This window comes from Galendromus occidentalis, unplaced genomic scaffold (genome assembly GCF_000255335.2).
Source record: "Galendromus occidentalis unplaced genomic scaffold, Mocc_1.1 scf7180000077524, whole genome shotgun sequence".
Taxonomy (NCBI): domain Eukaryota; kingdom Metazoa; phylum Arthropoda; class Arachnida; order Mesostigmata; family Phytoseiidae; genus Galendromus; species Galendromus occidentalis.
The window spans coordinates 1,624,715-2,174,608 of NW_003805512.1; the positions used below are offsets into that span (position 1 = coordinate 1,624,715).

General features: G+C 51.5%; 56 protein-coding genes and 1 pseudogene across 56 annotated transcripts; 34 read left to right on the plus strand and 23 right to left on the minus strand.

Annotated features, from left to right (window-relative positions):
• The first annotated feature begins 10,569 nt into the window (after nt 1–10,569).
• LOC100901367 (alpha-tocopherol transfer protein-like) lies at nt 10,570–13,894 on the plus strand. Its single transcript, XM_003747564.1, has 4 exons — nt 10,570–10,636; nt 12,378–12,957; nt 13,045–13,164; nt 13,317–13,894. Coding segments are annotated over exons 1-4 (954 nt in total). The 5' UTR covers nt 10,570–10,634; the 3' UTR covers nt 13,569–13,894.
• Nucleotides 13,895–15,721: 1,827 nt separating this feature from the next.
• Itpr (Inositol 1,4,5,-trisphosphate receptor) lies at nt 15,722–31,636 on the minus strand. The gene is made up of 38 exons (XM_029112685.1): nt 31,542–31,636; nt 29,791–29,892; nt 29,559–29,646; nt 29,362–29,471; nt 29,024–29,258; nt 28,707–28,888; nt 27,931–28,072; nt 27,461–27,838; nt 27,284–27,367; nt 26,542–26,719; nt 25,881–26,292; nt 25,319–25,792; nt 24,954–25,234; nt 24,673–24,859; nt 24,355–24,553; nt 23,981–24,274; nt 23,740–23,850; nt 23,485–23,663; nt 23,186–23,366; nt 22,879–23,079; nt 22,616–22,775; nt 22,268–22,508; nt 22,066–22,165; nt 21,850–21,970; nt 21,562–21,745; nt 21,315–21,350; nt 21,111–21,180; nt 20,906–21,027; nt 20,656–20,797; nt 20,432–20,479; nt 19,894–20,310; nt 19,675–19,795; nt 19,427–19,597; nt 19,131–19,318; nt 18,889–19,047; nt 16,829–18,779; nt 16,511–16,722; nt 15,722–15,847 (listed from the first exon to the last, which is right to left on the minus strand). The coding sequence occupies exons 1-38, from the start codon at nt 31,634–31,636 to the stop codon at nt 15,722–15,724; spliced, it is 8,682 nt and encodes a 2,893-aa protein (XP_028968518.1).
• Nucleotides 31,637–43,457: 11,821 nt separating this feature from the next.
• Nucleotides 43,458–45,565, plus strand: bys (Bystin). Its single transcript, XM_003747565.1, has 7 exons — nt 43,458–43,707; nt 43,878–44,037; nt 44,159–44,265; nt 44,355–44,570; nt 44,699–44,941; nt 45,038–45,246; nt 45,334–45,565. The coding sequence occupies exons 1-7, from the start codon at nt 43,564–43,566 to the stop codon at nt 45,548–45,550; spliced, it is 1,296 nt and encodes a 431-aa protein (XP_003747613.1). The 5' UTR covers nt 43,458–43,563; the 3' UTR covers nt 45,551–45,565.
• A 4,867-nt stretch (nt 45,566–50,432) lies between these two features.
• Nucleotides 50,433–54,613, plus strand: LOC100902953 (leucine-rich repeat neuronal protein 2). The gene is made up of 8 exons (XM_018641169.1): nt 50,433–50,621; nt 51,816–51,994; nt 52,175–52,373; nt 52,489–52,714; nt 52,888–53,074; nt 53,171–53,318; nt 53,425–53,631; nt 53,742–54,613. Exons 2-8 carry the CDS (start codon nt 51,817–51,819, stop codon nt 54,070–54,072), a joined length of 1,476 nt encoding a protein of 491 aa, XP_018496685.1. The 5' UTR covers nt 50,433–50,621; nt 51,816; the 3' UTR covers nt 54,073–54,613.
• A 116-nt stretch (nt 54,614–54,729) lies between these two features.
• LOC100901653 (uncharacterized) lies at nt 54,730–57,495 on the minus strand. Its single transcript, XM_018641179.1, has 6 exons — nt 57,418–57,495; nt 56,009–56,190; nt 55,745–55,864; nt 55,356–55,500; nt 55,008–55,160; nt 54,730–54,917 (listed from the first exon to the last, which is right to left on the minus strand). Exons 2-5 carry the CDS (start codon nt 56,167–56,169, stop codon nt 55,008–55,010), a joined length of 579 nt encoding a protein of 192 aa, XP_018496695.1. The 5' UTR covers nt 56,170–56,190; nt 57,418–57,495; the 3' UTR covers nt 54,730–54,917.
• A 510-nt stretch (nt 57,496–58,005) lies between these two features.
• LOC100903094 (kynureninase) lies at nt 58,006–60,860 on the minus strand. Its single transcript, XM_003747738.1, has 12 exons — nt 60,785–60,860; nt 60,563–60,700; nt 60,304–60,428; nt 59,940–60,022; nt 59,808–59,869; nt 59,593–59,664; nt 59,372–59,482; nt 59,160–59,270; nt 58,974–59,072; nt 58,656–58,779; nt 58,256–58,557; nt 58,006–58,134 (listed from the first exon to the last, which is right to left on the minus strand). The coding sequence occupies exons 1-12, from the start codon at nt 60,788–60,790 to the stop codon at nt 58,006–58,008; spliced, it is 1,362 nt and encodes a 453-aa protein (XP_003747786.1). The 5' UTR covers nt 60,791–60,860.
• A 2,089-nt stretch (nt 60,861–62,949) lies between these two features.
• On the plus strand, nt 62,950–120,170 carry LOC114828456 (uncharacterized). Its single transcript, XM_029112687.1, has 58 exons — nt 62,950–63,172; nt 78,441–78,592; nt 79,171–79,288; nt 79,385–79,497; nt 80,233–80,399; nt 84,531–84,595; nt 86,509–86,633; nt 90,012–90,131; nt 91,439–91,553; nt 92,241–92,347; nt 92,426–92,633; nt 95,204–95,358; nt 95,573–95,681; nt 96,144–96,288; nt 96,404–96,514; nt 97,249–97,371; nt 97,901–98,001; nt 98,849–98,931; nt 99,532–99,646; nt 99,955–100,177; nt 101,355–101,560; nt 102,390–102,484; nt 102,780–102,869; nt 103,710–103,854; nt 103,930–104,058; nt 104,187–104,315; nt 104,610–104,794; nt 105,639–105,724; nt 105,818–105,902; nt 106,629–106,790; nt 107,194–107,295; nt 107,376–107,460; nt 107,986–108,150; nt 108,231–108,347; nt 108,439–108,627; nt 108,722–108,868; nt 108,972–109,082; nt 109,496–109,615; nt 109,738–109,932; nt 110,683–110,836; nt 111,807–112,040; nt 112,211–112,367; nt 112,563–112,792; nt 112,894–113,144; nt 113,336–113,550; nt 114,678–114,844; nt 114,981–115,251; nt 115,358–115,662; nt 115,776–115,927; nt 116,040–116,194; nt 116,291–116,790; nt 116,883–117,010; nt 117,088–117,193; nt 117,509–117,688; nt 118,269–118,382; nt 119,115–119,195; nt 119,299–119,638; nt 119,736–120,170. The coding sequence occupies exons 1-58, from the start codon at nt 62,950–62,952 to the stop codon at nt 120,168–120,170; spliced, it is 9,396 nt and encodes a 3,131-aa protein (XP_028968520.1).
• Nucleotides 120,171–122,413: 2,243 nt separating this feature from the next.
• Nucleotides 122,414–127,664, minus strand: cdm (importin-13-like protein cdm). Its single transcript, XM_003747739.3, has 20 exons — nt 127,635–127,664; nt 127,271–127,399; nt 126,911–127,090; nt 126,691–126,816; nt 126,416–126,596; nt 126,135–126,329; nt 125,964–126,052; nt 125,613–125,873; nt 125,380–125,515; nt 124,951–125,109; nt 124,669–124,840; nt 124,444–124,579; nt 124,160–124,342; nt 123,882–124,031; nt 123,678–123,768; nt 123,465–123,587; nt 123,314–123,372; nt 123,120–123,209; nt 122,854–123,032; nt 122,414–122,775 (listed from the first exon to the last, which is right to left on the minus strand). The coding sequence occupies exons 1-20, from the start codon at nt 127,662–127,664 to the stop codon at nt 122,667–122,669; spliced, it is 2,778 nt and encodes a 925-aa protein (XP_003747787.1). The 3' UTR covers nt 122,414–122,666.
• A 2,512-nt stretch (nt 127,665–130,176) lies between these two features.
• Nucleotides 130,177–133,107, plus strand: Idh (isocitrate dehydrogenase [NADP] cytoplasmic). The gene is made up of 7 exons (XM_003747567.2): nt 130,177–130,345; nt 130,796–130,835; nt 130,942–131,048; nt 131,536–132,065; nt 132,167–132,365; nt 132,458–132,528; nt 132,634–133,107. The coding sequence occupies exons 1-7, from the start codon at nt 130,327–130,329 to the stop codon at nt 132,901–132,903; spliced, it is 1,236 nt and encodes a 411-aa protein (XP_003747615.1). The 5' UTR covers nt 130,177–130,326; the 3' UTR covers nt 132,904–133,107.
• Nucleotides 133,108–133,236: 129 nt separating this feature from the next.
• PIG-K (Phosphatidylinositol glycan anchor biosynthesis class K) lies at nt 133,237–135,719 on the minus strand. Its single transcript, XM_003747568.2, has 8 exons — nt 135,597–135,719; nt 135,247–135,381; nt 134,655–135,159; nt 134,399–134,537; nt 134,261–134,321; nt 134,016–134,150; nt 133,571–133,795; nt 133,237–133,469 (listed from the first exon to the last, which is right to left on the minus strand). The coding sequence occupies exons 3-8, from the start codon at nt 134,914–134,916 to the stop codon at nt 133,308–133,310; spliced, it is 984 nt and encodes a 327-aa protein (XP_003747616.1). The 5' UTR covers nt 134,917–135,159; nt 135,247–135,381; nt 135,597–135,719; the 3' UTR covers nt 133,237–133,307.
• A 514-nt stretch (nt 135,720–136,233) lies between these two features.
• eIF5 (eukaryotic translation initiation factor 5) lies at nt 136,234–140,890 on the minus strand. Its single transcript, XM_003747569.2, has 6 exons — nt 140,157–140,890; nt 138,088–138,216; nt 137,682–137,951; nt 137,466–137,587; nt 137,220–137,337; nt 136,234–137,104 (listed from the first exon to the last, which is right to left on the minus strand). The coding sequence occupies exons 1-6, from the start codon at nt 140,698–140,700 to the stop codon at nt 136,944–136,946; spliced, it is 1,344 nt and encodes a 447-aa protein (XP_003747617.1). The 5' UTR covers nt 140,701–140,890; the 3' UTR covers nt 136,234–136,943.
• Nucleotides 140,891–142,723: 1,833 nt separating this feature from the next.
• On the plus strand, nt 142,724–145,268 carry PheRS-m (Phenylalanyl-tRNA synthetase, mitochondrial). Its single transcript, XM_018641170.1, has 7 exons — nt 142,724–142,890; nt 143,250–143,281; nt 143,367–143,512; nt 143,603–144,028; nt 144,440–144,571; nt 144,656–144,883; nt 144,983–145,268. The coding sequence occupies exons 4-7, from the start codon at nt 143,681–143,683 to the stop codon at nt 145,202–145,204; spliced, it is 930 nt and encodes a 309-aa protein (XP_018496686.1). The 5' UTR covers nt 142,724–142,890; nt 143,250–143,281; nt 143,367–143,512; nt 143,603–143,680; the 3' UTR covers nt 145,205–145,268.
• A 2,149-nt stretch (nt 145,269–147,417) lies between these two features.
• Nucleotides 147,418–157,511, plus strand: LOC100903527 (intersectin-2). The gene is made up of 15 exons (XM_029112688.1): nt 147,418–147,566; nt 147,728–147,951; nt 148,088–148,363; nt 148,471–148,682; nt 149,352–149,537; nt 149,905–150,461; nt 150,616–151,518; nt 151,946–152,318; nt 152,424–152,538; nt 154,718–155,376; nt 155,487–155,693; nt 155,857–156,180; nt 156,289–156,565; nt 156,680–156,943; nt 157,211–157,511. Exons 1-15 carry the CDS (start codon nt 147,418–147,420, stop codon nt 157,375–157,377), a joined length of 4,893 nt encoding a protein of 1,630 aa, XP_028968521.1. The 3' UTR covers nt 157,378–157,511.
• Nucleotides 157,512–157,758: 247 nt separating this feature from the next.
• LOC100902233 (lamina-associated polypeptide 2) lies at nt 157,759–160,999 on the minus strand. The gene is made up of 5 exons (XM_003747570.2): nt 160,911–160,999; nt 159,283–159,411; nt 158,745–159,103; nt 158,397–158,621; nt 157,759–158,303 (listed from the first exon to the last, which is right to left on the minus strand). The coding sequence occupies exons 1-5, from the start codon at nt 160,935–160,937 to the stop codon at nt 158,225–158,227; spliced, it is 819 nt and encodes a 272-aa protein (XP_003747618.1). The 5' UTR covers nt 160,938–160,999; the 3' UTR covers nt 157,759–158,224.
• Nucleotides 161,000–168,864: 7,865 nt separating this feature from the next.
• Nucleotides 168,865–175,729, plus strand: jp (junctophilin). The gene is made up of 13 exons (XM_029112689.1): nt 168,865–169,315; nt 170,307–170,417; nt 170,524–170,720; nt 170,834–171,095; nt 171,209–171,470; nt 172,066–172,355; nt 173,798–174,207; nt 174,295–174,403; nt 174,486–174,675; nt 174,791–174,912; nt 174,999–175,067; nt 175,234–175,484; nt 175,643–175,729. Exons 1-13 carry the CDS (start codon nt 168,865–168,867, stop codon nt 175,727–175,729), a joined length of 2,811 nt encoding a protein of 936 aa, XP_028968522.1.
• A 5,318-nt stretch (nt 175,730–181,047) lies between these two features.
• Nucleotides 181,048–192,923, plus strand: LOC100902374 (SEC14-like protein 2). Its single transcript, XM_003747571.2, has 10 exons — nt 181,048–181,095; nt 184,173–184,473; nt 188,165–188,341; nt 189,787–189,975; nt 190,256–190,341; nt 190,509–190,669; nt 190,844–190,950; nt 191,097–191,291; nt 191,463–191,562; nt 191,643–192,923. The coding sequence occupies exons 2-10, from the start codon at nt 184,420–184,422 to the stop codon at nt 191,777–191,779; spliced, it is 1,206 nt and encodes a 401-aa protein (XP_003747619.1). The 5' UTR covers nt 181,048–181,095; nt 184,173–184,419; the 3' UTR covers nt 191,780–192,923.
• A 4,571-nt stretch (nt 192,924–197,494) lies between these two features.
• On the plus strand, nt 197,495–200,651 carry LOC100903811 (uncharacterized). Its single transcript, XM_003747743.1, has 3 exons — nt 197,495–197,528; nt 199,430–199,805; nt 200,627–200,651. Exons 1-3 carry the CDS (start codon nt 197,495–197,497, stop codon nt 200,649–200,651), a joined length of 435 nt encoding a protein of 144 aa, XP_003747791.1.
• A 997-nt stretch (nt 200,652–201,648) lies between these two features.
• Nucleotides 201,649–204,345, plus strand: LOC100902517 (mucin-5AC). The gene is made up of 5 exons (XM_018641108.1): nt 201,649–201,724; nt 201,856–201,986; nt 202,108–202,235; nt 202,357–203,243; nt 203,346–204,345. Exons 1-5 carry the CDS (start codon nt 201,649–201,651, stop codon nt 203,399–203,401), a joined length of 1,278 nt encoding a protein of 425 aa, XP_018496624.1. The 3' UTR covers nt 203,402–204,345.
• Nucleotides 204,346–207,356: 3,011 nt separating this feature from the next.
• Nucleotides 207,357–213,740, minus strand: LOC100903957 (vitellogenin-2). Its single transcript, XM_029112692.1, has 15 exons — nt 213,677–213,740; nt 213,192–213,499; nt 212,790–213,098; nt 212,542–212,693; nt 211,755–212,451; nt 211,500–211,639; nt 211,115–211,387; nt 210,912–211,021; nt 210,646–210,830; nt 209,625–210,560; nt 209,138–209,530; nt 208,902–209,011; nt 208,335–208,759; nt 207,993–208,213; nt 207,357–207,805 (listed from the first exon to the last, which is right to left on the minus strand). Exons 1-15 carry the CDS (start codon nt 213,738–213,740, stop codon nt 207,443–207,445), a joined length of 4,686 nt encoding a protein of 1,561 aa, XP_028968525.1. The 3' UTR covers nt 207,357–207,442.
• A 2,781-nt stretch (nt 213,741–216,521) lies between these two features.
• Nucleotides 216,522–218,608, plus strand: LOC100904104 (microtubule-associated serine/threonine-protein kinase 4-like). The gene is made up of 4 exons (XM_003747745.1): nt 216,522–216,664; nt 216,821–218,189; nt 218,285–218,455; nt 218,537–218,608. The coding sequence occupies exons 1-4, from the start codon at nt 216,522–216,524 to the stop codon at nt 218,606–218,608; spliced, it is 1,755 nt and encodes a 584-aa protein (XP_003747793.1).
• A 1,128-nt stretch (nt 218,609–219,736) lies between these two features.
• LOC100902805 (alpha-L-fucosidase) lies at nt 219,737–221,317 on the minus strand. The gene has a single exon (XM_003747574.2). It carries the CDS (start codon nt 221,249–221,251, stop codon nt 219,854–219,856), a length of 1,398 nt encoding a protein of 465 aa, XP_003747622.1. The 5' UTR covers nt 221,252–221,317; the 3' UTR covers nt 219,737–219,853.
• A 2,801-nt stretch (nt 221,318–224,118) lies between these two features.
• LOC100904245 (lysozyme C, milk isozyme) lies at nt 224,119–225,431 on the plus strand. Its single transcript, XM_003747746.3, has 3 exons — nt 224,119–224,337; nt 225,022–225,090; nt 225,207–225,431. The coding sequence occupies exons 1-3, from the start codon at nt 224,155–224,157 to the stop codon at nt 225,429–225,431; spliced, it is 477 nt and encodes a 158-aa protein (XP_003747794.1). The 5' UTR covers nt 224,119–224,154.
• Nucleotides 225,432–235,207: 9,776 nt separating this feature from the next.
• LOC100904386 (gem-associated protein 5) lies at nt 235,208–240,096 on the minus strand. Its single transcript, XM_029112693.1, is given in 18 exon segments — nt 235,208–235,558; nt 235,671–235,818; nt 235,893–236,053; nt 236,156–236,332; nt 236,421–236,524; nt 236,616–236,691; nt 236,790–236,865; nt 236,991–237,102; nt 237,197–237,413; nt 237,503–237,847; nt 237,949–238,167; nt 238,271–238,405; nt 238,479–238,682; nt 238,772–238,920; nt 239,010–239,157; nt 239,281–239,562; nt 239,653–239,773; nt 239,852–240,096. Coding segments are annotated over 18 exon segments (3,270 nt in total).
• A 1,183-nt stretch (nt 240,097–241,279) lies between these two features.
• On the plus strand, nt 241,280–244,065 carry LOC100902658 (uncharacterized). The gene is made up of 4 exons (XM_003747573.2): nt 241,280–241,391; nt 241,855–242,108; nt 242,215–242,307; nt 242,398–244,065. The coding sequence occupies exons 1-4, from the start codon at nt 241,361–241,363 to the stop codon at nt 242,821–242,823; spliced, it is 804 nt and encodes a 267-aa protein (XP_003747621.1). The 5' UTR covers nt 241,280–241,360; the 3' UTR covers nt 242,824–244,065.
• Nucleotides 244,066–245,190: 1,125 nt separating this feature from the next.
• On the plus strand, nt 245,191–250,346 carry LOC100904532 (endoribonuclease ZC3H12A). Its single transcript, XM_018641111.2, has 3 exons — nt 245,191–245,358; nt 247,781–249,137; nt 249,270–250,346. The coding sequence occupies exons 1-3, from the start codon at nt 245,191–245,193 to the stop codon at nt 250,160–250,162; spliced, it is 2,418 nt and encodes an 805-aa protein (XP_018496627.1). The 3' UTR covers nt 250,163–250,346.
• Nucleotides 250,347–253,627: 3,281 nt separating this feature from the next.
• LOC100904680 (cytochrome b561) lies at nt 253,628–255,616 on the plus strand. Its single transcript, XM_003747749.3, has 6 exons — nt 253,628–253,699; nt 253,882–254,042; nt 254,136–254,279; nt 254,381–254,488; nt 254,569–254,711; nt 254,800–255,616. The coding sequence occupies exons 1-6, from the start codon at nt 253,628–253,630 to the stop codon at nt 254,928–254,930; spliced, it is 759 nt and encodes a 252-aa protein (XP_003747797.1). The 3' UTR covers nt 254,931–255,616.
• A 371-nt stretch (nt 255,617–255,987) lies between these two features.
• LOC100903093 (transmembrane protein 9) lies at nt 255,988–258,867 on the minus strand. The gene is made up of 6 exons (XM_003747576.3): nt 258,302–258,867; nt 257,303–257,414; nt 256,922–257,008; nt 256,705–256,797; nt 256,500–256,597; nt 255,988–256,389 (listed from the first exon to the last, which is right to left on the minus strand). Exons 1-6 carry the CDS (start codon nt 258,687–258,689, stop codon nt 256,229–256,231), a joined length of 939 nt encoding a protein of 312 aa, XP_003747624.2. The 5' UTR covers nt 258,690–258,867; the 3' UTR covers nt 255,988–256,228.
• A 989-nt stretch (nt 258,868–259,856) lies between these two features.
• On the plus strand, nt 259,857–260,887 carry LOC100904827 (uncharacterized). The gene is made up of 3 exons (XM_003747750.1): nt 259,857–260,164; nt 260,336–260,632; nt 260,795–260,887. Exons 1-3 carry the CDS (start codon nt 260,036–260,038, stop codon nt 260,885–260,887), a joined length of 519 nt encoding a protein of 172 aa, XP_003747798.1. The 5' UTR covers nt 259,857–260,035.
• A 372-nt stretch (nt 260,888–261,259) lies between these two features.
• On the minus strand, nt 261,260–264,142 carry LOC100904969 (vacuolar protein sorting-associated protein 33B). The gene is made up of 11 exons (XM_003747751.3): nt 263,923–264,142; nt 263,652–263,822; nt 263,437–263,571; nt 263,176–263,335; nt 262,898–263,068; nt 262,602–262,796; nt 262,387–262,493; nt 262,206–262,297; nt 261,914–262,115; nt 261,568–261,796; nt 261,260–261,469 (listed from the first exon to the last, which is right to left on the minus strand). Exons 1-11 carry the CDS (start codon nt 264,004–264,006, stop codon nt 261,270–261,272), a joined length of 1,746 nt encoding a protein of 581 aa, XP_003747799.2. The 5' UTR covers nt 264,007–264,142; the 3' UTR covers nt 261,260–261,269.
• Nucleotides 264,143–268,801: 4,659 nt separating this feature from the next.
• Nucleotides 268,802–279,508, plus strand: Prdm13 (PR/SET domain 13). Its single transcript, XM_003747752.2, has 7 exons — nt 268,802–268,930; nt 269,018–269,166; nt 269,375–269,469; nt 269,624–269,888; nt 269,999–270,206; nt 274,130–274,162; nt 279,179–279,508. The coding sequence occupies exons 1-7, from the start codon at nt 268,802–268,804 to the stop codon at nt 279,506–279,508; spliced, it is 1,209 nt and encodes a 402-aa protein (XP_003747800.2).
• LOC100903526 (uncharacterized) lies at nt 270,814–271,473 on the plus strand. The gene is made up of 3 exons (XM_003747579.1): nt 270,814–270,929; nt 271,061–271,216; nt 271,328–271,473. The coding sequence occupies exons 1-3, from the start codon at nt 270,857–270,859 to the stop codon at nt 271,459–271,461; spliced, it is 363 nt and encodes a 120-aa protein (XP_003747627.1). The 5' UTR covers nt 270,814–270,856; the 3' UTR covers nt 271,462–271,473.
• Nucleotides 279,509–290,028: 10,520 nt separating the features above from the next.
• how (protein held out wings) lies at nt 290,029–322,148 on the plus strand. Its single transcript, XM_018641112.1, has 8 exons — nt 290,029–290,193; nt 305,561–305,694; nt 314,008–314,124; nt 318,365–318,608; nt 318,725–318,886; nt 319,050–319,161; nt 321,103–321,116; nt 322,087–322,148. The coding sequence occupies exons 1-8, from the start codon at nt 290,061–290,063 to the stop codon at nt 322,146–322,148; spliced, it is 978 nt and encodes a 325-aa protein (XP_018496628.1). The 5' UTR covers nt 290,029–290,060.
• A 3,979-nt stretch (nt 322,149–326,127) lies between these two features.
• Nucleotides 326,128–342,611, minus strand: Rrp6 (exosome component Rrp6; the record flags this gene model as incomplete). Its single annotated transcript, XM_029112694.1, has 13 exons — nt 326,128–326,354; nt 326,467–326,621; nt 331,408–331,595; nt 331,729–331,810; nt 331,894–332,071; nt 332,145–332,280; nt 332,384–333,163; nt 333,287–333,421; nt 333,515–333,772; nt 333,984–334,124; nt 334,244–334,319; nt 334,392–334,526; nt 342,571–342,611. Coding segments are annotated over 13 exons (2,532 nt in total), but the record flags the coding sequence as incomplete, so codon positions are not given.
• A 4,068-nt stretch (nt 342,612–346,679) lies between these two features.
• On the plus strand, nt 346,680–349,818 carry LOC100905551 (cyclin-dependent kinase 16). The gene is made up of 9 exons (XM_029112695.1): nt 346,680–346,701; nt 347,106–347,203; nt 347,351–347,515; nt 347,604–347,731; nt 347,867–348,068; nt 348,180–348,370; nt 348,510–348,654; nt 348,792–348,944; nt 349,110–349,818. Exons 1-9 carry the CDS (start codon nt 346,680–346,682, stop codon nt 349,293–349,295), a joined length of 1,290 nt encoding a protein of 429 aa, XP_028968528.1. The 3' UTR covers nt 349,296–349,818.
• Nucleotides 349,819–352,138: 2,320 nt separating this feature from the next.
• On the minus strand, nt 352,139–353,077 carry Mesh1 (Metazoan SpoT homolog-1). Its single transcript, XM_003747582.2, has 4 exons — nt 352,868–353,077; nt 352,625–352,773; nt 352,389–352,532; nt 352,139–352,283 (listed from the first exon to the last, which is right to left on the minus strand). Exons 1-4 carry the CDS (start codon nt 352,980–352,982, stop codon nt 352,149–352,151), a joined length of 543 nt encoding a protein of 180 aa, XP_003747630.1. The 5' UTR covers nt 352,983–353,077; the 3' UTR covers nt 352,139–352,148.
• Nucleotides 353,078–356,130: 3,053 nt separating this feature from the next.
• On the plus strand, nt 356,131–358,118 carry LOC100903810 (uncharacterized). Its single transcript, XM_003747581.1, has 6 exons — nt 356,131–356,227; nt 356,677–356,843; nt 357,058–357,175; nt 357,288–357,434; nt 357,506–357,637; nt 357,729–358,118. The coding sequence occupies exons 1-6, from the start codon at nt 356,204–356,206 to the stop codon at nt 358,032–358,034; spliced, it is 894 nt and encodes a 297-aa protein (XP_003747629.1). The 5' UTR covers nt 356,131–356,203; the 3' UTR covers nt 358,035–358,118.
• A 1,626-nt stretch (nt 358,119–359,744) lies between these two features.
• Nucleotides 359,745–360,611, plus strand: LOC100905696 (uncharacterized). Its single transcript, XM_018641115.1, has one exon. It carries the CDS (start codon nt 359,745–359,747, stop codon nt 360,609–360,611), a length of 867 nt encoding a protein of 288 aa, XP_018496631.1.
• A 1,823-nt stretch (nt 360,612–362,434) lies between these two features.
• Nucleotides 362,435–370,188, minus strand: LOC100904103 (uncharacterized). Its single transcript, XM_003747583.1, has 4 exons — nt 370,100–370,188; nt 363,639–363,812; nt 362,716–362,870; nt 362,435–362,580 (listed from the first exon to the last, which is right to left on the minus strand). Exons 2-4 carry the CDS (start codon nt 363,794–363,796, stop codon nt 362,480–362,482), a joined length of 414 nt encoding a protein of 137 aa, XP_003747631.1. The 5' UTR covers nt 363,797–363,812; nt 370,100–370,188; the 3' UTR covers nt 362,435–362,479.
• LOC100905841 (beta-1,3-galactosyltransferase 1-like) lies at nt 365,638–366,995 on the plus strand. Its single transcript, XM_003747756.2, has one exon. The coding sequence runs from the start codon at nt 365,735–365,737 to the stop codon at nt 366,608–366,610; it is 876 nt and encodes a 291-aa protein (XP_003747804.2). The 5' UTR covers nt 365,638–365,734; the 3' UTR covers nt 366,611–366,995.
• A 4,453-nt stretch (nt 370,189–374,641) lies between the features above and the next one.
• Ndf (Nucleosome-destabilizing factor) lies at nt 374,642–377,824 on the plus strand. The gene is made up of 7 exons (XM_029112635.1): nt 374,642–374,662; nt 375,430–375,596; nt 375,687–376,089; nt 376,213–376,359; nt 376,477–376,657; nt 376,788–376,867; nt 377,000–377,824. The coding sequence occupies exons 1-7, from the start codon at nt 374,642–374,644 to the stop codon at nt 377,642–377,644; spliced, it is 1,644 nt and encodes a 547-aa protein (XP_028968468.1). The 3' UTR covers nt 377,645–377,824.
• Nucleotides 377,825–378,849: 1,025 nt separating this feature from the next.
• On the plus strand, nt 378,850–380,620 carry LOC100903670 (uncharacterized). Its single transcript, XM_003747580.2, has 8 exons — nt 378,850–378,946; nt 379,061–379,206; nt 379,322–379,399; nt 379,489–379,582; nt 379,669–379,784; nt 379,879–380,069; nt 380,201–380,332; nt 380,471–380,620. Exons 1-8 carry the CDS (start codon nt 378,880–378,882, stop codon nt 380,544–380,546), a joined length of 900 nt encoding a protein of 299 aa, XP_003747628.1. The 5' UTR covers nt 378,850–378,879; the 3' UTR covers nt 380,547–380,620.
• Nucleotides 380,621–381,467: 847 nt separating this feature from the next.
• LOC100904244 (eukaryotic initiation factor 4A-I) lies at nt 381,468–384,284 on the plus strand. The gene is made up of 10 exons (XM_003747584.1): nt 381,468–381,596; nt 382,103–382,178; nt 382,384–382,546; nt 382,667–382,785; nt 382,885–382,977; nt 383,056–383,229; nt 383,400–383,620; nt 383,727–383,837; nt 383,944–384,063; nt 384,140–384,284. Coding segments are annotated over exons 1-10 (1,224 nt in total). The 5' UTR covers nt 381,468–381,594.
• A 1,343-nt stretch (nt 384,285–385,627) lies between these two features.
• On the minus strand, nt 385,628–387,715 carry LOC100904385 (ribosome biogenesis protein WDR12 homolog). The gene is made up of 7 exons (XM_003747585.2): nt 387,311–387,715; nt 387,041–387,218; nt 386,760–386,955; nt 386,472–386,641; nt 386,178–386,384; nt 385,892–386,064; nt 385,628–385,810 (listed from the first exon to the last, which is right to left on the minus strand). Exons 1-7 carry the CDS (start codon nt 387,554–387,556, stop codon nt 385,691–385,693), a joined length of 1,290 nt encoding a protein of 429 aa, XP_003747633.1. The 5' UTR covers nt 387,557–387,715; the 3' UTR covers nt 385,628–385,690.
• Nucleotides 387,716–387,819: 104 nt separating this feature from the next.
• parvin (beta-parvin) lies at nt 387,820–391,173 on the plus strand. Its single transcript, XM_003747586.1, has 7 exons — nt 387,820–388,135; nt 389,161–389,309; nt 389,546–389,660; nt 389,785–390,112; nt 390,272–390,468; nt 390,676–390,804; nt 390,912–391,173. Exons 1-7 carry the CDS (start codon nt 388,024–388,026, stop codon nt 390,986–390,988), a joined length of 1,107 nt encoding a protein of 368 aa, XP_003747634.1. The 5' UTR covers nt 387,820–388,023; the 3' UTR covers nt 390,989–391,173.
• A 2,971-nt stretch (nt 391,174–394,144) lies between these two features.
• LOC100906137 (uncharacterized) lies at nt 394,145–395,467 on the plus strand. Its single transcript, XM_003747758.1, has 7 exons — nt 394,145–394,197; nt 394,306–394,333; nt 394,490–394,623; nt 394,744–394,838; nt 394,955–395,031; nt 395,124–395,234; nt 395,370–395,467. The coding sequence occupies exons 1-7, from the start codon at nt 394,168–394,170 to the stop codon at nt 395,465–395,467; spliced, it is 573 nt and encodes a 190-aa protein (XP_003747806.1). The 5' UTR covers nt 394,145–394,167.
• Nucleotides 395,468–399,362: 3,895 nt separating this feature from the next.
• LOC100906427 (calcium-responsive transactivator) lies at nt 399,363–400,430 on the minus strand. The gene is made up of 4 exons (XM_003747760.2): nt 400,377–400,430; nt 400,050–400,126; nt 399,897–399,963; nt 399,363–399,712 (listed from the first exon to the last, which is right to left on the minus strand). Exons 1-4 carry the CDS (start codon nt 400,428–400,430, stop codon nt 399,455–399,457), a joined length of 456 nt encoding a protein of 151 aa, XP_003747808.1. The 3' UTR covers nt 399,363–399,454.
• A 16,097-nt stretch (nt 400,431–416,527) lies between these two features.
• Nucleotides 416,528–439,050, plus strand: LOC100906718 (neuroligin-1). Its single transcript, XM_029112696.1, has 16 exons — nt 416,528–417,077; nt 418,510–418,665; nt 418,783–418,971; nt 420,416–420,792; nt 421,125–421,348; nt 421,808–422,032; nt 422,509–422,624; nt 422,937–423,170; nt 423,308–423,591; nt 426,408–426,568; nt 426,940–426,968; nt 437,584–437,912; nt 437,999–438,055; nt 438,305–438,400; nt 438,503–438,634; nt 438,883–439,050. The coding sequence occupies exons 1-16, from the start codon at nt 416,528–416,530 to the stop codon at nt 439,048–439,050; spliced, it is 3,327 nt and encodes a 1,108-aa protein (XP_028968529.1).
• A 4,387-nt stretch (nt 439,051–443,437) lies between these two features.
• Nucleotides 443,438–445,679, minus strand: LOC100906862 (uncharacterized). Its single transcript, XM_029112697.1, has 6 exons — nt 445,628–445,679; nt 444,714–444,892; nt 444,475–444,565; nt 444,310–444,368; nt 444,036–444,190; nt 443,438–443,879 (listed from the first exon to the last, which is right to left on the minus strand). The coding sequence occupies exons 1-6, from the start codon at nt 445,677–445,679 to the stop codon at nt 443,732–443,734; spliced, it is 684 nt and encodes a 227-aa protein (XP_028968530.1). The 3' UTR covers nt 443,438–443,731.
• A 1,294-nt stretch (nt 445,680–446,973) lies between these two features.
• LOC100904679 (uncharacterized) lies at nt 446,974–447,948 on the minus strand. The gene is made up of 4 exons (XM_003747587.2): nt 447,876–447,948; nt 447,355–447,771; nt 447,206–447,223; nt 446,974–447,101 (listed from the first exon to the last, which is right to left on the minus strand). The coding sequence occupies exons 1-4, from the start codon at nt 447,916–447,918 to the stop codon at nt 447,079–447,081; spliced, it is 501 nt and encodes a 166-aa protein (XP_003747635.1). The 5' UTR covers nt 447,919–447,948; the 3' UTR covers nt 446,974–447,078.
• Nucleotides 447,949–449,481: 1,533 nt separating this feature from the next.
• On the minus strand, nt 449,482–451,481 carry LOC100907008 (gamma-glutamyl hydrolase A). Its single transcript, XM_018641117.2, has 5 exons — nt 451,073–451,481; nt 450,816–450,984; nt 450,579–450,665; nt 450,167–450,374; nt 449,482–449,995 (listed from the first exon to the last, which is right to left on the minus strand). The coding sequence occupies exons 1-5, from the start codon at nt 451,341–451,343 to the stop codon at nt 449,792–449,794; spliced, it is 939 nt and encodes a 312-aa protein (XP_018496633.1). The 5' UTR covers nt 451,344–451,481; the 3' UTR covers nt 449,482–449,791.
• Nucleotides 451,482–454,604: 3,123 nt separating this feature from the next.
• LOC100907154 (triokinase/FMN cyclase) lies at nt 454,605–457,397 on the plus strand. The gene is given in 8 exon segments (XM_029112641.1): nt 454,605–454,766; nt 454,864–455,334; nt 455,482–455,665; nt 455,805–455,990; nt 456,119–456,235; nt 456,377–456,646; nt 456,767–457,032; nt 457,136–457,397. Coding segments are annotated over 8 exon segments (1,896 nt in total). The 3' UTR covers nt 457,376–457,397.
• Nucleotides 457,398–462,376: 4,979 nt separating this feature from the next.
• LOC100907295 (heparan-sulfate 6-O-sulfotransferase 1) lies at nt 462,377–477,723 on the minus strand. The gene is made up of 3 exons (XM_003747766.2): nt 477,329–477,723; nt 464,370–464,632; nt 462,377–462,931 (listed from the first exon to the last, which is right to left on the minus strand). The coding sequence occupies exons 1-3, from the start codon at nt 477,721–477,723 to the stop codon at nt 462,411–462,413; spliced, it is 1,179 nt and encodes a 392-aa protein (XP_003747814.1). The 3' UTR covers nt 462,377–462,410.
• A 22,201-nt stretch (nt 477,724–499,924) lies between these two features.
• LOC108864838 (uncharacterized) lies at nt 499,925–505,280 on the plus strand. The gene is made up of 2 exons (XM_018641119.1): nt 499,925–501,376; nt 501,579–505,280. The coding sequence occupies exons 1-2, from the start codon at nt 499,925–499,927 to the stop codon at nt 505,278–505,280; spliced, it is 5,154 nt and encodes a 1,717-aa protein (XP_018496635.1).
• Nucleotides 505,281–508,730: 3,450 nt separating this feature from the next.
• ifc (delta4-sphingolipid-FADS-like protein ifc) lies at nt 508,731–512,251 on the minus strand. The gene is made up of 3 exons (XM_003747589.2): nt 511,827–512,251; nt 509,894–510,131; nt 508,731–509,737 (listed from the first exon to the last, which is right to left on the minus strand). Exons 2-3 carry the CDS (start codon nt 510,123–510,125, stop codon nt 508,938–508,940), a joined length of 1,032 nt encoding a protein of 343 aa, XP_003747637.1. The 5' UTR covers nt 510,126–510,131; nt 511,827–512,251; the 3' UTR covers nt 508,731–508,937.
• A 2,488-nt stretch (nt 512,252–514,739) lies between these two features.
• Nucleotides 514,740–516,320, plus strand: LOC100907438 (tyrosine-protein phosphatase non-receptor type 2 pseudogene; annotated as a pseudogene).
• Nucleotides 516,321–518,381: 2,061 nt separating this feature from the next.
• LOC100905111 (uncharacterized) lies at nt 518,382–520,027 on the minus strand. Its single transcript, XM_018641172.2, has 4 exons — nt 519,885–520,027; nt 518,920–519,769; nt 518,706–518,819; nt 518,382–518,589 (listed from the first exon to the last, which is right to left on the minus strand). Exons 2-4 carry the CDS (start codon nt 519,601–519,603, stop codon nt 518,431–518,433), a joined length of 957 nt encoding a protein of 318 aa, XP_018496688.1. The 5' UTR covers nt 519,604–519,769; nt 519,885–520,027; the 3' UTR covers nt 518,382–518,430.
• Nucleotides 520,028–520,577: 550 nt separating this feature from the next.
• Fsn (F-box synaptic protein) lies at nt 520,578–521,780 on the plus strand. Its single transcript, XM_003747768.1, has 4 exons — nt 520,578–520,941; nt 521,152–521,234; nt 521,327–521,473; nt 521,589–521,780. Exons 1-4 carry the CDS (start codon nt 520,578–520,580, stop codon nt 521,778–521,780), a joined length of 786 nt encoding a protein of 261 aa, XP_003747816.1.
• Nucleotides 521,781–549,894: the final 28,114 nt, after the last annotated feature.

Sequence of the window (549,894 nt, forward strand, 5' to 3'; positions counted from 1 at the left end):
CATACACCTGGGCGGGATCCACAGATATTTCTTAACAATTATGAGATCTCGGAAGTAAATCATAGCACGGAAAAACTTTGTCCGGAGAAGCTCGACCTTGGCGACCCAGAAGCTATCCATCCGAAACCGGATGCGATGGATGCTCCTCGAACAGACGATTAATTATTAGCCCTCGGTGCCGGGCACCTCGGAGCTGCGAGCGCCAATGAATTGCCACCCCCGGCACCAGGAATCAATATTCCTACGACGAATGTTTTTCGCAAGTGCGTCAGGAACCGCGCAGTGAGAATACACTTCGAGAAGGATCTCCGTGCAGACGTCATTTCGTTCCGTATTCCGGATGCATGTAATCAGAATCGGGAGACATCCACCGTAAATAATCTTCCGCGAATCCCCCACGCAGGCCTCGAAATGAAATTGAACGTTGAGCTCGTTTTTGCCTGTTTGGAGAATCGCTGTGCGCACTCGCAAGTTCTGCGGCAAGAAGAGCTCATTCCGAGTGCAAATCCACTCGAAGGAAAACCGGGAGCTTCTCCGGCTCTGCCGTACGAATACAAATTGAGGATCGAGAGAGCTTTGATCTCTTCGACCCCTAAATGAGACGACAGTGATGAAATCCCCACCGTTACAAAATTAGTTCCCCCTCCCTCCCCGGATTCGGGAGCAGCTCTACCCTCTCCTTGATCTAAACAGGATCTCTACCGAGATTATCATCACAATAAAAACTGGGGGGGCCGTGAGAGCAACTCCAGCATATTCCCCAGGAGGACTCAACTCTCATATCGGAAGGAGGTATCGAAATTCGTTCACGCAGTCTGCGCCAGGAGAGCGAATGAGCTCGGGATCGAGAGGTAATCTTCTCTCGAACTTTAGGTTTGTGTGCACCTCGAGACCCACGACTCCTTCTTCGTTTCCGTCTCGGTAGAGTATCACTCGTCAGACAATCTGTAAGGAACAGCAGAAGGGAGTGATTCGCAACTTTCCCAGGCGACAAATTGGTCAGGGCGGAAACGAATGCTCCAAGTTGCAGCTACTGACACCGTTCGAGTCAGGGTCTCGTCCTATGGTGAGATGCAATTCCAGGAAATCACAGAAACCACGCCCCGAGCACGCTTCAGGGAACTCCGTTAGGCTCCACGCAGATGCAGAGCTCCCAGACATCTCTCATCACTGTTCACGTGGGGCTCGGCTGCTTGATTGATGTGGGTCGCCTCAAGCTTCTCCTCCGATTGATGATCCCACCCGTTCTACTACAATGCTAATAAATGGTCAGAGGTCCGACGACCGGGGTAGATGCTACCCCGCTGGTTGCTTGACCGCCCCACGTGACGCCCGGTACCGGCTGTCGTGCTCGGATCTCCGCAGAAATTTTTTGAACTTCCGATGGGGTTCGCGGTCATGCGAGCCGTCTCCGCTCGCTTGACCGCGGATCAGCAGAGTGCGGAGACCATTCCAGAGCCTCGAAGGTAGCTTGAAAAATATCCATTAGCAAGAAGTGCGGCGCTTATTAGTCTTGCAAGTCAACTTGACGTTGCAGGTCCGGTCGGCCGACAGGTCGTTGTTTCAGTCTGCAGGCTCGGTGGGGAGACTCCTGCGAACTTCTACTGAAGCAATATCTGCATTGGATCTCATGAGAAGTGATTCCTTGACGGGTATTCGCTCTGTCGGTACCATGCGGGAAACGGAGACTCCTGGCAGCGGACGTCTAATCTGGGCAAAGACAAACTTTGTCATTAATTTCTTCCGCACGGGAGCAGACTCTTAGTTTATTCTAGTGATCAGGCATGGAAGTCTCAAACCAGGTCTTCTTGATTAGTTCGAAGTTCGATGGCGCCAACGAGGGCACTTCGAGGGTGATCTCGCCCCTCCTGGGGAAGGAACGATGCTAGAATTTACCTGGTTGTCCCAATCTCGTCTCCTGCCATTGTATCATAGGGAAAATTTTTTTCGCAATCGAGAATGATTTCCATCAGATCTCGAAAGGTCCCTGGAAACTGGGGAGTTTTTGTGCTTCAATTAGTCGCCCCGTCATTGTCATTCTGTCGGCGTTCTTGTTGAGCCAAAAAACTCGGCTTGATGAACTTCGCGCCAAAATGAAGGTAGTACCTAATCCTGGGAAGAGAGGGCCCCGGCTAAACCTCGCTGGCCTCCGAGGCCCAGTAGGAAAAGCGCACACTGAGACACGCATTATTTTCGTCACACAACAATTTCCGTCCCACGGTGGTCCCGAAAAAAGACGAAGAGGACGCGAGGAAAGCGAGAACCGAGAGCATCATGCGAAACAAGACACTTCCCCCGCTTGGAGGACCTAGGACGGTACCGCTTCCGAAGCAATATGTCGGTCCCCGAATTTCTCGAGACTCTACCGAAGCCTCAGCTTGAGTTTTTCGTCGGTCAAAAGCGAGATTGCGATTGGTCTCTGAGCGAACCTCGAAATCGTTGAGCTCATGTCATCCTGATCGGACATGGAACATCGTCCCCGGTTCAATTCTATTCGCATGGTTTCAGGTTTGCCGGTCACGCCGATAACCTAAGGATGGCGCGCGAGAATCAACAAGATCCTCGGGTCCCTGGTCCCTGTTCGAAGATTTGAGTCCACTCATTTACCCAGAATGCATTCTGTCTATGATCACTCACCGAGAGTAGCTCCGGCGAGGAAGGGGCAAGCGGGTTCAGCGATTCTCTGCGGCAACCGATGGGGTTGAGGATCCGTGAATTATTTAGGCTTCTATGAATTTTCGCTCCTTTTATGGTATCCCGAGTTCTTCCGCTCGTCGGTGTCTAAGGGCGATAGGCCCCATCGGACAATGTTCTTTTCTCATCCGCGGCTCGGACACCTGGAGATCACTCCAAGGCGCGCGCTCTGAAATCGCGGAATCTCTGGCAGGCAAAACCTAGTAATCGTCAGCCACCGCTACCGGATGGTACTGTGTCTCCGACCAATTTTACACCTCCGCCCAGCGGCTTTTCGCTGCAGGGATCTGTCTCATAAGGTAGGCCTGTCCCCTCATTGGACCATATCAGACTCTCTCAAACTACGTCCATGTCGTAAAAAGCCGGTGTCGACTCGGCCATGAGCCCCGACCGCGTAGGAGCATCCTCGCTGAGCGGACTCTGGACAGGATACGCGATACCGGGTCTTATAGCACAGCGAGTTTCATTGTGGGACAGGTCCGCTCAGCAGCATTGAAATTAGATTCGAATGTCCATGATCCATGAGCGTTTCCGTCCCTTGGCGGGACTCGGACTCTCGTGAAAACTGCGGACTTACACTTCGGGCTGGAAATAGACTGTACGGAGGACGAGAGACGGACATTCAAACAGCAGGGCGCTCAGGAAACTCTGAGACAAGTGGAGAGCTTCTTTCTGCGCTTGTCCGATTTGTGAAAAACTTTAATTAACGGGTTCGGCAGCCCATGGCTCGAATCTTAGTGCTCTCGAAGTGACCGACTGAACGACCCACCGGACGGACGACAAACGGATCGACAGCGAAACTTTCCTCCGCACGTCTGCCGCTTGAGAGGTTCTTCAAAATTGTCGGAGCCAGGGAGCGGTGAGAGCTTCTGTCACGCGCGGATCTGCCACCGAAGCTCCCGATATTTCATCCACATCGGGTTCAGATAATGAGGACTCCTCGAAGTTCACCTCCCGCCGACATAAACTGCCCTATGTGGGTGAGGGGACTTGACGAGGAGGTGGATTCTGATCGTGATAAAGAGCTATCGTTTGATAAGTTTACGCTCGGATCCGATCCCGCGAGGCGCCAGGTCCAAGCCCTCCCGATCTTCTCAATCAATGCAGGCCCCTGTCAGAGTAGCCCCTCCCTGAGAAAATACATTCTGCCGGGGCCACTATCGAAAGATCAGAGGTATGTGAATGACTCGCAGGTTGCAACCCGAATAGATTAGAGCTCGGAAGGAGCTGTGATTGGATCCCCTCGACTCGAGAGGATCTCTGCGAATAGTCTCTGGGGAGCCTAGACCCATTTCGAAAGAGGACCTGAGAGAGCAAAGGACATCTGCTCGGGTCGAGTTTACTGTATCCGCGCCACCTCGCTCGACAGGCCCGGAGTCCTCCGCTTTCGCTGGAGTCCGCTCGTCCCACGCCAGGGATAATTTGTCGTCGGGGAACTTCCGCTCAGACTACTCGGATGCTGCTTGAGGAATCATCGCGCGACCTGGCTCGAAATCTCAAGTGGACTCGATTCGATTCCCAGAGCTAGAAAAGAGCTTCGGTCCCAATAAAACAATCGAGGCTCTCCATCGATGCACCAAGTTCTTCCGCGAAATATCCGAGGCCCATGCGATCCTCGCTTCGGAATAAAAAGCGTGCCTGACCTTGGCACCTGCATTGTTCGGGAAAAACTTCGTCTGCAGGAACGCGCAGCTTGCCGCAAGGAGACCGCTTCCGTGCTGACGGATCGAGAGTGATGATGAGAGGAATAATTAGCGTCCAGAGAAGGTACGGCTCCGCAATCGCAATGAGCTCGAGATATTGCGAGCATTGGAGTTTTTATGCTCCCAGTGGGAATTTCCCTTATGAAGAACTACACGTCCCTCCCGCGGTACACGCACGGAGCTCTGCATGTCCGCTCATAGCTATCTCGACCGGCACCTGCTCAGAGAATTAACGACAAATGGATCGATGGTGCGATCGAGGTGCGACGATCGGATAGACAGGATTAGGGCTGGGAGTTTATCACGGTAATTTTCCCGGAAATTCATGGTGAATTCACGGCATATTGTCCCGAAAATCACGGTGCCATAAATTTGTTCTCAATCGCATGGAGCCTTGCCCGAAGTTGCGCATCACCATTGAATATTTCCCGGGAAAAAATCTGTAAGCAGGAGAAAACGGTGTCAAGAATCTTTTTCGACGTGTTCATCGTTTATCAGACCTAACTTATCTATCTCCTCACGATACTTCAGGCATCGCTGCATCCCGGCAGAGCATGTTGTGCATAGAGAGACTGCTTTCTTCCATCGACCTATGCTCGTCACGAAGTGCGTCGGAATATAGACAAAAGACCGTTCTGCTGCGACACAACTCACGGGCACACTCAGAAAAATGGGAGCACTCTTTGCAAGGTTTGGGAATCGCAATGAGACTTCGTTCCGGACTTCGACGCTTTTTGTTGGTGGAACGCCCACTACGTTTCCGACACCGACCGCGGTCCAATCACAACAGGGTCCGGAGAATACGCAGTGGCTGCGAAGGAAGAGCGGTCCACTCAACGGCAGCGTGCACGACTTCGGTGCCGTGCACTGCGATGCATGCCACCAGCCCCTAGGCTAGTGCAGATGGAGGGCCGATCTTGAGCTTGAATCGTTGGAGAGGAGAAAAAAACAGAATTCACGGCATCTCGGAAAAAGAATCCACGGCTTCTGGCGCGACCGTGAATCCCGTGTTGAAAACCCAGTCCTAGACATTGTCCGAGGAGAGGGACCAGATTCCCCAGGCGTTTCTGCTTCCACGAGATCGCCTTCATTCCCCGATCAATGGTAGGGTTTTTCGGCTCGGAACATACCGCGCGTTGAGCTCTTCGGAGCCATGCGCGACCGCCACATGGGTAGAATCAACCTTTCTCTCTTGAATTATTGAGCGAGGCATGAGCTCCTCAACTCCGCGGAGGCGTCATCATTCAACCCGATTGCCGAGTCTGCGGATCATGGAATGTTATAATTCCCGTAAATCAGCTCACTAAAGAATGAGCTCATGAGCAACAGCCAGTAGTCCAATAGAATGGCATCGGATAGAGGTTCGCCGTAGCTTCGGCCTCATCTCATTGGGAAGCCTGCCTGAATCTTGGAAGAACCCAGTGAGCGGGGTATTGAGAAGTCACTCGTGCGTTCGCTGATTTGTTCTATGCGGAGAAATTCCGAGTAATCTCCGTCAGGGATCTGCGAGTTCGACCCACACTTACGTATATCATACAGGAAACGAATATACACGAGGTACTTGCAAGGATCGTTCTATGATGGTATGTATTCAGCTAATCGATTGACTTTGAGATGAGAGAGTCTCGATGGTACCCTTGCAATCAGCCAGGAAGTTTAGCGAGACTCCCGACAGAGCGATCGGTAAGTTTCTCGGAGATTCTCCCCCGAGTATATCTGCGGAATAGTCGCGGGGGTCCAGATTATTCAAGAGCGATACTCAACCGGATGACGTCTTGCGCGACGAGGAAGCAATGGGTGCGGGTTCGACTGATTTCCTTGGAGTCGGAGCAGGAGGCGAATCTCCTGGAGACCGGAGCCAGTTCGCGCTCATGATGTCGGTCAATCGCCGCAAGGATCAGCAAAACGGAGGTATCTCTTGGGAGACGCTTGTCCTGCTTGAAATCATGAGAAGGGTTTCCTCTCAAGAAGACATTACGTCCCGACAATGCTCTGGGCTCTGGGTCGTCATGGTGATTCTCGATGCTCAATCGGGATACCCTTATCCTCTCTGATAGAGGGGCTTCCCGAACTCCAACTTTGATGTCCCGTGGAATCTGTTCTGAGTTCCTGAGTGAGCTCGCGCAACAATCCGTCGGCCATTCCTAGGCCAGATAACGGGGCTTCGGAATCCGAGCTGACCGGTTTCGCTAGCTCTGTCGGGGAAGATTCGCTGGCGCATCTAAGTCGTGGTTTGGGGTGCCCCACCATGAGAAAGAATACGTAGTAGTGGTAAAAAATCGCGGCCGCCGACATGATGAATTATAAGAATTTTCTCTCAGGGAGACAGAAATGAACTACGTTTAATCATCGCCAGCCAGACCGCCGCCGATTGAGACTTGTCGGAGCCGAAGAATGTCTCGAGTATCGCTTGCCGATGCTGAAATACAATCAGCGATTCCCTTCGTGTTAGAAATCGAACCGCTTGGAATTATGTCGACGCGGGCTCTTCCGATGCCAGTATTCACGGATTGACAGCCGAAACTCTGAAGAGGTCGGTAGGATGTTTCACTCTGTATCGGGCGACATCATGCTGGGAACATTGTTCGACCTCTCCTTTCTCGGCGTAATCTACCGCAAATGCCGAGGGTCAGCATCCTGCCTCGATAGAGCGATATGCATCAAGTTTGAGAGGGAGCTGCGACCCCGGTCATTGTTTTCCTCCTGTGATTTAGGTCTAGGATATTGCCTTGAGACTTATCGGGGAACTTTTTCTCTTTTGGGGCCTCTCCTTACCTCCATCATCAACAAAACTTTCGAGTCTGCGTGATGTCCTGTTTTTGTCGCGAACTCTGCGAGGTCTTCTTCGACGTGATCTCAAAGATCGCTATTCCGTAATCTTGAGCACGCAAACACGCAACAATCCATCCATTACTTCATGGACTATCTGGCAAACGTCGAACTTCCGGCCACGCATTCTTCTTTTCAGTTGCCAACGTTTACTAAGGAATTCTTCAATTCTTCGATATCTCTCGTTCTGATTTTTCGTGTCTCTCTCCGCTCCCGTTAGTCTGTACCACCCGGTGCTCTGCTCATCTGCGGTGCACGCACGTTGCCCCGAGAATGACGTAAACGCGATAATCTCTGGGTTGATGAGATTCTGTTGATTTGCCGGAATGGATGGAAAGAGTTTCCTTGTGCGTTTCCTCGGCCAGAAGAGGATCTCCTTCGTCGAAACTCATCCGACGAAGTATCGGAAGCCTGCCCATTCACAGCTCGCACTGTGAATGTGATCGGCTGCTCAGCGTTCAATCCCCCCTGACGCTCGCTTCAGGACGAGTTCTGCGTTTGCCCCAGGAGATATATTTTTTTAAGCTAGGAAGCGCCAATTACCATCGGAGCAGCGCAAGCATAAGACTTCTTTTGCCTTCGAAGTTTCCTCGTCGGATTTGCGTGGTGGGACTGTTTCTGCATATTGAAGTTCTCGCATTCAGAGCATCCCGCCGGGCAAGGAGAATCGAGGCTACCCGTTGAGACCGCGCACAGTGGATCAAAATGAGTTTCTAGGTGGACAAAATTATTTTCCGTGAAATTTCGCTTTGCGAAGTGTCTCCGAGTCGGGATATACAAGAAAAAACTGACCAATCACGGTTTAGGCGATCATAATACATTATGTTATTTCTTAGAGTCAATAACAGAAATCACTCGAAGAGTCGCTTGAAATCTCCGTGTCATCCGTACATTCTGTGCTTGAAGTGTCATCATTGACTTCCGAGGACCCGACTTCAATCTCTGGGTCGACCCTCAGTGAAGCTGCTACTTCTGGGTCAACGCTCGATGACTTTTTCTTCAGGGGTTCTCGAGTTTACCGCACCACTAGGAGTATGAATGCGAACTTTGCTTACACGAGCGGATACCGTTGTTGCAGTTCGCGCATGTGCTGCCGTTATCTGCACATTGACGTGCAAACCGCGAACGTCCAACGATGGCGTCCAATAAAGGAATTCGGCGTTTTATGGTCTCTGTGTCTCCAAGGAATTATGCTTCTCATTCGTGAATGGAGATTTTCATGGTGACGAAAATAAATTATTATTCGGTAACCGGGTAAACCGGGTGACCATATTTATTTCCCTGATTGCCGGAGGTCTGATGAGTGTCCCAGACTTGACAGCTCCAAGGGCCGCGAGGGGACACTATACTTTTGGTATCGCGAAGTTTGACAAAATTCGGAAGAATCCATGAGATCCTTCTAAGCAACCTCAAACATGTCTGATCCGGTCTGAATCTCGTTCAAACTTAAGATCCGGACGAGAACTGAGCTAGGAACAAACCTCCATCCGCGCCGGAAAGGGTGGAGTGGCTTCGTTTTTGAAATTCATTGATGAGAGGAAAAAGAGTCACATGATGCCCGAATTCCAACTTCTGATTCGGTAGTTGTGTATTCCGTAGCAGCAGCAGGAAATTCCGAGATCTCTATGGTTTTCCGACTTCCAGACATCGCTCTTCATGCCGAGCTATTAGTTGGTACGAAACATTCGAAATGACTTTTGTCCACCTAAGAACTCATTTTGATCCACTGTGCCGCGTCGGAAAGTAGAAAATAGTCTCAGTCGCTCGCCCGGACCCTGATGTTCTACCACGACACTCCCTGGTTGGAATCGTCTGAGGACTCCACATCACTACCTAGAAGAGGGGCGAAATCCCAGAATCCGATCGCACTCGGTCAATTGGAGATTCTCAGTATCAGCTTCGAGACACCAGATCGAGCCTCCACGCCGACTAGATTACGAATCGAACCCCGGAACAGCTTCGATCGCGGGTCGTCTGCAAGAAGGAGAGTTCTTGAATTCCCCGCAGCATTCGAATTTCGCTCCGAGAATGCGACTTCATGTGCTCGTGAGTTTTAACTTTCATAACCGTGATGATAAATATCAAACACGTTCTGGCAGACGTGAGCTCCATCTCCAGCTTCAAGGATCCAGATTTCATCGCGGATTCTCGAGTACCTTAGGACCGCGCATCCAATTATGTAGAGTCGAACTCCAGAACTTCGTGACAGAACACGAATATTCCGCAAGAAAAAAAATCCGCCGACGATTCTTCGGAACTCGTTGCACCCGATGAACACTGACGTCAATGGATTTCTGTCCGCTCCTCGCGAGAAGACAGATTTGTGTCTTAGTGGAAGAAGTCGTTGTCCATCCACCAAAGTTTGAGTACAGTTGTCCCCGCTCCGGGAATCGGAATTCCGGGAAGACCCGAATAAAAATAGATGGCGAATGTTTCGATTTCGGAATTGTTTCCATGAATTTCGAGGGAATCGGTCGAATTAAGCAATGTCGGGAACGCGGAAGATCTTCGAACGCAGGCTCGGTCTCGGATGACCATACACTGGGGATTGAAGGCTAGTATGGGTCGGAACGAGTCAGGCTCATGAAAAAAAGAACATTTATAGTGCTGAATGAGCCTCATTGACCGATGTACCCGTACGCGCTCCCCATGGGAAGCTATTTCCGAATGGCGTGCTCCAGGCGGGTGCATGCGCTTCCAAGGTGGGGGACTCCGCCTACTTGTTAGAACTTTATGCTTCGCTTCGTAGCAGCGGAATTCCCATTTTCCTCCTTAGCTTGGGATCGCGGCATCTCTCGTCTACGGCGACTCGGTGAACCTTTTCTCAGCACCGTCCGGCTGCGGAATACGGAGCCGAAAGATGATGAATGATGATCAAGGGATACCATCACTCCGAAATCCGTCGGCAATCAACTTCCGCGGGTCGATGAAGAGCCGGGGAACGACTGTCGAGACCGGGGTTATAACTCTCGGATTGAGGATAAGCATCCTCAGATCGGCTCCGGGGCTGGGGTTAACTCACCTGGGGTGACCCTAGCTGATGAACTGTATTTACTGAAGGATCACGTGAAAAATCGAAAAATGCGCTCCGGTGCTGGAGTCAGGGGTAGAGTGAGCCTTAGCTGAAAACAATCAATTTTGCAAGCCGCCTCTTTCCCGCAGAGGCTTTGTACGACGGCGAGGATGAGCGAGATTGTGGTGCAGACAGTAGTGCAACCGCTGAGAAAACGATATCGGAGAATACCACAGAGGAAAGACAGAAGATTCCATTACCGGGATATGCGAGCGGGTCTTCTCTCGCCCATTCCGTTTTGCTCGCGTGTGTCTTTTAGAGATCACATCTGTCGATACACAGCTATAGAACACGAGAAGAGCTATTACCCAGTAGAGAGTTCAAACACGGCAACTATGTGAGTACTCTACTATACACTTCATGAGCCGAGGTCTATCACGATTTGTGCTTACGTGAGTTGTGCTTGGACGCCGTGTGAGTTCAAACCGATTCCGGTGCGGAGATGATCGCATCGGAAAATTATCGGACCCTTGTATTCGGGTCCGACTTCTCGTGATGCTGCGGGTCAGAAACTATTCTTCGGAGTCTCTATCTTACTCGCCCTACCCCGCTGTTTCGCGACTCTGGCGTCGGGTGATGCCTCCCGGTGCGAGCTCAATCCGAATCATTACGTATGGGAATCGGGATGGCTAATTCCCATCATTCGGACCTAGCCAAGCCAAGGAATGCATCCCTCCCATACAGAAGACCAGCCAGCAGTGAGTTGATAGAGGATCACCACCTCCGAACACCGATAAGTAATTCGAAGGCTAGGGACTCTCGATTGCTGTACCCGAAAGTCCGAATGAAGGGTACGGTGCAAGTTTCATGATCAATAATGTTCTCCGAAGCCCCTCGACTCATGAGTGACGATTTCCAGGCGCGGTCGACTCACAACATGCTGCGCATGACTGATGAGCTCGACTCAGTTCATGCGTGACTTTTTCCTGCACCGATCAGAGATCTGGGCCCCCGCATGTTCCCTTGCGAGCTGAATTACACCACCGTTTGCGAGTGGTCTTGAACTTCTCGATGAGTTTTTTTCTCGAAGAGATCAGATCGGCGGGTGAGATTAATTCGGATCGCATGGGAGGGCCGAACGGAAGGCTTGATTCGTTCGCCTTGAATCAATGAAAACGTCGAGTCGGACGATCCCGAGGGTTGTGATCCCCGCTGCTTTCACCGGATTCTTTTGCACCGCATCCGGCGACACACGGTCGTGACGAGAAGAAACAGTAAAGTCCTGCAATCTCATGTATTGTATTTCTGGATGCGTTTTGTTGTTTATCACTATCTGAATGCAACCTCGGTATCATCAGATAAATGAATTAGCCTTCGAGTAAATGCTAGTTACATGTGGAGACATGGAGGGCCATTGACATTGTCATTATCTCGGATCAAAAGAGCATTCAATAATCTTGGAAGAGAAGCGTCCCGTCGAGAGCGAAAGGCAGTGTTATGTTACACAACCTCGACATTTTGCTAGAGCTCGTCTCATGGCGCGAAGGTGTAATCGCCCCGAGGCTGAACCTGTGACGTCAAAGTCTCATTTTCTCGTGTCCACCTCACGGACGCTAAATCAAAACAAGCCTCGGAATCGAGATTCGGGTCCGAAGATCTTCGGAAAAGATCAGCGGCAGCCGGGCAGCCTTCGACAATCGGGCCGGAAGTTCTCCTCCACTCTAATCGTAGGAATCAAAGTTCAGAAGCCCATGTAGCCGCTCGACAATATCGAGCTTGGGATTTTGAGATCTTCGGTTCATAAAGCCAGAGATGTGCATATACCGACTGTGAGCGAAGTCTGTGAACGGTTTCTGGTGGAAACCACTGAGGCGAACGAAGCCCTCTGTTGTCTCGCGTCCAAGCAGCTGATGAAAGTGGGATGGGTGCTCTGAGCAAACGGAACTCACTCAGTCGAGTTTTTCTGTTTGCGCAAGCGCTCGTCTTGCAGCCGAAGTTGACTTCGTCTCACAATAGGTGCAACCGTTGTCGCAACGAACGCGCGGAATTGAGTAACTATGCTTGTCATCACTCTCGCGGAGGAGCTCGAATTTTCTAGTGTGTCAGATAGAACAAAACATTCTTCCTTCGCGTTTCAGGAGCAACAAAATGATTGATTTCGAGTTGGAGAAATTCAACATTCGTCGCTGGAGAGAAGAAGCAGGTTTCGCAGAGAGGGCAAGGGACGACCTCGGAGAAACTGAGGAACTGAGGAGAGAAACTCTCGAAGAGTTCAGGGCGCTCCTCAATGAGCAGGGCGAGTTCGTAGCTCGAATCGAAGATGATTATTTGCTACGGTTCCTACGAGCGAAGAAGTTCGACGTCGACAAAGCTTTCCGTCTGCTGCGGCAGTACTACAGGTGCCGATTGATATGTCCAGAAAAATTCTGTCCGATCGGTCTCGGACCGAGAGATATCAAACATCTTTACGACTTGAGAATGGGAATGCTTCTGCCCTATCGCAATCCATATGACGGCACCGCTATCATTGTGATGCAATTCGGGGACTGGACCCCGGAATCGGGTTACGATCTGATGGACACGTACACTCCAGTCGCTCTTGCATTCGACTACGTGTTGAAAAACCCGGAATGTCAATTGAACGGTTTCAGAATCATTTTCAATTTCAAAGGTCTTGAATTGCGTTACCTGAAATTCCTCCAGCCTGATGTCGTGAGGGTGAGTTCCGGAATATTCATCATCGTGCTCGCGATTCATTGGCCGGGGAAAGGCGACACTGATATCGAAGTCATTCGTGTCTCTCAGGCGTTGATGACTTGTTGTCAAGACGGCTATCCTGCTCGCTTCAAAGGTGCTCATATCGTGAACAACTCTTACATCTACAACATTATCTGGGCGTTCGGGAAGCCATTCCTCAACCAGAAGGTAGGCAGACGGTCGAATACGCTGTTTTGTTTCTTATGCTGCCGGGAAGACAAGAGAAAAAAAGCAAGAGTGATGCTCCCAGCGAGTGGGCACAGACCCGCGCAGGCTTTCTGTGGACAAATACGCAATCAACGAAACATGTTCCAAAACAGGTCCGCGAGAGAGTGCAACTCCACGCTAGTGACATGAGCTCTCTTCACGAGTGGATATCGCCCGAAATTCTCCCAGAAGACCTGGGTGGAAAGGCCGGCAAACTCACTCACCACTGGCTCATGGATGAGATGTACGATCGACACGACGAATTCGTCAAGAACAGTTACTACGGTTACAGGGAGGACGCAAACGGGAATTCAATCGACTTCACGAAAGATAGAGAGAAGAGCAGACAAGATGCCATAGCATGATTGAACGTCTAATGTCCCCTTGAAGGGAAATATTTTTTGCTCCGGTCGAGGGTGTCAGCGTCCCAGGAGGGTGAATTGTTCTCAAAAAAGTCGGTAGCGTCCCACTCACTAGCATTAACAGCTGAGCGCGAGCCGGATGCTCGTACAGATCTTATACCGTATATTCATGCATAATATATATTATCTATGCTTACGTCGTGCATAGAGACGGGACTAGGAGCTTCACCATGAGAGGGAACCTCTTACAATATCGTTCTGGACATATCATCGGCTGAATCTTTCATTGAATTTATGTTCCTTGAAATAAATCCGCCGGAGATCCGTCTGTTCCTATATTTTCCACTCAATCCACCGCTTCTATCGAATAATATCGAGCGGTGAAGAGCCTAATTGACGCGGGAGGCGCACGAGAGCCTCTCCGGAGATTTCCGGGGGAAAGATGACTTGTGATAGGCACGCACAGTTGGACGAAACCTAAAAAGGGGCGGGGCAATCAATGAGCTCGGATAGAAGTTCAGAGCGAGCGCCAGCCTCTTCCAGAGACGAGTTCCTGACCCTCCATATGCGCTGCGTTCAGCGGATTTCGCGGTTTTGCTGGCTCAAGGGAAAGTCGACAACGCCTAGGATCCAGGAGTCAGCAGATTCAAGGCGATGTCTGATCGAATAACAAGCTTCGGGGACCCGCCTGAGATCCGAGATAGTGGTCATGAATGCGCGTACAATGCGCGCGCGATTTCTGGAGCGCGAGCCGCTGGAAGGCTGAAAAAGATCGCCTCGGAAAACTCGCACATGGTCGCTCGCAGTGCCTTCCACTGCGCTGATCCGGTCTCCGTAGGAGGTAAAACAGCCATAGAGTAAACTGAAACGACGATCCTACTCTACTGATATTGCGTCATAGATCCGGATCGATTACCGAGGATGCACGAATTTTCGGCAGCCGACGGTGGATCGCAGCCTTGAGGTATTTTGGATTTCGCCGAAGGGGATCGAACCTCTCCGGGTCGGGTGGATCGGATTTTTCGAACTGCCGTCGTCTCGTTCCTTCGAAGAGAGGTCGCCGAACGAAGCGACCGATGGGGAGCCTCCACGGGGAGGGGTTGCGAGTTGGGAATCGATGTTCTCGATCATGAAAACGGGGTCGAGTCGGATGGAGAAGAAGAAGAAGATCTCATAAGGCTTTCGAACATCCGTAAATAGGTTTTATTGCAACGTAAATATATCAAACTGTATATACATACATGTGATCCTAAGCTGGATATTATTGCACGTACTCAAAAAATCGACAAACGCTGGTACTCTCGGATATTGATTCCGTCCGCGACAGATCTATGCAATTGTATAGAGACCGGAATGAGGAGACAAACACTATTTGCGGAAGCATATCTCGGACGAATAAGAGGAGCACAAAAACAGATCTTGTACTATCTTGCACGGAAATCACCCGATCACTAAACCGCCCGGGATCTTCGATCCTGATTTTCGGCGAAATGTACCACACCGACTAAAACGTACCATGAAGACCTCAGAGAGTTCTCCGATGCTCAAACCTCGGGATTTAGCCCGTTCCGTATCGAGATCCCGGTTCTTCGCTCAGTCCAGAATAGAGGATGCCGAAGATAAGGATCATGATGGGGCAAGTCCTACCTAAAATCTCAACAAAACTAAAGTGTTCCCAGAGAAGATTCGCAGCGCGGCGTGCGCTCCTGTAACCCGGGACGAGTTCACAGCAGCAGCAACAATTGTTATCAAGGCGATATGCTTGATCAGAAAAATCGATATCTCAAGCTCTCATCCGCATTTACGACGGGCGCCTCAGAGTCATCGCCGACGACGACGATCACGAGGGCCGCAAAGACCTCAGCATCAACAAGTGTATACATTGACTCTAAGAGCGCGGGCTGGCAATGCTACGGCTATCGGAACCGGACGTCGTCCACGTCGCCCGATCAGCGGGGACCGGTGAAGAACCCGGAAGCGTAAAGGATGGTGATCGAAACCGCCGCGAAAAGCCACACGGGTCGGTTGCTGGAGGCATCGACAGGTTCCGACGACGGGCTGCGCTGTAGAGGTCGGATCCCCACGGGGTCTCTCGGTCCACGGGGATCGATCGGCGAGAAGATCGGGGTGCTCGAAACCATAGACTTTCTTCGAGGTCAGTTGCCTTCTCCCGACATATTCGAAGATTGAAGGAAAGCGCTCGCGTTCGGGTTGTGGGTGGGTCCACGGATCGGACTGCTGAACAGACCGAGTCTCTGCCGCTGCTTCCGGCTCTCCGATAACTGGTGCGAGAAAGATCCTTAGAATACACGAACGACTATCGCAACCACCGATCCCACCGACATTCACTGCCAAGCGTAGATCGAAGCGAATTCGAGAGACGTATTCATAACCATCGTGGAGAGATCCTCCGGAAAGCTACACAATCAGAGCACTAGATCATGCTCCCCTGGCACCATGCAATTAGAGGAGGAGGAGGAGGGCCATGGCCATGACTCTCCTCGTGCATGCCATACATCAGCTCTGAACGGGTTCCGAGACAAACCTCGGCGATGTAGACGTCAATGATCACGTGAACACCCAAGCGCTCTCTCACTCACTGTTCCTATCGGCTTTGATATCTTTAAGAGTTTGACAACGGGGTATCTTAAGAAAGGTTCCGGCCCGGGATTTGTGGAAATTTTCATGCTTCAGATGATCTGAAGAATTCGCGGCATGGCGGTGCGTCCAGCGGGCACGAACCTGTGCAGATCCGCGAGAAATCTTTCAATCATCTCTAATTTCGCTTCTCCGCGAAGCATTTACTATCGTTCACGCATCACCGCAACTGTGCGTCGATTGATTATCCGCTAGTAATGCCATGACGAGACAACGAATGGTGATCAAACGGTGAAGGGATGGAGCCGTTCAATCCTAGTAAAACGATTTTGATATAATTCACAAACCTGTTCTTTGACGTCGCTCAGCTGCTGTGTGACTGTGAGGAGTAGTTTCTGAGTCTGATCCAGTTGAATTTGCATTGCCCGCATCTCGTTTTGTTCGGTCTCGGCGTCGTCGGCCGCCAACGACATGGCTCTCATTCGAGGAAACCAATCCAAGTTCCGTTCCTTGATCATTAAGGCCACGTAACTCTCCGGGCCCGTAAACTCCGTGGGATCTGGGGGACGGAGCATGAATTATCATTCACACACCGAAGTGACATGCGGAATATTCATGGTGGGAGATCACGAGCTCCGGGAACGGAGACTTCTCAGCTAATTTACCTTTGACCTTGATGAGGACGATGTAATAGAGGTACTGCCAAAGATTGTGTTCGTTGCGTATGTGCTCTTCAAAGCTAACGCTTTTGTTGTCGAACGCGGCTCTTTCAAGACCGCAGATGAAGCACGTGTTCTTGAGCGTTTCCTCTTTCTGCTGTTTTTCGGAACGAAGATCAGCGAACGTGTCAATGATCACACCAAATATCAGATTGAGAACGATGACAATCACGATGAAGTAGAACATCAGATCGTAAACCACACGGAAAAAATACAGCGGTTCCTGGCTGCTTGGCGGCCGGAGAACGTCACCGATACCTCCACCGTTGCGTAGTCCATGGTTCAAAGTTGTCACAATGCACATGAAAAGAGAGTCGCACGCACGCTCCTTCACCGTCTCCTCTACCTGTTCGGCCGGCGCGCTCTGCCCGTCACCGGACGACTGCTCGGAGTTCTCGCCCAGGCGAGCTCGTCGAACAGCGTCCATTATCGAATCCGTGATATCGCTATCGCAGTCCGGAGGCTCTCCGGCTTGTTTCCGCACGCAGAAGCTGGCGTCGGCGTGGAGGTTCTTGAGGTAGTCGGTGATGGCTGAGTTCGTGTTCAGAGATGGCGGTGCAGAGGTGGTGATCGGTGAGCCCATCATCCTGTCGTCCTGAGGATTATCGACTTCGATGAGGAAATCGTCGCGGAACCACAGGAATGCGACAATGGAGAAGAGATAGACGAGGATGAGTGCAAGAACCGCTGTGAGCAGGATCGACCTGCCGTTTCTCGTCGCTGATTTTATCACATTCAAAAGCGTCTCTTCTTGATAGACTACGTCCAGAAGGAGAACGCTGTAGATCAGAGGGTGGACGCAGAGTCCACAAACGCACACCATCAGGTATCCGACGTGGTAGAGAAGTTCGAGGTCGGTCAAGATCTGACCGGCGCTCTTGGTAAACGTTCCGTGATTACCCATGATCGAGACTAGGTGAACTCCGCTGAAAAGGACGTTCGACGCGCCCAATAACATCAACGTCGGGTAGAGACCCATCGAATACATCAATCGCACGACGAGTGCGACCGCGAACGTTCGCACCGACGCTGTCCGCGGAACCAACAACACGAGACCCATCGACGCCAGTAAAAAGAACCAGCTGGGTCCCGCCAAGTGCGGCGTCAATTCAGCCGCCTTTGAAAATGGGTAAAAAATCGCGACGAGCACGTTGATTAGCACCGCCAAGTTGAACGAGACCGTGCTCCAGACGGTCATGTGTCGAGACACCCAGTACAGCATGGACTGGCTGCGGAGTTTTTTCTGCCACTTCATCTCGTTGAACAGATCGTCGGACTTGTCGAAAAAGTCCGAAACCTTGCTGCCTTGTTCGTCGCGTTCTGTCGTATGGTAGACAGAGGTTTTCGTTTCTCGCGTGAGGAACTCGCACAACTGCGGCACGGGGAATACTATCTGTTCCATCGTCCGGTCCTGTCGGACGATTTCGATCTGGGCTGTGTGACTCGCATAATACTTGAGCGCCAGACAGACTTTGGGATCCTGATCTTGCTCATTAGGTTTGAGCAAAGCCGCCAATTCTTTGTTGTGCTGAGCGAGCTGATGACAGAGAATGTAGATGTTATGACCGACTTCTTTTGGCGAGACTCCGGTATCGTCCGTTGCCGAGTCGGCATCAAGATTCCCGTCGAGGTCGTCGTCGAGGTCATCCTCTTCGTCCTGGTGGTAGGCGTTGCAGGCGACGTCGACCAGCTGCTTCGGACTCATGTTGTAGAGAATCCTCTCGGCGTTCTCCAGGTCCGCTCCTCGGCTCTCCATGATGGCCAGGAGGAGCTTCGATGCGTTGTTCTTGAGTTCGAGAACGAGATCCATCCGTTTCTTCCCGAGCGGGTTGATATCGTTGAGAATCAACGCGATGATGATGTCGATGCCGTTGGATTCGTGCATCGCGATGCAGTTCTTCGAGAGGAATGGGAACGTGAGAAAAAGATCAGGGGTCCGTAGTAAGGATTGATCCGAAGCCATTATTATTACAGATGATCTTTCTGGAGGCTTCGTCGAGCCTTACCTGGTTTTCGTGGCAAGGTCCTTGGCAGTACTCGGTAAGGGTCTCCAAAGTCTGGTTCACGAGAGCAACGTTGCTCTCGTTGATGTACAGACCCAACAAACCGAGCCCTCCGGTTGTTGATCCGCAGATACAATCCAAGAACATGAGCGTCTCAGACACCTGGTATTCGGAAGACGATTTGGCTAAGCAGTCATGAAGAGATCGCGAACGAATCGGAACGACGATCAGCAAGAGAAACTAACCAGATTGTAGTTGTGTTTGTTGCTTTGTGAGCGAAGGAAGTTCTGGAGAGCTTGATTGTGATTTTCACAGAGCAGTTGCAAGAAGCGAAGAACTGGTTGCATGACAGAGATGTTCTGATGTAGTTTCGGTTCATCTTCCTTCTGACCGGCTTTAGGCTCCGTGTGCTCTTCCACCAGAGAAAGTTGCACTGGAATTCGATTATTGAAGTGGTCAACCCCCTATTCTTTCAGATCCTGAAGCCTCGGTCTTCCATCCTGTATCTCCTGCTTACGGAACCGTAGGGGAGGGAACTCACTGCTAGGATTCGGGTCCGTGTCGACGGCGGTCCCGACGCCAACGACGGCGCCAGATTGCTTTATCTGCGCGTAACCCTTTGAAGCATCCTGTGCGGCCTCCTCCAATTCCTGTTTCAACTCTTCGTTGACGACGATTTTACCATTCGACATCGCCGCATGGTTTTTCTTCTCTGTGGGTCGCAGAAACGTGGAGATTAGCCTCCTTCTACCGAGAAGCTGATAGGAGGATTACACTCCTTCGCAACACTCCTACCTTTCGTATCCTTGCTTCCGGCCGATCCACTGCTGGTCTTGTGAACGTCAACAGTTGAGACCATCACAGTGTTTTTGATTTCCTGCTGAGCTTTGGCGAATTTCTCATTGAACACCTTGAATGAGTCGGAACACACGATGTCACCAAGGGATAGGAGCAATGAACACTTATGATTACCTATAGTTTGTATGTACTTAGAGCCCGGAGGAGTACCTTGAAAAACTTCTCTGGAGAGTTGCCTGAGATGAGCTTGTTGAGCACCGACTGCTGGATGACACTGTTTCCACCTTCGAGCAGTGCGATCCCCAGTTCCACAGTCTCAACGAAAATTTTGTGCGACGGGTTCTTCATGATGAGCTCCACCACAAGATTAGAAGCGCCCTCTCGGTCGAGATGGCATTGCACCTCGGTGCGGCTGTCGATGAAACGCGGTGTTGCGAAAAATGCGGTGACGGCCGGAGGGGCGAAAAGGAGTGTAGACGGGGAGGAGGCATACCTGAGAGGTCGATTAGAGTTGAGACCACCGGAAGCCGACGATGCTCCCATGGCGTTGCTTCCTTCACCACGAGTCCCGCTTACGGGTCGTTTCCCGAAGTAACGCATGAGAAGAGCTTCCCGCAGTTGCTCACCCTACAAGGGAGAGATAAGCGATTGCCACATAGCGTTCAACCGAGAAGCTCGAAATTTTCAGGAGAGCTCTGTTATTTTGTTCTCCCGCCTCTCTACCAACGGATTCAACACCTAATCTCACCCTCTTGATGTCAAGCAGTTCTTTTTGCGTTAGAAGCTTCTGATCAATCTGATCCGATTGATAGCAGCGTGAAACGTATACATTAGCATTTATGGAAATCGTCGCAGGCTCGTCGACTCATCTCTCGAGTAAGTCCAATCCCCCATGGACCCTCTCCACTGATGTCGGAAATATTCGATCGACGAGCTTATCAGCTAGTTCTCGCCAGAGATATTAACGCGTACCTTATCGCCGTAGTCCGAGTCCAGGGATGACATCATTTCTTTGAGAGTTTGGAGGACTCGCACGCAGAGCTGTTCCTCTTTTTCCTCCAGGAGTCGCTCCGTGTGACGAATCAACCTCGAGATGAAGCCGCCCGAACCGCACCTGGGGCGCAACGTCGGCGATACGTTAATATCAATCATTGGAGTCCCAAACAGCAGGGGAGTTCTGATCGAGCTCTGAATATTTACACATTTTACATATGTATCGAACCTCCTTCTGGCGTCGGTGTTTGCCGGGAAGAGAAGTTCGGGATGATGGAGGACATCAACGAGCACCGATAACTCGCTCTGGACCAGAGGACGCAACTGGTCTTCTAGCAGGCACACGATTTCCTGGGGAAGCGATTTCACACCATTAAGGATTCAAGTTTCAATGGGGAGTCGGCTCCGGCAGTCGATGCGCACGCAGGACTTACTTGAAGAACTTCGATTATAGTCCTGTCGCTCGGAGTCGTCTTCGACATACTCCCGGGCGGACTGGTGCGTCTGTGAATTGAATAATTAGTTTAGAGCATTTCTTCCCAATCACACACTGACAGCGATCGAGCGGGAAGCGTGGACGGACTTGAAGCGGACGGTGGACTTCAGCGCATGGAATAACGCAGGCGTGCGAAGATTACCTTGTGAAATAATCGGGCTCATCTATTGATTTGGGACTGAGCCATCCAATGTGAGCGTGCAAATAAAAGTCGTTGTAACACTCAATCTGGATCACCATTGGTACACTAGATTGTGTTTCCGACGGCAAGATGCGAGACACCATTGCCCCGCGAAAAATCTCCGTAGAGGTCCGTTGCTGATCCGGGAATCGATAGTATCCCACATCTGATTACTCCCACCCATGAACGTAAAGGAAGGGCGAAATACCTTTCGAAACTTTTTCCGAAGGCTTGCGGCGCCACGATTTGGGGACTAGGCGGTCCTGACGCGTTGTCTTTCCGTGCTCGCGCAACCCAGACTCTTGCCTGCTTCGAGGCTGCCGCGGTTTTGTCGAAGAGGGAGGCCACCTGGGCCTCCAGATCCACGGGGACAGCGATTCCTCGCTTTTTTGCTGCAAGTCAAGCATCATCAGCAGGAATCGAAGTGAAGAGATGACATGCGTCATGAGGATTCGCGACGGGAACGCTCCGTGGTGTTCCGGAACCGGGTACGTACCGATGTCCCATAACGTCTTGATGCAGGTTTCGATGTTCATCTTTTGGGGGATGCTGACCCAGTGCGCCTGCGTCAACTCATGCGATGCGCGCATCAATTGGATGAAAATAGTTTGATGCGTCTGTGAGCGGAATTCGGTGATTTAGGACATTTCACCTCGCGAGAAGAGGAGTTGCTTCTCCTTATATTTTTCTCAGTCAGATCGAAGGAGCTCACCCGCACTCCCGCCGATTGTTCGGAGAAGGGAGAGTTGAAGAAGGTTGTCACTATGTTCATGACCGAGCTGGTGACGTAGTTTTCAAGCAGTTGATCGTCGCTGTAGAGGGACTCCATTTATATCAATTCTGTGCCTACCGAACATGATCTCGCTACCTGCTAGGAGGAGGAGACATCCTTCCAAGGCCCGAGTGAAACTCACTTTCTATATCCCTTCGCCGACACTTTGGCAATGTCTTTCAGGAAACTTTCGAAAAGCGTCCAGATGTGGTGACTCGTGTATATTTCTTTCATTTCGACCTCAGTATCAATGAAACAGTGCGATAAGAAGTTGATGTAAGCCTCCTTGACTTCGGGAAGACAGCCCTCGTGTGTCACTACCCGGACAATGTCGTCCAAATTCAGGAGCGAATGACATTTTATCTCTGTGACTACGTTTTTCCCTAGAAAAGAAGCAAAAATCAAATCGGGAGAGCGAGGAAACGGTTCCCCGACGCGGGAGTCGATTCTGGGACCTCGTATGAATTTCTTCCCCATACGTCTAACACACCTTCGGTGCAGGCAGCAAGCAGTTTCACCAATTGAATATGATACCGCAGGGAGCCAGCGTCGTCGTTGCGCAGCTTGGGATCATTCATCATCTTGATGAGCTCGGGGAAACTATTCTTTTCGTTGTAGAATATAAGCACTTCATCGCCCGCGTTAACCAACTGAGAAATCGACAGCGATATTAAAATTGGTATTGCGATTCCGGCAAGATGATACGTCTCTGGGGAATGTAGGGCGAGGCCGAGGGAACGGAATCAATCTTACCTCCTGCATGACCATGTCTTGACACTTCCTATTGTAAGCACCCTCCGCTTTGACGATCGTTTGCAGAAATTTGAGATATTGCACATGTTTCCCGTGTGTTTCTATCAGATGCACGAAATGCTGCACGACACTCTCTGTGACTTCGTTGCATAAGGAGAGATTATCATTGAAAATTGCACACATCGACTGAGCTTCCAGGAGCTGTGGAGCGGAAGACTGCCTTAGCAGAGTCATTGTTTCGGGAACCAGGGCCTAGCAGGGATTTCTTCCTCATGACTTTTCGGGAAGATTGGGAGACTTTACTCACGCCCGGATTGAGGAAAAGCTCCAGTTTTTTATGCAGAAGTGCCTGGTTATAGTGATTTCCCCGGCAAAAATGTTGTAAGAAGTTATGAGCCAATCTCATCAATTCCATCATGCGGAGATCGTCCTTCTTCTCGAAGGGGATAGCGAGCAGATCCAGAACCGCTGCTTGCGCGTCCATGTTTCTGCAGGTAAATGAAGAGAAATCCCAAGTGAAATCGTGTCGAATTTCCCGTTCTAATGCACAAACAGCCGGATACCGCAATATTTTCAAGCTCCCTCCTAGATGATGGTCCCGCTTACCGGAGTAATCTCTGTTCGTGCTTCTTCTTGTTGACCGGTGAGCTCTTATCTTGATAACAGAGATTCGTCAACCTCAATAGAATCTGCTGGATCTTTTTGTAATTCTCCTGCTGATGCTCATCCAACTGAGGGCCGTGATTGAGATCGATGGGAGAGCCCACATTGGCGGCGAGAAGTTCCTGAGAAAATTTGAGGTGGTGATGACGACCCTCCTAGACAGGTTCCGCGGGCGCAAAAACCGATCGATTCACTCACTCCGTGGATTTCTGGGGTATCTGGCGGGACTCCATTGGGAGTTCGGGGTCTTCTTGAGAGGTTGGTCTCCTCCTTCTTCTCCTCTCCGTCTTCTTGGATTTTTAGAGGACCCTGGGGGAGGAAAAATATCGCGGGCATTGAAAATGTTTCGTCCAGCTCGGTGGAATCATCTCGAACATGAAGGAAGAGGAGAACTCCCTGCATTATTAGGAGGCAGAGAGGTCTACTATCCAATATTGACCTTGGCGGGAACCAGCATAGCGTTGGCGAGAGGACCGTTGGGAGTCAACAGAGACTGATGTTGCTGAGAGCGTGCCTTGTACACCCACAGTTCGCTTTTCTCAACGAGTAGTCGCAGATCATCGAGATCGACTTTGATCTGATTGTAGTTTTTCACATCTTGATCCGAAACGAGCAACTGTACTTGTTTGAATGCTTGGAGTACCTCTTGCCGTTGACTGAAATGGCGAAACAGTAGGCGCAGGGCACCGCTCACCAGAGGCGGATAGTCGTGCATCGTGAGATGCAGCAGCACCTGGAAGATTGACACTCTGGTTGGAAGGAAGTTCGTTCGATGACGATTCATGCGCGTCAACAGAGACTCGGAGGAATTACCCGGAGGAAAGTTCGTCCACCGTGTCCATCCAAATCTACTTCAGCGGTATCCGTTGTGCCCCCGAATATCGCTTCGGCCTCTTTGGCTATTTTCGCCATATCCATGCCCTTGTCCCCGATGGTCAGGGTATCGTCGGTGGTGTTTTTATCATGCGAATCGTCGAATTCGCGCTTGAAAATTGTGAGCAGTCCCGTTATCCTGCAGTAGCAATAGAATGCATCAGGAAAGAAAAACGTCTGCAATGCTACCTGGCGGCACTGTATAAACTATTGCTCGTTGGGAGAACATCCGGTGGACGGGACATCTTCAAGAATCACCTGTAGTCGAGTCTGACATCTAGGATGAACGAGAGAATTTCAATGATCTTGAGTTTTGTGTCCATGACGAGGGTATCCTTCGCTGACGGTTGGAGAGCTCCGATCGCAGACGGCGTAGCCCCCATTGGAGTGCTGGATTTGCTCGCCAGGTTTGTGTTCAGTATTGAGTCGAGATTCGTCGTTTGATCTGCGAATAGCGGAATCGTCGAAATTATCGAAATCAAACCGGAGCTCACAACAGCTCCATAAGCTCCCCTCCGAGGATCAGTCGCGGCACAGACCTGTCAGGGTTGGAACTGTGGTATCGGGAACGCAGTCGAGAATCCCGAGGAGAGTTTTTGTCAAACGGAGCAAATCGCTGAAGGAGTAGAAGCCGAAATAGATAAGTTCCCGAGCCAGTTTCACCACTTCGTACGTGAGCTTGTTCTGTTCCCGATCGTGGAACGACCACACGTGTCCAACGACGTTGCATAAGTAGTCTTCGACGAAGGTGATCGTCTTTTTGAATTTTCGTTGTACTTCTTCTTTCTTCGAAATGTCCGTGTTCTTGTTGGCGTCATAACTGTGAACGGAACAACAGAAATGACCAGATAAATGAAACGGGACGCGCTTCCGATCCATCTCAAAATTGTTGAAGAATACGTACTCTTCGATGGAAAGTTGCTTTGGGATATCACTCCAGAGTCGTGCATATTTCACGGGCTGGATTTGCTCTTGCGGATCGCGATCTACGTGCATGTGAAGCATAAGACGGCAGAACGCAGCTCGCAGATCGTATGGCAGATTCTCATCGGCCATACACTTCTGTATCAGATCTACGTCAAGTATAGTCGAGAGACTATTGATAGCCAAATATTGTCTGTCCAAGCACATTCCCGAAAAAAGGTCCAGCTGATGCCGATAATAGTCAAGGATGCGGGCATCTTCCTCGGCGTCCACATGCCCGTCAGGCTTTTCAAGGTACTGTTTCGCTGCCTGCGCTAATTGTATGATGCCTTTACTGCGTTCGCCCTTATCCCAAGTGAGGTAAACCTCGTCGTCCTCCTCGATGGTCAAAAGAGGATCGAGGTTCCTGCGTGAGTCGACGGCGAGCTCCACTTCGACTTGACTCCGGACCATTCTGAAATGCGGAACCAATTTTATTCCTTCTCCGAAACCGAGAGTCTCCGGATGTTATGTTCGCTCGAGAAGCGATTCCAGATGCGCACCTGGTCTCGATGAGAATGTCGGAGTTTTGATCGCTAAGCACACTCTTGCAGATCAACTCCTGCGTGACGGGTATCGCCACGCGTTTTGATATGCAAAGGTCAGAGAGGTAATCGAGAAAACGCGATTCACGGTTCTTCCGAACCAGTGACACGAAAGTTTCGATTTCGGATGCGCCAATGTGCTTCTCGAGCAGTTTTCTATTTGAGTGTAGCAGAGCCGTTATGGTGTCTTCGGCTAAGACGTCGTAGCCGATCTGCTTCTGCATGAAGCCGAACCATTTCGCTACGTACTCCTGGTTTTTTCGGTACTCCTGCTGCGACAATCGGAGCACTCGGTAGCACAGACGGCAAATGTGCTTGTAAGAAGCGTGCCGCGGGTCCTGCAGCTCCTCCATCCGTAGGATCGGCCCACCTGCAAGATTTCATATTTTTTTGTTCTACAGGCGTTCTCCATCCCGCCTGCCTGCCCGCCCGTCCGTCCGTTCCTCCATCCGACTGGGAACGACTCTCGGAGTCCTCTTGGAAGGTGTTCTCCCGGATTCGATGATCCTCTCGACGGCCGGCGTACGGGGATTCATTCTGATCAACGAGGAAGCATCCATCCATCTGATCGCGTCTGATTGTTATCGACGGCGTTGGAAATTCCCTACCGAGCACCTACCAGGTCTGTCTTCGTTAAACGGAGCTTGCAGAATTTTGAACAGCTGCTTAAGAATGTTTTGTTCCCTGAGCAGTTTCTGCCGTTCCCGATTCGGGTCATGGACAGTCAGCTCGAGAGCGTCACCCTTTTTGGGATCGTTCTCCTGATTCGCAGTGAAGTAGATGATCTGCGAACACACCTAGAGGTCAATGCATTATGAGGCTCAACACATGCAAAGCGACGCAGCGAGGACATGCAACTTCAGTGCTTCACGGAGTTCAGGGGGTTTCGGACAACAATCGGTTTTAACTCCTGGTCGGAATGTTCGTGATTCGACCGCGGACCCAAGCCACATTTTTAAGCGATAGCGACGACGACAGAGGATTGCGGAAGCTCGTCCGGTACGTTCCCGGAGTTGATGGAAAAGATCGAGAAGCTCCTCCCTTTCCCCGATCCAATAAAATCGGATGCCCCTCTGTCGATGCAGTTTCACGGGCTGCCACCAGGTTTAGTGCTTCGATTATATTCCATCATTAACGCCGAGACCCTGGATACGCTGATTGCTTGTACACATCTCCCCTATCGCATCCCAGTCCGAGCATGCTGCCCCCGCTTCCCGCGGAACGAGCCCCACTAAACGAGAATTATCACGCAGAAATTCTTAATCACAATAGAAAGTTATCGACCCCGGAAGCCTCGCATAGGACAACATTGATCGTCATGAGTCGACGTTTCTCCGATTTTATGTTAATTGGGTTTTTACCTCTTGAAGTAGTTGCGTGGCAGTTTTCCGTTCGTTCTGAGCGAATTCTCCGCTCTCGATCGAGGCTGCAATCTTCTGGAGCACCTGCATCGGAGCAAAGAAAATACTCGATCCTTTGCTAATCATCGTTCACTTCCGAAGGACTACGAATTCCATCGAACTACGGTCCTTCCGTACCTTGCAAGCATCGTTAGCGAAATCGAGATCTCGGACCTCCGTGGCTGACACAGGGACGATTGCGAATGCCTCTTTGTCTTCTTTGACGCACGCGCAGCCGACCCGCATCATCACGGGCTTTTCCTCATCTTTGTCGATTGGTATCATGGTAGAATGAACCCACGACGAGGTCGACAGGTGTTGGAGTCGTACGTAAGACGACTGAGGGACCAGACCGTCGTTGCGCGTGAGGGTGGTCGGATCCAACTCAAACACCGTGCTCGCATCCATGTCATCGGTAACGGCCACAAGTCTGTACAGGTGGTTCGAATCGCCTCCTCGCAGCTTCGTGCGCATGACGTCTGGCGTCTCGTCGTCGTCGACCTCGGCGGCTAAGTACTGGAAAATCGGAGCACGAAAGTTGGAACCGGGAGCTCCCGAGCAACGCAGCGGGGAGATTAAGGATGGCAATCATTCTGAAATCAGCTCACCTGCCCCGTCGCTAAGTGTTTGAACCTGAAGAGACTGGACCAGTGCCCTGCGCCTCCCCTACAGGGATCGTATTGCACTACTTCCACCTCCCAGAGAGCCTTGGAGCTTGTTGCCGCGGCTGCTGTTGTTCGGCCCGTGGTTCTGCGGCGAGAGAAGGGGAATTGTTTATCCCCAAGGAATCGAGCTCGATCGATTAGGTTTCGGGCACGATTGTCACGGGAGGAGATAGGGGAAAAGGCTTGTCGCTATTCACGCTACGAGTTCGTTGAATTTCGAAGCCTGAGGGAATCAAACTTCGTCACCCGAACTCCCGAAAGACGGGAACGGCTCCTCGGCCATAGATGGCGCTTGGCTCTTCGGCCATTGATTGCGCTTGGCCCTTCGAGGTTTTGGTTTCTGCACACGCAGATGCGGAATTCCGGCGACGCCTCCGATCGCGAATCTCGACACACACATTTGCAACATCGACTAGAACTCATGCCGGAGACGAAGGATGCCGGTAGCGGGACTGATTCTCAATTCATAGCCCCCAGGCGTGTCAGTACCGCATCCGAATCTCGGCTTCCTAAATTTTGGATAATGCCGGTTAGAAGAAAAAGCGGCGTCGGCCATGGCGCGGCTTTCAGGGAAGAGCTTAGCTGAAGGGTCAAACTTCCAAGAGGCTCGAATCAGCTCGCAGAACCCCTTGGAGGGGCCTTCTGCGACAGAGAGTGCTTGAGCGGGGATGGACAAGGGTTTGGATCTTTCTCGAGCCGTTCATTGCATTTGAAATTACCTCAGGAAAACGTATTGTTTCTTATTGAACTCGTCCATCGTGAGGAATTTTTCCTGTTCAGCGTGAAATAACCTCACGACGTCACCACCTTTCAGGACGTCCTCGATGTTCTCAGTATAATCCATGAAAAGGGAGATTTTCCACGATGTCTGACCGGTCTCCGACCCAGAAACAGCGTTCACCTGGATTCACGCAAGGATCCCTTTAATCAGCATATGATTGAAGATTCCGCCGTTTTTTGTAATGGATGCCGGATTACGCAGAAAATGAATAAGCTTGTTTTGATTCCACTAAATGATTGATGACGCTTTTCCAACCTCTTTACACCCGGGGTGATCGAGCAGCTCGTAAGTTGACACGTGAAGAGGCTGCATAGCGTTGACGGCCATGAGAATCACTTTGTCGCCAACGACGACATTATCTCCAGTTGAACGCAATTTGTAGAACGGCATAATATAGAACCAAGAGCCCTCATTGCCGTTCGAGTCCAGCATCATTCGCATCGCATTTTTCTCCAGAAGTGCGGGGAGTCGTTTGTTAACCGTGAGATACCTGGAAGGGAAACGCAGACTCGCTGATTGATCTGGATCTTCTCCCGTGTCTGATCCGTGAGACTGAAAGCCTGCTAAATCACAACTGAAGTCCACGAACTCACTTGTTCGATTTCAGATGCAGTAATTGAATCACTTGGCCGTATTGAACTTTCGTGCCTTCCATTTTTCGATTTTCAGTTTCATTTTGCTTCCGCTCGAGGTCCGCCGCATGCTGTTTAAATGGATCGAAAGAACGGATGAGAAATCAAAATCCATTCGGATGAAATCTCCCATGAACGAGGACTTTGCGAACACTGACCTTCAACTTCATAACCAGCAGAGGCTCGGTTTCTTTTGAAGACGTGGATGACTGCGCAGCTTTCCAAAACTGCTTCTGGGCCGAATACCTAAAAAGACGAACGTGAGCGTTGAACTTCGATCCATTCTCCAAGTTCCGCTGCGCGGTGATAGCGCAACTCCCCCTCCGTTCCGCCGATCGCTCCACCGACTTGATATCTATCCGAATCCTGTAGTTTACATCCGAGTCTCACCTGTTCATCGGGCACACTCTGAAACAACAGTCCCGGAATTTCCTGGGCGGGTTCCGGAGGTCGCCGCCGTCGGGGTTGACGACACATCGATCGTCGACGAGACTGAAAGAAGACTCGGTGGATAAAAGATCACTCAAGACGATGAGCAGCCTTCCCCGAAAGGGAGTGTGTCTTGCGGAACAGCACCGAAGAATCTGCGGCGTCCTGGATCGGGGCGTCATGGACATTCCGGCCTATTCCGTCCGAGAGTAGATCGCTATCCTCTTATGAATTCATCAAGTGTCGTGAATGATGGGACCGTAAATCCGAGTATTGTTGGCTCGGTCCCAAATGACACCGAATGATTAGAAATTAGGCTTCTCCATCGAAAGCTGATTGAAACCGGATTCTCGCGCAGTAACTGTGCTCAATGTCGTAGCGAACGAGATCTCGTGAAAGAAATTCATTGTAGACCCACTCATCCGATTCATGAAATCAAAATAGACAAACCACCGCATTGTGGTCGTCCATCAAGCTGGCCGTTCATTTTCTCGAGGTAATGGCTGTCAGACACTGTCTGTAGCAAGGTTTCGGGAATCCGCTCATTTTGAGAGAAGAACTCGTTTCCAGCTACTGTTTACGCTTGTTTGTGTACTCATGGAATTTCGACCGATCGCCGACGCAAATCAATGGGCAGACGGATGAGAGCTGGCTTCTTCTAGACTCTGCAGCCCTGAAGGAGCTCAATCGAAAAGGCGCGAAGCAACCGACAGCCGATCCATCGTATCCCTCATAATCGATTTGTCAACTCAATGATCGACTCAGATTTGTGTTTGACTGTCGAATACGAACAGGTAGCGACGACACAGACCGTTGAAGACGACAGTTCTCGGCTGCTGAAGGGAAGTGCTGAATGAATGCAAGCTGCCTTCACGGGTACTACACCTCGCGCAGCCCCGCATGTCCGCTTGGCCGCCCGCGCTCCCATTCGATCGCTGGCACGCACGCTGGCTCGTCCGCCCGCCCGAGCGTCCGTCCGCCGGCTAAGTTTCTTCCCGGCTCCTACCGGGATTCCATTTTAGGGATCGTGTCGGTAGCGTCTTCGACAGCTACCTTCGATAGAATCAAATTGGGAAGAGCGATCTGACTGATTTTTTCTCTGCAGCTGGCCTTTCCAACGTGCCACGAAAGATCAAGGTAGCCTGTATTAGCTGATGGCATTGATTCTCTTACTGAGGGAGAGACTTCAGTCAAACACCGAGAGTCTTCTTTTGATTCTTTTTCTTCCTACGCTGATTTTTCGCTTCATAATTACCGAAGAACTTCCAAGCAGCCGAGCAAAGCTGCGCTAGATGGCGGTCTCCCGCCGCTCGAAGAGTATATGACAGCAGTTTCTCTGCGCGCAACGCCGTTCGGAGCAGATCCGAATCATTTACCATTGCACGCCTCGCTCACTTGCCCCCGAAGAAGTCACCCCGGTGCCGTTCGCCAAGCCGGCAAGTACGACAGCGATTTCCACAGAAAATTCCGTGCTTTTCCTCTTCTCCCTCAGTGCTCGTGAATGGGGCGAGATCTCGCCTGGTTCAAAGTTTATCAGACATTTGATGGTTGCCCAAGGATTGGGACATACTGTTTTCTCCTTCCTGAACTTCTAATCCCGGAATCTCTCGACAACGTCCCGGGCACATTATTCGCGTTCCAACTAGAAGCTTCTCAATCCAAACGATCGAATATCGTTTTCGTGGCGTTTCGTGACGGAATCACCTGCTCACCCGAGTGTGGAGAGGAAGCCATTGCAGGTGCTCTCGGCGTAGAGAGAGACAATGTCTCCGATGTGCAAAAAAGCTGATGTCATGTGATCCACCATCTTGGCCGTAGGTAACAACACTACGAGGGCCGCTAGACGCGTTGTGTTGAGGCCACCCGCAGCAACAAAGAGATACTAGCTCGGCATCTGAAATTGAAGGAAAAAACTTTCAAGCATTCGTGTTTTCCACGACAGCTCCCATTCGGAATTCGTATCGATGCTCAAATCTCGCTCAAAAACAGCGGGAGCTCATGTGCGTCATATCAATCAACGGGATCGTCCGGACCAATAACTCATTATGGATACTTTCGCTCGGGGGAACAGCGCACTACCGCCGACTTGGGATCCACTGCCCAGCAGATCCCGGAATAGCTCCAGATAGAGACAGCCAATCGACTTTCTATATATAAGTTCCAACATTGCATACGACTCCGAGGAGGGGACGTTCCGCCACCGCCGGTCGTCGTCTCAGGAGAGTCCATCAGATCTTATCGCTGCGCGATAAGCGAAACGCTTGCAGCGATACCGACTTGTAACACTCGGTCGATCTAAAGGTCACCAGAAATTGAGTCGGCTGCTGCCATGACACTTTCAGCAGTCAGCAGAAGATCGAACCGAGGGCGAGCGAGCGAGACTGACTCAGTGAGTGAGTAACAAGCGATCGACAGGTCGTAGTTCAAACAAGTGGCAACGGATGGTGGAGGAGAAAAGAAGAAAGCAAATCATGGCAAAACGGGGGAGTAGCGCGAAATCGTGACAGGATCGCTGTCAGAACCGGTCGTTACAGAAACCAAGCTGCGGATATCCGATGATGCAAAAACCGATAGGGACGGGTTCGGCGGAACAAGCGAGTTCGACGGTGTCCTGCCGAATTCCGTCGAATCTCAGGGCTGCCACGATGGAATGACAGCAGAAAGGATTTGGTCTGGGTGAAAGTAGCCTACAGCGACGAAGATGTCATCCATGCGACGAGTGACGATTGATGCGTTGCCATCGGAAACTCAGTCGGACGACATTGACACAGAGATTGCAACAGCGAGCCAACCACCGCCGACAAGGCTTTAAAATCAATTATTCCACGTCGGATCTATACATCGAAAAGACGTTTCCAAAGAATTAGGTATCTTGGATCGCACGAATGAGCAGACGAGGGAAGACACTACGGGAAATTGGATGAACGCTCCCTGGCCGATAGCTACACCTGACGGACTACCACTGCATGATCTCGGAGTCACAATGACATCTCATGCACAGTGTATATGTTATCATGTTACCAACAACTTTCTAAACGGAATGAATGGTGCGGCGTCGCTTTGGTGAGCTTGACGGACCGTGCCGGGAGTCTCTACAGGAGTATGTATAGCCAAGTCCGGTCTGTCAGTTCACATCGATCATGGTATCGGTAGCCAAATGAGACGTTTTTAAACAAATTGAGGATCGAAAACGAGCCTGCACCCCCGCCAGGCTACAGAATACTTCTCGAGAATTCACACTGGATCTCGTTTTCGCTGAAGGCTCGTGATGGAACATGAAGCGTGAACGATGAGCGAATTTCAAGATGTTTGGCTTTGTCACTGAGAACAGACACCTTTGTTTACTATTGGCTCTGCGTAAAGCCTTCAATGTTGATGCAGCCGCAGGATCTCTGCGAGACATGTCATCGGGTCTCTTGGCTCTCATAATGCAACTCCGAAAGCTCGACGAGAAAAAAGAGGGGTCGAGATCTCAATTTGACATGATCATTCCGCTCGAAAATCAGACCGTCGCCACGTCGAGAGACCAGCCAGAATGACGTGCGGAGATTTCTGTATATCTCTCCGTAAGGAATCCCGGAATGAATCAGTCGTTGACTTGAGGATGTCTCGCACAGCCCCTGACGGAGCATTCCATTGTCACGAATCCTCCGAACAGAAGCTCGGAAAAGAGCCGCGAAGACAGCGGGATCCCGAATGCAAATCGTACCACGTTCCATTCGGACCTTGAAGGAGGAGGGACAACGGAAGTCTCTTTTTTCAGGAGCTCTCGGACCATTGGTCACGGTAGGGTCAAATTCTCGAACGGGACCGATAATTCCACAGTTTGCCCTATCTCTGGAGTTTACGCTCAGAATTTTGCAGGGACCCTCTATGTAGACTGAAATATATGGTCCAATTATCGAGATCTAAGAGCGTAGCTCGAATCATAACGACGGAAGCCGACACGAACTGATGAGACGTTGCACAACTGCAGAGATTCTGAACGTTCGAAAAATAATATTTGCTTGTTGAACAACCCGTCCCCAGTCGCTCCACCCCTGTCGAAAACCGGGTCCGAACTCTCGTAATGATCAGCTGATCGAAGGCAGAAGGCAGAGAGCAGGTGTCAGTGAAGGCGACAACCGCTTCTGGATGTTTGTAAATGTTTGAGGGAAAAGCACTCCCAGACAAACTAATCGAGCGTCGCAAGAGCCTTTGGACGCAGCGGAAGAAGCAACAGGAAGTCCCTGAAACGACGAACGACAGAGCGATTCTGGGAGCAACAATGCAGCTCGCTCCACACTCACCATAACCTGCTGAGATCACGTTTTTAACTCCCAACCGAGGGAACAGACCCTATCGAGTAACTCTGAGTTGAGCAGAGCAAACCTCCACAACAGTAAAAACGTATCGAGCACCTCGTTACTCCTCTTCACGAACAAGACCAAGCACCAACTGGATCTGCGCGCTAAGCGCTGAGCTAGCCGACGGTACGATGACGCTAACGTGTGGAAGGGATTCCAGCGGGAGATTCTACTGCTGCTGCTGCTGCGGCAACTTTCGCCTCGACAGAGAGATCTTGGAAGCGCTTCGATTCGCAGGACGGTTTCTTCCCAGAGGGAGAACGTAAGTTGGGAATGCCATTCGTGAGTTTTCCCCCTACCCCGTGCGCGAGTTCGTTCGAATGAGCGGGTGAAAATTCCTCGTAGAAGAAGTTTTGCGCCGGGAGTGGGACAATGATGATGGCGATGATCTTTGGAGACGGTCGCGACCGAATCGGGAGGTCTTTTCCACACTAACCGGAATCCTATTTTCTAGCCACGGTCGCTCATTCGGGTTGTCTCTGCGCCGTCAGTGGAATCGTTGCATCAGGGCCATTGGTTCTGATTGGGTTGGGTTGGGGTCGCTGCCGATCGAATACTCGTTAAGAACTTTCCCACGATTCTTCGCTGGCGTTAGGAGGCCGATCTGAGATCTGTGTCCGAGCCCCCTCAGAAAAGTTCTCACCAACCGCGCAGGTCCGGGGAAAGAGTCTTCCAGCTATGTACCCTGCATCGCGTATCTGTAGCGTGCGGAAGATCTAATAACGCAGCAAATCTTGCCCTGGGGCACGCCGGAGACACCAAGCGGCACTTCAGAATCAGAGACAATGAGACTCTTACAGAACGGGCGACCGGTCAGATCGCGTCTGAACATATGAACGAGTCAGACGACCGGCGAAGCCGAAGGACGGGAGCTTGGCAATGAGAAAGCGATGCTTACCGATACCGAACGCTGAAGGAATGTATACATTCGAGGCGAGATAAGCTCGCATAATGCGAAGACTGGCTTCTAATGATATGATGCCGGTTTCGCAAATTCGACCCATCTGCGGATTGATACTTGGTATCAGGTACGAAATACTAGAAGACAAACGAGGGCGGATGCTCATCGCGAGCCACGCGCTTGTTACACCTTCTGAGTAAGCCTCTCATCTTCTACGGAGAAGAGCCACCGCTGTGAAATTGATCTTACTCTGCTTAAGGGCTGGGCCCCAGGATCGATACGTCGTTGAAAAAGCTGAGCGTGATTTGTTTTTTTGCATACATGTCATGATATGCTCGGGCTTGCATTTTTCGCATAGCGTCCCTCTGACCGAATGCGAGGAGACGACATATCGAACATTCATCAGGAATTTTGGTCTGAACTCTTCAGGAACACAGGCTCTCTGTCTCCCTGAGCCCACGGGAGTCTTTCCGGAAACCATCTCGCACCTGATTCACATGGTCGAGTAGTAATGAATAGGACATGGATATTTAGAGGATCAATGTTCGCCGAGATCAACCCTCGCCTCTCAAAGATAGGGCATGTACTAGGTAGCCGTAAGTTTCCTGTCTTCACTTTTCGCAATCCGATGTATATCGGTCTGCTCTCGCTTAGTTCGGAGGCGGCGAGGCGGAAGTGGCGGTGGGAAGCTTGGAGTCGGCTATTTGAAGCCGATGACGTCAGTCGCGCTGGTGATTCGCCTCCACAACGTCAGCAGTCCTCGAACGTAATGACTACGATGGATCTGTGTCCCTGTTGGGGTTGTCGGTCAAATAGACCGTGACGCCAGGCGCAAGGGTCGACGCGTCTCTCTTCCAGAGAACGACTGTACGATGCCGACGTACCTACTCATCAAGTCCTAGAATTAAACATCATCTATCCCGGGGACTTCTGTATCCATATGATCAGACACAAGGGGGTCTGCATGTTTTTCTCACTCTTTCGGAAGGTGGCGAGGGCTCGATAGCCGCTGCCGGAAAAGCATGCTTGTACGCGGCCTTGATCTTCCTCGGTACCTCAACATCATCCTTTGCACATTTGCTATCCGGATCCATCATCGGAAGCCACGTGAAAATAAGCCTCCGGGACCGTGGCTGTGTGGTCCAGCCCGATTTCTTTCAAAATCGGAGGCCATAAGGTGATCCTTACCGCTACGCGCGTGATCCAGCTCCCCTATGGTCGAGAGCTATGGTGGAAGAAATAGATTATAGGGGGGAATTTCGAGATCGATCTAGAAAGAACTCGTGGAAAGAGAGAAAATTTCATCTGCGAGTTCTCAGTGCTCATTCAGACCGACACGATCCCCTTTCGACAGCAGGAGCCGAAACACGAGTTGAGTCTTCCATAAGAGAACTTCGCGTGATCAAATCTAAATACATATGTACTGGGTTGCAGAATGCGGCCCGAGACGTTTCTTCCTCTGGCCCGCGGCGCTTATCCTGGTACTCGTGATGATCCGGTCGTGGTCGCCCCATATGCCGGACGTAGATGAATCCCTCCAACCGCAAGAGGGCCCGCAAAACTTTCCCGGTCTCGCGAACAGGCTTGCGAAGCTGCAAAAACCTGCCTTTACGACTTCACGATTGGACAACAAAAAGTTCAGCGCGGTGCGTGGTAGTCATAAGAATTTGTTCCCCTCGCGAGTCTGACAGACGGGTTGCGACGTGGTGAATGGAGGGAAGCAGACTTCCTCGACATGGAGGATTTCTTCGTCTGACTGATTTCTTTTCTCATTCTAGTACGAACGACGCATCGTTTACGGTCTATGTATGTACGATCCTTCTAGGAATCTACACCTTATACCTATTCATACGCTGACCCATGTACCCATGAACATTCTCGAGGAATGAGTGAATAGTCACTGCTCTGACATGCATGCCAATCCCAGATTGTATTGTAGAATTACTTCGCCGAGCAAGCCCGTCAATTTTGCACCCAATAAGGTATCGTATTCTATCAATCGGAGTGAGATCCGAGGTCGGGAGATGCCCGTCCCTTCGTCCGCATCTCGACGTCGTCTCGTCGATAACACTGCCGTCCTGTATCCTCTCGTTGCTAAATCGAAGGAAACTGTTCAGCATGACGTCTCTTCGCGGTGCGGAAGTTTTCGCGGAGAAATAGCTGGAGGAGAAGATGAAAATGAAGACGAGCGGAAAAGTGTGTCTCCCCTCATAGAGCTGGAGCTGTTTAGAAGCCCTCCCCCCCCTCGGCTGGTGCGGGATATTTTTTGATTCAAATAGATTTTCGCTCGCTGAGATTGAGCCGGAGCTTGAGCTATCACTTGGATGAGAGGGCAATTTCAAGTCTCTCCAGTAGCTCCGAGCGCGGCACTCCTGAGTGCTCTGTGAGCCAATTCGTGATATACTCTCTATTCTTCCTGTACTCGTGCTGGGACGAGCACAATGCCTCGCAACAGAGGCGACGGAGATGCTCCGAACTGATGTCTGTCGAGATCCCCTCCCGGTAGAGCGCGTGATCCGGGGATGCCTCGCCTTCCCTAGCCCCCTCAGGGGGATCTTGGAGGATTTCGAGGAACTGCTGGAGAACTCCGACTTCTCTTAGCAGTTTCTGCCGGCCCCTGCGCGGACCTCGGCAGCCCGGGACAGAAATAAGCTCCCGTTGACGATTGTCCTCCTGATCCGTTATGAAGTGTATGATCTGCGAAAAAGGTGGAGGCTCTGTCTTCAGGTCTATTCGAGCTGATGGGTCGAGAAGAAACATCGAATCCCGAAGGTTTCACCTTTTGAACGAGCTCGAGGGCAGCTCCTAGCTCGTCCTGAGCGAATTCCCCGCTAGTCATTGAGGCCACGATCTCTTTCAGGGACTGCAAGGACAGGGGCTCGCAATCGAACTTCGGGGCCCCATATTTCATAGACGATCGAGAATTCGAGATCAAGTTCTCCATACCTCGGCAGCCTTGTCCACGAAATCAAGATCTTGAACTTCGGATATTGAGGCTGGAATGATCGCGAAGGATTCCCCGGGCTCCGTATCTCCAGGAACACAACTTATTCGTGACATAACCGGTTTCCGTCCGTCTCCATCCAAGGTTAGAGCGGTCGAGCAGATCCAAGTTCTGGTTGCAACGTTTCGAAGTCGTACCGCGGAGGTCCGAGAGATTGCGTCGTCGCCACGCTCATTCTCCGGAGCATGCAATTCGAAGGTCGTCGACTCAGTCGGGAACTCCACGACCGTGAGCTTGAATCGAGTGCTCGAATCGTCTCCATGGAGTTCCGCATCTCCGGAGCTGCTCTCGTCGACTGCGACGGCTAGATACTATCGTGGATGGAAATGCGGCAATCATTTTATTGACGGCGGGAACTTCGGAGCAGATAGCATGTTTTCAGAGCATTCAGAGTCGCTTACCTTTCCAGTGGCCAAGTGTCTGAATCGGAGTTGGTCGACCCAGCAAGCTGAACCTCCGCGGCAAGGATCCTCTCTGACGAGCAGAACCTCCCACAGGCCCTTGGAGCTTTTGGCGGTCGTGGCTGCCTCTCTACCCGTGGTCCTGTGGAGGATGCTCTGACTTGGAATCAATCGCTTTTCCCTCACCGGGGCTCGTTCCCAATCCCGCGGAAGGGGAAATCGGAATCTGCGGCGCCTCCTGAGAAATCTCACCTCAGGAAAACGAAGAGATCACCACTGAATCGGTCCAGCGTGAGGAATTTTTTCTGTTCCTCGTGGAAAAACCTCACGACGTCACCAGCTTTCAGAACGCCGTCGAGTCTCTCGGAGGAAGTCATGAAGCGGAGGATCGTCCATGCTGTCGGCCCGCTCGTCGGTTCAGAAACAGCGGTGACCTGAAGGAGCAGAAGTCGACGTGCAGCCGAGCGGCCGGATACGACATGCACGATCGCCGATGTGCCTGCTCGAGCCATACCCGCGAAACTCCGCCCACTTTCAACTAGTTCTCGAGTAAGAACTCCGGATTCATTGTATATTGGCCCCCGTCAAAACCAGTGAAAATGGGTGGAGGGGAAATTCTCGGACCACAAGAGGACAATCGTCGATGCTGTCTAGATGTTTCTACTACTGTGTCAATCACGAACCTTTCTGCATCCTCGCTGGGAGATCACCCCTTCATTTGAAACTTGTAGCGCTTCCCGAGCGATAAGCGTTTCAAAAACGACTTTGTCGCCGGCTCGCACAGCTCCCACGATCGAAGAGCTCTCCGATGATTGGATTGCGAAGGATGAATTCTCGTTAGCGTCGAGTCCGAGGCTTATTGCCGTCTCTCCCGCAGCGAGTCGCTTCTCTGAGGTGAGGTACCTGGAGGAGGACTCTTGATCTTCCGCAGCTGACTCTGATCACCCCCACCCCTGATCGATGCCCTAGGAGAAGGAGCGCTCACGAACGCGAACACTAACTTGTTCGAACGCAAATGAAGTAGTCGTATCCCTTCACCGTAGCGAACGCGTGTATCACCGCGGTCTCCGCGAGCTTCCTGCCGACATACAATGGCCATTCCAGTAATGTGAATCGTCGGGGGTCCACCTTCGAATTCGGAATGGGAATACCGACCTGCGCTTCGCTTTCTTCTATAGGACATAGTATGAAACAGCAGTCGCCAAAGCTCCGGGGCGGATTATTGATGTCTCCTGCGTGATTATTCACCACGCAGCCATTTTCGAGGAGGCTGTATCGGGGTTATAGTCTTGTGAGCTCCACGGCTTCAAACATTCTGTGTCATATATTATACCTACGTAGTTAGTATTTCTCCCTATTCTCGATTATCTCAAGTTGCGTTTCGGAAGCCCGAGTTCCGGTCGGATTGAGCGCGTTGGCGCTAGCCGGGGAGAAGAGAGAGGATTCTCGCATGTGCTAATCAGTGAAACTGGAGGAAGTCTTGCAACCGGATGCTTTCCTCGGAAAGTTTTCCGTCACGGGAGGGCTCCGTTTTTCATACGATAATCACGCTGGAGCACTGAGTTATGCAGAAAATCATGAGTTCAGTGAGGGTTTTCAAGCTTCCAAGCTTCGCTACTCCCCTACCTCTGAGGTGATAGAAATACGGAGGACTCCCAGAGAAATGGGAAGATCTATAAATGCGATTCTTCGAGCAATGAACGCATCGTGTCGTATAATCAATGTTAAAAGGTCCGTGATATATGATCTTACCCGAGTGTCGAAAGAAAGCCCTTGTGATCACTCTCGGAGTACAGTGAAACAACGTCCCCGAAATGCAACGAAGGATCCTTAAGCTCCATCCCTTGCTTAGATAGCCGTACAGAGGGATTATTCACACGTGTCGGAGTCGATTGACGCGCACACGCAGCGTTGTGGAACGGTGTAACTTCGCGTCTGGAAGCATGAATCACGAGAACATGGATAATTATTGGACAATCGTCGAGGGCTCCCATCCTCCCCAAATCCTGCGCGTATCTGGGATGCGACTGTCAGGGAAATCATTTCTGGTCTTGGCTGGGATGAGCGCAGGCTGTGACGGCATTCGCAAGAGTCTGAAGACAGTTCCAGTTCGCGTCTGCTGGGATATGACGGCGCCGGAGGATCCGAAGTCTCATTCGGGAGTCCCAGCCGATAGTCGGATTGGATGTAGCCGTGAAGCACCATGCGAATCTGTACCGGCCGCTAAGCTGATCAATCTGATGAATATTCCATATCGAGCAATTTGAGCTCTTGCTCAATTTACTCAATCAGACCATTTCTCCCTCAACCAGCCTCAGGAATGAATACAGCGAGCCCTCGTTTTTCGCGGCCAATTGGTTTCGAGGCCTTCCGCGAAAATCGAATTTCCGCGATTTTGAAGTCCCTTTTTAGGAACGCCTAATTTTTGATGAAATCTCGCAGATTCCTCCCGAGACTTCCATCAAACTCTCACAACATCCGCCAAGAGCCGTTGATCGCAATGGCCGGAAAGATATTTTTGATATCCATATGCGTGTATGTACATATGCACTAGAACGAGAGCCGCGAATTATTGACAATGAGACCGCGGGTATCATACCGCGAATAATCGAGGGCTCACCATCATCAGAGATCAGCGAATCATCAAGATCGCGGAAATCAAACCGCGAATAGTCGAGGGCTTACTGTACACTCGATATGTTCAGAGAGCGGACCGAATCGAGGGAATTTTGGAAATCGTCTCCCTGGCGTAATCCATCTGTAATGGAGCTATTGAACTTACGATGATGACGATCACCAAGTGACGATGTCATCGAGGTCACTCAAGCGGGAAGAGTTGCTTTAGCTACAACACGTACGATTCATGTTTTCCTCAATGCATTTAGCATATTGTCGAGACGGTTTTCTCCTATGACACCGACGACCCCGTCGATACTTTGCATCTGAAGAGAGTCGAGTATTTTTCGATGATCGATAGTTCTCGATCACCGATTCGAATCCCTTTCGCCGGTTTTCCTGAGACAAGGATCGCTACAGCATTATGGCTTATGCTGGACAACCTATGTATGTGCCCAGGAGTGATTCTTCATGCGCCCTTTGCTCGATCCAATCAAGCCAAGGTGTAGTCGCGCCCAGATTCGGAGAGCGCTTCACCCAAGAATTCTCGGAACGATTTCGTCCGAACGCGCGAGATGTCACTTCGCGCTACGAACCATCCCTTGTCGGAAGGGGCGCTCGTCTCTCAACAAAATTTCCACCGAAGACGACTGATTGAATGTGACGTCATATGAAATTCGGGAAAGGAACATCAGATTTCTTCCTGAGAACGGAAAAGCCGGCTCCGCAAAGAGGGCACAGCGGAAGCGGGAGCTCTCTGACTTGATCAGACTCGATATCGAGAACTTTTCTCGGTACTTACCGAATTGTCCCGTCTTCTCGTTGCACTTGTCCCAGCAGAGTTTCGATGAAGATTCTCTGGGTCGAGCGAAGACCGTTTGGAACTTGAGGGATGTATCTCAGTCCGCGAGCCCTCCTCGAGGCGGAGAGAGAGCAGCAAGCGCGTTCGCGCGATGAGTGCGGAGCTAGTCGTCGCTAGGATGACGCTAGCGTGTGGAAGGGAGCCAAGTGGGAGATTTAGTTGACCGACTGTGTTTTCGGTGAAGCTGTTCGCAAGCAGCACAAGTCTGGTTTAATTCTCGCACACTGCGCAGGGAAGACTGTTTTTCCGTCTGCCGGGAAGCGCCTTTCCAGGTGGTCTATTCATCATGAGCGACGGTCACGGCTTTATCGAGCTGGCTGCTGTGACGATACGATTCTCTGAGTCCATACCTCTAGTATTTTGAAACATTCCCTCGACGATGAAGCTTGGACGGTTCATGAGGACCTTAAATCTACACTGGACGTTTCGGGGAGCCGATATTCGTATCCTCGAAGAGGAGATGGCTGATCGTAGATCATCCTCAAATCTTTCCAGAGACTACGGTTTTTCCACACGGGAGAAACTCGATCGTCTTATCCTTTTCCCTGACTTCAATCGACTCGGACGGCGAATACTTCAACTTAAGGGGGCAGTCGCCGCAGAGGAAAGTGATTTCGAGGCAAGCGAAGGCTCGCGACTAGGACGATCGGGTTTTTTCCCCGAAGATTGAGCTTTCGCCAATCATTCCGACGATACTCCCCCGGCGTCTGCGAAGGCTTGATTCGATGCGCAGCGCGAGAGATTACGAAAGCTGGAGAATAGCCGGCAGGTCACATTAGGTCCGCTCATCACATGCAGGTCTCCTTTGACCACATTGACCCTGTCATCCGTGGGAGGTTTCTTGTCTGAATCGTGTGGTCGCTCCCTTCGGAAAGGCTTTGCTTCGGGGGTTTGAATTCCCTCGGAACATATGGTTCGCTCGGGGGAACGCTCGGGGAACGCTGCCTGCCGAGCGCGCTCAGCAGAATCTCGCTGCGAGGCGCGCTGGGGTACTCATTACCCACTTCCTACTTTATCAGAGGGGCCGTCGATCACAGTTCCGCTCATCAAGGAATCTCCCCCTCGAGGGAGGTGCTCGTGGAGCGAATCGAGCGGCGCGCCACCGTGGCACGGGAAGTTACGAGGGATGGCGATATTCTGAGATTCTAAGCGATCACTGACAACGGGAGGGGTATGGCTGAGCTGGTAGGCGCTCGGGCCGGAAAATCTTCCCTCGATCTCGTAGGTACAGTCGCAGCTCCGGAGTTGGATCGATCGCATTGGGTCGAACTCTGGAACACATGTCAGGTGCTACCTCATGGAAACCGAATCTCGACCCCCGAAAGTCAATTCCTCTCCCGATTCCTGCGACACTATCAGAGAGGCGCCCCTCGTTACATTCATCGTCATGATATTTCAGTCAAAATCACTCAAGATGACTGAATAGCTAACGGCCCCATCGAATGACGACCGCCGAAATTCGAATTCTGCTCTCTCTCATCCCGTCCGGGATCACGTGGTTTTGTTTACACCACCAGCTGCACGTGTGTGGGTGCGCCTCAACCGTGCTCCTCAATCTCAATAGGCTCACTTACTTGTCGAGTTTTAGTGAATTCCTTTGCACAATGGGCAAGGCTGACAGGATAGTAGTGACCAAGCGAGTCCGCCATGCTCCTCTGGCCGATCAGATGGAGTCCGACGAAGTTGTCACCGGTTCAGGACGGACGAAGAACCGCCGGAAAAAGGACTCCGACGTTACCAACGATGAGGTATGCCGCTTTAAGCTCGATAGCTAAGGGGAAAGAAATGGACTGCTGGAAGGGGCTCTACGTGAATTCCTCAGCGATAGAGAGGGCTGCGAGGTCTCGTAACGACTGCAGGAGTTCCGTCCCAGCCAATCCTCTACGGATTCGAACTACGCATTGTTCGATTTTTGCAGTATGTGGGATCACGGCTCAGTAAGAACATATTAGCGCAAGCCCGGCAGCAGCAGCAAGCTCTAGAAGAGTCTCATGAAACTCCTGAAGACTCCGACCGAGGACGGAGATCCCATAAGCGAGATCGGATGCAGACTTCAACATTAGCATCCGATTCTGAAGGTGAAGCTCACTCTCTTATGAACCTTCCCTTGCGACTCGCTGGATCGTAGTTCTGCGATTCTCTCTGCGATCGAGAGGTCCTCATTACGGGGTCATGATGACGATTCCCATTTATCCCCAGGGGAGGACTTCGAGGAGAGCCAGGAGCGCCAAGAGTACGATGCGGAGAACTTCGAGATAGATGAAGATGCGGCCCGACAAATGGAGCTGTTTATGAACATGAAACAAGTGAGGCCGATGCTTATGCGTATTCTCGATCCCTTGTCCGTCTGCCGATCTCATGAGAGCCATTCATTCACCCCGTTCTTTACTTGCAGGAACAGCGAAAAACCTTAGCCGATATAATCATGGAGAGACTCGCCGCTAAATCGAGTGAGATAAAAACTCAGTTCTCTGACGGCGCTCACGTCGAAGATATGGATCCGAAGGTGGCGGAAATGTACGACGGTGTGAGGGTATTCCTATCCAGATACCGCGCCGGCAAGCTACCGAAAGCATTCAAGATCATACCTTCACTCCAGAATTGGGAACAGGTTAGTACATAGCGCGACAGGTGCAGGATATGAAATCGACATCAGGATGAATCCGAAGGGCTCTCGATCTACTGGTGCAGAATGTACTCAAGCTAAAAGGGAAAGTAATTACTGTTTCCCCTATCTAGGTTCTGTTCTTGACGGATCCAGACAATTGGACGGCGGCCTCGGTATACCAAGCCACGCGGCTTTTCGCATCGAACCTCAAAGAACGCATGGCGCAGAGGTTCTACAATCTCGTGCTTCTTCCTCGGGTTCGCGACGACATCGACGAATACAAACGGCTGAACTTCCATTTGTACCAAGCTTTGCGGAAGGCGATTTTCAAGCCCGCGGCTTTCTTCAAGGGGATCATTCTCCCGTTGTGTGAGGTATGGCTAACGATCTCTATCGCTGGTCTATGGAATCTTCAAATCAAGAAATTTTTCCCACTCTCTAATTCTGTCGCAATGATGATGGATTTCCAGAGCGGCACGTGCACTTTGCGAGAGGCAATTATCGTGTCGTCGGTGATCACGAGGAATTCAGTACCATATCTTCATGCCTGTGCGTGCATGCTAAGACTCGCTGAGATGGAGTACAGCGGAGCCAATTCCATTTTCCTTCGAGTTCTCATCGACAAGAAGTACACGTTGCCATACCGTGTCGTTGATGCCCTTGTGTATCACTTTCTCAGGTTTGTGAATGCCCGGGCTCGGTTGATGTCAGATCGTTTATTCCGTTAATCACCGATCTCGCCCATAAGCTGGAATTTCTTCCACAGATTTGAGAACGATCGGCGGGAGCTACCTGTTTTATGGCATCAGTGTTTTTTGACCTTCGCTCAGAGATACAAGCAGGACGTTTCGGAGGAGCAGAAGGAAGCTCTGCTGAAGCTGCTGAAGGTTCATAATCACCCGCAGATCACCAATGATATTCGATACGAGCTGAACAACTCGACTTGTCGAGAAAGCTCCTATCAAGCTGAGTCCATGGAGTAAAATAAATGGGATAAAGAGTTGAGAAGAGGTCTAGTCTCGTGAACGAAATTCCAGTGGTCGATCTTGATCGGGTTATGAGCTCAGTCCGCTGGGAGCGCGGGTTGTGTTTGCGCGCCTCTAGAAGGGTTCTTCAGTGTGATCAGTTTCAGTTCCAATCGGATTGGAGGCTGTTCGGTCTCGGATAGGAGTTGCCATTCAGCACGTAATTCTTAGTGCTGATATGATCCCTCTGCTCTGACGGAGATCGGGTATTCTACCAGGTGGAGCCGCACCGTGCGGCATTCTCTCATCCTCCACCTCAAGCTCGGAGTTCCGCTATCCATGACACGGGCTGTCCCGATTCATGTTTTATTTGGTAGTGCCTCCGAAATGCGGCTATACAATACTGGAGGATGATTGGCTTGCTCACCCGCTCCGTTGGATATCCGCCTTCGTGACTGCTGCAAGCTTGCATTCCTCCGACTCCGGGTCCATGTTGCTCGTATGGAGGACTTCATCCCTCATCACGATCGGCTTACATCGACGGTTTTGAGAGCCGGCCGGGACCACTTTTCTCGAAGCTAGCGTCTGACGTTCCATGACTCTCCCAAAGATGCTGTCCGACACGTCTCAAAACGGGAGACAGTCGGGCCAGCCGCGATACGCAGGATAATTTAGAGGCTCGGGACCGCGTACTCAGTCAGACTCTCTGAATGTCTGAACTGTGAATGTTCCTGGAATCTATATTTGCCTCCCTTCCCATCTCGATATGCTTGTTCACAACCGCCTTGACCCTCTCTCGGTGAGCCAGGAATGTTCTCGAGCTCCCCCCCCTGGATGAATCTTATTCGGAAGTATGATGAGTGAGAGATTTTAGGATGATTCAATCCTTCATCAGGTTTCCCTCGACAAATCCCGCCGCTCGGGAAAGGAGTGTTTAATCATTGCCATACTTCTCGATGCGCGGAGTTCTTTCCAAACACACAAAAGGATGTCATTCCATCTCCGACTGAGCGCGTTGAGGTGCAAATAGCGCGACGCCTCGTGTAGAATCTGGGAGCGTGATTATGGCGTTAAGAGGAGATACAGTTTCCCCAATGAACAGGCGGAAACGTCGGATGTGAGGAGCACTGCAAGTTTTCCTGTTGAGCAGCGGAGCAATCGAGTCATAAGAAATCATTTAGATTAGTGTTAGTATAGGGCCCCTTATTCGAATCGGCTGCGTGAACTCCGCTATGTTCGGCTCACTTCTGTTCGGCCGATTTGCCCTCCTCCAAAGCTCCTCTTTAGCTGCCGCCGCAGCTGCCGCTGCTGTCCATAGTCCAGTTCGGACGGCAATCCTCGTGTAGTTCACCCGAGTCCGAATAGCCGAGTCTTGCTCGCTGTCATGGAAACGCTCGGTCTCCGATTCGACAAATGAGCGCTGTGGAACAACAGTCATAACTGTCTGCGATTCGCGTAAGTTATTTCCTCTCTTTTTTTTCTGACAATCTCATCGATGGCTCGAGACCCGTGTCAAAGGTTCCCTATCTACGTTCACTGCTTTCTCGAGTAGCCTGATCCCTTTTCTCTCCGACGGAATCGCTGTAACACGCAACCGCAGCTGGCATTTGGGCCAGGCTCCTCGACCACAAGTCGCGAACCCTGAAAGACGTCGATTCCTCCTCCCATGATTTGTGGGCTTCAGTGTCAATGATGAAAGCAAGAGTTTTTCTCGGGGATCCAGAGTGGCCCGGAGCCATCTCCGAGCATCAAAGTATCCTAAAACTTAAAGGACAATTTTATTATACTGTCATTTGACAATTTTCCATAAAATCTGTCTCTCGGTTCAATTTTTTGCATTTTCAAGATCGATTCCATGTGCAGAGGGCCAAGTCCTTATTTTTGATTATTCATGATTCCGGACCCTCACTCACGACAGTCTGTAGCGGGTCAGGCTGCATTTAGTCGTCGCTCCAATCTGAGGAGCCCGGAAAGAGCCAGCTAGATGACTCGAATCTTAAGGTCCGCATTTCCTTGAGGCAAGTCACCTTCCTCGCAAACAGGCTCAAGAGGCGAGGGTATGGTCTCTGTCGAGTTGTAAAGCGATAGCGGTGGAAAAATCGCCTCCAACGTCGACATTTCGCTATCCCCGCGCTTACGGAGGGAGGAAAAATCGAGTCTTGCGCGGGCATAACACGGGTGAGTTCCGGAACCCCGGTGGAGGACTACGCCTACAAGATCAGAGGAGGAGGTTTCTCTGCTCGAGAATTCACCGCTAGCTAAAAGTAAGGATCCTCCGTACGATGTTTCGGATAGGGAATTTATCAGAGCCTCTGGTTAGACTCGATTGTCGAGAGAATGGAGCGCCGACTCTTCCAGAGAACTGGACACCCTTCCGACTTCGAGCTCCGCTCGAGCCTCCGGCCTTTTTTATTTGAGGATCGCTGGAAATACAATCACTTGTGGCGTTCTGTCGTGAACGCTACTCGTGCCTGAGTAGGAGTAGTCTGTGCCTCGTCCCGTGGAATCTGCAGGGCCTGAGGAAACGGGGAGACTCTGCCGAAAAGGGAATTCTCGGTGGAGACAGCTCGCTCACTCATGGTTCAGGGACTCAGGGAATCGGTCTGCTCCCTCGGTCTGTTTGCGTCATCTCACGAACTGTCATCAGATACGGCGGAAACAGGGCATGGATTTTGCCGTGTGGAAGCTGCTCCATTAATAAGCCTTAGGCCGAGTTTCCGCAAGGGAGTATATCTCCAAGAATTCTTACTCGTTTCAGCAGCTCGGTGTCGTCATTCGCAAGCTCCGATTGATATGCTAAGCATGGCCAATTTGAGCGCGTGGGAGCACTGTATCAAAAACACTTCGTTCGCTCGAGTGGTGCTCTTGTTCGGCGGCACTCATCAACGCGGTAAACTGACGAGCCATCGACCAACAGAGTGGATGTACAAGCGAGTTAGTCTCAAGGAATTCACGTGACCATCTTACAGCCCATCAATTCTCACAATCAGTGGTCGACTTGCTGTTTATTTCCTCTCCTTGCTGAGCATTCATACCGGGTTGGAAATCATGCCGATTTGCGGCGTGGCTCCCATGAATATTGCTCATTCCGCGAGGAGCAGCAAGAGGACAAAAAAACACCGGCTGCCAGTGATCGCTTTTCGGCGCAAAACAAATGGGTGGACTGCGGCAACAATAAAAAGTCTGGACGCTGCTCGAACATTACTGGCGAATGAGCTTCTCCCGCGCCCAGCGAGGCGCCGATTTTTGCTGCAAATTCCGCAGTCATGACAAAGCAAAATTCGCCTCATGGCTCATTCAGCACCAGGTGGCGACGAAGTGGTCGTGGTGCCGTCACTCAAGCCGAGTTTGTCGAAAAGGCGTTGGTGACGTTGACATCGACCAAGCGATCGAGTCGCAAAGCTCATTCCGTGTTTACAATAGCACCGGTTGACAGTCCTGACAGCTTCCACGGGACGGTCGGGCCAAACCGAACGGCCACTCATCTTGCAATAATCTCGTACCCGGTTTGGGCAGGTGCCATTCCGCGTCGATCGTTATCGATCGCAATTGCCCGTGTGACTGCTGACTAATGATTCGTCTGATTACCAGAATCTGATCTCTTGTCGGAAGCCACCTCCTAATCAGCCGAACGTGGAGTCTGATGCGAAGTGTCCATTCTAAACTCTCAGACCTTGGGTATCAAAGCAGGCTTCGAGAGTGTACGTATATCGAACCCTGACGAGACAAATCACGATCGGCAGTCACCGAGATCATTGAATAGGAACCGAAATCAACATTCTGTGTTTGAATCGAAAGGACCGACAAGACGCAACTCAAGTGTCAATCAGCCAGAGCAGGCGACTCGCTAACCAAATATTCTCACTCGGTCCGACAACTCCCATCAGTCACGAGGGGAATCGAGGAGAAAAAGTCTGTTCCGTCGCCTCGAGTGCTTCCTTGCCGCCAAAAGCATAATGGAATTCAAGCAGAATGCGACCCGCGGACAACTCCGTTTCTTACTCATGACTTTGGCACTTGGCTTTCTACCAAAGTCACTCATTGCGAGCGGGCGAAAAGCGAGATAGGTGTTTTTATAGCTCAAAAGCAAGTTAGGGAGATTTTTTCCCCCGTCGATCAAATTCGAAGCAGAGACTCTGATCTCTGCCGCTCACGATGGACCAAGTTTCTTTTCGTACTGATCGAGCCTAAATGAGGCTCTATCGATGGATTGACGCTTTCAATTTGTCGGATCGAGGCATCATCGGACCAATATATCCGAGTGCTGTTCTTAATCGACCGAAGACTCGGATCAGTGGCCGACGATGGGGGAATCGATTGATCTCTCGAGGAATAAGGCGAAAGTGAATCGCTCTCTCTAAATTCGGGGCTGACAAGGGTTACACCTGGGAGAAAGAAAGCGATGCTCATCATCCCTCTTCATTCAGGCGAGTAGCCGATCTGCTGGCGATTCAATTGAGAGCAGCTCTCAGTAGTGTATGACTGTCGTTCTCGAACGCGACTACTTTCGCCCGGTGAATCGCTAACTCAGCGCGATATTTTCTCGCCGGCTCCTCGTTTTCCCTCTCTGCCGCTTCCGCCAAGGACGCGAATCGACGTCGGATGCCGTCTGCGAAGTCGCTGTGCGAAGAGCGTTGACTGGGCGGACACGGCGGCTGCGAACTGAAGCGAAGAGCTTGGCGCAACAAACGCTCACCCAGACCGTCGACGGACGGGCGAACGAGCGAACGAACGAGCCGCTGAAGCAGTCGTTCTTGTTTTCGAGTGATCCGGTGGAAATCATGGTCTGAGTGATAGCGAGCCCCAGTGTTCAATGTGCGTTTCCCGGAATCCGCTCGGATTCTAGAGCTTACGGGGGATTTCTGTGGAGTGAGATCGATTCATTGCTGCGAGGCGCGAATTTCGGGATTGCACCACACCGGTAGTCCCGGAGTAGCCCTCGCGACCGCCTGTCGTGTTTCCAGCTCAACGATGAAGTCAGGAGCGACCGCAGAACTTTAGATTTGAGAATTGCTTCAGCGAAAACTCACAAAATAGAGAAATTCCTCCAACTTCAATATCATTCGAACGCGCCGTCCGAGAGGAGAAGGCAAGTTGTGACAATGATTCGCGTTACTTACTCAACAACTCAAGCTTGGTCGATCGCCCTTTTCTCGGGATTCGATTCATTACTGGGGTCACAACCTCGGAGTGCGACCAAGCGGGATGTTCCGCGGGCTTACCCGCTGGTATGAGAGAGCACTGGTAACTACTATGGAATTTGGGCGGGCAGCACCGTCGAGCTCGCCGAAAGGGGCGTGGTTGCGGATTCTTGAACCCCATCCCTGCTTGCGGTGGCATGATATGAGGAGGTGTCCTTAAGTCACGTGCTCTGTGGGAGTATCCCATTAGATGTATGCTTAAATAATTTCTCATCGCAATCATTCGTTTCGCGGGTGTGGTCCATCCACGTGATAGCTGGCGGCGCGGCGCCGGGCACTGTTATTGCTCAGAGATCGTTATTTGCCCAGATCAGATTTTTACAAACGGGACCATTCACGGGTGCTCGGGGCGCTGATCCATTCGGCATCGATCGCGAATTATGTCGAGATATCGCTTGACTCCCCACAAACAGGACTTATCTCCGCACGAGTTCCGGCGTCAGAGCGCCGAGAAGTGCCTTATCTGTGTTATGCTCAAACAGAAAAATTCACGGATTAGATCGCCTGATTGGGTACTCGGGGATTCGACGGGATGCACGCACAGGATGCTCGATACGATGTATACAAAATGTACTACGATCAGAGAGAAAAATTGAGAAACAGAAAATCTCACTCAGTACAATCACGAACGTGATAATTCACGGTCTAATGAATGGTTGGCAATCGCTCTGTACCACCGGCTGGAACGAAATAATACAAAGTCAAGGTCACGTCACCAAAATGCTTCTGTCAGAAACACGCCCCAGAAAGATCTTTGTGATGGGTCCTGGTAGGTTATCTGGAGGAGCCAGATCTGTGATAGATTCTGAGCGACTCGTGAGGGATGAATATCTGCGTTGGAAATTGCTGAAGCAGCTCCTCAGCCCTTTCGCGGGGGTGATTTATCCACGAGCGTAGCGATTCTTCCCGTGTCATCAATGCCTTAGCACGTAGGGCCGACTGACGCCACCGTTCTGATTTCAGTTATGCTCCTCCCAGAGAATGGAACACCGTGGTCTGACCTTGGTCTTCCAATCTTCAAGTACCGAGTAGTCATAGCCGTAGCTGCTCGTTTGCTAACCAACAGTCCTACTTTGTTCCAGAATGATGCTTTGCCCGTTGGTCATATCGGTGTGTTTGGGGCTGAGTACTCCGGTGTATTCGACCGTTGATTTCGCTCCCTTGGAAACGAAAGCTTCAACGACCAAAGAAACGACAGAACTCACGTCGAGCACGATCTGCTCTCGTTGTACATGTATTCAGCGCGAAATCGTCTGTCGTGGTGAGAAACCGGTAGAAGTGATTGGATAGTAATTGCAATCGATATGAATCAAGGCCCATTTGAATCGCTGGAAGTGGTTCGTACTGCGCACCATGATCACTCAGTGTCTCCAGATGAGCCTCACTCCTCCTGACATTATACCACTTATCTCGACTTTAATTGCCCCATTACCCATTACAGGGAGGCCGAAACTGATGGACCTGGCGAATCTCCAGATTCCGGCCAACTACAATAAGCTTGTCCTCTCGTCCAACCAGCTCACCCGACTTCACCCTGACAGCTTTAAATCCGGCATTGATCTTACTGAAATCGACCTCACCTACAATGAGATCGGCTTCATCGCCGGCAACAGCTTCCAGCCGTTCAAGAACTTGACGACGTGAGGAACATTGAATTTGGTTTTCCGCGGCATTTCGACTTCCGCTCGTTGACTAAGAATCTCTCGCGGATTTCATCGCCGGACATACATGCGGAGCTTCGTTAAATTATTGCAGGTTATGCCTGGCGCACAATAACTTGGTCACGCTGGAGGATGACAGTTTCGCCGGCCTCGAGAAACTTCAGAAACTCGACATTTCGCACAACAGATTCAAGATCTTGAACCCGGCGTATTTTGAAAAACTTGTGAATCTTCAATTCCTGATCCTTGACTCAAACGCTTTGGTTCATCTCCACGGCTCGATCTTCAAGAATAACATCAAACTCACCCACTTGTTCATGGTCAGTTCCGAGCCGACTCAGATCGACTCTTGCGGCGTCGAGGGATTAATATTCAAATACTCAAAATAGCAAGATTCGTATCCCGTTCGAAGGGATGTCTCGCGAGATCTCTCTCCCCTATGTCAGACAATGGTTGTCAGTAGCTGGATAATTTCTATTCGCTTTTCCGACAGAACAAGATAAGCGCCTCTCAACTAGAAGACGACATCTTCCAATACACTCGAAACCTAAGGGTGCTCCATCTGGAAGACAATTTCCTGGAAGATGTTCCCCGGAAGGCGCTCGCGAAGCTGCCCTTGCTCGAGGTTCTCTATCTGAGCGGGAACCCAATCCACGTCATTTCGGCGATGGCATTCCCTAGTGAGTTCTGGCAGCAGCCGTGAGGCCATGTGTCTACTAGAGCACTGTATGTGATCATCGAGAAATATTGCTCATGTTGATGAAAATCCATTGCAGAACTTCCGAATCTGCAAACACTAGTCCTGGATGGCATGTACAATCTGGGATTGATTGACATTTACGGCTTCACGGATCTGCCACTTTTGAGAAACTTGAAGATACAGCATTGTACGAACCTGGTCTATATCGACCCGCAAGCTTTCAAGTGAGTTCCCGAAACGTCCTCTTGTGGGTCATGCATTCGACGTTTCGGATAAGATTACGCTTCGCTCGGAACTTGGCCCTCTCCTAATTAGTGCTCCCGTTCCTAGCCTCGACATACAGAAAGAGCACTCGAGATACCCGCAACTGAAACATTTCGTTCTCCACGACACGAGTGTAACGACCCTCAGTGAAAAACTGCTCAACTGGGACGATCTTGAAGACCTCGACATCTCTGGAAATCATTTCCATTGTAATTGCAATCTGAGTTGGATAATCGACGTGGTTCGGAAGAACGACGTTAACAACAATATCAAGTGAGTTGCCTTCCCCTCTGTTCGAGTTCATATAACTAGCCAATCTGGTGCTGAGAATCAAAGACAGGGAGAAGAAAAACCGTCGCCTAACTTCAGTCCGTCCTTCGCAGATGCCATAGTCCGGAAGCTCTCGCCGACCGGGTTATTGGACGCATTCAGCCCAAAGAAATGATATGTGATAATTACCACCCGATGAAGGACGATGGAGAGTCGGCACCGTATCACGAGCGTGCTCCTGTCATTCCGGAATCACGAAGGTTCTCCCTGCTGCATCTGTCCGTGATCGTGATGCTCAGCGTAACCATCGCGCTCAGTGTGCTCCTCGTGCTCTCGATACGGCGACGGGGCTTCATCTACAGGAAATTAGGCGGCAAGCCTGCCCCGATGACTTATGCCGGGGGCGAGAATGTCCTCTACATGCGAACGACTATCGACTGCTAGGACCCTAGCTCGTGCTCATTCTCTTCCCGAAATCGAAAGTTCCGATCTTGGATCATGGAGTCGGATGCGACGGGAAGAGCGCTCGACCTGCTCCAGGAGCTATCATGCCATCTGATCACTGGAACAATTACACCCATTGATATTTGTTTCTCTTTCGGCACCTACATCCGACACGTTTATCGTCACTTCTCCGAAATGACGTGAGCCATTGGGAATGAGGAGAGTTTCCCAAATAATGTCGGTCACAAGAAGCGCTTAGTGTTGTCGCAAAGTTCCCATTCGCTCACATGCGGCAAGAAGAAGAAATGCTTGTAACTATTGATCCACTGGGCACGTTAAGCAGACCGTTGGAGGGGAATTTTAAGGACAAAAAATGTAGATTCTGATTCGGAAGTCGATGGTTGTACAGTCCGCCGTTGATCCTCAGCGAGTCTCCGGAATTTGTAAAAAGATAGGAACTATTTATATAAGTGGAATAAGGGCTCTTACCTCGCTGGTTCGCCCCGCCTCACAGTGATGAATAAAACCCCGAACGTGAAAACTCGAGGTAGTGCTGATTGATGATCTGTCGTACTCTGGTGGAGATGAATTTGGAATCGTGTACTGGTATCAATAGACTGCCGGTATGCAGACAGAAAGAAAAGATCCCGGAGATTCTGATGCGATCTCTGGATGTAGGTTTCGACCTCTGTTTTTTTCCAATTTTTTTATTGAACATGCATAAATTCACAATGAATATTTCCCCTCGCGTAGGATGGAGGGGTATGGCAAACACGGTCACGACTCGCAACACTGTCTGAGCCCCAAAGAAAGTTGGATTCTCGACCGACGCATCCCGGAATTACCTTGAAAAATCACAGGATAGCCGTAAGCTGTGCTAGGGAGCGGCACTTTACTCTCACTCAGATATCATGGCTCACGTAACACCGGCTCACCTAATAGAATAACTGGTACACGGCAGGAGGTCGAGTGAATAGTCTGTGGTGCGGGATCTGAGGAGGCGCTCCGCTCTTGTTGTAGAAAGAGCGGATTCGGTGACGGCCTTCCTCGTCACGTTCGTGCTGCCATAACTCGTGCATGAAGCGGAGCTGGAAAAGAGGATTCGTGCCTGAACCGACCGATCGCAGCCGGAGGTTTCTTGGTTCCACTCGATACGGGCTCGGGTCAACTACGTCTTTCGGAAACGGATTTCGGACAATATTCCGGTACTTTCTCACAGAAGGGAGGGTCACCAAGGGCGGGAGAATTCCGGAAATAAGTATGTATTAGTCAGTGCATATTACCCTTCGGTTTTCCATGAATTTTCCGTGCGCCGCATGCTGGGAGTGCAGTTTCACTGGTTCGATGGGGTACATCCTCCGGGAGAAGGGCACATCGTTCAGGTGGTATCCGCGAACGGAATGGAGGGGCATGTAATTCGGGGAATGCCTACGAGCAGAAACCATGATTCTAAGAAAGGTGTCTCACGACATGTATCGCACCGAGCATTCTACCGAATTCGCGATGATTACGTTTTCTCGCATGCACCTCCTAAGAATAGCGGAGCAGCCCCATTGAATAGATGATCTCATCATCTACGACACCGTTCCGTTCCGAATCTCGAATGAGTACACCATTCGTAACCGGTGACAGTAAAAACCATTCGGACATTATAGAAACTGAGTCGGCTCACCATCCCACGAGCCTGTCGTGCACGTCGCTCTTGTGTCGGAGTCTATCTCTCACGAGTCGAGACGAGGTCTTCGAGTAGATATCGTCGTGGAGACGCATGTCATCGCGGAACACGTTGAATCTTTGCGTCAATTGATCGCATTTGAATATTATTCAGATCCCCGAGATATTTCCCAGGGTCTGTGTCAGCACTTAGGCTCGTATAATTCCGAATATATGCTTCGAAATACGCCGAGGTATGTGAGGTATGTGCGCCCATATGTACCTGTCTGGATAGCTGTAGCCATACGATGAAGTCGACGAAGAGCAGTAAGCTGGACGACCCCGTCTGATATTCAAATCGGTGATAGCATCTGTGTACAATGCACTGCCGATCAGGTAGTTCCGGTGGTAAATGCGAGGCAGGAAGCGCGGTCGGCCGTACATCGTGTGATTTGTTCTACGTCCCTGAAAAGTCGAATTCGGACTTCACGCCCAGGCCACTCGCCCTCCGATTGTCCACGTGCAGACAAAAGTGAAAAACATTGTACGAGTCGCGTGTGATGAAGCGGCGTTTTTGGCAAAGTCGCCTCTTTCGATCTCGCAGTGGCCAAAGTATCGGATAAGGTATCCCAAGCCAGGCTGAGCGCTAGTGTGCTAGTCTGAGGTATATTCGTCGAGATGGCGACCACCACGATCTCGGTGTGCGCACTGCCCCCTGGCAAGCTGCCATTGCGGTAACTGTTGGACTTCACGCTAATGTCAGGACCATCTCCTGTCTGCCAGGGAGGGCTCGGCAGAGCCAGCCAGCCAGCAAGGGCCTCTGAGAGATTATTTTATTCGCAGGAAAAAGTTATCTAGGCTCGACGTGAGACAGGTGGTGTGACAGACCTCTCATCCGGAGGGAGGAGCTTAAGAGACATGCCCTCATGCATCCATGGGCTCCCAGTAAACCATATAGCTCTCAATCACTCAAGATTCCATAATATTTTGGAACGTGTACCGCATTTCTCACTTCGGAAATGGTTCATGACAGGTCCTGGCGTGCTATCGGGGTGAATTCCGCCGGTCGGAACGATGTTTTCCGTACGAAGCGGCGAATTCCTTCGCGCTTAGTTTCGCCGCTCAAATTCGCACTCAATAGGGAAATAGAAGAGGCGTTCGAGAGTTTGGACCTATTCGGCCTCGACCTGCTGACTAGCTCGTACCGTGTCTCACGGTGCTGCTGCCGCTACTGCCGCTGCTCTCGAGATCAGCCTTTGTTCCGGAAATGATTTTCAACACTGGGGTCGGCGACGCGACCAATGTGATTACTGCATTCAAATAAAAGCCTCAATGAGCTTCTGGTGCTCCCACAATCAGACAAGTAACGCTCGACGCGTCCTGACCGGTCAGCAGTTCTCAGAATAATTATCCGTCTCGGTTCCGGAGCACCTAGAGCCTAGAGCTTAGAGCTTGCGGGATGAACGGCCCCGCAAAAGAGCCGACCACGGGGAGGATCCCCGCCGAAATCTCCGATGGGAACGAGATCATATCGCAGCCGTCGAACCCAAATTCCACGATCTGCTTGCGAATCCTCGCCCATGAACGACAACTTGATCAGGGATCTGTAGATGGAGCAAACCCATCTTCTGGGAAATCCCTCCGAACACAAAATCTCACTCTCGTACTTCATCGAAATTTAGGACGACTCACCTTCGAACCTGAGAGACTTCCTGAAACCGACGATCAAGAGCAGCTATAGCGCTCTACTGAGTGAGCTGACAGACTCTCTCCTGGTAAGCCAAGGCCACGAGAGTCTCCGGTGCCCTTTCAGATACACTCTCTCCCCCATTTTTAATTCTTCGTCGATCTGTAAACACGGGTACGGATGGTGTCTCAAGATGGAGAGGCGATCTTCCGGAAAGTGCGGAGCCGCGCCACTCCCTCCCGAATCATGCGAGGACTCCGATGCGCGACATGTCTTGACAATGGTTTCGAGAACCCTCATACGAAGCGTCTATCTAGAACATCGACTAATCGTAATGTTCGCCAATCGCCGCCTGCCGACACTGATGAGGAGTCGAAGCACTCGAAAAGTTCCTGCCATCATCAATCCTGGCTCCTCGACAGGGCATCACGTTGAAGACCTTCCACTGTATAGACTCTTTCGGCTGTTTTCCCGAGTGTCTGAAGTAGCTCGACCATGTCATGTGTAATGCATCCGAGATCATTTCTTAGACTTAGGATATTCATTCGATTCAGGAGGTTTCTTTTATTAGTGTCGTTGGTGATCATGGGTCCTCATTCATTAGCGATTCTTGAGTCTGTAGGGATCGAGCCTAGAATCTGAGCGAATCGCCAGACGTCCATGAACGAGTTATACAAAGGACACGGAGTGATCCTGATCACCCCAGGCTGGCGTACGTCACACTGCAAAGGAAAAGTGTTGGGATCGCTAATGTCCTCACGGGATTATGCGAAGCGCCACCCCCCGACAAGAATTTCCGAAAAAAAATCCGGGAACAAAATGGAGTCGCAATATTCCACGCACCACAACGCCTCGTTCCTGGAGTAGACTATGTAGGTTCTCGGGTGCTGACGAGAGCTTCACACACAGCATCGAACCCCGCCGATTTGGATCGCGGGGCGTGATTTGTATCAGAGGAAGACCCGAGGAACTCATTTTTAAAAGTAAATATTCTAAAAACCCCGTCAAAAGCCGCTGCTTGCGGAGACGTTTTCCCTCACACGCTCGGTCGAATATATCCAGTGACGCCATCATCGGAGCGATGAGCACGGGCGGTGCGTTCGAAAGTTTGTACATGTCGGCGGAGTTCGGTACAGGCTCAAAATCTGCATCGATATCTGATATTATTCAAGTTTCCAGATGAGATGTCCTGGCAGAAGCTCAGAGAGAAGACGGAGCAAATCAGAGTCCTACCCTCTCTTACCCCGCTTCATTAGGAATTTCGTCGCAGTATCGTTGCCCCACCATCCATGCACGGCGGGAAGTTTTTTGAGATGGCGTCTGTGGATAAAAGCCGCCCCTGCTCCACCCGCCCCACTGTTGAGATACTGAAGTGCAAAATACCATGCATAAGATGCGGGAATTAGAGGATGGGCATGGAAGGCCTCAAGAGCACGATCCCCCGCGTGAAGATCCCGTGGGAAATCCGTGAACTCGTATGGGCTTCGCTCTTGAGGGCTCAGATGACGTCAGCCGCCGATCACGCGTCCACCCTTGGTAAAGCTCGTTTCCCCCAACGCACCTTATACGAACACCAGACGGCGCAATCGACGTCCCACTCGTGAAGCTTCAAGGTGACGTTTCCGATCGAGTGGGCGGCATCGCACAACACCAGGCAGCCCTGATATGGAGAAATATTTTACGCATCGATTTTATCTATATACACGTTCGTGGTGGAGAGTCTGGTCCTACATGAGATTCGACTGACCTGTTGATGAGCTACCTCCGTGAGCATTCCGATATCGAAAACTTGACCCGTGTAGTATTGGGTAGTCGGGAGTACGACTAGAGCTATTCTGGACCCTTCGCATCTCAAAACCTGAGGAATAAGCCAATCCAGTCTCGCGTGTATGTCCTGCCGACCTCGCCCGGCCAGAGAACCAGCAGTGACGTCAGCCCCCTCCCCCATGTTGAACTAACCTCGACAATGTCTTCCTCGTCGATGATATCGCTATCACCCCGCCCTTCCAACTGGATCAATCCTTCTTCAACACTGTATCCGTGGAGTGCCAATTGAGATTTGACCGCGTACTGGAGAAGGAATCGAAAGATTTTCCCTCTTGGAACTTCCCCGAGTCTGCGACTCTCATACATTTGATTATGCTTGTTTTCGGCCGTATTGCGTATTTGTGCGGACAAACCATATCAGATGGAAAAGCTGCTCCCTCGATGAGAATTTTGTACCTCTCGGATGACGGACGATAGAAGTTCAGCTGGAAACCACACGCGATTCGTTTTTCGTAGCTTGCAGAACGGTTCGCTTAGGACTTGGTTCGTTGAGGAAGAGGTTTGCTCGGTGGAGGGACACAAGTTGCACATCTATGTGGATGATTGATGATATATCTTGTTCTCTCACCATGAGAAGATGTAGATTGACGGTCAATCCGTTCATGATGACCACTTCCTCGGGATGGCATCCTATGAGATCATAATAAATTCAGCTCTCAGTCTCAATACCGATATAAGACTTGAAATGAGCTTGACGCACCGGCTAGTCGAGCCATTTGATTCTTCGGGGAGAGCTCACAATATGCTGCCTTGAGGTATCCGTGAGCGTGATGTTCGACGCCCCTGTAAATGTTCGAGGAACAACCAATTATTCACTGGTATGACGTTTGCTTCTCGCCATCGCCACCCAGGCGGATAATTTATTGTCGCTCGATAGACATGAGAGGTGGATCAGCTGTCCGACGATTTGCCTATTTCAAGAAGAAACTCTCGCCTTGTTGTGAATCAATTCCCTCCCTGTTTTACGGTGCCATTTTCCGGAGTTCGCGCTATGTAGATGGACGGAACTCGACCACAGCTGCTCTGACTGACAGCTCATCACGGCTTCCGGGAAGGGAACTTACATCTGAGCCCAAGATTCCAGAACTCGATTAATATTTGAGGATGCTGATCGCGGCATCAGGCCGAGAGAATGCCCACAGAAGTACACGCATTCCTCATCACTTTTCTCGGCAGTGCAGGGCAGGTCCTGGAATGCACAGGAGAAATGTTAGCTCTCGCGGAAGGCTTGCCTGTCTAACGTACGGCTCGACTTCATCCTGATGCGGGCAAACTTGCGAGAACATATGTATGTCTGTGATGCGAATGCCTCCAGTCTCTCACCTTCATTTTCGGGTAGCGGAACTCTTCCCTGAGATACCTGAGCTCATCAGTTTCATCCATAGCGCGAGCGAACGCCTCAGAGTTCAGAGGATAACCCGTTCTCGACGCGTGACCGCTCAGCTCGGCCAAAAGCTTTTCCTGAATCAGAGCAAGTATCGATTGAGTTCAAGGTGACAGTTTCCTATTTGTGAATTAAAATTCGGATGAGCCTTGGCTACGAACCTCCATCCTGTTCGCAGCTCCTGCACGACGAGATCTGCAAGTGCGATGCCTGCTCAGTCGGCCGTAGACTATGTTCTGCTCTGTCGTTCGGCAGGCTCGAGATCGAATAACGACCCACGTTTGGGATCGATGCCAAGATATTTAAAAGTTTACGATTCCGGCAATCCGCGAGAGCAGTGATGGCCGAGAAGATAAGTTACGCGGTCCGAGACGCTCCAAGAGTTTTGTCAATTGATATCCGCAGTCGAAACTCTCCTGGATTGTCCCCAAGGTCGGAGACGCAGCATCTCGACGTCGACAGACAAGAAGTTGTAAAGCGAGGAAGCACGGGCACAAAAGGGGAATACCTTGAGTGAGGCGGTCTTCAAGGCCGCGCTGTAGCAAATCCGAGCACTGATCATCAGGTCCACAGGTTCAATCTGATTCGTCAGACGGGCTCCATGGAAGGTGCTAAATATCTGCGATCCGGAACTTGCTGCCGCGACGGGCGGCTCGGTGGTAGGCCAAACTGACTGCCCCCTTTTCTGCTTGAGAGACGCTCTGCTTGGAATGCGCGTTTCGGCTATTCGCCACTGCTGCTCGCATGCTGATTCCTCAGTTTCTCCGAGTCGAGACCTCGGTCATGAAGCATATCAGCCCCATCAAGTCGTCCTCGCCAGGATACCGCCCGGCTTGAATGGAGGCAGATACCTCTCCGTTCAGCTCGGAGTCCCGACCTTATGAGAAGTGTTCCACGGAAACAAATTAACCAGAGTAGATTCCACACCGTCAAGGGGGGAAGCGCAAGATCTACGGAGTCAGAAATCCGTCACAGCCGTGGATCAGCGCTGAGTTTTCACTGCACTGGGGGGGGGGAAATATTCAGCTTGTGATCTTCATCATCCTTGTCAGGAATCGTTGTTTCGTGATTGGGATCTTTCTCCGGGGCTCTCTGATACGATCGGCTTCTGTCGGATTCTGAGGAAAATAGGTTATCCGACTTTGATAGAAAACCGGAAAAATCAAGAGAGGCGGAACTTTCTCTACCATCGTTTCCTCTCCATCATATCATACCACAGTAGCACCACGGAAAAGCCAAATTATAGGACCGTCGCCTTACCGCGGAGTGAGTCGAGACCGCGAGTAAGACGAATCACATGGCTCTCGTCGTACAGGAGAGCTGAGCGCACAACTCTCTCGGGACGGTCTGAAAGATCTAGAGCTGACGAATGAGGCTGGAAAGAGGAGATATTGCGTTGAGCTCACGTGTTGCTCATCTCCACGGGGATACCCAACGAATGCGGAAATCCTTCGAGGTCTAGCTATTTAGAAGGATTGCAATCGGATTTCCAGTGATCGGTATCCTTTCTTCGAGCTCCCATACTGGGAAAATTCGTCCCAGGCTGTATACTCCCACCTCCTGAGCTCTCCCCTTTCTGACCGAGACTCTAGGGACGACAGGCAGATCGCTCCGTCTGACAGTGCGGCGCTAGTCAACACCCCCTCTGTTCCGCAGTCCTCTCGGAGCCTTGGAAGACACGGTTCGAAACCGAAAGGAAAGAAAGTTCATCTCCGCAATTCCACCGCACAGAGTATCCGGACTGCCGCGCCATATTGGGTTCTTCCTCTGGCACGAAGGAGGGAGCTGCGGAGCCGGATTGCCCCATGTAGTTCACCGAACCCGCAAGTGGAGTATTGTGAACAGCAAGTCTCGGTTCACCGCTCCGTCCCGCGCGGTATGCAACCGTCACAACTCGAGGGCATCTGCGAAGCTCGGCGCATCCGCTCCTCATGATCAATGCATAAACAAAGTGCGTCATGTGAAAGAGCAGCCGATTTGTTCAATGCCTGAATGGCAGGCAGCGCCGGCTCGAGCTCCCGCTCTGGGCCGTTCTGCAGTGAGACGTACTCGAACCCGGGCATGTCGGCTCTGCGTGCCCCATCCTGGACCAGGAGGATTTTTTTCATCGGGATTTGAGCCGTGAAAAGCACTTCCCGATTCCGATGAATTCATCTACTTCGGAATGGGCGGTGCGTCATGACATGACTCATGACTCTCTGAGCAGGCAGCCGATTTTGAAGAATTCCGCTTCTGCTGCCGAGTGTGCGAGAGGTCTACGGACACTTACTTCCTGGCAGCTAAAATTGTGAGCATCCTCCTACATTCGGAGCGAGTTGTCTCAGTCATGAATCTAAAATGGGTTCTCACGAAAACAGACAAATTCACCTTAGCTCCTCCGTTGTCGAAGGGCCTGTCAGGACTCATCGATGTTCCACACTATGATATCATTGGCTCACGGACAGTCAATCTACAGGTGTATCCTTTGGGTTATCATCTGCAGGATCCCGGTAATCGCAACGCACAGATCGCAAGCCTCGGTCTAGCCCACCGCAACCTCGTGGAACTATGTGAGCATGGGCTGAATGATGCGCACCAGTGCCTATGAAGCTTCCTCTTCCTTTCGTTCACCACACCCAATAGCTGCGTTTCGTCTCAATAATACATGAATTAGCTGAGCACGCGAAATGCCCCGATTCGACATGCCACTTTTTTATATACAGATTCTCCGTCCGAGCAGGCACTCCGCAGAAGTGCGATCGGTGAGCACATAATCTCGGTTAGCTCCGTAGAATTGTTCATAACTTCAGTTCTCTGTCGACGCAGATTATAATCAGTAGATGATAGACAATGCTCCGCCGACCGAAGCCCCCCCATTGCTGATACTCAAGACGTAAACTCGCTCGAAGGCTGCAGGTAATTCGACACCGGGGTCGACCGCGAGCGAGCCATCACATGGTGCATCATGGCAGGGGGCACATAATTTGTTATCGTCACGTCGACTCGCTTCCCGGGAGACCGTGATCGACTGCTCAATACAGATTTATATTGACTCAGCTGTAGTCGGACGTCGGACGACACCGATGAGACCCATGTTTCCCAAGGGGAAGTCACTGGCCACGAGATTCGGAGCAGAGACCTCCCGCCCGAGACAGCGTCTTGGTGCTTCATGCCTATCTGCATGCAGCGTATGAATGGCTGTCTTATAATGATAAGTGTATGTGAGCTCGACGAGACTCTCCCTAGGCAGCCAAAGGTTGATCTGTGACTTCTGGAGAAAGACCACTTAGAGGATCAGGGGAGAGCTGGAACGGGGGATCGAATAAGCCGAAACTTGAACAACAGATCGACTTCTTCCTAGAGATCAGACCCTAGCAGGAGGAATTACGACGCTGAAGGCTGTAGATAAATACGTAGTCGCGAATCTTCAGCGAATCGTCGCGTGCATGGAGCGCCAAACATGGCCCGACGTCCTCCCCTGCCTCCAACGATCTCGGTGTGGGGGCACGGCCCTTGTCGAACGTATAATGCGAATTTCTGCTTCTTTTGAGGGTGAGCTAGGAATATCCTTGCGACCGCGGCATGTTTTGTTCGGGAGGATCTAATTACTTCTGCTTCAAAGGTCCTTTCATTGATCTGAGTCCGCTCCTTCGTACGCCATTTCCTTGCTTGAGACTCTCATCTACCCGGAACTCCGTATTGGCACGATTTTGGCCTCGACGCCAATATGGCGCTTCCAAATACGCGATCCATCGATCACGAGGACTCTCTCCGACGCTCTTGGAATCGCGAACTTCTCTCGAACCGAACCCCTCTCGGTTCGGTTCGAAGTTTACTCGTGCTTTCGGGCATTGCATCCCGCCTCTAACGAGCTTTCCATCTATGGAAGACAATCCTACACCCCACGAAGTTCAGCCCCCGGAAACGACAGGAGCGCTGAATACGTACCAGCATACCCGGAATTCTTCACACTTCGAGACCATTAAGGATGAATGAAATGAACGAGAGCCCTCGGATCTCCTTCTCGAATAGAAGTCTGCGGTCGCGTTGCATTGATTCGATCCCATTGGCAAAATCCTCTTCATGAATGAGTTTTCGCTCTTCGACCTACTACATATATCTAGAAATCCAAGGAGTGGCTTTTCCTAAGCCTCGGCGTGCGGTGCGGTTCAGTTCGAACATCGTTTGATATTTACGTCTCGTTTTCTGAATCTTCCTCCATCAGTGTTCCAGATACGGGATATGCGCGGATGCAAGAGGCGCGAACGACCACTCAGCTCAAGAGGGGTCCGAGTTCGAGGGCTGGAAATTACTCCGCCGATTCGGAAACTGATGGAGGATTCAAGAGACTAAAGGGGTAAACCTCACGCGCGCCGCAACCACCAGATGTGTGGGAGTTCTCCACCGGAGCGTCAGAATTAGGTTCTAATAGTGAGAGTCCCAGGGCGGAAACCGTGAGGGGAACATTAGCTGAAGCCACAGCGAGAGTGATTTGATGAGACTGCCTTCGTTTACTTGCCCTCGCGAACGCGAAGACGTTTGTGAGGAGAAGGGATATATCGTGAGCCCTCTCGGAGCGACGGATGAGTGTTCATCAAAAGATCCAAACGCAGAGACGTTCATTTGCATCTCTGCTGGAACTAGAGGTCACAAACTCAACGTCACACGACCGAGGACGAGTTTTACGCCCCTTGAGTTTCGGTCGAGGGATCGTGGGCGAGTGCTCGCCGGAGCTCGAACGCTAGCGCTCCGGATACTTTAGGCTCACAAAATTTCACAGCGGGAACACTTTCCTCTCTGTCAGGGTAATGGTCTCGAGAATTTCGAAACATCAAACTCGACAGCCTCCACTGATGATCTCGCCAGACTCAGCTGGAGTGCGAATTGAGAGTTCGAGGGAACGCCACCTGTAAGCCTCTCGACGAGAGCCGCAGCAGCAACACCAGCAGCAGCGGCGGCAACGAACAAACACGCTCGGAATCTTCACTCCACTAGCATTGGATCAAATTGGAATACGTTCTCAGCAGGCACGAGAGGAGACCGGCGAGATCAGCGTGACGCTTTGTTTGTTCTTTTTTTCTCTTCTGAGAGAACTTACAGCTGTTGTCTCCGCGAGAATCCTTAGGGCTATGTGAAGTGGCCCCGCTGGGTATCCCACGCAAGTTGTCATGGAGAAACACTACTCAGGAGCTTCTCCATTGTCTGCTCCGAGCTTCCGGCGCAGAAACGGAGCTCATCCGACATCGATCATGCTGCGGAACATTCCAATCCATTCTCGTATATCCGGTTATCTGGAGCTTTGTTCTGGTTGATCTCGGAGTTTCCAGCGGAAGAAGAGGGAGGAATAAGAACTCGGAATAATTTACCGGTCCCCCGAGAGAAGACCCCGCTGCATGGTCGAGAGGCGACGGCGGGAACTTTTATGGAGTCCTCGATAACAAAGCACCGGAATCGCATGAAATTCCACGAGATGACGTGGAAAAGTACCTAGAGGACCGCATCGGGTGTCTCTCACGAACAGCTGGCTGGATTTCCTCCGCTTCAACATTTATGTGCATATGAATGAAGCGGACGTCATTCGGTGCCGGATCGCTCCCACACATTTCCAATTTTTACAAGCAAACACATACTGACCGAGTCCCTATTCTCGTCAATATCCGCCGTCGTCGCCGCAACACCAGCGGCCATCGCCATCGTAACCGTGCGGGCTCCCGCAGAAATACGTTACTATCCTTCACTTTATCCGCCATCATTATTCTTATGTTATTATCATTATTATCGTTATTCTCATTATTACCGAAAGACCAGCGATGTTCGATGAGTCGATTGTATAACCGGTTCGCGCCGTCCGGGGGTAGCAGAGGGGCAGGAATTGGAAAAGAGGGCAAATAGAAACCCGATGGCAGTCGATATCAATCAAGATTTCGTCATCCCTCTCCCGAGGTCGGCTTTCCAAGAGTGTCCGCTACAACATTGGGCTCACTCGAATCGAATACCCGACGCGAGTGGAGCTGCCGCGTCTGCGGAGAGATTCACACAAGTAACCGATGGTCGAATTCGGGACGATGCGATTTTTTCCCGTCGGTAGACTAGCGCGCCATGCGTGATCAGATGTCAGATAGTACTTTGCGGGTTTGAAAAATGGATGAATGAACGAATGAATGGAAGAAGCGAGAACCAGCCTCTGCATGGTGAAGCGGTCGGACGACCGACCAATCGACCAACCAACTGTTACACTTACACCGTTGTCGAACGATCAGTGAGTCGGCGTATCGGGCAGCGGAACGACCGACCCGACAAGCGCGAACCGACCATCATCACCGACAACGATACGACAAGCTCCAGAAGCCATCGTCGCATGGAGCGTAAGGAACCCTTCCACGGAAGCAAGAACTCCACCCTCGGTGATTCAAGAGCACGCCATGCTCTCTTCGAAGCTCTCTTATCGTACCAGATAGGGCACTACCGTTACACTTCGATTGAACGACGAACCTCTCGCCCTGAATGCTTCTGTCCGGCCGAAGCGTTTGCTCGCGTCCGGTCGGGAGCTCCTCCCGTCGAATCGGCGAATATAATTCGCTGGATTGACGGGAGAACGTTTTCCTCCCAACATTCGTCACCGTCTAGCGGAACTTCACGGTGCCAGCGGACTGATATTCGTACGACGAGTGTATGTCTGTCGATACCTCGAGGACTCGCTCGGCTCATATCGATCCTGAGCCGCTCGTGGTCACTCCGTCGAACTGAAGCGTTCGGAAAGCTCATCGGAACTCGGTCGATATAAGAGCCCAACACAGACATTCTCCAGGATCGATCAGCGGGCAGTCATCGTTCATCCGACCAGGTCGTGGGAAGGGACCGAGGGATGTCAGTGGAGGAATGTGTTCTGACGTACGTGGAATGGATCTTCCAGATCGCGGAAAATATTGGATAGGCCACGACCTGGGCCCCAAGGCCGACGGCGAGCCTGAGGCACCGCATGCAAAACCTCCGAGCTACAAAAGCGAAAGCTGTCTGTTTGCGACTCGGAATCCCCTGCCTTCCCGACGGCGAGCCTACTTGGACGTCTTCCGAGGAGGCAACGGCGAGAAGAGAAAGTAATTCCGGAAGATCCTCGGAGGCCACAGGTGGCTCCGTCATCGTCTCCATTCCTCCATCTTGCTCAGAAGGAACTGAAGCAAGTCGAGCAGGATCGCACCTCATTCTGTCGCCGAAATATCGCGCCGCCCGCCGTTGAGGATTCATGGGCTGCGATCATATCTTGATGATGGCTTGAATGTCGACTTCATGCGTCGTCCGGGGCATTGCCATCGCGGAGACGACTCTGGACGCAACGGTCCGGCTACGGAATCGCCGAGGTCGCCCACATCGACCGCGCTTCTGGCCATGGGAGTCGGAAGTCGCGGAAAGCAAGAATCATCGGTCGCCCGTCTCAACTGCCATGGGGAAGGGGCAGGCGGGCACGCAGGCAGGCAGGGAGGTCTAGGCAGCGGCACGGCGGCGGTGCTCCTGGTGGTGGCGGACGGTCTGCCGTCTACCTGTACTTTAGTGTGAGCGGGCGGGCGGCTTACGGCGGGGTCCGGGTAGGCGCATGCGCGGGGTCAAGGGGGCGCTGCTGCTGGTGTTGAGGGTTGGCTGGCGGGTTCGGTGTTGTGTTGGTTGCCCGGCTGAGCGCGCCAGTTAGACCCGGGCCCGGCGGAGAACGTCCGCGCGCGCGTATTTTTTTGCGTTCAAGAGAAGCGCAACGTGAGCTGATCAAACAAACTCCGCTCATCAGCGTCACCTGTTCCATCGAAGTCATCGAGCTCAAGCCATTGCGCGACAGACTTTGAGAATTCTTTGCAACATAAATTTCCCAGTGAGCAATGAGTCATGCATCCCCAGTGCGACTGAGTTTTCAAGCGAGGTGAACGCAGCTGTTCCGGAAGCTCCAGCGCCGGCATTCCGGAGAGCCCTCCGGAATTGTTTGAGGGATCGCTTCGAAGCCGCCGCGGCTGGCAACGTTGTCATCGTTGTTCCTGCGACCTACGTAGAGCGACTGCAGCCTCATCGAACGCAATGGAATAACGAGGAGAAATCATTGTAGTGGGGATCTACTGTGTGCGCCTCCTGCGATGGAAATAATCGGCGATGAGATTCCCCCGTTTCGTATCGGGCAACAGAGTTCAGCACGATCCTTGCAGAAGAAGCAATACCGGGTGAAGCGGGCGAACCGTCGGAACTGAAGCAACTGGGTGTCACAACAGAGTGATGAGTGTCGGATACCAAGAGCGTCGCTGTCGTTGTTGTATTACCGCTACAGGATAATGATCGGATTCGGTGGTCGGCAATAATCATGGCGCTGGCGCCCGCGCTAACCGGTGAGTTCCTAGGTGGGATGCGATAGAATTGGCTCTTGACAGGTCGCTCAGGAGAGGATTATTATTGGCATTGCTCTGATGTACTTACGACAAGCATGTCCGACTCTTCCGCAACTGGCACTTGTTGGGTATGACGCAGGCGACAACGACAACAACACCAACGACAACAACAACAACAGAGACCACGACCACAACAACATCGACAACAATCATTCGAGAAGTCCAAAAGCCTCGGCGCCACGGCGAGAGCTGTGGTTGCTGAGGAAAAGCTTCGATACAACACAGACCGAGTCACTCTGTTCCGTACAACAGAATCCGACAGAGACTGCGGACGAGAGCACACATTCCTCCAACTCAATTACGTTGCGACAGCACTTTCCGGCTTCTCCTTCCGCTAGGATTTGAGAGCTTTGACTCTTGCTAATAGTCGTCGTCGTCGTCGTGTTCTAATTATTTCATTACACGGTCAAAAGCACTCATTGTTATAGATCCGACGCGTTTAATTGAATGTTTTGACGTCCGTTTTCCGGCGATGGTAGCGAAGTGCTTATCAGGACACTCGGGAAGCCGAGTGCGTACAGCCGCGGCTCCTGGCAGAGAATTGGTAACCGGAGGTCCCGACCGCTATCTGAATAGTCTGCGTCCTTTTCTCCTGCTGTCCGACCTCTCCTTAGCTTCTTCCTCTTCGCTTCCGATCGTGGAAAATAAGCCTATGCGCAACAGGTCGATCGCGCGTTCGCTCCACTGTCGTAGTTCCAGTCAAAGAGACCGTAATGTGCTCCCGACGGTGGTCCACAGGTGGTCAAGCTAAGCCTCGGGTGAAGCTGCCTGGGTGGGTCTTCCCACCGTTTGATATCCGGCTGCTTCTTCTATTCATCGTGGGCTCAGTCGGTCTCGACTAGGGTCATTCATTCCTCGGTCACACCTTATGTACACGCCGCATCGGATCGCGCTGAGGGAATTCGACGAGCGGAACCCTCAACGATGCCAGGAGCCCGTGCATCTGATCGCTAATTCCCAGGATCCTTATGATGTAGACGGAACGGGCCGAGATTGGACACGCATCTTCGTTTCGCGTAAACTCCGCGAACCCGAGCCCCATTGGCTGGAAGCTGAGCTGACGTGAGTCTCGGAACGCCGTGCAAGTTTTACGGTGCGCAAAGCGTCAATTTACCGTCGAAGAGGCGTGTCCCAATTCAAAATTTTTCCGAAGGGCGTAACTAAGACAGCTCGGTAGCGAGCGAGCGAGCGAGCAAGCACCGCAAACAACTCTTAGCGAGCCAGCCGGCTTTTGTTCCCACACTGCCGCAGATCGTCCTTGAAGTATTCTCGCTCAAGATAGAATGGCCTCAAGACGCCTAGAGCTGACATGGGGAGCATTCGCAAACTTTTACGATTTCGCTGCGACTGCTCTTCTGTAGTTTTTCTAGCTTCGGCTACAGAGGAATAGAGGAGGGAATACGACGGACGTCAATCGGGAAAATGCTGAATTTTAAACCTTCATTCTATAGTTTGCCGTCTCCTCTGAGCTCCCTCTATGACCGTCTATGCGTCTTCCTCCATGTATGGTATGCGCCATCGCCGTCACCGTTAGACTACGACCATGACAAGCAAGCTCAAACAGCAAGCGATCCTCCGGATAATAAAACATTTGATGAAACGGCGTTGCGGCTGCCGGCGGCACGGGAATGTCATAATGCGTGTATATAGCAGTTGCTCCGCCACGCCGTTGCGGCAGTCGGGTTCCCGGTTATTCTTCCCGGTCGCGGATTTCGCACTTCCTGCCCGACTCGCAATCGGACAACCGGATGCGAGTTTCCTCCCATCACGAGGTTATATCCGTCGTGAGAATTCGCCCCGTCTGTTGCGTCTCTAATGCGGGAATAACGCTCTTCAAAGAGCCATCACGGCTCCGAGAGAGTCGTCTACCCGAGATCTCAGAAATTTGCGCCCGGGGAGCAGGATAGAACTCCGGAAAGCCTCTTAGCTTCCTCTCAAGCAACGTCCATGGTCGTCCGGACGAATCACAACACAGCGGTCGGAATTGCGTTAAGGATGTTAAGTTCGACCGGTCTCGAGAGAGCTTCGATTTCCGTCGTTTCCGCCGTAGACGTATGGGACGCGACTGAGATCTGTTGCGGTCTCGCCGAACCTGAGCGAGCTTCAGAATATCCAGATAAACGCCGAGAGGTCTATAAACCCTCCTCACGGTTGGCAACGTTCGTTCTCGCGTGAGGCACGAAGCTCGATTCGGTCGTCGCATCGCCACGATGCAGGCTGGATCAATTCTGCATGGACGTCATGAAAAATATATCATCTGAGCCGTAGGGGATACAGTGGCCACAGCCGCGTCGACGACAGCGGGTGGGACGTCAACTTCTTCTGTTCCCCCCTCTGTCGAGTAACCAGCGGAGTCGGCGAGCAACGACTCCTCTACATCAGCGACTTTCCGTCGTTGGTGGTGGCTGTGAGACACTCACATCGTACATAGACGGATCGCTGGCCTTGCGAGGCCCGTTTCGGCACAGCTCCTGCGGACCACGCGCGTGAACAATGCCCCACGTAATGCCTTTGTGTCTTTGGAAGAGCGCACAGCTCCGGCAGTCGGACGAAGTCGTGAATATCATAATAGTCGCAGCTGTTCACGTGTAGTTGGGGGTTTCCTCTGATAATCGATCTAGTGCTTCCATTTCCCCGTCCGTGAGAGACGACATGCCCCATGCCTGCGAAAAACAGCTTATCCGGGTGAACGAGGCGGAACCGCACAGGAATCGTGAACATTCCCCTTGTGAGGTATTATTTCGGCATTGAAAGGGTTTTTCGAAGCTCCCACGAAAGCTTTCCCGGTGTACATGGCCGTGAGAGTCTCGACTCATTTCTTCGTATTCGTACTAACGTGATTCGATCCGTTTATCCTCCGCTCTAATTGTCGATGAATCGGGATGCCACGAAATCCCGTGCGGAAATACTCGTCACCGACCACAGGAACTCCCGTCTACGAGCGATTATCCGATTTTGTCCGGAAAGAAGACGAATCCGGTTATTTGCCAGGATGTCGACGAGCTTCTCAAGGCTGCCCGGGAAGAGTTCTCCCGAGTGGCCTGGCATTCGACGGCGCGGCGTGCGAGGTCACGGCGGCGGACTTACGAAACCTATTCAGCGCAAGCGCGTTAAGCTCGTTCTGCATCGGCCTCAAGTCAAATAGCCCGAGAGAACTGCTTGTGTACATTGTACACAGACCGTATACATAACATACATAGGCGCTCGCTGTACTCATGGATCGAGTCTTGCATTTCTATTCTTGTGGATAGTGTCTACGAGGGGGTCGAGACAGTCGAGCTGACGAAGATTGACGCCGACGGACGTTCCCAGGGACTGTCGTCGTCGCCGCGACTGCTGTCGTTGAAGATCAGGTCCTGCGCACGCCGTACACAAGAGCGAAAGCTCCGAGAAGATCGCTGCTACCAGACTGTTACTCTTCAAATGATCTGCTTCCGTGATGACATGGAATGTCCTGTATATCCTGTCGTTGTTGAGCTTATTCTTGGCACGCTACTAGCTGGCTGGCTGGCTGGCTGGCTGGCTGGCTTGTTTGACTGCCAGCAGATGGTCAGTGAGCCCGGCACGTCGTTATCACAGCCTCGTATCAATGTTTTCATGCCCCCGAGCCTCGGAGGCAACGCACAAGCTTCGCTCCTGGATTATCTCCCGCCCTGGACGAGGGCCATGCTGTTGTTCGTGCGCAACAGAAAAAACCTCATGGGTCTCCTTGGAGTCATGGCCGAAACTTCCTGCTGCAAAGTAATTCGACTCCGGTCTCATGCCTGAATGCACCTGCGAAAGTCGTTGTCGCGGTTAACGACAATCGTTGCTACCGCATTCCCGGCTTGTCTCAGATTTAAAAGCTCCTTATAAACCACTTGAAGCTGTTTGCAGTCGTTCAAAGCAGGAGCGGAGCATCGATCGCTAGAGCCTGTCGCTAAATTCCTTTGCCTGTTATTTCTCTTCTTCTTCCGATCGTTCCCTCGGTCGTACGAACCTGCGCCCACAGTTCAGTGGTCCCTAGATCCGTCAGTCAGTCGGTCGGTCGGTCGCTTGCTTAGTTCCTTCTGGCTGTCGGAAACCCAGAACGCTACTCGAAGTTCGGTTCTCAATTCACGACTCGCAGCAGGGAGTGAGCCGGCGGGGGCGTTTTTCCTCAAGGAGGAACAATTACCATTAGGCTGAAAGTTCACGATGGATTTCTTGGGCTGTCGTTCAATAATTGTTTCTCGTTACCTTAAGGATTCCAATAATATCTGTCTTCCTGCTCTGATCTCTCACTGTCTCATCCGTTTAGTCTAGCAAGTGTCCCCGGCGAGTAGCGTTTCTCTACGCATCTTCCGCTTGGACAGGATTTCTCTCAGATCGGACGGTTTGAAATCCCGCGGAGGGAAGAGGAGTGAAAGGTGCCGTCAAGATGGCCTCAAGAGAGCCGAGCCGTCTCACGGAGTTTCATTGCCTCGCTGCATTAGCGATATTTAGCCCGACACAAAGTGGACGAATATTTATGATTAGTAATCTAGTTTTTATTGGAGAGATCGTCCTCCGCCGCTCACCTTGGCTCTATGAGTTTGGTTCCGTCGAAACGAAATTCCGCTTCCGCAAAACTGTGATTTATCGGGCTCGCTGCCCCACCTCCGCAGCCTTGAGTCCATCTCTGATTCCTCCATTGACACGTGGTTATTCGATCATTCATCAGACTCTTCTCCAATTTTGATTTTGATGTTCCCCAGCTGATTTTCCATTCCTCTAGCGGTCTCGGAAAGACTTCCCCTTTCTCTGTACTTCTGATGGAAGAGGGAAATTTCGAGCCTCCGGTCTGGGCAAGAATCGAATCCCTGCGGGAGATTTCGCGACCTTCAGAACCGTCGGAATCATCCACCTGGCATTGCCTCAGTCAGCTGAGTCCGTTCCATCGATCTAATTCGTTCGATAGAAATTTCTCTGGGCCGCCAATCCGAAATCATCGACCGATCCCTTCCAGACGACTATTCCTTTGTCTCCTGGAAGGCAGGTAGCAGATTTCCCTCCTCGACTGTCGCTCCGTTATCAAATTCCCGGGTGATCGACGTCGCGTGCCAGGGCCGTCGGAGAAAAACGCTTCCAGCGTTCCAAAAGCTCTGTTTTGCGAGCTCGGGTCGGGTTGCCGTTCTAATAGTGCTGGATGATTCTCATCTTCCATCGGCATCGTTTCAAATCGGCCTTCAGATATCAATTACTCGGCTATCGCGATTCCCTTCGCTCCGGGGACATTTCCCATCTCTGGAGTTTCAATCTCTTCCGAATCGATAAGCGAGAGTTGGGGAAACTCTCTCGAAAGTGATTAGTGCGAATGGGACGGGTGCCCTCTGAATGGCACAGTTCCGAATCGCTTTCCGTGGCCTTGCTGCAGATGCAAACGGAATCTCACTACAAGGCCAAGCGCTTCACTGTCTGACATTCTCCCGCTCTCGGTGCTTCTCTTCAGATGGAGATTCCAAGAGCCCCAGGCTTAAGGAGCTGAATGTTTTTCTGCTCGAGAGGTGTTTTGTCTGGAAGCTCAGGCCTATCAAACCTTTCTTGTTCCGCCTCTCTCGCTCAAATCTCCTCTGACGAATCCTTGCTCAGTCATAGGTCTCCCGGGCGAGTCCGGTTCTCCTGGAGAGTATTATCCTGCCTTTGAGCAACGATAAAGTCTGAAATGACGGCGGGAAAGAGCAGCTTCGTTCAACATTTTCGCCTCAATCGGGGATCTCATGCGAGCGGATCGAGCGGACCTTTAGAAGACTTCGTTTAATTCCCGGACGGAGGATAGCACGCTATGAATGAACAACAGTTCCCTCACTGAAGGCTTGATCTTTGCTATAACGGAGCGACGTGCAATGACCCGTTACCCAGGCCATGAATCACGCCGTACTCACCGAAACTCTGTTTTGCCGAAGCTCACGTCGTCTCTCGCTCCGCGACGAGTGAAGTCTGATCGATCGATCGATCCAGAGATCGATCCATCGACCGAGGGAGCGAAGGACGAGAGAAAGGCCGTCGTATATCAACACCAGCTTACTTCAAGGAACTCCAATCTGATAATATCACGAAGAACTCGAGAATGACCTCATGGTCGAGCTAGGCCTGACTTTCTGGAGCGTTCAATCGCTTCTAGATCCTTGCTCGGAGAGATCTCCCGGAGTAGAGCTGTCTTATGGCCGTCTTGTCCTGTTTTTGATTCTTTACTCAAGAAATTACGGAATACCTACGAGGCAGCGACACTCGCGGTGGATACTCTCCCACAGATTGCGTGGAAACGAAATCTCGAGGGGTCTTCGCATGGCTCCGTGTAGAATTTGCTCAAGGTTCACCACTCAACAACAGCGGATGTGTTTTGATTCGTTTCGCACAGAGATCCCGCGAGTGAGTCTGAACAATCAAGCCGATCGAGTACTTCGTCTCGTGTTTCCGGGGGGACCTTTGGAATTGCTTCGGAAAACATGCGTAATCTTTCGCACGGAGAGCACCATGTCAATAATGTCCTGCAGGGGATCGACAAAGCCCAGCGCGGCGCTCGAAACTCGGACACTGCGCTAAAGTGGAACAGGGACACCATATTGTTTTTGTTCGTCCCGATGGAAACGCAAACAGTACGCTGTCGCACAGGAATCGGCGAGCTCCGAATCGTTCTCCACAGTGCACTTCGTCCTCTATGAATTCTCGTGTGACCGAAGAGGCTGTCGGTGTTGATGATTGTTGAGACGCAACACAGGCGGCTCCAAATGCTCCAAACTTTCCCTCGGAGCTCACACTCCTGTTGAGTCTCGAAAGGGATGATTGTTTTGGAAGAAAAAGGTCAGGCTCTCTCAACTACGCCTCGATTCCCGCCTCACGAAATATTCGATCGGATTTCCGGAAAATACTTCTCTCCCCCCGGAACTGAGTGTTTAGATGCTCACCTATATGTCGGGCCTAGGGTCAAGCAGGCGCATTTCGAGCGTTACGTTCCCTCTCAATGAAATTTACTGAACCTTGTGGGTCTGGGGGTCCTAGGGGAAATCTCCACGCCCCTAGTCGTTGTCAAGCTCGCTGTGTCGGCGACAGCGCTGTGCTTGTCGGGCGGCATCGTGTTCCATCAGCCTCGACTACGACGCAAGATGCCTGGGACACCTGAGGCTGCGAGGTACAGCTGCGAGCCTACTGTTCGGAGAGTGGAATTGACCGCGACGGCAGCACGTCGGCTAACGATGTCACCTGAGGATTGACCCGAAGAATTTCACAAAACGCCGCGCTTTCCTGTCTTCTGAAGAATTTCGCTCGCTTATTCAGAATCTCAATAAAATTCTCTGGCATGAAGGAAGAGCTTCTGCCAGGGACGTCTTCCGCGACGGCGTTTGCTTGGTGGAAAGCGAGGAATCCTCGAGCACACGTTCCGCATGGGTCGCGCCGTCGCTCTTCGTTTCTCAAAGCCCGGATTCCGAAAATTCGGGTTGGGTCCGTGGTCGGCAAACAGGTCTGCAATCCCGATTGTCGGAATAAATACGATATTTCTCTCCAAGGGAAAACGAGAAGGAACGACTCGCAGCGTCGGACAGCTAACGAAAACGCCAGTACCTCGCGCAGATAAATCAAGCTCCCTCCAATGCGTTCGGCGGGTGGGGTTCCTCAATGGCGATGCATAAAATTCTGTCATGGGGACTAATAGGAGTATTCCAGTCGAGGCGGGCGGCTCCCTTTTTCTGGATGAGCATCATGACTGCAAGTGTCTCGTGAGTTTTCCCGACGACCTCCGAAGTCGGCGTCGTCGGTACAGGCTTGTTCACTGGGGAAAAAGATCAAGCGACCTTTGAACACATTCGGGCTGAGTAGAACTCTCGACGACAGGCCGCAAAGTTGGCTGCTGCTCTTGCTCGACTGCACGCCAAATCAAGCGACTCACAGTCTTGATTGCGAAGTAAATCCCCGCGTTCAGAGTTTTCTGTCTCCACGGAGGTAGTCGTTTTGACACCAGAGTGGTAGAAATCCTTTTTCGGCTTTCCTGCCGTAATGGCGGCTGGAAATGCACGAGCCCGCCTCCTGCTTGCGCGGCTAGCCTTCGACTTCTTCGCGAATCTTTCGACATTCGATCAATGGGAGTTACTTCCCCGGATATTCCAAGCATCGCGAGGAACTTTCTCGCTCGACTTCAATCCTTGTGTTTTTCATTTGACCGACGTCTGCTCCATCGATCCGTTTCGGTGACTCCGGAGCGACCGCTACGATATATGTACGTCGACTCGTAAGCATGGGAAGGCTCCTCAGCCCGAGGAATATATACATATTAGCGTAGCGGTGATCCGAATCGCTTGCTTTTGAGGGAATCTTCAATTTTTTATTCGTACCGAGTGTCCCAGAAGAAATTCCCTCTCGGCCGCTCCCCGACCCGAGAGAAAACGCGCCGAGACTACCTATATGTATTCCGACTACGTATTGACCGGTAGGGCAGAATGTTTCTGTTGACTCGATGGAGTTCGTTTGAGAAGAATTCTTCTCCGGATGCCGTCGTCTTATTGCGTTTCCGATGTTGGGCTTCAGAGCACGTAAAGAAAGGAATATTAAATAGTGGGGTCTCTTCTGAGAGCCCAGCTCGTCACGGGAATGGATGCAACTCGTTTATGCGAGGAACAAATGCAGACCGCATGATTCCCAAATCGCCCCGGCGAACAAACAAACAGGTAGCGTGTCATCGTTGGTTGGGTCCCGAGTTCGGTGCCACTCAGAAAAGAGTATATGTTCGCTTCCTCTTCCTTGACCTTTACCCGTACATACGTACCTGCGCTCAAACATACGAGCATGCATGCACAAACTCAGCGTGACCTGGAGAGCATGAGCCTTATCTCGGCAAGGCAGAGAGGCTACTCGCTTCCCACAAAACCCCCGCCCGCCGAGTAACAAAAGCCTATTTGTGCGGAAATCAAATTTGCAGAGCAAACGTTTCCCTGCTTCCGCAGCGCATGCACAGAATCGGAATAGGATTGCGAATGTGTTCATTTCGGATCGACTCCTCATGGGCCCTGTAGCCATAAGTGATTCAGGGTACAATGATGCCGCTCAAGTGAATAATCCATCTCGTTGAGATCAGCGGACCGGGGAATGGAGAATTCAAGCTCGAGGAGCGACCTAGTCGCTGAATTCAAACGCACGTCCGTTCGATATCAGCCTTTCGAACATGTTGAATTCCGAGAGAGCTCCTCGACGATTCAGTTCCGCGCAATCCTGCGAGCTAATCGGATGCAGAGCATGCGTGTTTGGTAATCACCACATGTGATGTACGAAGCCCAGTGAGGGGTCTCGGGGGGAGTTATTCCGATTACGATCACGGAAACACTCGGCAACGGATTCGAAATAAGACGCGGCGAAAAATTCTCGAACTCCTAATCGAAGTTACTGCTCAGCATCGAAAACTATAAACGTCCTATTTTTTCCTCCGCAGTGCTTTGCTGGCTCTTGGGGCTGTCCCGAGGGATACCTCCGGGGCGAACCTCGACGCCAGACGGAACTGGACCAAAATCATTCGACGTGGAGTCTTCCGATTTCTCAAGCATTCAACATTCCAGACTCGCCAACTGCTCAGATTTTCTACAGGTGGGTAGCGGAGCAGCGGGTAATTATTAACAGACAGCTACCGAGCGATTCAGGAACAGGGAAACAGTCTGATGTCCCAATAGCTGATACGGGCTCGGTGCTTGCGAAATTCGATCACGGGATGTAGACAAGCCCCAGATGACGGGCTTTGTACCGACAAATAATTCAGAGCTGAGCGATTCTGGCTCAAAGATCCGATCGGCGTTAGCTCCGGAGGCTTTTGGTCAGACCGACCAAGCTCCGAAGTTTGATCGACTCGGAGGCAGGGGGTGTCCGTAATGCATTCGACACACGTCTTGCTCCCGGACGAGACGTGATCCTTTTCAGATGAATTCACGAGGAAGGCTAGAGATATGCTCTGGTGTCCTGTGTTCGTTTCTCCCTTGGCATCGTCGGAGCAGAGTCTCTCTGAAGTTCCGAAGTTTTTGACCGTGATCCGCTTAGCGAGATAAAACTAGATTTTTTCTTGTCTGAATGAGCTAACTCGTTCGATATCGATGCTCGTGACCGCGTCGAGGTGAACGAAATGCGACTCGCATACTTCGCGAGGCGCCTAACTCTGTGTGTTCATTTTGTAGATTATACGGGGGCAACAGTTCCCCCTCAAAGTTGTCCGTTCGACCCAACAGCGGGTATCTCTCAGCCATGCGTTCCTCGATACCCAGTTGGGCATTCTGCCGGGCGCCACTTACACAGGTGAGCGAAAGACTGTTGGATTGCATTAGGAGCTTGATCTTCCAAGTTCGAAAAGCACTGCCCTTTCTAATCGCGATTTCGACTCGATTCCTCCAGTGAACCTTCCCAACTTGCCGATAGAAAGGTCATCGACACCAAGCGACGAAGCGAGATATATTTTCATCGAAGGAGAATCACCCAAAGACAACTTCAGCCATTTGCCTGCAAAAGTGAGTACCAGGGGTATTCATCAATTTTCCGCAGGTCGGGCGGGGGATTGAACCTCGGATGATGTTATCAACATCCGCAACGATCGCGGACTCGCAGCTGAACATCGAACTTCCTAGAGAGACGTCTGATTTTTTGCGATCCCCCTGCCCCTCCTCTCCCCCATCGGATTTCGTTCTACGCGGACAGTCACGACGTTTTCGTCGGCTGTCGCGAATGCTCCGGAGGCTCCGGGAGGAAACTGGCGGCCTTTTCTTCAGGGCGTTGAGTTGACGATCCAACAGCTCCGGAAGGGGTCTTTGTGTTACGTCCCGGAACGACTGACTGAGTCTCAGTTGGTTCATGGCCCGTCGCCGTGGAGCAGACCGCTCTATGGCCGAATCAAGTCTTTTATTTCTCGAATGATAATTTATTCATATATCGGATATAGGCGCCAAGATAGTGGGCCGTCGATCCTCGGCAGCATACAGAACTCGGCAATGAAGTTGCCCTGAAAAACTCTCTCGTAGACGAAGCGCGACCCGACTCAGAGAGTTTTGCGATCCGTCGGAGATTATTGTTCATGAACTGAGACGTTCCCCGATTGAATAGTCTCGTTGCTCGCTTGATGATCCCCCGATTCGTGAATATGAGCTCGCAGATCCCGCGTTTCTCTTTGAAGATGGAGGCCCGTCGCCCGCATGAAAGAAGTATCGCGCTTCATAAAATGCCCCAGTATAACGCAATGTGTTTTCTAGGTGACAAGACAATGTGGAGGACAAGGTGGTTATGTGATGGTTCTTCATGGCGGTGAGAAGCCTCACAACAACAATAACGACCTGAACGACGGACGTCTTACCGCTCATTGGACTCCTTATGTCGAATCCGACCGAGACAAACGGAGAGCAGAATCCATTATTCTTACGTAAGTTTCCTTGAGCTCTCTCAGCAACAACTTGATCTACCTCCAGAGTCTTCGGGCTATCGAGTCGATGATCGTTGGGCTTCCGTTCTGCGAGGTTACGTTCGAGTACTGGAAGCGTTCTCTTCAGTACCGCTCCGACCTGCGATCGACTTGCGGCGTCGGGATGCCAGTGACCTCTGTGTGATTGCCCCGAGGACGAAAGTCGGAATAGAATTATCCCATCAGAGAGTCTCCAACAGAGGGCATAGTTGCACTGCATGTGATTAATTCCCCGAGATCTCACCCATGCCTCTGTCCCGATCGGGGGAACAATCGGAGACATCATTCGTGAAGCGGACGAGCAGAGGAGGAATGATGGATTCATTATCACTCGCGATGCGTCTTTCCATCTGGGAAACTGCAGTATACTTCCGGAAGTGTTGCAGCGTTAAAGGGAGCAGGTCCTCGAGTGCGAGCCTCGGAAGTTTCGAGGGGAGCTCTCGCCTACGAAAGTGCCGGAGGAAAGTTTTCTCCGCGCTTAGCTGTTGCTCCTTGAATCCTTCGGGGGAAATACGGCGGCGCTGGCAGGATTCCCTGAGCGGGACTCTGCGGCCGCATTGCTCGGTCACTTCGGAATCGGAGGTGCGCGCTCTGAAGTCGGGAGCGCCACGAGGGAGGTCGGAAACGAGAATGAATTGAAGCGGAGACGTCGCAGTGAAGAGAGAGGAGTGGGAGCAGTGCAGGAGAGCGACGACGACGACGAGGAAGCCCGAGTGAGCGAATATTCGAAGGTTGAGAGCGTGTTCTGTTCCTGAAAATGCGACGGAATCCAGATATGAGGCTGCGAGCGTACCACAATCCTCGGCGAGGCTCGGCCGGTGTACGGGAATGAGCTGTGCCTGCTATCGATGGCGCCGGAGGGAGAGACGGGCCGTCATCTCTCTTGAAGCTTCGGGACTACATTGAGAGCGATCTGAAGAGTCCGTTCCATTCTCCAGCTCACTGACAACTTGCTCTTTTCCTCCGAGAATTTTTTCGGGACAGCTTTCGGAATTCCGCAGAGCTGTTGCCGTGACGGCGTTCGCTGCTCCCTTCGAGGGTCGAGACAGGGCGCGTAACGCATTTCCGGAATATTTGGATCGCTCGGAAATGCAGGACGGCCACGGACGCCACAAGGACTTCAAGGGCACTTTTCATGTGGGAATGAGCTCCCCGTTCACCCGCTCAGTGAGTCATCGGTCAGAGTGTGTTCATGCCGTCGCGGCTGGTACTCAACAAACTACGCGCGTCGCCGAGCTCCAGAAAGGAATCGTTTGCATAAGCTCTCGCCGAAACTGCCCGATCGAAGCGCACACAGTATCTGACCACGATGCGTCAACGACATAAGAATCCTTGCGTTCGCGGTCGTTAAATTCAACGCCGATCCCTGCTTGAGTATCGGCGCTCGGAGCCATGGAAATGTCTCGTTAAATATCTTGCTCGAGGCGAGAGCACCTCCGGGAGAGTTCTCCCGAACAGCGAGGACGACCATGTCAAACAAGACCTCGCCCGACACCGACCACACAGGCTCGCAGCGAGTGACCACAGCTGCTGAATATGACCCTGGAGACGATCCCGATGGATTCTCACTGTGCGGTTTTGTTCCGATGGACTCCGGTAGGCCGAGCGCCGCGCCGTTGTCCGAAGGAAAGGCCCGCGGAGAACATCGGCGCGCCAGGAATCCGACAGGGAAACACCGTGGGACGAGGCGACGGGGGACGTATCGGACGTTGCATCGATATAATTGGAAAACCTTTCTGTTCCGGCGCAATCGATCGTGGAGAAGGTACAAATCGTTGAAAGTTCCTGTCTTCGTTCCATAGTGAATGATTCGGGTGACGAAGGTCATGTTGGATGCGTCGCGCTCCATCGAATGGCTACCCTCCTCCAACGATAGCGAAATGGAAATGAAGATGTCATTTTCAACCCGTTAGACGGTCATTCGTTGCATCGGGAACCGAGCACTGTCCTTGAATCTGTCCGATCGGTCAGTTTCCGTCCCCAGAGGACCGAAGAATAGAAGAGCTCCGATACGGCCTTACGTGAGCATATTTAGAAGTCTCCGCACTTCGCGGTACACTTAGCAGAAACATATCCGAGGGCCGGAAGTAACGACAAAAGCTCCAACGTCCGACATCGAGATCGATATCTCCCGCTTGGAGTCAGAGCTCGATTCGACTTCGAATTTCTTCGCAAATCAGGAATCCATCCTTCCACCCGTTTTTCGCCAGAACGTGGTGAAAACAGGACCCCGCTCCATTTACATGTACCTGTTGAACTTCTCGCATTCCATAGAAATCGACATGGTTTGAATTCAGTCGATTTTGTCAGCAGAAATCTGCTGCAAACGCTTGTGACACTCCCCCACGACGACGAAAACGCTGAAACTCGCTGTCTCTCCTCATCCCGCGCGGGAAGCCCCGAAGAGAGCATCCGTCGGATTTTCGCACAAGAGTTCTCCAACTCGATATCCTGTGAATCAGATTTCCTGGGACAGCTGACAATCAGTTTGAATATTTGCCCGGGTGAAAGTGAAGCCCATTCTCGAGTCGGCGCCGATCTCAATATGCGGCGCCGACGTCGAGACAGCCGATCTCGCCCGATAGCATTTTGACAGCCGTCAAGTTACCCGCCTACATACGTAAAGTACACTTCCATCGAAGCTGCCGCAAATCTACGACAAGGACGACTCGAGCCTCCATTCGGACAACATCGACTTGGGAGAATGAGACCCATAATTGAAGCCTTGAGTATCCACCGCTCATGAGTGTTGCAATCGCTCCAGCGGCCCAAGGGCAGGGAACTCTTGTCTCGATTCATTCCACGCTCCAGCAAATCAGCATTCATTACCAGCTGTAGTTTTAATCGAACAAAGTGTCTCCGATCGTACGTGCTCCATCTGTTGATAGGAGACGTCTCCTGGAAAACAGGATGAAGACCTCAGCTTCGCTGCGAGCGGGCGTGATCTCACTGTCGAGCCCTTCGCGATCGAGCAATCACAGAGATGTCTCCCAGTCTCACGGCCCCAGGAGCAGCTCCGGAAATGTAGCACTCGGATTTTGAGGACCCTCCCCGGAGCGGGACAGCGGGAATCGATTCCTTCGCAAAAACGTGGCCAGTCGGAGCCGGACGGAGCTCGAAAGAATTCCAGCTCCGGATCAAGCGACTCAAACTCGATCAAAGTTCGTTCGCAGAATTCGGTTCGATGTTGGGCGCTGCTGCCATCATCGATCCCTGTCTCGCTAGTTTCACAGGCGAGCTGGATTCTGAGGCGTGCTTGTTCGCTCGGCAGGAATATTGAGAGACACTGCGTTACGAGCTCTTCGATAGATCTAGAGTTGAGACGCATTAGCTATGGGAGGAGGTGGTCGTCGATCGATTCCAGATGGAACTCCTGCAAGAAACAGCATCGAATTTTCGTCCAGCAACACTGTTTCTAATGAACAATCCGTTCGGATTCGTGGGCTCGAGAGCTATTGGAAACATGCGGATGTGCTGGCCGACAAAAGTCCGAATTTGTCACTGTTCGGGCAAAAAATATTTTCGAGAGTATTGATAGGGTTTTCCGATCTATTACGTCTTCTCTCCGAGCCTGATATTGAACTGCATAAGGTTCCGGGAGCCCGAGAGTTGGATGATGGATGAGGAATTTCCGCGAAACGGAGATGCGCACGCGTCTTATCTGAGCCGCGATGTGAGACTCCAGGTTTTTCCATGTCTACCTCACCGATCATGCGGGAAACGGGTAGGCTTCGAGTAGCTGCCTACTCTCCGAAAGGGCCAGCGAACCAGGCGGGTAAGCGGGCAAGCAAGCAAGCAAGCAGTCGAGTAGCTGTCTTGCCAAACTGCTCGGCGCAGAGGTAGGGAGCCCCGTGAAGAATCGGACACGCGGGCAGACAGGCAGCCGGCCGGCTCACTCGCCAACGGCTGGACGGACAGCCGGCCGGACAGCCAGACTAGGGTGCAGCTGAGGTCGGCGCGGCGTGCTGACTTACCACTCACCTGGATTACTGTATGACAGGTGTAAACACCGGCGCCCTCTACTTAGTCCTAAGCAAGGCCCAAAATAACAGCGATTAGCCCACTAAGAGCCAATGTCTCGCTCCTTTACAGAGTTGTCTACTCGCTCAATTGGAACACATTAGCAGCGGAAGAGCTCAGCATTCGAGTTAGATCAGGTAAATGAGTCCCACAGCCCGCTCCTGGAGAGGCCTTCCTGGGCTTGAATGTGTGTCCCCCGACTCTAAATGATTCAGCGTGCTTACATCCGACACATCCGCACCAATCCCGCGCAGAAGTCTCGAAATTCAAACTTGAGGATTTAGTTGAATCAACGAAGTCATAGGAAGACAGGCAGGGGAATGCTCGTAGCTAGCTTGAACACGGATGGGGTGCTCGGAGCGGGGACGGGAAGGTTTATAAGACGCACTTTCTATTTCGCGCACGCGGAGGAGAAAAAAAACCGACGGGGAAGCTCTCCGCTCGTGATTTTGGAGGGCTGCCAATGCGACATGGTTCAGACTTATTCTGCTTCATCTTTTACATTTCCTCGGTGGGCCAGGCTCCGCTGAAGAAGAGCAATTCAATCAACTAGAAGCAGCCTGCGAAGTGGCTGGACTTGCAACTTCAATCGGGGACGAGGGGGGGGAGCGGACCACATATGCACACAGATAAAGCATACATGAATACATTCACATATGCAGACATATGGTAAGAAGGTAGACTAGGCATAGCGGTAGCCCACTCCGGGATCATTCGTTCATGCCTCTCGTTCCCTACTTCCTCGGTCCACCTCATTCTTATCGGGTCCTTAGTCCTCTCTGCGCCTCATTTTTCTCTTGCCCTTCTCCCTCTGTGCGGCTCGATCCTCCTCTACTCATAGACATTCCATGGCCATGCGTCTAATCGCTCTCTGATTCTCATCCTCCTTTTATTCCCTCTCCCTCATACCCATCCCTGCATTTGATTCCTCTCCTACCCTCGGGTATCTGTGGACCTTATTCTTATCCGACTCTCGTTCAGGCCGTTTATTCCTCTCGGCCTACTTCCTCCTCCCTCTAGTCCTTCTTCGGGCCTCATTCCTATCTTGCTCCTATTCCTGCGGGCACCTTGTCCGCCTCCAAGATTCCTACATCTCCACCGAGCAATTTCGATGCTTCATCAATGCCCCTCCCTTATTTCTCTCTGCTTATTTTCCACTTCCCTTCTGAACCGCGGAACATGCTTGCGTCTTCTCCCCCCCCCGTTCCAGTACATCGTAGAGTCTCCTTAGAATCGGAGCCGATACTTTGAATCATGAGCGAGATATGGAACGGGGCGCCTCCTCAGAGAGAGCCGGAAGCCCATGGTGAGCATTGTTGCGACAAACCGTCAACGCTCCGGGAAACTGTCTCGTGAGCTCCGCCGTGATGAGATTTCGCTGTGTCCCTGCGCTTTCCCCTCATTCGGCCCTTGATGACCCTCCCCTCTCAGTCTCCCTCACCTCCCATACCTCTGTACCCCTCGTTCCTCTGCGTCTTTCATCCCCCTTCATACCTCGCTCTCCCCTTGTCCCAACCTTCCCTGCGACCAACTTTGACTGCGCCTGATTTTTCTGTTCCCCTTCAAGGACTCTGCGCGTCGTCTTCCTAACCGGATCTTTCCCGTTTCCACCTCATATTCACATCTCCCTCTCATTACTGAGTGCCACTCGGTACTCCATACGCCTAGTTCCTCTGTCCTGCTTATTCCTTCCGAATGAGGCGAATTCCTCTCGGCGCCATTTTACAATCTGCCCCTTATTCCTCTCTCATTCTCACCTGTATTCGATCGCTCCTAGCGTCTTAATCTTGCCAGACTCTTCATCGCCACGCTCCTCCCCTCAATATGAGCCCCGGAGTTCAGAATTCAATTCTTCTCTATATCATGCTTTTTTCGCACCGTGTGCGATATTTCTCTGCGCATATCATTCGACCGACCCCAAGGCTCCCCTGCATTCGATGTCCCGTGCTTCCACCGCCCTTTATCCATCTTCATTGACGATATTTCCGCGTGGTCCTTCTCCACGCAGTGTTCGGCGCGAACGTCTGACCTTGTTTGGATTTTATTCCAGGATGCCACCGACTTTTGGAATCGACCTATGCAGAACTAGCGAATTTGAATATGTTTGATTCTTGTGACGAGAATGACGTCCAACTAGTGTTTCAAGCCCCGCCTGGACATCGCCCCATCATTCAGGTGAGGTTTCCCGACTGCCCAACATTGGATTCGTCCAATCGTGAAGATCACTGATCGTCCTGTGCGCGCGTCCCCTCCATGTGGTCGAAGCCGATTGTCGCTCGGCGAGATAGATCGGGGCAGGATGCGATTGGAGCTCCACAGGCGTCCCAATTTCTACAAAATAGGAAAGCACTTATCCCCGGCATAGAAACAGAAACTACTACCGAGAGGCTCAACTGTCTCCTGGTTCACAACAGCGCCAGCCCCGCCTAGCGACTTGTCCTCCGGGCTTCGATCACCCACGGCCTAAGAGGAATTATTATTTGTCCTAGCATTCGCCCGACGAGGATCGGAGCGTTGCAAGTCGCCTCGGAGATCACCCCTTGCTCTACGAGAGGAGCGGGGTGCCGGGACAAGGTCGTCGGAGCCGATGCAGATCTTCAGATGGGGGACAAAAACGGTGCAGCTTCTCCTCTATCTTTTGGCGTCGTGCGTCGTGACCCGAAGTCTGCCGGAGTCGTGTCTTCCGGGACTCTCTGTGCTCTCGATATATCTCCTATCTGATGCGGCTTGCCAATACCGAATGGTCGACACCTTCACACAAACAGAAATCATTTCCAATGGCGGGGTTCAAGGGCAGCAGAAAAGCGTCAACAGATCCTGCACGCCGCGGAGATTAAGGGGTCAAGCTGACCAGAAGCTAGCCTAAAGGATCACAAGCTCCTCGCTCAAAGACTCGTCTGACAAGCGGAGAAGGCCAGCTGCGTGAGCGAGCGAGTCAATTCTATGAGGTACAAGCCGAACGTCCGGTTTGCGAGCAGTTCCTTCTATTTGTCTGCCCTTCCGGTCGCTTGTTCGCGCATCAATGAGTACGGAAAAATGCCGCGGGTCAGTCTAATAGGCTCTGTGATTGCAACGGTCGTCGACTTGTTTGCTATGCCGACAATGCCGACAGAGATTGCTCGGCAGATTCCCCCGTTGGCAAAGAACTCGAGCTGCGTGCGTGTCAGCAGATGCGTTTGTGTTCGTAATAGAGAGTCTCGGCTTCCATTCGGTCGAAAAGGGGCACGCTGGATATCTCTCTCATTTTTACTGCTGAACCTGGCGGAATTCGTCTCGCCGATCAAACTCCGTCCCGAAAGGCTGAGGGAGTGTTTCCCGAACTCGTGTTTCCCTGCCCGTCTCTTCCCGACCACGTCGTCCCGTGACCCATCGGGCATCCTGGGATATAGCCGGGAAGCTTCGATTGAACCGCGATCATCAATCGAGAGGAGGACGAGTCACTTGGCGCACACTGCACCGGTACAAAGTCTCGGCCTGAGAGTTTAGCCCCGACTGAATGAAACTCACGCTTTGATCCGGGGCGAGGACCGGCGGATGAGTTCCCACCCCTTCTTCCCCATATCCTGACCGACCGTCAGAGGATTATGGATTGTGACAGATTCGCTACCGACACCACCTCCCACAATTTATACATGCGGCGCGGCGGTGGAGACTTCGATGCAGGTTTTGGATACTCACGCGTAATTCAGCCGTAAGCGCAAAATCGTGTCCTCCGCCAGCCGGTAGATGAGTGCTATCCTTCGGCGCAACCGCGCCCGAGAACATCCAGAGGAAATTCTGTCGAAGATCACCGTCCGACTTGTTCGACATTCCGCCGACTCCGGTGCCTCAGGAGAGTGATCTCTACAAGAGTCGTGGCGCTGGCTCGTTCTTCGGATCCGTTGATTAATTATTATCAGTCATAGTGATCCGGGAAACGTACGATAGCTCTCGGGAAGCTGGAACCCGATGCCAAGCAGGCTGCCCGAATGAGTCTGCCCGCTCCAGATCTGAGATTCAGAGTACTCTGAATACGTAATGTTCGGGACTTACGGAAGGTTGCCACACGGAGAAATCTACTTATTAGGTGGATGGAATGAAAGGTGTGCCACTTGCTCTGCCGTACAGGGAACCCGCCATGCCTCTGTGAAACGTTCGGCGAACGTCTCGATTGAGTTTAAAATACGCCGGCGCTCTACGAACGAGGCTGTCTCTTCGTGAAGGGCTCATCAATAAGCAATCAATGCTGTCGTGACGATGACCTGTACATGTTGGCGACGGCGACAAAGGCAGAATCGCTATGCTCCGAAAGTATTCCTCCGGACATTGGCCTCATGTCGTTGGGGCCTGATCTCTCAGGAGAACACTGAGCATCGAGAATCAAGGCCCGGATCCTTATTCCTGGGGAACCTCTCTCCGTCGAATCATGACGGGGAGAAGCTGCCCCCTCCCCCCGGAGATTCGTGGCTCTGAGGGGATTACATCGATTGGATCGATCCACCCTCAGCAAGGGAATTTTCTTCGAAAAGGTCACTGAGTGGGATGTCCCCGCGATTTCGTTCTGCCATGTTGAGATGATTAGGCGAGATAATTAAGGAGGACTTTTGTCCTCTTGATTTGCGAGCATCCCTGATTGATTGAATATATAATAATCAATAATGAATAATCAATCTTCGATGTCTCATTTCCACGGGAAGCCTCCGTAGGATCGATTGCTGTGAGAAATAGGGAGCTCGTGCTCCCTCGTTCTTGATAGGTAGTTTAAGCCTATAATTGCCGGGCGTGACCGCGAGGCACGCGTCTACTGCTACCGAGTCGAGTCTGGCCCTTTTCACTGAGGATCTAGGACGCGAAGTCGACCAACTTTTTCCCGGTGTGAACATCCGTCGACTAGCGAGGATCCGTTCGCGTTCCGCCAACGAATCTTGTAGAACCCGAGCTCTCTTGTATCCCGACCAGGGAGTCATCCGACCAAGACGGAAGCTTTCCGAGCGGCGAACGTTCCCCCGCTGATTTTTACACTTGGGTGAAAAATTACTCCGCGTTTCGTTCGCCGGCTATCAGGGGGAGAACACTTAGCGAGCTCTGGAATTTATTCGGCGAGGAGGCAGACGAGCAAGGTCTCGGGCAAGCCGCACTTTCTAAACACCGAGAACTGACCGAGGACCAACCGGAGTATAGGGTACCAATGAAACTCCAACGAGTCTCGGGGAAAGGAGAGCTCATGCTCAAATCCGACAAGAGCCTCTCGTGGAACTATTCGAACCTCCCTCAGAATGATCATGACTGGGGAGGGGCAGCAAGAAACGGAATTTCCGGGCGTTTTCCGAAAACTTGCGGCGCGAGTCGTGGAGAACGATACGAGGGAGCGTAAGCATGTCCGATGCAGCGTTCCAAACTTTAGAAGTCAGAAATATCGGTTGTCACGGTCTGCAACCGCTCATAATTCCCGGGAGCAGTTTGCGGCAAACGGAGTGCCGCCGAAGTCGTCCACGATCGCTCCTCAGACTCAGCCAGGAGCTAGATATTCGAATGATGGTCGCTGCCAGAGCTGAATTGATGATTTTTTTTCAGTTCACCTCCGTCGAGGTTCGCGGCAATGCGAAGATTACGACAAAGACCGATGCCGAAAGCTCCGTTGCTGTGCGGGTCATCAGTAGCGCGTCCCTCGTTCAACCATCGAGGAGATCGCCGGTAAGTGCTTGCTCCAAGAGAAGAGTGATAAATAGCATTCCATGGACGACCTCCATGAGAGACCTAAACGATGCTGCTGCTGCCGACGACGACGACGACATGAACCCACTCCGAAAGTCCACCGAGTAACGCGAGACCGGGCTGAGCGAGTCCTTTCTTCCCCTCATCTCCGGTGATTACTGATGTCTTCCACGTACTCACCACCTCACTCATATTCCGCATGGAATAGCAGAGCCGCTGTCCGCCGCAGCGGCTAGTCAGCGCATTCCAATCGAGTCTATCCTTATTGGTCAAGGATGTCGGTCGTATTTCGTAGGTCAAGGGGTCGGGATATACACGTATGGCTCGCGTGAAATGATGCACCCCGAATGGATGATTTTCTGTCACTCAGCACTCATGTGTGCCCCTCGTACAGTGTCCATCATTTGCCGAGGCATCCGCAGACACTTCTATCATCAGGGACCCGTATGGAACAAAGGATATATGCTCTCGCGAGCCCCCGTTTTCAGCACGCTCGACGAGAAATTGACTACCCTCCCCCTTTCTGGAGGTGTGCAACGAGGCCCATCTATTTGAAGATGATGCACCATTCCCAAGCTTGGCAGCTCTACGAGAAATAACTTCCGCCACACGGCAGAGAGTCTTGTCGAAACATCGCCGGGAGACCTCTGAGCTTCGTAGTAGTAGGTACCCGGCATCGATGATTTTCGCCGGAGTGAGGCGATTCTCCGGGTCGAATCTCCGTCGAAGCCGCGGTCAGTACGGGACTTTCTCACGTCTGAATATGACTGCGGAAACCCCCTGTGGAGGAATCGAACTCGTGTCTGAATGTCCCAGCCGAGTCAACCGGACCCGTGGCCCGCCCACCTCGAAGGATCGCGCGATTTAAAAGCTCTGCGAATGATCAGTCAGCGAGCGAGAGAAGCTCTGTCAGGAAGATGAAACGAACAATCAATTAGGAATGATTTCTCACGAGCAACCGGACGTTTGGCGCGACAGCATGACAAATGGGCGAGGTCTGGGTCAACATCTCACGATAGCGATCAGATCAGAAACAAGCGGAGACAGATGACTGAAGGAAGCTCAGAGCCTCCGAGAAGTCCCGCCCGCATGTCTCGCGTTGTAGGCGATGGGCATGATGGAATGGCAAGATTATTTTCCCTTTGCAGAGCATTCGACGAGCAAACAGTACAAATGTTGGAGGACTCAGATCTAATCCGGCTCCCTATGCATCATCGTTCGAAGCAACGAAATCATTTCTCGAATCGCCGACATCGTCGATATCGTCATACTCATCCTCATCACAGGCGATGGATAGTTTACGTTGGGTCTCGCTCGAGTTTCATGTTTGCAGACCTCTAGACGAAGAGGCGATTGCGGGGTGTGACTTCAACCTGGTAGCCTTCGCTCTCAAACCAGACGGTAAGCTCCTGCCTTCATGGGAGTTTGAGAGTTATATCCCTCTCCCATGCAGCAAACGTACATCGAGATCTCTGCCAGGACTTGCGGTTACATGTCTCCCGCAAGCTGAGCTGGATGATTGACTCGTAGGATCACTGGCAGCTCTCGGCTTAAAGTTCAGAATAGGGGAGAACCCATTAGATTCCCCGTATTCGAACGTTATGATTTATGATGAGTAACTGTGAGGGAACAAGGGATTTTCGAGCAGAGTTTCAATGTAATGAGAAGCAGAATATTTGCGGGCCCCGAAGGATATCCTCAATTCACCTCTGTAGCCTTAGTGAAGTCGTTTATGCTAAATTCCATCAAATTCTCATGCAGTCGGCTCATATCTCCATCATCGACCGTGCAGAACGTGTAAGGCACCGTGAAACTCGCTTTAGATGAGGCCAGAATACGATTCACTTCAGAGCTTCCAAGGCGTCCCCGTAGCGCTAGTCATCTCAAGACCTCCCTCAGGCGTCCCATTGTATAAAGCAGAAGGCGCTTCGTCTAATGATGTTCGCCCTCTGGAGTCTCTCGAAGGCTCTCCACTCCACTCCGATACAGCTTCGGCTTGACCGTTTAAATCATGTGATCCCCCTGCGGGAAATATATCAGCGTGTCGGCTCACTGCTAACGTCCCTCCTGCCGTCTCTACGGTTTCAGGTTGCAACGTCTCTTCCAGGGAGTCTGGGTCGTGGACGACTCCGTTTTTCTCGGAAAGGAGATATCCGCCAGGACTCAACTGCCATCTGACCATCACGGCGCCGCCGGTGAGTACTGCCCGAAACGGAAAACGGTTCCTCAGATTCTTCAGCATCGGAGATAATTCGAGAATATTCCTCCCGTAGGGTCAACGCGTGGTCCTCACTGTGCACAAGCTAGGAGTCGATGCAAACTGTAATGATAACTTACAAGTGTTCCCTCTCTCCGGAGTCGAGAGAAGTAGAACACTCTGCCGGATGGACGAGGTCATGCATTCCGACGTGATGGTTTCGCTAGCCGAAGAGCTCAACATACATTTTAGAAGCGACCTCGATCACTTCAGCGGAGGTGAAGGTGAGTCAAGGTCGCCTTACTGTGTGTTCTCGTCTGAAGCACGATTCCAGATGCTCACTTGTGCGCGCGAGCATTCCACCCGGCTCAAGTGCCGCCGCCACCGGCCTCGAGCATCAGGTGCGCTGTGAACAACGAGCTCGACATCGCCTTCCCGGGACGGTGAACGCGAATCTCGCAGAGTGTGTTTCTCAAGTCAGGAGGAGCTCGTTGTACGGCATGGAGGTCCGCAGAGACGGCTCAGAACGGAGGCAGATTGGGTAGTCGATATTTTCCCCAAGATTTCGATCAAACTTCGTTCGCTTCAATCTAGAGCAGCAGCTCTGGTCTCGCTTGCTCGCTAGACAAGTTTTCTGGCCATTATACTCAACGTACTCTGGAGAATAATTTATTGTTCAACGGAGCCTTATTCGGTCAACCGCCGGACTCGAGTTAGGTCAGAGGACTCTAATTGCTCCTTAATCGAGCCTCATGATGATAGCGATGGGAGACAAGGCGTGATACGGGCAAACAGAATGGAAAAAAGCTCATAGCGCCCGCCGGATTCCTGCCGTGAGCGTACACGCGCCGTTCCCTTGGATTGACTTTTGAGCACCGAGGAGCGGCAAAATTTCTGCTGTGGATACGAAGCCCTGGAGGCTCGCTGACGCCTCAATATTTTGAGAGTGTCAGAGCGATGATGATGATGACATTGGAAGATGAGACAAATATGTCTCCGGGCCTCGGTCGCCTGCAAGTTTCAAGATGTGCGTAGGCGGCCGGCTGCAGTGAGAACGTTTCGGCGGATCCGGCGTTGCCCGTAAGCTCCAATGGGCCATGTCTCCTACTACCGTCGACCTACGGAGTAATGGTACCCTTGTGGCACGTCTGGACCATCAGAGGAATTCCGAACTTCTTTTCTCGAATTCATATGAGGACAGGTAGGCTCCGAGGATGGGGGAAGTTTTCATGGTGTTTATTTCCTGTTGCGAGATCCGCTCGCCGGAAACGGTCCTCCGCTCGCTTAACGTTAAAGTACATCTCCGAAATTCACCCAAGCTCGCTTTTGCATTACCTCGCTCAGCTAGAGGAATCGAGAGGATCTCTCCGTCCCATGACGAGAAGCTTCCCGAACATTTCGATGCGGATGAGCGAGCTGACGGACGCGGTATAATTATTCTAAAAAATCCGGCCGACATCACAAACTTTTGATATTACCTCCCTCCTCTGAGAGCCCTTTCGACTTTTTTATATGTGGCTACTACTCCACGAGCACGGCAGGCTTGAGCTCCTGGCCGAGGCTTTCGGAATCGGGAATGAATGAATCGAGGCTCCCACTTTTGCGACTCCGAGAGTTTGCGAAAGCGCGAGGGAACGTCTTTTTCGAGGCGGACATGCTTGTAATGGTATCATACTCGCTGTTGCCGCCCCACTCGACCCACCGACTCGGTGGTCCGAGGGGATGCTTTCGGTATGGTTCAATAGGCCCACACACACATAGGAGCGTCACAGAGTTGTAGTCGTGGGCTAACCGATGAGAATATCGATTGATCCACCGGCTACGGCCAGCCGTTCGTGCTAGCGGCGGCGTCGGGAAGGTCGGATCCGTAATCGACTCTTCGTTCCTTTTTGCGATTGCTCGACTGGTACTGGGAAGCTATCGGCCGAGCAACAGTTGCCGCTCGTCCCGCCACGATCCCGGTGGATCGCTATCGAATACTTTTTTCCTCCTGCTCCGTCATCCATCCGAGATGCGAGTTTGGGAAGCGGCGTCATATCGGAGTCTAACTTGATACTCTCGAGTTTTTCTGACTGGGTAATGTCCTGACGTTCGGGGCCTAGAATTCATTACCCGCCAGGAAAGAACATCGGCCCACGAGGGGGCGGTCTCATCAAAATCGAAGGCACCTCGCTTTCTCAGCCGACTATCGAGTTCGCTGTCTCCTCTCGCTCGTATCGACTGGCTTGGGGTGAGCGAACGTTTGTGACCTAATTTCAGCTGTGCGACTTGAGGTAGCAGGCCGGCCGGCGACCTGCTCCGCTCGGTTGCTTCGGGATGCCCACGACTTTGTCGCTTCATGACTGTAGTGCGGCGGCTGTCGTCAGACGAGTGACTTCCATCAAAGAGGAGGCTTCCTTGTCTGGCGTTGTGCCAACCACCAACGCAAAGCACGGTCTTCGATCTCTCGGGTGGCTACTGGCAAGCGCCACCATGACGAAACAATTAGTCAGTTGCACAATGATTGACCGGCGAGGACGAACTAATGCATGCGGTGAGATATCATCGAGGGAACAAGCGACCAATCTCGCGGCAATGCCGTATCAGTCTGGACCGAAATCGTCCGGGAACGGCGTCCAGAAAGAAGCCATGCTCGTGGCGCTACCGATTCGCTTGCATTTGGCCGCAAGAATGCGGAAAGATCGAGAATCGGGGCTTCCCGGGCTCTCCATACCCCCCTTCCCCCGGGTCCGGACTCGGGACAGGACGTAATGCTCGGACATGCTCTGAGTGAGACTAACAAAAAGATAGTCAGGTGCCTCCGACGATTTTGGACTATCATTGCTGTCATCGTTGCTGTCTTTCGCGGTTCCAGGAGTTTCGTTATCGTGGGAGATCCTTTCGCTCTGTGCGAACCGGAGCTTTACCGAGTCATCAGGACAATTCTGCTTCAACTCCTCTGACCTGCGCGTTCCTGTAGCTCTGGAGGTGGACTGCGTTTTCACCATTTATGCGCCGCTCGGCTTCAGGGTGAGTCTTCCAACGTTTCCAGCATCATTGTTCTCCGACGAATTCAATCCGGGGAGCTCGCGGCCGCAGAGCACTCCCGGAAAGATCCCACTTGCATGCCTCATTATCTCGAAGAATCCCATCTGACGGCCCGGCTCGCATTTATGAGGCGTCTGAACGTCGCCGAACGAAGGGGTGGGGATCCGCGAATCCGAGTAACCGTGGCTCCTTCCAGGTGCACCTGAATTTGACTGAGCTGTTCATAATCGATGCCACTCAAGCGGAGAGACAGAACGCGTCTGAGAATTGCGGCAGGAATTTCGTTGAAGTCGACGATGGTGATGGTGAGTTTGTATTTAATAAATGAGTTCCTTGCCAGCCGCGCTGGGCCGGTGGGAAAGATGTCGAATTGTATCACGTACCAGCGAACAAACCTACGACGCGCTTGGGACTCGCTGTCTCGATAAGGTGGATGCTCGATCCGAGTGGGTAATCCTTTGTTCGTCAGCGGCTGCTCCAAACGCAGGTTTTAATCTAAAAGTGCGCAGTCGAATCCGCCGCTGTAGGCTGCACGAACAAAAGCTCTTCGCGAGCCGGGAGCTCAGATTCAGTCTCTTGTTCTGTGAGCTCAATTCCTGAACTTGCGGTAGACTGATTCGAATAAAGGGCTCGAAGGGCAAACCTCAGAGAATGGGAGCAGATGCGGCGACAGCTGCCTCCCAACTATTTGTCGGATTTGTCGGAACTAGCATCAAATCTCAACGAGAGGACAAGGGTAATGCGGTTAAGTGATTGGGTATTTTCAGACGGGCGAACTCGACGATGTGGATCCTGGGATGCGGCCCTGTTGAACTCCCCAGGTCGCGGCTCCTTTGAATCCGCGGACAACGTTTTGAAGCTGCGAGTGAAAGGCGAAGCGAGCCCACAGAAGAGGGTTTCATTGTGTGCTAAGTGAGTTGGAAGTCAGAAAAGTCCTCTCCAGTTTTCTGAAGTTTCAGCTATGGAGCGGCGTCCGAGTGCGAGATGTCGAGTTTCTGAAAGTTTTTTCTTCTCCCCTTTATGACAGTTTTGAACGGAGGGTATCCGACCCCAAGTACCTGCGATGTGACCCCAGCGAGGGGGACAGTACAAACTCCACCGAGCTTTTTTGGGTTTCCAGGGGAAATCAGTGTTACAGGTGAGGCCTAGTCTAAGCGAACTCAGTCAGTCCCGGAAGGAACCTTAGTCAAACGCTCGCATTGTAGTATCCATGCTCAAGATTCTACTGTCAGCTTTTGAGGAGGGATGTGAATCGACTTATGAGATCCGAAGAAGTTCCTTCGGGATGATGATGCTCAGTCATCTTTGTCCAAGCTCAGCGGAATATAAAATTCTCCCCTACGTGATCGTGATCAGGGTCATGAAATTGTGGGCTGTTCAAATCTCTTTTTCCGTCTCGGATCATGTGCCGACATCGAGACATTCCCTCGTCGTAGGATAATTCGAGGTCATTCGATGCGCGGGCTCCAGCAGACTAATGAAGACGAGCGCAGTCAAAAGTGAAATATCCTCTTTCCGCCTCATACCCCTTCGCCTCTTTCTCTTCGCCCCGCACGGTTTGACGAGCGTGGTATCGGCTGCCAATGACCGCCCCGGAGACGTGTCAGTCAGTCCGAATCGGAGGGGAAATAATCCGGATAGAGAGATTATTATTGATCGGACTTCCCCCTTCGGCGCCGATCCCAACCTTCAACCTTTACTCCAATTTCTCGCACGACGAGTTTTCTCTATATCTATCGGGATCGAGCTCGCGAGCCGCTCGGGACAGTGGTCAGGCTAGCGATGATTGCGGCTAAGCGTCACAAAGTTTGTGAAGCGATGAGAATCGGCGAGTATAATGATTTCGGTCAGGAACATTCATAATCTTTCCAGGGTTTTCGACCGAGCTTTGACGTGGAGGGCTGCTAACGAGCTATGTCTACGGCAGGGCGGATCGTTAGCGATCGTGGATTCAAAAGAAACTCAAGCCCTGCTGGACAGGCTCCTACACTCGAGGTGAGACTCAGAATTATTCCCTCGAAAAGTTCTCGACACTGATTGTGACGCCGCACCTGATGCCCCGGACCAACGCAATCCGGTGGAACCTTCCCTGAGATTCCCGCCACGAATTAGAGTTCCTCTGGAGTTACCCCATAGAAAACCTCCGGCTTCCTCCTCATTCTTCGATCGAGTCAATTTTCATCTACCGAATACTGCTGGATCCCATCCGTGATGGAACAGGCAACGGTCAAGCCTTCCGCGGAGTATTCAAATATTCAAACAAGCTCCTCTTCTGAGTCGAATACAAGAGGCATAGAGCTTCTATGAATGAAGCCTTCTCTAGCATAAAGTATTCCCTTGGAATACGCTGTTCCTGATAAATTGACAGAAAGCTCTGTAGAGAAAGCTTGCGCCGTCACCTCCCCGCCGCGCTGTGAGCATGGTCTCCGAGCGAGATCTCTAGCTGCCGGACTTCCAATTAGGAGGAAGATTCCGATTTCGCGGCATTCCGTCGATATCCGATCCGAAAAGCGCTACTTTCCAGTCCACTCTATCCCGACCAGCGGAGTTTCTGGATCGGAGCGACAGACATCCGTTACGAGAGCTGTTTTGAATGGCCGGACGAGTCTTCTGTACAATATACAAGTAAGTGGCCCCGTGAAATGACTTCTTATCTGGAACATCCAGTCGTGTTCTCTCATCCACGGAAGAATGGAGAACCGCGGCCAGCGATGGCTTGAACTCCAGGAAGCGCCGCAAAAAACGGATTCTTGACAGCAACGGCGGCGGCGACAATCACTGACGACTTTACCATGCCCTTGAATTCTTCTGCGACCATATACGTATGCTATGTTCGCTACCGAGAAACCTGGGCCGAAGATAGGCTCGAGCAATCCTTCCCGAAAGCTTTCCCGTATAATATCGTAATGCAATTATGATCGTCTTCTGCGTCATTCTCGCGACGAATAATTGAAGCAGTAGCTAGTTCCCTGCTCCGACCGGATAAAGTGACCGCCGTCCAATCTCTGTCTACCTTCCTATCCCTGTAGGCGTCTCCAAGGAAATGTTCTTGCGCTCTTCTCTTTTTCGGACAGATGGTCGAGTTCTCGTCGTATATTTTCTTGTCCGCAGAAACAGGATTCGAGCATTCGCCGCTAGCGCTCGGTCTGGCCAAACCATCAAATGATCGCAATAGAGAAAATAAGCCTCTGTGTATGAGCTTTCCCAAGACTGCTTTCTTTTCCGGCTCCGGGAGCGAAGCACAATAAGAGCCACCTGCCATTCGTCCGTGAATCGCCGCTTCGAGGCTACCGTCATGAAAAATGTCTCGTAGCTCACATTCGATCCTTGCGCTCGTAATGGGAGATATGGGAGAGGCGCGGTAGATTAGGGACATGAGTAGTTATTCGGATCTGATAGAGTGACGGACACTATTTGCTCTTAGCCGGCAGACCCAAGCCGACGCTACTCTAAAGGGACGAATCATTCACAGATTGGTTTCCTGGCTGGGCGAATCACGGCAATTACAATAAACAACCGAGCGACGACGCAGACTCGGATCAGGACTGCGTTCAGGTGGGTCGCTATCGCGGCTATAGCCAGAGATTAGATTATCTCTGTTTTGCAAGATTAATCCGTATAACAACAACGCGGACCAAAGTTCGTGCTCATTCTGTCAGCGACCTTTTCTGTACTGGATTCACGTCCATCTGGATACGTGATTCGGTCGAGCTGGGCAGAGGCCCCCTTCCCCTTTTCACTTCAATTGTACCCATGAAGTTGTTCACCCAAAACACTACGCATATTCCGAAGCTGCATTATCGCAGCCAGCCCGCAGAAGAGTCGAGGACGTCACCCTCGCTAGATTTCCCCCTTCGAATCGATTATCTCTCCGCGGCGATCCATCCTGGAGGCGGAACATCAGTAGTAGTCAAAACGGCGGACTTGGAATCAACTTCCATCAAGTTCAAACGGGAACAAACATGTTCTCCGAAGCCGTTCCGTATCCGAAACCGTTTTCCTCGGACTTCGTCGGCCGGGGAAAGTTACGCGATACAAAAGCATTTAGGGTATCAGGCAAAAGGTCAGCCCGACCGGACTTGCCGAGCGGTCCACGGATCTGACTCATGGAGCCAGCCTCAGGCAGAGATCATAATTCACGTTTATACCCCGCAGGTCCAGGACACGTTCGTGTACCCCTCGAAGGGGAGAGGAGTGACTGCAAGTTTCTATTGGAATGATCGCCATTGTCAGGCCAAGAATTCTTTTGTTTGCCAGAGACCTAGAAGTGGTAAGCGATCAAAAGCGAAACGTACAGAGGGGATTCCAGCTCGTTGACTCCGGGTGGGCTCGACTGCAGTCTCTAAATAATTTTTGAGATTGATGGTGGAGTCCCAGCGCGACTCCGTTATCATTTCCTGGAACGATCCTCCGTCAACGTGACTCTTTGCTTGATCTCACGCGTAGTCTTTCGGTTCTCCCTGCGACCTGGGTAACGAATGATCGAGGAATTTTGCTTGGCAGAGTCATTATGCCTCGCAGAGACCCGGGGAGATTAGCAAAAAATCGGAACTAACGAATGGCTCGCCCATGTTTCAGGATCGGCCACTGCGTCAGTACAAGACTTGGACGTGAACTGCAATCGCTCGGTTGTGTTGAGCTCGTCTCAACCATCGGAGGTTCTCCATTCTCCGCGGTTCCCCCTCAGTTATCCCAGCAGCCACAAATGCCATTTTTCGATACAGCTACAAAGACACTCTTCTCAGCACAACCAATCGATTGAACTTCGTTTCTTGGAGTTTGACCTCGAAGATCATGAGAGGTACAGTATCGCCGATTCTTTCCGGAATGGCTCAATCGAAAAACACGCGACGCCGCTAGTGAATTCACCACATGCTTCTCTTGTTGAAACAAGCAGACAATCTCGTCTTGGTTCTTTCCGTCCGTCCTCGGGTCGAGGCTGCGATGCGGGCTCGCGGCTGAAGACTACTACTTGTTATTTCCATCCTCATTTGCTCGCCAACTTCGGCGGGGTACTCCGTAAGGTTGCGCGCCTAGGCAACGATAAGCCTCGCTGGAAGAAAACAGTCAGTCAGCCAGTCTCTCACGCTGCCAAGCGGTCGACCGAAAGTTGCGAGATGGAGTTTCTCCATCTACTCGCGTGATACAACATTGTTTATCTCGCTTCACCATGCTGTGGCATTTACGCGCTTCATCTTCTAGCGAGAGAGATTCGCGCCGCCGACGCCTTCCGGCGATCAAGGGACTGACATAAGGGAACGTTGAGGCAGCTGAAGATGCCTGCTCATCTCGCAGGGGAGAAGGTCTCTTCCGGAAATTCAACGAGCTCTAATACGTATCGAAAAACGGGCGTGGATCCATCGGAGTCGAATCTCCCCATGCAGCCAGAAAAAAGGGGCAGGATCAATTATTGTACAAGAAAGAATGAGCGCCGTGAGCGACAGCACCGCATTGAGTAACTCGTGGCGAGCGTAAATTGCGGAATGAGTTCGGTTGCATTTTCAAGCCGCGACACTCAGCGAACTACTCGCAGCATTGGAGACACGCGCCCACGTTAATGCTCACTGAACATGTTCGCGATGGCTCGCTTGCATTCCTTTCTGTTGTCAAGGACGGGATTCAGCCTTCAGCGACACAATTGCCGAGAGCTCGCTGTTGTCATTGTCGTTGTTCGTGTCGTCCCTCGCTAGACGGTGATTCCCAAGCACTCATTAAGCATAGAGGCACACGCTGGTACTAACCGAACGACATTTTATCGCATTACTTGCAACGAAGACCTGCTTGTCTAAATACAACTCGTCGCCGGGAACATCCCCTTACGGTCCCCGCAATCGAATAGAAAGAATAAGACGTCGATGCGACGGGACCGCAGCTCCGTCTGCGGGTTGGGAACATATTCTTCGTCGAGTCAGTTTCGTGGGGGGGAGCTCTTCCGAGACGGAGAATCACGTATTCAACCGACGTCCGCTTTTTTTCAGCTGTGATTATGACTATGTCGAGGTGACGAATGCGTCATCGCCATCCATTCTGGAGAATTCAACGGGGAAGATCTGTGGAAACTGGAACGACAAAATCAAGTTACTCCGATTCAAATCCTCCGATAGGATGCTCGTCACTTTCGTCAGTGATTTCTCCCACGCGTTCAAAGGCTTCAAGGCCGAGGTTCTGCTCGTCAACAATGAGGGTAAGGAATTGTTGCTCGCGAATTCCCGTTTCTGAAAGCAGATGTGGCAGACTCGGTAGATGGCCGGTCTCGCTGACTGAGATCTCCGACGCGTCGTGGCGTTCTTCCCCGCTCCAATGAGATATCCTCGCTCATCCAGTGTGTTTCCCCCCCCTGATGATCTGGAAGTTCCTCAGAGAACTTCAACAGCGAATTCTCGAGAGATTCAGGTTCACTCTCTCGACCTATTTCACATAGAAGTGTAGGTGGAGGGAAGCTCCCCGGTTGATTGGCCGTGTTTTCCTTCAACATCGATCGGATGGATGAAGGTTACCTCTCCCTTCCGCAAGCCTCATAGGGGATGTTGTTCCGTTTAATTGAATTAGCGTCCTATACGCTCTCGTGTCCTGGCCACGTTGGGTCGCTCCTCTTGGGAACCCACTTGGATGGGTAGGGGTAGCTTCAGCCTAAGTTCCATTCTGCCAATTATCAGCGGATGTCCTCGACCGTTCGCGCTGCCTTTGCCTTTCGAATGTAAATATTGGTTTTCCTTCTCATTTTCTCCCTTCCGAGCCGATCGCTTCCTGTTTTGAGCGAACGACGGGTGTTGATCCTCAAGCAACAATATTTCGCTCCGAACTTGCAATTATTGCTCCTCCTGCAATTCCTTGTCATCCTCGGTTATCCGAGACCGCCCTGGGGCGCGTGCCACGGCGGAACACGAAATAATTAAACTTCCGACCGATGATCCGCGATCGATCGATGGATTGCATTATTTCCCGAGAGGAAAGGATCGTTGCGAATTCCCGGTTCGAAGTTGCTCCTGACGGGATTTTCTCTCTCTTTCCAGACTCGGACCCGAACGAACACTCGGACCGTCGCTGTGAATCGGCAGATTACAGGTTCCATGAAGGGCATTGTTATCTTGTCGGCGGGATGCCCCAGGTGAGTTGGATTGTCACGCAGGGCGCGGCCTGAACAGACAAATCGAGAGCCCGCTCTCGAGCGGGTTCTGTCCGGGAATGCTTCTATTCGACTCTCAGAGCTCTCCGTCATCGAAGAGCTGTATCAGGCAAAAAAGAGACTAGAAGAATTATAATTCGATTCGAGCAGAGGCGCTGATGGACAACTTTCGAAATGATTGAAAAGAATCGCGAGCCCCCGGGGTCAAACATCGGCAGGGCTTCTGGAGACGAATATCCGGAGCTTATGATAACGGGTGGCCGGGCTCTACTTGCAGGTGTCCTGGAACACAGCTAATGCCATCTGCCGTGAAGCCAATTCTACTCTGCTGAATATCGAGGTAGACGCCGACGACGCTACGAATCAGGTACGGGGCTTCGGATTCTCGCTCCGGGCGAGGTTAAGATAGACTGCTGCGGGGGTTCCCAATCACGAACTGGATTCGCGAATAGAAAAAGGACGCAGTGCGACAGGATATATAAACTAATGAGTAATAATTGGATGGAGCAGCATTCCACTGGATCCTTACATTCCTATCGATTAGTGCTCCCTGATGACTTGCAGTCTATAGTGCAAGACACCGAGAGCGTTGGAGAACCAAAACGTCCGTGATGGTCAGCCTGGATCTCGATGGGCTCTCTCGTCCGTACGGAGTTTGCCGTCCGTCGGCTTGTTTCGCAATGAGAACATCTGCCGCATTCGTTCCACACGTGTTCGACTTCTGAGCAGCGACTCGAGCGTTGTTGCGACTCGAGTGGACCCAGCCGCGGAGCTAAATGAGGATCCAGCCATGTGGAAGCTCTGCTCTCACAGCAGGGATAGTTTGTTTCATCGTCCAGTCTCTCTTTTCTCCAGGCTCAATTATGCGAACAAAGTGTACTTTCTCATGCGAATGACGTTTTTCGTGCCTGACGTCAGGGGCGCTACTGGAGCCGAGATTCAGGAATCGCTCATTCTCCGAGGATACCGGGGCTCTAGAGTCCTTAATCCCCTACGGAGCCTTCGGTGTAGACAGACGATCAAACGATCAAACCTTGGATGTCTCTCGATTTCCGGGATCGGCCCAAGCGCCATCTTTCCCAGATCGAGCGATCCGCGTGGCTACCGAACAGACGATCAAGCTCCCTTTCCTCCTGGCACTTGAGGTGCGACTAGATCGCGGCCCTCATGATCCTGAGTCCGTCATGAAATTTATTCTCTCCCACAGGCTTCCCAATTGCTAGCGGAGCTCCTACAACAACAGCAGTGGAAAACTTATTCACATCGCAGTCCGCTCTGGTTCTGGGCTAATGCGCGGAAAACACCGTCGGACAGCTCAGCGCAGGAAGACTCCAACTCGGAAAGCTCATCTGGTAGGTCATGAACCGCGAACCCCTGTGTCGGCACCGTTCTGATCGGATAAATGGCATAACGCGCTAATCGAGTAGGAATCCTACCTCCAGCGGACCTCGGAAAGTGCGGCGCCATCCCCTGGAAGACCCGCTCCGAGGGCGCGTCTTGGACTTGGAGGAAGTGTGTTCTGACGGGAGGCTACGTTTGTCAGAAAGACCCTGTCGGTGAGTGCCTGAGTTGTGTCCGGGAGAATCTCCCGGTAGGAGTGACGTACCGTACACAAGAGCTTTTCCCGAACTCGGAAGACAGACAGGCAGATAGTCAGGTGGATCAATCTCATTCCGTGTTTCAGTCGTTCCTCCATCTCTCAATTCTACGGTCAGCAGTCCTTCCGGCGTTGCCGGATATCTGAGGACCCCGACTCCGGACGCGCCTTACCTCGACAACTTGCGTTACACCAAAAAGATAGTCGCCGGGAAAGGTGAGTGGCAGCGAAGTGGATTCGCTTGTTTGCTCAGGGATCATTTCTGTCTGATTGCGTTCTTCTCAGACAAGGGCCCTCCTTCTCAGCGAACTCAATTTCAAAAAATGCCCGGAAGTTTGGAGTACTCGATCTTCTCTTAGCTAGCTCACAATGTGATCCGTCGAATCCCTGTGGAAAGAGTCTAGAAAAGTGAACGCAGAAGCGCGGGAGATAAACTCACAAGCGTGGGTTTCTGCTTCAGTCTGGAGGAATTCGCTCTTTTCGGACTTACGCAGTATCCTCCACTTACAGGTCAAAAGGTATTCGTCTTTTTCGAGTCTTTCGACGTCGAATGGCAGGCCCAGTGTCTTTACGATCATGTCGAGCTTGCGTTGGGTGCGCCATACGAGCCTATCCGTATATGTGGACAGAAAGAAAACGGGCAGACACCCACAATCGTCACTAACAACACTGCGAGAGTCATGGACGCGGACGAGGCAAGTTGCAGTAGGAAGCCTAAGCAAACTGGCGGCGAGCGGAATAGACCTCAACTAAACTCCCGACCTTCGTCTGTTTGCGAAATGTTGGCATTCCGACAGAATACGATTCAGCCTTGGTGGTGGACTCGTACTTGGCTACGAATGCCGCCGGTGACAGCTGAAGAACGGCTACGTAAGCGATAGGCGGGCGACCAAGTGATTCCTCGAGTCATCGATCGGAATTCGAATGAAATGTCTCATGCGCCAGTCACCTGAGTCTCTCTCGTCTATTGAGTCACGCGGACAGGTTTCGTAGCCGCGCGAGAGCGACTGAGGCCACGTTACGATTCTCTAATCACGGAGATTGTTTTCTGTCTGCGGGCGAGGCGTGCATTTTCATATTCACGCAGACCGTCATGTACATTCCGTGAGCGGTCGTCCTTCGACCAGTCGAACGATAAAGCGTCCAATCGACCGACACTTTTTCGGCCTGTCGGTCTCAATGAGGATTGTTTGAAGCGAGTATGCGAATCGGTCCAATCCAGTTAGACAGCGCATTATGCTGATGACACAGATCACAGCTAGGTTCTATTTTGGAAGATAGACGATGTGTGCTTAGAATTATTTGTCGGCGCCGATCGCCAATAGCGGGTCCAGGACGCGATTGATATTTCACGGTTTCGTCACCGACTATCCGGAAGATGATCATCCGACTATCAGATACTCGCCCTGAGAATTTTTCCTTCTACTAATCCGATGCGGACACTCGCTAATTGAAGTACATACCGTTCATGCGTGGGCGCTATGCGGGTTCCTACGATAATAATGATGGCAGTAGGTTCATGCTCGGATTTCCCCTCAGACCCTGCAATTCCTGTCCTCGGGAACGGAGCTACGAGTCACCGTACAGACCGATCAATCGACCTTGGGTTCGGGTTTCAGTCTCAGGTAAAACATCGAGTTCTCTCGACAGCCATTCTCTCGACGAGCGCGGTGCGCAAGCTCGGGAGAGTCATTGACTTCCTCCGTTGAACTTTCCAGATGGGAAGTGTTGAACATACACTCGGAATGCGGTTCCGCGGAGCTGCCCGTGGTTCTCCTGGTCGACGAGGATGGCGAGACGAAGGTAAAGTATTTTACATAACTCCTTTCTTCTGAACCCCGGGTTTGATCGGGTGGGAACATACCCCGTCGGTTTTTTTCCCATTGGCCTATAACGATTCCGCGACTTGGAATCCGCATTTCTCGGGGAGAAGGGGCAGAAGAGCCTCGAAGAAGTTCTCTCGAATTTCCTCTCGTCGAGCATCGGGACGCTCGACTGTTGAGTGGCGACTGCATATCGTGTGCATCCAATCGACGCGTAGAAGTGTCGAATGTCAAACCGAATCTCGGCTGAGGGACTCGGGGCGAGGAGAAGCAGCGCCGGGAGAGTGCGGGGCGTAGCCGAAGACCGAGATGTCGAAACCATCCTTGAAGTGTCGCTGTATTTGACGACATCGTTCCCGTCACCACCGCTGCCGCCAACAAACTACGTGCAGAGAATTTCGAGGCCCGCAGGCATGTCAGCTCGCGCACCCAGCCAGCCGGCCGGCTGGTCGCCCGTTCGCTCGCCGATCGCTTCCCTCTACGCGCCCCGTCCCGAACAGCTGAGAAGCAGGGTACACGTATGGAGTTTTCCGCCAATATTCCGGTCCGTTCGCTTGCCGTCGCCGGTCGGGCCCGCAGCCGACTGGCAAGCGGCCGACGGCTGGACAGCGGGTCGGCCATTTCGCGCAGCGCGGAATTTCCGGGCTCGGAATACTCGCTCGAGTCGATGCCAGCAATCAATTAGGCGGCTTAATTTTCATTGCAGAGCTTCAAATCACTCCGATATCCCGACATGTATCCGCCGTCGTTGCAGTGTCACTATCAAATTCAGCCGGGAGCGGTGTCAAGTCACAGAAGCCGGACGCAAGACAAGGGCCGAACCGTCACGGTGCTGCTGACATTCGCTTCGTTCCACGTTGGCACGAGGGTAATTTGCTTCGAATGGAATGTCGACTTGTCGTATCGTTTCTCTTCTTCGTTCCTCGAAATTCGAATTTCATCCGAAATCGAAACTGGCACTGATCTTAAGCGAATTGTTCCTCTCCGGCTTGTCATCGATTGAATCTCCCTCTTACTCTGATTTTGTCTACTCGAGATCCGTTCCGCCGGCGTTCGTCTGAGATTGGATGAGGAATTCGCATGCTTGTGACTTTCGAGAGGAGGCTCAGAATTGTATTATCCCGCTCTCGAGTATTCTCTTATCTCGTCGTCGTCGTCGTCTATCCGTTCTTTCTTCAGTCCAGGCCGACTTCGGTTTTCTTCTGCGCTCCGCGTTCTTCCATAGGCTCGTCGAATGAGCGGATGCTTCTGAAACAGATGTTTTCTCGCAGATCGAGGAGAGCAACACGTGTGTTGACGACTATGTGGAGTTGAACCTGGGGGACGGGGACCGAACTTTGAAACTCTGTGGACATCTCCCCGAGGGACACCAGGTAAATCATACCACCCCGAAAACGGAATCGAGGTGTCGACGTGCGCTGAATCAGGAAACTTACGGCCGCCCCGTTTACAGGTGATGGCCTATCAAACCTCGGTGATGATAAAGTTCGTTTCCACCCGCGGTGGTTACGTGGGATTCGAAATCAAATACCATTTGTGTGAGTACAACTCCCCTCGTAGCTTCGGACATGGAAGCCTCGAGATTTTAGCTTCGTTTCCCGCGACTCAACCTTCCAAAATATATTCTCTCGATCGAGGGCTCCACATACTTCGTAAAATAGAGAGCGTCGTTCAGCAGATTGGTACCGTACAAACCAGACGTGTCCTGTAGCTACTCTTCCAGCGCTTAGTGTTCTGTTTGGAAGCCATTTCCGCGAGGAGAGGCTGATCTTCCAGGGTGGGCTTCGTCCGAACTTTTCTGCCCTCTTTCGAGAGGCACGAGGCAGTCAACTTTCATTTCGTTTGCTTCTCATATCATTACTACCTCCCGGATTCCCGTCGTCCCTGAAACGACTCGTTGTTCAACTCTCGCTCCGTGTACTGAAACGTCCGGAGCGCAGTCGGAAACTACGATCTGCACACTTTCTCTCTCTGTCACACACACATGAGCTACTGCTGTTGTGAGGAATTTGTTAGAGCGTTGCTTTCCTCGACGGAGCTACCACTTACGCGTGTTTTTGCAGTCTCCGCGCAACAACTCTCCACTGTGCTCTCCATGGACGAAGGCCGTTCGGTTTTACGTCCTTTGAATTATCCTCAGCCGGTTCCAGCACACCTGAATCAGCTGTCTGTTCAAATATTCTCCGGCGCGGGCCATCGCATGGAATTCATCACCCGGAACTACACGGGTCAGTGCGATTCGAATCTCAGAATATCGGTGATTCCGGTCGGAAACAAACTAACTTCAACCTCGCTTTCGAATTCGAAGGTCGGCACATGGGCAATCTGAAAAAAATCATCTTCCGGGATCCGTTTGCTCAGTTTTACACGGCTCCTCAAAACACCTCGGCGTCTACGAACGTCGCTAGCAGATCGAGGTCAGTACGTCCAGGGAACCTGGAAATTCGCGTTGTGGAAAAAGTTCTATCCGACGTGGATTATTATCCTCGTTATGTGTTCCCGAAGGCGTTTTATGACCGACTCGGATTGGGATCGCATCGTTTACATCCCCTCCGGTGGTAATCCGTCCGGACATTGGTCTGACCCGGAGTCCAACCTCGATTTGACGTCAACGGAGCTGGTCATGATCAAAAGTTTACTCAATGGCATGGTCATCAACTACGAGCCTCAAGATAACCTTATGATACGTATCAAAGTCGAAAAAGGTTTGTTTGGTGGCGGCGACGATGATTGTTCGATTCTGACATTGTCGATCTCGCTGTCAGAACGTGGCTGACACCGCTATCGCGTATCTTTCAGATGAGAATTTCACTAGCGCAGCGGTGCGAGAGCTCGATGTCACGGATTTCGTGCTGCCGACCTGCAGGCCGAACCCCTGTTTCAATGGAGGTCGGTGTGTGGAGGAATATGGGAAGAATATTTGCAAGTGTCGCTGGTCATTCACTGGTGAGCGTTCAGTTCGGGTGCCATAGGAAGTCCGTGAATTAGAGTTCGTATTCAGATCCGTACCTCCATGGCGGAAGATTAAGTTGGGGGAACCGGTTTCCAGGCGTCTTCTGCCATCGGAGTCCATGCGATAATGGCTATTGTAAAAACGGGGAATGTCGGATGAATGAAAATACCCGGAAACCCGAATGTACTTGCGATTCATTTCATTTCGGTGAGTCCGAGAATCGATAGAGATCATTTACGGTTCGTATGCGCCGCACCCCGACGAGCCCGACGATTTGCGCTGGGCTCCGCTCAGAGGTCCGCGACACTGGGTTCCCTGGCGGGTAGCGGGAACCAGTGTAAGGGTTCATATTTCTGCGAGACCTTCTCATTATTCGCCGGCGCTCGTGAAAGGGTCACCGCGCCTTGTCGCTACCACGCGGGATATGAGCGCGTGTTTCTGACGGCTGAGCGAACAAGTATCACGCTGGTTTTGTATTTGTTTCCTCGTCACAGTTTCTCTTTTCTTCTCCCCGTCTCGCGCTCCGCTGCGATCCGTCCTTGAGAAAAATCCCCAAGCCGAATGGGAGAGTCTGATACCTGCGATAAACTCAAGACTTGGAATTTCGATCATTTCCCCAGGCGAACGGTGTGAATCAAGACGGTCTCCTTGCGAGCACAACCCGTGCGGGTCTCACGGACGCTGCGCATCAGTAAGAGGCGATACGGATTACGAGTGTTCTTGTCAGTTCCCGTTCGACGGTGAGGCTATACGGAGACGGAGGAGGACGTCTCACTCAGGGGAATGTGGGGGTCGTGGTGACTCGATGGTGTAAGGGAGCGGTCGTCTGCTGTTCCCTCATGGATATATCACTGGTTTTCAGGACGTAACTGTGAGCGTCACAACCATGTAATTCCGATACCTCTCTCAACGCGTATGGTCAAAGAGCCCTTCTGGCTGGGCTTAATCACCGTTGGAACGGTCCTTTTGATCATCCTGATGGTGTACTGTGTGAAGCGTAAATTCGCCGACAAAATTGAAAAGTTCCTCGCTGACGAGATCGAACGCTCCAAAAACAGTGAGTCACTAACGATGCGAGGGAACCGAGGGATCCTGTGGTAGCCAGGGAAGTAGATTTCCAGCAGAACGATCTCGCGCTAGACAGTCGCCTCAAGCGCTTGCGCCCGCTCGTAATTCCGCACCACCTCCTTCCCGGCTGGCTTCTATTCCTGACTCGTAGACTGCGGTTGATGACTTGTGGTTAGCGCTAGTTTTTCACAGGATTAGCCGATTGGTCTGTATATTCGAGAAGCGGTGATGAGGTCGGAACTCTGCCAATAGTCCTGTAGTGGAATGCTTACTGTCCTGTCCTAGATTTCGATTGCGTGTCTCCATGGTAGATCCATCTCATGTGTAGAGTCGACGAGTGCTTGGTACCTCTTCTGTCCGCCATACTTTCGACATCATGTCCGAGGCCGTTCGCCTGTTCCCACGCTGGAGTCCCAGATCGCCCACGATAGAAACCTTTGGCCCGTCGAGGGCAAAAATGGAAGAGCCTAGATCAGTCGAACCCCGATTATCATCGTCTCCCCCCACCGTCAGACCCGACCGGACTCTGCGTCGGGCTCTTCTTCCCTCCCGATTCCCTCCTAGCCTGCGCTTCCTCGAACCACGTAACCAAACTCATTCAGACTGCCACGGGCGTGAACGAGATGACCTTCTCAATGTCGAGCGCTAACTGACGTGGATGACAGAATATTGGGGAATTTAGGATTTACGTTAATTCCGTACCTGACTCCCACAACGACGGCTGCGTGTTTTTCTCTAGACCCTCCATCACCTCAAGCGACTCGCTACAGCGTGGGCTCAGCGAGACCGTCTCTCACTCCAGTTCCCACGTCGATCGTGCCAGCAAATTCACAAAGCCTGAGCCCTCAGCCGACGCAGAAGGAACGAAATTCCGGCTCCTCACTCCTCAATAGGTTAGTAGTAGTTGTGCTCGCCGCTCACTCACTTATCTCAGCCAGCCCCGAGGGACGGGAAGCGTCCACCGGAACCGAAAGCTCTTTCCATCTAGATATCATCTCGGTGTTATAGATCTTGGTGTTCCTCGTTCGATCCGTGACTCTGTCCTTGAACGCTCGTTCACTGTCGCTGGAATTCTCGCTATCATTACTGTCATTGTCATCGTCGAGCGCGCTAATGCTGTACCTTAGTACTCGGAATGCGGAAACGAGAGATCTCACTGGGACTTGGGAGTGTCGACGATTCGGGCGCACGATGCGGCTTGACCGCCACATCACACTCGTGGGCGTACAGGGGTTTTAGCGTGTCTTTTCAGCCTTCGTGGGTTGGTCTACCCTGAATGTCATCGAAGCATTCTGGTATGACACGATAAGCCCTCCCGTCGGAAGGCATAAGACAGAACCAAGCTGTCGCAGTAGGTCACGTGATTTCCATTAACTTCCAACCTACGGTTCGTGTTACACTTGCGGTGATCATCGACTGACTCGCGAGCGTTTGTCCGTTGTTCGCTTTCAGAATCCGAAGACAAAGCATTCGGGCAGGAAGTCCAACCCCCCAGTGCCAACCCGGGGTGCCCAACTCCCACGGTAGAGCGAAGGGGGCAGCCAGCAGCTCAGCGTAGCGAGCGCTTCCGCTAGCAGCGCTCTCAACCACAGGCAATCAAGCACACCAACGGATGAAGGTTAATTACTACGTCCCTTACTGACTCTTGCCGCTGAGGGAAGCGGAGAGAATATCGTGTCGCCGTTCTACAATATGCAGCCAATTTCCTGACCGATGCTTTGAGGAACAATTTGTCCTCGCTGGCTCCCGAACGGATTATAATTAAAATGAGATATCGATAGCTGCGTCGATGGACCGTCGGGAATATTCGGAAGTTCTCTCTTCTAATGGCGCCTTTCCTTTTCCGTGTCGAGTAGCAGGCAGTTCAAATCCTCTGAGTTTCGAGGACATCGTTAAAAGAGCCACTAGCTCCGGGTTAGCTTCGAAGAAACATTCGCTCAATTCTACGTCGGACAGCGACTGCAATACGAATTCCGCGCAACGCAAACCCTCGCTTCTCCATCAACCTTCGTTCTCGGAGCGACCGAAAGTTGAGAAAAACCCCGAGACTGTGAAAATCCTAGCGAGCTTAGTTGCCCCGTCACAGGATACGAAAAGGTTATTTCTCGTTTTTCCCCAGCTGAACCCTCGAATTCTCGTCGAAGAGGATTTGGAGTGAATCTTTGAAACATACCCGAAGCTCAAATGCAAAATAGATGGCTGGGGCTGCAGCGGTGGGGTTAGGTGTGCGCTAATAACGAGATTATTCGATCTTCGTTCAATTAAAGAAGAATGAGCCTTGACGAGTTCATCCGTATGAGCGAAAGAAAACTCCAGCATGCTCGCCGCTCCACTGAAGACACTACTCCTGGCGACGTCTCCGACGTTTCGATAGGCTCCGAAGCGTCGTCCATGGAAACCAGTTTCATGCAAGGTCATCAACAGGTTCGTATCCCGCATCGAAGTATATGAGAATAGGGGAGGGAGGCCCCGACGGCGCTCTTCCGAGCGAGTGATTGCGGATCTATTCTCCGAGTGATCAACTTCGGCGGTCCTTCTCCGAACAGAAAGTTCCAATCCCGCTCCAGGGGAGAACTTTTCGTGCTTATCAATTCGAGAGCGCTTTCTCCCCTGTTGCAGATGAGACCTCACTCTTCTATTCGGGAGCATTCCTTTGAGAGGTCGAATTCCTCTGTCGAAGATCCTGAATGCTCCGGAAGTCTTCTGGCTCGCCAACCGTCCACGACGACCGCCCTGCATCTCCGAGCGGACAGTTCCCGCGACGGTGATGGCTTCACTTCCGCCTCTGAGAACGAGCAAGGTCAAAAACGACCGCTAAGGCAATACAGACTTTACAATACTCGACAAAGGTACGTCGCGACGCGCTCCCCGGTGTGGATTGTCCCCGAGGCAGATTCGAGCGGACGGATCCTCGCGCGAAACAAGAGTGACACGCGACGTCTTTTCGCAGTAGTCAACGTGAAACCCCCACCCTCGTCCTGAGCTCCAGATGCGGAACCCCTCGGGGGTCTTTTGATGCTCACTTCTCGCTGTCGACCGAACGAGATCCCGAGGCCCCGATGTCCGTCGCTCCCGCTTCAAACTCTTCTCCCTCGAAAAATCATTCGGCACCAAATGACAATCGTCAGCAGCAACAGCAGCTGGCAGCAGACAATTTAGAAACTCGGCAGAACGCATCGAATCCCGCTAATGAACAAATGTGTAAGTGACCCTCGACTAGTCCTCGCTCCCCGGCGCCAGCACCGAGTCATTCTGATCCCGGAAACCTGTGAGCGAAGGAAGCGAGAGGGCTCCTGCCCCGGGAATGGCGGGCGGGCGGGATAGACTCGGGACCCGCGTGGAGGGTTGCGGTCGAAAAAATAGTGCGAATCACTTACCGATCTTTCCGACAGCTTACAAGGAAGCGAAGGGAGTCGCATTCATGGAGCTTCTCCACAAAACCATCGCCCAACTCCCCCAAGGTCAAAATGAATCGAACCTCGGAACCGGAGGTCCAGCTTCCACGCATTCGCTTTCCATCGACCGTCCCTCCTCCCCGAGTTTGAACAAAATTCACGCCGCGTCTCCGTCTTACGAACAGAAGATTTTCGAACCGTCCAACACGGAGGTTAGTATGATGAAGAGTAAAGAGGAAAAATTACTTCTTCTTCTCCTTCCTAACTTTTGCTCCTCTAGAACTCTGCTCGGTTAGCGCTCGCTCGGTAGTTGGTACTGGGAAAGTTAAAAATTGCAACGCTCTTGCATGGGCTCCTCGAGAGTATTCGAGTGCCGCAAAATCCTCTGGATGATAGAATTTCGGCTAGTCCTCTGTTTCTTGAGATCGCAAGAGAAGCCAAATCCACACCCTGAGAGTAGCCACGGATCCGCAGAAGAGCCTTCATGAACATTGTGTAGAAATCATCGTTCGAACAAGCGGGCACCATCACGCGCACGTCACTGGATCGATACTCTGTGAGGAAGTTCCAGAAGGAACGGAATTGATTGAATGGAGTCCATCGAACGAGAGTTTGAATGTCTCTGAGACTGATCGTCGAGCTCGCTCTGAAGCTGAGCCAAACTTTCGGGCCCGTATGGCTGTCGGAGTATGCGCACTGTTAGACTAGCTGGTTGTGCTGTATTCAATTCTAGCGAGACGCCAGTTGACGAAGCCTGAGTAAATGGGACTCGGGACGGGGGTGGTGCGACAAGCGAAACGACATCAATCGAAAGCTCGAAGATGATGTCTCTGAATGGGTCTGGGCTAGTGAACATCTCGACCCATTAAACGTAAGTGGCGATTCCTCCTATCGGTGCCGTTTTAGGCACTGAGCTGGTCTTTCGATCGGAACGAAGTTGCGATTATCTTCACTTGCGATAAACATTGAGCTCCACTCGTAGCGGCTCTCCGAAAGTGGAGGCGATTGCTGTTTTGGAAATTTCTAGACTTTTGACGTAGAACATCCCCGGACCCCGAACACTTGCTTGAGCAACGCTTTCGAAAACGATGATCCGTGCGTCTGACTCTCGATGGAGTCGGCCTTGACCGTCATGTACCCATGCGGAAACGCTCAATACGCTCGGAATGTTTCCCTGACTCTCATCCGCAGTAAAATGCTTTCCTACATACTTGTACGAGGATGAGCGGATCCGTGCCGTCAGCGTCTCAGTTGCGTCTCTATTCCGTTTGGCCATGATCGTATTCCTCCATACTCTAATTGTTCAGCAGACGTTGCTTCATTCTGAACCGTCCCTCAGGTGTCGATGCTGTGTTTGCCAAGGGTACAGAATGCTCAACCCAAGCTGAAAACCCTCTCGACGGATGTGTTGCCTCTGAGGAAGTTCTCTGTCGAGCTACCAATGCCTAAGATCCTCATAACGGCCAACGTTAGCTCATGCGAATCAGAAGCTGAAAGTCCCCCCAGGTACGATGGATCCAGGTAAACAAGCAGTTGACTCGCCTCCGATTATTATAATCTCAGTCCTCAGCTCGGCAATCCGCGCGGAGCCTCGAGAGTCTCTTCCTCCTCAAACGAAAGAAAATCTCTGCGGCATTCGCAGATCGCCGGCTTTGGCTCCGAACGCCACCTCGTGTCCAGAACGCTGCCAAATGGCCGTCTCGGGAGGAGGCATAAAAATGTGCTACCTGTCTCCGTTCATGGGCGGACCAGGGACAGCAGACTCGCGTACAATATCAGAATCAAACTTGTCCACTTCGGGGTACTCCTCCATCTCGAGTCCGGGATTGTCCAGGTGCAACTCGAGTAGCCCTATGATTGCGGACGAGATGAACATTGGGGCTTTCCAGCGCGCGGGTCAGGGACATCTTCAGGTAATTCACCGCCGAAATTCATCTCGGAACGCTGTAGGAGACTCCTCCGTGGAGTTGATTGCAGATCAGTCCGTGCGAATGTCGTTCCGACGATTGTCGCTTGCAGGCGAGTCCAACTCGTGCGCCCCGCAAGGCCTCTCACCACCTCGTGCCACCATTCAGTAACTACCCAACTCACCAGACAAGTAATAGCGCCACTAGTGCCACGACAAGCGGTAGACATCACGATGCCAGCGGAATTACAGCACCGTTAATCCGATCTGGATACCTACTAGAACCAGACGATACCGGTGACTCCTCGAAGCGTCGCAGCTCTTTCGGAGGATGCTTCGCCTCGCAGGAGAGCCGACAGCACGAACATTACGCCGCTGGCCTTCCTCCCAGTCATCCTGGAAGTAGATGCCCTTCAAGGTCAGCAGGCAGGAGTGCGACCGATGTGTCTGGAAATTAGGCGGCTGTCGAATCAATCATTTCCGTAACGCGATACTTACACGAAATTCTTTGGTTGTTCTCTGCTTCTACAGACTGAGTGAACGAGCTCTGTTGTTCCGCTCCAATCGGAATAGCCAGCAGACAACATCGAACGAGGAATCGTTCGACGAAGAGATAAAGCGCGAGCTCGAGGGGAGATACCAAGCCGACTGCAATTCTGGCGATGCGCGAGGTACTTCCCGGAGCACGCTGTCTCCTCTCCTCCTGTTCCACTGTCGATACTAATCTGGGATGAGAATGAATGACAGGATCCTAGTGAGCGCTCGACGATCCCTCATCGAAAACACTATTTGCAGCTCATTGGATTCCATCCTACTCCCGAACTGCGTCATCGCTGGACATTCCTTCGGAAGAGCCCGCTATGGGACGATCGCGAGCTCCTTCTTCGTGGTCGGTACCCGACTCAATGCGACATGACCAGGAGCACAACGTCAATATCTGCAATCATGTCGTGAGTTCGACTCGTGCGACATGGTTTCGACCACGAGATTTTTGGTCGACGAGCCCCGGTTTCGATTTGCCCCTTCATTGCTCTATTCCCTTGCAGCGAACGGCTTTCCAGCTGGAGGAGCCACGAGCATCGTTTTCACATCAATACCCAGAGCAAGACCGAGAGATCAGAGAAGCTCTCCTCCAAAGAGCTCGCTGTAAAAGCTGGCAGCCTCTAAACCAGAACCTGACCGATCAGAGCTTCAGCACCGGGTCCGCGAATATTCCCCGGTCTCCTTCCCACCTCGAGCCGAATGCGCAAGAAATGACGGGAGGTCTGTCATCGCCGTCTTCAACGGCATCGATGGAATCGGTCGTCCCTTCGAAAATATGCAGAAACGCCTCGAAAGCGAGCATGGGCGCGGCTTCTGGCCAGGGTAACGTCACCACCTCAGAATCGGACTCAGAACGGAAGCACGCCGCCCAGATGCAAGCGCATCGCGTAGCGCGCAGATTGCAGAAAAAACAGAGGTCCGTAGATGCAGCCGCCGGGGGCTCGGGAACACTACAGACTGACCGCCAGAAACTCAGTCCGGTTGTTCGCAGTGGTCAGAGGAGGTAAGACCGAATCTGAACAGAAAGAGGAGGGAGACGCCTAGCAGCTCGTATGATGCGTTCATTTTATGCGCAAGCGCTCACGCCGTTTCCAGGTCCCCGTCGTTATCCCCGTGGTCTTCCATTGATCGATCTGCTCACTCGCCCAGGGGATCGAATCAAGATCTAGGTGGAAAAATGTTCATTTGCTCCTCATCTAGCTCTGACGACGAACCAACAATCGGTAATCGGAAACTCAAGTCTCTCGGTATTCCTCGATGTCTGGAATACAATATATTAAGTTCTTTCATTCACCCCCAGACTATGCAAGTAATTACACCGATGCAAACCGTCAACGAGGCACTTCGGCGCGGCTTATGCGAAGCGCCACAGTTGAAACGTGCGATTGCTCCCATAAACACCGACGGTGAGTGGAGCGCTCGGAGGATCGATCGATCAATCAATCATCCAATCGATCCGATAAGAAACGATATACAGTGAAAGCTCGTTACTACGAACACGAAGGAACCGACGAAACTGGTTCGTTGTGCCGAGTTTTCGCTGTAACGGGCTCCGCTCAACACTATCCCTATGGCGAGCTGGCCAGAGGAGGAGAAATTCCTTGTTGGTTGTACCGGGAAATTCGTTGTAATGGGGGTCGTTGTAACGAGCTTTTACTGTAGAATCTCCCGCGATTCCTCACATGCTCAAGGGTTCCCCATTTCCTCCACCTACCCCACAGACAACGATCTCGTTGCTCGCAAGAATCCTTATCGCCGCACAACCAGACACCTTCAGGCTCCAGTAGAAATTTATTGGCGCAACCTCCCTCGTTGGCTTACCAGAAGTCACAGAGTTTTGACGGCGGTTACGACTATCAGCCACCGGGCTCAGAAGGAAGTCCTCATGGATCGCCCAGCAGGTAGGTAAACCCACGAACGGCGGCTCATCCAACAGCGGGTTTTGAGAGACATGTCGAGGTTTTGCTGCAGCGTGCACATTTTCCACTAAATCTTGCTCCCGTTTGCCCGTTTTCCTCCCTTTCCGGGGATGACAGGAACGTTTCAAACATCCGCCCCGGCAGAATGGAAAGCTGATAGTCTTCGACTGTCCGAGATGTATGTCGCTCGCTCGCTTTGGGCGTGTGTGGATGTTCGAAATGATCTTGAGAATCATCCGTTTTGTCAAAGGCGACCTTGAGATTTTTTCTGCATTTTCGCGGAGAAGTAATTTTGGCTACTCCTCCCGCGCGCTAGGCCGCTTTTTCCACAAAATAAATTCATCTCACGCAGTAAGAGGAATCCCATAGCAAATCTTCGATGCTATCGGGAATTCTCTTGCTCTCGGAACGACTAAAGAGCGCGGTGATCTTCCCGGAGCTCGATGGGATGAGCATGCTTATCTTTTTTCTGTCAGTGATGTCGTCCTATATCTTAGTACTCGTCTAAAATGTCGTCGTTTTTTCATTTCGTGTTGCACGTTCTCTGTCTTTTGCGCCGCAGATCGCCCTCGGGTTTCCGAGCGCTCAGTCGCGATGCTTCGTCTAACAGCGGCAGTTGGGGCAGCCATCATTCCTTGCGGAGACAATGCGCGTTGCAGGACAACGCCGAGGAAATGTGAGTTTGTTTGCTAAAGCGCTTGCTTAACTCTCCGTGGAAGCATTGAGGAAGAAAGGGGCGGACGAGATCTCCTACTTCCCGCTGGAGGCGTCTGAGCTCCGCCTATCGCTCGGAAAACAGGTTTTCGAAATCAAACGAAAGTTCTTGCCGCGATTCGTCTTCTTCAGCGCAGGCTTCAAGAAACTACTGAGTTAACATTCCCCTCCGACATTTCATGGATCACTAAAAACCGAAAAAATTCGATGCACGTTTCGTTCGCGAATTAAATTTGCGCCTCTCCGTAAATAATCCATGTATCGGATTCCCCCTCGTAAACGTAAACGAAAAAATGGAACCGAATGAGGCCGCTCCACGTAAATCTGATGATTGAATGGTTTCGTCCGATAACATTGAGGCCACCTACTTGAGGATCCACGATGCTTCGATAAAGACATTCCATTAAAAAACGAGGAGATGGTTGTGCACCGTATCCCCGAGCCGGCATGATCCACACAGGTTCAGAGAGGCTCGAGAGGCAAGTCCTGGTCTCCCCGTCGTCCCAGGAGGCTCTCGAGCCATTATATTCCACTTGTCCTAGTAATATGTAGCCGATTTTTAACGCCAGAGTCCTAGGAATAGAGGTCGATGGAGCTTCGCTGCATAGAAATTCTCATTTCTGCCAGTCGCTGGGCTGCGGGTGAGCTGAAGAATTCTCACATCTCCCTCTCAGAAGTTCGGAAAACGTTTCAGGGACATCTTCGGAAACATCCCTGACCCCGACTTCTACCCAAGAGTCCAACTGACAGAGGGACGCCCGCCCCCGGAAATCAGGTGCGGAGCCTCTGAGCGATCGAACTATCAGTCGATTCTCGAATGGATCCCCCATGTTCGGCGAGTCGGAGAGCGACTATTGGAACTACCGTTTCATTTCCAGGGCGGAGCACCAATTCGACAGCCTCGTTTACACTCTGGACAGTGGTGGACCCCGACGAGCGACTTCCGCCAAAGTCGCTACTTTGGGGAAAATTGTTGCAGGCGGAACGTATTCCAATTCCGAAAGTTCTGTATCCTCCGTGGACAAAACGGACCTGTCCTCCGGCAAGGAAATTGATGTACCCAAAATCGAGATCCAGATGCCGACACCGATCTGTGAGAGCAAGGGTTTCGAGCAGCAACCGGGCCACCATCTGCTCCGCACAGCGTCACCAGAGGAGCTTCCGACAATCATGGTGCAGAGCGCAACCCCAGTGGCCACACCGGTGCTAGAGCATAAGGTACCGGAGCTTTCCTTTCAAAGACGAAATATATTGTACTGACGACCTGATTAGGCGAAATCCCGATGGAGCTCATAGATAGTGCTCTCTGTTCCAGGCATTCAATGTGAAACCAATGAAGACGGGAGTACACTCAGATGGTGAGATGAAGCTCAAGGGGGGCGTAGATGTCGGTCGAGGGAAACGACGCGAAGAACTCGGCTCCCGTTTGTACCGGTCGGAATCCCAAGGAACGGAGTCGAGTTACAATCCTGCGCACGTGCCTAAGCAGAAAAGTTACAGCGCGTCTTTCGACTCGACGAGCGACTCCATATTCGAACCGGAGACCGAAGCGGGACTCTATGACGACGATCGCATCCCGGAGGTTTCGGTGGTGCCCCCCGATCCTCCCGGAGCGCATCAACGCCTCGCCGAGGAAGGAGTAAGCGTGGACTGTCAACGAGGAGTTATTTGCATCGAACTCGAACCCCCGACGCCCACGTCTGAAGATTCCCCACCGTTCGATCCACGTGTAGTCGCTTACCAATCGTGAAAAGTTTGAGAGATGTCAGTCAGATCCCGATCCCTCGCCCAATGTACATAAGCTTGTGGTGATCCGACTCCGGACTTTCCCCGTTCTATCAACGGGATCGATTGCGAATGGCGGCGATCTTATAATGTGATTTAAGGTCACGATCGTGCTCGATCGTGGAACCGGGTGAAGTAATTCTCGCCCGACATAGAGCAGGCCGCGCTCGATCTCAGCATAGGTTATGTGTAGTGATTTATGATGAAATCCCGATCGAACAAAAGGAAACAACAACGATAGTGATAAATATTCCTCACACGGAGATGGAAGACAATAATTACTACGTTAAGAATAAATAAAAGCAATGAGCAAGCAAGAGCAAGAAACGACAATGTGATTAAATGTTTGGTATCGCACGCTTACTTTCTGAGCACGATCGCGTTGGATCGTTGACTCGTAGGTATACGAGTCGATAGAGATTACGCGTCTTTGTTGAAAAGTCGGGATAACTATAACGATGTTCACGATGTTTGATAATATTTCAATAACGAGATGTCTGATACGACGATTTTTTAAGATTTGAATGATGGAGTCGGATAGCATCATCACTGGTCCCCATGAGTTTCGTCTTGAGAGGGATTCTTCCGAACGCGTGGACGATCCCTGATCAAGGGGCAGGGTGGCGCGGGGCTTGAAGGAAGAGACGACTCCAGATATGCAGTGCGCGAGCCGACTCAAATACTATGTCGGATGATTCCAGTTTAATGAACATTATCAGCGTCTCACGGCTGACGGTGATTGATTGTTACGAGACCGCTTCGTTGTTATAATAATCATCCATCAAAAGCTACAGGAATAATGACAATAATATTTATAACAATGATGATTGAGAATTGATGTCCGAGGAGCAGCAGCAACAACAAGAGTAATCTTACTGGCGGTGAAGCTTTTGGCCTCGGTCAATGTCGCTTGGATTGTTAGAGTGCAGCAGCGATTCATTTTCATCACTCATATATCTGTTCATGGAACGTGGAGCCTGATGACGACTTTTGAAGGCATCTTCTTGACAATAAACCTTGTATATTGCACTCAGGGAAAGTCTCTGGACTGAATTTCGGCTGCGAATTCGACGAGGACCGCTCGAGAGCGCGGCCGAGATTCCAAGAAGAAGTCCTGTCGAACTCCGATTTGGACGAAGAGGGAGCCATCGTCGCATTCCTCTCTCTGAACAATCTTATTTTTGTCTTCGAATTTTTCATTCCATTAGTCTCGTCCATTCCATTACCAGGAGAGCTTCACATGATTACACATAGAGGCTCCATAAGTTGATTTCACCCTGGATTTCACAGTTCACCCCACTCTCCCCCGTCTGAATGGAACGTCTAATGGGAGAACTTCGGACGCTTGGACAGACTTTGGTAGAGTTTCACCAGAAGCTCAGTCGAGTAGGAGTTTAGGAGATGCGGTATCCCTGCGGGGAACGAGTTCCATATGGCGAGGAGTGGAGGAGACCTTCGACAAAGGCGATCGTCTAAGATTCCGTCGTAGCCAACAGCATTCACCCAGACTTTGCTGCTTCTCGAACGCAAGCAATATCGAGAAGCGAGGCGACGGAAGCGTGTCGGGCGTCGGCAATCCGCAGCTGAATGTCGAATTCTGGCGAATTTGCGAGACTTGGAGCGCAACACCTGGAGCCCGATATCAGAGACGGCAGATGACGCACCGAAGGCATGTGGAGCTATCCCTCGAGAAACCCTCGGAAGTGTCGGAAGGGAGCTCATATGACCATAGTAGTCAAGCGAGCGAGGAGGAGTCTTCGGTTCAACAGCAGCTTATACGAGCTCATTCTCGTCTCGATGATGAGGAGTTGCCGATGAGTTCCTCAGGACCTCCGATCTCCGTAGGGAACAGGATCGCTCGTTTAATTTGATCTTCCGAGACAAGTCCGTTCCTAGCAAGGACTCGATTACGCTGAATATACTTCGTTCGATGACAATCATTTGTCCACTACCCAATGATCGCTCTGAGGCTGCGTTGGCTTTCCTGCTCGAGAGAATCCCCTCGAGACCCCACCGTGACGCGATGGAGCCTCACTAGTGCAATAGGGACAAGACATGCATGGGTGAACACACGTCGATACGGATCCTGCAAAACTTCCGTGTGGACAAAACGAACACTTTCGTCACGGGAATCCTTGTGCAATCGAGTTTATTTATTTTACCGCTATAGGAGGCCCATCGCTATAATTTGAATGTAGTCAAGTAGTCAGCTATGACAGGTTGAGATGCTCAATCGATCGACTGTGTGCAGCATGGGCTTTTGGCATTTCTTCCGACTCGCTCCGGAACCTATCCGAGCTTCTTGAGGCGAAAGCCGATTCTCGGTGTCCCTACTGGTCCTTCCCGAGAGATGGTGAGAGGAAAATCCTGGTCCCCTGAGTTCGTTCTGGCCAGGTGGGGAAAGTCGCCCTCGGTGGCGTTGTCTCCCTTCAGCATCAAGCTGATTCACTCGGATTTAAATTCAGATTCGAGCCGCAGTAGTCGCTCGACCGTACTCTCCTTCCAGCCTACGCCATTCCACGGTGAAGTCCGAGACAACCTTAGTGAGAATCCGTTTGTTTGAGCGTTCCCTGCGATATCGAACAAGTTAGTCAGTCTCGACCACCGAACTCGGGTCATCTCAGGTAGCAGCTAGGACTTCGACTCACCGCAGTATTTGGCGCACAAAGTTTGTTTTGCTGTCTTGGCTGACTCCCGGCAGAGCTTCGGGAACTTGAAGGAATCTGTTCAGCCACGAAGCTAACAACGGGAAAGCGCTCCGGTTGAGTGCAAGAAAGACGTCGGCTTCTTGTTCGATCAGCTTACGCGAGACCCCGCCGTGCATATTCTGAAAGTCGACAGGAGGTATAAGATGGTGCTCCGCACTTATCGGAGGGTAGGATCTCATGTTCGCATTTTGAGAGATAAAATCTACCTCGATGAGAGTTGCGACGATTCCCTCTCCGCATAGTTCCAATGTTTTCCTCAGGATTTCGATTCTCTCGGACGCGGTGACGAACTGGACCTGGAAGACAGGACGACTCGATAAAATCGATTTGGAATCGATGAGTCTGCCAGTCTATTGACGTAGAGGGCGTGACCATGTGGCTGAAATCGAGTTCGACTCACCAAATACTGTATGACGGATCGGAATGTGAACGTCTCGGGCAGTTTCGTGCTGAGAATGGCTGGTGATGGGGAAACAATCGTCAAGCTCACAGTGACGATTTGAAATATCAGTATTCGCTGATGATATTAACGTAGAGGGCGGGAAACTCACCGCACTTCGTACACTCCAACAGGGTCTCGATCGCGAAGCCATCGAAATAGGTGGCTCTCTTCTTGAGCAGAGACGCTAGCATCGTGTAGAAAGCTTCTACTAAGTCGGTGCGCTCATGTAAATCTGTGGAATGGCGGTACGTCTTTAGCTGTAGACCCAGAGAACATCGGATACTGCTAGTCGCAGAATCACGGCGCACCGAAGAAAGCTCACCATGTGCGAAGTACTTGAGGCACGTATCACAGAGGTTTATCAGGTGTTCTCCCAGCTCAGACGCATACGTCACCTTAGCGTGAGTCAATATCTGCCAGAGGTCGATGGGGATTAGAGAAGTCACAGTTCTTTCTCAGGTTGTGTTCGCACTCATCAAATTCTTCCATAGCGACTCTTATAGAGTAGGGAGCAGGGATATCGTACCGATGACGCGCATTCTATCACAGCTGCATTTGGTGCGGCTCTCTGTAGCTCACAGCAGAGACTCAACAGTTGTTTCAATAAAGGTCCCCGGTTGGTTGTTTCCAGTACTGGGACCGCCCTGCGTAGACACTCAGCAAGGCCGTTGACCACCTAGCGAATCGATGATCGATGGTGGCGAGAGAAGCGAAAATTTAGCGAACTCGGCGACCATAGGGAATACATCCGATTGATTCTGATGAGATTTTCGACATCACGGGGGAATGATTCCTTCCGCCTACCTTCGTATTAGTAGGATATTTTGCCGCGATTTGAGAGAATAAAGGTGCAAGTTGCTCAACTAGGTGCTGTCCGGGCTTCGAGCTCTGAGAGGGCCCGAACCCGTCTTGAAAACTCAATGACGAAAACATGGATTGCAAGAGATCCAAATTCTCGACCGTCGGGTCGATGAGGTCAGGATGTACCTTCGGATAGAGATTGGATCAAACCATGGACTCTTACTCGAATTCCATGCATACGGTAGCCCATGTCGTTCTAGATTTATCTCGAAGATATATCTTGTTACCTCGAAAGTATTGGTCATTTCCGAGAGCTGCATCACAAAAGGCGCCATCAAGGCCGTCAAACTTTGCAAGGCTTGATCAGTTGAACTCAGTGCCGACACCACGTGGCCCACTATAGCTACTAGACGCACTCTATCTCTGCAAGTGAATATCAGTGATCAGTTTCCTCTCATCCATGCGGATAGTCGAGGACAGAACATCGCTCGATTCCTTTCACGATACGATACCTGTGCTTCAGGGGTAGAGGACTCTGGGGATGGAGCACGATTCCGATGGCTTGGAGGATGTCATTCGCAACCGGGGCCAGGTGCTCTGCGTGAGCACGAGCAAGATCTTTCAAGGCCATGGAAGCTGCGAAAGAAATGCCAGGCTCTTGCAAGCCGCGGAGAAGAAGATGGACTGAAAAGGATTACTCGAATGGTAGTCTCGTCATCCCTGAGACCTGCAGCGAAATTCCGACGAGTTCATTCCTGGGACTTCGTGGCGGGAACACCCGTTCTTAGACTCACCCAGAGGTCCTATTTGCTGACCAGAGGTTTTCTCGGCGAAAATGCCGATCGCCGTCATAACTTGCGACATCACTTCATCATTCACAGCGGGGATTTGAGGCAATAGATCGAGTACTTCATGAACCACATTCCCGTGCTCTATACCGTCGGCCATTTCGCCTGTAAAGGAGATGTGTTCAGCGGACGCGGTCCCATGACCAATCCGGGAGGGATCTTGGATCTCTTTCGGTTCCCTTCACCCTCGACGAGAGGAGCCGGAACCTCACGATCAGGCAGGAGTTCCCGCCCATAAGCACCGAAATAATTTCTTCCGCAAGATAAAAATTGGTCACCCCTTTCGAGTAACCTGGAGAATGACGATGATCGAGTCAACAACGTTCAAAAAAAAAGCAGGAGGTATAATCCTTCAATGTCGCTCTCAACACTCACCGACGGCATTCAGAGAGAATAGGCAAGCTTCGATGGGTTTCCAATTATGAGTCGTGTTATAAGACGAGACCGCAGACTTCAGCTCGAATATAAGGTATCGGAACATGGATTTCGACAATAAAGTATGCACATAAACCTGGAAGACAAACGCCATGATGTGGGTCAGACACTGGGCTGGATTTCGGAAATGGGCGGAGAATCTCAGAAAGTTTCTCTCGACGCGGTGGACTTACGTAACAATCAGCAATATCTTGTCTGTAACATCTGTGATCTTCCATCTCATCGGCATCCATGCTACCATGGTCCGGGAGGCGTGATTTGGTGAGTAGCAGACGTACCAACTCCTCGTATACCGGGTGTAATTCGAGGGAAACTCGGCCCTTGGCTGAGACTTCCAAACGACTGAGATCATCCAGGAGCAAATGCCAGAAAGTCAGCGGAACTCTAGAGAGGATCTCGTCGACTGGGTAGTAACCCGGCGTCCCGATACACTCCTAGAGATAGATTCGTTTACAGTCTCGACCCCACAGCATTTTTCACGATTGATTCGAGCATGATCTCTCCGCCGCGGACGGGAAACTCACTAGGAGCATCTGTAGGAAAGCCTCCATGGCAGGCCTCTTTTCTCCTTGGAGGCTTTGAAGAATCACAGAACTATGGGTTTCACCGACACCTGAATATCGATGGGAAGGAATGAGGTTCCGCGCTCGAGCGAGAGAGCGAGTACTGCGAAAGATAAAGCATCTGGAACTTGCCCGCGAGAAGTGCATAAATGGAGAATAGAGATTCCTGGTCGCCTACGGCCTTCGCACTGTTTATGAAGGATCTGCACTGCGAAATCACTTGCACCAGTATCTCGGCGATCGTGTTGGGCAGGCGGAACCAATCAGGATGCGTCAGACAATTCACTAAAGCATCACACGCTGCTTCGTGATTATGGGGCACGTAGTCTGGAGGGGAAAAATACGGTGTGAGACAGAGCGAAAAGCGTCTTATGCTCAATATCTGGATCGAAAACCTAAAAGGAAATTCTTACTGAGTAGCGTTATGCAGAGGTCCGGTGGCATCGATTCCACGGAATCCAAACTGACCCACTGCGTGATGGCGCGCATTGAGACCTCTCGCAAGGCTGGATCAGCCAAGGCAGACGAGCAGAGTGCGAGAACATCCCTCACGGAGGGAGTCAAACAGCTCTGTGGTCCCTCGATCTTGACATTCTGAGAATGAGAAAAAGCAATAGTGTCAAATTTCGAACTAGTCGAAACGTTCCAACAATCGATTGGAGAGTTTTTCTGAAGGCCCATTACTCACTTGGTCCGGCAAGGCCACGAGAAATTCGATCAAGAGCAGAGGATGAGACGATTTCAGATTCGCTATCATGTCGTGAACAGCTGATTTCCAGAAGGCTGTTAAGGTCCGCGCAGCGAACGCTGAGAGCTGGAAGATTGAGAGGGAAATTTGAGGCTCCCGGAAAATTCGTTTCGGCCAGAAACCCGAACAACTCCGGGAGTCATGACAGGAAATGCTTTACCGTGACTGCCAGCTTCACTGACACCTGATTCGCTTGAGGTGTTTGTTGAACAGCGTGAGTGACTAGCGCGCTGACCAATTTCGTTCTCAGCGCGTTGAGCTGCTCATCGTTGAGATCATTCAAGCCTTGGCACACTTTGGCATGGAGCATGGAGCTCCCGATCAAGTGACACTTCAGGTCCTAGGAGCAAACGAGGGGAGGTAAGAGACCATGCGAAGAATTCGAGAGCTTCCTCGAGATATGGTCCGGGTCCGCCGAGCTCTCCCACGCCTCGATTGTACTTCGGAGCGTGCCTATGAATACACATGCAATAGAAAAATGCGTTCTACATAGCCGTTCTCAGCTGGAGCCGGAACTCACCTTCTCTGGAGCCAAAAGGTCCCAACAGAGTTTCCAAGCCTCTGGACTGTATTGGACACGATACAGAAAGGCATTCGCTTGCTGGGATACTGCCGGGCCGGAATTGGGATCGAAGAGACGCTCGATAGCCTGAAATTCAGAGCATCCTCATAGCACAGAGGAAAGGTTCGAGCCACCGAATCAGTCCGCTCCCGCTCCGCGACCGAACTGCGCGACACTTTCCCAGATCGAGATATTGCGCGCGCCTCGAAGAGGGATTAGGCGGTACCGTATCTCTTAGGTCTGGAATTCCCTGACAAGTGAAACGCGCTCACAAGAACACTGCTCTCCAGACTCGCTCGAGTCTGTCCCTATTTGCACTCACCCCTTCGATCATGGGTAAGTTGACCTCCATGAGTGCTGCACAGAGCTCAGCACCCTGGGATTCAGAACACACAAGATGAAACGCTCCACTATCGGACGAACTTTGCGAGCAATATTTTATTCTCCGACTGTATCTAAACGGGAGGCGATCATTTAGTCAAGAGTAAACACAACCATTCACCAGACCGATTCGAGGGAGAGGGGAGACCACCTCCAGACCCAGCGCTCGCCGCGGCCTGACGGAAAGACAGCCTGAGTCTACGCGACACCATAGCGTTCGTTCCTCTCGCACGGAGTTCAGGACATCGTAAGAGAATTCCTCCCTCTGGAAACGAATGCGAACTTCTCCATTCTTAGGAGCTCAAACAAAAGTCGTCTGCTCCGTTCACAGCTGATGACTGGTGATGATACAGTGCTCCCCGGCCGACGAACGGCGGCGGGTGGAAGGATCGAACGAGAGCGCTCACTCTTCCGCGGGACGAGTGCGAGGTGTGAGGGCGCGAGAAACCAGATAAGATAACTGAGGAGACGGTCATGACTGAAGGTTTCCGGGAGATTTGAAGCGTGTCAAGCAGGGGAGAGCCGCGACGTCGGTACAGACGATCCCGCTCCTCAGGACTTTGCTTCACGGACAAAATTCAATTATAGTTCGAAAAGATCTCTCAGAATATTGCATTCTGTGCAGGTCATCGGTCATTTCGTCAAGCGAATGCGCTCGCTGCATGGAAGTGGTACGTCATGATAATGATGATTCATTATTCATGATGATGCCGAGATATGATCAAGAAACCCCAGGAGTAGGAATGAGCTCTCTCTGGAAAATAGAGCTGGGAAACCCACCCAACAATCCATGGGGCATCCCGCGCTTCATGTCGCCGGAGTTCAACTCCAACTTTAGCACAGAGGTAGTATACCCAGGTTTCGACTTTCCTCCTCTCTCCTGGCTGCAACGGTCCCGAAATCCGACGATGTCGGTGAGGTCGTGGTGTCGTGTTCGATGGCCTTTGATCCTACCTCGTTGAATAATCTCAGGGCGATAATTTCCATGGGCTCCTGATCGTGTCCTCGTAAGTCATGATGTCGGCGGTCACTTATATTGCGAAAGACTCCCGAGGAATCGCGCACAAGGATGCCGAGGGGTCATATCCCTTCCCCGAACTCCTCATCAATGAATAATAATTTCAATAATCGGGTGATAAACATGGAAGCCAGTCTTTCTCAGCGGACCCAGAAGCTAGCCAGTCCTTGTCAGTCAAGTTTTCCTCCGTGAGGGGAAATATCACGGAAGCCTAAAATCATCACGACGAGGGCAACACAAGACTGAAAAAATGAAGAAACACCACATGAAGATCCAGGCACGACTTCGAATCCCCGATCGATTATCCCGCCAACGGAGCCGTGCGCACAGCTGAACCCAACAAGATAATCCGTCGGCCTATCCCGTGTCTCTCCATGAGCAGTCGAAGTGACCGATTCTGGATTGAGTTCCGTGATTACCAATGCCATCAACGGACTGCTCTCCGCAATTCGAAGTCCAAGAGAAGTGGGAAATGAATGTGGAATGTATCGCGCCTGCTTTCTTCCTCCCAATGGACTCAGAGAGGAAACGGCCGAAAAGCGGCGTTTCCAGTCCCGTAGTCACAATCAGGAGGGTAGGGCTCTCTAACGCCTTAATTAGCTTCAAGCTTATTCACCCCATGCGTTGTCTACTGTCTGAAAGTCTTTGGAATACTCCTTTCTTCAATAGTTGATGAACATCCTACCGAACTAGAGTATTTTTCCCTCGGTATTTTTCGTTTGCCTGAAAGAAAAGGTGATTCGCGTGGCTCAGTCTCGGCTGAGGCGAAGAGTTCCTCAGCCAGCGACCCCCTGACCCGGCGGAATTCTGGCGACCGAAGAAGAGCGGCATCGCTAAGGGACAACAAGCTATCGCGCAGGAAGCAAAGTGAAATCAAATATATCCCTGTGCTTATACTTCCCGGGTACAACCCTTGGCTCAAGTCAGAATACTTCCAGGAGCTCAGTGCCCACCCATGGCTCATTTCTTGGAATTTCGGAGAAAATATCCTTCATTTAATCCTGAGTGAGCGTGTACGTCTGGGACCAGAACTTTGGTCGGGGCTCGCCTTCCGTCCTATCTCCCCAGCTGAGTGAGAGCCTTCCTAATTGTCGCGTGAAAGTCAAGTGATCAGGAAGACTGATATCGCTGCTCTCTCTGGCCCGACCCGCGACCATTCCACATGTGTTTCCAATCGAAACACATGTGTTTCGTTCCCGATCGAGCCGACTCGTCCGACCTTCCAGGGCTCAGCGCTTGCGATCCGAGATAAGGTCTGCGTCGCCGAAGCCTTATTCGTCCTCCATCATTCACTCGTGAGAAGTCTCGCCGTTCGTATGTTGCGGTCGTTTATTGGCTCCACGAAGCATTTTTTCGACGCGCCTCACCGAAAGTCCGGAGCAGAACCGCCGCCGCGAAAGTGAGGTATCGTCTGCTCCTCTCTCTCAGCTGACCAGCCGCTGTGACCGGCTGCTGCCGCAGCATCGGCGGCGAGCGTAAGTCGCTCTTTTGCTGCCACCGCTACAGACGGAAATACAGGCAGCGTCAGAGCCGGTTTGCGTGTGGAGCCAACCGCTGTCACTTGGCCGACAGTTTCTCTCCTGTAAGCGTTCTCCGACAGCCATCTGCGAAAGCCATGGCGGATAAAATCAAGTGTGAGTGTTTCCGACATTCAATTCCCTTATTCTCACCGCAGCTCCGAACTGGATTCGAGCGGCTGGGGGCGATTCCCCATTCTGAATTTCGCAGCTCGGGTACACTCTCGAGATTGAAAAATGGGTCAAGTTTCCCACCTCAAGAATTGCGTGACTCCTGTAGAGGTAGAGCACGTCGAATCGATTTAGATGCGGGTGTTTCCGCTTTCATCTAATATAAACGCTCCACACCGACGCAAGCCGCGAAAATAATATCATGACTCTTTTGACGTTAAGTTCAACCTCAACCACCAAGATCCGTCGTACGCAAGAAGACGTTTCGGGCCTAGTTGCCACGCTGGCGTATTCGGCGCCTAATTTTTCGACGATCTATGATTCCGACTGGCAGCATATCTCGACGGGTTTTTCTGTGAGGCCACCGATGAGTTATTGTATTTTTCGAATTTGTAGGTGGACCGGTGGTGGATATCCTCGGAGATGAAATGACGAGGTGAGATCGAACAGGGGGGATCCTATGTCTATCAACCTGGTCCTCATCTCTTTCATTTGTGTTTTTCTCTTCGTGGTAAAAATAAAATATGCTTATGAATCCACAGGATAATCTGGGACATCATCAAGGAGAAACTGATTTTCCCCTTCCTCGACGTGGAGCTGCATACCTATGATTTGGGTATGGAGAACCGCGATGCCACCGATGACCAGGGTGAGTGGCGATGAATGCAGGCACCGATCGTAAGCGCGCTTCCTGATAACGCTCACATTGGGATCAAAGAGCGGTACAGGAGTCCGCCTCAGATGAGAATCTATTCGTGATCCTCCGCGCATAGTATCACTCTCCATAATCAGGACATGAATGAACCTTGAAACGCGTGTCCCCTCATCGGGATCGGCGGGGAGTCCTCCAAAAGTTCATTGACGTGGGTTGGCAATGAAAGAGATGCTGATTTTTCTGGTGTGAGTTTTCCATGAGCGAAGGTTCCATGATTTCCGGCGGGAGGCTCGGAGCAGAGCTCACGCAGTCGTCCTGAGGGCCTGAAGCGGAGAATGATGTTTGGAGGAAATCGTTTTCTGACTCCTTCTTCTAAATTTTCCGCTCCCGCAGTCGTCAGAGCCGCCGCCGATCTGGTGATTCGCAGAATTTTCACGCCTCGAGTGTTCTCTCGGCTGAGCATATCCTCTGTGACTTGCAGTGACGATCGATTGTGCGAACGCCATCAAGAAGTACAATGTCGGAATCAAATGCGCTACCATCACCCCCGACGAAGCCCGAGTCGAGGAATTCAAATTGAAGAAAATGTGGAGATCCCCGAACGGAACCATCAGAAATATCCTAGGAGGGACTGTTTTCCGGGAGGCTATCGTGTGCAAAAACGTTCCCCGACTCGTGCCCGGGTGGCAGAAGCCCATCGTCATCGGCCGTCACGCCTTCGGGGACCAATACAAGGCAACCGATTTTGTGGTGCCTGGAGACGGCAAGCTGCAAATTACTTTCAGCGGCGATGATGGCCGGACGATCTCGCATGAGGTCTTCCACTTCAAAGGAACCGGAGGTGTAGCCATGGCGATGTATAACACGGATGAGAGCATTGTGGAGTTTGCCAGGGCTTCAATGAAGTACGCGCTGGACCGAAAGCTGCCTCTTTACCTGTCGACGAAGAACACCATCCTCAAGAAATACGATGGCCGTTTCAAGGACTTGTTCCAGGATGTTTACGAAAAGGTGACTTTCCGCGTGGGATCCGATCGATATCGCATTTCGCACCCCATTGAATATAAGAAACGAGGGCCCCGCGGACGTAATAATCATGGATCTGTCTTCAGGAATTCAAATCTCAATACGAGGCTGCTGGACTGTGGTACGAGCACCGTCTCATCGATGACATGGTAGCGTATTGCATGAAGTCCGAAGGCGGTTTCGTTTGGTCATGCAAGAACTACGACGGAGACGTTCAGAGTGACTCCGTGGCTCAAGGCTTCGGGTCTCTCGGACTCATGACTTCGGTGCTCATCTGCCCAGACGGTCAGTCCAAGCCCTTTCATCTCAAAGATCGTTATGTGAGCTCGTGACCGACCTTAGCAAACTAGAGATCATGTTGAGCTTCCGGCTTCCAGGTAAAACTGTCGAAGCTGAAGCGGCCCATGGCACCGTAACGAGGCATTACCGGATGCATCAACAAGGGAAGGTGAGAAATGATTGTCTCGTAGCGCCAGATCGTCGCCTTCAAATGATTGGAAGAGTTTTAACCATCTTCTGTCTCCTTCCTCACGCTGTGGATTCTTCTTATTAGGAAACGTCGACAAACCCGGTCGCTTCAATTTTCGCGTGGACTCAAGGCTTGGCGCATAGGGCAAAGCTCGATTCCAATGAGAAGCTCGCGAAGTTCTCCTCGGCGCTCGAAGCTGTCTGCGTTGAGACCATCGAAGCCGGTTTCATGACCAAGGATCTTGCTTTGTGCATCAAGGGCTCTCTCGACAAGATCGAGAGGTCGGACTATCTGAACACGTTCGAGTTCTTGGACAAGATCGCTGAGAACCTCAAGAAAAAACTTTCACAGTGACTAGTTCTCACAGAGAGCAAGCTTTGATCTTTTGTGTGGGGCAGGGAGGCCATCTCTTCCCTCTTAGTCTGACGCTCTCGCTCAACGAGTTACCACTCACCACCTGTGTAGGAAATTCTGAGAATTTTTCTATGTGACCTAGTGCAATTGATGTGACCGACTGATTTACTGGAAGTCTGCAATATTTCTCAAAATAAAGATCTGATTTTGTCCCTGACGAGCGACAATATTCTTGGGTTTCGCTCTCTTGACCTATCATGTGGCATCGGGAAGAGTCGCGACTTAATCGCTATGATCGCAGAATCGAGGCTGAGAATGAATGATCACTTCCCCGTTTTGGTCTTCACTTCCTTTCATTTCTGAGCTCTTCACAACTTTCCGCTCCTTCGAGGCAACAGAGAAGATCAAGCCCTTATGGCTGACTGCGGCAAATCAATAAGATCGTATGTTAGCTCGATATTCCGCACACCGCCGAAAAAATCTGTGAGCTGCGCTTCCTTGACGTCGCGTTGGAACAAGTTTTTCCGCGTAGCCACCGTAGAGATGCACTGGCTTTTTGGGCAGACCTACGAGCAGAGAGAATCGGTGCCGTGAGATACTGAAGGAATCGTCACTGCATCGAGAGCATTGCCGGCAGGCAATCTATAAGATATCAAGAATATCCCACCTTGAAGAACTCATGCATGCTAACAAGGCTGTCCGGTCGAACCCTCTCCAGGAACTGCAGCACGTAAAATGTGTAGCGATCAATGACGTACACACCGATGCGCGAGTCGCCGTGGTGCGAGAGACTATCCTCGTCCACTCGAGACGAGGATATTGCGAGGATGTTCGGCGAGTAGAACGTCAAGAACATTGACTCAGAGTGACACGAGTCAACAATGTAAAGAACCTGCGGAGATCGTAATCGAAACATTGTCAAACATCATCGGTACATACCTAATCGGGGAATCCACTCCCGGCGCGGCTCAGGAGTGGCTTCCGAGCGAGCACCGGCCTCATAGCGGTACATTCTACGCGCGGAAGGCGAAAAACTCTACTTCCGTAGAATCGTGGTCCCCGCCCTGACCAGAGCGCGGAGCACACGAAAGGCGAGGAGCTCGAATACTAACCTCGTGGTAGCGCCGCATCTGCCACATTTGTTCGAAAGCGTCAGCGAGTTCGACACTCGTCAATTCTTTGCTATCTTGGAATTTGAGGAACCCCTCCCCACCATGTCCTGTCATGTACACGAGGATATTGGAGTGCTAGAAAAAAACACAACTCCGTATTTTTCCAAGCAGTGACGATGACGGATCCCTCAAGCGGATAGCGTCTCGAGCTCGAAGAACTCGACTCCTTGTGCGAGGACGCTTACCTCGTCTGTCTGCAGCCTCTTGCTTGTCGGAGTGTTCTCCGGCACTCGTCCAGTGAGGAGCCTACCGATGGAGGTTAGGTGAAGAATCAAACACAATAACTTCGCGAAGCTGAGAGATTTATGATAAATCCGACATACCTGATGAAACTCTCAACAGTCACGTCATAGTTTCTGTAGTCGACCTCAACATCATCCCCATAAACATTTATGGCTTGCTCTCTGTTGTTGAAAATGGTTGCAGGCGAAGGGTTCCGAGAATTACAGGCCATGTCGTCGGCTAGAATGACCATCGATGAGTGATTAGTGATCAGCTCTGATGCGTGATCTCATTCTGAGAGAATCAGGACTACGCAGAGTTACATCGGCTAGAATCGGTATAGAAGAAGTTGGGCACCTAGCATGAGTATGATGCGGGAGTCGGGGATCCCGAGTCGCTTCACGCTGCGGTAGATAGAAAGCACGTTGGCTACGTGCCGATAGTTGAACCAAAATCGAGAAGTGCAAACGAGCACCGCCCAATTGTTGGTATGGCCTTTCTTGAAGAAAGTTCCTATCTGTTGTTGATTTCTCTCTTCTGTTGAATTCCCGTCCGCCCTCGATAGCATCACGACAGAGATGAGTAGAAACGTGAACGACATGCTCGATGAGCTCTTCATGATGGTCGCTGAAGCCGCCGGGACGATTGATGGAGCTCCCTGCTCAACCTCGAGATTCTCAGGAGCTTCCCAATATCGATTCCTCCCTCTCAAGAAGAAGGCTCACGAGGAGGCCCCTTTCGCGGCTTTCTGTGACCTCAAGATCTCCACATAGGAATCCATTTTCATTTTACCGACGATTCCAGCGGACGTCAGAGCGCAAGCGGTGGGCAGGATTACTCCTCCACGTTTGAGCTTCAAGACCTGTAATCAGAACGCTCTTGATACCCCATGCGCCACGACGGAGCTCGGGCGGAAACTCCGCCGACCCCTCAAATTCACGAAATTCACCTGTTTGCCGTTATTGACGATGAAGACGGCTATTGCCGCTGCCGAAATGGAGTACAAGACGGTTCGAGTTATGGCCTCCGGACACGAAATATCGGAAATCTTCTCGGGCTGCGGTTCCGACCCGACGCGGTGCATCTGCAGTGAGGTTCAGGTCGATTTCAGATGAAGTCCAATCGCAAGCGTCTCGCTCTCGCTCAGGACTCCGAGTGACGCAAAAATACTTCGAAGCGAAACTAGAAGCCGGTAAACATAGCTGAGACATTCCGCTGATTTCCCAGGCTCGCAGCAAGACTTTTGGGGAAAAGTCTTATTGCGTTGATTCGCTTTGCTGCTTAGGATCGACAACTTACGGCATGCGAGCTTCGGTTCTGTCGATATCCGGTGTTTCTCTTTCACGGGGCAGAGCACGAATCCGAAAATCGACTCAATCAGCTGACGACCCGAGATATAAGAGAAGAGAGCTCCTTCACCGTGTGTTTGTTTTCGAGAGGCCGCCGTGTCGTCTGCTGCTGCATTACATCGGGAGAGAGATTCGCTGCTCGCTCTCGAGGTCGCTCGGATAAAACTAAGCGGCAGCTTGATATATCAAACAGGTATCGGCTCTTCCCGGACTTCCCTCCTACTTGGGAACATAAAAATTCCATTCGTTCGCGTTCCCCGCAGTTCAGTGGGAAACGCCCATGCGAATGTCTTGGGAATAGAATTCCGCTTCTTGGAGAAGGTCGATGAGACCACGCTTGGTCGACGATCGGACGGAGTTTTCGCTGCCTTCCAAGGAGACATCTTGCTCGAGCTCCCTCTCTTGCTGGCTAGTCCTCTTCCTAACAGTTGGTCTCATCAGTTGTACTCCCGCGGATGTCAGAGCTTTGATCGACGCCAGTCCCACTTGAATTCGCTCTCCGCTCCGGGCTGCATACACGGGACTGAATAAGACGGAGCATTTCAAGCTTACACTTGGACATTCGCTTTATTCTTTTTTCGCATAGACGTTCGACAGTATCTCCTTCAATTCATAAGGAAGAATTCGCGATTTTTGTAGATCTTGGAGATCGGCAACATCTCCCGACACAGCAGCTGCGGAGAAGACATATTACTGACACACAGCATCAGTCTACGTGTTCCGAATGCTCCTCTTCATCGACCGAGCATCGAACTGCAGGCTTACGAAACTCCTCTCCGCGTCCTAATCCATTCAGCTCGATTTCGGAGGCGCGACGAGCAACGAGCTCGAGCCACTTTGATCAGAGAGGCAGCCTCAAGCGGCGCGAGGCTCGTGCGCTTGATCTTAATGAATTTCTATCAATTCTTCTATCCAGCTTAAACTGGTCGGAATGCAGCCCCATCGAGACGTCTACAGCTTGGTAACATTACATCTAAGAATGGAAACAGAATGGGACATATTTTAGAGCAGGATGATACCGCGATACGAGAGCGGAAAACGGAACCCGAACTGGTTTGGGAATTCGAGCGTTCTCGATCGATAAAACACACGCTTTGGACAGAAACTCTTTCTCGAGGCAAAATCAGAATAACGTCGGAGAATTTCGGGACTTAGGAAATAAATTCTCGCTAGGCGATTCCTTCGGGAGGGCGACGAATCAGGTAGGAGAAAGAACTAACGCGGAACAAGCAAACAATAAGAAATAAGTGGGGCGGGATCGAGGGGGACCTCGATACGAAGCCGACGAGCCTCGTGCTCATATATCATCGATATCGAGATCGTCTCCGTCATCCTCGTCGGCTGGTGGGGCTTTTCCGTTGTTGTTAACAGTGTTCCCGTTTGGTTTCGGAGTTGTCTCCTTCACTTCACGCAGGCCTTCAGCTGTGTGACGGTCATCGTACTCTATCTCCACAGCATCTGAAAAATTGGTGCCCGATTCGATTAGTTATCGGGACAGAAACCTCGGCCGAATTTCACATGGAGTTCCTCCGGATACCGCAGCCGACGTCCGAGTCGGGGTTCCAATACTGACCTTCACCGGAGTCCTCGTCCTCGCTTTCCTCTTCCGCGTTCTGAAGCCAATCGATGAAGGGTTGGGCCTCGTTGTGGATGAGCTGGGCGAAGTCCTTACCCACGAATCGTTTGCTCACCTGAAGCACAGCATAGCGACATGTGAGGTAGAATGCCTCGATAAGGTCCGGGGAGTATTGTAACTGAGTCTGATCAATACTACTGATTTCTATTCCAGGTGGAGAATTGGTTGAAGTCTCTGACAAACCTTTTTCGACCACTCGATGAGGGATTCTTCATCGACTATATCGAAGTCGTAGAGAGTCTTCAATATAATGGCGGTCTTGGGCAATAAAGTGTCCTTGTGGAGCTTGATGGATTGTTCAATGGCTATTCGAGAGCAAAATTCGTTGTTTAGAGTTTGAAACCCCCAGCATGATGTTCAGGGTTGTAGCGGTGGATGCTGCGAACTACGTATGCTTACCTCCTAGCAAATATTTCTGAGCACGTCTATTGTCGCGTGAAAACTGGACGAACAGCTGAGCATGAGCTTTGATCAGTTTGACGGCGTCGTTGTTGAGAATGAGCTCGCAGAGGATCATCGATGCCTTGTCTTTGATCTCTAATCGGGAGGCTTCGGCCAAGATGGCCTTATACTGTTCCGAGGTTATGGGCATTCTATCCTTAACAAACTTGAAGAAGATCGTGCTCCTCTCTTCCTCGCTCTTATCAGTATCAGCGTCCAACATGAGGGCTGTAAGACAGTTGGTTCTTTCAGAATATCTCAGAACTTTTGCTTAGGACTCGATGGCTCGAAGACACCCTCCATCCGAGGAGAGACGGATGCACAAGCGCATGATACCCTCCCCGATTCGGAATGGATCACTTACACTTAGCGCCCACGCTGAGCTCCTGCATTCTCCTCTTCATAGCTTCGGTGGAGGTATCCTCGATCCAATCTTCATCGAAGTCGTCTCCGAAATCGGCATCGTTCAGAGCGTCCGCGTGTTTGATGTCACCTGTGAGAATTTTCGTAAGATATTAGCATCGGACCATTTTTGCTGTTGAGCGAAATTTGAATTAAATCGGGTGTAGTCGGCACATCGATCGATGAGCTCAGTCGGATCTGATTCTGTCAAGGAAATCATTCATGAATTGACATGGCCCCAAGTCATTCGATTCCGCCGGCGCTCGCAGCCGGCCGCTGCATCGAGTTGCCTCATTGTTTGAACGCGGGGTTGCGACACGTTCGCGGATCACGTTGGAGTCATCGGCATGGCCATCTGCGTGTCACCGCACTTGTTTGCCTCCTGTTCACTCGTCTGTGATGGTTGGTGGATTCGTGTGAATGAGCGAGGGTGCATGGCGTAACAACATCGAGACCAAGAGAAAACGGTATCGCAACGACACACACTGGCGCTGCGGTATTTTATGAACCGTCGCGCGGCAGTCGTTCGTTTTTCGAAGGATTCCCGCAGCCGGCGCCCTAGCTCCGGAACCCTTCGGAAGCTGAACAGCCGCAGAGAGAAAATAAAGCGGCACCATTTCCAAATTCAGCGATTTATCCGAAGCTAATTCAGACGATGGTGAGCGTGAACTTCATTCAGCCTAATTCCCTTATCTCAAAAAATGAATTCACTCGATTTTGACTGTGGAGCTATGTTTGAGCGCATCGTGGTAACAAGAAGATCTCCGAGCGCTCTCGCAGAAAGCGAAATATTACTTGGACAGCCCGACTACGAAGAACCACGAAACGAGACGTTGTTTCATTGTTATCTGGACAGATCGCTGCTGGAAGTGATGGCACATGGCGTCTATATCAGGTCCGCCGTATTACGCAATGATAGTAGTCCTTTCCCTTCTCGAGCAGATTACTAACTGTTCTCGAATAATCCTTGATGCTCGAAAGTCCGTCTCGAGATCATTATAGGAAAAAAGTTCTATCACCGGATTCTCAAGTTTTTTCTTGTTTAAGATACTACGATTCTTAGAGTTGCTAGTGCACAGATGCTAGCGAGCACTTCGAATTGCGAAATCCTCGAACGGTACCATGCGTAACATTTGATTTTCAGGCTGTCGCCGCAGATAAAAACGTGTATCGTCGTCAGGAGGCGACGTTATACCGTCTACTGAAGATTATTAGCTTCTTGCGGAACTCCACTGCCATCGTGAATAAATACCATCGAATCGCCAGGTTGGATCCGGCCGAATCCCGAAAGATTAGAAGTCTCCTATCCTTCCGCATCCATTGCAGGAAGAATTTGCTTAGGAACTCGGTTCCCGACACGGCCCCGCAGCGGAATGCGAACGCGAGTGCTCGAATGAAGCAATTCAAATATCGGAAGCTAGACCGTTCTGGGAATACTACAATCCCTAAACCCGCATGCAAAGTTTCGTCTGAAGGAGCTAGTAAAAAACATCCACGATCGTAGCTTCCAGAGCGGCGAAATTGACGAGTAGATTCTCTTCTGCCTTGAGTAATGGCCTCTGTGAATGAACAAGGGAAGTATAGTCCAAGACACATCATAAGCGATGGAGGTCTGGTGGAGTTCGACGCGCCACGAAACTCCTGACTGACATCGAAGAAGTTCATCGGAATCCGGCGGGGCCCGCCATGTTTGAACAGCTTCCCGGGCATTTCACGAGGCCACTGGTCAGGGTTGATCAAATACCCTTCATTGTTAAGGAACTTGATTTGACGCGCCGATAGTAACGTCGAGCCGAAATAGGTGCGCGTTGTTTCGTGTTCGCAGCAAGCGGAAACATCACGGTCGTGCGATGTGAATTCACTCTCTCAAAGTGTCGATCAGATATCTTATGATGTCGGAGAAACTTAGACATAGGCTCTGAGAGCTTGTTGGACTCGAAATGGGAGGATGGGGACTTGAGAATCGAATGCATGAAAGTGAACGAACAGGAAGAAAGAATGCTTGACTAATCAGAATAGAAAGCGACCTACCGGCGTCATTCTCCTCAGCCGAGTTGTTGGGCGAGGCGTCGTCTTTTTTCTTCTTGTCCTTCTTCGGAGTCTTGGCATCCTTGGCCTTGACGTTGGTTCCCTCCGGGGGGTTCTTGAGGATGAAAGTATTTAGCTTATGGTTGGTTTCCAGCTGTCCGGAGTGACCGCAGGCTTTGCATGCTGTGGTGATGATTCCCCTCTTCTGCAAAACGGTCAATACGGTCTCGGGATTGTCGCACGAAGCGCAGAGAACGTATCTCTTGATAAAACCGTCGAGAATCTCCTGCAGTTTATTAGCGTCGTGTTGACCATTGACGATGAATCGGTCGCTTTTGGCGTCGCAATGCGTTTGAGAACCAAGTTCGCAGCCGAAGTATTTGGTGGGGTAGGCTGGAGGCCTGCTCAAGGCCTTGGCGATGTCGGTCATATTGACAATAACGGTTTTGATACCGTTACCCTTGCCTTCGACTTTGGCGATGAGTTTCGGCATCTTGTATCGATAGAACTGGTCGTTCAAAGACCTGTTGACGTTGATGTTTGTCATGATGCTGCTGTTTATGGCAAACAACAAGAATTATCGACGACTTGAAATGGAGAGACACAGAACCAACACAATGCTCGGCCTGAATCAGCGGTTAGGAGCTGCCTGACCAAAAGACAGCAACTCGCTCCCGGGTTGTCGTTGATGTTGGAGCGAAAAAGGATTCAGTGAGGAAATTTGATGGTGAATGTCGCTGCAGGAGGAGCTGCAGATGATCTAGCCAGCGACGGCGATGATGTTGGTGGCGGCGACGTTGGCTGCAGCAGCAGCTTCGAGGTATGTAGAACGGAGAAACAATATTGATTCAGGAGCGATGAAGAAAGGTTGTCAAGTCAGTTGGCGAGACGTTGTTAGTAGGCTCTGTCGTTGAGGTGGTTGTTGTTGTTGACCGAGCCGAGCCCGACTGCTGCTGCTGGCATCTATGGCCTGCGAGCTTTCTGTGACGTTGCCTGGAGCGCGTCGTGCTGCCGCTTTGATTGACCCTGGGGGTCGTGTACGGAGATGAGGACGCCGGGGAGCGCGCGGCTGACCGGAGTCAAGACACGGCAGGGTGACAACACCGCAACGCACACCACAAACCCTCATAAACAAAAAATCCACCGATGCCTCGCTCACGGCGAACCAACGATCAGGGCAATAGCCAGATGGGCTATGCGACGACACCGTCAAAAGCAGCAGTGTGTCTATTACAGATCAAATCCGTCGGTCTCACTCACTCACTCTTGCTTGCTCGCTCGCTCTCTCACTCGGATAGAGTGACTAAAGGAATGAAGGGCTGGTTCACTTTAGCAAGCCGCTCGAGCTTACGTGCTCTCTTGATCGGTCCGTCCGGAACTTTGTTCGACTACGGATCCGTCCAATCGTCCGACGTTCGGTCTGCTCGGAGGGCTGCTGTTTGGCTGACGATGGCCTCGATACAGCAGTGGTAACAGCAGGAGCGAGTCCGAATCGGTAGCTTCCAAATATCACTCTCGAGACGATTGAGAAGTCGACTTGATGAACGATCGCTTACGCTCACCGAATGAGAACTTCAACAGACACCGAGTACTTCCGTATGATCCACCAGTATGGCCTGCTGCTGAATGATGACGTCCTAACCGTGGATAGGGCGCTGGGTCTCTGGTCAATGAGGTAGCCGCAATGGGAGCAGACAGACGACGACGAACTACCACCAACCACACGAGGTAGCGGCGGCGCGAAATGAGCGAGAGGGAAGACCCTCTTTCCCGAAAAAGTGAAATCAGAAGAACCTTTCCGACGGACACGCAGGATTTCTCGGTTTCAGCTTCGAGATCGTGTACGATTTCTGCGCCGCAGAGTACTCTGAAAGGGGAATCGTCGATTTTCAGGTTTCAGGATAGAGAATGCTTCCAATGCCGACGACAAAGAGGGCCATATCCTGAAGAGAGGGTCGACCGCTGGAGACCTCAGCGCCCTCTGGGAGCTGAAATTCGACCGTAAGCTCAACGAAATCCTTTCCTTCGTCGTATCGTATCAAAATTTCGAGAAGATCTGAGATGCAATTAGGGGGAGCGACGAGTACATCCACGCACCGTAGAATCAATCAAGTTCGTCCCTCATTTGGCATCAGTCTACGCTGCCTCGGCGCATGACGAAACATGTCTCTTTTAATGTCTCTCGAAGTGCCGCAGAGGCTTAAAATCGACGTTCATAGGGTATTACAGAGTCGGTCCCTCGTCATAGACTTTCGAAAGTTCCCCGAGAGGTTTAAGGGGGCAACAGTTGTTCACGAAGAGTCGATATTGACTCCCAAAGGTGAAGAAAATCCTCTCCTCGGTATACTCAAGTGAATACCGTCCAGCGCCTCACCGAAAATAGCTTTAGCCGAACCAGAAAAGTCATATGAGTCGATGGAAGCCTGTCCACGGTACCTTCGAGTTCCAAAGTGAGGAAAACTTGTTGACGTTCCGGGAAGGTTAGATACGCGTTCGGGTCTGGGATTTACTTCGGTCGATGATGGTGCTGTTACTGACCCGTGGGAGAGGGGAGCTCTTCGGACAAGAATGATGTTGTGCAGTGCGCGGATGGGGTCGATTCGCGATCCTCGATTCCTCATCCGGTCCTTCTGTTCGAAGAAAAGTGCTCGACCCTCATCGTTCCAGGTCGACGGCGAGATATATCCGACGGACGACTTCACGAACGTTACGCCGACGATTCTCCGGCACGTCGAGAGTAGGTTAACAGGCTGACCGTTTAAGCAACACGCCGTATGATTCTTCTGAAATTTCTGCCTCGGGCGAAGCTCGGGAGCGAAACTTCGTTTTGATCGTCGGAATAAAGAATCACAAGGCGACCTTTTACGAGAGATATTTGCTTCACGGAGAGTAGGAGTAGAAATGAGAAATCTCTCAACCTCCATAGACTCTTTCCCTCTGTATCAGTGGGGGCGGCTGGAGGAGTCACGTGTCTTTGACATTTTCCGGGAACTTTATTCACGACCCCAATGAGCGTGCTGGGACGAGAATTATTCTTCTCCAAATTGGAAAGCGTTGGAGAACGAAAGAAGTAACGTCATGTCGTTCATACTTCAGATCGGTGTCGACCGCTGAAAACTTTTCTTCATGTACGAGTCGTACTTCCTGGCAATAGACAGAAGATGTTCTACGGGCGCTGATTTCGCTACCAACTTCAATCGGCTCCTTTTCCAGGGAAACTCCACCTCCAGCCGAAGCACCCGATAAATTTGTTCAAACAGCGGATCGTTGCTCATTTCAACAAAAAATTCTGCAACCGTCGAGGCACCCCAATATTCTCCGTGTTCGATAGACTCTCGCCCGTCGTCAGCCTTGAGCAGGTGAAATCTCGATCGGGACTAAACCCGGCGGTGAACACGAGCCTCGTCGCTCGGCTACGCGACCCTCCTGACGATTTTCGTCTCTTGCAGAACTTCGACTCCCTTCTGGTGCCCGCAAATCACCCTTCTCGCGCGAAGAGCGATTCATATTACATCAATGAGAATCTTATGCTGCGAGCGCACACTTCGGCTCACCAGAGAGATTTGATAGCGTCCGGCCTCGACGCTTTCCTTGCCATAGGCGATGTCTATCGCCGCGACGAGATTGACCGAACGCATTATCCAGTGTTCCATCAGGTCGAAGGAGTTCGACTCCTCACCAAGGAGCAGCTCTTCAAGAAACAAGCTGACAGTCTCAACCTTTTCGAGACCTCATCCACCGCATCGAAAGTCGACATCGATAACAAGCAATCATGCCATTCAATGGAAACCGCAAAGCTGTTAGAACATGAGTTGAAGAGCGCTCTTGAAGGCATGGTTTCCGATATTTTCCAAGAGAAATTGGAATTCAGATGGGTGAGTCTGAAGGGTTCGAGCGACCGACTAGATCTGATTAATCTCGCATCGCCCTCAGAATATTTTTCGAGATTCGACTCGATAGAAAATTTTCCTTTTTACTTCATACGAAAATCTTCATTAATCAGCGAACGTCCCCGGAAGATCTTGCGGTGAGCTAGTGTTCGCAGAACGCGTTGTCTGGCGGTCGGGAGCGACCACTCCCTGCTCCGTCCAGAGAATGTGGGCATCTGAGCCCCGCCGAGACGGGTCGAGAATAATGGAAGTTCGGACCGTCTCATTCTCGATCTCTGGCGGAGCTCGGGTTGATGTGCCGGGGAACGGTGTCTCCGGAGTTTTGCGAGCGCGGAGACGGGTCGGGGGGCTCATGGGCTGGTGAGAATTAACGCTGCCTGATCCCATCATCCGCAGGTCGACACATATTTCCCGTTCACGCATCCTTCCTTCGAGCTCGAAATCAAGCTCAACGATGTATGGATTGAGTGTCTTGGCTGCGGTATCGTTCGACAAGAAATTCTTCGGAAGGCTGGAGTTCAAGAGAAGGTACCGAGACTATCGAATCGAAGCTCACCCCGTGTCGAGTGCATCATTCGATTTCCGGCCATATGACTTCATCTGTATCTTCAGGTCGCTTGGGCATTCGGAATAGGTTTGGAGCGGATCGCTATGCTGTATTACGGGATTGAAGATATTCGGTCATTCTGGAGCGAAGACCCGGGCTTCAACGCACAGTTCAACTTCTCCGACCCTTTCAAGAGGATACAATTCAAAGCAATCTCAACGCACCCCGCTTGTATCGCAGATATGTCCTTCTGGGTACCGGACCAGTTTGAGCCCAATGACTTCTACGACATTGTAAGTTGCCCGCTCCACCTCCTTGGAATCGGCGGAGTTCTCATCATGGAATGGCTCCTCGGATTCATTGACGCATGAGGGATTCGGAAAACCTTCCAGGTGCGATCGATCGGAACCGATCTCGTTCAGGAGGTCGCTCAGATTGACGTTTTCAAGCATCCGAAAACGTCGCGTACTTCGCATTGCTACCGGATCACGTATCGACACATGGACAGAGCACTGACACAAAGTGAAGTCAACGTCATCCATAATTCGATCGCCCAAGCCGCGAAAGGTGCTCTCGACGTAGAACTGAGAACGATCGCAAATGTGAAGTCTTAGATTGCTCCGGTGGATCTGGAGCCTCCATATCCACCGTGGATGTAAATAAATTGATTGAAAAAGGCAGATCTTTCCTTTCATAATTTTCTTCTAGAGTTTGAAGTATCTGGGCCGCGATTGACTCGAGTTTCTCTCCGAGGGAATTCCTCTGTCATTCAGGGTGGAATCCGGACTTAGAGGAATGCTGACCAAGACGATGGAGCGGACCGCGACGTCTTTCGAGCTCTCAACCTCCAGATGCTCCCCTGTCGATCCGAGAGGGTCACCTGCCTAGGTGACGCAAAGCCCGCTCGGGCTTCGACGGCGCCCGACCACCGTTAAGCGTGCAATCTCGGACGCTTCGTCAAACTGTACGCAAGTAACTGACGACTAGGAGTAAGAAACGCTTAGTGATCACTTGATCCTTCCCGTCGCGCTTCATGCTCCAAACTTTACTCTGAAGCTGAACCACGAATAGAGTTTTTCGAGATGAACATTAGAGCCGGTGCAAGCTCGCGGTGGTTTATCGTTCATGCGGCGTCACCGCTCTGTATCCGACGCTTCACGTAATCCTCGCAGCAGGGATCGCCTTCGTCCTCCTCGAACTCCGATCGGCAGAATTTTCTACCGATGCGCCGGACATGGCAATATGGAGTGCGGTTTTGAAGGTTGCAGAATCGAGTATATTCGCCTCACCGAGGGAACGCCACAGCACAACCGGAGTCCGGAATCACCTGGTGAAGCTCGGGAAAGCGGAAGGCAGATCTCGGCGGCTGCAGAAGATCGGTGAAGCCAGAGACCAAATCAGTTGAAGTCCTAGGGCGACTTCGGCGACCGTCTCCCAGCTGAATGCCCATCAAAGGATTCCTGAGTGGTGAGAGAGTCTCAACCGACTCCTTCTCTGATGGGCAGAAACTTCGAGACAGTCAATTTAGATTTCGCGCGTCGCCCTAGTTTGCGGACATCTACTGGATGACTCAGAGTCCACGCACGAAGTGAAAGCGCCGCGTTTACGCCAGGGTGGCTCTTTCACAGTGTGTGCCGATGAGGGGACGTTCGTGGCGGAAGCGATCCATCGCAGTCGTGGTACTCGGGACTCCTTCCTCGGGCGCCGAAAGTATGGAACTCGGCGGGCGATTTTTTGGAGGACTTCCGCTCAATTCGACCTGAGCTCTGCCCTGCCGACCACGGGATATCAAAGAATGCTATGTCTGCTATGTTCAGCTCTGCTATGACACAAGAAGAGCGAAACGAGCATGGAGCTCTTCCCGCGTATCCAACTGAACCTTTCTTCCTCCCGCCTCCCTACCTACGCTTCCCACAGAATCTTTGGGCGGTTACTCGAGTGGTCAGCGACGAAGAAAACCAAGGAGTGAATACACACGATATCGGACGGAGGCGTCCCTCGGGGCTCCGTGGGATACTTGCATGCGGGAAGAGTTCGGAAGCGGATGGTACGGGGCTCGGTATATGGGACAGGGAGGTAGGAGAGGATGGAAGAAATCGCCCGACGGCGATTCAACATTCAGCGAAGATCACGAGCATCATCTACCGTAGGCTCGGTGGTAGCGCCAGCGAAAGAGGCAGCGGAGTGGTGGTAGCGCCAGCAATAGAGGCAGCGGAGAGCAGCAGCAACTAGCAGTGACTACTAAGGGAGTCAAGTGTCCAAGATGGTGAGTGAGGATTCGAATTGGTCTCCGTAGCACCTGCTTCGAAATTAGGGGAGGCTATGATGAGTTCCTGGATCGCTTACTCAGGAGAGGAATCTGCTTAGTCCGCTTGAATGAAGCACCTCCGGGGTCGGTCGATCCAGGGATTGCAGCATTGTCAAAATGAGGAGTATAGTGGTCAGGTTATCCGTCACTTGGGTTTCTTCTCCGACCGGCGGATCTCGATGAGAACTCTCAGGGGGGTCGAGAGGGAGCCTATCTCATCTGCTCAGGGAATGAATGTCGGATTCGGCTCGGAGAAGTCGGAATGTCAAGCGCTTCCCCTTTTATAGCCGAAAAAATACGTGTTCTCTTGATTCTCTGGAAAAACCGGGGTCGGTGGGATAGTTTCGGACGCGGCCACCATCTTCTAGTCGGCCCTACTAGAATAGGAGGGATTGGGTACCCATTTTAGAAGCGCAGAAATCCACGATGGTCTTTCGGCTCAAAAGAACCCTACTTCAAAAATGCTTCTAGGCCGTGATTTAATACTGCGAATAGAGAGACTGCTGACGAACGCTCACAATGGATCCTTGGACGATTCCTCCGGAAATGAGGGCCAAGTATGACGCCCAGTTCGAGATCATTCAGAGAGGAGGGGCTGTCACCGGCGATGTGGCTCGCGAACTCTTTTTCAAGAGCGGTCTGCCACAACAGGTGCTCGCAAAAGTATGGTGAGTTCATGTGATTTTCTTGGACTCAATCACGCTAATGGTGTCGTGACTCGTGATCTGTGGCTCTGTTCCGTCAGGAGATGATCGGGGGGAGGGAAGGGGAAATGTTCCTCGCACCCCAAGGTGATCTCAATGGGATTTACATGAATTCTTCTATTCAGGGCGCTCGCCGATATGGATTCCGACGGTCGAATCGACAAGAAAGAATTCTCCATCGCCCTATGGCTGATCGCGATGAAGTTGAAGGGCATTGAGGTTCCTGATCGCTTACCACCTTCTCTCCTGGCTCCTCCGCCACGTCCACCTCCGTCGATCGATCCTTTCGTAGCCACGGGTGCTCCACCACCGAGACCCGGGCCGCCGCCAGTACCACCGGCGCCACAAAGTGAGTTTTGCGCCCGGAGAAGGGAATACGAGCTGCGAACTGCTAGAGACGTATCGAGATGGACGCGGGGGTTCCCGCTCATTTCGAAAGTTCGATCTGCTGAAATCTCTCACCGAGTCTTTCCTTCCATCGAAAGTGGCTAAAGCCGGCCCTCCACCGCCGAAACCCCCGCCACCTGTACCGCCAGCGCCCTTGATGTCGCCACCGAAAGCAGCACCCACTGTTCCCCTGCAGAGTCAGGAGTGGGCTGTTCCGCAACAGTCAAGACTCAAGTTCACCCAAATATTCAACCAGCATGATAGGCAAAGGACAGGATTCCTCAATGGAAACCAGGCTAGAGGACTCCTGATGCAAACTGGTCTCCAGAATTCTGTTCTTGCCCAAATCTGGTATTTGTCCGACATCGACACAGGTGGGTTTTCTAGGCAGGGGACGACGTATGATATCGTTCCAATTGTGACCGGATGCAGTCGAAGTCGTGTCATTTCGCGAAAGTTGAGCTGACTTTTCCCATTCTAGATGGACGCTTGACATGCGAAGAATTCGTACTAGCTATGCATCTGTGCGAACTGGCCAGGGCCGGACAAACACTGGCGAGCTCTCTTCCTGCCGATCTCATTCCACCGTCGTATAGACGGAAGCCCGGAGCGCGTAACGATTCAGTGGGATCCGTGGGCTCAGCAGGATCTCGAGGACGCGACGGCGTCACTAGTCCCCCAATGACACAGGAGGTGAGCCAATCGACAATCCCCAATTCCTCTCGATACTAACAAATTAAAAAAGTTGAGGACTGGTCATCTGCTTTGGTCGAGAAGCTCGCTGCATCGTTCCTGTCTCCGGGATCGAGGGGTCTAATAGTAGTAATAATCAATGATCATCGTCGCCTGCTCCTCCGCATTTGAGTGACTTCGATTCGATCAATAGAAGTATGCTCCATTAGCATATAACATGATGGCTGTAACTAACCCCCAATCTTGTGAGGATCGTGTTCGAACGCCTGACTGAGTTGTTCAGCGCCCCTTGAACGCCAGCCAGTAGCGTCGGATCGACGGGAGAGCCGTTGAGCTGCTCAGCCATCCTTGCCTCCTTCCTGAACCACTTAACTTTTCACTTCCTATTCCACTTCTCACTTGAAGACTCCACCTACTAATCGGGTCATTGGCCCCCTTCCTATGCACATGATCTTCGCTTGTTGAATCGGAACCACTATCACAGCTACAACTACTACTACAACTGTAACTTCTCCATCGATATTTGAGTGGGCATGGCTTGGAGGTGACATGACGGTTGCATTGGTCCGCGATAGCGGAATCCGCTTCAGAGATGATGCTTGCACTTGGAATCCGGTCGACGGTCCCCCTTCAAAGAAAAGGGTCATAATCATAGACATATGCTCTCAGAGTGCCGAACTCATTGGGGCTGGACTCCATCCATGCCATTCGACGTTTGAGGACAAAAGACGAGAAAACTTTGAGAAAGGACAAGCTGAATTGGAACGCAGGAGACAAATCATCGTCGAGCAGCAGCGTCGAGAACAGCAAGAGAGAGAACGCAAAGAGAAGGAGGAAATGCTCCGGAGGGAAAAAGTAGGTAGAATTCCCGACCTTCGAATTCTGGTGGTGGAGGTGGTGATTGCGTAGAAGGACGCTCATAGATTTCGGAGCGTCGATGAATTCTCCGACCGGCTTCGTCCAACTTAATCGCAGCTGTGCTCGAAGATTGGAGCATCCGCATCGAGAATCGAAGACCCTCTGCTGTGCCTTGCGGCCGGACCTCCGGAGTTGCTGACCGCGAGACCTCTACGCCTCTTCCGAAGTTTATCTTTCCATTTCGAGCTCGTTTGTAGCATAACCTTCCGCTCTCCTCAGGTCACGCGGTCGACCTGACTTCTAACACGATGCATTGAACGAGCAGAACAAACCCTAATTAAGAAAACTGTGCTCGGTTTTCCAGCTCCGCCAAGAGCAGGAACGTCGGCGCCAAGAAGAGCTCGAAGCCGAGAGGGAACGACTCCGGCTTCGCGAGATGGAACTCGAAGCCGAAAGAAAACGTCAACAAGAGCAAAAAGACGCGGCCCGCAAGGAGATGGAGCGTCAGAAAGAACTCGAATGGCAACGCCAACGAATTTCCGAGTTGACCGCACTCAAGCAACGCACCCAGGAAGGACTCTCCCTGCTCAAGAGGAGAAAGCTCGACCTCTGTTTGCAGGTTGAGAGGCTCTCCAGGGAAGTAGGTGAAGTAAATGGCAAAATCGCTGCACAGAAAGAAGAGGTTGCAACTGCCAAAAGTTTCATCGATGGCATGCGGCCCCAAAGAGATCTGATTATGGGAGAGCTGTCCACGGTCAAGCAAGCGCTCAAGGAGTGTTCCGATCAGACGCTCCTTCTCAATCAGGAGAAACTGAATATGCAAAACCAGTTGGCTTCCCTCAAATCGAAGGCTGGGAACAAGAAGCGAGAATTGGAGACGAAGATCGAAATGGCGAAGAAACAATTGGCTTCAATAAACAAGTAAGCCCCTCCCGAGTATTCGACCAAATTAGTACCTACATGATGTGCCTCGAACTGACTCGAGGAGTTGACCTCTCGGAAGTTTTTTTTTTTCACGAAAGATCCCGGCACTCGAATCAGTAATTTCGTTGCTGATAACGTGTTTCTCTCACAGTGACATCAAAAACCGAACGAATGAAGTGCTGCGCATCGAGGAAGACATCGAGAAGAAGCCGAAAGTCATCACTGAGGCAAATCATGTGGACGAATCTGTGTGGGGTGGATCGAACGTCAAGCAAGAAACCGCCGAGCCCAAACAAGAGTGGCCGGATCCCACAAAAGCTGATTGGGGAGATGATTCTCCGTCTGTCACCGCGGCACCGGTCCCTATCGTGCCTCCCCACCCCACGCAAGCTTCCATGGATGCTTGGGGAGATACGGGCGCGCCTGCTGCTGCCCCCGCTGGAGACGCCTGGGGAAAAGACTCAAGCTCCAGCTGGGCCGAGACCGAGAGTTCCGCTCCTGCAGCGGCCAGTGGCACTAGCAAATATCGCGCCCTCTTCGAATTCGAAGCCCGGAACGAGGACGAACTCTCTTTCCAACCGGGAGACGTTATCAACGTCACCGTTGGGGAACAGGGAGAAGAGGGCTGGCTGGCTGGCGAACTCCGCGGGAAGTCGGGCTGGTTCCCAGAGTCATATGTTGAGCCTTTGGACGGTGCCAGAGCCGATCCAGCCCCGGAACCCGAGGCCGAGGTTAGATCCACTCCGCTGGATACTGTACACGAGGAACCTGCTGGTGACGGGGAAACCTATTATGCTATATATGCGTATGATTCCACTGAGCCTGGAGATCTGTGCTTCCCCGTTGGAGCCGTGATCAAAGTGACTGCCAAGAGTGGAGATTGGTGGACCGGAACGTACAACGGAGCTTCAGGCGTATTCCCTCAAAATTACGTGTCAGATAAGCCTGCGGAGGCGGAGGATGCTGCAGTCACGGAAAGCGAGTCGGCGGAACCCCCAACGGCAGCCACAAGCGATGCCAAACAGCAACAGCCGGACGGAGCCAATAGTCAAAGGTATTACGCTTTTGAGAGATCCTGGCGACATTTTTATCGTCTCCTTTCACGGCGCTACTTATGTTTCCCCGAATATCGGGTCCAGAATAATATCCTCGTCCTTCTTCGTCAAACTCCTCTGGCATTGATGATAAAGATTTCTTCGACCCATGTTGATTAATTATCCGATCGCTGATGTATTCCACGTCAGCAAAACTCGAAAAAATCGCTATTCTCCTCGCTATGGTAGTTTCGCGGGGGCGTAACCTCGCAATTCTGCTTTCTGATCCCTCCGCATTTCCGGAATGATGGAAGATAGCGCGAGCATTTGCCTTGAATTTCGACTGGCCTTGAAACTCATGGTCTCCAGGATTACTCGTCTTCGGAACATGGCGATCGTCTCGGAAACTTCATCCAGCTCGATGGATTCAACTTCTCCTATTTCCAGGTCCGATACTCCGAATGAGATGAAGAAGAGTATGAAGAAGAAGCCCGAGATAGTCATGGTCGTCGCTAACTACGAGGCTAGCGGCGATGGTCAGCTCAGCCTCATCAAGGGACAACTAATTCAAGTTCGCAAGAAGACCGACGGTGGATGGTGGGAAGGCGAAATCCATCAGAAGGGGAAAGGCCGGAAGAGCGGTTGGTTCCCGGCCTCCTACGTCAAGGTCCTCGCTGGACCTGGTGGGAGTCCAGCTCCTACTGCAGCAGCAAATCAGGGCTCGTCCAGCGAGGCACCGCAAGACGATATTCAGGGAGAAAGAGTCAAAGCCGTTTTCGACTTTCAAGGACAGCAAGACGATGAACTCACTTTCGTGATCGTAGGTTTCGGGCGCAAGCCCGCTCTGACTGAGTGCAAACAAACGCTATATAAAGGGATATCATTCTCACTCCTTCGATCAACCGTTTGATTTCGGAAATTCCAGGACGAAATAATCATAGTCACCAATAAAGAAGATTCGTCCTGGTGGAAAGGGGTGAAAGTGTCCGACCCGACAAAGAAGGAGGGCCTGTTTCCATCTAACTACGTTGAAGCTCTGTGTAAGTAGATTCTGTGAATATTATTTTGTGCTCGACGCTCTCCTAATTTGCTCCCCGGAGACCCGTGTCCCTGTGGCTTACGTTAGTGCGAAGTACGTTATTGTTCCGGATAGTCTGCCTATTTAAAACCTTGGTTGCCAACTGTTAGTTAGTGGAGTTTCGCTATTAAGAACTCCCCCAATCAGGCATGCATGCAGTGTGCTGACGAAATGAGCTTGTAGTCTGTTGATGATCCTTTCGGATGAAACACTGTGGCGTTCTTAACGGTGGCTCTCCTTGCCCTCAGGAGCGGAGCTGTCACAACATTGGGGGCTGTGCGCAGTAAGAATCTGTGGAGATCACAGTGCTGGTAGGCCGGCGGATAGAGCTAACTGATGAGCATACTATGAGAGCGCTGTCATCCCGCGTATCATATCACTATGAAATCTTTTACTGAGCGCAATCCCGACCGTTGGTCGTACACGATTAAGACGGTTAGCTGGACGACGGAAAATATCGGCTCTGCCCACGTCAGAGCGTCACCCGTCTTTGGTAGGAGATGAGCGATTATATTCAGTGCAGTAAGCGCGTCGGGCAGTCAATGCGAGTTCTCGCGGAACTGTCCGGGGATAATGAGGCGTATCGATGCGAAAAACCGATGGCGCGACTCACAGAAGCACAATAAGGCCTCATAGTGATCTCGGACTCTACGCGTGTCTAGTTACCAAGGAAGGCTTGGCTTCGCTGCAGTCGAGAGAAGACTTGATCACACTGTCGGGAAAATCGAGACGGTCCTGGAGGTTCCCGAGGACCCACCCGTACCGGTCGTTGTTTCGCCTGATCGACTCCACGGTGAAGATAGACGATCAGGATAGGAGATCACTTTACCGACAGCGAAGTTCGTGAAAATCAAGGAGCGACTCCGCGATTCACTGCGCACCCTCGAAAAAGAGCAGCCCTGTAATTGTCATCTATATCATAGTCTTCGGAATCAGCAATCACCGACCGTCGTCTTCATCTGAGAAAATTAGAGAAGACTTCACTTTATTGTTTTTGGGAGTCACATCCAGTGAACTTAGCATCTGTTCAGCACCCGAAAAGGGATTCTCGTTGCTTGTTCTCGGTGGCTGTATCAATTTATTCGGACGTGTCCGCCAGCTCCGTTGGGTTGCAGCGCACGAACACCAAAGGAAACACCCCTCGAGAGAGAAGTTTTACATTTCTAGTCGTTGCATAAGAATTCGGTCAAGGAGACAGAGCTCGTCTTGGACTCCTCTTGAGTGTCTCGCATCTGCCTTCACCTGGTATGATTTGTACATCTCACTCAGAGTGATTGGTGAATTTATTCACTCATCTGGAAGAAATGTTTTCTTTTCGTGATCCAATGTTGAAATCTCTTCATTTTCATCTCGTCACGGGGAATCGAAATACATCCGCAGTATTACCACCGATACGGCTTCGGCCCTTTCGGATACCCGTGAGATCTAGTTAAGAATAATAGAAGTCAGCAAGAGAAGATAGAGTTGGGAGAAAACGGTTCAGTTGTGATACGAGGAGGCAGTAGTGGATTCTGAAACATAATATATGCTGCGCATACTCCCTGCGCTAGACCGACGATGGAGCGGCGACTGACCCACAGGAAACCATGGACACGGCTCCGTATTATGATCACCGACCCGGTGGTCGGCGTAGTTTTTAGACGCGTTTGGATGGAGTTCGGTCTCTCGTGCCCGCCATCTGAAGGTATGGAAGGAGACATGATTCGTTGAATGTCGGGGAAAATGGAGCGTTTCACTATGAGTGTCGAATCGATTCTTGTAGCCACACTTTCTTCCGCGTCGCCTACGCGAGATAATTTTCGAGTGAATCTGCAAGGATTTCGGTTGCGGAGTAGAAGGGAGCGAGGGAGAGAGCTTCACTTACAAGACAGTAGTTTGAGAATGAGCAAACAAGGCACTCGCTAGCGTCGCTGATGGTCTAATAAAGTTCACCGTCGTGCTCAGCGTTGAAAGAGACTCGTCATTGCATCTAGATCCTGCCCGTCGTTCCGTATTTGTATCATATCGTTAGACCCTGATGTGAGCCTCGAATACTCTGCTGAGTAGTTTGCGGAAGTGGAACTTTGGTGCTCGATTTCCGTGTGAGAGTTCAAAGGTCGAGGTTTGTGGGTTAATTCTAATTGTTTGTTGCTTCTTACTAGCTCCTGATTCTGGCGAGCTCATCGAGAACAATCTTTACCAAACGATCCCCGAGGAGGCAGCTGTGATAACGCACACTGATAATTATTACACGAGATCGAGCATCGGGAGCAACTTCGAAGATAATGTCTACTGCGACATCGAATCCCTGGATCAACAAGATGTGGCGAACAACAACGAGCTCTCAAGCATCACCGATAAGATGAACTCCATCGGTAGCAGATCGAGCACCGGTGAAACGACTCGCAGCGGGAACTTCCTAAAAGATCGACCCTCGAGTCTCGAGGTGAACCCGAAAACGTTCTCGAGATCGTTTTCGTCTCAGCGATTCTCTCCGGCTAAAGTTGGCAACGTCAACTTCGACCAGATCCTCGACGAGATCGACCGGAGCTCCCTCGACTTGAAAGAGAAGGAACGACAGAACGCCGTGTACGAACTCATATCGACGGAGCAGGCTTACGTCAAGGATCTCATGCTGGTAGAGAAGCACTTCGCTCGACCCATGAAAAAACGCGTTAGCGCCGAGGAAGCCTCCAGGATGATGGTGAACTGGCGAGAGCTCATCACTTGCAGTGACAAGATCCTCAAGGCCTTCAAAATTCGCCAGACGATGAGCCAAGGCAACGTCATCATCACGATCGGCGATATTATCGTGGAAAATGTGAGAGCCCACTACGTCCTCGATCCTGCTCGTCCCCGAACAGATATACTTCCCATCTGATGTCCCAGAGGCTTCGATTTCTAGCAACTTTCCCTCTCGAACCGTTCCAGATCTCAAATCTACGGCCGTACATACGATTCTGCAGCCAGCAGTCTCAGGCCATGCAGCTCATCCAGCAACGGACCGAACAAGATCCTTGGTTCGGGGAGATCTGCAAACAGTTTTCCCGTAATCCTCTCGTCAACGGCATGCCTCTCACTTCTTACCTACTGAAACCGATGCAACGGATCACCAAGTACCCGCTGCTTGTTGACAAGGTGCGTATGCTGAATGGGTATTGGGATTGCTGCGAGCGAATCATACGTGCCTTGAGCGATTTTTCCCCATGCGCCAAGCCGCGATGAAAAACCGCGATGCGTCGCTGTTCCTTCGGTAACGTGGTATTCCCCCGAGAGGATTCAAACAACGAGCGATTTTCAGATCCTGAGATGCACACATGATGGCCATCCTGACTATACGCAGCTACAAACTGCTTCCGAAAAAATGCAGCAGCTATGCGCACAGATCAACGAAGCAGTCCGCATGGTGGAGAACACTGAGCGACTAGAATGGTGTCAGAACCACCTCATCCCTCCACCCTCGGCCCCACGGATCGTGTTCAACTCTTTCACAAATGTGCTCGGTCCCCGACGCCTGCTTCATTCGGGACCTCTTTCCAAAGTGAAAAGTGGGAAAGAGCTTGTGGGATTCCTGTTCAACGACTTCCTCCTTCTCACACAACCCCTCAATCGGGATGTAGCCAAGGTTTGTGTGCGGTTCGATAGCTGCCTATTCCATATCTCACGGTGGGAATTTTTTCCGTCTCCCGACGCACAGAGCTTCAATATGTCAGAATGTGTCTTTCGGTTCCAGATAAGCAATATTTTCACGGATGACCGTGCGCTGAAAGCACAGTATCGATTTTACAAGCAGCCGTTCTTCATCGAGAAGCTCAAGCTAGAGGAGCCTCAGGACCCTAATGGAGACGCTTTCGTGATGCGAACGGAGCTCGTCAGCGAATTGGGTGTGCGCGAAAAATACGAGTTGAACGTCAAAACCGCTGGCAGCAGAGAACGAATCGGATGGCTCAACAAACTTCGACAAGCGCTCGCGTTTAATGAGCAAGTTGAGCAAAAAAATCGACAATCCTGTGAGTAGGTCACCGAAGCGCTCCCATTCGGAGGAAGAGGTTTCCTCACCCTATCGCGGCTATTTGGGTTTTACACTCGAGCGACATTCCTGATGTTCCCTATCGCGCTTCCAGCTCTGAGCAGTGTCCCCCTCTCGCATTCCGGCTGCGGACGACTCCTCGTCGTAGTGCAATGTGCCAAACAGCTTCTGAACGTCAACACGGAACCCCTGGATACATTTTGCCTGCTATCTCTGGGCGGCCAGAGTCATACGACCCCCGTCGAGCCTTCTTCCCCCAATCCATCATGGAACTCGACGATGCAGTTCATCGTCAAGGATCCGGATCAAGATGTTTTGTGCATCAGCGTCCTTCAGAAGCAGAAATTCTCTCCAAATGGTAGGTTTGCCTCGTTGCATATTTCGCCCAGGTCTGATCGTGAGAGCCAGTGTGTTAAAGCATTTATCATTTCCATGAAACAGAAAAAAAATCAATCAAATTGATATATGCTTGAACATGCGGGCTCATCATAAGGACCGATCATTCTTGTGGTTTCCCAGGGGCGTGGACTCGAAAAGACGTATATATCGGTAGAATCTCGCGATCAAATAGGATCGCAGGAATTAGGTCCGTTCCATCTCTCCGATCCTTTATGATTCTCTGCAGAGTTCCTCGGCCGAACCGAAATCCGCGTCCGCGATGTGGTCGCACGGCGAAAAAGTGCAGTCGGGGCGATATCGTACGAAGATCTCAAGCTGCTGGAGGTCGCTTCAGGCACAATAAGCTTGCGAGTGGATCTCCAACTATTCCGTGAGGCCGCTCAGGTGATCTGATCAACTATCGCAGCTTCAAACATTTCCTAATGATCAGCTTCCAGGAGTCGAATGGATAAGCCGAGGCAGTATTACTTCCTAGACGAAGTCTCCTCACCCTCCGATTTTGTACGTTATTGAACCTCGAACCGAGATGTGATGGACCCCGGAAATCATCATCCGATTTGAACATGTAGAAAACGAAATTTCCAATTTGTACAAGGTTTCATATATGTAGATTCAGATTTTAATCGCCAACGAAGAAATTTATGTCCGTGTGACAATAACACGCGGCCATGTCCGAGGGTGATACGCGTGCATCATGGATCGAGATCGAGCACGTAGTTGACATTTTTTAATAAAGAAGAACCTTTTCTCGCCCAGGATTGTAATCAGGTCTACTTGGTGGGTTTTGGGATGTGTATTTTTTTATTCATTTAAAAATCCATTCCATCTATTCACAGAATCGTAGAATCTTCAGGGAGCGATTTTGGTCGAAGGTTGAGAATAGACGACACGTTGCACAAATCGGAACATTCGATCAAGTACATTTTGTTGGAGACTTTTTCTACTAAACAATACTCGGAATCCCCGGGTCACATTCGACAGATGTTCCTTCACCGCTCCGGTCGGCTTCCTCGCTACGAAATAAGGTGATTATGTGATGCGACAAGGGCTTGTTTCGAACAAAAATATCTACCGAGTCAGAATCTAGCGCGGTACGTCAAAGGTGCTTGTGTTTTAATGAGGATTGTGAACACTGAAGACTCTTGGTTAGCTTAATGTGGTGCCATATTGCTTGCTCGATATGAATAGGTAGTGCTCGGCGATGAATTTCGCTCTCGATATTTTTGAGACAACGGCCTGTCTAGGTTCGCACCGGCTGCGCTGAGTCTTTTCCTACAACTGCATCTTGAAATTTGGGCACCACGTCCCCGAATTTGAGCCTGGAAAGGATAGTATCCCCTTAGAACCTCTGGATGTCATCCCGAGATAAACAAAGGATCCGAATTCCCTTGACAGCAACAGGAAGTACTCACCAGACGAGAATCACCGCGATGATCACGGCGATGAAAACGATACTACCACCGATCAGAGCGTAGTTCCGCTTCTTCGGGGGCGGGGGAACGAACGATTTCCCATTGACTGTTTCACTCGTGTAGGTCTTCACGCTGTGAGCTTTGCGAATCCGAGTTACGGTACCATTGTTTTCCTCAACCTTCTCTTGGAAAGTGTTCAAAGTCTTCAGATTCCCACCGTCACTCCTGGAAAGATGTGAAGCGATACACCGATTTAGCGCTCCGAAAATTTCCCCAGCTCGAAATTTTTTATCCAGCCGCGCGGGAGGAAGTCGTTGTCTCTCCATTAGAGGAGAAGATTGTACTCACAAAATCTTCTCGTCGTACCCAGCTCCTTTGAAATGCTCGTTGTGCGATTCGTACTCGTCGGTAGTGTCGGTTTCCTTTTCTTTCTCATCATCTCCCTCATCGGCGGAAAAAGCTGAGATGTCCTTCGCGTCATCGTCATTCAGCACTCGACTGAGTCTCTTCTCGTAGATCGATCGGGTCGAATCGAGAATCGGGCCCACAGTCTCTCCCAGTTCCTTCAGCTTGTAGAAGAGTTCGTCATTCGTCAAATTTTTGAGATCTGTCTCCCGATTGATGTGTGAAGTGTCCAGCAGCACGGACTCTTCCTCGTCTGAACTGAAACCTCCGATGAGGGAGTCGTTCGCTGTGACCTCTTCGATCTGCGAATACGAAGAAGTCTCATTATAATCACTCATCATTGTCATCCCTTACAGTTAGAAGTCAACTTCGTCCTCGCCGCCGGAAGAGAGAAGAAGCCCGGTAAGGGAATCGTAGCAGCCGACCGAGCGAGTCGCAGGATTTGAAATGATCATTGCTTTGTAAATAGAAAACGACGAACTTTCTCGTTGAGTACGTGTTCTCTGTAGAGCTTGACGAGGTCTGCTTTCTTAGCTTTCACTGGAGTTTTGACACCAACTTCGATCAAAGCATCCCTCAGCTGATCTTTTGTCATTCTCGATGAAGCCATCTGTGAATGGAATAAAGAATGAGAGAGTGACTTAACGGACAAATGAAGAGGCTCGACAGACTCGATCCAGAGTCTAGAGCAGTGTACCGCAGCTGGGGGGTCGCGACCCCAAAGGGGGTCGCGAGACTCCTCCAGGGTCGCCGCCGCACTTTGTCTCGCGGTTACAAAGGTGGAACCCGATCTCGAGTCGCTTCTTCGTGATAAGCAACAACAAACCTAACATTAGAGATGCAATTATTGTACAAAGAACCCCCAAAAAATAACATAAACGAAAGATATACATATTGTGATAAGAAAGTCGTTTGTTGACCAGGCAATGGGTGCTCTTCCTTGGGGGGTCGCGAGGCATTGGGGTCGTCCAAAGGGGGTCGTCGGACGAAAAAGGTTGCGGAACACTGGTCTAGAGCTCCAGGGCACGGAGCTGGTCGCCGTAGTCGCGGCTATCCCGCATCCGTCAATGAACTTGGAGAGGAACAGGGGCGGTCACAAGCCTTGAGTTCAAGACGCGGGCCGAGCTCCAACAAACTCAACGAGTACGACAAGCTTTAGATTTGAGCTCTGAGAGAGGAGCCGGACATCGAATGGAATCGGAGCGTTAATCGACTGTTCCATCGATCGCGGAGGAGCTGTCACGAAAGCAGGCATCGTAAATAATTTTCGTCTTTGCGAGCCCCGACCATTCTAGTCGATTGGATTTTCCTCAAATTTCCCATTTCACATTGAATCGTTCTGCAGCATTGTTCCCATGCGCGAGGGCGCTCCCGGTCAACCAGGACAGATCCGGTAGCTTGGATATGTCTTCGTGTCACTAGCACACAGAACTATGGATTGGGACCCACCCTTCGAAAGAGGCCCCCGACAACACAGCGGCTCAACTCCCCATCGAAACAGAAACATATGAGACGCCCTGGAAAACTTCGAAGGCGTGAATGCCCCAAGGAATTGTCCACAAAACAACCTCTTCCAGCCTCTGCTGTAATCTGGGACGGAATTTGGATTCTTCTCCCCGCCCCCTTTCCTGCTTCGTGCAAGGAGTCGAACGTCGATCGCGATTCCACCGATTACGCGACGGTCGATCATCGGCGGTGAGCCGCGCATTGGATTCGAGGATTCTGTCGAGTGCGTTGGTCGGGGCGCGGCTTCAGCGAGTTCACACCGCAGCCTGAGAATCCCGCGCGCGCTCAAAACTGCAATGCAAGCTCTCGACTGATAACATAACAACATGGGCCTCCGGCGAATGACCGTCGAGGAGAAGACCGGCTCGTCATCTGTGTAGATTCACAAACATCACCGACACGCTCTACGCTGGATTATCCGAGAGCTCTCCGAGAGCGATGTGTCGAACAACATGACACCTCGATCCGACTTCAAGTTCAACTGCCCGTCCCGATCCTGTGCCAGTGGATTTGACAGTTCGCTCGGACACGACACCACGGAGCCATGACAAGCACTTGAAGGTTGACTTCGAACGGGTTCGAAACCCGAGTTCGCGAACGTACCAACGATAAATTCAGACCGAAGCCCATTTTGCAGCCTGATGAGACCACGGCACAGTTTCTTCAGCAGCGGTCTGTCGCGGCTTCGGCGTCTGTTCGTAGGGGCCGTTGACCGCGCGAGGATCGCCGTAGCGAGGGAAAGAGATTTTACCTTGTCAGGGCTCGGATCGGGCCGTCTGGTTCTGTACGAATGTAGCGGCGGCGGCCAGTCAGGGTATTCCGGGGATTTCTGCCGTCCGTCGCACTCAATGTCCGCTTCAGGTTTCCCCTGGCGGCTCTCTCCGATGATGCCTTACTACTGCTAGCAGCGGCTAAGTAGTGAGCCGGCCGCCGCACCACGCGACAATGATAAAATGATTTCTGCGTACTCTCCTCTTGACGACCGGAGACCGGACCGGAGACCCTACCGCGTCGAGCGAGCGAGAGACGACCGACCGACCTGTCGGAGGGACGGCCGAGAAGGGGAGAAACCAAACAGTGGTAATAGACGCTGTCGGGCCGTCGTCGAGGAGAGCGAGTCCACTTGATGCGATCTAGAGACCTATTCTATCTTCCGCGCTCGAGAAGTTGATCGTAGGGAAACAATGGCTCTCATGCGACACGTCAAAGGCTCTCTCGGGCAGATTTAATTCCACGGGCTCATTTCGTAGTCTCACGAGAGAGAAAGGGAGTGTGTGAATTTTGTGAAGCTGGAAAATAAATGCACCGCGTCTATTCAGGCGCTCCGGGAAACGTTCAGCCTCCGAGGATTCGCATGGGCGCTCGAGCAGACCTTAGTGGCAAGATCGTGAATGGGAGGCGGAAGACACGTTCGGTGTGCCAGCTCAGCCGGGATTCGGAGACATGACGATATTTCGGAAATCGATTGAGCTCCCTGTTTCGTTCCTCCGAAATCGCGCTTTGCTGGTTCTAAGACTCGCGATGGACCGTGACCCATCGGATCGACAAATAGACTCGATCCAGCCCAAATTATGGATATCGGAATATTGCTGCTTGCTGGATGCTCGCTGACTGGGTGCCGATAATAATCATAAACAGAGCGATCTTTCGATGTACGTTTTCGCCTCGGGGCCGTCGATACGAACGCGCAGTGCGGAAAAGTCGACGGACTTTCTGTCGGTCATCGGGCGTCTGATTATTATCGCGGATTCCCGAAGGAGAGCGTTCGCCTTACGTCACGGGGCTCCGACGTACACCGCCGGAAGAATGGAACCGATTCTCAGAGTCCGGTACGGTAACTTGCATAACTTCCCTACATGAGTGGGGCCGACTACGTTGAGTGACTCGGAAATAGAATCGTTCCCGACCAGGTAGTCAATTAGGACCCCCGATAACTGTCGAGATTCAGAACTCGAGATTCGTGTGCGATTAGAAATAAAGAAAATAATAATATGGATAACTCTGCCGGCTCCGGTCACGATCTCCCCTGTCGGTAGAGAACCGCTCACAGCTGCCCTATCCGAGCTGTGAACCGAGTCTCTGCAGTCGAAACTCGCCTGCTCGTCTATCCCCGGGACAGTCCCGGCTGGGGAATCCGCCCTGCTGACGGACCGAAGCGTTCGGGGACCAAAAGAGCCACGAGGACAATCTTCGGACAGTTAAAAATTCAGAATGTCCGGTATGAGTCGGCTCTTGGAAAAAAATACCGGGGAATGACCAGTCCAATACAGGAACACATGCGGTGGGCTCACAGTTCGTCTGGAACGGATTCTGGACAAAAAAGTGTTCTCATGCAGGTGCCTTCAATGAGCGGAGGATTCTACGATGCACCGTTGTCGACGAGGGGAAAGATGGAGTCGTGAACAATTGCAGCGGAGGGGGAGAAGGACAATATGATTTCACTGTCGAACCTGAGGCACTAATCGAGATACCAGGAGGTCACTGATCGAGAACATGAGAACAGAGCGTCAGACCATACGAAGACAGATCGAGTCTTCCAATCGAAGAGCATCGCCAATCAGAATCTTACGAGCTCCGCGAGACCTACTCTTTCAGTGGAAGCCGAAGGATGCGGTCACCGAATCCGTCTCGGGGATAATCAATACGTAGTGGGAGAAGACGCCGTCGCCGTTTTCCTCCAGCAGCGGTCTTTCGTATCTCGAGGAGTTCAGGCGCAAAATGACCATCCGCGGAATAGGTATGTGCACCTACAATGAAGTAAATTCCTCGTCGAGCACCAAGATTGATTGGACACGCAAGTGGAATGCTATATGTAGTAGGGGAAGGACGAAAGTTCGCGACCGAAGATAATAGCGGGCAGCTCGGTTCAAGATGAGTAATCCGATTGGAGAATACACGGGGTTGGTGCATTTCCAAACCAAGAATCAATCATCAATTGCGTTCTATTGCATCCTCGATCTGCGATTGGTCCTCGAGTGTCGGGCCTCGAACGAAACAAGCTCCAATCTCCTTTGAGGCGCTGAATTGAGCACAAAGGTGCGAGCTCCCCGAGGAAGTTTGTGCTTGGAAGAGGGAAGAACATGGCCGCTCAGAGTTCCTGATCCCTCTGCCGTCTCCCCGAATTGACCGTGGTGAAATCATTGGGGGAAATCATCATACGGTAGGATGTCTTGACTGCCTTACAGTGGAGGCTGGCTTACAGAACAGCCATCAAGAACCCATTTGTTGACGATTCTCGAGCAAATTCCTCGCTAGGAAGACTGAGCTTCACCGAAAACTTCCGATTGGGTAGAACCTCATGAAAAATTGCCGAGCTGCTCACAGAGCGGCTAAACGTTCACATCGTGCGACCTTCTATCTTTTCATCCAATGGTCCCATCACCATCAAACTCGCTCTGTTCTCCCACTTCTCCCCGCACCTTCGAATCTGCCTCACTCCCTGCGCGGACTTCGCTGAGCAAGACAGACACATATAGACAGCATATTAAATGGTTGAAACGTCTGGGATGTTTACGTAATGAAGATGAATGTGAGTGAATGTCTTGCAGTTCCCTTCGCTCGCCGTTTGAGCTATCTGCTGTGATCTGCGCGGTGACGAGTGGAATCGTGGGCTTTCTATTTCGTTCAGCGGAACTTCTCCGGGGGCTCGATCTCGGCGGAGACGCGATCGGGGTCGGGAACCCGACGGGAATAAGTCGCGAACCCGCGGAAGATTACGCTCCGGAACACCTGACTCCAACATCACCGAAAGTTCCAGTCGAATTTTGCGTCCACTCCTTGGAAATTCGCTCCCAAGCCCCGAGAAATCCGGATATCCGACTATACTTCGACGCAAAAGGGTATCGATGCGAGAACCGCGGGCGTAAAATCGAAAAAACGTCTGCTGAACCCTCCCTCAGCGTTCAGAGGCCAAGGTAAGACGATTGCGGGATTCCGGCCTGGAGAGTCTGAGTGTGGGTTCGGTGAGAGGGGGAGGGTACGACGTGAGGGGACCAGCCTGCGGGGCATCGAGGGTCCCGAGTTCCCACTGACAACACATGTCGGACCCTCACGCTTTACGCATGCGCACCACGCATACAGAGCTCTGAGAGAGCGTGAGTTGAGTGCCGTTGTTGAGGAGAGCATCGAGGCAGGCAGGCAAGCAGCCAGGCAGGAAAGCTGGCAGCAGCAGCAGCCGCCGCAGCACAACGAAGAAGCAGACAGACACAATGTGTGTGTGTGCGTGAGAGTGAGAAACTTGATTGAGGAAGAAGCAAGGAGCTCATCTCCTTCTTATGTTGTCGCTGTCGCCTGAAGAAGAGAAGAAAAATCACGACCACGACGTAAACGAGTCGCTCCCTCCCTGCAAGAACTCAGCGAGACCTACGACACACTAGAAGCGGACGAGGCACAAGGCAAGCATCCCGCGAGTTCATTCATTCGCTGGCTCGCGAGAACGCACGCATTTATTCACGCGTTCGCAATCCCTCAAGTCAAAGCATGAGTCACGCCGAAAACCACCCGACCAGCGTGATCTTCCTCGAACGTGCGAACAGGCCAGACTGAGCGAATGAGTTACTTGGAAGTACGTAAGAACGAGGACAACAACTACAACGCTTAACGAACGGCGCAGAGGGGATGGCTTCAAATCGTCACGAACCGAAATGATTTAGGGTCGTTTGTGTAAGGGGCTCCCGCGAGACTCTGCTGCGAGTGTTTGTGCATTGACATCCCGTGCGAGTTTTTCCGCTTCTCGGATCGTCGGGGAACGCAGGTTTCCGCGGGACTACCAGAGGAATAACAACATCGAGAAGGGAAACCGAGCTACGGACGCCGAGAGTAAAGCAAGCGTTGACGTGGTGTGCGCGAAAAAGTTCCGTGGTGATCCAAAGTTGGTGGTCCTGCCCTCGCTGTTTCGCGCTATTCCTGCGAATCGAGACCCCGATGCGGGTTGAGCTCCTTGCCGTCATTGTTTAGGTAAGATTCTGTCGTTCGCCGAGTGACGCTAGGATTCTCGCTAATTCCTCTCAAAGGTCTTGACGGCGTAACGTGCTCCGGAGAGAGGATCGACATGTGTCCGGATTTCCGCACGCCTCGCCGACGGCTCGGAACCGGTGGCAGCCAGTCGGTCGGTCGGCAGGCAGGCATGCTCCTCGATCGCTTGGTCAGTATGAAGGTCCGAGCCAGAGCTCGAGCCGCCGCCGCGAGTTCGCCGCACACCCGAGCAGCGGAAACTGCAGCCACAAACGATCCGCGAGAAGACTGCTAGCTGGTCTGCCGCTAGCAGCCTCTCGGTCCGATTCGAGCAAACGTTCGCTGTCGGGTTGGTCGTCGCCTGCCAGCGAGAGTTCGCCACCGCGGCCGCCGGTGCCGCTGCCGGCTCTGGTGCTACTGCTGCTCCTGGTGCTGCTGTTGCGGCGGCCGCTGGTCTTGGCAGCTAGGTAGCAAGGCATCCGGACGCAGGCCAAAGCGACGAACTAGTAGCTCGCTCTAGCCGACTGGCCATTGCAGAGCGGCGCAGAGCTACCGATGGACGGACGGACGGACTGACCGACACAAGCAAGCGGCCGAACGACCGACCGAGCAGCCGACAGATCGACGGACAGACAAAGCTTGCTTGCTTGCTGGCTTGCGAGCTAGCAAGCCAGTCAGCCAGCCAGCTTTCTTCCTTCCTTCGTTCGTGGGTCTTCCGGAGGCTCTTCATCGCTGCCTTGGAAGAGCTTCTAATGTATTGCCATCCGTTTCTTTCGCTCCCGTGGGATTAGGAAGCGAAATCTATGCGGACGGGATCAAGTAGAGTCAAAGCATGAACTACGAGCTACGGTCGTGACGTATTCCTCGGATTCGCTCGGTGATCTGAAAGGTTTCACGTGCTCAGTGCGAGTGTTATCGTGTGCTGGTGGTGGGCAGAGTCAGTCGGATCGACATTCGTCACTAAGGACCGGAAAAGGATACCCTCGTGCTCTCTTGCTTAGGTCCTCCTCGAGGGGAACTAAATTCAAGTCCGGAACTCACGGTGATCACAGTAAGTTGGACGTGAGCAACAGTCCGTCTCACCCCCTTTCGGGACAGCGGGAAGGTTCGCTCGCTGCTTCCCTTCCGGGCGACTCGTCCACGGAGCCATCGAGGCGTTGAGCTCGGCTCCAAGTTCGACGGTATGATTCTGTTCAATTCTGTCAAGTTTCGGAGTGCGATATGGCGACATCTCTCGGGATCACATCACGATAGGTCTCTGCGAGAGGTCCACCAGCTCGATGAGCTGCGGGAACATGATTTTCCTCTGTGCGAATGGAAGCAGTGTGGGTCGCTCATCTCAGGAATGGGAGTTCTCGGAAGCGTGATGGGTCTCTCGGATCACGTCCCACGGAAACCCTCATGAGAGTGTACATTTGAGGTCGGGTATTCTGTCTGGTGGTGGCGAACTGTGCGTGAACCTTGACGCTTTGCGAGCTCTGCCTCGAGAATTCGAACGAAAGGACTTAAGGGAATGTGAGCCCCGTATTTTTCGCAGAATTTATTCCCGCATGGGCGGACCTTCACCCTGCCCCCATTGACGCGAGAGCTATCATCGATCGAAAATCGAGCATGGCAAATTTTTTCATTAAGCCGTAGTGCTGGTCGTGGTGTTCTCGTCTAACGGACGGGGTGTGATGGCTGTTGGTTGGCTGGCAAGTGCCTTCCTCTTTGTCTCGGTCCCTTCGCAGGGCTCTCCATGGCCCTCTGCTAGAGTCTCGTAGAGTCCCATAGAATCACCAGAAGACCAGTCGTCGTTGACTGCGGTGGCTGTGGCACCAGTCTCGATAACCGGGGTGGCCGGCTGGCTGGCTGCGTGTCTGGTAGCAGCCGCAGTAGCGGTCGCCGCAACACCAGCAGCCGCCGCTGCCGCCGCGATAGCCCTGTTCTGGCCTTCCTGGGGCAGCTATGGCCATTGGGCAAGTTTGTGGAAAGAATCTGAGCGGTTTCACTCAAATGCAACTCGATACAGTCATTAGTCCTCGAGATGTCGCGGGGTCGTTCCCGAATGGGAAAGGGATTCAGCGCCGGCAACGTTTCCCCGAAGAAAAAACTACCCGAATCGCTGTTCTTCGACGTTTTCAGGACACACCACGCCGACAAAGAGCTAGTTCAATCGCGAGAGAAAAACAATAAACGCCGGTCATAGGAAGACCGAGGAAGGCAGCATGCTAATGAAGATCATTGTTCGGACCGTTTTTTCCTCCTTCCGGCCGCGGGAGTGCAATACGGGCAGTGACGGGGGAAATTATTGTGGCGAACCTAATAACACCGTACATTCAAAACATATAGGACGTAACCTAGAATAGGATCAGGACAATTCATTGAATTGACGGCTCGTAGAGTTCCTCCGAGCTCTTCGCCGGAGGCTCCCTAGCTCTGCAGCGGCCGCGACTTGATCTCTCGACACTCGCCAATGCTGAACAAGCAGCGAGCTCGCCCCCTACCCCCAGATTGATTTTAAGGTTCTTTTGATTTTCTTCCACAGTCACTGTCATGGTCGACTGACGAGCCTAGATCCGAGTGGCTCAGGAGCAGCAACTGACGACCACGAGCAGAACTACGTTCTCCGAGGAGGAGGAGGAGGAGGCGGCGGCGGCGGCCGAGGAAGACGACGACAACGACGCCGACGAAAACGACGACGCCCTCAACAGCCGAAAACCTGTGGGTGGCGACTCTCACCATAGGAAGGAGAGCACTTTTCCCGCGCGCTTAGGAGACCGATCCAACGACTGGGAGATCTTCGTTCCGATCAAGAACATTCTCGTTGATGACATGGTGACAGCGTGGCCTTGCATCCACCATTGTCGCCCATTCCTGGATCATCAACGAGCCAAACAACTCGAGCTTCTACAACTGCGTGGCCCGCTCGAAGCTCTCTGGGCAAAACCGCGGCCACCACAGAGCCCGAAGACGACAAGCCTCGAAAACCCACGAAAGTCATCGTAGTTCGCGGAATCTCGCTAGAACAAAGGGACAGATTATTAGGCAACATCACCATTTCCCATCTGCCTACCTCGAGTTCCGCTTCGACGTAGTCGCGTCGGAGTGACGATGGATAATCTTCAGGCTCTTTAGCGAGCGCTAAGAGAAAGTCCATCGGATCACCCGACCTAGAAGGACCTGATTGATGTCAGCGTCGATAGGACCGCCTCCTAACGAATCGACAGAGTGCACCACCAGTAGTGTCAGAGTTTTGCTTCTCACCCAGCGTCTCTGAACAGGCGCGAGCCCTCGTTCGCTTCCGAGAGCTGAAAATCGCTTCAGCTCTCGAGAATTCCCATTCGATTCCGGCACGATCACGGTCGGATGCCGTCAGCCTCGATGATGACGTCATCATGATGATCATGGAAGCGACTCGGAGCTAAGATGACGGCAGCATCGACGACATTGTTGTTGTTGCGGCTCCCCAGTAGCGCTGCAGAGTTGTTGTTGATGTGGGTGTTGCTGTTGTTCTGCAGCTGCGGAGTCCTAGCTGATTGATCCGTTCGTTCCCTCGATCGATGTTGTAGATTTAAATGCTTGAGAACCCGTCGCTGTCATCCGAAGTTGCACGCTCGTAATGATGATGATGACAACGGCAACGACCGCGGTGCCGGGCGGAGCTGCAACGGGGGGCGGTCCTGCTCACGTGGTGCAATCAGGAGGCAGGTTCGATTTCGATGACGGTGGCACTTACATCGGCGGCTGGGAAGATGGCAAGGCCCACGGCTTCGGTATCTGTACCGGACCCAAGGGCCAGGGCCAGTACTCGGGCAGCTGGAACTACGGGTTTGAGGTTTGCGGGGTGTACGTTTGGCCGAGCGGATCATGCTACGAAGGCTCGTGGCAAAACGGGAAACGCCACGGTCTCGGAGCAGAAACGCAAGGTAAATGGATCTACCGAGGCGAGTGGACACAAGGATGCAAAGGCCGTTACGGAGTCCGACAATCGTTAACATCGGGTGCGAAGTACGAAGGTACTTGGGCCAATGGACTTCAGGATGGCTACGGATCCGAAACTTATGCCGACGGAGGTAAGCAAATCGAATAGATCAATCGTGGGATAGATCAAGATCCTGAGTGTCGGTGTCGTTCGAAATGCAACGACTTCTTTCGAGAGCCAAGGTTATTCGTGGGGTTGGCGGAGGCGGCGAACAGATTTCGCAACTGCATCTATGTAGTGGATGAACGCGAATCGGCTGCGCGAAGCTTTGCCAAGACCCGACAACCCCTAGCTCCGCTTTTTCACTCTGAGGAGAGGACATAAAAATTCCAACAACGAACACACATTTCGGGTCAGCCTCGGGGCGATCCCCAGGACGCACTCGCTATTCAATTGTGAATTGTATCAATTCTGCGCGAACTCTCTCCTATCGCCCATTCACTTCGGAACTATTTCTTTCTGCGACATTGCGCCGCCGCCGTCACAAGTGTCGCCATCCGAAGATTGCTTTCATGGTCCTCAAAATGAGCGTCCGAACAGAGCAGAAGGAAACGGAGGAATTCTTGCTCTTCGTTCGTTTTCCCCCACTCTTGGACTCCTCCTCCCGCGTAGTTCACACGGCAATAAGGATGATTTGCCTCTGTCGCTGCAGCGGACTCTCGGCACGAGAGACAAGTCCCCGGAGCGTTCCGGTCGGATGGTCTTCGTCTAATTACAGACGTATAGTCTAAGTTTCCCTCGAAAACACACGTTCGGCGATTCCACTCTCCCCGAGTCTCTCGGAACAAGTCGGCCCATGTTTGAGGAGATTTGTCATGGGTCATCAAAGAACTTTTGTTTAAATTGCGAGGGGAAACGCAGTAGAAGTACTCTTTGTCTCTTTGACCAGTAATTTCCTAACAGTCTGGAGGTTGAACGGAACTCTATCCACCCCCGTATGTGTTCCTGGAACCTCTCGTTTGTGTTCGGGGAGGGAGGGGGAAGGGGAGCATGTCGGGGCTGCTCGGAGTCCTTAGTGCTGCACATGCCGTGAGTTCAAACGTGGTGAAGTCGTTCTGAGAGAGCCCATATTGACTTTTCAGGAACATATCAAGGGCAATGGTTGCGTGGCTATCGACACGGATACGGCGTCAGGTCGTCAGCACCTTTCGGTCTCGCGGTGCACGGACGAGGACCCAGTCACCATACGCAAGGTTCTCGAATTGGGTTCCTCCAGGGGAAAGGACGTCCGGGAGCATATCGGGATGATGAAGCTATGTCAAGGCACGAATCTGACGATGTCTTGTCGATCGATTCCAGTGAATTTGGGGTCATCGGTGAGCTCCCTGCAACAAGCGGTGGGGTCCAGCGACGACCCGGCAACCGGGAGAGACCGAAAAATGAACGACTGTCGAGGAGGCTTCGTGTTGAAGTCGCGATCGGACGACATGCCTTCACATCAGAGACGAAGATCTCTCGTCGAAAGATCCGCCGACGTCAAACGCTCGATCATGCAAGTGAGTCCTGCGGACTCCGTCAGCTCAGACGGTCAGAGTTGACGTGCAGCGTGAATTCCGCTGCTGTTTCAAAATTCATGTTTGATTTGTGAAAAATGCTTTGTCGTCCACAGGGTTTCCGCATCAAAAAGCAATATAGCACTGGGGATATCGACAAGCGGGGCATCTCTTCGCTGCGAGGATCCCGCTCTAACTTGAGCTCTGCGTCATCGGAGTCGGGTCACTCAGCGTTCACATACTCGCACAGCGCGGGCGGCCAAGGCCACCACACAGATTCGAACGCCTCTTTTGTTTCCCAAGACGAAGATATAACCGATTCCAACGTCATCGAGACCTATATGGGCGAATGGAAGAACGACAAACGATCCGGTTACGGTGAGTATTCAACGTCGGGCGAAGCCGTCGGTGCTCATTGGCAGAACCCGTTCTCCGTAGACCGGACGAAGAGACGATCGCGAGCTAAGCGGCGTGGCGCTTCACCTCGACAGGTATCGCGGAGCGGTCTGACGGGCTGAAGTACGAGGGTGAATGGTACAACAACAAAAAGTACGGTTACGGAGTCACGACGTTCAAAGACGGCAGCAGAGAAGAGGGAAAATACAAGAACAATGTGCTCGTCACATCGGGAAAGAAGAAACATCTCTTCCTACTGAGGAGTGCGAAGTTCAGAGAACGCATCGAACAAGCCGTGAACGCGGCTATTCGGGCGTCTCAAATCGCACTTCAAAAGGCCGATATCGCCATTTCCAGGTATGATTTGATTTTGCCATCGCCCGAGAAGTCTCTCCGGCTCGATTCCCTGCGTCTTGGAGCTTCGCATGTGATACATTGGAAGCTCCGGTTCGAAAGCGGTAGATACCCCCCGCAGGATCGTTCGAGTCTTTCGATGACCCCTTACAGCCTCTTGAACTTGTGCGCGAACTATTTCGTGTGGAATTATAAGCTCGGAAGCTTATTATCCTGCCCCGGTGTTTCGGTCGTTTCATTTGTAAAAATGGAGGAATCCCTCCGAGCGACCCTCGAGTATATGATAGTTTGGAGGTCATCTCCCTGAGGAACTGTCTCATTACATGGTCGCATTCCGCCGAGGCGAGAAATTTGGAGGGAACCATCTCGCTTCTTCTTCGCTCGTATTTATGCTCGTGAGAGCGAATGGAATGCCGGCTCTCTTCATTCAAAATACATAGGCAACAGCCAAAAGTCGCCTCGCTCTTCTAAAATTCACGCCGTTTGACGGATGTCGGCTCTCGAGCGAATCGTCGTTAGGGAGCCTAAATAACTTATTCAAGAATGGATGGTTCTACCATCTTATCGAATTCTGACCTTCGTCTCCATTCCCTGCTAGAACGGCCACGGCTCGTGACCGCGCGGAGCAAGGTGACATCGCGTCGCTTGAGGCTCGGAAAAATGCGGATTTGGCGAAAAGTGTTGCCGTGCAATTCGCCCCTGAGCTGTTCAACAGTTCAACTCTCTCGCCCTGGACGAGCTCCACGACACCGAATACCGCCGGTCCTCCGAATCAGCATCTAAGTCCGGTGGGAGCGGAAAACGCCATCGTGGCCGCTGGCGCGTTCGGTGCCGCGACGATAGGCGTACCCTCATCACACCTCAACACCTCGATAGCTCAACACCAACGTGAGTGATCTGGAGCGGACTTGTCCGACCCGACGTAGACGGGGAATACCCACAACGGTAGATATGATCCCTTAGGGAAAATGGAACATCCGATAACAATCAGGAAGACGGGAAGGGGTCACGGCGCGGCTACGAACGGTCTTTTCCCCCAAAACTCGTCAATATACGATCATATTCGGGATGCGAGATCACCCCTTCCATCATTCGTCTTTTTACTACAACACTAATTCTGCCTCACTAACCATCGCACTCTCCGCATGCTAACTGAAATCGTCTGATGCGCTCTGAAAAGTGATGCGATTCCTTTGTCCGGATGTGTGTTACCTCACTGGGTAAGTTGAATCACGCCCACTTTTCAGCAAGGCATCCACTTGCCTAGAAAATCCTCAGCCTGGTGTGTCTCGATAAGTCGTCCCGGAACTCCGGAGTTCACCGACTGAAATCCGAGCTGCCCTTTATTTGTGCATATACATATATGTATGTGCTTGTGATATGTACATATTATGAGGTGTACCTATTCTTCGTATGCCACGGAGAAGCATTCCCATGTGGAAAATTTCGTGACTCCAGCGTATTGGTCGTGTGCATTGTCTTCCACCCGGGACACCGCTTCCACTCATTACCGATGCTTATTTCCATCGTAGAGCCCAGCTGACGAACAGATCGACTTCTTTCCTGCCTGCCTGCCTGACGGACTGCCTGTCTTCCCGCGTGCCTCCCCGTCTGCCTGTGTGTGTGTTCGAGCGCGCGTGTTAGTTCAACGATTGCTGATGTTATATAACGCATTCTGTAGCCGCATAATTCTAATGTTTGAGCGGCCTTGCCAAAGTAAGAGAGAGTGGGAATCTCTGCTGGCAGAACGTCGAGACTTCTCCTCTGTACCCTCTCGACTGGTGAAGCAACTGAACGGATGAACAGACGAACAGACTCATGGTACGGCCGTCGTAGCTCTCTGGGAGGCCGGGCCTCGCGTAGGAAATACCATTGCAGCTTTGCTGACTGTCTGACTGCCCAGCCGGCCGGCCGGCTGGTTCCTTCCTTCCTGCCGGCTTTTCGGCTGGTTGGCTGGTCTGAGCTTGCGTGCTTCAGCTCACCACCGGAACTCTGTCTGAGCGTCCTGAAGCGAGCTCATGATCCCGTCGGAAGCAGCGAAGGCTGAAGCTTCTTGTCTGACCCATGGAACGCAGAGACCAAAATCGAAAGCCCAAATATCCGGACTGTTCGCACTCGAACCGGGCGAAAATTCTAATCTGAAAATGCAGGACTGACTTTTGAGGGAAATTCTCCGCACGAGATCCACACGACACTCATTCATCTCGTCATCCCTGCCGTTGACTCTTCCGCCGCCTCAGTCGAAGAAAATGTCAAGCTAGCTCGATCGTAGACGCATTTGGCTGTATCCTCTGATAGCGATCGGACTCGAACCGTGTTTTTTTTTCTAGAAATCGGGGAACTGTCCAACCATCTCGAGCTGGCAGTTCCCACACGGGCGTATCCTCCTGGCTTGAATCCGGCGGTGGGCTCGACCTCTGCGGGTCCGCAAATGGTCGGAGCGGCCAGTCTGGGAGCGCAAACGAGTCTCCAGCATCCCCATCAGCTACAGGGTGCGGCGGCGGCGGACTCCATGAGGACGCTCAATCAGTTGCCTCAAGCTCTGCAGAATCCTGGTACTCCTCTGTCACCACCGAGGAGGCCGTCACTGTACGGAGCAACTCACTCAAGCCAGCAAATTCCTCAACACCAACTGGCGTCACACCCGTCTCTAGCCCAACAAGCGACAATACCACCCCAACAGCTAACACAATCTCAACCACAGCAACCATTCCTCCCGAGTCAGATGCAACAATTGGAGGTCAGCAATCTTGATTTCCCCTCACGCCAGGAATCGTTGGGACTTACTCTCTCTGAGAAGCTCTCTGAATGTGGATTTCGTTTCCAGGATCGGTTGACGTCGACGAGCCAGCCGTCGGGAGCCCAGTCGATGAGCCTCCAAGCCTCCCAGACTCCCAATCTCCACCAACGAGCTCAACAACCCTACCTCATAGATAGCAACACGACACAATCACAGCAGCAAAAGCAAGGCAACCCTCCGCTTAACCAGGTACGTGAGAAATCCCGCCAAAAAAAGAGACTCTCTCCATTTATCCGGAATGGTATCGCAGAATTTTCTTGCCTCGGATTCCCAGATGAATGCCGATCGGCGAGGACGCAGTCAAACCCGCGGCGGGGCCAGAGGCGTCGAGCCCGGAGCTGCTCTGAACGACCATTTCGACCATTACCGTCGACCGGAGAGTCGACCTCCGTCCAGATCTCTATCAAGGTAGGCCGTCGTTTGCCCGATCAAGAGATGCATTTCTCGGGCTAATGTAAGAGGTCCTCCGGTATCCGGGGATGACTTCGGAGTGCGATCGGTTGCTGAATCCGCCGCCGCTAAGACACGTGTTCCGTAGGCAATCTTCGACGACGAAGGAGCCCCAAGAGACGCTGAGTTCAATCTACGGAGTCAGGGGAGCTGATGAATCCGCTGCCGACGCCCTATCGCAGAGACTCGGCGAACGTAAGTTGAGATTTCATTGATTCCGCCCGAACCCTCAGGGGGCGTGCAGAGCGTGACTCCTCACGGAGGAAAATCATCCTCTCCAGGTTTTCAGCAACAACCGAGCACGAGCGAAGAGCCTTCGGGTCTGGGCAGGACGGCGTCGTTGTATATTGGTAGGTCTGATTCCGGCTGGAGGAAATTCTCTGGAATCTATGGTTTGCTTCGATGTTCTCAATGATGTATTACTTAGAACAAGAGCTAGATTGAACGCGTGAAATATGTCGTCCTCGCAATAGAATTGAGCTTCAGTCCTTATTGAAGTCGTTCTTCCCCCTTCAGGAGGCGGGGGAGCGGGAGGACCTCGGAAGCGACCTACTGCCGTCGTAGAAGCGGCTTCGGGAACGAGCCTTTCCCGTAAAAAATCTTTACCTGACATTGCGGGCAAGCAGGCAGTGAAAGAGCCCCTCATGTCACGCGAAGAAGTCTCGGTGCTCAGCCACAATCGGCGCGTGGAAGTGCGGAGGATGCAGGAGATGGCCGAAATGTACCGAGCCAACCCATTTCTCTACTTCACCAATCCGGAGGTCAAGGTTAGAGCAGGCCAATAAGCAGGGGAGTTCTCACGAGAGGATTCCTGTCAACGTAATCCTTATTTGCCTCACAGACTCCCTTTTGGGAAGAAATAGCCTGGAACTTCTCCGCCCTCCGACCCATGTTTCGGTCGACTCACGCCCGTCTTTCGTTCCAGGATTGGTTTTCCCGTCAGCAGTTTGTGATGTTAGTTATTTTTATTAATTTATCGTTGGCCATCGCCTTCTTCCAACTGCTCACGTGACGAATTTCTACGACCTCAAACTCGTTAGTAAGGAAAAGTTGTTTTAGTGTAAGTTTGGATAGCCGATTTTTTATTCACCTCAACGAAACAAACGAGCATTCTACTCAACGTGATCCATCGATCGGCCGATTGATCGAGTGCGAAAGAGCTACATGACTTCGTGAATGTTAGATTTTTGTCGCCGTGATGTGTCAATATCACCAATACCGCCGATGAGTTGGAGCGCTCGTTCGCCCTACAAATCGAGCATGCGGAAAGAACTTTTGGGGAGACGATGGGTCCATCTGTCTGTCCGTCGAGCTTGACCTGCCATTCCTCCTTCTCCATTCTTGCTGCATTGCAAAGAATCGTGAATAGAGAACTCGCCCGAAGATGGCATGATCTGGAGGTGGCAGGCTAACAATTTCCTGCCATCGGCTGGACGGACATGTCGCGGCGCTCGAGGAGAATATTGTGAAAAGTCTGTGAGTGAAAACGGAAGCACCAGGGAAGTCATGTGAAGAGAGGCAGGAAGAATGTGAACATATTTGGGATATTTCTCAGACATATTTCTATGGAAAGAAGTGCTTAGCCCGCAGCGGAACCTTTACAGTTGTGTGTATGATGACGATTGACGCGACAAGCTTTGTTGACTTTCTCGCATTTTCTGAAGCTTTCCAAAGATGCCATCGACCCTCTGGTCGTTCGATTGGTGACCAGAGTCGACACGGGAGACGACCGTCAAGATGACGAGCTCTCAGAGAGATTGCCTCGCGCGACTTGCTTCTCCCTTGAAGATTGGCTGCTGCGTGAGAAGAGTAGTCGCGAAACTTCTCATTCACGGCAGAGACACAAGCCCCCTACGGAAGATGGTATCCGAGCTCTGCCGAAGGTTAAAGCCTCGCCCTCACGGAGGGCAGACGTCGCATTTGGCTGGTTGTTTGCCCTTTTCCCGTGCATGCGGACGCCGTCGACGATGAAGGTCTGGTTTCGATTATGATGGCGTACAACGGCAGCCGAAAATTCAGACCGGTGTGGAACAGGAGTCTGTATGAGAACGAGTGAGAGAAAGACTTTTGAAGAGAACCTCTCGGAGGCTGTTTAGCTTCTTTTCTAGTTGCACTTGCCTCTTTGATAATCATTTGATACTATTTGAGTACGACCGACGGAGCCGAGTTTCCGTGAATACTTTCACTAGGGAATTGACAAGGGTAGGGATACGGAAGGAAAGACATTTTGTTACGGGAATGCTCTTCTGACTCGAAAAAAATGCTGTTCCTCGAAGTCACTGCCGCCCTTCGGCGTACCTCCGATCGGAATGATCGGACCTGATCGATGCATTTAGAGCAGGCGGCAGCGCTTCGGCACCTCATTGTGGAATGATCGCAAAATTACCTAAATACGTCTTCCCCTATTCGTTAGCCGAACAATGAGCTCAGTTTGAACGATTTCCTCAAGAGTACCGATTATCCCGACCCTCAGACCGAATCATCCGACTCAAATGAGGCGGGTTTCGATCATGTGAAGATCAAAGTGTACATAGTTTATTTGCCAACGACATTTCACTGGAAGCCTACTATTTGAGTTCGGAGAGGTTCAAGCCGTCGATCGAGGCGAATGAGGGAGCCATTCGAGCTGTCCTCAGCACCTGCAGTCGGTTCGCAGTCCCGAAACTCAACGGTTCCTTTGGAAATCGGCACATGGTTCAATTATTTTCGTTTCAACATTTTTTTTCAAGGCCCAGCCTCTCAAATTCAAAGGTGCTTTGTTGAAATTCTGAGCACGAGGAAGAATGTTTGGAGAAACGACAGATAGAGCGAAAGAGCGAGAAATTGAAGATTACTGGGAGTATCTCTGTAATCGACACAACAATCAAGGACACAACAACATGAAACGATTTCCTCCAAACCGAGACCGGTTCGAATCATAGGTAGATTCCCGTCGTGATTTCCTACTCGGTACTTCATCGCCGATGCAATCCAACATCAGAATATCAGGTATGGACATTTTTTTTCACAAATATTTCATGAATGTTTCTCTATGGAGGCACACGTAGCAACACTCATTGTGGAGAGCAAAACATGCGCGACATCAGAAGAGAGGAAACAATCGAGAAGAACAGATATATCATTGCTCGGCTCGTTATTCAGCGAGCAGATGCCGTGAGGCCACATTCAAAGAGAAAGTACAGGCCCCCGAATATTTCAAGCGGGAAACTTTTTGCGGGACAATGATCTGCGTCTCCGGGATGTTCCAGGGACGGTTCGTAAGCGACGGAAACGCATTGAGTGAGTACACTATGACCAGTCAGGCTGATATATCGAATTAAGCAGGTCTATGCAACAAACTCAATATGACTATTTGTGACGGATGACTTCGGGAGCCTTCCAGCGACTTCTCTCGAATGAACCTCGCGATACGGGACCTCGCTGATACTTTCGCGCGGGAGCGTGTTCAGTGGCTCAGTGGCGGGCTTGACATGATAACTCGAGTCCCCCTGCAGCAGCCGCGCCATCTCGTCGCAAACGTCGAGGGAACGCATCGTGAGATTCATAAGTTATTCCCCTACTCCGTAAACTGAGTGTGGGAACTCGAGGGATGCTGAGTGAACCTCTCCGGGGAGCGCTATTCAGGCGGAGGTCTGAAGATTCGCACCGCCACGCCTGAGAGAGATTTTTAGAGGCGTCGCCGGAAGATGGTGTCGGCCGTCCGTCGTTTTGATCAATAATACAATTAAACATTTCAAGTCGACCACGTCATATCTCTCTGTGTCTTGTGATTCGGCCTCCGTTGTCTGTCTCTGGGAGCAGGCCTTACAGTTTCAAAATGAAGTTCCCGAAATTCTTTAACTCTGGGAATCTCGCTCTGTACTACTCATGGTATTTGGCGTCCCGTGGCCGCTCGCTGAAGTTAGTCGAGAAGTTGGAACGAGGAATTACAGCCTGCCGTGGGAGGGGAAGCCAGGGAGCAGCTGCTGCTCCTGCCGCCGCATGTCGAGCATGTACTTGCAAGAGCCATCGCGTATTTCGCTCCGCGTGCGTGGGATCAGCTTACGCTACCACTGAAATCATGGAAAGCGGACAGGCCCGCGGGACAAACTTCCTAAACACTATAGTTTCCTATTCCTTATCTGATGAGGTCATATTTGAAACGGCAGCGACCGAACAGATGGGCTGTCAGAAACTTTTCAAACGATGATCAGTGTTGTTGTTGTTGCTGTTGATTCATAGATTGACTCATTCAATAATTCTACATCCGATCATTCATTCATTATTCCGCTCACAGAGCCTCGAGCAGCTAATCGAACCGGTAGTCGATCGGTCGCGCGGCTGCTCGACCATCGACTGATGTGAAGTGCACTGCGACGTGAGCAGCAGGCGCATCAAATAGGATGGGATGAGCTCTATATCAAGCAGCTGACTCGACGGATAAAATCGCAAGAAACTGCTGCAGAAAGGGTCATATTCCAATAGGCAAAGCGGGAGAGACAATGCCCTCATCATCTTGGCGTCGATGAGGTTCGATGTGTTCCGATCAAATTAGAGAACTCTCGAAAGTTCCCGATTGTTTCCTGCGATGGACTCCGCGAGCTGTGCATCTGACGCCAAGTCTCAACATGACACGCAAGGAGACGACAGAAGAGAAAAACTTGATACGGATGCTTGTCCACGAAAACAGAGAATTGTTTTTTTTTTCACTCTTTTCTAAGGAATGCACTTCAGTTTTGTTACCGGGAGCCGAGAAGACGTGTACGATGACGATTATTATGAGAAGGGAGGAACACGAGTGAAATTTATTACTCCCACTATTGTTATCGGGATAACCATAATTGATATAGTCATTATTGATGACATAATTATTGATATTTATGATACGAAACAATAAATCCCCGATTGTGACAACAGATGAGTTTTCCGTTGAGCAGGGAGGGTTTGCTTCCTCCATGGAGCATCCAGGAATACTCGGAGTCAGAGTCGTACTGCGACTAGGTAGCTTCTCTCGAATCTTCCCCAGCGCTGAATCTCCCCCACTTGGTATGATCTCAGATGAGCGCAAAGAATTCGGAAGCGGGAATCGAGGCTGCTTCCGAGCTCGTTCAGAATTCGATGATTCTTCTGCGACCCATGAAACATATCCAGAGGAGAAGGCGATTTGATCGAGATTCCCGTCACCCGGGAAAGAGCACCTCGCCGTGTCGGAGATTGGAACATTCCAACTCAGACATCCCTGACATCGAGTCAATCACCGGACGTAATTATGCCGAAGCTTATCCTCTCGGGGGGTTGAGCTAACCGCCCTTCGCGCTGGAGTTGTCAGAGCGAATCGAGCTCAACCGAAACATCCTTCGCTGAAGGATTCAGAATCGCTAGGGTGTACATCATCTCAATCTCTTAGTAGGTGATTCCCGTTCGTTGAACCGTGCTTCCAGGTGAGAAAATTCTCATCATAATGTTCGATTCCCCCATCACAACGCATGCCCAAGTACATCTCGCGAACAGCTTCTCCTCGGAGCGTTTCCGCTTCCCTATAGTATGATCGAGACCCCTCTCTTGACTTCAAACGAGAGGTGGATTGCCTCCCTCGGGGAAAATTACCCGAAGGGAAAATCGAGAAGTTACGGCTTTTCGAACGGAAGATGAGAGTGTTTTCTCGATGGACTGAGTGCTTTAGCGGGCATGGGGTGCTACATCTCTGTGAACAGCGAACCTCGGCATCTACAATTTTCCTACGACCTGCGATTAGATCAACGATCCTCGGAACTCCGCCGCGCGTCGGAAAGCGGGCTCTCCCCACGACGACGGGAGCTGAGTGGATGAGCCATTGTTCGCGAAGTTGTGATTATCGCACGGAGAGGAAACGATTCCATTGTGTTGACCACCGGAAGGCCGCTGGAATACGATCTAATTGGGGCCCCTCGATAATCTCGAGAACGATTCGCGCATGATCCATGATTCCTATAATTTCAGTACATTAATGTAGGAACAGACTGAGACGGCTTTCCGGAATCATGCAACAAGTGAGAGCTGGAAACCTCTCAGTCGGCTGGAAACTGTCCAGGAGCCGCTCAGCAGGCGAACCTCCGGAAGAATTACGGGGCAGCTTCTCGTATAATCACCCGTTGGAGCGTCCTTTAGGCTCGAGGAACAATGGTTGGACAATGATGAAACTCCCTCGTTGGCGATGCGTGCAAGGATTGCTGCAATGGCTCACAGAAGGATTTTCAACCATGTTGGCTTTGCAGTAGCGGAACCAGCAGCGGCAGGAACCCTCTCTCAAAGACGACTCTCCTCTTAGAGGTTCCTCGCCCTCCGTGGCGTGCCCTGAACGAACAACCTCAGAAGTGGTTCCTTCAACAAGAGTTTACGCCAGCCTATTCCACTCGGCAAGTAGGTAGAGTTCGTGTTTTCGATTCACGTCGAGTCTCCCTTAGGCATTGCGTGTTTCCAGCCCGCCGAGAGCTTGTCAAGGACGCGAGCTCGATTGAAAGTGTTTTGCGAGGCTTTGATGATGTGTCCAGCCCTCGGTTTGCCTGATGAGCTACGCCGCCTCGCCGTGACTCAGTCCGTCACTCTCTTGGTGAATGTTGTTTTCTGGTGGCGGAATCGCGGAAGATTCCTGCCAAGACTCGATCTCGATCCTCGGTTCTGAAAAAAAAAATTCTAGCTCACCCCGAGACAAGAGGGGCAGTCGTACGCACAAATTGTTACCGATGACCTCGGAAAATCCGAATTTTCCTTTAGCGCAGTTGACATAACACGGATTTTCCGACAGTGACGGATTATATTCTGCCAGCTCTCCTGGAAGCGAGCGTTGTCACGCGGCGAAACTGTCGTCTACTCGACATTTAACATTCGCAGAGCAGCCGAGGCGTTGGCAACCGTTGCCAAATTTGGTCTTCGAATCCCCTATTTCTAGAGTTGGAGCAGTTCTTCGTTACGTATGGGCTGTAATGAAACTCACTCGACTCTCGCAAAGAACCCAGAGAGAAAACAGAATCGGAACGCTGGGCCGAGGAAGGGAAAAGTCACCGAAACGAAGCAGTCTTGTTTCTCCAGTGTGACTCCGCTTTGCCCACAGCACGGATGCGAGGCTTGTCATTCTCGCGCTCGAATCTTCCTCGTTCCGATTCGTGGCCTGAGAGCATGCCACCACCGCGGCGCCTGCTCCAGCGGATGATGGATCCCGAGAGCCACTAAACTGGCGGATCACAGTCATTGGCAGCGACGGATCAAAATTAATTTGCTAAGTCTCTGGAGTCCGGAGCTAGCTCAAATCTTGAGTGAGTCGCTCAAGCGGATTCGAAACTCGGGAAGAACCGAACGGAGTCCAGTGGAGGCTGCTCCACCCAAGCATTCCGTCATGAATTGATTCTTCATCTCGGATAGGATGCACAATCAGCCAGGCATCGCTGTCAGCCTCTCTATGACTCCGGGTCGGCTCCTCCATTTTCTTTGTCCCGGGCAGATATGCCAGCGAGACAAAGTCGAGATTTCCCCGGCTCGCTGGCGAGAGCGAATTGCGAAACATACCCAGAACCGTGCAGCTATTTATGACCATAACTGGAGCCTCTCCTATCTGCCAGCCAGCTGTCCGACTGGATAACTCCGATCTCATCTCGGCGAAAAATCAGGATCCGTGCTCGATGCCGATTCCGCTCTCTCGGACGCTCTATGATCAGCGCTCGAAATATCTGCAATCAGGGAGACGGCCCTCCTCAGTGGGGCATCTTCGATAGTCCTCTCCTCACTTAAGTGATGTTTTCTCGATCCGCGTCGCAGTTCGTTTGCCGTCTTGGGACGCGTCATTATCAGCTCCTAGAAGAGGAAATTCTTCCAGCTGGATCTGAAGCGAGACTTGATGATATTCTCCGCGAGATCTGATACGATTCTCCGCATCACTTTTCTTCTTGTTACTCTTTAATTCGTGGACGATCGGTTCCGTATAGCTGTTGAGCAGTCTCGGCTCAAGCACCGAATCTCATTTCCAATCGACACTCTAATCGCAAAATTGATTCAGAGATCCGGTATTTATAGATTTTCCGAAGAACACCGTGGCGCGCCGAGGGGCGATCATTCACGGTCCTCTCAATCATCGAGTGATTTATCGGCCGCTCGATGCAACCTCCAAGCCCGAGCAATGTCGAGCAGATGGCTCTCTTATGACCGTCATGTACATGCTGCTCGGATGGAAATTCCATGGAATCTTGTTATTCAGTCGTCTGTGATTCTGTATCCTTCTGCTGAGAGAGCGAGCCGACGATTCTTCACGCAAACGTTCGTCGGAAAAAAGCTCCGAGTACGTGCTAGAGCAATAATTATCTTCGGTATCTTCTAAACTCGCGAAAATTTTGCACGCTCCGTGCATCTCCGCTGAGAACCCGGATCCAGACTTCGAGTGACCGAGTGAATGATCAGTCCCTCCTCCCCTCGTGATATTGACGGGCGACATGAATTATCTGGAGAGCTTTCCGGAAAACGACGCATCGATTTCGATCGCATCACCGAATCATGGAAGCAGTCGATATTGACCGGGAGACTTTTGCGATCTAATTGAGAGCCAGCAGATTGGGTTAAATGCCACAGTCGGTATCGTCGACTATCGTCCTACGATTGTTTTGACAGCTTTCGAGCAAGGCCGACATCTGATCTAATAAAATGAAGTTCTCAGAATCTGCGGCGATTTCGGCGGCCGATCTCATGTCGGGAATTCCTTCATTCGTAATCGAGCTCGACTGAGAGTGAAAGCTCCCGATTCTCTCAAAGTCAGTATTCGCTTCCGATTAACGGCACCGCCTCGGACCGCGGTCGCCGCGTCCCCGCTCATCCAGGGTAATTCCGAGTAGATTATCTTGAGCTTCGTGCTCATTTCCGAGTTTCCGAGCGTCTGCATCAAGCGATCATTCTCAAATCTGAAGCCGGATCCACGAAGTGATTAATTATTCTGAAAGCCGTCCTTAGACAATGATCAGGATATGGGGATTTTCCCCGCCGCCGCCGTCCGTTCGCCGCGGCCGCGATCCTCCTTACACCATCTCGGAGGTCGCTTCATTGGAGTGGTATCCCGCGAAATCAGCGAGCGGCAGATAACTCAGGGATGTGTGCTGGTCATCTTGGACGTTCTTGACCGAGAAGGCAGGGAAATGAGAAACCTCCGATCTTGCTTTGGACACCTTTGTTATCATTGAGAGCGGGGAATCGACTCGACGGCGCGGCTTCCGTCTCTGTTGCGGACAGCCGTACGATATGCGACTCTGACTGCGAGATGGAGTTCCTTGAGTAGGGGAACGTCAGCAGAAACCTCAAAGACCGTCGGAACAAAACATCTGAGAGGCTTTAAGTTTAGAACAAAAGTCCAGACTGCGGTGACCGACACGGCCAGCGCCCGCGAAGTCAACACGGCGGTAAAGCAGTCGCTAACGCCGCCAAATCGTTACGTCAGCTGACACGGCTTTTCCTTCTTTCAGACAGATCCCTTTCCATCTTGGCGATGTCGTTTCTCGTCCAGCGGGACTGCAGCCAGCGAAAGCCAGCTGACGAAGAAGTGCCGGATTTCGAGACGAACGGAGTTTCGAACGAATAGTTCCCCTCTGGTTGTGCAGCAGGTCGTCGTTCCCTCCGTAGACAGGTCTCTCTCCCCTCCGTCGTCTTCGATACCTTGTCATCAGCTGGTCGCCAGAGTCCGTCTAGCGCTCCGGAGCTCAAGAACTCACAATGAGTGGGCATGTTGGAGATTTGTCTCCAGAACAGGATAAAGCCCTGCAAGAGGTAAGTCACTACCATCAACCAGAATCCGTGGTGACCGGATATCCCGAGCGGCGAAATGTCGCCGATGATCCCGCCGCCTGGTTTCCATATTCTTCAGCGAGACATTGTTTATTTAGCTTTCGAGCCAACATTGACGCCTGGGGTTCGCCATGGCTTAAGACGCTCAGTCGATGTCGGAAGTGCGCTTCCAAGCTCTTTTATCCCCTCACGAATCGCACTCTCAGAAGAGAACTTCCCTACGTTCGTGCTCGGCCGGTCCATCTCGCTCGCTTAGTTTCGCGGAGGTTCCGAATCGCTGGTCTTCTCGCGCTCACCCTACCGTTATTTATCTATTGAGAACAAGTCGCGTGTTGCGACGGGACGATCAGATGTTCCCGATTTTGTTTTGTTTTGGTCTGATTTCTCTGAATCAGCTCTGGGACGTTCGCTCGACCAGCATTCGGGTCTTGCGACGGCCCAGGCTGAGCTTCGAACGGGACCGCGGATAAGGGCTGGCGCATTTCGGATGCTGGCTGTTGAAGGTTGCCGCCGAGCAGTTTTACAGAAGTTCGGCGATGAACTTAATGCACCCGCGTGGCTCCGGGTCCGACTCTCGCCCAAAGATTTCATTTTCTCTCCAAACCGCTCGTGAACGATGATACCGTAGGTCATCGAAAACGATAGCTGCTCAGACAGACATCAGCTATTGGCAAAGGGTAGCGGTGCAGTCAAGCATGAACAATCGTTCTAAAAACTCTAGTAGCCACAAAAACACGCAGGACTTCTAGATCAAGCAGTCGCTTGACGTAACGAACTGAATTTAAATGACGTAGGGCAAGCCGAGCCGCGAGTGCGTCCAACTCCGGTCAGGGAATGAGTGTGGTGAATCAGGGGGTGGCCGTTTGATCCGTAACGTGCTCGTTCCTGGTGTATTCTCGCGTCTTCCAGAGCTGAGCTCTTGAGCAAAAATGTTCACCTATCCTATTCTGGTTTGCGAGGTCTCGGCGCCGTCTTGAACTTGAAAGTTTGGTGGCTGTTATCGCAGAAAATGCAAGGTTTTGGAAGAGCCTCGATTTATCTGTTCACCATTACACGCGTTCAAGCGTCTCAATGTCTCATTCGCCAAAGCGGGTCGCGGTCGAACGTAAACATCGGAGAGATTAGCTCAGATTTCGATCCGAAGATATGTATGATGACGGATATTTCTAGATGAGAGCTCTGTTCGGCCTGGATTACCGGGAGCACGGGGTGGTTCGATCGCAGAGACCGGAATCCCCCCCACTCGTCTTCCCAGAATACCGGCGATGTGACAAATCGAAATATTCAATCGATTCGGCGATGAGCACTCTAGCTTTAGCGGAATGAGCTGCTCTACTGCTTGATGAACTGAAATCTGACCCAACTTTCACCTAGAACCCAGAATCAAGTGCTTGGACAGCGAACCTTGGGCGACGAATTGCTTGCATTGCGTAATGCTTATTCTAGAAAGTTCGGCGAAATATTTCTCGGCTGTGGCGCAGCCCTTACGGCTCGAGAGCGCAGAATTTTCTCTGGACACCATGCTGAATAGATCGACTTCTGCCGTGGACGAGAGAGCTGGGGTCTTCCGAGTTAGTGCATGTCCTTGGACGATCTATCCTCAATCTGGAACCGATGCACATTTCCGGAGAGCGACCAGCGACCGGTCCAATCGCTACGCATGTCAAGCAAGTTGCCCCCACCTTGTGCCTACCAACCTCCTGCCCAGCGAGAAAGAAAATAAAAGCGCAAATCGGTAGGCGACCGTAGTCGCGACAGCGGCAACTATGATGTTGGCAACCGGCCCGAAAAGACCTTGATCTCTACGCGGCTCGCTATCGCAGAAGCTTTGAGTGAATACGTGGAGTCGAAAGCGCAAGCATTCGAAGGGAGGAATAGATTCCCTCGCAGACTCGGAAGAGGCGGTTCGCATCGCGGATGATTGCGAAATCCCGCATCGAGTGAGCCAGATTGAGACGCATGAATCCGACCCCAAGAATCAAAGCAGAGGATCCTGACGGGGAGCCGTGCCTCGAATGAAAAAAGAATTGCAAGCTGCATTGTCGGAGCGAAACCTTTCGCGACAACAAATAGAAATACTAGATGATAAGCAATCGTTCTGCATGAATCGAGGGGGCGTCCGTGAAAATGAGATCGAGGGCAAGGACGGAAGCGCGCCTGGGATGCGAGAAGAGCGTCCTTGTTTCTCGAGCTTCCACCTGCAGCGGTGCTCGAGCATGAACTTCGGGTCGCTCAGAAGCCTGTCGGGCAGCGATAAAGCGACAGCCGCAGCGAGACGGGAGGGAATTAGGGTCCGAGGGACAGCGTGGTGTACTCGAGACAGTCTTCGCTGTACGTACAGCCATAATTATACGAACACGGAGTGGATGTGCCCCGTTTGAGCGTCCGAGTAGCACGAGAAACGGTCCTCAAACGAGAGCAGTGATATTACCTCTGAGAGACGAGCAGTAGTAGCATATACGTTTAGCGTGGTCTCTGCTTCCCAAGTCTTCCGACCCACGGTACCCTTCCGAAAGGGGAGAAAGAGCCTGGAGACCTAGGGAAAGAGTCACATCCAAGCGAAAATGGTCGCTAAGACCAGAAAATGCGGTCATGTAGGGCAAACTCAACTGCATGCTGTGAGAAGCTCGACTCCTACGTGAGCTCGAAACAAAAATGAGCTCCCCTACGGGGCGCCTGCATGACAAGGGACACGCTGGTTTCCGCTGTTCTGAGACGTCGAGCAAGGCAACGGCAACAGCAGCGTCGAGCAAAGGACGACTAAATATTCCGGAAAGAAGCATCTTCATTAAGAGAGGAATGGAGCCGAGAGGAGAGGATGACCTTTGCGAGCGTTTGCCCGACTGGGCGAATGCCATTTTCCCCTCCTTGGTTTTTCTTGAGGCTGTTCATCAATCTTATTCACGCTGGCAGCGAGACTCTTGCATTTGAGGAAGCCTGTTTCCCGAGACTCCCTGATCTCCAGGTTTCTCCGGCTGGGTCGGGATCACGGTCGGATAACGCGGAGATGAGAAGCAGCGGCTCCGATGGTACTCGTGCAGCGGGGATGCAATTCGACTTGTTCTCCGTCGGTCCATTTAACGAGTTCCGACGCCTCCAGGGAGATGAGAAGCCTTGTCAACGATCTATGGTGGACGAGGAGGAAAAATGCTATAGAGAGCATCGGATGAAGTTCGTTGACAACGACGTCAGCCATCTAGAAGGGCTGACTTCGATGGGACGCTGTCGTTCCCATCGCTGGAAACTTCTCCGGGAGAACTCATTGCCGCGCGATTTCGCATTAGACTGAATGGAATTCGGCGAGAGAGTCCATTCTCCGCTTCGATCGAAGTCTCTCTGTTCTTTCGTGCTCCAGAGGTACTCTCGACGAGAGATATTGCTCGACAGCCAGCAGCGAAATTCCATTTCCAGTTGATGAAGCGGGGAAAGAGTTCTTAGTTGTGTCTCCTGTGGACAATGACGAGAGTCGGGCGCTGGTCCCAAAGTTCGGTGTTCGTAAAAATACGATGACACCCTTTCTCCAGGGAAATCCGTTCTCGAACATTCATTTGGGGAGCCCTGTGAAGGGGTAGGATGAATAACGAGAGGTCTCCGCATCGATAGAGCAGAACCAATCTACTATCTGTACGAAACTCGACCAACGGGATGACTGAAAGACGTGCTTCTATTCCAGCTTCGAAGCCGGTGCGCAGACGTATGGGAAGACAGGTTCGACGATCATTTCGTCCTGCGATGGCTCCGTGCGCGGAACTTCTCGGTCGACAAAGCGGAGTACATGCTCCGCCAACATCTCATCTACAGGAACAAGATAGACATGGACAACATCACCAAATGGTACAAACCACCCGAGGTGAGTGACTTTCATTCGGACACGCCGGCATTGCTTCTAGAGAATGAATAATCCCCAAGGAGATCGGAGAAACGGAAATTCTGCTTCTGCTGATATTTTTGTCGCTTCTGGTCCGAGTCAGAGAGCGCTCCCGAGGGAATAGAGAATCTGAAAAGCTATCCTCTGAGCTTGCGAAGCAAGTCGTCGCGATTTTTGAGCCAGGTGCCCTCGCACGGGACGTCGGGAGAATCGACCTACGCATAATTTCAAAGAGAACACCGAATCCACAAAGATGGCGTATTTTTAGTCGCACCGACGGAGACCCTTCAAAGCATCACGTCCGGAGGGCTCTATTCCCGTAAACGTCTCGGGGCTTTGTGTTTCGAGTTCTCCTGGGGGAACGATCGTCGAGCATAGGTACCTATTTGCGCTTTGTCCGCCCAATGCTCGGGCGCTCCGGATCTGAGCCGTCGCCGATCGGATCCGTGAAATTCTTACCTCGACGAGCTGGAGGTGGGCTCAACTGGAGCCCGATTTGTTGCACAGGACCATTCGGGGATTATGATCGCTCCGGAACAATGGCTCCTTGTCGTAGAGCTTCCGTTTCGAAGCGGTGGGATGAAAATTCGGAGGACCACCAAGTTTCTCTACGTGAGCCAAAGTATCCACAGACGCTGGAAGTCGGAATCGATGATGCGCGGAACTATCGCATGTTATGCTCCAGATTGAACGTGGCGAAGCCACGTGCGTGTTCGGTTCCGGATTTGTTTTTCGGAATGTTCCGAGTAATGCATTTTTCCAATCACACGAGTCTGCCGTCCGGCGAACTAGCATGCACGGAACAAGGGATTCCCGAGATATATTCGGAGCGACCGACGAAACGCCGCTGTATCGACAAGTACTAGTTGCAACATGCAAACAATGATCCATCACACGCGGAAAGGGTCTCTTGAGCTTCAAGTTCCAACACTACGTCAGCGTCTCGACTCCGGCTCGGGGCCAAACCAGGGCCGTCATGCATACGGAAATTTAGAATCCCCTAGGCGTCGGACTACATTCCTTGCAAACGACTCTACTCAAGGATTCATGAAGACAGCTGTGCCTCCACCTTGGATTTCAATTCCCGCTCGCTCGCTGAGACGAGCTCGAATAGATTATTATCATCAAGTATTTCCGTCTTTGAGAGGAGCTTCGACAGGAACCTCAGACGCAGGATTCTTCTACTGCCTCTCATTATCCCGTACAGTAGCGCTGAGGCTGCTAATTTCTCACCGTCGCGAAGGCCGCTGATCTATCTACAGTCAGCAGTTATGAACCTCGCTGTATTACTCGAAGATCCGTTGCGTTGGTGTCATGATTCAAGTCACTCAATGGGGGCTCCGGTTCGGCGACAGCGGTGTTCGCTAGCATTGGGAAAATATAATAAAGTTGCTGCTTATACGAACGTGGGAGATACTGAATTCCAGGTCCTGGAAAAGTATACCCCGGGAGGCATCACTGGTTACGACCACGAAGGCTGTCCTGTGTGGGTATTCTGCGCCGGTGACTTTGACATGCGAGGAATGCTCGAGTGCCTCACCCCGAGAGAACTCACGAATCACCTGATTTATCTGCTTGAGCTCTGCAACGAAGATATGGAACGTCAAAGTAAAAAGGTATGCAAACAGGCAACATCTCTCGCCTTGACGATTGCCTCCACGGGTTTCACTCATGCGAGTTCCGTATGGGAGTTCGTCGTTGCTCCGTCAGTACATTGTACCAGAAATATCTGCCGCCCGCCGCTCGCTCATACAATTACATGTGTATATGAGTTGATGTCGCTCGCCGCACTTCAGCCAGACGGGGAAGTGGGGTATTCCGACGGAGACGTGTCGCTAACATCTCCCTCTAGCCTCGAGCTCGTATTCACGACACTTTCCACGCTTTCTCTTCCAGTTGGGTCGGAGGATCGAACGCCGCGTCTTCGTCGTCGATTTCTCCACATTCAGTATGAAGCAAATCGTGTCCAAGGTGGTTCGCAGGTCAGTGAGCTCGACTTGGTTATCTCGTGGAGAAATCCTCGTCTGTCCAGTGGAGTGTGTCGGAACTCGGGGAACTCGCAGAGCGTCCGCGGATCCCATCGGATCGGAACACCGGACGCAGAAAAAAGATCCCTCGACTGGAAACCTAATTACCTATTTGTGCTCAGGTTCATCGGACGTGCAGTTTTCATCTACGAGAGCAATTATCCTGAAACTTTGAAGAAGGCCTATATCGTGAACGCCCCTTCATTCTTCCCGCTGTGTTGGAAAATTCTCCGCCCACTGTTATCCGACTGCACGGCGAGCAAAGTAGAAATATATGGAAAAGGTACGTTCGGGAGAGACAGGAAAAGCGTCTGATCGAGCGGGGAGCTTCGTATCCTGCGTAGGCTCCGAGAAGGTCCTCTGATTCCACTGGCCACGTCACTGATTCAATAGAACATCCTGGAGGTGAACAACTTCGTTCCAATCCACGCTGATAAGACTGAGATTCCATTTCCAGATGGTTGGCAGAGTGAAATTTTCAAAACCATGGACAAGGATCAAGTGCCAGTCCATTTCGGAGGCACTCTCGTCGGGCCCACGGGTTGCCCCCGCTGCTCCGAATGGGTAAGTTCCGGCACGGAGCTGCAACACTGCCTGCCTGCCGACTCTGCACAGCTTCAAAGCGAGCCCTCGCAGAGAATGTATTCTGACAGATAAGAAGCTTGAAATATCCTCTGGGAACGAGAATGAAGGACGTCTCCCTTTTGCAGCTGCCACAGGGCGGTCCAATACCCGAGAAATACTATCGTCAGAACACGACCTTGAACGGGGAAAACGCCAAAACAATCAAATTGTCCAAACGAAGCTCACATAAAATTGAGCTGCCCGTCGAAAACGAAGGAAGCGTAATAAACTGGACGTTCAGGACGAACGGTCACGATCTTGGTTTTGCGCTCCTACGAAAGGTGGGTCATTTCGGCTGCGGACATTCAGACTACGACGGGAACTGCTTCTTGGACTCAGAATTCAAAGCTCCTCTGGGGCTCAGGTTCCATCAAGCGAGATTCTTCAGCTCATGTATACATACGTACGTAGTCTTGCGAAATTAATGATCGCTCGTTCGCCGGAATTCACAGAAAAACGACGGCTCCCTAGAAGGATGCGTGCCTTCAACTCGAGTAGACTGCCATGTTCTTCCGGAAGAAGGTTTCTATACTTGTAACGTCAGCGGCACATGTGAGTACATATTTGATTTCGACGAGTGTCAAACGGTACTCGGTGCCAGACTTGGACTCATCGGTTTTCGAAATTTACAGATATCTTCAAATTCGACAACTCGTACTCGTGGTTCACGGACAAAACAGTCACCTTCGACGTCAATGTGGCTCCTCCGAGCGATGAATTGGAGAAAACTTCGTCTGTTGCGCTGGAGAACCAAATCAAAATAGGATAGTCAGCGCCTAGTTCCAGATGAAATATACATAAATACATATGTATATATTTGATCAAATGAACAATCATCCTAGTTTACGATCCGACTGATGAGAGTCCGAGGAAGTGCGGGACTTTCCGCCCTGCTGGACTTCTCGAGGGGCGACATCATCCCATCGTGAACCATGGCTCAATTGGCACCTGCACGTGCAGTCCAATCGGAGAGAGCGAATTCACGGAAAAAAAATCGAGCATCCTAGATATTCACACGGCAAGCCGACACTGGCAAGAACCACACCCAAGAGCCGTTACGCAATCGTTAAGCCGGCGGCTCACTCAGTGATATTTGAAGTTGAGGTAGCGACGTCGAGCTGTTCGACACCACGGTGCTCGAAGCGAGGAGACCGATGTGAATGGTTTAGAAGTCAATCCGAAGAACACGGCAGTCTATGACACGTATGAATCAACCATGTCCAACTTGCTCCTGCGAGATATCGTATGAATACAGCCTAGACCGAGCGAAGACCGGAAGAATCCGAGTCGGATTGTTTCTCCGAGTACTTGCGTTCGCGCTCTTCTCGAAAACCTAGAATTATTGATGCAACACTCTTATTTTTGCCTCTTCAATATGACTCTCTCTCTCTAAGAAGGGGGAGCTGATAAAACTTAGCAGTCGAAATAGGGGCCCAAGACCCGATATAGTGAGCAGCTTTCGGAATAGTCAATTTTCGTACTCACGTACTTTAAACTCCATCCTGTTACTTGATCGTTTGTTTTGCTTATTCAATATTCGGAGGTCCAGCTCCCGACACGAGCTACGCAGTTAGCTAGCTGCGTCGAACGCTGTCATCGTGTCAGGCGGAGGGAGTATATAAAGCCTGAATGTGCATTCACAGCTCTAGCATTAGGATTGCTCCGTGGACGATCGAGCTGAACGATGAATCCATCGACCGACGAGCACGGAAAGATCGGCTGTCGTTCTAGTGCTCGGAAATAGAAACGAGATATCTTCGGAGGGTCTTCCCGCTGTTCGCTCGACCGAACAGAAATAATGTAAAGATGACCGGATCATCTATTCCATGTTATTCAGAAACGTGAATCTTCCTCATGACGTGCACGTTCCTGACTGTTTTCTCGAAGTCAGCAATCAAGCATTAAAGTTCTTTGAACATAGTTTTCGTGTTTTCTTTCAAATCCAAGGAATGTCTCCTGAGCGTGCGGGAACCTCTCGCATGCTTCTGCGAGCTTGGCTCAATCTGTCACCTGAGGCTACCTACTTGAGATTGGAATCTTCCGGGAGCCAATCTCGGGAAAATTAGCTCGAGTTCGACTTGAGTTTCAACCTTCCGAGGATCTCCCTTCACGCTTAGAATGCGTAGGAATTCCAATTGCGATCCCCAACCGTGGGGAGAACCGACGATCTCGACATTCCAGGAGGCCATGAGAAAAAATGAGACAGTCCTCCACATTCTCTTGCCAATCGCGCTGATTCCTTAGAGAGGTCCTCGTGTTGTGTCCCAAGGGGAACGTTTGCCCTAGGCGTCTGGTCGGGACAGGACTGAGGTATCCTTCAGACTATCATCTCTTCCATTCCCCTTACACAGAAATCCGTCAGCAATATTTTCCGCGACGGAACCATTTTCGAAAAATCAATTTTTTCCTTCCAAACCGAAGGAGATGCGGTTGTGATGGCGCTGCGCAGTGTAGGCGCCTTCCCATGCATTAGATCTCGCATTTGTTATTTTCTCCGTGATCCTCTCCATTTAAAACTGAGGAGTTGCCTTGGGCTTGTCGCCATTGGAGAATTCATCGAGCCTCGATGATCAGAGCGCTTTTGTATTGGAGGGCCATTCGCGAAACAGAAATATGAGGTCAAAAATTTTGGGCTTTCTACGGACAGACCCCGGAAGTTGACATCCGAGCTGGGTTAGTCGGACTGATTTGCTGAATCCTATTCCACCACCCCGATGGACAGACCTCCTTGAGCAAAATATTTGATCCCCTGTTCTTCACAAGTGGAGACGTTGTCGGGCGCTGCTTGTCAAAAACCGCTCCGATGCCCCTGAAAAGAATATCAAAAAGTGGAAGCCTGTCCAAAACACACAGTCACTAAAACACGTACAACATGAATGACGTGGCCACCAAAGGACCTGGGGTTAGACATTGTCTTACATAAGCATCGGGTCGAGAACAAGCTTCGAAAAGAAAGAAGAAAATCGAAGAACACCGACTTTTCATCTACTATTTGCCGATCGTGTACTTTTCAAGCTCGATCGTTGCTCCCGAAGCTAACAACAGTTTTTCTTGTTCAGAACATAATTCTCCTCCACGTTAGCCGTGAACCGATTGGAACCCTTCGTCGGTGTCAAATTTGACAGCTCCGAACACGTAACCACGTGACGGTGCATCAGGGTGACTAGGATCTTCTAAGAATCGTCCGGCAAAAACTGAACGGCTGGTTTCGCAGTCCAGCGATGCTTCAGAATATAACGCTGAAATGATAGCCCGAGCTGGACGGCTAACTTCGAACTTTCTCCGCGCAGAATGGAAGTCTTCGGACCGCGCCAAGCTATATCAGACTCGGGAAATCCTCTCAGACGATTGTTCACTATGTTTCGGGCGTTGTCGAAACATTTAGTTCGACGCGCGCCTCGCGAGCTTCCAGCGCTCTGAGAATCAATAATTTCTCACAGCTGGTCATTCGAAGGGAGTCGCATTAAATAGGCATACGCGTTTCGAAAGAATAAAATGTCATATAGGCGGCACTGCATTCCGAGTTATTGAGGAGTTGGTATCGTCAATCGCCCCCACACTGAAGCCATGGCTTCCCCGCCGGGTACTATGACATCGGCACAATCGTCACGAATAACCAATGGAAGCAAGAACGCCGGCTGGCTGATCCCGAATCGTACTTGTTCATGAGTTCCCACAGGCTATCAAAGACTCTGTTGTTTCTCGTCGTTGTTATGCAACGAGCCACGATCGGAATCGTCCATAGCTAAGCAAATGTTCCGAAATTCGTTGATGACTCCGGCTGAGTGAAATACCGGGATCAGCTCATTCTGAGGGAGGACTTCTAAGAAATACTGGCGATGGCGAAAAGGGTTGCCCAAAACGTCATCGGCGCACTTCATCCCAGATGTCCAACCGCGAGAATGAATCCGGGGCCGACCACGAGTCATCCTGTTTTTGCTTGGCACATCAGCCTTCTTCAGCGTCGCATTATATCAAGGTGGTCGCACAGCACCTATGTGTGAGACCCTGCTCGTCTGTCCCACAACCGCGTCGCATCGGGGTAGAATCGAACCCAGGCTCAAGGAATCTGGCGGCCTGTCCCAAAGCCCAATGACAAGACTCGATACCGGAATCCCTGGAACGTTTGAAGCGGCAGCTGGCTCCAAACCTGTACACCTGCCGAATCGGCTCACTCGGTCACTTAGCTTTTAGCTGGTCAGGAGGTCATACCACCACTCGGACTTGCTGCAGTGATTGCATCGTGGTGAGACCTGATGCGAATTCACCGCGGCGAGATCCCTCATTCTCCGCAGTGACCGCGCTCGTTGAACCCAAGATGATTCTCCTTTTCTTATACGGGACCGAGAATATCGGACCTCTCGTTTTCGAATATTTCCAAGTCTCGATTGGAGAATATCGGACCTCTCGTTTTCGAATATTTCCAAGTCCCGATTGAAGAATATCGCCCCCTCTCGGGGTGCTCGAAATATCGAGTCTCATCTCAATTATCTCGACACCTCTTCCCGATGCACTGTAGAATGGGACAACACATGATTCACAGCGGCTCCCGGGCTCCTTGTCCCTCGGGACCCCCGGCGAATCATGGAACCTGTGGAATCATGGAGTCAGTGACGCGAGCTGGAACCGATCCGGGAGCCCCGATGATGTCTCGACAAATGTACGAGATATATGTGACACACGCTTAGTTTTCGCGTAGTCTTAGATTCCCAATTATTTTTGTCATGAGTTTTAATCATTCAGTCATGTGCGATTGCTAATTACCCATTTACCTTTCGCTCTTCCGGATGCACAATTCCATCTCAACACCGCAGAGTATGAGGATCCGAGGTCTCGGGCACCTCCTGGGACAGGTCCCGGGACACCCAGTCGATAACCCCTGTTATAAGAGATTGCCTATTACGGTCGATGGAGTAGCAGCACGAAAAGTTCACACGTTCTTGTGACGTCTTTAGGTGTGGCCTCGACTACCGTATCTCACCAGAAGCTCATCTTACGTGAAGCTCAAGATCAAGACCATCATCGCCAGCACCTTTTCGGTTTTTCCCTCGTCGGCATGAATTGATGCGCCAGGTGAAGATTCTGTCATTGTTGCCTTGACTGTCAGAAATCGAAAGAAAAAATGTGTCCTGAGCATCTTCTGTGGTTTCCGAGAATTTCTTTCCTCAGAACGCCGACCAGGCCCGTGATGATCAGCTGCCTCTCTCCCCGATATAAGACGCGGCATGCCCGGTCCGCGCCGACACTTCATCGGAAGGATGCGCGTACTTCAGCTTATCGTCACGTGTGGTGCGTTAACGAATGGCTTTTCTGTTCCTTTGCCACTCCCTACATATGTTCAGGTCGAGCTCCTCGGGGATTGCGGCAATCTATTAGTTTAATATGCGTTCAGTGAACTCGGCGGCGTGCACGGATTCAAGCTAAGTATGAGCCCGAACAATCGAGAGGATAGCGACATGGCCTGACATTGAATTTGGAATGGTCATCGAAGAGACAAGGGAGCCCTGACCTCGGGAGATGGATGATCCATGAGAGACATCAGACCGATCGCCCTAAGCGGTCAGAGCTCTCACACGAAGGGCAGCATTGAATTTCTTGAGGTTCCCCGGGCGCCGCATTTTTTTCCACGGAAGTGCCCTGGGAATGCTCCGAGAGCTCCACGGAAGACCTAGTTGCTTTTCTAGTGAGAACTCCGTACCAATCTATTCGAGTAAGCGCCCGGATACTTTCCTCAGGGGATGATTCCCTGCCTGTGCTCTAGTCGACGCGGAATTTCGGGTTCGAATCCAAAGCGTCTTATCCGCACAAGCTCTGAGATGAAAGCTTCGTCGTAATTCATCATCGTGATATCCTGTGTCGGATGCCGCCTGGCAATTAAACGGTGAACCTAGCTGCGCAACCATGCTATTGAGGACCCCTCCCCTCCACATCCTGAGACATCGTTGCCCCCTGGCCTGACGGTCTCGCGATGAATCCGAGTCTGTACGAGGGGCCGAGACCATGAGAATGGAATTTTCCGAATGCCTGTCTTGTGCAATTCACAGATGATTGATTGAAGATTGACGCGGTTGAAGCCCGCATTATTCGTCGATACACTCGCAAGCTTAGCAGACACACGGTCGACTCGACAGACGCGTCATACGCTGGGATCGGGGGGCACGAGCTCTCCATTGTTCACGGTCGGCGTGAAGTTCGCTCACACCAAAAAACTAGAAATGCTTGGGAATCACATAAGTGAGCCGGATTCGAGAAGTTCCCCCTTTCTGTATCGATGCGGATCGTCTTCGAGGAGCGTGGGTGCATCGTTCGGAATGACATAACTACCATTGTTCTTCGACCGCTCCCGAGCAATGAGTCTGGGGTCACACGATTGTCCCGTAGTCAACAGTGACATCTCGTCAAATACTTCACCAAAACGCTGGCCGCATGCTCAAACAATGGCTGGCTCGATCGTCGGATATTTTGCGTACGAGACTGTTTCAAAATGGAACAATGCAGAACGACTTTCGGCAACGGCGGTACGTCAACAACACCGGAGCCGGAGACGATTCTCGCTGCTATGACCGCGTTCGCGACATAAATTCGCTCCTGTTTTAGAAACGTCTCACTTTCGAAATGAAGCCATCGTCGAACTCTCGTTCGCCTCTCTCGCGCGGCACCCCTAATTTATTCCATATGGAAGTTCTCAACGCCTCCGCTGTAGGATGGATCCATCACGCATCGCTTATTCATCGGAATGGCACAGAATCGATTGTGAGGATCTAAAATAGTTCTACACCGGGTCAGATACGCTTCGAGATTATCGCTGGCTCGGATTCATCCTCTCGGGGATCATAGCATGTCTTACCCTGATCCAGATGCGCAGCTTACCGGTCATTAAATATTCGGTGATATGTCTAATAAGTGCAGTGGTTCCTAAACTTTTTCTTACACGGAACCCCTGGGGGTTCCGCAGGTAGACCTTGGGGTTCCGCGCGATTCGCCACGGAACCCAAGGGTTCCGCGGAACCCCGTTTGCGAACCTCTGAATTACTGCTCTGAATCAAACTGGCCTCGGTGTTGTCGAAATGCTCCGGTTTCGAGAGGAGCTGCTGCTTCCGACGTACCGGATTGGAAGGGATTCTGAGAGTTCTGCGGATTCTATCACCCAGGAAGTCAGTTGCAACATCTTCTCACGCTTATCTGGTGAACATTTTCACATCGAGCAGCTCAATCAGCTGGACAATTGTTAGACTAACTATTCGAAGGATTCTTAGTCTGGCGGTTCATTGTTTCAAAGTCCAATCTGCAGCAAGGGTCGCGGTGGGAGTGTCGTCAATTACGCAGCGATATTGCAACGGAATCACGAACAGCTCCACCCTCATTGAACCGAGCGCATCTGCTTCACGGGGATCCCACGCGTTCCCCTTCGGGAATCTGCTCACTTCGTTTGAAGCGATTTATCCACGTGCCACTCGCATCAGTGGAAACGCGCGCATCATCACACAGCTTGCTATCCGAACTTCAGTACGGTTTACCCTTTATCGTCTCTCAATGTCAGCTCTCAGATAAAGTGGAACTCGCCCAGCTCCTTCGAAGCGAGCGCCTGCTGCAAAAATGAACTAAACAAACAGTCGCAAAGAGCGACGACCATGCTTCCACGCTCACTCAGTCGGTCCTTTCTTTCCATTTCTTTTGAATTTCTTTCAGAGCTCACTGAGAACTTCAAGATATTTGGGCGGCGCGAAGCTTGGGCGTCTTCATCCGAGCTTTCAAAACAAAATTCAAGACCGTGAATTTCTCCCAGCCTTTGAAGCTGGATACTTCAGCGAGGTCATTGTCTCGATGTCACCTGACTAGTGAAAAAAAACAATCGTTCGCATGCATTTAGTGGCGAATTGCCTCCGTGTGCTGTGCACCCGGTGCTCAGCTTCAGCATTGGAGACCTTTTTTTTCCTCAATGTCGTCATGGAGTGAGTGAATTCAACATCAGGTCGACGCGAACCTAGCATCCGAAATCCATGCACCCTAGTGGGAGCCCCGGTCGGGAACGGATTCTACCACGTTCCCCGAGCTCGATGGTGTTGCAAGTTGACTTGATTGCAAGAATCGATCGTCACTCTTCTATTCGCGGCTCAAATTCACAGAAAACGTTTCGCGGGCTCGGTGATCGCTCTTTTTTCTCAACAGGAAAGAACCGACTATTCATCCGGATCCGAAAATTCCTTTATGCCGTGGGATGAAGCCGATTCCTCATGATGAAGTCTGACGCTATTTCGCATTTATTCGCTTTTATTATTTAGTAGACGCGCTCTACTTGAGCCGCATCTAGACACCGCCTCGATCCGAAGCAAAGGCACGGTGCAGCTCGGGAGAAAATAGATGAACTTTTCTTTGAATTCCTACAATCCATTCCATCACGCCTACCATTTCATTCCAGTTTTCCACGCCGTGGTCGGTCAGAAGGCGCTGAGTCTGCCAGACGGTGCCGAGCTGCTCATTGGTAATCTTTACACATCGTTCCGATGTCCGAACCAGTACGGTTACTTCGCAGACGCCGAAATGGACTGCAAGGTATTCCATGTTTGCAACCCCGTCGCGCACCCTAATGGGCTGCAAGAAGTACAGCAATTTTCATTCCTTTGTGGGAACCAGACGATCTTCGATCAGCTCTCGTTGTCGTGCGCGTATCCCGAAGACGCTATTCCGTGCCAGACCGCACGGACCTTCTTCTATCTGAACGGGCGTCTCGGTCAAGCGACAGTCGACATCCACAATGAAGCGGATATCGCCAGTGCAGCGCCTTATGTGAGAAGGTATTCATCAGGTTGGGCGCCGAAAGCGTCGTCGCCGCCGTCCGGGGGGACGACCTCGACCCAGACCATACGCAAGTCGGTCCCAGGATCAAGATTCGATTACAACGAAATCGCAAGCCCGAAACCGACAATCAAAATGGGGGGCGAGTCTTCCCTGAAATCTCCACCATTCCTCAAACAGAATGACTTCGCTCCTCTCTCTTTGAAAAAAAACATCTGGTCTCCACGAGAGTCCAAAAATCCATATCGCCGACGGGCAGACCCAATTTGCCGTTCACGCATGCCGCGATAGAAGCGCGTCCAATCACGATCGGCCAGACCACGACTCCACAACCTGCTGTCACTGAAGAGTCACTCTCGCTCGCTACGACGACCAGTGATGCTCTGGATGATCCAGACGGACCCGGTGAGGACGGCAGATCCGGCGAGGACGACATCTACACCACCGAATCTTCCATGCAAACCAAGACTTCCGCTGAATCAAATGACATCGCTCCTACCGAAACCGCGACAGCTGCTGCCGAGGAGCTCACAACTTCGCGGAGCATCCTGAATGATATTCAGGGAACAACGACGACAGGAACACCGCCGTCACCGCGGCTAGTCGTCGGTCACAGTAGAGACGCTCGAAAGATGTCGGGTGCCTTGCAAGCAATCCTTTCCGTGGGTCCTCGGGCGACGACGTCTCCACCGAACAGGAAGCTGCGGCGGCGGCGTGTCAAGCCAGTTTCGGCTCGGCGGTGACTGTGTACCTTCAAATATCGGCAGTGCCATCCTCACGAAGGATCAACCGAAGTGTAAATAGAACCTTATCTCCGCAGGTCCGTTGGAGAGTTCCGCGAATAAAACCAAACAACTCATTCCATTTGTTTTTCTCTGGGTTTCCCCGCTGTCGAGCGTAAATGATCGCGTAAATCGCTCCCCCGAACAGCAAATATCTCGTCGGGATCCGGTACCAGTATCGAAACATTCTCTGAGACTCCTATCCGAAGATGCTCCTATTTCAGCGAGGGGCAACAGCACGCATCCCTGACTTTCCATGCGAATTTCGTGTGTTCTGGACCACACTGTCGGGTGCACATTCGTGGAACGACATCGATTTCTCACGTCGTTTCGCTCCCGCCGACGGAGTGCTGGAGAGCGGTGGTTCCGTTCGACAGGAAAGCAGCTAGCGTTCCACGGTGCCAAGTTAGGTGATCTCCAGTTCTGGCCTTGGCGAGCGAAAGGAGGGAAGTTCTGCTTGATCGGATTCCGAAGTTCGCAGTTTTCTTCCCGAACATGGACGCCCTCCTAGTGATGATCCTCTTAGCCCCCGGCGCTTGTTATGGAGTACGAAAGGAGCCGGTAGAAAATATTCTCTACGACGGATTCCCTTTCTCCATCGACATAGAAGTGCCAGAGTTGAAGAATGGTGCCCTGTATGTGAGTATCTGGGAGAGCGGATCCATACGCAGGCACGAATCCTCGATTGAACCTACTGGAAAGTATCGAGAGCAGGCTCTGGAATCTTGTCGAGGGCTTGGGCGGCTCTCTCGCTGAAGGAACGCAGACATATACAAATGCTTGTTCCATCCCATGTCCTTCTCAGTGATGCTCGCGGAATCTACGTCATCGATTGTGACTTTCTTTCTTGCCTCTATCTATTTGTTATGATTGTGATAGGCAACGGAGAACCTCGTCGTCAATCAGGATCTCTCCGCAGGATTTGGGAACTCAGCCTTTACCTTTCGTAACTCGGTCAGAGGCTCGGGTTGGCAGCATTCACTTGGAAGGGATTCCCCTGAATGACAAGCAGGAGAGGGTCGACTTGCGTGTGATAACGCCGGAGGGAACATCCTCCAGTATGTCGATCCATCTGCACCTCCAAGGCGACTATGATTCTGACCTAACAGGGAGCTGCCGAATGTTCCCGGCTGCTGGTGAGTTGAGCCTGATAAATTGTTCATTCGACCCGGGACCATTGATTTGATGCCAACGTGAGCGAAGAGAACCGCCCTCATTCTGAAGATATTGTGCTGTGTCCTCTCACGTCAGCGATTTCACCAAACAGAGATAACACTCGGCAATCGAGACTTCCGTCATGCACGCCCGGAACTGATCGCCTTGTTAGAGGAAGTCTCGAATAGAACTGGCCATCCACTCAGCCTCATGAAAGTAGTCCCGCCTGCACCCGAGAAGAAGGTAAATGATAATTCATGATGAGCTGCTCTTTGAAAGGCGACGCGAGCTGCCGCTCCCTCAGATGGTCCGGGATAGACCAATCTATGATGTAATGAGGATATTCTCCCCGACTGGATCCCAGGTTTTTATTATGCAAATTATGGGCCGCAAAGAATGCTCTCAAAACATTCCCCTGAATGCCGAATGGAATCGGATTCTGCGGATACATCAGGAACTGAGCAGCGGTCATCTCCAACTCAGAGGAATTCGGTGAGCATGCGGCACGATTACCCATGAATTGTATAATTCACTTATGGCTCGGATTCCGTTGATATTCGAAGATTTGAGATCTAAATTGGGGCGTTGGTCGAAATGATTGCGTGTCGTCTAGGAGCCCGAGATCTCGACTCTTGGAAGAATTCTATGAAACGTACCAGCCCGAGTCGCGACCGCTCGATGCCAGTGAACAGATCAATCCGGGAGCGGTACCGATGACGCACATTCACCCAGCTTCCGGGGAACTCACAGGATATCCCGTGCCGGTCGTATCAGACACTTCGACTTCCGCGACCGAACTGGAAGCAAGCACGGTGACGCCTGCCAGTACTGTCTTCGGGGCTTCGGAGCCTCTGCCAACGTCCGAGACTCAGCTCACAACCGCTGTGCCGTGGGCCACTCCAAGTGAAGCTCCACCAACGACTTCGGCGGAAGATCCAGAAACCCCTACGACTGAAGCTCCCACATTTACCTCGTCTGAAGCTTCAACAATCACTCCGGCCGGAGCTCCCACAAGCACCTCGACAGAAGCTTCAACAATTCCCCCAACTGAAGCTCCAACAACCTCATCGACTGAATATCCAACTACCTCGTCGACTGAAGCTCCAACAACGACCTCGACCGAAAACCCGACGGCAGCTCCGACGGAGGCCCCGACAGCCTCTCCGGATGAGATTCCCCTGTTTAGGCTGACTGAAGATGCTACAATCCATCCAGGAGCTCAGGTGCCTACGAGCATGATCCCCCCGACAGCTCCAACAACGACTGGCGTTGCCTCAGCTGATCGGGAGGCGGAGCTCTTGACAGTGGTAAAAACGGAAGATTTTGAAATGTCAAGAATCGACAGCGATCATCCGGAAACATTGACCGCATCGGGTTCCGGAGCCTCGGTTGCCATGCCTCTGTTCTTCATCATCGTTCTCCTAGCGGCCGCGTCCGCCGTCGCGGTGTTCACCTTGGGGAGAGCGAGGAGCATCCATCGGAAGACCTTCGTTATTGGGAGTGAGTATCACAGCGAATTTCGTAAATCTACCGTCAATATTTGGGTCCCCGATTCCCTCTTGTTTTCGTTCGAAAGGAACAAATCTCCATTCTACTTTGCAGATGCTTACCCGGAGGAGATAAACGATATAGTTGTTCTTGGAAATGACGACATATGATTGACCGGGACGCGAACCCTATGCTTCTATTTTACCTGATTTAATGACAACTCGAAATCCTTAGCTGGTTTTTGATTTTACCATTGGGGCACTGAACGATTCCCGGTCGAGTTTCCCCGAAATTACTTTATAGGAGAGCATCTCGTTGAAAGCTTTGATCAGACCCACATTAGAGAATGTCCAATGTGCTTTCGCGCAGCGTTCCCCCATAGTCGGAAAAGCTCGCAATAGATTGGTGGTTTGAGAATTTCCAATGGAGGCGCCATCGAGTATCATATTCACGGAGCCCCCGTTGATGATTACGCGCGGCAGGAAGTCGCCTATGCATATTTTAGATCCTCTGCGTCAGGGTGCGCGGAATCCGCGGTAGCTGACGATGCCGTATCAAGGTCCTCTCTGAGCCGATTCCTCACGAATTCGGAGGGATTCCATGGTGCGACCACTCACACAGAGTCCTCCGTGTTGGCTCGAGTCCCTCCACGTTCAACAATCCACTTCGACTCTCTCGGGCTCTTCGAGACCTTCAGGCGACCGCCGCATGGACCACCGCTCTACAGTACCGGATCCGCTGGAGTCGCAGTACCTTTTTCCCAACCTGGAACGAAACACTCTGTTTATTCTCAAGACGATCCTCCGCTTGTGTATTCATCCTGCTGGACGTGGGATTTGCCTTGCGACTTCGCGAGAGGATTCAACGATATCGCGCCGTAGCGTTTCTGCGCCAGAAGGAATTCACGGCCTGGGTGCATCGGCGTTCCGATCCTTCCACTCCAGGTTTTCGAGTCCCATCTCTCTTGAGCCATGACTTGAGCAATGTTCGACCTGTGCTGAAGCTCGATGCTGCGGAGGTATTCGTAATGCTGTGACGATGTCTTGCGATGCATTTCTCAAGAGAATCGAAAAGATGATTTCTTAGTTCTAATAAAATGGTCTGAAGATGAAGACGGATGAAAGCTCTATCGATGAAGGATTGTTTCCCTTGAAGTGTGGATCCCTATCTTGTGGCAACGATAATAGTAGCCAGAGGGTGGAGGCAGTAGAGGAACATAACGCGCATATTCTAGTTGAAGAGCATGCCGGCCTACTTTTCGACCCTGCAAAGCCTAATCTCAGACAGAGACGTTTGCATGTGCATCGAAAGCTATCCCTTCATTTCCTCAACCATAAAGTAGAGAATTCTTCGTCTCAGATAGGTAACCCAGCTCATTGCTAGTCTACTGTTCTTCTACAAGTCTTTAATCATTGTACGATTGAACGGGGAAGCCATATTTCATGGAGAAAACGGCACTCTGACATGTTCAGGTCGAAATTTCACATTCTCAGATATACGGTGATCTCCTTGGGAGACGCGAGCGCCCCTCATGAGGCATAGGGGAGACGTGGGGGGAAAAGTTTGAGAACCGCTGGATTAGAGGAAATGAGTTCACTGAGGCGTGTTTTACACAATCGAGCACTGGCTGTTTCTCGATCATGAAAGCCCCGTCCAGGTTCCGTGTAGAATCGGGAGGAGACCGATTGAATAAAGAAAAGTTCACATCGAAGGGAACCGAGTCATGTGTACCTCGATGATTCTGATGATATACGAATCAAGACTCAAGACCTAAGGATCCTTTGGTACAATCAAGAATGCGTTTCACGTCCATACTTACGGTAGGGTCTCTGGCACTACCTGCCAGGGGCTTTTGTTCAGTTCACAGTTCAATTTTCACTGAGACTTTTGTGAATTGCCACGGAGCTCTTTGTACAATTTCGCCGATGGAAAGCATATCTGAACATTCGGCATATCTGTACAAGGCGTCGATCGACAATGAACTTTTGTGCCCACCACTGCTCCAGGGTCGAGACGGGCCACCGGAGTGACAATCTCTTGACTCTGCTGTAGGATTCCCTCATCAGCAGGTTGGACCTGAGAGGGCCACCTGAAGGAAAGAATTGTTTATGGAAGACTATAACCAGTCTGCCGAGGTCTCTCTTGCAGGCGAGTACGAGTGTCATCTCATTTTTCAATTCTGCCGTCCTTTTCCCTTCACATAGGCTCGGATGTTCGGAGGGCAGCCATTGGAACACAATCATGGAATCTCCGGAGATTTGAACTACGCACCTGCATGGGAGCTTCGCGGCTCCCGTGATTGTGCGGCAGGAGAGTTTCCTGTCTTCGAAACCATATTCCAGACATCGCCGGTAGAGCAATAGTGTGCTCCGAGGAGCGGGTGAAGCAAAGAGGTCCATTCTTCATAGGTAGAAAACCTTATCTTTGGCTCGCCCTGAAGTTCTGACCGCGGAGGGACTGTTGAGAGTGGAGCGTCTGGGCGCATGCCGTCCTACCACTGGAGTTTTCGGATGAAGCCGTTCTAATGGAGCATGCTGCTCTAACGGAGCATGAATCTAGAATAAATTCGGTGCTTATGTATAATCAAATCACACTTCTCCGATGAGCCGCTGGGGCTCTACGAAATGTCTCTTCAGCGACGAGCCGTTCCCTTCCTGAGTTCCGCTCCCGGATCGTCATCATCAGATGCCGCAAGCCCCATATCCGGAGGTTCAGAGCGATCGATCGTCCTCAGAACCACTCAATCAGCCGCGAGCCCTCTCTGAATCTGGTCGGTTTCAGCACACGCGTCCCTCAGCTTGAGAATCTTGGAATCCAATACCAAGAGATGAGTTAGATCATAACCTTGTAGATGAGTATTGTACTGCGAGACTTTCGTCAGCTTCACACGAAGGCGCAGACTCCGAAGCTGCCAGGAAGGTGATGAGGAAGTCGGGCGTAGGAGAAAGTACCTGTACGCTTTCGTAGGAACGCAAATACAAGCTTCCCCCCACTCTATAAAACGCGACAATGAGGCCTAGAATGTTTCTTTAGCTGCAAGAAATTGACGCTGTCGCGTTGGTCCCATGCACACATCACAAAACGCGTGTCCGCGTGTGTTTACCCCCCCCCCCGTCATTTTCAATATTCTCAAGTAAACGAGGCCTTACTTGGGTGACGCGGTCTCAAAGTACTCCGCCGGATTCAGCCCGCGCTCGCAGAGCAGGGCAACTACGGAGGTTCGTTTCCGCTCGCGACTACAGCAGCAATTCTAATTGCTGCCAAAGTCTTGGAAAACTGAGCCGCGAGCCACTATCATATCGGGAGTGATCGTGAACTCCACTTCTTCCCCGGCCCCTTGTCAGATTCATCGATCATATACGATCGACTTGAACAAAGTTTAGTTTCTCCATATCGACGCGTTCGCCGAATCAGTGACGCTCCCTTCCTCTAAACGTGAAAACTTATTTATCTCTGAAAGCATTCTCATGAGACTGAGCAGAGGAAGAAAATTATTTTGCTGATCCCAGCCAGCGATAGCTCATGAGATATTATCGGAGAGGAGCAGAAAACTCGAAGACTTCCTCTTAGCTTATAGCCGACACGCGGCCAAACGAAATTTGAATTTTCAGAGTTGTACGAAACGCCGACATTCTTACTCATGTATGTACATATGTTTGTATGAGTCCTACGGTTCTCCTAAGACGACTCGTAGAGGCCGAATCACGGAACATCGATACGAAGTGAAAAAGCTGTATTCAGTTTCTTGGAAGCGAGACCTTCGACTTGGGATCTCATGCAGACGGGATCCGCGATGAGTCTCTTATACGCCGACATCTCTCATATGGAGTCTAGAATGACTCGGGAAAGCGTGCGGACACGGGGAGCGGCGATTGGACTCAGTATCTTACTCGCGTATTCTCTCGTCAGCGGGCTGGACTATATTCGGCTCTGCATCTCTGCTTTTGCATTTTCCGATTCTTTGATTGACACGCGGTCTCGACGGTCCATTGTTCGGGAAGCATGCGTTGGGAGGCATTGCGGCCGGCACCCGGGCGTGAGCGGCTGGTACATACATAGATACTGTAGTGTACATCGCGAAAGCGAAGAACAACTGATTTTAAGGTCTCGATGAGCGTCTGGAGATGAAAATTACTGGCTGTACGCCTCCACTTTATTGAATGCAACATACCACGTATCACAGCACGCATGCCGCAGAGCTTCAAGTCACCTCACACGCAATTCGATTTCTCCGTCGAATTCGCTCTCGCTGGGACTCTGCATTCAGAATCAGGAATCACGAAGTTCTGAGCGAACGACCACTCTGTATGATGTTGACAACCATCGGTCGTGTGGAAATCGTTCTGTGCGTTGAGGTCGAAGTTCCCGCAGAGTCCGCAGAGTTTACCACGATAGAAGGGAGCCGCTTGCACGAACACCGAGCTCGTGTGACTGACTATGTACAATCCGTAGATCGGAGCGTTGATTATTACGACCGGACCGGCGGCTACGACGGCGAACTCGAGGATTCCGTCTTCGTTTTCTACAACTTTCGGTTCGTCCTCCGTCAATGCGCCCTGGTCAGCCCCGTCGATCTGGAAAGACATCCGAATCAACGTCGAGTGATTAATAGCGAGGATGAGAGAATTAGTTCCGACTTGGGTCTGAAGGGAGAATTCATGTCCACTCAGGGCTCGAGAGAGAATTACTTCCGACTACCAGCAGGTATTCCCGGCTTTCTGGTCGGGGCTTCTAACCCTCTGAGTCAGATGAGACGATTACCTTCAGCTGAATTCCATCCCCAGGATAGGTGATCTCGATTTCATGGGTGTTCAACAACAATTGGATATCCTTATCGCCTTTGGTGGTGGTCCTGGTGAGTAAGGAGAATATCTTCTGTTCCGAACAATCCTCGGTCAGAATTTTCCAACACGTGGTCTCAGGAACCTTGTACATAACACGGTCGAATGTTCGAACGCCTTTCAGCTGGTGATCGCAGTAACCTAGCCGAAGATCGATTTTAGATGAGATGAGGCTCCTCTCACCCGAACTTCAGGCGCTCCCGACCAATATGGGCTCGTGAAGACGGTCCACCTCCACGATTCGAATCGAAAATCTACTCACGGTTATAGTACTTCCTGAAGTAGCTCTGCAAGTTAGAGGTTCCCATATGCGTCGCTGTCCTAGGCGCCCAGTGAGCTCCCCACGAAACCGGTAGGTTCTCGAAGAGCAATTTGTAGTGCAGAGCCTCCATCTCAACGTCGGCGACTCTCTGGTCGATGCAGGGCTCGCGCACCACGGATTTTATGAAAATTTCGTTGCGCGGAGCTGGGAGATGCTCAAGGGAGCCCAAATGCCGGCCCAACTTTGAAACCATGAAACCTGGAGCGCCCGTTATGAATGGAGAGTCCTCGAGTCTCATTGAATCAGCTCCGGAGATTTTCACAGTCAATTGGTTCAGCTGACTTGAGTGGACCATGAATTTGTGACACGCGATCGGGAGGACCATTCCTTTGGTCAACCCTCCGACACACGCCTTATAATTCTTCCTGGAAACAAGGCTCGGAGTTAGTCTCTGTGTGCGGGAAAATATCCGATGAAAGCCTCTCAAAAGCTAGCCTAGTAGAACTCTGCTTTGACGCAATCATCAGGCGGATATAGGTTTCCTTGCCGCTCGGAGTTGACACTTACACGTAAGGATTTTCCAGGCCGTGTACTCGGCTTCCGCTATCTCCCGTTGCCAGCTGTTTCAACCATTGTTTCTGTTCCTCACTGTGCTCGTACATCATGTTCAAACGGATCTGAGAGTAGGTAAGCGATCGTTACCGAATATCCATCAGGCGAAGTCGAATATTCGCGAAATTAAGAGAAAGGCGGAAAATAGAATTCTGATCGGGAAATTTCCGACGATATACATATAATCTCACCGTGGATTTGGGATCGCATTCTTCGCCATAACGAATGTCCGTGATCACGCGAATATTTTGATCGGCGTTGATCCTGTCAATTTCTGCTGCCGATCGTTTGCTCCAATCTGTTTGGGTCCGTTGAATTTTCGAGGCCCAGCACATTTTCTTCGGCTTACCCGAAAACGACTCGCCCGCGAAGAAGACGTGCAGCCATTGGTGGTCGCGTTTGGGAGTGTAAGAATAACGCACTTCTAGCTCCGATTGTTTCTCCGGCTCTCCTCGCAGAACCTGGATGACCTGGATCACGTGCGTGAAAGAGTCGGTGAGGTCCTCTGAGTGCTCCGTGAACAGGGATTTCGCTTTCTCGGCTTTCGACGGCGGCGTCATTTTATGCTTGATCGATAGCGTTTGCTGCGGAAAAATATAATTCGCATTTCTGAATGAACGAGCTCCGTGATCGGATATGCTTATGATCGATGCCGTGGTTGTTTGAGAGTTGCCTCACCCCCTTGAGTACAGCGTTCTCAGGCTGTTCGAATGAAACCTCGAGCTCGCGAGGCATCCATTCCGGGTTGCAGAGCAGCTCATTGATTTTCTTGCTCAGTTTGTTATCGAAGATCCAGCCCAAGAAATGCTTCGGGGAGAACGAATCGGTGGGAAGGGTCTTACCCTTGGTCTTCATGCTGACGCCGCCCAATGCGGTGACTTTCTCGAATTTCGCCAATTCACCGTCTTTGTAGAGATTAAGAGCCCCGTGGTCGGACGCATTCCGAGAATCTCGAAGAACTGTGTATGGCACGAACGAGTACCGCAAGAAGTCATTTGGTAGCTTGACATCCTCGTTGATCGTGAGCTTGCCGCTCGCGATGTTCCAATCGATATCGAGATTCAAGGGAGCGTTAATTCTGAAGTTTTTATCGAAGCCAACTCCCAAGTTACGATTGAATCCCATGAACTCGATACCCATCGTTTCGGTCAGAAATCCCTCTACGATGAAGTGCTGATTTAGCTTGAGTTTCATCGTTCCCGTTTTGTCGATGCTGAACGAGGACTTCTCCCGTTTCAGATAGGTGGCTGTCGGCATCATCACTTCTAGCCACACCGGAATGCCGAACGATGTGGGCATGACGAGAGCGAAGTCCCGCAAGTTAGAGTGGCTGACGTCTTCTACGTCAGTTGACAGAAGATGGTTCAGGAGGGTTCCCGGTGCATACTCAGGTGACATAAAGGCCGAAAGATGACTCTCGTTGAGACTTATGACATCCAATGTATGCCCGAAAGCTCCCAAAGTTATTTCCAACTGTTTGGGTTCATATCTCTTGCTTTTGATCTTCATGGTGGAATCGATTTCTTCCATCTTCTGTCTCACGGACTCTGCGGACCTGCGAGTGAGTCTCCTCCCACCGCCGACGTGCCATAAATTCGAGCCCAGCGTGGTTCCCTGGGAACGGCAAGAACTAATGTCGAGAGAACGGAGGATCTCCCGGTGCGGATTCGCGGAAGAAACTCCACTTCCCGCAACTCACCATGGATCTTGGACCGAAGAAGTGATCGGTCAGCGAATCCATGCCCTGCTGTCGGACGGCGATGTTGACCGACTCGAATAAGAAGTTGGCGAAGTACTGACTCATGCTGTAGGTAACTTCGCGGGGTACGTAGGAGTCCCCCATCACCATCGAGAACTTCGAGTGACTTCCCATGTCGTATTTGGCTGTGGGAAAGCGCACTCTCAGCACTGTAGCTCTTTAATTACGATCTTCCAATTTAGTTAATGACTCCAAATCGGGCTCACAATCATAGAATGAAGAGAGTTTCATGTAGGACGTGAGGAAATCCTTCCTTTTCCATTCAGACGGCAAGAAGTCGGCTACGATAGGAGCAATGTATCTGATGTCCTGACGCCTGTTTGGGTTTAAAATGAATTCAAAGAACTTTCATGCATTCGGACTCGAATGCACACTTGGAAACAATCGAGCGACTCGACAGAGTACTCACAGTGCGCGGAAGCAAGGGTAGTCGTTGGAGTCGATCTCTTTGATCATCGAAACTAGGAAAGAACGAACTTGGTCATTCTTTTCTTGCATGAGATAAAGCGTCACCGCTTGCAGGAGGCTCAGAGACGGCTTGCTTTTGAAGAGTATCATGGCTGACAGGATGCGCAAATCAGTGGCTTGCTCTCGATTCATGTAGATTCCGAGCATCTTCTCCTGGATGATTTCCCGATGCCTCGGCAGGATCTTCTCCAAGCCGTGTGCAGCATCCATTTTGCTGTAAAGGGATTGTACGGAATTGAATCGAATAATTGACCAATTTATCCATTATGCCAAATCCATTATGTCAGGCGGAACTAGCCCGTGTCCGGGTTCAGCTTTACGCTCACGTCAATGAGTCCACGGTGTCATCCCCAATTACCCTCAAGAGGAATTCAGCCGATTCTCTCGTGGCAAGATTAGCGGCAACATTGACGAACAATCTGAAATGATTGATATCTCCTTTCGCTGTTTCGTACTCCGGGATCAACTGAAACGTTCCATGTGCCGCGAGTCAGAATCACGTTCTCAATCTGGGCCTCTTGATGCATTTCCCTCGTAGATCCCTCATGCATTAAATTCGTACACAGTCGAAAAGAACGCACCTTCCGGAAAGCACTCTTCTGAAGCTCCTCTCCAGAACATTCGGGGATATTGAATCTGGGAGCTATTTCCGGGAACCTGCAGGCTTCACTGATCATCGAGGAGTAGGTCAGAAGGCACTTGTTCCTCTCTTGATCGAACCTCTGCATGAGTCCAGAATTACAGAAGTCCAACAGCGTGTTCAGGGCTGCCTCAGTTATCTCGGTCTGGCCCACTTGGAAACCTCCGAGGAAACTCTCGACGAAACGAGTATCGATCTCTCCAGATTTGAATTTTTCGATGAGCAGCAGCGTGCCGGCATTATGACCGGATGCCGCCACCACTTCGACGAACAGTTTCTGCATTTTCAACCTCTTCCCCTCGGGGGCGGTCGCAACCAAGGCTTCGAAAACTTTCTCGGTACCAATGTAATCCAATAAATTGATGGATACAACGGCTTCATCAAAGCTTCCGGGAGCTTTATAAGGTTCTGTTGGGACCTTCGCGCTCGCCAGCTTCTCCATCTCTTTGATGACATGCTCAGCGCTTCCCTGCTTGCCCCAATCTTGCGCGATACTATCGGCCGCCTTCATGTCGACTTTCCGTCGGATGCTTCGGTCTTTCGCGAGTTCCATGTTGAGAGTCTGATAGACTTGCTTGTCTCCGGCAATTTCCAGCTTCTCGCTCACGTCCTTCGTCGATTTTAAGCGGACCTCTTGCCTATAATTTCGAAACCGCGAATATTTCCCCATTGCTCCGATGTCGGATATCTTCAAGCAGCGACATCTCTCGTCGGAAATCAGAACTCACTTGGTGAGCACCTTCGCCATATTGCCATTCTCTGTGTAGGGCGCATGATGGAGCTTAGAATAATCGACGGCATGTTCGAGGATCGAATCGGAACGATTGCCGGTTTTCGAAACGAGAGAGTACGTCGTTCTGGTCCTCGTCTCGAGAGGGTGCTGAGGATCGAGATCGATGAAGTCAGCATCTCCGTCTTGCTATCTCCTAACAAAGCTCGGAGGTTTCCTCCATGTCTGGCATATCGCGATTCTCACCGTCATTGTATCCTCACAGGTGGAACACATCGAGGCTTTCAAAGATCCGTAAACTTTGTACGGCACGGTGACGCATTCATCGAAGTTGATCACCCGTGTGAGATTTATCACTTTCGCCGATGGATTGGTCCAGTGAGGATTGTGATCGAGAGTCCAATACGCATTGCAGTCCCCATGAATTGTCGATTCGTGAGATCTGTACGTTTGTGCGTCGTTCAGCGGTAGATTGAAATTCACGAAAGAAGCCAAGCCTTTCTTCAGATTCAGGGACCACAATGGGTCCTTCGCGGGCACTTCTAGTTGTTGGAACTGAAAAACATCAAAGGGTCTCTCATCCCGAAAACCACCGAGAGTCCACCGGGGCAGGGGAGGGGTGATCGAGCATTGGGGGGAGGGGAGTACCTTGTAAGTTCCCGGTTTCGCACTGTCTTCAGCGAATCGCATCACGAATGGTCTCTCCAAGACGGCGCTCAGATCCGGGCTCCTCTCGTACTTGAGGTCGTCTCCGTGGTACCACATTTTGGATTCTCGGTTGTTGGCAAACGAAACATCGAAGTTTTCAATTTTCAGGGCGTAGCTGAACTCGTCAACTCTCTGGACTCGAACATTGGAGCGGAATGCAAACCCTGTGTTCTGAGTCGGCATTTGGGACGCCAGGTGCACCATATTGCCCCCATATGCGTACTCATATTCTTTTCCGACTTCGAAACCTGTTGAGAATTCGTATCGATAGATCTCATCTGTCCGGGTCTCTGTGCAGAGCGTCTTGCTCGGGGGTTCTCGGGGTTCTTTGTGCCATTCGAAGGATCGGATAAAACGATATGGAACGGGGTGGGAGGCGGATGGAATCGAAAATTCAGTCGAGAACATCGGTTCTTAGGTCTCACCATTACAGAAGGCGAAACAACTGAATCCCAGAAGAACAACGAGAGACGTCATTAGCTTCGCCATCCCGAGGGCGTCGCATGGAAATAAGGAAGACGCGACGACGTCTTTATATCGTCTCGTATTTTTGTCTCGCCCCACGGAATTGAAACAGTGTGCAGCGATGTCTGCTAGCTCAATCGAGCCCCTCCGGAGACAAGAGAACGCGGCTCCTGGGCGAGAAGATCGAAAACGAGGCCAATCAGAACATGGTACTGAATCACGCGCGGCAAAGACACGGCATCGTCGCCTCGGATGGACGTTGCTGAAAACCTAAGAAAATTCACCAGATGAGTTTTGTTGCACAGAGTCTTTCGGCTTTCAGAGCTCACTTATACAAATATGATCGAGCGCTGATTTGTTCGACTCGATCGAGTTTCACGCTTACGCTGTACCTCTCACGATGTTCGCGGGAAGGCTCGGTACGCTCTCGAGATCGAGAGTGCAAAGGGAGAATTTCTCGAAAAAGGAATCCGTTTCGAAACAGGCGCGAAATCTCGAAGCTGTTGTTGAAAATGGAAACTGATTGTGGGTCTCCCCTGGCGTATTAGACGCTGATATGATAGTATCATGTCCCAAGTAGCGGCACTAACATGAATGATACATTGAGATATCCCGTTTTGCGTGGTCATGGCCAATTTCGAATCCTGTTCAGTCCACCGGGACCGCATTTTCGGAATCACTCATGACTGAACTTCTGTCCCGAAGCTCAGGCTTTGAGCTCCTACATCGACGGAGAAAGCCCTCGAGCTTAGAGGACGTCGATTTACCCATTTTTTAAAGCTTCGAGAGACGGTGCGAGCCATCCTCTACGCCAAGACACTCCAAATACAGTCATAGCGGCTCTCTGCAATCGCGCCACTGAGATTGAAATCGAACTGTTTGCCGACCGTGGAACCGAACGTTCTCTGGATTAGCGTCCAACTCCCCGGAATCCGTCATGGCTTCGTGATGTTTCGTTATCACCGTCGGAGCTTGGTCAGCTTTACGGAACTCGGGAATCGGGTGTCCCCGAGGGCCATCGGAACCCGCTGACCCGCAGTAAAATCTGAATCTTCGCAGCTTGAGTCTTCAGCTAGGGTCGACCGCAGAGTTGCAATCGAGCGGCGTGACTTGTCGATATTCCGATGGAGCGACATGCGACATCTGACAGGGTGAAGTGACGCGATCAAACGCTCGTCCCGCACGCCAGATCGGCAAACCCATCGGTCCGCCCAGATGCTGCCAACGCAATGCCTCGTACAATGAGTTGATCAAGTGAAGTCCTAATTTCTTGACTTGTCAATCAGCGGCTCTCAACCGGGGGTCCCGACCCTCGTCCTGGAGCTGGAGTCCTAGAGGAGCCCGGAAACGTCGCACCATAATCCCACGCGGTGCCAAGTGTTAAAATAAAATCAAGGATTCGAGACAGCAACAGGAAAGGCCTCTCTATCTGCATTGATACCTGCATGATCAGAATTCAAATTAGAAACGCTGATCATGAGATTCGGTAGAGAACCATGGAGCATGCGCATATGTATGTGGTTCGTATTACTTCCGATACATGCGCTCGATATGAGGGGGTGCCCGAGTCGGCTGCGAAGATGTCGCGAGAGACAGAAATGTCCGGGAGAGCTTATCTCACAGGGGAATCCTGTGACGCGAGCTTAGCAGAGGGAAGTTTCTGAGGGAAGGTCCAGTCGTTGGGTCTCGTTGCCTTCAACAGCGATTCCGACGAGGAGGAATTGATCCGTTCCTGCTCGGCCTCAATTGATGGCACCTGCTTGGGTATCAGGTGAGATCTTCTCCTTCAGGCCATGCGGCATACGAGCGACATGGGGTCACCGAAGAAGTTACGACTTATTATCCGCGATTGGGCCGAAAATGCCGCGGTATTCTCGCCTAGCGGAATCGGTAATTTTGGCGCCCACACGACCAATCATTAGTGAGCCCAGCATAACGCGTAGGTGAGCCGAACTAGCTGAGCGTCTGATCCGTCTGACGGAGTCGCAGGTGAAGACATCCGAACTTTGGTTTTTTTTAACGTTCTTTAATTCAAACAACTGAAGATCAGCTCATATAGTCTGTGACGCGCAACTCGAGCTGCGACTTGTAGGAGATGAAACGCTGCGCTGGACTTCGAGCTAATGATGATAGGGCGGACGGGGTCTTATCCCGCTCCTAAACATCCAACAGTCTCCTCTCTCCTTCTGCTGCCTAAGTCCTGGCTTCGACTTTGAGCAGGAACACTTCTGACTTCAATAAGTTCGGGTCTGTCGCGCCTCAGCCTTCTGAGATCGTACCGTTGCAGAGCAGTTATACGAACACTTTCTGTAATCATCTAAGGGAGAGGCGTTCTTACCACAGAAATCACTTCTGGGAGTCAAGAGTGATTTTGACGAGAATTTTCCTCCGCCGTCCCCCGGCTGACTTCCTGGAATGTTTGGTAAAGTTCGTAGAGTCCGTACTAATGCTCGAATCCAAAAGTTCAGTATTCTCGGGAGAAGCCCCGCTCGACATGCTCCTCCTCCTCCCATCCTGGGACCCTGCCCTTGCCGCGTGCGGCATGCAGAAGGAACTTGAAGCAGAGAGCGGTCCCTTCGGGCTCCCGAGAGGACTGCAGGTGCGCGGAATCCTCAGCCCTGCACACTGAGTACTGATATAAGTCTCCGCGAGAACACGCACCCTGACCGATTATAAATTCATGAAGGCTCACAGCCTTGAGGATTTAATTTCTCTTTCGCGTCACTTAGTGGAGGAAGGCACGACAAGTCGATTCAGATACGATCGACAACGAATGTGTCGGTGCCTCAAGCCGAATCTCAGGAAATGCCCGAGGATCCGAGTGAGGAAATCATCGACAAGCACGCAGAATCTCGTTTGACCGATGGAATCTCGAGGCGAGAGCTTCTCGTTGAGTTGTTCCGGCGGATGCGCGGCGCTGCTCGGATGGTGCTCAATCGCAAACCCAAGTGAGCCGCGCCCACCCTCACTCGCTTCCCAACCTATCGAAGATCATTGTCTCCAATCTTTTCACCGGAAGTCTCGGGACTTCGAGAACGGGTTGCGATCGCATCGTTTGTCTCTGGAGTATCATAACCGATATTCTCGAAAAATCCGAATCGCAGGTTGGTGAAGACTGTCGAGTACGTCTTGCGTTCATTCCTCCAGCGCGAGTCTCGGATGTCTCTGGATCGCTTCCCTCGAGAGCACTTCTGTACGCAGCAAGTGGTTCTCGTGGGAATTTTCGTGCTGCATGGCCTCCAATCGAGAACGTTGACGTTCCTGGAGCTCCGAGAAGACCTTGGGAACCTCGCATACTTATTGGACTTTCTCAGACTACATCACCCGAAGGACGCGGCCTTCATGCAAGCCTACCTCCGGAAGTATCTGGCCATGCTCGAGGAACTCTGCTCCATTTTCGAGAAAGCGACGCAGGTTATCCGCACTGACTGGGCTTCCCTCAAGGACGCTTACCAGCGTTTCGAAACGTTACCGCCATCAGTTGAGAGAGAACTTTTCGTCCCTCCGGTCGCCGAAATCGTACCTTCGAAACTCCTGGGGGCGGGAGGTTTCGGCGCTTGCTACAAGGTCAAGATCGGCGGCGCCGTACTGGTCGGGAAATTGATACCGCTCGAACGGATGAAATCCCCGAAACATGCTTGCCTTGACAAGGTTGTTGCATCTGTGATAAGCAGTCCGTTTCTGATAGCTTACCATTCTTGTTTCTCGACCGATAGAGCTTACGTAACGATTATGGAATGTGTCAAAGGGGTCGATCTCAATCGTCTGATCAAACGGGGTGAGCCCCTCGACCCGGTGGCTATACCTTTGATATTGGCCCAGCTTGGACTCGCAGTACGATATCTGCATTTCCGCGGCTTCATTCACCGAGATATCAAGCCCGCGAATATCATGGTCTTACTCGGGTGCCGAATGAAACTCATAGATTTCGACACATGTAAAATTTGTACGTCTCTTTACGGAGACGGGTATACTCGAAGTTTCCGAAGCCGGACTTTCGGGGAGTTCCGAGATTCGGAGGTTGCGGGAACTTTGGTATTTTTCTCTCCAGAGACTATCGCGAGGGAATCCTATGGAAGAGCGACCGATTTTTGGGCGATCGGTGTCACGGCTTTTATCATGGGATCGGGGAAGCTACCCTTCCGCGGGAATGACGAGAACGTTCGGAAGAACATATGGGCCGCCGAATATCCGCCGCTCAGAAATCAGCCGAGGCTCGCGCAGCTCATCGCGCGATTACTCGTCAGGGATCCGAAGCGCCGGATTACAACAGCGCGATTCGAAGAATACCAAATGGAAGAAATATTCAGGGATGTCAACTGGGAGAAGCTCGACGTGGATCATCTACATGAAATGAAGCAGTTTTCGGATTTGATGCAGCACCATGACGATGGAGGTTGGTCCCTGATCGAGAAGAGCGAGAGGAAACTGAAGAAAAAAACGAGATTTCAATTGAAGTTCAGCGATGTGGCCGTGAGTACCTGACAGATCGGGCTGATCTTCTTGGCGAAGAATATGCTCGCTCGGCTAAGCTCAAAGGGAATGATCAAGAGTTGTCCGCATCCCAGGACGCGCCCAAGCAAGAGAAACTCTTCACATTCTCCTCAAATTCCTTCCACAAGTTCCTCGTGACGAGGTCTAGGAACCAAGGGAGCGATGTGAATTTCGTAATTCACGAAGGTTACGATTTCATCCCGGAATTCACTGAGAGACGACAGCGAGTCACGTATCGCTTCCAGGTGAGAGACTCACAGAAGACAGCTCCGCCATCGAACCCCGATAAGTTCACCGGGCTCACGTGTATTTGTTTCATCTCACAGGATGCACTGAAATGGCAGAGTTACAACACGGGCCCGAGATCCTCTCCATCCGAGCGGAGTGCAAGATTGTGAAACCCTGAGTCGCGACGTCAAGGAATGTCTGTGCTTCGCGGGCGGAAATGTTGAAATGATGTTGCTCATTGAGAATGAACAAAGCACCACGCAGGAATCTTTCTTTTTAAAATCGTAGAGTCTCGTACAGTAATCGTACAGTTCAGGATTTACGAATCTTGCATTCCTGCTCATCGAACTCGCGGAGCATAAGGACAATTCCTCCATAGAACTTTCTTCGCAGAAAGCGGGGACAATCGATCGGAATCCGCGCATAGGTCTGACACCAATTATTCTGAGTAGCTCCTATCAGAGGTGGATAACGGCTTCCTAGAATCACGATGCTCCCGCTTACGAAAGATTGGCGCGAGTTCGGAGCTCTAATTGCCCTGTGAAAGTTATGGCTGAGACCAAAAGCATTGCACGTCCTACATTCTTAGGCTGTTATACTATTCGGTTCGAGGATTGATGCGATTTGAAGAGCGTGAGCTGGTTCCTGCACTGGAGGGCTGGGACGACAGAATGACCGGTTCCAGATCTCGGTCTCAACCGTGGTAGGAGCTTCCTGAAACTTAGCCTTCAAGGACTGTGATTTAGTTGAACTATACATGAAGTATTCCACGTTGAGGGACCAAGATAGGACAAGTATCGGCTCCGCGGGTTCAAATGTGATTCTTGCAGAAGTACCAGGTCAAAAGCTGCAAGTACGACCTGCTTGGCCGACCCTCAGCGGGCTCTAGGGCGGCCAAGCGGCATGTGCCGGGGAGCAATCGGTGAGCTACCCGGCGAGAAATCATATTCCAAGAAAAATATTGGATTCGGAGCAGATCAGGCGATCTAAAGAGTCGAGTTTTTCTTCCGGACGACAGAAAGACTTTCGAGCAGACGAGTCCGGTCGGATATAGTTCGTCTAATGGCAGCCCCCTCACAGTATCTAGAGTCCCGTGACGGTGATGGAGTCGGTTTCGGAATGACTCCATGAGCTCGAATCAGTCGCTCGTTCAGTCGTGGAAGCACGAGCTGGGCACCTCGAAAGGTCCCATGACGCATGAATCATCTGGAAAAGATTCCGGGGGGGGTGAGACCCGATTGAAAACAGAAATCGCTGATTCCGGGGTCAGTCTCGGCCAAGCAACTAGTATTTTCGAATGAGAAGTTATTTATTCCGTATTGAAGGCATCGCCGGCTGATGCTGAGCTCTTGAGCTTGTTTCGAGCATCCGTCGTTCATCAATCAGGGCTATCGGCAATGAAGTGTATCAAGCAGCTATTCTTGAGCCATGCGGTGATTGACGTACTTGTGTGAGATCTGAATATCATCGAGATCGATTCCATGCGCAGGAGTCACTTTCACAGTCAAAATTCCGGTGGGGCGGTTTTTCGGTAGCGAGATCTGGGTTCTGCTCTCATCAATTGTGAAGTTGATAACCGCATCGCTTCCTAGAAGTTTCATGCTCACGACAGCACCGATGCTCCGCGAATTCAAACCGCTTACATCAACCACGTCAGTCGGTTTCAGAATGATGGCGTAAACGGCCTGGTTTTTAGCCGTGTACCACACGTCAGGATTCGTGGTGTCGTTCTGATGAAGCCACGGACGCGACTCATAGATAGCCTCACCGTTAACTTTCAGCCACTCCCCCATCTCGAGCAAGCGTTCCTCGAAAATGGGCTCGATGGTTCCGTCTTTCCTCGGCCCAACGTTCACGAGCAGGTTACCGTTGCAGCTGACCGTTTCCACGAGAGTAGTCAACAACTCCTGCGTGTCCAAAACGTCTTCCAATGACATTGTTCGTCGGTATCCCCAGGAGTCCCGATCGAGGGTCATAGCGTTCTCCCATTTGTGAGTTTGCAAGGTGCCGGGATTGTATCGGTCTTTGCAGTTGTAGAAGTCTCCGTGTGCGCAAGGGGTTCCAAGTCCCCATCGGTCGTTGACGAGAACCGAATTCCTTACCGGACTATCGTTGTAGAGCCACGCCAAGAAATTAGTCGCGTTCCAGTACTCATCAGTGGCTTCCCAATCGCCGTCAGACCAAATAATCTCCGGTTCGTAGTCGTTAACGATCTGGTAAAGTTCTGGCATCGCTTTCCTTTCGACATAGGTCTGAGTTTCGAACAAGTTTCTCTTGTCCTGTAGGTACAATGGGTTGAACCATTCGTACAAGGAGTGGTAGAGTCCAAAATGGAGTCCTTCTGCACGGGCAGCCGTCGCGAGTTCGCCAACCAGGTCCCTCTTGGGTCCCACGTCCATTGAGTTCCAGTTGAATGACGTCGGGGACGGCCACAGAGTATATCCATCGTGATGCTTCGAAGTCAAAACCACGTACTTCGCTCCGGCATCGTTGAAGAGTTTCGCCCAGCGGCTCGCGTTGTAGAATTCCGCCGTGAAATCCTTGGCGAAGTCAGCGTAAGTGAATCCTGGCCTGTAGTTTCGTTTCATGAAATCGACAGCGTCGGCATTTCCGGAGCTCCAGTGCTGCCAGAACCATTCTCCTGAGAAAGAGGGCACCGAAAACACACCCCAATGGAGGAAAATTCCCACCTTGGCTTCGTCGTACCAAGTAGGCGCCGGTCGTTTGTCCAAGGATTCCCAGGTCGGAACGTAACGCTCCAGGCCCAAGACGACCGATGCGATGGATAGCAGAAGGGCAGCTCGCAGTAACATTTTGCCAAACACTTGCGGCTGCTGCGTTGCCCAAAGCACCGACAAGGCTTTTGAATCACTCAGCGACACTCCACTCGGGAGAGGATGTGAGAGACTTAATCATGGCAGTTCATTCACAGCAGACAGGCTTTCGCGCTCAAGAGACGGTCATCGATGAATCGCTATAACAGCCCCGGATAAATGAACGATATAGTTCATGCGGAACTTCTGTTGAGACCCCAGTACGGAGTACGTAGCTATTGCTCGACTTGGGAAAAATTCCGCAACCGAATCGGGATGCTCTAGTCAGGAATCAGGAAGTGATTGGAAAGATAAGGAAGATTCATGGTGATACGTTGATCACGGAATCCGCGATTGAATCCGATACGAACTCATCTTCCCAGAAACAACGATTCCCTTCGGCGAGAGGGGGAGTGGCTCTCTCGGAACATTTAGCGCCTCAGGGTGACTCCCCCTCATCCCTCGAAAATCCTCTTCCCCCTGCCGTGCTGAGGACCCCGACCTTCGGACAGTCGAGTACTTCAGATGGTCCACGAGGTCCATGCAAATTTACGTGGACAAATCATGCTGCGGAAGATCGCTGGATTGAAAGGCCGGATCAGATTCTTCTAGGCCGTGGGTGACCGAACCTCGGCGCCGAACCTCAACAACTCACCAACCATTCTGGTCGGGCAGACTCAATTCTTCAATTTCCCCCAATAGCATGACCAGGCTGAATGGTGATACGACTTGTCAAATGATCGAGTCGCCCAGGTTGGGCTGCCTACGGGTGACCCTTCCTGTTCGCTCCAATCGCCAGACTGCGAGGCAGCTGATGTTTCCGCTCACGTCTCAGCTTGGCTGCGTGTCGGCATTCTCGTGGCTTCCTCGGGTGTCGCTCGCCCTCGAGGCAGGTCTGAGGGATCTCGTTGGCCCCTAAATTAGCACGATATGTTATCCGTCCGGAATCGATTGCTTCCGGATCTCGACCGTACGTTCCGAAAAACTTTCCATCTTCCCCGAGATTCTGGTAGTCACGTCTCAATCCTCATCCTTCTTCCTCCAGAGGTGAGACTCAAGTCCGAGTGGAAGGAGTGGATCCTTGCGAACTCGGGGAATGGATCCGATATAGCAATCGAGAACCCAGTTCACAAAAGAATGATCGGTGGTCAAGGATTGTGTGGGCTCAACCGATTGCGAGCATATCAATAAATTCCCTTCAGAAATCCCTTTCACCGGCTTCTTATACGGTTAAGCCAGGCTTACTCCATTTAGCAACAGCTATCATTCTGGAGCCCCCCAAACCTTGTCGCGGAACCGACGCGGAGCTGAGCCTGTATTACAGAGGCGAAAACGAGGCGTTCCGCACAAAAATACAAATATTCACAAGGTTCCTCCTCCAAGCCCGATAATAACGCCTGGACGCTCAGAATATTTCCCAGACACCGCCATTGTGGAAGATGTTTCCCCATGTCTTCACTAGTGATCTTTGCTGGGAATTTCAGGAGTCAGCGCGGTCGGGCGATCTCGCCCGTTTCCCTGCATTATTATTCATCCAGTTTCCCAATCCACGCTTGGATCACGGTGGTATACGTTTCTACCTCGCAACCCGCTGGATCACGCTGGCGAAATTCTGCGAGGGTCGTCGATTGACTGAGAACACACGTCGGACGGCGCGCGAGGATTCGAGGAGTAGGAGCCTCTTACCTCCTCTGTGGGTGGAGAAGATCAACTTTAGACTGGCGTAGTTGGGCGGTGATCGTTCGGAGTCGCCAACTCAAGTGGTACAGTGAAGGGAGAGGGGGTATCCGGTCACGAGGCCGTAGCTCTCAAAGAGGCGGATCGAATAGGGTCAAGGAAATCTGCTCGGTGCAGTCGTTCTAGGGATGAAGCGCTCCGGAAGGAATGCTTTCCAAGGAGTTCAGTTTTCTGTATCCCTGACCGCTGATCGGTATTGCGCTAGCACGACAATCCAGATCGAGCTCGAACTCAATCAGCTGCTGCTGTCTGTGAGCTACAATCTGCCCGTCAGATAGCTGCCCGAGCGAGCCGTGTACTCTGAGCCGAGCGAGGAAGACCGCGGACGCCTGGAAGCCTCGAAATTCTGTTCGATATCGCTGTCGACAGCTCCCAGCAGAACTCGCCGGGAATGATCCGTCGGCATGTCACGGGAATCTGGTGAAAAAGCCAAGGGATGACATCGAAATCACTCCGTCTCTCGTATCTTCGCCAGTCAGGCCGCGCGAGACACAATCAACGTCAGTCCAGCTTCGAGACAAAGCGTTCCTGGTTATTCTATTCACTCGGTTCGGGTTAATTTGAATATTTCCGATTCGAATCTCTCCCTCCGGAATCCAGACCCGAAAGCTACGGCAGACCCATTGTGCGCGACAGAAAATGGAGACGACTGGATTGAGAATGAAGATCAAGAGATAGCTGGAACTCCATCTCGGAGATGGGAAAACGCGCTGTCGCGTGGACGAGATTGCGCTGTTTAGGTTCCGGTTACACGACCGAGAGAATGCAAATCGCCTGGGGAGATGAACTTTCTCTTCTCCAATTGATTGTTCTTCCGGCGACTTGTCGGTGATGACATCCTCTCTACTTTTTGTCATCTCTTGCGCATCCGGTGGCAGATTCGCTTATTCTAAACTAGATCTGTGTTTCGCTTATGATTGACGTCATTTCTCATAATAGGCATCGCGAGTAAGGGCCATACCGTGATCGCTTTCTCAATGAAAATTCCTCCTCATTCGCGCTCTCTCCCTCCTTTTATTGTGCATAGTTCCGAAGTTCACTTCTCAATTAAAAGTGGTTTTGTGGAGCCTCTCTCCCGATGGTCGCTCCATGGTCCTACCACAGTTCTAGCGCCGGCTCGTCACAATTCTGAGATCTTCTGGAGCCTTGTTCGGAGCGGAGAAAAAATGTTCCGTCGACACTTCGAAAATCGAGCTTCAGCGCTACTTCGATTCCTCTGCCTGGTTCTCGACATCCTCCCCTCGTCGTCCAGAATCGTAGATCGGTGTGAAGTTGCACGAACCATAAGGAATCATAGTACGATCAAGGAAGCGTGGAACATAAAGCAACTCGTGTGCATAGCGGACCAGGTGAGCCAGAATTCGGTCTTGGGAATCTTGCAGAATATTCATCGCTCGCTGCTGCATCTGAATGGATCGATGTTTTCCCCATCGGAACGAGGTGACTAGATCTGAACTATTGCCGAATAGAGGGGCCAATGCATACAAACCTCCGGAGCCGCACGGCTCGTGGTCGGGTGCGCGCCGACAGCCGACCGTGCCCGGGGACGTCAGCCGTGGGGACACCCCCCGAAATGAGAAGGCTCTCATTCATCAAGTAGATCCAAAGGATGGGGCCTTCCAGCGCGTTCATTGAGAAGCATCATGACCCAAGACACCAGATGCCCGAGGCGAAACGCGGACCCCCCCTCTCCCCTAATTTGTCGATACGTAGCTGGTGCGCGCTCCAGCTAAGCTCCCGCTCGAACAAAGGTTGCGGCCTTTTCCGGGCAGACCTGCCGCGGAGACGCGACATCTGGAAGGATGGATGAAGTCAGCTGAGAGTCTCAACCTGAGATCCTTGCGACCGTCGCTGTGACTTTCGCAGCATGATCATGCGTTTATCATTGCGAGGCCTGGCACATCCTCTTTCGGATATGGGGGGACTCCTGATCAGGAGCAGCTGGCGACGCGGGAGCACGCTTTGTTTGGGGCGTTGTCTCGCCTCCTTTGTGCTGACGAGATCTTCCTATAATCGTTCACACTCCGTTTCAGGTGAGCAAATTCAACACCAGCGCTGAAGTAACACGGCTCAATAGTCAGAGATCAGTGGGGATTTACCAGGTAAACTTCAGTACCTGTATAACACCAAGTACCGTTGACAGAAATTACGTGCGAGACTCGTTCTGAAAATTATATTATCAATATTATCGACTACCCGCTATCCCATCCTTCACCAGATTCCGAGTCGTTTTTACTGCCGCGACCAACTTCCGGCGGAGGGTCAGGCAGGTCTCTGTCATAAGTTGTGCGGGAGTTATCTCGACGACAACATCGTCGATGACGTCCGCTGCGCTGCAATCGCCTACAAGCGAGCAGGTTTTCGCTTCTGGAAAGTTTGGTATCATCAATGCTACCTGAACAAGGAAATCAACAGTTACATCGAAGGCTGTGATATGAATTAACCAATCAATCGATAATGGTTCTCTCGGCGATTCTCGACGAGAATCTAACTCGTCCCGAACATCGGGAAGGATCCTACGTCCGTAGGTCGGGGCTTTGGCGAGATTCCTGGCAGAGGCATAATATTCGCATCATTAGGGAGAGCTCATCGCTAGATCGGTAGATGAGCCCGCCCATCTCGTGATTACCTATAACCATCTTGCGGCCCATGGACTGGACTCGGTGCAGAGAGCATATCATTGATGCTATCTACATATATAATTTATGCTTCATCCTACTCGTCGACTTTTAAATCTCATTGATTATAATTAATGAAAGATCTATGAGTGCTTGGACCACGGGCTCTCGTCATAATCGTCAACCTCCTCGATATAGTTCCGGGAGGATGATATGTCGGACAGATTCGAAAGCTCGGTCCCCACCGAGACACCGCTTTATAATTTAGCCAAATAACCGAATTACCCATGATCGAGTTTAAGATGTGGTCCTGAGATCGTGTCCTCAGCTATCGAATTATCGACGATTCTTATTATCGGGGATTCAGGAAACGAGGACAGGCATCCATGAGTCAGGAAAGATAAGATAGTCTCGCAGCCCGGAATGTACCTTAAGGAACTCGGTGAACTCTGCGAGGGGAATCTCATGGCGATGTCGACTTCGAAACGATAGCGCACAGCCTTGCCTTGTTTTTCGGGAGTCCATCGATTTTTTGTTCAGGCATCTCTAGAGAAGAGCCTCCGGAACGCTCGACAGGAGTCGTACGTAGGTTTTTTCCTTGGTACGCGTAGGCTTCCGGAATGACCGCCTTGGATCGCGAATAACTCTCCGACACCTCCGGAAGCTCAGTTCTCTCTTGGGACCGGTGAGAGTCGGAGCGCAACCCCCGCCGGATACAGTAATGCCAATTTCCAATGCTTCAACTCCGCCACGGAAAGATCTTCTAGGTGATCATGTGAGATAGCGGCCTTTCAAGAAAGGTGCTCCGCTGTCCATCAAGCGAGGTTCTGACTCGGAACTACGCCTCTGGAGGAGTACTTTCCTCTCAGAGGGCAGCGAGGAGATGCTCCCCGTATTGCCCCGTCGGGGCTGCTACGGGGTGAGTTCAGACTAAGCGGGCGTCAGCCTGCGACTAATACGTAGAGAGAACTGAACTCTTTGGTGAGCAACTCCTAAGCTTCATTCCCGGAATCGATTCGCCGTGGATTTTTCGAAGACCTTTTTCACAGCGAGTGGGTCCAGCCCTCCATGAAAACTACATGCTTTATTGTAATTAGTAATTAATCCATCCAATATGGCGGTCACCGTCACGCTAACGGCATAATTGCTAACTGATTGTTCCTCGCTGCGTGATCACGCTATTGCAGAACGCGATTGGGTTAGCCGCTCCCTTTCACATTCCGATCCCCTCCGTGGGCCTCGTCATACTCCTTCCACGCGTCGATAGCCGTGTGTGCGCCCATGCAGGCACAACACGGGGCACGCAGCGACTAGCTGCGTGAATCCTCTCCGAGACTCCAAACCCCGCCGGGCCAGCCTCGCAATTCAGAAAATTTCGCTAGTTTCTCCGCTCGGGGCTTCCGCGCTCTGGTGCTGCGATTGTTGGAGCGGGACCACATCGAGAGGACGGTAGTCATAGAGGTTTTGGCCAGACACGCTCTGCTCCTGTGGCAACCACGAAGGCATTGACATCAGAGCGGTCATGGACAGTTCGTCCTGCTGAAAGAAAAGCCGAAAAATCGTAACCCGTCCAGAAGATGCTTGCTCCCATCTTTCCTCCGTCCAATTTCTTAAAGGATTATTTAACCGACCTGATATTGCATAGTCATCGGCTGCTGATAGGGGTCGTAATCATAACCCGTCGGAGCCATCGGGGCAGGCGACTCAAAGGGCGTGAAGTGCCAGGAAGCCGCATCGTGGAACGAACCGGCTGGAGAGAAAGCCGGCAGAGTCGCGGTCGGGTATAGCGGCTGCTCTGTGGTGGATAGCTGCAATTCAAATGCATACTCTCGTCAAAGGAGATCAGCGCAGCGTAGATCGACCCGTCTGATTGGAATTTCACTCTGGAACCTACCACTGTTGATGCCGCCGGTAGTGATGAAGGCGACGATGACGGTGTCGGTGGACCCACCGCGCAGGCGGGCGGCAAGGAGCAGGCTACAGGTAGGCGGGGTACCCCTGCTTCAGCGAATGAGGATTTTAGTTCGCGAATCGACAAGCTCCTAGCATGTCATGTGGAGCGTCCGAGAATCGGGCGCCGAGCTCATCAAGTAGAACTCGTTTCTCACCTGCGCTCATTTGTAAAAAATTGTTCTTCCGCGGAGGTTCTCGTTTCCTCCACTTCGCTCTCCGGTTCTGGAACCAAACCTGGACCCTGGACTCGCTCAAACTGAGCCTGGAAGATTAAGGATGCGAATATTAGGACAGACAGAAGATGTTGCGCGGAGTGTAGAGATGAGGGAAATATTCCAAACTAATTCGAATGTCCGCTGAATATTCCTATCTTTTGAGAATACCTCATCGCGAGATCCTCTCGCGCGAAAACATCTGGATACGGAGCTCTCTGGAACGCTCGTTCCAATTCATCGAGTTGGAACGACGTGAATGTAGTCCTGGAAGAATAACTTGCTCGATGACATGGACCACGGCCGAATACAGCGATCTTGGACCCCCGTAGCCCACGGTTACGGCGGAGCGCAGATATGATTAAGAAATGTGGAGAATCATAGAGGAGCGAAATAATCACCGGGTCTTTTTTTCTTGACTTCATTCTGACCGTGGTGATTCGAAGTCGCTTTTTCTTTTTTGAGGTTCCAGAAGTGGAGCTCGAAGGTACAGTTGAGCTGGTCGTGGGGGCCACCACAGGAGTCGCCGTTGCCGCGATGACGACGGCTTGGCATTCCTCCTTCTTCGGCATGTGGTGCACCGTGACCTGAGCAAACGAACAACTATTATTATCGTCAGAGTCGAGAAATATCAGCGGACGAGGGTGCTAATCTTGAGGCCCAGATCATCAAGCCAATAGGAATCCATTTTCATGAGGAGACGAAAAGTTAGAACTCGGGCTGTATCTCCCCTGATCGACTGTACCTGGGTTTGTGGATTCGGATCCTGCATCTGCAGGAATTGCGAGGTGTCCACGGGATAGTCCATGGTGTTGGAGAAATTTTCTGCAAAGAGAGATTTTGAGATCCAGTCGGAGATCCCCGTCCAGGACCTTTGCGACGAAAATATGGATGAAGTACTCAAGTCGATCGCGTCGGATGCGATACGAGCATCGATGAAATTCGAAAGTGACATCTGATCAGAGACCGAGCAGAACATTCCACCTGTGCACGGTTCCGACGGTAAATCCTCATAGAAATCATCAAGATGGTAACCGAAAGCTCCGACGATGGCGAGACTGAGCTGGTCGAGATAATGGGGCACCATGGAAATTTTCAATGCGGCGTCATAGGTTGTAGCAGGAACCATCATTGAATGATCCGAAGAATCTTCATCCGCAACTGCGCGGTCTTCTGTGAAATCTTCGGAAGCGATTCGTTCTCTCCGGATTTCAGTTTCAACGTCCGTCCCCCGTGGAAATGAATCCATGGCCGCATCCCCTTGGAAGAGGTTTTCGAACTCATCTGTCCTGGTGTACTCCTCGCTCCTCGCCTCGTTCCCGGATGACACAAGATTCTCCGATTCGTCTTCACTGATAGTTTCGTAGTAAGTTTCAGCTTCTTCGAAAGTCAGCGTCGTGATAGACAAATCCATAATCTCACAAATACTCTCACTGCAAATTTGGTGACTCTCGCCGCGGATCGCAGCAAATTCTGGATCATCGAGATTTGATGCTTCCACAGTGGAGGGCAAAAACCTCAGCACTTTTCTGAGGGCAAGTGGAAACCTAGGGTGAAGTGTGCGGCGTTGTGTGCGGATGCCATAAGGTCGGCTCGCTCGTCCTCTGGGTCGATGATGTGAGCAACGGACTTTCATCACCTTTCTTTGGGCTCCGATTCTTCTATCGTTGACGACATTTCATTCTGAGCAAGACTTCAGAATGAGCAATATCGACCCGATCACAGAACGGACATCATGTTCTCCGTTACAAACTCTACACACCACGTGAGCCCGCTGCACAAATTGTGCGGAGTCACTTTCCTGCTGCCCGTTGTTTCTAGCTACTGAAATCGATTATTGTGGCCGACATCGAACAACTCCGTGTCTGTGTGGACATCGATGAGCATAGAGAGTCTCCTCGGGGACATGACGTCATAATAATTTTGGTCCCCCGACGAATCAGACGGGGTAGATCGATACGGATCGCGCCTTCCGAGCCGAGCGACGAGCTCTAAAGGCAGACGAGAATGAGGGAAAGATTGGTCTAATCATCGATACCTCGGAGAACGTACGCGCCCATGTGAGAAATGTCTCGAGAGTCGACTGCCTCTATCGCACAAGCGCCTCAATCGTGAAGAGCCCGAAGAGGAATCTACCTCCTGGCCCTCATGTAAGAGGGCTTAATTGTAAGTTTACCCTCGGAATTGAAACAAGCATTATTCTTGATTGAGCCAATTTACGCGAAGTTCGCTGACTGCTCCTCGTTCCATTCGATCCACGAGGTCCGGCGGTGCGGGATACTATTACCTTAGTTATGAGAGTGAATAGCCAAATCAGTTTCCAATCCTGCGGTTATTCAGGAGCGGAGAGCCTGCCTCCCGGGATTGTCCTTTCGGAATTCGCCACGTGTCTACTGTGGTTCGAATTCTCATTCGGGGTATCGAGCGCTATTGAAGAGAATCATCTTCAGTGCTCGGAGTACTACAAACGAGGATACACCGATCCCCTGGCCCCAATGAATTGTTTCAATTAGTACAGCGGAGATTTTTTGCTCGCGAAATAACTTGGAGGGAGACCAAAGATTTCGTAGCATTCGGCTGGATGGTGGAAATGCTGGTAACCTTGGTATGGGGCAGTGCTCCTGAGGGGCCTTTGAGTTTTCGATATGACGGGATAAACATTACGGCTTCGCTTCTTTCCTCTCATCACGCGGCTTGCGATGCGTTCGGTGTGTGGGTGAAAGTCGAGGAAAGGTGCGCGTGAATTCACAAGAGTTGCCATAGCCGAACTTTATCGCGCCTGTACCTATGTTCGAGCGAAACACCAAGGGCCCACCTGTCTCTGGAGATTGTGTGTCCCACAACCCGATCGAGATGCGCGGAGCAACTTGTTCCTAGACACACTTGGAAACAATCATTCCCATTTGTACTGTACATACAACATCGGAAAGTGCATCGACCGAAATACGGGTCAGTCGATGCGGATGCAGCGGTGCTCTGTTTGAAGTGTGATCGCAACTATCGAAAATTCACCATAACTTCGCGCGCGATAGGTAGGTCAATCTTGAAAATCACCACCACACTCTCGTCATGAAATGGTCTTGGTATGCTCGGCCACGATTCCCGTCTGAGACTTTCTCCTTTGTTGGCCATAAGGTCCAAGAGCGAATTGAAAATCCGCATGCTCCGGTGGTCAAAGAGATGACCGAGTACCCTCGCTTATTTTAATGTCCAGGTTTCGGTCCTTCAGGGCCGTCCGCATCCGAGTAAGGCATACGCAAACGCAAAATATAGCGGAGCAGTGGAGTCTGAGAGTTCACTTCGGGATGGAACCTACATTCCGTGGCATTGGTCCGCTCGGACGGGGAACTCGTCGACAGAACACTTACTTCGGCGCCTCGTCCGCCGGAATCTCGCCTTGCAAGTTCTCTATCGGACAATGAGCACTATTCAGGAGGTCGAAAATCTTTCCGCGAAGTCAGACATGATGCGCAAAGTTTGAAATGGGAGACAGCAGGTGTCAGAGAAAATTCCTGCTTCTTAGAACCAAGAGCATGTTTATGGAAGCGACGATGTTTGTGATAGTCGGGGACTGATGATCGTTATTGCATCGCAGCGCGTGTTAAGTACACTAAAGTAGGCTAAAGTGTCTCTAATAAGGCGTCGTTCTAATAGGAATTAACAAGCCTAAATGAATTTAATTTAGTCTCATCAAGCTCAATCGAATACTATCTATCTGACTGCTGCTGCTACTTACCCAGCATCGTTGTACTGACTCTCGTCGCTCCGTGCGCACAAAGCCAACTGCGTTCAACTCGGTCTTCTTCCGAGGAGAGTGCTGCTCGGTTCGCTGCGACCGTGTACTCGTCGAAGGAGTACTCCGGGTACTGCGCATGCGCCTTCACCCTCCTGTAGCTATTCGTGTTACTTCCCGATCGGTTCCCATCCGGATTCGCTGGACAGAACGATTGAAATTGATTCTTCATCTCCCCGAATTTCTTCGGAGCCCGCGGAAGTTGCTCGGAAAATTATATTTCAACGCATTAGTTTGGCCAGTTATGCAAGATTCTTCCGTGAACCTTGCGAGTCTAACTCAATCGAATCCACTGGTTTGTTCCGAATATCGGCGCAAGTCTCGCGGACGGTTCCGAGGGAAAGAATCAGCCCGCACCAAATCAGGGCCGTGGGCCGTTATGGCCGCCGGGCGATGCAGCGTACGAGATGCAATCCCAACGGGTCAACACGAGCCTCGTCGAGGAGAGCATGTTCCACGTTCCAGAAAGAAATTTTGTGTGGGGGATAAATCCTCAATATTCTATCCGATCGAGGGAATCTCGCAGCTCTGTCTCAGCTTGTGTATTGCCTGTAATGCCCTCATACCATTCGTTCCCACCTCCCGCGGACGAATACGGCAGTTCTCATGCTCCACACCATTGCGGAGTAGGGAAGCCCCACTTTGGGAGATATTTCCGAAACTCCGGGGGTAGGGATGATTTCCGTGACTGTTCTTTTGAAGAATTCAGGAATATATCGATTTTCCACTCCCGCGGATGCCTGCTGGAATATCTGTCCGTGCAACTATCTATGTCCCACTCGCTATCTATCTCGCGCTGCGATAAGAAAGAATACGCCTGTTTTTCTATACCTCCGAACTATTCAGAGAATATTCTACATGATCTTTCGCAAGTCTCATGGAAACGGTCTTATTGCTTCAAAGTCTCGGAGAAGCTCCGCATAAGATCGGACGCGACTCGCAATACAATGATCTTCGTAGGCCGAGAGATGTGAGCACCCTCTGACAGTCTTCGCTCGAGTCGCTCTTCATGCACTATCCCACGCTCCGCTGCGTTCACATGGCACACTCTCCCGGAGGGACACAAAGTGCACTCATGTCAGCCTCGTCCCCCATGTTTGACGGCGGCGGCACGCGCCTGAGAGCGCCTCCGAAGATGAACGATGCTGATGGGAACTCGGCTTGACGACCTCCTGACGCGAGGCCCCCCAGGCCGACGTCGAAATTCGTTCATCTGCTTTCACGTCCGCCCTGATAAAGGCGTCCGTTGGGCTCATTTATGTGGAAAAAACTCCCGAGTTGCCGACCCCCGAGAATCGTCTGGCAATCGGTTATACCGGCTCGGCTGAGCCCGAAGCTCAGGTTCAAGTGTGGATTGGACTTTTCTCCTCGCAATCATTCCTGGATTTGGAGATATGCGGAGCCTGACACTCATCTGTGCTGTGGAGGATATCCGAGAGATCAATGGGAATTCTCGGAGGCCAACTCTGTGTTTCATCGCTAGTGAGCGGTGGAGGAAAGACTCCTCTGAGCATGCTGGAGGTCAGATCAATTCAGACAATCAAGCGAATCATGCTTGAATAGCAAGTGTAACGCTTCGAGACTCAGCGTCCAATCGTCGCTGGAGGCCCTCAGCTGGCTCACGGCGCGGCGTCACCGTCGATGAGCGAATATAAGTTGAGAGGATGAGCTCTCCCTTCGAGGCTGCATGAGCTGGACTCTTCCTGGATGACAAGTGAAACTCCCTTTCGCAAAAGAGGATTTTTGAAACCGGGATCGTCTTCGAGGCCGGGCTGGTACGGAGAGAGGTTCATACGCCGCAAACCGTGATAGATTTTCTCCGCGCGATGCTCTCCTCTGCAGAACTCGTCTTCCGTGTTTTTAACTTTCGAAACCCAAAGTTGATGTCGCTTGGAATGCTCGGCGATAGTGTGCAGTGACAGCGTGACGTGTCGGACCCTCGTCGTTTCGAATTTTTCATCGCGACGCAGCTGATCCGCGTCATTCTCCTTATCATCATGCATGAGACATAATATTCGAGCCGAACAAAATTTTCCCCAACATCTCAGAGTGTCCTCGAAATGGATGACCACAGAATCGATGAGAGCATGATGCGAGATTCTCAATGAATTATCATAAAAAGTATTCATATTCGGTCACATGGCTGAAACCACATTGGTTGCATACGAACGCAATTAATTCTTTTTCTAAGTTGCTATCCTTCCTGAGCCAGCGCTTATTCGGCGAACGGCCCTCCCTCTAGCGTCCAGAGTGCGCTCTTAATCTCAGCCGCGTCCAACCCCAAACATCATTCGCCGCGTCGGCACGACTGTCTCCAATGTCCGAGACGATATTGAGAAAAAATAGATCTTCCCATCGCAGCGTGCACGCATCATCCCAGAGATATCCTAATCGACGTCGGCGTTGTAAACCGGCACCTCACTCGTTCTACTCCGCCTATCCGGCTGGGAATTCTCGATGGTCCTTCGCACGAATCCAAAGCCAAGTGCATGACATGTTTCAGGCCATGGGACGGTGTTCCGGGATGGAGGTGACTGGCACCTCTAGCTGGCAAGTCTCTCCTTCGACCAAAACTCCTAGGGACAAATCTTAGTTGAGTTCATGAAGACTTACTGATTGTTTATTGTCCATTTACCATTCGGTGAGGGAATCGTATCCCGGGGAAATCCATACGCTCGCTAAACCCTCCCTGTGGGTCGGTCCCATCGATCACCACCGCTGACTTCCTCTCCCCACAGAGAACCTTGACAAGAGCACCGAAGCGCCCCAGCTCCTGGATGCCCAGCCACGCAGAGGGAGGGGTAATCCTCCCGGGTGGAACAACTCAATACGGCCTCCGTTCGAGGGATTCTTCTTGAAGGAGGACCGGAATGGAAAATGTTCCGCTTCCCGAAGTGAGCTACCTTCGGCTTACTCGGAGAGATTTTTTTAGACACAGGTAAGGCCTCAGAGACTACCGTCCGTGAGTGTCTAGGTTACTCAGTCGTGGGTGCACGAGATGGGAATGATTGAGGAGGAGCGAGCCCCGCCCGGGAACAGAATGGCCGCCGGTAAGGAGAAGGGCTCATTCTTGCCGCTCTCCCTCGTAATCATCCGGAACTAACCCGGGCAATCTGTCAGTCAGATTCTTGACCGATCAAGCGGCAGTTCAAATCGACCTCTCCGACGTGCTGCGATTCCCTGGCAGAGCACGACAGACTGCGGAGAGCTCTCTCCGATGGGGAATATATGAGACAAGTTTCCGTTCGTTGAGAGAGATTATCCTGGTTGAGAACGTTAGTCGTTGTTTGAGGAAAAGTCCTGAACAATTCTCCTAACCGAGCTCCAGCGACAAAAATGGGTTCTGTAGTACAACGTTATGCGCTGTATGAAGTTCTGAGCGGATTCAATGTCTAAGAAAAAGAGCGACAAGCGATGACGTGCGCTGAAACACTTTTCCTTATTTATTCTGCCCCATCAGACCATGTTATAGCATGATAGGAGCAATTCACAGATATAGGGACGTCAACAGACAGTATTCGCTCCTGGAATCCATGCGGAAGATACCGTCAGACATCTGTCTATACATGCGACTCTCTCCCCGTGATCGAGATTGAGAAGTTTCAACCAATTCGAGGATGCCAAGGATTCTTCGAGCACCCATTCAACCAGAGCTTTCTCCCGGTGGTTCAGCCGGCTTATACAGCATCGCCAGGACGAAATGTACGAACTTGCCCTCATCGAACTCGCCGATTTTGTTAGAGATCCGCAATTTCGTCGCATCATCGAGCAGACCATTGTTCAGCGCCGACCCGTGAGCAATTTCTAACACAAGGTGGCTAATCAGCTGGTTGACATTTTGCGCCGGCTGAATGTCGGTCAGAAGTTCTTCGATGATTTGCTTGTCGTCCTCGCCAAACTTCCCAGCTCTTCCAATGAGGACCTCCAGCGATTCTTGCGGCTGGTTGAAGAGATTGTTCGAATCCGCCACTGGTTTCGTGTCCTCGAAATAAGTCTGAAATTCAAGTATCATTTCCTGAGGGGATTTGTCGGATATGACGCGAATACGTTTTATTCATATGGTGTATTTTCGAATTTGCGGCTACGTAATCATGGTGTATCCTTACTCTGATCGCGAGTGTGAGTGCTCTGAGTTTGGCGAAAGCCTCAATTTCAAACTCTTCACCGAGCTTCTCAAGGGCATCAATGTCGTTGGATGAGGAGAGGAGTTCCCTCGCGGCTTTCAAGAGGAGGTAGCGATTCGGGAGATCACACCTGGGAGGAAAAGCAGATGAGAAGAGGATCTTACATCCGTGTCCGCCTCGTCTTTCATACGAATGAATGGGAACCTTTTCGCGAGAACAGCGGCAGTCAACGCAGACAGGGGATCCGTATAGAGATTGAGAGTTTCGAGAGCTTTCGACGGTTGATTACAAGCCAGAAGACATCGAGCAGCTCTCTCGTACTGAGCGCTCTCTATGAACCGGTTCGCCCACGACTCATAGACCATCTGCAACAAAAGTCTGAGTGAGAATTTCATGATTTCGGACATGGTTGTCGTCCGGTTGCGACAGGCAACGCATGTGCGTTATGCTCAATCGGAGGATCGTACCGTTTTCAGAGCATCATCGTCGTTACGGGTGGACAGAACAATCGAGATCGCTTCTTTGTGGAGGAACCTTTCACAGAGTATCTTGACTAGTTCCTCCGTGTGGCCAGTGGCCACCATCAGAGCTAGAACGGAATGGATGTCGCTTTCCTTGTTCTGATCGATGAGAGCCTCGGCTGTCTAGAAAGGAAAATCACTCTAAATTCTTGATGTGCCTCATCGATTGGACGGAATTCCCAGCCGACGTTCGGAGTCGTAGCAAGCTCACCTCGAGGAAGAACTCCTTCGAAACGAAATTGGCGAGAGAGAGCAACTGATAGCTCAATTTTTTCAGCTGGATGGCTCTCCCGACCACGTCCCGGATGTTTCCACCTAAAAATTTGGGATGGAGCAAGAATTGAAGTACCTCCTAAAATCTGTCCATCGATCTCCAGGCTGGATTTTTCTTGCAGGGAAAGCTGACCTGTGAGTAGAACCTGAAGCGCGAGATCATCCTCCATTTTCGACTGGTGCCTAGCAGCCTCAGCAATCAGGGTTTTCTAAGCATGAGAAGGTTGAGTTTATTATAAGAATCGACCGACCACATATCATACGCGGTACCCGATTAGTCGGATACCTTCACGTATATCTAGTTCACCTGGAGAAGGTCCTTGTGGTAGAAGCCCATATGTGTTTTATCCGCCAAAGCTGAGTAGTCTCCTTTGACCTGACAACTGAAAGAACGCATCAGGTGATAATCCCGAGGCAACGGATCCTTCTTTAGCTTGCAGGTTCGCTGAGTATATACGGTATACGGAATGTCTCATGGGATCTGGGAGATTGCATAGATCTCACTCACCTCTGAAGGAGGAGCAAATCATTAAGACCCTCGGCTTTTGGAATGTTCTCCGCGTTACTCGCGAGAGGGAACAGCGGGCGGACTTTTGAACCCTTGCTTTTCGCGCCGTTGTCTGAAAACGGATAGGCGATGACTTACAATTTTCTCTGCGGGGATGCGAATCTCGCCTCAATTTCCGAAGGTCGTGAAGTAAAGCTATCTCTCACTTTGTGGACGCTCAATCTTTGGTTTTTCCGACAGGTTGATTTCTACGTTGCAGTCTTCAACACTTTCCGCTACGTTCAATTCGTAGACCGTATGACCATTGGTGCCGAGATAAACCAGGTTCTCGTCGATGCTGCTCCATTGCATAGCAATGATGGACTTATGTCCCGTTGCGTTGTTCAGGGTTTTGATCACGCGACTGGAGCCGATCTTCCGGACCTGCACATTTCGAATGGGGCTCGAAATTTGTTCTAGGTATGCGACGCATATATCCTTTCAGAATCCCCAGGAAATCATGGCTCGCGAACCTGAACCGAGCCGTTGCTGCCTCCAATGGCGAACTCGTCCTCGTTGAAAGGATTCCAGCATAGGGCAGTGCACGAATGACCAACAATCTTCCAGATCGCTACCACCGGATGACTCATATCCGCCTTGACGAGTTGCTCTACATTGAAGATGCTGAAGTAATCATTCCCAAAAACAAGCGCTAGGTAGGTCCCATTCGCGGAAATCACAGTTCTCTGTGCGGCCTGTTTCTCCAGGATCGTTTCTGATATTATCGAGAGCGCACTCGTATCCACAGTGAGGACTTTGCCTTGCCGAGTCCCGAGGAAAAGCAAGTTTCGCTCGTTGATCGCGTCCACACTCCAAATCTGCGAAACCGAATTTTCACGTCAGGGTCAGGAGACGATGATTGATCGGCGCCTGTCAACGATTAATTTTCCGGAGACCGAATCAGTGTCAATACTCTCACCTTATGTTTGGCGAGATCCTTGATGAACATTTCTAGCGGGATCAGGGCCCCGTTCTTCGTCTTCCCCACAAAAGCTTGATTACAGTCTGCGGCCAAAACGATGGGATGTTCACTGATGAGGGGAATGCTGGCGAAGCAGAGAGAACCGATGCCAGTCCTTTGGGGAGACACGAATTTCTTGCTCGTCGTCTTCTGAGGGGATACATCCACGACGAATACCTGATGGAAGCCAAATGACTCTCAAGATACATCGGAGTTTTTGGAAAGAGATCGAATCTTCAATGAGAATCGATAGGGCAGAGAAACTCGGTTTGAAGCTTACGTCGCCTTTCTGAGTGCCGAACGCCAATTGCATTTCATTGGTGGGATGCCAGGCCAAGCAGTAGACTCGACACTTGACCGACGCATGTTTCGCGATCTGTTCCAAGGATCCTTGGTCCGTTTTCGCCAAACACACCTGAGAACGAGTTTCCATCAGACGGGAACTCCGGGAGAAGCATGTCGGATCGTAACCTCGACGACGAACTCACCCTGCCACATCCGCTGGCGATTGCCAGAGCCCCTGTTCCCGCTGGATGGAATTTCATGTCGTACACGAAGCCCGCTAGACACGGTCGTGACATTAAAAGCTCGAGAGACTGCGTGTCCCACAGACAGAGCGTTCTTTCTATTCCGGAAGTCAGAACGAGATTTGGCGCAATCGGGACCATTGCGCTCAAAGATTTAGTAGTAGTCTGGAATGATAGAATTCATCCATCAAGATGCATCGGTCTAAATCGATTCCCGGGCAATCCGGGATGGTGAACATAAGTCCTCAGCTCACCTCCTGCGGAATAACGTTCAACGTTGTCTCTTTCCCGTTGTACGCGCCCACACAAACTGTGCCCCAAGGAGATCCGACCACCAGATTAGAGCCGCACCAGCACACGCAAGCAGTCAGGAGCTCTCTGTCAGTGTAAGTCGATCTTATTGCTGCAAATGAGGAGGTACTTAGATCCGTAGGTGGCTCCCAAGCGAGAATTATTCCAATTCAGGGATCACCATAGTCGATCGGACCCAACCTTTAGGTGGCAATTGAATACTGAAAGCTTCTTTCTGGCCAATGATGAGGCAGCTCTTCTCAGCTACGGACATGGCCGCCGCGATCTGACCCTTAGGGTGCCAAGCGACCGCTCGGATCACACTGTTGAGTTTGTGTTTGTTCAACACCTGGAAGGAGAGATTTGCTCTCGAATTCAGACTCGACAAATGCTCTGATTGTGCACGCTCGTTTTCAGATGACATTCGGACCGATCTGAGTCGAATCCCCCTCTCAATTATTGCAGCGTTTACCTTCCAGGTCCGGGTATCCACGATGGCCACGCTGCCTTTGCTGCATCCTAGGACCGCTAAGCCGTTACGGACATCGAAATCTTGGAGGTCTTCGATCTGTATTTTGACATTGAGGCTCCCGCTTCGCTGAACGGACTTGGTCGACATGTCTACGACCAGTATTTCTGCTGACGTCATACCGATGGCGAGGCAATGGGGTCTGTCGTTCATGAAGCGTATGGTTCGAATCTCAGAAGTATACTTTTCGCTGAAAACGATCTCCATCGAGGGATAGTCTATGACCTGGAGTGTACATGGTACGAAGTTAGGGGAGCCAGGGAAGTCAGTGAATCGATGGGACACATCTTGTTTCGAATCCGAAATAGCACCCACTTTTACAACGCTCATATCGAGCAAGAGGGCGATCCTTTCAACTCCGGCGAATCCCGCAGGGGAGAACGCAACAGCGTGACATTTCTCATTAAACAAGTTGATCTTCTTCAGGTAAATGAGTCTGAAAAGTAGATACTTCATTCAGGGAGGCCCCACGGGGAACGGGAGGAAAATGGGGAAGGGGAAATAAAAAATCCACTGATCCTACGACATATCCGTATCTTCTGACGATTTCGTACTTTCTCTGGCATCAGCGTTATTCGGGCTTTTCGAATCGGTTCTCTCATTCCCATCCGTTTGTTGTACGGCACCGTTACTCGGACTGTCAATTCTCGACAGGAGTATGCTGGAACCTGCCGATGTCGCAATCAGGCCGGTCTGCGAAACTGCCATGGCTCTCGGCCGGTACCACAGAGCGTCCGGCACCGCGTACAGGGTGGACATACTTCCGTAGCAATAGAAAGCAACTCGAAGAAGCACCTCACGAATCGCCCGGTGGGATTATGTCCGTTGAATTACGATCACTTTTTGAAGATCCTGAGCTCCGTGATTGACTAACCGCGCACACTTGTGGTCGCGTGGAGAGAGTAAGCTGCCGCTCTCGGGATGTTGCACAAGCCTTGACAGGCCTATCACAGTAGTCCTGAATTCTATCGAGGACACGTCCTCGGATACCCTGTGCACCTCTCCGTCTGGTTCTATCGTTGTCGACAATATAGGACGGCCGTCCGAGCCGAAAACTACGGATTTCTTCTATTTCTCACCCATGAACGAATTCAAGCTGTGTCTGGGATTACGGCTTGCGGGATACAGAATGAAGTATAGCGCAGGCGCGAAACCTCTTCTGGCGCAGGTTTCATTCGCGTTCCCGAAGGGTTCCTCTCGCTCCTACAACGTCTCGTCGGGAAGTGGATGTGGAATGATCGATTTACCTCGAGAGGGAGGTGCAGAGTTCTCTCTGATACTCACGAAAAGCCCACGAATGTCGATGGAGAGCCGTCGGTTCCCTCCCTCTTGGCCGGGAAAACGAAACGCGCGTTGCGCACTAAAGCCCTAGCCCGCTCAGCTCGTCAGGTAGCTCATATAATCGGGAAGCCGGACAGGCTCAAGACCTTTGGAATCTTGACGGATTGAACTCGCCCGAGAGACCGACACGGGGCTCAAATAATTGTATCTCCGAAGCCGGAAAACAAGCCTGACGGGAGGACTCCATACTCATACTCCATGTTCCCATTTCGTACCATACGCCCCATGATGGGGCGAGAGCCTATCCGATGTGATAGGATGGAATCTTATGATCGGATTCCAATCATCCGAAGAATACAGCCTCGTGATCCAGTTGTGATTTGACTCCGACGCCCAGAGAAATGAAGAAACGGTATCTGGGCTCAAGATCGTCGTATTCCGTCCCGGCGACAGATTTCGGTTTAGAGTCCTATATGCGGACCTGGAGACAAGGACGGCTCGGAGAGTTTAGATAAGGGCCGCACAGTGAGTTCTAGACCGAGTCGGGGGATACGATACCCCTGAGATTCGAAAATGGATGCAATAATAGATGGAGAAGCTCGAGCTGATCATCAGCGGTTCGGAGAACATGCTGTTGTCGCACATGTATATGTCAACATTTCTTGCACGGCGCGCACATGCGCCCGTTTTGAGTGTGTGCCGCTGAAGTTGTCAGTTCGTCCCGAGTTACCAAGCCTGCAACATGCCGTCACAATCTCCTCTGTTGGCCCAAGGTTAGAATGAATCTTTTCTTCCGAGTTTGGATCGGCGGAGAGGCCAGCTACCCAGCTGCGGTGCCAGCACTTTGCTTGAGCGCGGATGGAAGCTCGACCCTCGCGGAATTTCGCGATTTATCTCGGCCGCCGACTCGACACTCGGCCAGATCTCGCAGAATCCTCTGGAAGCTTCCGATTTCGGAAGAGACCCGGGCAACGATCCACGCGCTTTTGCGACAGTTACCGAGAGTCGTGTCCCGAGTCACCGATTTCGCAGTATTTTAGCGATTTCAGCCATTTTAGCCGGTTTCACGTGGGGCCATGCTTCCATCGATCGCAGCGCGCAAGCTTCACTGTCAAAGTCAGAAACCGCGGTAGAGTCACTGCGACGCGACTCTTAGAGATCCCTGTAGTGTCGAGAGCCTTGATGGTGACGAGCTTTTTTCCAGTATACGGTCATAGCTTTTTTCTATATTGACAGAACAAGCCTTGGAAAGTTACGGTGTGGGCAGCATAAAAAAAATTTTTGGTCGTCAACGAGAACCTTACGGCTTCCTGACTATTCATCACCCCGAGGAACTGAGAGGCGATGAAGCGGTGTTCTATCTCAAAGACGTTCTGGTGGCCAACGAAGAGGAACGACGGCTCTTGCAAGGCGGAATGATGGTGCGGTTTACTTTCATCAGAAAACCTGTGGACAGAATGAAAGCCCCCTGCCCTTTCAAGGCTATACAGGTTAGCTGCTATCCGTAATAGTTGTTCCCGTCGATCTGAATCAGTCGGACAGAGGCTTTCCTGCTTGCATCGATGATGAGTTTCAATATCGAGCGATCGGATCCAGGTTCGGCCTCAAGACCCCATGAAATACTCCGGAACAGTGGCGAAATCATCGGGAGGCACCCTGGTCGTTTTCCTTGAGATCCTCTTCCGTCAGGTACGCTCTCGTAATCATGGGATGGGCGCGGGCGAGTATGCGATTCTGGAGCCGATGTTCTAAGAGATCTCACACATAATGTCCTCACAGGTGCGGGTGCAGCAAATGAACCATACGGTCGACCCTGGAGACCGGTGCACCGTGTCTATCACGTGGAAGGAGATGGTAAGAGCCATCAAGGAAGACCGGACTCCCGTCGGAAACCTGGTAGCTATCGAACGGAGATACAACTCGTTCTTCAGCAGTCCCAACGATAGCTACTCGGAAGACTGCTGCAAAAGATGCCAGAATGACTACTGGCCGAATCGAAACAATTGCGAGAGGAAAAGTCTGATGACCAACAAATTGGCACTGTTGCCGTTCAACTCTGATTGTGCTTCAATCTGGAGCGATGTGCAGCCCCAGAAGTCCACCACCTCAACGGAAGATTACTGGGACGCAGACTGGTACTTGAGGACAATTCGGATGGCTGAAATGGTCCTGTCCAATGGAAGTTCGATGTACAAGCATAACTAATCCGCGACAGGTATGCCCGCGAGCGAGAGTGTTGACGGTCCGACATTCATCGATAGAACCGTCGCCATTCTCTCGTGGTCCTAGCTCGGACAGCGAATCCGAATTTTACAGCCCCATTTAGTATGCAGGTCGTTTACGAACATTGTGAACCCGTTCGTATCCGACCCGAAGATTGACTTACTCTTAATGTAAAGCCGCTCGACGGGAGTCCAATGCCGCCAAATTCAGCGGCATCGACAACTCTCAGCGAGCGAATTATATTCAATCAATGATTCAATTGAGCCCCCTTCGATTCCGGGACAACAGGAAACAATCTTGAGCACAAGACTAAACTCGTTGCGTCCTGCGTACGGAACATCTTGATGATGAGATATACTAATACTTCACTTTTGATGACTCCACGTTGGTTGTTCCTCGCGCCCGGCGAGCGATTAGGAAACCGTTTGAACACGGTACCCAAACTCTTGTTCTCGCCCGGTTCCCTACATTAGGATCACAAACGAATATTATCTCGTGATCGGACGCAACGAGTTTCCTCGAGGGAGTTCACGCGAGCTGCTAAACGCTCTGATTTCGAGAAACGAATAGTAATAATATCGGAAGGATGGCATTGCCTTTCACTACCTGGTGCGCGGCTACCATGGAACGGAGAATATCTCACAGCTCGAGAGACTGCTCGTACATGCGACGGAGATATCGGGAGAATCATAAAATTAATTTACTCTACAGAAGGAAATAATATTGTGAATGGAGCGGACGAAGGAGAGAGTCCGAGGAATATTTGAGTTCGAGAAAGGTTCTTCCGGAAAAATCCAGGACTTGGAGAAATTCTGCGAACCGCTCGGAAGCTGCCGGTATGATAGGGCATGATAGGTGACTCGACGTTGAAAACCGCGATTAAGAGCATCTTGCAGAGAGTAGGTCATCGTTCGCAAGCGCTTAAATCCCTGCTGCGAAGGAGAAGTCCGCAGTCGTAGAGACCTGCCGAACCTCATTTACGGGAAAGTAGGCGAGGAATGAGCTCCAACAGATTGTGGCGAGCAAGTTCCCGTCGCGGCTTAGGAACTGAGCGGGGATTTCTGCCTCAGGGGACTCAAATCCCACCGATCCGACCTCCAAGATGTAGAGCACATGATCCTTCTCTAATCGTATTATTAATCCTCGTCGAATCACGTTCGTGATGGTAGCGCACGATCTGTTGTACGGATCTACTACGGGGCAATAAAGCACATTCTCTATCGATTCGGATGAATTTTCATTTCCAGTTCCCCTTGCAGGAGAGTCACATGAGAGAGTTCTAGTCAGAACATCTGCGATCGAATAGCTCTCGCAGCCTGCGGGCCATAATTGTCAGAATAAATACTGTAGGAGAGCGGCAGTAGGACGGGGAGTGATTGAATGATGAGTAGGCTCTGTCACGGGGAATCTTGATCAGGTGGGGTCCTGCTGTGGATTAGTCCTCGGTGCTTCGATCATCGATCGCAGTTTCCTACTCGTTCCCGGGATCTGGAGTTCGTCCTGAGTAGAGTTCGAAATTTCGCGGGGCCGCCTCTCGTGCTAAGGCGCCGGTATATGGGCGTACTTTCCTCTACTTTCTGTGAGTGTTCCTACCTTCCCCCATGTAGTAAGTGTGTTCCCGCTCGTGGTGGTGGCGCCGGCGTTGCTCGTAGTACATGCCTGCGCCGACGGCGACAGCAGCGGTCTCGCTAGAGACCAACCCTCTCTCGATGGTGCGGCTGCCGCCACCGACTCAGCAGCCGCGGCGGCTGCCGATGGGTGAGTCAGTGTGCGATGATGGTGGCGGTATTGTAGTGAGGAGAGACGACGACAACGACGAGAGCTGGGTGCAAGCCAGTCAGTCAGCCGAGTGGGTAGGCAGGCAGGCAAGCAACTGAGCAGCCAAACGGCCCGCCAGCCAGCCAGCCAGTCGGTCACTCAGTCGGCCAGCCAGCCAGCCTGGAAAACAGGCGGTCGGTCGCGCAAGCAATCAACTGTGGCGGAAAGCCAGTGACTACACCACCTAGCCTACCGGACGGTCAGGCAGGCAGGCAGACAGACTGGCGGGTGGGTAGTCGATCGGTCCGTCCGTCAGTTAGTCAGTCGAGCGGTCGATCGGTCGGTCAGACCGATAACCGGGCGCTTGTCGGAACAAAACCGAAAAGTGAATAAGCCATCGCGGACCTACTGTCCGACCATTACACACTGGAGCGTTAATCTTTCATTCAGTGAAGCGAATGGAAGCAATGAAATGAATCGAAGGTTGTGCGGGTGGTGGTTGTGGAGGCCGAGGGCCCCCACAGCGGAAGAGGACCTCTAGAAGACGGGCCGGCGCTCCGCACTCGGCCCGCCGTCGGAACGTCTTCCGACATGGAGGCTGAGATCCAAGTACGGAACTGCGATGTTCCTCTCCTGAAATGCTGCCTCGAGCGGCTCCTGCAGCTGTTCGAATGTTTGGCCAAGGTGGAAGAAGGCGTCGATTGCCTTCAACTGAAACTGTGGACGCACAAAACAGATGATACGCTACGAAGTGCCCAGGTAGGTACTCTCCTCTGTATGTCGCTCAGATTCCCGCGGAAAATCGAGCATCCTCGGTCAGAAGGAAAGGAAATAGAGTCCCCGTAAGTCCACATCCTCGACTCGCTCAGACAGAACTTTCTGCGGCCGGTGTGTCCAGGGGAATGGCTTCACCTCGGAATACTTTCCGGATCGAGATTTTGATCCGCGAGGTGACCGGATTCGATGTAACGAATCTGCACTGGGGCGGCTGAGCCGGTAACGCGACCGCCGCCGGAAACACACACTGACCGAAAACGCTATAGCTGTCGAAGCAGTAAATCGCGCTCCCCCATCCACGTTGACGTGAGCTAAAACGAGTTGTTATCGAAGCGCAGGTTCGAGTGTTTGGGATTACAAGATAGATATTCTGAAATCCCGGTCTGCCGATTGAGATAGGGCTCAATATCGCGCTGGATAAACTACCCCGCGCACCACGGAATTCCAGCTGGGGGCCACGGGGGCAACATGATTACCGCCCGATATTGTATCGCGTTAGGAAATCGGACTTCAGAACTGGCGAAACCCTTTCGTACATGGGCGCTGTTCGTCGCGAGCTCAGCGCATCTTTGTCGACCCACAACGATTTTCTGTCTGGATAGCGCCCAATCTCGCGGGGGGTTAGAGGAGCATTCCGGTATTCGGTAGTCCATGGGATTCGGAATTCTGACGGCGACCGAGCTCGTTGAGAGGAAGAACTTGATGCGGAGTCGTGCTCGTCACTCATAACTCCGTGATGTAACGGTACCTCAGAGAAAGAATCGTCAAACTTTACGGGCGGGAAGGAGGAAATCGACTACGTACTTTGTGGACCAATCGTTGGTGTTTTCGAGAGCTTAGTATTCGAACAATCATTGTGCTCTGCAGCTTTACTATATCCGGGAAGGTGGAAGAACGACTTGAAACAAGTCGGTGTCGAGCCGCTTTGCTGGGCCATCCGCTGGCCGAACGAAAACTATCCCGCTTCCGTTTTCTGTGTCCATCAACTCAAATCTACATAGCCGAAGTGCCACGGATCGCGCGCGGCTCCCCGGAAACTCGAAGTCAGTGCCATTTCATAGTGGAGTTGGCCGTAGACTCTTCACCGAGCGCAGTACCGCTGCTTCTACTAGGAAGCTCGCCGAAGTGAGCCGTTGACTTCTTCGTGATTTTGGGCATCAATCGATCGCGCGATCGAGTAATGATCCTCGGGTTACCGCGAAGGCTCGTTTCGTTTTCCGCTCCTGAATCCCCGATTGATCAAGGCGCGTTGCGCGCATGGGTTTTGATGCACTTGGAAATCGATTTCGGAGGCTTCCCTCCAGGGGATGTCAAGGTCGCATCCATGATTGGTCAGAAGAAAGTTCTGTCCGCGTAACCAAACCCACGAGACTGAAGGGAAAAGACTGGATGACACCTCGGTCAAAATAGCGTCCCCTTCTGGAACGCGCTCATATGCCCCCATGTGGGGAAATTCTGCAAGGAAAACTTGTACTGGATGCACCCCTCATTAGCTATGTGCACCAGGAGCCGAGGGCTGCAGGGCGATCGCTCCGAGATCCGGCTCCGCTCGCGGGCTGGCTGGTTGGCCCCTCGTTGAACTGAAGAGTCACGACCAGCAAACACAAGAACCGAATCTGACATCGGCTGGTCGGCCGGCGTCCAGCCCCTGCGCGCATCCGGCTTTGTCTCGACGCCGAAGACCTCTCTTCGGCGGTCTCCGGCGAGAAGAGGTCTTCGGTAAGCGGTCGGTCTTGTGATGACGCTTTCGCTCTTTCTTCACTCTCCCGTTCGACGACGGCGACCGAACGGCAACCGAACGGCGAGCCAGCATCGGGAAGCCGAGACACCCCAATGAGCTTCGAAAAACGAGCGAAGTTTCTGATTCCAAGTGGAATTCCTGTAAATAAATCATGCGCATCGCTCAATGCTCGTGAACGGTAGAGTCTCGAGCGTTTTCGACCGGGGTTGTTCGGCTTTGCAGTCTTGATCTCGATCAATCGTTCAGTGTTCCATGTGCCGTCCGGGGTCGATCCCTCGCAAAAACGCGTTGTTCGTCTGTGAGTACGATTCGTGAGAGAACCTCGTGTGCCGAGGTTGCGATTTTCACTGAATCGCGCCGTGTTCCGACGTTAGTTTTCGCAAAAAATGACCGAGCTGAAAGCTGAATTCTTCTGTAATTCAATCAGATACTGGGAGCTCTGTGGAAGGATTTGGATTTTCGTGAGACTTGGGACGCTCAACTACGCTAGTTTTTCTTATTGGGTCCAAATGGCCCTCGAACGATGACCTGTACGAATTGCTTTTCGAATCTAGGATGCCCATGACGACCTCAAAATCCCCCCCTCCCCTTCGACCCACAATAATTCACCTGTGGAACGTTCTTACTCCGCGATCGACCTAACACATTCTCCCCTGGTTCCAGGAATTCCTGCTCTCTGTCACGTCGGAAAATCCTGCATCTGAAAAACGGCAACCGCTCAGCACCGAAGCCCTCAACCAGCTGTTCAACCTTCGGAGTGAGATCGAACGGGATGCACGCGTCCTCCTGATATTCACTGACGGCGAAGTCGCTATTCGAGGTCCGCAGGCAAACGTGCAACTGGCCATGCAGTTAGTGGACGAGTTCCTCGCTCACGGCGTCGTCTTGAGCGACGTTCTCAAGCATTCGCTCACAGCCGACTCTCTCTTATCGGAGCCGATGGGCGGCTCAAACGGTCGCGAGAACGGACGTCTGACACGCCGTGTGGAAAGCGAGGATTCCTCATACGATTCCGACAACGAGAGCGGTCTCGGTCCGGGAACCAAATCGCAAGGAGGCAACTTCCAACAGAAGATGCACGACGACGTCTCGAGAACCGTCTCAGATACCTTGGGAGCGGAATTTGCGGAGTACGTCAATTCCAACAAAGTCGAACTGAAGACGGTACTCGCAGATCCAAGCTACCAAACACGGCTGGAGTTTGCGGTGAAACTCGGCTACACGGAAGCGCAGTTCCAGAACGCCCTCCAGAGGCTCGGTCTCAGCGCATCGAACAACGAATTATTGGCCGAGCTCATAAAACTGACGTCAACGGCAAAACCGGTCTCCCTCGACGCATCGACCTCCGACGCTGCTCGTAGCGGAGAGCTGTACCCTATCGTCATCGATGGACCGAACGTGGCGATGAGTCACGGCAAGAAGGACGTATTCTCGTGCCGCGGAATCAAAATCTGCGTGGACTATTTCCGCGCGCGGGGCCATAAGCAGATCACGGTGTTCGTGCCCAGCTGGCGCAGAGAGCCACCTAGGCCAAACACTCCGATCTCAGATCAAGAAATCCTTTTTCAACTTGAGAGCGAAAACATTGTAAAGTTCACCCCGTCGAGGAACGTCAACGGCAAACGAATAGTGTGTTACGAGGACTACTATGTTCTGGATGTGGCGTTGAAAGACGATGCAATCGTGGTTTCCAACGACAACTACAGAGACCTCGTGCAGAGGAAGCCCGAATTCAAAAAGGTCGTCGAAGAGCGGCTCCTCATGTACGTGTTCGTGAACGATCACTTCATGCCACCGGAGGATCCCCTGGGCAGAACTGGACCCACCCTCGACGAGTTCCTCAGCAAAGTTCGTCTCCAATTGCCCTCAGTTTGTCCTTATGCCAAGAAATGCACGTACGGGAACAAGTGCAAATACTATCATCCGGAGAGGGGGAACAAGCCACAGAAATCAATCACGGAAAAACTCGCCGAGCAAGCGAAGATCCAACTTCAAGAAGTCAAAGCTCGAGCGAACCTCGGTAAGATGAATCCACGACCCGATGAGCGGAGCAGAAGTCTTCCCATGAGGAGAGAAAATATCCTCGGCTTATAATTATTCCTGTCGATTCGTCGAACTTCCAAGCCCGTAATTTACGCTTCCGTCTTTGCAGGGAACGAGGTCACCAGGACCCGCAGCGTTCCTGGAACTTTGGCCGGTGACTCGGCATTGCCGACCGGCACGAAAAAGAAACAACCTCTCGGACGAACAAGGTCGGCGGCGCCGGCCCAGAGACTCCAAGACGATTTCCCGATCCCCGGCTCGGCCTTCGGAGGCGGAGACGTCTTGTGGCGACATCAGAGCTGGTCGAATTTGCCAAAAAACATGTTGAGCGAATCCGGACACCTTTCGCTGGCGAAGAAGCTCTCCGATCCGGACTCCCACTGTGAGACGGTCGCGACCGATCCAAGTCCTGGCCTGCACAAGAAACTGCAGAGACAATTGACTCTAAACCCGAATCACGATGATCGCTTGGAACAGATGAAGCTCGTGAACACTCACAGTAGAAGTCCGAATGCTCACCACACTGTCACCCATCTCAGTTCGGACGGCTTCCGTTCGAATCAGACGGACGCCTTCAGAGATGGTTGGCAGGCCGGGGGTCTGTCTAATCAGAACTCTACCTCCGACACAAAACTCAACATGTTCCCAAACCAGTTCGTCACGCCAACGAGCTACCAGGCGAACATCTGGTCTCCCTTACCGTCGCAGCACAACGTCAGATATCCGATTCCTTCACAACAACACGTTCGGCCCTCGAGCGTCCCTCCGCAAAACCGAATGCGAGCTCCGCTGTCGGTACCTCACGCGCCGTCGGGTAACTTCGGATCAGGCGGACCTCTGCCGGGAGTCAATACTTTCGACGAGAGACACAAACTCTTCAATCGTCTCACGTCGATATTCCCCGAAGAGCAAGTCAAGGCCGCAATGGAATCGCTGCCCGACGAACTCAATCCGCAGAAGATCTGCGCCGCCATAATCTCTATGTTCCCGCCGAGACCCTGATGGTGATGATTTTCCCGCCCTGGAGTCACCTCATAGCCCATCGGAATCGACTCGCTCGATAGCGATGGCCATCGCGTGAAGGCGGCAGACTTCTTTTCGTGAGTCTGGTATGTTGTTCATGCGACATTACAAAAAAACGCGGCTGGCGAATAACTACGCGCAGTTTTCGCAGCCGCGGAGGATCTCGGAGAGGATGGGAGTCTGGGCCTCTCCGCATATTCAGAAGGCATCAGGTTCATCGTACAACCGATGCGACACGCTCTGTAGTCCCTCTCAAGGGTTTAGTGTTGGTCCTAAGGACCTTACGGGTTCAGGCATAATTGATTGAGCGCCGGAAAATACCGGGCCAGCATCCCAATGAAATTCGTTGACGACCGAGGCTCTTGCGAGTGGGTGGCAATGATGCTTGAAGACTGGTCTCTTGTAGAGACCTACGACGTGATTCTACGGTCGAGGATGAATAAGGCCGTAGGGCGGACGTCAAATAAGCAGCTCGTTGTATACGTGGCTGTGTTGAAGTTTCATAACGGAAGGAGCCATGTAAAATTTATGAGAGACATTCTTCCGAAGCCATATGCTCTTCTAGTCACTGCTAAGAGAATCACTGAATGCATAATTATATTGTCTAAGGATCCTCTGTTTGGAGAAACACCTGCGTGTAAGCGGCCTCAGTATCCTTAGTTCCGTCTCTCATGGCTAGTCACACTTTCAAGAAATCGATGAAGGAAGAGAGGACGGGAGCTAATCACCACATCAGGTTCTAAGAGGAGACTTCGAAGTGAGGAGTGATCGATGATCAACATAGAGAGTCGAAAATTAATTTTTCCGAAGCTCCTTGCGTACAATCCTCAGGTACGATCATCGAAAGACCTCCCGTATTTCTACCGCGTGCTTGTCAGCCCCGATCTGACTCTTCGTCGGAAACCACGTGACAAATCTTCTGGTCGAACGTCATCGATTGATTCGGTACTGAATCAGTCTTTAGGATAATCAACAAAACAGAAACTCTCAGCTCCAATCGTCGAAGCGTTGAACGTGGATAAGTCTTACCGAGAGCGCATTCTGCTTGAAGAGACGATACAGGGGGCGCATACCGGCTGTAGTTCAGTCAGAGCTGGACAGTCGGATGTATTGCGCCGTACTCACATCGTTCCTTTTGCCATCATTCTCTTGTATTGACACGACTTTGTATGTCTCTGTGAGAGATTCACGTGAGTTTATCACACCCCGTGATCATCATGATCATACACATAATTATTCATCTTGCACTTATCGTACAATGACCAACTGTATTAGTATTATTTTGTCAATCACAGAACGATCCGGGTCGAGGCTCTCGCGAGCGGGAAGGAAACTTCGATATTACCCGTTTTACCATTCCTCCACCTGACCTAAGCCTAACGAGTACATTTGTTAACCATCGCTGCACCCGAGTCTTAGAAGCTGACTCTGAGTCAAGAGGTAGTCCCGCGCCTCCGATGGACTCGTATGGTGAAACGAAGACCTGCGGAAGTAGGGAGGATCACGCATCCGATTCCACCGTGACGTTCCCTGCGGGCGCCAGGTCTCTGCGGGTCTCTCGTCGATTATCCCCATGGTTCCCGGCTCTCCACGCTGGGAAAGGTTCCGGACATTGGGAATATCGGAGTCTCTTGGAACATCGAGGTCGCTTCCCTAGCGTTTCCGCTATTCGATTGACTCCGCGAGAGTGTGTTTCCGCAAGGATTCGTTTAAAGACTCCAGGATGTTTTCTTCGACCACCGTGGTATCAAACGCGCGAGACGCCGGGCGCATCGGACAGAAAACGACTCTTGAATGAACGAAAATGTATCGTCATCGAAATCGCGACAGTTCTTCCTGAGAGTGAACGGTCTACGGACACTGCGGAGAGAGCGCATACTTTATTTGTGGAACTTTGTGACGATGTTATATGTGTAACCGTCGCATTCTAGCGGCTGAGCTGTATCAGTGAAGACGTCTCCTGTGTGCGCTTGTCAAGCTGTTGATCACTCCGAAAACGTCTGAAACCGGTGCCGCAGAAGCCCACGCTCAAATGACGCCGCGAGGTGATAATCTAATCCGGTGACGATTGCACCCCCAATCGAAGCGGGGGCGCTTTCCGTGGTGCTCTGCGGCGCTCGGCAGCTGTCGCGTATTTTTCTTCCGCGAAGTCAACCGACTTCGATGTGGGCAGGACTGGAGCACGATAGAGTTCCTGTCGCGCGTTCCCATTCTCTGCTGGTAGGCTTTCCCATGTGGGAAGCGATGTAAGTTGTATTCACAACAAGAGCTCACCAGACGGAGTTTCCAACCACAGCTGCAACTCGCCGGTCATGATGGAGCGTCTCTTGACCATGGCTAAATGTGGAAATAGATTTGATGTTTCTCTAGACTAACCGAATCGATATACTGTATTTCAACCACAACTAAATACATGGGGGTAATATGGCACTCGAATTAAGAGACATTGTAACGTCGAATGCACCGAGCATTTAGCTATATTTGCGCTAAATTAGTCAAAACCAAACTGTATCGGCTTTTCAAATATTAGGATTTGTCTAGAGAGAAACACAATAAATATTTGCACTTATTATGGAACCTCATCAAGAAGTGTCTTGGATGTTTCGCAAGCCGATCGGCCAGCATACCTATGTACTCGAAATTTCCGACCCGCTCTCTCCGGTACAAGATCGTGCGGAACGGCTCGGAGCGGACACGGATCACCGAATAGGAGACGACCCGGAACCTCAGATCAGGTCCCCGAAATTCCGACCGTACATCGGTTTCACTGAAAAGAATCGACATAGAGGGAAGAAAGCGCATTGGCACGATCTGCTTCCTCTATCCCGGTGAACATCTGTTCCAATCAGAAAACCGGCTGCGGGTCGCGAACGGTGACTCATCACGGTTATCGGTACCGGTTAGAGCCGCTATTCTCCGCGAGAGCTGCCCCCTTGATCCGAGAACGCGAGCCTCTGATTGGTCGCCATTCACTCTAACCTCTCAGAAGGGGAAAGTGACGGACCGCTGTCGGCGGAGCTTCTCAACGTCTGATCTGGGCATCTAGTCTCCTCTGAAAGAGAACTCACATGAGCGGCTGTTCACTAGGAGTGCAGAGAACGGCTATTCCGACAGGTGGAAGCTTGAAAAAGTGAGTATCCAAAGCCTACGCATTGCGGGATCCCTGCTCCCGGCTGAGCAAGCCGCTGCAACCATCAACGCTTACCTTCCTGAGTTGAACTAGTCCGCGATGCGCCCCGCTACATCGACGACCTGTTGACATTAGTGGAAGTGACAGATGGAGGCCCTCCCTCCAAGGCAAACTCTCGAAGTACCTGCTATCGACACTCTGTTCTGACCATCTCAAAAAAGTACCAATCGGCGGCTTGGAAGAGTCGGGCTGCTACAAAACATTGTGAGACACTTGCCTGGAATTCAGAGGGAGCTTTTTCCTCGCAGAGCCCGATGGATATCTTCCAAGACTTCCCCATCATGCAGGACCTGTCCGCTTTCAAGCCGACTTTCCTTGTCTCTCAGGTGAGTTTTCCCCGAACCCCAAGATTCTTTTCTGGCTTTTCCCCCGCTCTCAGGAGAGATCTTATCCTTACTCGAATTTTATCGCGGGGGATTGTGCGCGAATCGTCGAAGCCTGGAAGACCTTAATAATTCTCCTCCGAATGCCATAGTAGGAGTGGATCCCAATATGAGTTTTCCTCCAGGTTCTCGGGGCGCTGATCGTGATTCTCGTAGTCATTTGGGGTGGACAGTATAATGGGGGTTACACAGGACCATCGGAACCGAAAACGTGGTTCAACTGGCATCCCGTTCTCATGACGCTCGGCTTCATAATTATACAAGGGGATTCTATCTTGGTTTACAGGTCAGCCTCGAGCTCCGTCGTATCATGTTGTAATTCAATTGAATGCACTGAATATATATATGTATGAAAATATCGGCCATCATGATTTTGCAGGGTACTGAGGAACGAGGCGAAACCTCGTCTGAAGTCAATCCACGCCCTCATGCATTTCGCAACTCTCATTCTCGTAAGCGTGGGATGTAAGATTGCTTTCGACTCTCATAATCTCCGCAGTCCGCCTATACCGAATTTATACAGGTGAGTGATCGATGTTAGAAATTAATTGTCGCGGCTCATGAGAACGCTGGATCATCCAGGATTGCTGTACCGAAAGAGCTCATGATCGCCCTCACTTGTAGTCTCCACTCGTGGGTTGGAATGGGCGTCATCGTCGCCTTCGGCTTGCAATTCCTCACCGGCCTTGCGTGTTTCTTGTATCCGGGAGTGAGAAAATCACTGAGGAGCAGGTTAGTCTCGTCTTGTCTCCAGGGCATGATATCGGGTATGCCGCTTGCTTTGAAATTAAAGAATGCTGCTTCTGCTGCAGGTTCATGCCAATCCATGTATTCGATGGGACCATGCTTTTCATTCTATCGATTTGCGCCGCCCTCATGGGAATTAGTGAGAAACTTGTTTTCAATGGAGGTTATCAGAACGGAGGACCCGGGCCGATGATGGGAAACTTCATTGGTAGGTTCTCAGGGGTATCCGGAAGACGGTTGACGAATTCAATTTCGGTTGCCCTCGACGCTCGGTAATTGGAATCGCTCCTTTTCAGGCATACTCATTGTTTTGTTCGGTATCATGGTGCTCTTCCTCCTGACGAAGCAGAGCTACAAGCGGATTGCACCAGCGGAGGAACAAGTGTTACCGCTCGAATGCTCTGATGATGGCAGTCATCATGACTGAAGAACCTAAGGCGTAGCTAAGCAGCAAACGCATCGATCTCATCCGTTCGCTCGATTGACCGAATGTCCACAACGCGTGCCCGAAGGTGTTCCCGTAATTCCTCCGCGAAGCAGCATGCAAGCTCATCGAAGGACTCCTCACTCCTCGCAATATATCCAAGCCGAAAGAATCGAACCTGGGCACGCCCCTAAATGTGAAAGAAAACTTCCTTCCCGCTTTCCGATCTCTCGGACGCAAATCTTGTTTCCAGTCCCCACCTCGGACGAGGGAATCAGCTCACCGCTATATCTGGGATACAGCATCAGAGGAGCATAGCGTTATAGTAATATCGACTCATCGAGGATCTTGATTCGGTCCGGCTGCGGCGTGAAACCGCAATCATACCCCGCTCCCTACGAGCTCGGCCGGTGGGAACACCTGACGCCATGCTAAGTTCGACTCTGCACGTCGCCACGGATATCTTATCCTGGTCGATGTCCACTCTGGATCGTGGGGTCCTCAGTCATTGGCAAACCCCACATAAGCGCGGTTTTCAAGGTCTCAGGAGCGCTCGCTCGACGCTCGACGGAAGGTTTCGAATCGAGAGAGGTCGAAACCGAGGAGTTCAGGTGTTCCGAGCCGGACGGGATCTCAGGGATCCGGGGAGCTCAACAAAACACGAACTAGGTATCTCTTCGTGATCCTCAACGTTTGTGCCAAGCTGTGATGCTGATTATTATTATTCAACTGCGCGCTCCCAGGAAACGACGATATGCAGCGCGAATAAGTCCATGGAGAATCCTTTCCATCGTCCCAGAGTTTGATCTCGCGATAAAAAATGTCAGGAGATGGGCCTAATCGTTGTCTCCAAGGCAAATAAAATTGGAGTTCCCTGGAGCAATGGGAAACTCCGTCAATGCTCCCATGACGCTTCAATGTAGAATAGCCATGGGTGGAATGTTTTCAGCGCAATAGAACTTGAGGGTGAATGACCGGAGCGGAAATCTACTCCCCATTGACCGATATCGACAGGAGGGTGGTGGGTCACCGACAGGATGAAGCCAAGTGAAATAATAAACATTTATTCCCGCTCGTCCTAGATCTTCACCTCAATATGCTTCACGAGATTGACGTGATCGCCGCGTTGTGTAGGCAGACGATCACTGGAGCTACCTCAGAACTCCGACCAGATGATTATACAGAAACAACGCTCCATCATCAGAGACTCGGGCTTGAACAGAGTTCCCTGACGCGAGTCGCCTCATGGCCAAACAATGCGGCCCGGTTGATGAGGGACCGATTTTTGAAGAAGATAACATTTAATTAAGCATCGTTCTCTTGTCGTAAATATTCCGCCTTTGTTCCTGCACTTGACGCTTCCACTTGTCCTGTTGAGCTCCGACCTTGTCGAGTACTCCAGAGCCCGCGCGTACCCGAGTCGCTCGCTGCTGGACGTCGATCTCCGAAGAGGCATTACCCGCTTGAATACGAACGAAATTTCTCTTTTAGTATTCCGCCCGCTCGGACTTCGAGAATGGCCGGACAGTAAATTGGCTATGATCTGGGGTTGGCTCGGTCCACAAGACTCACCATCATTGCTACCGAACTCGCCGAGATTGACGTCTTCGTTCAAATGCTCCTCGTATTTGACGATACCTCTTCGTTTGTTCAGGAGCGGATCCAGACACCTGGGCGATCCGAATTTCGATTGAGTTCTGAATCCTCATCCGTCACATGACTCGGATGGGATGAGTTCCGTTGGACAGCAAAACCCATGAAGCTTTTTCGGACTTACCTCAAGAAGCCCATGTATAAGGTAAGGAGCGCGACTACCCAGATGAGGAGAATAACACAGACGCGAATCGTTGTAGTGTTCCGAGTCTCGTACCTGATAGAGAGGGAACAAAGTACAAAGATGGTTAGCTGCCTCAGACATGGAGGCGTCGTTGGGTTTGGGCTCCGACTCAAGTCAGGAACAAGACATAAGCCTCATTTGAAATCACGGTACTTACTTGCACTCACAACGGGGACAGAACTCTGCCGCTTTTTCTTTCAAAGCGGGCTCCACAGTCGGCATGACCACTCCCTCGCAATCGCATCTGTTTCGGGATAATTCCAATTAGAAGCATCGAAGACAAATCGCTCGGCGTCGCTTCCTAAAATTCGAGCTAAGGGGCGAATGCCAAGTGGTCGTCTCCACTCGAGACGCTTCGCCCAGACTGTGCCGATAGAATTGACAGCGAGTTTCTACATCCTACCCGCTCGTAGGACTTGTTAGAAAATCTCTCGGAGTCCATCGGAATCGGGAGTCGTGTCGGGGGTTGTGATGTGGAAACTCATCCCCCAACTTTTCCCAGAAGACTTGCAATACTTCTTGGACTCACGAAACTTACCTTCTGGGTGGAACGTTTTTTATGTAAAGTTTCCTGCCGTCGGATTGTCCGCCCACCACAGATGTACTCGGACAGATGCATTTACAACGCACGTCTTCATATTGACAGCAAGCTAACGGAATCAGTGCCGCAATTGTGAGACCCAGGTGGAACCAATTCATCTCGCAGGCTCGGGGGAGTGGATCAGGCTTTGATGAGAAAGAGCCGCATATAGGGGATTGAGTTCCTCCACCATCAAGTGTTTGGTTCGTTTTTCGCTGCGTCCGTTCAATGTGCTGATAGACTCTTGAGTTGAGGGCTCCGAAAGGAGAAGAACAACTGCGAGATGGGATGGATGGCCGTGTTTTCACCGTGTTCGAGCGAGGACACATCGAGCCTAATGAGTGCGATTCTGGGTTCTGCGGGAGCCGCGGGAATGCGTGCGCTATCTTCATTGAAACTGAATTGCAGATCGTGAGAAGGGCCGGAGTTCGGGAATCATTTGGTGAACTCCGGTTTCTCGGGGGCCTCGGGAACGGAACATTGAAGAACACAATCCGTCAGATGGACGGAATTCTCGATCAGCTGTCTGTCCCACCATGTGCCCACATCAGCAGGACGTACTGCCGGTTCACTAATCTGGAATCGCGGGTCGCAATGAGATGAAGGATAGCAGGATTATACCATCATTACTATGATTGCCAGTTCCTAATGAGCTTATGGATCTTCACAACGGCCGAGTCTTGTAATGACTTGATAACTAATCTCGATCGGCATCCGAAAACAGAATGCGATCGTCGATAGAGGAAGATATTTTTCATTCGTCTATACTTCGTCGTTTATTACCCAGTCCTTATCAACTTCCAGCCCCGGATTGGAGGAGGTGTTTCATAACATCGACCCAATCGTGCCCTCGGGGTAACTCCCCATGCACGACTCTCCCGGCCAGCTTGCGTTTTTGAGCTTTCGTCAGTTTCTCTTTCTTGGGCTCCTTGATTTGCCGCTGTTCCTGGTCGGGACTGCTAGCTTTGTCATCTTTGATATCCACTGAACTTCGCTCCGGTTGAGCGGCCGTGAGGCTCTCTGCATTTTCCTTGAGCCATTCGAACAGGGTGTAAGTCATTGGCATGCCGGTATTATTCTCCGCTTGCTCCTTCAGTCCATTCCTTATCGAGTCTCGCACATCTGACACCAGATGATTGTTCCCGAACAAGTCGAGATTGATCTCAGGGATCTCATTCGGATAGTTCTCACCCCAGATCAATTCTACGACGAAGTCTTTGCTTGAGTTCTCCTCGCCATAACGGTAATGATATGTGGTCGGCGACACTTTTCGAAAAGATGTGTCCCCTTCGTAGATGGATAAGAGAACTTCGGCTTCTTCCTCTTGCTCACTTTGACAAGCCATCCTATGACTACGATGAGAACTCGCTCGTGAAAGATTTGCTCTACGAATATAATGGCATCATCTCCCGATACGTTTTCGACTCGCGAACGCGCACGGAGACTCGATCCGAAGCATGCGCTCTAGAGGCACAGTGTGTTGAACACGACTGAGGTGGAACCCACGATGGATACGAACTACGAACACCCTGAGCCGTTCGAACGCCGCAGCAGACGAATGCTGATCGCGGATGATGGTGATGATCTCTGCTCCGTACCAAAACCGCCCGCGGATTCAACACGTATCCTCTCGGGAGGATCAGAATTAAATGCGCACTCTCTGTGATACGCGGACACTGCCTCATAGAAGCGAGCCCCCGTTGACGTATTCGCGCCTGTCAGGGACACTGTACTTCTGGGACGCTATGGAATCATGATCCTGCGTCCACAAGTAGGCCGGTAGGCAGACTCTCCGTACATTGACGGGCGCCTTCTCGGAAGTTGAGAGATATTGGACGAGCGAGTCGGTCGACTGGAAGGAGTCCCACGACGGGGGGAGCGACTCCGGAAAGTCGAAAAAACCCCAATGAGCCTCATCTCTCTTCTCCTTTTCCCGCTTCCCGCCTCCGCGGCTCTGTTGGACGTATGTTCTTCTTTCTCTTCTGATCGCTATCATTCACGTCCTGCTTGGATATTTCTTGCCGCGTACGCTCAGCCATGTGCCAGCGGTTTTCGCAGACATTTTCGTGAGCCACAGAAGCACGTACGTATGCCCGAGTAGGCTGAAAGCTTCTCCGACCTCCGAGCATTCTCGCCGAATCTTCAGCGGAAGAACGGTTCGGGCAGAAGCGACACGCGGATGCCAAGCTGACCGTCGAGGGAAATCTCTGAATCGACCTCATCCGACCCTTCGTCAGAGGGGAGTGGAGAAGGAAAACCGAGAGAGAAAGACCATGTGCTTTCTCGATGTTTATTAGCAACGAATCCTGGATGAGCGCGGAATTCGAATTTGACGACGCCGAGATGAGCTTTCTCGAGCAAATCGCTCGGGAATCCGCTCCTGAGCCAATGTTAGAACCGCGGACCTCGAAGGATCTGAGTGCACCTGACGAGACAGATTCCGATTTGGTTAGAAGCCCTCACATTCGAGTCCGACAGCAGTCCGGAGAGAGAGAGAGAGATGCGGTCTGCTGTCGCCCCATCAGTGCGAGAAATATAAACACGGTTCAGAAGCAGAGCGTGCGCTCAGACATTTCGCCTACGTCTTGGCCGACACTAATCGTATGACTTCGTTTCTCGGGGATCTCTTCCTCTAGATGAGAAGCCTGACCTTGAAGCGCTTCCGCATGTGATCCTCTTCAGCCAGCGAACATGGACATGAAGGACGCGACGTTACACATTGTAAAAAAACTTGTTGGTGACTGGGTGAGCTTCCAGATCGCTCTGGAGCATGGAATGGGTGGAATGAACGGGAGAGAGAAAGAAGCTGAGATGTGCAGGGTGAGAGAGTCCGGATGTCCTGATCCCAGGATCTATGTATATTTTTCGAGAGTTTTCTTGGCATCGCTCCCTCCTCTCGAGCCGTCGTCTCCATTCACTTGAATGATCGAGATCACTCACCGATAGCTCGCGCACGTAGACTCAGACGGGTCATTCCCTCGATTTTTCCAGGAGCTTGCGGATATGTTAATTAACGATCCCAACGTTGATCCCTCGGATGTCGGGGATTACATGGAGGAGATTCTTGACGAAGATTTCGATACCGTCATAGATGACGGAACAGTTCTTCCGCTAGCAACGATAATGGTTAATCTGTCGAAACTTTGCAAGAGAGGATCGATACAGGAAGCCTTAGATCAGTTACCAGAGGGGAAACCATCACTGCCCGATGCGAGACCAGAACCGTCGCAAAATATTGATGACGATGAAATGGTCGATGTCTCGGAGGTCGACGAAATGTCCGATCAAGTAAGTAGAACTTTGGATTTGACTCAGATCGTCCGGAATCCGTCAACATTGCGAGAGTCGGGTCTTCGGCATTCCTTTTGGGAACTTCCGAACATCAGAGGAAAGCATCGTATCAATGACAATGGATCGGCGCCTCAACTCGATAATATGCCCTACCCGCAGGTTGCTGCTTTGAACTCACAGAGGAGCTCGAGACGGAGAACGAATGAGCCGGACGAAGATGGTTGGGTACAAGTGAATAGAACGAATAAATGATAGATTTCTATCGATGCGACGCCTGATTTCAATGACTCGGGAGGAGTTTTTTTCTGTCACTCTGATCAGAGATTTGCGACAACCTACTGTATCAATCGCCGCACATCAGTTCCCGTCCCGGTGATTTACTACGGACACCATCGACGGACCGATGCCTTGAGCAAGAGTTTCCATCGTTATCATCTGTTTCGACGTCAGGAGCCCACTGATGAAGAATCCAGTCCGTGAACAAAAGAAGCAGTCGACCCGCAATCCGTACAGCTAGCGCTTCGATCAGGCTAGACCAGCTCCGTGACGCCTTGCCTCGATTTACCGTAGGCTCGATAATCAGATGGCGCAGACGATTGAGATAGAGCAATTCGGCACCATTGATACGATCATTTCAGATCAATTTATTCAGAAATCTCGAGCCCCCACAAAGATCCGTGGCTGCGAAAAATATATTAAAACCTTGGAGCTTTGACACCAGTCGTAAGGCCGCTAGCTCTCCGAAGGAAGCACCGCCGACGAAGTACACGAGAACGTTCTTTGCTGATGCTAGTAAAGGTGCTTGGTGAAGGCGTTCCGAGGTGAGAGCTCCACCTGAGAAGTTTGAACATCCCTGAATTTCACCCAATTCGAAGAAGAAATCCAAGATCCCTTGATGAAGTCGGCGAGAACGATCGCGAATGACGACTCACCTAATACTTTCGACAATTGGTCGCAATTACCCGAGTTGATAGATTCCAACAGCTTAGCGATCAATGGAACGTACAAATCGTTGAACACATAGCCGGCACTGTGCGTCCTCGTCCTTCTGTCTTTCTCCGACTGTATGAGACCGAGTTTGCGACTCTTGGACATGAAAGCAGATTCCTTGAGGCCGAGGAGGCTCGCGGAGGTAGCCATTTTACTTATCATCGATCCACCCTGGAATTATAGCAAGCTCAAGCATATTCCTCTCCATCCCGGAGAAACGGTTCCGGGGCAGACCTCGGAAGGCTTCCTCACCGATGGATTCCCGTGAGGGAACATCTTCGTACATACCTTGCCCTGCGGTGTACCCATCACGGGCGGAGCCTCGTACAGGATTTCTAGCTTTTCTAGTCTTTGGAGGATCGCCAAATAATGGTGACCGTATTGATGGAGGAAGAACGTCCGCAAGTTTTCCATGTATCCGTGAGGTATACCATCTTGGACGAGAGATAAGAGACACAATAGCCGCAAAGAAACGTCCCACGGTTTCTCTCTGAAGAAAAAATCGGTCAGGAATTTCATGCACCGACCGGTCACTCGGGAGATACAGAGAATGATGATAATAATATTCATGGAAGCTTACGAGCAGATGCAATCTTTTATGAGTTCGATCGTATTCTTGACATCCGTGCCTTGGAGAAGATTCTGTTCGGCGGCCCGGACGACATCGAAGTCCTGAAGAAGAAGAGGTGTATCAATGCTTAAGACACCGACCTGGCCCTTCGTTCGACCGACTCAGCGAGAAACGCGAAGCGCACACTCACGTGTCCTCGACGTTGAGAAATCTCTTCACAAATGCTGACGTGGAGCGACAAAGCACTCCGCAATTTGGTCACTGCGCTCAGCTCGTTGTTGACGAAATGCTTCAGACCTGCGTACGATTTGTTAGGCTTATCAGGAATCCAGGAGCCGCTCCGACTTCGCAGTAAATGTCTGAATATTGCTGTGCTCCCAATACTTCTGGCAGGACGATAATTACCCGATATGGATTGCGGGGTTCCGCCCGAGACATTCCCCATGAACTTCTTGCTTTCGCTGCTCAAAACTCCGAAAACGGACGAAATGTGTTTGTCTCTGATGGAGCTCAGCGTTTCGTTGGGTTCTTTGAAATTAATTTGTCGTTCCTCCTTCTTTGTGACACTCTTCGGTATGACACATTTCCCGTTCTGGATTCCTGTCGACGGAATTCCGATCCGATTACCCCCCCCATCAGGTTGCGATAATCCGGAACGACCATGTGTATGTATGTCTCCAGTCAGTGTTATTCGGGCTCACCGAAGAGATCATCGAGGATGGCGCTGTAATTCATCTGAGTGCTCATGAGTGAAACGTAATCAGCGTCTCGGCTGAAAATCACCAGGCTCTCGATGGTGATTTTACTTTCGGAGGCGGTACTGCCTTTGCGCAAGAGCTTCCATTGATTGAAGACGCTTCTACTCGTGTCACCTTCTCAGGGAAGACGAGGCATGACAGGAAGAGTTTGTAATGATTTCGGAAGAATTATATCCCATGACTTCCAATCACAGTCGATCGATATACCGTGATTTACTGACCTATCAAAAAGACCTGTCCGATTTTGGCGAATTCCTCAATCTGACAAAGAGATAGCGCCACCGAGGAGAGAGGCGAATGGTCGTCGTGCACGAACACATCCCGAAAAAAAGTCTCGTTCTCTAAGGAGGCCACGTCGTCTTCTATGGCGATAAGGCTCACCTGTCGATCAAGAGAAACATAGCTCTCATTTCGTACTCATCTGCCAAGCGACAAAGAGCACGCGTCGGAAGCGGAAGGAGGCGGCGATTCTATCAACTCACCGGTATAGGAATGAGATTTATCATCCCGAAAACCCCCTCAGATTCTAGAAGCGTTATCGCAGCCGCAGTGAGGCGAGGAAGACCGAGGAGGTAGAACTCGCGACCGTTGGGGGACGAGGAGATGATCGATGCGACCTGCGGAAGATTTCCCATCGACTCGATGAAGAGCTCAGAGCAATCATACAATGGAAGTTCGGCCAGGATCTTGCGCGCACCTGTTTGACGGAACTCAGAGACCCCTTGACGAGGAAAACACATTTTCTCGATGAATTCGCAGGAAGGACCCCCTCCAATCTGAATAATTTCGAAACACCTGTAGCTCTCAATTTCTTCAGACTCGCAATGTTGTCTAAAGACTTTATCAACGTTGGCTCGATCAGAAGGTCCTGCAAGGGCAAAACTTCCACTCATGCCGGGCGCAAGCATTATGAATCCTCCCTAGAGAGCGGGTGATCAAAATGTCAGATGAGGAATCCTAGAACGTACTTTGGCGCCGGCGATGTTCTCCAGAGTTGACAGCAGCGCCGTTTCTGCATATTGCGAGATATAGTCGACTATGCGACCGCTCATTCTGATCGTAGAGTCCCACAATATGGATAGAGACGCCTGCCGACCTAATCCTCTACTGTATCAGAGATACAGCACCACCATTTCAATATTGAGCCGAATCATTCTCTTCACGCGCGACGGCGCCGGGCGGCATGAATTTGTGTCCGATTCGAAATTCGCTTGACAACCCAGATCGTTCTTCACGTCATGTGTACAGCTTATCTGCTCCATGAGACATGATTGCACTCATGTGGTACTTGGTCAGTACCCCTCCCGGAGAAAATCAGTTCTGAGATCGCGGACGGCTGCGGTTCATATAATCACCGGCTTGGGATTTTCTCAGGAACCACGTAACGTTTTCGCAGCGTGAAAGGGGACTACATTCACGTTCTGCATCGGACCTGAAGTCTCGACGGCTTTCCGGAAAACCTCAAACAAGGAAGGTAGCAGCTGTCGTCGATGAATCCGAACTCGAACGTTGCTCACGTTCAGCTGCAGACGAGTTTTCTTCGGACGCTTCTGATGATGATTTCTGCCTGGATCGACGAAAGTCGTCGACTTCCACGCTTTTTCCGTTTTTCATACCGGAGGGGGGCTAGGAGCAAGAATTTCTCATCTTGCGCAATTCTACTCCTGATTTTGGAGCCTGCAGCTTCTGAATCGCCGCATGGTGAGAATCGAGTCTGTCGGTGCTCCGCGAAGTCGATCTAGCGCATTTCTACGGGTCGGAGGGCACCCCTCATATATGATCTCCGGAACCTCTGGAATATTTCCCTCATGAACTAGCTGGAGTATTCAGGATTCAACCTGTAGCTCTTTCTTGCGCCTTCCGGATGAAAATCATATGGGGTCACGAGACAATGAGGGAAATATTTCAGAGAATCTCGAAGTTGACATTTGGGTTGCCCTGCTCTACAATTTTCAGAAGCAATACGGTATCTCAAGCCTCCAACCCAAAGGCGACCATTGGTCTCTCTGTTCACGACGGTACACAACTCGACAGACGAAACGGTGTATTTCGGGCAGTCGAGTTCAAGCAGCTACGCCGCGCGGGCAGAGACACTTACGGTTCCGCTTCCTTGCGGGACCTTCGTGCTCCTTCCCCCGATTCATACCTTCGACTCCGCTTTCATCTTCGGGAGTTGTCGTTGCTTCAATCGAGGTCGCCGAGGACCACGACCACTTGCTCAGAACGCGAGAATCCCATGAGCCCCTCCCTCAAAGTATGGGCCAGAGGTCAGGCCGAGGGCCCGTTCCCGTCTACAAGCGTTGCTCGGGGAATTATTTTCGGTGTGCTCGAATTTCTCAGGCATTTTTAGCTCCTACTCATGGATCAGCTATGCTACAGAATTCATTCTTTTAAAGGGACTTCCGGGACGTGCGATGGTATGTCAATCTATACCTCAAAGCAGCCGGACCGCAAGGAAATGCTTGCCCTGCGAGAGGATTACCGGCTGAATTCGCCGAAAGAAAAGTCGCCAGCTGACTAGCCGATGTTTCAATCGGGAAAAATGTGCCCGTACAAGGCGAGATTACCAACGTCAAACCCCGACACGGGGTTAGCAATATACAATGAGCATCCTAATCTCTGACTCGAATAATCTGTTATCCCGAATCGAGGCGGTCGTCGGCACGCCTCAAGCCAAATCTAGCCAAGAGGGTGTCTCTTCACTGCGTTGCGTTCGGTGCAGAGCCCTTGACACGAATTCGACGAAATAGACTTCTGCGAAGACTTCTCAATCACAGAATCTATCATTTCTGAAAACTTAGGATGATTTCTCTCGCTCATTAAGCACATTTTTAGATATTTCATAGCGATCGAATGCAATGACCACAGAACGTACCTTTGAGGGGTAGCACTTGAATAGCTCGTCATCATGATCCCATCTTCAAATCGGATATCCTCGATTTCTCTCTTCGCCAGCTTCCTTTTGTCCCCTTTTGCAGAGCATTAACAACACCACTTCTGAGGGTGGCGCGACTTCGCACGTGATTCACTGAAATATGCACAAATCCCCCCGATCGACATATAAGGAATCCAGAATTCTGTGATACAGATGCATTGAGGGAATCATGGAGAATTGGCCATTTACTAGATTCGACCGCTGAACCGCGTGTTTCTAGCGTCTGGGAGCGAAATTTTTCTTTCGCAACAATCGTACAATTTCGCGCTGCTCCCGTTCCCTGATCGTCTTCAAGTCAGTAGTCAAGTCACCAGACACCACCGCCCCGTAAGCGCTCAGAAATTCGTATTCTTGTCAGTCTTCGATTCTACATGGAAGCTGTCAAGTCCACCTGAAGGAGATGAGGGGGTCGACATTCCCACCGGAATGACTTCCGAAGAAACGTCATCCTCTAAGCCCGCGCCCACGGATTTGTCGGGGACGGCGTTTCAGTCTCATCGGAGTACTGCCTCGCAAAATGAAGTCGCGGCTGTCGCCGAGATGGATCCAATATTCGTTGCACCCTATCTGCGGCGCTCGAAAATGGTGCTTGTGCAGCTGTACACTTGTCCTTTGTGGTTGCTCACACTCGCGCCAGGCAAAGCTTGATGATGTTATTTAAACCCAATACGAGCAGGGGAGATTGGTCACGCCGCCGGGGAGGGGGTTTGGCGGTCGCCGGCTCGCTCGCCTGCTCGTGTGGTGTTGTAGCTCAAAATCCGGGTGGTGGTGGGTGCATTGCCTGTTCATATGGGCAGCCAGAGAGGGGGAATTGCGGATGAGGAGCTATCGAGTTAATTTGCAGGCCGTGTCGAATGTCACTCTGACGGCGGCGGTCGTTCACGAAGCTTGCTGCAGCAGCAGCAGCTCCAGCTGAGTAATCGGTTTTGGCAATCATCTGACTAAAGATTTTCGAGTCTGCTCATCGACAGATTCCTCCTTCGACTTAAGGAGTAAATCAGGGGCATTCACGATGGGAAGACGACATCCCGTTGGGGGAATATGCCCGTAGAGCTACGTATGTCGAGAAGTCGATGTGTCGACCAGCTCGGAAATTTCTTCTACTTCCCCGGCAAAATATCCTATCACGAAGAGCCTTCCTCGCTCCAGAATACCGACGCTCTCGGCACGTGTGAGAATCGAAGCCAGCTCATCTCCTCTGGAGAAGAGGGTCACTGACAGACGAGAGATAGTTTATGTTCGATCGTTAACTGATAAGGAGCTGGTGAGGTGTTACTGGAAAGAAATGAAACCAATCTGTAATCTCTGCCCGAGATCTCTCTTCGGCGAAAACCTCATTCCCCCGACGGCGCAGTTCTTCCCTGTGGGCGGCAGCTCTCAAACTTCGAATCATTGCTCAGCTAGAAAAAGAACTGAATCTTACAATTACATGAGATGTGAGGAAAGATTTGAAACCGAGGCTCAGGGAGTCTGGGATTCACGACGTTGACTGAGCCCGGATCGGGTGCCAAAGTCTTAAAGTCTGCGAATAGGGAGGATGAATCTCCATAGTTCCGATTGAAGATGTGATGTTCTAGGCTTCGAGACATTTCAGCGTCATTTTCGGCCGCGGACGAATCTTGTGGTACTGGCTGGATACCTAATTTCTTCCCGCTTGGATGGGAGGAACTGAAGGAAGTCAAATGCGCTCGAATGTCGTTCCGGAGTCGCGGAACTGCCGAATCCCTCAGAATTTATCTCGGTTTCATCCATCCATCCATCGCCGATGCATCTGACACCGATCTTGCGACCGACCGACCGACCGACCAACCACCGACCGGTAGGGCCGGCAGCTGGCGCTTGGTGGTCTTGGTTTTGGACCTGCCCCTGCAAGCCAAAATCTGTGATGATGAAGCCGTCAGGTGCTCACGAGCTGCACACGTGTTGCGGTGAGAGGACTCCTGCCGCAGGATTTGAATCAGGGATCAGGATTTGGCTACGGCAACAGCTTACTCCTAGACACCTGTGACTACATTGAAGGTTCTTTGAGTGCTGTCGCGACTCCGGGCTCGAGGTTTGAATCTGAATCCTGAGGGGACGTTCACAATGACGACAAATAGATCATACGTCGGAGACGTGAAACATGGAAACATCATTCCATCGAGGGGAGCATAGGCATAGACAACTCTATTTCCGCCAAAGCTCTTGGAAATAAGAAAAAAAACTCATCCTAATCACCGATCCCCGAAGGTATGGATCGCGCGAGAAGGGGCAGAGGAAATCGGGGTCCCATGATGACAAGCCAAGGCCAAGCGTTGTTGCGGTCGATTGCGACGCGAAAAATTCTCCAACCGTCTACCGCGATTTCCATACCGATATGTGAGAGGTCTTTCGCAGGGACTCGGGCGCGAACCTTTTTCCTCGAAGACTCAAAGATTCCTAGCTCGGGAAATGTTCAATCCCGAGGATAATTATCCATCCGTCTCTTCCTCCGGGCGCAGGAACATGCTGACATGTCTCGCCGGGCTGAAGGGAAAAGGAAGGCTGCCCAGAGAGACATGCTGAGGAACCATGGTGTGGCCCGATCTCATGAGTCGTCATGAGTCATGAGCTTTCAAGAACCTTGAATCTACTTGAAGCACATCGAATGACGGCTGCGACACCGGTGCTTGGACTAGGACAACGACGACTAGAGCTCGAGCTCCTGAGACCACCTCCGATCCCTTTCCACAAGGACAACACGACGACATCCACATGTGACACCCGCCACTTGCAGTCGACAGGTGGAACACCGAACTACACTGGTATCTGCGGAGTCTCTCCGGAAGTGGTACAGGACCCGATGCCAGATCGACGTAGCCAATATCCACCGATCGAAAAATACCGGCATTTGTGATCCCCTGCTTCTGACCGACTGAAGTTCAGTGCTCATCATGATCGAGAAAGAAACCTGCGTGATTGCTGCGGAATATCTACCGGTGGGCATAATTTCCATGCCTGTGAGTGCGGACGTGCCTCTGGAGAAAATACTGAAGTGTCGTCTTCCTGAAGCAGAGTACAAGGTAAATCGGAATTCTTCTAAGCCGGACGATCCTGCTTGGAGAAACGCCACTGAACTCGCTGTGAAGTTCTGGATTCAATTTTCCCAGGTCGAGGTTGATCGTGGAGTTCTGAAGCTCCGCAATTCCCCGTGTAGGGACGCGGAACTGTCTTCGTTGATGCGCCTGGCGCCAGATATCCACGAACAAAACGTGGCGCTGGTGAAGACGGCGAATTTCTACGTCCTGCAAACCACAAGGTGAGTGCTGATAATCTATCAGAAGAGCAGGAAAGCTAATTTAATTTCAACACTCTGCATCCAAATGAGATTTAGTAAACTTTTTGTGGCGTTGGCTGCTCGCCGGCTAATTGTTATCTGCTCTATACGCCACTTCAAGCATTCAGCCCGACTGAAGGATCCGAGACTTCGAGGCACGCTATCACGCAAATAAACCAAATTTTTACAGAGCAATTCAGGCTGGCGAGGAGCTTCGTTTCTGGTTCAACCTTGAAACGAGCTGTGAACTTCACATCCCAGTGCTAACTCCTCGACACATATTGGGTGAGAATTCGTTTATCTTCGATCGATGGCTTCAATGAGCTCAAACTCCACAAATTCCGGGGAGAATAAGAAAAGATATTTCCATCTGCGGAATCGGCAGGCGGACAGTCTGAATTGCTAGTGAAAGACTAATAAAATGAAATACTGATCTCAGGCAATCAAAGATATGTGTGCGATTCATGTGATGCGACCTTCCCTCAACCGAATATACTCAAAGCTCATCTATGTTTGAATCGATGCTCCACCGATACTTTACGCGATACGCGGATTGAGCACGAAGTCGGTTTGGCCATGACTCCCGAAACGAACACTTCGAACACCTCGAATGATGACGAAGATGAAGATGATTTATCGTTGACCGGCGATTCCCGGAAGAAAGGACACATGTGCATGTTTTGCGGGAAAGTTTACTCGAGACGGTAAGTCTAAGCCGTTCCAGCTACGTCAGAGGCCAATGAATCGAATATAAAATCTCGGTGTATCCCGTTGCTTGCGTTCGTATTGATTCCATTGGATCACTCCATTCCAGATATGGGCTCAAAATACATGTACGAACGCATACCGGATACAAACCTCTTCAATGCCGATTTTGTCAACGACCCTTCAGCGATCCGTCGAATCTCAATAAACACGTCAGGCTCCATGCCGAACTAGATTCTCCGTACAGGTGTTCCCTGTGTGACAAAGCGCTGGTCCGGAAGCGAGATCTAGAGAGACACCTCAAAACGAAGCATTGTGTACCATGAAACGATCATGCACAATCTCTGAAGACGGAGGCCCGCCGCCCGAGGCACACCTTCTGATCAGTGACACTCCCAATGAGACTCGCTGGAAGGAGCCTTTCGCCGGAATGGAGCGCTCTTTGCAGTTGTGATTTTCGGAGCGCAGGAGCGAGCCGAATACCATAGATAGGGATGAGAATCAGAAGCGAATATCTCATGACTGTAATATAGAAGATTGGATGTGTATCCTGTCAATGACTTCAAGACGTGCCAAATATCCATGTTACCCAGCTCGATGCTACGAGGATGCGCGCCGGAGCTCAAATAAACCAGATTCTCCATAAGGAAGAAGCAATGGCCCGAGTCAATCCTATTGTGCAGCTCCGCTGGTTCGCGGAAGTACAGGCATGGTTCGATAAGTGTACGATCGCTTCCGACTCTGTCCAGCAGACATGATCCATTCTCGCCGTGTGTTCGAGAAGTTGGACTCCATATACACAGACCTTCGTTTTTATACAACTCGAAGATCGCCTCACACTCTCCTGCCAATGCCTAGGCTCCCCGATCTCGGGTTTCTTGTTGAACAAAGAGCAAAAATCTTATAAACAGCTCCTTCAGAGTGGGATCCGGACTTCTTTGATGAGCATTCGCTTCCGTCATCCGGCATGCGGGCTTCATCGCTAAGCCTAGTAATTCTCTGGTGCTCAGCGTGCCTGGTTCACGGCCAATTCTTCAGCGGTCGGTAATTCACTTTTCGGAGAGGAAAAAACAAGTGAAAATTCGGACATCTAGACCTACATATGTATACGACCCCTTTGGTGACAGCACGGCGAGCTCACAAATTCTCGTTCTCGAAATCCCTGATATAGCTCTGTTCGGTTGCCGGAATGAAGCCGTCGTGAACGCCTGCCCCCTCGATTGCGATCTTGGGAAGGACACGTCATCGTGCATCGTCTGCGTTTGTCCTCCGTGCATTGTATGTCCCAGTGGTTGCTATCGGGGAAGCGTCACAGGGGGATTGAACGGTAAGGCTCCGCTATGTTTGTATCTATGCGTGATTTGCTTGACCTCCGAAGCCTCCGCTGCTGAGACTTCGAATCTGCGGATGATGTGATTCGTTTCAACCCGCGTTTCAGGAGAATGCCCGGGGTGTGCTTCGGTCGCTGCATGCGTTCGACGTCGAGGAATCTTCCGCAGCAATGATCCAGACCCTCAGAGGCAGAGCGAAGCGATATCGAGCGATAGTCATCTTCTGAATCTTGAAAAATAAAATACTGTTGAGGTCCCCGGTGAATCTTATTAGAGATACATCGTTAGTCAAGACTCCGAAAATCGCTTAAGAATCATCAAGCGGACATCTACCAGAGCTCCGATATCAGTGGAGAAATTCGACCACAGAGGAAGACTCGACTTTGAGCGCGGAGCCAGTCCTGCCTCAAAACTCCCTGCTTCACACGATCGTGCGGGGTCCATGAATGGTCCCTTCTATCGGCTCATTCACTGAGCCTGCGATAAGTAGACGAAGTCTGGACGGCGGTGCTCACCACCGTCACTCGCGACGCGACGCCGACGGTTCCACGGATTTGCAAACTATGTATGATCGGACAAAGCGAAACATAAAAAAAATATCTTTTCATCCCCCAGGAGCTTGTTCGGCAAGCGGTCCTGTGGATCATAGGAGTGACCCGTTCCGTGCTCGGCGTAACGTTTCATGTTGTCGACTATTTGTATTCGGCGAGCTCCGAACTTAACATGGATTAATAGCCGGCGGACGCTTATTCTCTGTTCCTTTTGTAAATCGAATGAAAAACGTTGCTTTTTCTCTTCGCCTTTCTGTTGTTGAGGGAACAACCTCGGGTCGGCTGGCTGGTACTTCAGATACTTTTGTGAAGACTAGCTGACGCTTCTGCTAGAGCCGCCGCCGCCGCGCTGCCGTCATCGGCGGGAATCACCGACTCGGGTTGCCATCTTTTGTTACATTGAAACAGCGGTCTGCGAAGGAACAAATCTCCATCATTCTTCCATTTTTCGACAACGGTTGCGGCGGCGATGACGACGATGATGATGATATCTAAAAAATTAGAGACGTCTGTCAAAATTCGCCAAACAGATAGCGGACTTCAATGCTTGAGTTATGAACCGCGGCCACCGCCTCTCTACTTGTCAAATGGTGCCCGAGTTCCGTCAGTCGGCATCGATTACAGCAGCAGCGGATGATGTCGGCGGACAGCTCCGGTGCTACCGGAGCCCAGAGAAGAGTCGGCCAGAAACCTATTGGAGTTTTTTTTGAGATTACGCTCCGAGTCATGCGCTTTGGCCGTTCAGAGGGGTCACATCCCTCGATGCCACGATAACGACGTTGCTGCCCACCGCTTGCGATGGCGTCCTTCGCCGGCCTTCCCAAAAACTACCACCCATTATAGGCAGTGATGGCGACACCAACTTCATGGACGCAACTCGTTCGCGAGCCTCATGCGGATAATCGATTCAGGCCCAAGAGGAGTGACCAGATTCCCCTCCGCATTGAGCTCCTTGCAGACTATTTCATGTGGACGCACGCGAATTCTGCTCCAAACTGAACAGCTCTCAGCGTCGACTGACGAGTAGGAGTTGGCAGACGGAAGGAGAATCATCCAATCGGGATATCTGGAAATATAGAGACTTTGGCATAGTATCAGAAGCTGTGATAGCGACACTGGAATATATGTATGCCCCACCGCCAGTTCGGCTTTTCTTAGATGGGAATCAATCTGATGAGATTTATGATTTCGTCCGGTGATGCGTGAACTGAAATTTCGGGGAGTCGTCGATTCATAGATGCTCCAGGCGGGAACTACACAGGTCGCCCGTGGTCCTCGCATTCAGCGCGCCCATCCGGCGGACGACGTCGGCTCAGCTTCGTCCGACGCTCTTGGTAAGATCTCTTGGGGCTGTGCTCGAAACCATGTGTGTGGGTAGAATTAGTCGTAGGGGGATGTTTTGAAGCGACGGGGGAGCAGTGAAAGACCGATCAGTCGGTATTTGGGAAGGTCGGTTGACCCACGGGCGGTCGGCACCTACGGTTCGCATCGGATTCGGTTTTATCGAATTCGGTGTGCCGCGAGAGGGAATTTTGTTGCTTGTACCGGTGAGCTCACGTCCTCCGGCTTCGGATTCCATGAGCGCGAAGTCTTGAGATTTTCTTTTCCGAGCTTGCGTCATCCACAGGAGCTCGGAAATATCCTTGAGGAGGAAAGAAGAAAACATCGCTGAAGGCTACCGAGTCCTGAATTGCACGGAGCGATCTCTCGAGAGATTTTCTTTCCAAACATTTCGCTGGGTCGCGTGGGGAGATGGGCAGGAGGAACCGATCACATTGGCTCGATAGGAGTTCAATCTTCCGGAGGTCGAGTGGACTCACTGAACGGAGCATGATCTGAGTGAAGACCTCGATTAACGGGAAGTAAAAAATAGGGGTATTCGTTCTGAGAAAAACCCCAAAACTGGTGACCGCACGCTTCTTTACTACTGCAGCATAACACAACGGAATTCTACAGATAACATCGACCGAAAACTTCTAGACGGCGAGCCGATAAAAACCTTCCCGAAGAACCGGCGAGCTCGACGAATCGGAATAGCTCCAATCTTCTGAGAAAAACCCTCGCTTCAGAAGAGGCGTTGGACACAAATGTAGCGGATGAAGAAATGAGTAAAAAGCACGCCACTGTTTATCCATAATTAACATGCAGGATTCACTTGAGAAATTTCTGCTCCCAAATTAAATCCATAGCCTGCCGTAGGGCCGGATCTGAAAGTACGAAATAAAGCCTCCGGGTCAAATCTCGATCATTATCTTCGCTGAGATCCGTATGCGAGTGATTTTTCCGTCAAGTGAGGCGACATCAATTCGAGGCGGAAAGAGAGCAATCGGCTCTCATCTTGTCTCGCTGGTTGTCCAGGTTCGGAAAGAAACGGCGACACGTCCGACAACAGCCGAACGCGGCACTGACCTAATTTGCCTTGAATCGAACCACGGTATTCTTCTCACCCCATTGATGACCAGCGTCGCCGAGGGTTGTCGAGGGAAAAGGAGAACAGGGAGGGTCTACATCCTGGCCTCTTCTCCTCTCCGTTATCCGGACACGCGGCAGTGACAATCATTGGGCGACGCTATTTCAGTGAGCGAGGGCATCTGTTTGTATGCGCGCGTAAGTCGTCGGCTGTTGATGCTACGATTCATTCTTCCATCATCTCAATGCCGAAAATCTGTCAGAATCTGCAGAGCGGTATGCATATGGGTTCCACAGGAGCCATTCGAGGGTTGAGCACGTCGAGCTTTCCATAACATTGACGACAGTGCTTCTTCCGAATTCATCTCATGCCAAGACGGTCTGCGACTCTGCATCCCCTGCTCAGAAGTGAGTCTCATAGGAGACCCTATACACGATGACATGGCCTCGCAAACACGATGATGCATAGAGCATTGGTTGGATGATGCTCGGAAGCGCGGCTCGTCTCATCAGAAGAGACTCTCCGCCGGGTTCCCGAATGGAATTCAATGCTCAGACAAAAAGGCTCTAGTCGATGGATCGGCCACGGGCGACGCAGCGGATTGCACGAGTCCGGATACAGAAAGGCTGCTCCCCCCCCCCCCTCTCCCACCTATCTCCGGGAAGGGATACCCTCAAACCTAATCCGAAAATTCTCTTCTGCCGTGTAGCTTTCTGGTGGGTACACTTCGCAAGCTCAATGATCAGAGAGCAATAATATAAGAGAAAGACTTTCCAAGATGCGAGACGATTTCATTATTTGCGTTCAGAACGATATATCGCCGAAGTCGATAACCGGCATCGACAGACTGAAGGACCGATCAATCGCCTGGCAGATGAATCGAAAGAACGTTGTGTCTGTCGAAAAAAATAGTTTGTTCCGAATACGGATTTTTCTCAATGATCCGACAGGCAATCGAGTTCCGCCGAAAGTAAACACGCATCTCGTTCGCCTTTCGCGTTCTTCGACTTTGTCTTCCACCGTAGTGAACTGGCTCTATCTATGTGGTTTTTCGCGTATGATTTTTCTTTGCGGCTATTCCATTCTGTCGCTTGGTTCCATGTTCGATGATTGTTCATCAGAAAGCAGCTGTATTGGTTCCGTTCTTCGCCAACTCGAAGGCAAGATTGACATGTGTTCTCCACCCGCAACTGATAACTCATCTACTTGCGGACGGCAACCTCCATAGTCCCCATCAGCGGCTGCGCCTCTCTATTGATTCCTCGCTCGTTTCTGATTGTGAGCTATTCTTTCTCTTCTGATTCAGCGGAATTCCTCCGAACAAACCACCCCAATGAGTTTGACTTTCAATGTATGTCCTGTCGGCTGATTATAATCAGAGAATACGTCGACACGAAGTTCGAGAGGCTCTCTTCATGTTCCCTCAATTTATGGAGAAGGCAACTCGCCTACGGTCATCGGTATGAATTTACGTTTTAATGGTTCCTCGCCGATGAATAATCATGAATTCCACTCAAGACTCACATGGAACACGTTTCTTCACGAGGGAATATAAACGCGGGTCGCAGACGAAAGTCGAACGGAGTGCTCTGCATGTGGATGCTATGCTATCAGCTTCCCCGGCTGAAAGTATCGAGCTGTAGATTCGATTCGCGAATGGTTCCATTGGGTTAAGTCAGGACTGGTCTAGTCGAGTGAAACCGCGTCCACTGAAGCGTCGACATTTCACGGTCTTCGAGCGTTTCCGATGGTTCGTTTTAACATTTCTCTCCATGCTGTTTTCGCATACGGCGCCGACATGAAGATCGGCGGATGGGTGTGTCCCTGGAAATCTGACGCCATATTTATTCATGAATCGAATGGAGCTACGAGTCGCGCCGCAAAGCCCTCAAGAAACTAAAGGACTCTGCCACGGTATCTCAGTTGTTTCTCACGCGCAAGAATAATACAATTCTGACCTCAGGAATTCACAAATGTTCGTAGGTATTGACTCGCGTCCATCTCGAATCTCTCCGATTGCCGCTCGTTCGCAGGAGGATTGTTACGAAACAGTGGACTCTGCGTTCCGGAACTTCCTGATGGAAGCCGAATCGGGGACTATTATCTAGAGGAAGATAACGCAAGGGATTGACGCTCTCTCGGGCTGATGTCGCAGCGGGTGCTCGAGACAATGAGATCTCTTCTGCTCCGCATCAATATTTAGCGCCAGATGCCGCTCCGTGATATTTGCGGACTAAGAAAATCCGGAAGTTCCTCGTTCGAAGTTGGCAACTAGTTTCCCCGCTCTGTGACTCCAGTACCTGAGTAATTGAAGTGTCTCAGGACTTTTGTGCTCTCTGACTTGTGTGATCGCGGAAAATTGAGTTCTCAATCGATGACGGCAATATTCCTGCCCCTGCGTTTCAGATCGAAGCGTGATCTGTGAGTCGTAAGAAGTGGGCCCGCGTTTTGGTCTATAGCCGAAGAGTGGGAAGAAGAGAACATTTTTAATTTCGTGTTTCATTGTCAATTGCTACGCTGAAAACTCGCCGACGGGAAGTCCTGTTTGCGTCGGTCGACATGGGCTGTAGTGAGCGAAGCCGGAGCGGAGAAGGATCTTTCTCATTGATACTTCTGTCGCTGACGTATAAGGCCTGCCATCGAATCCGACTCACTTAGCAGTAGAGCCGCCGAGCAGTAGCCCTGGGGAACTGGGTATTACATCAGGGAGCAACAACAAATTTTCACGTGAAGATTCGGAATTCATGTCCAACGCGGCTCAAGGTGTGGAACAGCATAGGAGTTCCACCCTCCGACGACTTCGAGTGATTCTCCGTATCGCTTCTATGGCCCGTGCGACTTGACAGAACTTTCGCGCCGCCTACTGAATATGTCCTTCCCGTTTTAATCGGATTCAACTAGAGAATAATTCTCTTGAAGCACCGAGTAGTGTTATAGCGCATTGAATGACGAACAGTGATGAAAAATCATAAACAATGATGTAAAATAACGTACAATGATGATATAATGAATAATCTATGGAAGTCCGTATTAGAACTAACATAATCCCGCGTCAATATGTCTAAAGTTGATGACGGATAATAATGAGCAATTATTAATCATATAGGAAAATGGTTCGTTTGCTTGAATGGATGAAGAGAATAATGAAGGAAAATGAGAAGAAATAATGAAGAAATCCACGCTGGTGGTCAAATTCCGTGGGAACGAATCGTAGATCTCGTTGTTAATATTAGGTACTATTGCATTAAAAAGAATTACATAATGAACAATGATGGGAAATAACGAATAATAATGAACAGTATTGAATCGTGATGAATAATTATAAATAATCATGAATAATGATAAATCACAATGAACAATAATGAATAATGAGCATTAATGAGCAATAATGACCGGTACTGAAGAGTAATGAATGATGATGAACAGTGATTAAAAACTATGAATAAAAGTTTTCAAGGATTAATTATTCATGATGAACGATAACGGATATTCAAGAACGAAGATGTATTGGGATTTCCAGGCCGGATTTCGTCACATGGCTGGACTTGAGCTCTGACCGAGAAACTTTGAATCCACTGAACGGCGTTCGCTATAAGCACACAGCATCTTCCGCGTTCAATGATTGAGTTTTACGACAAACGCGTAGCCTGCGTCACAAGTAACCGACCCACCGAGCCGCCATCCACCATTCAAGTGGGCCGAATGGTAGTACCATACGCGTCCACGATTCTCTCAGAATCGCGGTCCGTAGAGCGAGCACGGGATAATGTCCCCTGGGGAACAGTTTTCGTGTGCTTGACGTAATGCTGTGAGTACCGCAAGCAGGGCCCGGAGCTGGAGAATCGCATTCCCAACACATTCTGAAAGCTCGTCGCTCCCTGCACTCACAAATTGATGGACCTATCCCGCCCACGACTCACTCCGGAGTCAGCTTTTTCCACAATCACATTTGGGGTCTTGGATGACCCTCCCGCTCCTGATAGCACTTGTGCTCGCTCGCCGCAAGCTTTCATAAAAGTAAATATGGTGATCAGCATCAGTATTCACCCCTCTTCAAGCTATTTAATATATCGTCAAATTCGCACGAAATTCGTGGTGTAACGAGCACTCCGTGGCTTCGTCTTCCTTGACGTCTGCCCGCTCCCGTGTTATCACCATTATTACCGGAGGATTCTTCATCATTCGCACCTTCACAGAAATCTGCAACTAAGTTACAACTGTAGAAATGTTCTGAACTGAAAACTTCAGAAACGCTCAATCACAGAACGAATTCTTCGGATTACGAACGGACGTCACGCCTGTCGCGGACTTCATGCCCAAAGTTTCTAGAGAAACAATAACACCATGTCGGAAGTCGCTTCTCTGGAAGCGGCCGGCTCACACAAATCTCTCGTCCAGGCGATCGTCACTGCTTCGGCGCCATAATCGTTCCTCAGTCAGTATCTCGCAGTGCTCGCTCACACCAGAACGCCGCCCATGTCAATGATTAACACTTCATAAGTCTTCGGTACTATTTGTCTAGTCTCGAAGCTCATAAGCCGGAGGAGGTCGGTGCCGGCCGTCCGCCGCTCGCGTCCGCCAGCCGGCCAGGCTTTTCTTCAAAGTCGATCGTCTCGCTTGTTGTTGTGGTCGACGCTGCTTGTCTCGAAATGGACTCAGTGAGTTTTTTGCCTGCCGGCCCGTTCATTCGTTCGTTCAGGCGCTGCGGAGGAGGGGGAGGAGCATTACCGACATCAAAGTCCAGTCTACCTCGTGCAGCCCTGCGGAGGGTTCCTGTAAAGCGCCCGCTTCCCTTTCTTCCATTACTGCTGCTTTAGCTCGTTCGCTGTCTTTCCCTGTTCGCAAAACAACAGCGAATTGACAGAGACTGACGGATCATCGTAGACCTTCTAGTCGCCGCTGTGGGCTTCGCAACGCAAGGGACAACCCAACACCCAGGTCGTCGCCGCTGCCGAGCAGCGGGCATGAGTTCGAATACCAGATCGAGTCGGACACAGATGACGACGAGCAGTGTCTCAGCGACAGCAATAATAGTTGACGCCTCCGGGGAAGAATCGAGACATTACCCGATCATTGCAGTTATCCGTTGCACGTCGCGTCGTCGCTCGGAGAATTGGTTCCGTATAGCTCTCACGGTCCATAGAGGGAGCCAGGGAGGAGCTCTTTTGATAGCAGGAGTCGCGAGTTTTTTCCTGCCGTGGAGCACGATTGTGCCGAAGGGTCGCTTCATGGGTGGTCCTCTATCCTTATCTCATCCTCTTTTAATGCAAAGTGTGAAAATGAGCATCATCCTGCGACGATCGGAAGCCACAGAGCGTGTAGTATGAGCCGCCAACTTGGATGAAGTCTTTCTCGGCCACGAGACTAGATTCTAGTCTCGAGCAGAAACGCGCACTTCGAGCGCTGCCAAAGCGTAATTTCAGTCTGAGGTCCCGATAATAATTCGTGGCGTCGAGATAGCCAACACGCGCACTCTTTTCTCGGGAATCCGGCGAAGTTTGGCAATAATGTCCATAGCGATCTTCGCCTGTCGTTTTCGCTGCGGCTCTTGCTGTTCTATCGTTGATTGAGAAGGCGAACTTTCTCCCGGAATTGGTTGAACATGAATCATCGTTCCCGATTAGAAACTCCTCAGATTCGGCCAGGCTCTGAGATGGATTCCCTGGTTGTGTGTGATACTGATTTGGACTGCTTGGGTCCAGGAACGTATCGATGTCAAACAGCCGAATGCTTTGCGTTAATGGGCGCCACTCTTAATGGACTCAGCCGAAGAGCGTCTCGAGTTTCTTGTCAGACGACATAACATTATAGGCTGCAGCGACTGACGCAGCCACTGTAATAATCTGTTCCGAGTCTCTCGATGGCTCCTCATTTCCAGAAGCGAGCCAGACGTGTCTGGTGCGGCTACCACCGTCGCCGAAGTCAGCCCGTTTGTTTGTTGCTGCTGCTGTCTAGAAGCTACCATCAGTTTAGAGCGATATTGCGCCTATTGAACCGCAGGTGATTCGCTGCATTCGGATACATTGTTGCTGGAGCTGGGCTTGTTGAAAGAGTATTCGATGAATCTTCATGAATTCGGGGGGAGAAAGCAAACATACAGCCATGGTCATCGAGCACGAAAGGGCAGTTTTTCCACTCTGCGAGGCTATTGAGAACGATCGCAGTAGGCTGAGAGCTGCGGAATCCAGGGCATTTCCAAGATCGTCTCCCGAACATCCTCCCATCAATTCGTCCTCTAACTGCTTTTGGCCGCAGTAATCATGAGAGACCCCGTTATTGATCCTTCCGTCACATAGCTACATAATCTTCCCCGACCTTCAGGTCCTGACCCAGTCAGCTCAGGGGGCCATAGTCCCAAAGGCATCATTAGGCGACTCGCGTCATTGCCAGAGAGGACAGAGACAAAAACCTTGGTTCGCAAGCTCTGAGGACATCCACAAGGTGAGGATACTCCAAAATGGGGATCAGACGCTCTGGCAGCGACTTTCGGATTTGACTGAGGTAATGACAAAGCATCGCAGATACTCTCCGCTGGGCACCCCATCGGAAACTGATCGGAAAATTTTGACTCTTGGGAGTGATTCGGGCGCTAATGAAGATAATGTCGACGGAGAGAAACTTCGCCCTTACGACGTCGGTCGGAGCAAACTCCTCATGTTCCGTGACGATAGGACGCAGGTAGGCAGGAGAAGTGACGGGCGCGCACCACAGCGAGCTTCGACGGCCTAAGCATTTTGGACATCGCCTTCGACGAATTTTTCCCACGGTTCGGCAGCACTAACGGCAGCGACGTCGAGCCTCTCTTGCGTTTTCGAGAACCAGGTGGAGCGAAAGAATACATGCGATACGCTGACACACGCCATCTTTCAGGGCCGCGAGCTAACGAGCGAGCGCCCTCTGAAAATGTCAGCCATGGAAGCAAAGTTGGTTGGTCAAATCCGCGAAGCTTGCGTATACGTTCACCGATGAAGGAACGGCGGAGTACCCTCGTCTGACTTGCAAGCTGCGGGGGCGCTCGATTCCGAATCCTCGTGATGGCCTGCGTCCGGGTCGGGCTGAGGTCCCTCCACGAAATTCCTCATCGTTGCACAGAGTTTGCGGTAGTCCCGCCGTCTGCATACCATGCGGATATCTCGCGGATTTCTCTCTTTCTCTGAATCCGTATTGGTGGTGATGAGGTGGTCTGACCCCACTCTCAGCCGCTCGGAACTCTGTCAATGGGAGCACCGGATGCTCCGTGAAGGGGATACTTCGTTCTTGAAAAATCATTGGAGTGTTTCGCAAAAATCCAGACAGAGGTTCTCATTGTGCAAGGATTTATATTTCCCGCTGTTTTTCAACCGCTTGCTATCTCGGTGACTGGCTGATTTGCTAGTTATGGGATCGTTCGTTCCGTAGTATGCGACTGAGGTCACTCCTACGATGAAATATATATGTTACGACCCTTCCACAAATAGCCGTGCTTGTTTTCGGCGTCTTCTCGCACCTCACCTTCTTTGAGGTAGTGCGGCGTTAAATTCTTACACTAGCTCCGAAAAAGAGGGGGAAGCGCCGACTCGGCGGAAAAAGTCTTCAAAAACTGCCTGCAGTGCCGCACGATATCGTATCAAGCTGGATTCGAATGTAGAAAAAATTGAGACGGATTCCGCCGTGGCGTTTACTCGACTCGGATGAATGCATTCTATTCGGCGTAGGGTTTGTTCATTTACCGTGAACGGATCCAGAATTCAGGCATGATAAGAAGAATCCAGAGCATTAGTCAGCGCCATATAACAGAGTACCGGGGTGAATATCGGAGGCCGTGAAGAAGAAAGAAGGGACGGACGAACGACAAACATTTCATGAAGGCTCGAAGATACATAGTTTGCGGGATCTCGCCTGATTACTGTCTTCCAGTCTTCGGAATACCCGATCGGTCGTCTGCTCGTTCGGCCGGCGGCCGACGGACTTGCCGATCGAACGGCCCGCTCGGCCCGAGCTCTCCTCTGCGAATTCGCCTCTGTCGTCATCTCGTCTCAGAACGCGCAGCGGCGGCGACAGCAGAAGCTGCCGCGGAATGTAAAAGCGTATAAGGTTCCTCGGGGCAATGTACATCGTATGAACCGAGGAGCGCCCGCCGCCGATGTCATCGTTCGGCGACGACTCCACCGGTGTATCTGGAAGCAGAGATTCTGCCGCTGCACATTCCAGAAGGGCTTGTTGGCTGATTCGTCGCTTGCCTTCTCCGTCGTTGATTCGTTTCTTCGTTTATTGCCGCACTGGAAGACTCACTGACTGCGGTAGAGCGGCTGATCGGTCGCTTGGTTCTACTCGCCAGCTCGCTGCAGCTAAATGCCGGTTGGCTTGGGTAGTCCAAATTCACGGGTCTTCGGAGACAGCGCGGCGCCATCGTTTGGTATACTTTTCGATCAAATTTTGTACGTTCGCCTTTTCAATCTGACACGACCGGCGCGCCCTTTGCGCTAGATAAACTCTCTTAAATTGATAAGTCGACACCTAGGCTAGAATGTATTAATTCGTCTCTCGGCCTGAGTCATCGATTCAGATAAGCTTCGGTCGATTACTAACTGAGCAGAGACATATGGGTCTCGTGAGCGGAAAATTCTCAGCCTCACGCGGGCAACGATCTCCGCGTTCAATGCTCTCCCTCCGAGCCCCAATCCGTCAGCTCAGGGTATTTCGCGCAGAGTTGAAACAAAACGTTCTTCAAATTTCCTGCCTCAATTGAGAAAAATCAACTATACGGCGAATCGCCGTCTTCCAAAAACGGAAACTACGCTGCCATTGACGACGGCAGGATAACGCCCACGTTAGAGACAACGACATGGATTTCAGAACGCAGTTCGCTGATCTGATGGGAGAAAAGGGAGAGCCGAGAATGGTAGAAGCCAAAAACGCGCAAAGTAGTAGCGAAAACCGTTGAGAACTTCATCAGAGAACTTCGCCGAAATGACGCTGATGTTGCTACCGTTCTGCTGTTTTAGTCCAAATCTAGCCGTGTTCACGTGGCTCACACGGCTAATACTTTCTGTTGCCTGATTGAAATCTTGAGGTAATAATCCTGCTTCCGCTAAGGGATGCTCGGGGCTCTTGTCATGGCGGGGAAAAGCTTTTCCGTACATTTTCTGTGGCTTACAGATTAGGTGCAGGTGCACCACTCCTGATTAGCTTGTGATCCACTTCGGGGAAGTTGAGACCGACATCAGAGGCAGCGAAGTCATTCAGCATATCCGTGCCTTATGGGGTTGTTTCTCCGTGGACAGCGATTCAGTCGATTCATCCCCAAGGAACTGCACTTCCATTGTTCCAAGCTCTTGCATCCGGTCGATATTTCGTGTTGCCAGTCTTGGCTTGTCATTTATTGTCTATTCTCGGCGATTCGGAGAAGCCCTTAAAATGTAACTGATCAGTGGGGAAAATGCGCCACGGACTCAGTCCAGTGTTGCTGGTCGCGCAATATTCCGAGAAGGATTCAATACTCCACTGAATTATCCAGGGCGCCAGGGCGTTCGAAACGACCGATCCCGCCCCGGTCTCCGAATCCTTCGGAAAGGTCTTCCCACTCCGAAAACAGCGCCAGTTTGAAGGACTCAGTTTTCCTGAAAGCGGGTTTGCATATCATTCAATTATCAGATCATTAGATGCCAACGAGAGGACGAGATCAATTAAAGATCACTCAACTGAAAAGCAGTCGGGAACCGTTGACCCCTCTTCGCGGCCTAGCTACACAGTGTCCGAGCAGGAACGACAAGGAGACGTGAAACGACTGACTTCGATGAATCAGGCCTCACAACGGATGGTTCGGTGCGATTCACGGTCGCGACTATAGTGTCGCTAGTTAAGCGTGGGGGAATGCTCGTATTTTGTGGTTCGGCGAAAAAGCGGGTTGAATCTCCTTCAGGCGTAGAGCCGATACTGCTGCTTATCAAAGACGTCGTTCTTCTCGACTTTTCTTGGAAAAGGAATGAACGTGAAAATTCCGTGAATAGCTCGCTTCATTCCCAACTCATCCAGCACTGAAGCATAAAGAATGTGGACTCAACACAACTTCAGCGCTAAATAGTCGGCGCGGACACAATCCGTTGGTCGGTACTCCTGCAAGAAAAAGATGGGATCTAGCCGGTAACCACTCGGCTCACCAACGTATCCTCTCCGTGAAGACTCGCGGATCGGATAAGCGAGCGAATTCTAGCGCTGGATTATACGCGCGTCTAAACTACAAAAACTCATCGAACGCCTGCATAATTTTACGACCAGCGCCCAGAAGCGTGCAGTACCTCGAACATTGACGGGGATTTCTGTTTAAGCTCAATTTCTTCGAAGATAGGACTATCCAGAGCAACTTCTCCCCCACGATTCAGTACAGAAAACTTCTGATAACAGGTCAAGTTTCGCTGTTTGAGTTTCTCATGATTAGATTCGGAAGCAGAAAATACAATGACTTGGGTGAGCGCGAAGTCCCGACAATGGTCGGCCGGGCTCGATAGGTCGTCAAGTATTCCCTCGAAGCATGCGGATCGCTCGCGGCTCCAGAACCCTCGCTCGCTGTGTCACTGCACGTCCCATGAGGTCGAGTGTGTGAAAGTGTCAAAACACGCCATTATCTTCGTTTGCCTCTCACTCAGTCCTCCACCGGACGCTCGCGAAGAGCGTTGGTCAGGGGATTAGGAGAGTCTAATCTAAAGTGAAGAACACTTTTAGGTGAGGAGAGGGGAAGAATTCTCAAACCTCAGCGCAGAAAAATCATCGAAGAGCTCAAGAAGACCGGGCGGTATCTTTCCTTTTCGATTCTCTCGCCTCTGTCTCGCGAAACTAAGGCGGCGAGGCTACCGCCGACGGCACCGCGCTGCCACCACCACCGGCGCTGATATATGTGTATCTCATGAGACTCATGAGCTGAACCTCGCCAGAGCCGGAATCGCTCACGATAAAATGCCCGTCGTTGTTGTTGATGTCGTTAGCAGCTTCGGCTCCTCTCGAGTTCGTCTCCTTCATTGGGTTTGAATGATTTCTGATCCGAGTCGGGTCGTGAAGAGACTCGGCCGCCGCCGGTGGGCCCTTCCAGTCTCCTGCTCGACGAATGTCGACGTTTCAGCCGGTGCCGGATAATTCAGAGATTATTTGAATTCAAATTATAATGCGATCTATTGTAGCTCCCCGTGGCGAGGAGGTCGAAAGTCGTGGACGCTCTCATTAACACTCATTAGAGCGACTCGACTTGATGATGCATCGGGCTATCCATTAAAAATCTTTTCGGACTTCAACAAAATGGTCATGTGAGGACGAGCGAGCCGGTGATCGCTCCCGCCGCTGCTCCTGCGAAGTTCTGCTCGAGTTTCATCAGTCTTCATTGACGGTGGTCTGAAAACCCACGGAATGTAACAGTAATCCAGCAGATGCGGAATAAATAAATGAGGAACAATCATCATGTGAGGACTCGATGCTCATGAATGTATTTGGTCTTTTGATTCCCTGTCTCATGCTATTCTCGAAGCGATTCGGCAAGCTGTGTCCGAAGGGTTGCTCTAGTCCGAGCTCTCCGCACCAAGTTCAGCGGGCGAAAGACTGATGTTCTCAGAGCTTCCAGAGTTTCCAGATTCTATCCGCGGTATAGTTTGTCGAGCCGAAGAGCCAGCTCTGGCATATTACGAAATAGATTTGATACGGTGTGCCTCCCTCGCGAGAAGTTTGCTCGCTCGCTCGCTTTGGTCTGTCGGATGGCTGCCTGCCTACCTCTTCGTCGTCCCCGGTGATCGTCTGTTGACACTCGACAGTGAGTCTCGGCTCTGCCTGAATCTGCGGCTACAGGTAGAGAGCTCCGAGTTCTCGAATTGAATGGCTCCGGTTAAGCAAAGACAAAAAAGAAGAGTTTCAATGGCAGTCTTTATTCTAGTTGTTGTTGTTGCTGCTGCTGCTGCCGCCGCTGAAGCGACTTTCGCGGCGACCGGCGACGACGGGGCAGCACGACGCCAGCTCACGGCTCGCGACTCGTAGACGACATAAGCAACGGTCCTGACAGATGCAAGCCAGAAGACAGACCTGTCGAGCCACGCCGGTGCCGTGGACAGGGTTGGGTGTTCTCTCAATGAATCGGTCAATCAGACAAGCTAACATGCTGTTTTGTCTTTCCCCGGTTATTTCTCGCTGAGATTCGAGGATATTCCTCCCAGGCCCGAGGAGCATCTCTCATTTCCCCTGATCTGGTTCCTCCTCCCTTCGGTTTCTTCGGTAAAGCGAGAGCTGGAGAATACTTCCTCCATCTGGGAAAAAGTTCCAGTAGTTCTTGAATCTTGATTGGGAAACTAGCAATCGAGAACTTTCTCAATCACAGGCTCTCGGCCACGCTGCGGAGAGAAGAAGACTGGACGATTTGAACTCTGCGCTCATTCATAAGGTGCCAGCGCGTTTTCGCTCATTTTTCCGCCGACGAAGCCTGCCTGGCTGGCCCAAGTGGGTTAGAGAGGCGGTCCGTCACAAAAATACTGTTGACGCAACCATAGACTCTTCCTCCCTACACTAAGGTCAGAAACCCTATTTTCTACGGACGAGTCGGTTTTGATTATTATTGTTTGACTAGACAACATCGACGACAACAGGGAAGACGTTGAGTGGCAGAGGCTGGCAGCGACTGATGACGCCTTGTCACCGGGATATTTTACGAGCACACGGCGTGGCACATGGTGGCAGCGTCGAAATCTTCCTCGATACCTCGAAAGCATCACCTCCCACTGCAAGTGCAAAAACTGAGGAATTTTTGCCAGAAGGTGTCCATGTTGCATATTCAGGCAGGCCCTCAACTAGGACTCATCCGGCATCCCAAAAGATTCCGCGATCTCTTTGAGCAAGCTCGCGATCTTCTGACGTCAGATCGCCATCGGCCCTCTGAGCCAGACTCGCGAGACAGCGCTCCCTTCTCTGTACGGACCTCAGAGCGGTCGTATCCGGGCGACGGCTCTGTTTCTGAAAAGATCCCGGAAACGTTTAGCCTCGGTGGAACGAGTACGTAGCTCGTCCCCGTCAACCAAAGCGGATTCCGGACGTCGTGGCTACAGGAGGAGCGAGAATCGTCCGTCCGCGGAGCGCTCCCCAGGATACGTCGGTAACCCTTCGATGTCCAGAGCATCATCATCACGACGATGCTCCCGGTGTCGTCGTCATCGTCAGCTCAAGAGGTTTTCGTCTGCTGTTCCAGCAACAAGTCATAAGTACAGCGCATGCGCGTTCTGCTGAGCGAGCGTGCGCTCTGCTGCTCCATCATCTCCTTGTGTTTACCGTGAATGGCGAAGTCGATGCGGCGGCTGTCGCAGCAGCATATGCGATTCCATCCCAGAATGGCGCGCAGAGCTACCGCAGTCGCTTTTCGGGGGAATCGGTTCGGGGAAGCTCTTAAGAAAGATGTTTCCCCCCACTGGTGCGAAACGAGAAGCCCGATCGGCGCTGATCCCGTTCGAGGCGCCTCTGAGCTCTAGCGACGGGATGAAGACCCGGTGCCGCGCGATGCTCGATCGAACAACCTCCCTAGAAAATATTCAGACGAGGTCGGTCGACGTTGAGATGTCCCTGGAGAGAATCACAATGAAATTCAGGAAATTGTAGGGAGCATATCTGAGGCGCGCTTCTTCGTATGCAGACGTTCTTCGACGACATTGTTTTGGTGACCGTTGTTGATTCTCTTATACCGTCACGATGATGACTCCGCTCTCAACAGCTGATGCCGTAGACCTTCTCGTTCGGCGGGTGCTGTCTTGAGCTTTGGTGAGCATCGTCACGGACGCTACCGTTGCATGATCAGCGCATGAAATCTTCGATAACAGCGTGAGACCTTGATCGTTCCAACATGGAATATCTCGATCGAGTCCGATCGTTTCGGAGCTCTATCGAGGTTCGATAGACGCAGTGGATTGACGCCGTGCGAGCGCCCCATCGGAGGAGAGCTTGGGCAGGAGGACTCTCCGCTCATGTGAGGTGGATATTGTGTGAAAAAAGCGAAGGAGGAACCCGATCAGGAGCAATCACAACAATCAGCAGAGTGAGCCGCATCCGTTGACAGAGCGAGCGGCGCAGAGCTCGAGCCCTTTAAACGACTCGTGAGACTCATTCAGAGTCAACATTCCGTTGCTCTTCGAAATTCCCGAGTTCTCTTCCGGCATCGGAGCCGAAGCGCCCCGGGGTTTCGCTGCACTCAATCTGAAGGCTTTTGGGAGAGTCTACCGGGCCCCTGCATCATTCCGAACAGATGTGCTCGGGATCCTCACACGACTGTTCTAGCCCCGTACAGGTGTTGTGAGCAGGCCATGTGTGCCTGATGAGACTCGGCTGAAAAATTTCGCGGACGACTCCACGGAGCTTGTTCCAGGGACAGAAAAATATCCGAGACTGGTGAAATCGGAGTGGGACCGGTCGATCGATAGACCGACACTACAGGAGATCCGGAGCGGCCGGGATTCCAGCGCTCGGTCGGGTGAAGTACTAAGGACGGAGAGCCCGAGCCGGCAATCGCATCCCCGAGAGACAGATAGACGGACGGACGAATCGATGTACGGAACAACGCAAAAACCGACGTAAGTATGAACGGAAAGGGCCCGATCATCGTTTAGCAGCCGCGGCGCTCGCCGTTGCGTGCTCAGGACCGGAGAAAAAGGAGGAGGAGGAGGAGGAGGTCGCCGTTGCCGCCGCCGCCGCCGCACAGATCGACGACGGACGCACCGACTGACGAACGAACGAACGACGGGCGGACGGACCGACGGGAAGACATACGGACTGACGGATTGACAGACGGACGACGACGACGAGGAGGAGAAGAAGAAGAGCCAGTCATCCAGCCAGAAGAAGAGGCGGCTGTTGCCGCTGCGGCTACGAAAGGAAGGCCTCTCCTGTTCTCTTCGTTCACTCACTATTTCACTCACTCACTCGGCGGTGCTGCTGCTGCCGCTGCTACTGCCGGCGGTGCTGCTACGACTGCGGCGACTGCGGCTGCTGCTTCTTCTTCCACCAAGCAAGAGTGGTGGTGGTACACCCTGGCTGCTGAACGAACCAGCAAGCAACCGAGAAAGCAACCAAACAACGAACGTCTAGCGAGACGGCCGCCAAGCTACAACCGAACAAGAAGCTACAATCATCACCACAGTGCCTAGTCGTGGTGGTAGCAGTGCTCGAAGAAGTGCTTCACCGTGCGGCTGTTATTTCGAATTCCTCCTCCGAATCGAGAGATACGACGAGCAGCGATGTGCGAGACGGCGGCGACTCCGACAAGCAATTCGAGTCCAGTGAAGAATCTGCTCGCAGACAACATATGTACAGAGAGCAGCTAACTTGACAGTCGGTCTCGTGCGCCCAGACTTCGACTCATTGTCGAAGCCATCCGGAGATCGGAACTCTCTCACCCTGTCTGTGCTTTTCGCTCGAATCGAACCAGTGCTGGACTTGTTGTCGTTATCTGCTCGCGGCCGCGCAACTCACGTCATCCCATCAACTGCCAAAACGCTGCCGTCATCTTCTTCTGCTGCTGCTGCTGCTGCCGCCAACTGTCGACAACGACAACAGAGATCGGTGGATGCAGTTGAGACTACGGCAGCTGGTCTCTCTATCTGACCATATCTTGCCGAATGATCGGGAAATCATCAGCCGATAGAAATCCGATAGAATCATCAACGGAATTCGCTGTTGTTCGTGTGGAATAGTAATTGTTCGATAGTGTTCGACTCGGTACGCGGTCTGTGGCCAGAAGCTCCGTGACCGTATCGAGAATTTTGTGCAATCTCCGTGCAACTGGACATTCGTGCAAGAGGTCCTCGCGGGAAGAATTCTTCCGGAAAAGAGACGAGCGCTCTTCCGGAGAATCACCGAGGCGGAGGTAGCTCATTCTTGAGAGTAGTGCGTATGATGGGACAGAGATCTATGATGCAGAACACGCAGAGTATAGCCGACTACCTCGCGCAACTGCTGAAGGACAAGAAGCAGTTGGCGGCGTTCCCTAATGTTTTCATCCACCTCGAGAGAATCCTCGACGAAGGTGAGTCTGGTGGGGGTTTCTTAACTTTCGTTTCTTTTTCGATGACTTCTCCCGATCATCGATCTCGACAGGGTCATAGACCCGCGATCTAGACCGGCGCCGAGGTATTGCGTTTGGAGTGATGGGATGTCCCCTCATCATGAGAAGAGAAAGGTGTTTCCGGTGAATTTAAATATCTCGCTCGCACCACGGCTCGTAGTGGGCGCTTCTCGACCGAGCGCCTCAGGAATGCGCGCACATGCGCCCCCTGCTAGAATCAGAGCTCTGGCCCCACGATCCATGTTGTTCGGTGACCACTATTCTGACTTTGCGGTGCTTAAAGAGCTCAGAGTCACTGCGAACACCCACGGCAGCGATCCGCGACGATCACTGTTAGCACTCTACGCATGCTACGCACCGACCATGCCGTCTTGTTTACACTCTGTCGGAAACAGACGGATGGAGGAGGGTATTTCCACTTTACGTGATCTGGTGGAGAGTCCTCTCGTCGGACTTTCAGCCGATAATCTCGCGCTCACTTGCCCACGGGAGCGGGCAGTGCAAATTTCCAGAGAATCCGATTCGGCAGACCGGAGCTGTGTTCATCGAGAGAACTACGTTGATGATCGGTATCGCACTTTGACGGCATGATTATTCTCGACGAAGTAAGCCTGATCCAAGATGCGAACGCCGGTAGCCCTTCGCTCAGACTCGCACGCCATCAGCCGTCCAACCTGAGGTGGTCGCTTTGTCTCATTCATATGGGGGTCCATTCACCGACAAGGGATCTTTTGATGTCCCTGTTAGGGGCGAGGGTTCCGACGAACTTCAATGTACACTTCCCAGTGCACCTGCTGACTGGCTGGCGGCGACGCGCGGCGTTGTTCGCGGATGCCCCGGCTGTTTCTGTCGTTTCTGCTTTAGCTTTGCCGTTAAGGCACCATGGATCGCTGAGCCGGGGGCCCAACGTTGGCGTTCCTGCCCTGAGGCAAGGCACCCTTAAGCTTCGTACGCATGCTCGTACTTCGAAGCCTCTTATCGGTCCTCCAAGCAGCGGTCGAAACCGCTATCATCCCAGAGAGCCCGAATCGGATCATATTGTATCGAACATGGTGTGACTTCAGCGAAGGCCGGCTGCTCCCTTTCTCCCCAAGTTTGAGCTTGCCCAGAGCGAAGATGCCGGTGATTGACAAGTTTCGCGATATTTTTGCTCCCGGAAGTCTGAGGATTCGAATGGGATCGCTGCTTCAGACTAGACCGCGTACGACACCGATCAATCCGTGGGCTCGACGGGAAAAGGCCAATCTTTTTTTGTGGATGATTACTTCACCGATCCCGTGTGAGTTTTGCGGTTTCGCGCAGCAGCTTCAAAATGAAGCTCATCCGTTTTCTGCAGTCTGTCGGTTGGCCCTAACTTTCGGGTCGGCCATCGCTCCCGCCTCTGCTGCTCCACGCAGTGAGCGGCGGCGGCGACGACGACGATCGGTCGCTCGGTCGGTACACTCTCGGCAGTAATCAAGCAGCTTAGGAATCTTCAAATTTTTCGAAGCGCGAAAATTCATGAATGACAGTATTTATAAATTATTGCCTCACTTAAGGATCTTCGTCCCGATATAGCTGATTGACGGTCATCAATTACAACGCGCGCCAGGTCAATGTTTCTCCGATAGGTCGCGCTTGCAGTGTGCCTCCGACAACAGTCTGCTCCTCAAAATGAGCATTGTCGACTAGCGTTGAACGTCGACGACTACTCTGCGCTTGTCGGCCCGATCTATCAGCGCCACCGCGAGGCATCGGAAAAGCTTCCCTGGACCAAGGGCGCCTCTATCTTCAAGGTACGGGGTCGAGAGTCTTGCTCTGTACCCGATGGCTCGTTATTCCTTCTGCTTGCCAGACGAGCCCGTGATCCGAATTCCTGGTCGCTGGCCCTCCTGCCCGTGAGCGAGTACGCGAGGCAGACGGAGCCCACTTGGGCTCATCTGTCAAGATTCGTGTACAAGGTCTTACGTTGCTCGTGGCACCGAATGAGGTATTTCTCGGATACTCTCATCAGGAGAACGAAGGTTGATCACTTCGGGGACCCGGAGGCAAAGTTCGAAACTCTCAAGCGAATTGAGGAACCTTCGGTCTTCCGCTTGACTTATTGCGCAAGGTCTCCGCAATTTGAGGGCTGCGATGTTAATTACGCTCTGCGTCTTCTTCACTCCGCATAAGAGACCGTGACGTTCTAACGATTCCTCTAGGCGCGAGCTCTACCGGAGATCATGATCATTCTGTTTCGTATCCTCGGCGTTCGTTCTCCACGTAGCGGACGTGAGCTAGCTTGCTCACATGCAGGAGCTCTTGCACGCGTCGAAGCCCGGTCTTATCTCAAATAAGCTCTGCAAGCTGTTTGTTGATCGCTTGCTGGCTTTACAGATGGCCGCATCTTTCGTTGCCCAGATCGCTCGCTCGACCGTTGACTCGCTCGCATCACCCAAACGAAAGCGTCTCAAACTATAATTATAGTGGCCGAGAGACGAGCTTTGATAGTTTTGACAATTTGATCGTCTCGACGACGATCGAGCATCGGCGTGGATGGAGTGTCTAGCTGGCTTGATGGCCTTAAGATAGTCAGCACAGCATTGGGAAAGTCTTTCTCTGCTCCGCAATTGAAGAATTCGGCTTTCCGGACTTGGAGGGCCAAGGGCCCAAATCCATCGAAGTCCGGGTTCTCGCTGGCATCCAGGACCCATCCGGGGACCGCGACGAGAGACCGCCTCTACAGAGTCCTTTCACGGAAAAGGAGCATGCGCGGCTCCAGCCTGAGGAGGAAGAACTCGTGAGCATGCAGTACCCTCGACCCATTTCTCTCTACGGATTATCACTGCCCGTGGACTCGGTGCGCATCGCTCTCTGTTGGTCGCTCGCTTTTCTGCGAGCAACTCAGCTGTCCATTTATGGAGCTTGTAAACTTCATAACGGTTTGCGAGAAGATTTTTTGCTTGGTCAAAACACCTCGCTCACGTTCCGTGCTCGGATCGCATCGCTCCGTCGGAAGACGCTGCGCTCGAGTCGTCTGTCAATATTCGACTCAGAATCAGTACATTCGATGCGATTCTTCGGTGGAAGACTCCGAGAAAGCTACCCCCCATTCTTCGAGCCTCGGTCGTATCCATGCTCGGCATCAACACCCGGCTCGAGGATCCGTGAGCAGAATTCGTACGCTCTCTGCAACTACAAAGGATAATCAGGACGCTTCATCGAGTGCTTTTGTCTTCCTCGGCCGCTTTCTTCTTCAATTACCATCACGTAAGGAGTCGTAATGCTTGCCATACCTCACGCCCGAAGGCGGACTTCGCTTCCGACCCGTTTTCGTCCGCTGCCATTTTTCTCCGCGGCCTCGGATAGTGAATCTCCCGAACGCGCACGCAGGTGGCGGCTCGGCGGCAAGCTTCAGCAATAATCCCCTGTGCACTGACTGTGCCAGCGTCACGTAGAGATGTCTCTGGGTCGTAATTAGAGAACGAAAAAACGGCTTCAGAAACCTTAATCTGACGCCATAGCTCGCAGCGCATCTTTTTTCAATTTCTCCAGACGGGTGGCGCCTTACTATCTTCACAAGTTCTGAATCGCATGAGCAGATAACTTCGGAAGATCGTCGAGAACGACCGCTACTGGCGAAGTGATTCCTACGGTCGGGCTCCTTCCTTCTCTTTTCTTGTGAAGCTCCATATAGATAAGTTGTTATATGACCATTTCTAATTAGGGTGATTTCGCGAGCCCGGAGTTCGCTGTAAACGATGCCCTCACTCTCTTGCGGCCCGATAACTCGTCGCTACAGCGAACAGGGGCGACGAAAGCCCTCAGCGCGAGGATTTCTTTTTACCTCGGGGAAATCTGATACGGTTGAAGGATATGATCGCTCGGATGGGGAAGCGAGAATCGGCGATACCTGACAAATGAAGAGAAACGAGTCGGAAACCGCTTATCCTCTCCTTATCTCTCTCTCCTAAGAACTGAGCGATAACGTGGTGAGCTGAAGGGAAATGACGCGAGCCTTGAAGAGCACATTCGATAAACTTCAACGGCGCTCAAGTTCGGAGGCGACCCGGATGAGTTGTCTGATGAGTTCGTCTAGATTTTCATCAGCCTCTTATATGTATAAATTCGAAATTCCGCGAGTCAGATCGGTATGAAGTGGGGAGGGAGTAGGGAACAGCTGGACCTCACCGCGGCTGAAAGTGGCTCGGACCCTGGGGACCTTCTTCTGCTTCTTCTTTTTGCATTCAGTCCCTTCGGTAGAGCGTCACCTGCGCTACAAACGGTGAATCGATCAGACATGGTCCTCGATGAAGTCCATGGCAAAGTTCTAGTAAGGAGTTCGGCTCGATTTGCTCCGATTCGATTCCCCTCCGGAGAGAATTAGTGAATGGCAGAAGGATATTTTCCTTGTCGAGCCACGACTGAGTTTCTCTCGAATGAACACTTCGGTCGATGCCCATACTTGTCTACGTCTAACCCACGCGAGTTGAGCTACGACGACGTCGACCATCCCTTGTTGGCGTTTTCTGCAATCTTCGACGCGACGATTCTGAGCAACATTGCGTTGGATCAGCTCCCCGAGCTTTGGGTCCCGTCCCGCCGTACAGGTCAAGTTGGTGAGGTGCCGGGAGGTGGTGCGGACTATGCTTCGCTCCTAGAAATCTCGCACGGGGAATTTCTTCCGGGCTTCCGGGGAAATCCCCCACGCGATTGGACCTCATAGTACGCTCCTCTCCGGAACAGGGCCCGTCGTCGCTGTTCCCATTGGGCGTTTGAGGAAGATTTCGAACGGAGCCCCCAGCTGAATCGCTTGACTTTCGTGTTTACTCTTTCATATTTCGGTCCACCTTGTATTTTCTGCATGTAGCGAGCGGATGCGGAGGGACCTTGGCCGTCAAAATTCAGTACAGAAAAAAAGACGGAGCCTCGCTCTTTCAGAAGAGTCTCCTGCCGAAAGCCGGAGCGGGAACAGGTTCCTCTGGAAATTAATGCAAAGGCGAGGGTTGGGAATTTCGGAGGAGGGACCGAGCCGTGGACGGAGAGAAGCGAAAAAAATGTTGACGAAACATAGCAGAAGCCGGAAATATGATTTCGATCCGTGTAACAACGCTGCTTCGCAGTGATTTCCGTTAATATTTGGGCGTGTCTGACCATGCTGCAAACTAACCGGGGCGGTGGAAGCTACTACTACTGGCGGAGTCAGTGTGGGTCATTCTGATTATGGCATATTTCTCCCGCGGGTCCGGAATTTGTGAATGACCGCAGAGCCACTGACGCATCCATTCTGGAGTGGAGCCCGTCGCGACGGCAGCGGCGGATGCTGTTGCCGCTGCTGCCGATGCGGCCAGACAAACGTCGGTCCGATGTTATTGCTTCGGGAAAAAATCGGTGAATCATCGCCCGGGCCCAGATTGTCGGTTAGCCAGGAGGAAGTACCGGAACATTTCGAATCACCGGGACTGCCTAGAATATACGAAGATGGAAAAGATTATCACTCGGAGCCGTGAAGACATATTCTCACTTGGAAGCCTGGGAATGTTGATGAAAACCCTTTTTTCGAGCCAAAATTGACATAATCATGGAAGGAAATCCTGGGCGAGCGAAACCTCTACTCAAACCACTAGTGGTCTAGAGTTCTAGAGTTGGACGCCATCTGTTCGGGGAAGCGATTCGAGGGAAGCAACCGAACATGAGCCGACTGACTGCGACGGCGGCGCATTCTAACGCCGCTGCCGCGACGCCCTCGAGGACGGACCAAGGCCGAAGCGGCTTCAACGAGAATTCTATCGAAAACGCTTGGAAGGATTCTATCAGAATGAAGCATGATTGTAGTAAAATGGAATCGGGCGTTCGCAGTCTCATAGTTCCTCGCTGTTGCCGTGGTAAAGTCGACGTGTTGCCAGCCCACATGCTCGGAGCAATGAGCGTCAGGCATGTTTTCACCACGTCTATCTGAGACGACGCAATCAATTCGCCAAGAGTATCTCGGTGATGACTCTGACAGCTCCTGAAGATTCGGCTGCGTAGTTTTTCGCCGTTGCAGTAAGAAACAACAGCCCAAATACTGAGGAGGAGCGATCGACCAACATGGCGATCGTCGAGGCGTTTGTGCCGAGACGACTGACTTTCGAATGATCCGAATCAAAATAAAGTGGTCAACGGATGCTGGCCCTCACACACACATAGATAGTAGTTCCGATCGTGGGTGGAGCACGATACGGTGAACGTGGGACGGTGAATTCCTTTTCCCGTTTCTACATATGGACGCATCTGCTGCCGCTGGCTGGCAGCTGACGGCGTTGGAAGATTACTTCGTAGTCGAATGCACTGGGGCGCTCTGGAAAACTCCAAACCTCAGCGATACGGCGCGACCTGAACCGCATCGAGTCCTCTCGTGGTCACTCCGAAGGCTGACGATCAACTCGAATCGTTCAGAGGGACCGGCAATGCGATCGACGGAAGTGACCCGCACCAGCAGCCGACCTATTGTATGTTTTCGAGAAATAATCGTCGTACGTATCGGATCATTCGAAACCGTGACCTTCATTCTGGTCAGAGGTGACATCGGCGTCGTCTTCGGGGAGACTGTGGCAGCGGTGCTCTGAGTTAGGCTCGGCGTCGCTGTTGGGCTTTATTGCAAGAACATCGTCGTTCGGTGATAAATCGTCCCAAAAGGAGCAGTAGTGACAGCGGCTTGCCTGCCTCCCTGCCCGACATCTCGATGTTGCTCGCTCGCTCACTCCGGCCGCTCCGAACAGCACGAAATCTCGGCGTTGAGAAATCGTGAGCCAACTCGCGACACTGCTGCCTGTCCGATTGACTGACTGTCTGACTGACTGCCGGTTGCGCGGCTGGTCCGTCGCCCGCTCGGCCTGCCTGCCTGTCTTTCTTTCAGTTGCTGATGACCATGCGAAGTCATCCGGCTATCGACGAAGCTCACAGGGATCCCGTCGCTATCCCCATTTATCCGCCGATTATGTCGGAATGCCTCATGCTTTTTCTATTAATCCTTGCGATAAGTTCGGCATCGCTTTTGTATCGCTGATAAGGCACTTTGAGGAGACGCTTCGAAATTTTCCTACTGCACATTTCTACTGCTCTGACTGAGCACCAAGTCCATCAAGACATCGCTTGGGAGGCCTGCCCCGGAGCTGCGACATCTGATTGCCTAGCTGGCTGGCTGACGGACTCACTGACTGACTGACTGACTCGCGAAGAATGAGAGGAGGCATTGGGAAACTGTTCGCAGCCGGGAAGTTGGGGAAATTAGCGGTTGAAAACGAGCGACTATCCCATTTATCTCTTCATCTGGCGAGACTTCTGACATCTAACTGACTGAGATCTATGCAGGCAGGATGCTGGCCTCGTCAAACTGAGACTGTCGGTCGGTCCTTCGGTGAGTCGCTTAGTCGGTCCACCGGTCAGTCGCTTGGCCAGCGATGCAGCCAACAAACAGCAATGCACCCTGAAATACCCCATCTGTGGACCAGAGACTCACCGACCGACCGAAAAGTGGTTTATTGCTATCGCAGACATGTTCCACGATTCAGTGCTGCCGCGGCCGCCGTTTCTTGGCTAGTCTCCGGCGGCTGGATGGCTTACCGACTGAGCTGAGTGCTCCACGGACGGATAGATGCACAGACGGACAGGCCGGCCGGCCGGCAGGCGGCCGGGAAATCGGGAGGGGAACGCACGTAGTGCTTCACTTACGAAGTCGGTGCTAATCCATTCGGACTTGGGCCGGCACGGACACCTCGTAAAGCCGGAGGCGAACTACGCCTTCTCCATAACGATGCTAATGGCGGTTAGTTGGAGCGGAGCACGGTCATTAGGGACTTATGAATTTATGCAAATAGAGGAGACTTCCTTCCACGGAGCTGAATTTTGTCGCTTTCACTCGAAAATCGACCGGACGGTTCTGCACTGTTCCCTGGCTGTATGAAGTTTTCTGTGTGCCCTACCATCCAGCTAACCAGGCATCAGTCAGTTGAGCGGCTTCACAGTCATCACCGTGGGCCACACGCGTCATTTTGAAACAATGTTTTCGCCGACTGACAATGTTCCAGTGAAGTCGGTCGAATCGCTACCGCTACTGACTGTTTCTATGACGAAGCACATTCGTCCTGATGGGAAGAGTTGAAGTTGGGAATGGCGTCATGTCGGAAGCGGTTCATCGCAAACCATGATGCGAGACTTGTCGAGATCAACAAAGCTTCCACTGAATTCACGCGCATCGTGGCCGTCCCGATATTCCGATGGCTTGGGCTTGATTCCGGTAAAGTATCGTTACAATTAACCTCGCTAGACCGGCGAAATCTTTTCGTCTTAGTGAAAATTCGCACGAACGAAAGATCTTCAATCTCGTCAACGGATGAATGACGCCGAATGTCGCCCTCACTGCCGACAGCCGAGATCCCCCCAAGTCCGGGCTCTCGTCGACTTTCTGAATATTCCCCGCGACGCATCGCCGAAAAAATCTTAAAAATGAGTTGTCGAGTATCATTGTTCCGATGGCTGACGTCCAGCGAAGAGGTACTTATAATTGCCCCAGTTGCGACCCTTGATCGGAACTCGGCGTTAAACGACTAGTATTCGACACTGGATACAATAATTCTCAGCTATATGAAATCGCCGGCATGATTCACGACACCGACGCGACGGCTCGCAACGCAACATATTCAACAACGGCTACATATTCCTCCTGACGGTAAGGATGGCGTACGAAACCATTCCTGATAGCGGGGCCTGTCGAACTCAACAAGATAGCTGCACGCGCTTTCTTTCGGCGAAGGACTGGGACGTACACCGTTCCCTTTTCCCGGCGATCTGCCGTCGGACGACTTTCTTCCGGTAGCGCGAGGGAAGGCTTCCTCCTCCGTGCCGACGGCTCATGGCCCTTCCTGGATAGAGCACTAAAATATTCAATCACGCCGGAAGAGAGCGGATAATTTGAGAACATGAACACCCACACGCACTAGCGACTAGAAGCACTCGGGCAGCCGTCGGAAAAGCGAAACCAAACTCAGAGAGCGATACAGATTAGTGGCAATATATCGACCCTCAGTCAGTCACAGAGTGCCGCGCTGTCGGTCCGAGCGTCTGTCTCTCCGCTGCAGTTGCTCAGAGCAGCCAGCCAGTCGACTCGAGTTCGAGACCCGACTCGTATTTGTGCCGCTGTCGGTGTCTGCGGTGGCCATTATTGCGGCAGAGCTGTTGGTGTTTGCCGAACCGTTCGCTTCTGAGAGGGTGTGATTTGTCAACGGCCCCGGCTACCGCTCTATTTCTATTGACTCCGGAGCTCGGTCTCACAGTATCTATGTGTCTGTCTCTACCGCTTTCCCGGATCATATGTCTTGTCCGGAACGGTCAACGGGCAGTCGGATGAGTTGACCCGGGCATGCCCGGGACAGTGGTCTAGTAGTGGGCAAGCGCCCGGCCCTATGCGATTCTGGCGCCGGCCCCGTCAGCTTCGTAAATGCCTGCGATGTGACGATTATGGGGGAGGCAAGACGAGCAGTAGCTTCATTCCAACAGCGAACTCCGCTATTGAGTTGTGACTTGTGATCTTCGATTGATGGTCTTACAGGAACGAGCTCCCTCCGAGAGGGTAGGTCCGTCCCCGACTAAGCCTTCAATCAAGAGAGTCGAGCCACCATCGGCGTTCTCCGTCCAAACTGTGCAGGGAGGACCCTGGGGGGCAGGCTCTCAAGGGCGAGATGCTGCGTCGGCAGACGGGAAGCCGAAGGCTCTAGCCCTGTGGGGAGCCAGCAGGCCGCAGGTCCGTCAGGGCGATGGTGGAACAACATTGTTTAGAGAAGCAATTTCTAGACTGACACCGTCTCGATCGGATCAATGATGTGCTCCTCTGGTCATTATGTGTCCCAGGTTCCGAGCGCTGTCGCCGATGCATTTACGATGAAGAACGCGGTCGTAAGATTGATGATGAGAATCAGCCACGGCACTAAAGTACGCACCATTCGGGACCGTAGCTTCCCCTGCGCGGTTCGCGTAATTCTCTGGAAAAAAGACGGTCGATTCACCATTCTTGCTTTCGCATATGGCCGGGTGGATCGCGCTGTCGCTAGGCTCGCCATAAGATGGGCAGGGGAATCGTCCGTCATTCGAGTGCGTCAGTCCGTTCCCTCGTTCTCCCGCTGGCTTGTCCGCCCGACGGAAAAGCGTCGCCGTCTCCGAATACAGCATCGAAGACATAAAAGCGGCCCTAAATTATGATGTCTGGATGCAGAAAAGCCTTGTCTCGCTCGCTTGTCGCTCCGTCAATCGGTCTCTCTCCGGTCGAAAAACCAGAGAAAATTGAGACGAAACCACAGTTTCGGGGTCGATGGCTTAGCTCGCCGCGTCCATCCCTCCATAATTCTGGCAGGGGAAGCATTTCCACATCCTGCTGAATTGATCGATTAAATTGGGACTGACTATCAGCGAGCTCCTCGTCAACGACGACCACTTTTTTTCTTCTCGCGAAGTTTCTCTCACGATCTGCCCGGCTGAAAGCTTTCGGAGCACAAGGTTCGTACAACCCTTGTTTATGGCCCTTCGGGACCCAAGCCGAATTCTGAACACGGTCCTTGCGCCTATCTTCTCGAAAAATCTACGGATAGACATCTGGGAAGAACTGTAGAAAACGGAGTAGAACACTCACGTAAGAGAAGAGGAGATCTGAGCGATTCCTTCGGGGCTGTAAACGAGATTCGTTCAGCGAGCAATGAGTCACTTGTTTGATGGGTCTTCACTCGATTCATCCGAAATCGATCCAGAAACTGAATCCAATAAATCCGTTGTGCCCGCCTCTCTCAGATATCAGTGTTTGCTTTGCGTACAGGAGCCTCGGAAATAATTATCACATCCACCCATGTAGATATCGAGAGCTTGGCGCGTTGAGCTCAACCTAGAGGAATGAGCGGGCTCGAGAGCATGATTGAGTACCCTCTAATCGGCCAGCCCAATCGGGTGAAGTCCGGAGGAAGGACTGGTGACCTTGCTAATGCCCCTTTCGGATCGCTGTGGTTTCCGTGACGCTCCCCTGAACCTTCAGCCTTGCATTCGCACCATGCCATCCCAGCCCGATGGAGCGTCGGCGTCGTCAGATTCCTCGCAACCTCGGGCCAGGTGCTACAAGTGTAGCAAAAGCGGTGCGTCTACATGCATACTATTTATTGTCAGAGGATGAATCGGATCGAGACAGCTCACTTTGAGCTGGACTTCGTCCGCGGTGGGAGAATGATAAAATCCTCGCCAATAAAATATCCTGTGATTTAAGAGACCCAGCGAAGGCGTAGTATCGCCTCTGGGCGGCATCACCGGCAAGGAGCTTGAAAAGCTTGTCGACGTCGCTGCTCAGAAGTAACGCTCGCGAGCACCACGCAGCTCCGGAGATGCTCGCGTGTTCGGTTCCGATGTGCAGCCCCCCACTCTGAAGTTCGGTGAAGAAAAATGAGCTAACGGACGAAGCCACCAACCAAAGGACGAGCAGATGGATGAATAGATAAATGAACTTCCATCCACCATCGTGTCTAAGCGAGGATCTTCACTGGAACGAGGTTTCATTTGTTCGTCTGTCCGTCCGACTGCTCCACCGACTCCCTATCCGTTCGTCGGTAGGTCGGTCGGTCGCTCAGTCTGTCCGTCCCTCTGTCTGTCCAGCGGTCCGTGTGTTTGTGTTGTTAGCGGTCATTGTGGGCTTGCCGAGGTGTGGAGACGATGTCGGCGGCAACGCAGATGAAAAACTTCACGCATAGCTAACAATACACCAGTCGGCGGCAAGGATCACCGACACGACTACTGTTCTACCTCGACGATGAACGCGTCAGCTTTTGCGAAGAGTAAAGCAAGCAGAGAGCTCGCGACATGAGAGCCTCGCAGTATGCAGAGAGAAAAGCATCGCGGGAATAAACGAGCCGCTGGCAATGCAAGAGTCGACGACATCGGTAGCTGTCGACCTTAGTTCGAAGATGTGTTGCCAGGGTCGTCCCTGATTTGAGTTTTCGTCGGTTCTGGAGTCCGACTTCCATTAACACGCTTCGACGACGGTGTCGGCATCGCTTGCGCGTTCTCGATTGACTGAGTCAGTGGATCCTCCGCTTCGACGCGGATAAAATTCTGATAATCTCAAGTCTGCGGTCGACCCTCTGGTTATTGTGCTCTTCCGTCCGGACATGAAGCTGTGCTTGCCCTTCGAGTTTTTTACGCCTCCCTTTTCATCTCGTTGTACGTAGGTCTCTCGACCATACAAAGCGGTGTCACGAGAAAGGCACTGGACTTCACTCGGAATCCAAATTCAGTGAGCCGTTCATTGTTCTAATATTCGATACGTCAAATCTTGAGCGACTCCCTCAATTGTGTGATCTAGAACTTGGACGCCCGCTCGGTAGATCGCTCCCGGGAGCGAGGTCTCCCCAAATCTTCACGTTGTTGTTGTTCAGCCTCGCTGTTGTTCATGATGTCGTAGCGTTCCGCGACGGCATCAACGCAAGCGGAGCACTACAAACATGCAAGTCGGACAGACATGCGGACAGACAGACCGACCACGAGCGAGCAGTGAGGAAGGCGCAGTATTGGCGCCAGTCACTGCGGAGGCGCTTACGAGTGAAATATGCTACGTTTTTGCTCAAACGAGGATTCAGAATCTCAGAAACGCTCTCTCGCTTTGCTATTCTGATTCTAATGGTGTTTTGTGTTATTAGATTAATTATATTTCCACATGGGTAGCCATCAGGCGTCGCAGCGCCACCAGCGACGGGAGCGAACCAGAATCAGGGCTTCTGCGCTGCGTGAAACATAAAGTCTTCGGTTCTCAACTCGCGGGAGCTCGGCAGCTCGCTCGCGAGCCTCCACCATGGACGGGGGAGTCTGATAATTTTCGTGAATATTTTGCCTGAAACTGTCCAAGGGGGAAAACGTGATACGGAGCAAGCACAAACCGAATCCGACTGCGGATAGTCGAATTTTATCTGAACGTACTGCTTAACTGCTCTGGAGCGGAAGCAGGCGAAGGGCCCGCTCGAAATTTCCCGCGTTAGGTCCGAAGCAGTAGATATATGAGGGTAGCTATTTCGTCGAGGACTCGGTCAAGGAACTCGTCCTAAAAGTTGCCATTCCTCGAAATGACAAACCGGGTGATGTCCGCTCGTTGAGTATTTCCCCCGTCGATTTAGCTATTCGTTCGATCTTTCGGCGACATCCGACATCTATATAGGACAGGGATCCTCATGATGACGCTCTCGGGACAAAGCGCGCACAATTCTCGGAACATGGTATCCATAAATGGATCGGAGTATTATTCCTCGCTATTAACCAAAGGTTCGTTCAAACGTTGCTGTTGGGGAAGGGGATCTTTGTGCTTCTTGTTGAGCTGATTCCGAACAGAATCGCTGCCTTAGGTATTCACTGAAGGCTTGCATCGCACACAAACATTGAAGTGAAGTCCGACGCTCAACGAGCCTTGATGGTCTTTGGACTCCTCTCCAGAGTCGGGGACTCGCAGTTCGGATCCCGATATCGCTGCTTGTATCAATTCATCATTGAATGGAGCGGGTTTTCATCCTCCATCATTTTCCGATCGTAACAAGCAACGCGAAATGTACGCGTGATTTCGTCTCGTCGCGTCTTCTGAAAATTGAGCTACATGTATGAATGCCGATGAATGGTTTTCGGGACAATCAGTCGATACAAGTTTCCGTTCGAAAGAATTTCGATCTTTCTCGAATTTTCATTCGATCGCAAAAAATCCACTGAGACTATTCGCAGCTGAGTATCGGCGATCGGAACACTGTCTCAGTTGTAGCCGTATCGATACAAAGCCGAACCGTCTTTTCAGACAGCGCTTTCCAATCGTTGCGTCTGTTCGAAACTTCTCTTGCCAAATGCGAGCGGTGTTGAATGGCGTGACATTTTTCCCGCTTTTCGTGATGCATTACTCGTGGTTCAACAAACCATCTCTTTTTCGCTCCGAACCGCAAAGCGTGGAATCCGGACCCATGAAATGTGGGTAGCATCAAGAGCCGCCTGTTGCTTTGATCCAATAAGTAGCTTCGGCAGCGGAGCGTCAGGACCCCCTAGAACTTTTCTGGGATTCCTCGATGATTCCTCCGAATTCTTGGTCTTTTTTTTACCCGATACTCATTGCGGCTTATTAGATGGGCTCTCGCGCGCCCGCGCTGCGGCTAGTTCGATTTCCGCTCCTATCCAAATACCGATACAACTACAACCTCCGCTGGTGCCGAAGTGGCAGCGCGAGAAATTCTATGATCGAAACCGTAGTCGTCGTCTTCTTTTTTTTCCGTCCGCTTCTCTCGCGCCGCCACTTAGACTGTTCAAACTGCGCAGAAATTCTCAGGAGCCAATATTATTTTCGTTTGGTTTTCGGGCTTCTCGGAGCTCACTCGGCTTATAGGCTTGCCGTCGAGCTGGGCTTCTGTCGCTTGAGTCGGTGATGATTTTCGGTTCCGAGCTACATATACGACTGGTCTGTTGACTCACGTTACGTTGTCGGTTTGACTTCACGTAGCGGCGGCGGCGGGACAGGAGCGTCTGGGAAGCTAGCCAAAACTTAGTGGTAGCCAAGGCTGCTGCTTCCAAGCCATTATCGGAGACCAAGCGATCGATCGTCGGCTATTGTCGAATTTCTCTTGCGCTAGTTCTGCAATCGATCGAGCGCGGCTAGCGATCGAAGAAGCGTTTGTTCCTACTCCTACCGCCTCCCGGAGCTCGCTTCTGAAATCCCATTGGGATCGCTGCTGTATGCTTCAGACCACGAGTGCTCCAGGTTGCGCAGTGAGTAGGGAGCTGAAAGAGCACTTGTCTGAGCCAGTGGGTGGCTTATGCTTCTTCAGTCTGTTGATCAAGAAATTTAAGGCGATTATCAAAGTCCCTCTGGTTTTCCCTGATTATATAATAACATAGAGACTAACAATACCATGGAAGGGTTGCCGGAATGGTTTGAGCGAGGAAAAGCAGTCGCTCGCTTGAAGGAGTCCACTGCTCTCCCGACGGACCACCCGGCTGACGCAGTGTGGCATCGGTGCCGTTGCTGCTCACCGCCTCGATTGCTTGGACAACAGTTATGCGAAATCACGGGCGCGAGCGAAACACTCGGTGTTGTTGGTGAATTCTATCATTTTTCTTGTTCTTGTTTCTTCTCCTTACCTGGTCTAAACAATAAGCTATTATGAACGATTTGACGCCGACGCCACGACGGGTGCTTCTGTATTTTGTTGTTGGCCTCGTCATCTCGGCTGGCGCCGTTAGATTGTACCAGGGATTCTAGTGACGAGGAGGAGCGTTGTGTTTTTCGGATCAGCTTCATCTACAGACTACTGACGACTGACATGGCTCTCTGTTGTTTCAGAAATCTGCAAAGTGCGAGCGTCCCTATTCCAGATCAACGGACGCTCGAAAGAGCCCCTTGTTCTGCCGGATCCCGAAGGCCCGGTGATTTCGAAGACGGAAAAGGTCTACGTGCCTGTCAAAGAACATCCCGACGTAAGTACACGCTACGCGTTCACGCTTTTCTCAAGAGGCTCTTCTGACATCTAGCATGGCTTCATTTAATCTTCGGAATGAATTTAATGATGAGAGAAGAAGCCGTGGATGGCTCCTCGGTGGAAATTTCTCGGCAGAGGAAGCTCTTCATACACCTAAATCGAAGACATAGATAAAGTCGTATCAGACTCTTGCGAACTTCGACCACGAATGAGCGGAGGGATAATGAATTTTCGACTCTCTTCTGTGAACCGTGTGTAGATCCATGATATCCTGCCACCTCGAAGCCTCTGATAAAAAGAGATCAAGGATGGGATTCCATCAATTCGCTCGACGATTCTCATTGGATGTCGAGCTTCTCCTCCAGCCGATTTATCGTTGGCTCGTGGTGTCACAGAAAACTGATTTAAGGACGTTTGCCATTGCGAACGACAGCGTCATGACAGGTGCTTCAAAGTCCGTACAGTAACTCGACCGCTGTGCTCGCGAGAAGAGCCGCAGGAGAATACCCGCGCCTTGTTCTACATCGAACGCGCTTCAAACCCCTTTTGTGGTTGGAGTGGAAACTTGCGCTCGGAGAACTTGCTCCATGGGTAACATCGTCATCATGGATGTGGAGTGCACTGTGCGAATCTCGCTTGGAAATACGGACGAAGGATCAGGCGTTGCAGTTTGCGGTCCGGGACGAGGGCCGCGAGAGAGTATACCGCGAAATGCGACAAGCGCAGAGAGAAAAAGCTCCAAAAAAGTTTACTGGCCACGATGGCATGCGGCATGTCTGTCGGTTGGTCGGTGGAGCGAACGAGCGAGCGAGCAGGCGGTCTATCTATCTACTGCTCCCGCTGGTGGTGCAGCGGTTCTGATCCGTGAGGAATTTGTCGGTTTGGAATTTAATTACCAGATCATCGACCTTCTGCTCTGCAACTCGCTGCGTCAGTGGACGCAAGGTGGCGCTACGGCTTGGTCTCCACCGTGGACAACGACGACCACCGTTCAGGCTGGAGCACATGCTGCTCGATGACATTTAACATGATACTGCTCGGCGTCTCGCCCAAATGACCGCCTCAACGCTATTATGTCACCATCAAATTAGACAGCAACACAGCCGAATGGAAGCACCGACAGACTCACTGAAACATCGACAAAAAGACTGATTGACTCTCAGTCAGTCAGCCAAAGTGACACAAACGACGCGAGAAAATGGGTTGTCGGATCGGATACCTCTCAAAACAGCTACGGCGAAGCAGGTAGGGGGAAGGGGCGCGTGATGCGCAAACGCTCGCTATCGCATTCGAGAGTCGCTCCGATGTCGCTCGCTATGCGATTCCTTGATGCGGAACATTTTACCTTCAGAGGCGCACTCTGCCCTCCGCTTACCATGGCCCGTTGAGTGGGTGCCCCGCGCAGCGCTTCTCCATGCACGGACCCACGCATGATCGATGGTCGGAACGCGTGCCGCGTACCGAAAAATGGAGCAGAAATGTCCTCTGGCAGTGGGATATGGGCATAGGGAGTCCCTCGAATCGCTCGGATAATCTGGAGTGAATCCGTGCTTCGAGCACGGAGAGTTCTGTCCTGTGCTAGGGAAGGAGTTCCCCCAACCACTTCCATACCCGCGTTCATGTCGGCGGACGTTCGAAAAACTTCAGATCGCCGGCTCTCGCTTTCCGACCAGAAGCCTGCGGGGCCTTCGCGCTCGCTTGAGAGTGGAGCACGTCGATCCGGTGAGGTTGGCGGCGCGGCGTAGAGAATATTCAGGAGCTCATGATAAACCTTATCGATTAGACCCCAGAACGATTTTTGCGGCTGAACGTCGAATCGAGCCGATCTGTCGGATGACCGACCGAACAAGCAAGCAGTAATGGCGGCACTTAATCGTCTTCTTCCGAAAAGGCTCCCGGGTCCCTTCGCAATTACTATAGCATACCACTCATGCGTACGGCGAATCTCAGTGTCATTTGTCAGAAACGAAATTGACATGTTGTCTGTAGGTTCAATCGACCGCCCGCTCGCCTGCCCATTCGTCTGTCGGTCCGTCCGTTCGACAGTACGTTTGTCAGTTCGCTCATCTCTCTGACAGTCAGTCAGTCAGTCAGTCAGTCAGTCGGGAGTCGGGATTGTCGAGCTTTCGGAAGGCTGTCGTGGAAACGCTCTCCTTCGAAACGCTGGTGCGGAATGCGAGAGAGATCAATGGCCCCGCTCCGGAATTATGTATCGATTCGAGCTTCGTGTTGATTGAACATCGCAGGGATTGCCCGGGAACCGATTTCCGCATACTGGCGGAACAATGCGAATCTCCCGTACTTAACTGTACGCCGCTCAGATGGCGAATTCCGGGAAAACTTTCGGCTCGGGCCGCCAGTATCGACCGGCCGACTGACGTAATAAGTTAGCGAGGGCAATTTAGCTTGCCTCTATGAATAAAAATGCCTATGTCGGGCGAACGATTTTTTCTTTCTTCTGGGAGCTCTAGTCGTTTTTCGCAGATTTTTTCGGCGTTCGGGGACCAGGGCCTCTGCCGCTTCAATAATTAGAGTTGGCTTCACTTGCTCGCTGTGTCTGTCGAGCCCGCGAGCGCTTGGCCGAGCGGTCGGTCGGCCGGCCGGCCGGCTTCTTGGTTGGTCGGTTTGCCCGACCGACCGTCTGTCTGTCCGCCGGTTCGTCTGTCGGTCGGTCCGACTGTCTATGTGTTCGTCCCAGGAATCAGCAAAAATAATCTATGCCTTAAAGTCACAGAAATTCTCAAGTGATGAAAAATCACGTCGAGGCCGAAGAAACGTGCCTTAGGCGGGGAATTCATCCCACGTCCTGCGGATATCGAACGCTTGGGAATTCCTATACGACATACAGCTCCTACTCCTTCCACTAACGCACTCCGATTCGTGTTCGTTGTCTGAGAGCAGAACATGGTTGCTCTCCTCTACTGAACGCGAGTCGTTTCACGCGAAAGAGGAATCGTGCACGAGCTCTTTGTTCCGGTGAAGCTTGTCATGAACGTTCGCAAGAAAAAAATATGAAACAAATTATAACCTTCGGACGCTTGTCTTATTGTTCTTCGATGCTCTTGTCCGGGTCGTGGTTCTTCTTCTCGTCCAATCACTCATCGGTCGATTGATCGATCGCTCGGCCGATCAGTGATTTCGAGCCTACAGGCGTCCAGGCTCTCCTCATCCGACCCTCCCGATTCCTCTGACACCGCTGACGCTGTCTCAAGTCACTTTCGTCCAATGATCGAATGCGGTAGAGGAAGTCCCGTGGAGCGAAGGAGCGCAGTTCCGCCGAAGTCGAGTGAACATCGCTCGCAAAAACCGACGAAGGCGAAAATCAGAATGAGCCGTTTACCGTGCTCCAAGTTTTTCCAACCTTCTCCCGCTTCGCCACCGGACAGGGGTTAGCGAAAACGACCGTATCCGGGCATTTCCCTAGAGAGGAACTCGACTTTCCGAGAGCTGTTGTCTTTTTGCGTGGTCAAAGCTCCCGAGGCTGTATGATCCGATTCTCTCTCCGTCTTTCCTGGGCTGAGGCGCCTCCCCTACCACTTCTATGAGGTTGGGGAGACGGGACAATACATAATCGAATTTGGACGATGCCTAGGTATACATATTTCTGCAGTCTGACCGAGACTCGAGAATTCCCCCAAAAGACTCAAGAGGGGACCAGATTGAATGCTCTCAGAGTTTTCGGGAGGACCGAGATCAGCCCAGTGATACGGTTCCCATTTACGGACCGTAGAGCTGTCGGGAAGGAATTCTCGAAGATTACATCGAAGACTTCCTGATCGCTGGAGCTCCGACCCATAGTGTGAATAAGAGAGGGGACGGTAAGGTCGAATGACTCCGTGAGGGTCGAGCCAATGGAAACGACCAGAATATTGACTTCGGTGTACAATAAGGCTCGAACATATTCACACGAAACTCACGTGTGCGGCCGACAACTCGAAGAAGGAGCCGACACTGGACGCTGAAAGAAGAAAACGGGGCAGAGCCTCACCTAGATGGATCACCATTTAGATGGAGACAGCTCGGCTCGTGAGTGATGGCTGAGGAAATCGAGCAGGTCCAGAGCAACAGAAACGCACACGCACACGCTCGCGCGCGACTCCGATCGACCCGTGCGGCGAGCGGCTCCGAACGTTCCCAACATGTGTTCAAACATGAGAATACAGCTCCGCCAACCCCCAATCAAGCAATAATTGTTTATGTCGACGATGTTCCCACGCGGGGAGTTTCCGCAGCTTCCGAGTCGGAAGTCACATGTACGTCAAAGCGAAGGGCGGATTTAAATCCAGACGCGAGCCAGCGGCGCGCCAACTTCTCGGATGCGATGAACTCGTCGGTGACTCGTTTTCGAGCGATGGCTGGTAACGGCGAAATCGCATAAGGAATTGCAGAAAAGATAGCATCCGCCTCTGACTGAGACAAGTACTTCGGGCTTCCTCTTTCCTTCCTTAGAAGTCTCCTTCATCTTCTCTCGTATCCGATGCAAGAATGTTGGCGAGTCGACATCAGCTAAATAAATGCGTTTGCTGCTGGGGCCGTCGCGTCCTCGCTGTATGGGCCAACGCCGTGGATCCGAACCATTAGCTATCGTCTCATCTCAGGCGCTCGAACCGTAGAAAAACCTGGTCACCTTATGAAAACAGGAAGCGATGCATTCGGAGGCGAGTGCCGTCAAGGTTCCCCCTTCACCAGAGGAGAAAATGTGGGGGAAGCTTCTTCGGAAAAACTGAGTTCCTTATCAATGCGGTCGCGATCTCATTTTCCGTCGCGGATTGTGTAGAACACATTCCTGACCATTCGCGTGCTGTTTGCTTTGTAGCTTTTTTAGATTTAGGTTCTTCATTTTACCAGCCCTATCCGACAGCACGAAACGGAGCTGACTAGCTTCCTAGTCCACGAGCCAGCAATAGCGGGCACCAGAGTGTATTTGTGCTTGAAAGCACAACACGAATGAATCATCATAAATCGAGTCGTTGTAACAAATATTTTCCTCTACTCCATCCATTCATCGAGTCCTCTTGCGTTTCCCCATCCTTCTCGGAAAGCCACAAGCCTTTTCCGGTACCCTACAACCGCCCGATTTTCTCGTTGCGTCAGAAATTGTCAGAAGAAGGACAGAAGAGAGACGGAGTCGCCTCGGGTTCTCGGTTTTGTCGTTCCCTTCGCTTCGGTCGTCACTTTTTTCTGTCTGTCCGTTCATCAGCCCGACTGTTTGTTCGTCCCGCGGTCTGTGTCTGCTCCTTAGTCCTGGGACTGAATGACTAACTTCGCCTCTTCTCACACAGAGATACAAGCGCTCCTTTACGCTTACGCGGGACGCGTTCATTCGGAGCCTCATCCAGATTGGCTAGGGCTCAGACCCATTCTAAAACCTATTCCTCTACGCATGTCAGGGCGCCGGGAGTTGGAGGAGGGCCGAAGCTGCCATCCAGGGCTGATTCATTCGGATTCCTCGCTGCTCACCCTGTGTTTCCTGTACCGATGCCTCCAAGTTGATTCGTCTAGTCTTCCTTGTTACAATGTCCTGTCCGTAGCAGAAAGGCCCTAGAGAGTATTCCTAGCTGGAACGAGGACCTGCATCCTCCGATACTGTCGTGACGGCTCTAACGGTTCGGACAGCCATGATTCTCTTGTGAGTCCTTGCCTCGCCAACGTGAGCGTGTTATCCGTGTGCTCATTCTCCTCAAGATGTTGCTCCAACGAAGAAGTTTCCAAGATACTTTGTGAGAGTTCGGATTCCGCCCTTCGCTTTCGTCAGTCGCATTTTCGGGTCTCTATCGCTCCTTCGCTTGATTTAATGATTGCCTCAATTTTTCGCGAGCCGGTTCATGATAGTCCTGTTGCATCCTTCGATTTCGGGCATCCTAGCTCTGGTTTGTCTTCCGCCCTGACTATGAGGGCAAGGTCACCGGCGCAGGCGATGCACCCTTCAATCCACATCCGAGTTCTTTGTGTTCAGGACGTTTCTTCGAGTTCAAGCTCATCATCCCGAGCCGAGCTCCCGTTCCGACCCTCCTGAGCGGCGAGCTGGCCTCAGTATGCCATCCTCGGGAACAATGCACATCCGATCTCGCTAGCTCTCCAAGAGCTGTTCTTTCAGCTTTTCTTTCGTCTCTGCCGTTCATGTCCATTGCGCTTCGGATCGGTGCCTCTAGCTCGCTATCCAGGGTGTTGATGATCGCTGGACCCTCAATCAGAATCTTCATTCCTAATCGCTCCCGAATCTATTGAGCAAGCCTGCAATGCCTCAGGCTCTCTTTTCTCCGACTATAGGCTCCATTGATTTGCTTCACTCCTCCGGGTTCTGGTCCACGTTAAGGTCTCCCCTGTTCCGTAGCTCCTCCAGAGCATCAGCAAATGCTCCGATCCTGATTCCGACGATTACTACATCTTGTTTTCTCCGCGGAGTCTCCCTGCTTCTATCGTGCTCGATGGCAGGTTTTTTCTCTCCAGAACTCTTGCTCTCCATCGATATCTCGTCTAAGCGGCGGTGTTGCTTTTCTCCGGCATATCACTCGAGGACTCTCAGAGACAGGTTGGCACCACTCATCTTGGGTCTGAACCAGTCCATTGAGCTTTCCTTGGGTACGAAATTCTCTGGCCGCTATTCTCTGAATGGGTTCGGTTGCATCGATTGCTGACGCTTTCCCTCTAATTTACCGATGATAAGGGTCGTCTTTTCGCTCTCGACCTCATTCCCATTCTCTCTGGTCGGGTTCGACGGGGTGCTCGTCGACGTCGTGGCGACCTCTCCGTCTTCCAGTAATTTAGCTTCTCGAATCGCCGGGAAGAATCTGGCTAGCTGTTCAATCACATTAGTCGTCCTATTTTTTTTGACTGACTGACTACCGACTCGCGGTGGCTTTTCTTGATAGGCGCGAGCACGGAATGTGTCAGAATAAAGTTCGTACCATCAGCGATCACAAGGCCTCTGTTCGGACTCGTTTGAACGCACTGTTAACTTTTCAATGTGTTCTCTGTCCCTGCCTGACATCGCTGCCGGCGAGCCAGCCACCCAGCTCGCTGGCAAGTCAGCAAGCAAGCGAGAAGTTCGGAAAGCACGAAACACAACAGCATCAACACCGCTGACCATTATTATTGGATGACCGTGTTCGTGATGATGTTGATGATGTTCATGGCAACGACTCCGAGTCTGCTAACAACGACAGACCTATGCCTCTGGGATATTCAACCAGTATCCTGCCCGGGAGATCGGGAGCCGATGGTGACGTGAGCGATAATGAGGTCGTTTACGACGTTCACGACAAGACGGCGAGCTGAGAGAAAAAGCTCTCAGACCGTCATCGCACTCACAGTATAAATTACGAGCCTCGTTTTCTCCGTCGCAAGCTTACCGCGCCGAGTTCCCCTGCGCCGTTTCCTGTTTCTCGGATGAGGGCGATGGATCCACAGCTCATAGAAAAGAGATTAACGACTTTCGACGACACCGTCTTGAGCGCGTTTAACTACTTCATGCTCGCTGGTTTAGAGCGATAAACGAGTCTACACGTGGTGTGAAATCGTTCAGAAACGCTGAAAATCTACCCGTCACTGCAGACAGACTGGAGCGGCTGCGGTTTGTCGGCCACCAGACACCCAGCTCGTCAGGACGGCGGTTGGTCCGCTCGAGAATCGGATCCGCCCGCATATTCGCTCTGGAAAGAAAGAAAAACATTTCACCCTCTGCAACAGAGGCACGATCTTGACGCGGCATGCGCTGCCGTGACGTGCCTCACTATTAGCCAACATTATCTTATCACAGAACGTATCAAAATCTGGTGTGTAAAATGCGTGCAATTTAGATGGATGTTCGTTGCTCCCGCCATCTGCTTTGCAATGACTCCGAGCAAATTGCCGGCGGCAGCCGCGGCAACAACTTCGCACAGTAATAAACGACAAATGGAAATCACTTTTTTCTTCGAAGAGACAGGAGAGGAAGTGACTGTGGAAACTGGAAAATCTATCTACGAGCAGAAAAGAGAGCTTGCCGGAGATCATTACGGGTCCCTGAGACTCCCACGCTCCCTCCTCTGGCTCTCACTAGACAGTCTTGCTTATGTCATGGTCTTTTCCACTCACCATGCGGATCTCCGCCGTGTTTAGACTCGAGCGCGATACGATCTGCGAAATCTTATTCAGAGGAATCCCTCTACGGATCTGGTCTGCAGATCGGGGAAACGGCGCTTTACGAGGAACTTGAATCCCTCGTGCTCAACTCATGGTCAGGGTCAGGAGAGCGTTCCCCCCCAGCCCAACAGACAGCATGTATTTCGATGTTCGGCCTCGATAACTCAATTGTTCATTTTGATTCCAGTTCAATTTCGTGGGTCGGATCCTCGGACCCAGGGGAATGACCGCCAAGCAACTCGAGCAGGAAACTGGCTGTAAGATCATGGTCAGGGGCAAGGGGTCCATGCGCGATAAGAAAAAGGTAAGCCCGTGTCTCTCAATCATTTCGCTGAATGCCGTTTTCCCCTACCGACATGCCACACGATCGAACGAGGGCGACATTGTCTTACAACTTGCTGATCCGGAAATCATCCTAACGTGTCTTCCTCCGGATCCCCATTTCCTGAATCATGACGAAAATTGGGCCGCTCCTGTTTCTGTGTCCGATTATATCCAGGGCGCCGCTTCTCATTCTCACGGGTTTTCGAAAAGGAATCAGCATCCGATGCAGATGATATTATCGACGCTTGCTATCGAGCTTTCCCTTTTCGGAGATCCAGGAGCTGAAATCTCCATTCCCAAGATTAAGAGCCGCTCCACATCTAGTCATACAGACTCCTCTGGCAGCTTCGATTCGAGAGCTTGACGAGGAGACGACCTCAGGGGAACACGAATCTATTGATGAGCTTTCCGACCCTCGAGTCTTCAACTCGTTCCCCTCGCTGAACCCTCCAAGCCTAATGTTTCATAAACGTTCGCGACCGCCATGGCAGAGGAACGAAGATGTGGGCTAACAATATTTCATGCTAACCGGACCGAATTGATTAACAGGATAACCCAAGTTCCGGAACGTAAGTTTTTCGGATTCGGTAATATATGCTACGATATTTCTGCCTTGTTCAAACTCTGCCCCGGCTCCTTCCCATCGTTTCTGCACTCAGCTCCGCTGAAATTAGTTCATTGGGGACCTCGACCAAGTTCGTCGTTCATAGAAACCAAGTTCCATCCTCAGTTGGCATGCTGCCGGTGTTCAAGCCCTTCAAGCATCTTTGTCGGCTTCTTAGAGAGGGACGGCGATGTTTTCGTTTCCAAAATGCTCCCATCAATCAAGATTGCGTGTGACAAGCCTGATTAACATGTCCTCAGCTCACGCACCTATCTAGCCTTACGAGATGGGCTGGCACGTTTTTCGGTTCTTTTCTTTCTTGTTTTTTCTCTTCTCTCGTCTAGCGGCTGGGGTGGAGGGTCGAAGCCTGTTTTGCTAAGGTAAAATTACACTTCGCGGCTCGCGGGTGCTTGAAATGAAGCACTCCCGAAATTCCGCCAATGCCATCATGATCAGACAGGCTTGCTCGCCGTGTAGGCTGTAGATACGAGAAAGATGAATGTTGCTGCAGAAAGATCTTTCGAAGGTCTGGAAGATGGCGAGTGCTCGAAGCTCGCGGGAGGAGCGAGTGCAGAGGACAGGAAGCTCACAGCAAGAAAATCAAACACCGGAACAGGATAAGACGTCCGCTTCGTCCAAGACCAGCTCTGAGATAAGCAACGGAAGCTCAGAATGATCTGATTGCGATATTCTACCTCGCTCTTGATCAAAGCACACGCTTATCTCCTAATTAGCGACCGGTTTCATTCTGCGATCCGAAATGAGTGAATTTTGGAGGCGAGAAACCCACAACCTCCGTTCATCCATAGACTTCCGTTATCTCAGCCAAGGCGCCGAAGCTCCGATAGAAACTTAGAAGCATCCGAGTAGATGATCCGCAAAGGAATCCGTTCCCCTCACCGAATGAACCCACCTCAATGTCTCGCGAATTTCCTGTGAATGTTCTAATCGAAGGCTCCATCCGTCTATTTTTTGAGCCTCTGGAACCTGCCCATTTTTTCGAGACTGCAAGGAGGCAAGCTCGGGGCTGCTCTCCGTTTTTTTGTGTTCTCGAAGATGAGAACGGAGCAAGGCTTCTTCTGAGTGCTATCACCACAGGATCCATCGTATGGACACGCAGGCTACACGTATCAGTCAATAAAAGCCAATTTCGGTTAGCTTTTCCCGTTCGGATATGAGTACCTTCGGGTCCAGGAGATGCCCATCCATTAGGGAAGACCGCCAGGATGTTCGAGACTGCTTCTGAATGGGAATATTCACGGTATCTCTGCGTACTGATGGAGGTGATTAGCTGAGGGTATTCGAACAATCGCTGAGGGAGGGCTGCGACATTCTAACGCGTAGGTCGCGTCGTCGAGCGCCATGTTGGGCGAATGCGACGACGAGGAGAAATACGCAGGGAATGGCGCAATCGTAAACAGTCGTAGCGATCTGATTCCATGGAGGTACAGAGAGACGTATGAGCGACAATGTCCGAGCCGATTCAAGTCGCACGATTTTGGGGGTCCGCTCCAGCCGATGGTCTCGTGTCTCGCGCGATTTTCCAGACTCGTTCCCTAAGACTCGTGTTCGTCTCATTGGGATGGAATTCGAAAAACTTGCGCCCGCTGCGCCGGAATAGCCGAGGCTTAGCCCATCTCGCTTCGGAAATGCTCTGAAAAATGATTATTGGAGCCCAACATGTGGCTCGAGCGCAGATGTCGAGCGAGGAAGCGGAACCATACCAGGAACGAACGAGAGTCTGCCTGGACGGGGGAAGCGGCTACAGGAGGATCTTCTATGTTTAGTCGGTGACTGCTACGGTGAAAAGTCAAGAGGCCTGATCGGCCATGAAACGCGGCGGTTCCTCTGGTTCCAAACCACGAGGGTGAGGCATGGAAACTTGGCTGGCTCGGCATCGGCGTGCTCTCGGTTTTCTCGCTTTTGTGACGGCCTGATCGCCTGCTAGTCTGTCTGGCTGGGAGTCAGCTGTTGGTTCTCGTCAAAGGAGGCGGCATCAACGACAGTCTCCGAGAGCCTTGGCAGCTCTGGACGCTCATAGCGTTTCGGCGGTTTGCGATGTCGCTATCTCTTATTTTGTATCTCTCCCACTCGCACACGGGCTCTCGCTTGTGATTTCGTCAGATCGGAAACTGTTTGCCAGGACAGCCCAGCCAGCAGGCTAGTCAAGAAGGCAACGTGCCTGTTCTCGTGTATGTAGTCTCGTTCTATTCGCGTGGTCGTCGCTTGTCTCCCACCTCGATCTTCGTAGACCATCTCGAGCGGGCGAGTCGACAGGCATGAGTCTGAGCAGCAGAACATACACGAAACCAGATGAGATGCTCTTCGATGGATAGATTGATGAGGGAGAATAAAGGAAGTGTCTTCAACGAAACCGCTGCAGCTGCACCCGAAAGGCCCCACCCGGACAGCCACGCCGCGCCATAGCCTCAAGTGATGTTCGTTCGTTGTCGCCGACGACCTGCGACGGCTTGGCGACAAATTGAGTTTCCCACACGATAGGGTTGAGATCACCGGGTGCTCTGCACTCGATGAAATGAACCTCTGGATCCGATCGATACATCGAACGCGTCTTCTCCGTGGAGGGAAAGAGATCGAACGATAAGAATATTCTCCCGGTCGTCCCGATCGAGAGACGCTTCCATTGTAAAACTCGAGACACGACCGTTCCGGTTGGTTTTGTTGTCTCCTCCTCCTTGCGGATGGCCTGATGCGGGGCTCACGCTGGGAAAACATCCAGGTCCCAGCTCGGCGACAACGCCAAAATAAACAATAGACCATGTGAAATCATCGGCTGAGGATTAGACGACAGGACTCGCTGCCGCACCCGTTGCCGCCATCGTTTCTGGTTTTTCCTGGTCTTGGCGGAAGTGGTGGCGACAAGACACCCACTCTGAAACAACAAAGTCGCTACGATTACATAGGAAGACGGGTCCGGCTGTTGCTGCCGAATGGCTCTGACTGAGTCGAAGCTGGAAACACATCTAGTCCTCCCGCCGCGGCCTAGGGTCTCGGGCGGCTTCCCAGCGGAATTTCGGAGAAGCCCTGAGCCCTCAGAAAGTTCTTCCTCTCGTTCCTCTTTGCATCGCCCTCCTCGACGACGTCGGTCGCTGCGGTCTGTTGAAGAATCGAACAATATCTCCATTGTTAACATTGTTTAGATCCCTTCCTCGCTAAAAAAAAGACGGAGAGGAATCCTTGAATAGCTAGAATCTACGCAGTCAACTCGTGGAGGCGGACAGGCTCCCGGCTGTCTTGGCTCGAGAGGTTTACGCTCTCCGCTCTAACCCAATTTCGAAGGCGCGCGTGCACTCTTGGCTGGAGAACCCTAATATGAGGCGGATGATCAAACCATAGAGCACGCAGAAGCAGCATGATTTTGATCTTGATTTTTTCGCCCTAAGTGATCTCGAACCACCTAGTGACTCCGGTAGAGTCGCTTCAAGAAGTGAACGAGCTCGATCCCGTTCGGCATTCATTTTCGTTTGGGGGAAGCTGGAATCTGATTTTTTATCATTCGGCACGAATAACGCTTCTTTCATTTCCAAATCACCGTGTGTTATTTTTAAATCCGATCCGAGGGCAACTGATGTCATTTCCCCTTTCCTCTATTCAGGAAGATGCTAACCGAGGCAAACCGAACTGGGAACATTTGAACGATGACCTCCACGTTTTGATAACGGTCGAAGATACAGAGAATCGGGCCGATATAAAAATTCAACGAGCTGTCGAAGAGGTCCAGATGCTCCTGGTGCCTGTGACCGAGGGGGAGGACGAGCTCAAGAAAAGACAACTCATGGAACTGGCCATCATCAACGGAACTTACAGGGACTCGAGCGCCAAAGGTCTCAACGGGACAGGTGAGTGACCCTTTTCGATACGGTATCCGGATTAATAGTCAAGTACACGAATGCTACACAAAGCTCTGTTGATGAATGTCTTGATCAGTATCCGTTAACGGGCGCCTTCGCCGCAGGTCTGGAGGCTTTCCTGCCTCAAGATTTTCAACGGCTCTTCAACGCTGCCGCCGGTGGCCCTGTGGCTCTCACATCGCCTCTGCGCACAGGGACTCCCTTGGGAGCGCCTCTGATACTCTCGCCGAGGATCCCGGTCCCGACCAATGCCGCAGTTCTCAACGGTAACTTAACTTTAACTCGTCACAATTATTCCCCATCACGCATGCACGAACACCTTTCCGCTTCACGATCTTTCCTATTTTCCGCGATGTGATCCGCCTTGCCCTGCGACAGCTTTCAAACTTGACCTTGGACCATCAACAACTTCAGGTGTTCCCGCCGGAGGATCTGGTCCCCCTCCACCCCTGATGTCCGCGGATGCCCAGCTCCTTTATCACTATCCCGATTATCATCAATACGCGGCTCTTCTGACAGCAACATCTCAAGCCGAGTATCAGTCAGCTCAAAGCCAAGCTGGCCAGGCCGTTACAGCTTCTGTAGGCCAGGATGGTACGTTTAGGTGACCCAATTACTTTCTGCCCCTGCTCCCATACACCAGGCATGCTTCGATGCAAGAAGCGGCCTTGGCATTGGAAGATAATTCTCGTCTTATTCCTGTCTATCAATAGCGAGAGTTCATTGTTGTGTTGTTAAGTTTGAGTGAGAGAATATTCAGACACAATACAGAACAGGCCCCCAGCCCTCCATCTACCAATCTTTGAGGGAGCAGTCGATGGATCGGACGGAACTTTTCCTCTGTCCAATCGCAATCACTCGCTTCGGGATTGCGAAGTGGGGTTTGAGTACCAGTTATGCGGCACGTGGAATTCCCGAGGACGCTCCCTCAGTTCTGCGGTATGCTCGATACTGATGAGTCCATCAGTCTCCGTACGACATGCCGACCTGCGAGCCTGGACCTAGGAACGATGCTTTCTGACCAGTGATGAGGACCTTTTTTCCGATCATCGGGCCCATGGGACCGAGTAAAGAGACATATTCATCTCGGAAAGCTGAGACCGATCTCGCCTTGCGCTCTTCAATCTTTCCGATCCGTCTCAATCGCTCATGGATCCGGGGACTGGACAGGATCCGATTCGTCTCCCTGTCTTGGGGATCGCGGTTCCGGAATATACTGCAGATTCGAAAGGCGCAGTTCCCTCTTCGATCGCTTTCCGTCCGTTCATTAAGAGATCGATCCAGATTTCCGCGCTCATCCGATATGATGTTCGGAAACCAATCTCAGCAGCCTTCTTTGCGATATATCGCCGCATATATCCTGAGGGATTCAACCGAGTGATGATAATTATTGCCCCTGTCTGGTCAAGCCGTCTTTTTCCACGAGCGGTCTCTAAATCGGTGTACGAGCGTCTGTTTCTGGTTGAAGGAACTCGCTGGTCGAGGGAGTCCTATGGGGGGAACCCCACCGACAATGACTTGGGAAGTCTTGACATCTCCTGAGAAAAAAAATGGACACTCCCAACACATGTCAATCGACGTCATCAAGAAGAAGGTCCTCAAATGACGCGTCTCGGAGGACGCGGGAAAACGTCGCATAACTGGCACGCTTGTCCCGCTTCGGAGGGGCAGAAAAATCGATGCGGTGTTCCGCGCGCAGAAGTCAATGAAATCGAGTGACTATGCACTTGAGGCTATGAGATTTTCGGCTCTCTCTCCTTTGTGAACTGAGCCCGCGCGGCGCGCTATCGCAGGTTCACAATTTTTGCGCACCGACGCGAGCTGGATACGGACAACATTTCACGAAAATTCCATTAATGAGAATAACTTAAGTCAAACGGCGAGAAATCCGAAAGGAATATCTGCTTCCGAATCAGATATTCAAGGAGTTCTCGGGAACGCTCTTTGATGGATCGGAGGAATTCAGTATCGGATATATGAGCTCATCGTCCTCATTTACCGCTGGTAATGACTCCGAGCTCCTGAACACGATCGGCTTTGGAGAGCGGGCTCCCACGAAAAACTCGGGCGATTTTCTTTATGAAATCTGAGAGTATTTCCCGGAGCCGTCTGTGATTCGGGGCATCCTGCGTTAGCGGATGATTTGCCCGCACAAGCAGAGCGCTCACGTTCTCGCAGCCAGCTCATCCTCTGATTAGGGTCAATCCGGGAGGTTCACATTTCGGAAGGCTCTCGGCGATCAGCGTAGTTACGTCCATGGATTCGATTCAAACCATCTTCATGGCGAAGCTCCGATCATGCTACCGCTTTTGAGCATCCTTCCCCTTGGAACTCGGAAGAAGAAAACCAAAGTTGATCAGATATTAACAAGCATCGAATTAACCGGAATAGTCTCGTTCTTCGCTCGAAGACTATCGGGGCCATCGTCAGCCACGCGGACAAATTTCGTCATTCAAAGACCAAGCCAAATCGTGCGATACAGTTCCAATGCTAGCGGTTCGCCAAGTTTTCCGAGCTTGTGCGATCTGTATTTATGTATAAACTAAGACGATGTGGGGGATTCCGCTCTGACTTTGGGCCGAATTTTCCTCGGCGGCCGTCATACAGTGTATAAAACGAAAGGGATATATTCGGAGCAGCACGGTCCCCAGCGTTGCGGCGTACTCGATCATGAAAACTCGCTCGAGTCGAATTATTCCGATTCGCGATTCCTCGCTCACGGAGTGGTTTTCGAGTTGACTCGTCTTCTGGATTTGGATCCTATGGAGAGCATCCGAGTTCCCGCAGCCCAATCCGATCACTTGAAAGAGGAGGAGACCGTGCGAGTTTTTTTGGGGGATTCCTGGCCCTGTATTGAGATTTGCGGAGAATCGGCTCCAGGGTGGGACAGAGCCCCCAGCGGAGGGGCCGCTCGCAGCGTGCGCTCGAAAGCTGGGATTCCGGGAAGCCCTGCCCGTGACTTCGAGCTTATCCCGAATAGACGAGCAGAAACGGCTGCGATCATTGGCTGAATTCCCTATCCGATTCCAAGAGCTTCGGCCGGAACTCGTTTCGATGAGCCACCGAAGAGCGACTCACGGCGTTCGGCTCCGTCGAGTCCCTCCTCAATGTATGTTTACGGCGCTTACTGTCGTTCGAGATATATTTATGGAAAGAGAGACTTTCCACTCACAATATATATATACATAATATAAATACGATGTACCTACCGGTGAGAAAGCGAGCGAAAAGTCTTTCAAACAGAGCGACGGTCGTGTTCACGGAGAAATATTCATCACTACCGCCGCTCGCTGTAGTCTATTTACATGATGACATAGAAGCGAAGAAATTGTAGGAAATATTTTACAAGAATCGTCGACGGTGCGTCAGTCAGCGCTTTGAAGAAAATGACGATAATGACATGATATAATGATCAAGGAAGGGGCTGGATGATGATGAATAGTTTTAGACATGTTCGTTCTTGCAGCGAGTAAACAACGGAGGGCTCTGTCGGGCGTGCGGGACCACCCGTACCAGCGGGGGTCCTAAACACGCAACGGCGTAAGCCTAAAAATTGACCCAGATGAGATGAATGAATCTCAAAGGTGTGTATCCTTTTTAGGGCTCTTAAATTTCTTTCTAGGCAGATACTTTATGCATCCTCGGAGAGAGCTCGGTGGGCTCATCTACGAAATAGCTCAAAGAGAACTCGATCATTTCGCGCCGCGTCGGCGAGAGGAAGGAGCGAGCGCCCTCGACGTCGATTCTTGAGGTCGGCGTCGATTTTTCGACTCCTTTCTGAGAAACCCGCTCTCCGGATCGGGCCGAATGCAGATGGAAATGCTCAGTATATGACTCGCTGGCGTTGACAACGACCCACAGAATCAATTCAAATCACGTCGACTAGGCGAAAAACCTCGGCAGCGTTTTTCGGTGCTCAAGGGCAGGCGAGCCTGGTGCAGTGCAGTGCCAAGTCGGTCGGAATCAGGGATCAGTGATAAACACAATGACGAAGGCGATTCATATGATTGCTGAAGCGCTTCGTGGCCCGCGAGACGATCGGGTCGTCGATCTATCATGACGCTTATAGGAGGGCTTAGCAGTCCCTGTGTCTACTTCCCGGGAGTGAAAAAAACGAGAGTTCCGGAGATTTTGTGCTTTCTTGGGAGACGCGGGTAATTTTGGCGTGCGGGAATAGCGCGTGCTCCGCTCATAGAATCATTTCGGAGCGTGAAAATTCCATAAGTTCTATGTTGTCGACGTAGGTCACGCTGAGCGAACGTGAAAAGGGGAATGGAAGCAGAGTCTCAATCAAAAACCTTCACTGGGTGAATGCTCACCAGTATCGAAAGTAAATTATTAAGAAGTAGGTGAATCAATCGCTTATTTTTGTAAATAAATTATTCAATGAATTTTCTATCTGAAATCGACAAGTCGAGTTTTCTATGATGATGACGAGAGCTTCTCGTCTCCTAACCTACGAGTCATACCTCTAATTATTCTAAGCGAGCGATGCCATATCAAAGTCTTCGGATCTGTTCTATTCCCCTCGCTGTTGTCTCTCTCCTTTAATTCCATCCTCATATGAATAACTCGAGACTGCGAGAGAACACGCGCCTTTCTCGGACACTAACCCTGGGAAAGATCCTTCCCACGTCCTGCCATGGGGGACGTCATGTTGGAATAATCTAGTCATATACAAAAGACAGAAGCACAATGCACTGACCGCCCGTTCGCCTGCCTGCCTCTTAGCAAGCCAGCCTGCCCATATCAACGCATATTTATCCCCCTCCCGAAACGCTTTGAGCGACTTTAACGGAGGAAACTCGACAATCTAAGACCGGACAGATATACTCGGTGAGAGAAACAATCGCATATTTAACTGGATGACTTGACACCTGTCACTACTACGAACACGCATCCATACGGAGAAGGGTTCATGGGTGTTCGGGTCGGATCTTTAACAATGGTCAGTGTGGAGAGCTCGACACTGGAACTCTGAACTCGTGGCCGATCGAGAAATGCGACACCGTCTTGATTCGAGCTCTCGGGAAGTCTTCCGACGAATTCAACTTGGATTGCAAGCATTCCCGGGGTCGGAGCTTTCAATCGTCACGCCTGCACGGTCTCGAATCCAGTCTCTCTCTGGGAGCGGAAGAGCCGACTCTGTTCGGAAGCTGTAACACTGTGATACCTCGAATCACCCGTGCATTCGAGCTCAGAAGGGATGCCACTTATATTGGTTAACATCCATGATTCCGATCGACTGTAACGAAAGCTTGCTCCGACGAACAGCATCCGCGCCTCGCAATCGCGGCTGGCCTACGATCACTGTCAATTCAATATTTTCGCAATCGAAAATGATAATCAATAATAATAATAATAATGGAAATAATCATAATAATGGATGATAATCTCTGTAATACGATACTAACAGTTGTCCTCTTCGTCCCAGATGATGGTTTCTGTTGTCTGGGTGAGCAATCTGGATGTCTGGATAACCCTGCTCATCAATTACTCTACTCTGTCAACTAACGAGGCGGTTCGACTTGAAGACTCCAAACAGACACAGGCAATCGTTCGAGACGACCAACGATCCAATCGACCGTGCGAACGCTCTTCAAATCGATCGATAAATCGACCAATCAGTCAATGAATCAATCAATCACTTACGCAATACCACCCATCCGCCTTACACCAAACAACGTGCAGTGAGAGACACAGATGGGAAGTCGCCGTAGCGCTTCTCTGTTGGAAGGAATTTGAGGTCTTCAAGCTAATCTAACCGGCTCAACCCGCAACCTTCTATATATCACGGTTCTGCCTATCTATCTGAACGCAAAAAAATACATTAAAACATTCTTCATATCATGGACTAACGACAATATCTGAGGCAATAAATAAGACGGGCGTTTCCGAGAAACGCGTCGACCGAGTGCAAAGGTTGGACATAGAAGGGGAAGAAGAATAAGTGCAATCGCTATACGGTCTCAATGCAATACGTATCATCCTCTTCATTGGCTCCTTTGGAAGACTGGAACATCCGTCGGGACGCGGCCACGTCATCGAGTGCATAGAAAACAAGACACGGAACATGAATTCTAGCAAACAACTTACCTCGCCAAGCGAATCCGTCGATGGAATGCTCCGCAAACCATCGCTGGGCTCCGGAGTTTCGGATTCCTAGGTTCCTGCTCTACTTTGCCCGCAATGACGATGATAATTATGTCGACGGATGACCGAATGATAAACCAATGAACTTATCGATCGACCCGAAGAACCCCATCTCCTAGGATCCTAGCGTGGATTCATCAGCATATTTTTCGTGCATGCTTAAATACTCGTAGTTACTTGCTGCTATCAGCGTTTCGCCTAAAGAAGTTGAATCACAATTCTGTCGAGATGTACTCCATTTCCGCTGAAAAATCTACCAATGGTGCCTTCTAATAATTGTGAGAAAGAGGCGACTGCATAGAAATTTATCATAATTTAACGGAACAGTGCCGCAGAAATCAATATGCTTCCGCAAACCCAGAATCGTAGAGCTGGTCTGGATCGCGCGTTCGTCATTTGATTCATACAGAGATGCTTGCTAATGTTTTATCCACTATGCCTCGGCAAATGGAAGTTGAATCTCATGAGGGAGAATATCATTATGCAATAAGCTTGCCCTGTTTACTTGTTCATATATTTGGTGCTGAAATGTCTTCTTCCTTCTTCCGCCAAACGTGTTACCCTCTTCAAGACTGGATCGGGGAGCCTTTTCCGAGAGATCGATGCTGATAATTTGATGTTCAAGCCTTGTAGCCTTTGAGATTCGCTGATCACGTGACTCGTATCATCACGACCTCCAGAAAATCATGATGAATAAAACGTTTCGGTGTCAGTATCTATTTATTTTCATCTTCGATATTAGAAAGGCTTAGAAGCCCTGCGACGGGACAGCTTGATGCGAGGAACTTCCCTCGTTACCCAACTATAGGCTGCGTCCCTTGGTTAACCGGCCGTAGATGACGGTTTTCGACTGACTGTGGGCAGAGTCCAACATTTGGGGATGAGCTTGAGCGATATCGGCGGGCAAAGAATCTGTTCAAGAAACCGGTTATGGCTGTACGCTGTGCCCGGGAGTCCGCCGTAACCAGGGGTATTGGCCCGGGCGAAGTTGTAGTTCGGAGCGATCCTGCGTGTCCATCATAAATCATAATCATAAGGTTTTCTAATACGGCATCCGAGAGCCTTCTCGAACCGGATCCTTCATTGGAGAGTGGCGTCGGCGCCGTACCTCGGAACCTGTCCGGAGTCCACAAAGAGTCGATCGTCGGACAGGGAAGACATGCGATCGTTTCCGGAAGGAATTTTATTTACACATCAGTTTTCCCTCCCTGAACAACTTTAAAAAGTATCAGCACCCGACGTTCCTCGGAAACTTCACCACGGAATCTGCTCGGGGTCATCAGTCATCCACAATCTCCCTCGAGTGTTTCTGAGCACCGATGAGTACTCCAGCGAGCAAATCAGGATGCGGTGGTTATTGCCGACCTCTGAAGCTTCCGCCTCGTCCACTACCGCGTACGGTGAAACTCTTATTCCCTCGAAAACGAGCTTTTTTGTTCGAGCCCCGCCGGGGTTGAGATCCGGTTCCCTCGGCGTCTTGCAGATCCTCCAGGTCGTCGAACTGTTTCCGTTTCGAAGAATTGCCGTGAAAATCGCCACGGCCACGGCCTCCACCGGTGGCGCCCCGATTGTTCGCCCTCCCTGGAATCGGATATTGTAGAAGCAGGCGTCTCAGAGAATCACTCACCGGAAACGAGAAAGAATCTGACCATGTGCTCCATTGCTCCATGACGATATGAGGAAAACATCTTACCTCCGCGGCCCCGATTATTTCCTCTGCCCCTTCGATTGCGCTGAGAGTCTTGTTGAGGGGCATTCTGCTGGCTGATTGCTTGATTGTAATCAAAGTCTTCCGGCACGCTCTTTCTGCTGTTCTTCTCTAATTTTTCTGTATTCGTCTCGCCGTAACTGCGTATAAGAAAGCGTTATTGGCAAAGTAGTTGACAAGAAGTCTCGCAACAATGAGATCCAGAAAGATCGAGAGGCAAATCGCCAGTCAGATCAACGAGGTTATATCTGACTCTGAAGTCAAAGAGGAAACTCCAGCCTATTTATTGATAATGAGGAGCATGCGAAATCAAGACCTGACTACTAGACTATCTCTTCTTCTCACGGAAATGCACGGATCACGAGCGCATGGCTCAAGACCGAGATCCTTCAAGACGGCTGTGATTCTTCTGTTCCACTGCAGCGGGGCTTGTCTGAGGCCATAGAGAGCTTTTTCCAACTTACTCACTCTCCCGCTATCATCGTCGTAGCCCTCCGGCTCATGCATGTAAATCTCTCCATCCAACTCACCATACAGGAAAGCAGTCGTTACGCCGCATCGCATCATCTCTACGTCATTCGCCGCCACCAGTGACGAGAGACACCGGATAGATGTCATTTTCGATACTGATAATGTCATTTTCGAAGAAGTCGATACCTGGTTTCTGCGAGTTCCCTTTCACAACCAGACGAGCTTCATAATGCTCCACCGACCCATCTGGGCGGAACTTGATGCGGAAAACCCACATAGATCGAATGACATTTGCTCCAGCGGGGCGCTCAACCAATCTCCAAGTCTTGTTCTGCATAAAAGAGCTGTATTCACTGGCGGCAGCTTTCTCCCACTATTCCGCGTCGAAAGAGTCCATCGCTTGGTTGTAAGTGGTCGGACACTCTGAGACTGAGTTCACTAGAGTCACCGAATCCATCGTACAATCCAGATCAACCTCGGACTCGAAACGCTTGGCCTCTGGACCTATAGCCGTCGACGAGTTCAAATCTCGCCACAGTGACACAGGGTCTTCTGGCTTACTTTGGACTTTCCTGCCGCTCAGCTCGAGTCAAGCTGAGAGGAGTTTTCAACGTAGAACCGATCCCATCAGCTCTCTCACAGTTTCCAAACTCGTTTCGGAACCAGTTCCACAAAACGAAAGTCCCGTGAAATCATGACACTTTTCGAATTAGGCAACCACATTCTATACGATCGGGATTTCCCATCGTAGCCGACGGGAATACGTCTTTCACTCTTGGCGTCTAGTTTATCGCGTTAACAAGTCTCGACATGGACATATCCAACGCTGCCCCATATACGCAGGTGCTGGCACCATGGCTGGAGGCTTGGCACCATGCCAGAGTTCGTACGTTGTCTTCCAGCCCAAACGTTCCAAGAAAACTTGGTTCCTCATGTGACAAGCCGCCACGCACGCTTCGGCCCACAGCATTTTTGGGACATCCGCTGCTTTCAACATTGCTCTTGCAGAACTCACAACCGTCCTGTTCTGACGTACTACTCGACCCCCTTGAGCACGTACGGAGTAATAAACTCATGCTCCACCAGGTGGGTCCTCAGGTAATCGGACAGTTTCGCTGATTTGAATTCGGGCGCATTATCACTCCTTGGGCTACTCAGCTTGAGACCCGACAAAGACACCTCCACCAAAACGTCTTGCACCGCACCGAAGATTTCATCTTTAGTCCGGAGAGGATAGGCCATGAGGAAACCACTAAAGTCATCGACAAAAATGGCACGCCAGCGGCATTTGCCTGAGGATTCCACGCTCATCGGACCGCAGATGTCGAAGTGTATCAATTCGCCACAGGATACTGCTCTCTTCTGTGAGGCTGGAATCGGCAATCGCGCTTGTTTACCGAGGCAGCAAGCCTCACAAAATCTTTCTTCTTCCGACATTCTGAGACCTTCCCGAGCACTGAATCCTGACACGGCTACATGTCGAGTTATTGCCTCGAGTGTTTGATAATTAGCGTGTCCGAATCTTTCGTGCCACACATCTAGGGGCTGGATTGAGTCTTCCATCGCCGCCGCAGTAATCTCATCCAGAACTCGACATCTCATGCGATATAGCCGACCGCTACCTTCCCGAACTCCGATGGCCACTTTTTCTCCGTTACGAGCCACTGTCGAGCCATTCTTCGAGAATACTTTTTCAAGTCCATGGTCAGCTAATTCACCGATGGAGATTAGGTTACGATTGATCCCAGGGACATGCAGAACATTAACCAATCTCGCACTGACTGGTTTTCCATCGACGATAGTTTCAATCCGGATCGATCCAGTTCCAACCCCATCCATAGTATGACCGCTGGCTGAGATGACAGGTCTTGGATTCTCAAGAGCTTTGTAATTGGTGAACCAGTCCCTCCTATTACACATATGGCGACAGGCTCTAGTATCGGCGAGCCAATCATCGCTATCATCTCTTGAGGAGGAACTCTTCACATTGAATAGGAATTCTTGATCATCGCGACCACTCCCCGAAGCAAACATACTTCAACTAGCAGTATTCTGCCCGGACTGGCCATCACGCTTGAATTTGAAGCATTGGCTTTTCTTATGACCGGTATTTTCGCAGAAATAACATTTCCCTCTAAACTTCCTCTGATCGTACTTCCCTTCCTTGAATTTACTCTTGACAAAGGCAACGGTTTCGTTCCCAGTGGGTTTTTCGCCGCCTTGCTCTACTTTCTCCGCCTTCATGAGGCGCGGGATCAAATTCTCGACGGTTTGCTTCTCTTCATCTAACATATCCCATACTAGATGACGACACTTTCTCGGCAAGTCGAGCAACTTCGAAATGCTCTGAGGAGGGTCAATTTTCTGACCGACATCCCTTAATCGCTGAATCATAGATTCGACATTGGCAATATGCGTATTCATGTCCATATCGTCGGTCATTTTATAACTGTGGAACTCCTTTAGTAGAAGGCTGACGGAAATCCTGCATCGCGATTCGAACATCGTCGACAGTCGTCTCCATATTTGACCCGCAGTTGGGACTGCCATCACCGTACGGACCACTTTTGTCTCCAAACAGTTTAGGAGGACCGCTTTAGCCTTCGCATCGATCTTTGTCCACTCTCTACTAATTTTACCTTCCACTCCGGGGCGCTGGGGTACGGTACCGTCGATAGTCCCAAACCAGCCATTAGCGATTGGATACGCTTCCAAGCTGGCGCTGGACCTTCCTAACTTCGAAGTCGCGATGGCCGTCGAATTGTGTGACTTGCAATTTGTCGATTGCCTCACAAGGTTTCGACTTCAACCACCGATCATGACCTGCTTCCTCTCTATTCTTTGTCTCGGATCCTTTATCAAGCGACTACTTCCGCAGTGGAAGCGTGCTGGGCCCATAACCTATTGGCAAAGTAGCTGACAAGAAGTCTTGCAACAATGAGATCCAGAAAGATCGAGAGGCAAATCGCCGGTCAGGACAACGAGGCTTCATCTGACTCTGAAGTCAACGAGGTTATATCTGACCCTGAAGTCAACGAGGAAACTCCAGCCTATTTATTGATACCTACACATGCGCTGGCTCCGAGTGCGCTTGCTCCGGGTGCGCTTGCTTTGGGCGCGCGTGCTCTGGGTGCGCTTTCCCGTTTCCCCGCTTTACCGTTCCCCCGCTTCACCGTTTCCCCGCTTTCCCGTTCCCGCGCTCTCCCGTTCCCGCGCTCTCCCGTTTTCCCGCTCTCCCGTTTCCCCGCCTACCCGTTCCCCCGCTTACCCGTTTCCCCGCTTTCCTGTTTCCCCGCTTTCCCGTTTCCCCGCTTTCCCGTTTCCCAACTTTCCCGTTTCCCAACTTTCCCGTTTCCCCATTTTCCCATTTTCCCATTTTCCCATTCCCCCATTTTCCCGTTTCCCCATTTTCCCGTTTCCCCATTTTCCCGTTTCCCCATTTTCCCGTTTCCCCATTTTCCCGTTTCCCCATTTTCCCGTTTCCCCATTTTCCCGTTTCCCCATTTTTCCCGTTTCCCCATTTTTCCCGTTTCCCCATTTTCCCGTTTTCCCCATTTTTCCCGTTTTCCCCATTTTCCCCGTTTCCACCCCACTTTTCCGTTTTCCCGACCCTTTCCGTTTTCCCGTCTTTTCCGTTTTCCCGCTTTTCCGTTTTCCCGCTTTTCCGTTTTCCCGCTTTTCCGTTTTCCCGCTTTTCCGTTTTCCCGCTTTTCCGTTTTCCCGCTTTCCCGTTTCCCCGCGCTTCCGTTTTCCGTTTCCCGGCTTTAATTCCATATGTTCTTCGATAAATCTATACCCTTCACGGCTACAGCAATTTTCAGCGAGATTCATAAGTAGAAAGACAGAGGTCAATGATGACGGCAACCCCCGATAGCCTTCTTGGAAGCACCCGAGAGTCCGCCCCCTCATGGTGGTCCAGCCGATGAAAAATCCAGCAAATTCCCGTCTTTCCATTGATGAAATCTTTGATTCTCGGTGAGAGGACCACTTTTTCTATTTTTCTCATGGTGGGAGGACCCGTCACATGAGAACGACGACCCTCATATGACCTTCCTGAAGCTCTCGAGAACCCACCCCTGAATTTCACGCCGATCGGTTCAGGCGTTTGTGGATTTTGCGTAGAAGAAGGTTTTTGAAGTCAGAAGAACTCATCGCATCGGAGAACTGACCCCCCTTGAACCACCCTGGGTTCTCCGAGAACACGCTCCTAAATTTTCACGGCGATCGGTTCAGCCGTTTTCGTGTCTACAGCGGACACAAGGACAGACAGACAAACATACATTCATTTTTATATGTATTGATGAGGAGCATGCGCAATCAAGACCTGACTACGTTATCTCCAACAGAAAGCGTTATTGAGCGTTGTTCACTCCGCTCTCATCGGGCCGCGTGTCCGATCCGCTCTGTGCCTCGCATCGAAGCTGCTGGAGATCTGAATTCTGTGAAAATCCTCACCTCGTTTCGTGACCTCCGAGCAGAGGGATACTGGGCTGGGGACGTTTGCGTTTTTTACTATTGCCCCGTATGATCTCCGGCTCGTTACTTTCGAGGGCTTTCGCATCGTCGGCGGACACTTCGTTCGAAACCTCTCCTCTTTCTTCCTTCTTAGACGACTCCATATCTTCCCCGTCCACTTCCTTGAGCTGGGAATATTCATGGTAAGAGTCAGGAATGAGGAGAATTTCACGAAATTCGGGAAAAAATCGTCTAGATTGATGCGGGAAAAGGACTCCGTACAGCTCAGGAATTTATGAAGAGCGAGCCGAACGAACGTACCTCAGCCTCCCTCTTGGCTTCTTCGAGAAGTTTGGAGAGTGATTCACCTTCCTTTTCCATTCTTTCGCGTTCCCTCGTGTATCTGCCACGGGAGTAATCAAGCTTAAGACTCCTCCGCTCTGGGACACGGCAGATTTTTTGGGAGCAGTCGATCGTTCTTCTCACCTCTCATATGGCGTGATAACTCGGAGGACTCCACCAGTTGAAGACTTGAAGATCATCCTCGACGCCCCACCTTCCTTCATGCGATCGATTTGCGGTAATAGCGAGGAACGCGCCATCCTAGGAACACTGAATTCGCAGGCAGCTCTTCGACTGTCTTTCAGCAACTCGCCGTTTTCATCTGTGAATCGTCAGGATCGTTGTGAGAAACGCTGAGGGCAACCTAGGCTTCGCAAACTCCCTGATCGCCTCACCTATTAGCGTTGGTAGACGGACTTCATCATGTTCGTGAGCAATGTTCAGATCATGAATCACATGAAGCATATTGTCGAAGTCCATCACGTGAAGGGCGGGCAACGGAATGTCGATTTTTGGAGCATCGAGGAGCGGCTGAAAGCGTAAATTGATATCGGTCTGTGATTCTCCACCGGGGTCCATCCTCGCGTCGAGGAACGGGAACATATTGAGAGGAGTTTTAGACCAGACTGCTCACATTCGATAGCTGGACCTCTCGAGCCTTCAAAACCATTTGGTGGAGCTCGTTCAGCTGCTGCTTCACTAAGGGGGGGCATGGATTGCAACACGACACGATCCCTTGCATCTCCCGTGGTAGTAGTTCGCAAATGTTCAGCAGCATGTGATTGGGTAGAACATATCCAGTGCTCTCATCCAGCTCTCGGGCAAGGCGGTCCCGCCAGGCGAATATGTGTTTCAAGGCGTACAGCTGCTTGTCATTGAAACGTTTGTTGGCTGTTTTCAAAAGGTTCCGATGACTCTCTTCGGTTAGAATCGGCTTCTCGTATCGTTTCAGACAGAGAAGCGAGCTCCTCTGCCAAACAGCCTTCATGAGATTCCCGGCCTCGTTCGAGGCGTTGTTGAGCTCCTCTTTGAGCTTCTCGCATATAGACAGAAGATAGTGCGTATCCGTTCGTGCGTACTCGATCATCTCCTTCGGTAGGGGCCGGATTCTCCAGTCGACGAGCTGGAATCTCTTGTCAGACTCGACTTGTTCGAATTTTTTCAACAGGTAACTTAGAGAGAGGCGCTCGTAATTCAGAAGTTTCGCTGCGATGCCCGTATCGAAGAGGTTCACTATGTATACGCCGAAATCTCGCTGCAGCCATTGCACGTCAGAGTGAGATCCATGAAGAACTTTAACAATCTTCGGATCTGTTGTAACCTCGTTCAGCACGTGAAGGTGACCCCGCAGTTCTAGAGGGTCGATGATGTAGTCTTTGTCCCAAGTCGAAACTTGGACCAAACATGTAAAACCCTGTGGTTGGAAGCGTATTAGTGGGGGTCTCGGTCGCCAAGCGTCTGATAACGGAGCGATTGAACGTACTCTGGTGCAACGATTCGATCAGGAATAACATGAATGGGATCTGGAAGGATATACCATGAATGAACGAAATGAATGGTGCTCGAGATCAATAGCTATCTGTCGGTGCTGCTTCAATTCCTCCAGAACCTTCTTCAGAGCTCCTGGCGTCGATACGAGTTCGAGGGGCGTCTCTCCCAGCGGTTTCGTTTCCTGAGGGAACATGAAAATCGAAGGAATAAACGAGTCTTCCAAGCGATCAAACAGGTGGACACAATCATTCTCAGCTCGAGCGAAAGTACCTACCCTCGGCGATGGACGCATTTGTTCGTCGGTCGGTGAGAACTTCTCGATTTCAAACTCGTAAGGATGAGAGTATGTCTCTTCCCCGTCGATTGTTTCAACCAAAATGGCCAGAGGTTTGAGAGCATTCGGTTTGTCTTTGATTATTGGAACGAAAGGACTGTTGGAATTGTCGATTTTGTCGGGGAATGACAACTGCGGCCTCGTGACGTTAGCAGCTGTCAGGAGTGTGACAGAAGACTCCCTCTTCAATCTCTCATTCTGAAACAATTGAGCAAAAATCCGTGAGGGTGATGGAATTCAGCTCCCAGTTTCCAGGTTGCGAGCGAGCCTGAAGAAATCCGGAGAGGAGCCATATCGGACCAAAACTTGCGCAGTGTACAAACAGATCTGTACAGGATAGGAAATCTCGATTGACCACTTCTGATTTTCGGAAATCGTGACCAGGGTGGTCGTTCGTGTTTCATCATACCTTCTGATTCCATATTGTGTCTATCTTCTTTGTGACAGTCGTCAGCTGGATATCGGAGTCCCGCTTCACTCCACTCGCAACGTCCAGCTCGATGCCAGCGCGCTCGAGGAGCACATCGTTGATTTCAGTCAGTTGGTCCACCTGATGAGTAACCCACGTGATGAACGAGCACCAGGAAATTCGATGAAACCTCGATGAACCAGATATGCGCGTATCCGAAATCCGAAGGCACCGCTCGGGTCTTCGTCGTCGTCCCTTACCTTCTCTTCGAAGTCCGTGCCTTCATTTTGGAAGAAATTCTTGTTCCCAATGTGGTGAGCCACGAGTCTTGACATCCTGGAATTGATTCTGTGTAATTTGCGCGGGCTGGATGCAATCAGTGTGCGATACCTCAGCATCGGAACTTACATCTTCATTATGTTTGTCGACTCTGCTTTCATCACTTCTTTGAAAAGAGGGAAACTACTGTAGTAGTTGTAGTCCTGTCCGGGGGTCGGCAGGGCATTCGCAGCTGCTGTGACTTCAACCACAGCACGCAGCATTCTCTGAAGGAACAAGGAGAGACTTCGAAGACGCATCTCTCGGGAGTTTGTACGGAGGCTCGGAGTCGACGTCGGGACCATTTGATTCACTCCATCACCTCAGGATTTCGATCACAAAGATCGGCAGGCATGCAAGAATAGTCCGGGAAATGTACCCGCATAGTGTTCGCCTTACCATTTGATAGTCGGCGAAAGTTCCGAACTCCTGGAACCACTGTTGTCCGGCGGGTTCTGACTCTTTCGAACCCGAAGCTTCGCCGGCCATCATGCAAATGCTAATTCTTGCGGGAGAATCTCACTAATTGGCCACCAACTACGACTAGATATACACAACAGAAAACGGGAACGGCATTCGAACATGAGGAGGAGAACTTGAGAGAAGAGCGCACATGTGTTTACGTCGGCTAAGGACCGACCACGTTGTCTCAGTAGTTTCGGTTTCTTGTTGGTATACATGAGCTGAGATTCCCCCGTCTCCCGTGATCCGTGATCGATAACATCTTCTGTCAATTACAGCAGTGAGGCACCCCGTGTCCATTCTCACATGTCACGTCCCAAAGGAAACGATTCTGGGGAGGCTATATGAATAAGCTTTGATTCTGGGAGATCAGGGAAGAATCACAGGAAAGATGCGGGAGACACGAAGAGTGCGACAACAGGGAAAACGCATTCGGTACGCGACTCGTTGGATACGGGAACTGAGATTGGAGGGTTCAGGCGATACAGAATGCTTCGAAAATGGGCGTAATGATGCCCCCCGGTATGGCGTTCCGTGGGGAGTAGCATTCCTAGGTAGGCTACGCCGATCCCGAACTAATTGCCATCCCGACCGTCATGCAATATGGGATCTCACATTACGCACCATTTTCGGTTTTCAGTAGTTTTTTTAGAATTTTCACGAAAACTGCAGAAAGTATGAAGGTAGTGTACACAGGACGGGATGATCATTTCCGATGGCGTCTACAACCGAACCGAGGCTCCGACGCGCCCCTGCAGTCCTGTTGCCCATAATGAATTTCATGGAATGTCTTCATCGAAGAATCAAGATGAAACCCGAATCCTCCTCGAGAATGCTACATTTCTTGGCTTCAAGACTCCCACAACCTCCTAATGTCTTATTACTATGGAATTCTCGCGGTCAATGTCGGCAATGGAGGAATACTATTCGGGAATGCCGTGTTGTCCTGCCAGCGGCCCACCCATTTCTCTGGCTAGAAGTTCGGAGGCTCTATGCAGACCGCGCTCCGGGGAAGCTCGATCGGAAAGACGATCTCCTCAGAGGTCAGTCGAGCTCCGTGTGACCTGGGAATTTGGAGCTGCTCGGATGATTTTTCGATGCTATTCACGTTTTTACGAGTTCTCCGAGAGAAATGTCCGGGTGATGCTGGGAGAGATTGAAATTGTCGCCAGACTCGGAGAATGTAGCCATTCCGGAACAGGTAAGAAGCGTGGTGCACAAAACTGACCGGAGGCTCCGTAGGGGGTCACTTCCGATGCATTTCGGCAGAAAGGGACCGCATCCTCAGCTGATAATTGGAGTATCATGCACCTTGCTCAAGAAGCCACTGAGGAGCTCCGGGAGATACCAATCAGAAGTCAGCGCTCGATCAGAAGGAAAGAAAAAGACCGTGAGCCGTGAGTTATTCAGGCTCCGGAAGGCTAGGACGAGACCGCCCGATCGCGCTCGAGCTCTCAGTCAAGATCATCATCATCATTTGTTACTGGTCTGTCTCATACAAATCCCGTCGCTGCTAAGTTTTCTCCCCGAGGTTCTCAAATGGCACTCCCTCGCACTTATGGGTTCGGTTGGGTGACTCCTCGGCTATTCGCATGACTCTGGTAGAGAAAGGCGATCAATCGTGCCCGAGATCGAAACATGTCACGGAGCCACAGAGCACACTCTCGAGTGGGTGTGTGAGATGTTTGTTTACATCTTATGTAGATCGTCTCATCCAACAGGCGGTCCATGTAGATAGTGCCCCTTTTTTGATGGCCCGCACCACTCAGGTGTTCTACCGAAGATAACCCATAGCGAAACACTTGCATACCAATGTTCTGATCGCACATCCTACGCTCGGTTCTTGGACACGGGAGGGAAGCTCGGTGCTGAAAATAATGTCCAGTCGCTTTTGATATTGGGTGAGTGGTTGGAAAGCCGTAGGCAGCCGAATGAGCATCGACGACTCCATCTTCCACCAACGTAGACTCAAAAATATTAGGGGCGAACGACTAAGAAGGAATCGAAACACTCGAAGCTCGATTGCTCCGAGGGCACGTCATAGAGCCACTCTCACTCAGAAGAGACATAGATGTTCAACAGGTGGCAGGTGCTATCATTCTACACGATTTCTTTCCTCTTCGCTCATCGGATGTGTTCATGATATCTAGCTCCAACCCATTCCCATGACGGGGTTTCGTTCCCACCGCGGAGAACCCCCTCCCGTCCCGGAGGGGGGCGAGGGAAAATTGCATTCTACCGGTATTCGGCATCCGCAAAATCGAACTGAATATGAGGTGGCCAATCATAGCCGGTGATGACCCCGAGATAGGGATATCATCGAGTCTTGGGAGGGGGGAATTCCTATCAGGATTCGTCGATTGTGGGAAGCCCGGGTCAAATCATGCGTGGGAGGTTGACATAGTCGAGCTTGAACGTCTCAGAGCGAGACGAAGACCAGCCTCGGCGAGAGAGCTTAGTCGCTCAGGTATTTTGGATTTCAGATGATTTCCTCGTAAGACATGAATATAAAGAAACTGCGGAGACGTTTTCTGGACTCTTTGACGCCACCACGAGCGAGATATCAATCAGATGAAACTTTGGATTTGAACGCCTCATCCAATTCGGTGACTCCGCCCTCGAAGCATGGTAAATTTCATATGTCCCAAAACTCTAATTGTTGATCACCGGGACGTATGACTGGCCCCCATTCAAGCTACGAGCAGCTCCGGGTATGAAAATCCTCGCCCGTCTTCCAGGCCCTGTCAAACCGGAACGGCCGAAGAACCGACTCTTCACAAAAACCAAGTTCTCTCTCTCGACGTCACGCTTGAGTGACTCACGAAATTCATGTGAGTAGGAATTCTTCGATTACCAACTCCCTAAGAACTCAATCCTCTGAGTCGGTTTCCCGCAGTCTTTGAATCGGAATCAAATCGCCAGTCGAAGCGAGACTCTGCGCTCGGTCAGGTGCTTTCGTCTCCTCGGCTACCGTGATGGAGTGCATGCTCATAATGCCAACGTTTCCCCATGAGTCCGTGGCGTGATGACGCCAGGAAGACAGTTCTCGTCGGGTGTCGATGATTCACAATTATTACATTTCCGGAAGGGGAGAGAAGTCACTCGAGCCGGAAACTCCGTTCTGCAGAACAAGGTCGTAAATAGACCCGCTTCCTCCTTTGGGGCTGGCGATTTTCTATCAATTAGAAACTTCCCTCCTCGAGAGGAAGCCATGCTCCTTGGATTCGAGGAACATCCGAGGTGTTCATGAATGGATAATCAGTGCAGAGCTCGTTTATCTTGAGACCTAGGTCAAATCATAGACTCGATATCGGGACTTCGATCCTAGTGCTCTAACTTCTGGTCATCAGTGAGTGAGAGCTCGTGGAAGAGTCAGCAGTATGATGAGCCTCCTTGCTCATGTTCTGATGAGTTTCTCTCATACGCAAAGCAGGGGCGGATCCAGGAATCCTCCAAGGGGGCGGTCGTGGGAGGGGCGGATTGATACCTGGGTCCTGCTTCAACCCGCGGAGGAAAGGAAGTCGGAGGCCTCGAGGGGGACGGTCGCCCCCCCTCGATCCGCCACTGCCCGCGAGCATCGAACGTGAAAAAATGTCCGAGATCGTTTCGAACAATCGTGGAGCGGTTGCGAGGCTCGCTATTCGGCTACGGACATTGGAAAAGCTCATGCGCGTTGAAGCATTCGAGTGCTTGCCCCATGAAACCTTTACGCACGAGTTGAGCTGGCCACTGTCGGAATGCCGGGTCTCTCCAATGAAGTCGGGCAGACAGCCCACTCGCCGCGCAGCTGATTGTCTCATAGGAAGACTTACTGGCCGCCGATCGCGGGGTTCGTCGCCGAATTCCCTCGCTCCCTCCCTGCCTGCCTGCCTTGCGAGCCGAGAGCCTTCCGCCCGCCCTCTATTGTGCGCTCAGCTCGCTCGATGGTAGCGTAGCCGGCAACATACTCTGGAGGAAGGGAGAAACCAACGATCGAGGGAGAGGAGAATTGGAGGGAAGAGGAAGGGTCGGTCATCGTGCGACACAAGCATGAACCCGGCGGGCAAGTGAGGGAAAATCCGACGGACCGACCGACCGACGGACGAGCTGACCCACAGAGCGATCGACAGAGGAGGAAGGGTACAGAGCAAAGAGCGCTAGCTGGTCGAATGGCTGCTCGACTAGCGTGTTGGCTGACTAGCAGACGATGTCGACTCAACACAACATACCGAAGCCGTAGCCCTTCTCAGACTTCATCTCTCCGAGCTGCAGCTGACTGCCGAGCTAGCTGCTTATACTGAGTACTCGAACGCCGGAGGGTTGCAGCTGGTGAATTTTGTGTGTGTTCCCGGCCAGCGACCAGTTTCTTGGAGGGATTGATTGCCCGACCGCCTTCCCCTTCGCCTTCTTGCTAAGCTGCTCGTCTGACTGTCAGAAGAAGTTGTGTGTAGTGGATGAATTTGTCAAAACGCTGTTGCTGGCGAGCCATCAATTCACCATGTCTTAGTGATTAGCAGATGAGCTCATCCTCGGGTCTACGGGCCCAGAGCGCTTCGCGACTCCCAGGAGCTCACTGCTGATAACGTCGTTGAACAGAAATCGGCGTTGATGCGCCGGAGTGCGGGCTGCAGCAGTTTGGAGTGTGCCGAGGAGTTGCCGAAAGAAGCCGCTGTTGTTGCCGTTCGCGAGGAAGAAGATAGGAGAATCGACGGCGACGTCAGAGGTGAAACAGCTGAGGTGCGCTTGCGGACCAAACAAACGAAAAATCCGAGAGTTCCTCCCTCCACGACTGCGGCAGACCAAGATCGCGGAGTGAACTCCCAGGATACACCAACAGACATGGAGCAGATTAAAGTGATTCACAAGAGCTCGACGTTCAGCAACTTCGGTTCGGCGTCGAAATTCTCTAACTGGTTGAGCTCATTGACGTCTGAGAATAGGAGTCGGAGCAAAGTGAAGAACTCGAAAAGTCTCAGTGAGTACAACACCGACGATTATTTGTCGTTATTACCCTGTAATTGACTTCCACGCGGAAGCTGCGGTTTGCAGCTCGCATTCCGACTCGAAGACATCTCGGGGCAAGCGCTAGCTCGTCCCGTTGAAAAGAAAGTTATCGTACTCGTGCCGCGTCCTGGCGGAAGAGCGCGGATGCTCGATAATTTTTTGAGCTTCTCGATTGATATCATTTTCGATATCGCCCTATCGCTTCATTGATTCCGCTCCGAATCAAGTTCTCTTTCCATTCGGGTTCCGTGAGAAAAAAGCTCAGCGCGGGAGAGTCCCGAGATTCCTGCGAATCTACAGAGAAGTAGGTCTTGGACGCTCGTGCCTAGGTCCTCGAGGGCTCCGTGATTCCCGGAAAGCTCGATCATGGGTGCGTCTTCGGTCGGTATCGAACTCTATGTTATACTCGGATTCAATCTGTTATAGGTAGAAGACTTTCGCCATTATCGGCGGGACTGCGTTCAGAGTACGCTTGACTCAGCGAAGAGGCTCGTAGCTACCAGACTGGGTGAAGGTCTCATGTGGGAAGACTCGCCGAGCCAATCGAACACGGCGAGGCGACACAATTTTTCAATCGTCCTCAAATTCGTTCTCGAGAGCCCTCGCTATAGGGAAGGATGGGAGATTTTGCTTACTATCAGCTCCTGACCAAGTGTGGGAAAAATGACGTGGTAACCCGTCGGCCACGATAGCTCTCCGCCTCTCCCTCAGCGTCGTTGCACCCATAAAGCTCGTCATAGAAAGCCGCAGTTTCCAGATGGCATTCGCGGACAAACCATTCGATGAGTCCGACGGGCGCCTATGAAGACTTATCGCGGATGTAGATCGGAGTTCCTTACTTCATATCGGTCCGTTACCACCGGCTGATTCGAGATTCCGACGCTGGAGGCGTTTTTCTACGAAGAGACATCAGTGACCATCTTCGGGAGATTCCGTGGGAAGGCGGGGGATAACTCGAATTCCGGAAACGTGTGACTCTATTGAGCCCGTTGCATCATTTAGAGTTTAGAGTGTGTGTACGAGTGATTTCCGAAAGGCCAAGGCAGCAGTGAGTGTTTCTCTTCTTCTTCATCTCCATCTTGTAGCTCCTCTCGTGAGCGGCAGGTCCGTTGTAATAGAGTCTTATCTTAGAACAGTCTGACGCATTCTAGACTCTACAACTGCTCGTCATTGAGTCGCGGTGTTTACTACATAGTGCGTGCCTGTCGAGCGCCGAGTGGAGTAACACAGCTAGATCCGAAAACAAGTTGGAATTTTTCAGCCTGATGAATCCTCGGCTGTGTCCGGCTAGCATGCCGTGAAGCTCGAGGGGAGCCATGCGTTGCTCGCTTTACGTCCCGACCACGGTTCTTCATCCCCGGGGTCGTTGCTGTTTTCCATGGGGACGGTAACCTCGAATCATCGGCCAGAAATCATAGACTTGAGGTCTGAGGTTTTTTTTAGGCTCGGGGACGATTCACTTTGTGCAAAACACCGCAGAGCATCGATGCTAATGTTCTGGCGGACGGAATGGACAGCGCCCCCGACCTGCCAGTCACGGTGTCGGGAACGTGCTCCGCTCCAGAACCGACGTCAGGGAGAACTATCCCGCTCGATTCTGGGAGGGTTCCTATTTAAAACGCCGACTTGAAGCAAGAAGCATTGTCCTCAAAGAATCAATCCTATGCTGTTAGCCGCGGCGAGTAGCTCATGTGTTATATGTCCATGTGGGTTCCGTGCTAATAGTTCCTGTGACCTCGGCACGCAACCTCTGAGAACTCTCGCCGGTCACCGTCCGCGCTGCAGGGACACAGTGAGCGGCTGTCATCCTTGTCGTCACCGTTATTATCATCGTTGACGCTCTCGCTTCATGCGGAACCCCGACAGGTCGGATTGGCGGAATCAGTTCAATCCTCCTGCGACGAATGGGCGTTAGGAATCCGAAGTTCGGAGTCCCTGTCACCCACAGATCGAGTTCCGCTAGGCTCGCTTCCGCTAGGTACCTACCGAATTCGCGAATATCTGTTTCACTCTGCATTTGAGATTGATACACCGTATGTTACCTCCAGATTAGGATCCGTGTTGACGAGCTTCTAAAGAAACAGGTCTCATCGGGCGAATTATTTTCGGTTCCGAAAAGCGAAGGCGGATGATTGTAGGAGGCCGAGAAAGTGGAAAAAGTAGAGGTCTGCTATTGTAAGACGCCGACGCTGGTGGAGAAATTTGAATGAGCCAGGCGAGCGCGCGAACAGACGACCTAGACGCCGCTCAGCGAGTACCGTTCTTTGAGTTTTTGACGTTCATAGTCAATGAGCGGCATCGTTCACTCTTGTTCCCCTGACTCATGCAGATGACAGCACGGCTCGGGGCGTCTTCTTCCAATCCAAGTCTAGGTTTCTGCGGCCGTGAACTTCTTTTTCCGTGATGTTTACTTGCGTGTTTGTGTTTACTTTTTTTACTCTTTTGTTGTCTTTTGGGTGTCCGATCGACAGCGAGCATGAATCGTAATGTGTGTCAAGATCCGCGTTCCAGCGTCCGGCGGAGTCCCAGAATATTTTGGAAGTATTCTTCGAACATTGTTGCAGAACTCTGGCTCCGAGCCGTTCCGACTTCCATGTCAACAGATGAACTCTTTCCCTGTTGAACTCATGAATTTCCCCGAGTCCTCAGCTTGGTGAGGCGCGACTCATGCTGCAGAAATTCCCAGAAAGAGTTATAGCTATATGATCTATTTTCTATAGATCTCGCGGTTTCCACGGCGCTTATCTAGACGAGTATGACCTTCGTTTGCGGCCCACGAAGTCACTCGCACCACTCTGCTATGAAAGTGTATGCTACGCTTAACCGCTGACTAAACAAGGAAGGCATCCGATACGAATTGATGAATTATTGAAAGACTTGAAATTCGAGTGGAATGAGCGGAATTTGAATTCCTGGCCCGAATTCCGCATTGACCCAAAGTCGCTCTCGATTGGTATATTCATGTCATTCACCCATATTCTTGCTCGAAATAGATTTTTCTCAGATGGATTCGTTGAATTCAGAAGATTCCCGTTCCCTCACTTGTCGTGTCCGGTTAACTATCATCGATGCGATCATCCGTGCTGCATACTCAGCGAATCGTGATCGGCAGTCATATTATCAACGCAGATCTCCTGGAGCTCTCTTCCGCGGTGCTCTATGCAAGTCGCAGCCGTGATCCGTTAGCTCAAGCATGCTTGGCTCCGTTCTTTGGGATCATGCGCGATGCCCGTGGTGGGTATATCCGCTCTGCTCCGCGAGAGCTCAGAGCTCTCACGGAGAGTTTTCCAGTCGAAGCTCCATTTTCTAGTCTGTACAGCTGCGATGATGCCTCCTGCCCTCATTGCACCATCATCGTTTGCGGTCGGGTGTTCTCCGTTGTCGACGACTTTCGCTTCCGTCCGACAACAAGCGCGCGCGCCTCAAGCGACGTCGCCTTTCAACAATCTCACACATCATCGCAATCGTGCTATCATAATCGTAACCGTGACCCAATGGTCCGCGGTAGGGGTCACTCGCGGTCTGTGCCTCACGTGTCCGGACTCGTGATTTTGCTCGCTCACTCAGGCAACACCGTCGAGCGTCTTTGAGGAGGTGAGGGGCTCGGTGTTTGATGGTGGTGGCGTCGAACGGCGAGTCCCACGAGCGAAATCCATGGGTTGCATGAATCGGAGGAATCACGTGGCGACCGACGCCTTGGCGTTTCTGATTCTCGTGGGACACACTCGGATTGCAGTCACCGTTGAAGCAATAGATAAATCTTAATAGACCAAATAAGTCCACTGAGGTGGCTCACCGCTGTGCAGGGTATACACACGTAGTACGTTCCACTGCTATGTCACCGAGCCGGGAGTTCGGGGAGATCACTCCCTGAGTTCGTGTTGTCGGAAATAACTTGGCCCTTCGCGTCAACCACAAGTGACACGCTACCTCGATTGGCAGGCAAATGCAACAGCGGGGAGCGCTACCGATCCGATAGCTATCTGCGCGACTCGGGGTTTCTCGATTAGGCGGGAGAAGACAGGGTTTCGGTCTCGAACAAGGAAGATGGCCGAGGTCGCTGCCTGGTCAAAAGGAAGCCATCATCAGGGTGGCGTCGAGATAATCACTGATCGAGCAGACTGAAGGTGGAGCTCGCCAAAGATAAAGGTTACCGGCGTACCGTACAATGGGAGAAGACTTCTCGGCAGAAAAATTGCTTCTCGAAAAAATCGGGGCTTTCGACAGGCAGGCTCCGCTGTAGGGGAATCTCTCCGCATCTAGCCTCGGAGTTAGAAAATGATCCATCCCGGCCGTAGCGCGGTCGGTGATGTTGAATTATCAGCGATGCCCGCGAGCCCCGGCTCGCTCAGTATGGAAATGCTACCAGGCAAGCACGCTTGCTTGATGAATGTGTAACACTCCATACAACATGAATTTGTGTATCCGTGCATGTACTTCCGGAAAAGCCCTCCGATAGTCCAGAGACGAACAAGTTGTAGGGGCCTTCTTGCTCACATGCACATGCCATGGTTGAGCGCCGTCTGAAGAGAACTCTCGACGCTTGTGTCGGAGCGAACAAATTCTCAGGATGAGGGAATCGGTTTCTGTGCTAAATCCGCTAGGATTCAAGTGCTTCCATTGAAGGAATCATCTGTCATACTGCAACAACCCCAGGGATTCTCTGATTTTCTCAATCATCTGGAGCGCCGCGATTTATTCTTGAGTGAAGCTACGCGATTCAGAGCTGACATGAGGGCCTCGGAGAGTCGTTTCGGCTCCGAGTTTCGACGCTTGCTTGCGTTCTCTCCGAATTTTTCGATGGAGTTCCAAAATTGTGGGATTCGCGTCCGGCTTTGAATTCATCCCTTGGGCACCCGACTGCCGGAGCTCATTCACCTCTGGTCCGCGTATCAACACCGGGAACGCGAGTCGGCCGAGCCGTATTCGGCGCGAGCTAGATCTCGGCGGCGGCGAGCTCATTAGGATTGCAATCTCCGTAGTGCTTGCGAACTCCGCTGCCGGGAAGCTTATTCCGATGATTGTCCACAGAAGAGCCGCATACTCTATGGGATTGCAGCTTCCCTGGACATATGAACAGGAACTGTACTTTTTAGGGAGACGAGCCATGCAGACTTATGGTCTCTCCATGTAAGAGAACCCTGTGAGCCCAAATGTGATGGGATTAGAGGAGGTTTGCGCCGGGTACGTGATCGGGGATGCTCAATAATTGTCTCCGATGCCCGTGAGCACAGGCGCGTCGGCTGGAACCCCTCTACTCTCTAAGGAGAACCCTGCCGACCGTTGAAGTACTGGTGCTACGTTTTTTCGCGGACGGAAACTGTGCGATTGGTCCCCTGGGGTTCCAGCGTTCGCTGCAGAGGGACGTCGAAATACAACGTGGCCAACTCTAAATTCAGGCCTAAATGCTTCTGTGGGAGAAGAAAGGACTTGCTGCTGCATTGTGGTGTCAGCCAGGACATTGTTCGAGATTGAGCTCGAAAGATGGGGAGGAGACGCATCCATCGTCGAATCTCCGCCGGGGGCGGAACCTTTCGACGGCGAGATGCGCGGGCATCGAGGAGCATCTAAATTGACTGATGCCTGTGTCGGCTCCCGCGTGCGACAAATTGGAATCCGTGCGGCCGACGAGGCATTTGGGGTCCTCGGATCGCAGCAGTGTACGATGGGTCCCCACGAGTCTCCACGACATCTGAATACGTTCCTTAGTCCCGTGGGGACTCCCAGGGAATAGAATAGACAGGAGAGGAATTTTCCTACATACTCCGTGCGGTATCGAATCTTGCTAAGCTACTCCACAAGACGCTCCCGATTGTCACTGTGCCGATCAACCGGCGCCGCCGTTTCCGAAGTCCTCCAGGAGCGATCTTTGCGATGAAGTCTGCGGACTGGCAGGCGTCGGCGATTATGACACGAAATAAAAGATACGTCAGCCGCTTTAAGCGTCGCTCACAGCGCCGCTGTCCCCGAGGCTGGACGTGTCGCTACAGACGCTATCTCAGTCTGTTGTTGGACTGTGATACATGTATGGGCCGATATCGGTGTCCCTTTATCTACGAAGGTTATATCTTCCGATGCTCGCATTGACTCCAGATGCGCGTCCCGTCCTCGACGAGATTTTCTCGAGAGCGAGTGAGATTATGTGTCGATTTGCCGCTCATGAAAATTCGAAATGCTCGGAAGGCATCGCAAAGGTAGCCGCTTCATCGATCCTTTCTGAGCTCGAGTCGAACGGTATGATACGCGCCGATTGGCACCGTAAATAAAACGAGCTCTCGCATGAGTACAGCGCTGTTCCGTCGAGAGGCTGCGAAGCGAGGAGATAGCTGCGGTTCCGCTAGACTCCATTTGCGCTTAGCTTTCCGAGGGAAGTTTTGAATGGTTCGCATGCAGAGAGGAGCTCTGAACTCGGCTCTGACATTAGAGGCAACGGAGGTGGAGGCATATTTCATAGCGGGAGGAGGAACGATGAAATATTCGCAGTTTCTCTCGGAGCGTGAGGAAATTGGTCGGCATTGAGCTGCTGTGCGTGGGGAGACCTCGGCTCGGCCCGAGTCTTTGTCGATGGCCTCCTTTCTCGATGTTGTTTATCCTCCTTGAATGGAACCACTTCCTCTGAGGGTATTCAGACGGGGCAAGCTCACACCTCTCATAGGAACAGCTACAGGCTGCTCACTTCAGTGGCGAATCCCGTAACGATCGACTCTTTTGAAATGATGGCCGTCTCGCGGAACTCCGACCGAGCGTCGTAAAGGGACTTCGGTCGTAATGCGTAGGCAAGCGGCACGGACGATCAAGTCTGCGTGTTTATGGATATGCTCGTCGTCAGGGAAACGCCACGAGATCGCCTCCGAGAATCCCGGGCGGGTGGGGTGCCTGTCCAGGATAGTTCCTTGGTTCGAATTTGTTCGCGGCCAACGGAACTCCCCTACGATGTTTCTGGTTCTCGGCGAAGGTAATCCGTGAGCGAGCTCTATGATCATGTATCCGACGACGTTCGAATGTTCGGCCTACGTTTGTATGCCGAGTGAGCAGAGGCGGAAAATCCGTGTGATGGATTCACGCGGAATGGATCCGCCACATATGTATGTCGAATCAAACCCTTGTCGGCACGTACGGACACTCGAGGCGGAGAGCCGTCTGCGTCGCTCGGCGAGCCCTCCCGGCGAATTATCGAACTTGGAACGTTTCCCGATTAGATGGTATTGAGCAGGACTGGAATCGGTCCTCAGATTGCTCAGTTCGATCTGCGGTTGAGATAAAGTGCTCTTCCTTCTCTCGTGGTTCCTCTCATGTCCGCACAAGATCGGACGGAGCTGAGAATAAGCCAAATTCCGATCCAAATTATGGACAAGTAAGAAAACGAACTGTTTGTTGCAGGTGTGGTGCACGAGCACCCTCGAGTGATGGGCTCCGATGGCGAAAGCGAGGAAGCTTCGGGAGCATCAGATGATCTCGTGCAGAACAATCATCACAAAGCTAACGGAGCAGGCCCGGGGAGCAATCAAGCACCAGTCCAAGTGAGTAGAACTCTTATCCTCTGGGATGAAGAAAGACATCCGAGTTGGCTGAAGCCTCATTGGAAGTCTGGAATCCCCCTCCAGGTCCGCATGCGTCACAAAAACGTCTCACGGGTATCCAAAGAAGACATCTCGAAACGACTGTCGCTACCTGCTGACCTACACTTGCCGGAAACTTTTCTCGCCAAGAGCCCCGTTTCCGCCATTCTCGAGGGACCCCTCACTCGGAATATTCGTCGACAGAGTTTGGTAAGCAGAGGATGCAGGCGATGGATTCCGGCAGCTGGATGTTACCTCGCAGCAGCTAGGATGTCGCTGATGTTTTTCCTCCTTGCAGGCTGAAATTGGGTTCGGGCGAAGCGAGACGTACACAAAGTTAGATAAACTCGGCGAGGGAACCTATGCCACCGTATACAAAGGCCGATCCAAGCTGACCAATAACCTCGTCGCTCTCAAGGAAATACGGTGAGTTCCCGTCTATTCGTCTCTTCGGGCAAACTCCCATCCGGTTGAACCGAGGCGGTAATCTACTGATTCCTAGAGGGAACTTGTGTCCGATACGTTGACTGAAGCGCCATTTCTCCCGCAACCCCTCCTAAGGCTCGAACACGACGAAGGAGCACCCTGCACAGCGATCCGGGAAGTTTCCTTGCTGAAAGACCTCAAGCACAATAATATCGTCACACTCCATGATGTAGTGCATACAGAGAAGAGTCTCACACTCGTGTTTGAATACCTCGAGAAAGATTTGAAGCAGTACATGGAGGACCATGGTAACTACATGACCACGAACAATATCAAGGTGAGCCTCACGTGGCCATGAATTATAAGGATTCTATGTGAGTCGAGGAGTCTTTAGCGCACATCACAGAAATATTTGGAGAAGATTTGTGAAATCACGCTCTTCTTGCAGATTTTCCTCTTCCAACTCCTAAGAGGCTTGGCTTATTGTCACAAGAGGCAAATACTCCATCGAGACCTGAAACCACAGAATCTGTTAATCAATGAGAAGGGAGAGCTCAAGTTGGCCGACTTCGGTTTAGCGCGAGCCAAGTCGGTTCCCATCAAGACGTTTAGCAATGAGGTTGTCACGCTTTGGTACCGGTGAGTGAACCTCTTGTTTCGTTCGCCCGGAGAGCAGTCCTCAGCTCCCGGCGGTCCTCAGAGAACCATCAGCGGAATGATTATGAGGGTCAGGGAGAACGCTAAAGGAATGAAAACTAAGCCCGCGATGTCTTTTCAGTCCTCCCGACGTCCTTCTCGGGGAAACAAATTACAACACATCGATCGATATGTGGGGCGTGGGCTGTATTTTCTACGAGATGGCCGACGGCAGACCTCTATTCCCAGGGATCGACGTTAGGGATCAGCTGGAGAACATTTTCAAGGTAAAGAGTCCTCACCCCATACCTGCTACCCCTCTTCCTGAGAATCGAGCCTCCGAGTCCGCGTCGACTTATGCGAATCCGAGCCATCGCATTCACGCGGAGCACCTGTTTCAATATGTGAGCTTTTGTATTTTAAGGTACTCGGCACCCCGACGGAAGAGAGATGGCCAGGAATAATGGAGAACGAAAATTTCCTGAGATATATGTTTTTGAGTCAGTCAGTAGACATTCATAATAGAGTTCCCAGACTAGGTCAGGATGGTATCAATCTTCTCTTCGCACTCCTCCGGGTAAGTTTACTGCATCCTTCGCGCTCCATCATGATCCATATTCTGGCTATCCACGGGGCGAATTACATGTACCACTCCATATCATACTGCTATAGTACCCTGCATGCAATGACCCTTTTTCACGGAACGTTCAGAAATGATTGAAGCTCTTATCATTCATTGCAGTACGAGCCGAAAAAACGGATCTCAGCAGCGGAAGGCATGCGGCACCCCTACTTCGATTCTTTCGGACCGAATATCCTCAAGTTGCCGGATACGGCCTCAATTTTCACCCTGCCCGGCGTAGCGTTATCTAAAACGAGTCAAAACTCGCGGATCGAGGCTAAGAGACATTCCTTGCTAAGTCTATAGTGAACTTTCATCGCCAAGAAACGACCGACTCGGTGCTGAGAAATTTGTGCATCAAGGGACGACTTCCCATGCTCCAATCAATCGAATTATGATAACCGCCAACCCTTCAGTCGGACTTCGACATCGACGGGTCGACTAAGCCGGGAACGAGCCCGAAGTGAATATTGTCCGAGCTGAAAGAAATTCTCAAAACGTCCGCTGGATAACCTTGAAGAAATGTATAAAGGTTTTTGATACCCTGTACTACTGTACATAGGCAGAATCCGTGCAGAGCTCAATCGAGCGAACATATCTACCATCCGTGGATTCCGTTTCCCACCTCACCGTAGACCTGATGGCGATGATGACAGGAGCAACATGACCGCGATGATCATCGACCGGAGTGATATGACCGTCCGCCTGGTTGACACACTTGATTGTTGATCACGTATCTTCTAGCTCAATTCTATTCGACCAAGCACGAGATTCGAATTGGTGCGAACATACCTTTCTGCAGTGTAAGTGCAGAAGAATCGGACGAGAGAGATAGAACTTTGTGTAAGCCTTTTGATACTCCCGGCACCGAATCCGATGTTTCTACAGCCTCCCAAGAAAGCTAAACCATTCCAAATCGAGTTTTCCCTTCGTCATCTTGTTCTCGAGAACCCAAGACAAAATCGCTGATCGACTCGGTACTGAGGAAGAAGGAGCGATCGAGCGTAAAATCAGCGCGTGGTGGTTCTGTCCCGGGAGATTCCCCCAGAACGGAAATCTTGCGCGAGTGATTCCCAAAAGGGTTCCTTGAATACAGACACTCCTCGGTGCAATGAATTCTCTAGTTGATGAGTTCCTCAAGTGTGCGCTCCAGATCCGGGAGCTTGCTTTACGAATGTTTCGAGTTGAGCGCAGCTCGTTCGGCAATACCGGCTATGCTCAAGACATGAAAGGCTACCGCTAATACGTGTCCCCGTCCGTGAATGCATAGAAATAGGAAGAGAAGTCTGGAATGGGAATGAGAGTTTGGAAGTGGAAACAATTTTGCTACATTCGCGTTGAGAGGGAAGTGACGCTAGCGCGCCTCAACTCAAGCTCTCGGCACACGTACTCCCGGTGTCCAGTTAGCCTCTCGGTGGATCCCTAGCGATTGGAGTCGGAACTCAAAAGAGTGAATCAAATTATTGCTCTTCGCTCATCCTGGGAAGGACTATTATGGAGCACTTCTACATACGTTTGCGGCTTTCAAACGTCATATCAGCTTTGGCCGCTTGGATATTTTACATTCTCCCCTCTAGCCACATTCCTCCAGTTGTGGGAATGGGCTTGGAGCCAGTTCATTTTCGGGGAGTCGTACGGGATTCGTTCTGAGAAAACCGAACCGTACGCACCCACTGCCATTCGTAACAGAAGCTTGTCATTTCGTTCGCTGCCCAGATGAAGTTCGCTGCGCAAAACCCAAGTAATCGATGACCGACTCTCCCCTGATTATATTTATCGCTTCATCATCGACGATTTGACTCCTGCAGTCGTGAACAAGACCCGCTCGACTCGCATAGGATAGAGAATCACCGTCCGCGTTCTAATTCCGCCTTGGAAACGATGGCTCAACACGAGTTCTCTCAGAAGGCCAACGTTTCCGAAAGGTCTTCAACTTTCGTCGAGTTCGCGAAAGATATGCAATGCCGTCCATTGTTTCGAGCGATTCCCTCGAATTTCCTATTTACTGGAAGCTGCAAGTGAGAGTGGAAGAGAACGGTGTGCAATCCTCAGTCATGAGAAGACGACCCGAACCTGGACCCTATCGTATCAATGACGTTGAGATATTCGATCGAAATCGGCTTATATTGGAAGTATTCGATTGCGCTCGGAGCTGACTCGGCCTGTTCAAATCCGTGTATTTCTGATCTGGGAGAACGAAGGTCCGGAATTATGGAAAATAATGCAGCGAATAAATTATTCTTACAATGATTATTCGGTCGATATACTGGCTGCTTGGGGTCTCATGGGAAATCGGCGAAGTCAGAAATTCTTGTCTTTTCGTCTGAGGAAACTGTTCCCGACATTCCGTACCGCTTCCATCTTGATCGAGATGACTGAAGTATGATCTTGCGACCTGAAGGCTCTTAGTTAGCAAAATTTTGTACATAGAATAAATTTAGCTGTTTAGAAAAGAGAAGAGAACGGAGATCTGTAGCGACTGTACTAATGAGCGAAGCTTATCACGAACCCTCGGGAAGGAGTTTTCACAGCGATGTGATTACTGAACTAAAATAAATGTCTTCATTGAAAACTTTCGTTCGCTCTATCGAATCACGTGGACGCTCGCTGAAAATGCAGCACGCAGGAGCGATTCGGATGACCGCGTCGAGGAAGAGGGAAACTTGAGCAAATTGGAGAGCGGTATTTCTTTGGACAGCCTTGGAAAATCCTGAATGCTCCACACGGGACCGGTATTACCGAAGCGAAAAGGCATCAACGCGGAACGCTTGAGCTGAGGTAAGAAAATTCACGACATTGGAAAGATATTCTTGCGGAATCGCAGAACTCGCATTCCTCTCCTGATCGAGAACGCCTGCGGCCTTGCATACGCTTCGCGTGAATGAGATCCGAGTCACCAGTATGTATAGGCGCTCCTTTGGGAGATGAAAGACTCCCTTCTTCCGATTTCGTGTCTAGTTTTTGGTGTGGATGCCTTCCGCAGCTCATGTCAGACCGCTCGTGTCGAGGATACCACGGCCTGGGGTGAAAGTCGTAGGGGAAGTCCCGGATCGGGAAGGATACTTTTGGCGGATGGAGGATTCGATTCGAGTGATTTCGAAGCGTTAGCACTCCGGACGCTCGAGAATCCATGGAAAACTCACACGAGAAACAAACGAATCATTTTTTATTGAAGTGGCTATTCAAAACTTTCTGAACTTTCTCTTCCAACATCGGGCTTTCGCCGGTCTTACAATTTGTCACAACTTTCTGCGCCCACTCAAAATATGCGTTCACTCGATCCTCTGTCCAGCCCTGGAAGAATTTCCGAGAATTTCAAGGGTCGTCTTGACGTATGAACCATATTGGTCGTCGCTCTGTAGAGATTCAAAATGCCGTTTTCCCAGCCGGAGAACATACTTTGGGTGTGCATCTTTGGAGATCCTCGAGATTGTAAAGCTTATCGGCCAGTTTGATGAGTTTCGCTTTGGGACTCGCATGGAGCGCATGCTCAATCTGCAGTTCTTTCCGTTTCATCTTCGGCAACGACTTGTCGTCACTGACCTGAAAATCGAGACAGAATTCGGCCGGCATTCCTTAGACGGTGGTCAGTCTTCTGACACCTGATACCAGGTGGAGCGAGATCTTCAACCAACCTCCCGGACGAGAGCTTCCACTTCTTGTCCAAAATGGTCTTTGATCTCTTCGAAAGTGGTATCGGTATCCTCGACCGTGTCGTGGAGAACGGCTGCACAAAGTAGAGCCGGGTCCGATAGACCGCAATCCACCAAATGATTCGCCACACCTAAGATCGGGAGGTTATTCGGTCTATCCAAGGCAGGAAACTTTTCTCGGAATCTCCGGATGAAAAGAGGTAGGCACTCCCACAAGTCTCTCACCAAGCGGATGATTGATGTAAGGTGTTTGCGCCTCGTCTTTCCTTCGCTGATTTGTGTGCTTGACCGCAGCGAAATGGCATGCTCGCACAAAATCCGAGAGCCCGGAAGCACTCATCCTCGCGGAAGAAGAATGTTTACGCTTTCCTGCGACAACTCGTGAAAAACTGTAACTATTCAGTTTTTGCCGCTGTCTCCGGACATGCTCGAACGAAATTCGAATATCACGGAGACCGTCGAGCGCATGTCCCCTCGCCGAGCGACCCTTTCCACGCTCTCTAGTCGGACAAGCTTCGAGACCAACGAACGAAGGTTATGACGCCCGCGTGCCGGTCGCAATGCCTCCCAACGCATGGTTCGAGACCGCGTGTCAATCAAAGATTCGGAAAATGCAGAAGCAGAGACGCAGAGCCGAAAATAGTCGAGCCCTCTGATGAGAGAATACGCGAGTAAAATACTGATTCCCGTCGCCGCTCCCCGTGTCTGCACGCACTCCTGAGTCATCAGAGACTCATGAGAGATATTACCGTATAAGAGACTCATCGCGGATCCCGTCTCCATGAGATCTCGTTTCGAAGGTCTCGCTTCCAAGAAACTGAAGGCAGCTTTTTCACTTCGGGTCGATGATCCGTGATTTGGCATCTACGAGGCGTCTTAGGTGAACCGTAGGATGTTTGGGCGAAACTGAGGAAGTCGGCATTTTGTACAACTTCGAAAATTCAAATTTCGTTTGACCGCGTGTAACAATAAGCTAAGTCGGCTATGAGCTATAAAGAAGTCCGATAATATCTCATGAGCTATCGCAGGCTGAAATCAGTAAAATCATTTTCTTCTTCTACTCAGCCTTATGTTGAAGACAAATGAGTCTTCACGTTCAGAGGAAGAGAGAGTCACTAGTTCGGCGAACGCCTCGAGATGGAGAAACTAAACTTTGTTCGAGTCGATCCTATATGATCGATAAAGTGAAGAAGCCGTGAAGAAGCCGAGGAAGAACTGGGGTTCACGATCACTCCCGAGATGATCGTGGCTCGCGGCTCAGTTTTCCAAGACTTTGGCTGCAGTTAGGATTGCTGCGGCAGTCGCGAGCGGCACCAAACCACCGTAGTTGCCCTTCTTTTCCAGTGCGCGCTGAATCCGGTGGAGTACTTTGATACCGCGTCACTCAAATATGGCCTCGTTTACTTGAGATTATCGAAAATTACAGGAGAGGTATACACACGCAGACACGCGTTTTGTGATGTGGGCAAGGAAACAATGCAACAGTGTCAAATTGGTGCAACTGACGGAACATTTCAAGCTCCATTTTCGCGTTTTATAGAGTGGAAGGATAGATACAAGGGGACCTCTCACGGCATGTCGGAGAACAATGGAAGGAGCACTTCAATGCCTCATCGAGTCGGGCCCGGCTTTGGAATGTTCCCCGATTTGAGGCACGATTAGCTCCTGCATAGCCAGGGTGATTCCATTGGCAGCCCATGTCGGTCTGGAGGAGCGCTTCAATCTATATGGGGACCGCTTGTCGCTCTCGAGGGAGCGATGTGGAGTTCTTCCTTCACGGATCCACTTTCAGTCATCATCCGTCCCCGTTCCGATTTAAACCCCAGAAATTCGTGGATGTCATGGAAGCTGACAGGCCTGAACCCCGAAGTCAGGGTAGGGATCGCTGCGTGGCTCCGCTCAGAATTTGCGCAAACCCGAGGTCCAATCGTCAACATGCGGACCGATCGACTCCCCGAAAATAGAATCTGTATATGGTGGTTTGTAGTATTTCTACATCTGTCGAGCTGATCATCAAAGCCAATTCATTTCGAAAATGTCAAATCAGAGTTCTCCTGAGCGATTGAGCATACGAGGTGGAAAATAATGTTCCGTATGCTCGTTCCGTCTGAAAGATTGCAGCAACTCGGAAAGCAATGGATGAGGTGTCCATTTTAATCTCTCACTGAAACCACGGCACTGTTCTGCTGTAGCTACTGGATGGATGCCTAGTCGTTTCTGTGCTTCTGATCCTGTCCGCCCGTATCCTTGTTGACCGCTCACTTTTGCTTCACGGTTCTGAACTCACTGTTTGGAATCGTGTCACCAAAGGCCGATTTCACAAACATCTACCCATCAATGTTGGATGAAGGAATCAAAATTTTCTGGAGTGAACTTGACAGAGCGTGTGACATGGCAGTATTTCCTCTCTGGACGTCTCTTGCCGGATCCTCCGCTCAAAAACGATAAGCCTTGAGTTGGCAACCAGTCTTGCATGCGGCGCGGCGTCAAGAAGCCCTCCCTGCGCATATGTGTACATACCGAATATGAAAATAATGAGCATCGATCAGAACTTTAGAGAGATGCCGAGAGAGATGATTCTTTTTCGCGACAGAGTTTCAACATCCCCAGATTCCAGAATGATGGGGAACATCGCCACCTGGGCCCGACATCAGTATTTATTGTGATTCGAACCGACCCTCTCGGGCATTCACGAACATTTGCCCGACTTCGAAGGCGGGATGAGGTTCTTGGAACGAACTTTCAACTGATTGTGTTTCGAGAGAATCTTGTACAAACACCCGCCCGGAGCAAACGATAAGATTTTGGCTTCCTCTCTCTTCCGACACTGGAATTCCGAAAGTCGTTCTAAAGCGACTTTTCTCGTCTCAACAGATGCGTTCACATCACTGGGTGTCCTCCAGAATTTCGAATCCAACCGGCAGCGGAATCGTACAAAAAGGCGTGGTCGTTCAACTGTCCGGATGAATGTTTGCTCTCGAGATTGGAAGTATCATGTCGTGACGGAAGGCATGCTCTGAGTTTTCAAGAGACTATGCGAACAGATGTGCGAGATGCGATTATGTTCGCGCGTTTTTTTGTGGAAGAAATCTTTCGCGGAGCGTGAACTCCCGCGAGTCGAGCGTCCCAGGAACATCTCTCATTCGGACGGAATGGTGAGCTCCCTGTCGACGAGCTGTTCCCAAAGCCCGATCGATGAACGTGCATTATCGGCGGATTTGAGCAACGCCGATGCCTCATCTGAATCGACCACTCAAAAAATGAATAGTTGAATATGCTGTCGATTGATCCCCGTTCTCGGTGACTGGATGGAAGCAGGGGAGACTCCAGTCTCTCGTCTTATTAGTCAACAGCTATACTTCTGCTCATGACAACCTTTTGCAACCCATGATCTCATGCTTGTGCAGTGAGAGGGAGAATTTTTTCCCTTGCCGATCTTCAAAAGATGGCCTGTGGCGAAACTCAATCACATTTCGCCCATCGCAATTCGGGCTTATTCCAGAGTATCGCCCGGAACACGGACCCGTGGAGGATCGAGATCGCTTCTCGCTTCGCGCAACCATGTTCGATCGCAGTGGTGCTCAGGTGAGGTTCAGCGCTTGAATTCCAGGCGCACATGTTCATAGTGCTCCTAATCGGATTGGATATCTCCGCGCCGGTGCCGATCTCCCGTATCGACTTGTGGAACGTCGATTCATCACTCTGTCTCAGGAAAATGTCAAGAACGACTCCTTTGTCTAGAGGTTTCCATGGTCTATGGTTAAAACCCGACTGCTTGTCTGAGGCTTGCGATGTTGGGCTTGAGATTTAGTTGGGAAGCTCACCTCGGCTCGGATATCGATTTCCGGCCGAAGACCTTGCTAGCCCAACTGGAGAGTATGCGGGATATATTCCTGTCGATTCATTGCTGTAGGGGCAGAATTCCGCTTATTCCGATCAAATAGAGCTTTAGGTCTAAAAATCCGATCGGCTGGTGGAAATCGCATTTTTCGAGGGCGGAGCCGTCGTACGACGAACCATGCGTCCCCTTCCAGAATTTCGTCGTCGTTCTCCTCTGCGCCGCTCAGATGATTTCCCGGACATGCTCATTTCAAAACAGCATCCTGCACACTTCGGCCCCCTACAGCCCCTACATTCCTTTGAGAACTCAATTCATACAACAGGGTGGCGCTGGCGCTTCTTGGCAGTTCAGCAAGAGCTCGTACGTATATTCCGTATCTCCGATCATACACCCGATGATTCGTCGATTTGGAGATTTGAGAAAAAAAGTCGAAGCCATCTAGAAACTATAAACTCGATACTGAGTCGGCACAATCTCGGTGAAAGCTTCGGAATCAGAGCTCGCTGGGGGCTGCGAAGACTCCCTTCAGAACCCGAAATCATCCATCTCTCACGCGGATATTTTACTTACCCAGTGGCGTGCCCACCTGGGTCATCACGACCACGGTAATTGAAACTCGCAACGAAACTCTGAACGCAACTTCGACGAAGGATGAGGATTTACCGGTAGGTCCGAACCTACGCGAAGAAGCAGTAAGTTTTGCCTGATCCGACGGGAATCAGACCGGTCTCCAGAACTTTTCAGAGCTCTCCCTAACCGAATCTGAATGACCATATATTCCTCGTGCTTTTTCGCCGCGATTAGATGATGGCGGCCAACGACAATGAGGATCCCGACTTGGAGTTTCCGATTCGTCATGGAAAAGATCCAGCGGTTCACGCCCGACCTGCTTTCGCAGATCCGGATAAATATGAAGAGACGACTTCGGAAATGCACAATAAACAGAATCAGGTCGGTAAATCAAGAGTACCACTTGAAACGCGAGCACGCATCCTGCATGCTGAAGTTCCTTCTTTCCGCAGACGGAACCCCGGGTAATTGTGAACCGGACCACAGTGGTCAAGATCGAGTTCCACAACACGCCCTTCCTGCCTCTGGTTCTGAATGTCGGTGACGCCGTCGGTAGTACCGCAGCGAACAACATTTCTTCGACGGTGAGCTGGTCTTCGTTAATTTAAATGGCGAGCTGGATCGTTTCCATATCGATCCACTAAGCCTTCATCGAGGAAATATCTTTTCTCACAGGAACCGACTCCCCAGAGCTATTCACACATCAGCCACGCTAAGAATCTACCCACGTCACTCGCGCAGGACCCGAGTGCCTTCGCTGTGAGGGTCGGAGGAAGTCAGTCTTCACTTCAGAGCGGAAGTGTACATCGAATCGGACTGACACCTGACTCCGCCCATCGAGCGACGTCGGAACAAATTGTACCTGAAGTTCGCTTTCCAAGCTATGTGCCATTCGACCGGACTCACATCTCTCCAATGGCTGCCCAATTGCCTCAGAACAGCGTGGTCTATCCTTACGCACGTTTTCTGAACAGAAAGTAGACGGGCTCCGATTCGAGTCACGGGCTTTTCATTCCTCGGTGTTTGTTCTATGACGGAATAATAAATGGAAGAAGCTGGATCTTCTGTAGAGGAGAGGAATACTCGCGCGATTTCTTCTGATTTCGGAATAGATGTCTGGCGACGCCCGAGCAGATTTTGCAGGAATTTCTGAATGAATTTTTTCTCTGTGTCTCAGTCATCGAATTTCAATCCAGAGGTTCCAGCGAGACGACTTCTCACCAAAAGCAAGCGTCCGCAGGACCCAACGATTATACCGCTGAGGTCCCCCAGTGGCCTTGCCGGCGTCTTGTGGGAGAACCTATTTAGCGCGAGACTCCACGGATTTTTGCGGGACGTGGCACAATGTATCTCTGTTTCAGCAAGAACGTGCGGATGGCCGTCCCGTCGAAAGCCGTCGTAAGCAGTACTTGCCCGCGGCCGTGAGGATCCGCGGCGGTCTTCGTCTGAGACCTGTACCCAGACAGTCGGAAGCTGCACTCAGAGGTGCGATTTTCATTGCGTCGTTCGTGCGGGCTCGTTCTATTTATCCCAACTGGTGGCTATCTGGGACCAGTTCTGGGGCACGGGTGAGTGTCTCGACCAAGCAAGCGAGCGACCGACGATTTCTGAGAAGAAGGTAGAAAAAGGCAGGACGAGGCTCTTCGAATATTGGGCGGCCACTCCACGCCATCATAATTGCTTGACCACTGGAACACGGGGAGCACGTCCGAGGAGTGGTGGTCGCTTCTTTTTGGACGACATCGAACCATCGGAGACCGGATCCAAATGAAGAAATTGAGACTAAATTACCTTCGTCCAATAGAGACACGAATCAGAATACGGGATTCACTAGCGCAGATGGACGTCGGTCACCGCAGCAGCAGCGACCGCAGCCACTGCTGTCGACGTCGCGTCGGAGCAGCGCGAGCCGACAGCGATCAACGGTGAGCATGCGGAGCGTAAACTTCACAATGGAGCGCTCTTCGTCCGCTCACGTATCGAAGACTTCCAAATACGCAGGGAGGGCGTCCTCTCTTGGACATAACGATCTCGGGGCGAAAAATTAGTCTTTCGATCATATGGTCAATGCCCACGCTCCTCGGCTCGGGACTAACTCTTTACCCCGAATTCGATATTTCAGATGATCATTAGTTAGAGCCTGGACTTTTCAGGCAAAATGCCATAAGTGTCTATAACTCCCTATTTCCGTGTTTTGCCCGACATTTTGCCGATTTCTGGTTTTCTTCAGGCATTTTGCCTGTTTCGGACTTATTCCTGGCGGATGTCCTCTCAATTCGCTTTCTGCGCTCTCTGTTCAATCTATGACGTCGGGGAATGGATGGAGCAAGCGTCTGTTTTCTCAATCTCAGCCAATGGCTAGCAACTGCCGCGTCGTGCAACGTTGTCGTGCGAAGTGACGGCGCCACGGGCAAGTGCGATGGAGACCAGCCGAAACACGCACGCAGCGCGCGTGGCAGGATGGAGCTTTTCGCAAGGAGCTCGGACCAACCGTGCTGACAACTGACGGCAGAGTCCTCACTTGCAAGGTCTGCGAGAAAGAAGTCAAGTACGGAAAAAAAATATTTCGTGCAGCAGTATTTGAACAGCGTCGGACATAAGGACCGTGAGCGACGCTGTCAGAAAGCCACGCAGAGCGTCTGTCTTGTGACCAACTTTCTCGAATTCTCCACCAGAGCAAGTGTTTTCAATATGGATCTCTGTCAAATGTTGGTGGAAACAAATATACCCTTGTACAAGGTGCAGGATCCGTCTTTCAAGAACTTCATGTTGAAGTATTGCAAGGAGATCCTGCCCGACCATACGACGCTCCGCAAACATTACCTTAAGAAACTGTATGAGGGCACGATCCATCGGATACGATCCGCTATCGGAGACAAACGGATATGGGTCTCTATAGATGAGACCACCGACGCGAAGGGGCAGTACGTGGTTAACACAGTCATCGGTTGTTTGACTGCGGAGGAAAGTTCGACTCCATACCTGATCGATTCGGAAATCGTCGAGCGGACAAACCATGCCACCACTGCTCAGGCGTTCATGAACTCCTTGAATTTGCTCTGGCCAGAAGGTATCCAGCATAACAAAGTGCTGCTGTTCGTCAGTGATGCAGCACCTTATATGAAGAAAGCCGCTGCCGGCTTAAAGGTTCTTTTCCCGAATATGATTCACGTCACATGCCTGGCGCATGGAATCCATCGAGTATGTGAAGAGATACGTGTTCTGTTCCCGGAGGTGGACAGCATCATTGCCAATGTGAAGAAAATATTCCTAAAAGCGCCTCCTCGCATCCGAGTTCTTCGAGCCACGGCGCCAAACGTGCCCTCGCCTCCTGAGCCCATACTCACTCGATGGGGCACCTGGCTCTCCGCGGCTCTGTACTACGCGAGGCATTTGGAGGACATCAGACGTGTGTTAGAGGAGCTCGACGAAAGCGAAGCCGCTGCAATCAAGAAGTCCAAGGATTTGTTGCTCAATACGAGCGTGAAGTCACACCTCACTTTCATCGCTGCGAATTTCTCGGCTCTGCCCGACTACATCAAAAAAACTAGAATGTAGCTCGCAGATGCTGAGCGTGACGCTCAAAATTTTCAACGAATTCAAACAACGCATCAATGAGGCCGAGGGACCCAAGGGAGAGATGGTAAAGAGCAAACTGAAACGTGTCCTCCAACAAAATCCAGGGTTTGAAATTTTGACCCAAATCGAAAGGGCTCTCTCAGGTGAGGCAGGTGGCCCCTCAATCGCGGAGATGTCTGTCGCCGAAATTTCCTGTTTCAAGTACGCTCCTGCAGTCAGTGTGGATGTAGAGCGGTCCTTCTCCCGCTACAAATCACTTCTCTCCGATCGACGGCACGGTCTGACGCCGGAAAATGCCAAGTTTCACATGATACCGATGTGCAATGTAACTCCAGTAGAATAAAGAGCTCCCATTTCGTTACGAAATCACACGTATCATGTTCTTGCTCCTCCTCGGTCTAGTTCGGAGTGCTTTTTCTTTCAAGTTTTATGTGCCTTCCTTGCCTATTTTGCCTATTTTTCATGCCTATTTCGCAGATTTTTAGTTCCTTTTGCCTGCCTATTTTGGAGTTTTTTAGTGCCTGAAAGTCCAGGCTCTAAATCATTAGAAATCCTCAATTTCGGACACTCTGATATTTCGACTTCCGAATGAGGAGAGATTATAGGTCTGATTGCAGTATCCTTTTTTTGCGTTTCCATCACCTCACGGCGAGGGATGAAACTCATCGGAGGGGATCCCCTTGTTGATGTGGTTGTCGGTCTCCGCTCTTGCGGATGGGATAGACATGGAACGTCCGTACTTCAGGATCTCTATAGATTATTAGTATTCGGGAGTAGTCGGAGCAAGATTCACGTTCTCGCAGGTGGATCGCTCATGATCTACCGATCTCCTAAGAATCGGAAATAAATTACGCCCGTTGCTGACTGCGTGTGAACAACTGAAATTTCGGAGGGGGGGATGATAACAACAGAAAGACATGCGACAGAAAACTGCGTTCCCAATTGGCATCATGTCGAGAGACCGAGTCGCGCGGAAAGGTAGATGCGGTACGGTTGATTTATTTTCTGCATTCTTCCTACGGAGCAGCGAGAATCAGCGCAAAGACTTACTACGATTCAGCCACGAAGCACCGCCACGATATCTAATCATTTCCAGAAGTGTTGCTCCCCCTCCCTCATCTGTCCTCGGATTTTTTTCAGTTGTTATACATGACCTAGTGAGCGTCAACACCGGGGTTCGAAGCATGATTGTGGAGCTCCTCTTGTCCCTCTGCTGCTACTACTGCTCGCTTTCCTTCTAGCACTCTCTGTCTCCCTCATTTTCATCATCGTCACCATTCTCGTCGGCATCATATAAAGCGGAATGTTTCAAGCTTGGAATATTCGGAGAAGTCGAGTCGGAAGCCCCTGTAGAGAAATCCAGTGAGGATCATCAACGATGTCAGCGAAAGCCAGGTCGGTGACGAGACACCCGGGTCCGATCAGGGAGATCCTTTACTCAGAGTGAAGTAATTCTGAAATTACCGAGGTGAGCCGTTTGATTCAATCGACCTTGCATTCCTCCTGTGTCTGATATTCCGATGCTCATCTGAGAGCGATGGAGCCGCTCAGACTCGAATGGTTCCTCGATTTCCGAATGGGGAATATCCCCCGCGCTTGATGCGGAGGGGCGACCGAAATCTCGCGCGGGCACTCACCTTCAAAATGGAGATCGATATGACTAGAACTAATAGCTGGGATCAACACGCGGATGGTTTCCACAAGCGATGTTCGGGAACGAGAAATGTTGATTTCAGGATGTGCTGTGCCGGAGTGCTGCCACCACATCCCGTCAATCAAAACGCTGGAGATCGCTACCGTCGGGAAACTATCCCCCTCCACGCCAATCAACGTCCACCGACAGCGGCTTATCGTCGACCGCTCTGGATGAGACGGTTCCGGAAAGCCTGGATTCGATTTCCATTTTGCTGATTCATGATGAAGTCAGGGAGATCCACACCCATCATCACTGGAAATCGTGAGAAAATCGGCAGGTTTCAAAGTGATGAATTCGCATGCCTCAACACAGTCTCAATAGAACTCCTCGAGGATTTCGGATGAGCGACGCCTCTCCGCCGGAAGATGTGGCTTGCGCGTAACTTACCTCCACGTTTGAGAAAGCTGAAGGGGTGATTGGAATAGTCAGATCTGACCATCCTCTGGACGAAAGGAAATCCTTTCGAAGCGGTCAGAGTTGACGGACGTGTCAAGAAGGAAACATAAGGTCGGAGCATTACCGACTCAGACGGGACGGCGTTCCTGATGTGAATATTCAGTTTCAGACAGAGGATTATCTCATTCGATGTCTCTAGAGGCTGGCGGGACTAATCCATGGATTGCCGATAACAATGTTTCGATGAAACCTCAAGTCTCGATTGACCCGGAGAATAGCTCCCAATTTATTGACATGGATGCTCTACATCTGAATGAATTTGCTCGAACAACTTCTAGGGCAGCTCGGCTATTCAAACTTCCAGCATACGAGGAAAGACCTAGTCTATCCCAACGGTATCGGACCGCTTGGAGAATCCGAATAGTTCGGCCACCATGAGATCTCGGAAGCAAGGGTAGGAGCCTCAGGAGGCAAGCCTTGAGAGAGCATAGACCTCGTCGCCGCAGGAATTATCCTGCGCAACACGCTTTCATGGAACAAATTCTGAGCGTGACGCCGGAAAATTTGAGGGGAATCGAGATGAATCAGCGTCCGCGTGTGGGTCTGTCTTATCTGTATCTCGAAGAAAACCGTGCATGATACATTATTTTTCGCACGTGGATTACGCTGTCGCCACTTTCGTGGATGACTCGGGAGCGAGATCGGAATCGATAGTCGATGATGCGCGATGCGTGATACATCGCGAGTTTCAATAAGCCTTCGCAGGAATCTATGCTCTGACTTTAGCGGCAGTAAACGCATCGAATTCAAACACGCGCTGTCGATCGATAGAAGCCGGGGAAACGTGCGAAGGAAATGCCCGAGGCTAAGACTTGGTATACCATGTGACGTCCGAGTGGCGGCCCATTACTAACCAGGACGGTTTGTCGTCCTGAACGTTGGAGCTGCCTTCCTCTGAACCGGGTGCGTCATCTGAACCCCGAGTCGCGCAGGTACGGTCCACCAACGAGAGGGACAAGATGGCGACTGAGCATAAAAGCGCCGTGAAACGAGAAACAGCCGCGGATCTCATCGCGAGTCTTGGTGTGCTGTAAGAGAAGAGAAGGAATTAGCCCCCTTTGGTAGCAAAGACCCTTGAAAACCTCAAATTAGGCGTATCCTCAATCTAATTAGGAATTCTTTCCGCAATTTTCCTCGCTATTATGCACGCGAAACTGCCCACGGCTAAGTTATATGAGTGATGCCATTTGCAGCTCGGTTACGGGAACTTAAATGAGAGGCACTCAGTGAGGAAAGCCACCCATCCAATTGAATTATATACCAGGGGAAACGACCGAGAAATCCGGTGCTGAGACAAGATACCTTGAAGGCTTACAACGTATAGCTCACGAAGCGAACACGCTCTCCATCTATAGTACGGCCCGATAAAAAGACACGACGCCCGCCGTCAGACGTTGGCCTTCAGCAATCAGAGGTTACATATCTATAGATTCGAGCATTCGCATTGCTTGCCTTGACGCACCACGACAGGGATTGAGTCCGCGAATGACGGTCGCCATCAGCTATCGATTCTCGAGTGGCGGGACACAGCCAATCAATCAATTATTATTCACCGCATCGGACGGCGGGAAACCGATGGGAGATGATAATATAATTAGTGCAGGTGGCGTTTTTGCGAAGGTATCCTATAGGAGAGAAATATGATCAGAGCACTGATCGCGAAATCTCGGGATACCCCGCAGATAGGCAGCGCTCGACATTTTTTCCGAGAGAGCTTCCTCTTCCGATTCTGCCCGAGGAGTTGGCGATTTCCAGCGAAGCCCGCAGGCCGAATGATTGAGACAATGGTTGTTGGCTTGTGCCATACCCCAAGCCTGCGCTTCTCCCTGCAGTTGTGGCAGATAAGCGCGGCAATGCGGAGAGGCAGGTTAATGGTGTGATCATTCGCCGCGAAGCAAAATGACTAACAACTCGTCGAATAGTTCCTCTCACTCAATCGTTCAACCGGTGCGGTGCAGGGATTCCGATTGGCGGCGAATGCCCATTGGAGCCGCGAGGGTGCCGATTTGGGTGAATTTCGATTATAGCGGTCAGAACGATATTTCCTATCAATTTAGTTGATCTCCCCCTCCAGGGGGAAAAGCGTCTTTCCGCTCGATTTGGTGATCGAAAGCATTCGGGCATCAAATATTCGAAGTCCAGCTCCAGTCGGACCTCTCCTCCCCGAGCACCTTGACGAGACCGAAGTTCTGTCCGAGCTTGCATAACCGGCGCGCAAGTTAGGTCGTGAACTTCTCCCGATCGCACTCCCAGTATGCCACGACTCCATAGGATTCCGAATAGGCATCGAGGTGCGAGGGAGTACAAGCTCCGAAACGCGCCCTGCGGCTGCCGACAACGAGAGCATTGTTTCTGAGGGCCTTATTGATCTCAACAGCATCTGGTGAGATCGCTTCTGCTTAACATATCTCAGCGATAAATATCTCGACAAAGCTGCCTTGGAGTACGGCTTGAATGGACTCTCCACCATTTCCTACGTTTCCAGGGCAATAAGAGAGAAACAAAAAAGCTTTCCTGGGAGAGAGGAATAGAGAGAGGCAATCGGAGGACTAAGCCTAGCGGCGCGACAATACTCGTCCGACTTAGACGTCGAGCCTAAATTTTCGAGGAGCCTTCCTTCGTGCATGGTTTGATCTCATCCAATCGATGATCTCGGAGTGCTTCGAGAAAACTCGGGGAATGCTGCGTGTGGGCAGCGGAGCCCGAGTTGACCTCCGAGAATCCCTGTCGAGAAGTATGTGACGATCCCCATTGCTGAACGTGACATTCCAACATGAAACGAACGATAGTGAAAAGATGGCTGACGAAGCACAAGATTCTCATCGGCGTGGTCTCTTCTGTCATGCTTTTCTGGTACTGCAACGAGGTTTTCGGAAACGAGGACATTGTCTCGTCCATCGGATCGACTCCGATACGTCGGGTCGGGATCGATCCGGATCACCATCGGTGGATGGACAATAGCACGAGATACAATTATAACTTCAGAATGCTGGTGGAACCGCGCCCGGTGACCTGTCCTTCTCATCTGTACGCAATCGTCCCGTCAGCACCAAAGAACATCGAGAGGCGGAGGGCGATCAGACGAACTTGGGCTAAGGATGTGCAGTCGAGAGGAAACTCACGACTTATCTTCTCCTTGGGGAAGTCGAATGACCGCAAACTCGACATCGATCTTAAATACGAGCAGGAGACGCATGAGGACGTGCTCGTTTTCGACTTCGAAGACTCCTACGAGAACGCGACGCTCAAAACCGTATTGAGCGTGGGATACGCTGCCAGGTGCCGACCGGCTTACTTTTTGAAAGCTGACGATGACACTTACGTGAACGTGGAACGCCTTCTCGCGAGCATCAAACTCATCGAGGGAGCCCTCAAGGAACCGTTCTTCGCAGGTCAGGTTCATTATCGAGCGAAGCCTCATCGGACCTTTTCGAAATGGACAGTGGACTACGTGGAATATCCAGAATATTCGTATCCTCCGTACATCAGTGGGAATCTATACGTGATTTCGGGATCCTTGCTACCCTCGGTGGCCGCTACCGCTATGCACACTCGACATCTCCATCTGGAGGACGTTTTCATGACTGGATTGGTAGCGACTAAGTTGATGGTACCGCGAGTTTCCATCGAGGGGATCTGGGATCTCAGGAGGGCGACAAGTCACAACTGTGCCTACGATCGATTCGTCTCGGGTCATTATATCGAGGCGTCGCTCATGGAACGAATACATGACGACCGACGGAATTTAGTCCAATCCTGCATATCGCTGTTCTTCCTCAGTTGGTGCAGGTGTGTCCCGAAAATCACCGAAATTTTCGTCGTTTGAAGAAGACGATCCAACGTGGAATTTGAGCCTCGCTACTTGTCGATGTCGCGTTACCGATATTCGACGGCTCACCCGCGCTCGTCGACTACTCAGGCTGTGTGGAGCTTCGCGCTCTAAGCAACCGCTCGGGGACCAGCAATGTGGACAGTTTACTGTGAATCATAGATATTTGAAATGACTGGTTGTGATTAAGGGTCTGTGGATACGCTCCGCCCTCTTTTTTCCCAGCGTGCGTCCACGCGAGCCCACTCACTCACTCTCTAGTGGCACATTTTTGTTCCCACGAACTACATACACTGTGATTCTCTTACGATCTCGTACGATGGTACAGCCGTAGAGTGTCCGGGACTTTCCTCCTAGCGAGCCGGAATAAACACTTCTGTATTATCAACTGCCCGGTTCGTTTTCTTTCTTCACGGAGGTATGGAGAAAGTAGATTTTCCATCGTCATCCTTCCAGTCCATTCGGAAACTCGACGCCGATCGTTTGGGGTAAGGTGGAAAATGAAACATATCTGCATTCTCCTCCTCCCCGGAAGAAGCGGTATCATTCACTGCTCGGATAATGAATCGGGAAAGAACTCCAGAATTCACTCTGGGTCTCATACAGTGCAGTCGCGAATAACGATTCATTGACACATCATACATATTCTTCTGGCCGAGCCGCGGGACTGTGAGATTGAAGCCGTATTACGTGGGTCGCGATACAAGGTCGCAATCATCATTCAATCTCCGAGCTATTTTTCGCCTCTGACAATTACAGCGAATAAGCAAAAAGGTTTCCTGTTGTGGCTCCGAGTAGGTTCTCAGATTACGGACTGAGTGAATCACTCAATCAGTCAGTCTGCTGCATCATTGAATTCATGCTCCTCGTGTTTTTACGCCCTCCTCACGAAAAATCTCCCATCAGCCAATGAAATTTTGGGCTCACTTTCCATCTTAGGGAGCGTTGGGCGGATTGCGCCGATTGGGAGCATCGGTGCAATGGTGGTGGAATCGCTCGGAGAGAGATTCCGTCGAAGGTTTGTAACAATTTAGCGCCGTTGACGTGGGAGGACCGGGAAATTCCTCGGTGTAACTATGGAGCGTCTGCGATGGCGACGCATTCCATCGAAAATCTCTAGCGCTGAGCAATTGTCTTCCGTACTACCTCAAGATGATGATGCACTACTCCGTCACGCCACGCACACGGAGTGAGTCGACGTCTGAAATGGGGATAGGATATTCGACTTCATCATGTGCTCCCTCCGCAGCCGATCGATAGACTGGTCAGAGAGCAGTCCAGATCGGACTGTCTCCTAGGGAAAAAAGCGTCGATTTCCCTCCCGTGCATTTGGACTTTTTGTTTCGGATACCTTCTATGAGATTGAATCGGCTCGGGCGGGACGAATTCGTAAATTCAAATCTTAGCTGTAAATTCCAGGGCTCCGAGCGGCGCATTCTCGTCGACGGGGGTCCCACGGAGCGAAAAAAAAGCGCTCTCCGAATATTGATGTTCCGTTTGGTCTGGCGCAGGAGACTAGGGGTCGAGAAGAGAACAAAGTTCTGTGGAGTCTCAAATTGTGATTTGGCGAAGTAGAAACGTCCGAAACTTCAAAACAAAGACACAACTGCAACTAAGACAATCGCTCGGCACGCTTCGGAGAAAGCTCCTCACAGCTGTAGCTTCTCGATTCAATTTCCTTTCCACTCCTCAAAAGTGGATGTGGGCGGGCCCTCTAATCGACGCTAGGAGAACGGTCAGCAACACCTTATGTTCTGTACAATGCTCGCGCATCACTTCGGCTTATCATCCACCTTGTTATTCGAGAGAAAGGCGCGCGTTCCTATTGATACGGAGTGTGTCCACTTGTAGGTGGTGTCGTAAAATTCGTTTGTCTTTTGTGACATTCTGATCACTATGAAGATAGTGTGCGTTCTCATCAATAAGATATAAGCGACAAGCGATGCGGAAAATAACAGGCGCCCTTATGATCACTTATTCATGGGAGAGACACTGGCGACGTTTGTCGACTGGAGCTCTCGGACAACGTTTCTCATGCAGGTTTACGGAATCCTCCTCCGTATCGCATTCCGCCTGAGCGGGTCAGCCTTTACGGAGGAAACCCGTCAATCGAGAAACACTTCGGGATTGACGAGCAAATCGTCAAGACTGCTTCGAGAATTCTCGCAATGAGGAATGCGATTCTATTCCAGAAATTCGGCGAGCTTCCTCTGTCCAACTGCGAGTATGCGAGGTATCACTCCAGACTCATATTGAGCGGGCAAACGACTTTTTCCCAGGCCTTGACGCCCACAAGGGGGAGGGGCGGCGGCGACCGGAGAGACGCTTCAGCTACCAGATGGTGAACTCGGAAAACTGACGGGGAGCTCATCCGGTTGCAGGCGGGCAATTATTATTGTACATGAGAAGAGAATGCGTCGAGTCCATCGTCCCTCCCGAATATCTCAATCGACCCACTCCGTTGAGAGATGTTCTGATTTTGATCGAAGTCTGTCGCGAAGTTGACCCGTGCGCGAAGTGCGACGCCTCAGTGGCGTCGACTGCCTGAGTTGATGGTGCTGGACATCGAGTCAGGAAGTGGTCTAATGACTTTCCCAATTCGGACTGTCTCATCAGCGACGCCACCAGACTATTTACGGCCATTTCCATCGCAGGTAGAGAGGGACGTGTATGCATTGATGACTAATGTGGGGAGACCCTGTGGCATAATAACCTTATTAACTACAACCCAAGCGTAGCTAAGCATGATTGCACATCGCCAGGGACAAACGAGCTCGGCGATGTCTGGACAGGGAAGGATCAATGCATTGTTCACATGATAGCGCTATCCAAGGCTGAAGTTGCGCGGGAAAAGTTCTCTGAGTCGGTCGGGCGACGGGCATCCCAGAGAGCCGAGTCTACCGACAGCATACATCGGGAGTACGGCTTGAGGCTCACGAAGATCCGTCCTGAGATCAGTTTTACTGGATTGCCGCTTCGGCCTATCCGAACCCAATGAATAGACTCCACATTTCAGAAGTCATCCTTAAATTGTGGCTGAAAGGCTATTTCCATCATTCCTCTTGAGCTGTCGACTATCGCAGGACTCCGCCCCCCCACTCTACGCGAGGCCATCATCAAGGTGTTCAGGGCCAGCTTCTGCATGAGATCGCGGTTCCACGCACAGCAGTTTCGATCAATGGTCGAAGACACTGCCGATTGAACTATGAATAATGAGAGAGTCGCAATCCAGAGTCTGGAACATACTCTTCTGACCCTTCGATTTTTTCGCAAGCGCTCCGAATCTCTCTTCCGACGGGGGGTTTCGCTAGGTCTGCTGTCAAAAACCGTTGGGAATTCAGGGGCCTCGGAGAGCTCTCTACTTCTATCAGATCTCTCTCAGCGTGACTCAGGAGCAATCACTCCTTTTTAGGGACTTGCAGCACGACGGTGCGCCGTGGACTTGTACGAGAAACAGTTGGATTTCGTGAAAAATTCTCAACTCACGTAGTGTGGAAGTGCAAGCGCCTGCGGTGGTTAGGCCCCGGGAATCACTTGATGTGCACGGATCCGGAGTTGTAGAGACGATAAGCACCAACGCGCAAAGCCTTCGTTTATTTATACGGCTCCTGGAAGGCGGGGTCTGAGCGCCCATTGGCTCTCGGACGCGCTCTTTAAAGGCCCCATTGGCCGTACACGTTAAAACGTCATCGTGGCCAACGCTCAGGACTTTGCAAACAGGTGGCGATGGGTGTGACGACTGTAGTTTCGGCATTTTATCACGCAGGTCCACGGTTCGCGAAAAATTGGGGATAGCATCGAGCGTAGAGAAATGGCTTCGACATATGGTTGCGACCGATTCGCTACAGAATCTAGCCCACGTGCGAAGTCGCCGTTTTTAGGGGATTTGTACAAGCCGCCGAAATCTCCCCCATTCGACGCGGCGTCACAGGAAACTCTCCCAAGGGACGAGAGGAACAAGGAGAAGCCATTTTATACATCCATTCATTGGATTCGTCAGGTGTTCCAAGCATACAGTACCGCACCCTAATTAATGTCAGACGCGGTCGTAATTCATTCTTCCCATCAAGATATTTTCGTCTAACGAGTCGTTCGGAGAATAGGAATGTATCAGCCACAGAATATGAACCGTTGCCGTGGCCAAATCGAATGAGGAACGGAACTCGACTCTCCGAGAGGTGAATCACGTCAAGAGATGCGCGGGGAAGGCTGCTCCACCGAATTTCCAAGATGCGTTCCTAACTTTGGGCCCCGGGAGCTCGCTTATTGCCGATTCGGATTATATTCACAAATTCATGGACGCTCAAACACGAGCTGGGATATCCGATCAATGACACGTCGAGGGAGTCTAGAGCCACTACCTGCAGACCGCCTGAGCATAGAAAGCTATCAAACTTACCGTCCGCTTCCGAAGGATTTCATCTTGTTTGCCCATTCAGCCGACAATCGAAGTGTCCGTGAGAGTAATAATTGTACGATGGGCACAATAAAAGACCGACTGGCTCGCGAAGCGATACGCCGAGCCTCCCGAATTTCAGTGCATCCTCGCAATACGACGGGCTCACCCGAAGCTTCTGATCCTGTGTGATTCGCGTGTCAGTCACTAAACGTTGTTCTACGACATTCGCAATTCTCAGGCGGATTCTGCCGGGTGGAAGTCAATCAGTGGCAGATTTACCCAGTAGGCTTAGTGGGCTATAGACTGGGGCGGCGGTTTTCGGGGGGCCGCGAAATCCTGGTTGGATCTTCCGTGATCCTCGACAACGCACTCAGTGAAATCATTCGAGATAGAGACGAGGACGTCGACTCTAATTCTCGATCAAAGGCGAGGAGGCGTCTCAAAAACGAACAGCGAGACATAATTTCAATTATTTTGAGATGGCATTTTTTTTCTTTCTCTGGGATTGACTGAATAAGTGGCGACGATTTCTATGTCTAAGGATCCTCAGGCTTTCCATGGGATAGGAAAGAAATCTTAAAAACTTGGAGCAGGCGCCGGGAAGAACCGGGATTCATTCCCAGATGGGTTGCATCAGGGCGGCGGTCCTGATTAAGCCTTGGGGCGGCAAATTCGTGAATCCGCCGCTGAATTTAATCCTCCAACAAGAGGAAACTCTCCGGATATCCTGGAGCCGCATGAGCAGTGTGGAAAACACAGGTAACACCACGGAGAGATATCCTCGCGATCCTTATTGATACCGAGTTCACCATATCCACAGGGCTGGAGGTACGCATACGTTCAGAAAGCCTGTAGGCTCCCTCTGGCACTCCCGAACAAAACAAGAGCCAATCTTCAGACAAATTGAATTCTATTTTCCTATGAAAACCGCTTTTCCGATGGATCGCATGAACAATCGAAGTTTAGCTTGATAGTTCTGTCGGGCTGTTCGGAGGCTCATCATAGAGACACGTTAAGCTCGGCGTCCGTCACGGATGCTCTGCTTAGTCATTTGAAGGAACAAAGCGAGTTCGACGAAGAAGCCGGGCTGAGCCGGAGAGACTCGGAGTCAGCGCGATAGCTCCCGTCCGACGCGATCTGTCGAACAACTCAAACGGCAGAAAACACGATCGAGGACTTAGGGAGACGGCTCGGAGCTGTTCACGGTGTCAACTCCAATTCTGAAGGAAGCCATTCCCCCGCGCGAACTACCGTGTGAGGGAATCATGATGTCAAAAACCCTGAATGGGGGGTTCTGCAAATAGAAGCAAGTCGGGACAGCTGAACGCGTCGAAGTCGTGTTTTCGACGAAGACTAGTTTGACGCCTCATTATTATGAGCCGCAAGGTGTCCCGAATTCCACTCCGACGGAACGATGACAGCGCCGAGACACTCTGATGTTTTGAGCACCGATCTCTCTACAAAATTGGCATTGGTTTTCGACTCGCAGCAAATCTCTGGAGGAAATCTGCTGAAAATAGGGTTGCCTCCTGTGGTCGAGGAAGCTCTGCGAGCCCACCGGACGTGGAAGTCTGCATGAGCATGGATATTTCCACACCTCGGGCTTTAGGAGGCCGGAACGGAACCGAAGACGAAGCCCTACTTGGTGGGAACGATTTCCCGCGGAGTCGCCGAATGAGATTAAACATTCACCCGGTCATCAGGGCACGTCGACTCTTGCAACATATGCACAAACTTTCCCGCTTGTCCAGTGATAGCTCCCTCACTAGCTTCCCCAACCTGAAGCGTCCGATGTTCGTATTCTCGGGATTAGATCGATTTGACTCCCACTGACTTATCTTTGTTCCACTGTGGAGCATGTCCGATCGAGAACACACTTCATTGCGCCTTCATCTTGGTAGTCGAAGAGCGGAGGAAGGAAGCTAGACCTCGAGCGCAGACGAACGAGTGGAAATAAAATTTCAGCGTCTTGTCAAGTCTTTTTCTGAAACTGGATAGAGACAAGTCCGAAGGCCCAACAAAACTGCATTCTGTATCGCGAATCCTAGTTCATCGCGGGAGGTCACAGAGCCGATTCGCCGAGATGGAGGAAGCCTCGCCGTCTACGGGACATGATCACGCGTGCGATCACTGAACGAAAATTTCGCTAGCGGGGAATAGAAATCGAATATCGGGCAAGAGATGGGAGCTATCTTCCTCGAGTCGCTCCCCACGTTCCACACAGCGCCTTCGGAAATCGAGCCTCTGCATCTGACAGGAAAGAGGAAAGTTCCTTATTCGACGAGTGATTCCTCTCTCCCCCTGATTCGAGATGAACCTTCCAGTGATCAGATGACTCCCAGAGACTCAAGCGAATGTTTCCTCTCGACCCGTAGGACCGCGGATATTCAGGGGATCCGGATGATGATCCGTTCGTCGATCACGTTTCACGATCAACGGCGCTCGCCTGGAACAGTGAAAATCTTCCCAAAAAGGTCTTTCTCTCCCTCGAACTCGGAGACCGGGATTGGGAGTCGAGGCTCGAGGCCAGGCAACCTTATACTTTGAGATCTCTCGGTGGAACCCAAAGAGCGGAAAGCCCCATTGCGCACGTCTCTCCAGAGGGGCCAGCCGCGGACTCGGAGGGCGTGGAGTCTTCGACATGCTCCATCCACTATCACGATTTCTCCGCGGGACTCTCCCAAGTTTCTCTCCCAGGAGGTCATCCAGTGGCGGATGACTAAAACAAAAGATCTCGAACCGGATTCGTATGCGACTCGTCCCTTCTGAGTGGCGACTCCAAGGAACGAGTCGTGATCCCTTCCCCGGTCTGCAGCCGAATCCCAGACAAGAACGCCATTCTTCCCCCAGCGTTGGTGATCAAGTCGGGTTTGCAGATCCTCCTCGCATCGACCGCGGAGAGCTGGTGAGTTCGTGAGAACGGGATCCAGAGAATACAAAACTAGAATCTCAGGGCATGGCCACGATGGGGGACGGGGACGGAGGACCAGAGCAAAAATTGCATCGAGGCGATTTGCCTGAGCGTGAAGAATCGCTCGAAAGTGCTAAGACTGAAGGCTTGATGGAAGGGGCTCGTCTCGAGAAACGAAGGAGCAGTTCCCATTGGGAAATTAGAGGACGATTCCCCACCTCGAGGACACAGTCAGCGACGGCCGTCAGAAAGACAGGGACATATCGTTGGAAGACGAGAAGAATCAAGGGGGCTAAGAAGGATAACAGCAATACATTCGAGTCTTTGAGACTGAGTGAGTACCCTTTAGAATGAGTTAGAGCTTCCTTGATCGCAGAAGGAATCGCACCGTTCGGATCGAGTCGTAGGCAGAGATCATAAGCAATCCTCGATCTTATTAGGACAGACCCCGTTCTCGTCTACTTGTGGGGCAAGCTTTCACATTTGACCGAAAGTTTCCCATACGCTCCCTACATCAGAGAAGCCGCCTTACAGGCGAATTCGAACCCTCTTCCGGAGTCTGCAGAAACTCCTCCCACCATCTGCCATGCCGCGGTAGCGCGCGAAAGAAAGGGAAGCTCTCGAACTCTCAGATCTGTGGCAGCTTTGTGGTGCCTGCTCGTATCAACGCGGCATAAGTCGTCCCTATGCCAATGTGTTTGCGCTCCAAAACGGCAAAATGGCGTCAGAATCGAGAGCGGTGAGTAAAAATTTCTTCCTTTTCGACTATAAATTCTTGTTTTCCCTTAAGCAGAGTCTTACTCAAGCCCGGGAATGGGATGAGGAGCAGGCTATCCTCTGTCGTGGGCTCGATCAGAGGACATCTACCGATAGAGCGCTCTTGGCGTCCGTAAACCGGTCTATGGCGGTGTCAGTTTCAAAATCTAAACATATCACCTCAAGGAGCTCGAACGGTTCCGTCTCTTCCGATTTCTACAGCCTTCCCGACGTATCTCCGGTGATCATTCTCTCCGGAGCCGGGGCATTACATCCCTGCGAATACTTCCTTGACCGCTTTCTTATCAGAAATCTCACACTCTTTGCTCCGTCGACGAAGTAAGACGACCGGCGTGCTTCACGACTTTGCCCCTGACGGAGCCTTGGGAAAGTTTGATCGAGCTCCCTCATCCCCTCAGAATTGTATCTCCTAATGGTAGTAATGCGGGCGGTTTCGGTGTCCGAATATTCCTTTCCATTGAATTTTGCTATTCCGCTTGAAAATTGATACGGCCCCTCGACGAACGGTTCTCTTCATGCCAACGACCAAAACTCGTGGCGTCTCCGGATATTCGCGATCGAGAACGAGGACTTCGGATGTAAACTTCCGATTGACTTCGAAGTGAAATTATTCCAAACCTAATGGAGTCTGTCGGATGAATCGCTCTTCCGGACGAGCGCCGGTTGGCTTGTTGCAGCTTTGAATTGACTACCATCGTACCTTCCTTTTCCCCACAGACGAACTTGCAGATCGGCGAGCCGGTATGGGCCCGCATGAAGGGCTACAAACCTTGGCCGGGGAAGATTGCCGCCCCGACAAAGGGACTGAAAGACCCTCCCAAGACGAAAAAACATTTTTGCGTCTTCTTCTTCGGGACTTTCAACTACTCATGGATACCGGAGGACTGTATAAGCCAGTGAGTCCCGCATGCCCGCTCCTCGCCGTCGTCGATATCAGATTGCTCTCTCTTGGGAACTTCAATTTCAATCCGAGGCTTCTTCCACAGGTATGGCGTCAAAGCAGAAGAAGACGAAAAACTCGTCAAGACTGGACCGAAAGGCGTGAAGTTCAAGGAGGCTGTCGATCAGATCGCCTCGTATTTCGCCGACTGGAGCGACGCAGGGAAAAGTGACATCCGACTTCCTGAAGAATCGCCTGCTGACGGCGAGGAGAAAGACGACGATAGCAAGGACGACGGATCCTCGGTGGTTGGGTCCGAAGAGCTCAATACAAGCGAGACGAAAGAACCCAAAAAGAGGAAGTCGGGTTCGTCCACGGGACCCGCTCTGAAAATCACACCGGCCAAGCGCGGTAGACCCTCTAAGAGGGAGTCAATCGATGACGAGATCGCAGAAATCGTCGAAAGAACCAATGAAATAAAGGAGAAGGAGCAACAGGAAAACCTCAGGGTGAGTCACGGAATATACAAATTGTTCCTCAACAGATGTTGTTCGTCGGAGGAAGGCAGAGCCGCTCGTATATGATCTCCCGAGGGGGTTTCATTGAAATGATTTCCGACTTCTCATTTATAGGTGCCTCCGGTGATTTTGAAGAAACGGAAGAGCGAGAACGGTTCCATTCTTAAATCTCCCGCTCCCGTTATCGTCCCGAAGGCGCCACCGAATAAACCCACAGAATATGTCCCCCGGCCTCCGACTCCGCCTCTCGATGTCAATGAGGTATGCATATAAGGTCGAGCACAAGGCTCATGGATATGTGTATCTTTCTTTGATGGTCGATTGGTCTATATTCGGATTCACCGAGGCTTCACGGAGATCTTCTCTCTCTGTAAACAGGTCAGCGACGTGTTGAAGTCGAAGAAAGTGGCTGCGAGCCAATTGAAAATCGGTGTTCTCGGACTCGGCAACATCGGACAGGGTGTTGTCAAGAATCTGTTGAAGAGCGGTCACTCGGTCATGGTCTACAATAGGACTTACAGCAAGACGAAAGAATTCGTCAAAGCTGGAGCGAGTAAAGGTAATCTCTCGAGACTCGGGAGGTGGCGTTCCCGATCGGATTTCGATAAGAAATTTTCATTCGAAGATCCTCGTGACTCTCGGCTCATGATCTACTGCACGATACTCAAATGTTCTGCTCCTCCTCTCAGCGACCACGCCCTCGGACGTCGTCCAAGCCTGTGACATTGTGTTCTGTTGCGTCGCCACTCCTGAAGCGTCTAAAGAAGTTGTAAGTATCCATCTCGTGTTCGAAGTCGCCCCGTCGATCCTCTACTGAGTGGGAAGAGTTCCCGAGAGCGAATCGTTGTCCGATGTGATTCTTACCGATTATACCTCTCATCCAGGATTTGTTCTTCCGCAGGTATTTGGGCAGTGGGGAGTCCTAATGGGAATGAAGCAAGGCAAGGGTTACGTCGAGATGAGCACGATCGATCCTGACACGTCGAGAGATATCAACGACGCGATCACTCAGAAAGGAGGGAGATATCTAGAAGCGCCCGTGTGTGGTTCACGTTCTCTAGCGGACAAGGGCGAATTAGTTATAAACGCTTGTGGGGAAAAATCCCTATTCGACCAATGCGAGTCGGCTTTCACATCCTTCGGTCGACTCTGCATGTATCTTGGCGAAAATGTTGGCAACGCTTCGAAGATGAATTTGTTTATGTCGATGCTGTCCGGCTCGATGACGGTGGCGCTCGCCGAAGCGATGGCGTTGGTTGACGCCTCCGAAATGTCTCACAAAGACTTCGTTGATGCTCTTGAGGCCACGAATATGGCGAGTCCGTTCGTCCTGGAGAAATGCAAAACGATCATCGATGGCAAGTACGCACTCGAGACGCCTCTGAGTCACGCCCAGAAAGACCTGTGGTTGGCATTGCAGGTAGCTCGTCAGAGCGAGGTGCCTCTGTCCGTAACACCCGCAGCTAATAGTTCGTTTGAAAACGCCCGTCGTCACGGCTACGCCGATCACGACGCAGCGGCCGTGTACGTTAAAATCCGTAAATAGTCCGCGAGAGCAGGTTTTACATCAACGGCGATGGTTTGATACCGTGGAAGTGCTTGGGCACCTGATCGACAATATGTTTCTATAAATACGAGCTGACATGCGTGGAATCGGATCGGATTCACGCACGTTCGGAGCTCGGATGAGCGCGGTGTAATCACGATATGATTAATCATCATCATGTAAAATAATTGGTGTATAATACTGAGCATGATTAAGAACCATTGCCATGAAAAATAATAAAATCGTTGCATAAAGTTGATTTGAACAGCAATGCGAAAAACCCACAACGAGCCGGAGCAGTCCTCGAAATGAGCTACTTGGAATCGAAACAAGGATACTGCGCAGTACCCGAGCGAACGACGCGCGATGGCGGAAACAATGATTGGCGTTCGGAAAAGGGATCAAACGGATTGATCGTGGTGAAAGACGCTGGATAATGAAAAGCCAGTCGAGGGTATCTGAATTCTAGCCCAATGAAATCCTTCCCCGAACCTCCGGAGTCAGTTTCAGTTTGCACAAATCCAATGTTCACTGTTTCCGCGCGAAACTCTCACGAGGCTGCTCATCATGATTAAGCCTGGAATACCATAGTGAGCCCGCGAGCCTTTGAAGTCCTCTCCTGAGTGACTTCAATCGGTGCAGGAGAGAACATCCCTAGATCATTTTTATCGAATCAATGGTACTCGCTGTTCTTAAAGGGACTATGACGAATAACAGGACAACTTGACGTTCCGCGTCCGTAAACTCCAAACACGGCTTCTCCCCGAAGAGTTGGCTAAGATTAGGAACTCGAGATAACTGTTGTACCGGAGAACTCAGGACGGAAAATAAAGAAAAATTCATTGAAAACGAGACTGAACTCTAGCAGAGGGACACCATGGTCTACGTTACAGAGGTTTTCAATGAATAGCCCATGCCTGAACGGAAAACGTCGTCGAGTCCTACGCCGAAAATCGGCGACACCTTCGACCTTATATGGTAGACATGAGGAAGGAGTGCGACTTCCGCGTCGAGCGAATCGATAAGAGGGCTGGAAACGCGACGAGAACGAGTTATGAGTGGGGCACACGAATTCCAGTCTCGATGCTGTGAAAAATTATCTCTGTTTCCAGAAAGGAGAGGTGATACGGATGAAACAAGACCTACTCACACTTTCCATTTGTTCGAGAGAAAATGAACGCGTCCTCAATATGCCCAAGAGTCTGGCTTCGGAGCCACAGTCAGCCGCAATCGAGATGGCCCGGAGGAGACTAATAATCGCGCTGGTGATACTCGCCCTATCAATTCAGGACTTCGCCGGAGGTATAGTTCCCAGTCGCTCGGTGGCCCTTTAGAGCTGAATCTCCTCGTTTCTTTATTTTGTCTCCATACATTCGGCGCAGATGAGCAGGCTGAAACCGGTACTTCGTTCTGCAGCCGTTGATACAGACCTGATTGATTTATACGCGGCGCACAATTTGCCGTACAGCTGCTTGCCTTACATCACGAAGTCTCCGATTCCTGCTTGCGATTGTGTGTCATGCACCAGAGATCTTCCGAGCTTCAAGGACCGGATGTGCAAGGTTGGTCCTGTCCGATCTGAAACCAGTGGGTCTAATCGAGCGAAGCCTCGTTTCCGCGAGATATAACCCAGCGTTGTTGCCTCTCGAAGTAAACGATGAGGGCTTCTACCCGCAGTTCTTCGAGGAAGCGCGAACAAAGGGGAAAGCGGACGCCCTCAACCAGGATTTGGTGAATGTTTGTACATCAATCAAGGTTCGTGACTCATGCGACGCTTAGGAAGTCGCAATTATCCTTTGAGATCCACAACCGGCGACTCGAGGGAGTTTTATTTGTCCGAGCAGGTCTGCAATAATATTCCGAATCGATGTTGCGACCCGAAGTCCGCGGAGCCGAAGGTGGGCAAGGGCTGCCCCTTGTGTCTTCCGAGCCTGAAGTGTGGGTATCCTCATCGAAGACAATGAGTTTTCCGCTGCTCTGGCTAGGCATAATCTATTTTACTCTAAGTGAGAAATTGATTCTAGCCGAGTTGGGCAAGAAGGGGCATAACTCAGTTTGCCTCCTGGCTGAATACGAAGCGACAAAACCTCCTGCCGCTAATAGCACCGGATGGAAAGACACCTTCGAAGTGTTTTCGAAGGTACATTCCTCTCTTGGTTTACCGACTTTCCTCGACAAGAACGGAACTCAATCGAAGAGAACCCCAGTGAAGATAAAGGAATCATTCTTTTCAGGCCATGACCGATGTTGGCCTCAGCAACCGATGCTCCTCGTATGCTTTGTACAAGACAGCAAAACTTTGCGACTGTGAGGACTGTCTTCAGAATGAGAATGATCTCCGGGGGAAACTCTGCAAACTGGGAGAAAAAATCCGAGCCGATGAGAAGATCAGGCGTCGCGGTTTCATGCGCAATGCCTACTTCCAGTGAGTATATCTGGGTAGATCCCAGTCGGAGGAGAGCATCGCCTCGGCAGATCCCAGTCGGAGGAGAGCATCGCCTCGGCAGCAATCTCACTCTCAGTCAGACCCAGAAAACTGAGGAGCTCCAACTTCAGGAAATTCTGTGACCTGAAAGCGTGTCCGACGATCCCGAATAAATGTTGCGCCAATCCATCCAGTCGGGATGAAGAAAATCCCGTCGATCGGCAAGGTTGTCCGACATGCATCCCTACCACAGCGGTATTTGGGTGAGCTGAGTGTTGGAGAATCGAGTTCTGATCGCTTCCATTCCTGAAAAGAAGTTCTCTTCGGAAGTGATCTCACGATGAAAATCTCAGTCAAGATGCAATTCTTCCGAAAAAAATAATCGATCTTCAATTCGACAGGTTCGGACCGAGATGCCACGCAGCGATTTCGAAACTACCTCAGCCGTCGAAACTCAAAGTATTCCAGCTGCCCTGAGCGATGCCGTTCCGGAAATGATTTCGGGTCAAGGAGACGAAGCTGCCGAACAATTCTGGAATAAAAATTTCTCTGAGAAGATGAAGTCATTCTAGCTATGATTTATGATCCGCGGAAAGCGTATACCCTTGATCGCCTTTGATTCGACCTGCGACCTGTCCTGAGGGCGGCTCCGAGACCGCGACTTCCGAAGCTCACCTGCATAGCAATCGGACTGGTACTCGGGAACACGATGCTCTGTCGCTCGGAGAGCTCGAGAATTGAATTTCCCCGTCGGAGCTTCGCTGACGGGATAACATCAGCAGAGAACAAGCGTCTGTCGGAAAGTTCCCTGACGACACTCGAAAACCGTGCACTCACGACAGAAATGGAGCGAACCTCAGTCGTCTAGAATTCTAGAGAGTCTGCGGGGAGGAAATTCCTGCACCTCTATAACCGTCCCAAATCTCCGACGTTGCTGAAAGAGGTACGGCTGACGAGTCTGATCCCTCCACATACGGGCTATTCCAGCCTTGAGCTTGATCACGTATCCCGAACGTCTCCGAGCAGGATAAGGCGGTTCTTCGGAACAGCGAGCCTGTCGGCGTACGCGAGCGACGGTATCCGAGCTCTTAGGGATCGTCTATTGCCGGAGAGAGGACAGTGCCTCGGAATATGAATAGGTACTCCCATAATGAAAGTCTGACAAAAGTTCTCGCATCTCCAGCTTCCTCGACGGCTGGATACGCGAGAGATTCTCGATGCAAAAAAGAGTTTGCTCACGAGAAGGGCTTATCGCGGATTTTGATAGGAGACTCGGCGATCCGGGATCCATACGAGATCGCGCGGCTATTGCACGACAGCGGCGCTGCGGTCGTCTTGCCGATCTAGCAGAGGGGAACAGCCATCCGCCATATTGCGGTCAGATGACTTTTACCTCTCGCGTCTCGCGAGTCCAAAAGGGATCATCCGCGCTCTGTGAATACTCTTCACAGAGAACCTCTGCGAGAGGACGGCCTGCGGGGAGCCAGCGTTTCGTTGAGTGATTCCACGGGCGTCGACCGTCGGAATGTGAGTATTGACTCTTCGAGAGTTGAGGTCGACTACTCCGGGCGGGAGCGTGAGAGGGTTGCGGTAGAGTCAGTGGAGACACTCCGTTCATTGCGGCCGGTAGCGCCGCGCCGTTGACAGCCCATGTCAAAACCTGACCGCGGAAAGTTACTATTCCGGAGGAGGACCTGATCTAGACGGGGTCCTCTGCGGGGGAAACCAAGAGAGAAGCCCCGGCAGAGTCAGTCTAGCTCAGCAAACGCCTAATCAGCCCGAGATGATGCCGAAAATTCATTCCCGAAGAGTTTCCGATGGCCCCCGCGTTCTGAACGCTAGCGATCCGACCCGGCCTTATAAATATATGATGCGCATGCGGCTTTTTTCGAGAATTCAATAATCTCGGGGAAGAGATTCGCTGACCCGGGGAAGAATCCCGGGAGGACCTGCGGAAATGAATGAAATATACAGTTTGTGATACGAGACGTTGCTCGCCGCCGCAAAGAAAAAAAAATTGTCTTCCCCCCCAGGTCCGCAACAGACTGGGATGCAGAACCTGTCGAACGGGAAAATGTCGCCGCCTTAGAGATAGAGGGCGTTATCGAGGTATGGATTCTCAAATGATGGACATAGACGTGATAACGTAATAATTGACGTAAGCCGAATTTCGGAAGTCTGATTTCCTCGCAAGTTCGGAGATGGAGGAAGCTCTCTTCATGGGTTTCCCTTGGACCAACCGAGATTGACGGCGATTCCATTCTGCGTCATCTTGACATGCTACATACATTGGAGCTGATAATTATGTTCGCAGAGCAATTACGATGAGGTTGTCGACTCATTCGATGACATGTCGCTCCGTGAGGAACTCTTGCGAGGCATATACGCCTACGGTTTCGAGAGGCCGTCCGCAATCCAGCAGAGAGCTATCCTTCCTTGTGTGAAAGGTCATGATGTTATTGCACAAGCGCAATCGGGTACGTCGGCAAAGACGGGAACCATATTTTAGACCCGTCGGTGATATACGAACCATGCCGTTCCCGACATACGTGCGTACACATACGGATGCAACGTTCATCCATGCTATCTTTTCACAGGAACTGGGAAAACGGCGACGTTCTCCATTTCGATACTACAACAGATTGACGTATCTGATCCTGCCTGTCAAGCTCTGATCCTTGCACCGACTCGGGAACTCGCGCAGCAGATCCAAAAGGTGAGAGAGTTTTGAGATCTCGGAAGAGATCGTCACTTCATGGACTCTTCAATTCTGGCACACTTGGACCGGGGAGTGACTCGAACTATCCATTTCCAGGTCGTCATAGCTCTCGGTGATTACATGAACGCGAACTGCCATGCGTGCATCGGTGGCACTAATGTGAGGGAAGATATGCGGAAGCTCGAAACGGTAATGCTCGTGTCTCGGCTGGATCCATGAGCTGAATTGCCTTGTGGCCGATGCATTAACCGCTTCTCTCATATGCAGGGCGTCCACGTGGTTGTTGGAACCCCGGGTCGAGTGTTCGACATGGTACAAAGAAACTCTCTCAGACCAGACAAAATCAAGATCTTTGTGCTCGATGAGGCCGATGAAATGCTGTCTCGAGGTTTCAAAGATCAGATTCATGATGTGTTTCGTCTGTTGCCGCACAACATCCAGGTGAGTCCTCGCGAGTTGTGCCTCAGCTCTCCCCCAACTCTGACAGATCTCCCTTCGCTAGTTCCTCGAGTCAGAACAACTTCATTCAGTCACGCCTGATGGGGCTTGACATTCGACGCAGAAGCGATGACGAACAGAAGCGTCTGACTTTCCGCATGCAAAACTCACAGGTGATTTTGTTGTCCGCTACAATGCCGCAAGATGTACTAGAAGTGACCAAATGTTTCATGCGCGACCCGATCCGTATCCTCGTCAAGAAAGAAGAACTCACTCTGGAGGGAATAAAACAGTTTTACGTGAACGTGACCAAAGAAGAATGGAAGTTTGACACTCTAACCGACCTCTATGAGACTCTGACAATCACTCAGGCCGTGATTTTCTGCAATACAAGGTTTGGGATTGATCCGGATAATCGTATTCATTGAACGGAGGAATCTGTGAATGAAGCCCCATCCACCGAACTTCTGTATGACGTCTCGGATCTCGAATAACTGCAGGAGGAAGGTCGACTGGTTGACACAGCGAATGACCGAGAGAGATTTCACCGTGAGCGCCCTGCACGGAGACATGACTCAGCAAGAGAGAGACGTCATCATGAGAGCCTTCAGGTACATATTGGCTTATCTCGGGATCACCCCGGACCTCAGAGTCAAAGAATCAAGACCAGAGATCGGGAAATCAATCCCTGTACTAATCGCGGATATTTTGTCACAGATCGGGCTCATCCCGAGTGCTCATCACAACCGATCTGCTCGCGCGTGGAATCGACGTTCAACAAGTTTCACTAGTCATCAACTTCGATGTGCCCACTAACAGGGAGAATTATATTCACAGGTAGGGAGACCAACCAGTAAGAACGCATGAAATTTTGCTCGGATCATACTGATACAAATTTCTGATTTCCCCCCAGGATCGGTCGCGGTGGTCGCTTCGGACGAAAAGGCGTCGCAATAAACTTCATCTCCGATGAAGACAAACGTACGCTCAAGGATATTGAGCAGTTCTATAACACTGATATCGAGGAGATGCCAATGAACGTTGCCGATCTGATCTAGATGATCTTAAGGCCGGAGAGTCGACGGAGCGTGATTGCGAGCGGAACCCGAACTAGAGAAACCTCGGCAATATCCGTTCGACTCCATATGCATCAGGAGGAGCGACTCTAGAAGAGCCGATGAGAATTTTTAGAAGGATGTTGTAAGAGCACATTGTGTCATTGTCTCAAATCCATCTCTCGATGCCGGTTCCCATAGATGGCTCGGATTTTCACAGAGCGATCAGTCGAACCGGCTGGCGAGCAAGCTTGCAGTTTGGATCTGCATCATTCCACTTACAGCAAGAGCTAGCACTCCCGAGCCGGCTATACCCGATTTACAAATCTTACGAAACTGTATTACGTGCCTCTCGAATGTCTCGATCTCATTCTACTTGTTGTTTTGATCTCATTTTACTTCCTACATACCTCAGCTTTGTTTAATATATTTATTTATTATTTATCTGAGTCGTTCCGGAAAGAGTCTGTTCGGGTGTTCTGATTGAGAGACCTTCCCTATCTTGTTTTCGAAAAATAAAGGAACGAGTCTTTCGATTTCGCTTATTCTCCACTTGGAACGTGTGGATCTTTTCCGATCGGATGCTTGGATCAATGTAGCTATTGTGGTCGTCGTAGAGACTCTTGCCACCCATTCGGCTCACCGCGAAGAGTCTTGGCGGCCTCGGATGCGGAAGCCAGGCACGACAGGCCATTCGGTGATTTGGATGGTATCGGCTTGAATGATATTCTGGCATCTTTCCCAAGACGTTCCAGCACAGTTTGCCTTCAGAGCCGATATCGTCGCCTCGATCACGAGGAAGCATAGCAGGATACGCGCGCCATAAACTCGTAGGAAAGTTATTCCGGAGACTTCTCTCCCAAAGAATATTGCTCAATGTAACCCCCACGCCCGATCCGATTGAATCCTTGTCCCGTCCACCAGGAGCATATTATACCAATGAGGTGTCGGCCGGAACGATTGATAAATCACCTAGGGCTTCTTTTGAGTTCTGCAATGCGAAACATGTATTTTTCGTACCCAGAACCCTCCGAGCCGTATCTTGAAAAGAGATGGATGACTCAAGTATTCTTCAATGAACATTTGTAGGAGATGAGCTAAATAAAATAGAACGAAATTGGGTTCCCGTGCTTATCGCTTCTGATAATGTTTCCCATCCTGAGTGCTTCGCGCGTCGACCGCAAGGGAGCACGTTGCGAGACCGTGAGTGGTCCCCGAGGGCGGGGTCGTGAAGGTCTCAGCATACAGATTTCTTATACTCTGCTCCGAGTCACCGACTTCCATGAACTCCAATATTGAACCCCCCTTTCGGGAAATCGATACCTAACACATGCTCAGAGATTCACAGAATGGGCTGCTGAATTTATTCGATGAATTCCCCATCTGAATATATCTCCCAGGTAGAATTTTCAAGAGCTTCCAAGCGGCTTCGATTTTGACGTAGGGTTCGCATGCCGGAAAATCTTCAGCTTGTTGTCAGCTGCTCCGCTCACCATGAGCTCTTCCAAACTCCAGTCACAACAGAGAATCTGCAAGAAACCATTGAAATACGACATTCTGATAAGGCAGGGGTGAAATCACAGCATTCGGACGCCCCAGTGACTACTTACTTTGTCCTCGTGCCCCTCCATATCGTAGAGAGGAGCTTTCGCCGATCTGAGATCCCAGAGTTTGAGAATATTGTCGTAGGATGCGGAAATGAATTGATTTTCAATAGACGGACTCCAACAGACGGAGCTGACCCAACCGGTATGAGATGTGAAGTTGGATTTGACGACTGATCCTGCAACAGACAGAGTGTTACCTTCGCCTTACAGTCGGTCGTGATGGAGCTCTGGTTGCCCATTATCGATCGATTTTTGCGAGGGATTCCGAATCCTTCTGAAGCCTAAATACCTTCTTTCGATCTCGTATCCCACAGTCTAACGTGTCTGTCGGCATTGGCTGACAACACCAAGTTATTGAGCGCAGAGTAGGAGAGATCCAGGAATGGCTTCGATCCCAAAAGATTATTCGTGAACCCGCCCACAGCGATGTCCCAGACTTTCATGGTACAGTCCATCGCGCAGGTGATCATCTCTGATGGAGTGGTGAATCTGAGACCTGAAATAATTGTGGAGAGACGGTGACTTATATGACATTAATTGTTCGATCGAGACGCTGCGGATCCATGAGAGCTGGCGAACTTACCCGTGACTGCCTCTGTGTGATTCGCGAGACTCACTAGAGGCGTTCTGGTGAGGAGACGCTGCTCGAGTTTGCTTTTCTTAGGCTCTGAATCCTTTTTGAGGTCGAGCTCTGTTGCCTCTGTTGACGTCGACCAAATCTTCACCACGTTATCGAAACCCGCCGTGGCGAACCTACGGGAGAAAAACTCGAATTTCGCAAGCGGCCTCATCTGCCCTGGGCTCCGTGGACTAGCCGATCGGCGCAGGCACAAGGCGGAATAAATGTCCAGTCATTCACTTCGATGCTCACCTGTTATTGCTGAGATCGACGTCGACGCAATCGACGCTTCTCTGGTGACCCTTACAGGTTATCACAGACTCTATCTGGTTTTTCTGATGATCCCACAGCCATAACTTCGCCGTTTCGTCGTGAGACGTGGACACGAAGGAGGCATACCTCTCGTCCGAATGCACCCATCGGACCGCCTTCACCGGCCCCGCATGCCCTGTGAACGAAAATGTGGAATCGCAGTACAAACGCGCGCTTTTTGCTTGGCCAATGTTTTCTAGGAATACAAAAAGTCCACTGACCTGACAGTGAGATGAGCTTTTTCCCGCTGACAGACCATACGGTCACAGAAGAATCATAGCTACCGCTAAGGATTAATTGCCGAGATCCAACCGTAGCGCAATGGATTCCAGAGACCCAATCTTCGTGAAGCAAACTGTCGACGGGCTCGGGACTGGGACATTTCTCGATGTATTCGATCTGGTGGAGCGAACCGAGGCTCGTGAATGACTCTACAGGGGAAATTATCCGGTTACCCTGTACCCGCCATCGACATTAAAGACCCCACTTACCTCAACAAGGGTCTCAGCGCTGATTTCGTGTTCTTGCAGATGCTCACGAAGCGTGCTGTGAACGATATTGTCCCGTATGAGAAAGCCGAAATCCACCGAGGTATCCCCCTGACGGCCCAGGAGTTCATTGATCAGCAGGCTGAGCTGTTCCGGCGTGACGTCAAGCTCCAGAGAAACCGGGTCCTCTGGAAGTGAGAACTCTTCTTCTTTCGTGAAGAATCTCGCCTGCAAAGAGTCCGACTCCATGGCGCCTTCTACTCGATCACGAACTCCTCAATAGTAATGCGACTGTATGCAGAAGGGACTGTCGTGAAGCACTTAATCGAAGCCCTCCTCACTGCGCTTTCTCATCGAATATCACGCAGGTGATGATGGAGCGGCGACCGCGTGTATTTGTTTTGAATCTACAATGCTGATGATTCCTGGCTACGGCGAGGGCTGCGCGAGCGAGCTTGAATTTGGCGCCAAGCTTCCTAACAGAAGAAGGGCGGTTCTGTGTTCTGTGGTTCATTCTGGTCGATCGTCTGCTGCGTGCCACTTTCCCTCTATTTATTCCTTTTATGTTCTAGCCGATGTTTTTGTGTAGGCGAAGAGCGACCACACTTGAGAGTTGAGAGCCAAGGGGAATATCAGCTTCAGCGGTCAGCTGATCGTGCTCATTTCTCGGCGACCCCAACAGGGACATCTACCATTCTCCTCACAAGTTCGCCGAAATGGCATCACCTCAACCTAAAAGCCCCAAACCCGTGCATTCCCCAAAGAAGAAAGAGGAGTCTTTCCTCGACTACTTGGGAACACTCGGCCGGAGGAAGAAAATCAAAGAAGGTGAGCTCCATTCTCCGCGATGAGCTGCAAGTGACCCGTATTCGAGGAGTTGATGTCTTGCGTGTGCGGGGGGAATGTGCTCTTCCCTAAGTAGATCTGAGGAAGGAAAATTTTCGAGCGGTGACTGTTCGGTCGATCCCACGAATGTTTATACAAACACCGACTCACTCGGATAAGGAGATGACCAAATCGGGAGGACGCCTTTCCCGGCGTATGTCGCCTCGAGAAATTTTATTCAGCTTCAATTCGGAATGTTCTCCGACAGCCTCCGTGATTCGGGAAGTCGCTCTTTTTTATTCGCATATCTGCTAGGCGCGGGAGGGAGGCTGGTCAGAACGGAAATGGTGCAACACCGGGACATCGAGGCACCGCACGACGGTTGGCCGCTGGGAAACATTGTACAGCCTACTCTGTTCAGATCGTCTGAGGTGTTCTCACTCAAGCTCCACCCCTTGCGTCTGAGCGAGATGCTGTCAGTCTCGAGTCATCCTGCCATGAATCGGGAGACTACCCTTCAGTCAGGCTCCGAAAGACGATACCTTGCATGGATGCCGCCTCGATCATAGCGCGGCTTTTGAGCGCATGGAATCACGGCGCTGTTACGTAATCGTCTTGGAAGCAGACTGACAGCTTGTCATGTCTGAGAACATCACGCCTAATTTATGCTCATGCTGTAACGTATGCGTACAGGCGGAATGTGGAGTTCAAGATGCTGTGCAAACCTTAAATCATCGGGTCGCTCCGAGAGCCTCCCAGTCGCATCTCAGTCGTTCCAACGCGCGTCAGGATGAGCGGTTCCTGGGATCGCATTGAGGGAATTGATTGGAGGGCTCTCTACCGAGAACTTTGGCAAGACACGTGCTCGCGCACTTTGCGCGTGAAAGAGTCCGGAGAAACTCTACCGCCCGGCCTGAAGTGTGCGTTAGGAATCTATATTGTCCCATGGTTTCGTTAATGTTGGTCATGAGTGCTTCAAGATATTTAATAGAATCGAGAGGATCCTGAGCTTCTCCGGTCAATTGCAGTGGAAGACTTGCGCATCGAAGAATCGAAGGCTATCGATTATGAGGGACGGATTCTGGATTCGGAGATCCTTCCCGAAGACTGCCACCTCGAGGAAGGCGAAGAACGAGCTGTCATCGAGCGCGAATCCTACGAGAGCGCGTCTTTCCAAGTGAGTCATTCTTCTTTCATTGGGAATTGAATCACGTCCTCTTTATTCACCCCGATTCCAAGGTCGACATCCGGGCGTACCATCCAACGTGGTATGAAATGCCCTTGTCCGTCTTCGAGCTCAATTCTTGTAGAGTGAAGCTTGTCATCGTAATCTCCCCCCAAAGTCTCCCGCGAGTTCTGCTCGATGATGATTGTTCTCGAGCTTCCGAGAATCTGATACTTGATCTATCGCAGGAACTCGTGAAAATTCTCATCGAGTGGATCAACGATGAATTGGCTCCAAACAGGATTCTCGTCAAAAGCATCGAAGAGGATCTGTACGATGGACAGGTGCTCCACAAGCTGTTGGGTGAGGAACCCCATCATCGACTTTTTCTCTCAGGCGTTCGGTAGTAGATTGTCCCGGGAAAATCTCCCTACAAGATGCGCTGCGGTATCTCATTTTTCGATCGTCTCCTTCTCCCTTTTCCCAGAAACACTCTCCGGAGCAAGGATCGATTGTGTAGAAATGACTCAGAGCAACGAAGGTCAGAGAGAAAAACTCAAAGTTGTCCTGGAGAAAGCCAGCCAGGCTCTCGGTGTGCCGACCTGGGGCCAGGGTCTAAAGTGGAGCGTTGATGCGATTCACTCCAAGAATGTTGTCGCCATCGTGCATTTACTGGTCTCTCTCGCGCGACACTTCCGAGCCCCGGTCCGGGCGCGTCTTCCGGAGAACGTCATCGTGTCAGTTGTGTCCGTGACGAAGCGTAATGGACAGCTTATTCCCGCCAAAGTGCAGGAACAACTTACGACGACCTATGAGTGAGTGAAACTCCTTGCTCTGAAAAACTAAAAATCCCCATCAAAATATTCGTGCAGAGAACTTAGCGAACCGAAATCAGAAATATCGGTTCGATCGATGGAGTCACGAGAACGAACGGAATTTGGATTCGTCTGACGCTGTGGGTTCCCTCATTGCAGTGAATACGGGATGAAGGTGGAACGCGATGCTTTCGACCAGCTGTTCGACCAGGCGCCTGAGAAACTTTCGGTAGTGAAGAAGTCTCTCCTGACATTCGTCAACAAGCACTTGAGTAAGATCAATTTCGAGATCACCGACTTGGACAAGCAATTCCATGACGGAATCAACTTGGCGCTCCTGATGGGACTTCTCGAGGGTCAGTATCAAGCGGATGTTCGGTAAATGTGTGCCGCTACTAGTGTTCTTGCCAATCATTCCATACGATCAGGAGACTCCTGATTGTATGTCATTGTCATATTACCCCCTGAGGGTAGTGCGTTGCTATATCTATAATGATCGTAATCTCCATGATGTTTTCTACACTGTCACCTATGATCGACTCATGAGCTCTCAACTTCCGCAGGATATTTTATTCCCTTGCACAATCTGAGCCTTACACCAGAAGCTTTTGATCAGAAAGTGAATAATGTTGCATTCGCCTTCGGTCTGATGAAGGACGCTGGTTTGCCAAAGCCCAAAGCACGCCCCGAAGGTAAGTCTCTCCAAGCTAGTTTCCGAGACTTTTCCAATGTGCCCTCAACCGTAACGGCGATTGAATTGATACGATCGATAGCTAATGAAATTCAATCTCTGTTGCAGACATTGTGAACTACGACCTGAAGTCGACGCTCCGAGTGCTCTACAATATCTTTTCACAGTATAAGAACTCTCCTTGAATGCCTTTCGTTCCGAGTGGGAAAGGAATCATGTTAATATGCTGCTGTTATATAGACTTACCACGGGTTCATAATTCATCCTGCGGACACAATTTAAAAATGCATTTAACGACTGAGTCATATAAATAAACAAGTGCCTTCCCTTGTACTAAATACGCATCTGGGACCCGAATAAAACATTTCAATAACCTCCGAACGATAGCAGAGAAAAATCTAGCCGCTGCCCCGAACATGAGAGCTGAACGGTAGCTCAAACAGAAGTTCTCTCTCCCAGAGGGAATTCGTGGAGCAAATCACACTGTCAGAGCCTAGACGAAAGGAGACGATATGCGCTGTCTTTCTATGAATCATCATTTCGTGATTCTGACGAGACGTGCCAAAAATCTAACTTTCCCAATTTCAAACACCATTGACCATGCTTCCCAGCACGAGGCCGCGAACGGCGGAGATGACTTGGCGGCGGGGGCGCTCGGAGTCTCCAACAAGGAGGTATTCCTAGTGTCTCTTCTCGGAGACCGAGTCCCTGTTTTCCCTGAAACATCCGTTCATTTATCCGTACCGAGTCGAGCGCAAAGATTAAGGAAGGAGAGCCCGCTCCATCTTCTTCGCTCGATGATGTTCCGCCTGGTCAGTCTTCACCTGCAACGTGGGAGTCCGGCATGGGTTAGCTCAGGGAATCTAAATTCAACCCTCTGACCCTCCAAGCGGCGGCTCATGAAAATTCGAACTTGAACAAGTGGGGATGCTTCCAGTTCGATTCGAAGCGAGGGTATCTCGTCTCTCGAGCTGATGGAATAGGCGTTCTCCCGATGAGTCCAGACCATCTGGAGCTAGACTGATTCTGAGGCAGACGATTGTAAATCGAGAAAGTCGAGGGTCTTCGAAGCCGTATCGTGTGACGAACCGATGCTGGAGGTCTTCGAATACCGTGTGACGCACCCGATTCGATAGTCTGCTGTTCTCGCTTCCTGGTCCGAGTGGGAACGAAGATAATCCCGTACTGCCCCTTGGCCGACAAGTCCGGTAGTTCCGAATGGGCGGCCCGATTCAAGGAAACATCCTTTCTGTCGCAGCCATCCCGCGTGACCGAAGTCTCAAACCGATCATCCATGGCAGCAGGCAGAGCGAAATCGAAAATTATGTGTTAATCCACCGATTATTGTGGGCACCAACGACCGTCGAGGCTGGCATTCAATCCTCGATTATAAAAACTCAATACTTCTATGTCTCACATCAAATCGCGGATCGTCTGACTTATCGCACGGGTCTTCGAGGGCCGCCCGTCTACGTCGCCGAGCAGCAAGCTGCGTGCCGGCTCCGATACTGTCCGGCGACGGTGAACGAGAGTGGATTATTCCCCAAAGATCTTTGAGAATTTCCTCCTCGATATCCTCACCTGGATCCTAGACCTAGAATGTCCAAGCTGCAGAGTTGTCGTCGCGTCGCCGTGAAGCCCGTAGACACGAGGAATGGAAATATCGGTCGAAGGAAACTTCGTGTGAGGGGAGGAAGAAGAATCCAGGAGACGTTTCTCAGGGGGAGCCGGTTTTATTCCATCACCTTCTGACCTTCGGGGGATTCGCTATTGCTACAAGCGATAAAATCTCACGATAGGCTCTTCAAAAGAACAGTTTCTAGCGCAAATCTCTCCGAGGAACCACGAAGACCGCATTCGAGAAGTGCGGTTCCTCCAAATGTTTTCCGGACAGCCCACTCTTGAATACTTCGCACTCGAACATTGTCTTCGAAAGGCCTCAGGGCATCCACGATATCCCATATGCACATTTCTTTTACCGTTCCCGAGTCACTCACGAGGGTATTCGTCGCCAGAAGAACTCGAAGCTCCGAGGGTCTGATATTTTTTCCCTTCTCCGAATAAAACTCCGCGTATGAGATTATTATTACGGCTTCACCTAACGTGGTAGCTTCGCGGAGGGAGATAACATCGGATGTGGAGCAACGGATTCGAATTTGGCGTTCGGGCTGTATAGGCCGATTCAGGATACGCACCAGATCCATGCGAAAACATTCATTCCAGAATGTTCGCGAATCTTGCGCTCTCCTGTGAGCCCGCGTGAAGATTCTCTCGATCGCAAAGCCGGCGCAGCTGCGAAGATGATCTTCTTTCGAATTCTCCCCTAGAAATTCTGGGGTGAAAGTTCTTGAGATGTCTCATTATCGTATTGCTTCCATCGCGATCATTGGTGGAGTCCCGTGTACATGCCTTCACGCAGCTCTTGCTGAACACAAGGATCCCCGACCAGGCCCTGTGAACTGATTTATATGCATGTAAGATTAGGCGTAAACTTGCAGCCATGGCACGGCAGAATCGTGACCGACATAATTGCGCCTTCCGATCCATTCTGAGTGATTTCCTGTCAAGCGATCTTTCCATCTAATTGCCTCGAATATGATGAACGAACTTGTCGAGGCTCTGCAGTCGGTCGCGAGAGAACTTTCTCCAGCGAGAACGCTCGTTATAGAGAGAGTAAGTTCACTGGTAAACCTGGAGGATTGAATACATCGGAACACAACTCTCGCCTTCCTTTCATGCCACAACTTTTCTTTCAGCCTTTTGCCATAGCTCAAGCTGTCATAATGATCCCATCAATTGAAAGCCTTCGCGGACTTTTCCACCGGCAGCTCGTAGGAGCCGACAGCAGCCGACGACCAACCAGAAAGCCATCGACAGGTGACGCCTCTGCCTTCCTTTTGTAGAAGCCTCACAGGCTGACATTCGTCTTCTATTTCATTCTCGCGCTCTCGTGGCCTCTTGGTCTGTCTCAGACTGTTATCGGAGTCAATCATGCTTCCGTTCTTCTTTAGAACTGAGATCATTGAGCCGAGAGCTTCTGGGGCACGATCGACACTCGACTTTTTGACGCATTGATTCACAGACCTGACGGAAGACCTATGCACAAGTCTTGAGGGAGCGGAGCTCGGTCTCTCCCTAGCGTCGAACTCGACGGGGGAAGCTGACTCTCCCTACCGTCATAAACTCATCATCGACAATAAATCGTTCGATGAACAGCGGTAGTCAACATGAGCAGAGGGTGCTTTTCGTGGCTCACGAATCAATTGTTCCTGGCACGCGCATCCGTAAGATGTCTCTCCATGATTGAGCTGAGGATTCGGATACAAAATCGATTCGCCATTTACGCGAGAAGTAATCCACCGACATGGTCAGCTACGTCGCGAGCATCCTTATCGTGAGTTCTCTGTTGAAGAAAGCCTTCGAGATAGAGTCGCTTCCTCGTTACTTCCGAGCCTTCGGTTTCTCTCCTCATGGATAATACGTGCAGTCGCTTCTCACGCAGGTGACCATTGTGATTTGCGTCAGCCAGGGTTCGTGTTGACTAAATAAGAGTCTTTACATTGGCACGATCCATCTGATCGATTCCATACTCCACGAACTTGTTCGCTATTGCTTCCACGGTTTATGAGAAAATCTAGAAACCGATACAGCAAATTAATTCCGATGAGAATATTTCACCTGAGCAGGCCACGCACAGAGATGCTCTCTGCAAGAGTGTGCGGCTCTACTGACAAGCATGTCCCGTCGCTCCTTCAAAAATGGGCAGATGGACGCTCTGATCTGCAGCGAAAACTCTAACCCAGGCGACAATTTCGTCGAGGTATCCCCCTGGATGTTCTTCGCAAAATTTCGTGATATACATATGCCATCGTAGATCGTAGAGCGCCAATTTCCCCCGTGGACGATGATCGTCAGGATCTCGCAAGACTCGTTCTTTCAGCCGATTTTCCCGAGTCAGGGCTCCAGCCGGACCTCTCACAAAATTTCCAAAGTTACAAGGAACACACGGGGCGATGGCTTTCTGGAATGGATGAAGTGAGTACCGATGCAGTCGTGAGTTTCGCACAATCATTATCCTTCTGCATTTCGTCTCTTCGCTTCGCTTCATATCTCAGATGATCAGAAATGTGTCTAATAAAGCTACACCCAAGAGATTGGGATCGATCCTCGTCAGCATCCAACCGTCGAGATGACGAGCTCTTCGACGGCACCGGCAACGATTCCTTCGGTTGAGTATTCAGTTTCAACGTGTGAGCATTCCAGTCTCGCTTGTTTCGCTCCAACATTTAAATTTATATCTCCGATACATGACTTGTTCAGCGGAGGAAAATCAGTACGAGGAAACAGCCCCGATGTTCAGCAGCGACAGAACGGACACGTATTCGCTCTCGAGGCCGCAAGAATCGAGCCCAGATGCAACGCTGTATCCAGGTGAGATATCCTATGAGACTCTCGTCCAGGGGCCAAAATTTCGGAGCCACGGAGGTTTTGCGAAAGCACCGTTTTCTGTTCAAGCCCTCGATGGGAGGAAGCCCGAGACTTCAAGATATGATCGGACGTCCTCAGACAGGAGCGGCAGAAGATCGGAATCACTGAGGGCGCGATCCTTCGCTCTCTCTGCAACGCCGGGTCAGGCTCGCCAGGTCGTACGAATCAAGCAGTAGGAAAACACCACTGTTCCCGGACGAACGAGCGACCTACCACATCGCCTGTGTCTCAGTATCGACTGGAGTTGAGAACCCTTAGGGGGTCGGGAGGGCACCAATGACAAAATGTATCCATTCGAAAAAACTCAGAATTTATTGAGAATTGCTCAAGAGACTTCTGCCATCGATGTCTACTTATATAGAACCTGTATATACGACCCCACAGCGTAGGCGAGAAACTGCACCTCGTCCTAATTTTGTACAGGCTCATTTTGTCGCCGAGAATCGACGGGATGGGATTCTTCAAGATCGGCGGGTGGTACGGGTCTCGCGAACGATACTACCGTGTAATTGGGGTTTGATGATCTCCAGAATAATGACTTTCAGGGATCTTATCACAGCTAGAGCCATCGGTATGGAAAAAATATCCAAATCCACCGGAGAGCGGAGGACTTGGTCCTGGTCAGTTCCAAGTTCTGCATGCAGCAAAGGACGAGTCTAAATCAGGAATCCCAAATTTCGACTCTCTTGCGCCAAACCGCTGAGAATCTATGCTGCACTATGATGGTCCCGGGACATCTCAATGAGCTTTCGATGACATCCAGACTGAGTTTCCACAAACAATGTCGATGCTCACTGTGTATCATATGAATCTTCGTATCTGAGCCGAAGTCTTCCTGGAGGCAAGGGGGTGAGCTCTTGAGAATCTTGACGAATATGACGCCCAGAGGAAGAATGCCTGTGAATCAACACAGTGATTCGAAACGAACTCACCTCTCCGGACGCTTGTTGGCCCGCAGACATGCCGGGGGAAATGACCATGGTTTTGACGGTCTTCACGACGTCCTCACAGAAGCCAGCTAGATCCCCATCTGTAGAAGCCACGAAGGTTTTCTTCGATCGCCCTGGAGTTCGAACGAGTGTGATATCAACGCCGCACGAAAGGTAGCTAGGGCTTCCCTGTCGCGAGCCGAAACCGCGGGTTCGAATCTCGCCGGCAGATTATGCAGGTACCAGGCATGGGTCGGCTGGGATACATTTGTCGTCTGCCTGCTCAATTCACATGATCCTGCTCGAATCTGCATCTTTCAGACCTCTGAACATTTCTTCCGGTCGGATAGGGATTCGGATTGAGCAATTTTTCACCTTACTCTCCAGGAAAGTATTCCTAGCAAGCGTGTGGTCTCTAGCCGACTAGCCGCGCTCCAGGGCCGTGATTGATCTGACTGAGAGCGTATGAATCTCGCTCTAGGCCCGCGTTCTGGTGCATCCTATGGATTTCATTTTATCAGCCGGGTGCCTTTGTCAGCGACGATGCGATCAACTCGCTCGAAATCATCGTCGAAGAATTACGAGTTCCCCTGTCTGACCCGACGTCGACGCCCTAACAATCATACGTTCGTCTAGGGGAAAAGTACCACTTTTGAAGCGTGAACCAGTTTCGGAAATAGGGATTTGACACAGTGTTTATGATCCATGACTGGTCACGGTGGAGTTCCATAGACCACTATGGGGTGTTCCAAAACGGGTCTCCCCAAATAGCTGGTAATCAATGTGAATTTCTCTGAGGTGTTCCAAAACCGCTTCATCTGCCCTACTCCCCTCTACACAGCATCGAGTTGAATTTAACTTACCTTCACCGGCGTTCTCAACAACCACGATCAGAACGGCTGTCGGGGATTCCGGCGAAGATTCCGAGGCCCGGAGCAGATCTCTCAATTCGCGTCTACTGAGTTGATGATAGAACCTTTCGTTCAAGAAGCCGAACATTCTGCTGCGCTGAAATCGTATAAACTGGCATTAAACTGCGTGAGAAGCCGGATTCCGTCCGTCGGAGGGTGTCCGCTGATAGTTAAGGAACGGCGGCGAGAAAAGAACAGCGAGCCAAGCGACAGAATTCCTTTGCAGAAGGTGGGTGTCAGTCCAGAATCCGTAATGACGATCCATCCCGATTCGAGCTTCCTGCGTAAATCGGAAGGATAAACGGAAGAGGCGTCATTTCCGGCATGAAACGGATTGATCTTCGCGTGGGAAGCAGGTAGTTCCTGGAAACTACCGAGACCCTTCACAGCGACGCGACGTCGATCGAGCTCCGGCAGGGAGGCGACTGCTCTTTCGGGCTCTCCGTAGCCGTATCCGCGACTGCGGATGGATCAATGGAAAATCAATGGATTCTGGACGCGATATTTGCTACGAATTGAGCGCAGTCCGAAATCTTTTGATGGATGTTCACGAAGTGTTTTGAGAGGGCTTTCCCGTCGAATCTCAGCCATCCGACAGGCTCCGTGTATTCGAAAGTGCGGAAATAATGCTCTGCGAAAAATCGGCCGATGAAGTCTCTGTCGGGCTCACGAAGTCCGACCAGTCTCACTGACAGAGTCATTACACGCGTGGTCTCTGACAGAACATTCATTTGGAGCGTCGATTTTCTCATTTCCGGTCCCGAGTCGCCTCGCATCATAGATGGCGAGACTTCCTGGCGCAATGAGCGAGACGGTCACTGATATCCCCTCGGATCTTCTACCGTTTTCGAATTCGGTTCGCTTCACAAAGAAATCGAAAGAGGGGACAGCACAGGAGATTGTCATCACGATCCGATTCGTGATCGCCTGAGGTCTGCCAATTGTAATGTCTTGCCTACTTCTGTGCTGATCCCACGCGTGCTATAAAACGCGTCATCATACAGCGGCGAAAGCAATGTGGAACGATGCGGCCGGAGCTTTCTGATGCGAGCGGAACTTACTCCAAACACACAGCAGGCTCCTTCGACTCTTTCGAACGCGGTTTCAGGGGTTTAATGTAGAGCTCTGAGCCTTACCAGGTTTTCCTGGATGAGTCCCGCACATCCGATACCACGATGGAGGGAGTCGGTGCTGAGGAGAAGCCGTCGGAGCACTGACTTGCCAGTGCTTCGGCAGGAGGCATTATTATCGAACGCTGGGAGCAGGTAGATCTACCGCCGGTAAGGCCGAACAACGGCAAGCATGTGCATCGCTCTTGCTCAGGCTCATGATGACGAGAGCGAAAGGGAAAGGAGAAGATATTAAAATAGAGAGCGAGGTAAGATGGTGAGCGGGACGGTTTCATATACAGCCCCGGAATAAATCACTCAGGTTCCTAAGCGAACTCCGGATCTGGGATCCCGGCAGTTTGTTTTGGACTTTGCTGCCGTGGCGTATGAATCATGAGCATCAGCCGGGCGCGTTGGCCTGGTAGAAAGATTAGCCACTCACTCAGTTGAACTTGGTCCCCTCTCTCTCTTAAGCTCTTTTTCCAGCTAGACGGCCATTCTGACGAGAGGGACTCCAATCTCGTGGCACACACAAGAGCCGCACTCGAATCAGGATCGTAAAGAATCGGTGGGTCGTATCCGGACGCGACAGAGATTTTCGGGCACCCAGACGAGAAGCGATGTGTATGTTGTGCGCCGATCTCAACAACATCATCCGGAAAATTAACGACGATCGACGGCCCAGCCGGCTCAGACTTGGACGAGCCACCTCTGTTTTTCAATCGTGTGCGTGAATAATTCGGAACGCCACCGCAGTGTATGGGCAGGGTTTCTGGCGCGGGGACTTTTGATATGAATGCAGAACTGTGTGTATGGATGCGACATTGTAGAGAGGAATGCTCGGTTTCAAGCGAGCAGGCGACCGATGCACGATCATTCGCAGAGCGACGCGATCGTTCTTCCCGGGCTGTTTGTTTGCGCATTGAGATGGTACTGAGACACGGACAGTTTCAAAATTCAGAGAGCTACCGAACTACCCATGAGCTCAAGCATCGGAGGGACCGCTCCCGTCGGATCCTCCAATGGATGAAACACCTGCACCGGCATCTGACTGATTATGACCGAAAGAAGATTTGGACCTGTTTATGAGACTGGTTTCGTACAAGTTTTTACAGATATACATATGTATGTACATGAGCCATCAGAGGGTTATACATTCGGGAATCAGCTGCCCAGGCGAATTTTCTGAGTGACCTTCCAAGATGTCAAGGCTATCATTGCGAAGACTGGATGGGCATAAGGACCACCCCTTGAGGCGTCGATTTGGCAACATATTGTATCGTTCCGCCGGGATTCTGAACGGCCTCGATCAAGGAAACTTCCGACACCATAGGATGCGTCGAAGAAGACGAGGCCAACTGCACGAGGTGCGGTGGAGCTGCAGGGGTTTGTGTTTGCAGGGTCGGAGCGCTTGCGGGATTCTGCTGCTGGACTATGACTCTCGGCTGGGGAATCGAGTTCGATGGGGGAATCTGCGATGGAAGCAAACGTTACGTTCCCCATCGGTCATTGGTATCGTAGTATCGACAGCACGGAGGGCGATGCAAGATAATCGAGAGCGTGCGGGAATCGTTTTGCCGACGGGACCGTGAACACTGTCGATCTTTATTCATAATTCTGAGTCTTTCCCCTCAACGTGAAAACACACTCGCTTACATTCTTGATCTGTTCGTTGGCCACTGTACCCAAGTACAGGAGATTCTTGAGAAGATGGTTCTGGACGCTGAAAGCAGAGTTCACTTAATAATAACAGCTGTACGTCATAGTTTTCTTTCACAATGTTCGACGGAAAATGGAAGATTTACTCACATCTGGCATTCGGAGACCTTGCCTTTATTCTGCAGATCGGTTATCTGCATGAGCAAATGATGGTTCTCATCGAGAAGCTGCGCGAGGGAGAAATTATTAGTTCGAAGATCATCATTGATTTGTTTGTAGTGAGTGGTCGATGAGCCAAATGACTAGTGCCCACTGTTTGGTAGAGATGGTGAAGAGAGATTCTCTTGGGAGGCCCAGTTGAGAGTATGGCGCGAAAAGTCGCTTGTATAGACAAAAACCTGCTCCTTCCCGAGTTCAAGTAGTGTGGTATAGACCGGTCTCTCGAAGATTTGAAAACACCGCGCACGGCTGACTCACCTTCACCAGGTTGCCGCGTTCAGGCAGGTCTTTGATTAATCGCGTTCCCGACATTGATCATTCGAGTCCGTCCGCATGGAAATCAGGACCGTTCTCACAGCTGACGGAGTCTCGATCAAAATCGAACGCTCCGACGTTTAGCCCGCGGAAAGAGCGGACTCGCCGCGGCGGTCGAACCCACGGGCCTCCTTCTCCGAAGGCTCTGCAAGATGACCGCTGACGGGCTTCATAGACAAGGGGGCTGAAAAACACGCGCGGGTGTATATTCTGAGCACACTCCCTGGATCGCGAGACACTCCCCTCTTGAACGGGCTGCGAAATTTTCATCAGCGAGTCTAGATCTGGATAGAGTTCCACAGCGGAGGAATATAAAGCGTTTAGAGAGAGCGTTCTCCCTGCTGTGCGAATGCGCGCAATCTTCCTTTCGAGCGAGCTCTTGATAATGAGCCTTGGCCACGGAGAATCCGTGACATGTCTGCAGTGACTCTCGCCTTTTATTATTTATCGATCAGCATGAGTCAAGCTTTCTCGAGCCTACTGTATTCAGGAAACTCGAGCCGGAGAGGAGGACTTCGAGGGAAAATAGCTTTTCTGCGGGTTTTCGTTCGATTCTCACGAATTCTCCCGTGACGGACGTGCAACATATCCATTACGTTTTCCGCACGTCCTTCTCCCCTCAGCCTGGAAGAACGACCACCCGAATGTCGATTGCTGTGTTCCTGACCGTGCGTCCGACAGGGGAATCCCCTGTCCGGCAGGTGAGCTCGGGATGAGCGTAGACGTATCGATGCGACTATCGAAAGTGCAGCGATGCGAAAAGGCTGCTCGCGAGGAAATCTGGAGCGCCGCACATCAACGTCAACATACAGATGAGCTCGTTTCCATTCCCTATGCTTCGCATTTCCACGCGCCAAGTTGCTGCTCGTGGATAGATAATAATTCACAATAACACTCCCGTAAGCGGTCGCCCAGCTTGTTCTAGTTTATGGCGAGCCTGAGGGAGCGAGAATGGGATACCGATTTTGATAATCAAAATTTCCTGCATAGAGAGAGTGCCACCATCGGATGCACTCGGGAGGACCACGGAGAGCTCTCTCTATCGATTCAAAGATGTTCTCCCGAAATTCCCGCTGTTCATCTCGGCTCCCGATCGATCATGGAGCTGAACCTGTTCACAGGGCTTGGTAGTTCTGGTCCACAACGGGATCCCCAGCGTCTGGATTTGGATTCGCCCTTCCAATTCTTTCCCGAGCCGGGAGGAGAATTTTAGGCGGTCAGCTTCACGCTCGATATTCATCATCGGAGTATAACGGCGATCCCTGGGAGCTTCAAACCGAAAGTCATGCGTCCCCGGGGATTCGGACGCTCCCTGGCTGACAGAAAAGTACTCATCAATGACGATATGCGAGCGCGATTTCGTGCTGTGGCGTTGGCACTGAATAAGCCTTAAACAAGTTGCTCCTTCTCCGGAGAGGCATCAGGAGTTAGCAGAGCTTGCGATTTCCTCCCGTAAGCAGCGAGTGTACACTCTGGGCTCTCACAATATTCACTCTTCACGGCTCCCATGATTCGCTAATCTGTCGAGCTCCTGGGACTGCTCTGGCATAATTGTGTCGCTGATCATTAGTAGCTCATCTCAGGTTGCGAGCGCTCAGAGCATTCCCGCTCGCGCCGATCCGGGACGAGTCGATTCCGGCAACCCTATTCCCGAAGGTCCCCGGGCTGGCGTATCGAGGCAACGAGCCCGATTTTTCATTTTGCTTCTGGGCGCTCGCCGATGTGATGGTCGAATGCGTTCTCCGTGAAGTGACGCCGCTTGAACGGTCGGAAATTCGGGGAGGCTTGCCCCAGCGGTTCCGCCAGGCGTTTCTCCGATCGTTCTGTCATACTGTCCGTCGGCTCACCCCTCAATGACTCCGTGAGCTGTTCCGTTGGGACTCCCGTGGGGTCCAGACAGAGGGGTGTGACGTCCGCTGTGAGACTCGCGCGCTTCGGGTACGACTATCGTTCCGTGGATAAAACACCAGTCGGGGAAGCGAGACCGCTAGACCGCGACGAGAGCCAGTACCTGTCCAGCTACTGGAATCTTCCGGGGGCTCCATCGACAAAGGCGCCAATCCTGGAGCACCTTCCAAGGATCGACACGTAGGCGATCCCGAGCAGGAGGCTTAATATGGCGTCATTGCTCGAGAGTGCGTATGTGAGCCAGTACGTCGCTGTTTCTCGAGCGGGTCGGGTCTCACCCGGGTCTGAGCCTAAGCGATCCCATGAGAACTGGGAGCGTTATTGGGGCTCCCGCTCCGAACTCTATCGACTCGTTTCAGACTGAACTCCCAGGAGAGGTTCCGGTGCTGTTCAGATTGAGGATTTCACAAACTGCGGGCCTGGTTGAGCGTCCTGTGAGGCCGCCTCGGTCGTCTCGGTCCCGCTTCCGGCTGACCTGAATCGGCGTCACACGCGAGATGTTTGTTATTGCCTCATTTGTTTCCACAATCGGATAAATAAGGATTTCAAATGGTCTTGCCAAACGTTCCATCGACGGAGTCCCGCAAAGAAGATCCTCCCGGATGAATATTCCTCGCCGCCTCCCTCATCCCTTGCCCATCGAACCCAGGTCGATCCTTTCCACGCTTCTCGATCGTGTCCAGATCGGTGCCGAATCCTCCGAATCGTGTCCGAATCGCTTCTCAGGAATTTTTGATTCCGACTTGCTTTCATTTGTGAAGATCGCTCCGTCGAGGATGTACAGCGGGGAACGGGGAATGAGCCTGAGCGTCGAGGAAGCCGTTTCGCTTAGCTTTAAGAGAACTTGGGACGTGATTGCGGATCTTTCCTGCTGTCCTCTTTGTTCCCGGCAGATAAGGAGGGAATTATCGGAATACGTGATGTCCATTTCCAGCGGAATCTGCGGGGCTCGCAGCTTAAGATTGATGACGAGGATCCTCCCACTCAATTTGACGGCGCGGCGTCAGCCTTCTCGAGAATTTCTCGACGCCAAGTGACCTTTGACCTCGGATACTAGGTAATCACAATCCTTCGGTGAGTATATGACGGAAAATTCTCACACGACGGAACCGCATGCAAGGAGGAGAGACCCCATTCTCTGAGTGGAGGAACGCTCCTTGTAAGTCGGCTCCGGTCCGATGTCTTCCACGATTCAGACGCGAGTGCATTCAACTTGCTTCGGTGTCGACACGATTTGCTGAACACTCGCCCTCCAATCATCGTAGATACCTGGTTTCCAGCATGGAATACATTATTCCCCATATCTCTCTCGGAGGAAGAGGGAATACCCATGCTATGCTTGCATTTAGCAATCATCGAGCGTGCAGCCATCTATGGTCTGGCTGAAGCTCCGCGGAAAATCTCGTGGCCCAGAACCTGTGGTATCGACAGATCGAGACTCAGATGATCCTCCATCATCGTCGAATGCGCGAGGAAACAATCGCGAGCTCCGGTTCTGTGAGCCGTAAAGCTTGGACCTGCCATCATTCGCTCAGTCGGGCCCGCGGTTGGCCATCCGCGCGGAAAAAGGAGACGGCTTAGGACGCATCTCAGGCCGGTGGCTGGCCGCCCCAGAGAACGGTATCGGTCCCCTCGTCCCAGCTATCGACCCACCCGATCGAACAACTAGACTTTCGGAAAGGAAAAGTTGAAGCAGCCTGTTTTGTTGCCGGCTAAAGCGAGAAGAGACCCTTTCAAGTTGAGGAACCTTGGCACGATAGGTACTCTGTGGGGTAGCTACAGATCCTGGAACCGATGAGAATTTTGAGCATCAAGAATCGAGTTTGCCAGAGAAGGACCGAGAAGAGTCTCTTCGACCTTCTTCGACTGCTCCGGAAATTGAACTTTCTTGTGTGGAGATTAGGTGATGCATCCGATGTTCCTCATATGCCCGTATGTGCGCTGGTCGGTTGGAGCGAGAACAAATACATGCGGGTATTCGAGCAGGCTCATGGAAGAACGCTGGATGAGTTTCAACAGTCGCTTCTAATCTCAAGAGAAATTTCATTAGCCACTCCGTCAACTAGAACGAGCGAGTGGCCAACCACGCGAGCGAGCGAGCGAGCGAGAGGCTGTGTCTCAAAGAAGAGATAGTGAAGAGTAAACTTCGCTCTAATTAGCTCCGCGCGGCTCTAGGAGGGCTTCAGACACCGAGCTTATCGCTCGAGTTCGCTACGTCTTCATGTACGTTCTCTGTGAACGAATCCGCGTATTGAAAGGATTTTTTCCCTCTCCAGAAGGGCGAGCCGGCTGCCGATGGAGACAGTGGCAAAATGATGACTCTGTAAACATCCGCTCCCTGAAAATTCCGCTTCGGGAAAGTTGCCCGACAGTTTTCCAACGGGCTCATTTCCTCGACAGACGACTTCGCATATTCTGCGCTTTACACGAGCTGAAGACATCGTCAGCTAGAAAAACAAGCTCCCCTGTCAGCAAGTCATCCACGAGACCCCGGCCGAATGAGAGAAAACTGAAACTTTTGTTTCACATCCGGGACGGCTCGCGGGCACACCAGGAGCGCGCGTTCCGGACGAGGCTGTTTCGCGAGGGCTCATCTCAAAAGTTCTGTATCTCTCCGGGCTTTAATGTGTCCGCATTTAATTAGATCCCGTTCAGGATTGACTTTCCGAGACTCCATTCATCTTGGTCGGGTTCGCCGACCCTTTTATCCGGCATCGATGTAACTTTTGATAGCTCCGCTCCCTGTACGGTACCAGCTGAGGTTCCGCAGTTCCTTACGCTCATCTGATGGAAGGCTGCTTGTCTGCAGTAGACATCGATTCAGAATCAAGTAGACGTTCCTCGGAGTTCAGAGGAGAACGTCTCGGAGGAATGCAAAAACAGAATTCGATGGCCTCCGATCATCTGCATCGATTTTTGCTCATTTTTCTGTTGCGCTCGATGAAATGCCCACGCTCGAGATCGATCAAGTGACACGAGTCTCTCCATCATCGGATTCCTTCGGCGCGTTTCTCCGCCGGCGGAGACATCGTTCCCATCAATATGCTTTCTCTTCTGCGATTTTGAACTGCTTCTCCGATGTTACTCGCAGCGATCTTCTCGAGCGTCGCATGCAGATTTAGCTTCTTTATCAAAGTTCCTGTCAGAGCGAAAAGGCGTGCGAGGACGGTGTCTGGTCTGATACATAAATAATGAGATGCTGCCGCTGCTGGGCCAGTGCGAGGCAAGAGTGGGATGGAGTTCTCTCGTAGTGGTGTCACTTCGATTGTCTCTCGACGGCAATAAACGGCGGCCGATTCGGGATTCAGAAGCTCGGTGTGCTGGAGCCTCGGAAGGAACTCCGGCCGCTATCGAGCGAATAGAGCGCGGGCCGTGAGGGCCACCTTCGGGTCAGCATGGTGTGCTTTTAGAAATTTCCCGCGATTTGTGATTCTGAGATCGTTTGTGGAGCGTACGCACTTTTTCTCTCCCGGAAAAGGATATCGCTTCCCCAGCTCGGTGGAAACGCTTCCCGACAGATTGCTCCGCCGACTCGCGAAAACCGAAGGCTTCGGGGCGCAAATGAGCTTGAGAGTGGATCCTCGCGGCGACGGTCATCTTTCCCAATCAAAACGTCAACGACCGACTGGACTTTTGGAAGATCGTATTCACAGAACGCGGCCCGCGGCTGTACCTATGTGAACGTGTCGTCCCTTTCCGTCGTATCTCCCTTTTCGGAACTCAGTGAGCAGAACCGTAAGGTCCGGTTCCGTCTCCTTTCATATGTTCCGCTTTGAAACTTCGTATCGCTTCGAGTCATCTGAAGTTTCCTTCTTCCTCCTGTCATCTGGACGCCTACCTGCACGACGTCTCAGTCCGAACTTCTTCCGGCAGCGAGCGATCGAGCGAGAGAATAATTCCTCTAGGTTTATTCTCCATCCGAGGTATATTGCTGCGTATATTTGACATATCGAATCGGAAACGGCAGTCGAGGCCAATGCCAATTTGCTGCCTAGGAAACTTCGTCTGCAATCTTGCCGGCCTGCAGGCTAGCCAGACCGTCAGCCGAAACGCCAGCCTCTCCAAAAGCGAGCGGGGAGCCGTTCAGACAGCGTGATTGACATCCTAGTGACAAGTCCGTCGTCTCGCATCGAGGTCTCGCAGACGGTCTCCCCGGGAGGTTCCTTAGTGCGGGAAGGGACCTTGCTCCGTACACTGCTGTCACATAAATCTGAAAAAGGCTCAATGGCGTCAGAAGTCTCAAAACGAATATAGAACGTACGACGAGGGAGTTCGAAGCGCAAGGAGGATCTGTCGAGAGGCTTCATTCCTCGTCGATTGTCAAAGCATTCGCTCTCCGACCGCTCGAATGAGCAAGAGTCTCCTTGGTGCCGGTTTCGACCGACGACGGAGTACAAACTCTGTTCCTGTCCAGAGCGATGTTTCCGTCCTTGACGAGCTTCTCGAGACGATGAGCATATCTAGAACTTTCGAGCTTGCCGCTGACCGAACGGACGGCGAGGAGAACGATATTCACGAAAGACGACAATAGACTCGGCGAATGGAAAGTATCGCTGGGGTGCTCCGCCCTGCTGGGAACGAAGTTGAGACATCCCCTGCGGCGAGATATCGCCGAGAGTACACCGACAACTACACTGCGAGATGTAAGGATGATGTTTACAACTGATGTCAATGAGGAGAATCGTCCTGCGATGCTTGGCCCTCGGGAGGTCCAGGAGAGCAGTGCTCGATCCTCGACATTGGACAGGTCCAGGGCACTGGAGGCGTCCCGGATCTGAGCGCGAGCTAGGATCGCAGCTGAACAATCGGTATCCTGTCACCAGTCCCAGGTCTTTCGACGTCTCTCTACATCGCTGGTAGAGGTGAGCTCAGGGGAGTCCCGAAGAGATCGAAGTGATCGCGCGAACTGCACTCACGGCGAGTTCTTGACCGAGTTACGTCGAAGGATGAATCAATTCAGGATCTAGAACAGGAGCACTTCACAGGTGGGAGCGCGTCAGCGAGAGGGGAGTGGCCTATTCGGACCTCATTTAATGTTTCGAGTCGCTCCCTGGGCCGTTTGTCAGCTGGGACCTCCATTGATCGGAATCGAATTTCCCCCGGGAAGCCACGACAAGTGAATGAGTTCTTTTCGAATTGAGGTTCACCACAATGGAGCTGAGACAGATTGTATCAAAGACGATATCTAATCACAATCGTCGTTCCGCATGGAACATAATGGGTGTTTTCCTGCGAGGTGAGACTGAATCCCAGGATTGCTCGGCATCAAGAGTCATGAGCCTATGAATGCTCAACATTCTTCCGCCAGGCGAGCATTCGCCTCCGGAGTAGGTACTCCAAGGAGTGATGTCTTCTCCGTGGGGATTCCTTCCCGGAATGCCTCCTTTCAACAACTCATACACGATATCCCGAGATCGACAGATCAAGCCACGTCTTTGGGAAGAGCAGGCTAAGGGTCTACGCCTTCATCTATCTGAACGATATTTTCCGAGAGATCCTTTGCAGGGGATCAATCATCATTATGGAATGATGATTCCATATTCCATATTCCTTCACGTATAGATATTCTTATCCCTCATTAGGAACGGAATGAAATTTTGTCGGAGACTGGCGAAACGGGCCATCCGCAGGGTTCGGATCCGCTACCCCATTGTTTCGATTGTCACTCCCTCCCCGCGGCACGACTAGATAGAAGGTGTATGTGCCGCTTTCCGGACAGAATCCAATAACTGCTGCTGGGAGTCAATCCGAGGCTCATTGATCATCGCTGACGGGATAGACCGATTCGTTCACGTCAAAAAAATATATCTGCTGCGAGGAGAACGATGAGGAATCGGGGAACAAGGGAAAAACGCGAGGTGGTGTCACCATTCGCTGATTAATGATGCGGCCATTAGTTTCCCCGGTCATAAGTCTACGGGTTTTGTGCCGAGACTGCCGCGAGGGAGGAAAAGCGTTCAAGCGGGTGATAGAGGGAGATTCCACGGTGAGAAGTTGCCGATCCACAGGACCGTCTCTCGAATGTGGAAAGTGCTCTGAGTTTTTCATTTTCATCCTCCAGAACCTAGCTTCGGTGCTAGACCCTCGGTCCTCGGCTTCCCCCTCCCATGCTGCATCTCTTACGGCCTTACTCTCCGTCTCGGCTTCATGCTGTTCGCGGCGATGAGTTCTGTTAGGGACTATCATAATTCTTAATAAACTTCCTGATGCAAATTGTGATGAATAGCTCGTGGCCTGCCCCCCGAGAGTCGGACGCGAGCCAAGAATGCGAAAGTAGCCGCGGAGTACCTAACGTCGCCGCTGTGCTTCGACTCCTCGTCAATCAAGATTTCCCTGGGAAAAAAAAACCGACCCGAATTTTGAATTTTAGAATGTTCGAGTTCGCCAGTCTCGAGGCTGCGGCTCGAGCCCTGGTTAGTGCACAACCTACGCTATGAATCATCCCGGAGGGGTGGGGTCAAGCCTTTGTGAGGGAAGCGATCTGGATCTGACTGAGACAGAGATCATGAATGAATCTCACCCGGCGCTTAGCTACCGCATCCTGAATGCCGCACTTCCACGGTATCAATGGCGCGGAATGGAGCAGTGTTGCACGTTCGGTCGTGTCGCAAGCAGCAAATTGTTACAATTGCCTGAATGCTGCATTCTCTCAGTTTTCATCAGGCGACAAGCGACCATTGTTCCCCTCTACTTCGTCTGCATGCTTTCCGCTCACGCTTTCAAGCGACGAAAGCAACCGCAAATGGTCTTTTCGCATGCGTGCAGCCCACCGCGCTACATATACACAAGCACAGCTCACCGCTTCTTTTAGCGAGGTGCACTTTCCTTTCCTTCAAACGGAAACAGCGAACAAAAAAGACTACAGCCGCGGAATTCTCCCCTCTCGGCTAAGCGACAATAGACAAAGTTCGTCCCGGACCTCTCAGCACTCAAATCAGCACTTTGTCGGATGCGGGCTCCGGAGCGACGCCAGTCTTTCCCCGAGAAATGTTATGAGTCTGTGCTTCGCTCCGGCCGTAATTCTGCCCTATCGCTGAGCGTAACACCGGTCTTTCCTTCGATTCCTCTTCCTAGTAGACCGCTGCGTTGGGAGCAAAGCTACCGTGCGCCGACCCCCTGGAAAAACTGCATGGAAGCGCGAGCCCTCACGAGCGAAAGGATAGTGAGCGGCGTCGCCGATGGAATCGTCAATGACTGCGTGCCGTGTCGTTTTCCGCGCTGAGGTCTCGATAGCACCAGTCACGTGGCCACTCGTCTGTTTAGAGACGCGAGACGTTGCTTGTAAGGCCGAGGGCTTTCCGAAGACCGGCGAAAAGAGAAGAAGACAGACGGACAGACTGAGATTTCGGATACCCTCCTCCTTTCCGAGAGCTGCCTGTCCCGTCCTCGCCACGGGTGCTCACCCTCACTCGCTCCTACGCCGGAGGAAAGTCGACGGAAGGCGCGCGTAGAAGAGGTCCACGTTCTCTTCAGTTGTCTACTCCGATGAGAGATTTCGGCCATTTGTTGCGGCGTGCTGCTCAACCGGTTCTTCTTCGCTCCTCGGTTATTTCAAATTATTGGAGCGGTCGCAGGACTGAGACTTGTGTCAACGGGAAAATCAATGGAATAATTGGTGCACGAATAGAGCAGTGAACGAACGACAAATTGCTTAGGAGTTGCAGAAACTGTTTGGCGGGAAATCCGGACGCTTCCCAGTGGTCGTCCAATCACACAGCTCCATCGGCGGTAGATCTCAAAACGTCGCGCGCGGTAAGCCATGAAACAAGCCCAGAAAAGCTTGCATCGACTTGGGATCGTTGAATTCGGTCCACCCGTGACATTGCATTAGGTTTTCTGAAACGAAATTTACTGGGAAGAAATGTCTCCGGGACTCAGGTTCTCGCATCGGATGACTTGTTGTGGAACTTCTCGGCCTACCGACATTGGCTCCAGCCGAGGCCGAGTCTAGACAAGACGAGCGTGGATACTTTGAGACGAAGTAATACCAACTCTCCAGTGACACCAGGGGTTTGGGTGGGGGGAATAAGGAGTAGTTTGCGTACAAGGTCGCGAGAAGCGCACGCGACACAGCGGGAACAAGAAATATGAGCCTTTTCCGAGGGGCATGGTCGGGTATAAAATAGGACAGACCCTCAAATGAGATATGTCACTTGTGTGTATGGGGCTTGCGCCTCATTTCTCCGCGTTTCGGTCCACAGCTTCGGACTCGACCACCATCCCCTTCCGGCAACCCGGTGGACTGAGGAGCTCTGCCTCGCCTCGCTTACCTGGCGTAGTAGCGTATGCCTTCAACTTGCTCAATGAATGATTGAGTTGAAATCATGACACCTGCTTAGTCTCAGCTGGAATCCCTGGAATTTCCAAGCGCTCTAGCGGTCTCACGCCCTGCGCACTTCCGTTCCTCGGACGGTGTTCGGGGAGGAACGAGGATCGGGAGGCTCCTCAAAAGGGAGATCGATTTTTTTTTCTTATAAATTTCACTCTAACGTTTCTTCGGTGAACTATTCTCTTTCTCGGATCCGTCCCGTCGATCCCCGAGAGAAAATCGCTGCCGAGCTGGGACTTCGAATGTCTTCGTCGTTCGATCTCCGATCTCAGATTATAGAATTCACGGTCGCCGATCGAAGGGAGTCGAAAGTCGTCCGAGGGAAAACTTTCTTAGTCCCGGTCCCTTCGCGCGAATATTCAGAATTCCTCCTCACGCTCGTGTTCCTTTGGTCCGTTCCGCATCTCTCTATCCGCAGCTGTTTGAATCGGAATCGAGAAGGGCCTCGGTCCTCGTTCGATGCAAGACGACAGCTAAATTGGGTTTTGTCCTTCGATGATCGAGTGGGACATCCGCTTGCTTGGATCCCCCATTCCGATTGGTCAATCATTGACGGTATCGTCCCATTTCGGAGCACATCGTCTCTCTGGCAATAGTTGTCTGATCGTCCCATCGAGAGAATCGGTATGGTGACGAACAAGTGGAGAGTCCGACACAGTCCAAACGAATTAAATTTCGCGTCGCATGACTGAATCGAGGCTAAGGAAAAAAAATGGGAATCGGATAAGATTGTCTTTCTCTCGAACAATCATAGTCCGGCGTTTTCTCTTCTTCCGCTCAAAAATTTAATTGGATCCCCTGGCTTTTTCTCCGGACGGCCTACGCACGGAGATGAGAAGCATTTCGGGGCGCTCCCTTTGCGGAACAGTGGCGAGGACGGCTCGCTCTGACACACTCGAACCGATGTTCCGAGATCCCTATCGGACTCATTTCACGAAGGATACTGCAATTTGCGGCCCGGAGTCCATCGACTACGTCTTCGAGCTTCCTTCAGTCTCTTCGGCGGAATCGATTCAGCTTCGAGAGGAAAAATCAGCGACTTCACTACCTGTTAGCGAGTAAATTTCCTCTCGGAGTCTGCGACCGCCGGCGCCGGGTCACCCTTCGCTAGCGGTGCACAGCCACGAAAATATACCGCGGAATCCGAACAGTGTGTAACAATGTTTACGGAGCGATACTAGCTCTGCCTTCATGATACGGTGACTTTGCTCGAGGGCTGAGACCGTCGTCATAAGGAACATCTGGCTCCGAAATTCGGGAACGCCATTATTCACAGGCAGGACTAATCAACCGTAGTGTTGCTGCCTCGGCGGAGCGAAGCTATTCCGAGAGAGCGTCAAGATCTCCGAAGAAGGCGGGAAGTTGAAGAAGACGAATGAGCTGCGAGAGCTTGACGAACCTGCCGAGCGAAGACACTGTCAGGGTCGGCTGATTGGGACGTCGTGATCTTGTTCCATGTTGTAGGTACATATCAAAATTCTCGCTATCAGGAGGCTCTCTGCAGGGATCTCGCAAATTTGCAGCCAACGGCTGACGCATCCCGGAACGAAGTTTCCCAGAACGATCCTGTGGAGAAGTCTAACGGAAATCGATATCATCTCTGGTCGGAGTGTAAATGCACAAACTGTTCAGGGTCTAGAGCTGTTATTCTAAGCGTGGGCCACTGGCCCCACCGGCGCGAAAGGATTCCCGTCCCAGCCGAAGCCTATGGAAGGTAGGGCGTGGTGAGCGATTTGATATTGAGGTGGAACTCGGCGGGAAATCCTTGGGAAACACTGGTCCAGAGTGTCGAGCGTTTGAACCACATTGGATCCTTGCTTCCATTTTTGTAGCCGCAGCGATCCGATCCGGCAGATGGGTTCTACGCAAGGACCAAGTTCTCCATGCTCACTCCGCTGGATGCTTACTACCGTCACAGTCTCTGGTGATAGTGGGCGCAGCGAGGGGTTCAAGGCGACCGGAAATAAGGGAAGACGTATCAAGAAGTGGAGTATAGTTCCCCAGGCAGCGGAATAAGACCTCCGGCTTTCGGTCCTCTCGCTGTCGGCTCCGACTCCGGATATCTTCAAGACGAACATCTAGTATCCGATTCTTCCCTGGGTCTGGGTTGTGTGTCGGATGAAATTCCTCCAGCTGTCCGCTCTGAAACTTGTCTTCCGGATAGCCTAATTATACGTTGAGGATTAGGAGAATGCGATGGAGTCCTCTTTCCGGGCTAGAATATCCGAATGAGCTCTCACGGATCGAGGCCTCAATCCGGCACGCTGGCTGTCAGCAAATTTTATTCAGCCTAATTATCAGTGCTCAAGCCTGCTGCCTTCGCCTCGTTCGCTATGCGGGTGCGCTCTGGTAGCACCGATTCCCCAAAGTGAGAATCCTCGGCTGGCAACGTCTCGCATGCATAAGTACACGCTTAACTTCGCACTAAGGCACGGGGAGCTCGCCTTTCGAGACCGAATCTAGAGGCCAAGTTCTAGGCAACGCGTCCCGCACCGAATATCGACTTGAGTGACAGTCTGCGGGATGTGATCCCAGAGGAATCACAAAACTCCACGCGACTTCTACTCCATCACCACCGATCGCAAAATTACTCCGATCTCCCCGATACCCTCTCAGCCTTGTATCCCGGCAGGATATTTCCTCGCTAGAGAGAGCCGACTCCCGGAAAGAGGAGGACTCGACTGAGAGACGTGACGTTTGGTCGCGTTTTTATGGGGAGCGCTGTTTCATTTTCTCCCCACATTTACCGAGACCTTATGCAAGATCCCATTCGACAGGTCTGCTCTGCGGACACATCGAAAGAGGATCGCAGATGAAATAGGACCCGGTCGCCGACTCGGAACTTTATTTCCTCCGAAAAATGATCCGGATGGTTTTCCTCGGACCCTCGTACGGGGGAATTCTCGAATAAGCGAGAGCCGATCTCGCTATTCCGTGATTTGCATGTGATTCATTTGGGACTTGGAAACCGACTCAATCGAGACATTCTTCTGTCAATTGATGTCACGAAGGCTTGTTCCCGGTACGCGCGGGTCATCGGTCCCGTCCGTGGCGAACATCGACTTTTCGTGTCCGTATTGGCTGTTATATAAGATATCCGACAGCCACCGATTTCGCTGAGTGAGCAATATTATTTAAGCCGCTAAGGGCTAGTGTCAAAGGCAGATGTGCCGCTCTTGCACGTAAACCAAATTAGGACATGAACGGGGGATATCTCAGCGTGGGGATACAGCTGGCGCGACTATACCGTTCGCCGGCTACGTCCTCGTTCAGCTATTGCGGCTACCATCTGGCTTCTCCCGACAAGGGCTCGAGAGTGAGAGGGGCGCACTCGCTGCGTTGATTGTACCGTCAAAATCGAATGATCTTGGGGGAGTCGCCGGAGAACGGATTCCTACGAATCTTTCCCATGATTCTCATACTTATGGTAATTGAACCACTGACGATGAGCGTGGACCAGAGAGGTCTTCCAGAGTTTCGGTCGTCTTGGACTCATAGTGCCCGGGCAAGGGATAATGGAGCGAAGTGTACTCCGTTCGGGTTTCAAGAAATGCTATCTTTCCGATATTGGTAAATAAATTCTCGGCTTTTTCTCCACCGCAGCCGCGGAAGTCATTCGAGCCGGTGCTCGAAAGAGCTAATCTATTCCAGAAGCTTCAATCCTCTTTCGCTTTGAGATATCGAAGCTGAACTTGCTCTAATGTCTGAAGCCATCTGTTGACTTCTCCACCGTCTGATCCCGCTCGATCCGACGAGACTCGGCTCGGAGCTCGGAGCCCCGAGTCCTCCGCCCGGTCCCGCCCGCCGTTTCCCTCTGAGAAGCTTTCAATTTGAGATGATGAGAATTATTTATGATCCAGTCTTCTCAGAGCTTGTTGAAGTGAAAAGCTGAAGTGCTGTGAGCGATCTAGGTACAAAGCGACCAAAGTTTTTCGCTTCAGTCCAAGTGTTCGAGGGCGGTCGCGATCCACCTCCAAGAGATTTCAAATCCACAAAACGAACTCTGTATTCTCGCGGTGGCATGAGTGCTGTTCAGAAGTTCAGCGAAGACCGGAGCAACGAAGCCTTGGAAAATGATTTAATGGGTCCCAAGTTGTGGAAACCGGGACGTATGAGAGGACGAGAGGTCTAAGAAGCGGCCGAACGAGAATTTTCGAAATTTTTCTATCGTGAAGTACCAATACTTTCGACACAGGACGCGCGGGCCCTCGATTCTCCTTTTGGAGGGAAAATCCCTCAGAACTCTGAGCACTGTAAAGAGAACCCCGACTCATCGGTCCCCGATTCGCCCTGTGGGCTTCCCTCTGACCTTCACGCAGGAGAGGGTGAGGAGAAAGCCCTCGACGAGAAACTTGGGCTCAGCAAAAGCGGAGCGAACAGGTCGACGAAATCACCCGACGCAAGAGCCTATTCTCGCAGTGGTAGACGGTGAGCCTCGTTGCCTCTTCCAGTTTCTGCACGGATCTTTCATTTTCTCTCTCGTGAGAGGGAAATAGTAGCGAAATTGCTCAATAGGCTCTCCCGGCAGCTTGGCTGACTGGTCGACCATGAATTGAGAGTTCTCCCATGTGCTGGGGTGGTCTCTCTGACGGAGTGAAACTCGACCAAGTAAAGAACAACAGGCTCCAGGGAAACAGAATCAAGTGCCGAAAGCTCCCAAATGCGACCGTTCGCGACATTGAGTGAACACGTTCGAACAGAAACGAGCTCCAAGAAACGAATACAACGCTCTATGCGCGAGAAGCCGCTTTTGCCTGCAGATACTCCGCTACTCACTCCGTCAGCCAGTCCGACTGCTCGCGCCTCCGCCTTCCTCTGATCCCATTACTCCCTCCGCGCTCAGTCCGAGTAGCGGCGGAATCCCATGCGAGTACGCAAAACCAGACAAACGGACGCAGAGATGAAGGTGATTTCGCGTCTGAATGCTCCAGGGCGAACTCGCGGCCTGGAGGCGAGCGAGACTCCGCGCGGCGTAATATGGGAGAGCCGTAGGATGATCGCCGCACCATTCCTACTACCTCATATTCCCTAATGCTCCGGAAATCCTTCTCTCGAAGAATGCTAATATCTTGAGAGTGCCAGCCCATGAGAGATAGGGTGACCCTAACAAATCTTATCTCTTTTAATTACGGCTCGCATTCCCTGTCTGCTCTCGTGCTCGAGAGCTTTATTTCTCCTGACAAATGAGTTCGTTCCTACGGTGGGTCCTCCGTGGAGCGGGCGGCGGCGGTGACCGACCGCCAGCACTCGGAGCGAGTCGTCGGTGTTTCCTGATGTTGGTGCTCTCCGTGTGGGCAGAGGAACTTTTATGTTCGTTGTTGCGGGTTCTGAGTGATTCACCGAGCCCCGGCTTGCAGATTGATGGATTGAGGGAATAATAATTAATCAATCGATCAATCAGGTCGCCTTGCACCGTTTCCCATGCCGATGTGAACGCATCTTGCAAACTCGGTCCGTAAGAGCAACGATCTAACGAGGTAGCGGTAACGGTGCTTTGCGGTTGATGGAAGAGGAAACAACGTATCGCCGCAGCGAGTGCGACGCAAACACGGCTGTAGACGCTACCACTGTTGCATTGTTGTCGCCGTCGAACACTGAAATTCTTTCCCGTTCCAGGTAGTCGTATGCCTCCGGGGCAAGAGTTCGTCGACTGCTACCCCTCGGACTGCGCTCGCACCGCCGACGTCTGAACGATATGGAGTATGGGGAACATTGGATTCCGTCTTTCGGCTGTCGTGTCGCAATAGCCACGCATCGCCGCTATGAGAGAGAGCGAGCTCTCGACGTGGACTCTATGGTGACGCGGGGACGCGGCGACCGAGCCGAGAACTGATCGAGAGGCCGGAAATACGCAGAAATGCCTGCTCCGCCGACGTCTCTGCCGGGCCGCTCGCTTCTGTTGTCGTCCGTTAAGAGCCCGAAATCACAGCTATTACTGCTGCTCTCTCTATTGCTCGATGCGCTCACGGCATCATCGGGCTCGGGCGTCGGCGCAGACCTGGCGTCAGCTCCGACGCAGAACAGCGCTGCCAGCAACAGCGGCAGGACCGTTCACACAACTTCGGGCGTCGTCAGAGGACGAACAATCAAACTCAGCTCTCCGCATCGTCTACAGGATGTCGAAGTCTTCTTGGGAATCCCCTACGCAGCGCCACCTGTGGGCAAGCTGAGGTTCCAACCTCCTCAGCCCGTTGCGAAATGGGACGGAATTCGCGATCTAGAATCCATGCCTCCAGTTTGCGTCCAGGCATTTCCGGAAATTCCGACAACTCCGACAGGGAGCTGGGAAGAAGCATTTCAGCTGAAGATCTCGACCTCGAGATTGAAGCTCTTGCAACGGATAAAGCCCTTCATCGAGGGAAACCAGTCCGAAGACTGTCTCTACCTAAACATCTACGCTCCTTCGTGTAAGTTCTATTTTGATTCTTTCTCCCACTTACTCAGAGACTCTGTGCATGTCTGTAGCCCATTGCTTTATGCTCCACTGGAGGGCTCATCCAGTGAGGATGGAGCATGACCGGGCTCTCGAGTGGAGAGATTTCCGGCAAATTATCCTCCCTAGACGCATCGCCTGTGCTGAGGAAGCCAATTTTCCTCCGAATCCTTCAGCCCGACGTCCTCATTCATTGGTGGAAAACGTTGTAGGTACGTAGAATCAGGAGTGAGCGCATCGACGATTCCTTCTGACAGAGTATTCGTGTTTCCCGCGAGGATCAGGTCGGGAGCCCTCGTGGTGGGAATCTTCCGACAATCGAACGGATTCTCAATTGAAGAGGCCAGTGTCCCAGACAGGTGATTTATACAGACTGATTGACATCTCCGATTTCGCTGAGCATTTATGGGAATCTCGGCGCGAGAGGTCCTCGGCGCCGCGGCCAGACTTCTTACCTTGGCCTCTGAAACTTTCATGATCCGAAAACGTCCGCGTCAAGGCTTCCTGACCTACATCGATTACTGGCCCGACCAACTGGTTGTCATTCCGAACCGGGAACGTCTGAGATTTTGTATGAATAAGGATCGAAACGGCCTGAAAGAGGATACGGTCGTCAGGATCTAATCGCCGTTCTTCGAGAACTTCTGTGAGGGCAAGAACGAATGGAGTTTCGTGAGGAGGCAATGATACTTGCACGAGAGACCTCCCGCCGCGTGGGCTTGCTGGAGCATCGGGAAGTTCACCGAGCGCGCAAGTGTAAACATATAGACGGTCAATGGTAGCAGCTCATAATGACGGGGTTTCGTAAGCTCCGTTACAGATTCGGCACAGGTAATTGTCACACTGGGGTGATGTTTGCACAAATGTACCGAGGCTCCATCCTATCACAGACTCCCAGTCGGGCCATTTTTACGTGTCTCTACGGTGATGTCACACGCATTACCTGGCGTCTTACTCCTTGCGGATTCTTATCGTTTCGTGGGGTCATTCGTCGTCTGCTATCTTGACCCGTTGTTTTTGTCTCATTAAAATTCTCCCCTCCGGCGAGCCTCCCACGAATTCTCCGACGGGACGATTTCCTCTTCTTCACTCGGACACGTCCGTACGGAACACAAGAATACTCATGGTTCTCGAATTCTTATCGTTCCGTCTCGTCGACCGCTACCTGCGAGAACGGCGCGAGAGTGGACGGGACGCCTCAGGAGCGGAATATCCGTAGAAGGATGGAGGTCGCATATTGATAGGGGCAGCCTCCGGCGAAGCTCTTCCGAGATGGTCCCGGGCGCGAATCGTGCTCTCTGTCCGGACTCCTGAGACATGATTCGCCTGATTCCCATGAAGACTGCTCCGACCGCTTTTACGGGCGCGGCGTAGACATTCGGAACTCAAGGTGCGTTTTTTTCCAGCACATCGATCGGCGGAGAGTCGAATCCCCGTTTTGGTAATCGTATCGACAGGAGACTCCTACTCATGGGGTGCGGGGAATTACGTAGACGGTTCGGTGATGGCTGCGTACACGAATTCGATTGTCGTCACCCTCAACTACAGGGTGGGAGTACTCGGTGAGTAAATATGAGCGCTGTTGGAGTTCCGCTCGAGTTTTCTCCCCGCTGGAAACCGAGCAGAATGTTCGAAAGAATCTAAAGACCTCATTTTCCCTCGATCTTCCTCTCGACCAGGATTTCTCCCGAATAGTCTCTCCGGTACAGTCTCCGCGAACGTAGGTCTCAGAGATCAGATCGAAGCTCTGCGGTGGCTCCGACTCAACGCGGCCTCGTTTGGGGGTGATCGAGATAGAGTGACGCTGCTGGGCGCCGGGAAGGCCGCCGTCCTTGTTCATCTGCATATGCTCAACCCCGTAGCAACCGGTAAGAGATTTCATGCAACGTTTTTCCTCTCTTACGCGGCAGCAGCAGCAGCATATACATAAGAAAGCGCCGCCACCTCGGGTGAGGAAACAGTCCGGCGGCATTCGAATCTCCGCCGCCGACATGTCGAGTGCGAAGTTTTCCCGCTATAATCGTTCGCAAGTTTGAGGATGGACTGTCACTTCGAGGATGGACGACCAGAAGAGAAACATTTGCGTCAGTCTCTGCCCGCTGCGTAATATTTCGGACGCCGGCACTCGGCGTTGTCGGTGCTGCTGCTCGTACATTGTTTGCGAGGGCAGCTACGTCGGCTCGGTGTTAACGTGGCGATGGCTGCCGAGGATGCTGAATTTGTGCGGGCGCTTCAGGAGTTCCCCGTACCACCGTGGTGGCAGGTCGTTCGTTTAACGAAGTGGTCGCTCAGACAGTCAGTCACTGAGTAAGTCTTTTCATCGAGAATGGAACGCAGTCAAGCCATCATAGGGAGGAGGGGAAAAGCGTCCGGTCCTGGGAGGGGAAAAAAACTCGTTTCTTGCTTCTTTCGTTGATTCTCTGTGCCATTGTGTGTGCTGGCGGCAGCGACACGAAACGGGCTTCTCTTGGGGGACGGGTGTCAAGTCGGGATAAATAAGACGACTCGGCACATTCGAAGGTCCGGCCAGGACCTGGGCGTAAAATGTGATCAAGCAGGCCTTCGCTTTTGGTTTCGGCGCGGCGCTGCCCGGATGTACATACATACACGTATCGCCCATTGCGTCGCACGGTCTGACGGAATCGGGCTATGAAAATCTTTTGCAGCCTGTCCCGCCTTGCTCCCTTTGTACTCTGATCCACACGTCCGAACAAAACGGAGCCAGTCGATTAGTCCTTAACGGGCCGTCCGCTGCCGAGTGACCTCAACGCAAACCATCCGCCAGCTGGATCGGTCAGCTGGATCTCGGTCGACGAAGATAATAATCAACTACCTCCAGATGGACATAGCAATTACTCGCAGCCTAATCAATATCTCCCGGATAATGAGACGTTATTCCCGTCAAAGGTCGACGGAACCGGATGGCGTCTGCGTCGCTTCGGGACCGGGGATCGCCCTTCGGTAGATATTTCGCTCGGTGGTCAACGAACGACGGAAATTCGCGCAAAAGAGAGCAGGCGACCCTGCGGCGTGAGAAAGCGTTGCGTTTCAGCGGTCGGGAAAAGTTGAGGTTGAATTACGTGCGCACAAGGAGAACGTTACGAAAGACACGGATCGTAGGGGGAGACCTACCGGTAGGGATCGCTGCCGCTGCGCCTCCGTCCCCGTAGCTGCTGCCTGCGGAGACGGGAGGGACTCGCTGTCGACCGGCGGGAAAGGAATGGCCCGTCGTGGTGCCTTAGGAGATCATTTATACGAATTTGTATTCCGTTTGTTGCAGGCTCGCTCCTTTCACTCGTTTCGTTGTTTCAGGTTTATTCAGAAGAGCCGCTCTGATCGGAGGCAGCGCGCTATCCTCGTGGGCCCTGTGCCACGACGCCGACGAGCAGGCTTTACTGCTCGCCAAAAGTCTACGCTGCGAGGCCGGCGAAGATCCGGTGGAATGCTTCCGAGAAAGATCGGCGGACGAACTCGTTCAAGCAAGCTCGAAGTTATTGGTTCCCGAACATCTTTGTGGTCCTTTTGGGCCAACGCCCGACGGCGACCTTGTCCCCCATGACATTTACGCCGCCACGTCTGCCTACACATCAAGGTCAAGCTCGTTCGGCCAGCACGATCTATTGACGGGAGTGACCAAGTGGGAAAGCTACCAACTATTCAATGATTATCAGCGAATACACGGCATCGATGTGAGTTGACCCGAAAGGGTGTCCGCCTTATTCCTGAAGAAGTATCTCCGCGGCGACGTTCTGAGCGGCCAATTCTTATCCGGGCCGAGAGGTCCTGATGAGGGGAGTGAGAAATGGCGGTACGATCTCGCAGCAGGGGAATTCCGAATTCCGAAACGCATCGCGGCTCCGGACTCCTTTTTCATATTCGGAGAGAGCCCCGAGACAAACTCCAAGTCAGCGCAGGCCGACTTAGAGAAGGACCCGATCGATTCTCGTAGAATCACTCACTCAGAGGATGCGTAAGGAGCACTCATCTCAGGAGTCTCTCATCGGGGGTGATTTTTTTACAGGCTGAATACAAAGAACGTGCTCTACGAACACTCGTTCGCAATTCGTATTTTTTCCACCAGAACGAGATACTCTTCTCAATCTCGAATGAATACACCGACTGGACGAAAAGCGAGCCTTCTACGACCGACATCCTGCGGGAAACGGCAGAGGCTTTATCCGACGCAACTGTAGTGGCGCCCTTAATGGAAGTGACAACACTCCACTCACATGTGATAACTCTGAGGTTGGTGGGAACTTCTCGTTGCTTGTTTTCCCGGTACCGTTCGTCAGTTCGCTTTCTCTGCCTGCTGTAGAACAAGGTACCCGAGTTTATCTCGAGCCATTCAATTAGCACGCGGAGGCGACGGATGGCATCCAATTACCGGCGCGGCGAAGGAGCGCAGAGTCTTCAGATAGAGGACACTAAACGAACGAATGAACGACGACAGCTAGCTCCCGCATGGCGAAGCGGATCACACCGATAGATAGCAGATGAGGATGCCGAACAGAGAAAAGCAGACAGTCGGGGAGCTCGATGCAGATGTATGTGCCATCTGGTGCTTTGAACGTTCCCAGAGAAGGGTGCCGCCGCCGCCGCCGTCGTCGTCACGCCACCGGCTCGATGGCAAGCCAACGAAACTTGGCAACGACGCTGTGAGCGGAACGTTCCGTAGTCGAATACCCACGTGTGCCCCTTTTCCAGCAAAAGTCAACGTTCGACGTTCTTCTACGTGTTCGCTTATCAAAGCACCAGCTGCGACTACAGCCATTTATACAGTTGCACACCTGATTCTGAAGAGGCTCTGACCTTCCTGCTTGGTATGCCGCTCCTCGATCATCAACAGAGCCGCCGTCTCAATTACAGCCGACAAGATGCTCAAATTTCCGAATTCATGCTGATCTACTGGAATAATTTTCTCCGGACAGGGTATGCTCGCTTGATCCATCAGTGAATCAATCAATCAATCAATCAATCAATCAATCAATCAATCAATCAATCAATCAATCAATCAATCAATCAATCAATCAATCAATCAATCAATCAATCAATCAATCAATCAATCAATCAATCAATCAATCAATCAATCAATCAATCAATCAATCAATCAATCAATCAATCAATCAATCAATCAATCAATCAATCAATCAATCAATCAATCAATCAATCAATCAATCAATCAATCAATCAATCAATCAATCAATCAATCAATCAATCAATCAATCAATCAATCAATCAATCAATCAATCAATCAATCAATCAATCAATCAATCAATCGAGTTCGGGAATCTCGGAATGACGGTGTCTGTCCTGGCTGGACAGAATGCTTCGAGAGGCAAAAGGGGTGCGAAGCTCTCGGCTGGAACCGTCGATCTATGTAAGCTGATTCTCGACCAAAATTTTAGGCGACCAAACTCGAGCACGATCGAGACTGTCAATTCCGAGCGTCCGTCACGGCCAGTTACCGAAGAAATCTCCTGGCAGCGATTCGAACCCACTCGTGGAGAATACCTCACAATTGGTGAGTCAGAAAGCACCGGAAGTTTGGCCTCAATCGGATCATATTAAATCGGAAACGATTTCCATCTCCGGTGCGGTATCGAGAACGCTTCCGGAAATTCCCGGAACCTCGAGGCCTAAATTATCGCGTGAAGTTCTGTCGCATCGATGACTTTTATCGCTCGAGCGGGCTCGAGTAAATCGGCGCGGCGGCGTCTGGAACACGAGAAGAGCATCACAGCTCGATGCCTTGCGGGGGGCAACGCGGTGCCGGGCTTCGCTCTCGAGCGGAGCTCTTGATACGTAAATATCTATAAATTGCGAAATTCCACAGAAGCGAGACCACGACCGCTGCAGCACTTCGATTCGCATCGGATGTCGTTGTGGAATCGTCTTATACCCGCGCTCCACCGGTCGGACGAGGACTCCAGCGGGACCAGCTCGGTCGAGGATTTCATTTCGAGCAACGTGACGTTACCCCTGCACAGATCGCTAGTTTACCGACTACCTCTGCTCGTGTCGTCACTGCAAGCGACATCGGCTCCAATGCCTCGGAGCTTCGCGTTAGGTCAGTTATGTCTCCATCTGAGGCGACATTATATGGAGCGCTTCGATAGCGAGGCGATTCTAACGATCGTCGGAGTGGCGCCTCGGACAAGTCGCATGAAATATTGGCATCAACAAGTGAGGAATCGCAACTTTCAGATCCTTTGTTGTCTTCGGTGGTGATCTCTTCGCCCGCGACAGTGACTCTCGGGCATGTCTCTCATGGAGCCGTCGATGTCGACCACTTGCCTTTGTCGTTGGAAAGCCTGGCATCGGGCCCGTACTCAAAAGCTCTTTTCATCACAATAGCTGTTGGCTGTTCGCTGCTCGTCGTGAACCTTCTTGTATTTGTTGGGACGTACTATCAACATCGAACCGACTCAGAGTATAAAACGTCGATGTCGTCCTCGTCATCGACTCGGGCAGCAAAACGTGTTTGTCAGGTGCGTTCGCGGTTCACGGTACTTTTGTGTGCTTTGCTCCGGTTAAAAAAGCTTCCATTAGGTTGGATAGACGTACGTTTCTTGGCTACATGGCAGGCTCCCATGTAAAGCTGGAATTTTTTGTTGGCTCGGGTTTGTTGGCCGATTTGGGATCGTGGACTTTTCCCCGTTTTCTGGCAGCGCTACCGCCGGGCGAACTCGCTCCCGGAGGGAAATGCTGCTGAATACAAAGGTGGTCCGTTTCGCTTTTCTCTCAGACGGCGACCACGTATTCTTCTCGGAACGCTCGCAATGGTAGCGTACGAGCCCTGAAAGTGACAGAGGTGATGACTGCAGGCTCGCTCTTAGCCGCGGCGGTCAAAAAGAATTCGCCTGACAGGAACAGTTTGCTCAGAAGTTCATTAAAATTCCTCGCGTTTCACCAGGATATTGTTGTAGTCGCCGTCGTCATCGCCGTCGACACCGCTACGAGAACGACGCCGACTGCGAGCTATTCAGATGAGTGTATTGTTCTCGGCAAGCACTTCGGAGCGCCGTTCTGCGACAATAGTCGCTTGCTACGAACTTCGTATCAATTCTCGTCATTTGTCGGAGGCGAGGAATCCTTCATGCTTCGGGTTCTCAGCTGTCGTTTGGGATGGTATTTACCCGTCCTCGAATCGGCTACAGCAACATTAGTTCCGCGCTTTGCTCGTTCCAACATTTCCTCCAGAGCCTGAGTCGGGTGACGGCTGATCCTTCTGCTAAGCTTGCGACGATTGGAAGGTCGGATTGTAGCCAATTACCAGGTAGCGGGATGTTTTGTATATATTTCGCTAACGGCTACAGCTGGCGTGGAGTGAGATTTCTCCTCCTCGTCGTTGCGCCCGCCGTCCCCGCGCCACGGGACGCGCTCAGAGCCTCAGGGGTCACAACGCTCTGAACTGGCTCGCCGTTGGGGGGCGCAGCCGCTGTCGTCTCGACACCGAATCGAAGGCAGCTCCGTACATTAAGGGGCGAATTGTTACCGCGGGAAGCCCTTCAGCAGCTTGCTTGCGTCCTACCAACCCTCTGGTACATCAGGGGGCTGCAGGCCGAGCCCCTACTGCCACGTAGTGAATTTACAAATCTGATTCTGGGTGATGCCCTGTTCTTCAGCACCTTCTGTCGTGCTCTGCGCTGTTTCGCGTCCACTGCGCTGTCCACAGCAATCGCTAAGCCCGGAAGGATTCGAGGTCGAAGCTCTGCAAGCTCGACTTGGAGGCCAGCTGCTCCCTCCTTCGTACATATTACGTGCCAGAACACTCTTCTCCCCAGCTCTGCCAACAGGGAAGACAGGTACAGAAACTCTCCGCGGCCGGTCCTTACTGCCAGATATAAACTCCAGATTGATATCGCCACTTAGAGCTAACTCGACGGAGAATCCGGGACGTTCTCAAACGCTGAGAGGAAGCCCGCTTTGACTCTGCGATTTGGGAAAGCCAGCGTCCGAGCTCCGTTACGAAATTGTTGAAAACAAGTGATCTCAGCTGTAGCGATACCGATAATTCTGTGGAGCGATGGCTCTTGCCGCTCGGGAAACTCCGGATTCCACTGGGTCTCGTGCCGTTGTCGAGGGTTCCTGTTCTCTGTGGACAACGAACAAAAGAGGGGAGACGCAGCACGACAATTCAATGCGATCGCTAAATTCGCAGACGCAATCGATTGGAAAGCTCAGAAGACAAATCTAGCGACTGGCATCGCCATATCTAAGCAGTCAGACACCGAACGGTCGGTTTGCTCGGGTTTTGTTTATTTTTGAGGAAATGCGAGAGGCGAGGAACGGTGTTGCTTCGTAGATTACTCCGAGCGGCGGGCGGAGGTTCGGAGCGACCGACCGTCCGACGGCAGGAGAAGCGAATGCAAACAAGGATGGAGCTGCGAGAGGCGAGGGATTCGAAACGCAGAGCACCGAAACCCGGAGCTTCGTAGAGGAGCGGACAAATCGGCCCCGATTTCCCATGAGAAGTATTCGATCCAGCCAGGAGTCGACAATCGAGCCGTCGGTCCGTCGGTCGGTCGCTCGGTTTGTCGCTAAGGAACGTTCGCCAATCCAACGAATGTTTGGATTGTCCTCGGCGACGGGAAACCTAGCAAACTCCCCGACGGCGCCGAAGGCGGCTCGACGGTACGGTCTCCTCGGTCCGACCCCCTCGGCGGGCGACGGAGTCCGTTGTGTTCCGAGTATATTCAATTTAGGATCTCGTGTTACAGCAGCCAGTGCTCTGTTCTTATAAATCATTAGCACTGCGTTCCCTACTTTCGAGTAAAACAAAAGTTGTTCCCCGGAGGCCGGTATGAGTAGTTTTTCCCTTTGTTTATTCGGAGCGAACACGAGTCAGAGGGAATTAGGCATCGGCACGGGACTCTTTTCATGCCTCAGTCACAGTCTGGAACAATTGCAGAATGAGACATCTGTCACCTCATCGGAGTGACTGCATTGAGCTCGCTCACGCGACTCCTCAGGAAAGAGAACGAGGTCATTCCGAGTTCGGGTAGAGGAGCGAACTCGTGAAAATTAGAAGAGAGCTTTCGGATAAGGAATCGGGAATCCTTCCAGAAGAACGTCGGGAATTCATCCCTCCACCTGGACACGCCTTCTTTGTACAGCTTCGGTCAAAAGAATCATATTTTCGAGGGACTGCGCTCACCGGAATCGCAGGTTTGTCGTTCAATGCGATCCTAACACCTCATTGTTCGATCTTGATGATTTCGATTGTTGCTGCGGAAACCTTCGCGAAAGCCTGCGACAATATCGTTTTCAACGAGCTTCTCATGGATTCTTTGAACTTCGACAGGATGTGATTCAGCTGAATCCGGGAAACATCGTGTCGCCATTGATCAATAATTTCTGTACAGAATCGGTCGATCTCGACCTTAACGCAGAAGACCCGGGCTCTCTGCTCGGCGGTGACATCGAGGCGCGATATCAAAACGTCACAAATACCGGCAGCGAGCGGTGAGTTCAGCATATTCACGCCTTGGGCGAACGGCATAGGCTCACGGAGACATCGGGCTTCCCATCTGTTCCGACCGCTTCTCGAAGTTCGTTATTTGATGCCACGAGGTCTGGAACCCGCTATCTCGAGAGCTCTCGACGTTCTCAACGTTTCCTCGGGCTGTTCATAAGTCATTCTCGAAAAAGATCTTCGATGCACTCAATGTATCATCTAGCGGGCTGACGAAAGGGGAGAAAACTCTTAGAAACACGAAGGCGATCCGTCAAACGAACGTCGAGCGGTACTCCAAGATAAGCTGGTCCACTCCCCTCTTTGTTGTTCCCTAGGATCGAAACATTTTCTTTTAACTAGTTTCCTTCAATTATTGCAGTCAGAACCCTTTGTACGAGAGCCCCGCAGGTGAGACGAGTGTGTGAGTGGAGCTGTGAACGATCAGCCTCGTTACTGGGCTTGTATATATCGATTTTTTCGTCCTATGAGACCCCGAAACGATGTTTGAATAAATTCGCTTTTGGAGATCTGTCCGTTATTTGTGAATGAGGGCTGGCTCACTCGAATCGGTCTCTCCTGAGCTCAAGAGAATAGGGCGGTTCCCTCTCGGTGTACCGAGCGTTCAAGTCGTCCCGAGCGGTCGATCTTCGACAAGTTTGTAGAGAGCGTTGTCATGTTGTACCAGTCGCTCGTTTCAGCGCAAGTCCGTCCAATCGAGAATCTCTTCTCCGGCCAGCGGGGGGGTTCAAGGAGCTCCCGAGAGCATAGGCCAAGCGGAAGAAATCCGCCCGATTTTTTCTTCTCCAAGGTCGTCGGCCGGAATGAAGAGCCTGAGGGAGCATACGAATTCGAAATTCAATCACTCGGAGCGTTGTTCTGCTCGCGGTCGCTATACGGCTCAACCAGTGTATGATATGGACGCTCAGGGGAGACGCCCCCTCCGGACGGATCCGGAATGATTTCCTTGGGAACAGAACCGTTTTTCGAAGAGGGACCTCCGGAGCTCGGATCCACATTCATCGGCCCGATGAATGCTTTTCCATGCTACGGTCTGACTGAGGAAGTTATCCAGTTGTGGCAGAGCCCGTCGATAAGACGATGAGTTGGTGCGAGCCTCAGACAGGATTCGTGCGTCGAATACGAGACCGTGAAACTACGTGGCTCTTCTTCGGGAGCCAACCCGCTTCAATCCTTCCAGACAAACCTATGGGCTCAGGGGATCTCCTGGCTCATTTGTGAATCTCTCGAATCCACTCTGCAACGAAGGTGACCGTCCTCCCTCCGGAGAAAGACTTCGCGCGAGGAACCGTAGCTCCCAATCGAAGAAAGATACCGAAATGCTCCAGATTCCAGAGCTTCATGCTCTCGCGAGGGTAGACAACTGATGTCTTAAGTTTCGTGGGATTTCGGAGAGCTCATCAGTTCATTAGTCCTGACGCGCTTCACTCCGATCGGCATGAAACATATAGGCGCACGAATTTTCCAATCGTATCGCAGCATTGGTTGGATTTCCGTCCTTCAATCGCCACGAATAGTTGGAAATGAAAGAAAGAAGCCCAGAATGGACCCGGATCGCTCCATCCCCGCGCTGCGTTACACCCGCGAAGTATATTCGCCCGCAGCCTTTTCGCTTTCCAAGATTGCGATCCGCATCAGCTGAAGAGGAACTCGTCTGCTGAGACAGCTTTCAGAACAAACCACCAGCCAGCGATCACCACTGAGCTCCTCGGATCAGTCTGGAAGACATTCTGGAGACTGCTCCGTTGCCGACGGATCCGAATCAGGCGCCGGAGGGGGGAGTGTTGTCATGCATCCAAACAATTGAGTTTGGCTTCGTGCAAACATTGGTGGAGTGCAAAAGTTCAAGTCTGCCTTTTTTGCTATGTTTATTCGGGATAGCCAGGGGATGCTGCACTCAGCAAAAAGATCTCTGCCGACGGTGACTACCCCCTCAACAATTGTTTGCAGAGGTCGAGTGAGATTCAGAGAATTCAGTCCTCCCCCAATCCTCCCGGTCGACGAGCGGACCCACGGATGGACCCGCCATCGCCCTCGACATCGTTCGCATGTCCATTCGCGACAGGTAATAGTGAAATCCTTCAAGGGTAGCGTAAACAGAGGAGATCTCATACAAGCGTCCCTATCTGACTAGAAATGCACGCGGGGAAGGGGGAAATTCTGAAGGAAGGTCTCATTTCAGTAGATGACACTATGATATTACATCCCATCCTGCGAGGAGCTCGGAAAACGGTACCGGAGCTCTCAACTCTCAATCTGCGGCAGTAGTCGAGAACCTAGCAAAAGTCCTCGAGGAGGAAGACAGTAACCGGTGCATGCCGAACAACGCTGTTGTATAATACTCTCTCAGCTCGCCACATCTGATCTCAATCACGATTCCGGAGAGGAAGCGAGGAGGAGGATAATACGCATGCTTGTTCCGATAGGATGGATAACAGTAATGAGAAAGTTACACAATGGGCGAAACAAACGGCACGGCTCACGGAGACGGAAGGAAATCATATTTCGTGGTCGCCCGTTCATCATAACAACTAGGGCTAGTCGTTCCAGGCGCTTGGAGCTTGTGAATGGGCGGGCAAAAAGTCAATCAAAAGCACAGAATATGCATCTAAGAAGGGCGAAATAGTAGCCGCCGATTCGGACGAAAACATCAGACCGCATTCCGGATCGTCGAGCACATGATAACCTGAGGATCTGATGTGCTGCGAATTGATTTTTCCAAGATTGGATGCATGGGAAGCTCCTAATTTCTCTATGTTGACTCCCTTGTGTCCGAGCTTCACTAGGTGAACAATGATTTTGATAGGTGAATAGTGAGAGCTGCTAGTTGGTCAGAGTCTAAATTCCAGGAAACATCTGTTCAACCTCAACGGTCCCCTGGGCGTAGCTAATCGTTTTTACAGCGTAGTTCCGCTCTGAGGGTCTCCCGAGACAACAGCTCAACCTTTGACCTATGTTGGACGCAGACCCCCAGGAACTCGAGGAACGGGGAGGCAGAGGGAGCATTATACCTATCGGAAACGAAAGATGGGCAAAACACAGAAATTCTATGGGAAGAACCACATCCAGGCATTGTGGTTGACACTCCTAGTTCTGGCTCATGGGCTTTCACGAATTCGATGCCCAAATGCGAGGGAGCAACCAGCGCAGCGTATCAGAACGGGGATAAGGGGGAGGGGGGTGTCCTGCGACTGAATGAGTCGAGAAATTCTTTACGTATCGTTTGGTACCCCCCAGGAGGCGGTTTCCGGAAGTCCCGCACCAAACCAATCACTAGGGATCGCCCCGACCTCAATCTTGGATGGGCTCCCTCCGCGGAGGGCGGAGAGTTTTATGTAAGAGATTGGTGCGTGGTATTGAATTGATTCGCGAGAGCCCAGTAGTGTCTTGTCGAACGTTTTCGGGCGGACATCCAACAGGGAGAACAGCCGGTCAAGGCCCGCGGAGGCTCCGCAAGGAAGTAAGGGAGATTACGGTTTCCCACCGCGGAGGTGGGAAAGCAGCAGATGGCGGAGAAGTGTTTAGCGCGGAAAACAAGTGATAGCAACGAGCCCGCCATAGGTTCACACTCGAGCAATACCCTAGCGCGGCGGCCGTGAATGTCGACCGCTCTGAGAGGTCCGGCGATATTCCTCTTGGACAAAGGCTTAGAGGGGACTGGGTATTAAATTCTGACGACGCCGCTGCTCGAGGAGATAGCTTACCTGAATCGACGGCATTGGACCAACGGTTATAGGAGCCATTCGTTATCATCTTAGGAGATGACTTGCCGATAAAACCGCGAGAGAGTCATCGACTCTATATTCCACCCTTCTCCAGTATTCATCCTACTGAGAGGGAGTCCGTTTGGCTATTTACCATTTGCCAAGGAGGAGAGAGTAGACGGATTCTAGATCGTGATCTTTCAGAGGGTCGACAGAGCGGGCTCACGGTAAAGCGACGACTTCGAAATCATGACCGACCCATTTGGCTTCGAATCAGTTTTGCGGATTTGCTGTTGTCCCTGCTCGTATAGTGATTCCATACATCTTCTTTATCTATATAAAAAGCGAATGTATGTGGGTCTGTGGGTGACCCATAGACTCTCAAGCCATTGCGCGGATCGACGCCAATTTTGGTCAGATGGTCCACCGGGCTCTTTGGGAAGGTTCTTAAGGGGTCGTTGTCAGTCTGCGGTTCACCGTTCTGTTACAAAAGACAATTATTGCGTCCAATTGGTGCTTCGTCGTTGGATGTGAGTTTCAATCTACCGTTGCTGGGAACGGGTGGAACAGGGAGACGGCTGAATTAATAGAAAGGGGGTAAACGGGTGCCCGCTCAGATCGTGGTAAGTCAGGGGACTTTGCTCTCAAAGAAAATGTGGAGACAGAGAGAGCGGGAGGAAGGAGAAGCAAGGGGAAATCTTGAAATGGATAAGCACGAACGGGGAAAACCAACCCGATTCGCAACCATCGGAGTTGAAATCAGCCGAGAAATTAGCACGGGAAGATGAGGGGAGGGGACTGGACCTCACGATCATCAGTGTTAAGAGCGTAAACAGACATGAAGAGGGCAGTTTTCGGCGAGGTTCAACAAGGAAGCGCGTATATCCGAATTCACTCATTCCCGTTCCTTATTCACCGCTGCTGAAAATAGAGGACAGGCAGACGCGTTTTTCTGGACGGATGGAAGAAGATTTTGAAGCCCAGGGAGAGGGGAGAAATGGAAGGGACTTGGGATACGGGGTATATAGGGACCACGGAGAAGGTAAACGAGGGCACGGAGGGAGAACGGGAGAAGGATTTAACGGGAGGAAAGGTAGGGAGACGAGCGAGAGACACGGGGAAACGACGGGAAACGGAAAAGAGGAAAGGGGGGCTGGATGAGAACGTGGTACTCGAGAGGAGCGGATTGAGCATCGAAAGGGAGGATATTGGGGCGAACGGGGAAATAGAGAGAAACAGGGGTACAGAGAGAAAAGGGCATTCAGAGGAGAGGGGATTCAGAGAGGAACGGGGCTACAGAGAGAAACGGGGGTACAGAGAGAAACGGGAAAGAATCGAGAAATTAGACGAAAATGAGGGTATAAGATGAAACGGGGCGGAAGGAGAAGGGACATGGAGCAAATTGAAGAGAGAGAAAATCGAAAATACGCAAAAGGGAAGAACACCAAACGCGGAGGAACACGAAATGCTCGCGGCAAAGCGAGAATGTGAATAATGGTTTCAAAGAATCGTTCGAAAGCTGGCGCCTACGCTCGCGCTGGCCGTGCCCACAGAGTGTCCTCTTCCGAGAATCCCACAGCCTTGTCGATCGGGTACTCAAGATTCAATCACCGTCTCAGCCTCTTGTAGCTCTGCGGTATGGAAACTTTCTTCCCCCGATCTTGTTATCCATTTACGTCCGAGTGAGTTATAGTTCAACTATGCGCTCAATGGCTCGGAACCCCCCCCCCCCCTCACAAAAATTCTGGCAAAGGAATATATCCATCTGCTGTAGAGGGGATGGTTCCGAGTTCTATCTTTCCACTCGGAAAAACTCCACAAAATCGCGGAGGGGCTCGGCCGAACTCCCGCCCGTGGGAACAGTCACAGTATTCACCTGATCGAAAACCCTCATTATGACCGACTAGGCTTGGCTCAACGAGAAACTCGGCTAGGCTGGTGCTCTCGAGGGAAGTATACCCATGCCCAGCATTCTAGAAATCCAAGACGACGTATTCCGTCAACTTATTCGCGGGCGAATCCGGCGTCTATTGCGTCTTGCATCGTGTTGATGAGATTGAAGAACTCGGAGAGATCACAACCGATTCCGGGGCATGATAGATCGACAAACTCTTTCCCGCTCGGGACCACGGGAGAGTCTTTCGCTCGCATTTCCTGTCCCAAGGTGAATTTCCGTTCGAAGGTCGGAAGGGGCTCAAGGCATACGGGGTTCTCATGTATGTAGATTCGCGGAGTCGCGAAAATTCAGAAAGCCTCAGCCGACGTAGGTGAGCCCGATGGATGACACCTTCTCGAAGAGAGAATCTCAAACCGGCCAGAAGGTCCGACTTTCCTGCCTCCGGCTGAAAACTTGACTTTACGCCGCGGACCTTCGATCCCGCATAGCGCGAGCTCAGGTATAAGGAGCGCTACCCCAGGGTCCTGCTTCAATGGGGCACAAGATTGGAGGCGATCTCCGTCGATCGAAATGCATCACACCCCGGTCTGACTAGTTCAGAGCGACAGGGGCATTCCTTCAGATCAATCGAGCCGACTCTGCACAATCCCCTCAGAGATGCATTGGCATCGATGAGTGACCGAGTCAACTGCGAAAGCGAGCAGAGAAGCTGCTCAATTTACTGATCGGACCGAGCCGCGGCGGCACCGATGCCGGAGCGACGCCGCGCCGTCGTCGAAGCCACCATACTCTTGAAAAATCCTCCTCTGTTCCTGAGCCGGACTCGAAGTTGAAAGGATAGCTCATAACTCGAAGATTAGGGCCAGACTCTCCTCTCGGCTGCGGAGGAAAAGTGGATATCCCCCGCATCAGAGGTCAATGCGCGATGGGGAATACATGGTGGCCGGAAAGCTGCGAAAACTCAGCTCAAGATATAGCGACGAAAGCCCAACTCCCTCGATAATCGTTGGGGGAATCGTGTCCTACTCCGCCTTCTGAGAACAACACCATTCCTAAGCCTTCGCTCCAAGAGAATTCCGTCCTTCGTGAGCGAATTATCATTTTCCTCATCATCGAAGTTTGGAGAAATGGAATGAGACCTTGATCGTCTAGGGTCATGGAGTTCCTTTCGATTCAACGTGTCCGACCGAAGGCCCTGTGGGAGAGACGGTTAGAATCGGCATCCCTTCGTTTAGGACTTCACTCTCATCTTCGACGCCCGAGCATGGCGCAGTCTGGATATGAGCATGAAAACGCGGTCGACGTCTTCAAAAAGCGGTATAGCATGCGATTTAGTTCAACAAGAATTGATTCGAGGGCACAGAAACAAGAGATTGAACAATGAAGCGGATTAGAGTCCTGGCTGCGAAAAAGGAATAAGTCAGTGAAATCCGAGGGGAGTCGCATGCTATGCGCCCATGCTTATGGCGGTTCCTAGAAAACTTGAAAAATTTCTTCGGGAGTCTACAAGCATCCAATGATGGGGCTAACAAGCGTTCCCCTTGAGCCCGGAGACAGGCCCGAGAAGAGGCTTCCAGAGGAAGCCGGAAGTTTTTCTCGGGCCGACAGGTCTGGGGAGCGTTCAAAGCAAGGGAGATTTCGAGCGCTCGAATTCCCGAACGCCTTCAGAGACGGCTCTGCAAAGAAAGAAAGAATGAAAGAGAGCAATCCTAAGCTAGGAAATCTGCTTCATCCACCTGCTGCACCCCATCCATTATGCCTAGCAGAAGATGAGCGTAGGGGAGAGTCGGAAAGTCCCCTCGAAAAATGGAGGATAGCTCCGTCGAAAACATCTCTCCCCCTCGACTAATCGGCGGCATCTTGCACCCGCTATCAATATACGAGTTCGCAGGGAAAGTCCCCGTCAGAGGTTCGCCCAACCCCTTGTGGGGGCGAGAGTTCATTGACGGACGAGGGAGCATGCCTCGATATCATTCTCCGGGAATCCGAGTCCGCTTTGGGGAGCCTTTTCGTAGGTCTCGAGGTCTCGAACTTTCCTGAAGTTTGCAATGGTTGCGACAAGCGTCCGACTTCCTGGAGCATGATTCTCTCGTCCAGATGGGGAAGTCCTCTTGCGATTGTTGGCCAGGAAGGGAGACAGGAACAGTTTGCCTCGAATGGCGATGCTGACTACTAACAAATGTGAGACCAGAATGAGGGGGCTCGGGATCGACTCAATGCAATCGTGATGTGATGCGCTCGATCCATCAACTGAAATTCTACATTCATGGCTCGGGACAAGTGACGTCGGTCATCCGAAGATTGGCATAACGGCTGGACCGAATCGGATTTTATTCCCTTTATCGTGCGAGTGCGCAAACCCGGAGTCATCTTCGGGCGGTTCGAACAAATGGTGAGATCTGTGAGGTTAGGATCGCGGCCTGCGCCAGAAGAGCGGCTCGGAGCTGCCGGTCAACACCAGGCCGGGGAGAAGTATTTCAATTAGGAGACGAATGAGATAAGAGTCGGAGACGCCGCGTACCGATCGGTGGAGACCACCTTGAATGGAGAGGAATAGCCTCTTCCGCTGCGATGGATAGTGTCTCCACGAGCGCGCCGCAAACGTAATGAACTCGCGGATTATACCCGCAGCGAATAATCGGACCTTTCTCGACGCGAAGCCTGCAGGAAGGAGGGAACCATCTCTCATAATAACTAGCCACGATCGTTGGCCTAGTCCTTCGTAAACCGTGTCCTTCCTCAGAAGAAAACGCACATGTGGCGAGCATAAAGGCGGAAAGTAAAGCGCAGATGTGCCCAATACCGACGAGCGGACGAAGTCGGGTCGGGGGCAGCTGATTATTACTTATCGTTCAGTGATCGTAACTTGATGGAGCCGTGGCTGCCGCCAACATGACTCCCATCAGAAGAACGTCGCCAGCTGAATCGTCTTTGTGCTCTCCCAAACGCATACAGGCTTCTGATGTTCTCTGTTGTGATACGAATTGACCAAGTTCTCCCGCAGCCTGAACCCAGAACAGCATATCAAGTTCCATTAGGTGCAGTCGTTAGGATGCATTCCGGTCCGGTGGAGAACCGCAAATCATTAGCCGTCGGCCTTCTACTGTAGAAACTCGTCAATGGCGGCGGGATACCTTCAATTCAAAAATTATTCGGGATGGTTCCCGGAGCTTTAGGCTCCATTGAATTTGCTCGCTTAGATAAGAATCTGGCAGGGAGGACATCTCCAAACGATCGCTGTACCGAAGAAGGATACTATACTATATTCTTCCTCAACTGGAATAATCTCCGAGGTGAGCTTGTAAAATCTGCGGTTTTCGCGCGGAACTGAACTGTGGCATCCATAAGTACTCCGGAGGATATACCGCTGACGTGAGTATTCGAGATAACGCATCCGCGTGTCCTCGCGCCGTTGCTGAAGTCTGGTACAGGATGTCGTATTTGCACGCTCCCAGGAATCACTGGGATTTCTGCATCCATGATATGGTCACCGGTGGTGCGGTCCCGGTGTGGGAAGTATCAAAGCGACAGGCTCGCTGACCTAGACCTCCGAGATCCGTCTCATGAACCAGGAGTTGAATTTTTCTTTATATCTTCCTCGACCTCTACTGCGCCCGTCATGAGTCCTCCATCGGCGAGCGCCGACGCTTTCCATTCGAATGCCGTTGCTCCCTGAGACTCGTCGTTGAACCGATGCGACGGAAGATTTCTGCTGATATCCCGTGAGGCGACGCATCGATAGAAATTCTCCGAACCGATGTGGGGTACGATGTGGGGTCTCTCGACGAGCATTGCTCGTTTTTCACCGGGACGGAAGCCTCGTTCATTCCCTCTCACGAAGTGTGTGTATTGAATAGTGGAACAATCTCCTATCACGGCATCGTTCGACGAATGAGCGATGTTTTCTCCAAAGATGCATTGGCTGGCATTGGGGATCTGGAGCCCAGTGATCGTTGTGGGAACGGGAGGATCCATGATGGCGGACGGCTCTTTGGAATATTCTTTGAACTTTCTGGATGATCTCTTTTCGCTCATTCTGAGAAGCCGCAACCGTCTCGTTCCAAGCGGATTCGGAGGAACAACTATACCTGTTTCCGAAAGAGCACGTCCTCCATTGATCAGAGGACGACGAACGGCCAATTTCACATCTTTGCAGGAGCCTTTGATCATATTGAACGTAATCACGAGCTCCAGAGGGAGACTCGTCCTGGACTTCCGCGATGTATCGTCCTTGCTCGACGCGAACAGGTTCCGGAATCATATCTCGTGGGAAGCTTATCCACCCATAATCGTATTGCGATCATGCCCGGAAGCAGCGCTCCCGCTCTGCCTCCTCGATGTTCTCAACATCCGCACACGACACTTGAGTGCGAATTACCTCTCGAATCGAGGACGAAGATTCGAATCTCCATTCCTCCCGCATCGTACAATTCCCGATTTTATTCCTCGTTCATCATGCCGCACGGGTGCAGTTTTTTTCATATCTCATTCGAGTTGCCCGAGAGTCTCGAGAGACGGCGGAGTGTTCTCATTATTTAGAAGACGAAGGATCCGTCACGGTGACAAGGGAGAGTCTGTCCCGTTGCGAGTCTGCTCGAATTCACATATCCTCTCTTTGATTACTACCCGTTTATGGATGTCCTCCGCGTAGGAGCCTAGCGTATTGAAGAGAACGCACAAGTACGTCGGAACAAGTTGTTGGAATTCCACGTCGTACTCATCAACACTGAAGGAAATCCGCGATTTGTGTCGAAATAGTCCCGAGGAGGCGACAGCGACACAGTCTTGAAAGCCGTTGGTGCTCCGTGAGCGCAGTAGCAGCCACGCGACATTCAAATTATTATCAACGGTTATTTTCAAATGCGCAAGGTTCAGATTTTCAAAAATAACTGCTCCGACTCTACACACCGTAGTTGAACGGAACCGCTCTGGCCCTGCGCTGTTTCCAGAGGCGAAATTTCGTTTCATAAGGAATCTGGTTAATGACTTCGGACTGAAGGTGAGTTGACTGGCGTGACTTGACGAATAGGACAGAAATCTTGTTAGCGGGCCAGAAACTTCGACCATACAATAACGGCGAGTGGAGTTGAGTCCTAATGAGGGGAAGCAAGACTGGGACTCTGTTGCGTCTCGAGAGCCTGTAGTTCGCCATTCTATAAGAAATGCCTTCGAGCGATATCTTTCCGCATTTGGACAACTTTCTATGGGATCGGCTTCTCGGAGCTGTTTCAAGGTCGAATCCGTGTGGAATCCGTGCAGGGAGTCCATGGGACAGTCTGGGGAGGGATCGTAGATCGTTCCCGAGAGCTGAGGATGCAGCACATCACATACAGCACGTATCTGCAGGGAATATCGTGCGATCTCGGGCAATGGGAGCAAATTTCCGGATCTGAATATTTCCCAGGAAACCTCGAAATGTCGATGACGCCGATGTTACCTCCGCCACGGAGCTCGTGCTTCTGTTGTGGGAATAATCTGAGCACCGAGCGATATCTCGAGCTTGTTCTTCAGTTCGCTGAGAACCCGAACAAACTCTTCATCGGGGGCCTCTCTTGGAGAACAACGTCGCAAACCCTACGAAACTACTTCATGCCCTTTGGCGAAATAGTTGAATGCAGTGTCCTGTACGACGACCAGCAACGGAGTCGCGGCTTTGGCTTTGTCACCTTCGCTCACGTGGGCTCCGTAGTGAAAGTTTTAAAGTCAGCTCCTCATACGATAGACAATCGCGTGGTAAGAGAAGAATCATCATCATTGTTCTCTGTAAATCAAGGGTCTTCGTTCTTCTCACAGTCATACTCCAGGTCGTGTTTCTTCAGGTGGATGCGAAACCCTCGAAAGGAGGAACAGAATCTCGGATCACTCCAAAGCCAAAGGTAACAGAGTGCAGAGCTTTTCTTCATGGTGGTATAGAAATCCCGTTCGAGACCTCGAGGATGCCCCCACCGAGTCACTCACCCGGAGCCGAGTGCCCAGACCGAAGAATTCCAGATCCTGCGCCGGGAGTTCCCCTGGGTCTCGTGGCGCGGTCTGTCGACGCTTGACACGAAAGCCACGATTCGGTGATCCTGTTCCGATAATGAAATTGGACGGCGAATTCTCAAGTCGGTATATTGTCTCCACAGCTGCCCAACCAATACCTCAAGGTTTTCGTGGGAGGCTTGCCCTACTACGTGAATAACTACGACATCAAATGCTTCTTCGACCGACACTACGGTGGCGTGAGTAAGCCTACGGAACGATCTTCCGCCACTTTTAACGAGTGACGGACCTCCGACAGGAGCGTAGTTGGCTGGAATCGACCTCGAAATTGCGTTTTTCAGGTGCTCGATGCTGCCGTGATGTACTGCCAGGCCACACAAACTTCGCGAGGATTCGCTTTTGTCCAGTTCGAGAACCAAAGTTCGATGGAGCGGGTCTTAGAAGATCGATGGGTCATCATACGAGGAGCTAAGGTGAGCAAGAATTCTCAAAAAGTCCGGGTTTCTCTCTCGCGGTATGAAACGCGTTGATCTGTCCGATTTGTTCCCGCACACGTTCCTTGTCCCTCGGTTCCTTTCACTATCGTTCTGCACAGTTCGGAGACTTTCTCTTCGGAAGACCTTCCGCCCTACGATAAGGAGGCTAGTTAGGTCGCATGGAAATCGAGAGAGGCCCTGTCCTCAGGAGGGCTAAATCACTGATCTTGCTCTCCGATCCACAGTGCGAATGCAAACCAGCGCTGCCCCGGATCCACAAACCTCTTTCGTCAAGTCCAGACAGCTCGCTGGTGGAGCACGCCGTCAATCAAAGCAGAAAGGGACCTAAGTCGATGGTGAAGCTGCCGCTCTCTCTTGAGGATATTGTGTCCCTCTTAACCTACCTGCGATGAGAACAGTTTGAGTTATAGCGAGAAAGTTCGAGTGAAATTGAGTAATAAATGATTCGTGAGTAGAAACAAACCTTCTTAGCTCAATATTCATTCGGGCATATGCCCCGTCGATACGTCGATGTGGGTATATCTACGAGCTCTCAGTTTACTTGTCGAGTCTTGCTCCCGCCTCCGTCGATGAACTTATGAGATGCTGGACCAGCCAACGAGAGAGCGTACGTTGGGAACCTGAATCCGGCCTGGAACTGTCGTCGGGGACGAAATCGACGTCGGTGCAATCGTGCGGAATGGTGCTAACTAAATCCTCTGCGATCTTTGTGGAGTAGTCCGCCAGCTCGATTGACAGTGCGAGCTCAGGTTGCTCATGAATCGTCGGTAACATCGACTTCTCGCTTCTGCTCCGGGAGAGGCGGTTGCGCTCGAAGCCGATCTCTTTTTTCCCCCTGTCTGTGAAACTATTGACCTCTTCTGTCGGACATCAGAGCGCTTCCTTGAACGACGCATGCAAAAACTTCCCGGGCATAAGCGAATAAGAATTCGAAGATTTAGGTGAGAGTCAGTCGCGGAAGGAGAGCATCGTGTGATCAAGGGAGGCAAAGGGGAGGATCTCGACCACTATGACCTCGTGGACAGTGGTTGCCGCTCCTGCTCAAGACTAGACACATAGAAGCAAGCAGCGTGATCTCAAATTTCGGAGATGTCTTCGTGAGTGCTGATGGCATGCCTGTCCGGTATGGCTCTAAGCCGCGACGGCGGGGCTCATAGAGCGAACAAATTCCGCGAATTTGCACCCTTGCGTGCTTTTTGGTGCCTTCCGCCACATAATCCAATGTTCTGGAGGCGATATCGATCGACCAGACGAAAAGCTGCTCTGTGAACTTTTCGAGGAGTTCCGAGAAACTCCCGAATCAGCTGTTGAGAAAGCTTCCGAAAGGGCTTGGCCTGCCGTCGATTCCCTTCCCCTGCGGAATACGGTGCGTGTTTAGTCCGATAAAGGAAGCCGAGAGAAGAATGGAATCTTTAGTTTGCACTACAATAACGTTCCTCCACAATCCGTGCAATTCAGCACGGGACCGGAATGGTGGGGACCGGAGCCGGGTGGGCGGGGAATTGTGGGTACCTCGTCGTTGAGCCCGGAGCTCGGGCGCGTATGTGATTGTGACTACTAGCAACGTAGTGGTCACAAATAGACGAACCCTGCGGCGAGAGGAGCGATCGCATGACAGAATCCCACGAGAATCGCTTGAAAAAATTTAAAACTTGAACCAACAATATTCCCTTGGGCTCCCAATGCCGATCCCGCGCCACTGCTACGTGACGTTCCGAAGTTTCGAGCACGGGGACAGTATTTCCTCTCAGAGAACCTGGTGAGGCATGTTTTCATTCCATCCGGGTCCGGGAACATTCATTCACGGTGCGTTGGATCTATTTCGGGTTCATACACAAGCCCCGCTTCTCTCCGCTGCGGACACTCGAAACGGAGTGTTCTACCACGAGCGAGGAAACTTTCGAGATGGAGTGGAATGGTTCTTTCTTTTCCCTACCACCCAGGAGCTTGCTATCGGATTCGATCGGGATCGCTTCTGAGATCCGAACTCCGCAAAGTCCGTTATCAGCGAGTGCCCTTCGCGCCCGCTATTCAATTGCTCATTCTCACATTGGGACTCCGCCAGGCACGAATCGAGCTCTAGCGGTAATTGATTGAACGAAAACCCGCCCGCCAAGGTTCCGCTGAGTCTTGCACACAGAACAGACTCATCCAGATTATGATCTTCACCTGCCTAAATGAATATTTCGTGCCTTCGGGAGGAATTCGAGCGAGCCGCAAGCCTTTCATAGAACCAGGAGGTCGGAATTTCCGGCCTAATTCCCAGGTAAGATGAAGTGCGGGCAATCGATTTCCTTATCTGTTCCCCCAATCTGTTCCCTCGACTCTTGGGGCCGGCATGCTCGTACCGAGTGTGCGCATCAGTCTATTCAATGGATAGACGAATAATTTCTTACAGTTCTCAATATCATGCCGAGTATTCGACCTGATCGACCAACCGCAGATTTCGAGCTCCCGTCGAAGCCTCAAGTTTCCTCCACACTGAAGATGTGAGACTACCAGGCGGGGATCAAGCTTTAGTCCTGGGGACGGTCACGGTCGCTCTGTGAATCGGATCCGAGGTATTCTGACGTGAAAACGTCTCCAGAATATCTCGGATAGCCGGTCGAAGAAACTCCGTGCTCCATGCAGCGGAATCTTTCCCGCATTCCCGAGGCTGGGTTTCCGTTGATGGGCATCGGTTTATCACGAGTATGGGGTCGAAAGTTTGTGAATTTACGGGTGATTATCCCGGCCAAATCATCCATTGGATGATCTTTGTGGAATCTCGAAAACTCTGTCAAGTCGATGAATGGTCGTTCTCCGGATTAAGGGAAGGATGTTCGGCTCACGCAGCTGGGCAGAAGACAGAAGTAAGTTATTCATGTAGTTCGGTGAGGGCGAAGACTCCAATTGACTGAAGACCCCTTGTCCGGGCAATAATTCAGTTCCCCCGTGACCGCGCGTATACTTGGGCGCAATTCCGAGAGTTTACGGGGAAAGGAATTTTCGATTCCACAATGAGCACGGTCGTCGACCGAGAGCTCTCGAATGAAGATATCGAACGTCCACAAGCCTGGTTCGATGATCATGGCCGCGACTGTGGATTACGACAGCCGACCGATCGCGAACCAACGAGGGGAATGTCAGGAGCAATGGCACCTCGATAGAGCTCCTTAATATGTTCCGCATAGTTACATTCCGCATTTCTTCTGTACATGATTCCAATCATCCTTTCAATCGATGAACGTGGAATTTCATATCACCAAGCGCCAGTCTCACGAAACACAATAAAGTGTGTCGTTTTCACGCATGTACACGGTGGTAGCTCGCTACTCGCTACCCTCTACCGTTTCTCTCGATCACTCGAGTGATCACCCAGTGACGATTGTTTTCACGAGTGAACTTCAGTCCGAGAATTTCTTCCATACTTTCCGGAGGGAAACGCTGATGAAGCGGGAGCTGTCCTACACCGGCGAGGCTTCCCATCATGTCCTCGAATCCTCCGTGAAAACAATAATTTTCCCGAAGATTGGCCAGGTGTTCCTGATGGTTGTCGATTGAGCGCTTCTCTCCCGTTGGGGGATCAATTTGATGGAACCGCCGGCAGGCCTGGGATTGCTCAGCATTCATCCCCTTCGTCCGACTGAATCGAACAGCTCCGACTAATCGAAATCAGAGCGAGCTGATAAAACGCCGAAGAATTCTGGCGACGAGGGAAATCTCACGAAGGTCGCTTGCAAGAGATCTCTGATCTATTCCCGTTCATGAGAATGAATTTTCTCTCTCCGGAAAATCCAATGCAGCGAGGCGCTCGCTTTCAGGCCTCGACGAAGAAAATTCATCCGCCTGAGCCATAGCTCATTATTCATCATGCAGCGGATCCGAACGAGCTTTAGATGTTAGATGTTAAAATGTTGCCCTCGGCTCTCATGCTGATTCATATTTGTCGCTGCTCGATGTTGCACGAGAACCTTGCTCCGATTGGTGGCTGTGCCGCCATGGAGCTCGGGAAGAGCAACAATATTTCTCATCCGTGATAGAGTTTCAGCTCGGGGAATCAGCATCGGTACGGTGTGAGGCATGCATAAACAAGGCGACTCCAGGGATTCGATTCGGACCGCAGCCAATAATTCGGACCGCCTGTGAGATCATGGGGCAAGCGCGATTCGGACTGGATCCCCCAACTCGAAGAAATTGCTCGCAATGCGGAGCATAAATCCGGAATCTCGATTGCGAAACCGACTCGGACAAGACTTTTACAGAAACTTGACGGGACCAAGATTGGGTTGCATAAGCGTCAGGGGTCAAGGATCTCAATCCAACTCTTTAATAGAACGCGACAATCTCGACGGGAATGAGCTGGAGGGACGCTCGACCTCGCCGCGGGGCGGGGGTTCTCAAGAGAGGTTCCTGTGACCGCTCCGGGGCCTTGCATCTCTTCGAGAGCTCCCAAAGTCGGTGATGTGATTATAACTTATGCTGTGATTATAACTTATGGAAAAAATATATTCGATATAGCTTGCAAGAATATCGACCAGGCCCACTGCGTCAGAATTCCTCAACAGATATACTGTAACGGCTCATCCGATGGAGAACACGAAGATATTCTCTATCTGGCGGAGCCACCGACTGGAACTTCCGGAATGACTTCGCAGGTGGTGTCGGCACAGGGGGTCCCGCGCTGAAAAGATGTCGGGGACCGCTGCCGACGGGCAAGCGAGGAACTCTGGTGCGGAATCTATGGTCACAAGATTTGAATCTAAGCCCTCCATGGAGTTCATCAAGTGCTCGTCTGAGGCTTTTATTATGCTTCCGATTACTTTTCCGGACTTGGTTGCTGGAGACAGAGCGCATTTCCGGCGTCTCCTCCGCTCACCCTCATGCTAGCACAGTTTCTAAAAACACATGAGTAAGGCTCCCTCAGCTTGCGATCCAATTTTCGGTCACTAATCTGAATGAGTGGCTCCAACCGAGAACAAAGCGTAAGGACGCAGCTCGTGACATTCGTCGTACGTTCGCCGCTGCTCGAACTTTCAACACTTCACGTCGCCCGTGATCTCCTCCCGAATACTCGTTTCTACCCAGAGGTTTCTACGCATCCGTCTTTTTCATTAGTTGACAAAAGCAATGATGCGGGATCTGTACCGCTGTCAACTGATAATTGAGACCGTCTGCCCCCGGTTCTTTCTTCACTAACAATTTCGCAAAAGCCTCTTTTTCGAGACATTCGCTCGTGAATCTGGAAAAGCAAAATAGAAGCATCGTAGAACGCACTCGGAGCTTCTCGGAGCCTCAGGCCAGAGGTCCTGTCGGACGAGCCGCAAGCAGGAAAGAGCCCCAGGATCATCAGCAGCTGTGCGATTTCTAAAGGTTGTAAGCCGGAAATGACACTCACTCGTCGCTGATACCGTTACAGCTGCCGCCTTTATTGGCGCAATAGTAAACATGGACGTATTGGGCATATTTGCCGTGATAAATCTCGACCTCCTGACCCTCCGTATCCCACGTTCTGTTCAGGAGAACCCAGTCGTAACGCGTCTCACATACGGTCTGGAGCAAAAATATGGATCGTTTCAGCTTTTCCAAGTCGCGAGACCCCTCTCTCAGAGGGTTCCCAAGGCAGAAAAATCAGGTCTTGGGGAATAATCCATTTCTAGGCAAAATCTCACCGCTGTTTTCGGTAGCAGGGGCTCCTCTTCATCTTGACGCTTCTCCCTGCCGGGCGAACCTGAAATTTTCAGAAAAAATCATCCAGGTGCTGAGATAGCCGACCCGAACAGTCAAGGATAGATACGCGGAAGTATCTCCGGCTCCATAAACTGCGGAACGCCTACCTCCGATATATTTGTTGAGTTTCTCACTGATTATGGGTTTCACGGGCCTGAAGTGAATATTCCGGTTCTCGGTTCTAGCCACCAGCGGCTCCTGAAAATCAATCTACTATCTATGTTCTCTTCCGGCATACAGAGGTGTATTTTCGCGAGGGAAGGGTGAAAGAGCGAATTCCGGATCGGTGGAGCAACGCTTGCCTGCCTTGTTCCACGGCAGCTGCGAAACAGAGAGTACTCTTTACCAAGTAATCGGAAGTGCCTTCTTCTAGACGCGGTACGACCAGCACAGACACTGTATTGGCTTCTTGTATGATGGCAGGATAGTCATCGATGTCTCTGCTCATCGAACCCTTCCGACTGAAGGTATCTCGCACGTCTTGACTTTGATGTGCTACACGTTGTCCCAAGGACCGTTCGAGCTCTAAAATACAATGGATAGACGATAAACTCTTCCGAAGCATTCGGAGCCGATCGTTCCGGATGAACTGCGTGATCTCACCTGCCAGGAATCTTAGCCGGTGGCTCCTCTGCGAGTGATGTCTGGCCTCCGCTAGGTGCGGGGCTCTCGAATGCGCTGAAATCGCCGCAACATCGATTCACGTAAATTGAAAGCGGAAGCTGCTCACTCAGTACAGCATGGTCTTTTGTAGACTTTCCTCCGAGCACCAGTTGCTCGAGTAGAGTCGCTCTTTCGATCTTCCAACAATGAATCAGCTCGAAAGATATCAGCACTCGATCAATTACATTCGCATTTTCGATCAATCGACCATGGTAGGTATTTTCCTCGTAGGCGCATACTGAGGTTGCAAGATACACTCTCGGGAAGTCTCAACCGTCCGCCCGCATGACCATCACTTGATCCGCCCCAAGCAACTTGGATAGAAATTAGCGACCGGCTCGCTCGGTGAAGAAAGAGGCTTCGTCGCTCTCGAGTCAGCTGTCTCTCCCGCGTCGATGGGCGTGTGAGGATCATCGGTCGGACATATCGCGGGACCACCTCAGAATCACAACCGAAGCCGCGAGAACACCAACCGCACTTCATGCCGGTCGCGACGCAAACTTCGGAAACATTTGGTGCTAATTCTGAGAACCCTTCTCTCGCTACGGTCGGCTAATTGATTCCACCCCGAACATCGATCAGGCAACATGTACTCACCGCAGAAGATGTACAGAAGCGACACAAGCAGAAGAACATCTTTGCACGTCATTCCGACCCGAGCTGAAGAGGCAAGAGCTGCCATCACTCGCAACGGTCCCCTGGCGAGTGGCTCCTTCGACGGGGACACTGCACAGGATCTCCTCAAACTGAGATCTTCGCCAGGGTAGCACGGTTAGTGGGGCCGACGAACGAATGCCGTCGGCATGCCTATCTCGGTGGCTCCCTGGGTGACCGACCGTCCGAACGAATGACTGAAAGATCCGCTGCCCGGCCGAGCGTCTGGCTGGCCGCCGGCCGATCGGTCGGTCGGTGGGCTGGTATGATTCTTGAATTGACCGCCGACCTGCCGTTCTTGCTCAATTCATGTTCGGCCTTCCAATGGTTGATGTCCGAGGATGTAAGTTTCTATGTAAGCAAAGAGCCAGTCAGTCAGTCAGCAGGCTAGCTAGCTCGCTCCTTCGTCCGCCAAACAGAGGCCTTCCGATCAACTCTTCGCGCGCATACTTTGGCGCGGAGCCCTCGACAGGCTGGACGTTCTAGCTCAGATTCGACTACCCATCTTTCAACAACAGCAACTCGGGCTCTACGACCCGTTGAAAGCTTAACATGCAGATGTCTCATGTTTCGAGCGCTTGTGCTCAGCACCATTACTCCGATCACACTGTCCATCGCCAATCGTGGCGGTGGTCGTCGACCGCGAGGAGATATTCTCTTCTAGTCGTCGTCGTCGTCGTAGCTCGGTCTCTCGTCAGAAGAAAGCCGCAATACTCTCGGGTATCATGTCCGTTCAGGAAATACCGCCGTTCCCCGCCCCACCGCCGAGTGCTCGAAGCTTTGAGAAACTCACCGGCAGCGATCGGACGCCGAGCACGAAAAAGCTGAAACAAAGACGTGTCACCCTCTTCGAGAGACCAGTTCTAATTCCATTAGAGTGTGGCGCTCAACGGAACGAATAAACTCCGCTAACCTATCTTCTCCTCTTCTTCATTGCCTACTTTGCTTACGGCTGATCTCTCGTTGTGCTGCTCATTGCGTCTATCATACGGCCAACTGGAGATATATGCGACAGGTCGGTCATAAAGTTTTTCCGTGGCTGAGCAATTAACATAAAACGACAGAAGCAAATGTCGGCTCGATCCCATTGGTCTTGCATTTCTTGTAGAAATGAGGCGCCCAATGCCTCAATCGCCGACACTCCTCCAAGGGTCAGGAAGTTGCATCCCGCACGGGATCCAGGTCTAAAGATCCAGGCGCAGCCATTTTTCGAAAGATTGCGGAATGAAGAAGGTTCCTTTCTCCAGCAAGGGAATTTCTCCCTCCAAAAGCCAAGATCGAATAGTTTCACAGCTCCACTGATTTATTCGGTTGACATATAGGCATTTCTGTTGTACACTCAAATAATTGAATTGACCACGCGCAAGGTTTGAAGTTGAAACTGCTGAACGCTCTCATCCCTTGACGGAGATTTGTCCTGGAAAAATAAGGCTCAGAACCTGAGTAACGTCTCGCCGAAATCCATGGGCACCGCATAGAAACCATCTAGCAATTGAGATCTCATCGGAAGGGAGGAGTTACCCTGCGACGATCCTTTCGCTAAAATGGAACGAGGTATCTTTAGAAGGTATTCCGAAAATTGGACCGAATCTGATGTGGGTCAATCGGCGCCTCGATTTCGACGGAATGTTTGAAAAACTTCCGTCTCGATCAATTAGTGGCGAACTCACTGGATGGGGCAATGGTGAGCCGCGATGTTTCTGACGACATGCCGGAGGGGAAATCAGCTGTCAGACCCACGTTGAAACCGTTGTTGTTAGTGCCTCCGTTGTTTCCCCGGCTCGGTTGGAAACTGGTCAAATCTACGGTGCGCATGGCCGACGAACCTTCGTTCTGGCATTGTCGAACACATCGGACCACGCAACTTTCGTCGCGAACTTCCACGGGCTGCATGCCACCGCTCGATAGGATCGAACTCCCTGAAATCATTGGACCGCCAGACATGATCGAAGATCCAGACAACAAGGGAGCTCCTGACATCATCGACGATCTCGTCACCATGGGAGGTGAATTGACCACGGGAGGCCCGGAGACGATCGGCATTCCGCCGTACGGCATGTAGCTGCTCATCATCGGAGGCAATTGAGCTGCAAAAAGCGTGAACCTAACGCTAAGAGAAACGAGTGGAAGATGTACGAGCGAACGCTGCCCTCAGACCTCGAATCCGAGCGGAAACTCAGGGAATCCTTACCAGACGCCGATGCCAAAAACAGAACGGTGAGGAAAGCTTTCATTGTGAATGTTGACTATCCGGAGAGCCCGATGGCATCGAGATCGTTGAAGCTGAGCTTTATACCTGAGTAGCGCGTGCTCGAGCGGCTCGTTCACAAAGACTCCTACGAAGACCCAATCGTGACAGACTCGCTCACAACGATTGTTACGGATGATTATCGCTCTGTCGGCCAAAATCGTAGGTCAATCGGTGAACATCTGTTCTCGAAGCATACTGATACGCAAAGATCCGATGATGCGATGGAGGAACATTTGTGCAGTCTCCAAATTTCAATCCATGCCATTGATTGCTTCGTATGCACGCGGGATACGGAGCTTGGGACCTCTGAGCGCGGACCGTAAGGTAGCCTCTGCTGGGCTGCGCTCTGGGTAACTGCGGCTATCCTGTCATTATTTCCCGTAAAGCAATACTTCCAAGACTCTTCTTTTCATACCTGCGGGGAGAGCGTTCGGTTCGCGCATTTTCGTCGGGAGAATCGACGGAGCAGCTTTTCCGGAGCCGGATTCGCGAGTTCTTCATTCCGGAGGCATTCGAAATATGAGCACGAATTCTGAGCGCATCTTGTTCGAGCTCACGAACACTACGGAAGTTTTCCAGAGAGAGAACGCAAAAGCATGTTGTGAGCTGCATCGGTCCAAAGCGTACCCGAATCGACACGCTTGACTTGGCGAAGTCGTTCGAAGGGGGATAAACTTTTGCAGATTGGATGCGGATGTTATCCCCGCAAAGCTCTTATCCTCTCGACCATCCACGCAGCTCATTGTTATCTCTCGAATTTACATGAAATCTTGATGAAGGCCACGCGACGATCCTCGCCAAAATCTGCAACCCTCTTTTCCTTTTGGCGGTGAAGACTAGCCGCAAGGTCCGACAATATAATACAATATATTGTCAATGAATCTGGGCACCGAAAATAGGAGACGAAAACCGTGAGGATTTCAGCGATTGGGACAGAGCGCTAATACTTTTTGGTTTCCGACGCGGCTACAGGAAGCCAGGCTGGAGAGTCCGGACCATGATTTTCTCCTACTGTACCGATACGAATTTCGCTGCCCTTCTGGATCAGTTACGCGACCCACGTTCAATGAGTCAGGCAGAGAACCGACTTATAGCCCATGAAGCCATAGCCTACGGTACGGTACGAGGATGGGGAGGGGGAACGGTTTCGGCTCTGTTTGTGAGTATCGGCCTCGGTGTGACCGGGTACGTTCATTCAGTTGATCCATCCTCCCACACGATTCTTGGACCGGTGGTAGGAGTCCCCGAATCTTCGCTTCGAGATTCTTCCCGGAAGCTCTCGTTCGAGTCGTCCCTGAGCATACCATTGTGGGGCGACGATTCGGATATTCGGAATTTTTCGAGAAGGCATGGGACGGGAAGTGCATCTCTGGGCGTCGCGAATCGATGCCCGAGTCCTGCTTCAACATGGGAATGTATTCAGTCGGAACTCGCGGGCCATTCGACAGTGATCTTGGACCTCCGAAGGAGACGGAGCACTTAAGAAAAAAATCATATCTTGCTGAGCCCGAAAGCGGGACAGAACTCGTGCCGAAAGTGGAGACCAGGTCTTTTCGTCTCACAATCAATCGCTTTATCATTATATCGCATCCATCAGTACGAAAAAATCGCGCATCGAGGAATATCAGTATGATGTACTCGATGAGCTGCGGTTGACAACCAAGAGGAATATGTGTCCCGCCCTGTTCAGAAGATGACCTTCATTAGGGCAAGCGCCGCGGAAGGAAAACCGATTTCTCTCGCGTGGAAGGGAAATCCGAATATGATTCCGCCATCAATTATTCATTCATGATTCATTGATCTTGTGGAATGATTCCCAGGTGTCGAAATCCCGATTCGAGGCGGGAGGTGCCACTTCAATCGAAAAGATAGCTCTGCTCATATATCGAGATCGCTCCGGTGTTGGAAACCGGGTACGCATAGATGAGCTCTCCATTGTTTTCCGCAGGGAACTGAGCTTTGTTTTTGCGACATTCATCGATGAAGAAGTTCGCGAAGAATTGGCCTACTGCGATAGCCGAGCTTGAATGTGGAATGTTGTGATGCTTCAAGTTATCGACCTAGAAAATGGTCAGAAGACGTGAGTGATGACACTAAGGATCGCGAACGCTGCGCCGAAAAAAAACTGCACATGATCGTAAGATAAATCGTTCTTACGCTCCGCATAAGGGTGGACTCTCTCATATCGGAATACGGAACACAAAAAAGGATAATTTCATTAGGCATCTCACCCATTCGAACTGTGGCTTCTCAGGGTGAAATTGTGTCAGGTAGATTGGCATATACTTGTGCTCCAGTACGGACACGAATTTCCTGCCTTCGGAGTCATTATTGAAGGCTAGGGCGCTAAAATCACTGTCTAAATTGAAGGCTCTGAAGTTTTTCGAAGTCAGGCACCAACTGTGGTAATGGATATTCACAGGTTCCGTGGTGAGTTTCCTGTTTCGAAGAAGGTACATGAGGCGGCGTTAGTGCCGTTAGATGGTGGAGGTGCGATATGGGTAGTCGGCGGAAAAATCTCAACTCGGAATATGCGGTATCTATATTTCGAACGAAATTCTCGAACTCGGCGCCGGTGGGTGGTTTCCCCGGTGAAATCCCGTCTTTCCTCAACCCCGACGGAAGTTCATCATTTTAACTTACTGGATTATGTTTTCCGGTGCAGAGCCCAATAATCTTCCATGAGTCTCGCCAAGCTGGAGAGACAGGGCCTTATCCTGCATAGCACATCTGAAACCGGGGAGATAAAGCTCTGTGAATGGTGGAGTGGAGATTCATCGGGTCAACTGGGAGGAGTCTGCGTGAGCTCGCGAGCGACACTGACGTTCGACGCTCTCCGCCCTATACCTATCCTATACGGGAGGGTATCTGCCTACGAACCTGGTTCGGGGATCATTCCGATTCAAATGAGCGTAGATGACCAATTCCATGCCTAAACACGTTCCCCACAGAGGTAGGTATCCGTCGAGATTTCGTTGATGAATTTTCTTGTATATCAATCGGCCGCTGTTACCATATCCCGTGTCCTTATCGATGTGGACAGCGCCACCTGCCCATCAATCAAATCAGAGACTGATCCTGAGGCTTACTCCATCAGAATCCGACGATCGGTCGAGTCTAAACGTCTTCAAACAAACCTGGGAATATCACTCCGTTGACAAGACCGAGAACTCGATCGTAGTACTCCTCCGTTTGGTTGATAAAAATCGGGAGCACTCGTGCCCCAGCAGCTTCGGCCCATTTGACGTACGATGCAGCGATGTAGGTCGATTTCCCTGGGATACGTCCATAGTAGTCCTCGGCGACGATCCCGACGACGGGTCGGTTGTTCGCGACTGAAGCTGGACGAACGGTCACGACAAATGAGAAAACTACTGCCAATATTCGGAAGCACCTTCCGGAGAACATCGTCGGATATCGCTCTGGAACCCAAGCTCAGGCCGAAGACAACGCACGACCTTGGGTGAAAGGAATTCTAAAGAACGATAAGGAAAACTCTGAATTCGGAACGCGGAGGAATTATTATTGCGGTTTGGAGGGTCGGTCAAGTGGATAAACACTCTTCGACGGTTCACGGCGGCTAACGCGCCTTATCGAAAGCCATCATGATTGGAGGGTTCCGTCGATAATCTGGATCCTAATCATCTATAGGAGAGCCGCTGGGAGAGTTCATCGAACAGCTTGAGCGCTCTCACAAGGTATTCGCGCTGCCCTCTTCCATTCGCTGCCCGATAAGAAGGTAAGCTGATTCCGGATACTGAACAGCTTCGGGAATTTCTCGAGTTCTAGACAATGCGCGAGACAAGCGATGGCAGCGGGAGCGCGTATCAGAGCGTTCTGTCCTCATTATTACCACGTGCTTGCTCCATGGAGAATCACCGAGAGACTTCACGTTCCGAAATCTTCACTCGAGACTCGTCGGGGCGTCGTACACCTCGCTTGGAAACCTCCATTGTGGGAGAAGGAGGAGTCTGATTCCGCGAGCAGTCCTTGCGCGGTAGGTGAGGCTCAAGGGCGGCGTTTTCGGAAGTCGTATTCGAGGACCCTTTCTCGAGGACTCAGGGAGAGGGCGAACAACGTCCTCGACACAGCTATCCTTTCCGTGGCGTGTTTCGGTCGTTGAAAAGAATGTTGTGCGGTGAGGACATGAGGGGGGGTCCACCATCCGTCCGGACCCAGAACCCAGAGGCCCCGCGACATATCAAGAAATGTCTCGCAAACCCATAGATAAGTAATGCTATGCAACGTCATTTGCCCGACATCTCAGCGCAGCTCTGCTCACCAGGTTGGTTGAGACCTCCCTCATGACACGAGACCCTTGAACCTTCGCAAGGCACGCTTCGGCCTTCGAAGAAAGATTACGTGTCTTGTCCCGAAGATTTCAAGACTATCAGGCGAGCACGCCAATTGTGTCCGTCTGTCCGCAACCGCCCACGATCTCTGATTCCATCGGAGATCGGTCGGTCGACCGTCGGCGAAGTATCAGAGTTCCGAAACCTTGATTCCTGGGGAGGGTGGACGCGAAGGAAATTGAGCAGCAACGCGATTTCGATCGTCAGGTTCGTTCCCGACGTGTCCGCTTGCCGACATGACAGCAAGCGCATCTCCGAAAGCACCCTCCCCTGTGCTTCCAACACCTCAGCAGCGCGGCGTAAGCGGGGATGGGCGTGTTTCCGCATCCGTCTCCTGGGAGATCGCTTCAAAAAGCCGCGGCATATCACGCTCGAGATGGACGCTCATACCTGAGCTCATACCATGAGAGGTCCTAAAATGATTCGGATGTCCGGCATCCCATGAGCTGAGCTTCAACGTTATCCCTCCGATCTCGGTTCTGTCAAGCATCGAGGAGGCATTCAGGTTGTCCCAATCCCAATAGAATCTAGATTTAAGCCCGAACAACTGAAGGAGCGCGTCTGTTGACGAAGCTGACCACTATAATTTATCATTATCAGTTCGCTGACTCTATCGTTCTGCACAAGAAACTCATCCTTTTTGCGAGCCGGACGAATGAAATCTTCTGCTCAACTTAAAGCATCGACGCGGACATATTCATCAGACTCTTCTCGAGCGGGCCTCGAATGAGAGCTCTTACGGGGAATGCTTGAGATCCTAAAAGATATCCTAATACCCTGATTGAGAGGGATGGTATCGTACCGAACAGACAGAATTTGATTTGGAAAAAGTTTGGGCAAGTCCTCTCGCTGCAACGTCCGAGTCGCGTTCCTCATCGTATCAGGAGTTCCGGATAATTCCATCGATCTTCAGGTCATCACAATAGAAGCCTTTCTCTTCGTCTCGAGCGATTTTCACAAGGCAAATGCGATAGGTCCGACCGAGACCTGCCTACGGCGAAGAACCTACCTTCGAGATCCATTTAGATCTACACAGCGGGTTGCAAGGGCCTGAGTTGTGTGCGTTCTCGGAAACGAAGAGGGGAAACATCAGACGCTTGGCCAAGACTATACGGCAGCTCTCGATTGGTGCAGAGCTTCTCCCGACTGGTAGCGTCGATAAAGACCGAGGGAAGCAGCCGCCTATTTCTGCTAGTCTGACTATGGACGTCTGATTTCTATTCACGTGATGTCCACTATGAGCCCGCGACGGAGTAGATCTGTCTGAGCCCTAAGAGATTCATGGAACGCATTCTCAAGAAATTCGATCACTGTATCCGAATGACTGTTTGTGAGCTAGCCCCGAACTGACGAGCCCTGGAACGGCAACCCGAACTGCTGCCCTACGGTGCGACTTCGATATGTTCTAATCGATATGTTTATTTTCTGATCAGTCAGGAATCTTTTGATCCGACTCTCCGCGATCTATACGACATACGATCCATTCTTTAAGAGGGGTACCGCAGAGTAAGGATGAACTCAGCAGTGATACTCTTCAGGGGTTTGAAAACCAGCCCGCGATCTAAATTGCGAAAGCTCGCAATTGCCTCAATCGATCAGATGAGCTATGCCGGTTGAATTCTTTAAGGAGCACTCCCCGCGGGGCTGAGTTCCGAATTACGGAATCCCGGTGGCATTTTCCGGACAGCTGATAAGGGAGGTTCGAGAATCTCTCCGTCGGAACTGCCGCCGGTGCCGAATATGCGACACAGTGGGTAGTCGGAACTCGCGTAAGATACTGAGACCGACGTTGGGATGGCCGACACCTCAAATGAATTCGAGAAGATTACAGTGGCTTCCCTAGCCTCCTGAGCTGGGCTCCCGCCGTGGTTCTCGGCCGTGTGGGCTGAGACGAGCGCTACGATGCGCCAGTTTTATAACGATTTCTCGATCTCTGGCCCCCTGTCGCCGATTCGCGGGTGTTTTGCGACGGAGTTGACCCATCAATCAAGCCACAAGAGCGGAGCGATCACATCATTGCACTTGTACCGCGCCAATATTCGAGGCAGGTCCCGACGGAGAACATCCTCCGACGAATTACTCGGGGTGAGGTCCGGAAAGAGTTGCTCATGCTGAAGCACAGCTAAACTCTCGCTCCTCGCGGCGCGACGCCACTAGAAAAAAAGAGCCGTGGAAGTCATCTATTGAATCGCACTCGAGATTCGGCTAACGCATCAAGTCTCCGTCGGCGATTCTCAACTGCGAGCACAGGATGTGTGGAATAGGCTCTGAGAATGATTCCCGTTGTGACAAAACGCCTTGTGACTCTTGCAGGACGATGAGCGAAACTCGCGCCCGACCTAAAGTTTCCAATCCCGGTAAAAATGTCGTCCGGGAGTCGCTCGAAGGCTTAGTAGCCCTCAATCCAGGACTCCGCATCCTCGAAAATGAGAATTCTATATTCCGACACGACTTCCGGCAGCATGTGGCCGCGGGCAAGGTAAGCAGACTGTAACGTCGACGTGCGGCCTGTCTAATGCAGATTTCAGGGGTCGGTCTCGCAGAGCGCGAACAAACAGATTAGTCCCGAATTCCAGGTCTGCGTCGTCTCAGGTGGGGGCTCGGGTCACGAACCAACATTCGGCGGCTTTGTCGGCAATGGCATGCTGACAGCCGCAATCGCGGGCCAGGTGTTCACATCCCCGCCTCCAGGACAAATACTGAACACCCTGCGAAAGTTGGCCTCGGCAGCTCCCCAAGGAGCTAGACATGGTAAAGGTCGCCTAATGCATTGGGAATTCCGGTCTTCGACTTGAACATCAATGGTCGCACCGATTCTAAGCCCGAACGCCGTCTGCAAATTCCGTTTCTTTTTCGCAGGCGGGATCTTAGCGCTTGTTTTCAACTACACCGGCGACAGGTTGAATTTCGGGCTCGCGATCGAGAGATTCCGCTCCGAATTCGGCGAAGAACGTCCGATCCACATGGTCATCATCGCCGATGACGTTGCCACCGGTAGGAAGCGTGCAGGTCGTCGAGGTTTGAGCGGCGGGGCCCTAGTGCTGAAGGTTAGTGGTCCCGAGACGCTACCGGGGGTGGTTCCACCGCCCTACACCGAGGTCCTTGCAAGTCGCGAGCCGGAACTCCTGGCTCGGTGACATGAGATCATGGATGGTCCTTTCTCAGTTCGAATACCTTGTATCTACTTGCTGCAGATTGCCGGTGCCATGGCCGAGGCGGGGAAGAGCTTGCAGGAGATTCAAACCGCTCTGGAACATTTCAATAGCACAACCCTCGCAAGCATAGGTGTTTCGCTGGGATCCATCGCTCTACCGGAATCACATAGCTTCTTATTCGACCTACCGGTGGGACAGATGGAATTCGGCCTCGGCGTCCATGGTTCGTACACTCCAGAGAAATTCCCACGAACGCGACTTCCCGTTACTATGAGGGAGCGGGCTAATCATTCAAACCATCCCCCGAGTGGATTCATGGGGTCTCACGCTCGCAATCCGAAATTATATGAAACTGTCTTCAGGCGAGGCCGGAATCAGACGGGTGGACGTGGCAAGCTGTGACACAATCATATCCTCGATGGGATCCATGCTTCTGGAGTCCATCCATTTTGGAGAAGCCGAAAAAGCTGTTGTGATGGTGAATAACCTTGGTGCTATGACGCAACTCGAAATGGGTATCGTTTGCAAGAACGTAGTGAGCTTTTTCGGTGAGTTCCCGGCCCTGCGAAGCTTCTAATGCTGGGGAAAATAATGGAGATGCGTGGCATGTGGCATCAGCGAATATCCTCGAGCGGAAGGAAATCCGAGCTCTGACAGTGCACATATTTCTCTGCAGATTCCCGAGGGGTAGACGTTATCCGACTTTACTGCGGACCTTTCATGACCTCCCTTGATATGGCGGGTTTCTCTTTATCGTTGTTGAAGCCTGCCACGGACTCGCTCTCTTGGCTGGGTAAGTATAACCAATCCAAAGAATTATATGGCCAGAAACTCCCATAGGCATCGAAGTCAGCGTGTGCTGAACACAGATGTTTGAATCCCTGTTCGATACCGAAATTGGTTCGAAAACTAACTCCGAGATTTGGATATTCAGATGAACCCACGAGCGCTCCATACTGGTTTCAACCCTACACAACGAAAAACTGCAAAGATCGTTTGGACTCGCCGTGTTTACCTCCGGTTTCAAACGAGCATCACAAGAGACGCCAGGGACCATCATGCAACGACTTCGAAGCCATCCGCATTTTGAAACTCGCACAATCTGCTGTGAATGCAATTATCGCCGCCAAGGATTCATTGAATGATCTCGACTCCGGTTGCGGAGACGGTGACTGCGGTTCCTGTCTCTCTGGTGGCGCAAGAGGTGAGTTCTCTCTTGCTCTCGGCCCTGATCGGCTCTTATTTGGCTCATCACCCAGCGATGAGAGTGCCAATCTCAGGTGGCAGTTTTTCAAGTTCTCAATGGGTGCTTCGGACGTTTCAGTGATCGCGGATATCCTCGACAACAACACTGAGTTATTCAGGCAACCGGCCGAGGCCTTTATGCAATTCGCGTCTGTTGCCGAGAATATTATGGGCGGCACCAGCGGTGCTGTCTACTCCCTCATGTTCCATGGTATCGCATCGAGAATTCGCGCTAGCGGCTGCGGGGAGCTCAGCATTTCGCAATCACTCGTGACAGAATCTTTACGTGCCGCTACGAAGAAAATCATGGAATACGGAGGAGCGGCGAAGGGTGATCGAACAATGGTGAGGAACGCGTGAGCCTGAAGTATTTATCCAGGGTAACATACGAGATCTCATCTCAAATGATTTCGTGAACCTCACACCTCTTTTGATCTTATCCTCTAAGGTGGACGTCTTGCTGGCTGTTGTCAATAGCCTCGAATCGGGACAGAGCTGCGTGGAAATTCTAACAGCTGCAGATGAAGCGGCCATCGAAACTGCCAAGATGAGTGCCAACGCTGGAAGGGCGAGCTACGTGAGCGATGCTCTAACCGCTGACAGAGAGGATGCTGGAGCTCGCGCGGTCGCTCTCTGGGTCGGAGCCATATGCAAAGACGCTTGCGTCTATAATGAGACAAGGGTTTGAGAGATACACGACTCGACCAGCAATCGATGTTTTCTGAGCCACTACTGATTTGTTGTGTTCTATTTACCGCTCGGAAACAGATTTCTACGAGATGAGTAACTTCTCCTTCGCCCTGTGGAGTTTGACCGCCCTGGCTAGATAGCGCTCACCTCCGGGTGTCTATCCAAGGAACGGTCTTGCTCCATTCCCCCAATTTTATCTTATGGAATTGCTTTCTTCCATCCTAAAGTTGTTCAGGCACAAAGCAGTCAATTTTTCTGGACCGAGCGATGGTGTACATCGAGACATGCTTCCTCGGACTTTTTCCCTATGGTCAATGCAAGATCATCGCGACTACCTTCCATATACAAGCTCCTAATGCTAGCTTCTGATGGCTCTGCAGATCTGTAGAAGATTTTTCCCTGCGACGGGAAGTAGTGAGGGATGAACCTATTGCATGCCTGGCAATCTTACCTGAGGAGCGCTTCTGAGTCGCTCTCGACTGAAGTGAAGGTGCTTTCGAGCCACGGATGTTAGGAGCACCGGTGCGGTGGCGCAAGCCCTTCAGAGAACTCAAATTCAATCCTTCGCTTTTCCGTCCGCGGAAAATCCGGTACTGCGAGGGCAATACGTATCAAAGAATTGTCGAGCCTATGGTCTCGTGGTTCATCATATCCGTCAGGAAACGTTGGTTGTGGATCAAGTGTTGTTTCAGGGTACGAATCGTAGGATTTCTGTATCTCGTGATTCGGATGGGAGGGAGAAGGACTATGGAAGAATAATAAAAAGATCGAGCCTTTTTCATCTATGGTATACTCTCGAGTATCAGTGCTTCTTGGCATCATGTACAGATGTGCATAGGTTGGAAAGAGACATATCTAAATCGACCATGGCGTAAGCAGTGGATCTAAGCTCCGATTCAGTGCGGATCAACATCTTAACGATAAGGAGTACGAGGTTTCAGATGATCTGAAGAACACGATACCCTTCCCTCTCTCTGTTGTGGTCCCCGACCTCAAGCAGGGGAATTGATGCTCGCGCGTTATTGGCACCTTGTGGCGCACATACTGGCCGAGTCCATTCTAACCATGATCACGAAATAAATACACTGTTGAGGATTTTCCCTGCTCTCGATCCAGCTGTGAGAATCCCGAGGTGGCGCTGAATAGATCATCTGATTCTGGCCGTCCGGCGCCTCCGATAGCTGTCGATGAATGCTTTGAGATTCTCCCATAGCCGCTGGAGAAAACAGCCCATCCGTCGGAAAAACCCCGGGGAGCAGTGTGTATCGTCCCACCAAAATTCGGTCGTAGTCCGGATGCTTTCGGTGGTCGTTGAGACCGTGGCTCGAGTGGTCGTCGAAAGTTGCGTCCGAGTTGTACTTCGCGCTGTGGGAGCTGTCGTCGTCGCTGCCTGCGTCGTAGGGGGCACCGTCGGTCGACGACTTGTTCCACTCGACGTTGTGAGAACAGGAGCAGCGGTTGTGGGATTTGTGATCGTCGTCGACGGCGTAGTGGTCGCAGCTGTGGTCCTCGCTGTCGTTGTGGGCAACGTTGTCGTCGGCGGCGGTGGAGGGAGGGCGGTTGTTGGTCGAACGACAGCAGAGGGACCTTCTATTGATATTATCATTCTGTTATTTGTCGGGACGTAGAGCAGAAGGTTCGCCTTTGTGCCTGGAAGAACAAGTTATAGCAGATCTCTGATCAATAGAATATTTTGGAAGGTTCTCTTCTAAACATAGTTCGCCTCTGCCCCGAGCGATTGCATATCGCATATTGAGTATCTGCATGGTTGATGACCAGGCAGAGTCGAAACTCCTTGGTTCCGCCGGCATTGCTTCGTCTTTGTCTATACGGGAGACCGAGTTAATTCGGGTCCTCGAGGATGGGTGCGAGCAGTCCTGGCCTACATCTCTTTCCATCGGGCGGAAATGCAGCGATCTCACGGAGTCGACCGTCCAGCCCTTTGAAGTACAGGTCTTCAAGGTGCTCCGGATTTTCATATTCCGAAGCGTGAGGAGCACTGCGGTCGATCTTTGCGCGAAATATACGATCTGACGCTTTGCCGATCGCCGCACCTGTCGGAAACTATCCAAGAGCGGAACTATCGTACCATTCAATGCATATTGGTTGTCCACAGATGGTCTCAAGAGTTGTCCGAGAGCGTATGAATACAGGATATAATGGCAGAATGGCGTTGGACAAATGACGACAAAAGGTCTCTGTGTCGTGATATTCACGATGCAGTAGTCCAGACAGCCGGTGGTCCTGGTGAGGGTGAGCTGCAGAGCCGTATCGGACTCGACCGCGAGGTCGGACTCGCAATTGGCGAAGCCTGGAAAAGCACCCAGATGAGCTCGGTCTCGGTGATGTTCCTGCGAGGCGCGAAGAATGGATTCGCGATTGGCAGCGAGGGCCACGAGCGGGATTTCCGCGAGAACCTTCGGGGCGAGTATGTATATCGATACTTACACGAACCTTGGTAGGAGTTGACGACGAACGTGAGATTCAGCGGCCACCGGCCTTCATAGAAAGTCAGGTCGAAAGAACCGTTGATGGCAATAGTAGAAATTGATCGACTCAGCGTAACGCAATGAGTGATCGTATTTTCTGCGAAAATTCAAGGATTCGGGGCGGGCTCTTCGTATCAGCGGAAGTTTGAAACAGTAACTTCCCCAAAGAATGCGAATATCACCCAACTTCGAGGTACTCACGCGAATAGACAACGTTGCACGAAGTATTCGGAGACGCATCGTAGTTCTCATCGGCTGTTAGCTGCTGCTGCACGATCAGAACGGTGGTGTTCGCCTCGCTCGGGGGAACTATCCGTAAGTCACACCGAGATTGCGTGTTCACTACGAGCTCGTGAACGAACGAGCTGAGCTCTATACGACCCCTGCACCTCGAATCGACGATATCACAAAAAGTCACAATCAAAACCACGAGCCACGGCGAGCGGCGCATGTTGAATGTGAGCCGCTAGACCATGGTATTCATGAACAAAGCACCGAATGCGCAATGCTCCAGCATCATTACAGGAGACTCCCCGGTGGGCTCAATGTGGCGCAAAAAGGGAAGGTGATATTCCTTTATGATAGAGAATGGATGCGTCGGACCGTTTCGAAATCCGATGCTTGAACCTGGGAATCGTCGTAGTCGGAAACACAGGGTCCTCCCGTCGAAAGGCAATAGGTGTCGATGTGTATTATTAGGAACGGGTTCGATGTTTTTGTCGAACCGAGATTACTGGGAGGACGATTGAATTCCTCGACCGCGATCGCTCGGTATCTCATCGAAAAGTACGAACAAGGTACGGATGGTACCTCGAAGTACCGAGAATCCGTCCGGCATATTCGGTGTCTGCGATTGTTCCTGCCCGAAAGAGAGTTCCCTCAAGGACTCCTATTGGTTGCGATATACCCAAGCAGGGCAGGTTGATCTCATCGACGAGCGAGAAATAAGAGGCGTACATCCTCCGTTTGTTAAGGTATTATCCATCAATTTATTTCGCTCTACGTTGTCTGTGGCGAGGCACATCCACACGTGTGTGCTCAGATTATACGGCTCATCCGATCCTGCTGCCTTGAAACTTGAGTTTTGATTCCGAATGGGTCGGTGTCGGTACAATCAGGTTTACACCAGGATGGATCCTCCCGTGTCCCACTTCCGTGCACATTATTCATGCGCGTCAGTATTCCATGTTTCTGAATTGCATAACGGTTGTACTCTCTTTTCGTAAATCGCTCACTTTAATCTAGGCTCTGGAATCTGGTCTGGGTGCGCCCTGTTTGATTCGATGACAGGTGACCCGAGACTCGTGGTACATCCTTGTTCAACATCTCCTTCCCCAGGTACAACACAATTCTCACTATGTGTCATTTCAATGGCAATATATGTATGTGAGTAAATTTAACTGTTCCAACGTCGATGGCGTGTTTTTTTACATGTACAATCGAACCCGTCGGCCATTGGACAACCGAAATCCCACCATTCTGGCCGTTCAGATTCGTCATCGGAGATTCGAATGATATCTATTTCCCAGCCAAGCATTCCGAAACTCCCGCAGACTTCTCCTGAGATTCGGAACTGAAGCAATACTTCAACGCCGAGCTTACATGAATGGAGGGTTGAAGCGTGTATAATGTCTACATATCTCTACTTACGGAACCGAATTCTCACTCAAAAGGGAACAGCTCTCTGTTCTTTTAGAATTCAGTGAGCTCGTTTCCGCCTCACGATTTCCCCGACCGCCTTCATCGGAACGATGAGCGTCTCCGACGCATGTGATGATCATACAGCGTAGCGAAGGACCTTCCTACGATTGTTCCCGGGCTCGTGATTCTATTCTCACGAATTCACTCAATCAGCGAAAGTCTCCGATAAGGCTTCCAGGTCGTTTCCCGGCCCTTCAGATCCGAGAGTTCGATCCGATTGCTGGCACCATTTCATTACATTGAGGCTATACACGCGGGCTCAGCACGATAGGCACTGAAGTAGTTTATGTACAGTGATGTCCTACTGAGCACGATACATCAGAATGATCAAATCAGACAAAAATACAACGATCCGGTGCGTCACGAAACGCCTTCGACGGCCCGGGCTAGGTTGATGAATTCACGTTGGCGAGACTACGGGCTCTCTGGAACAAACCGACAGGCAGATGATACGCGGACGGGAAACGAGCGGTGGGTGCTCGCGCGCCCGCTTCGATCGAGAAATTAATCAGCCGGTGGGAAAAACCCCTACCGAGAGACGATCCCTTAGCCACGGCAACTTGAGCCCACTCCGCGGACTCGAGAGGGTTTTAAACGGAACCGGTGCTTCACCTGTATCCTTCAGGAACATTATCGATCCCGGAGCTGCTTCTGTTTCGCATTCGCACCGCAATGATTTCTATTAGTGGTAGAAGGCTCTGTATGTGATATCGTAGTTCAACTATCAATTCCGAGGAGACTAAGGCATGGCACTGTTATTCCCTGATCAAGATGTTCATCGTCATCCTTCCATTTCGCTGTGGCGGCTCCGGCTTCCACACACAGGCCATCACGGCTAACTAATTAATCATGGCCGACCTCGTTCATGACCCGATTGAAGTTCTCTTCGAAGTCGGGATCGTTGCGTTTCGCTCTCTCGAACCTTTCCATGAGCAGCGCTTTGGCGAACGCGTACAGCTCGATGTCCAAATGATTCAGATTATCGATCTTCTCAAGATCGGCACTACTCACTTCGGAAACGGCCACAGAACTACGAGTATAATTGTACTGAACGAACGCCTGCTTGAAACGCAAACCGAATGTTCTCTCGAAGAGGTATTGCGATATTTTCTGATACTCGCATAAGGCAAAGAAGGCCAGTTTCCGAAGATTGCTTTTAGCGGACGCCAGCATAAGGGCGTCTCTCTGAGCACGTGGCATGGCAGACTCGTTGTAACAGCCGACCAAGGTGAGGTCGGCCAACATTCTCGTCATTCTATTAACGGCTAAATTACTCCGACAGGTCACAAACTCTCCAAAGGTGACATCCATCCAATCTGGAGTGCTGTAGCACGGCGGGAGCTCGTCCGACGTCGGAGATCGACCTGAAAGATGAGCAGGAGTGTCTTATTATCAAGAATTTCCATCCCCTCCTTGGTGGTGGATCAGATCATTTGAATAGCTCGCGGGGGCACTTCGGCCGATGAGATTCAGTCCATAAATATTATTTCCGCTCCTAATTATTGGGGTATGGAAGCAAAGATGGATAGCTCCATCTTGTGGCGTGTACGGATGAATTACGGGCGGCGAACAGGAGGCGGGGATGGGAAGGGGACGAAAGGAGGCATGCGAGCTAGCTAGCCGTAAAGCGCTCAGATTCGCTCTCGTATCAAACTCGGCACGGATCCATGGACACTGAGTTCTGTAACCCTTCGCCGGACAATTCATTCGATGATGCATTCAATCACAAATTGATTCGTTCCATCTCAGCTTCCAGACGAATCTGAGCCGTCGTGTCGGGTTCTCCATGAGGTGAATACGAAGGATCGAAGCTGCTCATTGTCCACCGTGTCTCGAGCCCCGATTTTGCTCGGGCTTAGGGGGAACACCGCGAAAAGTCTTTGTTGGATCTATGAGTATCTCCGCGACGAGTACCACAATCTGAGTGACGAGCTGACCGTCGCCAATGCAGCGAGCAAAGGACATCGTGCCGACCGGGCGGGAGACCGCTGGTCACAGGGACGAACTCGCCGACTGGGTGCGAGCGAGTGTTCCTCAGGCGAAGGCACGCTCTCTTGTCCACGCCCTTTTGCTTCATCTGCGGCATGGACGTAGCAGCTCTATTGAAGATCGAATCCGCTGCAAACTTCGCTACTGTTATTTCTCCATTGTTGTCCGCGGCTTCGCACAGGACCCTCTCGAGGTCCTTTCGATTCCTCCCATTGGTTCGATAGATTCCGCGTAGCGTTTGTCGGCTTATCGCTTCAATGGAGTCAGCGGTCTCTGGAACCGGTCGTTGGAAGGCCAGCTGGCGGATCCCGGAGAGCTTGCCGGGATGCCATTGCGAAGTCGATCGAGCAGTACTATCTACAGGGTGGTTGCGCTTCTCCCACTCAGAAATCATGTATAGCTAGAGCCCGGCGCTCCCACGTGAACTTCGCTTCGGCGGAGCTCTGCAAGGCGCGCGTTGCGGCTGAGCGAGTGAAAATTTTGCTGCTCACGCCAGAGCTTGCTCAATAAGCCTGATCGATACAGCACCCTAGAACAACCTTCCGGGGAGCAGGTTGGGAGCGAATATTGAGTTTCTTATTGGAGCTGGGCCTTTTTTCTCGAAAAACCTTTTTGCTCCGTGGAGTTTTCAGCAGGGCGTCGAGAGCCAGAGTAAAAAATGAATATCAACACCGACAACAACAGAGCTCACAATGAATGCTCCATTCGGGAGAAAATTGCCGGTTTTGACGAGAGCGTAATTCCGAGCGCGTTAAAGATAGTCGCAATGATAGGGGGCCTTCCGTCGCTTGTGTCATAGGGGAGCAATCTTACCATTGCATATGTGCCTGGACGTCTTCCAAGTGGCTCCCCGCTGTACGTGCCTGAACTCTGAGAGGAATCGGTACCGGGGTTCCCTGAGCAGTGTCACGTAGAAATAACGTCTTTTGAAGGTCCCTTCTACGCGGTCAATGACGCCGTCTACACAGTTGGTCAGCTCCGTCCAGTCGGCGTGAAGACCACAATGCCAACCAGAGGAGTAACGTGAAAAAATCCAACTTCCTTCTTTTTTCGATGATAAGCGGTGACATTTGTACCTGCAAAAGATCGAGGAATTATGGACCTGATTTCTGTAAGCATAAATAAGAAGGAGCCCTTATCCGATAGGAGCCTCGGAAAAGACGATTTCGTTGGAGCACATATTACGTGTACTTTCTGACGTGAATGGTATTTCCTTGAGAGGAATTCGATGGTGGACTCCGTGCGTCACCCATCACACTCTCGAAACGATGCGCGACGCAGGCAGCGACAATAACTCCGATACGGAGTCATCGAGTAAATTTGCAAGCGAGCTGATGTTCGCTGTGACCGTGTGATCTGCCAGCAGGCAGGAGTGCCGTCACTTGTCGACTTTCGTCCCCTCATATGCAAAGCTCGGGTCGATTGACGCTCTTCGCGCGACACGAGCCGAGTTTGTGTTCTGATCAGGAGTCCTTCTCTCCCTGTCCTTCCCAGGAGCTCCGAAAGATCCGAAATTCACAGAGGAAAACGTCTCTCCTTTCCGCTCGTGAGCGTTTCGGAGAGGAACGGAGACCGTTCCTTGGCGTCCATCGGGGAGCGGAATTCTAAGCACTAGCCGCAGGAGGACGGCGCGGCGCCAACGCGCTGGTAGATGATTTTTTTCGTGATGTATCAAAGCGTGAGTGATCGTTCTTGTTGCTCTTCCCAGCCAATTCCAATGTGGAGTTTAATCTCAAAATTGATGAATAATGACTTCGCGACCGTCATCTCGAGCTTCGATCCGGTTGGGAATTCCAACATGCCGAATCCTCGTCCCTCTTGCTGTCCAACGTCTTCGGATAGACACGAAGGAAAATTGATAGAATGCTATACTGCATGAGACCCCGAGGGGAAATCTCGAGCCTGGACCCCGGAAACAGCAGAAGTTCTCGAATGATTCCTCGGACGGACTCGCGAGCCGTCGAAGTCCATTCTGAAGGAGCGGTCGGACATCTTCCTCGGCATTCCCTTTCACAGCTCGCCATGGAAAGTTCTCCAAGGAAGCGCAAGGCTTGCTACACAGAGAATGGTTCGCTCGTCGCGAGCACTTTGGTCTCTTGAGGCACAACCGGGCAGTTGATGCATTCCTCAGAGATCGCTGTTGTGAAACTGAAACAAAAACGAACTCGGGTGCAAGCTCCCGCCGTGCCCGAACAACACCAGCATCGACCGCAGTAGCGCCCATGTTAATAAGTAGGTCGGCTCGGTGGTCGTAAGCTCGGCGGGTCGTCAGGCTCGCGGGGTGATTGATTCGGATGTGGCGATCATTTCCGACGCGTACGCCATTTTGTTGATTGTTATCCGTTTTCTTTCCTCACATGAGAAACAGATGAAGAAACACCACTCGGATAGGAGCCGCCCCTTGGTGATCCCCGGCCGTGCTCTGTCCGATCGAAACTAGAGTCTCTCGAAGAGGAGCTCCTTCGAGACACTCAGGACGACTGGATTGGAGAAACAGCAATCGGCGTCGCTTCTTGAGAAAACGATACCTCTTCGCGGTTCTCGTCGAATCCTCGTTTGTTTTTAAACGCTTCCTTCTTCCGCATGACCGCTAAATGCTGTCGCTGCTCGGGACTAACAAAGAGCTTTACTTTTTCTCTCCCTGTCGCTCCCGCTCGTTAGGATATAACAAGTCCCTTCCTTTCTTGCCTCGCTTAGCTGTTTGCGTAGCGAAGAAGGAGAACGGCCCGGCGCGGAGCTCATCCAAAAACCGGCCTCCGACGCCAACGTTGGCCACTGTAGGATGTCGTTGACGCCGACAGGAGCAGGCGGGCAGGCAGGCGGGAGGGCCAACGGGCCGGAAGGCATGCAGGCAAGCGAGCAACTAAGCAGGCAAGCCCGCCCGCCGATTCTACGGGACGCTCAATACGGTGGCTGACACAGCTGTCGGCGACAGCTGGCTTCCACCTATGGCGAGCAGCTGCACACGAGCTAACAAAAATGACAATGCTTTTTTCTGCATCTTAGCGGATGGGCTGATAGCGTTGGGAGAGTCCGATAATGAAAATAAAGCCGTGTGCTGAGTGCCCGGCTCTTATTCCCTCTCGGTTCGTAACAAAGGGAGCTTGTTACGCATCGATGACGACTCATCATCAGAGCGACGTCGGATATTTTCCTGGATGCGGAATTTCATAATGAATTCTTTCGAATCAAATGAATTAACTCCCTTCCGGGGAAGATTCGCTGTTTGACCAGTTTTTCCCCGTCGTGAGGTCTCAAGACTCCGAGAGGGTGTACTATATGGCGGCTTTCATCTGCCGTAGAAACTGAGCTCCTAACAAGATTGATTCGACTGTAGGAGCGGATGATTCAGCTGGTCTCACTGAGGAGCGAACGTTCAGCTGACAGATTACTGACGATGGGAATCGCAAATCGACGGGATAAACATCTCATCAATCAAGCTGAACAAGCCGTATAGGCCATGTGGCCAGCGTATCGATTAAACGAGATATTTTGTCCCGCAGAGGAGCAATACAACAGCCGCACCCTCGGCAATTCACCGTACACTCGGTCTGCGATGTACATTTTTTTCTGTAGATCTCCCTCCCTCCGTCTCGGAGGTCGACCTGCAAAGAGATCGAGTCCTCCAAAAGAGACTCCCGAAGGTCATGCTCTCTCGAATACATGTATTCCTCTGGGGATTTTGGGCGCAATCCCCCATGTCGCCATTACCGGGGACGTTTCCAGCATGGGGGATCGATCCATCATCGGATTCTGAACGAGCGAACGTCTCGTCGAGGAACGCGAATGAAATATGAGCGGATGACAGAAACCTCCGATTTCGAATCCGATCCGAGCCATTGGGATGGCTAAAGACTCGGAGATGAGGGCTGAGTGAGATCTATTGAGCTCTTCCGGATGACTTTTTCGAGAGCTCATTAGGTCCCGCTCCAAGAAGTATCCGTGCTTCGCAAGAGGTATAGGCTCTTCATATTCCCGTTCGAGAAAGGATTCCACCCTTCGCACGAACTACATTGTAAGCCTTAGGCGTCTCTTGGTGTTTAGTCTGCGGACCAAACAGAGCAGCTAAACGTTTTATTCTCTTACAGACAAGGTAGGGGAGCCTACCCTTCGACAAGCTCGAAAACCAGGTCTGGAATAAATTGTATAGACTGCTTATCTGAGGAGGGACCTTTTCGGGGAACTCGTCCCAGGGCGGCCGTAGAAACAGCAGCGGTGGCCGTGTCTCGATCGGTTCCAGGCTTTTAATTCCCCATGTCGGGGATCTCGATCGTATCTTCCCTCTTCTCCGTCCCCATTGTGGGGGATCTTGATCTCTCGCTCGACGCCCAGCCCACGAAGCGTAGGCTTGAAATCATCAGAGCGATCCTCATGAAACGATTCCCGTGCCGTATACCTTTACCCTCCCTGCGCAGCCCGACAGAGGCTGAACTCATTCTCTCATTTTCCTTCCAGGAGATCCCTGCTGTTGATAGTTTTCCTCTGGAATCCATCCGTATATGCATTGTTCCGATCGTACCGATCCCATTTCTACTCCTGCTCGGTCAGAAATCAAATGGCTCCCCTGGTACCAAATAGATTCCGAAATCGTCCGAGAATTCGATCCAAATGAAAGAGATGAAATTTCTTCCGCCGTTTCAATCCGATATTTCGTTCTCGGTTGTCCGAGGCTTCGTCGAGCGTGTGTATCGGATCTCCTTGAAATCCACACTCCGACGCTGAAGATAGCAATGAGAATCGTCGACGAAGGGTGCGAGCAGCGATAACAATTAGATCAATTCCCGAAAGGAGTCCAGCGTGTCTGTCTTCTTGTTGCCACCTACTGTTCGGCCACTTACTGATATCAACAGAGCCGGTGATGATGGGGCTCCCTCGCTAGTGTTTGATCCTGTCGCTCGCCTCGCGTCCCTGTGTAGTGTCCCATTCCGACCCGAGTTTCCCCCGTGGTACAAGGCTCGCCCGCCAGTCTTTCTGCTCCCATGAGAAAAAGCTTATGCTGGCTCATATCACCAATAATCGAAGACATATCTCCCGGGGCTGTATGTATTGCTATTGAAGAGGCGTGCCGAAGATCCAATAGCATCACACTTGGCGGGCGCCGCTCGACGTCTGCCAACACGAGGGTCACTTCAGCTACAGCGAGCCACCAACCTTTCAAATAGCCGAACGTGAAGATAGACGGAAGAGCCTGGCTGTATGCAAACCACTCCAGTCTCAGCCGAATCTAATCCCTCTGACTCGTTCGCGGGCTCGTAATAATTCGACGATCCGGGCGACACAGCCCTTTCTGCTCATTTGACATGCCACGTGCGAAGACAGCGATCATCCTCCCGGGGACGCGAAGGTTAGGGTAGGTAGGATGAGGAAAACATTTTTCTCGTGACTCGATTCTTCCAATGACAAGAGACCACTTGTTCCGATGCGGCGCAACTCAGCTCGCGGGTAACAGGCGACAAGCTGCGGGCGAGACAAGGACAGCCGAAGTCCGATGAAACAATATTTCGGAGCGCTTCTGCTCGTCCAGATGAAGAGTCATGGGAGATCTCCTCCCCCACGGATTCATTCGTCTCACATCTTTTAAGTCACAAGCAGTGTCGATGGTTCCGGAATAGCCCGACAAAGTGAGTCGGATGTCCGCGTGAAAATTTATCCGCATCAGGCTTCCACTGTACTCCATGCAGAGGATCTTTTCTCCATCTGACACCGAACGATAACTTATGCCGTCCACAAAAAAGCCTACAATATCGGTCCGGAATCGTATTGTGCACTTTGTGTCGTGGGTCTAGCTATGCACCGGATACATTGTCACGCGGCACGGAAGAATGATCACGTGGGATGGTCACGTAGAGCCAAGGACTTGCCCATCAGAGGTCAGGACCTGACCCAACTTTCTATTGCAACTTTCCCGAACGCCTGATGTCTAGCAAGAGAACGAGAGGAGGTGTGAGGATACGGCTCCGGGAGCGTTGAAGACAGCGCCATATGTTGTCAAATGCCCTCTTCTCGAAGTTTCTTTCTCTCATAGGGGGAGCTGCACATAGGAGGCAACATGGTAGGAATATGATTTTGGTCTAGAACCTCGGAACGAACGAATTCTCCCACCAGCTTCGCTGTCGTGAATGAAAATTGACATTTCCCGCCTGAGGGCGCCCCACCCCTTTGGGTTTCTGCTGGGGACATACGCATCCTCTCACTTGCCTTCGAAGGGCTCGCTCAACCGCTCGTCGCCCGCTCGTTCACTCACGCAGTCGGGTGTTCGACAGTTCCCGAGGCGAAGTCATTATACCTTATTTCCTCATTTGTCGTACCTCGAGTTCGTTCGGACCATGGGTTTGATCGAGGCAGCCTGGCTCCTCTATATTCCGCCTGTCTATTCTCCACTCCCTCCAACACTCCTCTATTTTCCAGCATTTTCTCAACAGAGCTGTTGCAATCACTTCTACCCCTCAGCTCCAGGAAGCGCGTAACCTCAATGAGTAGTATTTAGTATCACATGTAGGGCTGTCCAATATCAGGTGATCACAGGTAAGTTCCGGTGGAGCTAAAACTTTATGGGGAGGTTTCGTCTCGGACCATTTCACCGATGCTCGATATCGGACGAGTCGCTCCTCTAGGGCACGCATCATAAACCCCTCAGAAAACCTCTTGGAGCTCCGTCGCGACGTTTTTCTCCGCATAGGGGCGAGGGAGCGCTTCTTGATGGCGAAACTCTCGCTGGGAACAGCAGCAAGCCTGGAGCACATCTGGGAGCATGAAGCTGATCCATGCGGTGTGAGATATCGACAGTGCCTCTACTCGAGAATCTACGTGAGGGGTTGCGTGGGGACTGAGAACGAAGAGCCGGTGGAAGGAATCGTTTAGCGAGTAGATGACCGAACAATCACGCAATACGCAAAAATAGCCTCTATACACATGCGAGCCTTGCAGCTACGATGTGCCGGATACTTGCTCGGCTGTTCTCCAGATCGCCCGTCCGCCAGGCAACCAAGCAACGGAGCGGCAACAAATGCCCTCCGGACACGGAAATGTGCAGCCCCCATGGTTCGTAGTCGTCGTCATGGTCGTAGTAGACGCGGCTTTTCTTCCGTCGCTCGCAGCTACGTCTCCATCGATGTCCCCCGTTGCGTCATTTTTCTCCCTTCGCCTGGCCTTATTTCCATCCAGAGGACCGTCCCGCAATCAAACCAGCACTCGAGACTGCGTTCCCTCCTCCTCCCTCCTCGGAGTCCTCGTTCCGTTCGGGTCGCTACTCCGTGGTGGAATTAGTGTTTGCGAACGATGAGATTCATCGTCGTGACGGAAAAAAAAGATGATAACAATAATATGACGTGCCTCGCCGTCGGGAATCCTCTCCTATCCGAGAAGGTCGAGAGGTCCGAGGGGATAAGTAGGGGTACATAGCGGTTGGATGGCGGCAGGTCCGCGCTGCGTTGGGATCGATATTTTCCGACGACTACTTCCCTGATCAAACATTTGAGCCAACAGCAGAAGCCCCTCGAATGATAATCCTAAGTCGTGCCTCCACATTGGGTCGCAAATCTCTTTGCGGCGGGGATCGCATGATTGAACAGGTGGTGAATTCACAGAACTTTCTCGGCCAGGATGCAGTAAACCGTTCAAAGAGAAGTTTACGAGCGGTACACGCATAAGTAAAGGCACGCTAAGAGCCACCGTGCGGTCGCCCGCCGCTTCTACTGAAGCTTCCACCGATTCCAGTACGAGCGTTGAGCGATGACGCTCTCGGACGCGGTGTACGATGTGCCTTCACCCTATCGGGGCAGGAGACGTAGAAAACACATCGACTGTCCGATTTCCCCATAGGAAAGAATCTTTCCAACCGACGGACCGGCCGACGAATTAGGCCTGGACGTCAAAAAAAGTCCCCTATTGCCGGAGGAGTTCCCGATCTGACGCTTCTTCCCGGTCGGATTTTCATTTTTGCTTCCCTCTGTTCCCATCACCGCAACTACCGACGATCTCCTGAGCCTCTCCCGTTCCCTTAGTCAGTTAGCTCGGACGTCCCTTCGCCCTCCAGACATACTTGGCCAGCGAACAGACGGGGGACGAGCGACCGCTGGTCCTGCTTCCCATCCGACCGGTCGCTCGAGGGATCGAGCAGCAGGGGGACGATCGTGCTGGAGGCGAGACATTCGTGGAGATAGGAAAAAACTTCCGATATGCCCTCCCGTGTGGGGGGTCCCGCGTCTCGCGTCGTTTCTCCCCAGACCGTTATTATCAATGTGAGCGTTATTGACCCACACCAAGGTTTTCCTTGTTACGTTTGCCAGTGGGCGTTCGGGGATAGACAAAACACGCGAGGACTGGAGGATAAAGCGAAAATCGACAAATGAGCCCACGGAATCCCGGAGCGATATCTCACGATCCATACAGAAGGAATCCTTCCGGTGAGGAACGCCGCGCCCCCCGTCTTTCGTTTCTTGATCCATCATGATCAATGATACACCTCGGGACAAGAAATGTTTCCATAGCAGCTGAACTTCATCCTTTGCGCACGACGATTCCGGTGACTCGGCGAGAGACCGCCAACTTCTTCTCGGCTAGTCAAGCAAGAAATCGTGAGGAACATTTCCAGATGAAGAGATCGCAGAATGAGGGAAGTTCCCTCCAGATTCTCATGGGAATCCCCCTTGTCTTTTAGCCCCTATCGTCCGAGGCGGGAGGGACCGGAGCAGAGGCGGCCACTCGAGCGAGGGACGCACGCGGGAAGGCAGACAGTGAGTTAGTCAGTCAGGCGGCCGGCGGGAGGGTGAGGCAAGCGGGCCTCAAGAGGAGTTCAAGTGAGCATCTTATTGAAATTCCGGCCGCTTTTCCGTCCGTCCAGTACTCACACAACTAGCTGTCAGCGAATCCAAATAGGCGGCTCTCGTATTTTCCGCGGGGACTCTCCTTGTCGGTGCAAATTGTGATCGTATAGAAATGGCTGCTGCCATCTCTGCTCGACGTAGCCAATGCGATGCAGTCTTGGGAATAGCGAACGAATTGACGGCGGCGGCGTCGAAGACAGAAAGAAACAACGGAGGAAACGACGAATTCCTTTCCGCTCGCTCAGAGGCTAAATGAGGGGCGGACACTACAATAACACCCGTCGCGTCAGCTCGTTTCTCGAACGACCGCTACTCTTCCGTCTGTTCGTGGGAGAAATAGCGCCGCGTCGACGGATCAAGGGGATCCATGGAGGACGAATGGCATCCTCTGGCTAGACAGAACAGCAAGAACAGGAACGTCTTGATCATAATACGCATCGCATCATGAGGGATTCCGATCACCTACGCGCATCTGCTCGGGTATTCCAGACGTTGGTACCCGGTTCGTACCACTGCAGCGATGTTCGCAATAGGAAACGGGATCCACGTACTGAGAGAGGTTTCGGCCCGGATTGCTATCGAGGCCGCGATTCGAGCCGCGGCACATCGCCGGCGTTCAAAAGGAAAACCATAAAAATTCACCACAGTCCGCAAGTACCATCGACTAGCTGATAGTCAAGCTGCGTTCCGACTGCGTTCATAGGCGAGAGCTCCCACGTGGAGGTGGTCCGGCAGCTGCGCTATAGAGTGAGTTGGAACGACTCCGGAGCTCTTTTCGTCGAGCTCCGTCGACGTCTCTGGTTTCCACGACGATTGTCTGCTCCTCAGTACGCGTAGCTGACTGTGCCAATAACGGCAGGAGCCTGTCGCTGAATGCCTCCTCAATTCGTTTTCCCTTTCCTCCACGCAGCATCCAGCCGCCTCGCCTCGCGATCCGTGATCAGAGTTTTTTGCCTTTCGGTGGATTCTACATCGCAATTTTCGGCTCCGGATGTCTCCTTCTCTCTTTCGGAGCAAAAAATAAAACATCAAACTCGATACACCGTATAGAGGAGCCTCTCTCAGAAGCGATCACCGAGCTCATTTCGATCGAGCTCATTTCGCTCTCAAGAATCGGAATGAGCTCGCTGAAGTCAATCCGCTATTATCCCTCAAACGCTCGATGACACTCGCTGCTTCAGAAGGAATCATCACGAGCTCGGCGTCTCATTTCAAGCCTCAGTATTCAGAAAACATCCCGCTGCTTGCTCGTTTGGCTGTTCTCCTTCCGAAAGTGTTCACGGGCCATGATGTCGATTTTGCTCAAACGCGCATCGCGATATTGTTCTCCTCGCAGCGCCTACGAATAGCCGATTCCCTCGGAACCCCCTCTTCACCCCTCCAGTTCCTCGCTCAGGCGGAGGGGGGTTGGCACACGCTGCTCACGCAAACCGGTCCGCTCTAGATCCCGCCCACGCATGAACGTGAGACATCTTCATACGATACCGACAGTCGAGCCGAACAGATCAAGGTTTTCTTGATTTCTTTGACCCGACCGACCCTTAAACACCGAGCTTATTCATCGGAGCGGCACTCTTGGAAGCGGTCAAGCCGACTCCTACCGCCTCGCAAATGGAAGAGGGCGGAATTGATTAGAGACAGGAGAGACACGACTGCTCCGAATAGGACTACTGTCGATGACGACGACGACAAACTCACATAATCGCCTCGACAGATCGCAAGGACGGATGCGGTTGAGGTTCGACATCCGACTCGAGAGTCTCGATTGTGGGTCTTGGCACCATATCCCGCCAAGGGCTCCCTGAATCCTTGGAATGAGCGAATTCGAGCTCGACAATGTACGCAGGGCGATGAACTATCGTGCCGGCTGAGGAACATTCAAAAGCTCTCCACCGCTCAGCAGCGAAGTTTCAAGGAAAGGCTCGAGCACGAGAAAACTTCCCGCACGCAGGCGTGCAGGCGGGCTATGGAACGTTCACATTGCCTCCCTCTTCGCCGACGAACTATTATTGTATGCGATTATCCCTGGGAGCGAGAAGAGAGCTCATGGATGAGAACTAGAGAGTCGAAATGTTCGATAAGACGCGGTAGGAGGTGAGCACTCTGGATAAATAGCGGAAAAGCCCCGTGGCGATAGTCGGTGATTTCCAAATCGACTCACGGGATTGCGACCACCACGAATTCAATCGACGGTATTCGAGTGCGTGGATCTCGAAAGAATAAACCTGCTTCCCTATTATCAATGGCGAAAGAGTTCTTCATTAGGCAACCAGCAATCGTGTTGTTCCACCGCATGATTCTACGACGGCCGATATACAGCGATCTTTACCATGATAGCCAGCCAAAAATGAGGACGACGGTTTCGACAGCAACAACAACGATAGATCGTTGTTTGCGTGATCCACCGAAGCCGTGATCCATCATAGCTTCTCGGTGCATCGTCGCCGAATCTGTCGCTTCGGAGGCTGCTCGCCCACCCGCCAGAGGTTTCGTTTGACAGGCGAAAGAACTCTCCTCCACCGGCGCACTATGGAGGACGCTGGAACAGAATGTTACGTTCCCAGATAAGAAGAAAATCAAGAGTCACCGTATAGCGGCTGCCACGTCGTAACCGGAACCGCCTGCTCCGTCGCAATTTGAACCACGAGGCAGACACCGTCTTGTCAGTTCACGACGGACTTCCTGGGACTCTGATTCAATAACAAATTAATTCCCTTCCACCAGGTGTCGGGAGAGGGATTTTCTCCGTGGAATTACTATCACATTTCCGAGGCCGCACCGCGTCGTATGAGTCTCCGGGTGGGGGAAGCTGGGCGGGATGAGGGGCAAAAACTCGATCTCTTGAGGCACGAGAAGAGCTGAAGTTCGGAATGGGGTAACAGCTGTTACAAAAACCTCTTGTCTCATCCCTTATGGTGAGCCTATCGGGCGGCCGTCCCGTGTATCTCGATCATCTCTGAAAGACTCAGGCTGGATAACAGGTCGCGAGCTTTCCCTCGCCACAGCTGTTGAGCTGACCTGTTCCTCCTCGGAGGGAATTCGCCATTCCGAGCGGCTAACCCAAATCACTTTCGACTTTATGGGTCTTATTAGAACGTTCCTTCCGAAGAATTCAACGCGTTATTCGGAGGAGTTCTCCCGGGATCGCAGGCTCCTCGGATCTTCCGCGTCTGACCCGATCGGAACATACAGATTCCCGGGTACGTAACAAGACTCCGGATTATCCTCGCTGGAATTACGAAACCAGCAGCATTCGGACTCGTGATTTGAAAATACTTATGGAGGGGTCGATCCATGCGATGATCGGGTCACACAGCGACGAAGCACGTCGATCGAGCTTCGTCCCGATCCGCGTCGAAACAATATGCGGATTGACGCCTTGCTCTGACACGTGGCAGCAGCTGTGTTGATAAATGTTCCGCAGTGGTCGGTTTGACCAATGACCCACCGACTAGCCAAGCGCTGGCTGGCCAGCTGGCAAACAACCGGTTAGCCGATCGCTCCTCGCGCGCAAGTACAAACCAACAAAACGTTCGCGGCAAACTCGTTGGAGCCTGTGTTGTCGTGGCTACTTTCCCTCGTGCTGCTGCTGTCGCCACTGCCGCTGCTCTGAAGCTGGAATTGATCGGCGATGAATAGCGTTCAACGTCTGTCTGACGAAACGCAGTCTTCCCGTCATGCTGGGATGCGGGTCCGAGCTCCAGTAGAGTCTAGCTGAAGTCTCAATGTTGAAGCACTCAACACCTCCCAGGAGCTATTTCACTCTCAAGACACGAATGAACCCCTGAATTCTCTGGGAACGTCTTGGGCGCGCGAGCGGGAGAGCGACCCGCCGACGATCTATCGACTCGGTTCGAGGTCTCGACAACTATCATTCACTCTTCCCCCCTCGATTTCGATCGACGGCGAGATAGGGATGTCCCATCACGAAACGAATCATTTTTCAAATCCGATGGGAGCAAGTGTTCAGGCGAAAACGATCACGTTCGAAACGAACTCATATCGACTTGACGACTGGAACGACATCGAGAGACTGAGCCCCTATAAAACTTCCAGTCTTCTCCCGACCTCATTTCTTCATCTCACGAATAGAAGCGATGCTCCCCCAGACTCGCAAGATTGAAACTAGCTCTCAAAAGACTTCGGCGTCGCAGTGCCGAAGCGAAGACGATGCAACAGAAGCGAAGCCGGCGGCGAGATTTCCGATGCCCACGAACGATTGACTTCGACGAACGAACGAACTTACGACCGACCGACCGAAGCCAGGAAAAAGCTTCCACCGAAGGTCACCAGAGAGTCGAGTGCCCACTCCGCAAGAGGACGCAGCGAGATATGAGGAGAACAATACTGCCGTGATGCGTAGACGAAAGCAAGGCGTAAACCGTCTCCTCGTCGATGTCGTTCAGAACGGAGTGACGAAGTTCGCTGCGGAATGGAGAACCTAAAACTTCCAATAACGACGGAGCGAACGAACCGGCTGGACAAGGCAATAGGAGGCACAACCTGAAGGCGTCCAAGAGCGTTCGGCTGCGCTGGCCTTCAGTGCCGACGCTCTAATGTGATCCTGCAATGTGATCCTCGCGAACGGACATCTAATTGGGACACCTACATATACGTTCGACGCTCGACGCGAGCGAGCTCCGGCAGCATCCACGCGTGTCCCTCGGTTTACGCTAAGCGGCATCCGGTGACGTGATAGCACCTTTCCGCAGATTTGCACAGAGAACCCATGAAATGTTGACCGTACACGTAGGCATCGGTCCGACGCAAAGATACGGAAAACCTCTCGAAGGAAATAAGCCGCCCTCGATAGGTATATAGAATGGAACGCAGAGTATAATACATGTACAGCGAGTTTTTCACGGAAATAATAATCGATAGAAGTACGGCAACTGACGTCGATTCGTGGGTTTCCCCACTCTCGTCCCGGACGGATCCCTCACTCACCTTTTCCTTCCAGGCTCAGGCACACAGGGGTGCTCTATGTCGAGATCTTTAATCAAATGCCGCTCGAAAACGGTGCCGCCAGTTTTCTGGATATGAAGAAATACCATGACGTCGCTGCGCCGCGTCATGTCGAAATGGACAACGTCGTTCTGCGGCCAGTCCGATTGAGCTGAGGATCCGTTCGGATCCTGCATTTGATCGTACGAGATCATGTTGCCGTCGAGCGCGCTCGATCGCGCAACGGGAGCGAGCGGGAGGTCTAGGAGCCGAGCCCGACCCGCCGACATTTCGACTTCGTTGAGGTAGATGTATTTGACGCAGAGGAGGATGAACGTCGTGAAGGCGCAGGCACCGAAAAGCGCCTTGCAGCGCCTCCGCACCCACAGTTCCAGCATCTATCCGCTTGAAAAGGAGGAACTACATTCTACAGTGAAGGGAGAGATACGCCGGCGGCCAGGGCTGCAGCTGCGGCGTCGGCGGCCTTCTTCCCGCTGCTGTTGTTGTTGCTGCTGCTGCTGTTGTTGTCGTCGGCAGCCACGTCGCTGTTGGCAACAGCAAGAGGATCTCTTGCGTGTTCTCTGATGAGTTTCCTGGAAGACGAAGAACGCACCGTCAGCTCATGGTCTGAATTTTCCAGAATTAGGACCCATGCTTCGCTCCAATAATTACTGAGAATATTATTGGATCTCATTGAATCTCCGGAAAATATTCAGCTCCCCTCGCCGATATTATGCGTGAGGTATTATACATACGATACTACACGAGGAGGCTTCGGAATTTTTCGAGCTTTCGCCAACAAGCACATTGCCGAGGTGATCAATCGATCGGCTGGTCGATTGATTCGAAACAAAAGAGGGTCACCACTCATCTTGATGCGAGCGGTTTTTGACACCTTTTTTCTGATAGCCCATCAAACCTTCGATTTTTCGCACGGGAAAAGAGAATAATCGTCCCGTTCGAGGGTCTTTTGCGCCAAGAACGCGCTCGAAAATTTGAACGCACGAGTGGAACAATGATCTTCCGAGGGGCTCTCCGTGGTCGTTCGCGAGCGCTCTCGTTGTTTGTATGATCGAACGACAACAATGGACGCGCCGAGAAAAAACTTCGGAGTCGCCCGGTCCTAGCAACGTCCGCTGTCGAGATGCCTCCATCTCCCGGTGAACTTCGATGTTTCACATCGTTATGCTCATTTTTCGCGAGCGAGGCAGTTAGAGACACGACTGACTGCCAGCCAGACAGACTGACCGATCAACCTACCACCTAACGCTCGAGACATTCGACGTATGCGAAGACGAGCCGGCCGCGGCACTCGCAGCCGACGAACTCCCGCAGCCAGTCTTCTGGACAGAGGGAGCCGACCGATATTCTCGGATATCGAAGTCTCTCTTTCTTTGCCTCGAAAATTTCAACATCAAATACCGCAGCACTGTCAGCAAGGGGGAAATCGATCGGCGTCGAGCGACGGAACGGGCCGTCGCCGTCGACGACGTATTCGTGAATTCACTTCCAAGTCTCCCGGTAGCTGCGAAGAATCGGTTTCGGGGTGTTCGACATCTTCTCCGCATTTCTTTCGGAGAATTCCAAGTGCGAACCCGGCCAGTAGGCGACACGTCGATATGTTCAGCCGAGGGGCTAGCGCAGTCGGTACTCGGGGCGACACTTCCCCGATCGGAGCACGAAACGACCGTATCGAGTGCCCACTATTTACGAAACGTGTGTCTGTGCGATATTTGACCGCCGCCTGATTGATCGGGAACGATGACGGCCAGGGATGCGGAACGTGGGGGAAGGGGCTCGCGGTCGAGGCTCCCCAAAACAGGTCCTGAGCAGCGAGCGTAATTTCCGTGGGTACGGCGACAATTTATGATCGAAACCAAAGATATTCCGATCGTACCCTGAATTCCGGGCCCTGAGCGAATACGTGTTCGAGTAGGAGATTCAGTACTGTTATACACGGAACACTCTCTGGAGAATACTTCTGTCTACTCCGTTCCACCGTCGTGAAGACAGAAAGTCCCTCGCGTGGCTTTCCTTTCGCAACTCTTCGATTCCCGTGGCTTGAGTCGCAGCGGCGTCGATGCTATTCCACCGCCAGGCGAATCATGTAGTGACATATGGGGGGGCTCAAGTTGTGGACCGAAAAGAAGGAAAATCAGCTGATGTTTGCTTCAGATTCGTGTCATGCTTGACTGATTCACTGACCGAGTGACAGCTCCCTCTGGTTTCGAACGAAACGCATCTTCGGGAGGTCTTCGGTTTCTTTCCTCCTCGCCGACTCAAGCATTGAGGTCCCCCGAGTAGGCTCGGACTTCCACGCTCCAAGACCAAAGCGAGGTAGAAAGCAAACAGCAGAACACTCGCCGAGATTCGTATTCATTGCTATCGTTCCCGACGATAGGAGACGGGGGAAAACAGAGTAGGAGCTCCTAACAGCTGAGCTCGGCGTCGGTACTCATCGCGGTGAATAATTTAACGAGGCTCGCCCATAACGTAAGCAGAAGCGATTAGGCTCGCGTAAGATCATGTCTGTGGAAGGAAACTTCAGAAAGCGGCCAATCCGGCTCGCTACGAGACCATCGGACCCGAATCTCTTCATCGGCAGCGACATTTTCCAGAAAAAAAATCCGCTCCCTGAGGTCGGGTTCCGCACCCATCAGAATTCAGAGATTCCTATCTTATCTCCACGCGAACGGGGGATTTATTCGGTCGGATGTTCTTATCAACACTCCCGGGATAATTATAGTGGGGTCCATCCTTAGAGAAAAAAAGCGTTCCTAGTTTTAATCTCGAACAAACATTCCGTAGGCTCGTTCCGAGCAGCAGGAATTGCTCTCCCCGTCTCGGGGGAGCGAAAATCAAGTGTTTGCTCAAGCCTCTCAGTCCGAACGCGAAGCAACAATTTCCCGCGAAACCTTGGCATCCTTCCGACAGCCTTCCGACAGTTCAGGATGAGTTCGCGCACGAGAGAGTTGATGATAATAATTGATCGGATTCCAACTGACTATTTCCGGAATTCCCTGCCACCGATTCTATTCAGATTTGTTCGGGGAGTCGAGCGAGGATCCGAAAACTGTTCCGTCGGTACGCCATGAGCTGAGAGAACGACGAGCGCCCCGTCAGGAGAGGTCTCGACATAGACGAGAGGAAAACGAGAGCTCACACAAGGCTCGAGCTTTAAACACCGAGACAACGATCCCGAGATTCGGCGGATTTTCATGATCATTGCAACTTTCCATCGAGACTCTCGTCCGCTGCTCATCGCGAGAGGAGCAAAATGATGAGGAGGGCCGGCCACTGCAAGGCAGACGGCGCCGCCTTAGCAGTCAGTGCACGTTTCATTCTCTGGCAGTCACTGAGTCAGTGAGCGACACAAGCTCGGAGGTACGACTTGAGGTTAGTCCGCCGCCCATCGGAGCAAAAAGGCTGTCCGGAGAGAGAAGAGGAAAAACTTTAACGAACCATGTGATTTGTGACGACTGCTTGAAACTGCAAGGGAACGAACGGGATGTCGGGAGCAGTGACCTTTCGGAACCATAGTCCGAAGCCTTCCTTCCCGTAGGCAGGAGCTATCGAGGACTTCAGCCTTCCCTCAAGAGACCTGATCAAGGGACGCCCTAGGGAGCGGAGAGCCGTGAATCGCCTCATGGGAGTTCGAGCACCGCCCGCGAACGTTTGAGAAACATCGAAGACGCTGAGGGGACTCCGGCTTAGGGCGGGAGATTTGACGGCAACTTTGGGAAGAATGATCGAGTCTCGGGCAACAGGGACCGCTCGGCACTCACGAACATCCCATCGTCCAAGCGGTCCACGAACTACCAGAATTCACATAAAACGATGATCGCGGCATTCCGTAGAGCAGATAGTGGTGCAATGAATGCAAATATTCGTTATCCGTCACCGACATCGGGCTGTTTTCGGCGATCATAAGCGCCAATTCCTCTTTGCTTCACATCGCAAATAACACCTTATCAAGTCGATCAGCGATGAGACAACGAGCCAGCCATTCCTGATGGGAGACCATCACGTGTTCTCGCGAAACTACGTGACCGACAAAAACGTGCATTGGGAACAAAAACCATATGGCTGCGGATAATTCTTCCTAATATTGGGGAAGTATGACAAGACTTGCGAGATCATAAGCGGATCCTCACTCAACTCCCGAAAGAACTTATTTTGCGGCTGAGTGATCGGGCGGGGAGCATGTCCCAGCGAGTGATCACCTCAAGAGCGTTTCCATCGGAGAGATTCGGCTTCCTCCTGCCTGAGTGAGTCTCATCGACTCGAGAGGCACGAGCCCAACCCAATCCCGACTCTCGCGGAGTCGGAATCTGACCGAATTCTTGGGAGCGCGACATCGTCGTCCGATGTTCTAGAGGAGGAGTCTGACTCCTCTCGGTGCTTGCTCGCTCTTCTCGTTGGTAAGCAGTAAGCAGACGCTTCCTACTGCCACGGAAGCAGGAGCCTGTCCCGCAAAGAAATCCAATAAGAAACACGAGAAACGTTTCTTCGTCGGTTGGTTGGTTACTTGCTCGGTCTGTAGGTTGGTTGGTTGGTTGGCTGCTTCGTTCATCAGGCTTAAAGGAGCCTCCTGAGATGGCATTCCGGTCAGGTAAATCTTCAGTGACTGGCGAGCACCGAGGTAAACAATATCAGGCAATGACGACGCTGATGACATCGTTGCCTGCTACAACTAGTTTTCCCTGTGGTTGCTGCTCCATTCAGTTCATCGGTCTCTCTGTACCTCTCCCGAACGTTCTTCCCCGACCGCGTCGTTGTCCCGAGCTCCTTCGAATGAGGAGTACTTTATACACCGCGCGGATGTCCTGTCCTCTTATCCGCCGCCGTCGCCGTCGTCGTGATCATTGCTTTGCGGGTCTTCCGTGTACGATCTGGGGGAGGGGGAAATTTCTCGAACTGGCTCCGAAATTCCGAATCACAGTTGAATTCACAAGGAGCGCTCAGCAGTTCTCGGAACTTTACTTCTTTACCCGCCGCCGACGTCCTTGTAGTCTTGGTCGTCGCCGCCGCACAACCTCCTCCCACCCGGCCCCATCGCCGCGACCGCAGCGACGTACTCGTCACCAGTTCCATAGGAAAGGAAGAAACTTTCTGATGTGAGAGCACTCGCGAATTCTAACTACCTGCACCCTTACCATCTCTTGGACGAGCTTCGCCAAGTTTCGGAGATTAGGCGCTTCTTTGTCGAAGCTCAACGGTACAAGGCTTGTTATTAGCGGAAGAGAAGCGAAGGGCAGTGACGAAATGCGGAGAGGCAGAGAGACCGAGGAGAAAGAGAGGAATCAGCTGCAGCAACTCCACCGAGAGCCTCCAGGTCGAGGAAGCCAAGGGCATCCTTGCCCCGAGGATTCTTGAATAGACCGATTCTTCTCTCCTCGCATACAGCATCTGCATGCGATACTCTACATATTCAGAACGGAATATACTTCGGCACGGCATCGGCTCGGCCCATTGCAACTCTGACGAGCATCGGCATCGCGAATTCGCGCTTGGAACACATGAGATGTCTTGTGGATAGTTCGGAGAATGATGCTCGGAGCTCTGTTCCAGAGGGGCGCGACTTCAATCAGTGATATGAGGAGAGAGACAAAGATCAAGTCCAACAGCGCTCCCGTGTCACCGCATAGAAAATTCGAAGAATGGGCAATTTACCCAACGACGACGGTGGCATTTACCTCCATTGTGTCGCCGACACCATGCCGGATATCAGGTGTGCAGTTGACACATTCGAGTAGAGTCAAGCCAATACAGCTCGAGATTCTCTCGGAGCCGAGTTCCCCTCGAGGCATCTTCACCAGACCCACGTTCCATTGTTCGCTGCCGACGTCAATCCTCTAAAAAAATCAGACTGACAGACCGACAACTTCACTTCCCCCTATACAATTGTCTTTTTTTCCGATTTGCTCTCGAGTCGTGTCCCTTATCAGTCCTCCCGTTCTTTTGTTTCAGGAGCGCGAAAGAAGTAAAAGAGACCTGTCCCCCTCATTTTCCAGATTGCCATGTCGCTCTATCCGAGTGTCCGCCGAGGAGGACCGAGTCCTCCTTGCCCTTTGTGTTGAAGTCCTCTGCGAAAGCGTTCACTTCAGGCTCCCGTGTTCCACGAAGACCCTCACGAGCTCACCGTTCTCTATCTCGCGTTTCGTATACGTAGACCTATTTCCATCATTCTTTTCTTCGGTGCCTATTTTTCGCAGCCTGAGCCGAGTCTGCCGACGCTGCAAAAACGTCGGCGAGCGGCTGCGCTGGCGGTTCTTCTCCCACCGCTGCTATTTGCCCTTGCAGGAGAATGCTTGTCCGAGTGGAATCAGCTCGTTGCTTACTTCGCTATTCACTGGCAGTCAAAGTGTGCCTGCCTCTCATCTACAGATGAGCAGCCCTCCACTGAGACCGGTGGACCCCGAACGCAAGAGAGAAGGATCTCACCCAAAGAAATGGAGGGAATCTTCTGCCTGCTCGGAAGAGGCCCTTCCTGGAAGTATCTCTCAATCGAAACGGATACTCCGGTTTCCACCTTTGTTCTGCTGAGGACGCTGCTCATTGTTCTCGTAGTGATGGGGGACGAGCCGTCGCAGCCGAACGTCTACACGTCGCGTTTGTCGTCGCCGAAGACGTCGCATCGTTCCCTCCTGATCTCCCGTCCCCGGTTGTATCTGGTATTCCTATGTGGTGTATGTACTAGTTCGTTCAGCCGAAACCTCACTCGACGGAGCTCTCCTCGGCTCTCTGACCGATATCGATGGGACCGAGGAAATCGGATAGACAGGTGAACAGTTTTCCCATCGGTCGGCCATTCTCTCTCCTCTCAGATCGGGAGAAATATTAGCGGAGCTCATCGGACGCGATTGCAGCACGGTTCCCTCTCAGGAACGAATCAAGAGCAGCGCGAAGTACCGTTCCTTCATTTGTTCCTCCGGTCTCGTTCAATTGTGGTCAAACGGGAGTCAATCGCAAGCTCGAGGAGACGATGGGCAAAAGACGACCACCGTCCGACAGAATGTTCTCCTGCTCGCCACGCCGTGAGAGCCGAGGGAAAAACTCCTTTACCATAGTTAGCCGCGGTACGGACGTTCAACCCTCCGCTTACCGACTTGTTCAGTTTGCCGTCCCGTTCCCCTCCGGAGAGGAGAACATGGCTCAGGACACACGGTACGGGGAACAGAAGCTAGGCTGGAGGGGAAATCCGGGAAGAGAAAGACTCGGAGGGCCGCACCGACGTCAATTCTAACTTTGTCTTCCCGCATCTCAAATTGATGAACTTCCATCTCGCCTCTCGGTCGGTCTTCCCTCACGTTCCTGACCAAATGGAGCGTTCCGGTCGGCCTTAACGCTCTGACGCGACTAAGCAAGATTGCTGCCTCTGTCTCCTGACCAGCCCAAAAGCATCGTGGCTGACGTGCGACTTTCAACTCGGAAGAATCCCCCCGAGCTCACGTCATCAGCTCGGGCCCCTCTGCTCACCGCTGCCTCCGTCCCGCGATCCTCAATATTCCGTGAACATCGAGCCTCGTTTACTCGACATGGCTCTGGTAAGTTCGAAGTCAGACACGGACGATTTCATCGAGACTCACCCGAGGTACGATCGATCCTTCCCGCAAACTTCCCCAGGCTACGAAACTCGTCGAGGCCTATCGAGGGAACGGGGCTCGATGCAGGGGCCGTAACCTATCAGCGCGTTTCGAGCTCCCGAAATGGAGAGAATTCCTAGCTCGCTGGGGTTCAAAGTCTAGTACCCTGTAATGACGTTTCGTATACGTCGAAAAATCCCGGCCGACTTTCCGTATTTTCATAAAAACACAAGACCGCGATTCCGTCCCAATTACTCCCTCAGAGCTGCAGCGCCGGAATTCCGGAACGACTCCTGAAGTCGAGGAAAGAAGCTTATCATACCGATTTGAGCGGTTCGGAGACGATTTCACAACGAGGAAGAGGACGACTCTCTCCCGGGAGAGCTCTATCATCGTTGTGCAGTGACGACGAAACACTTTCTCGTAACGACGGAGCGCTCTAGACATCGCTCTCGCAGCTCGTGCTTGAGCAACAATGTTCTAAGAGGTTTGTCCGGCGGCACCTTATCCAAGCATTCGGGCATCAGGGCGACGCGCGCGGCTTTGACACTAGAGTTTCAAACGTTTTGAAACTTCTTGGCGTCGTCAGACAAGGACACACACGAGCCTTCGAGCAGGATGCTCGCGACGGGATCCTGAAAATCTCGCGAGCTGACCTGCGGCATTACTCGGCGGGTTTCACTGGAGTTGGACGACGATTCCTCGCTGTCCATGGGCTGGCGGGAATCGATCCGGTCAGGCCAGCTTGAGGCTCAGACAATTGGAGATTCATCAGTATTTTTGCCTCAGTCCCACAGGTCTGATCGAGACCATTGGGAAGAGCCCCCGAGTCGTCAGCGGCACGGAAAGGACGTCCCTACCCATTCAAATCCATTTCGGTTTTCGCGAGATCGGATCCTGCGGAGAGCGAGTCCTGGATGTTCGAATGAGCCGAAAGAGAAACGCGAGGTCTAACGGTATTTCGACCAACTTGATGTGTCCGCCGCGAAGGTTCCGGAGATCGTCGCAGCTTCGTTTCCTTAGTCTTCCTCTTCGGTCCCTACCCCTGTGGGCATGATTGCCCCGAGAAGCAAACTGCCCAAGTCGCGGTTTGCCGTTCAGGCCTCAGGCGTCTCATTCATCCTCCGACCAACCGAGCAGCCATCGGGACAGTGGGAGCCTCGCTCGCTCGCTGGCTGGCTGGCGGGTTTGCTGGGTCGGTTAGTGAGCCTGCCTGCCTATGCTGTCTTCCTCTTGGTTCTTCTTTCGCAGCCGCCTTCACCGTGAAAGGGGTCATATTTCTTTCCCTCAGCCATGTCTTTCTAGATCCTTCCTTCTGCTATGCTCGCTTTCCTCTTTGAGTAGCTCGCTAGTCAAGCGACCGGCCAACACCATCCAGCAACTACCACTGCAGCCACCGGCTTCAGATGCCGAGAGCAAAAGACAAACGTACTCATAACTCACTGATCATGTTTTCCGATTGAGTCTCCCTACACTTCTCGTCACTTCACTTCTTTTGTGCATCTACACTCCTCTTTGTACCTGGTCCTATGCTCTCAAGGGTTGACTCGCTTGTAAAATCCTAAGCCATCCGCTGGCGATTTCCTCGGGGCGAGATCCGATCGCCTCGTATCAGAGTGGAACGACGCTCATGCTCCCGTTTGGGGCGTTTATTCTGAATTCGTTCGATTCACTCCTGGGATCATGGAGCCGAATACTTCCGAGCCGAACGATCGTCTGCTCCTGATGACAGCCTCGAGTGACTTCTGGGTCCATGAGCGTATTCAAGTGGGTCAATGAGTCAAAGATCGCCGGATCGCGAGACTCGAATGAACTCGAGCGTCTCCGAAACCGAACGGTTATTCAGGATCCGACCATCGATATGTCCGCCGGTCACTTTTTCAGCATCCTTGAGGCTGTAGCCACGATCGCCAGTCCACACAATGGTCTAATTGAAAGGAGACGTGGGCGAGCACTCCGAGCTCGCACCCAACTTTATCAGATGCATCACCGATATCCCCGAGGAGCTGTGAACCTCTCACGTAGCATCCAAGCCGCGCGTCTTCGCCTCAGCTATCCGTCCTCAGCTAACCTGTCTTTCAGTCAGTCGAGCGCATCTCACGCATTGCAACGCCAACATTTTCTCTTTCCGAGCTTTTTCGACCGCTCTTTCATCGTCGAGGTTTTACTCGATTTTCGGTCTACCTCCGCAATCAGATATCCATCGACGAACGAGGGAACGCTGGCGGTGAAACGAAGCTCGTTCAATCGGCAGAGGGATGAGCATTTCTGATGAGGGTCAGGAAACGGAGAGTTGAAATGGTTCGGCGGCTTCCCTGCCGTTGGACATCGTTCCAGTTCCCCGTCGCGCCCCCTCCCCCAAAGCCGCAACGGAGTCTCCGAAGCCGAGCTCAACGACAGCCACTGCGACCTCAGGAACGGACATCTCGGGCGGAGAAGGATTCCCCGGAAAATTGAAGAGAACATTTCCATGGATTATCCAGCTTGTGGAAGGCGGGGTATTCCATTCGTTCTCCCCTTCCGATAGATTGCCAACTTGTTATCCCGAGAGTTCCTCGCCAAACTTTCATCTCGGACGACGCTCTCCAGAACAATATCCCCGAGAGGGGAGTCGCACGATTCTTCTCTTCCCTCCCGAGGTTCTCGCACAGAATTTAGATGCGAAAATTGAAAATCACTTCCTGCTGATCTGAGATTGCCCCAGAGAGTTCCTCGATTTCCTCTGGCGGTCCGGAATAATCTTGTCAATCGAGTATGTCCGGACCGACCCTCAAGCTGCCTGTCTGACGGACTGCCCGACGGTTTCTGATCCAACGAGCGTGAGCTCGATCCGGAGTTCAGCCGACTCGAAGCAGAGGCCGTAAAATGACGGAGAACTGGAACACTTTCGCATCGGGAGCAACGGCCTGACGGTTCGGCGGGCGACCAGTCGATCGTAAACCTCGCCGCCGAGCTACCGGAGACCGATCAAATTTAATATTGAGACACACTGTTTCCTCTCTGAGCGAAAAACAACCGCACGCGGCCCCCTCGCCAGGGACCCTATCTTTTTCCACTTTTCCCTCTCATGGCCTCCTACCGTCTTCTCGGCTGCTCAGAGCCCTTGATGAGTCCACGGGATATTCTCCGGGCCCACTTCGAACGATGTTCCTTCGAGCACGGATTGCAGAAGAATCAATCTCGGAAACGGTCGCCGTAGAATGTTACCACCCGGGTTTCCCAGGGAAATTCATCTAAGTTCCTACCCCCTCCCATGGGCAAGTTCCGTTGGCGAGTCAAAGCTAACGAGCTCGCCGTGACCTCGCGCGCTTTTCCCCAAGAAAGCCAAGCATCGACAATATTCGGATGAGTTCCGAAGGAGCCACAAGAAAACCGAGGACGGAAAATCCTCATACGGTTAAGAGGGGGAGGGGGCAGAGCGGAGAGCCGAACGCCTGGCCTGCCGGAGCTCACTTAGTTGGCAGAGGAGCACACAGCTGGGGTAAGGTGGAGAGAGATAAGTGGTGCTCCGCTTGTTCCATGGGTTTCTTGCCGACAAAGTTTTTCTATCTGTATCGGACTGTTGTAAATGCTGATGGACATTAAGTAGCTAGATTTAGAGGGCGAGAGCTATCTTCTGCTCGGAGTCCAGCTACCGGGCCTCGACGACTTTCAGCTCCCCTATGGCGCCGCCGATCCCGCTTTTGACGGCGTGGGCCGGTCAAAGTTTCCAGATATCAACTCACAAGCACGGATTCTTTGAGAGGTCTTCTTCCGAGAGAACCATCAAAGGTCTCATCTGCCGGAGACGGACGAGCTTTCTTCCGTCGAAGATACGGATCTAGGGCTACGATTGCTCGCAGATTTCGGGGAACTTCTTTCCCCGACAGGATGCGAACAAACAGAGTGACGATTGGAAGCTAGAGGACCGAGCCGGGAATCGAGCTGCCAGGTCGAAGAATTCGGCGGCGAAAGTCCGCGACAAAACTCGAATTGGAATCGATTCATCAACAGCCTTTCTGTTGTCGCGGGAGAAAGGGACGATTGGCGGGCGAATCGCTCGTTTCCTCCAAACCCATTCAAAGGCGTCGGTCGAGAATCGAATCGTCAACATATCTCTTCGGGCTTCCTTCCTTTCTCCTGAGACCGCGAGACGCGTGTACGGATTTCCGGATTCGACCACAAACGACCGAGGAACGAGTCGGCAATCTCAGCGCAATCTCCGAGAAACCTCGAAACCGAGCCCCGGTCGCGCTCTGCTCGCCGGGGAGGGAGTATGTTGGGCCATCCAGTACTCGGTTCTAGTACTCGAGGGTTTGTTCCGCGCTCGGTGTCTCCTGAGAGTCGCTCTGAACTTCCGAATCGGATCTAGCGCGCCAGAAGCGGATGCAGGTGAGCCCCGCGGTCGCGAATCGGTAACGAAGCGGGTCGATAAATTACTCCCCACTTATTTACGATCCACAATGATCCGTGGAGAATGAGCGTAGAATGAACAGCGTCAAGAATTATCGGAGCTCAAAGGCTGAGTTCCCGTCGTGTCTGTGTTTCCTCAAAGCCACGCGTCCGGGAGTCGATGCTGACGAGATCGTTCTCTCTTGTGTTTCTTTCCTCCGGCTCGTCGACGCAATCTGACCGTTTCAAGCTGCTGCGCGAGGGCTGGCAACGACTGACCCTCAGCACCTTGCCCCACCACCCGTCCAGTCTCCCGGGGAATCGATCCTTTGACATCGACTCGGGCAAACCCGGAAAACTGACGTCACAGAAGAATGTATGCGCTGACTCCGATGGGGTGGAAAATCGTTGTTCGAAAGGATTCGAGGGCGACTTGTCCCCTTTGGTGCGAGATCTTGGAAAAACCCGAGTCACTGCATAACTTGGAATCGACAGGCTCTGAAGCCGGGTCATCAGCGATCAGGAATCCGGCGGGAACTTGCTCTCGAAAATTCCGTCAATCTCGCGCCCGTCGAGCCCTGCTGCCGTTTCACTGAGGACTGCATGTCAGCTCAGGCGCTCGCTCAGGCTATTGATTACCCATTTGACCTCATAGTGGGAGAAAATTAGAGTCTGAAAGATTTTTTCCGCCAGAAAATATCGCCGCGCCGTAGGAGCTCGTAGCGGATCAGATGCGAACTGGAATTCATTTCGCCATCTCGGACGCTCAGATGGGATTGCTTCTTTCTCCGATGGGAAGACTATTCCGGATCCTGCTCGGAGCAGCACGCACTCGAATCGCACTCTAGGATGAAAAGGGTCGACTCGCTGCTATGAGATGGAGCGTGGTTATTTACCGGCGCTCCAGATCTCTCGAATACGGTCCTCCTTCATCATTTCTACGCATGCGGCGAGGGAAATATCATAACGGGATCGCCTCGATGGACGGATGATTGTGGGCAACAAAACTTCATCCGTTAGCGCCGGAGACCGCAACGACTGACCTTGGTGATGTTACTTGAGGCTTTCGCCTAAGCGGAGCTCTAATCAGGGAGTTTGCTCCTCCAGAATCGCAGTGAGAAATAAGAGTTCTTTAGGTCCGCCCTTTCTCGGTCGAGTTGCGGGATGTCTAGTTCCGAGACGTGATTCAATGTTTGCTCGAGTTCTTTCCTCATTCCGTAGCGGAGTTCGTTTATAGAGGCTTGTTCGGTGCTTCCCGTGCAACGGTGTCTGAGCCGCCTGTTGTTCATGCTGCCCCAGGAGTAACGAGGTGGGCTGGCGCTGATCAAATTCTCATCCCTTCCACTTTCTTTGTCTTGTACAACCGCATCCAAAACACACTCTGGTGGCAGGGGCGCAACATCAACATTAGCGTCGGCGCGCCAACTCAAGAAAAGCAGAACGATCTGCAGGCAACGAGGAGAGAAGTGAGCTGCAACTCTCAGTCAGTCACCGGCAAGCCATCGGAATAAGCCGCCACTACTGTTCCACGTACAGATGACGCATGGATAGTGGAAGCGACACGAGAAGGAAAAATAAGCGGAACACTCCCTCTGAGAAGACACGTTGTTGGAGACTTTCAAGCTGTTCCAGTTCCGTCGAGATACGCCGCGGGGCCAACACCAGCAGGCCAACTGTTGATGAACGCTTCCTGCCTCTCGAGAATCTAACCGGACTTATTCATGAGAGGAGTCGTCCCGACGCCTTTGGAGCCTCGATCTCGTGACAAACGACTGCTTCCCGGAGAAGTGAACGAGCCCCACCGACGAACAGATCATTTGAGAAGAACACTATAATCGAGAGGCTGAGACAGGGTCTTGAATCGAGCGAATCTGAACAACATCCTGGAAGCGAATGAGGGAGACGGCAGCTTTTTCGAATTAATTCTCGCTGCCATGCGGCGTTATGAAAACAAGCGTCCGCTTCCCGTGCCTCGCTGACGATGCCGTTCGGAGCGTTCGAGCGCCAGCGCTTGCGGTTCCGGAGGAAATTGAAAATAAGCCTCCGGCTCTCGACTTGTTCTCGCGTCGCACGGGGTCGGAACTCTGGTCGGATCGATCGAAGTGGTTCTGACACGTCTTCGATCAGGGAGCCACCCGAACACCCATACCGACGAGAGAACAGAGTCTTATGCGGAGCTCGATGATCTCCGGCCGGGGTTCTGCGAGGGGTCGCTCATTCCCGCGCGACCTAATTAAATGCCGACGCCGTTTCAATCTCGCCATCGTACGTAGGACGTTCGCTCATATCTTCCTTCCACAGGTTCGTTCATGGTACTATTCGTCGATCGCAGGCTGGGAGACCGGAATACTCTCGCTGGGATGGCAGCGGTCGGCAGCCTGGTCCTGACTTGACCGAATCCAATTTGTGAGGGAAGCTTTTGGTCAAAACGTTCGGAAGGTGCAAACTCAATTGATCTGGTCCCGAGGTTCGTCATTGGTCCCGCGGCTACATTCAGCGACCTCGAAGGGCCTCCCGATTATCAGACGCCCCTGCTGGATTCAGATAGCGATGGTAGCGTCAGCCGCGAGCGATGCGACTTGATAAGCGTTTTTTCATCCCTCCGAATCGATCCGCGCCCGCCACTAAATGTCAACGTGTATGCCGAAACTCGGTAAAGAAACAATGAAGCTCTGAGCCAAGAGGAGGCCTCAGGGAGTGAGTGCGACAACGGTCTCGCGAGAATAAATTACGAATAATAAACTACCGTGTCTGATAGAAGCCAGTTATGATCACTTTGGGAACGGAGCCGTCACAAGCAATCTTGATTAGTCAATGCCATGAGCTGACTACCGCGAGCAGGCGCGAGCGGGTGAGGGCACGAAACTCACGATCGCTAATAGACGAAGGCTTACACTTCAATAATTCATGGTCCGACAACGACAAACCTAGATATGTTGCAGGCCCGACGATGGTAAGGAGCACGTAGCTCTGTTCCGCTGACAAGAAAGTCCCGGCATCTGCTCCGCATCATTTTAAGTTTAAACGTTGACAGCCCAAACGCCCTGAGCTCCAAAAACTACAGGGAACAGTTTTCCGGTGCTCCGAACACTGCTCTGAAAGTTCAGGCTGCGAGTGAGGCTCACTTTATTGCCCGGCGAATTTCCGGATCGTGTTCCCGCGTGCGTGGATATCCATCCCTGTGATCAAGTCCGGATTAAACGACCGTTCATTTTTCGGTGAAGGTCGGACGCAGTGTGTTGCCTGCAAAAGCGGATGGAAGCGACAAGCTCGTAGCCCGAGCTCTTTGTGGATAGTACCCGCTGAACTTTCACTCTAAGCTCCCTGCTAGAGCTCGTCGATTCTTGTTTTGTAGTGCTGCTACCCGGTGACTGCCGTGTGCGTCGATGTGTTATCTTTGGAGGTTTGCCATGAGTCGGGAGCAGTTTTTCCGCGTCGAGGCAACCTCGGCGCACAAGAATTGAATGCGAGCTGAGATCACCGAAACTGATTTGGCAGAGACTCGCAGGCCTCGGACAGGTCGAATATGCCGAAAAAGAAAACTCGCAGCAGCGATAGTCTCCGCTGCGGCATGAAGAGAAACCTCATCTCGACGTGTCCCCTGCGATTCATAATAATCGACCATACATCTCTGATCCTTAACTCTGAGAGACGTCGCGATAGCGATTTTCTTCTGCGAGCCGACAACAAGGGAGTGGAATCCTGGACTCTCCCCTGTCAAAAGCGGTCAAGATGATTAATCTAGTACAATCAATTAAGGGTGCTCGAGAACGCTCATAGAGCTCCGGTGACTCTCAGCGAGATGAGCTCGCTCTCAATCAGTCAGCTCGTTAGGGCTTGCCCTATGAATGATCTACGGGAAGGATCGAATCGCGGAGAGCGCGTCTCACGGAGCAAGGATGGAGGTGATAGTCCGACTGAAATAAATAGGGTCTCATGGAAAGAAGAGAACTCCGAATCGATATTCCACGCAGGTGAGCTGCAGGGTGGACTCGGCTCGCTCGTTAGATGTGGCGGTACGATCTGCAAACGAGGTCCGCGTCAGAAGTCGTCAAGGTTCGGAACGGTGTTCCGAACCTGATTTCTCGAAAATCCTGTTTTTACAAACTTCAAAGTCGGAACCATGGCTCTCGTGCTTCGCATCGATAGCAGTGAATGAATGTATCCGAACAAGAAAAGGCCGGATGCGAAATCTTGGCTCTCGCAGGAAAAAATTCCAGGGTCCTAGACGATCTTCAGGTGGTACCGATGTCTAGAAATTTAGTTGAAGGGCGACGACAAACAAACAAATGCAGCGAATGTTTCCGATTTCCTCGATGAATCGCAGTCGAACGGGTTCGCAATATGGGCGCGGATCGGGATCGAATTTTCGATCGCTCAAATTGAACCACAGTATGTCCTGTAATTCTGCAGGAGTCGACGAGTTACGCAGCTCCCGCTGTAGTGTCGCCACATCTTGGATTCTAATGATCGCTCGATGACACAGCCACACAACTTCAAGGCATCGAATCGCAGGTGCGATGCAGGTTGCGCTTTTTCCCGGACCAAATATTACGATGCGCCCGCATACAAAGGCGCTGGAAATCCGAGGTCTGTACCTGAGCCAGGATTTCGCGCGGAATTGAGCTCTTAGCTACCGTGGACCGCACGGGAAGGTGGGGAGATGATTTCCCGTCTACAAGGCGCCAACTCTGATCGATGTCATCCCGAGCGAGCGGACCGGCAGTTTCCAGAGCGAGCGAGCCGCCGAACAGCGCTCCGATCCTTGCTGTGTCGAGGGCAGCAACAAGCTCCGAAGTCTCGGCACCCCAACTGCGCATTCGATATCATCCTTTCTTAGGATATCGGAGGTAGCACGTCGCAGGCGGTATCGTTTTCAGGCCGAGGCATTTTCCTCGCGACGAGCACGGGAGTAGGTGTTTGCGTAAATGGTATAGAGGGCAATCCTCTTAGTTTACCGAAACAGATCGATCTCCCCCAGGTCGCGTTCGTCACTGTATCGAGTTCTTCAACATTCGCTCCAGGGGCGTAGCTGAGCATTGAGACTCTGGGAACTCACAGACAGTTTCCAAGACGGACGCTGAGTCCAAAATCACACGGATTGTCTTCATCATTGAACTCCTTCTGCTCGCGGTCAGACCCGCAGATGTCGTCGCCGGGAAGAATTTCTCAACGACGTTTTCGCAGCTCGATCAGCACAAGCCGGCGAGTATTCTGACGAGCAACCAGGGACTCTGCCGGCCAGGATGGAATCGCGGGATGCCAGCGGGTGATCGATCAAAATATTCTCAGGCAGAAAAATACACACGCAGATAACTTATGACGAAGAGCCTGTACGTCGATGCACAGTTTTCGGTCGCGCATAAATTTTCGCTCATCTTCTCATCTACCGACCGTACTGCCTATTGCAGAGGCTACCCAAGTTCAAGGGAATAAGAATCCCGGGCGAAAACTCGATTCGAAGCACCGCGTCCGGGCGAACCTCAAGTTTCAGTAGAAAAAAATAACTTTTCCGAGCCGATTCTTCGTATCGCGTAGACTCACCTTGTTGAGCGTGAGAGGTGAAGGACTGCGAGGGCCCAGCTCGGCTCGTATTCATGTCTAGTCAACCATTTTCTTCAGGGAAGACGCAATGTTTTCATGAGATCGGTGCCGCTCGCCAGTCCCACTCGGAGCACACAACTGACTGAACAGTTCACAGCATTCTCACACAATCAGAGTCCGCATACTCCGAAGTCCTTCCGTCGATTAGGAACTAACCGGCGGAACGGTGGCGCTGTTTGAGGCGCGCTCCTCGAGTCTCGTTCGCTGCGAGAAAGATTCGAATTGATAGCGCGCCCCTTCAGGCTTTTCGACAGATTTCTCATACGTCCCTTTATTGACCCACTGTTTCGAGCGGCATGAAATGACATTCCGAATCGAGTTTATTCCGGAGCGATCCACATTGACATTTAACGCTGTCAATAGCTTCTGTTCATGTTAGAGATTGGAGCCACCAACAAGAGCCTTTCTCTCTCCGAGTGAACTTCTCTCGCGCGAGCCTCACCCGATCTTGTCTTCCCCCGTGGTATTCCAGAAGCAGGTTCTTCCGGACTGCGCCATCGAGGCATCAAGAGAGAAATCGCGTATATCTCAGAATGGAAGCTCCGGAGTATAGCTCAGGCGGCGGAGATATACGGGCGGAATCGATCGCGGACCAAGTAGCAGAGCGCAGCGCTCCCGATATGGTGGAGAATTTTCCGATTCCGATGTCGATGCGCTCACCAGCCGGGAATTTCCGAACGGGGCTCCAAGCAAATAAATAATAATTTCGCTCGCCTATGTGGCGATGCATCAGGCGTACGAGCCTCTTTTAGAACTAGCCAGATAGGAATGCATATTATCGATTCTCGTCCGGAACACTAAACCGTTTATACGATTCACAGCAAGTCGTTCCGCGGACTTCCGCACACCGAATAGGCGCGCCAGCTTATCCGGACTCACTCCATTTGGACGCTCCCCGTCAGCCGCTCATCTCAACACTCAGCCACCCGGACTCTGAGCACCGCGCTCTGCTCGTTGTGGAGGGCAATGGCGACAGTAAACGACTTATGGGAAACGGTCTCTCACCGACCCTTCAGTGGGATCGGGACCGGACCTCGCTCCGAAATATTCGAGCTAGGGGAGTATGGCCATCGCTCAGGATAGGATAGGCACCGCTCCTGATATTCAGTCCCAGCTTCTTCTGGGAATCTTAGCTCTCATTTGCATCCGAGCACCCACGAGACTCAAGCCGGCACATCCGAACATTCGTATCAGTCTCTGTCGGTAAAACCCATCATCGCCACTGAATCCACGCGCAGCTTAGAATCACTGCGACTCGTAGCAGATCACTGAAGTCGAAACCCTTGATTGAGATTCCGCGAGGGATCGCAATGGTTTTGAAGTTCAAACCTCAGCGCAGAACCGTTTGCGCTCGGCGAAAGAGCGCGACGAGGCTGCCGTGGCACCCCGGGCTTACTGATTACGTTTAGCGAGAGTTTCCTGTTTCAGGCGCACTCTTCAATTCGGGAGAAACTAATCCTCTCACATACTCATACATGATGCGCTCGGAGAAGATCGAATTTTGGAAAGAAAATTGCTCCATCACTTCCCTAGACGTTTGCCCGGAGAGTCTCTCAGGGAAATAGACTCTACGCACCGGCGCCGTTCTCCGCTCGTAGACGGAATTCGTAATGAATCAAATGAATCCCGATCTTGGACTAAACTCCAAACCGTGACGACATCGAGATTGGCCACGACGACTTCTCTACTTCCGCCTCGTGCGGCAGATCTTCCTTTCCGAGTGACGTCTCCCCAACCCTCGCGGAAAACGTTCACCGAGCTCGGCTCGAATATTTTTGCTTTTCTCCCGTTACCGACCCGGTTCCATTCTCGCTCGCGATATTTCGCCAATGACTTATAATTATTATAATAGCAATAATAATCGATCCGACCGAAGAGGCAGGCCGTGAAGAAGACGAATTGATTCACTGAGCACAGAACGTCTGCTGAGGAGTGTCGCCTCCTCTATTGCTCGCGCTCCTCCATAGCCCAGAGCCTTCGACTCGGATGTTCGGTGATCATCGGACGTTGTTCTCTTGAACGTGGCTCTGCAGCGTGATTTTTCACCTGGATTCGCCGGTAGCCGGACCGAGTCCGTTATTGACGTCGACGCTTCAGCGAGGCTATAGGATTGTGGGGCGATTCGAGCTCGCGGCGCGAACCAAACTGTGGATGCTCCTTATAGGGGATGTTTGTTGTGCTGAAAGCTTTCCGCCATAGGCTTCGGCTCTGAAATACTTCACGCACAGATGGGATGAGATTCCTCTTCGGGTCTGACGCGTCATTGCATCTGTTTCCGCAGTCACGTAATAATTATAATAATAACGCGTTTTGAGATCGTCCTGTGACTCATGTGATATTGAAGGACAAGAAAAGGGGTTTTTCGGCCTCCTCCCGGATGAACGGAGGTCCAAGAATTCCTCTCGCAAGAGAATCATCTGCTCGTTTGCTGTCGTCATTGCACTGTCTCTCAACGCCTCTTGACTCTGATGAACTGATAAGCAAATTCAGGGTGGATGGGTAGTGCTTCCAGGCTAAGGACAGATTCCTCTGAGACGCAGCATACTCCTCTTGGATCCATTCGCAATATATTATGCTCTCAAGCATACGGGATCGTACAGCCAAACGGAGCGCTAGGAGATAGGAGCTCTCGAGCGCAGGATGGAGGATATGCCTCTGGGGAAAGGCATGAGAAATATGGGGCAACGTAACGCGTGAAGGGACCTCCGATTAATATCTGATCATGAGTGTTCGTGCGCTGTCGAGAGATTTCCGTCCCTCCCAGAAGAGTCTCTTCATCGCGCTCTTTTATATCGGAAGCTCGCTCGAGTGTACCCGATTTTTTAAGGGTCGGCCGAAAAAGACCTCGGCATATGTCTCCCGGTCTGAATGTGCAGGTTCGAGAGCAGTGGAGAGTACCTGGAGTCGAATGAAGAATGCATGCCGTGTACCACATATTCTTCGTCGAGGTAGTTTCAGGATCGTTCTCTCCACTCTTGAAAACGTTGCAAGCGAGTAATACTGTTGTTGCGAGCAGCAGACGGGGTACTTGAACTCCTGATTTATGCGAACGTTCTCCCTCCTCTCTCGGAAGGTCGTGGAATATTTCGGGAATCATCCATCCATGAGCCCGGAAACACCCATGAATGTCAAGCCTTTGGAATCAGACGCCACCGCGGAACTCCTGAGGAACCTGCGCTAAGGATGAGCCTGAGAGGATGTGTCTTCCTCCGTGTTCCGATGAGCGGGAAATTATCCGTCGACTTGTCATTCGTGTAGCAAGCGTGGAACTCCATAGTTGCCCCGCAGGGTATTTATGATTCACGATTTCAAACAAGCAGTGGGAAGGCCATGCTTCGGAGCTGCGCAGGCCTCCCTCTCCAACCCGGAACGGAGTTCGAACACGCTCTTGACGAATCTCACTCTGATTCAATCTGACAGGCGTCGGAGTCGGTTCCGAACTTTTCCCATTGCGGTCGATTTTCTCATTTTCGTGGCAAATCATGCTCGAGAGAAGATTGTCTTGACAGCTCCGAGCTCGACCGTTCTTTGCGCAGACTTCCATTAAAGGAATTTCGAGGCTTTCAAAACTCCTCTGATATCTCAGACTGAAAATGTTCAGAATTTCGGGAATCGCCCGACTCCTCTCGCGACGTGGCTTGCCGAAATAGGTAAACCCCATTAGATTATTGAAGAGAGCTCTATACAGCCATCTGAGGGATATCGAATCTCCCCAAAAAGGCTTTCTGGATTGCTCTGGTCCGGATCTTCGGCGAGAGGAGCCGTATACGAAGGGTGGGAAAACTCGGGGAATCCACGACCCGCGCTTCTTTTCCTGCGGACTCTCTCTTCCAGCGAACAAAATATCCCCGTACGAGAATGAGGAGAAATTTGAGTTGAAATCCCGGAACGGCCCCGTGGTTGACTCGGGTGTCGGAGCCAATTCGGCTCCTAATGTTGCTTGAAATAGCGACGGAACGGAGGGGAGTTTCGCAGAAAAGACCAGCATCGCCGAAGAAAGGATTCCTGGGAAGCGACTCAATCAGACACATAGATCGACCCCGAACGATTGCCGACGACGAGAAAACTCGTTGTCCCCAGAGACCAATTAAAGAAATTGGAATGCGAGCGCAATCTTGGAGGAGAATGAGGCCACTGAGGGATTTCGTTACAGAGGACGCGTACCAGAAAGGTCCCAATCAAACAAACGACTGAGTATCCGCTCTTTTGGGAAACAATACCCTTGGAAATTTCGGCAGGAGTCGGGAAAATGTAATCACTAGGATGGTAGGACCGCCTATGAACTCACATAAGCTTTATTCTTCCTCAAGGTCACTCGAGAACAGTTCGCTATTCCACAGACGGGCACCTCCCCGAGACACTTAGGGAAGGTGGACAAAGGTATGCTGACGTGACCGCTTGGTTGTTGTCGGTCGCGCTCCCAGGCCAGCTCGACAAGAAGCTGGGTCCGCCGTGCGTGATTCTCTGAATTTCGTCAGGGCCCATGCGCAGAATCCTACTCCGACGGCGCGGATGATGGCTCTGCACTACATTAGGTTCCTCTCCTGATGTAGAGGGCCAGAAGTCGCTGCTCAGGTCGAGCTGCGAATTCAGTGTCCTGATTTCCGGATGTACGAGACATCGACCATTCATCTCAGCTGTAAATTATATCGAAAGTTATCTTGTGAGAATTCCAGTCATGTAAATAATCGCGGTCGAATTTCAACGCTCCATTTGCCCTCTCCCTGTCGAACCGCTTGGAGAGCTGTCACAACAATAAATCAGTCGTGCAGAGTTTGTGAGGACGACGTATCGAGTCCTCAGTTTCCTCTCGAAAATGATGCGAACGCCGCCAAAGTCAGGTATTCAATTGTGAAGAAATCTCATGGTGCCGTGGCCCAGGATACAATCGCGTGCCCTGTCGTCGAATGCCTGATTTTTCGGAAAAAAACCTCACGCCGGCCGGTAATCGTCAGGTGCAGCCGTCGGACCGACGACGCGACATCGGGCAGCTGAGGCCCCGCCGGATCAGAAGGTGACGCAATCCGTACGAAAAACAATGACTCGCTCCATCGCCACAATCCGCCGTCTCCGCACGATCGAGGTGAACAGGTTGCGCGAAATCGCCAGTTTTGCCACCGAGACTTTCGAGAAACCTCAGACGGACACCGACGCTCGAGGAATACGCAGCAAGCTCATGGTTGCTCAAGCTCATTTCGACAAGGCATCCGAGTTCGACATCGAAATACTCGACCATCCCGATCTGTCCGAAGATGAGCTCGAGCGCGAAACCAAGAGCTACGAAGAAAATCGCGCTCTCGGTCTACAGTGCATTGCCGATCTCAACGCGTGCCTGCCGTCGACGACCGGTGACGTTAGGCCTAGCAACGTGAGTGCCGCATCCACGAATCTTGGTGCGCCGACCGAGCGGAACGCTCTCGAGGAAGATCCGCTGCCAACCTGCCCGGGTGTTCCGAGTTCTGCTGACGTCACACCGGAGCCATTCGACGGCGACCGACTCCAATATCGCTCGTTCATGGCACAGTTCCGAAACTGGATCGAGCGGAAGAAGAAACTCACGCCGCTCGACAAGCTGGTTGTTCTCCGAAAACATCTGAAAGGCGAAGCGAAAGCTTTGATCGAATCCCTGCAGATCAACGACACGAACTATGACGTAGCCATTAGTCTTCTACAACAAGCCTTCGGTCAAGTGAACATCGAGCGCCAACAAATCATGGCAACACTCTTCAACCTGCCTCGCGTGAAGTCGTCTTCAGACCTGGCTGGTCTCCGAAGTCTCCTCAACATCGTTCAGGCATCGATCCAGAGAATGGACGCCTTGGGAGCACCGCTTGCAGAGTACGCTCTCGCTCTCGAGCCGGCTCTCCATGGTGCGATTCCTTCGAACCTGATCTTTGATTTTTCCGAGTCGTCCAGCAAGGCGGCTCTGCTCACCCCAGCCACGTCATCGACCTCTTCCTCGACATCGAGCTCGAGTGCGCTCTCGAATCAGGCTGCCGATAGCATAAAGGGCCTAATCGACTACCTACGCCGATATGCGAGCCATCGAGAGCAGACGGCCTTGACACTCCAGCGTAACCAGACATCTAGCGATCAGGATCGGAGCTCAACGCAAAGAGCACCATTCCGCAAACACACCTCTTCTAACCCGCGATCCGCATTTTCGACCGTATCTGCTGTCACCAGCTCTCAGAGTGGAAGCCGTCTCTGTTTCTTCTGCAAGCAGCCAAACCATCGACCGTCGAGATGCACCGCAAAACTCGAGCCCAAGGATCGACTTCAGATTCTCGACAAGTTGAGACGATGCCATCGATGCTTTCGTTTCCGTCATGACGACAAGACCAGATGCAAGGGACCCCGAGAAGATTGTACGAAATGCAAGTCGAGCGATCACTATTCGGTCATGCACTGCGAAGACTTGAAGTCTACGGTTTCTGTAGTGTCGACCACCGACGACGAGCGATCGATCCCTGCCGTTCTCCTCCACACGGCAAGCGCTTTCGTCGTCCACGGCTCTCAACGCATTCCAGTCCGACTCTTTCTGGACAGTGGCAGCGCTCTCACTTTCGTTTCGCCGAGACTCATGCATCTCCTTCCCGACTTCAAGCCAATATCTTCGGCTCGACTTGGCCTCACCACGTTTACCTCCAATCACGACCTCGTCTCGAAGCAGTTTAGGTTGTACCATTCAGAGCACTCACGACTCGGCACGGGTGGACGTCAACGCATACGAGTACGACTTCATGGTTGATCCGTCGCCTCGGTGCTCCGAAAAAGATCGCAAAATCATCGATGGCTTCGCGGCGACCCACCGTCTGGCTGGCTCCGCGCTCGCTACGAACACAGCCGGGCCATCGGTCTCGTTGTTGATAGGGAGGGATCAATTCTTCAAGATCGCTCATGTCGGCATCGAGCAGACTCTCGAGGGGGAGCTGGTCGCCCGCGGATCTATACTCGGATGGATAATCGGTGGAACAGCCGAAAGGGCGATCGAGCCGCGGCTGGAGCTGCTGCAGGCCAACGTCCACTGTTGTGTGGCGAGCATTTCGCGCAACGCCGAGGAGCTCGAGAGACTATGGAGTCTCGAGGCAATCGGCATCGAGAAGGAAGATGCTTCTCCTCTGAGCTCCGACGAGCTAAGCGCGACTCGTCAGTTCAAGGACAGCCTGAAGTATGAGAACTCACGATATACGGTCAGCATGCCTCGCAGACCGGGCGTCGAAGAGCTCCGCGACAACCTCGAGCAGGCTCTTGATCGTCTAAACAGCAAGCTGAGGGGGCTCCGCAGCCACCCGGTCACCTACAGCAGGTATCACCAGGAGGTCATGTCATTCGTGGAGCAGGGACACGCGGAGGAAGTCGGAAAGTTTTCGGCCGAGGTCTACCGGCAGGACTCTTCGCTACGCCAAGGCTCCTACTTTATGCCTCACCACAACGTCGTTACCGCTTCGGATAAGGGAGAGAAATGGCGAATTGTATTCGACTGCTCCTCCTCAGCGCGTGGCTGCAGATCTCTCAACTCATATCTGCTCCCTGGCCCCAACCTCAACCCGGACATCGTGGGAGTTCTCTTGAACTTTCGTCTCCACGCTGTCGCGGTTTCCGCGGACATAGCTCGAGCGTATCTCTGCATAAACGTGAGCGAGTCTGATAGGCAATTGTTTCGCTTTCTGTGGCAGGGACCCGAGGACACTCAACCCCGCTGCTACCAGATGAAAAAGGTCACCTGGGGAGCTACCCCTAGTGGCTTCCTTCTTGCCGCCACGCTTCGCGAGCACTTTTTACGTGTCGATCCCGAGTCCACCATGCGCTTGGGGGAATCGTTCTATCACGACGACCTTCTGAGAAGTTTCCCATCGGTTGCTGACGCGAGGATCTTCGCCGACACGATCCAAGACAATCTGCGTTCTGCCGGCATGGAACTTGCGAAATGGAAGACGAATTCCCGCCCACTCGCGGAGCACCTCACTCGTCGAGGGGTTCCGGAAGCTGCGTTGAATCTGGATGCGGGAAAACTCCTCAAAGTTTTGGGAATTTCCTGGCATCCAACGGAAGACTCCTTCCAGTTCGCTCTCGACCATGTCGTGGATCGGGCAAGGGCTACGAGGATTCGAACCAAACGGTCCGTGTTGAGGCTGGTTGCCTCCATCTACGACCCTCTGGGCTGGCTCGCACCATTCCTCATTCGTGGAAAGCTCCTTCTCAGGGCGCTCTGGGCCGCCGATCTCAAATGGGACGATCCTCTCAGCGGCAACTTGACTTCAGATGCGCAGACCTGGACAGAAGAGGTCCCGGCTCTTTCGAAGGTTCGCATCCCACGTTGCATTGGCGTTCGCGGCGTTCCTCCCACCGGTCGTCATCTCCATCTGTTCGGGGATGCGTCACCAATCGCCTACTCTGCTGTGGCCTACATGCAGACCCTTTTCGCGGATGGAACGTGCAAGACTTCAATCATCATGTCCAAGACTCGTGTCGCTCCGCGGCAGCCGCTGAGCCTCCCTCGCCTCGAGCTCATGGCCGCTCTCCTCACAGTTCGATTGCGAAACTACATCGTTGACCAGCTCATGGTTCCGGTTGATCGAGTGACGTTCTACACCGATTCCATGGTAACCTATTATTGGTGTACTGCGTCATCAGCCGGTCGTTGGAAAACCTTCGTGAACAATCGAGTGTCCGAGATCCAGGCTTCATCGACGGCTGATCAATGGCATCATGTCCCCGGTTCGCTCAACATAGCTGATCTTGCCACGAGGGGTGTCTCGGCTGGAGAACTCAGCAGAAACACCACTTGGTGGCGCGGGCCGGAATGGCTGTCTCTCCCGGAGACTGAAAGACCCATTTCGCAACCAGGCCAAGACGACACGCCATCCCTTTCGGCGGTCGACAACGAATTGCGGATGACCAGCGCCGCGATCACCGTACGTCCGGATTGCCAATGCTTGGTCGACATCAAGCGCTACAGCACGCTGGGAGCGGTTGTCCGAACGACCGAGATGATCTTCAGGTCTATACGACGTATGCGCAAACTGCCGCCCATCACCGCATCCTGCTCGCGTCAACAGGCTCTCAACCATCTCATCAAATGGACTCAGCGACAACACTTCCCGCGAGAACTCGAGGCAGCATCGGCCGACGACTTCCCCGCTCGGAACTCCAAGGTGGCTGGTCTCAAGTTGTTCATCGATCAAGACGGTCTTCTCCGCGCGAGGACCCGACTCTACGCCAGCCCGCATTTCACCGACGACGAAAAGACACCCATCGTGATCCCCGGAGAATCACATCTCGCATCCTTGCTCATAGTCGACGAGCACAGGGTCAACGCACATCTGGGTGTATCCACGATCCTCGCAGCATTGCGGCGTCGTTACTGGATAACACGCGGCCGCCAGCGCATCAAGTCGATTCTGGGGAAATGCGTGATTTGTCGCAAACAACACGGTCCGACGCAAAAGGTTATCGAGGCGCCTCTCCCGGAGTCACGTCTGAGTCCTGTCGTGCCCTTCCAGACGAGCGGTCTGGATTTCTGTGGTCCATTCCTCACCCGGCTCGGCTCGGATACTCAGAAGAATTACATCGCTCTCTTCACGTGCTCCACCGTTCGTGCAGTGCACTTAGAGCTCGTGCCCTCGATGACAACCGCGCAAACCCATCTCGCTATCCGCAGGTTCCTGAGTTTGTATCCCGAATGCTCCGCTCTGGTCTCGGACAACGCACGCTCCTTCGTCAAGGCAGCCGCTGATATCAAGCGCCTTTTCAATTCGAAGAGACACCCGGACATACGCGAGCTCCTGTCGAAGCACGGACTGGAATGGAGGTTCATCTGCCCGCGCGCTCCATGGCACGGGGGATTTTGGGAGCGGATGGTTGGGACCGTCAAGGGCGCTTTGAAGCGAACGCTAGGGAGAAGTTTACTCACGTTCGAGGAACTTCGAACGATAATCGCTGAGATCGCCGCCACCGTGAACAACCGTCCGCTCACCTACGTCTCAGGAGATCCCGACGAGCCGACGCCACTGACTCCCTCGCACTTCCTGAGAGGCGCTCCCCTCCGACCGCCGCTTTGCTCGATCACCCCGCTCGACGAGATGAACAAAAATCGCCTGCGCTCCGATCTCCTCAACCGCACCACGTACTACAGAGCGCTCGCGACGCGTTGGCGTCGCGAGTATATTACTCAACTCCGGAGCATCAGCGAAACAGAGCGCGGCGGAAAGCCCGTCATAAGCGTCGGTGACGTCTGTCTTTTGGAGGAAGACAACCGGCCACGGATCGGCTGGCAGCTCGTCAGAGTCCTAGAGCAGAACATCGGCCGCGACGGAGTCGTCAGAACGTACACGGTCAAATTCGCCAACGGCTACGTGACGCGTCGAGCAGCAAGACTGCTCGTCCCCTAGAAGTCGCATAACGCACATCAGCATACCAAGAGAAAGAAGGCGCAAGCTGACTCCCTTCAGAACTCAGCTTGGGTGGACTGTAAATTATATCGAAAGTTATCTTGTGAGAATTCCAGTCATGTAAATAATCGCGGTCGAATTTCAACGCTCCATTTGCCCTCTCCCTGTCGAACCGCTTGGAGAGCTGTCACAACAATAAATCAGTCGTGCAGAGTTTGTGAGGACGACGTATCGAGTCCTCAGTTTCCTCTCGAAAATGATGCGAACGCCGCCAAAGTCAGGTATTCAATTGTGAAGAAATCTCATCAGCATTGGGACGAGGCAGGCTCAATTCGCAAAGCGAGTACTTGGCTCAACGCGTCTCTTCTTACAATTAGCTTCAATTGCAGGAGAACCTGACCGCGAGTTTTGGAGGGTTGGGATTCCTCAGTGGGAGGGGGAGTGAGACGTTGTCGTGAACTTGTTCCGAGTGATCCACAGCGTACTCTCTGATTGATAACCCTAAACAACCAGAACCTCTTATCTCTGCTCTATTTGCAGAGATAGGTGTGCAGGGTAAGCCACCAATCGGGCGCGGTAAATGCATGGCCCTTGCCCGAATGATGGCTGATCGTAAAGTATTGCTCGCAGGTCGAAAGAACAATTTATCTTTTATTTCACATCGAATCGAGCTCCTACATCAAAAACTTGGGTTTCCGAACATGGGTTCCCTTGTGCTATAATGCGCCACACCGGCGAGGTAGCCCCACAGGATGTCAAGAATGGAGAAATACATAGATATCAGATTTTCTATCGAACGCCTGTTCTCCTGGATCTCTCGAAGATCTCTCAGGATATACATATATTCTATCAGTTCGACTGCAACAAGAGGTTCGGTCAACATCAGCATATCCAGCTGAGCAGCCACCTTTAATAATCGTTCTCATCAGGATAACAATACAGAAAGAAAACAATCAGGCTCGATGACTTCACGCTCGATCAATCGAAACATGGAAGCCTCTTCCATCGAGCGCAGAGGGAACACTGAAATGTCCGGACCTCTTCTTAAGGAGAGCTCCGCAACTCGAACGTTTCGCACTTGAGAGCAAAATCTCCGAGATGCCGAGACCTATCAAGACATTTAAGGTACTCGTAATAGATGTTTGAAAAACATCGGTATATTGGTGGACTCGGTGGGCGCATGCATAAATTTGCGCGGGAGTAGCGACGAGGTCCCAGAAACCAGTCTGGAATGCGGAGCTCGTTTTTCGGATTCCGTCGGTTCGGATTCCGGATATCCTCCGCCGGTTATATCCTCCACTCTGACCACCGGCTCGATGCCCACAAAAGCACTTGAAGTGGAGCCTCAATTCACATTCGAGTTACATTTGCACATGTCTTTGGTATGCTTCTAAGATGGCCACCTCGAGATCCCGGGAGACCTCAGCTCTACCCTTGAAGAGGTCGTCGCGGTCGAATGACTTAAGTGGATCTAGGTTGCGTGAGGTTCGGGGTAGATTCGTCTATCACATACACATTCATCTCTGTGTCATCATGAGGCTCTGCGATTTCTGAAGCGGAATCGAGAGTCAGAGGTGAATGTTTCCCCATGGGTCGGGAGTTCGCAGCCGATCGCCCGATTTCGTCAAACCCGCTTGGACTCGGATATCCCGCTTACCAATCACAGATATTCCATACTCGATGGGCGGAATCGACGCAGGACACAACATGAGCGGGGAAGGGTAAACCTTCGGGGGCCGTCCCCGCCGCCTAACTTCTGCGCCGCACCTATGTCTTGACAAGGGTCCTTTCTGTGAGAACCCTCTACCGCACATAAGGCACTCGAATGGCTTCTCTCCTGGGAATCGAAGAGTCTCTGTGGCAAGTATTCGCGGGGGTAGCACGAAGATCATTGAGCCCGGCACTTGCCCCAAACTTCCTTTCAACCAAACACCCCATAGGAACGATTCATCCTGTTTTATGGTCGGGAAACTTCGCGGGGGAGCAAACATTTGATATCCTGATCGTACCTGTGTGCGTTCGGGTATGAATCTCTAGATGACTTCTCCATTTGGCTCTGTAGTTGCATCCATCGTAGATGCAGGCGAATCTTCCAGTGTAAGGACCTGATTTCCGCGGCCGTCCCCGCTTTCTCGGCGGCGAATAGACTGCAAAGGAAGAGTTTTTAAAGCCGCGTCTCCCGATAAATTGGCAAGTAAACCGCACTGAATGTCTCGACTTCTGTATGTATTATACTTGTCGCCCCTACGCCGACTTCGGTCTTGGGAGTTTCATTTCATATCGATTACAGGTTTCAGGATAAGAATACGAAAGGCAGAAGCGAAGAATGGAAATCTGTGTCGTGAGCCTCTCGGCTGTCGCAAGGAGTCACCGCCAGGATATCGAACGATTCCCGCCATTGAAACCGACCGGGACGGCGCGGTGATCATAAGGAACGCCAACTGCGCGCACTCGAAAAGCCGGTCTGCATACGAATACTTTCCCGGGGAGCCCCATCCTTTTATTAAAAGAAAAATTCACAAGCCAGAGCTGAGATACATTGTGCTGATGAACCTTTCGACAGGAGCGGTGCGCTTAGAAGGGCTCCGTATATTGAGCAAGCTTATAAACGTGAATGAGGAATATTCTCGAGAAAGAAAATAAAGCAAGGACCCAGCCCTCGACAAACTCGGCTCTACTCTATGCATTTCCACCGGTCGCCTTCCCCGGGACTTCTTCTGAAAGGAAAAGAGCAGTTACAAAAATTCAGCGCTCACGGCCTGAACTTGTGATGTCGATGGAGAGAAAACACCTCTTCTGGGAGTGAAGAAACTTTTATATATCATTCAATCGATATCCTCGTACGCGCATAATGCTCCTAGTTAACAATCCGCCAGTCTCCATGTACAATACCCAGAGACCACTCATTATGGTTCTCCGCCCATAGAATTGTGACCATAGATTTCAGAGCGGCCATGGCGATCATGCCAAGACATCCGTTCCGAGCTCGCACGCAAAAAGAATAGTCATGTACCCTCCTGAAAATAATCTATCCGGTATGTGACATGGGTTCTTCCAGACTAATCTGTGTGTACCTTTGTATCGAACAGATTTCCGAACCACGTCTGCAGTATCGGGACGGGACTGTCAATCTCAATTTTACGGAAGATGCTCGGCTACGTGATCTGCGTCGAATTCAGAATGTTCACGTTCTTTCTTTTGTGTGAAGTTGAGAGAATCGGAGTCCTCCCGAATAATCACCATCACGTTTCTCTGGAGGCACTACGGAACGGCGAGCAGACCCGGTTTCCAAACCAGAGATTGCCAGAGTCATACACATTCCAGATACTTCAACTCGGGAAACTTCGACGCCAAGCAGGAATTTACCTCAAACGCAGTCACAGGTCATGAGATAGGTGCGGCGAGATGAGAAACTCGCTCCACGAGATTCATCGAGTGGTCGTGCATCTTCCCCCTCGAGGATTCGGCAATGTGGGAGGCGCCGAGGAGCACGCTGAGCCTATCACAAGCATAATTCATCTTCTCTACTATCGAGTACATTTCGTCATTTCTGCGATGTCATCCCTACATCATTTTCCCTCGCGAAATGAGAGATTCTCTCTGAAAGGGTACAGAGGACGCACAAGGAGGTGTCTTGACGTCCGCGCATATCCAGTCTCAACTAGTTATCTTGGATGCATACACCAGCTGTTCGTTCAAACACGCGTCTCCGTTGCAGTTCTTGTCCTGTTTCTTCAGATGCCTCCTCTTGACTCTCGCGTACGGTCCGATTTCCGGATCTGTGATGAAATCCCAGATGACTTTCGTCCAGGACATGTGGTGCGGCAGAGTATCGTAATATTCGGGAGCGATACGCCTCACTTCGGGCAGCCGGCTGAACGGAACGCTGGGAAAATCGTGGTGCTCCATGTGATAGCCGACATTGAACGTCACGTAGTTCAATGGCCCATAGTAGGAGTAGGTCTCGTGTCCTTTGAGGAACATGTAATGCTCGGAAATGAAATGCCCGGCGACGGGATGGGGTCCCATGGCCAACAGCGAGCCCAAGATAATGTAGATGAAGAGGACCTTCCCACCACAGAAATGGAATATGAGCAAATCGAACACGAGCTGAACACAGAGGTTGATGTACTCCAAATACGAGGGCGACTTCGGATACACTACGAGAGGTCGAATCGCATAGAAACAGCTCTGGAAGCAAATCCAGATCGCTTTGCTGAAGGTCCGGTTGAAAAGTCTCGCCTCGATCTCCGTGGGGATGTCGGTGTCGAGCCGTTCGTCTCCCTGGTACCTGTGATGTTCTAAATGATATTTCCGGAACGAAATCGACATTGGAATACCGATTGGTAGGTTGGCGAACATCCCGAACAATCGATTGGGCAACGCTGATGTCTGTCCGAAGGCCTGATTATGAGCTGTCTCGTGGACTGCCAACATTAGCGCATGGTTTATGACTCCTGAGAAGATAACAAACAATCCTTTAGTCAGCGGACGATCCCCGAGACTGGTCCGAGCCGGAATTGATACCTCGCCGCAAGTAAATCACAGAGGAAATAACCAAGGTGCCGTGTCAGTTCTGAAATTCGACTTGGGTCATGGTTTTGCAGTCTCACCTCCGAACAGATAGCCGAGCAGGAGGCATGTCTGCCAGCTCGCATTCGCCAGCAGAACACACATCAACACTTGGATGAGTACGAGGCCGGAAACTATCCATTTGAAACGGGCATCGTGATGCATCAATTTTTTGATCTCAGGGTACTTCTTGAGGATTTCCTTTCGCCGGGTCGCGTGCGGCTCGTCTGTGTAAGTCCATTCGAAGTCGTTTCGGGAAACCCGTTGGCCCATGATTGTCTGGAAGTTTATGGCAAAACCATCCCGTTAATCGAAACTTTAGCTCCGAAAAGCGCTCTCCTCCCGGCTCAAGAATGTAATCCGATATGGCTTCATCCGGTAGCTGATGCGCTGTGCCTCCCCCTCTTCGAGGAGTAGAAATTATGCGACCATGATCACTTGATTGTATGAGAATACTGGAACCTAGGCCACGCTGCATTATGCGGCATCCGACTGGGAGTACTCCATCAGGAAGCGTGGAGCAGAGCTTCACTCCACGGGGTATTCCCGGCTGCGATGAGATATCAGGAAAAATAGTGTGACGAATCAGCCTCCGATCAATGTCCCGATACTTCAAGGCGGTGAATTGCTCTCATTGATAGTCCACGACATCCAATTCAATGGAGCTCAGTCAATTGTTTCGAAATCTTTGCCCTCGGAGGCTCTCGGACCAGGCTGAAGCGAGATCAATTAGCACGACCATCGGAATCGATAATGAATTTTTGGTGCCGCGGTGAGAGGGGTTCCTCCCGTGACCCCTTCGGAATTCCGCGATCAGGCGGATGACTAAGCCGTCCATTCGAGCAACTCGAGACCTACGTCAGTCATTCACGGTACTAATGGAATATTCGGTCCACGGAATTTAAGCCACTCGTTTCTGGCGGTTGCTCCCTGCGTAGCCCAAAAAGATTATGGGATCCTGAGACCAGTAAAAAAAATTCTAAACAAACGAGCAGACCAAACCTCGAGAGCTCCCAGAGAAGATTACGGCCAAAGCATTCGGACAATAATTCGAGTCGCGTTTTGGAAGGCCAAAACGTCGAGTCCAGCGATCCCGCAGCCACGCTCGATAAGGGACATCGCATATCGGAGAGATCTTCGAGCGAAAAATTTGGAAAGCTCTGATTCTGACTACGGCTGTCACACGGTCTATGTAGAGACACGGGAGCATAGCCCGGTCGGCGGAAGCTGTCTCTCGCATATGAGCATGCGCAAACCCACTAGCTCGAGCCGAGAATATATTTTCTAAAATATTCAATCCGATGGAACATTCAAGGCACTAATCGAGCGACTCCGCCTGTGTACGGGCGAATAGTGGTCCAGCACGGCTGTCGTGTTGGCCGGCGATCGATAGAGCCATACTCGCGACGGCAGCAGTTCAATCTCGACTCCTAGAGATTCAGCAGCAGAAAAGCTCTTCAATTCGATGGATCATTGAAAATGACGGAGCACTCGTTAAAAATTACTTCGGGATTTCCCCTTCGCATCTACTGAGAGACAGTGGGACAGTAGACCTGGGGATTGCTCCCGGCGTCCTCTAGAGATTTCGCTCCGAGCAAGCACGTCGAAAAAAACGTCAGCGGATAGTTTCTTATTTTGACGAGAATTCGCTCTTCGCCGAGCCGGACCTCAGTCTCCGATGGCGCAGCCTTCTTCGCTTCCATGGCTGCTGCCATGGAGAGAGTGAAGTTCGCCGTCCGATGGGCGAATACGAGAACGAAAAGAAGTCCTGCCACGAGAGAAGAGCCCCAGCACCGGTGAGGCAGCCTTCCAAGCGGCTGACCAATTCAACTCCGCTGGCGTCAGACCGCTTCTCACAGAATATCACTCGGGTTCTTCCCGTGGAAATTGTACCGAGCTACGGAGGTTCAAGCGTAAACACGTCCCGCATGCGAAAGGAGTGTTTTCTGAAAGCTTGATACACAGCGTACATACCTTAGATTGTCAGCGAAGCGTTGACATCGGTGGCTATCCCGTTCTTTGTGGAGGAGACTCGAGATGACCGCCTCGCAGCTCACCCTTTCGATTCCTCTCCGTGATCCTATTCGCCTGCTCGCTCACTTTCCCGCTCACTGGCCGCAGCTCTCACTCGAACACTTCGATAGCGAACTCGAACGGAAGATAAGAACACTATCTTATCCTCGCTGAGATCACCCACGATCCGACAGGATCCGTTCTTTCCGTATTCGCCGATGCACGAACCGGTCAACGGCAGTGGATTCGTGAGCGAGAGTGGATTCCTGTCGAACTTCGGAAGACAGTGCACCACGACTCGATGATCGACTGTCAGTCACTTCATTACAGTATTCGAGCGGCTACCAGGTTATCCACCTGTTCGCGAATGCCTGCGCCGCGTGAGCGCGTTCAGAGACGCTGTCTGAAGGTGTGGAAAGGCAATCGCGAGTGTGCTGCCGCCGCAAGGGAAGCCTGTTGGCAGCGGCTCAGCATATAGACGGTCCCCGTGTCGTTTTGCTTTCGCTGTGTCGTCGTCGTCGCCGCCGCCGCTGCCGCCTTTCGCTACTGTGGGTACTGTGGTGAGGAGACGTTGGTTCGCGCGCTAAGGACTGACCGTTCCTCACGCAGAGTAAATAAAAGAAATCGGAATGATGAGGAAGATCACCATCGGGCGGCGCTAGGCGCGTTGCGGATTCCTCGCCCACGGAGCCTTTGAAAGATTTCTCTGAATGATGAATGGATGAGTTCCTCACCGTCCTGAGTCCGATTCGTGAGTCCTACCTCGATCTCCTCCTCCTCAGCAATGGTCCGGCTTCCGAGGCGCATCCTCTTGGAGGACTCAGCCGCGCAAATTCGAACTCCAAACGAAGTCGCTCGTTGCGTCGATACTCATCGGCTGATTCAGGGATTCCGGGATCGATTCGCTTCCTTTCCGGATCTTGCGGTCTGAGGGACTATATCAGGTTCTTGTGACGATTGGTTGTTTTCCGATTGTGTCCAAAACTTTATCTGATCCTTCAGTGATCCTTAGACTATTCCTTGTCTCCATCAGTGCTAATTTTGGTTCTTAATCCTCGTATCCCTTGTTCGCTACTGATCACGAGCTCAGTAGGCCTTTCCCCGACTGGCCTGGGGAAAACTAATTCACTCATCGATTATTATCTGACTTCGTATATCATGATATCGAATCAAAGCCCTCTCTAGCTCTCGAAAAGCTACTCATAAAGCGAAGAATGGAAACGCATTTGCGAACGCTACCCTGAGCACGTTGTGCAGTTTGAACCTGGTACCAGATTCGATCCTGCAAAGAACGTAGTACACCTTCATTCCGCTGACGAAACTCACCTCCCTTCCATTTTCTTCCGGAGAGACTCTATGAAGCTTCTATTCATTCTCTGTCAGAGCCTTCGCTGACGTGTCATGGGAAATCGAGCATCTCCGGAATTGTCCTCGATCCGATATTGTAGAGCTAGGGCCGAGAAAGTGATCTCGAAAGATGCGTCGAGGAGTACACCTCAGCTTCTGTTTCCCCCGCGGCGTCGGCGTCTCGCTTACTCATCAATCATCAGTCTACGGCCACATCGGCATATATCAGCTCACTGACGAACCGAATCAGCTTCCCCGATGTTTTTCTCAAACGACTCGGAGCATCTTACCCTTCAGTGCTAGAATAGCTTTGGGAGGGATAGAAGAGTTACGTAGGGAGCGCTGCGACATGACTCGAGATACTCAAGAGTCGGCTCCCGAACCTCCGCTCAGCAATATCTTGTGTATCCCTCCAGGGCCCTTCGGCGTAGAGATGGTATCGGCTCACCTGAAGAGAGGATGACCCCAATGGAGCCTTCTTGCCTTCGGCTCCAGAAGGGACGCAACTCCCTCCCCTTTCGCGCTCCTCTAGTTCGGCTCTGAGGATTCCTTGCACCCGATCGAAATGCCTGCCTCCCGATCGATTCAGAACCGACTCTCTCATCTACTAGGAATGGTTTCATGAGCGAAAACGCCATGGTTGGTGGAGTGGCGGATACAAGAATTCCCAGGTGGGGGGGGGTGACCTGGCTCGGGTCTTCACATGGGGCTGAAGTCCAATATGCCAATTCGCTCCTACACCCTAGCATCACCGAGGCATCTATCGGGAAGGAGCCTTAGCCCCCATAGCTTTCTCTCTTTCTTCGAACGCCACTGATCTCGACTTCCGTGGTCGAGAAGGAATCTGACGATTTCAGTGATCGATAATTCCTGATCCTCGCTATCATCGCTTTCGGGAAGCCGGAGAGTCCCCCGGATGCCTGAACCCCTTGCGAGAGGAGGCGTTTTCTGTTCACAGAACCCACAGATCTTAGGGACTCCCGAGTCTACCGAAAATAGCGGCGATTACAGCAATCAGGCCTTATTTCGAAGGCTCACTCCAAAATCTGGGGATTCGCGATCTATCAGGTTTTCTCCGATTTCCTCGATAGTCGACGTGGATAGTACGAAAGGTATCGTGATAGAAATCGTAGGGAATCGCGAGCGCTACTGGAAATTATCTATCACTGTCCCCTACAATCCGGCTTTGATTTGAAAAAATGCGAAAGGGACGGGAATTCGCATACTCTGCCCGTATCCACCAAAGATCATCGTCGTCATCATCAGGATTGTTATTGTTATCGGGATTGTAAAGCTGAGTCCGTCTGCAATCTCACTTCACTCCGCTAGCATCTGGAATGATCATTTGCCGTCTTCCGTCGCGCGTTCCTCCTGTTCCTCGGGAACGTGTGCTGAAGATACCGTAGCTGCCGTACCGCTAGGAGCGCCGTACCTCCGTACCACACAGTTGCATGTCTGCCTGGCTGAGTACTTGGCTGGCTGGTTGATCGTAGTTGGTTGGTGGTCTCCTCATTCAGAGAGAGTTTGATGGCTATAGATTTCGGACGAAAGGCTCTGTCGAAGCTTTCGGGCTTCCTTTCGTCGGCGAAGATCAGCCGGTGCGCCTCGCCGCCTCTGCGTGAGAACGGAATGGAAGCCGAATTCGACGAAATCGAACAAAACCAGGATTGGACTCGCATTTATTGTGCCCTCAGAAGTAAGTCGGATGTGCAAAACCTCAGTTTCCGTACCGCAAGGAAACCGGAGAACCGTAAGCTCAACCGTTACACCGATGTCCTACCATTCGACCACAGCCGTGTAATTCTCACGCGCGGCGACATCGACTACATCAATGCGAACACGGTGACCTATGAACGAGCGAAGCGAGCCTACGTCCTAACTCAGGGACCTCTCGAAGATACAGTAGGACATTTTTGGTTGATGGTCTGGGAGCAGAAGGTTCCATCGATCGTCATGTTGAACAAAATCATAGAGAAGCAGCGGATAAAGTGCCATAAGTACTGGCCCGACGCCGAAGACCCGCTCGACATCCCCGACCTGCAGCTTAATGTGCAGCTACTTAGCGAAGAAGAAACCGACAGCTATATCCGACGAGTGATGAAAGTGACCGACACCAAAACAAACGACAGTCGAGAGCTCGTGCAGTTCCAATACACCGAGTGGCCGGATTTCGGCATTCCGCAGTACCCGGACGACTTTCTGGAGTTTCTCGATCGGGTGCGCGGTTCGGGTCTGCTTTCCAACGAAACGGGGCCCCCGGTGATTCATTGCTCGGCGGGAATCGGTCGGTCGGGAACATTTTGTTTAGTTGACGTCATCCTGAAAATGTTAGAAGATGGCACTGTTAAAGATAATGGGGATATCGACGTGCAGGAAATTTTGCTCGAACTTCGGAAGAGTCGAATCGGTCTCATCCAAACGCCGGATCAGCTTAAGTTCGCGTACCTTGTGTTAATCGAAGCAGTGAAACGACTGAAGGAAGGCACAACTTCCACGGCGGGATCCCCGCCCCGAGCAGCTGCGGTAGCAGCAGGACAGGCCGCCACTGGTTCAGCATCGAAATTGTCACCGTCGACGGGCACGTCGAGAACGGAACAGAAATCGAGTGAAACAGCCGATCAGGACTCGGGTCTCCAGATGGAAACGGAAAATTCCCTCGAAGACGACGACGAGGACGAGGAGGAGCAGCGGAACGACGATGCGTGCCGAAACACGAATGGGATCGTCGATACAGCTATCGAAGAAGAGAAAAGCAACGATGAAGACGATGACGAAGATGAGGATGTCGAACGGGTTGTCCTCAGAATGAATGCCGGTAATCAAGCCGGATCGGAATCAGCCCGTGTCAGCCCACAGCAGGCGAACAAGAGCACCAACACCAACGGTCCTGAACTTGACGCGGAAACGACGCAGGATGGAGCTGGAGATCAGAAGGACGAGGAGTTGCAGACTGAAGCCGAGGAGGAGCCTCTCGATGAAGACGATCGAAGCGAAGGTGAAGACGAAGGATCCTCGCCGCAAAAACGGGCACACCACCGCCTCAGCCTGAACAACTCGGACTTGAAAGAGGAGCCGACCCTGAAGAGGAACAAGAGCCAGGACGAGTAGTGTGAGTGGCTACGAGCAGCCGTCAGTGTAATACCATGCGGACTGGGCAGTTGTTTCATTAACTGACATCGACCAATACAACAACACGCGCACACGTATACGTTCATCAGAAACAGACAGAATCAGACATGGATACACACAGAAGAGCGAGGCTTTCTCAACGGGAAATACATTTCTAAGGAAACCTTTGTCTCTGCTCTCTGGGAACCCGTCGACAGAATGATACCAAAAAATATGATAGAACAAGCACACACAATTGTCTCTGCCTTCGGGGAAATCCTGAATTGAAGAGGCGCATCTCTCAGAACATTCGACGATTTCCCCCGACACGTATCGATCACGAAGACCTTCTGATAGATAAGCGACCATATGAGCCTCGGAATATCTACGGATCATTGACTCAGGGAGATGCATTCCACCGGTCTCCAAGCTTTACCATCTTCGTGATAGCTCGACACACCGATGCTGCCTATCCCCATGGGAATATATCCCTTATGGCTGGCCTATATTAGAAAATTTCTCGAAAACTGATTCAGGAATCGGCTAACATCAGGATGGACGTTCTATACGTACTTTGCGACGACGAAACCGGGGGAAATACAACACTTTTGGAGAGGAGCCCGTCGCGGGCAAACAATCCTTGTGGATCGGGCGGATTGGAGCGTCGGGGGCGGAGGAACCGAGGGGGCAAAGTTAAATAAGCTGAAATGACTGCACAGTCACTGAGGCAGAAGAGATAGGATTTAGCAGGTGGATATTTTCGTTGCGGGATTCTCCCCTGTGAAGCTTTGGGGTTGTGTTGAGAACCTGCTGGAAAAACGAAGGATACAATTCGCATCATCCGCCGGAGACCGCCGTTTCGTCTGATCACCGTACCGTAGAGCTAGCAATCTTCCCGAAGGAATTTCTGAGAGAGGTGCAGAACTCGTGGGGTGGCAGATCGCTGCTGCCGCGGGATCGTCTGTTCTGGACTCGTCGCAAAAATGTTTCAACTGTGTATATAGTGGTCACACAAATATGAGAATCCATGACGAAGCGATGCATGGAGAGTACGATTACATGTAGATACATCCAATCTCTACAAGTCTTTTGTCATTTGCCCCCGATGAATCGACTTCTGAGTCATGGATCATCATCGTCGAATCCATCGGTGAGCATTTCTTTTGTTCATAAGATAAAGATCTTACACTCTCAATCCTCCTACGTCTTGGAGTCAGCACTCGACATTGTTTCTAGCTTGTTGTTCGGTTGGGATCCCTTCTTGCCCATAAATTCGTCATTATCATAAGAGGTATCCATTGCGTTATTATCAAGTGATGATGTAGCGAATCGATATGAGAGAGAGCTGACGATGGCGATCGACGGAGCTTCTTGGACGATCCGCCTACTGTTGTCAGACCCAATGGTGTTTTTTTTTACCAAAATAAATGCGGGCCGAGCTGATGCCGACTCAGCTGGCTGACGATCGGAAGACGAAAAATGTTGCGATTTAATTCCCGAGTCGCCTAGATTGAGACGATCTCGCTTGAGAATGCCGATCAGGAAGCCAGCACCCGGGACACCGCACTCAACACAGGATGCTCCGAGAGGTAAAGTCACCTCTCACCGGCCCGGGAGAGTGTAGCTCAGTTCCCACGACGAGCAGTGTGCTAAGGTCTCCCCACTAGGGAGGATCTTTTTCAAAATATTGGGGAAGCAACTCTGCTCCCGATTACGACCTCACAGAAAGCTCCTCCTCAGAGTGTTGACCCTTCTTGCCCTTTTCCGGAGCCGAGCTCTTCAGCGGAGGCGATCTTCAAGATGCTGCTTTGTCATGTATCTCGTGACTCATCACTCTCAAGTCCTCCCACTTGATGTCTCTCAGATTCTGATTCTTTCCCCCGAGTAGGTAATTGAAAAACCCATCATCACATCTGGGTTGTCTCCCGATCTCCACTTACGAAGCCCCCTCCGGAGGTCGAAGCCCAGATCCGTGAAGCTTTGAGGTCGGAGGAGTCAACTCTGTCGAAGAGCTGCGCCGTCAGAACTGTGTAACTTGGAAGAGTCTCGAAACTACGATGGACGATCGTCGATGAATTTATTTGAAAAACTGAACGAACATTTACAAGACTCAAGATATCGTGATCTGCTCCTGCTCGTTGAGCGCGGCATCGCAGTCGATCTCTATTTGACCGGCATCCATAATCACGGCCGATTCTGCGACATGGGGTATATCATCGAGAACGGGAACCACTGTCAGAGCTGACGGTTGATCATAAGTGTGCAGTATCTGCGAAGGAACATTTCTTGATCAGGAGCTGATGGGGACCGAGGATATTCGGTCGGAAAAGGAAAGACGATAGCGATGACACCACTGCCCTAACAGAGCTCGGAGCAGAATCGTACCTGTTTGAGATGAAGAAGTTTCATTTCCACTTGAGCGAGATGATCCGACGGTGGATTTTCAGCAGCGAGATCGACTCGGAGCTCGTCTGTCAGCTGGATTACTTGTTGCGCCGTCTGGAGGGAAGCCAAGGGAAGGGTTCACTCGGAATGCTGCGAGCGATACGTGGGACTCGAGACATAAAGATTGCTGAGATTCTGAGGCTTCTCAACTCACTTGAAACATTTCGGAAAGCGACGCTGACTGCGGCATCATGACGGCTTCCTCGTCCTCGACAAGTTCTCTTTGCGGAAGAGGAGCGGTCAGATGATTGTGGTGCGAGGATCCCAATACTTCAACTTTGCCCTTACCGTCAACTCGAGGAACTTTCACGAGAAGATGAGCGGCGCACTGCCGTTTAACGCGCAGGCTCTTATGGGGATCGCAGCGTTTCGGTTGCGCCTCGAAGACGCACGTATACAAACGAGTCCGATATTTGGAATTACTCTGCGTCGTGCAAAGAACGAAATCTGAGGAGTTCTCGTACTGAAACTGCTGCAGCCAAACATCGAAATCGCTCTCTGTCTCGAACTGGGCGGAAACCAGTTTTACATCGACATTGTGGGTGAAATGCAGATGCTCCAAGAGCAATCCTTTCGATTCACAGGTAAAGTCGCAATTCGGCTCGGGACATTCTTCGACGAGTAGCGAGCAGAAAATGCCGTGTACGAGCCACTTGTGTGTATTGAGTTCCGTTTGTCGAGGAAAGTTACTCGGACACTGTTGACATTGATGTCGCCGAAGCCTCTTATTCTGCTCGTACATGTGCGACGACATTCCGTTGTCTCCGCCAGGAACGTCTTCGGACTCGATGACTTCGAAGGCTTCGACTGTACCATCATCACGTATGTCTTCCATCATGCTCCCGAGCCCCACTGAAGGCTTCAGTTATCGACACCCTGGACACGAGCGCTCAGTGAATTCATTCCGTGATCGGGAACGACAGCCTCTCCATGAGATCATCAACTTTGTTCAGGAGGGTATCAATGATTTCACTGGCTATGAAAAGATGGGTTTCATCTAGGTCCTACAAAAAAAAAAGAGAACAACATCAGAGCGCGCTCTCCCGGAATGTGATGGGAATAAATGAGTCGCCCTTTTCCAAACACAGGAACTGCTACGAGGATCGATTTGGAATCTACCTGAATAATGAACGTTTGTCCGAGAGCTTTGGTTTCGTCCAGATGATTCAGGAACTCCTTCATCGCAGCATCGCATTCGACGAGGATGCCCTTCACAACATTAACCATTGACGAAACTTCAATCAAACTCTCGAACAAAGAATGGCTACAGGATTCGTACGTCTGGGGCTGCTGTTAGGACTTCCTGCGGGCGATGAGCCCCGAGAGAATCTCCTGAGATCGTTCGAGATCCAAGGGTAGCGATCTTTTGCAGTCGGCGTCTGATGATCGTACTTCGTACCCGACCCGGTGTTCACACACTCTATTATGGAGCACCCCAAGGTTTACATTGATCGATGCATTCTTCGTCGTCTGCAATGAGCGGGCGGTTGGGATGGAAATCCGTAACAGCACATTCTCCCGCATCAACAGAATTCGCTTCTCCTCCCTATAAATCAGTTATTCTTGCACAGGTCTGCGATGGGTTTGACTGATTCTTGAAGTTCTTGGATCTCTCCACCATACGTACAACCGTACGGAGATCCCATTGTGCAACGGTACAGCCATACGGTCGCGAGTATATCGGGTCTTAATGTCAACAAAATGCATTCATCGCAATCCGAGATCGTTGAGCGCGACTCCCTCCTCGACAACAAACAGGGGACTAGAGCCGGTCGCACCGTCGGGTGGGCGCAGATCGGTGCCAGCCCCGGAATGGCGCCCCCAGCGAGGGCCGCGAGCCTCGCGGCGCTTCCTCGATCGATTCTAGAGTACATATTCACATTTCTTGACTTCAACTCTTTGAGGAACTGCGCACTGGTGTGTCGTCGCTTCCACGTCCTGTTGTCCGATGAAAATGGTGAAGTGTGGAGACTCCAGTGCGCGCGGCGACTCGCCCCCGACGCCCTGCAATCCGAACTTCTGTCAGATGCCCCAACGTACAAAGCCAAATTACGGGGTCTCTATCATGCGTGGGACCCTGCAGAATGCTCTCGGAACGTCTACGTCAAAGCGAATGGGTTCACCATTCATCGGAATCCTGTAGCACAATCGACCGATGCCGCCAAAGGCAAGATAGGTAAGGGAGCACGTACCCTCGAGTCTTTGTATGGACTGTAGTACGCTGAGGGTCCCAAGGAGGACCGTAATCGGATAATTCTCCCTCTTCCCACAAAACCGCATCCTGGGGCCGACATACACATAAAAATTCGTGTCCGAGCATCTCTGACCAAGAAATCGAGAAAGGTGGGGAATGCGAAATCCCTAAAAAGGCTCGTCTTATTTCAAGGTTTTCGGAGCGGTCGCCACTGCTGGGAGGTCTGGTGGGAAGGCCCTCTGGGCACGGTGGCTGTCATAGGAGTTTCGACGAAGGTGAGCTCTTCGAACTTCCGATCGGAGACATACGGGAGACTCCGAGAGCAGGTATCTTTATCGACCAAAGTCTCAGCGTATCCTTTTCTTAGGAAGCCCCGGTTCACTGTCAGGGATACGTCGCGCTCATGGGTTCGAATGCAGAATCATGGGGTTGGAACCTCGTTGATAATGTGCTGCTCCATAATGGTGACTGCCACGGTACCTATCCGCATCTCAACAATCCACAAAAGTATCAGGTGAGATGATACATCGGGACTTCCGAAATAAAGCCGGACACTGAATCGCCTCGATCTCATCGATATCTTGAAATAACCGTCTCACACGATCTGAGAGATTCTTGCATCCATCTAGGTTGGCGAACGCATCCGCGTCATCTTGGATTGCGAAGACCAGACCCTATCCTTCGAGAGACAAAACGCCGAGTTCTTGGGGGTCGCGTTCCGGAAACTTCCTGAGGGCACAAAACTCTATCCTGCTGTATCGGCGGTTTATGGGAACACTGAAGTGTCCATGGTCTATCTCGGTCAACCTTTGGACGGCTAGATCGGTTTGATATGGCCCCGCCAAGGGCTCTAATCGGCACTGTATATTCTTGGGCACGTACAAGGTACGACGAAAATATCGCGGGAGATTCAATACTCTCACCTAAAATACCGAAGCCTTCCGAAGATGCCTTTTTCGAGACTCTATCGCGCCTCGCACATTGGAGTATTGGGTCTCCTCACCGACCTATGGGCTCTCAGGAGGGAGCAGAAATCTCAGACGTTTCCTGGAGTGTTTGGGGAATCTCCGCCTTGCAGTGATTTACAAGCGGCTTGCGATGAGGGTCCTTTCCGAAGATCTCACTACGACGTTATACTCAAGTAGGCCAATTCATTCTAGTCAAAACTTTCCGCCTTCATATCTCGGATCAACATCCTGCAAATTAGAGTATTTTTTCGTCCGCCAATATCTCATACAGCGCGCTGGACGTGCTGCTCCCATATTTATTTATAGTTGAGATTATTATAGTTCCGTTGTGGAATCAGACAGCCAGTGACAGGAGGCAAGCCTGAACATTTGTGAAAGAATCTTCGCGGGAATCAGAGAGCCCTTCCACACATCATATCTAGTCTTCTTCGAGAACATGTGTCATCCATGATTTTTGAGATGAATAAAACGATCCCGTGGAATCCAGCAGGAGAGGCTCAATTAGCTTTGTCGAAGGCTCACTTCGAGCCTGGTCGAGGCTTGAGATACAGAATTTACGAGCTAATTGTGGAAGCAACGTCACAGACCCCCCATTGAAGGCTCCATTGACATGAGCAGCGTGAATTACCGCCGAAAATCCCCGGATGCAACCCGGAGCTGCTGTGATTCACCAGGACCGAGCTGAGAAATTCGTTTGAGGTGAGACGGGAAGCGAAGAAATGGAGAATCCCCTGCATATATTTAAGAAATAAAACAGATTAGACAGGGTAAGATGAGGAGGAATAAATGTCATCTAAGGAGCCTCGGAGACTCTTATGTCGAAGGAGGGGTCGGCCCTATACCTCCCATGTGAGAGCCGTGCGCGACTCAGATGCGCCCCTCGCAAAATACATCGATCACCCCAAGAGGCGTATTCAGGGGGGCGGGAGAGGGGGACAAGGGTGCAATCGAGGGTCTCCCTTATGAGTATTTCTGTTCCAAGGTGAAATCAACGTATGACGGAACAATCGAGGCGTGACACTAGTCTGCAGTTTTCTCTTGCCTCGGAGATTTCCATACTCACGCATAGCCTATTCCTTCCGGTGCTGACTCTGGGGAAGAGCCTCTTTCTGACAGGGGAATAGATGATCACGAGAAGATATATAATTCATCCGAAGGGAGATACTTTTTTCCGAGTTTACCAACGGGAGCCCAACAAGATTTCTGATTCATGCTCCAGATGTTAGCGCGACAGGGTGAGCATCGCTCAACGAATTTGCTTCATAGCAGCAACGGTATTCAATGCTTTTGTTTCGATGTTTATTCAAGCAGTTTTTCTTCTCAACCCTGACATGTGTGGGTGAAGTTCTCAGCCTTCGGAAGTCAACTGACTGTGAGACCGAGACGGCCAGGAAGATCGTTTGCATCAGAATAAGAGAAAACTCGGCTTAGCTGACGAAAACACTTTCCCCGGCCGAATCTGCATGAAGATCCTAAGACTCACAGCCAGCACCTTCACTCCGAACGATTGGCTGCTTCCCGAGCTAGGATCTTCCCACCGTCGGATACAACGGAGATCTTCTCGCTTGCCGTGGGAAAACTCGCTCTGAAAGCCATACCTGGTTAATGTATCAGCTTTGTGAGTCTCGGGGGCAGCTCGAGCTCAAGTAATTTATCACCAGTCCTAAGGACACCGGCCCATACAATTCGAGAATACTCTCGCCGACTCGGACACTCTCAGGTGGGACAAATGAAGTCGGCGAACAAACGACGGACGTGAGGCTAGAGGAACCAGCTCCGCGATATTGCATTTGTCTAACGGGGGAGGGTATTCAGATATTGATTGCAATTCATGCTGCCAAGCTCACTCATCAACGAGCCGACAGGGGTTTCCAGTGATCGGAAAAGACGATTCGTGTGTTTCCAATCTATCCATCACTGCAGTTGGTCGGGAGGTATCGGCGCCGCCTTCGTTGATGAATTCCTGAATCGCCAACCAAGCCCTGGAAATTAAGCAGTCAGCGGGCCAAGTGTTCCCGCAGCCGATGGGAGGATCGCTCTCTGATTGAATGAGAGCATAACGAAGAGCGGCATTTTATTCAGAATGCTTCCAATTGTCGAGGCCAAATATTCCATCTGCGGTCATTTGGCCGCTCGACCGAGAAGGCGGTAAAAAGATCATAAGGCGGATCCTGCGAAAACACTTGCCAAAAATGACCAAACCCATAAAAGACGGCCCTTTGATAGTTCTGGACTGGAACGAAGCGAGTACACCTACTGGCAAAAACAATAGGAATCCACGAGCGCATCTTTCTCTGAGAATTTAGTGAGCCGCATTCTTCGCGTCCCTTCGTGTTGCCGACCCCCGCTCTCAAATGGGTGCCTTCTTTTGCTCTCACTCAGTCTCGAAAACCATGGAACGTCTCTCGGCGGAACTGAGCGACCGGGATCGCAAGAATTTGAGACTACAAACCCCGAGGAGGACGGGCTTGCTTGGACGGCATTATGATGTGAAATTTTCTAAATCCATTTTGATTTGGAGCCAAGCTGAAGTCTCCTTGGATATTCTCTATCTAAAGCATTGCTATTGATTTGCCGCATCCAGCATACCTCAAGTCCGCTGAAACAGATAGTCTCTGACCCTGATCAGAATATCAGGATCACTGAGGGATTTCGACCCATCCCCGTGAAGAATGCTAATAAGATTCAATCAGTACTTGAAAACATGATGGACTGAAATGGGAATCCAAGACTCAGGAACCGATCGCTGAGAAGGGCGGAGGGTCGTTCAAACGGGGATCTTAAGAACTCAATCAATACAGGGCAGAACGAATTTCATTCTCTTCGGCAATCACTTACTTCCGTTCAGCATGCCGGGATCAATGGACAAAGGGCGAGATCGGAAGCTCCACAAGCCGGCGCCAGACGAGATGCCGAGCTCAAAACCAGGTCCCAAACCCTGCTCAACGAGTAATTAGGCTCATATGAGCTACATCCAGGATCATGCAGAGAAAACTTCTTTAAATGGGAGAAAGAAACGAGCCATTCCTGATTAAAGGCTCTGATCTCGATTCTTCTGAAGTCTGTCGTATCCTCGAGGGACCCCTTCGGTGGTTCGCTGCTCGGGAGCGCGATCCGTACTGTATTCAGGCAAATGAAACGGTCCGAACGAATATCCTGAGAGGGCCGCGTTGACCAAGAGGAATCCAGCCAGACAGGTCTCCTGAAGTGATTCCGATTGCACCCTCGGTGAAGTCTTCACTTGCGGCCGCTCTCGGGGAATGACGCTTCCAGAAGAAAAACCATGCTTTCGGCGCTCGAAGGCTGCGATCGAAACTCGGACGATGCGAAAAATATCCATTCCAAAATTACCTGACAATAGAATAAGCCCAGCCCCTCGGTAATAGGGATTTCCTTGGACAGGATTCTTCTCGGCTTCCTCCAGATCCTCCAAGCTATCATTGACCTTCCCGAGGCGCTATGAACTTGCATCGTCAGACAGCAGAGCGAATCGCAGATGACGTCATCGCTTCGAGAGTCGCACACGCCGTCAACCAATTGTCCTGACGGACTTTAATATTCTGCGTGATGCGAATTCGTGTTATGTTTTCTGATCTTCTCCGTGCTTTAATTACAGCCATTCCATGGGTTCATGCGTTGATCCCCGTGGCTATGATCGCTCATTAAAATGTCGCGTCTGCAGCGAGAAGATCGATCAGGAATCTAGCTTCCGTAGAAACACCAATCCAGCCAGTGCATCGAGCCTGGGAACCGAAGCGAGTAGATATGAATGTCCCGCGTCTCCGTCTCCTCTGATTTTGATGTCGGTTTGAACGTAGTCTGGCTCATTCTGGAAGCCTCCGCACCACTGCAGTGTACTTGGGGATCGGCGCGGCATCGGAAATCTTGTGGTACGACTCTCAGACCGAGCAAGTTCCTGGATTCGATGCTGAATAGACCTCATGATGATTCATGATCATCATCTCTCGAGAGCATGAGTAGGCCAGAGAAAATTCATTCGAAATATCACAGCCGATCCTGACAAGACATCGATCAGGAAGATATGACTACAGCTACTTAGGACACAATCGGTTCTGGCCTCTGTTCAGTGCTCGATGTGGAAAGTGCTCCTCTCCTCTTCTCATGTAGCTTATTACAAAACACTGTTCATGCGACGGTCCTGTCCAATCTCCCGGGGAAGGTCCCTCATCCGCGCGTGCTGTCTCTCTGGCAGGGAAACTCCTTAAATTCTGCAAGACACTCGGAAGAGCTACCCGGGATAATTTCTAAACGCACTCGTACGACTGAGGAAAGCGAACGAAATACTTTTTCCGTGATGGAACACCCTCGTGATAATTCATTTTAGTCTTTCACAATTTTTGACGGCAGACAGCTTGAAGCTGACCAGAAACTCGAAGCATTCGCCAGGTTCAACGCCTGCTATCAAAGTTGTTTCTTGTTTTGAAGCAACTGACTTGACAAGTGTCAAGATTCTCGACACGCGTAGGCAGAGTCCATGCGGTTCAATTTTGAATTCTGAAAATTTTGCTCGAAGACGTCAAAAGGACGACACTTCAACCGCAAGCTACGGCAACGGTGCCGGTAGTTACTGACGAAGGAAGTTTTCTGTCGAACTTTTTAATATTCGTCCCGGGGCGACCCATTTGACTGATTTCCGAATGGGATTCTTCGAAAACGCGGTTCAGAGAAGCGTGTTTCGGGCATTAATTAAAAGTTCATCAGAATCTCGCTCTCGCGAAATCGCCCTCATCAATCCCGATTTTCGCGAACGCATGGATCATGTCCCGCATGAGATTGTGCATGCTATATTCAGGTATACTTCCGAATTCATCGCTGGGTTGGGCTTCGGGATGAGGAGAGAGCAGAGAAGAAATGAATGGATCCGATCCAGCTCCCTGCTCTCCACGAAGAAGGAAGAGCGGATCTGCGAGTGCGGCCTCATGTGCAAGTGCGGATTCAGAAGTCACATGAGCATGAGGAACCGAGAGCGACATAATTGTTTCCACACCTCTAAAATCAAGGACGGAAATCGATGATGTTTCATTGAAGTGAAGCTCGGTAGCGTTCGTAAGCAGCGAAAAGAGCTCAAAAACCGAGAATCATCAATTGTATCGCCTTATGCCGGTCGCCACCGAAGTTTGATGAATGCGCGGCTCTTTGTGCTATCTAAGCAAATCTATGCACGGGTACAGAGGACCGGTAATCTGGTTGAGTGTGCTCTTCCGAGCCACTATTCGGGGTACGACGGTGTGACTTCTAATTTCTCTCTATAGACCTATGTCTCACAAAAGATTAGAATCTGGACGGCTTAACGCCTCCTTCTTGATTATATTACCAGTGAGATATGAGTTGAGAAACAGCTCGTCACTTATGAAGTCTCCGTGCCTGTCACTTCCAAATCAATCCCAGGAAGCTCCCCTGAGGAGCTCAGTGTGAGTGGGGGCAGGATCGCCTTCGCTCGGCCCTTTATTGCCGAGCTTTGCTGAAATGTGACTCACGAGACTGGGAATTCAACTCAAATTGAAGAACCGAACCCGCACACGAAAGCAAGACGCGCTCGCAGGCCTCAATGTGTCAAATCTCCTTAAAAACGATGCTCCGGGGTGGAATTCGCTCTGTTTATGCATTTCAACACGTTCTCCCTTGTGTTTGGTGCGAGTGCCCCTTACGTCCCGCGTATGGTTTGTAGTTAATGCGTTCGTCGATTTCGGTCCAATATCGATGTAACCGAGATTGTGGCTGATTGCGGCACCCGCAATAAGATCACAATGAGAGAAGATTGATATATTCAGAGGCTTTCCATTACTGGGCACAATCGAGACAGACCAAAAGCCGTGCCAGCTCCATGCCGCGGCTACTTCAAGTGACGCGTTTTTCTTGCTCATCAAGATGGCCGCTGGCCGCCGGATATCCCACGGGAGTACTTCGTCTATTGAATTCGCCGCTATGTCTGTTGGGAAAACATCTCTATTTGACCTCAAGACGGAATGAGTGCACCCTTCAGCGGTCGAAACGCGGCCCCCAGATCGTAGGATCGAGTTCAGCCGACCTTTTAATGAGGGTCGGTCGCTGTCGGATCGAATCCCAGGCGATTGCCAATGTAATGATTGGGCTGTCGGGCGAACAAGTCAGCATTGAGTGAATGATAAAGAAGGCACCGCGGAACCGACTTATAGGGAACTGGAAGCTCCTCAGTCCGGCGGAGATAGGACGTCAAGGGACAGGATCAAGCGACCAAGAGTGGAGAAAACCTCTCGCATCTCTTGAGCGAGACATGTCGGACATGGTACGATTCATGGGATACAATAAGGGCAATTCATCACAGTGTTGCCTTTCAGCAGCGAAAATTTGCCGAGCCGCTGGCCGGGCGACCGCCGAGAAAAAGTGACTTGTTAGTTGAGTAAGACATGCTCTGCGTCGTCGTTGTTGTTGTCGCGGTAACGCTGATGCTGGCGGTTGCATTCAGACGGCCGGCGGGTCGGCCGGTTCGTCACTCATCGGGCCGGCCGACCAGTCAGTCAGTCAGTCGTTTGGTCTGTCTGTTTGTCGGGGCAATAATCTTCCTTTTCCTTGCTCTTTGAAGAAACAGCTAAACAGATCACAACCGGTGGTCAATCAATTACAACAGACAACAGCGCGCCTCCTCCCCCTCCTCCTACGTCGGCTCGTCGGCTGGGGATTCTTTCAGAGTGTTCTGCCGCTCGGAAAAAGACAATACGGGGAGAGACAGCGCGGCGACGACAAAGTGACCGCGCGCGAGCGGGCTCACGTCGACGCAGGAGAGATCTGGAAACCAATTATCCCATCGTCGTCGTTCTTCGTTCCGAAAGGCCGGCGGGCGGATGATGTCCACAGCGACGGCGGAGCAGGCTATCGCATACGGGGGAAAATCGAGGGAGGCAAAGGATAGGCTATCATGCTCACAAACAGCCTTCCTGAATATGGAAAACGGGAAACGCATGTGCGACGTTTCTCTTCGATTTGACGTGGGCGTTTTGACAACTTCCGCTCTGTTTTCGGCTTGCGTACGAAAGCTCCGGTAAGCTGGCGAGAACACGCGAGCTCGCGTGTACAGTGAGTGATCACCACACAAGGAGTCTGACGATGATACGCCATGACCTCAAGCTTCAAAACTAAATCGTAACGATCGGAAAGCTGACCGCTTATCAATTTTCCGATCGCTACGCAAATCATCCGTCCGGCGTCGTCAGGATAGACGGCTGCCTTGACTAATTTCGTTTCTGGCTCTCCCTCCGTCGAATCCCCATCGTATCTGGTTCGGGAGGATCTCCTCCGCATCGCTCTACAAAATCCCGCCGAAATTACTTGACAAGAGAAGGACGAGAGCGCGACTCTGAAGCTTAAAAGGGAATCGTGGTGCTGAGACCTTGATTCGACACCCTCGTAGATAGTTCCAATGGTTAAAGGGAATATCGTAGGGTGTTGATGTTGATTGATACACTCAGTGCCGCGAAACAAGTGAACGCATGCAGTGATTAGGATGAAACTTGAGAATTCCTTTGCTGCTGTCAGAAAATCTGTCAGGATTCTCGAAGGACTCGTGTGAGGCATCCGGATAGACTCGAAGAGCTCGAGCTGATTGGGAGAAGATCAGAGAATCGGAGCTATTCCCTATAAAAGTTCCGAAAACCGTCCGAAAACAGTTTCCACCCGCAAACTTTCATGGTTCTCAGAGGGGTCCAGCGGATCGCGGGCCACCACCATGAGCTGTCGAGCTGATTGCGAACCGAATAGTCGACAGGATTTCTTGTCTGCGGCTATGAGGTGACCAGAGACGAATAAAAATTTCCGCATATACCATGCGGGTCCGATGAAGGGTTCCCTTGTGGGATTTCCTAGAATTCACCCCCAAATGGCATCTATGCGTTCATCGTCCAGCAGCTCTTGCACACGTCGTCTCACTCAGTCAGTTTGCTAGCTCATTGACGAATCGGGGAGAAATATAGTCTACTTTTGGACATTGGAGCAGCCGTGAAATTTTATTGCGATCCGACAACTCAGCACCGGGACGGGATAGGTAAGCTTTTTCGCGAAATCCTTTCTTGTGAGCAATGAGCAAAACGAGCGAAGGTAGATCGCTGCTGTCTAACATCGTCGCCTCTCGCGCTGATCGCCGTCATTGTTTCACCCAGGCTCGGCGTGATTCCTCCGTTTCTGCGCGCTCCGAATCAGATGATCTGTAATCACTGCTGCTAATGATTCCATTTTTCTTTGGTGAATTTCTCTGCAGCCTCACGATTCCTCGATGGATGGTGAGTAGACTCGCGTTTTCCATAAGGCACGCGCATGCTTTTCAGTCATCACCACACGGAAGCACGACTACACGAGAAACTACTTTGCGGATGGGATGAGCTGTCGACTTAGCTCAGTGGCGGTGGAAAGCAAGCCCTTATCGTGCTTTGTGGGCCGCTCGCGTACAGAGCGAGCGACCCCGTCTCTCCGTTCCTGGTAGGTGCCTCGAAAGCGTGCCGCACGAGATTCTTCTACGATATGTACAGTTGGCGTCGAACGTGTTTTCGGTGAACGCTGGTCGAAAACGATTGATAAAAGTCTTCCGTACGCTCATTTGCAGCCGGTATCGCGATCAGGGGCCAGACGCGCGATTAAAAAAATTCTCCTCGTTTCCGAAGAAGAAGCCGCTTGATGTTCAGTACTATTTATTCGCAGCCCGAATCATTCCCCCGTCTCTTGGGCATGGCCACCGAATTCAATTGTACGTTCCTGCCCAGAAAGACCAATTCGGAAATAGACGACGCGAGGCGGTGATGATCACATCCTTCAACGGATTATGCTTTTGACGGAATTTCGGTGACTCGCCATCACTCATCACCGACAAGGTTACGGCTGTCCATCCTCAATTCTCCTCTGAGATTACTTTGCGCCCGTGCTCCCGTGTTCTTCGATTTCAATGCTTCTGTAAGGCCATCAGGGCGGCATTGGCTGCCTACTTTCATTGGAATAGGAATAGGGCCAGAAGGAGTCAAGTTGAGAGTACGCTGCTCCGATTTGTCAGAACATATTTTTATTCAGGCTTTAACGAATATCCTCGTCGTCGTGGGAACTTATTGGAGTTGCTGCATCAATTTATTCTCATTCGTTCTATGGACCAATGGCAGAGTAATTCACCTGTCCGGAGGAATCGGCATCCCAAAAACAATGTGTGCGATTGAATGTTCGCAAAAGACTCGCGGAACACGTGAACGTCGACAAGGAAAGTTTTATAGCGAACTGCTCCTTCGCGACCCTTTATCCCATTGTCAGCTTTATTTCGGATTTTCATGTCGCGTACCAAAGCGCTGTGACCAGATTAGATCGCGCTGCGAATGTTCGAAGATTAAAACACGACCATCCCTGCAGTGAATCGTGTCTTTACTCATCAAATGTCCAGACTGTTGTCCTGACTGACTGCGGTCATAAACGAGTGCCTCACATCTACATGATAAACATTTCCGACAACAGACATCCTTCCTGATTTTCAGTTTCGCCTATGAATGAAATTCCACGCGACTCTGTCACGGTGCTAATTCCGCGTGAGACCGAGCAGTGTCTTCGCAGCGCAATGTGGAATCGTTGAGTAAAAGAACTCGTCGGCTCCTCCACCTCACGACAGAGGAGAATACCAGCCAAAGCGACTACGATCCCCGGAAGGAGATTCGCCGGCCCTTATCCCATTCTTCCAGGGCTGTTCGAGGAAGATGAGTATCCTCTGCTCCTGGGCCATTCTTTCCAGACCGAACACATGTCGATCTCCTACTTCGTCTGGCGCGCAGCTTCGGTCATCACTGCCGACCATGAGGATCCGTGACGCAATCTCTCGAGGATATTCCGGATTCAACGTATCCCCGAAGGGAGCCCAAAGCGGAAATTTACGGCATCTGAATCATGCGGATCGTTCTATTGAATCTGAGACTTCAACGAATGTCCAGTTGAGGAATAATTTTCCATCTCAGCTGTTCGATGATCTGGGCCCTTGTTTTCGGATTCTTACCACGAGTGACCACGCAACGCATCACCTATGAGGTACCCGGTGATCATCCGAATGAGTTTCCGATACGACGGGTTTTGACTCCCCAAACAGCTATTATTCCGTCCCTTTTGGCGTTTCTCGAAGGTCCGAAAGCGACCATCGGTTCTTTTCTCTACCCGTCCATTCTCGGGATCCCGACGCTCCGATGAGGGGCTACAGTTTTGATTCTTAAGCCAGTAAGGCTGATGATCTTCGAAGCGAAACTCGAAGTCCGCGGGGAGAATAAATGAAGATTTTTCCATTTTCTGAGTGAAATCGATGACTTTTCGAAGCTAGCCCACCTCCTCGCTGCTTACCACCGCTTTCGTATGCCCTCTCTCAACATGGTCGGAGCCGTTCGAATCCTTTGCAGCAAACTTCAGTCGTGACTTTGTGCCGGTAGCTGCGCTGCCGTCGGAGCAAATTTCTGTACGTTCACGTGGGTCTCTTTGATTTACATTTTTCGGTGCAAGCTTCATTCTTGACATGGGCAGTTTAGAGAGATAGCTCCGAGTGCGGAGTTCTGATGTTCGAAAGTCGGATCACTTTGCTCGCCGAAAAATAGTTTTGTGACTCAAGAATCCCTTTCGGTCAGGTTTGTGACATAGGTTACTGTCGTTCCTCTCATGAGAGAATTATTGCATCTCAGAGTTTTCGCAGAGTCGGGAACTCTGTGGAAGTCCCTTTTTTCGCTCGGGGGTCTCCTCGATTCGCGGGCTCTCGTCAAACTATTCCCCAATTTTGATAAGATGCCTTGAGGAACTCCACCGGTTCCGTGTCTCTTCACTCTAGATGCTCTCAAGCACCCTTTCTCCGATTGAGAGACGAAATGAAGCATATTCTCGCACCGGCGGCTGATCGAAGAAGGCTCAGGCTAGCCGGGTCGTCAGACGGACAGTCATCTGTTCGTCCTACGTATCTTGCCCTACCCGCGCTTTCATTCGGGAGTTCCAGACGGTATTCGTTTTTGCATCAAAACATCGACAGCGAATGAGCGGATTAATCACCGGCTGATAAGCGCTGAGGGGAAATCCCTTCATGAAAATCCCGGAGGAAAAAAGCGGGCTCTTCCCTTCTCTGTCACCTACCGCATCCAAGGAAGACTATGGCACATCGCGTGATGCTTCGCGTCCTCCGGGACGACTCTTCTGTAGAGCGTTCGACGGCGGCAGCCCGAGTAGACTCTGATCTCATGTAATGAGATCAGTAAAAGTGATCATGGGGAGCCGAAGGATGCCGAATTGAGCGGAAATCGAGTTTCTAAATGATCCGAAATATTAGGAAGGTTTGAGGTATATATCCGAGAGGCGGCTCGATGCCTTTGGTCGGTGGCGGTAGGTTGATCTTCAGTTTTTTCTCCGCTCGACGTGAGGGGCCCTTTCGGTGGGGTAGCCCCTCGTAGCGGCGGCGCATTCAAACAGCGAGTTCGAAATCAAAGCCGACGGACTGCAGCAGGAGCAGCATTACAAACATCGCGACCCCGCCTCGATGTTTAGACGCGTATATCTCGTCGGTTCCGCCGAATATCCTGAACTGATATTTATGCAAAACTTCCAGGACTCTGATCAATACTGACGGACTCGTTACCTTATCGGATCGTGCTGGAATAGTGTCGTCGATCAAGTGACTCTCCGTGACTCTGAAGTAAAGTGCTAGAGATGTTCTAAGTTTATTGGATACATTCGTCATCGTGAGCGTATTGGATTTCTCTATAAAGGTGAGTTCTTCTTCTGCACTTTCCCCTGGACGCTTACCGGGCTGAACGAATTTGTGCGAGCTGATCGCGCGATGGAAGCCGTCTAATCAAGACTGATGGAGTGGTAATTGCTCCACTGCATTTCGATGGGCGAAGCTCAGTTTAGTCAACGCATCCAGAGGGAGATGATCTTTCGCAAAACAGTTCACCAAGGTTCAACATTCGTATACGGAGTAGGTATACACTGTCAATTATCTTCCCATTCTTGCGCTCGCCGCGTAGCCGCTGTTGATGATTAGCTTCGTTTGATCTTGGCGATTGATTCACGAGCGAAACAATATACCTCGATGGTTTGCTCGAAAAGAAAGTCTCCTTCTCTATCTTCCACCGGAAATATCGCCGTAATCTCCCTCTTTTCTCCGCGCTCGACTCACGAGCTTGCTGCGGGTGTACCGTTGCATATATCCGATTGGAACAGCAGGCAAATTATATTCGACCACCCCGACCCCAACGCTCTAGAGAATTCATTCCACGTGGAAATTCACTGTAGGTATGCCCCGATGGTAACGTCATATCACGAGGGCAATGATTCGGACCAATATCGAAGCGTGAAAACGGCAAAGCTCGTTTCCGCCTAAAATCGTACACTACACCGAGCGACTCGACGTGAATGAATTCCCGAGTCAACGTCAGAAACTAGCCGCGGGCCCCCGCTAGGGAATTCTCGCGGCTTTCACTTCTAGTCGCCGGCAGACGGATCCTAATTTCTTTCTCTTTTTCTGCTATCAAGCACCGCTCCACTAACCTTGTTGTGGTTCCCCGCTGAACACGAGTGAGAGTAAGTTCACAAACATGCATGTTCCCTCATCGTGTTACCACCTTATGTTGGACACACAGCTCAGGGGAAGGAGTGTATTCCAAGAGGATGTAGATCGCTCGAAGCCTCTTCCCGGGAAAGCTCTCGAAGGACCCGGTAATCGAAAATAATTCGAATACCACCCTAGGTAACTACATGGAAATATATGATTCCGAGGGGATTTCTCAAGGCGAGTCTCCGAGGATGTTTGACAGCCTGGTCCTCATCGGGGGTGAGGGCGGACTCGTGGAGACGAGTTCTTTTTCCGCCCAAGCTTCTACCAAATATTTACCTCGTGGTTTGACGACCCCATTCGCGATCCATTCTGTGAGGAATGACGTTTTCGATTCGTCAGATGTCGATGATTGATGCCTCGACAACAGTCGTAAAAGCACGGAGAATATAGAGAAGAGAAGAAACATCTGAGGGATCGAAACAATAAACTTCGAAGTCCGCGCTTCGAGTCATGTTTTTTTTCTGACAAGCTCACTCCAGCCACTAGCTTCTCGATTCTTTCCGATAGCAAGCACTCCGAATCCGAAATATATATTCAGAGTTGTGTTGTTCTGATATGCGTAGAAAAAAAACTTTTGTCAGGCGTTGTGGTTTCTCCCGAATGGGATTTTGAGCATCGTTTCTTTCTGCTCCACATTGCTCGCGATAGGTCGGAAGCCCCTGAGCAACGACCGCGCTACCGATCCAGAATCTTGATGAACAAAGTGTCCTTTCATCGATCAGCTACAATTTGTGTAATTGAGCTGAATAAATGACTGTTCAGTAATTTACGGATTACGTCTCGTCGTGATTTACAATCGGCAGTCGAGTAGGGATCGCTCTCCGGGTGGCTGCAGGCCAAAAGAAGCTGTAAATTAATGCACCTGCGGTGAGCGAGCGAGTGCTGTTCCGGTGTTCGGCATCCCAGAAGCGTGGTATTTTTTCCATACGATTTGATAATTACAATGGCCCATTGTTAAATGTGGCCCACTACTGAATTCGCTCCTCGGCTTGTGAAGAACTTGATGTTTGCGTGGCCGGCACGAGCCTCGCAGATGCGAGCGCGCAGTCCACAGAGTCATCCCAGTCGCGCCGTACGCTCTTCAACGAATGAGTTTCCGAAAGACTAGTCTCTCGGCAAGAGGGAGATTCATCCCTGAGAACTGTCCAACTGTCCAGGGCCAGGCTCCATTTTTCGCAACTTCTCCTTCCCTCTGCAATCGCAGTCTCCCCCCGGGCGTCACTGTCATCCTCAATTCGCGAGGCCGCGCGGCGAAATTCATACTACAACGAGATTAATACTAACGTTGGGTACTGATTGATTCGTTTTGCTCGCATCTGTGTCCTCGCTGCTGCTAGCGGTGTTCGCGATCGCGCTGTACTGGATCAGTGTTTCTCTTCTGCTGAAAAATCCTGGGTACCATGATCCTCCCAATCAGTCAGCTTCGATTTGCCAATCCCCGCGATCTCTTCTCCGATGCCAAAGCGACTCAACACGAATATCGTGCTCGACTACCGGGCGCCAGCGTTTCTGCTGAATGGTATTTCCTCTCTCACATCGAATGCCAGCTCTTCTTCAAAATATTCGCGTTGAGCAGATGGGAGCGGAAAGAAAATGATTTTCTTGAGCAATCGAGCGATATGTCATGACTCATGACAGATCGTGATCCTGGCAGAAACCAACAGTTTGCGCAGCTAGTTCAAACATGTCACACGTCGTCGTAGACGGAAACTTATGGACGGTCAGTGACGAGTCGATAGGCGAAGTAGTGTGTCCATCCTAGAACTTGCCGCGTTCAAATAGGCTTGAAATCGCCGGAGAAAACAAGGGCTCCATGACGCTCCCGCGACTCGGGTGGTTTGAGTGTCTGACATCTCGAATCTGAGATGCCTCCCAAGCGATTGGAGTGCCGGATGGAAGCTGCGCATCGACAACGCTTTGAATGTGCGGCGACAAGCCGAAAGGAACGAGCGTCGGAGGCATTGAGGCGAAGCTTTCGGGTACGAACGCCGTCCCGCTCGGCGCTCTGATGATCCAGAAGTCGCGTCGGAACTCGAGTGTTTTGCGAGAAAAATGATGTCACAGGTGAGCTGATGCGTGAGAAGTAACGGTTCCATCCAGAGTGAGCTTTTCGAAGTGGTGGCCACTCAGCGATGGTGTCGAACGCAACTTTTCTTTCGGCGGCGACAGCCGCCACTCACTGTGTGACTTGACGCTGACTGCCAGCACGGTGGCAACGACGATGATCACGATCGAAGACAAAGCTCGAAGTCGATGAATGAATGATGCAACAGGAACGGTGGGCGAAGACCTAACTCGGACGGAGGGGCAAGAATTACGATTCGGACACGGTTCACCACGAAACGTCCGAATCATAATAATTGTGGAGCTTCTGTAAATTAGCGTGAGCGATCGGGCAATTCGACTAGATCGTGCGCAATTATGATGAAGGGGGTTGCGCACCCAAGGGTATTTTCTGATTGTCTTCGATCCTGGAGGTATCGCCGGATGACCTTTGAACGTGAACACATCGCACCCGATATCCGTTCCGGACTCAGGAGGAAGCACAACTTCAGGAATTCGATCGTCGGCGCAGACGAAGCTGTTCGCAGAAATCTATGCGAATTAGGAGCCAGGAAATATCAGCAAGATCGCACTGGCTTGACGGCGTCGCAGGGAATTTGTCGAGCACTGACCTCCCTTCTGTCGCTCGTGCACGAGTTGCGAAGTTGCCGACGTGACGTGCTTTGTTTTTCCCCTCGGTTTATATCGGAGCAAATATGTATATGATATCGTAATAGCGGAGCAGCAAATCATCGTCATCGCTCACATCTCCCTCACGAAGCGACGGTTAACATAGAGCCATCTGGAAAAGACGTTCCTATTCGATTCGCTTCCGCCTAGACTAGCTTTATGGGGAGCATCCGAGTTTTTTTTCTTCGATTTTCGTCGGTGTCGTAGGCGGCAAACATTCTAGTCAGAATCGATGCGCTCAAAAGGCTACGGAAAGCGTTGGATCTTGGCTGTTCCGCGGCCGATTCTTCCGTAATTTCTTCGCTCTTCCGCAGCATTTGTCTCAGAGCAGAACTTCATTAGTCTATTCTGAACGATGGTATAGTTTTGTCTCCTTCTCCTTGTTCGTGTAAAAAAAAAAGGTTCTGCCCGTTCGACAAGCGGAAGACAGTCGGCTTCATCTGGTCGCTTCGCCTTCTTGCGAGGAAGACAGTCAAATCGGTCGAATAATCGAAAAAATAAGCGTCCGAGCGATAAGAAGCCGAATAGTTTTGTTATTCAGCATCTGGTGAAGAAAGTACCATACGACAGTGCGACATTCTCGCCAGGACGTCGCGCGTTTCATTTTCGTCTCGTTCCGTTCTTAATTAGGATACGCCGCCGGCCGCACCGTCCCTAGTTCCGACAAAATGAGCTACGAGCCGTTCCATGCACACGTACCATCATGTGACGACTGTGTGAATATGACGAGCCTGGTGGAATGGAGCGAAACCTCACATGATCCCTGTCGTTCCGAGCAACCCCATGCCGGAAGACGCATCAGAGTCCGAATCGAGAGAATGACGGTAGCCCTCATCCTGCTCGCTCTCTCGCTCGAGGGAGACAGTCTTCTTCCCGTTCCTGTCCAGTTCGCCCTTTCACGGGTCCAGTGACGAGGTTCTCTATTTCCCCTCCCTTGAAGAAAAAGATATGTGGAATCGACGCATATCACAACGCCAAGCGACAACAGAAAACTTCACTCTTGCGAAGGAAGTCCTTCGTGCATGAATCTTTTGCGGGGCTCCGAGTGTTTCGGAAGACTTGTCCCATTCAGAAGGCTCGGCTGTGTAGACGATGATGTCCTTAAGGATAAATATTCTACTTTTAACAAGCCGGACACGTTTCCCGATTGATCTCTCGAATGATGAAATTCAATATCCCTGCGAACATGAAATTCGGCTGAGCGTCGTTCCTGCCTTGCAGATAATTTTTGACTCGCGGCCGTCGTAGGCCGTTATCTCTTGAGCGGGCTCCGCTTGCATTTCCGAATGCGACCGGCAGCTTGAACGAATTCATATATTTTTCTCTAAATAGTTATTTTTCGAAACACTCGCAGCGAAGGAAATATTCTCAATTGCAGGCGCGTTCTACTCTTCGACAGCGGGTGGTGGCATGGTGGTCACAACAAAAAAACTGAAAGAACAAAGTCGTCCAAGTCTCACACGAGAACAATTATCCTCAGTGAACTTCTGCTTTGAAGTGTTCGAGATGCAACGGCGCACTTTCTCTGAACAATCGGCGCCGCACACAGAACAATTCGCGGTGGTCGAACTTGACGATCGGTCAGAACTTCGGGCTATTCAAGAGTCTCTCAAGGAAAAGCGTCCTTGGGTGATATTTCCGTTCCCACAACTTGATGCCGTATGCACGGTCACCGCTCTGGATCAGACCCCAGACGATATAAGGCGAAAAATTTGGACATACCTAGTATAATGACTGTCCAAGCGAGTGCCTGGACAACCATTGCTGTCACATGTCGTAGGAATGATTGTCAATGTCCCCTACTCCGCAGGGGGTCTTTTCACTGCGCTTCCGGAACTAAGCCCGGCCACTTTAGAAGTTACCCGTCGTGGAATTGTGGGAACCCACTTGGGAGAATGGGAGGGTCCCGAGCGACCGAAAACCGCGGTGACAGCTGTGGCGAAAAATTCAATACTTACGTGACGGCGGAGCAATAACAATCGAGTTACGAATTGAAATTTTTCCCCATGACAGTGACTTCTACGTCTCGCAGCGCAAACTACCCGACGATTCCATCTTCGATTGTGTAGAGTCCAGTCTTCAAACTCGTCGACTGAAGTCAAGCAAGAAGTGCTGCAGTTCGGGTCAATTTTGTACAGTTTATTGCTTCCGATTCGAGCCACTCGTTTGAATCGATGGGGGCGATTTCGCAGTCTGCGAGCTCTCGATGGTCAAACAAGAAATTAGGGATCGATGATTCCAGTTTCGGGCCGAGGAACTAGACAGGGAAGCTCCCGCAGGATTCCCGGGCTCGAAAAGAACCGAAAATGTTTCCAACAGGAATACGCTATGGGGATACGGCAGCCCCTCCGAGCCACCATGAGTAGATGAGGAGATCCTGCCCGCCCGATATCCTACTCGTCATTCGAACTCGCTGGTCGCTGATTGTGTCAGCAGACTCATTGGAAAAACTTGCAATTCACGAGAACGCTTCACTGTATGTGACCCTTCCTCTGTCGACGTCGTCTGCAGATGCGGTGTGCGTACCCCATCGTCAGGACACGGTTGACTGAACTCGGTCCGTTTTCTGGACTTCGGAACGAGCGTTCGACCCGCATTGTGCCATGGCTCGAGGATTACAAAGTTTTGAGCTCAGTCGCGTCCATCTTCTTCCCGCGTGTGGCGCGGCACATGTTGACAGCGCCGCCGGCATCGACGTAACGGTGGCCGACTGACTGAGCTGAATCGTTCGTTCCGTCGCTGAACATCACGCGCGCAACAAAGACAACAAAAATAGAGGAATTTGCTGAAGGAAACGAAGTCAATTTTTCAATCGCTGTTGACATTGCCTCTGCAGGATCGCAGCAGAGCTTCCTGCTTTCCGCGGCTCTTCGTCGCGCGCACGGGCCGTTGTCGGGGCCCGAGAAGAATGTGAAGGGAATTTCTCCATCATCGGACCACCAGAATTTCCAGCAGATTTTCTTGAATATTTCACAGCTTGCTGGGCACGTGCTCTTCGCGTGGAATCGAATACTAATGGAGATCAATGATCAGTCTGACGGTCGGGTTTGCAGAGCAGGGCTCGCCTCTCGACTCGAACTCGGAGTTGATTTTCGGAATTCTGCTCCGCACATCGATGCTTCCTGAAGTCCCGACAGTCCGAGAACGTCTCGACTGCTTCACTGTTTCCACATGAGTTTCGGCTTCGTAGAGGCCCGACAGCGGCATACTTGATTCGGGCGGCGTATTGCGGACGGTTCTTCGCCATCACTGAAGAAGAGTGGCTGAACTGACGACGTCGATCGAGGCTGAGGCCGATTGTCGCCATATTACAGCTCCGTGCCTACTCCGAACAATTTGTGAAGGGAATTCACTGTTTCAGCTTTCGATCCTCAGTTCACAACTCGATGATAACAACGACTTGAGTGACGGAAGTGTCGACTCCTACCTCGTTTCCGCACGAGCCATCTGATGGAATCGTTGGATAGATCTCTGTTCCGGAACAATTTCGTGAATCCGGACCGTGACTTTCCGGGAGCTGTCGCGCCGGGCGTACTGCGTTTCAAATTTCCAATCCCTGAATTTCGCCATGATCTTCAAAGCAGAGCACCGCGACTCTCGGGAAGCCACATCTTCGCGCGAGACCATTACGCGAGGTACAGCTATGAATGATAAATGAGTCTTCTAGCACAGAAGTCGTTTCAAAAACGATCCGTTTACGCGATCAGAATTCCTGACAGCGGCGGCAACTCTGCGGCCGAAACCCTCTGTTGTTTCACATCGAGCTGCTGAGTCATGCTGCGCGAAAATCTCTACCTAATTCGCCATCCCGAAGTCGTTCCCCGAAACTGATTTAGACTTCGTTCCCTAACCGATCCCGCGCGGTACTCCGAATCATGGGAGATTCCTCGGCTCTTGGGGGGCAATAAATCTGAGACCCCTGGATACACTCGTTGGGTGCGAGATTGCCATGCGGGAGCATGATTTCGACGCTATAAATGAATTTCACTTGGCTGATTCAAAGATAAAGATATCAGCTTCAAGTGAACATGGCATGATGCAGCCGTCGCCGACTTCAGCTGTGAATTCGTCGACTCGGACCCCATCGGTTGAATGCAGCGGTCCCGGTCGGCTTCGAAGGGGACGAAAATTCAGGCGAAAATATGAAGACAGATTTGCGTTACATAATTTCACGCTCCTATCGAAGAGCGGTGCGGGTTGGCGCGATCTCGCGACGACAAGAGGGCTTCGTGCGGAAATCAGCTCCATAATTGCCTGACTCGCTGGAATGGGAATAAACTCCGGTGCAAGCGAGCGACAAATCGCTCCTCATTGTCAACAGCATAGATTTCCCATGAGATTTCCGCCGAATGCCGTGCGGACCTTGTATCTATCGCGGTCAGCATCTGTTAGCGGATCTGGAGTCGTGCGGGATCTAGGGATCTCTCCTCGATAAGGAATGACTATCAAAAGAATATTCGAAGAGGCCCAGACGGGTGGTTTCGCAGAGCCATCAGAAGTGTAATCTCGCATTATGTAACCAGTACCTGTCTCGTGCGTATTCTCGTCGGCCCGGGTGTGCCCCAAACGGATCGGAATAGAAGTCCTCTTACCATCCAATTCAGATCCCGATTCGAATTGCGCTATATTCATTGCAGAACCTCGAAGTCTCAAGCAAATGACGAGTTCAATCCTTTCTCCGCCTGCTTTGCTGAGGGAAGCCTTTATCGTGTTCAGGCATTTCTCCTCTCGTCGCCTTCTCACTATTTCGATCGACAGGGTGATCCATAGATTGAAGTAGGATAAACGTCGATGACTGAAACCGATGGTGGCTGGTCAGGTGGATGTGCCATGATTAAGGCGATGAATCAATAACTGGATGGAGCGGCGACTGAAGCGATTGATCGCAATTGACGGATGCGATTTCCGTGAGGAAACCGGGCAATTTTGGTGTGGTGACGGTTGCATTGGGCTTCACATCGGATTTCCTGTTTCATTTGGGAAGCTCCTCCCGATGATTTGTCGCGACGCTCTCTCAAAAGGAGGTATGGAGCCCATCGGTCCAGAAGCTCACGGAGTCGCTGATCCCGCGCAGCGGATCTAGAACTACGCTTTAGCCCCCGGCAGGTAGACAAGATGGGGTGCGAATCGTGGAAGCGGTCACAAACCTGATCGTCGAAATCCTCCAAAACAAAGCATTTCATGAGGAAAATTGTCATGGTCAAACATGTGGGACTGCTAGTGAGGCATCGTCAGAAGGTAATCCCGAACTCGAAAATCCTTTCTTCAGGTTGAAATAGGCCATAATATAGGCTCGGGTCCAAAATACTCGAGAACCACGAATCCTAGCACTAATATCATCATGCGTGTCCAATACGTGAAGCATCAATTGGAATAGAGTATCATTCAGCCCTTAGCCACGACTGAGGCTGGGACGGTCGTCGAGTTGATTGTTCAAAGACCGGACATCGAGGTTTGTTCAGTAGAGTGGTAGAACAGACATTGAAGACGGCTCATCAAGATTTGTCCTGAAGCGTAGTAGAACAAACTCAAGGTGACGGATTTGGCGACAGCGACAACTGTATGCACTGGGTGAAAGATTCAGAGAAGCGTAGTTCTACGCCCATTACCCGACTGACTTAGAGACTCAGTCAGTGGCCAGCCCTCTTTTTACTTTGTCGTCTAGTATCACCAAGCGCTCCGGGAAACGTGGAAGTAAGAGAGTCTTCTAAACGTCGATCCGAAATTGTCAAAAATCAAGGAAGAGCCTATGAGTGGTTTTCGGGCTCAGGTCAAGTGACCGCGGCTAGGGGTTACTAACCTAAAAAGAAACGAGTCGAGGAAGAACTCCATTGACCGATCGGCCTTAAAAGTGTCATTCCAGCGAATCCCCTCACGTTGACATGCAAGCCATGTCGTTCAGACGCCAATTCGGGAAATCGACATCCGCCCGCTTGCGAGTCATTGAGTAGAGGTGCGCAGTTCGCTAGACGCGACCGCTCAGTCAGTCTTCGGGCAGAGGCCAGCAGTCATGAGAGCGAGGGTTGCGTTTTCTTCGCCCATCGATGCAAAACAAAACTTTGCCTCCGATGATCAGCTCGTCTCAGTGAAAATCTGCGGGTCGAGAATCTTTTGTACGGATGTTTTCCGGTTTTCGTTCTTTTCCATTTTCCTATAGTGAACATGCCGGCTAAAATGGTTGTGTAAACATTCCCGGTGAAATCATCGGAAGACAGACTTTTTGAAAAAGCTCAATGATAGCGCGGCGGAAAATGATCGATGATGACCCTACTGTGCTGATGGAGCCGAGGGTCTGGAGTTGGCATCGATGTCTCTGCGGAGTGTGTCGCCCCTCTGTGTGCATGGCACAGAAACAAATAATCCAGTTCGCGCATTCTCGTTTTCCGAATAGGAAGAGATGAGGCCTGTGGGCGCCGTGCGTTCGTTGCACCCTCGATTGAGAATGGCGCGCTTGGACGATTTACGCCGGCGATTTGCAGTCAACGGAATCAGCCGCTGTATGTTTGTACTACGTCTATCTCACGGCAAACACGCGGAAAGGAACGTGCTTGAGCTAATTACACCCGACGAGTCGATCCCCCTGCCGTGCGAGGACACGGTCATGTTTCCGAGTCGATACGGAGGCTAAGGAGAAGGGGATTTCAGCGTCGAAATCTCATGAGATAAAAAAGAGTACTGAGACAATCGAACAAGTTTGGCGACAACGCGGACGAATCACGCGAATCTGAGAATGGCCGTTTAGCTGTTGGCGAAGACGAATCGTTCGGTAGCTCGGGCGACGACGGATTCAACTTCAGCGGCGCAATTACATAACAATCACGCACTTTGGGTCGAGGGCCTTTCGAGTGGTTTTGAGGGTCATCAAATTTTTTTCTGTGTGTCTTGTGCCCCGATCAACGTGGACATCACGATACGCTCAGCCCGAATGTTCCCGTCCGTAATCGTCGGCGTAATTCCTCTGTGCCATCACCATCCGAGCACTCACTCAGTTGCTTGACTCAAACATCAATGTGGGGCGAGGTATCCACAAGAAATGTTTCTCAATAGAGGATTTTCAGCCTGAATGATGATGAACCTTTCGCACCTTTCTCGAATGTGATCGCCAGTGCATACCGGAGAACTCGATATTGGGAGTCCTGTGGGTTCTGAGGCCAGAACATCCGCGAGACTTTCCGTGAGGATTTCTGCAGAGGTTTCCTTGAAGGTTTCCGCCTGAGTTCTCGACAGGCTTTCTGGAAGCGTTGCCGTCAGGGTCTCTGACAAGTTTTCCGCCCGGGTTTCCGTCGGGATATCCGCTTGGGTTCTCATATAAGTTTCCCTTGAGAATAAGTACATCCCATTGTGGAACCATTGGGAGCTTGTCTTCTCTGAACCCTACGAGGAGAGCGACCGGGAATAAGCGCAAGAGCGGGATCGAGCCTTCCATGACTTTCACCGGGGGGAATTATCAAATCATCCGGATCATTTCCTCCAAAAGCGGGGGTTATTTTCGCTTCCGTGACCACCCGTATGACATCCCTCCGCGAGGAGCTTCGGAGGGGAAATCCTGAGTAGTCGACAAGCCTTCGAATGCAGTCGTGTGCTGGAATCCCGACCGGGGCATGGTCGTTCTCATCTGGATGTCTCGACATAATTCGATCGGCGGAGCATTTGTAATGTATCGTCGGCCGTTACAGTGGGACGGAACGATTCGTTACACACGTAAGGAACTTGACAGTTTTCCCGGATCGCATCCGACAAGCGATCGATGTTAAGCTATCGTGTAGTAGCAGATTCTTCTCGTCGGCGCTACCGTAGAAGTCTTGGTCACGGTTAAAAAACCTCTTTTCTGAGGACTTTGATGGAAGAATATTCCGGAATCCTGACCCGGCGCTCCAGAATAACGCCGGGCTGAAAAAGCGGGAAGCGCTCTCGTGGCAGAAAAATCTTTTGACGAATCGATGCGTAGCAATCGTGAAGCCTTTCTGCATATCTCCAGAGGAGCTAGTCCAATTTAAGGTTGGTCCCGAGAAGACTCCGAACGGTTCAATGAACTCCATGAACTCGACGTATCTCTTCCTCGACTTCATTGATAAGCATTTACACATCGAAGTGTTTTCCTCGTCTCATTGACTACTCCGGGAGCTGCTCCAGCAACAGGAAATGAGTGATCTGTCTAATCTATTCTGATAAGCGATCGTACTTGGCGTTTTCTTTTTTGCGCGGGCTCTACTGAGTTTATCGGGACGATTCTCCATGATAGGAGCGCCTCGTAAATCAATCGTCTACGCGAACGAGAAAGTATTATACAATTTGAATTCAACGCTGGCCGCGATTCGATCCCACATGTTCCGGCACATGATGAGGTAGCCGGCGTATTGGCTAGCTGGCACTTCAGCATCATCAAGTGATTTCCTGTACGGGGTAGGCGATTATTGAGCAAAATGTTTCCCTTGCTAATCTGCGGTCGAATACCGACTCGGATTCACTTTGAACAACATAGGAACCCTTGGCAGTTGCACGAAGTGGAAAACATGTCAAACACCGTTTCGGAAATTTCAGCCGGTAAAGCTGCCGACTCGAATTCGATGGGCATGTCATCCTTCATCCGTCTGTTCATGTGTTTGTCTTGTTGGCTTGCTTCCTTTCTCTTCTTATCGATGCAGATCGTTGCTCGAGGTGTAGAGTCGTGTCACTGGGTCGCTACACCTCAGTGGCTACGAATCCTAAGCGACATCTCTCGTTCTGTCTTTAGTGTGACTGCCTGTTCGTCCGCGAGGAGCCAGTCAGTCATTCGGCCGGGCTAGTGGCCAGTCGGACAACCAGGCAGCCGCTCAGTCAAGCAGCAAGACGGCGTCCTACGCAGGGGGAGTTCGATTCGGTTCCAGCAGCTTGATCCTGGCCGTATCGGAAGCTGAAGAGCTGAGGAAGCTCATTGTTGTCGCACAGCAAAGAAGACAAGGGTCAGCCAAGCAGTCAAACCGCGGCTGGTAAGCTGGCCAGATCGACCGACGGACAGACTAACAGTCAGTGAGTGAGTCGTTGTGAACAACGACAACGATGGAGCTCCAGCAATAGATGGTATTCTCCGTAGGAAGCGATCTGATGTCTTCGACACGGGGCTCCCCTATTTCCCCGCTCTATGGGGAAATCCTTTGGGAAATTTCTCAGGAATGTGGGAACAGACGTGGTGAGCTTGCGGTCGATTTTCTTGAGCGATTCCAGGGAATGGATGGATGACTGCAGAAATCCAGGGGAGGGGGATTCTGCGGCCGCAATTGACCATCACCGATACGAGCTTGAGATCTTGATGCTTTATGGAGTGAGCTTCTCCTCGTCCGAATCGGCTTTGCCAAAGAGCTCCGTCGCTCAGTCGGCCGCGGCGAGCGGCGCGTCCATCCGAGTGGATGAATGGGCGGAAGGTGACTCTGACCACCAGTTATTCCCGTCCGATGACGGCAAGGGCTGGGGCACCGAATCGAGTCTGTGGCGTCGACGGGGCTTTAATAATACCCCCAGGATTAAGCGATGAAATGTCAATGGTGTCTCCGATGCTCGGCCCTCGCGAAGTTCTGGTAATCAAGGGTCGGACAATAGCGTCGATATACGGGTTTCCTTTATCACCGCAAGTGACCGAGCATGCGCTTGGCGGTCGAACGGTTGGCCGAGCGATCCGACGGTGAAAGACACCGATCGGCAGAGGGAAAAAATCGATGAGTCCGAATGTTTGGTGCGACGGCGCGTCTCGATGGGGTTTTTCGGTCAATTCGTGATCTCGATGACCGTAATGTGAATAGCTGATCGGATGGAGGAACTCGTGTGGATGGGCAGCTAATTCTATCATTCATCGGCGAATAAGTTGCGTGCGACCGTGAGCTCGGCTCGTAGTTTCGAATCAGAATCATCCGGAATGAGTGCTAAAACCGGAGAAAAACCTCGAATCTGTCGGTCCAGGATCTCCAGTCACGAGGAGGAGTTTTTCCTTTTCTTCACGACTTTCCCCGGGCTTCGTCGAAATTCGATATCTACGCCTTATGGGCGCGACGATACCGGTCCCAGGCGCCCCGGTATCGGTAGACGATAACTCCCACCCGAAATTCTATTTTTTACCGTTTCACGAGCCGCTGCCATCGGATCCGATATTTCTAAAATGAATGTCTACTTTCACCGGGCTCGATTGGAGAATAGGATATCCGGCGATAAGCACAATGATTTGTGTCGGGATCAATTACTCTGTGATGTCGCATAGCGGCACCTGAACTGCACAGTCGGTTACGATGCATTAAGCTTTTCCTACAACTCAATCCCGGCGGTAGCGAATCGATGCTACAAACAATTATTACTTCTTACGATCGGCATTAGACCTGCACCTGGCTCAGGACAGAGGCGTTCCTGGATTTTCGAGCAGTCGAACTCGCTTCCGGCCAGTTTCAATCGTTGCAAGGCTCCTTTGGGGACTTTCTTCTCGAAGATTTGGGGACTTACTTCTCGAAGATTTGGGGACTTTACTTCTCGAAGATTTGGGGACTTACTTCTCGAAGATTTGGGGACTTACTTCTCGAAGATTTGGGGACTTACTTCTCGAAGATTTGGGGAAATCCGAACGATCCGCCCCCGATCGAAGCGACAACCAACTCGAACCGCTCCATTCAGGTCGATAATAGGCCATTGTATTTATGCTGTGCATTGTGGGGGCGGACGATAACGGCATTGGTTGGATTCATCGCTGCTCTGGAGAAAGAGAAAGTACCGAGCTGACCGAAGCCTTCCATACCAAACAGAAGCTGCGGGATTGAGTCACAGAAAAGAGCTTTCAACAAGAGCGAGAATTCCCAGTTCGCTTCCATACCGGTTTTCGGCAGAACTCACAGTCAGATTCCTCTGTCATGTAATTTGGAACGAAGACGTGAAGTTCGATGAAGATACCGTCCGGTGCCTCGAACGAAATCATCGGGCCCTTGCGGTGAGAGCGGCTCGCGATCGGTCGGGTGGTCTGTCGCCATCGCACTGCTTCTGCATTGGACTTGTGACTTACTGAAACTATTAGAGAGCTCATTCTCATTCGTTCCCGACATTCCATTGTGAGCTGCATGCGTCCGCTGAGGAAAGTGCGGGCACCTGGCTGCTCGTTGCACCTCATCAAACACAGCAAAGAAAGTTCTGCGTCTGAAGAAAAACTAAGTTCTCTTCTGGGGAAGAGCAGTTGCCTCTTTCGAATTCGCGCAGTTTCTCTTGTTGACCCAAAAGCAACGGCTGGTTGCAGGCCAGCCGGATGGAAAAGCCGCGACGATCGGCCAGAAGAAGTTAAAAGAAGCTCCTTACATTTCTTTTACTGAAACTTCGCGCTCGTCCCCGCTGATTGGCAGCGGCGTTTCTGGTGCGTGGCGTGGAAACGCGAGCGAAAGAGTGGGAGGAGGAGTATCGCAAGGAACAGACGACGTCGATCATCGGAGGTGAATATCGCTCGAACCAATTCAACCTTCCGGACCGCTAGCGTTCGCGATCGACGGGTTCCTGTTCGTTCGCAACGTCTTGGAGACTACAGCGAGTCGCGAAGACTCGGATCCTAGGTGTGAGCTCATTCGTTCTTCGGAACTCCAAGCTCGTTCAATTTACACGCCAAGTACACAGACCGTTCGGATGGAACCAAACGACTTAGGTATGTCAATGGCTGGTGCAGTCAAACTGACGAACATTGAACACGACTCTGACTTTACCGAGCGAGTCGGGGTCCGTTGGGAGACAAGGAGTCGAGCGAGCTCCGGGGAAAACGAAAGAGGAATTCAGATTCCCTGCAAAGCCGGAACTCGGGTCTTGCTTGAGCCTTTCGTGAACATCGTTGAGAACCGACGATGTTACTACAAGCGGGCCGAGTTGCTGCGTGAGAGCCCTTCCCATGATTTTCATCAGTTGACATTCGCTCGTAAGTGAATCCCCGAAGTCAGAAAGATAGGTAGAAGCCGACTCACTGACTGGTTGACGGGCCGAGGGAATGTCGCTGATGTGCATCGCTCTCATGAATGTCGTGAACCCTGTGAGAAAGTCGACGAACGCATTCTAGCTTTTCGAATTAATATGACATCAAAAAACTAATCGTCATGGAGCATAAGTATGAACGCTTGCAACGACGTCTGCGATGGAACGGCACGCAATAGTGGTGTTTGTCTTGGAGCTTTACATGAGATAGAAAATTCCAGAGAATTGAATGGATGAAGAGCGGTATCCCTCCGCAGAGTTTGCGGAACTCCTAAATCTAGAAGGGTTAAGGCAATTTCGCTTCCCAACTCAAAACCTCCCTTTGTTGAGCCTCGCTTTTCTTCTCTCTTCTGAGTCTTAGTGAGATCTTATTTTCCAGGTAATTATGCAGCCGTATCATTCCCAGTGGTTCTCTTCTTGAGCTCCCGACGGCTGAGGTCAGAGGTTGCCTCTGTGCACAGAAGCAGAACTGGTCCACGACACCTGCGTTCCTCGTCATCATCGGCTGACAGGGGAAATTGTCAGAGAGGGGAGGCTGAAAGATAAAACTCGATAAGAAGCTCCCGGATAATTTATATATCCTCGCAAGCCTCGGCTCGAAAGTGAGTTGCACCTGAACGGTCGAGGGCTCCTTCTGCGATCTCGCAGCGTTTTTCTATTATTTTTTCCGATTCGGAACAGCTG

What these genes read in the sequence shown, in the direction of transcription:
- LOC100902374 (XM_003747571.2), top strand. Translation starts at nt 184,420, where the DNA reads ATGAGTGGGCATGTTGGAGATTTGTCTCCAGAACAGGATAAAGCCCTG. An exon ending in TGGAACGTCAAAGTAAAAAG is followed by an intron (nt 189,976 to 190,255) that starts GTATGCAAACAG and finishes TTTCTCTTCCAG; the next exon opens with TTGGGTCGGAGGATCGAACG. An exon ending in GTGTCCAAGGTGGTTCGCAG is followed by an intron (nt 190,342 to 190,508) that starts GTCAGTGAGCTC and finishes ATTTGTGCTCAG; the next exon opens with GTTCATCGGACGTGCAGTTT.
- Itpr (XM_029112685.1), bottom strand. Translation starts at nt 31,636, where the DNA reads ATGGTGGATCACATGACATCAGCTTTTTTGCACATCGGAGACATTGTC. An exon ending in AGAGTGTGCCCGATGAACAG is followed by an intron (nt 29,647 to 29,790) that starts GTGAGACTCGGA and finishes TCGTCTTTTTAG; the next exon opens with GTATTCGGCCCAGAAGCAGT. An exon ending in AACTGCTTGACATCAAGAGG is followed by an intron (nt 20,311 to 20,431) that starts GTGAGATTAGGT and finishes TCTCCCTTGTAG; the next exon opens with GGTGAGCAACTGCGGGAAGC.
- Ndf (XM_029112635.1), top strand. Translation starts at nt 374,642, where the DNA reads ATGGCGTCAGAATCGAGAGCG. An exon ending in CCGGAGGACTGTATAAGCCA is followed by an intron (nt 375,597 to 375,686) that starts GTGAGTCCCGCA and finishes CTTCTTCCACAG; the next exon opens with GTATGGCGTCAAAGCAGAAG. An exon ending in CGCCTCTCGATGTCAATGAG is followed by an intron (nt 376,360 to 376,476) that starts GTATGCATATAA and finishes CTCTGTAAACAG; the next exon opens with GTCAGCGACGTGTTGAAGTC.
- LOC100902805 (XM_003747574.2), bottom strand. Translation starts at nt 221,251, where the DNA reads ATGTTACTGCGAGCTGCCCTTCTGCTATCCATCGCATCGGTCGTCTTG.
- LOC100904532 (XM_018641111.2), top strand. Translation starts at nt 245,191, where the DNA reads ATGGAGGCTGAGATCCAAGTACGGAACTGCGATGTTCCTCTCCTGAAA. An exon ending in ATACGCTACGAAGTGCCCAG is followed by an intron (nt 245,359 to 247,780) that starts GTAGGTACTCTC and finishes CCCTGGTTCCAG; the next exon opens with GAATTCCTGCTCTCTGTCAC. An exon ending in CAAAGCTCGAGCGAACCTCG is followed by an intron (nt 249,138 to 249,269) that starts GTAAGATGAATC and finishes CCGTCTTTGCAG; the next exon opens with GGAACGAGGTCACCAGGACC.
- LOC100904679 (XM_003747587.2), bottom strand. Translation starts at nt 447,918, where the DNA reads ATGAAAGCTTTCCTCACCGTTCTGTTTTTGGCATCGGCGTCTG. An exon ending in GTTTTTGGCATCGGCGTCTG is followed by an intron (nt 447,772 to 447,875) that starts GTAAGGATTCCC and finishes CGCTTTTTGCAG; the next exon opens with CTCAATTGCCTCCGATGATG.
- LOC100905111 (XM_018641172.2), bottom strand. Translation starts at nt 519,603, where the DNA reads ATGATGGAAGACATACGTGATGATGGTACAGTCGAAGCCTTCGAAGTC. An exon ending in CGCTTTCCGAAATGTTTCAA is followed by an intron (nt 518,820 to 518,919) that starts GTGAGTTGAGAA and finishes GCTTCCCTCCAG; the next exon opens with ACGGCGCAACAAGTAATCCA. An exon ending in AACTTCTTCATCTCAAACAG is followed by an intron (nt 518,590 to 518,705) that starts GTACGATTCTGC and finishes GTTCCTTCGCAG; the next exon opens with ATACTGCACACTTATGATCA.
- LOC100905551 (XM_029112695.1), top strand. Translation starts at nt 346,680, where the DNA reads ATGTTTCTGGTTCTCGGCGAAG. An exon ending in GTTTCTGGTTCTCGGCGAAG is followed by an intron (nt 346,702 to 347,105) that starts GTAATCCGTGAG and finishes TGGACAAGTAAG; the next exon opens with AAAACGAACTGTTTGTTGCA. An exon ending in AGCTGGAGAACATTTTCAAG is followed by an intron (nt 348,655 to 348,791) that starts GTAAAGAGTCCT and finishes TTGTATTTTAAG; the next exon opens with GTACTCGGCACCCCGACGGA.
- Idh (XM_003747567.2), top strand. An exon ending in CTCGGAGATGAAATGACGAG is followed by an intron (nt 130,836 to 130,941) that starts GTGAGATCGAAC and finishes ATGAATCCACAG; the next exon opens with GATAATCTGGGACATCATCA. An exon ending in TCCAGGATGTTTACGAAAAG is followed by an intron (nt 132,066 to 132,166) that starts GTGACTTTCCGC and finishes ATCTGTCTTCAG; the next exon opens with GAATTCAAATCTCAATACGA.
- LOC100906718 (XM_029112696.1), top strand. Translation starts at nt 416,528, where the DNA reads ATGCCTGCTCCGCCGACGTCTCTGCCGGGCCGCTCGCTTCTGTTGTCG. An exon ending in CAGCAAAACGTGTTTGTCAG is followed by an intron (nt 423,592 to 426,407) that starts GTGCGTTCGCGG and finishes GAACTTCGACAG; the next exon opens with GATGTGATTCAGCTGAATCC. An exon ending in ACAAATACCGGCAGCGAGCG is followed by an intron (nt 426,569 to 426,939) that starts GTGAGTTCAGCA and finishes CAATTATTGCAG; the next exon opens with TCAGAACCCTTTGTACGAGA.
- Prdm13 (XM_003747752.2), top strand. Translation starts at nt 268,802, where the DNA reads ATGATCGAGAAAGAAACCTGCGTGATTGCTGCGGAATATCTACCGGTG. An exon ending in TACGTCCTGCAAACCACAAG is followed by an intron (nt 269,167 to 269,374) that starts GTGAGTGCTGAT and finishes AAATTTTTACAG; the next exon opens with AGCAATTCAGGCTGGCGAGG. An exon ending in AACTCCTCGACACATATTGG is followed by an intron (nt 269,470 to 269,623) that starts GTGAGAATTCGT and finishes TACTGATCTCAG; the next exon opens with GCAATCAAAGATATGTGTGC.
- parvin (XM_003747586.1), top strand. Translation starts at nt 388,024, where the DNA reads ATGGCATCACCTCAACCTAAAAGCCCCAAACCCGTGCATTCCCCAAAG. An exon ending in ACGAGAGCGCGTCTTTCCAA is followed by an intron (nt 389,310 to 389,545) that starts GTGAGTCATTCT and finishes GATCTATCGCAG; the next exon opens with GAACTCGTGAAAATTCTCAT. An exon ending in GGTGCTCCACAAGCTGTTGG is followed by an intron (nt 389,661 to 389,784) that starts GTGAGGAACCCC and finishes CCCTTTTCCCAG; the next exon opens with AAACACTCTCCGGAGCAAGG.
- LOC100902517 (XM_018641108.1), top strand. Translation starts at nt 201,649, where the DNA reads ATGTCGATCCATCTGCACCTCCAAGGCGACTATGATTCTGACCTAACA. An exon ending in CGCCTGCACCCGAGAAGAAG is followed by an intron (nt 201,987 to 202,107) that starts GTAAATGATAAT and finishes ACTGGATCCCAG; the next exon opens with GTTTTTATTATGCAAATTAT. An exon ending in GAAGACCTTCGTTATTGGGA is followed by an intron (nt 203,244 to 203,345) that starts GTGAGTATCACA and finishes TCTACTTTGCAG; the next exon opens with ATGCTTACCCGGAGGAGATA.
- LOC100902233 (XM_003747570.2), bottom strand. Translation starts at nt 160,937, where the DNA reads ATGGGCTTCGGTCTGAATTTATCGTTG. An exon ending in GGGTACGACGAGAAGATTTT is followed by an intron (nt 158,622 to 158,744) that starts GTGAGTACAATC and finishes ACATCTTTCCAG; the next exon opens with GAGTGACGGTGGGAATCTGA. An exon ending in ATCGCGGTGATTCTCGTCTG is followed by an intron (nt 158,304 to 158,396) that starts GTGAGTACTTCC and finishes TATCCTTTCCAG; the next exon opens with GCTCAAATTCGGGGACGTGG.
- LOC114828456 (XM_029112687.1), top strand. Translation starts at nt 62,950, where the DNA reads ATGAATCTAAAATGGGTTCTCACGAAAACAGACAAATTCACCTTAGCT. An exon ending in TGAAGTCGACGATGGTGATG is followed by an intron (nt 95,682 to 96,143) that starts GTGAGTTTGTAT and finishes GGGTATTTTCAG; the next exon opens with ACGGGCGAACTCGACGATGT. An exon ending in CGCCCGCCCCCGGAAATCAG is followed by an intron (nt 119,196 to 119,298) that starts GTGCGGAGCCTC and finishes TTTCATTTCCAG; the next exon opens with GGCGGAGCACCAATTCGACA.
- LOC100906137 (XM_003747758.1), top strand. Translation starts at nt 394,168, where the DNA reads ATGGTCAGCTACGTCGCGAGCATCCTTATC. An exon ending in ACGTCGCGAGCATCCTTATC is followed by an intron (nt 394,198 to 394,305) that starts GTGAGTTCTCTG and finishes CTTCTCACGCAG; the next exon opens with GTGACCATTGTGATTTGCGT. An exon ending in AGATGCAACGCTGTATCCAG is followed by an intron (nt 395,235 to 395,369) that starts GTGAGATATCCT and finishes GGACGTCCTCAG; the next exon opens with ACAGGAGCGGCAGAAGATCG.
- LOC100904680 (XM_003747749.3), top strand. Translation starts at nt 253,628, where the DNA reads ATGGATATCTTCCAAGACTTCCCCATCATGCAGGACCTGTCCGCTTTC. An exon ending in CGACTTTCCTTGTCTCTCAG is followed by an intron (nt 253,700 to 253,881) that starts GTGAGTTTTCCC and finishes GTTTTCCTCCAG; the next exon opens with GTTCTCGGGGCGCTGATCGT. An exon ending in GATTCTATCTTGGTTTACAG is followed by an intron (nt 254,043 to 254,135) that starts GTCAGCCTCGAG and finishes ATGATTTTGCAG; the next exon opens with GGTACTGAGGAACGAGGCGA.
- LOC100903957 (XM_029112692.1), bottom strand. Translation starts at nt 213,740, where the DNA reads ATGGCGAAGCTAATGACGTCTCTCGTTGTTCTTCTGGGATTCAGTTGT. An exon ending in TTGTTTCGCCTTCTGTAATG is followed by an intron (nt 213,500 to 213,676) that starts GTGAGACCTAAG and finishes AATTCTCAACAG; the next exon opens with GTTTCGAAGTCGGAAAAGAA. An exon ending in TACCCTTGCTTCCGCGCACT is followed by an intron (nt 211,022 to 211,114) that starts GTGAGTACTCTG and finishes AAACCCAAACAG; the next exon opens with GCGTCAGGACATCAGATACA.
- jp (XM_029112689.1), top strand. Translation starts at nt 168,865, where the DNA reads ATGATGATGACAACGGCAACGACCGCGGTGCCGGGCGGAGCTGCAACG. An exon ending in TCAAACGCTCGATCATGCAA is followed by an intron (nt 170,721 to 170,833) that starts GTGAGTCCTGCG and finishes TGTCGTCCACAG; the next exon opens with GGTTTCCGCATCAAAAAGCA. An exon ending in GCCGATATCGCCATTTCCAG is followed by an intron (nt 171,471 to 172,065) that starts GTATGATTTGAT and finishes ATTCCCTGCTAG; the next exon opens with AACGGCCACGGCTCGTGACC.
- LOC100904103 (XM_003747583.1), bottom strand. Translation starts at nt 363,796, where the DNA reads ATGAGATCCGCGGCTGTTTCTCGTTTCACGGCGCTTTTATGCTCAGTC. An exon ending in CAGGACGACAAACCGTCCTG is followed by an intron (nt 362,871 to 363,638) that starts GTTAGTAATGGG and finishes TATTCACATCAG; the next exon opens with GAACGCCGTCCCGTCTGAGT. An exon ending in CAGCTTTCTCAAACGTGGAG is followed by an intron (nt 362,581 to 362,715) that starts GTAAGTTACGCG and finishes CACGATTTCCAG; the next exon opens with TGATGATGGGTGTGGATCTC.
- LOC100901367 (XM_003747564.1), top strand. An exon ending in TCCAGCCTGATGTCGTGAGG is followed by an intron (nt 12,958 to 13,044) that starts GTGAGTTCCGGA and finishes CGTGTCTCTCAG; the next exon opens with GCGTTGATGACTTGTTGTCA. An exon ending in AGCCATTCCTCAACCAGAAG is followed by an intron (nt 13,165 to 13,316) that starts GTAGGCAGACGG and finishes GTTCCAAAACAG; the next exon opens with GTCCGCGAGAGAGTGCAACT.
- PheRS-m (XM_018641170.1), top strand. Translation starts at nt 143,681, where the DNA reads ATGCTGCGAGCGCACACTTCGGCTCACCAGAGAGATTTGATAGCGTCC. An exon ending in AGAAATTGGAATTCAGATGG is followed by an intron (nt 144,029 to 144,439) that starts GTGAGTCTGAAG and finishes CATCATCCGCAG; the next exon opens with GTCGACACATATTTCCCGTT. An exon ending in AGGCTGGAGTTCAAGAGAAG is followed by an intron (nt 144,572 to 144,655) that starts GTACCGAGACTA and finishes CTGTATCTTCAG; the next exon opens with GTCGCTTGGGCATTCGGAAT.
- Mesh1 (XM_003747582.2), bottom strand. Translation starts at nt 352,982, where the DNA reads ATGAGTGCTTCCGGGCTCTCGGATTTTGTGCGAGCATGCCATTTCGCT. An exon ending in TTACATCAATCATCCGCTTG is followed by an intron (nt 352,774 to 352,867) that starts GTGAGAGACTTG and finishes TCCCGATCTTAG; the next exon opens with GTGTGGCGAATCATTTGGTG. An exon ending in TGGAAGCTCTCGTCCGGGAG is followed by an intron (nt 352,533 to 352,624) that starts GTTGGTTGAAGA and finishes CTCGATTTTCAG; the next exon opens with GTCAGTGACGACAAGTCGTT.
- LOC100902953 (XM_018641169.1), top strand. Translation starts at nt 51,817, where the DNA reads ATGATGCTTTGCCCGTTGGTCATATCGGTGTGTTTGGGGCTGAGTACT. An exon ending in GCGCGAAATCGTCTGTCGTG is followed by an intron (nt 51,995 to 52,174) that starts GTGAGAAACCGG and finishes TACCCATTACAG; the next exon opens with GGAGGCCGAAACTGATGGAC. An exon ending in ATCGACCCGCAAGCTTTCAA is followed by an intron (nt 53,319 to 53,424) that starts GTGAGTTCCCGA and finishes TCCCGTTCCTAG; the next exon opens with CCTCGACATACAGAAAGAGC.
- LOC100903527 (XM_029112688.1), top strand. Translation starts at nt 147,418, where the DNA reads ATGGATCCTTGGACGATTCCTCCGGAAATGAGGGCCAAGTATGACGCC. An exon ending in CAGGTGCTCGCAAAAGTATG is followed by an intron (nt 147,567 to 147,727) that starts GTGAGTTCATGT and finishes TCTTCTATTCAG; the next exon opens with GGCGCTCGCCGATATGGATT. An exon ending in ATGAACTCACTTTCGTGATC is followed by an intron (nt 152,319 to 152,423) that starts GTAGGTTTCGGG and finishes CGGAAATTCCAG; the next exon opens with GACGAAATAATCATAGTCAC.
- LOC100904244 (XM_003747584.1), top strand. An exon ending in AGATAGAGGGCGTTATCGAG is followed by an intron (nt 382,179 to 382,383) that starts GTATGGATTCTC and finishes TTATGTTCGCAG; the next exon opens with AGCAATTACGATGAGGTTGT. An exon ending in TGTTGCCGCACAACATCCAG is followed by an intron (nt 383,230 to 383,399) that starts GTGAGTCCTCGC and finishes CAAAACTCACAG; the next exon opens with GTGATTTTGTTGTCCGCTAC.
- LOC100905841 (XM_003747756.2), top strand. Translation starts at nt 365,735, where the DNA reads ATGGACAATAGCACGAGATACAATTATAACTTCAGAATGCTGGTGGAA.
- LOC100904969 (XM_003747751.3), bottom strand. Translation starts at nt 264,006, where the DNA reads ATGAGCGGTCGCATAGTCGACTATATCTCGCAATATGCAGAAACGGCG. An exon ending in CTCTGAGTTCCGTCAAACAG is followed by an intron (nt 263,572 to 263,651) that starts GTGCGCGCAAGA and finishes AATCTTCCGCAG; the next exon opens with GTCGCATCGATCATCTCCTC. An exon ending in CCAATTGTCGAAAGTATTAG is followed by an intron (nt 261,470 to 261,567) that starts GTGAGTCGTCAT and finishes CAAACTTCTCAG; the next exon opens with GTGGAGCTCTCACCTCGGAA.
- cdm (XM_003747739.3), bottom strand. Translation starts at nt 127,664, where the DNA reads ATGGAGGTCAACTTACCCATGATCGAAGGG. An exon ending in ACTTACCCATGATCGAAGGG is followed by an intron (nt 127,400 to 127,634) that starts GTGAGTGCAAAT and finishes TCTGAATTTCAG; the next exon opens with GCTATCGAGCGTCTCTTCGA. An exon ending in CCTCTGCATAACGCTACTCA is followed by an intron (nt 126,330 to 126,415) that starts GTAAGAATTTCC and finishes TTTCCCCTCCAG; the next exon opens with ACTACGTGCCCCATAATCAC.
- LOC100906427 (XM_003747760.2), bottom strand. Translation starts at nt 400,430, where the DNA reads ATGTCGGGAACGCGATTAATCAAAGACCTGCCTGAACGCGGCAACCTG. An exon ending in AACGCGGCAACCTGGTGAAG is followed by an intron (nt 400,127 to 400,376) that starts GTGAGTCAGCCG and finishes TCCCTCGCGCAG; the next exon opens with CTTCTCGATGAGAACCATCA. An exon ending in CCAACGAACAGATCAAGAAT is followed by an intron (nt 399,713 to 399,896) that starts GTAAGCGAGTGT and finishes CTTCCATCGCAG; the next exon opens with ATTCCCCCATCGAACTCGAT.
- LOC100903670 (XM_003747580.2), top strand. Translation starts at nt 378,880, where the DNA reads ATGGCCCGGAGGAGACTAATAATCGCGCTGGTGATACTCGCCCTATCA. An exon ending in GTGTCTTCCGAGCCTGAAGT is followed by an intron (nt 379,583 to 379,668) that starts GTGGGTATCCTC and finishes AATTGATTCTAG; the next exon opens with CCGAGTTGGGCAAGAAGGGG. An exon ending in ATGCGCAATGCCTACTTCCA is followed by an intron (nt 380,070 to 380,200) that starts GTGAGTATATCT and finishes CTCCAACTTCAG; the next exon opens with GAAATTCTGTGACCTGAAAG.
- LOC100904827 (XM_003747750.1), top strand. Translation starts at nt 260,036, where the DNA reads ATGGACATGAAGGACGCGACGTTACACATTGTAAAAAAACTTGTTGGT. An exon ending in AAGAAGCTGAGATGTGCAGG is followed by an intron (nt 260,165 to 260,335) that starts GTGAGAGAGTCC and finishes CGATTTTTCCAG; the next exon opens with GAGCTTGCGGATATGTTAAT. An exon ending in TCGACGAAATGTCCGATCAA is followed by an intron (nt 260,633 to 260,794) that starts GTAAGTAGAACT and finishes CCCTACCCGCAG; the next exon opens with GTTGCTGCTTTGAACTCACA.
- bys (XM_003747565.1), top strand. Translation starts at nt 43,564, where the DNA reads ATGGGCAAGGCTGACAGGATAGTAGTGACCAAGCGAGTCCGCCATGCT. An exon ending in TCATTCTCCCGTTGTGTGAG is followed by an intron (nt 44,942 to 45,037) that starts GTATGGCTAACG and finishes ATGGATTTCCAG; the next exon opens with AGCGGCACGTGCACTTTGCG. An exon ending in CTTGTGTATCACTTTCTCAG is followed by an intron (nt 45,247 to 45,333) that starts GTTTGTGAATGC and finishes TTTCTTCCACAG; the next exon opens with ATTTGAGAACGATCGGCGGG.
- how (XM_018641112.1), top strand. Translation starts at nt 290,061, where the DNA reads ATGATGGGACAGAGATCTATGATGCAGAACACGCAGAGTATAGCCGAC. An exon ending in CAAAGGTCTCAACGGGACAG is followed by an intron (nt 318,609 to 318,724) that starts GTGAGTGACCCT and finishes CCTTCGCCGCAG; the next exon opens with GTCTGGAGGCTTTCCTGCCT. An exon ending in CAATGCCGCAGTTCTCAACG is followed by an intron (nt 318,887 to 319,049) that starts GTAACTTAACTT and finishes TTCCCGCCGGAG; the next exon opens with GATCTGGTCCCCCTCCACCC.
- LOC100904385 (XM_003747585.2), bottom strand. Translation starts at nt 387,556, where the DNA reads ATGGAGTCGGACTCTTTGCAGGCGAGATTCTTCACGAAAGAAGAAGAG. An exon ending in GCGCTGAGACCCTTGTTGAG is followed by an intron (nt 387,219 to 387,310) that starts GTAAGTGGGGTC and finishes TCGCTCCACCAG; the next exon opens with ATCGAATACATCGAGAAATG. An exon ending in GGATACGAGATCGAAAGAAG is followed by an intron (nt 386,065 to 386,177) that starts GTATTTAGGCTT and finishes TGTCTGTTGCAG; the next exon opens with GATCAGTCGTCAAATCCAAC.
- LOC100906862 (XM_029112697.1), bottom strand. Translation starts at nt 445,679, where the DNA reads ATGACGTGCAAAGATGTTCTTCTGCTTGTGTCGCTTCTGTACATCTTC. An exon ending in GCTTCTGTACATCTTCTGCG is followed by an intron (nt 444,893 to 445,627) that starts GTGAGTACATGT and finishes ATTGTATTTTAG; the next exon opens with AGCTCGAACGGTCCTTGGGA. An exon ending in ACTCAACAAATATATCGGAG is followed by an intron (nt 444,369 to 444,474) that starts GTAGGCGTTCCG and finishes TGAAAATTTCAG; the next exon opens with GTTCGCCCGGCAGGGAGAAG.
- LOC100907295 (XM_003747766.2), bottom strand. Translation starts at nt 477,723, where the DNA reads ATGCTGGAACTGTGGGTGCGGAGGCGCTGCAAGGCGCTTTTCGGTGCC. An exon ending in CCTGAGCCTGGAAGGAAAAG is followed by an intron (nt 464,633 to 477,328) that starts GTGAGTGAGGGA and finishes GATCTTTTGCAG; the next exon opens with GTACAAATGTCACCGCTTAT. An exon ending in GTCCAGGCACATATGCAATG is followed by an intron (nt 462,932 to 464,369) that starts GTAAGATTGCTC and finishes CTCATCTTTCAG; the next exon opens with GTCGATCTCCGACGTCGGAC.
- LOC100905696 (XM_018641115.1), top strand. Translation starts at nt 359,745, where the DNA reads ATGGATCTCTGTCAAATGTTGGTGGAAACAAATATACCCTTGTACAAG.
- LOC100904104 (XM_003747745.1), top strand. Translation starts at nt 216,522, where the DNA reads ATGCCCGAGGATCCGAGTGAGGAAATCATCGACAAGCACGCAGAATCT. An exon ending in GTGCTCAATCGCAAACCCAA is followed by an intron (nt 216,665 to 216,820) that starts GTGAGCCGCGCC and finishes TCCGAATCGCAG; the next exon opens with GTTGGTGAAGACTGTCGAGT. An exon ending in GAGTCACGTATCGCTTCCAG is followed by an intron (nt 218,456 to 218,536) that starts GTGAGAGACTCA and finishes TTCATCTCACAG; the next exon opens with GATGCACTGAAATGGCAGAG.
- LOC100902658 (XM_003747573.2), top strand. Translation starts at nt 241,361, where the DNA reads ATGCCGTCACAATCTCCTCTGTTGGCCCAAG. An exon ending in ATCTCCTCTGTTGGCCCAAG is followed by an intron (nt 241,392 to 241,854) that starts GTTAGAATGAAT and finishes CTATATTGACAG; the next exon opens with AACAAGCCTTGGAAAGTTAC. An exon ending in GCCCTTTCAAGGCTATACAG is followed by an intron (nt 242,109 to 242,214) that starts GTTAGCTGCTAT and finishes GATCGGATCCAG; the next exon opens with GTTCGGCCTCAAGACCCCAT.
- PIG-K (XM_003747568.2), bottom strand. Translation starts at nt 134,916, where the DNA reads ATGAAGAGCTCATCGAGCATGTCGTTCACGTTTCTACTCATCTCTGTC. An exon ending in AGAGGCTGCAGACAGACGAG is followed by an intron (nt 134,151 to 134,260) that starts GTAAGCGTCCTC and finishes GTTTTTTTCTAG; the next exon opens with CACTCCAATATCCTCGTGTA. An exon ending in AGATGCGGCGCTACCACGAG is followed by an intron (nt 133,796 to 134,015) that starts GTTAGTATTCGA and finishes CGATCTCCGCAG; the next exon opens with GTTCTTTACATTGTTGACTC.
- Fsn (XM_003747768.1), top strand. Translation starts at nt 520,578, where the DNA reads ATGGCGCCCCCAGCGAGGGCCGCGAGCCTCGCGGCGCTTCCTCGATCG. An exon ending in TGCCGCCAAAGGCAAGATAG is followed by an intron (nt 520,942 to 521,151) that starts GTAAGGGAGCAC and finishes TCTTATTTCAAG; the next exon opens with GTTTTCGGAGCGGTCGCCAC. An exon ending in TCATAGGAGTTTCGACGAAG is followed by an intron (nt 521,235 to 521,326) that starts GTGAGCTCTTCG and finishes TCCTTTTCTTAG; the next exon opens with GAAGCCCCGGTTCACTGTCA.
- LOC100904245 (XM_003747746.3), top strand. Translation starts at nt 224,155, where the DNA reads ATGTTCCGTCGACACTTCGAAAATCGAGCTTCAGCGCTACTTCGATTC. An exon ending in TCGTGTGCATAGCGGACCAG is followed by an intron (nt 224,338 to 225,021) that starts GTGAGCCAGAAT and finishes ACTCCGTTTCAG; the next exon opens with GTGAGCAAATTCAACACCAG. An exon ending in GATCAGTGGGGATTTACCAG is followed by an intron (nt 225,091 to 225,206) that starts GTAAACTTCAGT and finishes ATCCTTCACCAG; the next exon opens with ATTCCGAGTCGTTTTTACTG.
- LOC100903811 (XM_003747743.1), top strand. Translation starts at nt 197,495, where the DNA reads ATGGAACAATGCAGAACGACTTTCGGCAACGGCG. An exon ending in AACGACTTTCGGCAACGGCG is followed by an intron (nt 197,529 to 199,429) that starts GTACGTCAACAA and finishes ATTTCATTCCAG; the next exon opens with TTTTCCACGCCGTGGTCGGT. An exon ending in GCAGCGCCTTATGTGAGAAG is followed by an intron (nt 199,806 to 200,626) that starts GTATTCATCAGG and finishes TTATCTCCGCAG; the next exon opens with GTCCGTTGGAGAGTTCCGCG.
- LOC100903810 (XM_003747581.1), top strand. Translation starts at nt 356,204, where the DNA reads ATGTTCGATCGCAGTGGTGCTCAG. An exon ending in TCGATCGCAGTGGTGCTCAG is followed by an intron (nt 356,228 to 356,676) that starts GTGAGGTTCAGC and finishes GTCCCCTTCCAG; the next exon opens with AATTTCGTCGTCGTTCTCCT. An exon ending in CGAACAACATTTCTTCGACG is followed by an intron (nt 357,638 to 357,728) that starts GTGAGCTGGTCT and finishes CTTTTCTCACAG; the next exon opens with GAACCGACTCCCCAGAGCTA.
- LOC100903093 (XM_003747576.3), bottom strand. Translation starts at nt 258,689, where the DNA reads ATGGCTTGTCAAAGTGAGCAAGAGGAAGAAGCCGAAGTTCTCTTATCC. An exon ending in AAAAACGTTCCACCCAGAAG is followed by an intron (nt 257,009 to 257,302) that starts GTAAGTTTCGTG and finishes ATCCCGAAACAG; the next exon opens with ATGCGATTGCGAGGGAGTGG. An exon ending in TGTCCCCGTTGTGAGTGCAA is followed by an intron (nt 256,798 to 256,921) that starts GTAAGTACCGTG and finishes CCTCTCTATCAG; the next exon opens with GTACGAGACTCGGAACACTA.
- eIF5 (XM_003747569.2), bottom strand. Translation starts at nt 140,700, where the DNA reads ATGACAAACATCAACGTCAACAGGTCTTTGAACGACCAGTTCTATCGA. An exon ending in GGCTGAGGAGAATGACGCCG is followed by an intron (nt 138,217 to 140,156) that starts GTAGGTCGCTTT and finishes AAATTCTCACAG; the next exon opens with GTGACATCAAACACGCGGAC. An exon ending in TCATCGAGTGGTCGAAAAAG is followed by an intron (nt 137,338 to 137,465) that starts GTTTGTCAGAGA and finishes GCTGTGCTTCAG; the next exon opens with GTGAGCAAACGATTCGTGGG.
- LOC108864838 (XM_018641119.1), top strand. Translation starts at nt 499,925, where the DNA reads ATGACTCGCTCCATCGCCACAATCCGCCGTCTCCGCACGATCGAGGTG. An exon ending in CTGCCGTTCTCCTCCACACG is followed by an intron (nt 501,377 to 501,578) that starts GCAAGCGCTTTC and finishes TGTACCATTCAG; the next exon opens with AGCACTCACGACTCGGCACG.
- LOC100903526 (XM_003747579.1), top strand. Translation starts at nt 270,857, where the DNA reads ATGCGGGCTTCATCGCTAAGCCTAGTAATTCTCTGGTGCTCAGCGTGC. An exon ending in TCACGGCCAATTCTTCAGCG is followed by an intron (nt 270,930 to 271,060) that starts GTCGGTAATTCA and finishes TCCCTGATATAG; the next exon opens with CTCTGTTCGGTTGCCGGAAT. An exon ending in CGTCACAGGGGGATTGAACG is followed by an intron (nt 271,217 to 271,327) that starts GTAAGGCTCCGC and finishes CCCGCGTTTCAG; the next exon opens with GAGAATGCCCGGGGTGTGCT.
- LOC100901653 (XM_018641179.1), bottom strand. Translation starts at nt 56,169, where the DNA reads ATGTACGGCCGACCGCGCTTCCTGCCTCGCATTTACCACCGGAACTAC. An exon ending in GGCTACAGCTATCCAGACAG is followed by an intron (nt 55,865 to 56,008) that starts GTACATATGGGC and finishes ATTGACGCAAAG; the next exon opens with ATTCAACGTGTTCCGCGATG. An exon ending in CACGACAGGCTCGTGGGATG is followed by an intron (nt 55,501 to 55,744) that starts GTGAGCCGACTC and finishes TTCTGCTCGTAG; the next exon opens with GCATTCCCCGAATTACATGC.
- LOC100907008 (XM_018641117.2), bottom strand. Translation starts at nt 451,343, where the DNA reads ATGTTCTCCGGAAGGTGCTTCCGAATATTGGCAGTAGTTTTCTCATTT. An exon ending in CAACGGAGTGATATTCCCAG is followed by an intron (nt 450,985 to 451,072) that starts GTTTGTTTGAAG and finishes ATTGATGGGCAG; the next exon opens with GTGGCGCTGTCCACATCGAT. An exon ending in CGGAATGATCCCCGAACCAG is followed by an intron (nt 450,666 to 450,815) that starts GTTCGTAGGCAG and finishes CCCCGGTTTCAG; the next exon opens with ATGTGCTATGCAGGATAAGG.
- LOC100903094 (XM_003747738.1), bottom strand. An exon ending in TCAATCTACATCTTCTCATG is followed by an intron (nt 59,665 to 59,807) that starts GTGAGAGAACAA and finishes TGTGGTTTCCAG; the next exon opens with CTGAACTTCTATCGTCCGTC. An exon ending in CCGTCTGGTGTTCGTATAAG is followed by an intron (nt 58,780 to 58,973) that starts GTGCGTTGGGGG and finishes TTTGCACTTCAG; the next exon opens with TATCTCAACAGTGGGGCGGG.
- ifc (XM_003747589.2), bottom strand. Translation starts at nt 510,125, where the DNA reads ATGGGCCAACGGGTTTCCCGAAACGACTTCGAATGGACTTACACAGAC. An exon ending in GCTCGGCTATCTGTTCGGAG is followed by an intron (nt 509,738 to 509,893) that starts GTGAGACTGCAA and finishes TTATCTTCTCAG; the next exon opens with GAGTCATAAACCATGCGCTA.